The 576716-nt window shown below is 43.2% G+C and overlaps 1 protein-coding gene across 1 annotated transcript; it reads left to right on the top strand.

Moving 5' to 3' along the window:
- Window positions 1-151473: 151473 nt before the first annotated feature.
- LOC138503895 (mucin-5B-like) lies at window positions 151474-517472 on the top strand. The gene is made up of 12 exons (XM_069623966.1): window positions 151474-151587; window positions 252844-252995; window positions 295670-295808; window positions 295909-296016; window positions 298991-299167; window positions 308107-308346; window positions 337178-337334; window positions 363164-363292; window positions 370415-370559; window positions 402019-402062; window positions 498282-498485; window positions 515035-517472. Exons 2-12 carry the CDS (start codon window positions 252886-252888, stop codon window positions 515403-515405), a joined length of 1824 nt encoding a protein of 607 aa, XP_069480067.1. The 5' UTR covers window positions 151474-151587; window positions 252844-252885; the 3' UTR covers window positions 515406-517472.
- Window positions 517473-576716: the final 59244 nt, after the last annotated feature.

Here is a 576716-nt window from a genome sequence, read left to right as displayed (position 1 = left end):
CCAAACACCCTCACCCCCTCCCCCCACAACTCCCCCAAACACCCTCACCCCCCTCCCCCCACAACTCCACCGAACATGGTGTGCACATCAGTGCTGCATTAGTTCCCAAGTGTCAACAGGGACAGGCTGGCCCTACTTCCCTCCTCCACTACCACCATTGGGGGGCTGTGAGTCTGACCGCCGCAAGGACCGGCTGGACCTGCGCAGGATGGTTGTCTGGTCGGAGCTAGTAGACGAGGGCGTGGCTGGTTGATCTGCTCCCTGTGAGTGACGCATGCTCTCCATCGCCTCAGCAATGCGCGTTAGGACCTGCCTCACAGCGGCCATCTCATCACATAGGCGCGTCGTGTTGCTGTCCATGGCAGCTTTCATGTCCCTTGACAACACCCGGATCTCCTCCCTGGTCGAGGCAGCCTCGCTCACTTGCCGGGCAACCAGGGCATTGAGCTCCTCCTGGCGCTGGCGTATCAGGCTCATGGTGTCGTCTGCGGCCCTGCCCCTGTTACTCCTCGGCGCAGCTTGCTGCATGTGGCCGACATCAGGTGAGCTCGCCACGGGACTGAATGACCCATCCATTGCATCTCCGGCATGCACCTCATGGATGCTGCCATTGGATGTGTTGCATGGGCTGTGGAGTGGGGACAGCTGGGTGCTGGGTGTACGCTGCCCTTCCGGTGTCGGACATGAATCGTCCACATCACTCATAGGTGCCGTGGCTGCTGCTTCCCCGACGGAGCTATTGGCTGCGGACGGCGTGCCTTCTGGCACTGGCTCCTGAGTGGTGGGGGTGGGTGGTGGGGGTGCTGCCACAGTGTCGGATGGCATTTCGACCCTTGGTGTGGTCGTTGCGTGGGTGGCTTTTGAACGCTGGGCCACTCCAGATATCCCAGTGCCCCTCGATGTACTGGGCCTGGTGCCTGCATCCTTTCCCTTGGCCTGCTTTTTGGGTGGTGGGGCCTGCGTTGCAGAGTCTAGCTCCTCACTGTCAGATTGTGACCCTGTGGGGGAGCAAGACAGGGATAACATCAGTGATGGGTCAACGTGCATCATGAATATGTTGTTGTTGCTGCAGTTCTTTGGATTTGGACATCTAGTTTGGGCCTGCAGGTTGTTGGCCAGATGGGTGGGTCATCCGGACATGTGTCAGGGTGACACGTGTGTGAGGTGCTGCATGCATGTGGTTGTGTGGGGATGTGCAGGGCATATATGCAGGGTTGTGTACATGTGTGTGTGATGACCCCATCCATTAACTGATTCCCAATTCACATTTGGGGGAGGGACTCATGCTTGGCATTGCTGTGTTTTGCGTGGTCACTCACCTCCGTCTGACGTTGTTGCCACACCACACTCCATTCGGCCCACTCCCTCGATGGATTCTATTCCAATGGTGCTGGCACATGTCTCCTCCCACTCCTGCATCTTCATCGGGGATCCACCTCCACCTCCTGTGCCCATGGCCAGATTCCTGTTGGCCGATAAAATGCTGCGTACACGGAGGCGCAGATCATCCCACCGCTTGCGCACATCCTTTACGGTGCGGGGGGTGGAGCCCACCGCACTGACTTTCTGCGCCACCTCAGCCCAGATTTCCTTTTTTCTCAGGAGTGCCGGGCGCCGCATGTCGCTAGCGAACACTACGTCTGCATTTGCAGCCAGGGTGTCTGCCAGCATTTTCAATTCCTCGTTTGAGAAGCGTTCTTTGCGCTGGCGCACATCAGCTTTCTTTAGGGCCTTGGGCATTGTTTGTTCTTGTGGGATGTGGTTTTGCCAGTCGTGGTGTTGCTGCAGGTCCTGAGTGCAGGGGATGGCAATGGATTGTGTTTTTAAAGATGGCCGCCGGGCTCTTTCCCGTTCCGGTGCGATGACGCTATTTCCGGTTCCGGTGTTTTACGGTGACCGCTAATAGCAGTGACCGCTAACAGCGGTGACCGCTAATAGCGTGCAGCATGAGGGCGGAGGTGCTATCAGCACTTTGGTCGGAGCCGGTAAGGTGCTTTTGCGCCATGGCGGTAGGGTCATTTACCGGCATGGCCCTATGCGCGTGTCCGCTAACTCGTAATGGAACGCTATTAGCGGTCTCCTACGATGGCGGACACGCTAATAGCGCCATGACGGTAAATCACATATTTTAGCGCCTACCGTGTAATGAGGCCCATAGTCTTTTATGAGATTTTCTGGAATACTTAATCTTGGGCCAATCACCTACAGAGTCGTAAAACAGTTCAATCTGAATCTTAAATACCAATTGCAAAACTGCTGTAAAGGAACTGTACGCAGATAAGGTCTCAGATAACTTATTGAAACATGCATAAATCATGTTACTATATAGTTTCAGCCTGTCTAAATCCTCAGTGTGAGTGATAGTGTCCTAGCATTTGAATTTGTTTTTCATTTGAGAGTCTCCACACAGTTTATCAGCAGCTTTCATAACATGTGCACAGCATTGTTTAAATTTGCAGAGAAAGACATTAGTGTACGTTTTCAGTGTCTCACCTTTTTCATATTATGCGCCCAGCAGAATTGAAACCCAGGTTTTAATCAAAGAACACTTACGAGCACTGATTTCGATAAATACAGGACCTCTTTCAAAATGCAGTGCTCAAGACACTCAGCATACTTTGTATTGTTAAAAATCATCAATTTAATACCATACAAAACCGTAGGCGTGACTTTCAAACGTTAGAAATCATCTAAGGCAAACCAGTAAAAAGGCACATAACCTATGTTTTATGGACTTCATTAATGTTATAGCCCATCAGAGTTTTTCTTCTATTTTCCTTGCATCCCCATCCAGCACATTTTTTGTCGAGAATATAAATCCTAAATAACGCAGCAAATTGAATTCAACTACTTTGATGTTATTTGTTGGCCAAACACATCTCATCCTGTTCCTTTTTCTACTGATGGTCATAATTTGGGATTTATCATGATTAATTATTAATTTATTCTCCTTTAAGTAAGATGTTACTCCATTCAGAAACTTCTGCAAATCTGCTGCAGTAAAGGCAAGGAGGTTCATCAGCATACGCAATGCAGTTGATTCTTAAACCACCACATCTCTGCGAAAGTTCACCCCACCTCATACTTGCTTCCCAAAGATCGGCTATGTACAGATTAAACAGTGTGGGGGCAACCATACATTCTTTCCAAACACCTGTTTCGATTGATATTGCACCTGACAAATTGCTGTGTTATTTGAATACAGCAGTTGTAGTATACGTAGGAGTCCAGGATCTATTACCATCTAGTCAACTTACTCCAAAATGTAGCTAAATCCACATTGTCGAAGGCTTTAGCAAGATTGAGGTTTGCCACGTACAAGGTTCTTCCAGCTCTACCTCCTGCTTGTGGCATGCAGGCAGCTAGGACCAGGCCACTGATCACTGTGCCAATTACTTTCTGTTCCTAGTTTGTAGTGGACTAAATCTCTGAATACTTTCTGACAACTTAGTATGATCTTTTAATACAAGCATGGTCAAGATTTTTTGTGAATTATCAATTGGTGATATGGGTCAAAAACTTGTTGGTTCTTCTCTAATATCTTTTTTATAAATGGAAACGAAATGTGCCTCCTTCCATGATCCTGGAATGGTACCTGTTGATACAACTTGCGGAAACAAGAATATCAGCCCACAATGCTCCATTATTTTTTAGTAGTCTGTTATTCATACCACCCGGACAAGAAGCTCTGAAGTTTTTTAAGTGGTATATTATATCCTCAATCTCTGATCTGTCAAAATGATTTGACCATTCTATTCATATACCTATATTTGTTAATGGATTAAAACAGGTGGTCTTACTTCACTTTTAAACTTGGCTGAATAATACATGACCCAATAGTCTTCTGTTACAAACAATTGATGTTTAAGTTGTGCCTCATCTTTGTGATTACGTCTCCACCAGGCATCCTTCACTATTATGTTTTCTAAGAGGGCTTGATTCCCCACTATGCATTTTTGGATCTGGTAATTCCTTAATCAGTTCTTGCTGTTCTGCCTTAGAATTTTTGTTTTTTTTTGTCCTTCCAATCTTACATCGCATTACTCACTTGTTTCGAATAATTACTGAATCAAAATCATGCCCCTTATTTTTTGTTAATACCTGTTGTGTCCAATATTTTTGTGATGATGTGCTAGTCTTTATCAAAAAGATTGTGCTTGAAAATTCTGACGGGGCAGTGTGACGGGTCTTTTCTTCTTCTTTTAAATTGTTCCACCAAATTGCTACCTGAAAATTCACATTCCATGTATTTTTACACATTTTTAATACCCTGTTTCCAGTTGCGTTAGTAACTAGTTCTTTACACCCTGATTGTTCTTTCTTTCCCACCAGCACTCTGGAATAATTAAGGAAGATATTAACATACCATGGTAACTCACAATTGTCTTTACCACCTCAAAGTTATTAATAGCTCTGTGTTCAATGTTTGTGAGAAAGACACAGTCAATGATCAACACTGATGAGATTCCGAACCAAGTTGGTTCCATGGTACTTTCTGTCGTAAACAAGGAGTTCAGGAATCTCACCCAGTTCGCACCCTGGACATGTCTCCTGTCCTGTGTCGCACTTTCCATTCTCGACCTTTCACATGCAGTATCATTCAGTTCTTCAAATCCTAAGGACATTTTAGGACACAAACAATAAAAATTCCCAGCTACAATTATTGGACAAGCATCATTATTACTTTTCCAGTCAATCAGCACATTTTCTGTTTCCTTTATGACTACGTCCACTTCCATCTGAACGGGGCTGAACTAGATATTTATTAGTAGTAGACTGTATTCTTTACCATCAAGTTGGTCAACCAACACTGTGGCCAACACTGTTTCTGAAATGATATTAATTTATTTAATGACATGCCCTTGTACATTTTTTATAGCAGTGGAAATTCTCCCAGAAGGTATTCTTTTCTTTCTTTTCTTTCCTTTCTTTGCACACATAGAATCTGTTATAGACCCATCTATGACAGGAGCAACATTTACCAACGTCTCTTGAAGTAACACAATATCATACTCGTTGAAGACAGACATCATGTTAGAACCACGGACTCTATTATGCCCTCGAGAATTCAAACACAATACTTTACATACATTTTTAACCAAACCCAGGTCTTGCACCACTTGATGTGGAAAGAAAGGAGGCCAGTCTAGCCTGACTGGTTGACACTTGATCAAATGTAAATTGCCTACACCCTTCATTAATGACTGAACATTTTTAATTCAATTGTATTATTGTCTGAACCAAGTTGATGACTAATTTTCTCACACTTGTCCTCCTCATGACGGGCTCAATAGCTTTCATAACCTCCTGTCTATCACAAACTAAGTTCTCGATCAGTTTACAGTAAAAATGGACACAACATTCCACCACAGACGGTCATCGTACAAATGTACAAACCATATGCCAGAGGAGGAAATAGACCTTAATTCCGAACTGTTTCAAAACAAACATTTTGCTCTATTGAGAGGGATATCCCACTCCTTCTCAAACATTGATTCAAATATTATGTGTTGAGGCACCTTTTGAACCAATCTGGTACCAACCCCCTTGGTACGATCCGCTTTCCTCACCCCATTAGCATCTAAATTGGTCACTGCGTTCCTCAATAACATATTCACTCCTTTTTTTGCTTTTTCACAGAGGTCAATGTCATTTCTCCCTATTGTCACTTTACTTTCTACTGTTGAATTGCATATCAGATCCGGAATGGCATTACAATCCTCCCCCTGTTGTGTCTCCTCCCCAGAGCTCATGTATTTCCTGACCACTACTCCCAGTATAAGGAATCTTCTTATCCTTTTTTCTTAATTTCCCTCTTCTTCTTCTTTCCTCTTGAGTTATTAGCACATTTATTGTAGATACTTCATTTGAAGGGGCTTGTCTGTGATCCTGTCTTTCCTCATTTAGTGCCACAGTGGATTCTTGATTACAATAATCTCTTTGGTGAAATGTTTACCTTTTCCCCCATTCAAGGATTCTTGTTCTCTCCTAGAAGTGGCATTTATAATATTTCTAAGAAATGTTCTTGAACCTTTATTGATGGACTTTGCATGCCCTTTAACATTCTTAGTTTTCTTTCTGTTATCACCAGAGTTACTTATTTTATTAGCCACATTCCTACCCTCTGAAACACACTGCTGTTCATGCTGCAATGCTCTGGCCCCTACCCATTCTCAAGGCACATTGTGGGTAACTCTTGCTGTGGGCCAGGACCTGCCACACTGCAACAGAAGCTACCAAGGCTGGGAGATCACACCCTGACATTATTCCCACTGTCCGATGGAGCTGGTCTCACAGCATCTGGAGGACCAGATCAGCTGAGTCTCCCTGTTCCACTGCCTGAAAACCAGTTGAGGTGCCATCAAAAAGCATTTGATGGAATCAACCTGAGAGATCCAGCTGCTGGTACTTTTGGCACTCCTCCGAACTATAGTGCCATCATCTTGAACCACCTAAACCAAACCCGCCCTCCTACTGCCACTTCTTTGAACCACACATTGTAGCAGCAGGATCACCACTTAAAATCATCACCATCAACTGATTGGAATGGCTGATGCATCTCTCATCGACATGGCATTTAAAACCCGACCTGACATTGCTCGACCCATAGAGATCTTGGTGAGCATCCCAAACTGCTTTGCCGACTTCTGCCTTTGAATTGCATGAAACTACAACATTCAAACCTGCAAAATGCCCACTTTGAGCTTAGACAATCCAACGTACCCAAACTTAGCTCATATCTCTCACACCCCTGCTAGAAACTGAGTTTTTGATGTTATCGACCCACCAAAGAACCAATACAAGGTACCATTGACCAATAACTGACCTCCTGAACCATGTTGGGCCTGAAAGATTGGTTAGCTCATTTTTGTGCCTTTTTCATCCAAAGACATGTACTTTTTGTGGTTAGCAATTTGCCTATCACCCCTGTATTCATACTCAGACTGCTACATTCTTCTAGATGTTGCATCTGCTCTGTTCTTTCCGCAGGAGTGGATTTTGAATAGTGCTTCTCTCTTTAGATTTGTTGCAGATGGTGAGTTTGAATAAAAGTATTTTCATTTTTAAACAACTTTGATTGACCATTGCCTTTATGTTTAACTGTGTGACTGTGTTATTTGTGTCTCAACTAGATCACATTCATATCTCTTTTAAGAGCACCGCCTTTCCTCAGCACACATTGCCACAAAAGGTTAAGGAGGTATATCTGTTAACTTTGCCTATTTTACCTTTATGATTGTGTTGGCTCTTGGTTTGTAGAAGTGTGAGAGGCGAGGGTACACTTTAGCTACTACTCATGCTTGTACTCCTGCAGAGTTGAAAGCCATTCATCACATGATGATTGGTAGGCATTGCACCTGACCAAAAGTCATCACTAAATTGCCATGGGAGCAGGAGGAGAGAACAGCTGGTCTCTGCGTCAGTGCAAACTACCTTCACCTCAACGGCTGATGGCTTTGGACAGATTAACCCTCACAAAAAAGATGGACATTAATTGTTTCTGATATCCTTGACGGTGCAAATGTGAATCAAAGAAGGAGTTGGAGACACTATCTCTTACAGGAAAAAGACTATATGCGATTGGATGAAAGAAATCCTGTTTTAAGGTGTTCAATCCCTGACCTTGTGACTAATTACCCCTGCCTTCTAATGCCATATTCAGAGAGCCTTGTTCCACAAGAAGTGGAGAGGACAGGAAGGAAAGAAAACCGAACAGAAAAGTATGATAGAGGAATCCTTCTTCAAACCTACATGCTTCCTAACTGTCCTAGCTCAGTCATTTTCTCAGCCTAAACCCGTGAAGGCTATCTGAGGAGCAGCCCCTTAGTGTGAGGCAGGCCTTCGTTGTGGAAATGGCTCTTTGAAGTCAGGCTCTCAGTGTATCTCCAGCTGGGAGACCCCCGGCTTGGTAAGGGTGGATTTACCTTTCCTCCAAGAGAGTCAACAGGGGCATGCAACCTGCCTTTTAACTCGTTCAATGGAATGCAGACAGACAGGTGCTTGAAATCGACATAGTCTCCCATAGTCTCCCATAGCTGTCTGCGCTCACAGGGATGACATTGGTATGCTACAAATAACATGTGGCTTCAATAATTATGTGAACTTCCAACTATTGTTCTAAAATACATATGGCTTACATTTCCAGATGATCCTTTCAACAGGTGGGTAGTTTATCACAATTGTGATGGTTTTGGAAGCGAGGTGTAGACTTCAATGCAACCTCTGCACTGAAGTGACTTGGCTATCACACCAGTAGTCAAACAGTGCACCTGTGATCTCTGAACACGCACTGTGCCACTGGATACTCATGCAGCAGGGCACAGGTGTACACTATGTTTTGATGTGGAGCTTAATGAACGTGGGTGTGGTTAACTGACAAACTCTTCTGAAATGTATTACCTGTGTCATTTTATTATTAATAACAATCAGAAAGCTGGGGCTTTTATATCCTTGAAAGATGGCAAAACCTCACAGCCGTGTACAAATACATTTTTACCCTAATACAGATATTGGGCCTCATTCCGAGTCGGCGCTAGGGGATACCGGGCACCGGTAAGGAGACCGGTGCCGGTAATCCCCTACTGCCCGATTCCGAGGTCCCCTAACGGAACACGTAAGGTACGTTTGGTCGGACCAAACGTACCTTACGGGTCCCATTAGGGGACCAGGGCGCAAATAACGGGCTTGTCATTTGCGAGCCCGTTATTTGCGCCCTCCCCATTCCCATTGAGGACTATGGGGGCTCAAATGGGATTGGGGAATGGTTTGTTCAATGGGGATTTACCGGTCCCTCCAGGGTCCGAATGGACCGGTAAATCCCCATTGAACAACACCGGAGGCGGTACCGGTATGGGAGGCAGCCATGGAGCTAATTGCTCCATGGCTACCACCATACTCGGAATGAGGGCCATTGTTTTGTAATCCATTTTTCTTTGCACCTAGTAATCAAGCACATTGAAAGGTGGATAGCATATTTACACTGACATGTTTTTTTCAGATTAGGTAGTAATAATATTGGTTCTCTTTCAGCACTGCTGTTATGTACCACTGATCCCAACATGCAATGCGGGTGGAAGCAAAGAGTGGGTCCAATGTGTGTTGTTTCCATTCTTATGTTGGGTGTTTTTGTACTCCCTTTTTTTCTTTGGGGAGTATTTTGGGGAGTATGTGTCTGTTGTTAAGGAGTACAAGTGTCTGACACACCATAGAGCAGCATGTTGTCAAGTGCTAAAAAATCTCAACTTCCTTTGATGCACACCTCCAACCATCTTTATTTCCTCTTCACTGGTGAGACTTCCAGACTACAAACCAACCTTCTAACACAGTGGCTGCATCTTTTGTATAGAAGCCACGTCCCACGTTTCCACGTCAATCTACCTTCCTACGGTATACACCAGGTGCTTGTGGATCACTCCTCAATGCACAAAACACCGCATATTGCAATGGCATTGTCAACTTCCTATTTCTCACGGCTCTCCTCTGCAAACAGGACTTGAATTGGACTACCAGCCACAGCACATCCATATACATTACACCTGTCAACGCTCACCTGCTTGGAGGAGTCGTTCTTGCTTTATTATTCAAAGTATCAGGGCTATGCAAACAGGGCAACATATGATGTGTTTGTTTTCAAAGGAACATTGAGAGCTGACATGATTTTGAAGTATTCATTGTTTTTTTTTTTTTTTACCCCAGGACAGTTTTTGCGAAATGAAATTGACTGGGGAGGCGTTTGCTAATTGCAACGCACTACTCGATGTTGAGCAATACATTCTTGCGTGCCTTAAGGATGTCTGCAGTTGTACAGAGGCACTGCCGTCCACATGCTTGTGCAGTACGATTTCTGAATACTCCAAGCAATGTGCCAGTGTCGGCGGAGAGCCAGACAATTGGAGAATGACAGATTTCTGCCGTGAGTATCTCTGCTTGTAGCCACTCGTTTGAGGGGTTACCAGCCCATTGTGTAGCGGTCTGCTGGTGCTCAAAAGTGGCATGCAATCCTGTACACTCATAGCCTGATCTCTTATGTAAGTTCCACTTCCCTATAGTAGGTTATGAAATGGTGTTCCGACTGCTTGCTCTGTAGGTATACGAAGAGAAATGTTTTAACCAACCCAAACACTACAACTCATTCATATATATTAAAGCAATGTGTGAATCGGTGACATTCAGAGGTCACACTATTGTTTTGAACAAAATCATCTGTATGTTTCTTGGCTCTTGGTTGCATACATAATGTATATTACATAGTTCAAGTATATTTTATTGTGGAGCTTTAATAAAGAAATATTAAATATAGCATTTAAAATGATGAAATGAGCAAGGTAAATCAACAGTTTAGTTGTACATCTTCTGAGCGTACTTACAAGCGCTATTTATGTGTCCATAAGGCCTTGTTGTGTTGTGGAGGGTTATTTTTAAAGTCCGCTGATTGTAAATGTAAAGTTTGTAAATTTTAGCTGAATTTCGGTTTTTGCCAAGTGTTTTATTATTAGGCAGAGGGAGCTATTGCAATTTCCACGAATTGCCTCCTTACCCACCAAGAGTTCTAATAAGTACCACGGCAGCAAGCCAAGGGGGAAGCCGACATTAGTTAGTAAATCCGTGCCTTGCTCGGGCTTCAAGTCCCATTGGTCAACGCGCGGCACACTCTGACACAGGTTTTAACTGACGCAAAGCCTCTTTGCAACCTGTTTGCGGGCTGAGGGCAGCAGTCGGCAGGTTACTTTGCCCGTCTGCAGAGAACTCGGTGGCCGCAAAAAGGTGAGTCATGCTCCCACATAGGGGCGTTTGGTCTGGGGTCACAAGTATTCCACCCAGGTGTTAACGGAGCTTGACAATGGGATGGGCAGCATCTTCCTGAGAACCCTGGATAAGATTTGCTTTTGAGAATTTGCCGGGCAACTCAGGGGCTAATAAGGGTTGAGGGAGGTATTATGGAAGAGCCATCAGTGAATATTGCTGCATCAGTTAATGCTCGCTCAGTGGTGTCCCATGCGGTTGATCTGGGGGAATTTATCCATGATAAAAATCTGGACATATTACTATTGACTGAAACCTCTCTTCGTGTTTCTCATTTGGAGGCATAGGACTGGCCTGACGACTCGCAAAGGGGACAGATCACTATCTCGCTCTCCCCCTCGCAGTCAGTGAAAGTCATACTGGGGTACAGACCTCCCGGACCTGCAGGACAATTTCTGGAGAAGCTTGACGTTGATTTGGTTAGTAGTCGATACAAGGAACTCCTATGTGTAGGAGATTGGAATATTTGTTTGGACAGCAGTATACGTTCTGACTCTGAAGAACTAGCTGAGCTTTTAGGAAATCATGGGTTAGCCATACTGTCCACTGCCACCTTGCATGTTAAAGGTCATTGCTTGAACTTCGCAAGCAGGTGTGCCAAACCAATAAGCTTTGGAGGAAAAGCAAGTTAGGTACTGATGTCGACAGGGCAACGAAAGTATTGAAAACAAACAAGGTAGCCATATTCAAAGCAAAAAGGGATTTTCTTCATGGGGTGATTGGGCAGGCAAGGGCAGTATTTGCAGTGGTGTCTATATTTAGTAATCCATCCTGCATTGCAGCTTCTCGAGCCCCTTCACAGAAACAAGCCAACAACTTCAATACCTTCTTTGAGGAGAGGATTATAGCAATACAGAAGAGTATTGGGATTACGAGAGGCCAGGGGCGATCATCTGATCTTATAAAGGATGATCTAACCTTAGGTATGGGGAACATGAGGAACATTTTGGATTCCAGCTCATGACTGAGGACTGAGGAGCAGATATACTCACTTATTCACCAAATTAAGCCAACTAATGGTTTGGCATTTGTGCTGCCCGGCTGCGCAGCCAGGCGGCTTGCTTCAAACATTATACCATTCATGACTATGTTTGTGAACAAATCCTTGGCCGAAGGTCGGGTTCCAGATGCACTTAAAAATGCAATAGTGAAACCCCTGCTGAAAAAACCTAATTTAGATCCAGCTGTGCTAAATAACTACCGGCCAGTAACCGTTTTGAGCTGGCCAGCAAACATTTTGGAAAAGGTTGTATTCGCACAATTTCAAGCATTTGTCGATACAGAGGGGTTGCTGGATGAACTCCAATCTGGATTCCGACCCAAACATGGGACTGAGATGGCGCAGTTGGCAGTACATGATGACCTGTTGGAGGCTGTGGATGGCAGCGGATCAACGGTTTTGTTGATGCTGTATCTATCTGCGGCCTTCGACAGAGTGGATCATCGGATTATGCTGTAGCATCGTAGAGGAGTGGGAAAGGCATCAGAACAAGTGCTGAAGTGGTTTAGATACTTCCTGATGGATAGAGTCCAGCAGATGTTCATTTGGGACTTCACCCCAGAGGCTATTGTCCTCAGATGTGGTGTCCCCCAGGGAACTTCATTATCCCCTCTGATCTTTAACCTCTACATGCGTTGAGTCTTAAATATAGTGAGGCGTCATGGGCTGAGTTTTCACTTATATGCCAATGACACTCAAATCTGCATTGAGATGAATAACATTCAGGATGCATTTATGAGAATCAACCAGTGCATGGTGTACATTGGTAAGTGGATGGCTAACAACCAAATACAATTGAATGCATCAAAATCCGAGATTTATCATGGTTGGGCCTAAGGGGAGAATTGCAGATGTGAAGCAATTATTTTCCCCCCATATACTTGGTGAGAAACTTCTATTTGGCAAATAAATTAAAAACTTGTGCTGTGTTGGCAGAAGAACCTCGGCAGTGAAGCCCAGGTGGGGGCCAAGGTGAAGTCAGTTTATTACTCCCTGCAGATGTTAGGAATGTACTCCCCTTCCTTCCATCAGAAGATCATGCAGTGGTTGCAGGTGCAATGATGAACACTCACCTAGACTACTGCAACAGTCTGATGGCAAGATTCCCAGCCAAGCAGATATATAGACTGCAGAAGGCTCAAAATGCAGCGACAGACTGGTGGAACAGCTGGGAAAAAGTGACCAGGTCTCATCATTACGCAGATCTTTGCACTGGCTGGTGGTTGAGGATCAAATTAAGTTTAAAGTAGCCTGTTTGATTTACAAATCTGTCAATGGGCTTGCTCCAGAGTACCTCAGTGCGAAAATCCACCGTTATTAGCTGGCTAGAACATTGCACTTGGGAGATAAGATTTTGTTGGTTGCTCCATGCTCCAAATTTGTCTCCAGAATGTATACGAGCTTTGTAGTATATGTGCCCAAACTTTGGAACCGCTTCCCACTGAAGATTAGAGCCTGTCAGTCTTTGGTTCAGTTTAGGAAGGCTTTAAAACCCCATTTGATTAACTCTGCTGCTTAAACCAGAGAGAAAATGGTTTTGGTTCTGTTTTGCACCTTACTGATAGGTGTTGTGATCCATCTGCGCCTGGATACAGTTCAGTTTGTTTGGGAGCGCGGTATAAATAATCAAAATCAAAATAAAACAACGGTATCTCATTGGTGATTGTGGTAGAAAAGCAGATTACAAAGTTAAGATTGTGGTAGATGCATATTAAAGGAGTGTCCAGCCACAACTCAGCTCTGATGAATGTAAGAATAGCACATTTGATCTAAAACATACCCAATGATAGTTATTGAGATGCAATACAGTAGTTCCCTTTGTCATTAGAATATATTGTTGTGTTTCTTTTCGAAAAAAGATAATTTTCCTGAAAGTCTGTTCCAATAGTTGTGAGGTGCAAAACACATGTTCAGTCTTTAAAATGTGTTGTCCAGAATCAGTACTACAAAATCAGACTGCAAGTTCCATCATAAAACGCCCTCCACAGCTATGCTGTGCAGGGAGCACTGGCATAAGGAAAGAGTGACAGCTTCTGTGATCCCAGTATTAACCACCGGGCATGCGTGGGCTGTGGTAATGTCCTGCAGAAACAGAACACAGGTAAGGTATTTCACTGTGCTCCATGCACATTGGCCCTGTTTGAAGGCATAGTGTCAGGCTGCTCATTTCTCAATGCATTGGGCACATTGAGCCTACATGCTATGCAGAGCTCAGAACACAGTGATCTTTTCCAATGTCTATAATGATAACTTACAGGACAATGATATACTTATGATAGCTATGGTGGCCATGGCAACACGATACACAAATGTTGCTATTGTTGACTTCTGCATGTAGGGAATTAAGAAAACAATAGATCAAACTATGTGTCATTAAAAATTAACGTACCCTGGGGGTTTGGGCAAGAACTAGTCTACTGTGTTAACAGTATTCCCCTTACAGCCCTGTTGTACGTTTATGGTTGAGTTTTTTAGTAACCTATAACATTTGGAACGTGACCAAATACATTCAGAACAATTCACCTAGAATATCAGTTTAAGGAATTCATCCTGGTTTTAATCTCTCACATACAGACTATGGTCTAAAAATTCCTTATGTAACAATAGATATCCATGGCCTGCAATTCTACAACATGCAGCCCTGTAAACTTACGTATGTTTGTTTCATGATGTTGACTCAAGCTAAGCAGGACATAGGGTTCTTGCATCAGTATTCCCCAAAGATAAACATGACTCCAGCCAAACATTTAGAAGAGCATTTAGAAGAGCATCTGTTAGTTTGGTCTAAAAACCAGACCTGGAAAGAAAGGTTTTAAGATGTTTCCTAAAACAGCGCAGCCAGGAAAAGAACTGAAGTCAAAAGGGAGATATTTCAATCAGTGGCTGTGAGAACAAAGAAAGCTCAACCACCATAATAGACACAACTAAAGCAAAGGCATTTAAGGAGAAAGAGACGGCAAAGGCTCAAATAAACAAGGGTATTACCTGATGAAGCAGTGATAAACAAACGTGGGGCCTGCGGCATGCTAACACCGTAATGCGATGCACAGTGAAAGAAAAGAGGTGTGATGCAGAGTGCCCACTGACAAACAGGCATCAGTAATCAGGTCAGCACCAGCATTTTGAATCAGACGCAGATGCCGAAGACAGAGTAATGAAGAAATGCTGCAATCAAGGCATTTTTTGACTAAGGCAGTAACAACTGATGTATGAGCTGCAACAGAAAGGAACGGGACAAGAATACTTTTCAAAAAAGCAAGAAGAAACCACAACATTGTTCCTGGGAGAAAGGTGTAGTAAAATTGAACACACAGACTGCAGACTGCCAACGGAGGGACCATTAGCGTCATTAGAGCAGAGATGGCAGCCACATCCTAGATGGCCACATCATTGGTGGCCCCTGACCAACATAACCATTGTTTTATCAGGATTGAGATTGCGTTAATTTGGTTTCATCCACTTTGAGGTGTCATACACAACTGCCTGAGAACGAACGTCCCCATTCAAGATGCAAAGAAGATGGAGGATTCATCGCCATAGGAGAAAAAGGAAAATATATAACCCTGAATAAAAGAGGAAAGAGGTTGTGCATAGGCATTAAATGTGAGGCAGAAGATGGTGGACCACTATGGGACTCCACAAGTAAGAGGAAATAACAGGAACCGAAGAGCAGTAGAGAAATAGTATCAATACGGTCCGAGAGAAAAGAGGAAACCTAGTCCTGAGCGAGGCCTAGGATACATACATCAGCTAGACAGCCGATCAAGATGATGTGACCAGTCATGTCAATGGAAGCCATTAGATCCACCATATCTAGAGCCGTAATTTCACATACATCAATAGAAAGATGAAGGTCAGCCATTGCAAGTAGCCGGATGGATTCTGTACCTTGACCAGAATCCAAACCTTCTTGCAGAGGGTAAACATTAGTGTGTTGCCATATACTTCCCATGACATTTTGCAATCTGTACATTTCAAAGACTTGCTATTTGTATGTTTTTGAGGCCTCTGTTGTAACTTGGCTTTCTGTGCACCTTGCCCTGTATGCATGGAATTCTGAGATTAACTGACATGGAATGTTGTGTGAGAGAATGTCATGTTATGAATGGTTCTGTGAATGCAAGTTGACAAAACGGATTGACTGAGAGAGGATGTTGGTGGATGTTCTGTCCCTATGTACTTACATGATGTACCTACACCTTGTACCTGAGACTGGAACATGAGTAAAGATGTTCCTAGAGCAGTCTCAGTGCCAGGCTTGCCCAGGAACACGACTTAACAACCTCCAACATTTAGGTGAAGACCAGGCACCTGAAAAATAAATCAGAAATTGGAAGTTAAGGAATGGTGAAGAGAGGGCTTTTTCAGCAATAAAGCAACAGTTGCTGTTTAAAGCAGTTAGAAACTAAGTGAGCACAGAGGGAGTCATTCATTAAGTCAAGAAGGGGAGGCACAATGTGGGAAGAATCATTTTGACAGCTTCTTATAGGGCATTCATCAGGAAGTGAGAATGAGATTTAGTATGGGCTATCTGGGCAAGGAGGGAATTAGGGCAGAGATTAGAGGAGTAAAGACGTGGAGAGTGGGTGGAAATTGCAAAGAGCAGTCATGTTGAAAACAAGGAAGGGGCCACAATAGAATGGCACATATTACCAAAACCAGCCAGCTAGCCACACATATACTCAAAGATGGAGAAGCTCCAGTGGTCAGTCAGAGTGAAGGGGTGTCTGATGTTCCGTTATTATGGAGAGCATATGCGTCTGTGTGTTGGAAGCATTTTCTTTCCATGTTTAGTAATACCACTTTTTGAACCTCCAATGTGTGCTTTGCATGTATCAAGTTGATTTCTATATTCAGACCTGACTATCATACCATACGAGCAATGGCAGAGCCCTTCAGGATCAACAACAAGCCCACAATAAGAATGCATAGATTTGTATATATGTACGACTGGGAAAGGGTGTTAGTGAGGAGGAGAATGTAGGCGGGATCAAAAAGCTACAGAATGGAGCAGTTATTTTTGAAGATGGACATGGTGACCTGAAATCAGAGGAACACTGGCACTTGAAAATTGGTACAGCTCTTCTAAGGTGAACACACAGATTCTAATCTGGTGTTTGGCTAGATTTCTTGCTCTCGAGAAGTTGAGATGCCTGGCCAGTGGACAGATGAACATTTAGTCCTGCCCATGGATGGTACTGATAATCACATTGGTGTCTTGAGATGTCCTTTCTCTTTTGCCATTCTCTTCTTTAAGGATTTTCTATAGGCCATTTGTAACGCCATCACAGATTCCTCAAAGAGGGAGTCTATTTAAGCACATTGTACACATATATCATTTCCCGACGCTGTTAACATTGGTTACTGTGCAGATTCTGTGATGTGCATGGTACATCTTTCAGATTACTAATGATTACAATCAGTAGAAACATGCAGCGCGTTAAGTGGTTTAGAAACATGCGCTGACGATATATCATGCGTAATTTTGTCTCAGCTTTTCAGTGCCCCCCGTCCATGGAGTACCAGGAGTGTGGCTTGGCCTGCAAGGACACCTGCTCCAACCAGGAGCAGTCCCAGTTATGTGTACAAGAATGTTTCAGCGACTGCTTCTGTCCAGCAGGCAAGTGCTTTCCTTCAGTCCCTGCTACAAACTGGAAGAACATCCACACTCACAGCAATTAATTCAGTAACCTTGTTTCTGCTTGAGTGTTTGAGGTCAATTACAGCCAATTGCCATGGATAGGGCCCTCACAAATACTTGTTTTTTTAAATGATTATGGCCATGTCAGTAATTTCATGTATGTGCATCTTCTTTTACAGTGCAGTCTCAGAACTTTGTTTTGAAGCTGTATTTATTGTAACTAAGTGCCTTTCTCTGACTTCGGTTTGGGGGAAGAATTGTGAAAACACCTATCCTCACCTTTAGCGAATTTAAGAGACTGGGTGTGATCAGAGCAGAATTGGCTTAGTGCATCAAGAGACTTAATGCCTCCTTCTTCACCTCCTGATGGTAGCTCGATTTATGCTGAGCTTGTGTGTTTCCTTTCTTCAGGGACCGTTTATGATGACATCACTTCCTCTGGCTGTGTCCAAAGAGAACAGTGCAGCTGCACAATGAGAGGCAAGATCTACTCTCCAGGGAGCACATTCACCACTCCATGCAGGACGTGGTGAGCTTATAAGATTGCAAAGTGCGCGCATGTGAGATAAGGGCTGCACATCCTAGTAAAGTTTTGTGTCTATTAATTAGAAGGTCCTGAATCAGGGTCTTCATCAAATGATTGAGAATACAATATTGGCGACATTATGACATTCTATTGTCACTGCTTGTAGTAGTGAACACTGTTAATACTAACACCAAGGTGTAGCAATGACCCACACCCTTTCATCACATTATTTTCCTACCAGGGGGCAAATGTGCAAACCCTATTGAGACATTGCCAAATGCTTTCACTGAAACTAGGAAAATATGTGAGTCAATTTACTCTCTATAGAAGAAAGCATAACACATAACCAATTGCTACTATAGCCATCTACCATTATAAGTGAATTGGAAAGTCTTATGCAAACAAACTGTTGGAAAGGTTTCAATAGTGTACATGTTGCATTCAGCTGGGGAGAGGGGGTACTACAAGCACAACTACAAGTTAGCAAGCCATTGCACAAAGCCTAATATCAGTGATGTAGTAAATATAGTTTTCTTTGAACTAACAGTGCTTCTTTGCATTGATGTCTAAATTCTATAAATTCAGAAATCCCATAAAGTCACCATTTTGGGTTGTTATGTCTACCTATAACTTGGTCTTTGCAGCGTTCTGGCTGTGATGGATGTAATTGGTTATAGCAGGGGTTTGCAACTGTTCGCTCATCAGATATTCTGAATTTGAACTCCCATCAGCCATAGCCAGCATAGTGATGGTGAGGGATCATGGGAGTGGCAGCCCAACCCATCTGGAGAGCCACATATTGGAGACTCTTAGGTAAGAGTTATTCCCCCTCAGAGGGTTTATTAGGATAATTGCTCTTTGACTGTTTGGACATATACTCTGTAAGAAAGTACAACAAAGGACACAAAGGAAAACAGCCTACAGTGATGAGCTGCAATGGAGCATGTCTCCTGAACACACATGCTGAGAAAAGGTTGGAGTGAGGCGGGAACCATTGAGGAACGTCAAACAGCAGGGTTCAAGTCAATATTTAGCGAACCTTTAAGTGCTTGGAATGCCAAAACTCTAGATGATGCATCAGTAAGCATATAGATGTGATGGCTCCAAGCCCCTGAGACTGTTTCACCTATTTGCCTGTTAATCACTAACGACACAATTTCCCCTCAGCAACTGCATGGGAGGCATGTGGAGCTGTGAGACATTTCCCTGTCCAGGGACCTGCTCTGTGGAAGGCTGCTCCCACTTCACGACCTTCGACAAAACCAGTTACAACTTTGATGGTGATTGCGTCTATGTCCTATCAAAGGTAAAACTGTGTCCCCTATTTCATAAACTTTCTCTGCTAATGTGCCATGGCTTTTCCCTAGTGTTGTGATAGGGTTTGTCATACACCTGTTGATATGTGAACAGGTAGATCCAGCTATGTTGATGGTATAAATCACGACAGCACCTTCTTTTATCCCCTGGATTCCCTCTTCCTATCATTGTTGTCCTGTATTAGACAATTATCTGTACCAAGCTCCATTGATTGCTAGCTGCCATTTTGCACTGTACATCTCCTGTGCCTACGTATGTATAAGAGTTTATTAAACTAAAATTGTAATTTGGTAGTGGGACTCCCTCAGTATTTAAACTCTGCTGGCCGTTTTCATTTTATAAAACATAGCTTCTGCTAAATTATAATCCTCAGAACATCTGTGATCCTCCATAAAAGCTATCCCTTACCTCTAGTGATGGATGCATCACACCAAAGCACTGTAAATAAACAGAGACTGACCTGCTTTATCTAACTGCCCTTAACTGGCTAAATAGTCACCAAAGCTGCACTGGCATAGGGATGATGTCCACAACTACTCGAGAAGAACCTTGCAGAGAGAGATGTTTAATCAAAATAGCCAACATTGAAGCTCACATCATCCATCCCCCACACCATTGAAGATACACTCATTTCAAACAAATTGTACCCATTGGTTATCAAGATTTGTGCACACTGGAAGTAGCTGTTCTGGATTAAATCAGATCATGCGGAAATGATTGTGTGATACGTCAGCAGAGTTGGCGGCTTGTGAAAACAAACATAAAATATCGAGGCTGAGTACCCCAAAAGGAAATACACCAGACACGGGTTACAAAGTAACATACAAAGTACTTTATTCTATGGTGAATTCAATTACAAAAACAGAGCAAAATCAGATAGCTATCGGCCCTCAGTACAACACAACAAACTCCAGCGTGGTTTAGTGTGTTCAGTGAGAGACACTGTACATTAGAAAGAATTTGCTTTTTATACATTTTGTGGGCGCGATGCCCAGCCCCATTTCAGGTTAATATTCCTTTTAATATATCACCAATTCTAGGGTTCGTGACGAGTCTCAAATAACCGCATATAACTGGTTTGTCTTTTATACATGTAACAACAAGCATATGCGTGTATTCTAAAGTTTCCCATGCAGGCCTTCTTAAACATAAATACAATGTAGTAAGACAGATGTTCTTTGTTCAGTATGTAAATACATTGCCTCAATATATGCTTGTCGATTAGTTTCATTGCACGAGTAATCCCTTTACACATAGGTCAACGAAGGACGAAGTCTCAGTTCATGACCTCAACAAGTTGCCTGCAGGCAAATTACACATTAGCTATGTACAGAGGTTAAGACGGCCATGTTGTATTCTGCAATGACATCTTCCACCATTTTAGCTCACAGGGTGACTTTTACACAACGAATCCTAAAATGGCGGTTTGACCTAAAATGGCGGCCTACATAGATTTAAGGTCAGGACCTTGCAACACAGATTTCTTTCGCAAGCGACTTTCAAGCAGCTTGGCGTAGGCCACTATTAATATATTTATTACAATAGGAGGCACGATATACTTTCTATTCTGACAGGCTTACATTGATTTAGAGGTTTGAAAACAATACTACTTCAATTACTGAGCGAACAAATGCAATTTAGGTCGGACTGCAACCCGTTAAAGTGTTGCCCTAATAATACTTAAATGATACACATTGACTGAAGCATACAAAAACACAGGAGAAATAATCTACGTGGAATGTTTGAACTCGCAAAATTAAACCTGCTTATTAGAGGGTTTCAGTGAGTCAAGACTCTCCAAGAGGCTTCCTGGGTTAGAGCGAGATCAGCTAACACAACTCTTCTGTTCATTAGCACTGAAGGATGGGGGCCAATGCAGGACAGTACCCTGTATGCACAGATAGTTGTGAGAAATAATCTTCCAAATTTCCTATTGACCCCAGCCGTGACAGGGAAGACCTCCTCTGGCGCCCTCATGTACAGTTGCAGGTATGCAGATTGCATCTGTATCCCTGGCTAGAACTGAGTCTGGCTATCAGACCGCACACTAGTCACATGACTTTAATGGTGATATCCATGACCTTTCCATTTCCAAGTAATAGTACTAACAGGATATTGCTATCTTAGGAAATGAGCTTTTATTAATCGATCATAAGACACAGGCAAGTTGGAGATCTCCATACACCACTGGTCAACATGCTTCTACTTTCTTGAATTCCTGAGGCATTTGTACGTTGGATAACAGATGTCTCTTGCACAGGGTTACACCAACCTTTATGAACTGCTCTTAAAGCAAGTAGTAGGATCTAATTGTTGATCCCACACTGACCTGGAGTACTTAGGCCACTAGTTCATTTCCAAAGAGGCTGCTATTCCCTTGAAGTCCTTCAAGGGGACAGCGGCCTCTTTGGAAATGAAGCCACAAACCACCATTAGGAGTCCCTTACAGTGTGCTGGTTCTGGAATACTCCCTTTGGTTTATGCCAAGGTGTTTGTCCCTCACATTCTCAAAAGGGTTTTCACAAGAACACAGTCAAGTTACACAGAGTGTCAATAGATCAGGAATCCAGGTCCGTGAAGACCTGCTCTCTAACCTTGATGCTAACTTCCCCTCTGTCCTCATATTACTTGATCTCTCTTCTGCCTTTGACACGGTCAACCATGCCATCCTGCTCAACCACCTCTGTGATAACCTGGGTAGGCTCTGGCCTGGCTGACTTCTTTCCTTTCAGCCCAACCCTCCCAGGCCCAACTTGGGTCCTTCCCCTCCTCTATCTCTCTCTCAAACTCCCTCTTCAGAAATATCTTCCTACTCGAGCTCCTTGCTCCTACACCTCCAACTCCCTGAAGGTCAGGCGCTTCTCCAAGCAACATGTTGGGGCAGATCTCTCTCTTCGGCTGGTGCCTCCCTCTGGAACAGCCCCACTGCCTCTATGAAACTTGAGCAGAACCATCTCCAGTTCTGGAAGCATCTCAAGACTTTCCTTGTTGCTTCTGCCTTCTCTCTTCCTCTTCCCTGCTGATGTCCTGTCTGATGCTGCATTGGTCACCTGACTACCCTCTGAACTTCGGACCCATGGCCCTACCCCCCATTTGTACACATACTCTGCCTCCTGGCAACCCTTGCACGTGGGTCTGTATCTGCATCCCTTTATCTGCACTTATCAGACACTTGTCTGCATTTAACCCTTGCACTACCACCTGCTGGTGGCACTACTTGTTTTTGATCCTGTGTCATGCACTTGCTCTTCCTCCACTTCCCCTGGCACTTTTCCCCTTCCCTCTCCCCAGCACTTGCATGATCTCATTGTCACTAGGCCTAGTAAGATTGTTGTCTTGTCCTCCCTTTGTTTCCCCTCCCTTGCCTCGTTGCGCCTTGAAGCACGTGTGCATAGGTGCGTTATAAATGTCTTATCATATCATATCATATCATAGGCACACAATCATTGTCTGGGCTCCACATTGTTAAGCACTTGAAATAGTGGGATAGATCCTGTGGGCTTTTAGGGTTGAGTCCCATTTATACCAGACTTTCATGGTGTCTTCCTCTGTCAAGATGTTTCAGGCACTGGCATAGTATGAGAATTACAGGTTACTGGAGGTGATACAACAGAGGCAAAGAACGGCGTCTCGCTTGATAACCTAGCACAGAGTTACGATTGGTCCTACTACTGCCTGGAAACGTGCCCCCCCCCCCCCCCAAATGAATTCAAAATGTATTTTGTGGTGTTTGGCAGGCAGCTCTGAGGGTATCCATTTCAAAAATCAACCTGCTCACATTTCCAACAAACTTTAAAAGGCAACATGTGTTTTAAAGAAGTCATGCAGGGTTACAGTTACAATTTGAAACAATGTGTGTCCAGGGGATTAAATACAATGTTCTTAATATCATACTGCACCTTAATACTACACATATCATACTACATGTAAAAGAAGTGTGTTTAGAGTAAAAGAAGGATGTTTAGAAGGTATTTGCCAAGTGCAGCACCTTGAAACAAAGTTTTTGGCTTTTGGCATGGGCTAGTCAGACTGAACTGAGAGGTGCATTAAACATAGCATTCAATGACACCCACACTCCAGCTCACTATGTATGGGTGCATGCAATTTAACATAGGGAAGTAACTAAACCCATCTGGGGATTACTCACAGGTGGACATCTCACTCTCACTGCCTACTTAGTTTTCGGAAAATAAGGTAGAACATGCATGTGTTTCAACTCAATGGTACAGTCACCAACTTTGCAAAGCTCAACGATATTCCGCAACGCTTATATTTACATACAGCTTGCAAAGTGGCATGTTAATAAACCGCTCGTTCTAGCAGGGCTAGCAGGGCAGAGTCTGCAACTAGGGACGTGGATGCATAAAAGCGTTTGGCCTTCAGGTTAACCCTATAGATTGCCAAGTTACATATTGTCATATAAACACATATATGATATAGGAAGAGTACTACAGAAGTATTCAGTGTTCTGGTGATCTGACCGCACCATGTATTGCACTTCACTGCTCTCAAGATAGGTCAATACAACCTATCGGGTCCCAGGAGGAACGGCTGGTCTGACCTGCCATTCTCTGCGGGTCCCGTTAAGGGACCTTGGAGCTAATAACGGGCCCACAATTTGCGGGTCCGTTATTAGCGCCTTCCCCATTCCCATTGAGCCGTATGGGGGATCACATGGGAATGGGGAATGGTTAACTGAAAGTGGACTTACTGGGTCCGCATAGGTCGGAATGTCCCGGTAAGTCCCCATTCAGCCAGACCGGATCCGGGTTTGGAGACAGCCATGGCGCTAATAGCTCCATGGCTACCTCCAAACTCGTAATGACCCCCCATGTCTCATAGTTAACGCCTTGTATAGACTGGGGATATAGATGGGATACGCCTTGGTATGCAACTCATTTAGTTAAGGAGACAGACACGCTTTATGAACCAGTCCCCCTCTTGCTCTGTTAGTCAAATGGCACATTATTCTAATGTTAGCACCTAATGAATTTACTGCATAATATAATTCATATAATCAATTTTAGATTTAGAAAGTTTCCATCTTTGTCGGGTACCATGGCAAAGGAGGAAATTCTGCTTGGGTCAACCTGACCTAACTGAATCAAGAATCCCCTGGAAGAAATTCCAAACAATTCTTTGGAAGCCCCTGTTTATACTTACACCCTTGATTTGCAACTGACAATGCCCCAGCTCCACAGGCTCATCTCCCTCAGCTCACAGCAAACCCCCACCTTTTGGGCTTGGCTCAGACGGCAGCTTAGAAGCCTGTCGTGAAGCCAAATAGGTGGGTCTCCCATCCACGGCCTTCACATCTATTGCAGTCAGGCTTGGCACAATGCCTTAGGCTCCGACAGCATGGCTATGGCTGGGGACCCATACACGAGAGAAGCCTTTCAAGTGTTTCATCAAAACTGCTTCACGTTTTTCTTCTTTTGGTCGCAACCAGGGTTTGTTAAGTCTGACGACCTGTTTCTTTGGTTGAAATCTCAGCAATACGATCGGCAGAGCAGGCCCTGTCCAGACACAGGAGAATCAAAATCAAAACAGAGCTCTCCCACGGACGCAACAACCAGCAAACATCCCCCTTCTCAACTAGCAGTTTCTTACATAGTCATTTCCCAAACTCACACCAGAGCCTATAGATAGAATAGAATCTGCACATCAAAACCATCTACTTTTGCTGATATCACCTCCTGGCCCTAGACTCTTGTGCTGAGAAATGTGACAAAACCTTTGAAGAAATTCCGATGTTAGCTCAACCCTTTGATTTTTGGCATGCTTCACCCATACTTACCTGCACATGTTAAAATATATGGTACATGCATCCACTTTTCCTGCATTTGCACTGCCCAAACAATAGACATTTATTTTCCAAGGCCTTTGCATTTTCGACACCATGCAAAGCAGGCTTTTAATTCTCTAGTTTCTGCTTTTTCAGAATATATCCTTTCAAGCCATGTACATGATTCAATGTTAATATGTCAATGCTTGAAGCCCCCGAAGCAACCCCCTTTTTCATTTACCCTAATCTACACATCAGTGCCAGTATAATAAAACACACACATCACCTAGCATGTGCAGCAATGTTAGCATTATTTTTAAACTGTTGCTCACTGTTGAAATTAGTAAATCCAGCGCATGTTGAAATCAGTGCATGGTTGAAATTACCCCAACAGTTCCCAAGTGGACTGACCACTATCTTGAATCAATTCCAACAGTATTTATCTACAAATGATTATAACACAGTTTGTTTTTCACTCCAATTTTGCAAAACAAAGTTGAAATGTAATGTTTAATTAGGAGACAGAAAGACTGCAGTGCATGTTGGACTGCATCAAGTCCTTCTTTAGAGGCAATATTTGTCTCCTTTTCAATTCTTCCAGGCCATTCTTCACATTTCACATCAGAAACATTCTGGAATGGTCAGTGGCCATGGAGACCAACCAGTTAACTGTGTGAATCAGTTCTCTCTGGCATACAGAAGAAAAACAATTCTCTAGAGGTCTGTAGGAGTGAAAAGCAAAATGTGTTATAATCACTTGTAGATACTGTTGAAATTGATTAGATAGTAGTCATTTGACTTGAGGAAACACAACACTGAGAACGCAGGTGCCCTCCATATGCCCTTCCCCCTCACTCACTCCCACCCCATAGGAGCACTGTATTATGGTTGGATATCCATAAAAACTGTTTTGCTTATGGTCCTTGAGGATGAGACCCTTGCTCTATTAAAACCATTCTGTATCAGGCAATTATGCCTACTAAATCCTAACAAAATCTAATGTGCTCTACTTTTTAGCTATGTCAAAACCGTACAATTTCTGTGGAAGGAGATCTTCAAATTAGTGATGAAACCGGAGGGAAACCTGCGTTGAAATCTGTCAAGCTCCACATCGACAGTGCGGTAAGATTTGATAACTTTCAAGGTTGGAGACACTGCCACATGATGCCAAATCGGGAATTACATTAGGATACTTTTCTAATAGATGATGACTTGGTCAGATGAAAACTCTTTATCTTTTTACACTCCTAAATCTGTACAAGAACAATGGTGGTAGAGCTGAGGATACTAACCTACCAGTTAATAAAATCTAGTCAGGGTTTCATGCTATCCAAAATATGCATATAGGAGAACAAGTACATCAGTTTAATGTCTGCAGAGATAATTTTCATGTTTTTTGCTAAAAACCCTTTGAGTTGAGACAACCAGGGGGCACGGGCAAAATGGCCATCGGATAGATTGCCTCCTGAAGCCTCCCTCAATCAAAAAGTAAAGAGGACCGCTGGGTGGGAATTTCTAGCAGATTTTTAGGACAGTCCCCTCCCCCTGACATAAGTTTTTCTAAAAAGGCTGCTCAACCATGGTGGATTATTAAGAATCACAAAGATCCAGAGAGAACTTCACAGGGGAAGCTGGCACTGCATCGCTGAACACCTTGTCCCCAGGAATTTTGCTTTCAATGGGTGGGAAGACTGGTGATGCCCTATACAAGACTTTTGTAGTTTGCAATGCTGTCAGCGTCCAAACCACAGGTACAGGCAAGGAGGGTGAAGTACAGTACTGGAGTTAACCCAAGAGCTTAGGAAACAGTGAATTATATCTTCTGAATTATTAGACACCAGGAGAGCATGGCAAGGTGGTTTCTGAGCAATAAAGTAGTTAGGCAACTCACATTGTACATTGTGTTTCATCTATTGGCCAAATGAGGGACAGGCCAATTTCTGTACAGAAGATTCTGATCTACTGATAAGCTGGAGGAAGTGCCTACTCATCAGTGGAGGGGATTAACATGGTAGCAGATGCATTGTAGGATTGCTTGTCTCACCGACCAGGTGCAGTTAGTGGGGTTGGAATGGAAGAGGACAGACTAGATTACCACCTGCAAAAATATGTACTTAAGCAATATGCCCTGAGTGGCGGGGGCATTACCAGAGTCGGTAATGCCCCCGCCGTGAGGGGCATATAGCTATTAGTACCACGGCCCGCAAAAACTGCATGACCGGGGCACTAAAAGCTTTTTTTTGTCCCGAAACGCTGCAGCGTTTCAGGAGAAAAAAAAAGATGACAAAGAAAATGGCCGCCGCCATGGAAAGGGAAAACGGAGGGCTTCATGGGGATTTTGGTGGATTTACCACAAGCAGTAATTCCGTGGTGGTGAATCCGCCAATTTTTTGAGGATTTAGAGCCAGCTTTTTACTGGTAGAGAAACCTCTATTTTTCCTCCAATCTCGGAATTGGGTGGTGCAGTAAAAATGGTGATAATTCTATTACTGCTATAATGAGTGTCAGTAAACAAATGCATGCCACTCTATTACCACACCACCTAGCCCATAATGAAGCCCCGTACATTTTTAAGTTAACAGTATATTTTTGTTAGCATTTTGGCTCTAAAAGTGTGTAAAGGTATGTTTTAGTTTGTATCTGGCATGACGTTTGGTAGTCGTTCCAGAGGCTGTGACAACATTTGTGACGATAACGCTCATTAAGTGACAGTTTGGAGAGTGTGAGCACATGCTGAATGACTGTGTACTTGAAAGTGGCATGATATTGGGTTTGGCTTTGGCTATGAAATGTGTGTAGTTATGCTGAGGCATTTGTCTGAATGGGCATTCTGTTGCTGACATGTTGTGTGCTTGTGCTTCCAGTTACCCCTTGTATCGTGGCTCATGTTGGTCCTCCTGTGTGGTTTCAAGGATGTCGCCATATTTCTATTGTTTTTTTAATTATCATCATGTCGGGCAACTAGTGGATAGTTGGGGTCCCTTGGTTCCACTGGCTCTAATGCTTTCTGACGAATAATCTTTAGTTTGACAGCATCGACTGACATGAAAATGGTGGCTCTAAATAGATGTAATGTTTCATTTCAGCATTTGAAATGAAAATGTGATGATGTACCTGATATTCTCTTCCCACATGCCAGAGGGAATCGCCATATGTATCCCAAAGCCAAATACCTTCTTCCGAAAATGAGTGCTGAACTGGAGTTTTTGTTTGCTCAGTTTTCATCATGCAATATTGTCTATTCTTTTGTATCATTGCAAGATTAACAAAGCTTACCACAAGGTGAAGAAATTCTCCTGTCTCTTAATGCATGGTCACAGCTAGCACCCTTTGCTTTCCAAGAAGATAGAGTTAATTTAACAGACAAACTCCATTTTGAACCGCAACATATTGGATGTTGTGTCTCATATGTTATATCAATGCTTTTTGATGTTTGTATATTGTGGGTTTTTTGGTATGTTATTCATTCTGTGTTTGGTGACTTGCCACTTAGTATATATTCATGTATTTATTCATATATAGGAGGAAAAATGCTATTTTGATCACAAAAGAAAATACAATAGATACAAAATCAGATTTGACTATAAGGGGTGAGCTTCTTACAATGGGGTGAGTTAGAGGGACATTCTGACTAGGTTGTGGAGGGGAGTAAATGGAACAGTCACCGGGGACAATACATAAGTGGACACACATAAGTTAAGGACAATGAACATTGGACATTTTTAAGTGCAGATATGTGGTAAGGCCAGCTGTGCTTGGATTGTGACCATGATGAATGAAGTGCTATATTGGAGGCAGAGTTAGCAAGAGACAGAGGAATGCAGGAGGCGAGGGGGAAAATGTTAGCTAGCAGGCAGATCAGAGGTAGGTTAAGAGGGTAACTCAGGGTTGAGGAGGTAGGGTTTTAGTTCAGTTTTGAACAAATCTGTTTGGACTGTTTCATGGATGTCGGAGGGAATAGAGTTCCAGGCAAAGGGAGCAAGAAGAGAGAAGGCGTGGATGCGAGAGGAAGCAAAAGAGAGTTTTTGTAGCGAAGTTAATGATTTTGTTGAGAGGACAGAAAGCACAGTTGGGGAGACCAAGGAGGATGCTGGCACAGTAGTCCAGTTAACAGATGACAAGAGTGCATTAGCGATGCTTGGCAGTGTTGAAAGGAAGGAGGTGCCTGATTGTTCTAGTAGACACTGTATATATATAATCTTTGAGATTATTTCTTGATGTTATGCAAATTCATTTCACATTGGGTGTTGTGGTGAATTCGATGGAGTTATCACTGTTTTCTTGGCCGGGACGTCCTCCTATGTGGCCAGGAGGGATGTCATGGCTTCATCAGATAAGACATGGTATCCACTCTTTTCCCTTGAGCATAACCCTCCCATACCTAATACCGTCATGGCCTATTGGCATACATCTCATGATCCTCCTATGACGGGTAGTGAAAACCTTTTCCCAAGTCCCATAGACCAAGCTTCCAACTCTGATCTGCCTTGTGAAACTTATGAAAATACCTTCTCCAGTTCCACCTACCAATCATCTAGGACTGACTTGTCCTTGAAAACCATTAGAAATGTTTACCCAGGTTTATCGTGCACAATGTCAAGAATGGACTTCCCTTCCCAGAATTACCAAGATGCGCTATAGTTGTTACACACACACACACACACACACACACACACACACACACACACACACACACACACACACACACACACACACACACACACACACACACACACACACACACACACACACACACACACACACACACACACACACACACACACACACACACACACACACACACACACACAAAAACACACACACACACACAGACACACCCTTTAAGTGGGAAATTTAGAGAGCAGAAGCAGAGAGTCGAGGTGTGCTGCTGGTGGGAGAGAGCTGCACCTCTCTGTGCAGATCGAGAGACTGAAAGGCTGAGACTGGTGGGGTTGACACGTCCAATGTGAGAGCTGTAAAGAACGATGCTGCCACATGAAGAGCGCATACTGGGGGAATGCCATGAGCCACTGCTAGACTCCTGGGCATTTGCAGTTGTTAGGAAGCAGCATCTAATTCACCAGAAGCCACTAGAGATAGGAAAGCTGAGGGGAAGTGGTCATGTGAAGTAGAGAACCAAACATCTGGCATTGCTGGCCCTGGGAGAAACCACAAATGCCATCAAGAACCGGTGCGTACACCAGGAGACAGTGGGGACACCGGAGTATATCAGCGGCCACGAAGAATTTAAGCAATTTTAAATAAAAATAAAACTGTGAGAGAAAGAGCGAGAAAGCTTATTTTTAAAAGGAGAAATTAGCTGCGAGTGAAAAGCTTACAAGTATGTGAATGTATAAGATGCAAGTATATGGAAAACTGAGACTGGATAAAATATCAAGCAATGTAAATGTGCAGGTCTGGGGGAGGGCAGGGAACCTGTACGAGCAGAAGTCCTGGCAGGAGAGTATACCGGGAAATTACAAGTGTGTGATTACAAGAAGCCCTGGCAGGAAAGTAGTCCAGGCATCTCCAAGAATTGTACACAAGTTGCAGAGGTCCTGTGAAAAAATATTGGGAATAGTGAAAAGGAGTTTGTTAACCAAGAGTAAAAAGGTCCTCAGAAGAAATATGAGGACTAGAAAAAAAGATTGTGCCAACCAGGAGTAAAGAGGTCCTGAGACCAAATATCAGGATTAGGAAAAGGATTGTGTTAACCAGGAGAGAAGGAGTAAAACCATGTCAGGAGAGCATACCAGGAGGAACTGTTACTTGTGAAAATATCAGAAAGTAAATAGGAATCCAGCGTAAGGGAGCCACCCTCTGGAGCAAGGATCTTTATCTTGGAAGAACCTTTGTGTTGGAGCTATTTATTCTTCCTTTTTGATCTCTTTTTATTTATCCACCCAAGGCTAAAGACATTACCATTTCCACCTTAGAATTTAGTGTGGAGGTCAGAATAGAACTTGGGACAAGGGAACATTTTGTTTTGGACATCTAAATCAGGCCTGACTTGCCAATATGGCCTGGATGTCTTAGCAGGTATCATAGACCCTGATTATAGGGGCGACATAAAAATCTTGGTTCAGAACAGCAGGAAGGAGGCATATCAAGCAAAGGCAGCAGAAAAAATAGCCCAGGGGATTCTAGAGAGGGCTCTATTTCCCTAAACAAAGGAAATAAACAATTCTGATAAAACAGAGAGTTGATGCAAAGGCTCTGGGGTGGCAGACTTAATTCCCCCGACTACATATACGGCAATCCCAAATAAAGCTCTTGGAGAAGAAGCCACAATTATTTCAGACTTGGCATTTGCCTAAAGGAATGATCTCTTTATTTGCAGAACTTTTCCTTCAGATGCACCCCAAGGAGGAGGGCAGAGAGAAAGGGGGGGGTATTTTATTTCTGAAAATGAGGGTACTATATAGAGGAGCTATTGGTCCTGATGGTACTCTGAGAACACAGATAATGGTACCCAAACATTACAAAAGAATAGTGTTAGAGATTGCTCACTACAATTTAACAAGTGTTTACTTCGGAACAGCTAAGAGCCAAGCACACATATAAACCTGTTTTAATTGTCCAGGGATCTATTCTGATGTGAAATATGTTGTGATTACTTCTGCCCTATGCCAGAAAAATAGTTTTCAGGTGCCCCTGAAGCACCATTTCAGCCTTTACCAATCATTTATGTGCCCTTTTCATGTATAGGCATGGGCATAGGTGGGCCCCTAAAACCATCAAAATTAGGGAACAGATATATACATTGGTAATTTTGGATTTAGCAAGTCGCTATCCTGAAGCATTCCCTTTAAGCAATAATACAACCCAACAAATTCTCAAAATCCTATATTTTTCATGAGTTGGCTTCCTGAAGGACATTTACCGGACCGGGGACTACCTTCATGACTACAAAACCATTATATTAAAAAAAAGACAGTCACAATGGGGCACATAACTCACATGTCAGAAGTAAAGGAAATTCTACTTATAAAAATACTTAGAACATCCATTTCTCACCCATAGACTGAAGGATTAGTTGATTGCTTTATTAAGACTGTAAAACTTAACTTAAAGAAGTAAGTTGAAGCTGACGGCAAAAAGTGGGACCCCATGACACCGTAGGCCCTTTTTGGAATCCAAAAGACCCAACAATCCTCAACAAGATTCCCCCCATTTAAACTATTTTGCATTAGAGAGCCATGGGATGTCCTTGACATGTTACGGGAGAATTGCGAAGCATGGGAAAAGTCATACTGACCCTTTCCCAAACAGCCCAATGATTAAAGGAACATGTGGGTATGGTCAGAACAATAGATGAAACTCACATAGTCAAACCCCATGAAAATCAGAAAGGCTACCAAGATAGGAAAGCTTTTCTTGGATACTTTTCTACTGGAAAAAAGTCCTTGTTCTGCTTCCTTCATATGAGAATAAGATGTTGTCCAAATGGCATGGTCCCTACAAAGTGATAGAACAAACAGGACCATATGATTACTGATGATGGTCTGACCACACGTCCTTTGCGGTCCCGCTAAGGGACCAGGGCGCTAATAACGGGCCTGCTATTTGCGGGCCTGTAATTAGCGCCTTCCCCATTCCCATTGAGCCCTATGGGGGCTCAAATGGTAATGGGTAATGGTGTACTGAATGGGGACTTACCGGGTCCTCCAAGATCGGAATGACCCAGTAAGTCCCCATTCAGCCACACCGGACACGGACCCGCGTTTGGAGGCAGCCATGGCGCTAATAGCGCCATGGCTACCTCCAAACTCGGAATGAGGCCCACTGTCTGAGCAGAGAACTGCAACAATTTTCAAAATTGCATCAGACGTAACTGATTGTATCCACTGATCAACTACCCTGACCCATTTCACTGATTTATGGGCATGACCTGCAAAAGCAATCATGTCAACCATCCATAAGGCTTGTACTGATGAAGAGGGGGCCCTATCATGACAAAGTAAAATATTCAAGGGTTTATAATCACTTTCTATTATTTCGTAAACCCTAAACTTGCTTACCCTAGCACAGTCGTCAGCCGAGACTAAAATATAATTGATGAGTGTACTACCATTGTGCAAGGTAAAAGTTACTTTGGTGGGATGATCTTGTACAAATATGCCATTACAAGACCTAAATTCCATATTGTATATGATAAAGGCTGCATCAATACAGAGTGATGAACCCTTTTGGGGGTACCACTACAGGGGTGGGAATGTCCCAGGCACTGTCCTGGCCCTCCCGCAATCACTCCAGTTCCCTTGCAGAGCTAAATCACCAGTCACAAATATATGGGTCTTTTTATTTTATTTATTTATTCATTGTGCATTTGTAAGGTGCTTATACATCAAGTAAATTGTGTTTCAAAGCGCCCATAGGGGAGCAGGGAGGTAACTTGGGATTGAAAGGCAAATATAACAATTAAAGAGAGAGCTGGTCCTACAAGGCCTTGTGAGCATCCAGAACGTGCAAGTGCAGAGACAGAGGGATGAAGGAGGGAGGTAAGTGCAGAGAGTAACAAGTAGGGAAGTGCTGTGGAGTAAGTTGCAGACTGTTAAGTGACTGGCAGAGATAATTTTGTGGGAGTGGTCAACTGCCAATGAATAGGTGCAGGTATATGATAGCACAGGCCAGTGGGCACCTAAGGCAAGTGCTGGGAGTGGGCACAGGCCGAATGCGATTGAAATGGGAAGACAGGACCCAGGTGGACACATAAATGCCCTGGTTGCCAATATCAATGACTGTGGGGTTTAGAAAAAGAGAGAGGGGGGGAGGAGGAGGTAAAAAGGAAAGTCTTGAGGAGCTTCCAGAATTTGAGGGGATCCAGCTCAAGATGAAGAGGAAGGGGGAGGCTATTCCATAAGAGGGAGCAAGTCAGAGGAAAGAGATTGTCAACCAACTTGCTGTTTAGCAAATTCCTTGACACACAGAAAGGTGGTACCGCAGGAACATAAAGATCTGGAGTTAGTGTATTAAGTGAGATCCAGTTGTAGATAGCAGATGATGCAGAGGGATTTGAATTTTATCCTTGCAGCAACCGTTAGCCAGTGGAGAGATTTTAGGGCTGGAGATAGGCGGTCTCTGGGCTTGAGGCCAATGATACGTCTTGCAGCCCTATTCTAGATTGGCTGGAGGGGATGCAGAGAGGGAGAGGGTAGATTAACGAAGAGGTTATAGCAATAGTCAAGCCTAGAGACTACCAGAGCTCTAGAGACAGTAAACTTCTGGGTTGAAAGTGAGGAAAGCAGGATTCCTTTGGGGAGGTGGAGTTGAAAGTGGGCCTTCTTGGCAAGGTCCTTGACATGAGGCAGGAAAGAAAGAGAGGAGTTGAAGATGACTCCAAGGTTTTGGCTTTATATGAAGGAACAGGGGGGGATCCCATAAAAGTGTGGCCAAAGTGAGGGGAAGAAAGGGGAAGCAGGAGTCCCAATGGGAAGGATCTCAGTCATGATTGGAACCCATGAGTTTATCAATTATTTCTTGTATCTTGTCCATCGTGGCCAAGCCGATCACTTCAGATGGCCTGTTGTAAAGGTTAAACAAGAGGATCTTATGATCTCCCCAAGTGCAGACAGCCAAATGCTGATTATCTTAGATATCTGTTGGTCCAACAATCCCTTTCCTATCCAAAACAGTCTCCATCAAGATGAGGATATCACCGCTTGTTCTACCTCTACGGCCCTTTCTAGCAAGCTCCTGGAAAACCTGATTTCCCTGCATAATGATCTTCTCTGACGACCAAGTTTCTAGCAAAAGAATCAACTGGTGACCCCTTATAAAATCAATCCAACTTGAATCCTCAAGGTTTTTTGCAACTCCAGCAATATTCCAGGACTGGAGAAGACAACCATTGTCCAGGATATAGTTGGAAGGGTCCTGTCCCAGTCAGTCCACATCTTCCAAGACACCCTCCCCTACATCATGGGTTGCTCTTCCTAACCCCTGATGTATTGGGTGAGTAAAAGGCCCACAAGCTAAGGGAGATTTGGTGTCTAGATACTCAATTGTCAGCCTTCCTGTGGTGCTCAGTATAGAGGCATGGAATATAACCAGAATAGTGGTGCCCTATGGTGGAAATGCACAAAAATCAATTGCCAGAATTCCATCGACAAGACGCCCTGACCGAAGGAAGGCCTGAATATAGTCAGAAGATGAGTTTTGCAAGGGAACCTGGATACATCATACTATATATAATCTTATGATTGAAAGGCAGCCCTTGACATGTTTTATCCAGTGGATACCATTATTTTTCAGTGCATCCTCATTCTCAAAGTAAATAGGTGAGGGTCTTGGAGCATTAACCATGGTGAGGTAAGGTGGATTCCTCAACCGCTCCCTAGACCTATTTAAAGGTCTTTCACCATTGGATCTGACAGTGCCAATTACAGTCCGAGTCTTAATCACTCTACAGATGTTTGGACATTATATGGATTGCATGGATTTGTATGTGGGGTCCTGTATCGGATTAGCAGCAGGGGCCCTCGCAAAACTAGCTGAACCACTATTACCTTGTCCCATTAGTGAGACCCTATTAACATCAAGACTAGCGGGAAAAATCGGTGTTAAATTGTCCCTACCTTGCACTGTCTTGGTCAATTTATCATTATTGGCACCATCCAATACATTTTTGGGCTTGCTGTCTTTAATGTTTAGCGATAGTATAGCAACATTATCGTTCAGGGTTTTTATTTCATCCATCAGTTCTCGTAGGCAACTACCCAGTTTGTCGCCAATTAGGGACTTCATTTTGGTTATCAAATCCCTAATATCTGGGAGCTCAGGTGAATCTAGAGATGTGGGGTCTCTTGGGCCAAGCCATTTCTAAGAAGGTTCTCTTTAACATACAGTAAAGATCTGCCATTTGGTGTTCTCCCTTTCAGGCCATTTCTCTTAGGGGCTTTTAACTTCTTGTATGCCTTTATTGAGCCCTTAAGCAACGTCTGTTCTGAGTCATCTTTGTCTTCAAGAACAGAAAACGTGTTGCCAAGTGTTATAAGGGGGTTTATCTCTACTACTTCTTCTAGGACTGTTGTGCCTCCCACTTCCCCATTTACAACTTAAATCAAGATTCTGGAGTTTTACTCTGTTACTTGAGCCTTAACCAAATAGCTTGTTTGTTCCCAATGCTGATTTAGGAATTCAGTCCAGATATTAGCCCTCATCCTGATTTAGCTCGTTTTTGATTGTGTGGATTGCGACAGATGCTAGAGCAGAGGGGCATGTCTGACTGACTAAGGGGACATCCAAGTCCGACCAGATCCCCTCACATCCCTGCAATATGTTGCTCAGGGCAGTCAATAGTCTGTAATGGTGCAAGCACAATATCGTGCATTATGGTATACTAGAGGCTGAACAAAAGCGTTACCTGCTTTAGTGTCTCCAAGATATATATATATATATATATATATATATATATATATATATATATATATATATATATATATATATATATATATATATATATATATTTATATTACACAGCCACGGTAGTGCCTGTGTAGTTATGGTTAAGTTGCTATTCCCATGGGAAGTGCACTTTTTTGGGCGGATTATATCTTTGCTCCCCCTGGACGAATCCACACCAAACTTTGCAAAAAAAAGTATATGGCCCACTCTGAATTTTCTTGCAAAGTCTGGTGAGGTTTGGTCCAGAGGGGGCAAAGTTATAGGGGGGTCCCAAAACTTCTTTTTTTCCCCATAGACTGAATGGGGAAAAAAAATGTGTCACGCCTACAGCCCAAACCGTTGGATGGATTTTCACCAAATTTGCGGCAGGAGCAGGGGCTTGGTCCCAAAAGTGTGCTTTTGTAAATTTGGTGAAAATCTGTCCAGTAGTTTTTTTAAAAACGACCAAAAAGTAGGTCACAAAAAATTAGTGATATCTATGTCCGCTCCGTGGACCCACTTACCTGTTCGCTCCGCAGACAGTGTCCTGATTGGCTAATCGGCTTGCGTCATGTCCGCAGACACGTAACGTGTTCACTGATTGGATGGTGAAGAGCATGAAGTGCATCAGATTTTTGGAAACGCCCGCTATCTTGGATCGGCGGACACCGCAGTGACAAATGGTGGAGAAATACAATTTTGGCAAGTGTGTTGGTGTGTAAGAGCATTTGGGGAGGGTGTGGGAGTAAGAGATGGGTCAAATGCTGTGTTTATTTAGGTGGTAGGCACCCCTGTTGTGTTTGTGTTATCCGCAGACAGCCACGCTGTCCCGGACGTCCGTAATTAGCCAAAATCGGGGTGTCCTAAGGACACTATTCCTTTCCGTACTGCCCGCAGGCAACGTTGAAACTGTTCTAAGAGCATATTCGGTGTCCGGGATGTCCGCAATTAACCAAACTGGGGTGTCCTAAGGACACTATTCCTGTCTGTAGTGTCCACAGCAAGTTGAAACTGTCCCAAGAACAGGCGCAGTGTCCGGGATGTCCGCAATTAACTAAAATGGGTGTGTTCTAAGGACCTTATGCCTGTCCGTAGTGTCCGCAGGCAAGTTGAAACTGTTCTAAGAACAGGCGCAGTGTCCGGGATGTCTGCAATTACCCAAAAATGGAGTTGTGATATGGACACTATTCCTTTCCCTACTGTCCGCAGGCAAGTTGAAACTGTTCTAAGAACAGGCGATGTGTCCCGGATGTCCACAATAACCCGAAATGGAGGTGTCCTAAGGACACTATTCCTGTCCGTAGTGTCCGCAGACAAGTTGAAACTGTTCTAAGAACAGACGCGGTGTCTGGGATGTCCGTAAGCAATCAAAATGGAGGTGTCCTAAGGACAGTATATCTGTCTCTGCTGTACGTAAGCAAAATAAAACTGTTCTTAGAACACGTTAGGTGTCCGTGGACATAAAAAATTCCCCTACTGCATGGTTAAAATGTTTGATTCTATGGGTGTGATCTATTGGTGTGATATACTGCGGTGGTTGTGGCCAGGGCCTAGAGTCTTGGGTGCATGGTCGAAGGCCATATTTGCAAATCTACAGTTTGTGTACTGTTTGATTTGTATAGTTTGTATGCAAAGTTTTGGCTATGTCATGTCATTAAGATTGTAGAGTTTGGTAACAAGCACTGCAGTATAACATATCCATGGAAGTAAACATGTTGTATTGTGGTGTATGGTTAGATGTTTGCTTCAATGGTTCTGTTATGCAGCAGTATTTATGTGTTCTACTAGAATATACTTACTGTTTTTTTTTGTGATTGGATATATTTTTTCATGAGTTGGGTAACTGGAGCAGATATTCTTTTTCAATGTCTGTGATAAAAGAAAAGATCATGTTAATGTAGGCATTTTATAAAGTCTTGTAACATTGCAAAATAGAAATTTCAGCTTTTTTTCGACCCTCATATTTAGTAGTTTACAAACCAGTGTACTGTGCAATTTGTTGAGTTTCTGTGTTTGTTTTTTAAATCATTGGGTCTGTGGGAAAAATAAATCTATGTTGGATTAAGAAAAACATTTTTTTGTTATGCTACAGTCTATTTGTTTGTTTGTTTTCAGTGTTCACTTGTTGTTTCTGGCTAACGTTGGCGTGTTGCAGATTGTTATATACCTGTTGTTGAATTTTAACTGGTTATAGTTTTTTATTTATATTCTCAAGTTGCTGATCTATCTGTTGGGTTGTTGCAGATTTTTGGAGCAGTTAGATACATGTTGGCGTATTTTAACTGTTTATTTCTTGTTACAATGTAGTGGTATTGATTTATCTGTTTGGTTGTTCTAGAATCTTGGGACAGTTAGATATATGTTGGCATATTCTAACTGTTTTTCCTGTTATTTTTCAGTGGTATTGATTTCTCTGTTTGGTTGTTGCAAAATCTTGGGGCAGTTAGATACCTGTTGGCGTATTCTAACTGTTTATTTCTTGTTACAATGTAGTGGTAATGATTTATCTGTTTGGTTGTTCTAGAATCTTGGGACAGTTAGATACATTTTGGCATATTCTAACTGTTGTTCTTGTTATTTTTCAGTGGTATTGATTTCTCTGTTTGGTTGTTGCAAAATCTTGGGGCAGTTAGATACCTGTTGGCGTATTCTAACTGAGTATTTCTTGTTATTTTTCAGTGGTATTGATTTATCTGTTTGGTTGTTATAGAATCTTGGGGCAGTTAGATACCTGTTGGCATATTCTAACTGTTTATCGTTTTTTATTGAAGTTTTATTAATGTTTATGCACAGATTAGTTATTGTTGGAATTGATTTATTTGTTTGGTTGTTGAAAAATCTTGGAGCATTTAGATACCTGTTGGCGTATTCTAAATGTTTATAGTTTTCTAATTGAAGTTTTGTTAATGTTTAAGTACAGATTAGTTATTACATTTTGGTTTTAAGAAGATTAAATAAGCGTTTGTGTCACAAATAGCTTAAGGAGGAGGAGATCAATCTCCTCTCCCGAACCACAGAAGCCGAATAGATCGACCCTCCTGCCGTGGTTGGCACGGGCACCTGAGTATTATAAATACAGGAAACCACGTGGCAGCCAATGGGGGGGAAGACGGAGTTAGGGAAGGGGATGGACTGACAAAGGTAAGGAAGGGAGAAACAATATACATACATGGCCATATCTAACTTCCACACTAGTAAACCCACCCAGCGGTTCCTGACTTAATACCACTAATTTTCTACCCCACCATACTCCACTGGGCCCTGACCTAATACCTTGACAGAAACTCTGACACAAATCCCATGAAAGCACAACAGCACATTACATAGAACATGGATGTTAGTGATCATGACTTAATTGCAACACAACATGAATAAACCCTCTTATTACTCTGGAATTGTCATTGCGCAAGGAATGGACACACACACATAGAACTGGTATGGAATTTTGATGACTGAGACACATGTAACAGCCACAGAACATGGAAACATAACACTGCACATATTGGGCCTATCCGCTTATTTGAGGCTTTTTGAGTGCGTGTGCACGAAGAAACCTTTGTGAGCCTCTCTTGTCAGCTGAACATCACATAAACACAAAACTCAATTGTGGTGTAATAAATGCTTATCTGTCAAGTTCAACAAACATGTAACACCCTTGATTGTGAAAGCGTGTCTAAATGAAAAGAGGTGTGGAGCGCCACCTCACTCCAATCTTGGAGTGTCAGTATTAAGAAAACACACACTTAACTGCTTGCCCGGACGCCTCCTGAGGACGTCCAGACTCAAATGAAATGCAGCACAACTCAGCGTATGGTCGCCGTTATCACCACCGCGACGCGAGTACAAGCAGATCCTTTTTCACACATTTCAGCAAACATATGGACCACTTAACTGGCTGTCCATGCGCTTCCAATGGCTGCCCCGGACCTGAAGAAAATCTTCATCTAAAAGCTTTCACCGCCGGTACCAGCGCCTGGGTCTGCCCGCTGAACCGTCAGTCTGCTGCCAAACCATCACCGCCCGTGCTCTCCAACGTTAATCATCAGCACCTGAGCACAGGCAGTTGGCCGGTTTAACCACACCTTCTGATTACCTGCAGCTGGTGCCGGGCAGGCGCAGCGAACTACACATCCTCCCAATGCCTACTGCTTTAGAGTAATGGTACTATCATTACATTCGAACCATCCACATTTCTTTTTTTATATATGCAATGTAGTGACCTGCATTGGTTTTGGCTCCTGCGTGGTAGATCATACCTATTGTTGTGAAGGTTTTCTTACTAAGTGATACTTGAAAATGTGTAAATCTAGTCAGCTTGCAGTTGTTTTTGGTACCATCTGCATTGTAACGTAGACGCATTAGTATTATGTATTTACTATGTGTTTGCATTAGTAAGGTTCTGCGATTATCTGAATTGCAGGTAGTACATAATCTACCATGGTTTGCATTTTGTACAAGTTGCTGAAATGGAACGGATTCACAATTAGGTATGGATACATACATGAAGCACTCATTAGGGATTTGTTCCTGTGCCACATTGTTGCAGAGAGTGCATGTATGTTTCCACATGTATGAAATCTGGAAGATTTCATTTATAGGTATGTTTTTGTTTTCCAGTACTTGTAGTAAGTACATTAGACATTCTTGTGGATCTTCTTGTGAGTTTATAGTGAATTTCACCATTCCAGCACAGTCGTCCAATTCTTGTCTTATTCCATGAACACTATATGTGTTGTCAGGATTGTTGGTTGCGTTTCTATGAAGGACTAACATTTGCAAACAAAATTGGTCTGTACTGTGTAAGTAAATGTTGTCAATAATTGGTGTCAATTGAAATAGAATATTGATTGCTACATTTGTGTAGCAATTTACACCAATTATATTTGACAATTTGAATAGAACAGATAGTTCTGTGTCGAAGTAATTTTTTCGGAGTGTGTGTTGCTTCTTTGAAGAAGTACCTGAGTTACTTTGAGTAATAGATTCTTCTTTGGTTGTAGTAATTGATGAAGTATTAGCTTCTTTTAATCACTTTGGAGGATTTGCAGTGACATCCTGTTGCATTTCTGTTTGAACTAGTTTTCTTTTACAACGTTTTGCTTTTTGTGGAACAGGATATGTTTTTAGATGGCGGGTGTATAGTGAACATAGTCTATTGTATTCTAAGATGCAAGGAATATCAGTGTTTACTTTACTTGCATCAAAGTTGATTAGAAATAGACTGTCAAGTGTACGTAAGCATGATAGTGCTAAGTAGCTCATGCCTTCTTTAAAGACAGTGTTCCCTATAGCTATCAATTCTTTATCTAAGGTAAGACCTTGTGATTTGTGAATGGTGACTGTGCATGCTAGAGTTAGAGAAAATTGTCCTCTGCGTACATGCATGTCTTTGAAAAAAAGGAATTGAGCTGTTGAGCGCCATATCCTTTTTACTTTTGAAAGTTTGTCACAGAGAATATTGACAAACTGAATGTTATTGTCACGTGGGTATGTTTGAAAGCCAACAACAGTTTAAAGATAATTTTAATATTTTCTCCAAACCAGCTGTGTTGGAGAGATAATTTTCTAAGGTATTTAGTCTTGTTGTGGCTTGTTGACACATGGGTAATGTCTTACCATGTACGCCCAGTTTGTCAGTGGATGAAATTTCAATTATTGGTTGCATTTCTTTTTCCAACATTGTTTCATTGAATTTGGAACAGCTTGCAAGAGTTGGCATCTAGGACATACAATTGAAATTTCTGTGTGCTAATTGTTCCATGACATCAGTAGCACATGAGTTATGGCCATAAAGTGTGTGGATGTGCCAGGTTTTAAATATTGCTTGTGCTTCTTGAAATAGTACAGCAACACTAATACATTTAAAAATGTTGTCGTAGGTGAGGTCTGCAGACTGGCGCATGTTTTCTGTTAATTCGTTGTATTGGGAATGTTGCCCAAGGTTGACATTTCCTATGCTGCCAACAGTTTTACGGCAGAGTTTGTGTCCTAAGGTTTTAAAAATAGGTTCACCTTTCACTGGTGTCAATTGAAGAATATCTCCAAAAACAATAATGTGTTTTCCTCTTCGTAGTTTGTTTTAAGTACTTCTTGTAATCTGAGGTGAATAAAAGCCAACATTAGGTTGGAGACCATGCTCACTTCATCTATTAGTAGCATTTTCCTTTGTTTTAACACTCTGCGTAGTTCCATTGCAGCTTCTATAGAAAGTTTGTTTTGGTGTTCTACTGGAAGGAGTAGTAATCGGTGTAAAGTGACACCGCCTATGTTGTAGGCAGCTAAACCTGTGGGGCACTTACAACAGCTGACAGTTTGTTGTTTGTCAATTGATGAAGGAACTTGCTGATGATTTTGATTAAGAATGTTTTGCCTGAACCAGCTTCACCACTGACGTACAGTAGTATAGGTTTGTAATTTTGGCAGGTACATTCTTAAAAAATGCTACGCTGCTCATTGTTCAGTTTTGATTGCAGTACAGTTAAGTCTTCTGTATCTTCTTTATAGTGACACATGGTGTTTTCTACTTCTGTCATAGCTAATTCTGCCTCATTTGCTATTAATGGCTTCCTGTTACAGAAGGTTGACTACTGTCGGGAGTTCTTCTTCGTGTTGCTGTTCATTGTGAAAAATGGTTTGTACTGTGTAAAGTTTACATCGGTTATAGTGCTTTCATTTGCTTTGAAAGCGTCTTCATAGGAGTCATAGCTATCCAGTATCTCTTCTTCTTTTCTCCATATTTTAAAGAGTTGTAGCAGGGACATTACGGAGGGGAATAGTGCCCTTAGGACACCTCCATTTTGGTTAATTATGGACAACCCGGACACCGCGCATGTTCTTAAAACAGTTTCAGCTTGACTGCAGACATTACGGACAAGCACAGTGTCCTTAGGACACCCCCATTTTGGCTAATTGCGGACATTCCAGACACTGAATGTGTTCTAAGAACAGTTTCACCTTGCCTGCGGATAGTACGGACAGGGATAGTGTCCTTAGGACACCTCCATTTTGGTTAATTACGGACAACCCGGAGCCTGCCCATGTTCTTAGAACAGTTTTAACTTGCCTGCGGACATTACGGACAGGCATAGTTTCCTTCGGACACCTCCATTTTGGGTAATTACGGACAACGTGGACATCGCGCATGTTCTTAGAACAGTTTCAACATACCTGCGAACATTGTGGACAGGTTAAGTGTCCTTAGGACACCCCCATTTTGATAAATTACGGACATACTAGACACCCGCGCTGTCCGCGGACATCTTAACTGCCTTTTTAAAACAAATAAGACACAAAGGACTGAATTAAAACACATATAATATTTTTTTTTATTACATACAGATATAAAATTAATGCAAGAGAGGGGGAAGCAGAAACTGACACAAACACAGGGGAACTGGGGGTTTGAAGAGGATGGAAGGGAGGAGATGAAAGGATGAAAGTCTCATCATAACGTTTTTCTTGGTGGGGAAGGTTTGTGGATAGTTGACTGGGACATGAAGAGGGGGAACAGGTACATGTGGGACAATGATATTTAATTTTTTCTTTTATGTGGTCCTCCACAAAATGTTTCAAAAGATTGAAATTTCCCATTAGCACGTCCATTTTTTCTTCCATGCACTGCAGAGTGTGTTCTAATGTGTCTTTAGGTGTATTATTCTCAATGTTTGTATGGTCTGTTAAAAATTCTAAATGTTTAGTACACATAAAGTTATGATTATTAATTTGGTTATATAGAGAAGTGTCTACCATTAGTATCACTATCTTCAGTCATTTCCTCACGTGGAACATTTTCAGCAAGCCATTCCAAAGTGCTGGCCATTTCTGTGTAAAAAATATATATATATATTAGTTTTAGTGTACCTAATACAGAAAGTTTAGAAATATATAAGAAAAATGAAATTTACTTACTAGTTTCTGGTAAGTTGTGTTCGTACTGTTGTGTAGGTCTGCTATTGCTCCTAGCTTTGCAGTTTCTGTGAGGTAATTATGTTGCAGGCCAATCTTTTTTGGTATATTCAATTTTAGTACATATGGTATTTAAATGGATGGTTGATGTGTTCCATATATAGGTTCCACTTCTTATGTATTATTACATATAATGTGTTTATATGCTGCTTTTTGAATTTGTGCAGTGTTTATATGACTTGATAGAACAATTTAAGATACCCCCTGAGGTTTTGGGTAGTTTTGATGTTGTCCGCATCCGTCCACGGACATACGCAGAGTCCGCGGACATCAAAATCACCAGCTGCGGGTTACATGTATATAAAGTCAGGGTATCCTAGTAAAAATCTATCAAATTCACAATATTAATAAGTATATTCAATAAAATGAAATTTGATAAAGGAAGGTTATGGTCCAGTTGCGCTATTAAAAACCTGTGAAATTCAGTAAAAAAACTTTGTTAAAGGGACATTATGGTTCCATTATGGCAACCATAACTCACGCCACCACCGCACATTGCTAAGACTAACACCCAGGACATCAAAGATGCCACACAAATGTCATTGATGACATTACTGATGTATACTGGATAGAACTTCATAATAAAAGGCTATTTATATCAATGCATTGCTTTATGCACTAATTAGCTCATGATATTTATTCCAATGATCCTTGACAGTTTTTTCTCAACATTATAATAAGAATCCCTTGTACACACATTTCATGAAAAGTAAATACACATGTGATGTCATCAGTGATGTCATCAATTACATTTGTGATGTCATCTTTGATGTTGTGGGTGTTAGTTTTAGCAGTGCACGGCGGTGGCGCGAGTTATGGTTACTTAGCTTACCATAACTGGCGAATTTCAAGGTTTTTTCGGTTTTACTTGGAACCACAACGTCGCTTTAACAAAGTTTTTTTACTGAATTTCATAGGTTTTTAGTAGCGCAACTTAACCATAACGTCCCTTTAACAAAGTTTTTTAACTGAATTTCATAGGTTTTTAGTAGCACAACTTAACAATAATATCTCTGACTTTATGTACAAGTAACATAGAACATACTGAATTTGATGTCCGCAAACTCTTCTATGCAGACAACAGCACCACTACCCAAAAAGTCGGGAGGGTATGTTTAATTGTTATATCATAACATATGAACATTTTATAAATTCACAAACCAGCACACATACATATTATATGTAGTAATAAATAAGAAGTGTAACCCATATATATAACACATTAACCATTCATTTAAATACAATATGTTCTAAAGTGGAATATACCAAAAGAAGACAGATAGTCTTCCAACATGATTACCTCACAGAAACTCCACAACTAATAGCAACAGCAGATCTACAGACCAGTAAGAACACACCTTACCAGAAGCTAGTAAGTGTACTGCATTTTACTCTTATATTTGTAAACTTTCTGTATTAGACACAAAAAAAGTGATATTATGTTTTTTCTCTCACAGAAATGTCTAGCACTGTGGAGTGGTTAGAGGAGCATTTCCCACATGAGGAAATGTCTGAAGATAGTGAACCTAATGGTAGACACTTTACTATATAAAGCAATTAATAAATATTATTTTATATACATTTAACAACAAAAATTGAAAATACTAAAGAAAAAGAAGTATTGGATAAGACTCTTCAGCACATAGAAGAACAAATTGACCTTCTCATGGCAAATTTTAACAATTTAAAAATCTTTGTGGAGGATCACTTGAAACAAACAACTACATACCATTGTCCCACATGTACCTGTCCCCCCTCACCATATCCCATTCAATTATCCCCAAACACTCTTCATGAAGCAAAAAGTTTTGATGAGACTTCCATCCCTTCTTCACCTCATATAAATCCTATTGAAACCCCCAATTCTCCTGTTTTTGTTTCGGTTTCCGCCTCACCTTCTCTGTCATAAATTTAACATCCATATAAAATAAAGTAAAATGATTATATTGTGTTCTAATTAATTTCTTGTCTTTTTTTAAAAAGCAGTTCAGTTGTCTGCGGACAGCGCGGGTGCCCTGAATGTCCGTAAATAAATGAAAATGGGAGCGTCCTAAGGGCACGATATCTGTCTGTAATGTTCGCATGCAAGTTGAAACGGTTCTAAGAACAGAGCTGGTGTTCGGAATGTCCGCAATCAAACTACCACATGCAGTGTCCTGAAATGTTTGTCAATAAACAAAATGGAGGTGTCCTGAGGACGCTAGACCTTTCCGTATTGATCGCAGGTGAGTTGAAACTGTTCTAAGAACACAGGCAGTATCCTGAAATGTTCGTAAATAAACTAAATAGGGGTGTCCTAAGGACAGTATACTTGTCCGTATTGTTCGGAGGCAAGCTGAAACTGTCCTAAGAACAGCACACAGTGTCCTGAAATGTTCGTCAATAAACAAAATGGGGGTGTCCTGAGGACACTAGACCTGCCTGTATTGTTCGCAGGCGAGTTGAAACTGTTCTAGGAACACAAGCGGTGTCCTGAAATGTTCATAAATAACCAAAATGGGTGTGTCCTGAGGACGCTATGCCTGTCTGTATTGTTCAGAGGCAAACTGAAACTTTCCTAAGAACAAACGCTGTGTCCTGAAATGTTCGTCAATAAACAAAATGGGGGTGTCCTGAGGACACTAGACCTGCCTGTATTGTTCGCAGGCGAGTTGAAACTGTTCTAGGAACACAAGCAGTGTCCTGAAATGTTCATAAATAACCAAAATGGGTGTGTCCTGAGGACGCTATGCCTGTCTGTATTGTTCAGAGGCAAACTGAAACTTTCCTAAGAACAAACGCTGTGTCCTGAAATGTTCGTAAATAAACAAAATGGGGGTGTCCTGAGGACACTAGATCTGTCTGTATTGTTCGCAGGCGAGTTGAAACTGTTCTAGGAACACAAGCGGTGTCCTGAAATGTTCGTAAATAACCAAAATGGGTGTGTCCTGAGGACGCTATGCCTGTCCGTATTGTTCAGAGGCAAACTGAAACTTTCCTAAGAACAAACGCTGTGTCCTGAAATGTTTGTAAATAAACAAAATGAGGGTGTCCTGGGGACACTAGATCTGTCTGTATTCTTCGCAGTCGAGATGAATCTGTTCTAAGAACACAGGCAGTATCCAGAAATGTTCATAAATAAACAAAATTGGGTTGTCCTAAGGACGCTATACCTGTCCGTATTGTTCGGAGGCAAGCTGAAACTGTCCTAAGAACACTCACAGTGTCCTAAAATATTCGTAAATAAACAAAATCGGGGTGTCTTGAGGTTGCTAGACCTGTTTGTGCTGTTCGCAAGCATGTCCAAACTGTTCTAAGAACACATCAAGTGTCCCGGGATGTTCGCAAATAAACAAAATGGGGTGTCCTGAGGATTCTATGCCTGTCCATATTGTGCGCAAGCGAGTTAAAACTGTTCTAAGAACAAACGCCTGTCCGTAATTGTTTGTTTCACTTGTGATGCACTTTTAATTAGTTTCAGGACCCGAACAGTGTCTGTAGAACACCAAAGCGCATGCGCAAAACAGGGCATAGATTCTTGGGAGCATGGCCATATGCCCTGGACACAACCACCGCAGCATATTACACCCATAGTGTCATATTGGCACTTTTAATGTCCCCGGACATGATGAGTGTTCTTAGAACAGTTTCAACTTGCCTACGAACAGTACGGACAGGCATAGTGCCCTCAGGACACCCTCATTTTGTTTATTTACGAACATCCCATGACACATAATGTGTTCTAAGAACACTTTCATCTTGCCAGTGAACAATACAGACAGCGTCCTCAGGACACCCACATTTCGTCCATTGACGAACATTTCAGGACACTGCATGTGTTATTAGAACAGTTTCAACTTGCCTGCGAACAAAATGGACAGGCTTACCGTCCTCACAAGACACCCATTTAGTTTATTTTTGAACATTTCAGGACACCGCGAGTGTTCTTAGAACACTTTCAGCTTGCTTGCAACAATACGTACAGGCGTAGTGTCCTCAGAACACCCCCATTTCGTTTATTTACAAACATCCCAAGACACTTGATATGTTCTTAGAACAATTTGAACTTGCTTGTGAACAGTACGGACAGGCATACCGTCCTCAGGACACCCCCATTTTGTTTATTGTCGAACATCCCAGGACACATGATGTGTTCTTAGAACAGATTCAACTTGCCTGCAAACAAAAACGGACAGGCTTACCGTCCTCAGAACACACCCATTTAGTTTATTTTTGAACATTTATGTGTAATAATGTGTATCTCTGTCGTTTAATGGCTGTTTTTATACAACCGAATAAACATGTTTGCTTGCTTGTTTATTTTTTAACATTTCAGGACACCGCAAGTGTTCTTAGAACACTTTCAGATTGATTGTGAACAATACGTACAAGTTTCACCGCGCTGTCCGCGGACGTCCGCAAATCCACGATGGCGGGCGTTCCCAAAAATCTGACGTGCTTCACGCTCTTCACCGTCCAATCAGCGAACACGTTGCATGTCCACGGACATGACGCAAGCCGGTTGGCCAATCAGGACACTGTCCGCGGAGCGAACAGGGAAGTGTGTCCGCGGACCAAACATAGATATCACTATTTTTTTGTGACTTAATTTTTGGTCATTTTAAACAATACTACTGGATGCATTTTCACCAAATTTGCAAAAGCATGCTTTTGGGACCAAGCCGCTGCTCCTGGTCCAAATTTGGTGAAAATCCGTCCAGCGGTTTGGCCTGTAGGCGTGAGCAAAGTTTTTTCCCCATTCAGTCTATGGGAAAAAAAGAAGTTTTGGGACTCCCCCTATAACTTTGCCCACCCTGGACCAATCCTCACCAAACTTTGCAAAGAAATTCAGAGTGACCCATATACTGTTTTTGCAAAGTTTTGTGAGGATTCGTCCAGGGAGAGCGAAGTTATAAGCCTCCCAAAAAGGGCTCTTCCTATGGAAATAGCAACTTAACCATAACTACACAGCCACTACTGTGGCTGTATAATAATATTAGGTGCTACAAAATAAAAGTGCTGCCACTGTCTCCCAGTTATCAGAGAAATCAGAAACGTCCAGAAAAGGTAGAAAGACTACCATACACAATTCAGCTGAAGCAAGGCAGACTAGTTTATTAATTTCCCAAAGCTTCTGTGATGCTGCACACAGCCATTCAGCAGGGCAGGGCAGAGCAGTTTATGGTGCAAGGCTCCTCTCCTTGCTGCACCCTTCCCCGACCAGGGGTGGGCTTTCTACCTTTAGCTTAAACAGCTTACAGAGCAATGTTCACTTTCCTATTCTTCTCTTGGAGCAGAGTATAACATCAAATGTAGAAACGATGTGCAATCAGAAATCTCGCACCTGCTCATCTACTGCAACTCGATCAAGCTTGCAGATATACTAGCTCATCTTCCACGCACCGACCGAGCCAATCAGTGCAAAACAGCAAAGTGGTCATGTCCACCCGGGCTTCACCATAAGGGTGAAAATGTTCCTTTTAAAGCTGGTATTGGCGAAGCTGTAGAGAGGCATGTCCTTGCAGAAACAACAGCTCTCAGGTGCTCATAGCAAGGAATCAAGGGCAAAACAGCAAAGCAGGCTTGTCCACCCAGGCTTCCACAATTTTCTAAATCACCCAAGGCTGAAAACATTACCATCTTCACCTTAGAATGTGGTTTATAGTGTGAGGTTCAGAACAGAACTTTGTTTGTGCGACAGTTTTGTTTTGGACATTCTGACACAGACAGATGCTTAGTGTTTGGTTTAGGTGGGAAATCCTCTTAGAGCAGGATCAGGGATGCATTCTCCAAACCCCTTTGATTTTCAATGAAAGTCTTTAACCAAAATAATGCTCGCATGTGTCTGAGTTTCATTCCAGACTTTTCACAGTGTGCTGGTGTGGGTGTGGGGTTGAGTGAAGTGCGTTGAAAGCAGTGATAGAAATGTTCCGCAAAATGTAGTGGAACTGTAGTCTCAGCACGGGAGAGGGTAGGTAGAAGCATAGTGCAACACATTGCAAGTGTTGCGGCTGGGGAATTCCAATAGTCTGAGTGATTACTAACCAAGGCTCATATTACAACTTTACACTTGCACAGGGACATGAATGGACAAATGCTCTATATAGAATGGTGAATATGGGTGTACGAATTCGAGGAATGGTAAACAGAAAAGAATGAAAGTAATGAAATGCACTGTGTATGGATTTTGTTTCACCCTAAGCACTGATTGCTTACTTCTGGAAATATAGATTTTGTGTCGGCATTATGAAGTTCATCCGTTTTATATCAAGCAATAGTTCATTCGGAACAAAATTGTTCCCTAACACATCAAAGCACATGTAAGAACCTCAGCAATTAAAAGGATGACAGTCCAAAATACATTTATCATTAGTTAAATCATACAAAAAAAGGGTACATTAATAAAGTGCTGCTATGAAAATGGGGTTCTTCACCCTTACCATCATTCTAACATGCATCAAGAGAGACCTTGAATCCACCCCACTTGTCACCCATGAATCAATAGTGCCCATGCTATTAGCAGTGTTTCTGCTATTCAGAAATAATAAAGTGTCGGGCGATATTGCATGAAATCTTTGCTTCTTAAAAGTAGAGTTAGGTTCATGATCTGACTTCAGCATACTTTGGGCAGAAAAACAAAAACAAAAAAATGTGTCAGAACTTCCTTCTCAGCATTGCATATTTTGCAATTCTGTAGTTGAGTATTATCCGATCTGGTGGCTAATACAGTTCTTAAGTGTAGGCAATTAAAACGAGTTCTCCTGATCAGCATTCTCTCCATTGCACGGTTAGCCACAGCAGACAGTCTTGTATTTTATTGGCTGAGATGGTCATATGGATTTGATGAGTAGGAATATTTAGCTGCAGTGTTTCTATTTTCAAGGTTAGAATGTTTAAGGTGAGCTATTAAATCATTGTGCAACTCTTGCGCTACATGGTCAGCGTTGATGTTATGCAACAGTTACCTGATGTGTTTTAACCAGTGTTTATCAGCTGCCCACTCTTCTGTATCGTACTGTGAAGCAAATGTTGCATTAGGACTTCTTGTGGATTTGCCCAGATACACAGGGCCCGATTCATGGAATCACCTGTGCAGAAAATAGTGTACTTGCGCATGCAACTGCACACAAATCCGCCTTTGTCGATTCATGGAATCAAATGCACGCTACTTTTCCCGGACATGTGCGGAGTTGGCGCTGGCTAGGCACGTCTGCATGGACGGCGAGGGACTTGCACGAGACTCCAAGCAGAGCATGGGCATGGCCATGGTAGAGGGCTGGGAAGGGGGCAGAACACCAAAAATGGGGAAGAACTTGCGAAAAAGTAGGTGTTCCGAGGGACAGCCTGAAGGCAGTCCCTCGCATGCTCACAATTGAGTGGCACAAGGCGTATTCATGGGTTCGATCACACAACATCTCGGCCGCCACCTGAAGGCAGGCAGGTGTTAGAACACTTGCGCATAGGATTTGCAGCACCCTGGTGGGGTTGCATGTCGGATTTCCAGCTGTGTGTACTCAATCAGGTTTCCGATGTAAGTTAGGGGTGCGAGTAAGCAGTGTAGTGGGCTGCAGGAATATTTTACTGGGGTTCACACACAGATTTCCTGAGTTACGATTTTTTATACGCATATTGTCAGGGTGCTGAATATGGTATTGGGGACCCCGCACAGCATCCTAGAGTCCCAGGCCGATTTACAGGGGAGCACATGCACTGTTTGAAGGGTGCATGTATTTGCGCCTGAGGGAGCGCCCAAAGGTAGCTGTCCTGGCTGTGCATGCTTTGCGTATGGGTGTGTCAGGGGCATTCCAGGTGAAACTTGGCATTACGGTTACTTTACGCTGTAAATTCCATGAATACATGGGGCATGCTTTTTTCTTTCTCCGTGCAGACTAGCACAGTGTCCTTCTTGGCGTGTGGCCCTTGCAGGATTTCTGCGCACATTTCCATGAATTGGGCCTACAAACAGTGGAGCCCTGGTTCCAGTAAGACTTCCTCTTTAATGCACTTCATACCCATTTCTGTGTGTACCGTAACATTGGATGCTGATGTTGGTAGACCCATTTATCTTCATTTTTGTGGGTCATGTACATTTGTGAAACCTCAAAAAGAGAACCATGTTTTAATGCAGCTTTGGTGTTTATCTTATATATCATGTTAAATATATTAACAAAGTACATTTTGCATATTTTAGTAAAATGAAAATTCCCTCTTTCTGCATTAAAGAACTTGAGAACCGAATGTCAAAGTTGAAAGTCCTTGGTATGATGCAATCATTGCTACTAATGTTTGGTACCAATCTTTTGGTGCTACCTCTATAGCACACTAATATTGCACATTCAATGGCCTCATCACAGGTTGGGTGGATCAGCAAACATTCAGTGTTAACGGTATTACTGCCACATTACCGCTCTGCCCAATCCCGAGCTTGGGCAGAAAGTTGCAGATTTACCTCCAGTTTTCACCTGGAGGTAAATCCTACCACATTCCACCTGTTTTTTGGTGCTATTACCGCAGTGCTAATAGCGCTGCAGTAATAGCACCCAGAATGCTACACTGGGTCCAATGGACCCAATGGGAATGGAGACTTACCACCCTACCTTTGTAACTCGCAATCCAGTGCTAACATCGTTGGACCGAGTCATAGTAATGCAATTTGCTTTGGGCAGTATCCCAGAAGATTTAACACCAGGATACCGCCCACTTATGATAGAGCCCATGGTCATGTTCACTTGCATATACAAAGCATTCACAAATGCTCTTCTGGTTCTCGCTATTAATACAGTGTAATTCACATAAGCGAGTGATGGAATTTACATACCACCAATGCTTGACATATCTGCATTACACTTTACCAGTCATTTATTCAAATTGTTAATGCAAAATGTGAACAAAGGGGGGCAAAACGCACCAGTGTCTGACACCAGATTTTATTGGGAACCACGAGGTGCAGTGGTCATTCCATCTGCTCCTTAGAAAAGGGACAATTTAAGGACCTCTGCACTTTAAGCCAAAACATAGATCATGTAGAATGTGGAATGATTTCTCATTACAAAACATTTCGCATAATAATCATAATCATCATTTAGGAGGTCTTCTGCATACCAAATAAAGAGCAGGTTGTCAAATATTGTCTTCATTTTCTTTGTTGCATTCTGTGATAACTCTTCTTCACATGCAATGTTTCTGAATGTCTTTTGCGTTTCTTTGATGTAATCATCAACATGAAGGCAGATAACTTTGCCACCTTTATCTGAAGGCTTTATGATCATTTATATCGTCAGATTTCATATACCTGACACTTGACCAGTCTTTCTTGAACATGTTGTTATGATCTTTGGTTTCTGATACTTCATTTTAGGGTCCCAAATCAGTCGCTCTTGAAATACTTCAATATTACTATTTAGTCCTGTGGAGGAATGAAATGTGAACTTTTGCACAGGTTTTTTTTTTTTTGTGAACCGAGATGGATCAATGCCAAATTGTCCTATACCAAAATGACTATTCTCTTCTAAATGTGTGAAGGTTTCTTCACGTTGATTCTAGGGTTAGTTATTTTCCTTAAATCACAAATGAATATGTTAGTTTTACATTCAAAAAAGGTTTCAGATGAGTTTTCTGCAGTGCTTGACTCCTAAGGAATGTGTTTAATATACTTTTGTGCACGCATAGTCTCAGGTCAAACTGGGTTTGACTGTAGTTACATTTTATGGCAACAATTGATAGCTTTTGTAAGCATGCTCTGTTTTAGTTGAGTGACCTCATAAATTGCCTTCTCCCCCTTTCCCTATATTGTTTGACATCCCTGATGTGCCTGGTCTCTCTTCTGTCCCTTTTTTCTTTCACCGTTCAGCCTCTCCGTGATCTGCTTTTGTTTGTGTTCCTCTCGCTCTTTTCTTGCCACATCCTTTTGATACCTGTTTACCATCTTGGGTTCGTAGGTACATCTAGTCTAAACATGTAAGTCTAATCATAGTTGTTTTACATTCTCTTTCCATTATTTCCATTATTTATGTGGCAGTTCTATCACAGATATCCTAATTAGAAGTGGCGGTGGCAGTGTAAATCCACATTTATTTAGAGTACATGCGACTTAATGCAGCCTTTTTGGCACAATTACTGCTGTGGTAATTGCACCATAATGGGTGGCACGTTGGCGCTTTACCTCGAGCTAAATCCTCCAACTTTCCCGCAAACTCGTAATTTGGCAGTGTGGTAATGCAACGGTAATGCTATTAGTACATTTTACTGCACCACCCAACTCATGATGAGGCCCATAATCTTGACTTCATGCTGCAATATACTGAACTTAGACACTTAGTGAAAATTCTGTATGGCACTAGTAACAATGGGAACATGTTTTAATATCATAACGCCATTTTTACTCTCTTGGCCCTTCATGTAGAGATAAGAAATGTGGAGATGTTTTGTTCCTTTCCTTCCACTCTTGCTGCTCTCTCTCACTAAATAATCTGCTCAGTATGGTTGTGATGTTATGAGTGTTATAGGAGTAGAATGTGGTGTCAGTGTTCTCTGCTGGATGTTCCTTGGATGGCAGTTTGTGAGAGGCTGTGAGAGAGAGCGTGGGCGGTTGATGTTCCCCTATTTGCCTATGTCCTGTACCCTGGGGTTTTTCCTATACTATGCTGTAACTAATGAAAGAAGATTCCTTTTCTCCATGGAAGCTCCTGGTACTTGTGGACTAAGTCGACAAGTAAAAGTCTGCTACTTCTTTCAATCTCTGTGCATTCTGTTTGGCCTTTTTTTCCGGGGGATGTATTGCGATCCTAATTCTTCAGACATATTGAGCCGGTACAAAATATATATAATAACATGTTTAAATGTCTCTTATACTGAATGTGACTAAGGGCTTTATACAACAAAGGATTTTTTATTTAACTTAAAGCCCACACTTAGCTGAACCTTTTGCAGACTTAGGTAAATGACCACAATAACCGTAAACTGTGGACAGTATGGCAAAGAAAACAATATCTATGAAATTCACTAGGAACTGAATAGGATTTAGGACATGGTCTACATAAAAGCAGTGTTGAATTTGCTCCACTTAGAAAATGAAAGACTATTTATATCCAGGCATCGGACAGTGTAAGCGATATTCAATTAACACTACAGCCAAGTCAATGCCTAGTCTTGGATGCTGAGGAAAACCCTTATTAATGTATTTTTATGTCTAGTTCAGTGCCAGTACTGCACAGTTTTATTGTAGGGCTTGGATGCATGGGTAAAAACATCCCACAACAGCTTCATGTATTACTTAAAGTTCTGAGAAGCACACGTTACTGAATTATTCAAATATGCCAGTATGTTGTTTACTTTATGATATTGTCTGGTATGTGAGGCAATCACCAATCGAAATCACAGCAAAGTTGTCAGTAAAATAGGGGTCATTACAATTTGGGTGGTATCCCAGCGGTAAATCCACCACGATACTGTCCAAAGCAATTAGCGTTACTGCATCTTGGCCTGGCATTAATAGGATCAGATCCCAAGTTCCGGTGGGGCGGTAAGTGCCCATTTGTATTGGGTCCATTGGACCCAATGGGGCATTTTCAGTGCAATTACACTGGCGCTAATACCGGAGCGGTAATTGCAGCAAAAATGCACAGAAAGTCAGCGGATTTACCCAAAGCTTAGAGCTAGAGCAGAATCCCCAATTTTCCACCCAACTCATAGTTGAGCAGAGCGGCAATGCGGCGATAACAGCGTTACCGCCACATTTGTACCACTCCGCCCAACTTGTGATGAGGCCCAAAGATTCTGAGACACAGAGCAAGCACGCTATCACAAAGGCATATAATAGTACTAGTAAGCTGTTTGGAACACAGCAATTACTGGCGACCAAGCTTTCAGGAAGAGAGAAAAAGACATTAGAGGGACTAATTCTCTTTCTGTCAATGTGAATTTAAAAGGACTTTGAAAGCGTTTATGGTGTGTTTTGTTCTGTGAGTGCCGACATCATGTGCAATCACTCCCTTTGTTATAATGCATATACACACGCATACAAACACAGGCACACACACACACACACACACACACACACACACTCACACACACACACACGTGTGATGTGAATGAAAGGTGTGTTCATTTTGATGACTTAATGGTTATTAATCTTCAGAGGTAATTAATTAGTATGTTTCTCCTTGACTAGAACTTGTGTTGCCATTTACTTTAGTCCCATTCATAAAATGTGAAATATTGAGAGAATGGTGAATTAGTGAATGTGATCCTTAAATAAGAAGAGAGAAATGTCCCATCACATACTATAGATTAAACTAGTATAATATTGACATAGTTATAGAGGGTCCATATTTACAAAAGGTTGACAGAGACTTGACGTATAGATTATCAGCAATGGAGTCACACAGTCATGTACATACTAACATTTCCCTCTCCTTCTTCTGACAGGTTATTGTGATTGACTCAGTAGGAAAAGTCTTCAACAACCTGGTCCCAGTTCTGCTTCCCTTCTCAACAGGTGAAAGTGATTACTGTATTTGCAATAATTTTCACTTGGGGAAAAAGACCTATCCTGCCCTGCATGTTTTCTTAACCCTTATACCTGTTCAACGAAACACCCAAGCTTTTGGCAGGATTATGTCAAACTCTGGCCTGAGACCTGCTGAAAATATTAAGACAGTAGATGCAGAAGTTGTCATGTAAGGGGTGTGGCAATGTCTCCTGACTAACTTTTGAAACTGTCAGTAATGTGTTCAAATTACCCAGAGATTATATAAGGAGGATCCCAAGACCACCCCTACTGACAATTAACGAAAGTTCTGTTAGCAAACAATGGGGGTCATTTGAGTTGGGCGGTACCATGGTGCTTACCGGGTCATTTCGACCCTGGAGGACCCGGTAAGTCCCCATTCAACCAACCATTCCTCTTTCCCATTTGAGCCCCTATAGGGTTCAATGGGAATGGGGAAGGCGCTAATAACGGGCCCGCGAATAGCAGGCCCGCTATTAGCACCCTGGTCCCTTAGCAGGACCCGTAAAGGACGTGTGGTCAGACCACACGTCCTTCACAGTTCCCACTAAGGGACCTCGGAATTGGGTGGTAAGGGATTACCAGCACCGGTCGCCTTACCGGTGCCCGGTATCCCTTACCCCCCAAGTCATAATGACCCCCAATGTATGCATACGTTATACATAACCATAGAAATAGATCAATATTTCTTTAAGGGAAAGCATTTCATACCAAGGTGCACAGTCCCACGAAGGGGGGTAGAGAGCACAGTATACAAGATTAGCAGCTCGGTCTGGAAGAGGAGCAGTTGTGGAGAGGGCCATCAGAGACGAGGTTCACTGGAGAAATAGCTGGAAAGAAGACAACAGAGATGGAAGTAGACCCCAATGGGTAGCTCATAGTGAGGCTGGAGGAAAGGGTGCAGGAGTCACCAAGACTTTTGGAGATTGGAATGCAAGTGTTATCTAGCGAAATAGTAGCCAGTTTGCTGGGGTTATCCGAGATTTTGAATCTTAAGGCAGAAATCACACTTAGATTTAAATGTTGGTTGTGAAAGTATCACCCTGTAATTAAAAATTTGAGGTGCATGGATTACCCTGATTTAGAGTATTGGATGAAGGCTTCGTCCATAAATTTAAAAGGTGAGGTGTAGGGTTAACAAGAAAACTTAAAGAAGCTAGTGTGAAGGTGTCACTTCACAATTTAGAAGTTAGGGTGCAGGGGTCATACACAGATCAGGCGATTATGGTGAAATGGTCACTGAGAGTCTTATAATTTCAAGGCTGTGCTTGAGGGGTCACCCCAAGAGCAAGAATCACCTAGAGGTCTGGAGAGCAAAGATAGTGGTACTCAAAGGGGTTACGATTGTAACAATGATTTAGCCCAAAGTATTCCTATGGTAGGGACAATGAGCGAGGGGGGAGAGATAGTAGTCCAAAACCGGATGAATAAGGTAAAGATTGTTTTAACTAAAGGGTGGAAAAAGGTGAGAGAAAGAGATTTTGAGAGCAGATATAGCTGCACCCAAATGCATTAGGAAGATGATAGAGAGGAAGACTTGTAGATAGAAAAGAGCTGTGCCCAAATGGGTGAAGATGGCACTCAAGAGAAATTTGGAAAATAGAGGTAGTTGTACCCAAACATGTGAAAAAGGGATAGTGAGAGTGACAGTCACAGCAAAAATAGTTATGCCTACAGAGGTGAAGAAGGGAATAGCATGAACGATTTGAGGAGTGATGACAGTTCTACCAAAGAGGTGAAGGGTGTGCTGGAGAGAGAGATTTGGAGAGCATGACCTAGAAAGGGAATATTAGGAGGTGAAGACAGATTGGAGATTTTGAAGGTGAATCCTTGAAGGGGGAGAAGAAGGTACAAAGGTAGTTGGAAAGTTGGAAAGTGAAATCCAAGAGTAAAAGAAAGAGATAATATGATATCAAAAGGAGAGGTAACCAAACAGTCGGTCTAGGAAGGTCCTAATTAAACAACTTGCTCCAATGATGTCCAAGAAGGAAGAGGGAGGTGCAAGATGGATCTGTTTCACCATTGAGAAAGGGGGTCATCAGAGTAGTAAAGCGGATAAATTGAGGCTTAGCACATTGATGATTTTCGTAGGATTATGTGGCAATTTAGTTATTCTGAAACACTTTAAAAGCCATCATGTGCATACATACTTTAATACAAATCACAAAGTATGCAAACTTGGAGTCTTGGTCCCCCTTCTGATCAGGGCCACCATTAGTGTGTTAATTCTCCTCAATAAACAAAGCATAATCTGATCCAAATATTTTTGGACTCCATTTAGTTTGGAAGCATGACTGAAGCTTTTCAGTGTTCTTTTATGTGTTACTGTGATTTAAATTCCCCTGCAGGACCCAAAGAGGTTAGCTCTGCTTTCTTTCTGTGTGGGAAACACCAGCTATTCCCAATTAATATTCCAAGACAAAAAAGTAATACGTTCACCGGTTAAAAAGAAACATTTGGAAACACCTAATTTATTATTTTAGATCAATGTACAAAGAATACTATTTCTGTAGAATAAACATGTATTTCTTAATTAAACATTATTATTATTAGGGTATTTGAGCACGGACCTAGCTTAGAGGCGTAATGGAGCACTTTGCAATCATAACGGGTACAACATGGTGAGGGGAGAAGAAAAACAAGGGAGTGGATAGATAAGAACAGGGGAGGGGGAAGGTGGGTAATTTGTCAGCAAAGGATTTACAGGCAACCAGCAGAAGAAACAGTGGAGATCAGATCACCCAGTCTCAGGTAGGGTGGGAGTGGAGTTTTTGTGGAACTAGGTGTTAGAGAGGATCCATTCATTGAAGAAGAGGGTCTTCAGCTCCTTCCTGAACTGTAGAAGCAATGGGGAGAGGGAGGGTCTGATGTTGACAGGGAGGAGGCAGCAAAGCACAAGAGGTAATGGCTGGAAGGTTTAGAATAAATCTTAACTTCTGGCATTGCTCTGGGCAACCCTCTAGTCCATCGTTCTTCACCTGCCAAGCCATTACAAAAGGGGAAAGACCATATGCAAATCACCCGCCCAAAGAAACAGTCAAGCCTGAACTGCTAGGCCAAATCCATTTTGCACGAGACCACAAGCATCCCATAAACATATTTCGCCCTCATTGGGCCTCATCAGTGAGGAGTAGCTTGGGTCTCTAGGCCCGGCAGGCACAGGGCCCATGACAGGGAGGAGGTTCCAGAGTCTTGGGGTGTAGACAGAGAAGGCCTGCTGTCTTCTGATTCCTTTCTTCCCGTACCAGCAGAATTAAGGTCTGCACATGTCCTTACTTCTGATGGATCGAAGGCCTCCAGAGATGCTATGTTTCTCAGTGAGGAAGCCTGATGACTTCAGGGTGAGAGCCTGGTAGATGATGCAGCAGGAATTGATGCATGCTTGCAGCAGGAGCCAGTGCAGTGTGATGAGGGTTAGAATGATGTGGTTGCATTTGCAGAGTCCTTTGATGACCCATGCTGCAGTATGCAGGACACATCTCAAGGGCTCCAGGGGAGCCAGATGGAGTGTAAAGACCTAGAGGTGCATAGCAGAGAGCCAGGTCTGGATGTCAAGTTGTTTGGTGGTCTCATTCAGGAGTAGGACTTCAGTCTTGGGATGGTTGGGCTTACGGTCAGCCATCGACATTCACAACTGGATCAATGAGAGGCAGGCCATCTGCCTGTGGATGTCTTTGATGGAGGATATCTTGAGGTAGAGGTGCGTGTCATCTGTGTATTGGTGGATAGGTAACATGTGTGGAGCGAAGAACTTTCCAAGTGGTTCCATGTAAAGATTGAAGATCACTGGGGAGAGGATGGATGCTTGCAGGACTCCACAGGTGGTATCTAAATTTAGTCACCAGGAGGAATCCATTTGTGCAAACTGGTGAGGATTAGCCAGGTGTGATTTTAACCAGCTGAGGATGATATTGGATGAGCCCCATGCAGCATTATAAATGTTCGGGAGTGTCTGGTGGTCCATTGAGTCAAATGCTACTGAGAGGTCAAGGAGAACCAGGAGGCAAGGATGGCCATAGACAAGGATTTTAAGAGCATCATCGATCACGTTGATGGAAGACTTTTCTGTGCTGCATCTGAGTCTGAAACACCATTGGTGGGACTAAAGTAGGCTATTAGATTCAATGGGCCTTATTACAACGTAGGCAGTAGAGGGTTAACTGCGCCGGTAGAGCTGCCAGCGCTGTTAACCCTCTACCGCCTCAATACGTAGCCATATTCCATTATCGCAAAGCCACCCAAAAACCCACATTACGAGGTCTGTTTGCAGGTCCCACTAAGTATGTCTGGTAAAACCAGGCATCCTTAGTGGGACTCACTAGCAGACCAGGATGCTAACAATGGCCTGTCACTAACGGGTACCTTGTTAGCATCCTCCCCATTCCCATTGAGCCCTATGGGGTCTCAAATGGGAATGGGGATGTACCAGGTCCGGGTCCCACGAAAGGGATTTATCAGGACCTCCAATGTCGGAATGGCCCGCTAAGTCCCCTTTTGCAGGACCCGGACCCGTTACCCGGTATGGGGGTGGCAATGCAGCTAAAAGCGGCATGGCTACGTCCATTCTCGCAATGACCCCCAATGTATTGGTGGAGTTGCATGGCTACTGCTTTCTTAAGGATCTTCCCTAGTAAGTGAAGATGGGTGATGGGGAATTGATTGCAGAGGCCATCAGGGTTCAATGTTGGTTTCTTGAGGAGTGGGCAATTAGTCCGGTCTTGAGGGTTTAGGGGTAGGCGATTTGAGTTAGGGAGCTGTTGATGATTGTCAGAAAAGGTAAGGGGGGCTTCAGTGGGAAGTGTATTGAGTACAGAGCGAGGGAGGTTGTTGTCTGTGTACGATGTGGCTATGAGGTATGCAGGTGTGGCGGTGAGGTCTTCCATAGTGAGTGTCTTGAAAGCTGTCCCTGTATTTGTGGTTTAGCAAGATGGGATGTGTCGTGTGCTGTCACTTGTTTCATTGGTTCTATGTGTTGGCACATCATGCTCATCTTGTTGATGAGGAAAGAACTGATGGCACCAGATTTACTGATGGAATGCGGTATGGGTGGGCCAACAGAGGGTTGATACAATGCATGATGGCTTTAAATAGGCATCTGCTTTCTTTGTTGGCCTTGGCTATGGTGTTTTGGCATCTATCCTCTGCTTGGCATCATGGGTCCATGCAAAGCCAGAAAGCACTTAATGTGATTTGTAAAAAAGAAATTGATTTTAAAGCTATATATTCTTTTACAAACCTTCCTTGGCACATGTGTTAGTAATTTCTGCATTTCCTTTTCCTAGAGCAGAGCAAATGTTGCAGATTAATATATGGCAGAAATCACATCAGCCAGCCATTTACTGAGGCCGAGTCTACTGACACTGAAAGTGGTGGTTGAAGCGAGCAAATACACCTGTTTGAAAAAGCAGAAGCTAAATAGATGGAAATTCTAATTAGCAGTGTTTTATCTTTCCTTATTCCACTCAGTGGGCCTCATCACGACACAGGTGGTAGGGGGTTAACGGCGCTGGTACAGCTGCCGGTGCAGTTAACCCCCTATCGCCTCATTACTAGGTCTGCAGGTCTGCTCGCAGGACCTGCTAAGGACGCTTGGTAAAACCAGACGTCCTTAGCGGGTCCCGCGAGCAGACCAGGATGCTACCAACTGGCCCGTCATTAACGGGCCCATTGTTAGTATCCTCCCCATCCCATTGAGCCCTATGGGGGATCAAATGGGAATGGGGATGTACCGGGTCCGGGTTCCTTGAATGGGGAAATACCGGGCCCTCCAAGGTCGGAATGGCCCGGTATTTCCCCATTCAAGAAACCGGGACCCGGTACCCGGTACCCAGTACCCAGTACCCGGTATGGGGGTAGCCATCCCGCTAAAAGCGGCATGGCTACCCCCATACTCGGAATGAGGCCCAGTATATCAATGATTGTTGACAACCACAGGCTTATGATTTCTAGATTGAGAAGGACATGGGATGTTTTGGCTATGGTCCATCAATGGCGGAATTCCTGTATGTTATTAATAATCTTAAATCCTACAGTAGACCATATTTTACTTCCGGAGCAGATTAATTGTAGGATTCTGAAAACCGCTTTGCCTGTCCTGGACAGTTCCTAAGACCTCACTCCACTTTACTGAGCGAATATCCACATATATATCGCCAACTTGCCAATGACATATGTACACAAAAGTCTTATTTCAGGGATGGCAGCACTGTTCCTCGGTCACAGCACAACACAGCACAGTCTGATTAGATCAATGCTAAGATGCAGTAAAATCAAATGCACTGTATATCCCTTACTCCCAAAATGTTGTACAATTTGCCAATCTACTGTTCCCCCAAATGAACTCAGCATTTGACCAGAAATCCATGTTGGACTAGAAGAAAAAAGTATGACAGCTGATTCCAGTTTGATGATACAGTTGAAGATATCATTTGTCACTCCAATACCAGTCAATTTGTGCATCAGTCCTTTGAAAAATTAAATGTGGTTTAAAAACCGCCAGACTTTTGTGACATCAGCCCAGGCCTAGTGCCATTTCGGATACCTGAGCAGAGAAGATTACCCCAACTCCAGACTGAAACCGCACTTTTCATCTTGAGATAGCTTCTGTTTCAGTTCCAGAGGCCATGCAGTAAAAAAGGCAAGCTTCTGCATAGCTGCTTGGCCAGATTAAACATTACAACAACTGCTCATGAAACTGCACATGGGAGTGCAAGGAAGAGAAATACACGTTCGCAGAGAGAGCCTGTGTCTTTGTGGAATATGTATTTGACAATTAGACAACCAAATGTCAATTTCAGGGACCCTCATTTCAAAGGTAAAAATCAAACTGTGGGCACACAGAAGAATGAAAATAAAATCTGATAGTAGCAGGTTACTTTTGCTCCTCTAAAATCAGGTGTGTGTTTAAGGACGTTGAAAAGCACAATCTACTGAATTGCAAGATAAGTACCATCAGCCAAATCACCAGACCCTCTCTCGGAAGAACCCACTGTCAGCGACCAATTGACAAAGAATCAATGTCCATGCAACATAGGAGAAGAGCACCAGGTTTGGCGGTTGTTGATCAAAAGCAGAAACAGAACTTTAAATTGATGTCTTACCGGAAATCTGTATTTAAAACAATGATTTACTTTGAGGATGGGAGGCACATCAGACAAAGGGCCGCATTAAGAGCTAAGCAGTGACTAAAAACACTATTACCACCTGTTTTTTTCTGTCCACCAATCGATTTATTAAACAAGAAGGGGTATGGGAAGTACCTCAGGCATATGCATATCACCTCCAGAAGTATGGCAGCAATAGAACTTGCAGTATTGCCTTACGTGGTAATACCTCAGTTGCCCTATCCATTCCTGTGGAACTTCGGAATGGAGAATAACTAAAACTTATATTCAGGCAGAGAAGCTCCAGTTACCACCAGTAGTGGATGCCGTTTCATTTAGGGGTATTAGCACTGTTAGTACCACCAAACTCATAATGAAGTTCAAGGGGCATGATTCATCGAAAAAGGAATACAAATCCTGCAAAGTCCCCTGTGCCCAAATCGACATTGCGTGACCCTGCGCGCAATGTTCTCTTTGAGCGCTCTGCATTTTCATGGAATTCCAGGGGCAAAATAACCTGATGCACAAAGAAATCCAATTTGCCCATGAAACACCCAATATGCCCCCACGCAAACCAAATCCCGCCTGTAACTCCTAACTGCACTCGACAATGTGCGAACCATTTCTCGTAAGTGAAACCATATCCTGGTAAATCTGTGTGCGAACCTTCATAAATCAAAGCTTTATCCCGCTAACATGCATACATACACCTCTAACTGCAATTGGCACCCCAACTGGGCACAGGCACCTCTAAATTCCTGATCCCACCTTAGCTTTGAGGGTTGATTCCAATGCAAGGGGTACTTTGCAAGTCCTTTCATGCGGCGGTAAGATCCCAAGCATTGCATGCTTCTTCACCCGAAGTGATGCTGTGTGGCCAGATGCATGAATAAGCTTGTGTTTGCGCATTGCTGGGCATGTGCTTTCTTGGGTAGCCAGTCCCTTGACACACACACGTAAATCCTTGTTCTTCACCATTCTGCATATGGAATGGGGAATATGCATGTTCTGTACCCTATTTATTTCCTTGCATAGGCCTGCCCCACACTTTGCGTGGAGGATCACGCAGAGCGTCCGACTGCACATAAAGATGTGAAAGACTGAGCAGAGTCCCCACAAGGACACGGAACAGCATGCAGATACGGCCTCATGAATCGATCTAAGGGATTTTGCATGCTGAAAAGTGCACAAATTCACTTTTCAGCATGCAAACAATTCTATGAATCAGGTACCGAAGTCTTAAAAAGCCAACACAGCTTTGTTCCATCATGGACTGCAGACTGATGGTGCAATGCTGTAAGTCACAAGAAATTCAAATTAATGATTTACTCTGATTATGTTTGGAGATATTGGGCCTCACTACACGGTAGGCGGTAACCATGGCGCCATTAGCACCATGGTTGCCGCCGGTATTTTACTGTGTCCGCCTTGGTGGATGGCGGAATTACCGCCCTACTCCAAGGTGAGCGGGGGCGGTAATTCCCCATTCACCAAGGCTCTTCCCCATTCCCATTTTTGCCCCCATAGGGCATAATGGGAATGGGGAAGGTGCTAATTACGGTACTGCAAATTGCGGTACCGTAATTAGCTCTGAGGTCCCTTTGCGGCACACAACTTTAACGGCTGGTGAAACCAGCCGTTAAAGTCGGGTCCCGCAAAGGGAACTCGTAGTAAGGCAGTAGGGGTTTACCGATACCGGTGCCCTTACCAGTACCGGTAAACCCCTACCGCCTACCGTGTAATGAGGCCCATTGTCAAAATCATATAACATGTCCTTATAATCCTTTTTTCTGCATTGTGAATAATACTCCCTAATAATGCAGTATCCAAATGTTTGTATTCTTCTGTGCCCAGTGGAGAAGGTGTATAGTTAGGCCATAGGTAGCAGGTATCGTTTGCTTTTTTTGTGTTGGACTTGTTGTGTCTGTGCACATTTAAGCCAAAACCTGGTCATTTGTCATTCCTACACTTGTGTTACATTTGTCACACAGTTTTGCTCTTTCAATTTAGCATGAATTTGAATCTATGAAGTTATTCAATGCATTGTTTGCACTCAGATAACATGGATATATTCCAAACAAATATGTATACAAAAGAATGGGTCATTCTGACAGAACTATTTCTTCAGGTGTGGTTGATATCATTCAACCTTCCACTTCCTCCATCATTGTGAGCACAACAATTGGTCTCCAGCTGCAGATCGACCTCTTGTCCACCATGCATCTCTACATCACTTTGGACCCAAGTTACAAGGGCTTAACCTGTGGTACGTAGCCTTTCCCTATCTACCGAAGAACCCACCTGTCAGGTTGTGCAAAGACATTTAACTGTTCCTGTTCTCTCATATAGGCCTCTGTGGAAACTATAATGATGATCAGAAAGATGACTTTAAGTCTACCAGTGGCGTGGTGGAAGGAACTGCAATGTCTTTCTCCAACACCTGGAAGACCGACCCTAACTGCCCTGATGCCACAAGCACCTTCAAAGACCCATGTTCCATGAATACAGCTGTCGGTATGCATGTTAAATCAAATATCCAGAAATAAGATAACCTTTATGTTTTCTTTTCCTTGCTGTTGATAAATTTCAGACCTCTGCAACATCTTTCATATTCATTCTTGCATTACTAACCAGATGGAAAAACACTTAGCAAAGAAAGTCAGTGTACATTCATCAAGTCTGGAGGCAAACATCGGTCTAAAACCTTTTTTAAAAGAGCTTCTTTCATGCATTACAACTACGTTTGTTCAGCCAGAATTCTCCAGAGGCAGAACAGGATTGGCATTTCATGTTTTTTGTTAAGAAAAACATTGTAAGGCATATCTCAGTTTGATGGAACTATATACACTTTGGATATTAACATTTTTAGATGTCACTATATGGGCTTCATTTTGAGTATGGCGGTAGAGGAAAAAATGGTGCCACCAGCCTTACTACTGTGTTACTGCATCGCCGTAGTACAACTTTGGAGGTAAGATGGAGGATTTTACTCCAGCAAAATGCTTTATTGCCACAGAACGGCAAAATCGGCTGTAATTCCACCAAAATCCCCATGAAGCCCTACAGACTGCAGAAAATGGGAACTTAAACCACCTACTTCTTATAATACTGCAAACCCAGGACTAAGTGGCAATAACAGTAAGACTGTTTGGCTGTATTTTTGCAGATCTCCCGCCAAAATACTGGCAAACTTGTAATGATGTGCATATAGGTCTGATGTCAGTGTACCCTATTTGCAAACTTCATATGACAGGGTCACACATCATACTCATTGCCATATCCTTGGAGTTGCAGCGGTGAAAAACCGTGGCCTAGTGATGGGGGTATTAGAATGCAAAGAACATGGGGATGTTAGGAACATATAAGATTAAAATAACTTGCTCTCTTGATACATGACTTGGGGTGGGCACATTGTACTAATCCGAAAATCAGTAATTTGTCAATTGTAAAAATTGAGACTGGCTGTAAAAAAAATTAAACAACATATGGGGCCTCATTACGACCCAGGCGGTAAGGGGTTAACGGCGCCGTAAAAGGTGTTGGCGCCGTTAAACCCTTACCGCCTAATTACAAGGTCCCTTTGCGGGTCCCGACCTTAACAGCTGGTTTTACAAGCCGTTAAGGAAGGCACCCGCAAAGGGACTCGAGGTAATTACGGTACCGCAATTTACAGTGCCGTAATTACCGCCTTCCCTATTCTCATTGAGCCGTATGGGGCAAAAATGTGAATGGGGAATTACCGCCCCGCCAACCTTGGAATGGGGCGGTAATTCCGCCATTCACCATGGCGGAGTTGGTAAAATGCCGGCGTCAACCATGGCGCTAATAGCGCCATGGTTAACGCCAGGGTCGTAATGATGCCCATTGCATTTTACTCTAAACATCTGGGATACAATAGGAAAACAGATGTAACATCAGGTGTAATAAACCCTTATAGAAAGAAGACATACTCCAGCACACCTTTCCAATGAAGATGAGCACGAGAACACGCAAACTGCATGGTCTCGGTTGTTTGTAATGATAGATTTTATTGCCATGATGAATATGCATGTAAATATTATTTTTTTTATAGCAAAGATGAATACTGCTATGCTCGCAGTGAATTAAACAAACAACAACATCTTCTTTCAGTAGAGAATGAGAAGTGTAATAAGTAAGGGGATTGTGATACCTTTTTACAACTGTACTACAACAGTAAACATTCTCTTTCACCACAGAACAATTTGCTGAACATTGGTGTGATCTTCTAAAAGACCCGCTTGGGCCCTTCGTGGGATGCCATGGAACTGTCAATCCAAAACCGTATTATGCGGTACGTTAGTATTACTGTTTTTTTTTTTTTATATACTATTAAAGATTGTCAATACACGTGCTTGTGCATTCCAGTGTTAGAAATATACATGTTTACCTAACATTTTTAGAATAGTGGGGTCTGTCAAGCGTAACCACGAAGGAGTTTGGTCTGTATTTATGTATTCTCACTAAAAGGACCCTCGTCCCTGGTCATGATTGCTTTGGTTGCAATCACGCTACCCTTATGTTACCTTCTGTCACCCATTTGATGGATGCTGATCAAGAAATGCCAAACTTGATTAAAAGTCGAAACTTGCATTCATTCATTCTGTATAGGGATGGATGCAGCCTAAGAATTATAGACAATAAAACAATAATAGCAGTATAGAAAAAAAATGTACCTGGACCACAGCACCTGACAACTGCATGCCTTTCATGTAACCAATGGACATCTTCTCTGCATGGATGGGGTGCATCCTTGGGGAGCAGCTGATATGTTAATATGTTTAACACCACACCAAATCACGAACGCAGCAGTTTCAGTGTACATATGCTTGCCTGAGGGGTGGCGTTCTGAGCCCACAGCAGGTGTATACAGATCTTAGTCTGCTTGAGGAAAGAAAGAAAGAAAATGGGCAAAAGGAAGATAAGAGGATGGGAAAATAGGACATGTATGCCACAAGCACAGGCAGGGAAAGAGGGAAGAAAGTAGTAATCGTTGGACCTCATATCAGTCCTGTTGGGTTCACTGTGGCACTGCAAGAGCGAGAGGCAGCTATGCTCTAAAGAGTTGTGAGTTATGGGTTGCGTTATCAAGACACATTCTCTGAATTGTAAGTTGGAACATAATGTAAAAGAGGATTTATGAGGGGCTAAGGTGGGTGTTGGAGGAATCATCAAGGATTGGTGGTTTATTTGCCCCGGCATCCTGAACAGTCTACCCCAGGTACAATGCCAGAATGTGAATTCTGTGCCTGCAAAGACTGACCCAAGAATGGCATATTCAGGCATGGCCTGTGCACAAAGGTTATTATTGTTGGTAAACAGACGGTAAGGGAATGGTGTGGTCAAACTAGTCCAGTAAAATTGAAAAGAAATTTGGCACTCAGATGTCAAAAATGTTATTATTAAGAGCTTGCTCAGTATCATATCATTCCACACATTTATTTTAGTTTGCCGTGAGACAGAAGTGTGACTTACACAGCTACCCACATTATAGTGACATGACATTATAGGTTATTTATAACGCGCTTAATACCCAGAGGTTTCTAAGCGCAGACGCAGGGATCGAACCTATGTTGCTCCATGTCATCTTGCTTCCAAGGCGAGCACGTAGTCACTGAGCTGTCCTCCCGAGAAGGGTAAGCTTACCAGCACCCTTTTTTCTGGACAAGCAGACTCACAGTGAGGCCCATTGTTTCATTGGAATTTACAGTTCAAGGATGGCAAATTAAACTGGTAAGTACACATTTTCTTTTACAGGGTGAACAAAGGGAATGGGTGAGAATATATACCCTCAGCTCCTGATGCAGCATGTGTACACTAGACTGTGTGAACGTCTCAGGTAGATATGCAACACGTAAGGGAGGGAGAGAAGGGCCAGATGTTGTCCTCCTGTATGCAGTTACAGTCTGGCATCCTTCTTTTATGTGATGTTACCATGCCTCAACTGGTACCACGTCGCTATACCACATTTTATCGATTGCACAGCACATGGTATGGCCACCTCAAATGACTAAGGAACAGGGAGACAATATTTTAGGTTGCAAACCAACAATGTGAACACCAGTGCACCCACAGATAAGCACTGAAGGGGCCCTGAGTCAGCTAGGCAACCGATGTTGCTAATGGTGCCTAACGGGCCGTAGCTTCCATTAAGAGTCTACATATCATGGCTGCTGAGTGTTAGGAAGAATTCTTCAGAATGACAAATTTCCTTTACCTACTGAGTCCCTCAGCAGCTTTGCTGGATTTCTAGGATTTATTTTTTTCACCTGGTAATAGTGGGAGCCTTTTTTCCCACTTGTACATATGTTTTTCTGTGTGTTTTACATTTTTGTGTTGATAGACTGTGGAGCCTCACCTACTCCATAGGCATCATCTTTTTACTGTTTGTCACACAGCACCTTCAGTGCAGTGACACAGGGTTGTCTTTTTCAGACTTCCCACTTTAAACTCCATTTTCTGGGACTGACTACTGTCTCCCTGAACATGTAAAGTTGCCATTGACTTTATTAGTCTTTTTAAATCCACAGACCCAGTACAATCTATCTTACATAGAGTACTGGAAAGGGTTAATAGTTAATAGTTATCCCTTTTTGTCTGTTTCTCATAGAACTTTATTTTGTTCCCCTTTCTTTAGGATTTGGCTGGTGGAAGTGGTATCTACCCTATTTTTCCTACCGCAGTCTATGTAAATAGCCTTGGTACTGTTTTAGGCTAAGTTAGTTTCCTCAACTTAAATCCGCTGGACCCCATTTACTTTTATTTGGTTCCGGCTGGGTATATTCACCATTTTTTTTTTAAAGGTCTTTCTCGTGTTTTCCTCTACGTGCCAAACCAGGTTTGGTTCCTTTGTTCACCGTCCTTTGGCGGGCTTCTGCATAGAAGCCCTCCTTAGATGCCTGAATATCTGAGGGGGACAGGATGTGAGGGAGGGGTTTGGACTCTCCCGCCAGGACAGCCACCCTGATGTGTGATTGACAGCGAGGCTGTGTGAATGGGGGTAAACTGCATAAAAAGCAGGTCTCTGGGACTTGGAAGGCAGAGTCGCCACTAGATTGAGAGAACTGAAGAGAAGCTGAATGAAGAGGACCACTACCACGACTGAAGCTCCCGGTGAAGCCTGCTGCGGGTCTGAATCTCCAAACTTCGACGACGGAGAAGATCTGCAAGGAATCTTATTCCCTTGAGCTGGTGACACCAACCAGTTCACCAAACTCCAAGCCAGGCCTCCCTCCTCTGGTCGAATTTGCTGTGCACAGCTACAGTGAACCGGATAGCCAGGAGGACCGGACCCTGCTTGGGTTTTAAGGAGTGCACCTTTTATTCGTTGCTTTGCTCTGCTGCTGGGTTCTTCCATGGGTAGTGCAGGACCCTCCAGTCTTCCTTCTTCGTGTCAGTCCAACAGTCGCTTCAGGAACTGTGAGCCTGCAGGATATGCCAGGAACTTCTGCCTCAGCTACAGTATTCTTCGTCTTCTAAGATACTGTTCAAACCCGGTTGTTCGTTCCGTCCGACTGCGGTGAAAGAGTTTTAAATCTTTTGCCAATCAGAGGGCTTGTCCTTCTCTACTCTTTTAAGCAACTTTTCTTCCGACAAACTTTGATTCAAACTCTTAAGAAAGACTTAACCGCGAACTACTCTGAACTGTGTGATCCTCTGAAAAGACTCTGAACCATTAACATTGGCCCATGCATATTGATTTGAATCCTCATTGTAGTAAGCCTTTTTTAGATTGCCCTGCCTACTTACTTGTTGGTGCTGCTTTATTGTGAATAACCTTGTCTTTCCCTCCCTTTTAAATTGCTGCAGTGCCATTTTGCTCACACATCATTTGGAGCTTAACTTTTCCAGTATTCATTGGGTGTTGTGTAGTATATTAAGATGGTGATTTTCTGCTGCTTTACTTTAGTGAATTGTTTTACAAATGAATGTGCAAATAAATGTATATTCTTTTACTCAGAAACCTTGAGTCAGTGTTTGTTTGAACCATAGTAATTGCTGTCCTTTGTGTAACCTCTGATACTGCTAACTTTACTCATGAGATAAGTCTGGATGCTCAGCCATCTCTACCACTTTACTGTTTAGTACAGCCTTGTACCAAAGGTGAATTTGTACTGTCACTTGTAGTCTTAATTGTGCGTGGTGTTCCCAAAGGGTACTTCATATGATTCTGCCGAACACTGAGCCTGGCAGGGTCAGACCTGTCGGCTATAGCAGCCCTGGCATGCAAACTTATAGTTTGCCATTATGGAAACAAGGGTGGCGGTAGGCTTACCAGCACCCTTTTTTCTGGACCAGCAAGCTCGCAATGAGGCTCATTGTTTCATTGGAATTTACATTTCAAGGAAGGCAAAATAACCTGGTAAGTACAAATCTTCGGACCCATGACGAACCTGCCCTTCTTTAGAGTATGGCCCATCCGTTTTGAGATAGAAGAAACAAATTTGGCTCCAGAAAAATGTGAGAAACAGGCTAAGTAGTTTTTGATGGCTTGAGGAATAAAGGAAGGATGAAAACTAACAGAAGATAGTCCCACAAAGAAGACTATGGTTGACGGTATAGGGAGACCCAGATAAGCAGATTTGACAGGATATTGCGTCCCAAATTTGTTTCCAGAATATAGCAGCTTCACACACTAAGGACGGACAATCAGGTTCTAAAAATAGGAAGAAGTGGTAAAAAACGCCCATAGAAGACACTCAGCATAAAAGGCCTGGCCCATGTCAATGAGGAGGACAAGATGGAGGACAAGGACAGCCCAGGAAGGATGTGCAGGAGCATAAAATCAGGACTGGAGCTAAGCCCCGAATGCTGGCTCCAGCCAGTCTGTACAGATTTGGACCTGAAAATGCAGCAATAGCCCAAACAGCAAAAAGGTAAGTAAACCTGCTTACCTTCTGAAATTCCAACAGAAGTGAGAAAGTAAGAGATTCTTTCCTGGTTATCCCGCATGTACAGCGTCTTGAATAATCCATTCCACCAATCACTCAGAGGAGATACACCCACTGGTTTTAGCAGAAAATCAATCATGTTGGCCACAGAAAAAAATGGCAATCTACCAGGACTGTGCCCAAAGTAATTGTCATGGCCAGCTCAGGGCAGGAACTGGTCTAGAACAGTTGAAACCGCAATAGAGGGTTCTTGGCTGGGTTCATAGTGAGCCTGGGTGTGCACAAATACCATTTTAAGATTGCCTTGTTTCGGTTAAGAGAGGAGGCATAGCAAATAGACAGACCAAGGGTACGTATTCAAACAATACATTGGTATCTTCATAGCTACCATAACAGTGTATTGGGCTACCAATGCAATCAATTGGATTGTAACCCTGGTGACAGCAAAAATACATTAAGCTGTCAGAAGCCTAATCCTTCCTAGAACCAATGAAGTGTGATGTAATCTTCCTTGAGCAAAATGGGTCTGGTCCAGGAGCATTATGATCAAAGTCCCTTTAACCACAAAAATAGGTCAGAGATCGATGAAATAAAAGTGGGAAAAGGATAAATGTTAAGGGGACTCTAAAAAATGTTAGCAGAACCCTCCAAAAATGTAAATCTGCTCTTACAGAAACAATGTACAAGATAGAAGATCAAACCCCTTCTACTAACCATTCTACTTACACTTCAACTCTATAGTATACTCCACTAAGCACGAAAAGACCATAAAACACCAAGCTTCAGAGATGGGAAAGCTGCTCTGGACCTGACCTCCTGGAAGTCCTTGAGGCCAGCCTGGAACTTTATGGTATAGTTGGAGTGGTGTGTGTGGAAGGACACGACTTTGGATGAAGCTGGGTTCTTCTGGGAGTTCATCTTCAGAATGCAGGCTTGTCTATCGGGTTGCAGTTACCTTTTCCTGTCTATAGAGGGCAGCCTTCAGAATTCAGGATTAAACAGCAGTGTTAAGGGTACTTTCCAGCTTACATTTACAAGACATGTGGATATTTATGGCCCCTTTCATAAACTGAGGGCCAATCCAGTGTACTATGTATGTATTTAGGTGTTTAGGTGATTGCCAGCTAATTAATTAATTAATTAATTAATGAATCTTTTGTAACAAACTGATTACAGGAAGCCAGTCTCTAAGCGCCAGACTGAGTTACAAATCTGTGTTGCGCTGCGTTGTCCTGCTTCCAAGACAAACACATTCCGCTGAGCTATCCTCTCGGCCTTATGATCTTATGACTGCTTCTAAGCACTTGATACTAGACATTGATGTGAAATGACATTGCTAAAAATTAAGTCAAATAACCTGACATCTCACAACCTAACGAGATAATTTAACAAAACAGGCATCCTGTTCCAAAAAAGGTGTGAACAAATACATACAAATTCAAAATGTAATACAACCACACACCTCCCTTAAAAACCAAGACATTCAAATCCAGTTACAAGACTGCAATTGGGAAGGGAGGATTAAAAAAGCACAAAACAGCACAGCAGCTTTAGGTTTAAATGCACTGAGGGAGGAAGTCCAAGTCCAAACAGAGGTCTGTGTCAAGGTGTACCCACCTAAAAAGAAAAGGGAATTTTACATTAAAAGCAAACATTCAAGTTAAAGTGCATTAAGATGTGGGAACAGACCTCATTGATACTAACAGACAGACACTGCACACCATGTTCCCACACCTTAAACATGTCATGGGGGGTCATTCCGAGTAGGGCGGTAAGGGTTAACGGTCACCGTTAACGAGACAGGTGCCGTTAAACCCTTACCGCCCTATTCCGAGTTCCCTTTGCGGGTTGGTACTTAACGCCTGCTTTTTGCAGGCGTTAAGAAACCAACCCGCAAGGGGACCTAGGAGCTAATTACGGCACCGTAATTTACTGTGCTATAATTAGCGCCTTCCCCATTCCCATTGAGCCCTATGGGGCAAAAATGGGAATGGGGAAGGGCCCTTGGTGAATGGGGAATTACCGACCCCGCCAACCTTGGAATGGGGCGGTAATTCCGCCATTCACCATGGCGGAGTCGGAAAAATAACGGCGTCAACCAAGGCGCTAATAGCGCCTTGGTTAACGCCAGGGTCGGAATGAGGCCCATGGTGTAGCATAACATAACAGAATTCAGCAGTCTAATCCTAAAAGAGCATAGCAATTCAAGGGAGCGCAGTTTAGAGCAAGAATAGCAAAAAAGACCCACAGATAAAAAAAAGCCATAGCTGAGCACACCAAACAAAAAGCAATCCTTGCACATTAACACCACACAGGTATCATTCTACGGCCCTCATTACAACACCGGCGCTAAACCATGGCGCTATTAGCACCATGGTTGGTGCCAGTGTTGTAACGAGTCCGCCATGGGGAAATGGGGAAATACTGCCCCATTCCAAGGTTGGCGGGGCGGTATTTCCCCATTTCCCCATGACCCTTCCCCATTCCCATTTTTGCCTCATAGGGCTCAATGGGAATGGGGAAGGTGGCAATTACGGTACCGCAAATTGCGGTACCGTAATTGCCTGCGAGGTCCCTTTGCGGGTCCCTACTTTAATGGCTGGTCCAGACCATAGAGGATTCATGGGCCAATGAACACGGCTTAGGACCTCGCATAGGCAACCCAAAGTAGCTTCTTGGCCTGGCTAGGACAGGCCTCCATTATGTGGGATACCTCTCCTGGTTTGGTCTTGCCCTCCACAACTGTAAAACATGAATAAAAGTCCCAAAGTGTCAGAGTATTAATTGAACCAGGGGAGTAATGGAGCCCTGTCCCATTCACCTCAGTCACAAAGTATTGCTCAAAGCTGGTATGAGGTGGATATACTATTCTGGTTTGTCCCTCCCCTTCACAACTTAAACAAACTGACTTGGCCCCGAAAGGTATGGAATCAGGGCTTTTTGTATAAACAGCAATGTGTTTTGGCTGCAGGCATCACAGATCTGCCCCAGTTTGATGGATTGTTCAGCAGTTCCTTGTGACTGAGGTGGTTGAGGTAGGGCTACATGAGGTGTAAGACCTCTTCTTGCTCATCCCTGTCCAATTTGCCTTTGATATGCAAATTAACAAGGGGGGTCCTGGGAGTCCCTCTGCCAGACATTAGTCCTGGTTACGAGAGACTTACTCAGACTATTTAGCTCACTATCTTTCACAGAGAAGAAATATCCCAAACATATCAGTCTTTGTCCTGCCCTGGGGCAGTCCAGCACCGAAATGCTAGGCAATTCTCCTCTGAACAAGAGTACCAACAGAAACCCCAGACACGTGTTTCTTGTCAATTTGCAATTTGCCTTTGAGACATCAGGCCTCATTACAAGTCAGCCGGTCTGGAAACAACGGCGGCGGTAAATCCGCTGCCACCATTATTTCCGGACCGCCTGATTCTGAGTCCTGCAGGTGGGTGGTGTCACTCTCGCCAGGTCTGACTTGGCGGAAGTAACACCACCCGCTTTGAGGCGGACTTGGCAACACCGGTTCTGTCATAGATGGAACCAGTGTTTCCATGGTCCCCATCCTATAGGACTCCATGGGAATGGGGATTTACTGAATTCTGCCACCAGAATTACCGGGTCACTGGGGTTGTATTGCCCCAGTGATTCCGGCAATCATGGAGGCGGAATGGTATTACCAGTCCGGCGGCAGCCTTGCGGTTTTTCTGGCACGGCTACCGCAGGACTCATAATGAGGCCCATCGTCTTTTTTTCAAATTTCAGGGGACTTGGACGAACAAGGGAATGTATCCAACCTCATGGACCCTCAACCAGGCCACAGAAGGCTGAGTGTTCCTTTGAATGATACACAGATCTGGGCTGGATCCGCCTCTCTCTGGCCTAAATGAGAAACAAACAAAGGACACATTCCATCTCTCTTTGGTAAATCATTACCCACCTTGAGTTAAAAAGATGGTCCGGAGGGCTGCCGTGTGCCAGGTTACACATCGGATATGTAAACCCAATATTCTGATTGTACATTTTCAGGGGCTATTTAAGCCGGTCAAGTGGCACAACGAGTAGAGCGCTCGCTTTGACACCCGTGCAGAGTCTGTTAACGCAGGTTCGAATCCCGGCGGGGCCAAACTCAGCCTTTCATCCTTCCGAGGTCGATAAATGAGCACCACACACCGTGGGTAATAATAAGCAGCGCTCGGATACCTGAGGGTTTGTAGCGCTATATAAAAGCCTAATTATTATTATTATTATTATTAATGGTCCAATTATATGTAAGAAAATATCGTCTACATTTTTGTTTTTTTAAAAGCACTCTATAGATTTTCACCCAACCAAGCAAAGCTCTGACATTGGCCCACACTCCTCATGAATGTTTGCAATCTGTCCAGGACTTTTTTGTATTTGTCAGAGCAAACATTCTCTATGGCAATTCACATGGGAAATGTAACTTGTGCCCCCCTACCGCTTAGTCATAACACAATAAAACTCTCTGAAAATATTCAGAGATGCATATGCAGATACTTCGATCAATGCCAATCTCCAATGTGAACTGTGACTGCAGTGTCACTATCACAATTGCTACACCTTTTCAAAGAAGCATATTGCAGTCTCCTGGGCCCCTTCAAAGTGAAGGGACCTGAAAGTGCAGGACTAGGAGAATGGGTAATTGTATGGGTGCGTGCGTTTTGTATGTATGTATTTATGTATGTGTTTTGGTTTGGGAGGGGGTTGAGGTGGGTGCTGGGGCTGAGACCCTGCGGGAGAGAGTGGGGGAACAGGGAGGAACAATAGGGGGGCTTGGGCAGTAAAACCCCATGAATATAAAAAAAAAACACATGTTAAAGGTCTAAAGACAAAAAGACCTTTGCAATGCTCTTGTAACAACCAAAAGAAAATCGGGCATTGTAAATCAGTCTTTCTCTTGAGAACTTTAAAATGAGGTCTTTTCAAATAGAACCCTTTCGGCCACCCTCCAAACTTAGGCAGGGTGAGGAGGAATCATAGAGGGGTGGGATATCACCCTAAACAAGGATTCAATCCTTAAGACCTTCCTCTTTGTTTCTGCCTGCTCTCTTCCTCTCACCTGCTGATCTCTTGTCTGATACTGCACTAGTCTACTGGCTTACCTCTGAATTCGAGCCAAGGTCCCTTCCCACCCAGTTGCACTCCTGCACTGCCTCCTGGCATCCCCTGCACTTGTGGTCTGTATCTGCAACCCTACAGTCCCCTTACCTGCACTTATTGACACCTATTGTCTGCACTTTTAAACACTTGCACCTGACACCTGCTGGCCACACTCCTTGTTTGTGATCCTGTATGTGGCACTTGCCCATCCTCCACTCCCCCCTAGCACTTCTCCCATCCCCTCTTCCCCGCATATGCACAATCCCATTGTCAATAGGCCTAGTAAGATCGTTGTTTTTGTCCTCCTTCTGTTTCCCCTCCCTTGCCTCGTCGCGCCTCGAAACACTTGTGTATAGGCGTGTTATAAAAGCCATATCATATCATAAATACATACTTTTACAGCTTGCATGCTTCTGTGGAATAGTTACCTATGTTGATGGCAATGGTTAAGTGTGGTAGCTTTGTTCTACAGTTGTTCAGGCTATTCCAATATGCCCTTTTCTTTTCTTCTTTGCCTTCCACATCAAATAGCTCATGGTACACCCCCTGATGTATGCTTCATAATCTTGCATTGATACATCTGTCACAGAGTTTATATTGATGTCAAAACGTGATTTAATTTTAACAAACACTATTCTTGAAGTCACATATTCCACATACCCTTTCTGTTACAATTAGCACGAATTTAGCATATCTAAAAGCCTGTTGGTCATTCAAGGTCAGCACAGAGCAGTCTTAACACCTCTGAAATTGAAGTATATTTTGTGCATTTAGCTCACTGCCAAAGAGTCACATACTCCTTTTAGGTAGGCATTTCCACAATATCACTCTCTGATAATCCACTAACACCTTTGCTGTAAATGGAAGCTAACTCACAACGAAAATTGCCACACATTTCAACAGTTGATCGTCGCCACTTCTGAGGTTTTCAGTTTCCACATATTTGGAACCAACTGGTGAATTAATATTCCATCAGACCTGCACAGTAAAAACACTCATCTAAAGACCAGATAGGGTATTACACGTTACCCATTTCTCTTCATAAGGCTCACCTGTATGATAGCTCATTGTGTTAAACACTTATGTCTGAGATAGTTGAACATCCTGCAGTCACGTTTTCACAGGCCACAAGGACTGGCCTAGACCTTCATAATTGCAAGATGAATATATTAAGTACAATCGCATTAATACCTATCACACACATTGTTACATACATTAGTCGTAGGAAGAGCCAGTATGACGCATTTTGTAAAAAAACGAATATTATTTTCTGTCATGGATGATGGTAAGCAATACTGAATTTTAAGATGCTTAAGTCCATAACATGTCCTGCATACATACTTTCACTCACACTCTGTCATACACTTTTTTCTCACTGCACCCTCTCTCACTCTCTCTCTGTCTGTTTCTCTCCCTCACTCTCTCTATCTCTCTGTCTCTCCTTCTCTGAAGAAAATACACGATGCAGTTATCTTTTATACTGAGACCAGGGTAGTGATTGTGCGCTAGAAATATGTATAAACAATAAATAAATATTCAGATGTCAAAGTCAGAATCAGAGAGGCAAATTTGGCAATTGAAGGAGTTGTATGATATTTCCAGATCCTATAATACATATAGGAGTATTGAGTTTGACCCCAGTGTAAAGGGATCGGTATCCTGCATGCCTTTTTTTCCCACCACCTGCTCAGAAATAGATTTTTAGGAGGGTAATTAAACGAGCAACAATCTCATCTCAATATCCTGCACCAGGATTAGGAAAGTGGACGAGACAATTTCACTGATTTCAACAACAAGATGTACAGAACTGGCAGCCCCTATTTTCAGTTTCTACGCAAACTACTTGACTAAAATAGAGATCGATATCCTACGTAACAGAGGTAGTATTTCACCAGCACAAAGGGCACATCCTTTTAATACACAAATTAAATTTAAGTGGTTCCTTAGAATTATCACATTGAAAGAATGTTTGGTCATCGTGAAGCAGACAGATGAGACATGGCATATCCCTCAATCCATCAGCCATCCACCCCTGCAGTCCATCACTCCAGAGGTATATATATGCTGACAGTCCTACATGAGGCTTTCAAAAAACTGACGTTGGTCACTGGCATTATCTGAGGAAAGGAACCTGAGTGTTCCATTGTGCTGTGTTACGACCGATAGCAGTGGTCTAGATCATTTCCAAGATGGCTGCTCACATCGCAGCATTTTCTTTATTATCGGCAAACCACAACGCACTTTGCATTGCAACCCTCTTTGCTTGTGCCTTTCAGATGAGACGCTGTTTTTTTGTCTCAGTTCCATTGAATTCCGCTTCTCTCCTAGCCCTTCTGCTGTCCTTGCAGTTTCTTCCTGCTTGCCTTGCTTCCAGTGCTCTGGCTCCTGCTCGCTCTCGGCGCATATTCTTTTGCTTACCATACCTTTTTCATCTGTTTGCCAATCTGGCTTAATCGTGAGACATTAGGGTTTTCCCTAGTGCCCCAAATATGTCTCTGGAATTCTTCATTGATATTAAATCAAACAGCTGCAATTACCATAAAAGTAGCAGCAGGTTTCTGTGCCTTTGGGCTTTTTTCCTCTGAGATCAGAACACGCCCTTTTCGTCTGCCATTTTGTCCATCATGTTCCAACCTACAGAGGGTCATCGTGCCGACTTGTCAGGACAAGCCCTATTTTTACCAGGAAAGGCATCCCTCAAGACCTCTTGTAGAGGATCTGAATTCAGACTTAGGTGAGAGCATGCCCAAAATGGATCACATCGCAATTATTGCACTTGGTGACAAAAGCAGGATGGACTGTGTTGAGGAATACCACTGACTATAATTCTGAGGTGGTGTGCTTTTAAATACTAAGGATGAGCAATATAGAATAATTACAGGGTATCCTACTATCTGAATTAGAAATCGAATGGGTGATTTGATACAAGAAATACACGAGAAGGGATGGAAGAGTTGGTGCGAATGGGCTTATCTGTGCTCAGATGACCCAAACATACGAGTAAATGTGCCTGCAGTAGATGCTCCCAAAGATGTCATTGTTCAATGTGGGTGCCAAAAGTTAATTGAGAACAACGTCCTGTTGAAAGATCATTTCTATAAATAAGTCAAGTTTACTAATAAGGGAGAAATCTTCATCCCTCGCGTGGATAATTTTGCTATGGCTCACTTTGAAAATGCCTTCTTTTATAGTGCAGACAACCCCGCTAGGGCACAGATATGTTTGAAGATGCTATATTCATGATGTATGGAGAGGTGTTGTAGAAACCTCTAACCATTTACATGCATCGCTTGAATCTAAGGTTCACTATGTTCAGTGATAACAGTAGGTTGCTCTTCTTAGATCTTCATACCAATATATATGATGAATGACTATATATTAAACTGTATCAGAAGGTTACGGGTAAGACAACCTATTGCACAACACCAGCTCCCATCCATAAGCTACGATGAGTAATTTGCCATACAGTAAATTTCTCAGTTTAAGGAGGAACTGTACAAGTAGCAGTAATTGTGAAACGTATGCAACTGATTTACAAAACAGATTCAACATTAGAAGTTATGCAGGAAATGTTATTTAAAAATCAAGGAAGACATCAACAACTGTACACAGGGATTTGTGATTGGAAAAAAAAAGAAAAAACGAAAAGATCTGAGAAAACGTTCCATGTGTAACAGCAAACATATTGAATATTTTAGTGATACTCGCAAATGTGAAACAGATAAGACAAACATAGCTTTTTAGATTAATCAAAGTCATCTATGTGCATGAACATGCTGATGGGAATCTACTATTTCTGAAAGTCAAAAACATCCTAAATAAACAAAAGTGATGGCCTGGACATCAGTCATTGAATACTGGATGATAGCCATGTATCGAAGTCTTAACCCAAAGGGTTAAGACTTGTCTTCAGGTGCATGCCAGGCATACTTAACCAATCAAAGAGTCATGATTAACATCACCATTTTCCATCCTAACCTCTCCTCTCATACAGGATTCCCTGGATTCACTTCATCAAAAAATCTTGATTTGATTGGGACCAGGTCTAACTCTTCAAGAAGATGAAGCCTTGAATGCCATCTAATAATATCCACGTGACAGTCCATGCCAATCCTTGTTTGGATAGTGGACAACATCATCAAAGTGAGAAATAAATGCATGTCAGGATGAAGCCCATAATACCACAGACACAATAAATACACTTCATAGTAAACAACATGTATAAAGCCCCAGCATAAATAGATGTAATCTAACACACAAAGTACAATCCCTAAAATACTTAACTGATTGTTCACAACTTTATACACAAAATGCAACTGCCATAGAAAGTTAACATCTTCATACAAACATTCACATTTCGTCACAGTTGGAAATGAAAACCAAGAATGGTGTAACAAAAAATCCATGCCTGGGCTGCCAACCACTCTGCAAATAAATTGGGATTGCATATACTATATACGTCTGAGTGGCAGACTTACAAGTCAAAAGTTAATAGAGCTTTGCTCAAAGACCTCAAATCAGTGTTCCATAACCACAGCTTGAGTCAAGCACTCCTCAAATATTCACAAAGGAGCTAAAGATATACGATAAATAGAGGAAGGCCATCTAGCCCCTGGCTTCAAATTGTACATTTCTCTCCCTTCCCAACAATACATGTTCTCTTAAAAGTAGCAAGCAGGAGGATAACTCGCATATTAACCTTTAGGGCCTGTCAAAAAGAGGTTCCACAATATCTTGATTAATCTCTACCCAGTTTACATTTTATAACCGTTGAAGTGCGTTTCACATGATGTTGTACACTATTTGTGTTTATCAGCAAACTAGTAATACATATCTGAGTATAGTATAGACAATAGGCATGCATATCTGCATATATAAATATGGGTTTACATGTGAATATGCCAAGTAAACGTGATGTTCTATGTTTTCATAAACCTGATTATTGGGACAAAAGTAGGCAGGCTGCAGTTTTAATTCATTAGTTCAGGCTATATGCTGTCTCTTGTGACAGCTATACGCCATAACTATTGCATTAGAGTACAGATAGGGAGAAGCTATATATGAGCAGGGGACACACAGTTTTTCAGTGTTGTTTGGTTATTTGCCCACCGATTGACTGCCCATGGCCATGCTAACCCCTACAGACATTGCCACCCAGATCCTGCCCCTCTTCCAGGTACGTCATTTCACCAAAATGCCAGGGGTAGCGGAAGTTACATCACACAACCCTTGACCTCTGATGACATCACAGGAAGTGATGTAATTTGGCTCACCCCAAAGTGACCTTTCACCCCTTGGCAAAACAGGAAGTGGCATCACATAGCCTTGTTCCTAAGTGCACTAAAAAAAATATGGTCAAGATATCACTATAATGTGATATACATTTCTTACAAGAATGGATCACCATATGTATCCTTAATATCAGTGTGTATAAGCCCATATTACCAAATTACTGTGAATGCAAGCGGACGTCCAGGGCCAAATTATAATGATGTGTTATTATTTAGCACTTACGCTTATGCACTTTATATAGAACAAATATACACCCAGCCTGTGTTGGTACTCATCTATCAACCTCAGAAGGATGAAAGGTTGAGTTGAGGTGTTTAAGAACAGACTAACAGGGTAATTCTTGGAAATTCGCACAAACCAGCAGCGCCAGTTACGCCCCCAAGAACGCCCTCGCGCAAGGAACAGCCATTAAGATCGCAAAACCATCGCAAAGGGCTGCGCCAACCCTGTACCAGTTTACCGTACTGGCAAACAGCAAACGCAAAGCGGGGAATGTGTATTACGGGTTTCGGGAACACGCATGCGCAAGAAGTTTCACACGCGATCTGGCCTGGGGGAGCGTGTGCGTGTATTTCAGGGGTGCGCGAGAAGTCTCACACGTGATCGGGCCTGGGGGAGCGTGTGCGTGTATTTCAGGGGTGCGCGAGAAGTTTTACACGCGAATGGCCTGGGTGCGTGTATTTCAGGGTGCGCGAGAAGTTCCACACGCGATCGTGCTTGGCGCGTGTATTTCGGGGGTGCACGTGAAGTTCTACACGCGATCGTGCTGGGCGCGTGTATTTCGGGGGTGCACGTGAAGTTCCACACGCGATCTGGCCTGGGGGAGCGTGTGTGTGTATTTCAGTGGTGTGCGAGAAGTCTCACACGCGATCAGACCTGGGGGAGCGTGTGCATGTATTTCAGGGGTGTGCGAGAAGTTTTACACGCGAATGGCCTGAGTGCGTATATTTCAGGGGTGCGCGAGAAGTTCCACACGCGATCGTGCTGGGTGCGTGTATTTCGGGGGTGCGCGTGAAGTTCTACACGCGATCGTGCTGGGCGCGTGTATTTCGGGGGTGCGCGTGAAGTTCCACACGCGATCTGGCCTGGGGGAGCGTGTGCGTGTATTTCAGGGGTGCGCGAGAAGTCTCACACGCGATCTGGCCTGGGGGAGCGTGTGCGTGTATTTCAGGGGTGCGCGAGAAGTTTTACACGCGAATGGCCTGGGCGCGTGTATTTCAGAGGTGCGTGAGAAGTTTCACACGCGATCGGGCCTGGGGGAGCGTGTGCGTGTATTTCAGAGGTGCGCGAGAAGTTCCACACGCGATCGGGCCTGGGGGAGCGTGTGCGTGTATTTCAGAGGTGCTCAAGAAGTTCCACACGCGATCGTTCCTGGGGGAGCGTGTGCGTGTATTTCAGAGGTGTGCGAGAAGTTCCACACGTGATTGGCCTGGCCGCGTGTATTTCAGAGGTGCGCGAGAAGTTCCACACGCGATTGGCCTGGGTGAGTGTATTTCAGGGGTGCGCGAGAAGTTCCACACGCGATCGGGCCTGGGGGAGCGTGTGCGTGTATTTCAGGGGTGCGCGAGAAGTATTACAGGCGAATGGCCTGGGTGCGTGTATTTCAGGGGTGCATGAGAAGTTCCACACGCGATCTGGCCTGGGGGAGTGTGTGCGTGTATTTCAGGGGTGCGCGAGAAGTTTCACACGCGATTGGCCTGGGCGCTTGTATTTCAGAGGTGCGCGAGAAGTTCCACACGCAATTGGCCTGGGCACGTGTATTTCAGGGGTGCACGAGAAGTTTCACACACGATCGGGCCTGGGGGAGCGGGGTACGTGTATTTCAGGGGCTCGCGGGTGTTTTTACGCGCGATCGGGCCTGGGGGAGCGGGGTACGTGTATTTCAGGGGCTCGCGAGTGGTTTTACACGCGATCGGGCCTGGGGGAGCAGGGTACCACTCACCGTCTGCCTTGCGTGTAGAAGAACGCGTAGTCAACACCCACCCGCTGTGAAGTAATAGCGTGTGAACCCCAATGCCTGCAAAACACTTGCACCGCACCCCACGAAAAGCAACGCCCGTGCGCGATACGTCACAGACGCGCATACGCGCTAAGGGCGTTTGGTCCAATGGAATCGCGTATGCGTGCTGACGCGCTTACGCACTAAGGGCCTTTCCTCGATTTACACGCTGACGTGCAGAATTTTCACGTGCCAAATCACTCTGTATCAAGCTGGCCACGTGTAAGCACACGGAAGACCACGCTCCTGCCCAAAAGGCCGAATTACTGCCCCCCAGAGCCCCGAGCAGCCTCCCACGAGCCATCTGCTGCTGCCTGCCTGCCTGCTGCCACCGTGCCCTGCCATTTGGTGCCTGCACATCAGCCATCTGCAGGGGTCCAGTTGCTGTGTCCACCCCTGCTGGAACAGAACACTCCCGACTGGGATACCATCGCTCCACAGCCCAGCCCCAGGACCCAGTTGCCCACCCACGCCTGCCTCGGGGGTCGCCATGTCGGGGCAAACACCATCCGAGACCACTGTCGACCCCCAGCCAGAGGGGCAGAGTGCCACCAGCTTCAGTCAGAAGGAAGTTGGTGTCCTGGTGGAGCTTTTCCTGGGGCATTATGATGCCCTCTTTGGATCACCACGCGCCGACAAGGAAGGACGGGACAGGATCTGGGACAACTTCGTGGTTGCCATCAACGCGGAGGGGGTGGCAACCCGCAACATCAAGCAAGTCAAGAAGCGCTGGGAGGACTTCAGGTCCAGGACCCTCATAAAGGCCCGGCGCCTCATGGAGGGGGGCCGGGGCAGCATGAGTACCATCCAGCTGAGGGTCCTGGAACGCGTTCGCCCAGCGCTCCATGCCCAGATCCTTGAGAGGCAGACCCGTCTGGAGTCGAGCGGTAAGTGGCCAAGCATTGCTGTGTGAGACAGGGCATGTTGCAGTGTGCTGGTTGTCTGATACTTGCCTGTATGTGTGACATAGGCCATGTACATGTCTGTGTGTGCAGGGACATCATGGTCATGCATGTGAGACCAGTAATGTGTGAAGCACACGGTTGGTGTATGTGTTTAAATGCAACATGGGGAGCCCTATGCGGAATGGACACATGAGAGCATGCCAGTGTCTGTTCCTGGACATGGGTGGGGGTGAGGGATGGGTGCTGATGCCATGTACATGTATGGTGTCCATGTCTGTGTTTCTGACCTGCGTGTCTGTGACTTGTGAATGCCACGGATGCATGACACATGTCTGTGACAATGTTCAGAATCACTGATGCAGCCTAGTTATCCTTGCATCCACTGTGTCTGCGGTGTACGAGTCCAGAAGGATGAAAGTACGTTGAAGTGTGTGCATGTGATAGGCATGACCCATGATGCATGTGAGTCCAAAAACATTATTTCTATTCTTTCATATTTAGGGTCAGTGCTCAAAGTATTACACATGTGGAACCCCCTGTGTCTTTTAAGAACCTAAATAAAACATCCTGCCACTCCAGAAACAAAGAGCCAAATGGTGCTGGCGACAGCCATGAAGCTTACATTAAAAATAAAAAAAGAAACCTTTTCTTTTTAGGGGTAGCAAGGGAGACCACAGGGGTAGCAAGGGAAACTTCAGGGGTCACAGCTGCAACCCCTGGCGACCCCCAAATGACATCCCTGCCCTCCTTGCCCCTAAAACACCTCCTTCTGGGAACTCTTTGATCTTGCTTTAAACAAGTCTTAGATCAAACCTTGCACTCAAATTGCCTGCCAGCGTTTTTCAAAGCAGTCTTCTGAGAGTTAATGGGCATCATTATAAGTTTGACGGTAGCCTTGCTGGTAAAACTGGCCGGCTGCTGTCAAACGTCAGAAAATGTCCAGTGCCCGCAAATGGGCAATTACCGGGTCATTACGGCCCGCCGAACCCGGTAATTGCCCATTTGCTGGCACCGGAATGAAATGCTCCCCATTCCCATTGAGCCACATAGGGCTCAATGGGAATGGGGAGGTCGGATGCACCGGCACCATTCACAATAGTTCCGGTGCATCCGACATGCTCTGCTCCCGGGTGCCGTTCTTCCTACCAGGTCAGATCTGGTGGGAGAAAAGGCCACGGCGAGCAGAACTAGTTTACTGGTCCGGTAACTACGGTTCCTGGCAAGCTTACAGTTTCAGCTTGTGTATAAGTATTGGGCATTTGCCAGGCACTTCTATTAGATGCCCGGTACTTTGCACCAGTATGAACCGGCAAAGTCCCTTTCCCGTGCATGTACAACATCCCAGTGCTTCTTTTTCATTGTAATCTGAATTCATGTGTAGTGCTTTTGGTAATTTCCCCATCATTGTGATTTAGGGGACCACCTACATTATTATCCTTTCAATATTTTTTAATAAAACAAAAAACGACTCTCATATATATTGTGGGGTTGGACTGCTGTCGTAGGAGGGTTACATTAGTGTCATTGTTGTCTATAAAGATAAACATTTTGAAAGTGCAGACTGAAATTAAGACTGTGGCTTTCCTGTAATCCAGAACTATGGTTCCCTCTCTGATTAAAAAGACACAAATGTCCCCACCATATCAATCAGAGTCTAATCGTGTTCAGCCTGATGTAGCCACTTGAATAGGATGAACCATATTTCTTCTGTATTATAGGCCTCTGTAGTGCTGAATAAACTGCTCATGCCGTTTGAAATGACTTGCCATAACTGCCTGTGGTTTTGGGTGTGGACAGCTGCTCGAAATATCTTGCCTCTTCTGACCTCATAATCCTAGTCTTTGGCATACATTAGTACTTCTACTCCATCATCAGTGCAAAAAATAAATTCTCAACACAAATTAACTCCCCATCTCTTCTGTGTTTTAACCACACTCAAAATGTGTCCCCTCGCCTAGCTAGCCTTTGTGTATTCTTCATTAAACCACCTGCTGGGCTGGTGTGGATTTCCCTGACCGTTGAAGAAAATGTGTTAGTAATTGTTCTAACAATTTCCATCATACCCTGATATACTGAAGGGTTGTGAAGCAGTAGGGCTTGCGTGTCAGACAACTGCATGACATTGTAGAAGAAGAGCTTTGAACAGAGCTTGAATAAAAATATTGTTGTCCAAATAGCCTTCTCCCTTCTGGAGTCAATGAAATAAATACCATTGAGCTTGAAACTAATTTCCATTGTTGAAACAAGAAACAATTCCTTTTGGGCATGACACTGTGATAAGCACATATGGAATTACGCTTGTTGCAATGTTAGGGGTTATTTCCAAAACTAGTGGTACTCAGTTTATCAAATTCAGAAGGGTTGAAGGTTGGGTCACCACGGTGCCAATGATGATGTCCGCAAAGGTTTTGTTAACCCACTGATCTCTTTCCAAAGGATGATAAGAACGAAGGTTACATGGCTGCTATCTGTATCGTCTACATGTCTCTAGTATTTAGGAAGCAATCCGGCAATCAAACAAGGCTTTGCATAAATAGTGCATTTCTTGCTTTTTCCCTTCCCATATGAATCTCGTTTGAATGTCATCTTATTTATTAAACCACACGATTCTCATTGTTCTTATTAATGGAGTAAATTCAGTAAAAATATCTATTCAAATAAATTCAATTGAAACCATTTTTTATACACAACATTCATTCATGGTATGCCTTAAGTGTCATAATCTGTACAAAATGATACAGGGGAAGTTACATTTTTTTACTACTCAATTTCATCATCATGTAAACCTGATCTGCCTTGGCTGTCCCGATGTATCTTTTCACAGTGGTCACTATTTCATAGTGTTGTTTTTATTTTGCATTCCAAGATGTTTCAATCAATTTACGTTATAGGACACCGTTGATGCAATGTCTTCCTATGTTTCCATTTTCAGATATGTAAACATGACACCTGCTCCTGTAAGGACTCTGAGGGTTGCCTGTGTGCATCCCTTACAGCCTATGTCCGAGTCTGTGCCATCAATGGGATCCTGCTGGGTGGATGGAAGACCAATGTCTGCAGTAAGAAAACATGTTTTTTCTTGGGTTCCTTGTCAGACTTTAACACGATTCATTTCTATATGGTTGTGCCAATTATGGAGAAAACTAAAAGAGGACCCATCAGAGCTAATTACAAGAACACAATGGTTCATTTAACTGTTCAAAATGTGTGTAATAGGTAACATTTGCCATTTTCAATGTTCCCTTCCTTCAAAACTTCCCAACCACTGTAATGAATACTAAAAATGACACATCCAAACCCCCATTGTTAATATAATAAATAGGTTAAGACTATATGAAAAGATAGTTTGTTTTGAAAGATTGAAAATTAAAAAGGGTACTTGCTCTGACACTATCTTATGCATGAGTGACATGCACACCGTCTTCATGTTATGTGTTGTTTCAAGAACTCTCATTTCGTGTTTGAATAATATTGAAGTACTTCTGGAAATCTAGGTGTGCATTGTTCTGGAGCTTTGAAGGACTGTAATCTAACATAGCATATTAAATGTCTTTCAGTAAGACATTGCAGAGCGGTATACAATTGGATATATATTTTCCACATGGGCATTGACATAGCATTACATGTAGTGTAATAGAAAATTAGATGGCAGGATAGAGTTTAGTATTCCATAACAGTACACATCAGCAAGGAAAGATGCAGTTACAATACTCCTGGTTGCTGTAAATTATGTAATGTAATGTAATGTAGAGTGGTTTTGAATAGCAAACTTCTGCTATTTTGATGGCCCTATTCATGTGACTCATTACGAAAAGGGGGGCTTGTGGATGAAAAAGGGAGAGAGGCAGGTGCTAAACCTATAGTGTTGATGTGTGCAAGAGAGAAACACACCAATCTTGAGTGACTGTGTCATCCCTCGGTGGGTATTGGTCAGGAGAGCCTTGAAATGTGTGTTTCATCCAAAAGTTAAAGCCTAAAGTCAAACAATTGACTTTAGTGCTGTGATGACTTGGTGAGCTACTGGTGTGGTGGGGTGATAGTGGTGAAAAAAGTGTTCTGTGTTGTTTCTTAGTTAATGCGATTTGTTTGAAGAGATTCATGTCATGTGCAAGAGTTGTTTGTGTGAATTGTGTGTGGTGAAGTTGAAGAGAAATGAGAGTAAGATTTGGTTAGCGGGGGAACTGTTAGGTGAGACACGTCTTTTGGTTCAGCACTGTTGGTACATTGTTGAACTCCTTTGGGCTTTTCGCACTTTATGATGGTTATTGTTGTTTCAGTTTTGTATAAAGGATGAGTGGTATCGACCTCGATTAATTTAATCTGCTGTACCTCTTTTATTGTGCTTCATGAGCTGGTCCTTCATGCTTTTGAGGGAGTCTCTCCACTTGTATTTCATAGTTGTCAGCTGAGGATTTTGTGCTATTTTTGGGCTGACATTAGTTAAATAGCTACGTTTTGAAAGTTATTTTTGCAGGTCTTGTGATTTTCCTTTGTATGCATTTAAATGGGCATTGAATTCCACCGTTTGGTTGAGAGGGCAGAGAAGACACACCCACCATGGCTTCTTAGTTGGTGCTTGGTATCATTACAATGGCAGTGTTGCTGAATCTCATTGTTCCCATTGGTTTGTAAAGAATGAATTTCCTTGTGATAAATGATGAGTCAATGGGCCTCATTATGAGTTTGGAAGTACCAACGGTGCTATCGGCGGGTGCCGCCAAACTCATAACACTGCTTCTGCTGCCCGATATCCTGGTGCCACCTTGACATTACAGTCCCGGCGGCCCGGGATATCAGGCAGCAGAAAGTGTAAGTCCCCATTCCCATAGGACTCCACGGGAATGGGGACACAGAATCCCCAGCACCATTGCTAAAGGTGCCAGTGCTTCCGTGACAAGTCAGCCTACCGTGCCCGTTGTGCCCGGCAGGTCAGACGTGCCAGGCGCACAGCTCAGATGGAGATGGTTGCAGTGTGGCGGTCCAGAAACGGTGCCAGTATGGTGCGACTGGCCCCCTTATTTCCAGACCACCACACTCGGAATGAGGCCCATGTCACGGAAGTCAAAATGGTCCATGGCCAGCTGACATGTTTTAGATGTCTGCTTAAGAGATCATTTGGGATCCCAGATAGAGGCTGTTGGCTTAAAATAGTGTGGAGGGTGCTAGAGCAACCACTGCCATGACATTGAATATGAAGGTCAGGTACAGCATGATGCATCAGATTGTTTAGAGTTGAATGAAACAGTTCCTTTTGAGGGCATTGGCTTGTGGTTTGAGTAAAAGCGTGCTGTCAAATGGGATTGGATTCTGACCTTTGTCATAGACAAAGGCCTAGATCCCATTTCTTCGGGTCATGAGAATGATGTGGAGTGTGGTGGCACAAATTGTAAATCCAATATTGGTTGGTTTGGTTTTCAATCCATTTGCCATCTGCCAGGAGTCAATGTGCATGAGGCATGTGGTAAGGTTCAGTGCGTCTAACAATGGGTTGTTTGTGAGCATGTACATTATTTTAGTACATCAACACCGATGGAATGTCAAGCCTGTGTTTATGATAAAAGCTCCAGGAGTGGAGTCATAGAGGTATCAAAAAGGAAAGGTGATGAACAAGAATGTTGGAGTAGTACAAGTACTCCACATGTAATTTTGTGGGGCCCTACCCTCTAGTGGTCCTAGTATGTTGTTTAGATCCTCATGTAAGGAATAAAGTGATCCTCATTTTGTGGTGTCATTTATTCTGATGTCCTTTAATCTTTTTAGAAGGATCAGGTGGATGAAGGTATTGAAAGTGTCCATGGGGGAGTATACTAAATGAGGTGCCATCAATGTTTTTGTTCAGGCTGTATCATATAGTGTGAATAGTGTGGATTCCGTTCCTCGCATTGGTCTGAATCTGTGTTGTGTTTCATGGAGGATGTTGTTTTGAAAATGCCAGGGATGATTCCTTGTTTGTAGGAGGAGTATCAGAGGGCTTGAAAGGAAGTTGCTTTTTTGCGTTTTGTTAACCCTTTGTAAATGCTACCACAGCACTAGGCTTCTAATGGGTTTCTGGAATGCTGGCATTGATCATGGTCAATGCACCCTGAATGTAGAAGGGATTAAACAATGTCAGTGGTGAAGTAGTGGTCCATCGTACTGTCTCCATTTCTGGGATTGGTGGTTTTGGCTTTTTCTTATCAAAGTGGTGTTTGATTTGACATATATTTTGCAGGACTGTATTACAATGGAATCATAGAGGTCTTGAGATGCTGGTGTTGTTGTGAGGGATGCTAGGGAGGTAGTAAAGTCATAGATCATTTTGAAAACATTCCTGTTGGCATTGTTGCACCAAATGTATTCCGTATGCCTATTAAGATTTGTTTTGTGTTGAGGGATTCAGCCCTGTAAATCCATAGACTTAGTGGTAAGTAGTGCTTTTGTGTTTTAGATTACATTAGGCATGAATCATTTGTTGACTTAATTCTTTAGTGAAAATGTGCCATTGGCCCTAGTATTCTCTAGGCCATAGTATTGTGAGTCTCTGATGTCCAAGTATGAATGTCAATAAGTATGCTGTCTTTGTTCCTGCTTTATTTCTGCTCATTGACTGTGGTGAAGAAGGTTGAAGTTTTTCAAGAAGTGTGTTTAGCTTCAATTCTTTCCATGGCCTGACTAAAGTGGGGGCTTTGACCTGTTTTAACTTTAGTGTTGCTTGGGAGAGGATGATAGAAATGTGGTCTCCCCATGGTAAGAACACTGGAGTGGATACTTCAGTGTAATTTGGATTGCAAAAAAGACCCTCCAGAGTGTGTGCTGCTGTGTTGGTGGTCTCGTTACTTAGTTCTTGAGGTGTAAGGTGCCATGATTGGCAGGAAGATATTTAGCTGTGTTGTCCTACTTTTCGAACCAAATACTAAATTCTAACAATATGGTATGGTGGATATGATCTACCCACAATCTAGGGTCCACATCCACTAGGTTATCTGTGAAGTTAAATAATGTCATCCTGGTTGCGTTTTAAGAGGGAAAAAGCAGGATTCACCGTCCGGAATGTTCTGTTATGTTGCTATTTTAACATTGCATGTGTCTTTGCCTAAACATGCCATTACTACTGTTGTTCTGTTTGCATGTTTAAACTCATAATATGTGTGGATTGCTAAGTGTTCAACCACTGCATGGTCCGCTTTGAGACAGGTTTGTGGGATGAAAAGTGATGAATTAATTAATCTTTTATTATATGCTTAATACCAGAGACCAGTCTCTGAGCGCAAAACTGGAATTCACTCTGCATAGTCTTCCATTGAAAACAAATATGTTGCCCCTGAGCTATCTTCCCGACTATATGGTAGATCTTTAGTAGATCAAGTAGTTGTTTTATGTCACTTGCTTGTTTATGATGGATGTCCACATTCTAGCATGGCTGTATGTAAAGCTGAATGTGACTGCAGTTGACATGTCTGTATGTGGTCACTGAGAAGTCAGAGAGGGGTGCACAGCCAATTAAGTACAAATGACAGACCCTGAGTTGGCACCTTGGCACAACGTAACCTGACATACTATGATGTATCCTAACTTGGCCCAATATAGCAGAATATGTGATAACAAGGCACACAAAAGCATGACAATTATGATCTGACATGAAAGGAAATGAAAAGGCATCAACAGCCAGTGAAAGACAGAAAGGCCAAGAAAGGCACATCACACATCATGGCACTGAAAGTGAGTAGTCCTGTAACGGGATGGGCATCACTAGGCCATTTCCCATCTCCTAACTTGTTTTTGGGTTTGTTTGTCAAGATGATGCCATAGCATCTGTGAGATTCCTGATTGGTGCTATGAGGAGTTAGTGCGCAAGGCAGTAGCAGTCCAGCATAGTTTGTGATTGTGTTATATGTTAGTGGTATAGTCAGTGCAAGAAGGTAGGGTACCAGGAGTGGTTATCACTTGCCTGACCATCTGTGGATGTCATAAATGTGTGTATGCACTATAGCAAATAAAACAGAATCCAATAGAACTTTGTGCTGAAATATTTCACCAAAGCACATGTATTACATACTTTTTTAAAAAAATACAAAAGACAACAAAACAAAATACACATGTTAAAAAACGGTATAATATTATTTTAGAAACGTTTACATAAAAAGAAAACACTCATTCACCATCATACAGAAAAGATCATATATTTGTGCACACAAATCACATACAATATGTATTTTTATATTGGAAACATTTGCTGAATTCGGGCCTATACAATTTATGAATTATTCCATATAGTTCTCCTAGATCATTAAAGCACCCACCACTCATATCACTGATTAACAACACCTAATAATAAGCAATCCTACATTGTTTAAAAGTCAGGAGCCAAGAGACTGGGGGCCTCATTACGAGTTTGGAGGTAGTCATGCCCTTATTAAGGGCTGCCTCCAAACTCGGGTCCGTGGTCACTGAATGGGGAAATACCAGCCATTCCGACTTTGGAGGGCCTGGTATTTCCCCATTCAGGGAACCCAGACCATCCCCATTCCCATTGAGCCCTAAAGAGCTCAATGGGAATGGGGAGCATGCTAACAATGGGTCAGTTAATGATGGCCCCTTTGTTAGCAGGCTGGTCCCCTCGTGGGAGCTGCAAAGGACGTCTGGTCTGACCAGACGTGCAGAGCGGGTCGCGCAAGGGGATCTCGCAATAGGGCGGAATGGGTTTAACGGCACCAGCAGCTCTACCGGCGCCATAAAACCCATTCTGCCTGGGTCGTAATGAGGCCCAGGGAGTAAAAAACGTTCCTCAGTTAAGATTAAAGAGGGCAAAAGAGAAGAAAGTGCTTGTTGGTTTCAGTCCTGATGCTGAGCAAGACAAACACCATACGTCACCGTACAGTAACCCCCATATGCACTCCAAAGGGCTCTTCTGAACCCAAATGTGGTATGGCAGTATGTATGCGGGGACTCAGCCAGACAGTTACTGGCCCCACTTGGCACACCACCGTAATAATTCAACAGCAACTCAGAAGAGATTCATAAACATATTCAGTTCAATCAACATAAATAGAACCAATCAGGTATTTTTCAAACATAGGATCTCAACTCAGGATCCAAAAAAAAGTAATTTTTAAGCTCAACTAAAGGTTAATGCTACCCTATGTACAGGGAATACTCAGCATCGCTTTATTTTTTTTCACATATATCCGAAAAGACTCCTTATGTGATAATACATGGCCAACACGTTTCGGATTAGAGCATAACCCATCTTCAGGGCAAAGAAGGACTAATCGTTCAAAGTAACATTTACATTTGTATAAGTTAACCTACAAAAATACAAATAATCACCCATCAGGATACCAAATTTCTTATTGCACAGGTCAAAGACAGTATTCCACAATCAACAAGTACTAACCTTCAAACTTGAAACAAGGAACTCAAACCACCGGAAAGGCCCTGTCCCAAGGAAAAAGAGATTAGTGTATGTCAACCCTCATTGGTAATCAAAAGCTCACCAGATACCCAATTTAAACTCATGGTTTCTAATAACTGGTCCTCGCTCATATCAAATACGTTATGCAAGTAAGGGAATACAGTGGCCAATTGAGACAAAACAGGTCATGGATAGTCAGGTAACAAAGCATATGCAATATTTAATCCAGCCATACACTCACCCACTCACCCCATACAGGGAATCTAAACCCCACCACAACGTGGACAGAGGTAGGGTCAAAAGGTACTTGGCAAGTCCAGAGAAGCAAACTCTAACATGGAATTCTGGAAAATCCACTCGTATAGGTTTAAAGTACTGCCCCACACAAATACAACCAATAGCAACAACCTGTAACGTCCAAATAATGACCACCATGAATCGGGTCCATAACACCCCACACGTGTCACCACAGCAACAACGGCGGCGCCCCTGTTAATAGTGATCCCACCCAAGTACCGTGCACTACAATTCCGCCTAGAGCTTACCTTAAATTCCAAAAACACCAGTTCTCATGCAAACCCGCGACATTTTATAGCCCCGACCGGTCCACAGCGTAACTAAATGGATAGGCGTTGCGACAGCGTGCATGCGCACACTGTCGCACATCACTCAACCCGCCATTATGGAATGGGCAAAGAGCACCACCCCATACGTTAGTTACCATGGCACCATCTTAGACTCACAGAGCCCTCAATGAAAACTATTTTAGGATGTATCAGCATTCACTGGGCTGGTGTAAACCCCAACTCCACTGACCCAACAGTACAAGTGCCTCTCAAATTAAATATTCATACCAAAATGTGATATGTCAGAATATAAATAACCGCGTACCGACAGTTTACAAATGTTCATAATTCTGGCCAGGCAGAGGGGGAGTGCAGACAAACAAAATCTGCTCTGGCCCCCATGCCGATCAAAAAATGTATCATGAAACAGTTATTTTTAAATAGGTGCATCAATCCTATCTAAGTCAAGCAGCAAGAAGAACCTAAAGCCCATGCTCACATTCAAGGAAACCAAAGAGGGATCCGCAACTATCCCGACCTTAGGATATCTGTACATATATTAGAACGTGTTCAAACGACCAATTCTGACAGGCTACAGTTCTGCTCACAGTCTAAAAAGTCATTTACTTTACTGTACATTTACACTGGATGAAATTTCCAACTGGTAATCCCATTTTGATATTACAATGAAGTACGTCAAGTAAAATCCAAAGTTTGCTCTGCTGTGCATTTACACAAGATGACATAAACTAATTTAGATATTCAAATGAAGCACATCAGGTCGAATTCAACATTCATGCCTCTTGGACTGAGGGAGTCCAATAAATCAATCCACATAATTTCTCTCTGAAGGAGCTTCCTATGGAGATCCCCCGCCCCCACACAGGACCATTCTAATTTGCTCAAAGATCACACACTTAAATTGGGCTACAGTATGTATAGCCTGATGGAAATTACTTGCAACTGAGGATTTTTTATTATTCGTGCGAATGTTAGATTTGTGCTCAGACCAGCACGCTTTTGCCTTCCTGGTCTTTATCCCTACATAATATAGTCTGCAGGGGCATTTTAATCCGTAAACTACATTCATGGCATCACAGGTGCAAGAGTGCTTTAACCAAATTGGTTTGCCAGACTACGGATGTGTAACGCTATTGCCTCTAATCACATTTTGCACAATTTGGACAGTTCTGACAGGGAATAGTCATCTTGTATGTAGTTTTGGTCTTTAATGTCTGTATTTCAGCCTTCACCAAGCTCGACCTGAGAGCTCTGTTGTTCCTGTAAGCTCACAAGGGTCAGATGCTAGATTATGGTCCATCCGGATCCACTTGGCTATGTTTAGAGCTAAGTGAGCTGTTGGGCACATGGCTTAGTTACTTGTTTGCATGCATTAAAGGTATTTATTGACCAAGCATTGTTTGAAAGCTGGATTGCCTTTTTCAGCCCGAGACGTTTTATCATGCTGAAGGCTGAAATTCACTTGGCCGCTGATGGAATTGAAGAGGGATTCACAAACCAAGGCCTAAAGCCTAATTTGATCAATGTATTTTTCCCATGTAATAGCCAAGCTATCTTTTGGCGCGTGAGTGCTTAAAGACACCCAAATGGAAATCCCTTTTGATTGAGACTGTTTATTTTGCCACAGTGAGGTCCACAATAACAAGAAGCGTAACTAATGGAGTTAGTCATATAATTCAGAAGGACTTCCTTGTGGAGCATATCCTACCTATTGAGCTTGCCTGAGAGAGTCCCAACATCGCCCTGAAAATACTCTGTACCTGAGCATGGCTCCCACAGCAACCGCAGTGTAAGTTGCCAGAGCAACTGCTTTACCTTGAGTGAAAATAATGTTTTAATGTACCCTATGACTGCAATATTTATTACGAAGTTGATTTATGACACCCTTTGCTTGCGACATTCTGCTCCTAGATTTCAGCCATTTTAGTTTCCAGACTAGCCACCATGAACATTGTGCAACCATGACATCCAAAGTATTGTATCACTCACTTTCTCTCACTTTAATATAAAATGTTGTGGCTGGTAACACAGCGCACCGTGACCTTAGACTGGTGCACAGTAATACCGAAACCCCTTTATTTCATAATGCCACAAAAGAAGTCTGTACATTTCTGGAGCCCTCTAGGGGAGCAAGTGAACAGCATGGCCCCGTCTGCTTACATTTGAATTTGCTGGGGAGCGTGTTCAGCAACGTTTGAAAGGATGATGCATTTGTTGGTTAACATGATGTAGAAGTAATTGCAATAGTTGCGGTTGGTGAGCACTGTGTGTGTGTGAGTGATTGTGTCTGTGTGTGTGTGCGCGCGTGCACGCCACAATGTAAGGTGATCCACTTAGCTGAACTTGGATTTCATCCTCCTGAAAATGGAAAACACTGAGCTACTGAGCCAGTTTGAAAAACGTGTTCAAATGACAGATGCAATTCCAGTTAATTATTAACTCTTGACCGACCTGTAATTGGCTGCAGAATTCTAGCATATTGCGTGAGAATAGTGAAATGGTATGCATGGCTTTTTAATAGATTTGTCATCTAGAAGCAGTTCTACTAAGTTACTTATGTCATTAGTAAGATCACTGAATACATCAGACATGACATGTCACACCTGTAGTCACGGATGCAGAGGTAAAGAGGCTTAACTTCTTAATGCTTACCTTGGCTTGCTCACAGGTACTACTGTAAATTGTAACCATTGTGATGTTTTACTCTCTCGTTATCCTGTTTTTTTCTGTTAAAGATTTGGATCACATTTTTGGCTGTGAATGAAGGAAAAAATGTTGAGCCTTTTGAAGACTACAGTACTGAACTTGTATTCACACCTCCACTCTCTGTGTTGTAGGCAAATTCAAAACAGCATGTCCTGAATCCCTGGTGTACAGTGATAATGTCAGCTCCTGCCAACCCAGCTGTCGCTCCTTGAGTGACCAGAATGCCAGATGCAGTATCAATTTTGTTCCAGTAGATGGCTGTGTCTGTCCACAAGGGTACTATATAGACCACAACGGATTGTGCGTTCTGCCTAAAGACTGCCCATGCTACACTAACGACAATGTGACACCCCCAGGAAAAACGGCTCTTCGAAACGGTGTTACATGGTGAGGCATGATATTATGTTTGTGTTTTTATTTAATTATATTTGTAGAGCACTTTCGCCAAAGCACTTTGAAAATTATGAAACAATTAATTAAGAACGGAACAAATATACTATGACAATGATAGACACAGTAACTGGTAACAGAGTTAAGGATGGGTAAGAGACTGAAGGAGGTGAGCTTTCAGTTGTCTCTGGAAGACATGGAATGAATAAGAAGAACACATGTACAGAGGAAGAGGGTTGCAAAGCTTAGGAACAATACATGAACGAAAGCAAGAGGAGACACAGGGAGGCACAGGGAGGCTTGGGGACAGAGAGAAGAAAAGATTGAGAGTGAAGAGACCGAGCAGGGAAATATAAAGAAACTAAACAGGAAGGAGAACACTGTGCAAGGATTTATAAACAAAGCAGAGCAAATGAAGAAAGAAGGTAAAGATCAAAAGAGAGAGGAGAGGCAGAAATAAGAGAGAGAGAGTGATAGAAGAACGAGGAGGGAGCTGGAAAAGTAGATGAATATCTAAATTAAAAACAAATGACACGGGGGCTGGATGAGAAGAGTGAAGACCAAGAAGGAGAAGAGAACAATCATTAATTCAAGAGAACATTTTGAGGCTGGGAAGGAAAGACAATGACGTACAGCCAATGGCATAAAGATTACAGTGAGTAGGCAGTGGAGTAAATGTGAAGAGAAAAACAAAGCGAGGGGTCACAGATGACCCCAGGTTACGTGCTGAAAAGGAAAAGGAAAGGAGGAAACAGGGAAAGAAGATACCAGAGGAAGGAGAATTAGGCAAAGAGGAGGCAGGGGGGAAATTAAGGACCTCAGAGTTAGAGGGGTTGAGATGAAGAACGCAGGAAGCCATCCATACCTAGACAGCAGCAAGGCAAGAAGAGATATTGTCAATAACAGAAGGAGAAAACGAAGAAAAGAATAGATTTGCAGGTTGTCTTTATAGAAATTACACACAAGATAGTAGCAATTGATAAGCGCAGAAAGAGGAATTGTGTATAGTGAGATAAGAAGGGAGCAAGGACAGAACCCTGAGCAACAGCAAAAAGAAGTAGTCACAAAGAGGAAAGTTGATCAGCTGAAGAAATTGAGAAGGAGTGGTGGAAATGTAAGAATCAAACCACTTAAGGGCTGACACAGAGAGACCGAGAGAAGAAAGAGAGAAAATAACAATTCCGTGAATTGACAGTGCACAGCAGCTGAGAGATCTAAAAGGAGGAGAATATAAGATAGCTTATAATGCCAAGTAGAAATTAGCAAGTAAGAGACATGTAAGAGTGCAGAATCAGTAGAGCAGGAATGTCAAATGCTAGTTTGAATGAAAGTGCAAGAAAGATGATAGCTGGGAGTAGACAAGCCTCTCACAAAGCTTAGCTAGAAAAGGGAGAATGAGAGTTGTTTGAGTATAGGAATAACAGCATGCTTGAATAAAGAATGGAAATAGAGGGAGTGAGAGGGTGATTAATAAGAAATAAAAGTTCAAAGACAGCAGGGATGAAGGGGATGGGATTGAGAGGGGAAGCAGTAGTGTGAGCTCTGGCTAAGTAGGAAGAAGCATCAGAGTCAGCAAGGAAAGTAAAAGAGGGAAAAAGAAAGAAGAGAAGGGCATGAAGGGGAAAAAGAAAGAGGAAGGAAAGAGGAAGGAAAGAGGAAGAAGTTAGATTGGGGCAAGATGACAGAGAGGGGAGAAAGGAGCAAGAATGCAGGCCAAAAAGGATGATTGGCTGGTTGGGACTTAAGATGGGAAAAACTGTGCAAAGTTAGTATCCAAAATCTTGGATGACAGATCAAGGTCAGGAGGAGGGGCGAGAGAATGGAGTTAAGCAGTTGAAAGAGGTGGGGAGGGTGGTGAAAAAAAGAGTAGGAGATTAAAAAGAATGTTGTTTAGATGATAATAAGAGCAAATTGTAGGAATAATGGAAATAATGGAAAGAGGATTGAAAGAGGATTGAGAGTGAAGATCATCCAGGGCACTGGACTTTTCCCACCGGCACTTGGCCTTACAGGGACCAGAGTGAATTAACCTAGGCTGCAGAGGTTTCCTAAAAGGGGTAAAGGGATGGGAATTGTAGGAGCAGTCAAGACTGGTAAGAAGAACAGAGTTAAGAAGAAAAAAGCAGCGTTAGTAGATGGAGTTGAAAAAAGGCAAATCGTATTGTAAAAGAGAAAGAGAAGATGAGGGTGAAAAAGAAAAAGTAGGAAGAGAAGGAAAAAAGGATAAAAGGTAATGATCTTAAGAATAAATAGGATAAGTCTAGAGAGGAGCCAGCAGAATGGGAAGAGGAGTAGGAACTTGAGATGGATGGACAAAATGCCAAAAAGAAAAAGAGGGGAGGAGAGGGGAAGAAGAGAAGACAAAAGAGAATCAAGATCAACAAGAAATGAAGAAAGCGGGCCGGGTGGAAAATAGAGATCAAGAAAGGAGACAAGGAGGGGGAAAGATAATTGGTGAAATGATATTCAAAAGAAGATAAGAGAGAACAGGAAGAGATGGAATAGAAGGGACAAAAGACTAAGATGGGAGATACAAAATTCCAGTACTGATGATTTTGCCATGAAGTCGAGGAGAATTTGCAAAGCAGAAAAGAGGGGATAGAAGAGCGACATGAGTAGTACCCTTATCAGAGAAAATTCAAGTTTCAGTAGACAAAGAAAAAAAAGTTAAAGAGATGAACAAAATCTAGAATAGAGTGGGTTTTTTTGCTGGCAGAGCAGCGGTTCCAGTATGCGATGGAAACTGACGCTGGAGGGGAGGTAGAGGTTGGGGTAGAGGAGATTGGCAGCATTATGAACATGCTGAGACTGATAAGTAAGAGAAGATCAGGCAGAATGAGCAGGCATGGTCAAGGGCATAGAAGCAAGAAAAAGGAAATAAACAGAAACAGAAGACAGCAAGACAGTAAATAAAACCATGCCAACAGAGTAAGAACAACGTACTATGGAAGAACTGTGAACTGGGAACTACCAGGAGCAAACAGGGGCAAACAGGAATGGACACTGTCCGTAACCTTTCCATATATCGTCCTTTTGCCATCAGTCATTTTTTTGATGGAGTTTTTGCAGACAAAAATCCATCAACATACCTCCATCGACAAAAATCCATTTAAAAATTGGGAAATGTATATGTGGGATGGGGTGGGTAAGGGTATAAAAGGGTTCAGGTGGGGGCTTGGTGGTGGGGTGCCAATATAGGGAAATGAGGGCGTTGTCAGCAAAAAAGTAATTGAAAAAACGACCATTGATAAAGTAATATAGAACCAGCATTCACCCTTCTCAGATTCACCTCTTAGCTGTTCCCTCATCCGAATGTATTACTGGAGGGAATCAACACTTTTCTGTGTCGGTTCCCCGCCTTTGGATAAATTTTCCACTTCAACTTAATTCTTCCACCTCTTTGCTAGCCTTCAGAAAAAAATTAAACACTTTTCTGTTTTGCATGATCTCCTTTTTTGTCATTTCTTTTGTTCCGCTTATTTGCGTAGGGCAGTAAGTGTCCTGTGTACATGAAGTCCACCTTCCCCCTGCCTGAGTGGTTCAGATTGCATAAACATGCTAGAGAAGTCTTAGGCGCATCACTTATGAATCTCATCATTGCTAGTCTGAATGTTTTTCTCCCCCAAGGATTATTGCGACACTTTTATGATGTAACTAGAGCTCAGACAAGAAGATCTAGTTACAGCCTACCGGTGTCCTGGAGAAGGACACAATAAATCACAGAACGTGTTTTTTTCTGAGTACATAAACAACAGATGAAAAAGGGAAAAAGAGAAAAAGAGAAACGTGGATTAATTTACCTTTGCTGCATTGTTGAATGAGAATTATACATTTTTGAAAGTTTAAATACTCTTTTGACTGATTTTTTCAGCTTGAATGGTGTGCAGGGGACGGGAGTGTCTTTAGAATTAGAGACTTTTCTCTTTTTCATGTATTGCACAAGCTCTGTGTCAGGGCTTGTATTTCTCCCCAGCACTCAGAATGTATGATGTACTTAAATGTAATCATTGAATTGAATTAATATTATTTTGGGTGTGCTCCTATTGAAATATATTGTGTACATAAACAACTGATACATCCTACATGCCTAGTGTCTGCAAATATGAGCAAGGTGATGTGCATCCACCTATCCCGAATACGGTGCCAAACTGGACTCTATTACAACCCCCATAAAGAAACATGAGCAGGACAACAGTTCATTACTAAACAGGTGCAAAATAATAATATATATATATATATTTTGATCCTTAAGATTGTGAGTAACCCACATTATGTACTCACATTAGAAGGGGAGCAGGTCATCTGGCTCTTACACCAGCCCTTACACCAGCCCTGGAAGTTTGTTTTCCCTTAACTGATGTTAAATGATGAGGAGTCCCCTACCCACCCAAGAGAAGATGCAAAACTCACCCAACAGTGTGTGCCTGGAAACCACCCAGAGACCTCTATACCAGGTAGAACGCAACAAGGGGACCTCCTTATCTCCCTGCAATTACTACTCTTCCAAACTGGGATGACAGTTATTAGGAGCTGAATATGTCTAAGAATGGACTATACAGACACACAACCAATATAACCTATTCCTATTACCAATGTAAGAACGTGGCAAAGCATACTGGAAATTGCCAATGAACAAGCAGCTCTTTCATTGCTCTTTCATTGTCTTCATTCTGGTGTAAGCCCTCTACATATGGCTCCATATCGTGTATGGAATATTGTCGAGAACTTGTCGATACCTGAACTGAGTTAAAAAAATATATATTATTCTGACTGCAAAATATGTTCTCTTTAGTTTGTAAATTGTCATTACATGATGTTGTAATGAATTTTATATTTGTATATATGTGAAAGGTTCCTGGTGAACTAGACACATTAAATACATTTTTTAAAAATAAGGTAAATCCATCAGTATAATTCCAAGTTGCACACCAGTAATGTTACTCTTCAGTAAATAATCATGGCGGCAACTAAGCAGTTCAGTAACTACAGCAAACCTATCTCTCTCCGTCTTGAGCCTGACCTCCTTAAGTTCCAGAAACTCCTCAAGACATTGCTCTTCTGTTCCTCTTTCTCTCTAGCATTATTGCACTCAGAATACATTCCATGAGAATGGCACCCTCTCTGCACCTAACCCTGGCCCCTGCTGGACTGGGCACACGTGTCCCCCTCACCATCCGATGCACTTCTGTCTACGCACGACCTTGATTGTACTAGGTTTAACATGTTTGTCTGTCCTGTCCTCCTCTATCTCCTCTCCTTAGTTGGTTATGCTTGCATGCTGAGGCGCACTGAAAACCAAGCTTTTTTGTCTTGCATGTTCTGCTCTGGCCCCCCCCACTATTTTTCCCCCTGACTATTTGTTATGCACTTATACTAGTAGAAATGCCCCAGCCTTGTATGCTAGTTATTGCTGTTAGATTATTCGGAATCTTCAATGCCTAAGAATGACGGTGTATATCCCCTTGTTCCCTTCCAGCCTTGAAGCGCTTTGAAGCACTTCACTTGTGTATAAGCGCTTTACAAATAAACAATTACAATTACAATAACAATTACTTGAGCATGATTTAATGTTGAACATATACTTAGTGCTTCCTTGTGGGATGTAAATACGCCATTAAGAGATAGTATGAGAGATGGACCCTACATGAACCCTTCCTATCTCTCCTTTTCTTAGGGGTCTCACCCACAATGAAGAAAAGCAGCAGACATTACAGCCAAAATCTCCATACCCCTACCCTGCTACACAGAAATAAGTCAGGAATGAGGGATAACAATTTGAGGTTTTGAACCCTTACCTACTTACATCATGAATCTTAGGTAAACTTATTGGTTTTTGTGTGAAGCACATTCATTGTGATCACTAAAAATAGTGCATGGTTAGGGCTTTTGAGTGACAGACACCCTTTAGGTCCATCAAGTAATGATACTCCTCTTCTTTGATGCAATTGCTCATGGCAGCCTATCCAGTTTACTCTCAGCTGATAGGTGCTAGAAATTTCACAATGGGCTATAACGCAAGTAGTCTCTCTATTGAAGGGCATACATTAAAAGGTAAAAACCATACAATTCAGAATACAGTCTGGAGCACCTTCTCTAGCTAGTATGCGGGAGAGAACAAAGTATTTTGCAATGTAAAACCCTTAATCCTTGGACATATTATGTTTCCCTATATGAGAACCAAGTCTCTCTGTCTCCAGTCATCAACTGCCCTCAAAGACCTACCAGCCTAAACTGTTGGAACCCTGACAATTACACTCCTGTGATTGGGCCTTTCGTCTTTTAATCACACCAGGGTCATGTCCTGTTACACAGCTACCCTTTTTACAGTGGCCACTATAGGCATGGAATTTTAGCTCCACTGCTTTAGCAAAATTAGGCCAACCTCTAGAATTGGTAAGTGCGCCTTTTGTCCATAAAGCAAGTTTATTGCACAAACGGCCGAGAAGGGGGCTTAGATGATATCTAACAGTCACACAAACCCTGATCTCCAGAACCACACAAAGAACACATATTATATACAGTTTGCAACATTTAATACACTCCCCTATATACTGTTACAAAGGCATCCCCCAAACATGATTACTTGTCCATGACATAGAAATCTAAAACCCACACAGTTCATTGGACACAGATATTTTAGCACAATCCCCTTAAAACTTACTAGGTTTACATTTTCAGCACACCCCTTCCCAGAATCCTCTCCATATTTGGTGGCAGCATTGCCTCTTAGTTACACAATAACAGAATTCCCATTAATGAGACACACAGACCTGCCCTAAAAATACTTAAGCACATGAAGATGATAGAAAGACATGTAGATTGCCTTTTGACCTATTTGTGTTTGCTAACCACATTGCCCAAACCTGTCCGGTGTCTGATTTTTATGACTACGGACCTTTCCTATTCACATGAGTTCCGCCCACTCTGTGACAATACAAGCGCTCTCCTGAAATGTATTACTACTGATCTCCATAAGTGTCCTTGGAAAAGCCATTTGCAGAGTTTCACAAATGCCTATCCCTTACAACAACGAGCTCTCCTGTTTACCAGAGATCACATCTTCTATTTGCCCTCCAGCACATGAGCCATCTGCAAACTGACAACAACCACCCCGTTGACCAGCTTACGAAACTTGTTCTCTGACTGCTGATGGGCCTTTGCCATAATTCTGAAAAAACTCTTCTAATTAATCCACAATATGGAGACCCATGATATACAGGGCAACCACACCTCATATATTCAATATCTTTTACTAAATAAAATAAAATACTTCCCATACATGTACATCATTATGTGTGCATGTTATACATATTATGATCGCCTCTCATGACCACCATTAATACAGCTAAACTTATGTGCACATAATGATCACCTGCTTCAGTCAGGTAAGGATCGGCCCTCCGTGTGACAATGTTTCATCGTTATGTTTCTACGCACATGCAAATCTACAAATGTATCGCCTCTACACAAAATAACACAAAGTAACCTAATGTAAACTTTTTCCCATTTACCCTAAATATTTACAAAAGTGACAGAAATGACAATGATGACATGTCCACCCCCCAGTCTGTGGTATGGCGTGCAAAGTTCAAACTTTTCCAATTTCCAAACATTCCACCCTTTAGTTAATCCATTATCTACAAACCAATTTCCAAATCATCAATCTCACTTTTTCAATGGAATAATTCTTCACAACCGTTTTCCCATTCTCCGCCGCTAGACAACCCCAATTTGACTCATCATTAGTTCTGCAATCTACCCATTCTACACATTCACTCCAACCTGGGAAAAGACAGACCCCCAAACCCCTTCAATCATTCCAAAATCCGTTTCCGTGCCCATGTTAAGAGAATTTGTCCTATACCTAGCCTTAAATGGGGTTACAAGAAACATGGCAGTACTCCTAGGCATCTGAGTCCAACAGCATTGAAGACATAAAATGACAAGAACAAAAAAGTACTAGAGAAAAAATCAAAGCAGGTGAAAGTACTTTTAAGATTATGTTCATCCATGACGGCATCCAAGAGAAAAGAGAGTTCAAAAAAGTATTGTCAGTAATTCCCACCTCTTTTTCCATGGCTCCCTTCAGATTTTGCAATTCCGTAATTGTTTGAGCCAAAGTTCTGGTATCCAAGTCATTAGGAGGCACATGCGTGCAGTAAGTTTTGCCCAAGTTATGGTACACCCCACCTTCCATAGCTGTTAGGAGGTCCAAGATGTAGTGATTCTGCAGGGCTACAAGACGCTAAGCCCTACGTTCCTCTTTGATGGCACTGAACGCTAACACAGATGAATTGACAAATAATAGCAGGTTATTAATAACAGATATTTCAAGCCATTTTGCATTTACAGGGGATTGCACGCCTGTGGCCAATAGCGAGGAAAACATAGTTTAGTGTGTTTAAGAGACTCAAAAGATGCTGGTGACAAATAGTTGGATTTTTTTGATCTCCTGAGATAGTCTGTTTCTCCAGAGTCCGGCAAAATTCATAGATTGTCCTTGTTTGATGGCACAATGGATGCAAGGGGCACAGGGGACAAAGGGGCACACATGTGGACTTAGACAGTGTCAGGTGGCTCTGCAGAACCATGAGGACAGACATTTGCAAAGTGGTGATGCTTTATACACCTCTCCATGCCGGAGGTAATTGGTTGTACAAAAATGGCCCATATTACAAGAATAAATCGAGAATCACTGCTGTATCACCAGCCAAATCAGGAATATGCAGCATGGTGCTGCAGTTTAGATTTGTGCCTGTAGGCACTGTGCCATTACCCTTAAAACAAAGAAAAAAATGTGTAAGCAACCAGATCTTAACAGGTTTCTCAGGCTCCTTGATCAACGTCAAGAAATTCACATATTTTCTCCAAACTTTTCCACATGCCAAATTAGCTTGTGCCATCCCCTCTTCAGAGAGTCCCACCATACCGCCAGCCTTGCAACTCATTACCCCCTGCTCTCATTTGTTGTTCTTCACGGAAATCAGACCTTCAAGTTTAAGCTGCACTCTTTGTGTACAATGAACATCTTTGCAATCTTCCCCATTTGAAATTGAACATTCTTCATTGATAAGAAGGACACAAGCTGCTACAGATTGCCACTGAAACTTCAATCAAACCGGGCATAGGGCTAGGTGCACCAGACAATGTGCATCTACCACTTCTACCGAACTAGGAATAAATAATCTAGGGACACCGAGGCATGGGGAATAACGGAGCAAATGTAACATGACTCGGTTACTCTCTCCCTTCATACTCTTTACATGTGCTGGTACCATACATTATCAGCTGCAAATCTGTGTGCGTCCTTTACAATTTCTAAAGCCCCATCAGAATCATCAGGCTGCAAAATCAAGTTTGAAATTTTGTTGCGTTTCAAAATAATCCAATGTTTCCTCCCCTGTATGCATCTTTTGTCCAACACATATGACCCAAAAAGAAAAAAAAGAAATGAACTCTATAAATTGCTGAACACATTGTCAATTTCATATATTATGTTTGTAGTGAAAAACAAAAAAAGTCCTAAATATTCCATCTACAACCAATTCCTACTAAAATAAATCTACATTTTAAAACCATCTTTTAAAAGAATTCTAAGGTTATTTACACTTTCCTCTCCCGTCAGCTGGAACGAACCGTGATTCCTTAGATTCCACTTAACTTAATTATTAGTACACTGCTGTTCCTCAGGCATCAGTGGGGGCATACCATTGTCCCTCTGAACATCATGGAGATGCACTCATGCTTTAATGCCTTCTACTTTCACAGCCGTACGAGTGGAGAAGATGACCCTATGGGTTCCATGGAATCAACGGTCACTCCAGCAATGGACAAAAGAGTGGATAAAGACCCTCTCCCCGGGGAGTAACAATGGATGCTGGTGCTTGTTTGGTCCCACGCCACCTTCAATCTTGTTTTGTTGATGAGATGCAGTAACCTGTGACGACACAATTCTGTCACTCTTGGTTAAAGCCTTAAAATAGTCCCCAAATTCATGTCAAAGAATTTCTGCTGTCTTATGTGCATAAGTACCTATGCATGTGGGTGAGAGAGGTGTTAACATTCTACAACCCCTCACCACCTCATGGGGACTAATGTGGTGATCCTTTCCAAGCTATTCCACAAACAAAACAACACAAATGGGAGGCAATATTGACATGACTGATCCAAATCGGAAAACACATTTTTTACAGTTGAATTTTCAACAAGCCATTGAGACACTCTACAATTCTGTTGGCCTGAGGACGGTACACAGAGCACAACCTGTGCTGTATCCCCAAAATGTGAAAACATTTAATTGAACAAAGCATTAAAAAAGTGAGTCCCATTATCGGACCTCAACACTTCAGAAATAGCCCACCGTGGAAATATGAATCTGGCCGCTAATTTGGCATCAGAGTGTGTGCAGGTTCCGGCCTCAAGCCATTGGGGAAATGGACACACAACCACAATTAAATAAGGATAGGTGCCGCACCTTTGTACCATATCAATGAAATCAACATACAAATTCTTAAAAAGACCTGAAGGTTGGGGTATAACCCTGCTTACCACCATACCACCCTCAAAGTATTCACTGGATTGAATTCCTTACAGAGTGTGCAATTACCAATAAATCTACTCACCTGCTCAGAGAGATTTGGCACAAACCAATCCTCCTGAAGTTCTGCTGCAATTTGTTGCAGAGGAGAATGTGGCAGGAAATGGAGTTGCTCCAAAGCCAAAATTAACAACTCTACGGGCATCACTACCTTCCCTTTGAGGTCCTGCTTCCACAACAAATCTGTGGGTGATAGTGTACACCCCCTCTGTGCCCAAAGCCGATTTTCCTCCTGTGGTGCATTCCCCTGCAGTTCAACAATTTGTAACAAGGGGACTGAAGTATATGGGACCGGCAACTGTTTCTGTTGGGACATCATTTCAATTGTTGGGATATCTGATATGAGCAAATAAGCTACAGCCTTTGCCCATCAGTCCACAGCATTGTTACCAAGTGCTACAAATTCAGCTTTGCTAGTATGCGCAGTTCATTTAACACCCCCTACCTCCACAGGCAATGTTAACGCACTGATTAATCATGAAAGCAGCACAGCATGCCTGAAAGGGGTCCCATCAGATATTCTAAACCCTCTTCTCTGCCATCTAGATAACCCAGAATGTATTTTTCCGGTAACAGAATAGATAGTGACTGCCTTCCCTTTTCTCAGTTCTAGTGCCTCAATAAGCTCCACCAATTTGGCTGCTTGCACAGAGTAATGTGACGGAAATGGATTCTCTGCCTCTACCGGTACTTACCACAAACAATACTTACAACTGCTGCTCGTGTATGTCTCTCACTAGTATCCTGATCAATTATTGATGATCCATCAACACAAAGTGTTACTCCTGTCTCCAAAGCATCTTCTTTAACACTTGTATTTTTTCCCTCATCTCCGTCATATGTCACACAATCGTAAACATCATCACCAGGCTGCATTGGGTCAACCAAACAAGTGGCTGGGTTTACTATATGCCACCTCACTGGTCGTACGGAAGCATTGGACAAAATAACCTCGTAACCTGAAACTCTCTGCATGTTCAAAGTTGATTTACTTTTTTCCAAGATTGAAAAAACTGCATGCTCCACGTAGAGTGTCACTGGGCAGCTCATGGTAATGGCTGAGGACATTTGTATTGCAAAGGCTGCTGCTGCAAGAGATTGCTCACACAGAAACTGACCCTGTATAAGTGAGTCTAACAAACCACTATAATAGGCCAAGGGTTTGGGACCTAACCATTCTTTCTGTGTTCAGACTGCTGTCATTACCTTCCAAGCTGTATGCGAAAATAGAAAAAACAGCTTTTGGTATTCTGGAGTAGCCAAAACTGGAGTATTACTGATCGCAGTCTTGAGCTCCTGAAAACAAGTTCTCATTTCATCTGAACACTCAATCAGACTCTTTCTTTCTATACTTCCTTAAGAGCTTGCAGCAGGGGCCTTATGTAACTAGAGAAGTTGAAGATCCAAGACCTACAATAGTGATAGAGCCCAAAAAACAGTTACATCTGTTTTACCGTAGTTGATTGAAACGTGTTCTGAACATTGGTGGCTCTCTCAGGCATTACCATTTTTTTATTTCTATTTTTATTTTTTATTTAAAATTGTATTTAGTTTTACAAAAGAAAACGTTTACACCATTTTGAGTCTCATAACCAATAAAAGAAACAAAAGTTTATAAAGACAATCATTATTAAGAGCCAATTTATGTTTACTTAGCCATTTTTCTATTGATTCCTAAAAAAAATCAAAAACAGTTTGCTAGATTATTAAAGTAGATTTCATCAATCAACAATTTAATTAAAATGATTTTTCTTTTCTAGATTAAAACTTAGAATCAGACCTAACTCATGGGTGGAAATTTGCAAACAACAATAATTGCATTCATTTAGTGAAAATTGTATACAATATTTCTGCCTCCAGTATATAGTAATTTGTTTTCAATTATTAGTGCATTTTCAATTTTCCCCAAGGTACGTACTAATGATATGGTGAGTGCCATGCTCCCACCATGCATACATCTTTCCCAGAAGGAAGATTTCAAGATGTCAGTATCTTTCGGAGCATAAATCCCCAAATAATAATTTCTGTCATTTTCAAAAAAAGAGCAATCAACCAGAAGATGTTTCAGGATTTCGGCTGTTACACAATCACAAAATCGACAGTTCAAATTAGTTAGTACACTACAATTGTTACTCCAATGTTGGATTCTCTCAACTGTGCGACACTGGTTCAGTTTAAACCTCATGTATACTTGACGTATCTTTCTTGATGGACATTAAGAAGGATAAGGCGATCTAAGCTCTCTCTTCCTAGGTCTTTTCGCATATTCCGAATATGTCGTATAAGTATTATTGGAATCCAAAGTTAAAGACCAATCACGATCGTATAAGTTTCATTTAACTTTTGGGAGGTGCATAAAAAGGTCAGAAATAGTGCAATCAGAATCATCTAAGATGCTTTTCATTTCACTATCATATTTGTTTAGAGATTTAAATTTGCGAGTATTAAGTAACCCATTTAGATCAAAATAGAGGGAGTTACGATAGCGAGCCTTGATATCTGCATATCTTGAAAGTTTCCACCATGACCATCTCGCCGCTAGAGATGTTAAACCAATTTCATGTCTAATGATTGAATTTGGGACCGATGGAGATAGTCCCAACGTGCATTTCCTTAGGTTACCCTTTATTTGGTTTAGGATTCCACCTATGTCCAAGAGGCACATATCCAATCCATATAGAAGGATTGGTTCCACTTTCAACAAGTAGAACTCAATTAGCGGTATCAAGGAGAACTCACAAGTTGCTCGTATTAATCTTCAAATGTGAGTGCCAACATTTTTGGGAATATTGGTTGTTTAAAGGGTAACCAAGATAACAAATTGATCTTGCACATTCTATTTCATTTATTCAGTTGCCAAGTGTAGGATTTGATTTTTTTATAATTGCGAAAGATGACAATTTGTGATTTGGAAGAATTAGGTACCAGGTTATGTGATGCAGTAAATTTAGAGAATTGATTTCGTTTTTATTGTAACCCACTAGGGGTACGATCAATCAATACGATGTCATCAGCAAAGCATAGCCACAATATTATTAGGTCCCCTAGATTTACAGGATACATGCCAATCACATTCCATAACCTATCCATATCGCAAAGATATAAATTAAACAATGTGGCGGCCAAATTGCATCCTTGTTTGATGCCAGTTCCGGTGAAAAGTTGTACGATTGTGTAGCAATGCAATCAGTTGAACCATCCTTTTAGGAAAACCCAGTTTTAAAAGTTTGATCCATAGTACTTCTCTTATAACTGTATCAAATGTACTACTTAAATCTAATGCCGCCATATAGACAGCTCCTGTATCGGGTATTTTAGATTCTGCATAAATGTGTGAGATGATAAATGCATTTAGCAAGGTACCCATATACTTGCGAAAGCCAGTTTGAAATTTAGAATAGATGTTCTTTGTTTCTAGACATTTTTGTAGACGCTGCAATAAAATGATGGAAAATACTTTTTCTGGAGCATCCATAAGTGCGATAGGTCTGAAATTGTAGGGCAATTCTGGGTTCCCTTTCTTATATATTGGGATAATAATGGCATTTAGCCATGATTTCGGGATTTTGTTGGACGCCAAGTAGGGGTCATCTTTTAAGCAGGCAATCCGTCAGGCCCGGCCCGGCCGCATTAAAGGGGCTGAGTGATTTAATTGCATCAATAATTTCCTCCATAGAGAAAAGTATACATTCATTGCATTTGTAGTGAGTTATTCCAGAGTCAAGTGTTGAAATTGTGGGGCTAGACTATACTTATTTTTGATATAATCCAGCCATATGGATGCTGCGATCGGAGACCCTAAATCGTGCGCCGCGACTCCTTTTTTGTTGTTCAATATTGCCCAAATATTTCTAGTGTTATTTTTGATGGTATACCTCCTCATTTTTTGATTGGCAAGAAGTTTTGCATTCATTTTTGTGATTTTTAGCATACGACTATATTTCAATTTTATCACCTTTTTGGCTTCATGGTAAGTAGCATGATGCAATGATCGTCGACTTAATGCTCTTAACAGTTGATTTTTTTCTCTTTTGATTTTGGCGATTTCCAGAATATATCCTCTAGAGACAGCTAACTTGTACAATGCCGCTCTTTGCATAAGATATTCTATGTGCTCTTGTATTATGTTAGTATTCCAGTCTTCTCGCATATGAGCATTAATGGACAAGTCTTGAGAGTGCAACACCCTAATTACGTCTCTTTGTACCAAATAGGATAGTTCTCTACACATTTTCGGATGCCAACCAACCGAGGTCTGTGCATGATGAAGGGTCACCAATCCCAATGTGGCATCTTTATTTAGAATTGCCAAATCACATCTAATTCTAATGCTTATTGGGTTATGATCACTCGGAGTGTCGTCAATAATTAACACGTTTTTAACCATAGTGATTAAAGGGGAAGAAACAAAAAAGTAGTCTATGTATGAGGTTCGAGACCCCCTCGACCAAGTCCCTCTATGAGGCCCAGCTTCATAGTCTACCAATTGGATATTCCATTCCTTAAAGTAAGCTACCCAACGCTTCCCCATGGTAAATGTAGAGCCAATGGAAACATTTCGTTTGAATTTTTGATCAGACATAGAAGGTGAGCATAGAGCATTAAAGTCACCCCAATGACAATCATATAATTGGGATTTCAAACCATAGCCTCTTCTAATATTTCATCCATGGTGTAAAATGCATCATCTATGGAGGAATGTCAAGGGTTAAAGTAAACACATACAATTAAAAACACACAAGTCATCAAACCACTGGGGAGAAACTCAATTGCCAACATGCCATTTTTCTTGTAAACAACCTTAGATTTGTGATTAATAGCAGTGTTAACAAGTATTGCAATCCCCCCCGTACGGGCGGCCAGTTTGACCCTTTACTGCCGGCATACAAAAGTTTGAAAAACCTTCAATGTTGAGCTCGCCGACACACATAGTTTCCTGAAATAGTGAAATCATCGGTGAGCCCATTTTTACAAAACTTGATGACCAGTGCTCTAAATTCTTTTTCCCACAACTATTCCAGGATAAAATTTTAAGACCCTGTAGATTAGAGTCTATGTCAGCACATGTCTATGATTTGTTTTGTTTATTTGAGAATTCGATGATGGAGGTCATTAGAGGGCCTAACCATGTGATGTTAGAAGTTGCCCCCACCAATTCTGAAATTTTAGATATAAATTCAACAGTTTGGGCAGGGACAGCCTGTAGATTGGTTGATAATGCCCTGGTTTCTTCATCAGGTTTTGAGGCTTCATTTAAAAATGTGTCCGACTCCTCAACAGTCCTAAACAAACGTAATGTTAGACCACGGGATTCAAAGTCATCCCTATGTTCCCACAATAACCTGAGTATTATTACAGATTGTGGAGCACAGATCATTCTTAGGTGATTTTGATTTGCCAACTTCAGTCACTCAATATCGTCTGAGTGAAGGGTCCTCAGTTGAGGACTACCCTTAAAAATGTTAAATAGGAATGATCTATTCAATATCTGTTTGCCATTTATAGCCTGATCGCTAGACCAGCCCAGAACGTACCTTGTATCTCTGTTGAAAGAATATTCAGTTTCATCTTGTTCAAGAATGTCTCGGGATTGGGTCTTCCTGTCCTTGATAACCCTAGCACTTTCCACTCCCTTTTCCTCTAGGTTGGATCACCCCTCACACTTAGTGTTTACATTTAGGTTTTCGGGACGTGTGCTTTGGATTTCATTACTAACTGGTGGTACATAGTTAGTCGTGTTACTTGTGGGTTTAGGTTTAGCATTTGGTGGACAGATATGTTTTTGTTTGGGCACTGCACCCATATTCAATATCGGAGTTCGTTCTTTCTCCAAGCTCTTTACAGTATTTTTTTTTCTTTCAATAAGTGGATAAAAGGTCGATAGGCGACCTTGTGTCAGGGCTCCTGTATTCACTGTGTCACCCTCACCCTGACCATCTAGGGATCTCATCTTGTTGTTGCCCTTTTTTTTTGTTTCTTATTGCATACCAGTAGGTGGTACCACATTTAGTACAGACTTAGATTCGTCATTGAGTTGGGTCATGTCGATCCTTGGCTGACTTCAGGATCCCATAGATGAATCAGGTGAAAGACTGACATTTGATTTTTCATCATTTTCTCAATTTTTTTTTTTGTTGTTATTTTACTTATTAGCTTTTTTTTGGTCAAAGCTTACTTGTGCGCTACTGTTCTTTTTTTAATTTTGTTTTCCCCCTTTTAGGGCCCAGACATGTGCACGCTTCATTTTTCGAGACAAATACATTGTCTGTTTACCCTCAGAATCATTATCCTCACACCCACTATTTGCTGCGTCATCTTTTTCATTCAATTTAGCCAAGTTAGCAGCAATTTGAGAATCACGTCTTATTTGTTCTGCTTCGGCTTCATTAATAACCTTCACTAACGGAGAAGGACTACTAGGTGGTACCTCCTTTGGAATTTCCATCGAGCCAATTGCATCGACATAGTCACTTAATCTCCCACCACCATATTTCAAATCTAAATGCTGTCTTGTAAGAAAACAAAATAGATCGTCCAATTTCCGTGAGTTTTCCTTAACTTCAGCTATTATTTTAGTTGTTACTGAAGGCTCTTTTGGAGGATAAGCCTCCTTTGAGCCTTCCGTACCAGCTCTGGCATAAGTACGTGAATCATAAGTTGCTGATTGAGCAGGATCAATTGTTTGAGTAAATTGATTCCTGCGCATCTGTTCAGTGGAAGTTAATGCTTTTAATAGACATGCATCAACGAGAACCTGTCTTTCTGATTGCGCAGCTGTTTGAGTCAACAAAATACCCTAAATTTTTGAGACCTTATTAGATAAGGCCATCATCACTTCCTTTAAGGAGTTGATTTGCATGTGGGTTAGATCATGGCCCTTATCCAATACATTTAATAAGGATGTCATCACTGTAAAGTTTGACGATTCTACGTAATCTTTTTGACCCAAGAACTTGGGTTCTGCGGTTTTGTCTGAGTAAGAGCCAGCCCTTTCCTCACAACAGGGGTCTTCGTCAAAAGTTTTGTTCATATGTGTGTCAGGTTCAGAATTTGGCCCTTTACCAATTTTCCCATTGTTGGTTATGGGGGAACTAGACAAGGGTCTCATTGATCTTTCACGATGATAATTATCAGGCCCTCCAAAAGAATTCATAGAATGTCCCTCTTGTATGTTATGTAGACATATTCTTTCCACTTCAGACGGTAAAAATACAACCGGCGATTGAGGGGTGAGAGAGGTTCTGCAATGGTTTTCCCATTCGCTAACCAGTGCAGGTGCCATAAAGGATACATCCAAAAGGATGTTTGGTAACACAGACTGAATATCAGTATGATTTAGAACTTTATGGACGCTATGTAACTCTTTATGTATTGTTTCAGTGTTAGATTTTTTATTGTCAATGACATTATTCTCAACCACGTCATCGGCGGAATCATTTGGCATGCAAAAAGGGGGTTGGTCATTTGTGGCATCATTGGGTTCAAGAGCCAGTGATTGCATGCTATATGGGCTGCTGTTTGTATCGGTAGTACGATCATGGTACACCAATATTTGTAGTGCAATGAAATTCGATTCTGCACCAGTGTCATGTAATAACACAGGGTTTGTTACATTTAACCCTGTTAGTGTGTTTCTGTCGGCAAGACTTTTGCCACTACGTAAACTACCCACCATTTTGCTTTATACTTATTTCAAGAGATGAGTTACTTGTTATTTGAACTCCAGTATCCCCAGTTACTTAAATTTGAAGGGATGTATCTAAAGGGCACAATTCAAAGGTAATTAATGCAAATAATATCCAAAGCAAACTGTATAATTTAGACGTTCAAATACAGAGAGCAATTAGCTAATGGACAGATTTTTTTTTGTTACACAGAATAACAAAACAAATTGATTCAGATACCATTTTCATAGATTTAGCGTAATGTACCAAATACTCCCATGCGAACGCTTAGGGCTTTATGCTTCACCTGACACCCTGCCGACCTGCCGAACAGCCAAACAGCCCAGCACACTTAGACACACTTCGGTGCACAGGCGGTGCGCGTGCCTGTGTGCTTTGAAGCAAATTGGCTCCAATAGGTGCGGGCGGTGGGTGGGGCTTGCAGCGGGGTCGTGGCCAGGGGCTGGTGTCCAATAGAAAAAACACAATTGGTCCAATTAATAAGTCCATCAATGTCAAAGGGCGATACGGCTTTGTGCAACCTTCTCCTTGCCGACTGCTGCTTGTTCAAGAAGAGTAGAAGAGCGAGTACAGCCAAACAACCCAGCACACTTAGACACACTTAGGCATTACCATTCTCCCTGTAGGTGATAGTACAAAATACACTACTTCTGTTTGACAATATTGCAGTTTTTCTTTGTCCACTTTGTACCCCTGCTCCGTGAGCTGGGTGAGGAGCCTGACTGAGCCTCCTCGACACTGTTCCTCTGAAGCACTACAAACAAGCAAATCATCCAGGTACTGAATTACAGTGCTGGACATGTGTACGTTCCCCAAATCCATCTGAATGACTCTGTTAAAAACAGTTGGAGATTCACATTCCCCCTGGGGTAACCTTGTGTGTTCAAATCTCTGTCCACGATACATAAACACTGCGAGATACTGGGAATTGGGCTGCAAAGGAACCAAGAAACAGGCATTTTTCGAATCAATGGCCCTCATTACAACACCGGCACTAAACCATGGCGCTATTAGCACCATGGTTGGTGCCGGTGTTGTAACGGGTCCGCCATGGTTCAATGGGGAATTACCACCCCATTCCAAGGTTGGCGGGGCGTTAATTCCCCATTGAACCATGGCCCTTCCCCATTCCCAATTTCGCCCCATAGGGCTCTATGGGAATGGGGAAGGCACTAAGTATGATACCGCAAATTGTGGTACCGTACTTAGCACCAAGGTCCCTTTGCGGGTCCCTACTTTAACGGCTGGTGTAGACCAGCCGTTAAGGTCGGGTCCCGCAAAGGGACCTCGTAGTAAGGCGCTAAGTGTTTAACGGCACCGCAGCCTTTTACGGCGCCGTTAAACACTTAGCGCCAGGGTCGTAATGAGGCCCAATAACTGTGAAGTGGGTTGACCCAGTAGGGACTGTATCCCCTAACCTAATCATCGCCAACCCCAAGGTGGGGAAACACGCCTTCATAAACAAAGCACACAAACCACTAGAGAAACACAGAGGAACTTGACACTCCTCAATAAGTCTGCCAAACAGGCAGACAAATTACAATACTGAACACACAGGAAAATCTCAGATGTTGGGTGCAGAAATTCAAAGACAAAGAGGTAAGAAAAAAAAGAAAACAGAGATCCCAATTATAAAACCTCAACTTTACGCATACACTCCTCATACAGAATCTCACACAACCACCTCGCCGCACAGCAATCCACACACAATTCACAACATTGCAACAACAGACTCACAACACATAACATGGCACAACAGCACAATGGAATTCGCATGACCCGAAAACCACACTTAAGCTCAGCGAACGGTGCAAACCGAACTGAAGCTGCCAAGCGGACATCACAACTCTCACTTTCCTATTCCCAAAACAGCCTACTAACCCCCTTTTTCTTTACACTCCTTTTCAGTTCCGCCAGAGTGCCTGGAGACCACTCTGGTGGTGACGGTGCGTGGTACAAATACCTTTAACATTAACATTAACATTAACATATGTGTATCATTGTCCAAATTAAGCACTAAACCTTAACCAAGACATCTCTCTGCCTGCAACAAGCTACATGCACTGATATGAGCTGTGGATAATTATTTTATTTTATTTTAGTTTAGTTTAGTTTATTTACTTATATAGTGCAGCAAACCCAAGGGTAACTGGGCGCTTGACTTAGAAACATGGTAAAGCTACAGTACACGGTAAAAGTGAATTTACCTGGTTACAAAGTTACAACATTACAATAGCAGGTATGTTCCAAAGATACCATAGGTTTGGGGCACTTATGCACAGAATTTACAGGTTTACAATATCAAGTGAGTTACATAGTTACAATAGGAATTTACAATTTTACAGAGTTAACTTGATACATTGTCCGAGTGAATCCAAGGTGGCATGGAATAGGTAGAGGTGTGTAGCAGGCTACATTTATGGAAATTAGCGAACCACATATCCTTGGAACTGGAATACACTAAGGCCGGTCCTGGGAGAACAGGAATCAACATATAACAAGCCTTTAATATTTATGTTCTTAAACTGCTGCTCCTGGCCTTTCTTGATCTATACATTTTTAGAGACTGGTGTCAATAGTCTAATGGGATAAGTGGGCGTGTTAACTACGGGGGATGGGAAGGGCTAGCTGTTTGCCAATGCAGATCATGAGCTGGGGAATGTAGTGAAGGTGACCTGTTTTATGATTGTGTTTGCTATTATTCATGCTCCTTAAGGAGATTCATTAGTGTAATCAAGTATGCCTCTTTTGGTCATATATGCTGAAAACTAGTTTCTGTTGCAGTAATACTTTTATACTTTTGTTTTACTTTCTAATATTTGGATAGTCCTTCTTGATGTTTGCTTGGAGAGTCATACCCTTGTGTTTAGAAGGCATGAGGAAGTCCTCTTTGTATCTAGCACAGATGCCATGTTTTAAATACTGGGTAGCCCCACTCCATAATAATTGTGAAAATCATTTTTTAAGTATTTAATATTTTAATAAAGTTTTCCTTCCAATTCCAAATATGTGTGCCATTTTCTAAAGAGAGGGTTGTCTTTGTGATTTTCGTGTGAAATTGGGTAGTCCTCTCCCATTGGCTATTGGTAGAGCCATCATTTTGAGTATTGAATGTTTGAGCAGAGTCATATTTCTAAAATGAGCACCAAAGAGTGGGTTGTCCCTCATTGATTTTCAATTTTGGAACCATTTACATTCCCACCGTATATATGAGGAAAATGTATTGCCTGTTTTGTTGCTAGATTCTGTTGAAATTCAAACCTTATAATCGTGCATCCAAGGTATGACTCAATAAATTACTGTGGTATCTCATTATTGTTTCTTTTTGCTAGGTGTTTTTGACTGATAATTAAAGTTTGTGTTTAGATGTAGATTTGTATACTAGGAACATAATATTTAGTGCAGCATTCCCTCTAAGCCAAATGAGGTCATGTGGTCTTGTTGCCAATCTAACCAAATCTGCTTTGCATAATTATATGCAATGACATTAGATGTTAATTTTTACTACGGATATTTCGAACCTCATAATATTGAACTCTAGTGAAAATGAGGATATATTTAATTTGAAAAAAAGAATTGAGAGCTCCCCCTCAAAACATGCACCACTTCAACGTCAATTTATCACATGTTTTGCTTTCTGAAATGATCATGTCTGTTTAGTAATTATGAATTTGTGGGCCTTTTCACAACTGATCATTTGAGAAAACAAAGCAAAGTTTCGAAATAAAGAAAAGACACAGAAAATCCATAAATAATTGACAATGGAGGCAATAACTCAAACCGAAGACTAAACATGTCAAACCTAGTAGACAGTGTATTGTATATTTGCCAAACATTTTAAGGACTGAACCACAGGGATTTAGTAATGTTTTACTGTTTCCCAATGTATTCAGAAAAGGCATTGCTAATTAGCTGATACTCCTTGGGATGATGGCAGCCACTAAAAGGAATTCAATAAAATGGCTTGTTGCAAAACAAATGATCAAATGTCATTAAGCCTGTATAAATCCGACATATGTCTTCAAGCCAAACATGTAAAGCTACAGTGCATGTCCCCTGTGATGAAGGCAGGCTCTGTCCTCTTGGGGTTCGCGTATGTATGTGTCCCAGTATGAAAGCCTCAGTCTATGTCTGTGTCTCAAAAGCTTCCCATATGCAAACTTAATTTCGGGGGCAATGCCAACAGAGAAAAATATGAATCTTGTTTCTACTTGTGCTAGTAATGCTGTATCTTTCAATAGGGATTTTCACAATGATAATGTGGCAAATTGGATCTATCCAAGGTCTTTTTCTGTGAGCACAAATACTGTATACCACTGTTAAATCAGCTCACTGAATCTGCGACTAGAGCAATCAAAGCCTATTCCAATCTTTGTGTTTCTTATTCCTTCTCCTTTGATGTTTCAGCATCTGCTCCTTGGGAAAGTTACACTGCACACACGATGAAATGCCCGATAAAGGTGATGTATTTTCTTGGATTTGTAAGTTGTGCTGATGTTTGTGTAAGAGACACTGTATTTTAACGGCTTTTGTGTAATCCTGGGCAAATAAACGTGGCTGAACCCTGAATCACTGTACCGGATTCAGCGAACATGTATGGAATTCGGTACCAGTTTCAGGTTCAGTTTTTGATAATTTGTAAGGATTACATGCTGCTGTAAACATGTGATTGAAGAGGCTAGAGCTTTTCCTGACGTCACATGTTCAAGGTAAACAAAATATAAAGTTAATAGGTCCGAATCTTTCCTGCCAAAGAATCCCCACCAAAAACATGCCTTGTGCAGTAAACTGCAAGCACCAGTGCAAATAGGTGTGAATCTGAAGGTGCACTTCACACAATGAGTGTGTTCAATTAGCAACACTCAGATGCACACAAGATGCATTACGAAGCATAGAAATGTGTGCATCAAGTTCATGCAAAATCACTCAAAAACCATACACAAATGAGGAGCAAGCACTTCTCAACATCTCACAGCAGTGGAAGGCCACAGAACACATCTACATGAATAGAGCGGACCAGAATGGTAGCCAAGGACAATCAAGATAGCCACGACGCAGCATAAGGCTGCAGATCTTAGACAGAATAGAGCTGGAGGTCATGCCAATTACAAGGCTTACCATGAGTCCAGTGATCACCAGTACAGATCAATAATGACTTTTAGGCTGACATGTCTGCAAATCTCCATTCCCTGGGTGTTACCAATCCCGCCACTAAAGAGATATAAAAATAGGATGGATGACATTAAGAGGCAAAACAAGGAGGTACTTGCCGAGCAGCAGGTCCATGACAGTGGCACAGAGGAAGGTCAATCTGCAGAGAAGACCCTGACCCCAGCTGGCATGACTAGCATTCATCATGCATGTACAGGTCTCTCTGACACATGGTCAAATCACCATGCAAGCAGGCACAGGAGAGAACTATGGCAACTACCTCATCGTATATGGCTGCCCCAGCACCCATTGGACCACCCATACATGAAGTGGGGCAGGTGTTGCTGGCCACAGATCTGGGCCCATCTCCTTTCATGCCATGTCTGAGTGCTATATTGTTTAGCACACCACAGACTACAAATGTAGTACAGATGGCCAACACAGGGGCCATACAGCAGATCTCCCCCAAGTCCAGCACTAGGAGCTGGACTAGGAGCAAGACATGAGAATGAAAAACGTGCAATCTATTGGATTCCTGGCATGTATTTGTGTTCTGTTGGCCTTTTACTCTCCTCTAGTCACTGGGTTTCTGTAGAGCGTGAGTAGATGTGCCCTCTGGAAGTAACCTCTGTCACCTGTGGATGATAGGAGAATCATGAGAACTATCATACAATGTTTCCATTGGGATTTGTTTGGGAGGTTGTGTGTTATGATTTACCAAGCAACCACCTATTTCCCAGCTTCAAATTGTTATGCAATTGCAGAGTGTGAGTATGTGCACCTGTCGTGTGCTGCACCTAAAAAGTAACATTGATTGCCAGGATTATTCTGGAAGCAACACACATCATCTGTGCATTCACAAATTGGCAGTGCCTTCTAGTATTGTGTAGGGGTTCTGTGCTCGTGGTGAGAGAGCCACATGGGTGAAAACTATGGCACCAGTCACCCAAAGAAACCAATGTTATAAAATGACCTGCTATGGCTGCCCTTGTGTGGGCATCAAGGGACATGGCAATGAGTTGTCTGGCAGATGCAAGGATCAAGGTGAGCACACAGTGTAATGCCCTTAATGAGAGGACTGGATAATACCAATTTCTTGAGAAGAATTACAAGGCAGAAGACATCTTCAGTATTGGAGGTAAGGCATGTCGTATGTGACAAACCCCTCCCACTTTCTTAACATCTCTAGTATAGCATCCAGTGGGAACCAGAGAGCCCTCTTTATATGTCAGTTGAAATAGGGGTATCCTTCTCCTATATATACTTTCAATCCTTATCCTCTTCCTCAAAAGGCATCACAGCAGCATAATGGCCAGTTGATTAGCCACTTTTCTGAAGTGTTCCTGCTGCTATCTGAAGGTCTGATATGCGATGTTGGATGGTGTGATAGGGGTGGTCAAATTCAGTTTTTTTGGTAGGTAAATATTTTTCATGCCACATGCTTCCATCTGATTGGTGCACGTGTTGAAAGGCATCGAATTGAGAAAATCATGCTCTCAGTGTTTGTGAATGTGCATTTTTGAGCAGATCAATATCTGTGAGAACACATTACCCGTGGTGAGACATTCAGACATATAGCAACGCCACTGCACAAGCTGTTTAGAACTAGTACATCAGACGTTGGATACATACATTCGCTGTAGTATTGCACAGTTCATAGCAAACTGTAGAGTGGCCCATTGCTCACAGGCAAGAAGAAATGAACACACTGGGTATTGGGAGGGAGTTGCAGTCGACGCAATGCATGCCCAAGTCCCTGCCCACACTTTGCAGTAGCTATTGCAATTACCTGCTAACACGATTATATACAGAGCTATACTATTTAATTGGTGACTATTTTGCAAACGTTATGCTTCCAACACATTCTTGCTCACACCACACCCAGAAGACTTATTTCACAATCTCTTAGCTTCCACAAACCCATTTCCATGCTCTCCATTCTGGAAATGGGCCGGATGTGGCAAGTGGAATCCCGGAAGTAACGTGGTGTCCATGTACTTTTCGTGCTGTCTGCAGGCGTGGCGGAATACATTTCAACCAGGACAGTGGATTTCATATGTAGTGGTGGCTCTAAAAAAACCCTTTTGTGGTTTTGTTTTTTTAGATGCTTTTAAGGAAACACTCTTTTTGTGGTTTTTATAGAGATTTTTATTTTTCTGCACTCTGCCCATTCTTAGAGTAAGCTCTTCACCGCATCCTGTAGATGGAACAACAAAATACCATTGCCAATATTGAACAAAGAAATGCCATTGTCATGGAATAAGTCCGCATTTTTATAATCAATGATGTCATTGTTGCAGTAGAACATTGCAGCAATGTACAAAAAAGTAGACATGCTTCCATTGATGATACACCTTCCGCCCTCTCGCCGTGAACACACTGCATTGGAACAGTCGCATACTCTTCTTAGTGCTAAGGATAAGAAAAGGATTTTCGTTTTTTATACAGGTTTTTCTTTTTGTGTACTCCGCGCATTCTTACAGTAAGCTCTTCAACGCATCTTGTAGATTTAGTAAGAAAACACCATTACACTGCACATATGACAGTCCATAGTGAGTCTGGCAAATATGAACGCTGTTGCTGCTTGCTAATTTACAGACAGTTAAATGTAAGCATAGCTAATAATAATAATAATTTGGCACTTATATAGCGCTACGAACCCTCAGTTATCTGAGCGCTGCTTATTATTACCCACAGTGTGTGGTGCTCATTTGTCAACCTTGGAAGGATGAATGGTTGAGTTGGGCCTCGCCAGGATTCGAACCTGTATTAGCAGGGTCTGCACGGATGTCAAAGCGAGCGCTCTACTCGCTGTGCCACTTGACCAGCTAAGTAAACAACAACATCTTCGGATATCAAAGATTTTGAATGCCGGTTGTGGCCGCGTGCAGCTGCCTGAACAACTGTCTTGTTGCTCTGCCTAATGAAACTGCGTGTCTCCTGATGAAAAGCATTTCTATGTGGCAAAATGTACTCATCTCCATGAATGCTACAAACACAGCTGATGTCATGCCATCAAGTGACAGTACTTTCACTTCGATGCACAGATTGCTATATTTGAAGACGTACAAATAGCAGTTTTGTGGTGTAATACATGTCATACTTTATGCTGCAGATCAATATCTGTGAGAACACATTACCCGTGGTGAGACATTCAGACATATAGCAACACCACTGCACAAGCTGTTTAGAACTAGTACATCAGACGTTGGATACATACATTCGCTGTAGTATTGCACAGTTCATAGCAACCTGTAGAGTGGCCCATTGCTCACAGGCAAGAAGAAATGAACACACTGGGTATTGGGAGGGAGTTGCAGTCGACGCAATGCATGCCCAAGTCCCTGCCCACACTTTGCAGTAGCTATTGCAATTACCTGCTAACACGATTATATACAGAGCTATAATATTTAATTGGTGACTATTTTGCAAACGTTATGCTTCCAACACATTCTTGCTCACACCACACCCAGAAGACTTATTTCACAATCTCTTAGCTTCCACAAACCCATTTCCATGCTCTCCATTCTGGAAATGCGCCGGATGTGGCAAGTGGAATCCCGGAAGTAACGTGGTGTCCATGTACTTTTCGTGCTGTCTGCAGGCGTGGCGGAATACATTTCAACCAGGACAGTGGATTTCATATGTAGTGGTGGCTCTAAAAAAAACCTTTTGTGGTTTTGTTTTTTTAGTTGCTTTTAAGGAAACACTCTTTTTGTGGTTTTTATAGAGATTTTTATTTTTCCGCACTCTTCCCATTCTTAGAGTCAGCTCTTCACCGCATCCTGTAGATGGAACAACAAAATACCATTGCCAATATTGAACAAAGAAATGCCATTGTCATGGAATAAGTCCGCATTTTTATAATCAATGATGTCATTGTTGCAGTAGAACATTGCAGCAATGTACAAAAAAGTAGACATGCTTCCATTGATGATACACCTTCCGCCCTCTCGCCGTGAACACACTGCATTGGAACAGTCGCATACTCTTCTTAGTGCTAAGGATAAGAAAAGGATTTTCGTTTTTTATACAGGTTTTTCTTTTTGTGTACTCCGCGCATTCTTACAGTAAGCTCTTCAACGCATCTTGTAGATTTAGTAAGAAAACACCATTGCCAATGTTGGACAAAGAAATGCCATTGTCATGGAATAAGTATGCATTTTGAGAATCAATGATGTCATTGTTGCAGAAGAACATTCCAGTATTGCACACAAAAGTAGCCATGCTTCCATTGATGATATACCTTCTGCCCTCTGGGTGTGAACAAACTTCATTAGAACAGTCCCACCCTCTTCTTGGCAGCATAGATGACAATACAATCTTCGCTGTGGGAAAAAAAAAACACTTCACTGCTTTCATCAATCTCTTGAGTTGATGCAACAAATATGAACAAGGCACGTAACCCAAATGCTGAGCTCCATACTGTACCACAACAACATGAAAAGGCATAGAAGTGACCACTTCTTTGCAATGGTCAAGGACAACGCCGACATTGCAGACATCGGCAGCGCACCACAATGCCTCCACTCCTTCCAACCCAAAATTGCCATGCAAGTCTCTTTCCTGGGCATACCTGTGCAACTGTACCACAAAGGCATCACCCAGTAACAGCACTCTTCGTCTCTCCATTTCTGCCAGTCTGAGTGCACGAAGTAATGTAAGAAAATGTTACCACCCCTTTTTGTGAAGCAGAACATTCCCATTGGCCAGCATGCTTAGAAAGGCAGAATGTGGCACATGCGCTTTCTAAACTAGTGCAAGGTCCATGCCCCAGTGAAGCAGGAGAAGTCCTTCTTCCTATTGGTGTGCTTTCCTGTGACGCACACCCTGAGCACCTGATAGGACAATCCCTACAGTAACATTTAAATAGGCTAGCATGGCGAGAAGCGCAGAATGTAGCAAGTGTGCTTCCCCAAGTGTGGCGAGGGCTGGGCCCGAGTGAAGCAGGAATCCTTCTTCCTGTTGCTGCATACCCTAATCACCTGATTGGGCAAACCCCAAAGTCCCATATCGTTTGAGCAATATGGTGGGATGGGAAGATTGTGGCATGTGCACCTTCCAAACTACCGCGAGGGCTGCACCCCTGTATAACTGGAGCAGTCCTTCTTCCCTTTCCACTATCTTCTTTGCAGCACTACCTCATTGGGTTACGTGTAAACAGGCACACACGGATGCGCTGAGTACCTGATAGGACAATCCCTACAGTACCATTTAAATAGGCCAGTATGGTGAGAAGTGCAGAATGTAGCACGTGTGCTTCCCCAAGTATGGTGAGGGCTGGGCCCGCGTGAAGCAGGAGTCCTTCTTCCTGTTGCCGCACACCCTAATCACCTGATTGGGCAATCCCCACCGTCCCATGTCGATTGAGCAATATGGTGGGATGGGAAGATTGTGGCATGCGCACCTCCCAATGTACCGCAAGGGCTGCACCCATGTGTAACTGGAGCAGTCCTCTTCCCTTTCTACTATCTTCTCTGCAGCATTACCTCATTGGGTTACATTGCATTGAAGCCGCCATCATCCAACACTGTAACTCCTGCACAACACTTCAAATGTACTGTTACACATTTACAGAACAAGTGTGCCATTCCAAAGCATGTCCACTGCAAACTTCAGTAAAAGTATGCACGATTTCTCCATCCGCATACATCCACATGGCCACCCTGGATGTGGCACATGTAATCCTGAAAGTATTGCAGAATCTGCTACCTTTTCATGATAGTGAGGGGGGAGCGGGGCGTGGTGGGGGAAGCATTATCAAGCTGGGTAGGGGATTGAGTTTTCCATCATAGATGTATACATTTTATGTTTGTTTTTATTTTTTTAAGTGTGTGCGAGCAACTGTTTTTGTTTTTTCTCTTTATGTGTGTTTCTGTTTGCCTCTCCTCACAATTTTCCAAATTCTGATCAATGCTTCTTGCACAGTGTAAAACAAAACAGCATTGCCAATGGCGCTCAAATAAATGCGATTTCTACGTTACCACTGCATATTTTGCCACCTCATGATCTCATATTGGGTGGAGAACATGTCAGCAGTCTGCATAAATTCACACATGCTTCTGTTTACAACACACCTTCTGACCTCTGGCTGGGGACAAATTGCACTGGCATGGGTCCATACTCCTCTTGGTGTTATGCATAAGAAAATGACCCTGGCAGTATGAAAAATCGGCCTGCGGTATGCCGTGATGTCGACGAACATTGGGCGCGGCCAGTGGTTGGCTGGATGGAAGCATGCTGTGCATCAAAGGTTTTGGGAAATGCTGCCATCAGAGGAGAGTGTTGTGGCAAGCCCCTAATTCATTGTGTTTATGGCTGGGCCTCTTGTATGTAACTGTGTGGTCACTTAAAGTAGTCATATGCTCCAGCGTCCCTTTTCCCTGTTCGCCACGCAGTGAACAATGTGATTGCACTGCAGTGTACAGTGACGTGGTATCCGTGAATAGTTTTCGATAATCCAGAATATTGTTTCTGAGGGCACTACGGCGGCAAATGGGCGTGGAAACCATAGTATACAGCATCTGGTGGTGGGAAGAAGGGATGGAAAAGATGGGGGAGTGAGAAGTGCTGCAAGTGATACAACTCATTGGAAGAAGACGGTGGTGTGCCAGTGGTATCCGTGCATACTATGCCAATTCACGGATTTCTCAACAGGCAACAATCTTGTGTGGTCATTGCAGGCAGATTTCGTTATGGCATGCCAGCTGCAGCGGCAATGTCTTTCTGTGATGAGTAGTGGTAGGCACATTGGCAGAAGGGGAGTGCATTCCACAAGACATGCACATTTACAGATAGGGTGTACTATGGTGTGCTGTGTGTGGTAAGTGTGTAGACCCTTTAATGTATGGCTGCAGCCCTTGCACAGAAAAGTATGCACAAGGCCTTGACTGTTGGGTGCATGCACCAAGCAGGCTAGGCCTTCATGATAGCCACCACAATGTATTGCAGTCATTGAAAAACAGTGAAAAAACATTAGTTGAAGCACTGTTAAGGTGAAACAATCTGATTCAATGAAACTCTTGAAATTCAGTGAAAACGCTTAATTTGAAGTAATGTTAAGGTGCTGATTTAATGCCCCCTTAAAAGTGGCAGGTGCCACCTTAACTATGAAACCTGCATTGCGCAGCCCATAAGCACCCTGATGGCATCACAAATGCCAACACTGATGATACTACTTATGGCAGCACTTATGGCATCATGAGTGGCATCACTGGTGCAGCAGATAATGCTTCCAAGAAAGGGAGATGCAACATTTAAGAAGTGTGTTTCTGCACATAAGGTTGTATTCAGGTGCAAAGTCTGGTTTAGGTTTGCATTTGAAAATACTGTGCATTTACAACCATAGTATCCTTACACAGTTAATCTGTATTGATTGAGCAATGGCCATGATGAGCTACTCTAGTACCTTTATCACTCATCTCTAAAAAACAGCCCCCTATGCAAAGAAGACAATTGAATACTAGCAAATACCTACTGTTTTTTTTTTTTTTTTATTTATTGACACAGTTGAAAAAATCAACTTTTCAAAAAAAGGAAAAGCGGAAAATAAGCAAAAAGTGTAAAACACAAGATTAACTACATATTCACATCTATAATAATATCACAATTTTGTTTTAACACATTTAAAATGACACTCTAAAAAGTATATATAGATACTCAAACATACTAAAACATACTATTATAATAAATAAAGATAAGAAGTATCGTATACTCAGTTCAGGTCAGAGTCACAGATATTTTCCTTCAGCTTTAAAGCCTTCATGTAATTTAAAATTGCTATTCTCACCGTAGTTAGCTGCGTATTGTAAATTCTATCCCAAAACAGTTCAGTAGATAGATATGTATAAGTACAAAAGTGTTTTCTAAAGTGTTCAATTCTCATGTTCAGTAACACAGGACACTCCGCGACTAGATGATATATAGTTTCAGATACATTAGGAGTTTTGCAAAATCTACAAACGTCCTCTTCCTTAGATATAAGGTTCCACTTAGCCAAAATATTTCTTGTATGCCAGCAATTCATTCTGAATCTTAAGAAGGAAAGTCTAGCTTTAGAATTAGGGAACTTCAACAAGTAACTCTCAGTTGTTCTGATTTTTTTAACAATTATCCTATGGGTAAATGCATGTTTGGTCTTTTGGCACTGTTCATAAGTATTAATCCAATCCCATGTTATGATCTTCTGTTTCGCTCTGCATGGGTTAGATATCAGCATTTCCTTAGAGACCTCTGTTATTAATAAAAATTGCTCCACTTGCAAACGCCATTTGGCCATTACTTTGTGCTCGCTTTTTTCCATATAAATAGACAGAACATGCAAAAGAGAGTTGTCTTTCGGAGTCATTAGACATTTACGATATAGACTACATAGTTTCCACATATACATGCAGTAAAGAGAAGATAATCCTAGTTCATATCTCAGCAGGCATATCTGTAAAGATTTAGGAATATTCATGATCTTTTTCCAAAATTTGCCTTCCATTTTTGACCATGCCAGTTCATTTCTCCACGATCTAGTTTCGGCACCGTAAAGAATTGTCGGTACTACTTTCTGGCAATAGAACAAAATGATGGGTTTCATGGAGAAAGAACAGTATTTATATTTAATAATGGAAGCCTGGGAGATTGAAGTATTAACTTTGTTTTTCAGTTCCTCCCAGTAGGGGAAATCAGCCTTATGTGTGTTAACATTTAGCCCTAGATATTTATACTGCGTCACATTCTCTAATGGCGCCGCCATTAGTGACCACGAGAACCGCACTGCACTGGAGGTTCTATTGGGTACATTTTTCAAAGTTTTAGTTTTTGACACATTTATGACCAGATCATTTCGTTTAGCATATTCTCCCAATTGCTCGAGTAGCTTCTGTAGTCCACAGGATGTTTTGGAGAGTAAGACCAGGTCATCTGCATAAAACATCCAAGGGACAGCACATTTCCCTAGCCGCGGAGCATCTGACAAAATCTTTCTAAAATCCTGCACCACATCTGCTATAAAGAAATTAAACAAGGTCGAAGCTAATAGACATCCCTGTTTTAATCCCTTGTGCGTACTGATTGCTTTCGACAGAGAGCCATCCATATTCAAACGGATTTGTACTGAGGTTTGTGAATGAAATTGGATTATCCAATGAATTAAGTATTCTGGGCATGTATTCTTAGCTAGCTTGTTAAATAATAATTTTCTTGAGACAGAGTCGAAAGCAGTTTCAAAGTCAATGAAAGCCATAAAGACCGCTTGGTTAAGCTGAAGTTCGTGCTGTTTAATTGCATCTAACACTTTTAGATTTACAGAAGTGCCAAGGCCAGCCACAAACCCCGTCTGGAACGGATCTCTTATTCTCTCCTGCTGTGACCATTTGTTAAAGTCCCTCAAAATCAAACGGGCAAAAATTTTTCCAGGTGCATCAAGGAGAGCAATTGGTCTGTAATTCTTGGGGTTGAGCCTGACTCCTTTTTTATAGATGGGTACAATAATAGATTTTTGCCAGGAGGCAGGAATTCTTCTGCTGATGATTACCTGTTCAAAAATCGCACCCAAAATAACAGCCCACGCCTCTGGATTTCCCTTTAGCATAATATTGGAGAGACCATCAGGACCAGGGGCCCTAGATGTACTCAGTTTCTTAATAAACATTTCAATATCTATGGTGTCATATTCTAGGTCGTATTTCCCAGTATAATCCATCTGATACATCCGGGCAGGGATATGCGTTTCGGCGTACAGAGAGGTGTAATATTGAACCCAAACCTCTTCAGGGACTAGGTTGATTTGTCTTATGGATTGTGTGTCCCCATGGGAGGTTTTAATCAGTCCCCATATTAATGCAGAGTTCTTGGATGCTATGGAATGTAACATAGTATGAGCATCCTGCAAAATCATCTTTGCTTTCCGCTGTTTGATCCAGTTCCTATATCTGTTTTTGCATTTGGATATCATAAGAACCTTATTAGAGGCATTTTGCTGAGTAATATATCGTATCTCTCTTCTAAGGGCTGTTTTCCTGGACCTTATTTCCTCATCATATGCATGCGTATGGGATTTCTGAGCATTGACATTACAATGAGCAGATTTTTTAAAATTCTGGAGTATGCTCACATAGTCCCCTTGTATATACTGCAAGTCAGGGTTTGTAATATCTTTCGGATATGAAATCGCTTGCAGTAATTTGCTAAGATTCGATGCAGTCCACTTAAAGCGGTTGCCATTGGTAGAGACTCCTAAATTTGGCATATATTTCCTACCAGATTCCAGAATATTCTTGACTGGTAGGCACCAGGACAGATGGAGCAAGTTGTGATCACTTTTAGTTCGGTGCAGCACTTCAAAATATGTAACTGTGGAAAAGAGTTCACAGTTGGTATATATATAATCAATGGTTGATGTAGCATTACCTTGTTGCCATGTGGCTTTTGGTGGTACATCACCCTCGACTGAGCCATTTATCATATTAAGACCTCTTTCTGTCATCATTGAACTCCATTTTTCTTTAGTTTCTCGTAATTTTCCCCCTTTCAAGCACACACAGTCCATATTCAGGTCACCTGCAACAATTATGAATTTCACCAGAGGATCTCTGTCAATCATATTCAGGCAGTTATTTAAGTCCCTAAAAAAACGGTTGTCAGAGATCTCTAAATGGTTCCAATACAAGTTAATACAGGCAATAATATGGTCTTTGTTGGAGATTCGAACCATCTGGGTATAGCTATTTGGTGCGGCCCATGCTTCGATCTCCCACCCATGATCTAATCTTACGGCTGCGAGAAGGCCCGCCTTGGGACGACCTCTCGGAAGTTTAATTGCAGGTTCCAAAATCACCTGATGGTTCTCCCAAGCCGGGGAAGAAGTTAACCAAACCTCCTGAAGCATTACAATGTCATACATACCAAAGATAGATGTTGAAGATGAACTGAGATGTGCATGACCTCTTGTATTCCAAGAGGCCAATTGGACATTCATTCTAGCCCCATTACAAGGCAGCTAGCATTCATTCAGCCTTTCATTCAAAGCAGCAGTCATTACCATTCGTGATTGGTTTCCACCTGTTGTAAAACATTTTATCATTAAAGGGTCAGCTGATTTGCTACTACATCGTATGGTTCCATTTATACCGTTAGTTGAACTTGAGGGGAATATATTAGCTACATTTACGGGAATAGTATTGGTCACTGCCAATGTAGCCGAAGGATTGTGCAATGCGAACCCTAGATGGAAGATATCATCCCTTGCCTGCCAGATTGCGTGTTTGACTATATCTGAGGTCATCCATATTTTCACAATTGCACTATCTTGATCATCTATGAATTCCATCTGAGCCATATCCTCAGATTTAATTCCTTGTAAAATTGGGATAGTGCGCAAAATGTTGAGCACAGATGACCGATTTAAATCATACATGCCATACTCCCCACCTCTACATTGTAAGATTAAGCTTACATGAGTTTGATCATTGCATTTATCATGTCTGGTCCTCGGCATCATTTTTGTGGTCTTTTGGTTCTGTGCCGGCATCACGTTCTCATGTGATGTTTTTTTGGACTGGAGAGAAGTTGATCCCTGCACTAACAGATTCTGCCTATCCGTCTGATTAAAACCAGTTTCAAAGGATTTATTCATTTTGGCCCTTGGAAGGTCAGAGGGGGGGGAGAAAAATACTCCCATCGACTTCATGATCTCCTCGCGTCTCTCATCCAAGGTTAGAAATGAGTATTTCGGTACCTGGTTGTCAGGAAAACTCATCTGTTCTTTCATCAAAGGTGGCTGCCCTATAGTGATAGGATTTGAAAAATCCTCTCTCAAATCCTGTTTAGTAATTTCGGACACTAGATTATCAAGAGGCTCATGTATTGGAACAATATTATTAGATTTACAAAAGCTTGCCGCTGTTAGCTTAATGGGGTGTTGAGTAACTTTGTTCCTCTTAATGGCAGTATACTTCCGAACAATAGCTGCACTTTTCTCTTGACAACTTTTATCTGGTAAAGAGATATTCTTAATAAACTGTTGAGAGTTATTATTTTTTTGCGTCTTTGAAATCTGTTGATTCTTTGTTTTTTTTAGAACAGATTGGGGATTATTTATATGTTTTTTCCCTTTTTTAGTAACACTGAATATATTGTAGGTCTCTGTGCCTATAGCGGGACAGAAAGTAGGTTTATCAGTTTGAACACCTAACATCTTCCCTGATAATTTTATTTCCTCATCTTTCCCCACTCTGAGGTCAATTGTCTCAATTACACTCGTGTCCTGGCCCACACAGTTAAAGCTTGCTTTCTTAATTCTCTTTTCACTCAAGTTGCTCATATTATCTTCTTGGAGCAAAGGCACTGGTTCGGTCATTCTTAATACTTCTTCCGCTAGACTTACTGACGTGCTAACAGATCTAGAAATAATGTTTGCATTTTCATTAATAGGACAGGCAACAGGCAAGCTGACCGCATTTTTGCTTTCTAGCAGCTCTTTTAGTAGAAACTTTTGATCTAACAGTCTCGCATCTAGGGTTTCATATAGCTTAGCCAAGGTGAACAGAGCTGTATTCATTGCTTGCAAAGCGATTTCGCTGGATGAGGAAAGAGGGGTTTTTTGTAAATTTGGAGATACTGCCTTAGAGGAGATGGCACGCCGAGGGGAGTGTTGCGTAAAGGAAATTGATAAAATAGAGGATTCTTGGGAACATTCTGGAAACATCACGGGGGATTGAGATAAATGATCAACATCATCTTCAACACATGGTTGAATTATGGCGTGGATGAATCAACTGTCGCTATAAGCGCATCATCAGACTCTACCATTACTTCTGGTGGATAACTATCCGGGGATTTGACATCCATAGGAAGGGTGTCGATAGGATGTACAAGAAAGTCCGCTGAGGTCTTTTTGTTGGCTGACAACGCAAAAATCCCCAGCAGATTCTCTTCTGAAAAGGCAGCCAAAAGGGAGTCAGAGGGAGTACAAAGATCTATAGCTCCAGCATTTGCATTACTTTTTTCATCACTTGTGTGACCTTCAGGTACACTCTTGTTACTGATTTCACATTCGGATCCCTTTTCATTCATTCTTTCATCACTTGCTAAAGCTTCAGATATGCCCTTGTTGCTATTTTCACAATAAGGTCCCTTTTCATTCATTCTTTCATCACTTGCTAAAGCTTCAGATACACCCTTGTTGCTATTTTCATAATCAGTACCCTCTATATATGTGGCCAGGGAGGAGATAGGTGTACACAAATTTACCACAGCAACCTTTTCACTTAGCTTCTCGCTGCAGGCATGGACTTCAGAGCTATCCGCACAAAATTTTCTGATATCGCTAGTGTGGGATAAAGAGCGACCCCGCACCATTATGCGCGGATAGGAGCCATTCACAATACGTTTTGGGGTAGTTTGAAAATCATAAGGTTTATCCACAAGGGACACAATTTTAGGCATGTTAGATTTTAGCGTGTACACTTTAGCCATTGACTTAGTCTAGGGTCGATCAGTTAGTACTTCGAAACAAGCACCACAGTATGCGCCCCACACACACAGCTCTGTTCAAAGGGGCCAATTCCTGAAATACAAACAGGGCAGGCTACAGTGCTCACCGCTCACCGCCCACAGACAACAGCCAACAGTACTTCCTTGTACTTCACGAGTGCGCGCGCGGGTGCGCAGGGCACTCGCTATTTGTAAGTGCAAGGGGGTGGAGTTAAGGGAGGATCCTGAGATTTTAGGCAAATCCCACGGGAGCTGTAAGGGGAGAAAGGCACAAAAGGGGAGATGACACAGTCAGGATATAGCTAAAGCAGCACCACCCCCCTGCCCTATGTTAATAAAGTTACTTTGAAGTCCAGGTCAGGCAACTTCCGTGTTGCAGCAAAAGACTTCCTCCTGCCGAAAATGGTTCGGATTTTCAAGTGTAGAAACTTGCCACGAAGCACACAGCAGACAGGGAATGGTGTGCAGACAGCCAACAGTACTTCCTTGTACTTCACGAGTGCGCGCGCGGGTGCGCAGGGCACTCGCTATTTGTAAGTGCAAGGGGGTGGAGTTAAGGGAGGATCCTGAGATTTTAGGCAAATCCCACGGGAGTTTGAAGTCCAGGTCAGGCAACTTCCGTGTTGCAGCAAAAGACTTCCTCCTGCCGAAAATGGTTCAGATTTTCAAGTGTAGAAACTTGCCACGAAGCACACAGCAGACAGGGAATGGTGTGCAGACAGCCAACAGTACTTCCTTGTACTTCACGAGTGCCTACTGTGTCCATTTCAGGGGTTGCAAAATATAGGAGCACACATGATCCTGAAGATGCAACACTGAGAATAGGTCACACCCAGCCGACCAGAGCTTCATTCACTACCTGTTAGATTTTGGATAGGCATTTGTAGGCACATTATACAGAGTATGGTAGGACTCTGGGCCTTCTTTCCCTAGGAACAGGTTTAGGAAATACATTCTTTCCTGTCCTGTGCTATCAGAAAATGCACTTACCTTTGCACTTATAAAAATGACTATTTACACACAAGGCAACTGTAGCTTCTCTGTGAAAGCAGCACTACCCTGGACTTAATTTGCTAGTTACTCTGAAAACACTAAGTGACCACCTTGAATTCAGAACAACCTTAAATACCTTTGTGTTAATTAAATAATATATTGGTTAAATACCTGATGTTCCTGTACTTATGTTTCACTGCACAATGTGGAAGCTATTTTGGAAGTTCTAGTATATGTACTATATATAGCACACTATTCTCATTTCAGTAGAAGATGGCAATTCATTCCAGGCATCTTGATGTGGTGAGCGGCTCAGGCTCAAAGGGCATCCAGATTCACATAGATATAAGTTGCTCATTCTAGGGTCTAAAGATGGCTTGCTGGCTGAAAACAAGCTCAAGTTATTCTTGGTTTAAATGCTCCTGGGCTAACCAACAATAAATGGCTGGGGTAATGCCCTGGAACCTAAAGACACTATGAATCCTATAACAGGTTCCTTTAAAAAACAGAAGCCCTCTTTAGTTGCTAGAACTGAAACGTTTGATAAATACACTTGCAAGACACCTAAGATAGGAGTTCTAGGTCACCGTTTCTCAGCTGTAGTCAAGCTTTCAATTCTTAGAGCATGTAGCCTATATGTTTCCCTGAGGCAGTTGAAGGAAGGTTCACCTACTATCCTAGATGTAAGTGATTTGTTAGCAGCTAGTCTGTTAAAATGAAATTGCAAGTGACAAGTTAGCAAATCACTGGCAATATTATTCATAATCAGTGTTATTCCTACCCTTTTGAACTGTACTACATGTATACACCTCAGAAGGAGGATGTCTTGTTGGGGCTCACACCCGTGTCTGCTGGTTACACGCAAATTTTTGAGATGAGCGCCTAACTCAATGAGCTGTCTTGCCGTTAGTAATAACAACCCAAACATGCCTACCTCTCAATTCACATCAGAGTGCTTCCTCAGTACCAGAATTACCACAGTAATGCCACAACTGCCTACAAGTCTTACAGTCCACAAGCTCTAATGCACTACAATAGTAAGAGGGTGTCTGGGTCAGGGTAGTGGTTTTTGTATCAGTAGCAGTAAACATGTTTGGCATACAAATGGCAGATCTCCATTAATAGGCAACATACTACACAGTCCCTGCACTTCTAATTGGAATGCTCTTCCCCAATGCATAGGATCTTCTGCCTATCCTCATTGACACTCGTTCATCACCCTGGTATCCCTAGTATGTCGTATGAGGGCTTCTGCAAGAAGTTAATAACAGTGTTTACGTAGACATGTAGCACAGTGGTACTTCTGCTTTGGAAGAGTCTGAATGCTGCAGGTGAATGTAGTCCTTGGAGGCCTGTGATACATGAGGCACTTGTACTTTGCTGAGCCTATATGTACTATGGGATGCAGAGTGTTTCAGTGAAATACAATCCTGTGGTACAGTCTGTACTGAGTGAAGCAGAGTGCCTTAGGCATGCATCCATGCTACCCCTTAATAACCAGGCAGACGCATGTGTAATGGGTAGGCTTTCAACCCTTGGCTCTTGGCCTTTTCTTGGTTCTAAAAGTAAAGAAAGAGTGCAAATGTTGTTTACATACAGCAAGTTGCAGTGCTTATATGTAACTGTGTATCTGTCATTCCCCCTACAGGGTGCATTTCTCCAATGGTTTATTTCAACTGTTCTGAGGCACCACCAGGCGCCAAAGGATATGAGTGCCAAAAGCAATGCCAATATCTAGAGGCACCATGTGTAAGTACACAAACAACACTCACTACTAAACGTTTTATTTATAAGGTGCTAAACATTTCATGGAAGCGATAGCTTTTTTTAAAAAAATCAGTTCTCAAAGGAAGAAAGAATGACAAGAGTGGCCTAAAAAGCAGTGCATGAAAAGGTTTGAGAGTTTGGGTTCAGTTTGAAAGTCATGAGGGGCATGGCACACCTGACATAAATGGCATTGGCACAGTAGTTCTAGAAAAGCTTCACCGACTTTTACAGGCAGCTACCAATGAAGAAAGCATTTATTGAGTGCAAGAAAGTTTCAAGACTTTTTGAGTCAATGCAATGATAATGAAATCATATGAAAAAGAGGGACAGCCATCTTCTGCCCCTTAGGAGTATGTTAGGGCACATTTTCAGGTCACTGCTAAATTTCTCCCACCTTAGAGACCCCCAGCTCTTTTTTGCTGAACTTTGGGACTTTGTACTGTTAATTATATGTGTTTTCAATGTTTCTTTTGACTTTGGAGTCTGACAAACTCCCTAGGCATCACGTTTACATTGTGTCACACAGCAGCTTCAGTGCAGTGGCACAGGGAAGTCTCTGCGATTTCCCAAAGGTTTGAATATCTTCTACTGGTAAAATCTACTGTTTCCAAGAGTGGTGAAGTGAAATTGGTTTACTTACATTTTGGTACTTTGTAGGTGCAGCACACACTATCTTACAATAGCGTGCTGGAGGGGTTACTTAGTATCCCCTCTATCTAGTTTCTCATGTAACATTTTTATGTTACCTTTCTACAATTAACGGCTGGTGGCAGTGGTTTACTTTTTACTACCTTTGTGTGTTTTTACAGCGTTCTGCGTTCGCGTTTGTCAAAAAATCATTCCTGTTTTTTAACAAAATACCAGGGCAATATTGTCAAAATTGCCCCAGTATTCTTTCTACACCATTTCTTGTTGGAAAGGTCCTTCTTGAGATTTACTCTGCACGCCAACTCAGGTTTGGTCCCTTTGTTCATTTTGTCTTTGGCAGGATTCACGAGTGAAGCCCGCCTCTGGCTCCAGTATTTTGATGGCAAGGGCAGGAAGTGAGGGAGGTGCCATAAACTCCCTGTGCTTAATCCCCTTTGAAACAGGAATGCATCCAAAGTTGATTGACAGCTAGGCTGGAATGAATGGGAGAAACCTGCATAAAAGGTGAGGCTTTTTGGCTTAGAATGGATAGTCGGCCACTGTACGAAAGCATCCAAAGAAGAACTTGGAAGATACGCCTGCTGCAACTCCTGGACCGTTGGTTTGCCCGGTGAAGCCCAGCTGCTGTGCTGAAGCTCGGAATTCACCTTGACTAGAGAAGCCCTGCAAGGATGACTTCTCCCCTTGGGTTGGTGGGACCAATCAATCAAAAAAGGGAACTTACCTAGACATCCTCTCGGAGCTGGCTGTACTTCCACTGCTGCTGCTGTTGGATCTGAAGTGCCAGGGAGAGGAACACCAGATTGAGTGCAACACTTTTAAGTCGGACCCCAGCGCCAGGACTGACAAAGCCTGAGCCACCTCAACAGTGTAATGGACCCCAGATGCGAGGAAAGTTTAAAGTGGTATCTGAGAACCGCGGTATTGCTATTTGCGGTAGATACATGGTGCTGAACTGCGAAGTGCCACTGAATTGAAGTTTGACTTTTACTGCCGCCAACCTTCCCATTGTGTTGCAGGAGTCCCCAGGAGTGTTCCCTCTTGTCCCTATGACTGAGGCACAGAAACAACAGGATCTGCAGAGCCACACTGGAACAGAAGCCAGCTGGAAGTATTTCTTCCAACCAAAGGTACTGTAAACCTAAGAGGACTTACCTCTTGTTGTGTAGCCTTACTTGTTTTCAGTGGAGAATTGTCTTGGTTGCTTTTGCAGAGTTGCTTGCAGCTTTGCCCCTCACAAGCCTCCCAGCTTGTGGCCCTTCAAGTGAATCTTATTTCTACAAACTTTTCTAAAAACATTGTGCAAGACTTTTACTTACCTGCAAAGAAGTTCTTCAACTTCCATAGACTCTGTTCGACTAACATTGACTTTCCTGGCTCCATGAGAGACTCTTCTTACCTCTGACTTTGTGCTCTTGCCCTTCCTCCAGGAAAGGGATAATTTACTTTGCATTGGAAAGTTTTCAAAGTACTTACCAGTTTATGAATTAATTGGTTAACCTTTGTTTTATTCCTCTATCTAATCTTGTACACCTAAACGCAGTATCATTCTAAATGTACCAGTGATATCTCAATGTCCACAGTGTCCTAGCTGTTTAAGTCACCTGAGGGTGTAGGAAGTGTCTGTATGCCATCCCCAATGGCTATCATCTGCTTTAGAGAAACAGCGTGTGTTTTGAAGTATATTATAATTGTTACATGTTTTGCTCCCTTCTGAAGTAGGCTTATATAACTAACTGCTGAATAAATTAATCATTGTTTAATCAAGAAGCATTGAGTATAAGTGTTTATTTGAATAACTGTCACTGTGAAACTATGTGTCACAACATTACTGCTCACATTGACCCCTCTTGAGATAAGCCTGGCTGCTCAGCCACACTACCAACCTGTGTAGTACAGACTTATACCAACGGTTGGGTTCCTATTGCCAGGAGGTCAAGGTTGCTATAGTCTCCCAAAGGGTACTGCACACAATCTTGCCTAACAGAGTACAAAGATGAGTAGTGGCTAAACCACCTACTCAGCCCTTACACGTCTACAAAAAAAGACTGATCCCAATCATAAAGATGAAACAGGCACAGCTAAGAGATATGCCTATTTTGCCTTTTGTGGTAATGTAGGCCTAGGTCAAGAGTGCTGTGGAAGTGAACCAGTTGCAATACAAACATCAAAGTACAACATTCCAAAATAAAGGAATGCCCAATCAGGGTTATATAAATTAATTAAACACACCATATGCAAAAATAACTAAATAAATAGAGTACAATACAAAAACTTAGCCCTGTTGGAAGAGCTCAGAATATGCATAGAAAGATGCAGCACTCTGTGAAAAGAAACAAGGGTAAGTTAAAAGTCAGTAATATCTTCTTGATGTTCTCGTTGGTTCGACAGCATTGAATAAAGTGTGAGTGGTTTGAAGTTTGCAAGAGTGCCAAATCCAGCACCAGAGTATTTTTTGTCAAACAAGCTCAAAACATGTCTTGAAGTGATTTGATGGCAAGAACACAGGCGTCCTAGCTGATCTGACTCTGAGGCTGCTGTGAGTCTCAATGTGGCTGCTCAAGAAAAAGATAGGCCCTTATTCCCATTCTCCCATACACAGGGGAGGCTGGTAAACAAATGTAGGATCCTTCACCTCCAGTGAGGTCATGGGAACTCGTGCACAGAGGCAGGTTCTTCTCCAGCAGCAAGTCACTGTAATGTATTCTGGAGATGATTATGGAGAAAAGCTTGCCTCTGCTTGGGATCACCTGCCTTCACCTCACAATTGTAAGACTTTGAAAAGGACTGCTCTATCAGCAGGATCCAATAATGTTTCTTGAAGGGATGAAGTCCAGAAATCAATAAAAGCAGGAGTGGGATACCTACACATTTATTGTCAAAAGTCCACAGGTCATTGGACAAAAGCAAGCCTGACAAGAGGGGTCCAATCCCCGTTTGTGTGATAAGTGGGCTTTGCCTGCGTGCATCAACCCAAAGTGTGTTGTGCTAAAGAAAGTGTAGGGGACAAAAAGAAAAGTGAGATACACAGAGAAATAAGCTGGTCGAACCCTTCCACAAGTTTGTTGAACTTCCTCTGTCTACAATTACCCTGCCCCATTGCCTTGCCCAAAACATTACATTCCCTTTGGTAACTAGCAACCTGGTGTGAGTCTAGTCCTTTTGTGTGTGGTGTGGTCTGGACTCCTGTTTCCAAGGACAGGTCCTACCGAGAAACTGGCTTCCTGGAGAGAGGTGTCAGCCAACCTCACAAAGGATCAGAAAAGGGGCAGCTTCCACAGGCTTATGTCCTCCTGCATGGATCAAGATAGCCAATCTAGGGAGAATGAAGACAGCCTGCTCACGGCAGAGCTGGAATCATAGAGCAGCTGACACAAGTATGATGTCAATTTCATGTGGTTTTAATATTTATGGGAAATAGTAGCCACTATACCGTAATCTCAGGCATGGCTTATATTTAAAGTTTAAAACTGCCACCAGGTTAGTAACTCTCAGAACTATGTGGTTTTGGAACAGCAGTGTATATTTTAAAGGCAGCCTTTGTGCTGAAGTGACTTGGCTGTCACAGCAGCTCTCAAAAGGCCATCTGTGACCTCTGAACATGCTCCATGCCACTGGAGAGCAGACACTGCAGATCAGGAAACTGCTGCAGCAGGGCACATGTCTCACTATGCCTTTGGCATGGAGTTTTATTTGATTGGGTCTGGTTAGCAGACTACCAGCTCTGAGATAGAAATCATCATATACTTTTATTAATTAATAAAAATAAATAAGTCATGAGTTATGAGCCTTTTGGATACTTCGTATTGTATGGCAGGTATGGTAGTAGATTTGTAAAGTGCAGCTCATTGCCTCAGTGGAGGCATTGAGTCTCTGACAACATAAACAATACAACACCAGCTGACGGACTACCATGAGGCTGATCTTCAGACCCCTGTCTTGGGACCAACAGAGTCTTCAGCCTGCGATGAAACTCAATGTGTCTCAAAACCATCCAGAGGGAGGGCAGAGGCTTGTTACATAATTTAGGAGCAAGAAAGGCAGAATATATGCCACCCATCACTGATATTTGAATCTTTGTATTACCAGCAGATTAGCGGAAGAGGATCTGAGTTGTTTGCCTGGAATGTAGCGTGTTACACGATTGTTGAAAAAAGCTGGGCCGTTGTGATGGAAGGCTTTATGGAGCATACACATGTGGACCTCATTATACGTTTGGTGGTTAATCTGCTGAGATATTACCAAACTGTATTACCGTTACAGCCACTTGTTCCGGCAGTATGACCGCTGGATGACAAGTGGTGGTAGGCAGTATTAGTCCCCATTAATTTGAGTCCATAAGACTCCATGGGGGATTTTGATGGTAGTAACGTCAGCAGTAATTCCTCTGGTGGCAATACCACAAAATTGGATGATTTTAGGTGGTAAGGTGGCAGAATTACCTCCAGCCCCAAACTCGTAGTTAGACGGTTCAGTAATGCGTCAGTAGCAGCGTTAGTGCTGCATTTTTACTGCACTGCCCAACTTATAATGAGGCCTTATAAATTGTCTTGAATTCTGGGCAAGATGCATTTTTCCCATCTGAACCGAATGAGGTGTTGGTCTGACATATTCTCTACTCACTGCAGGGTACAACTCGAGGGAACACGTGGTTGTGCAGGGTCCTGCTACTTTTTTCAGAGGGCGGGCGCTGTCCTTCCATGAGTTTAAAAGTATTTTATTTAAAGTAATATGCTGAACCCACTTGAAGTAAAGAGCATCCCAAATGGTATTCAAACCCAGTTCACATGGGTGTGAGGCCAGGCACTTAGCCGCAAGCTCAAGCAGCAAATCTCTGATAATGAAGTTGAAAAATGTCTCATATGTGTCTGCTGTACCGGACATGTTTTGTTATAGATACACACCTTTTATACTTAGCCAGCAATGTTATATGATAATCTGTTTTACTGGCAAATGCGCAAATGCTTGGCTGTACTCTGGACTGTTTTCAAATGGTAGAGACAAATTGAATAAAGTGTGTATATTTCTCTTGAGGATATGTTAACCTGTGACATCACATCCCATTGCGTACTTAAGAGTCCAATGATTTATTTAGGGCTAGAGCTCTGATTCACTGTAAGTGGTTAACAGAATTATGAGGAGGACCACAAGAGCTTGATTCATGGCATTTTTTGCATGGTGCAAAGTGACTTTTCACTTGTGCAAAGTGACTTTGGACTGCCAAAAACAGCCTGATTTATGAGCAGTGCTAAGTGTATTTTTGCCATGCAAAGTCACTTTGCAAAGAGGGTTATGGGTGAAAAAATTATGCATAGAGTACCTACAAGTCTTTTGGGGGGTCCACCCATTTCGGATGAAAGGCAGGAGATGGGGAAGGTAGGAACATTAAATGAATGTAGAAGCCTTGGCAGTTTTGATTTCTATGAATTATACAAATATCTGTTTTATTAAAATGTTTTTATTGGTTTCTGCATACACAAAATAAACCTTTAACATTATTACATCTTCCGTACATAAAATCCCAGATTTCCACATTTCCAAACAGCTATCACATTTTAGTAAATTATTGTTGGGCAACTTCTAGCATCTTCATTACAGCAATTACCAATTTCGTTTGATCTCCCATTACATCCAGTTCCACCAATACTTCTGAGAAAGGGTAGCACCCAACATTTTGAATTCATCCAAAAAAAAGGTTCTTATTTCATAAAGACTCACACAATGCATCACTAGATGCTCTGGCGTTTCAATAGACCTCTCAAATGTACAGAAACGACACAGAGCATTTTCTACTCCAGAGGTTTTCCTCATAAACAAAACTTCTCGGGTGTGTAGAATGTTTAGCCTACATCTAAGGAGAAGGTCTCTGTATTTCGAAGAAGGGAATTTCAAAAGAAATTTTTGGAGGACATTTACCTTCCCACTCTCCAAAGTTAGAATTTGACGAGATTGCAAGTTTGAGGACCTCCAGTCCCTAGTGATTAATTTCTTTTTAGCCATGTCAGGGTTCTACATTAACCTTTCCACTGCAATGTCTTTTTCCCAAAATTGCCAAGAAAGGCGGAGGGTAGACTCTGCTCCATAGATTAAAATTTGTGCCACCTTCTGCTTGTAGAAGGACAAGATTGGCTCCATGGTAAATCGGCCATATCTGGGTTTAGAATGCTCAACCTTGGTTTATCAACAATGTTAATCTCAACCGTAGGTATTCTAGATGGGCCGCATCATTGCTATTTTTATTTAGTGTGACTCCCAAATAGTCTATTGATTCCACCCTATCGAGTAGACTCCATCCACGCTCCATGTGAATCTCTCAATTTTTTTCATTCCCGCACTTTTCATTGGGAGGAATTTGGATTTTTTTACATTCAACCTCATCACATTTTCTTTCAGATATAATTCAAAGGACTCCAGTCGACACTAAAGTCCTATTTGGGTTGGATCTAAAAAAAACAAGTCATCCGCAAACAGAACCCATGGCACCTCCACACCATTTAATTTTGGAGGGAAGGTGCGAATCCTCATCTGAGAAGATGCCATATCTGCTATGTATAAGCAAAATAGTAGCAGGGCCAGAGAGCATCCCTGCTTCAGCCCTCGAAAAGTGAAGATCTCATCGGAGAGGTTGTCTCTAGAAGACAGCTGAATTCTTACAGAAGTGTAAGTGTATAAAGCTTCTATTGCCTCTACCAAATCCCACGGGCAGCCCCACATATGCAATTTTGACTATAGGCGCCTTCTAAGAACTCCATCAAAGGCCTGTTCAAGGTCCATAAAGGCCATGAACAGGGTGGATCCATCGCCTAAAACTCTCTCCTTTAGAAGATTAATTATAAAGAGATTTAGTTATGTGCCCACACCCTTGACGAAGCCAGTTTGTCTGGGGTCCAAAATTACATTCCTCACCGCCCAGTTTCTTTGGTCCTGCAACAAGACCGAAGCAAATAGCTTTCCGATGGAATCTAAGAGGGCGATTGGGTGATTGTTTTTGGAATCAGCCCAATCTCCCCACTGAAAATTGGCACAATATGCGCTTTTCTCCATGAGGGGGGTATTTTCTTGGTAGTCATAATCTGTTCAAACATGGTCACCAACAGTTTGGACCAGAGGAGTCTGTGTTTTCTAAGTTATTGGTTACAGAGACCATCCGGTCTCGCTGCTCTCGATCGACTCAACTTACTGATCATAGTAAGAGCATCCTGCTCATCAAATGGGAAATTCCATCTCCCCGTCCATGCTCTGAAAGCACCACTTCCACCTGACCCGGATCTACAAATAGGGCTGAGTAGTGGAGAATCCAATCATATTCTGCTACCATTACCATGGTACAGGATTGCCTAAAGACGCCCCCCATTATTTATTAACTCCCAGGTGTTTTTTGAATTTCTGGAACAGACTGCTCTTAGGGTGCGCTCCGCAACCTTCTGTAATTGCAAGAGCTGCACAGACTTCCACCAGTTTCTATATCCCTGACAAGCTTTTCTTATTCTTTCCAATGTGTCCTCTCTCATATCCCCTCTTATATCCTTTATGATCTTTCTCAAGATTTTCCACCTTTTGACCAAGTCACAGTCATAGGTGTGTCTTTGGGACCAGGAGGATTTACAACCTGGCAGCCTGACTGGGAGAATTCTTTAAGCAATCCAGTATAATCCACCTCCAAGGGATCTTCAGAAAGCTGGGTCACATAGGCCCGACTTATGTTCCTTAGATCCTGCATTCTTAGTCATAGGCACAGACCGCAAGAACCCAAGGTCACCTCTTCCATTTTTTCCTGGGGCTTTGAAGCATACCACTTCCTCAAGTGGATAGCCAGTAAATCATGATCATTAAAGCACTGGGGCCTTACAGAAAAGCTATCAATCCCATCCCTTACATTCTCGGAAATAAAGAAATAGTCCATACATGAGACTCTTTCCCCTAACCGCTATGTTGGGCAACCCGGGATATCACCCTCCGTTTGCGCATTTAGCATAAACATAGCTCTGGCGTGCATATTTCCCATCCAAGCTCACTCTCTTTCCTTGCATTCATTCTTCCCCAATACTCATTCCTCAGTGTCTACCAATTTAATATTGAGGTCTCCACATATAACGATCTTGAAATCCTCCACTTCACCCATTATCTCATCAATTACACTTGCGATTGACCTCATAAAATTCACCTCCTTGCCCATGTTAACGCGCCAATATATCTTGATCACCACCAAGGAAATGTCACTAAGGTCCTTATCATATGTCAGGCAAATAATATGAATTAGGGCATCTGGTTTCCACAATCGACCACCCCAAGTCATTTTTCAGAAGCATCAGGAGACCCGCATACGGCCGACCCATCACCCCCTTGGGAGCTGGATTCAAAAGGGCTAGATAGCCATCACAATGGGGGGGGAGTCCTAAGCTAAGTCTCTTGGAATAGAAGCATGTCACATAGGGCTAAATCTGGAATCTTTTCACTGAAAAGGGATTGGAAACCTCGAGTGTTCCAGCATCCAATCTTCAGGGGCTCCGGTTTCTCTTCCCTAAGAGTCTAACGTCCATCCTGATGGCCCAGGGATCCGGGCAGCCATTAATTAATACAATTATGTGGTAATTATAACTCTATAAGGGAAATTAGCTGATACGATTCCCCTTTTTATAAGCTTCATGCCAAAAACCTAATGTGTACCTGTGCCCTAGTGCATCAGGTCCCTGATCTGCAGTGCCTGCTCTACCAGTGGAACAGAGAGGTTTTAGAGATCACAGGTGCCCCTCTGACAATTTCAGTGACATCAAGTATCTGCAGCACAGGGGCTGCATTAAAATGTGCACCACTGTGCCAAGACCCTATAAGAATGTCCTGTGGCAGATACATATTTAAATATAAGTCATGCTGAAGTTATGGTATGGTGGATGGTATTTCTCAGAATCATTACAGACACAGCAATTTGATATCACCAATGTGTCAGATTTGTGAACCCAGCTCAGCTGTTCAATTACTATGGGCCTCATTACAAGCCTGGCGGTAGCCGTGCCTGTATTGCAGGCACAACTACGGCCAAGCTTGCTACCAGCACCCAAGATTGGGTAATAACCGGCCCATTACGATTTGAATGGGCCGGTAATTGCCCATTCGCGGTTGGTGGTATTGCCGGGCTCCCGATCCCCATTCTGTCCCATAGGGCAGAATGGGGTTGGGGAGCATGGATGCGCCGGCACCGTTGATAACGGTGTCAGCGCAGTTACGAATTCTGCTTACGGGTGCCGCACAGCCCACCAGGTAAGACCTGGCGGGCTGTCAGCTACCCGTGAGCAGAACTCATAATTGAGCGGCATGTTATGAACGATGCCGGTGCCTTACCGGCCCTGTTCATACCATGGCCGCAACCCTTATAATGAGACCCTATGTGTATTTGCCCTGGGCAGGCTATACGTGCCACTGCGGGCAGGACTGCCACCTTGGGGATTGCCTCTCTTTGTTCCTTTGTGAGGCCAAGTAGCACTCTTCCCAGAGAGACAGCCACTGGACAGTAAGCTGTTGTTTGAACAAGAATAAAAAGATGCATACTTTCACAACAGGAATAGCCTCACACCAGAGTGCTGCATACCTAAAGGCCTATGATTTTATTGAGAAGGGAAGTGATTGGATTATCATAGACAGTAATAGCTCTTTGCATGTGGTGGAGAGTTCAACCTTGTTTCTCTTGGTCTCTGTCTTTCCTTTGTGTCCCCTAAACTTCCTCTAGCAACAACTATGTTGGGTCTGATATCAGTAGGCAAAGTCCATTTGTTCCAAGAATAAGGATTGAAACCCTAAAGCAGGCTGCCTTTAATCTGATCACCTATGGGATGTTGTCTGTCTGTAAAAGAAGGGGTCTGCCACTCTGTTGGGAAAGTTGATCCTTCCAAAGTATTCTGATATTGAGGTGAAGACTGGGTGTGCAAGGCAAAGGGAATCTATGTTCCATAACCATCCCAAGGGACCTCCCTTCTAGCTACAACAGTACCCAGGAACTGCCCATGATGAGGGATCCCTGCAGTTGTTTGCCATGCTCTGTTGTTTGGGAGCCTGAGAACAAGGACTATATTTATCCTTGAGTGTCTGGGTTGGGACTCACAGCATCCTGAGAGCCAAGACAGCCAGGAACCCTGTTTTCATTGCATTGAACAGGTCAAACTGGTTTGGAACCAGGTAAACCATATCTTAAACCACAAATCCCACAGTTGCTGCCTTTGGCAGTTAAACTAACTATTTGAACCAGCGTGCTAGCCTCTCGAACAAGATTGATGCTGGATCATGCCTCGCTGAGATCATCACCTTCTTGGTTCGAATCAGCTGCTATCCCAAGACCCTGCTAAACCACTGCAGTACAACATGCTGATTCGAACCAGCAGTTACACAAGCGGCTCAACCTGGCTCGACCTTGAACTGCCACTTTGTCGAACGACACACCGGAGCATCAGGATCACTGCTTCAAACCATTGACAACCCTTGAGCCACACTATGGGAGTGTCAATCAGCAACCCTACCTAGAGGTTACAACCACGACTCAAATTGGCTTGACCTGGATAGACCCTGGTGAGTGCTTCAACCTGCATCACTTTAACACTGCCTTCAAAACCACTCTGAGCACCTTGATTCGCCCCAGCTGAACCCCATCTCACCACTTGGATCGCCACAACTCGCTGCACCCCAACTTGCCATGAACTGCTTGCACAATTTCTTGAAGCCTGGTTCGATGCTGTTGAAGTGCCAAGAACTGCGAAAAGGTACTAATCATTTATAACTGTCCCAATGGTAAATGTTTGGGCCAAAAAGACAGGTTAGTTCACTTTGACCCGTTTTGAAATCAAGAACTTTTGAAAGACCATTGTGGTTTTTACTTGCCATTCACTTTTAATGAATTCCTCTGAGTACTTCATCTTCCTATCTTTACTTATTCTGTATCCTTTCCCCACAGGTGGATTTTGTATAGTATTTTCTATTTAGTTATTATTGCATATTGTGTGTTTGATTGAAGTTCATATATTTATAGGTCCTTGATCGGACATTCCATTATTTTGTACTGTGATCCTTGGCTGTTTGGGTTGATTTTTAAACACATTCACATCTCTCTTGAGAATATAGCCTCCCCTCGGCCCATGTGAATACAAAAGGCAAAGATGGTATTGTTCTTAACGGTGCCTGTTTTAGCATTACAATTGTGTTGGCTCTTGGTGTGTAGAAGTGTGATGGTTAAGTAGGCACTTTAGCCCTTGCTCATCCATAGACTCCTGCAGGGCAGAAATCAATTCGTCAAACTGGGGGGTGTATGGAGAAGCGGGCTTTCTAGAGTGACAGTGATTTTCTTTTTAGGAATGTCTCGTTAGTAAATACAGTTCCAGAAGGCTCCATGAAACAACTTCAAGATTATATGAGTAGCTTTGTATATTTTTATCTGCCAGTGCATCTGATTAATGTTGTCAATGGCCTGGAGACTGACTGTGTGTCAAGGTCTTCATCTCCTTCACATTGGTCCTAGTGTCTTAATGGCTTGCATAAAAACGGTGATAAAAGTGTCAGCTTTCAATGTGCAGTCAGTGAAATCACATTGCAAACATCGCTGAAAGGGCTTTCCCCAAATCCAGCAATGCACACAGACTTGATCCTGTTATTTTACATGGGGGGATTATATGAAACTTCACCCACACTAAATCGAATTTCTGTAAAATAAACAATGCTAGCATGACCAGTAGGAAGGTAGGGAAGGACAAGTGAAGGAAAAGTGTTCTCCGTGAATGACTGCAGGCTGCTACCCCTTTAAGCAGCTTACCCAGTGTGCAACGTGTGTTTTCAGCCTTTATATCCTCCTCGCACAGCAGAAGCGAAGCGAAGGAGAAGTGAAGGAAAAGTGTTCTCTGGTGTTCCACGGTGGCCCGCGGCTGTGTTCGTGTAATCACGCTGCTGAGCGAGCCCTGTCAGAGAAAACCTTGACGCTGAAAAGTAAGTGAGCTGGGCGGGGTCAGGGAGGCACGGCTGTTGCACGCAATTAGCTAAATAAACAAATACACTTAAAACTGGTGAAAGCCTGCGAGCACTGACTGCTCCCGGGACAGTAGCAGCTTCTTTTGCTCTTTCTTTTGTGTATAATCACAGCGTTCAATAAATAATACAGAACACGCCCCCGTTTAAACCCACACTTGGGTAATAGAGCAAGGAGCAGTGCACAAAGAGCAAGTACCGCAAGGACCGCAGAGACTGCTGGCTTCCTGTCCTTTGCTCTCCATTTTTCCTATAAACCAATAAGGCAAACTGGAAAGGGAACTGGAGAACGAGATGAAACAATCATGCTAAACGAAACACAGTTTGGCGATTTAGAGGATTGGGACCATGACATTAACTGTACTGCAGCCAGTTCTCATAAGGACAATAATGAACACAAAAAGGTGCTTTTAACAAAAGGATACCTACTGATTTTAACTGTGGAAATAACAAGCAAAACAGCATCCCACATAAACATCCTGCAGAAGGAGATTGTAACAACAGACCAAAAGAGAACAAATGCTGAAAATATCACGAAATTGAGCATTGATCTCACGGTGTTGCCCGACAAAATTTTGAATGACAATACAGGAGATACTATAAGAGGGCAGGGTGAGCTTAAATTGGTGGATGCTACATGCACTTCTGCCTCCTCTCCCCCAAAGAACTTAACCAGTGAAGTTACAAGCATCCCAATCAAGATACAACACACACTAAACAAATAAAGGTAATGAGAAACCAAAAAGTGATCCAGGGGGAAAGTACTAAAGGCGACTCTTACTGTGTCTATACATTTGGAACAAATGCTAAAAAAACATTGACTTACCAACATGCACAAATTAATCCAATAGGTCATGGCAACCTAGGGGAATAACGCCAGTGTTGCTCAAAGGGAATCAGCGGTTCCATTACATCAGAAAAGACGAGAGTCAAGTGTTGGAATGGGAATTCGCTAAGAGAGAACGGGATATCAAGAACATGACTACCTTGTCAAAAGACAGTGGCCTTTCAAGTCAGACTGAAGTAAGAAACAGAGAAGGATCTCTAGGAACTGATCAAAGTCAAGACATCTTACAGGAAGACCTTAACAAATGTATTGACTTGGAGAGAGGCTATCCTGACTCAAAAGGGGGGCTGTAATGGGAAAGCACACAGAGACAAAAGCACGCAACTGTGGGCTGATACCATTGCTGTCAGAAATAAACAGCCGGCTCAAACAACAAGTCTTATGGGGAACAAATGACATTTTAACGATTCTGTGGCATCAAAGTGGAAGACCTTCCCTAATAAGCACCAAAGGTCAAGTAAAGAGGAAGCAAGAACCCACTAAACTGATAAGGATATCTTAATGGATCTGATAGCTTCTCAGGTGGAACAAGGCAGGGACGGATCAAATTGTGCCAGCTCTATTGACCCACAACTAATAACAGCATTTTCCTTGATGATGGCTCCGTTCATGAAGCTAATCGAAAAATCTAATTGAACAAATTAACAGGCCGATTCATGGAATTAATGTGCGCCGAAAAAACGCGGCACGCGTGCGAAAACGTGCGATTCGCAGAGAAATAGCGATAATCGCAGTGCAAGTGCAATTATCGCACAGAAAACATCGCACATCAATTCATGGAAGTCCGTGCACGCGCGAAATGTGGGATGTGCGCTGAAAAAGTGCGCTGCGCACGCTGGCGCACGCCGGCGCACAGGTCATCGAACGCTGTGCGATAAGGCCACAGCGAATTCGCACATAGCGCGGCGCACATAACAAAAGCAGGCATAACAGGGGGCGTCACACGCAGAATGGGGAACAACTCGTGAAAATGTGGGCGTCACGGGGGAAGTACAGGCGGCAAGTGCGCAGAACGCCCACACGCTCGCCTACAACACGTATTCATGGAATCGAATAGGGAAAAACAGCGCACGGCCAAAGACGCGCACAGGCCCATACATGTCCGCCACACGAAAGCAGGCGGTAGCGTCCTTGCGCAGGAAAAAAATGTGCGCCAAAGTCCTACATGCGCGAGAAGGCCCACACGCGATCGGGCCTGGGGGAGCGTGTGCATGTATTTCAGGGGTGCGCGTGAAGTTCCACATGCGATTGGCCTGGGCGCGTGTATTTCAGGGGTGCGCGAGAAGTTTCTCACACGATTGGCCTGGGCACGTGTATTTCAGGGGCTCGCAGGTGTTTTCACACGCGATCGGGCCTGGGGGAGCGGGGTACGTGTATTCCAAGGGCTCGCGGGTGTTTCTACACGCGATCGGGCCTGGGGGAGCGGGGTACTAGTATTTCAGTGGCTCGCGGGTGTTTTCACACGCGATCGGGCCTGGGGGAGCGTGTGCGTGTATTTCAGAGGTACGCGAGAAGTTCCACACGCGATTGGGCTGCGTGCGGGCATTTCAGGGGTGCACGTGAAGTTTCACACGCGATTGGGCTGTGTGCGGGTATATCAGAGGTGCGCGCAAAGTTTCACACGCGATCTGGCCTGGGGGAGCGTCTGTGTGTATTTCAGGGGCACGTGAAGTTCCACACGCGATTGGCCTGGGCGCGTGTATTTCAGGGGTGCGTGAGAAGTTTCTCACACGCGATTGGCCTGGGCGTGTGTATTTCAGGGGCTCGCGGGTGTTTTCACACGCGATCGGGCCTGGGGGAGCGGGGTACGTGTATTCCAGGGGCTCGCAGGTGTTTCTACACGCGATCGGGCCTGGGGGAGCGGGGTATGTGTATTTCAGGGGCTGGCGGGTGTTTTCACACGCGATCGGGCCTGGGGGAGCATGTGCGTGTATTTCAGAGGTGCGCAAGAAGTTCCACACGCGATTGGGCTGCGTGCGGGCATTTCAGGGGTGCGCGGGAAGTTTCACATGCGATTGGGCTGCGTGCAGGTATTTCAGAGGTGCGCGCGAAGTTTCACACGCGATCTGGCCTGGGGGAGCGTGTGCGTGTGCGTGTATTTCAGGGGTGCGCGTGAAGTTCCACACGCGATTGGCCTGGGGGAGCGGGGTACGTGTATTCCAGGGGCTCGCAGGTGTTTTTACACACTATCGGGCCTGGGGAAGCGGGGTACGTGTATTTCAGGGGCTCGCAGGTGTTTTCACACGCGATCGGGCCGGGGGGAGCGTGTGCGTGTATTTTAGAGGTGCGCGAGAAGTTCCACACGCGATTGGGCTGCGTGCGGGCATTTCAGGGGTGCACGTGAAGTTTTTCACGCGATCGGGCCTGGGGAGGAGTGGGGTACCACTCACCGTCTGCCTTGCGTGTAGAAGAACGCGTAGCCAACACCGCTGAATTAATAGCGTGTGAACCCCAACGGATGGAAAACACACGCACCGCACGAAAAGCACGTACAGAGCAGTGTAAAGGCACGCAGGATCACCAAGCCCTGTAAGGGCCTTTGGTCCAATGAAATCGCGTACGCGTGCTGACGCCCCTTTCCTCGAATTTCACGCTGACGTGCAGGATTTTCATGTGCCAAATCACTCTGTATCAAGCTGGCCACGCGAAAACACACAGAAGACCACGCTCCTGCCGAGAAGGCCGAATTACTGCCCCTCAGTGCCCCAAGCAGCCTCCCACGTGCCATCTGCTGCTGCCTGCCTACCTGCCTGCTGCCACCCTGCCCTGCCATTTGGTGCCTGCACATCAGCCATCCGCAGGGGTCCAGTTGCTGTGTCCACCCCTGCTGGAACAGAAGACTCCCGACTCGGATAACATCGCTCCACAGCCCAGCCCCAAGACCCAGTTGCCCACCCACTCCTGCCCCTGGGGTTGCCATGTCGGGCACATCAACATCTGGCACCAGTGGCAACCCCCGGCCAGAGGGGCAGAGGGGCACCAGCTTCACTGCCACCGAAGTTGGTGTCCTGGTGGAGCAAGTCCTGGGGCAGTATGATGCCCTCTTCGGATCGTCCCGCGCCAACAAGGAAGGACGGGAGAGGATCTGGGCCGACTGTGTGGTTGCCATCAACGCGGAGGGGGTGGCAACCCGCACCATCCAGAAGGTCAAAAAGCGCTGGGAGGACTTGAGGTCCAGGACCCTCATGGAGGGGGGCCGGGGCCGCATGAGTTCCATCCAGATGAGGGTCCTGGAACACGTACACCCAGCGCTCCACGCCCAGGTCCTTGAGAGGGAGACCCGTCTGGAGTTGAGCGGTAAGTGGCCAAGCATTGCTGTGTGAGACAGGGCATGTTGCAGTGTGCTGGTTGTCTGATACTTGCCTGTATGTGTGACATAGGCCATGTACGCATGTATGTGTGCAGGGACATCATGGTAATGCATGTGCGACCAGTAATGTGTGAACTGCACGGTTGTTGCATGTGTTTAAATGCGACATGGGGAGCCCTATGCAGATTGTACACATGAGAGCATGGCAGTCTCTGTTCCTGGACATGGGTGGGGGTGAGGGATGGGTGCTGATGCCAGGTACATATATAGTATCCATGTCTGTGTGCCTGACCTGCGTGTCTGTGACTTGTGAATGCCATGGATGCATGACACATGTCTGTGACAATTTACAGATTCACTGATGCAGCCTAGTCATCCTTGTATCCACTGTGATTGGGGTGTACAGGGCCAGATGGATGTGACTGAGGTGAAGTGTGTGCATGTGATAGGCATGACCCATGATGCATGTGAGTTCCATTACATTGTATGTTTCGAGAGTCCATTGGACATGTATGGAAATGTCCATGGCATGCACCATGACTGTCACTGTGTGTGTTTTGCCTGGACTGACACATGTGTTGTGGAGGGGCATGATGGAAGTGTACTTTGACACTGGCACTCATCTGCTATTGCTTCCTGTCTAGGGGACCATTGTACAGTACCCTGATGCTTGTGTTCTATGTCTCCCTCTACGCAGCGGCTAGTGAATAAGAGGGCAGAGACGGTGCTGTGGAGCAAGGCGGCGGGGATGCCCCCACGGCTGCAGCAGAAGGGGTGGGTGAGCCCCCACAGGGGCCTGCTACGGCGGAAGACGGTGAGGAGCCATCCAGGTTGGTGGTTTCCACAGAGGAGGAGGAGGCCGCCACTGAGGCGCACATGTGGCCTGGTGGGGGCATCCCTGCTGGTGCAAGTGGTGCAGTCCAGGGGCAGGGGCAGGAGGCAGCACAGGTCACTGTGGAGGGGCCTGTGCATGTCGCTGTCCCTGACCCTGTGGGTGCACCACCATGCACCAGCAGGGATGCCCCGTCCCAGGCCCGTCCGCAGGAAGATGGGATGTCCATGTCATCTGACTCCTCTCCACCTGCGACGAGGGGACCCCTGGCCGTATGGAGAAGGTCCTAATTGGGGTCGCGATGCGCACGGCTGTGAATCGTGATGACATGCGTGCTTCCCAGGAGGAGCACGCACGTCATCACGAAGAGCACCGTGCCGACGTGGCCCAATTGGGATCGTCCATGTTCCGGGGTTTCCTGCATGTGTCGGCCAATCTGGCGGCCCTCTCCTCCTCTGTGGAGACTATACGCCAGTCGTTCTCCTTGTCGTCTTCCGGCCCAGATGCCACCAGGGCCCCCTGTGGACCTGCCCTGACCAATGCAGCCAGCTCGGTGGGGATCCCATCCCTGCCACAGTCGGGAGTCAGAGGTCCAGCAAGGGTGGAAGCCACATCAACTGTACCCCAGCAAGATGGAGGATGTGCCGGCATCATCAGGCAGGGCACGTGCACGACGGCGTCGGTAGATTCCATTAGCCTGGATGCCGTTGTGCTGGCAGAGGCAGTGGCGTTGGAGGCAGCAGCGGAGTCAACTTGGGAGGCATCATGGCTCGGGGCCATCAACATCGGAGGGGCAGGCATCGGCCGGAGGGCAGGAGGACCCAGGACGGGAAGTATCTTCCGTGTGGCAGCGGTTGGGCCAGCATATAGGTGCGGGGCGGCGGCCGGCGGAAGAGGCGCGGCTCACAATGGTCAGGGCGGAGAACTCCATGCGGAGGGTCCTGAGGCGGGCCGAGTGCCTCGAGGCAATCCGCAGGGGGTTGGAGGTGGAGACGCCGTCGTCCCTGCGGACCCTCGGGGCCATGGAACAGGACCGCCTCCGGGACATCGAACAGGAGTTCGATGATGCCCTGGCCCGGAACACCACGGAGTGAGTCGCTGGACTTGCCCGCCGCCTTTGATATAGTTATATAGTTAGTGTTCGGTTTCCTTTAATTTATTTTTTTATTTGGTTGCGATTGGACAATGCGCCACATTTTTGTATATTGTTCAGTTTTTTGTTAGTTGTCATAGTTAGGTTTCATTTGGTTGGGCTCATGGACCCGGGATTATCTTGTAAATAGTTCTTCAATGGATTCTTTTATTTTTTGGATTTTTTTCATCGCCATGGAGCAATGGTTTTTGTTTATCATTTACACTTGGATTACTTTTCTGACTGTGACATTGGACACCATTCATTTTGATTGTGCTGTGTGTTTTTGATTTTTTTCATGGACATTCATCTTCTTTTGGTTGTTTTGCTTTGTGGTTTTTCTCATTTCATTTCCATTCAAGTTGATTTTCAATACATTTTTATTTTCATCCTTCAATGTGTCATATCATCTCATTGCTTTCATGCATGTCATGTTGGGTGTTTTAACATTCACTTGCAGCCATTGTGTGTGACAGACATGTGTTCATTTGCATTATTTACATTGGGTGTGTAACATGTAATTGCCTTTGATATGTGGCTGGATGAGATAGTTGGTTGGGCCTTTTGGCAGGGGAGGATGGCCATTACGGACATGATTGGGTATTGTTGGGACCCAGGTGCAGGGGGGCATGGTTGGGACATGGGCGAGGGCCTGGTGGAGGGTGCCCCTGCACTGCTGGGGGGTGGGGGGCTGGGGAACATGAGTTGGACATGGGTGGAGGCCTGCTGGCAGGTGCCCCACAGTGCTGGGGGGTGGGGGGGTGGGGAACATGAGTTGGACATGGGTGGGGGCCTGCTGGCAGGTGCCCCGCAGTGCTGGGGGGTGGGGGGGTGGGAGACATGGGTGGGGGCCTGGTGGAGGGTGCCCCTGGTGGCTGGGGGTGCAGGGGGACATGCGTTGGTGGGCAATAGTGCAAGTTGACATGTGGGTTGGCTGGGGGGCATGGCCATGGTGGATGGGGTGCCTGCAGGACATGTGCAGGGTAGGCCCCTGTGGTGTGAGCCACCTGCAGGGGCCGTGGAGGGTGTAGAGGGAACACCTGGGAGGACCCACACGTGCAATTCACGTGTGGTGCTCCCCGCGCACCCCTGTAATACACCTGTGGTGCTCCACGCGCACCCCTGTAATACACGTACCCTGATAGAATCGCGTGTGAAACTTCGCGCACACCCCTGAAATACACGCACGCATCCCAATCGAGTGTGAAACTTCCCACGGACCCCTGAAATACCTGCACGCAGCCCAATCGCGTGTGAAACTTACAGCGCACCCCTGAAATACACGCATGCAGCCCAATCGCGTCTGAAACTTCCCGCGCACCCCTGAAATACCCGCACGCAGCCCAATTGCGTGTGAAACTTCCCGCGCACCCCTGAAATACACGCATGCAGCCCAATCGCGTGTGAAACTTCCCGCGCCCCCCTGAAATACACGCACGCAGCCCAATCGCGTGTGAAACTTCCCGCGCACTCCTGAAATACCCGCACGCAGCCCAATCGCGAGTGAAACTTCCCGCGCACCCCTGAAATACACGCACGCATCCCAATCGCGTGTGAAACTTCCCACGCACCCCTGAAATACACACGCCCAGGGCAATCGCGTGTGGGAGTTCCCGCGCACCCCTGGAATACACGCACCCAGGCCATTCGCGTGTAGAACTTCTCGCGCACCCCTGATATACACGCACACGCTCCCCCTGGCCCGATCGCATGTGAATCTTCTTGCGCATGTGTGTTCCCAACGCCCGTAATACACGTTCCCCGCTTTTGCCAGTCCGGTAAACTGGTACAGTGTTGGCACAGCCCTTTGCGATGGTTTTGTGATCTTGATGGCTTTTCCATGCGCGAGGGCGTTCTTGGGGGCGTAACTGGCGCTGCTGCAGGGTCGCTGCGCCACTCTGCGCCACGTCTGCTTTTGGAGGCGAGAATCCATGAATACGCTGTACGCGGGAATTGATTTTATCGCACGCGGCTGGTGCAGACATTCGCACGGGCACGCTGTGCGCCAGCCGCGTGCGACAATTTTGAGAGGAATTACATGAATCGGCCTGCTAAGATCAAACAACGGTGATTGCCATGTTGCACACTAAAATGATATATGTAGAGGGGTTTATCACCGCCCTCCAACACAACATGGACAAAAACAAAGTGCAAATTACTAATATCTTTAAAAGTATACTGGAGCCTATCATTCTGAACAAAGATAGAAGAAGATCAGACAGGTTCTTCCCTAACACACAATTTAAAAATGGTCAACTGTGGGAGACTGATGAAATTGCACGCAAAGATAATGAAGTTGACAGTGAGGAAATGATTAGATCCAACACTGTGCCAACACAGAATGAACCAATTGAAGAAATGGATAAAGACACTGCATTCGGAGGACAAGGTTATACAAACACCAGCTGTCATTCAATCCCCTCCCAAAACATTTCACATTTTTAGTAAACTGGGAGAGGGGCATAATGAACTAAAGAAAAACACAGATTCTCCTCAGACAAAAAGACTAGCATTAAGGAAAAAAATTCTATCAGCAAAAAATGCTTTGGAAAAGCAAAAACTGGCAAAGTCACAGCCAAAAAAAACAGGGGTACAATCTGCTCTGACTAAGAAGGCTTCAAAAACAAAATCATGCCCCACTAATTGAAATATAAACGGCCAGACGAACCAGTGGTCTTTGAAAGATCACCAAAAAAAGCACTGCAAATTCAACTATAGATAAAATGCATAATTCAGTAGACCGACACAGTACCCAAATTCAGGTGGAAGACCAAGACAAAACTCAAGAAAGTGAAATCGACGAGGCCTTATTAAACATCTCGACCTATTCTGACGAAGAAGAAGTGGTTAGTCCCAATTCGCCAGGGGAGAATACGGCAAGGGGAGAGTGGAATTAAAACCAACAAAACAAGGATGATGGCTCACTTATTGAACTAGAAGAAGAGCCTGAGCAATTCAATGAACAAGAGCTTAAAACGAAAAATTAATTGACAGTAAGATTTACAGACAAGGAGAGGTTTGTAGAAACAGAATAATCTATAAAAGAAAGGAAATTGAGAGTACAATCAATGGTGACAGTGGAATCCCTAGTACTGGGAAAGGAGAGAAATATACGAAACATGGGATCATAAAAGAAAAGGGTATTTAGAAAGGAGGGAAGTCGCTCCAAAGCCCAGACTGAGACAGGTAACAAAGGTGAATGATAATCTTGAAATCACAAGGAAGATTGACCCAAATGACATCACAGCCACCTTTACCTTCTCTCCAGAGAGGCTATTGAAAATCAACGACAACCTAATCCTAAATAGAGCCAATGTGGTGAGACTCATCAACACTGTGGCAGAAATTAGGAACATTCAATCAAGAGACCTGCACCTAATAGAATTTCCAGAGGAAAATCAGCTGTATAGAGTAACGATTCACTCCTCTGATCGAAGAACAAAAGACATTTTAAATAAAGAAGGTCATGGACTCCAAACCATGCGATTTTGGCTCAAAGAATTGGAAACCAAGGATCTCATAATGAAAAATGTACAAGCAGGGGACAACCATCACTCTAAAAAACAGGGGAAAGAGGAAGTAATTAAGATGCAAAAATACAAGAGGTAAAGAATATTTTCAAGAGGAAAGAACGGCTAGAGAAACAACAGGATGGAGAACTAGTCCCCTAAGACGTGGCTTTTAAGATGACTTAGAAGTAAGACAAACTTGCAACAAACAAACAGGAAACACTCAACATGTTACTCATAAGGAAGATTGGAGTTGGCTAGCAGCTACACTAGCTGCTAAATCATAACGACCACAGTGCACTGACGCCAACCTCTTTCAACATCTAGTTTTTGACTCATGGAACACTAGGGGCTTTGCGCATCTTTTGGGCAAGGGGACCTGGCATTTGAGAAATATGATGTGATGTGTCTCCAGGAGACTTGGATAAGTGTGGCACCGACCCTGGAGGGTTACGAAATCGTTTTAAACCCAGCTACGGAAGGGGAGATGGGTCGACTGATGGCAGGATTGATTACGGCCAAAAAGATAACTAGTGGATGGACAATGCACACTTTGAAGAACGCTTCACCTTTAATCCAGTTTGTGGTATTAGAAAAAGATCTTACTGCAGAATATAACTGGTATTTACTCATTTGCAACCTTTACTGGAACCCAGCATCCCCATTGGCAGCAAACTTATCTGATACCATCACTGATTATATCGATGAGACAAGAGTCACCTACACTAATATCGATATCGTGGTATGTGAGTACTTGAATATCGAATGCTTCAACTCCAGACAGTAGCTAATAACTGATTTACCAAAAAACATGAAACCAAAGATACTAAGAGGGCTCCACTGGAGAGAAGACTTAAAAAAAAGAAACATCCATCTAATGAATGGGCACATGAAGGGTGACATTCCACCGAATGCCACCTGGAAGAGAGGAAAGCAGTCCAAAATCCTCGACTATGCCTTTGCCACAGAGAACTTATTGGGGAAGCTAGGATACTTGGAGGTAGTAAACTATGCCAATAGCAACCATAATCTCTTAGAGATAACAGGTTGCCAAAGGAATGACGCCAGCATTACCAATACAGAAAATGTCTATAATTGAGGTTACATCTTGCTTCAATCGGTTAAGAATCACCTGTGCAGCAGTGAAGGAGTTGACTGACTCTTGGTGAAACTACAGACCTCTGGGAAAACAATATCACTTTTACAATACCCTTTGGCACTGAGGGTCTTCCAGGTAAAAAAAGGTACAGGATCTAAAAGAACTTACACAAGAAAGCACGCAGTTAACCAGGAAATTACAGGCAGAAAAAAAAGCTCTGAACAAACTGTCTCGCCACTGCAAGAAAGCGAGGAAATCAGAATTAGGAGAGGCTGTAAGAATCTAAAAACAGTCATTTAAAAACTGGCAAAAAAATCCATCAATATCAATATGGATGGGGAGAACCTTATAGCTACTAAAAATACGGCTGAGATCTGGAAGTTGATAAATGCTTCAACAGGTCCTCAAGATGCTCTCCTTGACAACTCAGTACCGTCAACCATATGCGAGAGACACTTTGCCAGCTTGTTCTCTAGTATGGTGTACACAGCTCCACAGGACCATAGTTTCACCAAATTCAGTTTGGTCCTTTAAATTCGATAAGGACGAAATTCTGTCCCTAATAAAAAATGCAAGTTCTTCCAGGGCGGCTGGCCCTAATGGCCTTACCAACGCCATACTAAAAAAAAAAACCCGGATCAATGGGCGGACATTATCTTGAATCTATTTGAGGAGATCAAAATAAAAAAAACAATACCAAAATCATGGTTGAAATTGATAGTGGTGCCAATCTACAAGAAGGGCGATAGGTCTGAGACTACCAACTACAGACCTATCACCCTCTTAGATGTAGTTGGCAAATTGTTCTCAGCAATACTTTTGAAACAACTTAACAAATGGTCTATGACAAACAATCATCATGACCGTTGGCAGTCGGGCTTCAAAAAAGGAACAGGAACATCACTGAATTTGTTCTTGATAAATTTGCTCAAATGCAGGGAAAAAGTCACTAAGCACAACAAAATGTACATCGCACCAATAGACTTAGCCCATGCATTTGACTCTGTAGACAGGAAGATACTTTGGAACAAACTGGAAACCTGGGGATGCCCGACTGACCTGAGAGAAGCCCTGGAGCTACTAAACTCGGAAACATCGATCAGGGTGCGGCTCGACAGGACAGGAACACTGTCAAATGAAATTTGGACATCTAAAGGGATAAAACAAGGTTGTAGATTGGCACCAGCCATATTCAACCTATACATTTCTGAAGTAGAGGAGGCCTTTGAAAAAGTAAGATGTTTCCAACTGAGCATCGCACAAACAACAGTGGGAAGACTCCTTTACGTAGATGACCTCCTTTTACTTGATCAAACAGAGATAGGACTACAGCGGCAGCTAAACACATTGACGGCATACGTGGATTCAAATGCCCTAACAATAAATCCTCAGAAATCAAATAATCTGACTATAGGAGATGCAAGGGAATTGAATGCTGTACCTAGGCTTAACCTTTAATATCAGTATGGTTGACTCCAATGGAGAGACAGCTGTGAAATCAAAAGCTAAAAACTTGGCCACTCAGGCCAGAATAATCAACCATAAATATGGGAAGTTTTTCTTAATTCCGTTCATCAGCTGATGCCCATATTGACTCACGGTGCTGAAACTCAACTACATCTTCTGGGGTCAGTAAGGCAACAGGTGAAGGGCATCTTTTGGCAGCGTGTCCTTAACATGCCCAACTCTCTTCTGGTAGATGTGATAAGAAGAGAGATCGGCATTGTATCGCTTTATGCCACTATGGTGTGGAAGTCATTGTCATTCTTGAGGAAATGTCTGAAACCCCCAGGAGAAGCTGGATTTGAGGTACTGCAAAAGCCACTGAAAATAAACAGTGAAAGGCCTCGTAATGTATGGAAAAACACAAGTGTGGAAATCCTAAATAGCTTAGCATTAAGCGAAGAAACGCGACTAGTTAATCCTGAGCATGTACAGAAAAAATTATTAGATCTGTACTGGATATCTACAGAGGAATGTATCCGCACTATGAAAAGAGGTGGAAAAACAAGTAAAGACAGCTGAAAGCGAGGAGAAATACCTAGGTACCTGAATAATTCCCCTCGCCAATGTTCAGATGTGAATTCATGAGATTCCGCTTTAATCTCTACCCGACAAGGGAAATAATGGAGAAGCGTAAACCAGCTAGTTCTCGTAATTACACATGCAGATTTTGTCCTGAAACAATTGAAACCCTAGCCCATCTAACGACTGAATGCCTGGCACTGAATGATTTAAGAATGAAATACTTGGGAGCACTGTTCCAACGATCAACAATTTTGACACCTAATGAACTTTGGGACTGCCTCAATCAAGGGAGGAGAACAACCGAAATCCTAGCATTGCTGGCATTTGTTAAGGACATTTTTGGAAAAAACATGGAGACAGAAGAGTTTAGACTGAATGAAAAGCCCACTATGTGGTATTATTAGAAATTTTAAATTAAACATTGCTTCCTTTGTTATATAGTTAGTTTATATATTTTATTTATTTATTTATTTATTTATGTATTAAAGGCTTTATTTTAATTTTATTTTTTTCTCCATTTTATTCTCTTTTAAAATAATGTTTTATTTATTTTGTTGAGAGAAACAAAGCATAAAAAGGTTTAAAATGTAAACTTATAATAAGCTTAGTAAAAAAAAGGAAGGTAGGGACAAGCATCATGGAACACAGGTGATGGATAAGCAGACAAACACGCTCTGCACCTTTGGTCCAACACTTCCTGGTGATACACCACTTAACAGATGACATCAGGTGGATGGTTAAAGATCAATTGAAAAGCAATAGGAGTGATTTTGCTTTAACCAATAGGTTAGTGAATTTAAGAAACGCTGGATACTCTGTTTGCACATGCATCTGCATGGCCTAAATGATGACTTACACTGGTCTGTCCTGCTCACTGAAACAGCTGGTGTTGCAGTAGAGGACATCAGTCGCATGCAAGACTGCCACCAAATACAGTCAGGCGATGTTTTTGTTTTTGTCTACCACAGAGAGCCTTCCCGAGGGGTGCACAGCAAGCATTGCAAAGCACACCCTGTGCCAGCATCACGGCTGAGGACATTTAGGGGCGATTCATGGAACAAACGTGCGCCGAAAACCTTTGCGCAAGCAGGCGTAAGCGCAAAAAAACATGGAAGTCCCTGCGCGTGTTTTCCTCGGGATGTGCGCCAAACCCGTACATGGTGCACACGTCACTGCAACATCCCGAAAGGCGTGCGCGATGCGCACAGTGAAAGCGCACAACCTCGGCGCATACACCAGAAAGTGGGCGGAACACGGGCGTAACGCGCAGAATGGGGAACAATGAGCGAAAATAAGGGCATAACTGGGGATGTACTGCAGGGAAGCAGACGGAACGCCCACACGCACTCGAACCACACGTATTCATGGAATCGAATAGGGCAAAGCCACGCACAGCCAAAGCCACGCACAAGCCGAAACACGTCCGCCACATGAAGGCAGGCAGTAGCGTCCCTGGGCATTACAAAAGTGGCAACATACAGCAATTGGGCCTGTGCGAGTGGGGCACGTGTATTTCGGGGTTGCGCGGGAAGTTACACACGCGATTGAGAGGGGTACGTGTATTTCGGGGGTGCACGGGAAGTTACACACGCGATTTAGCGGGATAATTGTATTTTGGGGTTGCGCGGGAAGTTACACACACGATTGAGCGGGGTACGTGTATTTCGGGGATGCGCGGGAAGTTACACACGCGATTGAGCGGGGTACGTGTATTTCGGGGTTGCTCGGGAAGTTACACACGCGATTGAGCGGGGTACGTGCATATCAGGGGTACGCGGAAAGTATCACACGCGATTCCATCAGGGTACGTGTATTACAGGGGTGCGCGGGAAGTTCCACACGCGAATGTCCAGGCTACATGTATTTCAGGGTGCGCGGGAAGTTACACACGTGATTGAGCGGGGTACGTGTATTTCGGGGTTGCGCGGGAAGTTACACACGCGATTGAGCGGGGTACGTGCATTTCGGGGGTGCGCGGGAAGTCACACACGCGATTGAGCGGGGTAGTGTATTTCAGGGGTGCGCGGGAAGTTACAGGCGCGAATGTCCAGGCTACGTGTATTTCGGGGTGCGCAGGAAGTTTCACATGCGATTCCATCAGGGTACGTGTATTACAGGGGTGCGCGGGGAGCACCACACGTGAATTGCACGTGTGGGTCCTCCCAGGTGTTCCCTCTACACCCTCCACGGCCCCTGCAGGTGGCTCACACCACAGGGGCCTACCCTGCACATGTCCTGCAGGCACCCCATCCACCATGGCCATGCCCCCCAGCCAACCCACATGTCAACTTGCACTACTGCCCACCAACGCATGTCCCCTGCACCCCCAGCCACCAGGGGCACCCTCCACCAGGCTCCCACCCATGTCTCCCACCACCCCCACCCCCCAGCACTGTGGGGCACCCTCCACCAGGCCCCCACCCATGTCTCCCATCACCCCCACCCCCAGCACTGTGGGGCACCTGCCAGCAGGCCCCCACCCATGTCCAACTCATGTCTCCCACCACCCCCACCCCACAGCAGTGCAGGGGCACCCTCCACCAGGCCCCCACCCATGTCTCCCACCACCCCCACCCCCCAGCACTGTGGGGCACCTGCCAGCAGGCCCCCACCCATGTCTCCCACCAGCCCCACCCCCACCCCCCAGCACTGTGGGGCACCTGCCAGCAGGCCCCCAGCCATGTCCAGCTCATGTTCCCCACCACCCCCACCCCCCAGCACTGTGGGGCACCTGCCAGCAGGCCCCCACCCATGTCCAACTCATGTTCCCCACCACCCCCACCCCCCAGCACTGTGGGGCACCTGCCAGCAGGCCACCACCCATGTCCAACTCATGTTCCCCACCACCGCCACCCCCCAGCACTGTGGGGCACCTGCCAGCAGGCCCCCTCCCATGTCCAACTCATGTTCCCCACCACCCCCACCCCCCCAGCACTGTGGGGCACCTGCCAGCAGGCCCCCACCCATGTCCAACTCATGTCTCCCACCACCCCCACCCCACGGCAGTGCAGGGGCACCCTCCACCAGGCCCCCACCCATGTCTCCCACCACCCTAGCACTGTGGGGCACTTGCCAGCAGGCCCCCACCCATGTCCAATTCATGTTCCCCACCACCCCCACCCCCCAGCACTGTGGGGCACCTGCCAGCAGGCCCCCACCTATGTCCAACTCATGTTCCCCACCACCCCCACCCCCCAGCACTGTGGGGCACCTGCCAGCAGGCCCCCACCCATGTCCAACTCATGTTCCCCACCACCCCCACTCCCCAGCACGGTGGGGCATCTGCCAGCAGGCCCCCACCCATGTCCAACTCATGTTCCCCACCACCCCCACCCCCCAGCACTGTGGGGCACCTGCCAGCAGGCCCCAACTCATGTTCCCCAGCCAACATGTCATCACAATCTAGATCCCTGGTCCCTATGGTCAGCCTCCAAATGCAAAACACCCACCCGAGTATTGCATCCACCCACTCATAATTGGCAATTACATGACAGAACACCAATTGCAAGTTCCGAAACAAACACATTTCCCTCACATACACCCAATGGGTGTCAGTGAATCTCAAAACCCATATCATGATATGCATGAAACCAATGAGATGATACTACATATTGAAGTTCGATAAAAAAAATATGCATTAAAGGAAACATAAATAGATTCAAAAATAAAGAAACAGAAATGGGAATGTACAGAAATGAAAAGAAGCATGTCCGTGAAAAAAAGCAAAAGCAAAAATCATAATCCAAAGTAATGGTGTCCAAAGTCACTGTCCACAAAAGAAAATCCAATGGGAAATAATAATTGAAAGCCATTGCTCCATGGGTAAATTGTGAAAGTGAAATAAAATCCAACAGTGAACTATGTACAGACGAACAAACCAGGGTCCATTGTCCCAACCAAAGAAATGAAACCTATCTAACAACACTAACTAATGAAATAAACTATATACAAAAATGTGGCCAATGTCCAAATGGTCCAAAAAAAATCAAAAAACAAAGCAAACCTAACACTAACTACATAACTATTTACATGGGCAGCGGGCTAGTCCAACGGCTCACTGGATGTTGTCATGGGCCAGGGCATCATCGAACTCCTGTTCAATGGCTTAGAGGCGGGCATGTTCCCTGGCCCTGAGGTCTCGCAGGGATAAAGCAGTGTCCAGCTCCAACTCCCTGCGAAGACCCTCGAGGCACTCAGCCCGCCTCAGCGCCCTCCGCATGGAGTTCTCCGCCCTGACCATTGTGAGCCGTTCCTCCTCTGCCCGCTGCCGCTCCGCACCTATCTGCTGGCCCAACCGCTCCCACACGGAAGCCACTCCCATTCCAGGGTTCTCCTGCCCTCCAGCCGATGCCTGCACCCCTGATGTTGAGGGCCCCGAGCCATGATGCCTCCCACGTCGAGCCTGCCGCTGCCTCCGACGCAACTGCCTGTGCCAGCACGACGGCATCCAGGCTGATGGAATTCACTGACACCGTCGTGCACGTGCCCTGCCCGATGATGCCGTCACATCCTCCATCTGCTGGGGTCCAGTTGCTGGTGTGTCCACCCCTGCTGGACCTCCGACTCCCGACTGTGGCAGGGATGGGATCCCCACCGAGCCGGCTGCATTGGTCGGGGCAGGTCCACAGGGGGCCCTGGTGGCATCTGGCCCGGAAGACGGCATGGAGAACGACTGGTGCATAGTCTCCACAGAGGAGGAGAGGGTCGCCAGATTGGCCGACACATGTAGGAAACCCCCGACCATGGCCGATCCCAACTGGGCCACGTGGGCACGGTGCTCTCCATGATGACTTGCATGCTCCTCCCGGGAAGCACGCACCTCATCATGAATTGCACCTGTGCGCAACGCAACACCAATCAGGACCTTCTCCATACGGCCAGGGGTCCCCTCGTCCGCAGGTGGAGGGGAGTCAGATGACATGGACATCCCCCCTACCTGCGGACGGGCCTGGGATGGGGCATCCCTGCTGGTGCATGGTGGTGCAGTCACAGTGTCAGGGACAGTGACATGCACAGGCCCCTCCACGGCGACGTGTGCTGCCTCCTGCCCCTGGACTGCAACACTTGCACCAGCAGGGATGCCCCCACCAGGCCCCATGTGTGCCTCAGTAGCGGCCTCCTCCTCCTCTGTGGAAACCACCAACCTGGATGGCTCCACCCCGTCTTCCGCCGTTGCAAGCCCCTGTGGAGGCTCACCCACCCCTTCCCCTGCAGCCGTGGGGGCATCCCCGCCGCTTTGCTCCACAGAGCCGTCTCCGCCCTCTTCTTCACGTGGCGCTGTGTAGAGGGAGACATAGAACACAAGCATCAGGGTACTGTACAATGGTCCCCTAGACAGGAAGCAATAGCAGATGAGTGGCACTGTCAAAGATCACTTCCATCATGTCCCTCCACAACACATGGCTCAGTGCAGGTAAAACACATGCGGTAACAGGCATGGCGCATGCTATGGACATTAGCATACATGTCCAAGTGATTCTTGGAACATACAATGTTGTTTTGGAACTCACATGCATCATGGGCCATGCCTATCACATGCACACACTTCACCCTAGTTTCATCCATCTGGCCTCGTACACCACAGACACAGTGATACAAGGATGACTAGGCTGCATCAGTGAACCTGAACATTGCGACAGACATGTGTCATGCATCCCTGGCATTCACAAGTCACAGACACACAGGTCAGACACACAGACATGGACAGCATACATGTACATGGCATCAGCACCCATCCCTCACCCCCACCCATGTCCAGGAACAGAGACTGGCATGCTTTCATGTGGCCATTCCGCATAGGGCAACCCATGTTGCATTTGAACACATGCACCAACCGTGTGGTTCACACATTACTGGGCTCACATGCATGACGTCCCTGCGTCCCTGCGTGCCCCCTTGTGACTGTCTTTTTTTAATATAATGGTTTTGTAGCTGGTCCCTGCACACACAGATGCATACATGGCCTATGTCACACATACAGGCAAGTATCAGACAACCAGCACACTGCGACATGCCCTGTCTCACACAGCAATGTTTGGCCACTTACCGCTCAACTCCAGACGGGTCTGCCTCTCAAGGATCTGGGCGTGGAGCGCTGGGCCTACGCGTTCCAGGACCCTCATCTGGATGGGACTGATGCGGCCCTGGCCCCCCTCCACGAGGCGCCGGGCCTTCAAGAGGGTCCTGGACCTGCAGTCATCCAAGCGCTTCTTGACATGTTGGTAGTCACAGACTGCCACCCCCTCCATGTTGATGGCAGTCATGATGTCCGTCCAGATCCGAGTCCGTCCTTCCTTGTTGGCGCGCTTACTTCCGAAGAGGGCATCATACTGCCCCAGGACTTGCTCCACCAGGACACCAACTTCGGTGGCAGTGAAGCTGGTGCCCCTCTGCCTCTCTGGCCGGGGGTTGCCAGTGGTGCCAGATGTTTCAGTGCCCGACATGGCAACCCCAGAGGCAGGAGTGGGTGGGCAACTGGGTCCTGGGGCTGGGCTGTTGAGCGATGGTATCCCAGTCGAGAGTATTCTGTTCCAGCAGGGGTGGACACAGCAAATGGACACCTGCAGATGGCTGATGTGCAGGCACCAAATGGCAGGGCACGGTGGCAGCAGGCAGGCAGGCAGGCAGGCAGCAGCAGATGGCTCGTGGGAGGCTGCTCGGGGCTCTGGGGGGCAGTAATTCGGCATTTTGGGCAGGAGCGTGGTCTTCCGTGTGCTTACGCGTGGCCAGCTTGATACGGAGTGAATTGGCACGTGAAAATCCTGCACGTCTGTGTATAATTCGAGGAAAGGCCCTTAGCGCATATGCACGTCAGCACGCATATGCGATTTCATTGGACCAACGGCCCTAAGCGCGTGAGCACTTCTGTGACGTGACGCGCGCGGGTGTTTCCCTCATTGCACGTGATGACAGAAAACACGTGAATTTCCACCATCGCGTGTGAAAGTTCCCGCGCACCCCGAAACACACGTACCCAGGCCAATCGCGTGTACGCTCACTTTCCTCCGATCACACGCGATGACACTCGGACGTGCAGTTTTACCACGTGTGCTCTGTCATCACATGTAATGAGGGAAACACCCGTGCGCGTCACGTCACAGACGCGCTCACGCGCTAAGGGCCTTTGGTCCAATGAAATCGCATATGCGTGCTGACGTGCATACGCGCTAAGGGCCTTTCCTCGAATTACACGCAGACGTGCAGGATTTTCACGTGCCAATTCACTCCGTATCAAGCTGGCCACGCATAAGCACACGGAAGACCACGCTCCTGCCCAGAAGGCCGAATTACTGCCCCCCAGAGCCCCGAGCACGCTCCCATCTGCCATCTGCTGCTGCCTGACTGCCTGCTGCCCACGTGCCCTGCCATTTGCTGCCTGCACATCAGCCAGGGGTGCTGTTGCTGTGACCACCCCTGCTGGAACCGAAGACTCCCGACTGGGATTCCATCGCTCCACAGCCCAGCCCCAGTACCCAGTTGCCCACCCACTCCTGCCTCTGGGGTTGTCATGTCGGGGCAAACACCATCTGAGACCACTGACAACCCCCGGCCAGAGAGGCAGAAGGGCACCAGCTTCAGTGCCACCGAAGTTGGTGTCCTGGTGGAGCAAGTCATGGGGCAGTATGATGCCCTCTTCGGAAGTTCCCGCGCCGACAAGGAAGGACGGACTTGGATCTGGACTGACATCGTGACTGCCATCAACGCGGAGGGGGTGGCAGTCCGCGACTTCCAACATGTCAAGAAGCGCTGGGAGGACTTCAGGTCCAGGACCCTGAACAAGGCCTGGCGCCTCTTGAAGGCAGCGGATGCCAAGGGGTGCCGGGGCCACTTGTCGGAAGATCAGACGAGGGTCCTGGAACGCATATCCCCAGCGCTCCACGTCCAGGTGCTTGAGAGGCAGACCCGTCTGGAGTCGAGCGGTAAGTGTACATGCATCCTGATTGTGAGCTGTGCGTGTGGTGATGTTTCAGTAGTGTGTAGGTTGCACATCTGTTTGTATGGGGTCGAGTATGAGTGGGGATGTACAGGGCCGTGGGGCTAACACATGCGAGGGCTGGAATGTGTGAGACATGCATGGTGCTTGTGTGTGTAGGCTTGCATGCCAAATGCAGTTGTGTGGGCACACATGTTTGGATGAATGTGTATGTAAGTAGACATGTCCGTGATATCACGCATGTATGTTGTTTTCAGCTGCATGTATCAGCACTGTGTACATGTGCATTTGTGTGTATTTGACAAGGGTGCAACAGTGATGCAACATGGATGCATGTGACAGCCAGATGTGGAAGCCTGATTGGGAGATGTGACATGGATGCCCATCTGAACACTGCGACACTTGGCAGAGGTGTACACATGCATGTAAGTGTGGTGGTGTGTGTACATGTGTGGTGCACTTCCTGTGTTGCATGTGATGTCTGGCTCAGCTTTGCCTGCTCATGCTGTTGTATGGGTATGGATGGTGCTGGCAGTTGCGATATGGCTGTGGTATGGCTCATGTGTGCGAGTTGAAATTACATGTGTGTTGGGGATTGTGATGGCATGTCTGAGGTTTGCCAATGCCACTCATGTACAACTGTCATGTGTGTATGTGTCCATTGTACAGTGCCCTGATGCCTGTGTTTAATTTCTCCCTGTCTGCAGCGTCAACTGATGAAGAGGGCGGAGAAGGTGCTGTGGAGCACAGCGGCGGGGATCCCACCGCCAGCTGGAGACGCAAGGCCCGGCTCCCCTCCCATGTTGTCATCTCGTCTGGGAGTGAGGAGTCCGGTGCCACGTCCCAGGCCGCAGCTGCCGGGGGGAGGTCCAAGAGGCAGATGTTGGAGGTGGACTCCTCGGCAGCAGAAGGGGCAGCTGGGACCCCACAGGGCCCAACGGGGGAAGATGGCATGGAGTCATCCAGGTTGGTGGGGAGTTTGGTGGAGGAGGAGGCCGTGCAAGCAACAGAGACGGGGTCTGGAGGTGGGGATCCCACTGGTGCTAGTGGTGCAGTGCAGGACCAGGGACAGGAGGCAGCACAGGCCGCAACGGAGGTGCCTGTGTGCAATCCTGTCCCTGATCCTGTCCCTGCATCATCTTGCACCAGCAGGGATGCCTACGTCCAGACCCGTTTTCAGGCAGGGGATGAGCAAACGACAACTGGCCTTCCTCTGCCTGCGGACGTTGCTATCCGGGTCCGGGTTGAGCCTGTCCTGACTGGTGTGGCGTTGCGTCAACAGGCCATGCGAGGTGACCTGCAGTCTTTTCATGAGGAGACTGCACGTCATCTCGAATGGCTCGTGGACCACGTCAGCCTGCTGGGACAGATCGCCCAGTCCGGATTCCTCCGTTTGCTGGGGCTTGCTACGACCCCCTCCTCAACTGAACCCCCTACGCGCCAGTCGTCCTTCGTGCCATCTTCCCACCCATCAGTCACCTGGGTGCCCTGTGGAGCTGCCTCTGACGGCGCGGCCAGGCTGGTGGAGGAGGCATCCCTGCCACAGTCGGGAGTCGGACGTCCAGCAGGGGTGGCCACATCAACGACTGCACCCCAGCCGGCGGAGGATGTGCAGGCAGCAGGAGGCAGTGCACGGGCAGAGGCACAGCAGCAGCAGCAACGTGGTGGGAGCCATGAAGGCTCGGGGCCTTCAACATCGGAGGGGCAGGCATCGGCCGGAGGGCAGGAGGACCCAGGACAGAGAGTGTCTTCCGTGTGGCAGCGGTTGGGCCACGCCATAGATGCGGAGCGGCAGCGGGCGGAATTGGCACGGCTCACAATGGTCAGGGCGGAGAACTCCATGCGGAGGGCCCTGAGGCGGGCCAAGTGCCTCAAGGCAATCCGCAGGGGTTTGGAGGTGGACACGTCGACGGCCCTGCGGACCCTCGGGGCCATGGAGGAGGACCGCCTCCGGGACATTGAGCAGGAGTTCGATGATGCCCTGGCCCGGGACATCCAAAAGTGAGCCGTCAAACTAGCCCGCAGCCCTTATACATAGTTATGTAGGTAGTGTTAGGTTTCCTTTTTTTTTGGATTTATTTTGGACCTCTTGGACATTGGCCACATTTTTGTATATAGTTGATTTTATTAGTTAGTGTAGTTAGATAGGTTTCATTTCTTTTGTTGGGATAATGGACCCTGGCTTGTTCGTATGTACGTAGTTCACTGTTGGATTGTATTTTTCTTTCACAATTTGACCATGGAGCAATGGCTTTCAATTATTATTTCCCATTGGATTTTCTTTTGTGGACAGTGACTTTGGACACCATTACTTTGGATTATGATTTTTGGTTTTGCTTTTTTTCACGGACATGCTTCTTTTAATTTTTGTACATTCCCATTTCTGTTTCTTTATTTTTGATTCTATTTATGTTTCCTTTAATACAATTTTTTTTATTGAACTTCAATGTGTAGTATCTCATTGGTTTCATGCATATCATGATATGGGTTTTGAGATTCATTGACACCCATTGGGTGTATGTGAGGGAAATGTGTTTGTTTCGGAACTTGCAATTGGTGTTCTGTCATGTAATTGCCAATTATGAGTGGGTGGATGCAATACTCGGGTGGGTGTTTTGCATTTGGAGGCTGACCATAGGGACCAGGGATCTAGATTGTGATGACATGTTGGCTGGGGAACATGAGTTGCGCATGGGTGGGGCCTGGTGGAGGGTGCCCCTGCACTGCTGGGTGGTGGGGGTGGTGGGCAACATGAGTTGGACATGGGTGGGGGCCTGCTGGCAGGTGCCCCACAGTGCTGGGGGGTGGGGGTGGTGGGGAACATGAGTTGGACATGGGTGGGGGCATGGTGGAGGCTGCCCCTGCACTGCTGGGGGGTGGGCGTGGTGGGAGACATGGGTGGGGGCCTGGTGGAGGGTGCCCCTGCACTGCTGGGGGGTGGGAGTGGTGGGAGACATGAGTTGGACATGGGTGGGGGCCTGTTGGAGGGTGCCCCTTCACTGCTGGGGGGTGGGGGTGGTGGGAGACATGGGTGGGGGCTAGGTGGAGGGTGCCCCTGCACTGCTGGGGGGTGGGGTGGGAGACATGGGTGGGGGCCTGGTGGAGGGTGCCCCTGGTGGCTGGGGGTGCAGGGGGACATGCGTTGGTGGGCAGTAGTGCAAGTTGATATGTGGGTTGGCTGGGGGGCATGGCCATGGTGGATGGGGTGCCTGCAGGACATGTGCAGGGTAGGTCCCTGTGGTGTGAGCCACCTGCAGGGGCTGTGGAGGATGTAGAGGGAACACCTGGGAGGACCCAATCATGCAATTCACGTGTGGTGCTCCCCGCGCACCCCTGATATGCACGTACCCTGCTGATACCGCATGTGAAACTTCCCGCGCACCCCGAAATACACGTAGCCAGGACATTCACGTGTGGAACTTCCCGTGCACCCCTGATATACACATACCCTGCTGAATTCACGTGTGAAAATTCCCGCACGCCCCTAATGTACTCTACCCTGATGGAATCGCGTGTGGAACTTCAAGCACACCCCTGTAATACACGTACCCTGCTGAAATCGCGTGTGAAACTTCCCTCGCACCCCGAAATACACGTAGCCAGGACATTCGCGTGTGGAACTTCCCGCGCACCACTGATATACATGTACCCTGCTGACTTCGCGTGTGAAACTTCCCACGCACCCCAAGATACACGTAGCCAGGAGATTCACGTGTGTAACTTCCCGCGCACCTCAGATATACATGTACCCTGCTCACTTTGCATGTGAATCTTCCCGCGCACCCCGAAATACACGTAGCCTGGAGATTTGTGTGTGGAACTTCCCGCGCACCCCGAAATACACGTAGCCAGGACATTCGCGTGTGGAACTTCCCGCGCACCCCGAAATACACATAGCCAGGACATTCGCATGTGGAACTTCCCGCGCACCCCTGGAATACACGTACCCTGCTGATATCGCGTGTGAAACTTCCCGCGCACCCCGAAATACACGTAGCCTTGACATTCGCGTGTGGAACTTCCTGCGCACCCCTGATGTACACGTACCCTGATGGAATCGCGTGTGGAACTTCAAGCGCACCCCTGTTATATACGTACCCTGCTGAAATCGCGTGTGGAACTTCCCGCGCACCCCTGAAATACACGTACCCTGCTGAAATCGCGTGTGGAACTTCCTGCACACCCCTGAAATACACGTACCCTGATGGAATCGCCTGTGGAACTTCCCGCGCTCCCCTGATATACACGTACCCTGCTGAATTCACGTGTGAAAATTCCCGCGCACCCCTGATGTACACGTACCCTCATGGAATCGCGTGTGGAAGTTCAAGCGCACCCCTTTAATACACGTACTCTGCTGAAATCGCGTGTGGTACTTCCCTCGCACCCCTGAAATGCACGTACCCAGCTGAAATGACGTGAGGTACTTCCCGCGCACCCCAGTGATACACGTAGCCCGCTTGCCGTGCTGGTACAGGGTTAGCGCAGGCAATTGCGCTGGATTGGGGATTTTGATTGCTTTTCCCTGCACGAGAGGCGTTCTTGGGGGCGTAACTGGCGCTGCTGCAGGGTCGCTGCGCCACTGTGCGCCACGGCTGGTTTAGGTAGCTGGAATCCATGAATACGCTGTGCGCGGAAATGGGTTTTGGCGCACGCGGCAGGCGCAGGGATTCGCACGCGCACACTGTGCGCCAGCCGCGTGCGCCACTTGTGCGCTGAATTCTATGAATTACCCCCTTATTTTTTAGCCATTGGAGGGTACATACACGTTGCTTTTCGAAAATGTATGAGGTGTTCACACTGGAAGTTAACGTTCCAAGTTGGCTGTGATTCCTGCCATACACATTAAGGAGACAGAACAGACCACACAATTGTCTATGGCATGCAGGCTTTATTGATGTTTGTTTTATATTGACTTTTGGATATATGGGTATGAAAGGAGTGTGTGAAGTGTGATAGCTGAAGAAGAGATTCCGTGTTTTGGGATTTTTGTCTGTGTCACAGATATTTGCCTTGTTAGATGATGCTTTGTAGGTTGGCAGAGTTATGTCAAAATGTTTTTATAATCCCAATAATGGTCTTTTCATTAAAATATGAATAAATGAATACATCAGCTACAATTAGACATTATCAAATTTCCCTTCCATACTAGGGGCTGTGTTGAAGTGATGTGAATGTGAATTCTAGACTGGGGCACTTTCTATTTGTGCGGTTATTTCACATGGGGACATTATATGAAACCCACCCACACTTAATTGAATTTGTGCTAAATAAACAATACTTTTTAATTTGTGATGGTGAGTGTTGGTTAAGGTTACAAAACAGGGACTTGTAGTAAAACATATTACAATGGTAACTACCAAAGGAGGAAAAGTCAAAGGAAGAAATAGAATGTATAGAGAATAAGGAGTTTTGAGTGGTAGGTTGTTTATGGTTGTTAGAAAGAGGCACTAGCTTAAAGTGCATCTGTGAATGTTACTCAGACAGCTTGCATCAAATGTTTATGGTTGAGAAGCATTTACCTATTGAGGGGCCTGCAGGTTGGGTGAGAGAGTGTCACTACAAATGCATGTATGAGGCAGCCATCCATCCTTCTAAGGTTGCTTACGTAAGCACCACTGTGGCCGATAATATGAAAACAGTCAAAGTTCTTTGCATGCAAGTATTTTTTTTAAGCTCTCATTCTGGAGTAGAGCCAGTAAAACGTCACACATGCATAATGAAACAATGTATCATTGAACTTTGCTAAAAGGAGTATCATTTAGAAGAAAGACCTGTAAAACCTCTTCCTACACTGTTTGTATTTTGAATGGGATATTATTTTCTTGCTGAAAACAAAAGATTTAACTTTGTCTTCTGGGAGAGCAATTGAAACACCACTACCTTTAACTATTCATTTGAGTGGCATTTGTGTCCTATGACCTTCTGTTGGAAGAAAGGGCTCTGAACTTTTCACCCCATATTCTTTCATCAGCTTGCAACTTTAATGAATGTAATTGCACATAAAGTTTATTAGACTGTTTTCAGCCATATTAAAATATGCAGTCAATCGCTCATTCAATCATATATTTAATTTCATTTCGATACATGCAAACAAAACAATGCCATTTTATATTGGCCATATATCATTGTGGGCACATTTTAAAAATGAAATTAATTTCCAGCCAAACAGATTTCAGTAAAAAGGCCAAAAGGCCCATATTGTAATATTTAGCTTGGGTTGTAAAAACGTTTGTTTAAATTAAAGGTGATGTAATTTGCTTTATACATTTTGTTTGTGTTGATAAAAATGTGAAATTATTTGTATTGATTTATGTTTTTAATGTGTATTATATTTGGGATGATTGTGTTACTATTTATTTTTTGCATTATATACTAATTGTTTTTCCAAAGAAATCAAATGTTTGTATTTGTGTTTAAGGAAAGTATGTCTATTATAATTTAAAGGTTACTAAGTTTGTAAATTGAATATGTTCTGTATATATTGATGTTATTGCTGAAATAATTGTTACTAAATATTGTTTATAATATTAGAATCGTTTTTGTTGTTGTTTTATGTGTATGTATGATGTACATTTTTGTTATGCTAAGGTTATTGTTCATGAATTATATATTAGTGATTGTAAAGAAAAGTGTTATGCAAATTATACAATTTAAATATGTATGCATAACATGTTGTTATGTTGATGTTAAATATACTTTTTTATTTCAAATATGTGTAAATTATTTTATTTTAAAATAGAATTGCTGTATATAAAGTATAAGTAAAATATTTGATTAATTAAGTAGCATTTTTGCATTATAAAATTGTTGTGGTTTGTTTTGTGATGTATTAAGAGTGTATATTTAATTATGTTTTTATCAATGTTTTATGTTTTTAGGCTTATAGGTGAGTTAAGGTTACCATGATAATTGATTTAAATCTGCTGATAATATATTTGTATGTTGTTACTTTAACATTATGACTTTTTTGTTTGTAGTTTTTGTTGGTTTAACCTTAACCCATTTGTAAACAAAAAATGCTGTGTTTTTTAATGTTTTGAAATTGTTTGCACATTTTTAGTACAATTTAATGTTTTACATTATTATTTGTTATAATACGTGTATTTGAAATATATTAATGTGTTCTGTAATTTTGTTTTTATGTAGATGTGTGAAAGTCATTTATATTTGGGAAAATGTAAATATATTTTTGGTTCTGCCTCCACATCAACCCTTAAAGTCACCCTTTACCGCCAATGTTAATACGAACCTTTGAAAAAGAGTCAAATAAAAAATTCAACAATTTAAATTTGAGTACTTCCAATGAAATGTTTTGAATGTATAATAGCTTTTTGAAAAATACATATAAAATGTTCTTCAAGTTATAATATAAATACATTTATGTACGTGTTCTCGTCTATCTGGGTATCATTACGAAAATCACCAGAAAGTGAGGAAATATGTAAATGTAGACTTACATGCAATTCATATAAACATAATTGATTGATTGATTGATTTTATATTTGTAAATGGATCATTCTTTATCATATTGCTACATTGCTACTATTTTGTTTGTTTGAAGCTTATTTTATATATGTGTTTAGTTATCAATATGTGTAAAGTTTATTAAATAGACTGTATCACATTAATTTAATAAATAAATATAAGCATCATATATATTGTGAAATTGTATGTAAAATGTGTTTAAGTGTTTCATTTTGAAAATATTTATGTTATAATATATTTAATTGAAATATATGAATGTTAGTTGTATTTACTTTTTATGTAGTTATGTAAAAGTACCAATTAAAGATTCTACAAGTTATAATATGTATACTTTTATGTACTTGTTCACATTTTTTCTGGGTAGCATTACAAAAATTGCCATAGACTGAGGATGTAGGCATACATGTAATTAGTATTAACATAATGTATATTTTGTACTTTTATTTTGCTTCATTGTTTTTGGTATTTTTATTTTATTAGTAAATATTTTCAGTGTTAGTATGCATTATACAGCATAATGCAACATTTAAAGTTAGACTATGTGCTGTATACATTTGTGATATTTATGGATTTAAAAAAATTGGTATAAAGTTTATTTGTGTTTGTTGTATTGGTGTATGTTTAAAATTACATATAAATTGCATACTAAATTTTAAATTTTAAAACTGAAAATTATCTTGCTTATATATTATAAGTAATTATAGTAAAAAAAGTTCATATGTTGGATTTAAATTTGTATTCAAATATATGATTGGTTTTGGTCATATCATTTGTTTAGTTTAATTGAAAGTTTTATATGTAGTATGTACCAAACATACGTGTTTATGTTTTAGTTATCTATACCTATATATATAGTTAGCATGTAAAATTCATACATCTGTGTTTTAAGATTTTTGAAAAATAAGATTTTGTTTGTGCCGTTATTTATAATTATTTAAAACATATGTAATTGTATTTTACTCTGGAAATATACAAATATTTTATTTTAATACATGTATAATCAATATAAAAATACATTATTTTAATACATTTTTAAATCAACAGCCCAGATTTATGAATGCAAAAAAAATCTAATTGAAAATTTCAAAACATTTATTTTCATATGAATGCTATATTGTAAGAAACATGTGGTTTTAATACCTATTCACTTCTTAAAACTATGTCTTTATTGAGGATACTTTAATTTTTACAAACAAGTAGCAGCATTTGTTTCTCCTACTGTATTTATTGTTCCACATTTTAAGCAGCCTAAAAATTAATAATCATACTCTGTATCAATACTTGGTAAATTTAGAAGCGACACAGAGGGGCTCATTTGCTGAAAAAAAAGTAATTTATGGCCGGGAGCTGTTACATTTACACTGCAATGTAACCAGTCCTGCCCCTGTCTGTTTGTTGCTGTCCTGTGTTTTTTTTCTTTTTTATACCAATAAAAACTCTTATCTACCACGATGTGAGTTTTCCTGTTTTTATTTTTTCTGGAGATTTTTTGACTTGCGGGAGTGCGGTTCACTTTTCCACCTTGTTTTCTGATATATATATATTCACTTAAAAAACTTTGTTAAAGGGACGCTATGATTATGTTGCCATATTAAATTCAATAAAAATAACTTGTTAAATGGACATTATGGTTACAAGCAGAACGAAAAAAAACAGAAATTCACCAGTTTTGGTAAGATGAGCAACCATAACTCGCCTGACCACCTTCCACTTCTAAGAGTAACATCCAGGGCATAAAAGATAACATCACAAATGTCATTGATGACATCACTGATGACATAACATATGACATTCATTTTGAGTGAATTTCATTGGTTTTTACCAATATACCATAATTTGCTAGAACTTCCTAATATCATACTTACCCCCAATATAGCAGCATTTGTGTCCAATTTAAAAGGTTTCACCTGAAAAACTCTGGCATTTCCCACCATCTACCATAATTTTTAACATTTCTAAACACTTTTTCCAACTTTTTCCACAGTTTTTGTGTTCACAATGTTTGCAAACGTCTGAAGTCACGTCAACTCTACAGACAGTGGCACGTGACCACATACATGCGTGAAACTATGACGTGTTCACGAACACGTCTGCATTTCATAAACGGGTCTGTGCTTTGCAAACAGTTCGGAACTGCATTTTCTGCTGATCTAGGAAGTTTGAAGCTCAAAATGTTCCCTTGCTCAGCTCCTACACGTATTCTTACTCAGTATCCATTAGCAATCTTGCACACAGCACGTACTTGGAAGAATATTAGCAAAATTGCTATTTATCTTAAAAAATGGCATCAGCTGTTGCCATCCCTCCTCCCCAAGAGCAGCCACCACTACCACCAGCTGGAGAACCTACACAATAAAAGAAGTGCAATACTTCAAAAGACAATAAAGAGTACCAGTAAGATGAGGAAGAGAACATGCCAACCTGCATCACCCAGAGTGAATCATGGTTGTGGCAGTTCTTTACCACTGTTGGGGATGTACCAAAGGTTAATGCTACCAAAGTGAAGTGCACTGAGTGCAACATTGAACTCAGTCACAGACAACATAGGCAGTACTCCTATGGGACCAACTCCATGCACTGTCACAAAGAATCCAACCACCGGGATGCTCTGAGAAAGGCTGTCTCATTCTCGCAAAGTAGTAGGCTGTTTTCCTCTACTTCATCTTCTTAAAAAAATACTGTAACCACACAGCTTACTTCTATGGGAAACAAAATCCCTCCAGCTAGCTTGCAAGAGATAAAAGAGGCTGTTGATCCATATCTTTCCAAGAGAACAGTACGCTGTATATACTGCCACACACCACTCTGAAGGGGGAAGGAGAGAGCAATTTTGAAATGCTTTTGAAGCTGTAATCAAGGAGCAGGAAAAACACTGCCCCTACCTTAGATGGAACACACATGCAACATCTTCCCCTGTCCACCTGCCCCTGCATATATTGGTTGGTGCCACTCCCCTCATTTACCTCCCCACCTTACTTTCTGGCATCTCCTGCAAAACAAATATATAAAATTTAAAAAAAAAACATAATAAAAGGTTCCTTTAGGAACCGCCTTTCACAGTTAGAACATAGAATTAAAAAAATGAGCTTATATACTCCATCAACTTTACATTTTTCAGTGAAGTAGTTATATTCAATAAGATTCTCCAACATTCCCATTCACATGTTGTATTGTGTTAATGGAAATAATGGACAATTGTATACTAGAGAAAATCAAAAAAGCACAGAACAATTTTCTGTCTAAAATGTGTCTCTCTGGTATACAATAAAGACCATAATCCATTGCCCTTTATGACCATCCACAGTCCCCGCATTCCCCTGTTGAGCCCATGCCTTATAAGAAAACTTGGATTGCCCATACACACCATCATATAAGACTGTCCTTCTACTCTTTTTACTGTTATATGTGTAATTTACTCGCATGCCTGCGTTAAACCATTCACACATATATCCACCTATCAGTTAAAAAAAACTCTACATATAGCTGGCACACACAGACTACCACTTAACAATGTTCTACAAATCTTTTGCATCTGCATTTCCTATACTTATGCAAAAACATTGTGCATATGGTTCCTATAAATACACGTATGCATTGTGCAGTGACAGAAATGCATATATAAAAGGGGCAGTACGGCTGGACAAGTGCTCATGGGAGCCCAGGAGAAATGTGGCAAGGGAGCCATATTGGGAGGCCACCATCTAACTGCTGGGGCAGAGAAGTCCCAAGGGTGGTGTACATCTTAACCATAAGCTCCCTTTAACAATGTTTTTTTTCTCTGAATTAAATGTTTCATAATCTTACATCGCTTTATTTAAGTTATTAATAATTCATCGTTTAACATATTTGAAAGAACTATAACCTCTTTTAACAAACATATTTTTTGCAAAGCATACTCATGTGTGTTATTATTAGCAGTGCACGCTCGGGGAAGCAAGTCATTGTTCAATTGCCTAGAGCATGAGGCACGATCATGACCCCAGCCCCACCAAACCACCCCCATTATCCACTGCACCTACCTACTATCCTAGTTCACTGTCTACTATTTCCTTATATTGTGACCAATGGCCAGTGCTCATGGCTTGCATGGCCAGCCTCCACAATCCATGGTGCATGGGCCTCAGCCATGAAGCATACCCCAATAGTCAAATCAGAGTAAACATGTATCCTTGCTGCATGCTTTCAGAATCAGAGTACACATTTGTCTTTGCTCAGGACCATGCCCATTGCCCAAGCACCAACGTTTTATTACAATTTTTTGTACTTACATTTTCACACTTTAGAAAAAATAAAACACAGGACAGATTTGCAAAACCATGCTTTCAGTTCCTTGCTAATACTCCTCGAATGTTTGCTGCAATCCTGTTCAACGCTTCAGGCTGTAGCCACTAGCAAAATGTCTTTTCCATTCAAACCTATCCAGATTTCGAAACAATTGACCACATAGTTTGTCCCTGTTGGCAATGTCCACTTTAAACCCATGGTGGTCCCTTGTAGTCATGACCAGTAGCCAGATTGTCTAGGTCATGGCCTCGGACAATACGGCCACTGCACATGGCCAGAGGCTATACCTCAGTCACCAAAGGTAATTTCTACCCATTGAAACCTATCCCGGTTTTGAAAAACTTTACCACATAGCCGATCCCTACTGGCCATGCCCACTTTAATCCCATTGCAGTCCCTCGTGGTCATGGCCAGTAAATATGTAGGGTATTTTGTGGAGATTTGGGGCCTGACGGTATTTCATTACCGCCGAAAAATAACTTAGCAATAATCACTCCTTGTATTCAGATTTGGCCATGTGCAACAATAATACAGTGGACATGCATTATTTCAGCGCCTAGACATGCATATTTGGTATGCGTGGTTGGTATGCGTGGTTGGTATGCATGGTTGGTATGCGTGGTTGGTGGTATTTTGGTGAGCATAATTCCCTTGTTTTATTTGTGGCCCCAATGTCCAGAATCCCTTATCTTTGCTTAGATGTTTCGTGTAATCACTAGAGAGACCTCAGACCTACATTTTAGGAATACCACATTTTCAGTGTTAGTGTTAGTGTGCCACCATGGGCGATCTCACTGACTTATTTACGACAGAGAGCTATATGTGGTAATTTTGTGGTAATTTCCACTACCTTATATACGGTAGGGAACTATGTTCAGAGAGTCCCCCTTCCCGTTGGCTCATGTACCTCCAACGAGCTATGCTACAAACAATCACTCTCAACTGTCCATACTGAATATGATCATGCACACATCTGTCTTAAAATGACAATTGCATTGTTTAAAAATCTCCCCTCATCATCAGCACTGTATTGGTAAATAGAAGACACACCACCCGTCTGCTTTCAAATATTTTTCTGTATTATAAAAGTTGCATTTAAACACGATCTCACTCTTTACAGAAATAAATAAAACAGCACATTAACAGCATTGTCTGTAATACACTGAAAGAAAAATGGCGGAGAACAGAACACAATTTGCAACATTAACGTGTGATTAAGGCACCGGAATCTCCTTTCCTACTCTGACTGAACATTCTCGTACACACTCAGCTCCCACACTTATGTAATTACCTTATCTGTTCAGAGTTTTCTTGCTGTTCTTTTTCTGAATGTGGCTCCCTTGAAGATTAACCCCAGAGAAAAGGAGCGCCTTTCCTTCTTAAACCGGGGTCATTGCCTGGAATTCTCAGCTTTTGCAGATAGGAATGCTCCAACCAGGAAAAATGTCTTTCTCCCAGCTCTGTCAAATCTTGACTGCCTTTCTCTCTCCTCAAACTCCCCCCAGCAAAACTCTGATCACTCCCTCTAGCATGATACTTGCTATGACGCTGCTCCAATCAGAATCAATCATGCCATCTCCTCCTCCTCTACACAATGGCTCATTTTTATAGTAATACTTTGTAACTAACTGATTTCCTGTTCTTTCGAGCTCTTTTGCTTCCTGTAATTATGTGGACAGGGCAGCAGAGAAAAAAATGGATGTGCGTTTAAAAGTTCACTTTCAGAATAGGCCTAATTCTGCAGTGGAGACACATTTTTATTAGTGGATTATGTTTCATTAGTCAGGTTAGTTATAAGTAATGTTAGTTATTATTTTCAAATGTGTCTCTCGCACCATAGGCATTTCAGGTGAAAAATAGTGTGCATTTTTGAATGTGCACGTGTGCTTTTAACTGTAAAAATAGATTTGCATCTTATATGTTAAAATCGTTTTTGACTGAATAGCCTGTCTTTCCTTGTTAATCTGGTAACACATATAGCAATGCACCGCACCCTTGTGGTGGTGCTGCAAAAAAAAAAAAAAATTGCTACCTGTGCAGTAGTGCTGTACTCTGTGCTGTAACACGCCAAATATCCTTACATACCCTCCTTTTGTTTTTAGAATCTGGCTACGATTCAAGCCAATTCCTAAAAACAACTTGTTCTTTCTTTTTCTTTTAAAATGCATGTGTATTGGGATATCTTTCTCTTCCTGACGTAGCTAGTAAAATCAGTAACATTTTCATTTTTACTGATAGCACAATCAACCATCCACCCATGATTAGCACCAGGATAGCCAAACCCACTATTGAGCGTTCCCCCCAGGTTCCCCAATTAAATCTTTCCACTTCTATTATGCCCAGATTACTAATTGTAATATTGTTTTTTCTCAAATTCATTTTTATAACATGTCTTTCTTTGTGATTCAATAAATATTCCACATCCAGATCTATTGGAAAAGTATCCCTTTGAAAAAAATCGATATTTTCCACTTGGCTTTCCCAAACATCATTTGTTACATGAAACAATGTTAATCCCCCAATTGACACAATTGCATCCTTTGGAACCTGTAAATAAAAAACATTATATTTTACCTGTTTACCCACGTATGTTCCATGGTTTAAATGTACTACCGTCATGTTCTTTAAGCAGGTGCTGACCAACCATTTACCTCTGACCATCTTAGCCTGTGCCATTTCCTCACTCCCCATATTACTAATAATCACTTCACATCCCTCTGATATACTTGGGTCAGATTTCAAACCACAAATAGCATCTGTGGCATCAGGAACAAACGGTTTACCTGGACACATATAATTTTGTTCTTTAAATGTTACACATGTTTCCAGGTTTGGTATTAAATAAACTTCAGGTTCCCATGACTGAAATGCCACCACTTCTGGAGTCTTAATCTTAATGAATTTGTCCTCTTGCCAAAATCCCACATTGTGTACCCACTTCGTTTGATAAATAAGTTCAGGGGCTACATATGGGATGCATAGCAAAAATCCGATCTCTAGTCTTTCCATGTCCACATATAACGGCATTGCATTCCCCATTTCGAATGCAATTTTTACCTGTATTATGTCAATTTTCCTCCTGGTCAATCTTTCTATCATTTGACGAATGATATCCTGCGAAACAAAATACAATGGAATATGTCCTTGAATCAATTGTGAAACTGCAGTTTGAACGTCTCTCATATAATTCGTTAATAGTTTTATCAACAGGACTCATTATGTTCAATATTTCATTTAAAGTTCTGTCATGCTTAAGTATTATTTTAGTCGCCCGTTGCATTACATCCGCTTGTTCATTTAGAATGATTGCAGTTTCATTTATGAATCTTACTTGTTCATCCAGTCCCCCTCTAATTCCATCTAATGTTTTTTGTATTATTTCTAGGTCAATACTCAGTTGTTGTGCTTTAGTACTCAGTGTTCCTACCGAAATAGAATTGGCTGTTGATATTGTGGTACCTATTATTGCTCCAACTATAGACATTACCATTGATATCGCGAGCATCACCGCACCTCTCTTTCCTCTCTTCTTCTTAATGTCTGCTGAATTCACGAATGTTTTTTCCAATTGCATTAATATATCTCTTATTGACTGCTTAGTGTCCTCTTTTCTTATTTCCAGCCACTCTTTAGTCTGTTCAATCTTAATTCCGGTATTGTTCAAGTGTTTTTCAATCAAAATCTCAGGATTTAATGGTATGTATATATTTTGGAAACTCATCCTTCTATCACTCATGATGAATCCGGGTGCCTCTTCCACCGCAATACCAGATGCTGGTCCAGGTTCAATGACAACCTGTGCTTCTGAATTCTTGAAGATCCCTCCAAATATCATCATCATTAACTATATCATCGGTATCCTCTTCAATGCTGATCGCTTTGCAGCCTTGGTCTTCACCCCTCTTTGGGGCTTTCTCGGAATCCGTCCACATGGGCTCCAGGACTCCATCGTCTCCCGTGGGCTCTGATCCCGGAACCTCCGACCAAATAATGTTAATTTTCTAAATCAAAATAGAAAATAAACAAATTAAGTACATAGCACAATATTAACTTCACCCTTTTGCCAAAAATAAAACATGCTTGGTAAAAATATTTCATTTTTTTTTTCTATTATTTTATTATTTTTTTTTTCTTTTTTTTTTTAAATTAAACACAAGTTAAAAAAAAAAAACAAGCACACATAAACAGCATTCAATATTTAATACATTTTCTCTCTGCACACCAACCATGAGCTTCCGTTATATGTGCATTTATTTATTTATTTATTTATTTATTTATTTATTTATTTTATATTATATATTTTTACATATACTACAGTGTTTATGTGCCATCATAACAATCAACTGTTTAACTTCTTTGTCACTGCCTCCTGATTACACCCATTTATTTTCTCTTTTTGTGTTCAAGGGACTTTATCTGTTTCTACATGCTCAAGCTGCCTGATCTCATGTCTGGGATGGCATGGTTTGATTTGATTTACATGGACAAACTGCTCTATTGCTGTTTCACCTTCATTTTTCAAAATTTTATACACTACAGGAGAGACCTTATCTATAATTTGAAATGGCCCCTGCCAGGCTGCTAGAAATTTAGAATTTTTCTGTTTACTTTTTCCAAAATGAAACTTGTACACCTGATCCCCTACACTGTATTCCTTTACTGATGTCTTTTTATCATAATAAGATTTTTCACTGTCAGCAGCTCTTCCCAGATTTCTCTGCACAAAAGCAAATGCATGTTGCAAATGCCTCCTCAGTTCATCAATATATTCATGAACTGTGGATGCACTCACAAGGGTTTGCTCATGTGTTCTGTATAGTAGGTGTTGTGGTAACACCATTTTCCTACCTGTTAAGACCTCATGGGGGCTAACACCTGTTGCTTTGGCAGGAGTCGACCTGATTGCCATCAAAACCAACGGTAAACGTAAATCCCAGCTGGAACCTGCTTCTGCCACAAATTTCTTTAAAATATCCACAACAGACCTATTGCTTCTTTCAACTGTATCTGAAGACGCCGCCCGATATGCGATATGTAGTTTCCTTTTCACACCTAGTATTTGCCATACCTTACTCATTAAAGTACTTGTGAAATGACTTCCTCTGTCTGACTCAATTCTTTGTGGCAACCCAAACCTTGAGAACACATGGTTCACCAGCAATGTGGCTGCTGTTTGCGCACTACAAACTGGTGCAGGAATGCATTCAATCCACTTCGACATCAAACATACCACACTCAAAATATAACGGTGTCCTCTGCTCGACCTTTTTAAAGGACCGACATAGTCTATTTGCAAATCTGACCATGGGAGAGTTAGGCCTCTTTTCATCAATGGTGCTCTATGCATTGGTGAAGCAGGTTTAAATTGGGCGCATACTAGACATCCTCTAGTATATAATTCCACATCTTGGGACATATGTGGCCAGTAAGCATAATCTTTTAGTATTTCTAATGTTTTTTGTGAACCTCTATGTCCTGCAGTTATGGAATCATGTGCATGGTGTAGCATTAGTCCTCTGAATGAAAGGGGTACTACCCACTGTATTTGTCCTGTTATGGACTCTCTAATCATGAGTCCATCCTGTAATCTAATTCGTGTTTTGTTCTTTAAGAGCACCCTCAACTCTTCTTTTCCCATACAATCATTTTCTGTTAAAGGATTTTGTTCGGGGTCTATCAAATGATTATAATAGATTCCCAAAATTTGATCATTATTTTCTGCCTCAATCAAATCTTGGTCTGGCGTGTCATGACTCCACTGTACCACCGGTTCATCTACCTCCTTTGGTGCTTTAGAACGTGTGACTGCATCAATTTGTATTTCACCCATTAAATAATCAATAGGTAGCAATTCTCCCATCACAGCCCCAATCTTAGCCAGGTGGTCTGCCTTATCATTTCCCTCCTTATCCTCTCCTGGTGTTTTTAAATGCCCACGAATTTTTCTCCAGTATATTGTTAACTTATTCTCTGACACCAATTTGTCTATGGCTTGTATCATTTTTCCATGCTTAAGTGGCTTTTTGTTATATGTAACCATGCCTCTTGCTTTCCAACCAGGCAAATACTCCACAAAGCTATTCCGTGCATAGTCAGAATCAGTCACCACGACAATTTCACTGAACTTTTTATCAACTGCAGTAGCAATTGCTTTATAAATGGCTGCCAATTCCGCCACCTGACTGCTCCTATCTCCAATCCTCATCTCTATACTGGGGACACCTTCACATTTCAACCAGACATTTCCTATTCCTGCCACTAACTTTTTATTACTGTCATTTTCAATGTGAAAAGCACAACCATCCACATATACAGTTGGCAAATCCTTGCATGTTTTTTCATCAAAAGCTTTGTGTGGTGATTGTTCAAATTCCTGCAAACTAGTTTCTACTTCCATTTCATTTGGTATTTGTTCAGCTGCACAGTCATGTAAGTCAGCTAACCCTTGAGCAATTGGGTTCTTTTTATTTTGTCCATATCTCACTTCTACGGGAAAACCTTGTAATGCTAGCGTCCATGAAGTGATTCTGGATTGCGCTAGATTACCTGATCTAATTCTTTTACTCTCTAAAAATTGCAAAGGTTGATGATTTGTTCCAATAATTACCTTTTCTCCCTGAACAATGGGGCGGAAATGTTGTAGCTCCCACACAGTGCTTAATAGGGCCTTTTCACATTCATTAAATTTCATTTCAACTTGGGAAAATGCCTTACTTGCATATGCAATGGTTTTGTGATTCAAATCGTGTTTTTGTGATAACACTGCTGACATACAATGTTCAGAAAAACCTATTTCTATGAAGAAATCCCTGTCCTTTATGGGGTATGCTAAACATGGTGCCTTTACAAGACATTCCTTTAATTTAGCCACTGCATCAGACTGCCCTTTTTCCCATTTCCAGGGAGTATTCAGTTTAAGCAGTTTAGTCAATGGTTGAGTGATTTCTGCATAATTTTCAATGAACTTTCTGTTATAGCCTGTCATCCCTAATAAACGTTTTACTCCTTTCACATTTTTAGGATCTTTTAATCTTTGTATGGCCTCTATTTTCTTCTTTTGTGGATTTAGCCCATGTTCAGTCACTTCATGCCCTAGAAAGTTCACTTTTTTCTTGCACCATTGTGCTTTTTGCAAAGATACTTTGGCGCCTGCTTTCTGCAATTGGCCAAGTACATGTCTTATTTCATCAAAATGGCTTTTCAGGCTTTCATTTTTTATCAGGACAACGTCCACATAAACTATTGTTCCTCTTTCCGCTGCATCCGGCATGGCCTTTCTCAAAAATATGCCAAATTCACTCCCACTATTGATGTACCCGAACGGAGCTCTAAGCCAGGCATATTGAGTCCTGTCAAATGTAAAGGAAAATAAATGTTGTATCTCCTCTGCCAATGGCACGCACCAATATCCAGAGGTGAGATCTAATGTGGTAAATACATTTGAACCATGTACCTGAGCTAGGCCCTGATCAATGAATGGCAGTGGCCATCTAGATATTGGTACTCTTTTATTTAACTCTCTCAAGTCTGCACACAGCCGCCATTGACCATTTGGCTTTAACACACCTAAAATAGGTGTATTGGATGTGCTATGAATGGGCCTGATGATTCCCCGCGATTCCAAATTTTTAATAATCTCTGCCAATGATTCTAAACATGCCAGCGGTAGTCTATACTGGCGTACAAACACTGGGTTTCTGCTACACCCTTCTGGTAGTGTGGCCACATGTAAATCAGTTAAACCACAATCATAAGCATCTTTTGCAAATACATCCTTAAACTCCATAAATATCTCCCTTAGATCGTCCCTCTCTTCATTGCTTTCACATACATCCGCTAAGGAGATCTGCTCTTCTACCATTTTGGAAAATTCTGGAAAATCTTCTGGTAAGGGAATCTCGGCGCTTTCCTCTAACTGTGTGGCTGTGTCTTTTTGTAAAGCTGCCACTTTTAAATATTTTGGCATATCAGCTTCCACTTCAATGGGCTGATTTTCTGTTTCATTTTCATTTAAATTAAATATTATGCAATCCTCTTGATGGCAGCACACTGTCTCATTTGAATCATAAGGATACACAGAGAATCCAGGTGTTCCTTGGCATCTACATATTTTTCAGGAATAATCCCAATCACCATGTTATTTAAATCTCCCGTATAATGTGATTTTTGTATGGCCATTCCTAATGGGGAGTTTTCCTCTAAATGAATATCCTGACAACCTTTATTATTTACCATGATTTTTACAGATCCCTCACCAATGTCTACCAATGGAATGTATTCATAATCCAGGCCTTGCTGTTTTATGGATTCATTCAGGCATACAAATGCATCAGAGCCTTTCATCTGCTGTCCATTTTTGCATTTCAGTGTTGTTGCAAACTGTTTTGTAAATGCAGGAATAATAGTATTTTTCCTCATTTGTAATTCGATTGCATAAGGAACCAGTTGTGCACAATGATAAGCCCTTCTTTTGTCTTCAAATTCAGGTGCCGGACCACCTAGGCTTGACCATATTTTTTGATTAAGGAAATCTAACACCATACACATTCTGTGCATGATGTCATTGCCCATGTAAAATTCATTTTGTGCTCCACTCACTATCCAGACATTATGGTAAATTGTTTTCTGCCCAATGCTAATTTTAAGCATGCATCTGCCTGCAATTCGGTTTTCAAAGTCTGGACTGTCCAACCCAGAAACATATTGGTTTTTAACCCTAAATCTCGGGATTTCTTCCCTTTCCATTATTTTTTGCAACCATTTCTCATTAATGAAACTCCTTTCATGTTCAAGCGCTAAAGTGGCTTTTATTGTTTTAAAATAGTCATTTATACCAACATGAACCCATGGTTGCTCATCTTCCATGTGTATTTCTGCCAGAGTGGTAATGTGTTTTTCTGAATCTGTTTTAGGAACAATATTCTGTTTGCACGTTTTCTCTTTTAAATAAAAACGTAATGTGTGCTCCTCTATGGCAGTCTGCCAATCTTTCCTTGGGTCCAAGTATATTAGTACAGGTAGTTTTTCATTGTCGCTCTGCATTTTGTCTTGACACATTAATATGACAGTGACACTAGGTATGCAGCTATTCTGGAGATATACCTCCACAGCATCATTTGTTTTGGCAACGGTGTGACATTCATTTATATTGCTGTTTTGTGATTTTAGTTTCTTAGGCCTCGATGGTTTTTTGGTTAAGGACCACAGCACTCCATTCACCCCATCTATGAGAGGAGACAATCTTTTCAGGCAATCTGTCCCCATCAGAAATGGAATTTCACAAATAGATGTGATCAATACCTCTTGTTTCATTCTGTGCTTTCCTATTTTTATGTCAACCTCAGTTACACCTATGATGGGCACCTCCTCCCCATTAAAGTTATGCACTGGGCCTTGATTTTCCTTCACTGTGATCTGACTCTGTGGAGGTCTCCCTTCATTGATACTCTTTACCAGCTCCTTGGACATAATTGTGGCCTGTGCGCCAGTGTCAATCATAGCAAAGGTATGGCATTTTTCTTCTACAGTGATGGGTGCATAATATCTGTCCTCAACTTCCTCTAATACACATAAGAAATGTGAATTCTTACTGATTTCAGGGCTCACCTTTCTCAGGTCTTTTTCACTTTTGGCTAAGCACATTGGTAAATGAAAAGACATTGTTCCCTCCTTTTTACCCATTTCTGTGCGAGAGATTTTATTCATTTCTCCATGTTCAGAGGTTTTTTGGAGTGTGGCCACTGTTCGCCCATCCATCTGGGTAACATCAGAGACCACATTACAATCCTCCAACTGAACATGTGTAACAACATCATTCAGCAATTTGTCATTTTTTAATTCTGTGCATTTGTGATCATTTAGTGTGATACCAGCCCTTTCAGCCTCTTCAAAAATATGTGGCTCAAAGAATTCTTCAGGTGATTGACTTGTACCCTCCTTTTGAGTATTTCCTTTTTCTGTCTGTGTTTGGTCATTGTTTTGCTTGCCCAGGGAAGGAGCTATAGCATCCCCACTTACTCCCTGTTCACTGGTATTCCCCATGCATGAATCATTTTTCTTAAATCTGTCCCTTTGTTCTTTTGGAATTCCTGATGTTTCTTTTTCATTTGTGCAAATCTTTACTGTTTTATTTTGCTCTAAGTTAAACCGTACTTCTTTTTTAGAAGTATTTGCACTTTCTGTCACAATTTCATTTACTGGTACTTTCATTTTTAATCCATTAGGCATCTCAGAGTCGTTATGCAAAATTATATCAGAGCAATCTGTCATTTTGGCACTGCAGTTATCATGAGTACTTAGTCACTTTTCGGAAGCCCCCCGGTCATTGCTATGGCCATCAGCCCCCTCTTTGGAAGGTTGTTTTTGCGCTGTATAGAGCTTTCCTATTTGCTCAGCTAACATTTTCACTTGGGCCTCAAGGCACTGGAACCTTTCCATCTCTCTAGGATCCTCTTTCTGTGGCCTAGGTCGATATTGGTTGTTTTCCCCCTGATTGGATCTATTCTGATACCTCTCAGGTGATTGATGTCGGTTGGGATGGTTTCTGAACTCTTGATTCATTTGTGGAGGGGAGCGGGTTGCACCCATCCTTTGATTATAATCCCCTGGTGGGGAATCATTGTACTGGCGTGGACTGTAGTTCACGTTTTGCCTCATGTCCTGTCTCTCAGATTGTGGGTACTGGCCCCTATGTTGATTTCCATTATCAGTAAATCGATCCACATATCGGGGCCTATCCTGATTACCATATATCATGGTGCTGGGATCAAATCTGCTCTGTGTCCCCAATGACTGTTAGGGACCATCATTTCTTTGATCTTGATTTTGTCTCTGGTTATTGTTCATACCTGCCATATCAGGCCGGTATCCTACCCGGGGTCTGTCCCCTAAATACCTAGGGCTGATGTAGCTCTCTATATTACTAGGATCATGTGATTGGAACATTGGTACAGGAAATGGCGATCTTTGTTGATTACCCCTTTGTTCAGGTGTCACATTATTTTTACCTTGGCTTTGAGCAGACTCAAGGGACATTTTGGCTGACCTGATTTCCATTACTGTGGCTGAGGGTTCTTTAGATTTAGGTCTAGTATCTTTCATTTTATCACTTTCTCTACCCTGACAATAGAGTACCTCATATAGTTTTGTGCTTTGATGTACAATCCATTCAAGGGACTTGTCACGGTCAAATTCACGGACCAATTGGGATATGATGTCTTTCTGTAGCCCATAGAAGTATGCAGTTTTAAACTCATTGGAATTTGAGTCAAAAGATACATCAAAGCGAGAAAATGCTCTTTTTAAGTCTTGTAAAAATTGGCGAGGGTATATATTAGGTCCAGCAGTAATTGTGTACGCGACTTTCTTTGCCTCCTGCAATGACTGAAAAGGAGAAAAATGACGCCTAATTTCTTTTTCAAACTCCAGCCATGTCATATTCTGCTGTTCATTTAATCCCCTTATAATGCTGGCCGTCGGGGCATCTAAAGTTAAATGAAAATATTGTCTGTACTGTTCCTTAGGTATCTGGAGTGCTTTAAAAATGTCATGCACCGCTTCTAAGTGATCCTCAATGCAGCATTCACCTCCCTTTTTAAATGGTTTGATCAGGGCTTTAATGGATTTCATTATTTTTATGGGGCTACTTGTTGCAATGCATGGAATTGCACTATTTTGTGATTCAATCCTGTTTTCAGGTGTATGAGATTGGTGGCTGCCCCCAATGGGAGTATCAAATCCCCCAAGGGCGCTGCAACCAAGTTCAGTCACCGGCCCAGTCACTGGAGCACTAGCTCTTTGGGCAGAGCTAGAATTCACCTCCACTCCATTGAATGTGGTACCGTGCCGCCTCTCCTGGGATCTGGGAATGCACATTTGCTGTTCTAAGTCCTTACACTTATTAAGGAGTCTGTTGGCTTCATCTTGCAAATAGTTGTTTTCACCATTAATTTTATTAATCACCTCCTGCATGTCGCACATTTGCATTTGGCATTCATTGAACTCTTTATTTCTCTTGTCTCTTTCTTGAATCATTTTAATCATTTCTTGTTCTGCATTCTGGAGATCACCTTCTTTTTCACAATGTTCTTTTTGTAAAATCTGCATTTCTGAAACAACCTCATCTTTATCCCGTCTAATGTGATCCACTAAGGCTTTTAAGTGTGCCGATTCTTGCTCACTATCTTCAAATTGTTTCTTGCTTTTGGATAACTGAGTATCAAAGTCTCTGCATTTTAATTGCATGTCTTTTTGGCATACATCCAATTCTGCTCTCAACATTTCCTGATTTTTACTTGCCCCCTCTAATTCAGTCTTTAACCTGTTAATTAGCTGAGTATCATTCTCTTGCATTCGCAGGGACTTGTTTAAAATAAACCATATTTTGCCGCATAGCCGTATTAAACAGTCTTTCTCTGCACTTTTATCGGCTGCATTCAATAATCTTGTAAGGCAGACCTGAATTATGCTGCCTTCTGCAAAAATATTGTCTAGTTTTTCTTTCTGCACCTCACCCTGAATGCGGTTACTCCATTCTAACGTGCTATTTGACGACCAATTCCCATGTGCAAACAACTTTGCCTCTAAATATTGCACTAGATCTGAGAATGTGGTTTCCCTTTGTGACATTCTGAAATTCGTTTTTAGTGGCACACTGCTATTATAAAATGGGTTCCCTTTCATGTGCAAATGGCAGTGTGAGACACACTTGCCACGCCCAGTAGGTACTCTATGATCACTTTCCCGGCCTGCAACGCACCATAAATATGTAGGGTATTTTGTGGAGATTTGGGGCCTGACGGTATTTTATTACCGCCGAAAAATAACTTAGCAATAATCACTCCTTGTATTCAGATTTGGCCATGTGCAACAATAATACAGTGGACATGCATTATTTCAGCACCTAGACATGCATATTTGGTATGCGTGGTTGGTATGCGTGGTTGGTATGCGTGGTTGGTATGCGTGGTTGGTGGAATTTTGGTGAGCATAATTCCCTTGTTTTATTTGTGGCCCCAATGTCCAGAATCCCTTATCTTTGCTTAGATTTTTCGTGTAATCACTAGAGAGACCTCAGACCTACATTTTAGGAATACCACATTTTCAGTGTTAGTGTTAGTGTGCCACCATGGGCGATCTCAGTGACTTATTTACGACAAAGAGCTATATGTGGTAATTTTGTGGTAATTTCCACTACCTTATATACGGTAGGGAACTATGTTCAGAGAGTCCCTCTTCCCGTTGGCTCATGTACCTCCAACGAGCTATGCTACAAACAATCACTCTCAACTGTCCATATTGAATATGATCATGCACACATCTGTCTTAAAATGACAATTGCATTGTTTAAAAATCTCCCCTCATCATCAGCACTGTATTGGTAAATAGAAGACACACCACCCGTCTGCTTTCAAATATTTTTCTGTATTATAAAAGTTGCATTTAAACACGATCTCACTCTTTACAGAAATAAATAAAACAGCACATTAACAGCATTGTCTGTAATACACTGAAAAAAAAATGGCGGAGAACAGAACACAATTTGCAACATTAACGTGTGATTAAGGTACCGGAATCTCCTTTCCTACTCTGACTGAACATTCTCGTACACACTCAGCTCCCACACTTATGTAATTACCTTATCTGTTCAGAGTTTTCTTCAGCTGTTCTCTTTCTGAATGTGGCTCCCTTGAAGATTAACCCCAGTGAAAAGGAGCGCCTTTCCTTCTCAAACCGGGGTCATTGCCTGGAATTCTCAGCTTTTGCAGATAGGAATGCTCCAACCAGGAAAAAGGTCTTTCGCCCAGCTCTGCCAAATCTTGACTGCCTTTCTCTCTCCTCAAACTCCCCCCAGCAAAACTCTGATCACTCCCTCTAGCATGATACTTGCTATGACGCTGCTCCAATCAGAATCAATCATGCCATCTCCTCCTTCTCTACACAATGGCTCATTTTTATAGTAATACTTTGTAACCAACTGATTTCCTGTTCTTTCGAGCTCTTTTGCTTCCTGTAATTATGTGGACAGGGCAGCAGAGAAAAAAATGGATGTGCGTTTAAAAGTTCACTTTCAGAATAGGCCTAATTCTGCAGTGGAGACACATTTTTATTAGTGGATTATGTTTCATTAGTCAGGTTAGTTATAAGTAATGTTAGTTATTATTTTCAAATGTGTCTCTCGCACCATAGGCATTTCAGGTGAAAAATAGTGTGCATTTTTGAATGTGCACGTGTGCTTTTAACTGTAAAAATAGATTTGCATCTTATATGTTAAAATCGTTTTTGACTGAATAGCCTGTCTTTCCTTGTTAATCTGGTAACACATATAGCAATGCACCGCACCCTTGTGGAGGTGCTGCAAAAAAAAAAATTGCTACCTGTGCAGTAGTGCTGTACTCTGTGCTGTAACACGCCAAATATCCTTACAGCCAGTAGCCAGATTGGCCTTGACTCAAACAATCTGGCCACTGCCCATAACCATACGCTATATCTTAGTCACCAAAGGTAGATCACTATTTTGTGTACCTATATTATGACACTTTGAACAAATAATACACACATATTTTTTAAAGTGTCAAAAAGAATGTACATAAAATAGTCATATAATTTAGCCCCCACTTGAAAAAATCGATTCAGACATTAAGGACATTTTGGGTGTTTAATCATTCTAAAATATTTTGTGCAAATTCGTCAAACAGCAACAAAGTTATAAGCCATCTAAAAATGTTGAGACCCATACTCTTATTTTGCGCCCTCTTCACAAAATCCAACCAAACTTTGCAAAAACATTAAAATCTGGGCCTTAAATCTGTTTGAAAACTTGTGTACACATTTGTAAAATGGCACTACATTTCTAAGACTATCAAATATTTTGGGATACCCCTCTAATTTTGTTGCATCTTGGCAAAACAGAACCAGACTTTGTAGAGTCATTCAAAGTGAAGTGTGGAATAATATAACCTCACGTTTTTAAACATACAGTCAGCAGGCACTTCTGCTGTTCGTGGACATCACGCCAGGACCTGATTTGTCCAGATGGGTGTCTTCTGACCTACATTTAGGCCATTTTAAATAAAAAAATGACTAGACGGATTTTCACCAAATTTACAAAAAGCATGTGTTGGGAACCAAGCCACCACTCCTCGCCCAAATTTGGTGAAATTTAGTCCAGTGGTTTGGGCTGTTGGAGTGAGCACATTTCTTTTGCTGTTGCGTCTATGAGGAAAACATTTTGGGACCCCTTCTATAACTTTGCCCCTCCTGGATGAAACCTCACCAAACTTCGAGGAATCAATTAGAGGGGACCATATACTTTTTCAGCAAAGTCTGGTAAGCATTCGTCTAGAGGGGGCAAATTTGTAAACCACCCAAAAGTGTTCGTCCTATCGGTTGAGCATCTTAACCATAACTACACGTTCGCTACCGCAGACTGCGCAATATATACATATATATATGCAAAATAAATCACTTTGTCAGCCGAATTAAGGTATTGACTTGCTGATTTCTTCTGGATCAACATTCTATTCAACCCTTGGCTAACACGGTACAAACAAACTGAACCATAACTCGCACCACCTCTGTGCACTTCTTATACTAACACCCAGTGACATCTCAAATGTCATTAATGAAATCACCAATGACATCACATATCACATTAATTGTGATAAAAAGTCTCTAAAAGGGGTTGTGTTTATAATGTTAGTAACAAGATGTGAAGGGTGATCGGGAGATCCACCATGAACTACTTAATGTATGAAAGAATGTACCCATCTCTACAAAACACAATAGTGGAGTGTTGATTTTAATACAGGACCCTATTCATACATACAGATAGGCAATGGCTGCAGCAATAACTGTAGAAATACAATATTTTTAATTTGGTAATTTTGCATGGTAAAATAATGAATGGAACCTTTTTAGTAATTAGAAAGATTGAAAAAATAGCTAATAGCTAATAATTGAAGACTTACTACATACGTGTGCTAGTACAAACAGTACACATCAACACCTACAATGCATAAGAATCCGAGGCACATACAAGGAAACTTAAGTAAGGAGGAAAGAAAGAACACCAAAAAATAACAGTAACTTTAGACTTCAGTGCACAAATGATTTGTGTGTTTGAGGCTTGCCTTTTTCACCATGTATGTATATCATGAATGGAGGCCAAATCCTAAGGAAAGTGCCTTAACAACATACAAGAAGGTTCATGTGTACATATGTAACACTTTGTAATTGGTAAAATTGTCTTTATCAGTGAACAAAATCACTTGGCCTGAATATGTCATTGAACAAAAAGAAGTGGGCCAGATATGTGATGTCATCAGTGATGTCATCAATGACAGTTGTGATGTTATCTTTGATGTCCAGGGTGTTAGTCTTAGCAGTGTACAGAGGTGCTGTGAGTTATGGTTGGTTAGCATACCATAACTGGCAAATTTCAAGGGTTTTTCGGTTTTAATTGTAATGATAACGTCCCTGTTACAAAGTTTTTTCACCTAATTCATGTTTTTTGTTTGGTGGAACTTAACCATAACGTCCCTTTAACAAAGTTTTTTCATTGAATTTCATAGTTTTTTACTAGTGCCCCTTTAATTTGCTACAAGTTCCTTATAGTATCACCCTCCTAATATGTCAGATATGGAGTCCATGGACAGCACAGTGGCTCAAGACTCAGGATCATAGGGGAGACCCAGAAAAGATGTACCCATCAACCAACAAGCAGATGTACCTAAAATCACAGCTAAAGTTTACAACATGCAAATATACCTTTTTGTACAAACACTCACATTAAAAAATACAAATTATTTCTTTATATAACACACATTATGCACCAATTACAAACCATAACTGTACACTTCAAATAATCGCCTTGCAACAACTCTGCATACAGATTAAGAAACTCCAGGTGCTTATTGGACAACACATTCTCACTAAATAGTAGGTGCATTATATTTATTTATCTTTTATTAGCTTTGATTACATGAACATGTGTTATAAAACATAAGCCCTTTTATTCTCACTGAACTGGCAAGCACACTAGAATGGTTAGAGGAGAACTTCCCAATAGAAGAAATGAGCAACGATAAAATCTCCAATATTATACAATAGATATTTTAATCTAAACAAATAATGCATTTTGTACACACCTTATTAAAATAATCATTCCTATTTCTCTTACAGGTCAAAATGTTCATGAACAAACCACACCCCAGTTGAATTATAACCAATCCCCAGAATTACAAACAGAAGCCTTATCCCCCACTGTAAATAATCAAATCATGAACTTGTACAACAAATTAGATGAACTTTGCAATGATTTGAAAGAACTTGTACAGTATGTGAAAAATCATGTGATTAAAAATGTTCTCTATCCCTTCTTGCAGCTGTCCCCCGTATCTCCATCAATCATCCCCAGCAAATTGGGAACATTTTTTAATGAAAGACGCTTTGTTTGTTTGTTTGTTTGTTTTATTATTTATAATGCGCATCAGACCCGGGGTATCAGGGCGCAGCAGTTACAAGGATATGCAAAGCCTAGTTACAAGGAGTATGGTATAAGATACCTTACTTACAAAACATTAATAACAGGAAGGTATATACAAGTGTTACAGACAACTTTACAGAAAAGGTATATACAAATGTTTACAGATGATACAGGGTAGGCATAGATATTTACAAATATCACAGGCATAGATATTTACAAATATTAAAGGCAATGTGTAGAAGAGTTGTGGTTACCACTGTGGGAGTAGCTAGTCGTGAGATGCGAGGAGGGATGAATTACATACAAGGCATAAAATGTTGATTGTTTACCGTTAGCAGAATGTCATTGCTAGTTGTTATAAAGGATTCAAAATCTTACATTTAGTGGTCATTGGATTTCAGCCAAAGGATGATGTTAGTTCTAAAATGTTGGTAAGATTGGTCTATTCTCAGTGTAGGAGGCAGGGAGTTCCATGATTATTTGCTTTCACAGGAAAGCTGTTGCCTCCAATTGTGGAAAGTTTGAATCTGGGTATAGACAGGTGATCTCTGTTTACTGATCTGGATGGTTTCAGGGAGGTCTGTTTGTGGAATCTCTCAGCAAGGTAGATGGGAGCAGCTTTGTTAAGAGATTTGTGGGTGAGCGACAGGGTTTTTAGAAGGATTTTGTCGTTCGTTCAAAGCCAGTTATTCTGACGACTGCTCTCGGAGATGTGATCTCTTCTAGAGATGCCTAATGCCGCTCTAAGGGCATTATTTTGTAGGGTTTGGATTCTTCTGATGGTGGATTTAGTCGAGCCTAGGTAGAGGGTGTTGCAGTTGTCCAGGCGGGACAGGATGAGGGCTCTGGCCAGGATGGTGCAACTACTGTTAGAGAGGAATGGCTTACCAGTTCGGATAAGTTTACACGTATAAGCCGTAGAGGACGCTAATGAATTAACCTGTTTGGCGAAGGAGAGAGTTGAATCGGGATAAAAACCTAGTGTTTTTACCTCGTGTTCGACCTTAATGCTATTGCCGTCAATTATGAATGAGGAATAGTCAGATCCTAGTTTTTATAGGTTAGAGGGGCTACCCAGAATGATGAGTTCTGTTTTATCATCATTCAGGCATAGACCATGCATGGCCATCCGTGCCTGGATGATGATGTACACTCTGTTCACCAAGGACAAATCCTTGTCATAATCCCCTGAAAGTGGGAGGAGGATCTGGGTATCATCTGCATAGTTGGTGTAGGTGATACCTAGATGATCCAGATCATCGAAAAGGGGCTTGGTAAAGATGTTGTACAGTGTGGGCGAGACACAGGATCCCTGAGGCACACCGCAGGTGATGGGTATGGGGTCAGCTGCTGCTAGAGGCGAGAATACCCTCATTGTTCTACCAATTAGGAAGGATCTGATCAATGTGATAGCATCATTGGAGGAGTGTGCTGCTGTGTTGAGGTGGTTGCATAGGATTGTATGGTTGACCAAGTCGAAGGCAGCCAAAAGGTCTAGGAAGAGGAGCAGAGCTGATTTACCATTAACCCTAAACTCATCGACTTCAGTCTTGAGATCGATGAGGGCTGTCTCCGTTCCATGTTGAGGACGGAAACCTAATTGTCTGGCTCCTAATAGGTGGTGTAATTGCAGATATTTTTGTATTTGCATATAGGCCACCTTGTCCAAAATTTTTAGGAGAAAGGGCACTGTAGTAATTGGCCTATATTTAGTAGGTTTAGATGGATTTAGAGTTGTTTTTTTAGGAGTGGGAGTAACCAAGATTGTTTAAGGTTGCTAGGGATGGTACCAGTGGGGAGGATGCATTGATAAGCTTTGTTATGAAAGATGATAGGTCTCGGGCTGCATCCTTGATGATTGCGCAGGGCAGAGCTCACCCTGACAGTTGGATGGTTTGAGGGACAAAATAATTCTTTCCACCTCTAGAATAGATACTTTGGAGAAGTTGAATTGGGTAGGTTGGACTTCGTTGGTATTCCCAATTATTTTAGGTGGGGATAGGTGGTTTAAAGAAGCTTTTTTATTGGATATTTTATATTGTAAGGTGGATATTTTATTGACTAGAGCATGTTGTATGTCTGAGCACCATTTTATATCCTTGGTACAAGTGTCTGGTATTGCTATGGGAGTCTCTATTTCTTTAAGACTGTTAAATAATTCCTTCATATTCGACTTGGCTTGGGATTACGAGTGTCAAAAGATGTTTGTTTAGCTAGGCATATTTCTTTTTTGTAGCGGGATGACAGTTTTGGTAAGCTTGAGTTAGTTTGCTTCTGATGGTAGTATTTTCCAAGCAGCCTCGCAATTTCTTTTTTGTTGCCTTACGTTTTTTAGGAAAGGTGTAAAGCATTTATTCAGATGGATTTTTGGCTTGCTTGGTCTAAGTTTGAGGGGGGGCGATCTCGTCCAGGGAGGCCATAATTTTGTTCCTCGACCAGGCTCTCAGGGTCAGTTCTGTCGGGCAGCAAGTTAAGGGTGGGGGAGTACGGCAGGGAAAAGCCTATCCACTGTGATACTCCTTTTGTTTCTAGTGGGTGGAGCCCTGGGGGCGGGTGGAGGTGGGGGTCTGTTGGTCGAAAGCATGAATTAAAGTAAGTAGTGGTCAGTCCAGGCTAGTGGTGAGATGGAGAGGATGCTGGCATGGCAGTTGTAATCTGCCACCCAATCGAGTATTCTACCTTTGTTATGGGTAGATGTTTTGCTTCTTTAGGTGAATCTGAGTTCTGATAGAATGTTTGCTGTTGCTAGGGCAGGCTGGTCTGAAGGGTCATTAAAGCCAAGCTTAAAGTCTCCAAGTAAAAATACTTGCATTGAACTGATTATTGGATAGAATAGTGTTGATATCCTCCTCAAATGTCGGGTGGATATTAAGGGTTTGGGAATTGGTCAGTGGTACTTTAACTGATAATAGTTCACATGATTGGATGTTGACCGGGGTGGCTAATCTCATGGAGAGGCTGCCTTTGCAGATAATAGTGATACCTCCACCTCTGGATCCTTGTCTGTCTTGTCTCAAAATAGTGTAGCCATCAGGGGCTGCTAGCATAAGCATAGGACCTGCTGCATTGTGTAACCATGTCTCGGTGATGGTGAGGAAGTCTAGGTCATCACTCTGGATCAGGTCGGCGATTTCCGTGGTGTGTGCTACTAAGGATCTGGAGTTTATTTGAGCTCCTTTAATAGGATGGCTCGTAGCAGTTATGGTTGTCAGTTGGGGAGCTCATAGGGTTTTAGGTTTACAGTTCTGGTCTATGCAGTGTTTTGTTCTAGGGAGACAGTGGTATGCTAGGTTCATGCTTGCAAGCGTTGGGCTAGGTAAGGTTTTGGGAGTCCTTTTTCCTATAGTGGTAGGATGTGAGCTAATAGGAGGCTCAACTATTTTGGCTAGCCTCGCTCTAAGGCCTTGGAAGTGCAAGGATTACTTGGAATTAGGGGTTTAGAATCAATCATATCTAAGAATTGTTTGGTAGTAGTATTAATGGCCAAATAGGAGGGCGCCATGGTGGATAGAATCCCAAAGGTTGATAAATGGGATTTCATGAGGTAGAGCATAAAACTCTGTATAGGAAATGTGATGTAGACAGGCTGGCTAGTGGCTTTAAGGAGCATACTAGTATTTGGTGGGGGCATACATTTCTAGGCAGCTGGTGCCTGATGGCTAATGGAGAGCTAATAAGGTATTATTATTAGTGGCATAGAGCAACTCTTAGGTAGTAGTAGCAGCACTTGAGCCTCATGCCATACTTAGGATGATGGCATCAGCATGACGCACCATTTTGAGTAAGGGCACCAACATAGTATGGGAACTAATGTGTGCAATATTCAGGTAGCGTAATGGGGCACCATTCAATAGGGACCCTAGCAAAGTTCAGCAGTGCAAATTAGGGCAGCTGTATAGTACATCAGCAAATCAGAGTAGGGCCATAGTATAATGCACCATTCAGTATAGGAACCCTAGCAAAGTTCAGCAGTGCAAATTAGGGCAGCAACATAGTACATCAGCAAATCAGAGTAGGGCCATAGTATAATGCACCATTCAGTTTAGGGACACTAGCAAAGTTCAGCAGTGCAAATTAGGGCAGCAACATTGCACATCAGCAAATCAGAGTAGGGCCATAGTAATTTATTTATTGGTTAATGTATATTATCATATGCGTTAGCGTAAACATCATGCAGCTAAGACGTAATACTAGGGTAGCATATCTAAGAACTAGTAAGAGGCTATGCAGCAATACTGGATAGTCCACTTAATGTAGGCATTTGTATTTCCTAAGCAATTTCAAAGTATGGACTAGTAGACAGTTATAGCATGAAGATCTTTGCATTTGAGTGCAAAAACATTGCCATGGCATGTGAGTGCGATTTGCTAGTGTAGCCAGCGAGCAACATATGAGACAGTTACCACAATTTCTCCTGATTGTGCACAAATACTGTTAATTCAATCATATCAGGGATCCTAGTAAATTAGCAGAGGTAGTACGGTAATACAGTGTGTATCTGTGTTATCAGAGGCAGTCACTGAGAATCTGGTCAGGCAGTGTTATATATGGATGAAGCCTGATAACATCATAACATTTGGCAGTGTTCGTTCGGCACATTTGTCAATTATGCAGGTGACTGTTTTGGAGCTGGGCCTTTTACAGTGTTGCAATGGGTAAGTGGCTTATAAACATACAAGATCATTGTCCAAAGGTATCAGGCGCCCAAATGAGGCAGGCAGCAGTGGTCGATGAGAGCCGTGTGACCATAAGGCAATGATATGGCAAAGTTCAAAATGGGCAGCGTCGCCGCAGCGTCCAGGGACGAACAGGGGAAGAAAAGGGCCTTTTTCCTCGGGCCTTCTTCAAAAGCCAGCTTCCGCCTACCGGTTTAGGGGATTGGCTGAACTATGAGGCTGGTTGCTTAGCAACGCAGGGCAGCCTCATTTCCAGGCCGCATTGCGACTGCCATTTTGGGGTCAGGCCACATATGGGACAAGATGGTGGATCGTTGATGTTGAGGTGTGCAAAAGCACCGGCAGATCCCGGGAGGGCACCAGGGCTCCGAGAGCAGGTGCAGATTAACTCAAGTGGCCTTGATCGCCAGGCATTGGCTTTGCCAGCAGTGATGCTTTGCTGGATGTTGCCTATGTGATGGTCAGGCAGCACAGATAGGATGCTGGGATGGAGCACTTTGATGAAAGCTCACTTCCTGCCCTCACTCCCTTCCTGCACTCCCTTATTGTACAAAAGTTCCTAATTCTCCCATTTATGCTTCCCATTCCGATACCCCATTCCTTTCCTGAATAAATATGTTTGTTCTTCTATATATGTTTTGTTTACTGTTGTGTAATGTTTCCTTTTTTTTTTTAAACTCCCATTATGAGTTCACGGACTATGCAACTGTCCAGGGTATCCGCACGCAAAATGGAGGTGCCCCTGAGCAGGCACAATGTCTGGACATGTCCATTTCCGTGTGAGGCACTTTTAATTAGTCTGCGGACACCGTGCCTGTTCTACAAGACATCCAGCGCATGCACCTTGAGATTCCTGCCTGGGCATGACAGCGATGTCCACAAATTATGTCTGTGGCTGCGGACAGTTTCAAAGTGCTTTTACAGCCAATCTAGGGTGTTCCAAGCAGAAACTCTATGCTTGCATATCTCCCAGATCCTTTTTTTAGTTGATCTGGTGACATTTTACAACTTTTCAAGGCCTTTTTGCGACTCGGTAGTCCGCAGACAGTAGGATTGTCCACAGATGGTTCCTCTAAAGGGACCCACCTATTACATGCCTTCATTCTCAATCTGGATATTCAGGAGAGAGCACCTACTTTGCAGATCTGTTTGCCAGAACCTCATGGAGACCATCATGGCATCTGTTATGGCCATCCCTCCTTCTTAGCCCCCCACCACCACCACCTCAACAACCTGGATGCTTGTAGAGGGGAACAGACGCAGTAATACAGAAAAGGAGGACCAAGAATCAGAAGAAGAAGAGGATGAAGTGGCGGACGTCCCTGTCAATAGTTTTCAGAGGGAGTCCTGGGTGGGCAATTTGTCATGACTATTGTAAATGGCCCAAAGGCTCTTGCAAGCAAGGTTCAAAGCACTGAGTTCTACTCAGTCAAAGGAAGCCTGGCTTGTATTCCTACAGGACTACTTCCATGAGGTGCCATACCAAATTGACCCAGCAGACTGCTATGAAAAAGCCAATACCTTTCTGAGGTAAGAACAGGTTGACTTCCTCCACCCCATCATCTTCATCTGCTCCTGTCACCACAAAGGATACTCCTTTGGGGAAGAGGATCCCAGTGGCGGCTTCACAGGCCATACAGAATGCTGTTGACCATTACCTTTTGAGGGTCACAGTGCTATGCATATACTGTGAACCGCTGATCTATAGGGAGGAGCAGTTTCAGTGTGCTTTTGGGGCTGTGGTCGAGGATCATGAGAAACACTGCCACCTACCTGATTAAGGCCTGCCCAACATCTTCCTCTCTCCACCTGCCCCTTCAACCCTGTGATCGGTGCCCTTTCTTTCCCTTCCTTACACTACCTTGCCACTCTTGAGAAAAAATGCCAAAGAAGATACAAAATTGAAAAAATATGAGAAAAGCTCCTTTCAGATAAAAAACAGAAGTGTAAAAAAAGTCAGAGGCCCCTGTGCATCCTGCAAGGTCTGTGGACAGCGTGGTAGTCTGTGGACACTTGAACATTTCAGGACATGGGACAATGGAAATCAAACCTTTTTTTTCAACTTTGTATTTTCTTTGGCATTGTTTTGCATTGAAAAAGGGTGTCTGTTAAAATAAACTTTTTTGTTTTTTTTGGCTTTTGAATATTTTTTAATTTTTGGTTTTACAAATTGAACTAAGAAACCATTTCATTGAATTGCATTATTTCTTTTCACTTTCACAAAAACTGCTTCAAAGCATTTTGAATGTTTTCCCCTAAAAATCTGATTACCCACATCAGTCAGATGAACTCCAGCGCCACTAAAAATATTGACCCTATCAAATGTATTTTTCTCATTATGAAACAATTTCATGTCAACATCGTGAACAACAGCACACACAGCTTTATTTACATTGCACCTCGCTTTTTCCTTTTGCAGACCAAATGAACTGGAACGCATCCATATCTGTCTCTGCGCAATGCGTGATAAAATAATTTTTGAATTAAGGAACGTTTCCTTCAACTTTCCCAATGTCTCTTTTATTGCAAACTCCAATGACATTCCAGTCACGTTCCCCAAATTGTTCCCACCACAATGAATGACAGTAATGTCTGGATGTTTCAATTGAACCATCTTTGCACAAAATGGGAGCAGGTCAACCCACTTCATGCTCACACTCCATACAAGAACAGTTCCAATTCAGGGACTCCTAGCTTTTTAGCTATTCCCCAATGTTCAGCATATACCTTTAACCATTGGACTCAAGAGTCCCCCAAAATCCAAACACACTGTCTGCTGAAAGTCATTGCCCATGGCCATTTTCAATCCTCTCACAATTCCTACTAACAAAATTCCTGCTACCCTCTTTCATGTACACCACAGACAGGAAACCTGATTGGCTGATCCCCGATGTCCGCAGACATTCAGGATTGTCCACGGCCTCCACAGTCCCCTTTCCATACCAGGCAACCTCAAAAGACCTGGGTGGGGCACATGCCATCCATGAATTACCAAGGTGTCCACGGACAGATCATCCAATTGAGGGGATGGGGAGGTTCACACTAAATTTAAACAATTCGTTATACACTGGTAGCTCTCAAAAGAGCCTTTTTTGTGTTTTTCAATTTTGATTTGCTTTTGCTATTCTGATTTTTATTTCCTAAAACTACTGACAAATGTTTTCATATGCACTTTATGTCTTTTTCATTTACATTTTCTCAGTGCATTTTGAATATTTACAAGGAACATATGATTCCCATAATCAGTAAAAAATCACTCAGAAAATAGTTTTCACCATCCACCTTGATATTTTCATTTTCAAAAGATGCCATTCCGACACCACTGAAAAAGCACATAAGCATTTAATTACAAGGTACCTACCTTGTTCTAGTTCTGCACAAAACACATTTGGGCATCTCCACACTTCCCTTGCAAGTCTCTGGAGGATAGCTCAGGGGCAAAGTGCTTGCCTTGGAAACAAGACGACACGGAGCAACACAGGTTTGATGACCAGGTTTGCGCTTCAAAACCTCTGGGTATTAAGTGGGTTATAAATAACCAATCATATCATATCATGTATTTATGAAAAAAAATAACCTTTGCACAGGGTTATAGTTCCATTAAGCCTTGGAAAATATCTTTTAATGCAACCTCCAAATATAGTGGGGTCACATACTCCAAACTATTTCCTCCACAATGACTATATTTGGGCATTGAAAGTGAGCTATAGGGCCTGATTAAGAGTTTGCCACTCTGGAAACAAGGGTGCCAGTAAGCTCACCGGCAACCTTATTTCAAGACCGGCAAACCCTGTGTCTGCCTGCCGTGGCCACGGTGCCCGACAGGTCTGATCCTGCTAGGTGTAGCGGCCATGGTAGGCAGGCTCTTCATGGGAGCACTGGCATTGTTGCTAATGGTGCTGGTGCTCCTGTGTTCCCATTTCCATAGAGTCCAATAGGACTCCATGAGAATGGAGACTAACAATTGGCTGGCGCATGACTTCCTGGGCCGTCCAACTCGTAATGAGCCAGTGATACCAGGAAGTCAGGCCCCCATAAAATGATTACAGGTTCCAGCGGCAACCCACCGTTAGCACCGTAATGAGGTCTTACAAAATTATAGTAAACTCACTCTGTTTAGCCCAAACACTGTATACCAGCAAACCTCCACTCCCTCCAAACCAATAGTACCAGAGTCGCCACATAACTCAGTGTACCTTTTTCAAATTAATCAGCCAACAATCTCTGACCATACAAACTGAGCTTTTCTTGAGCACTGGCCACATCCATCTTCCCTACACACAACAAACAAAACACCTACTACACTCTTTTCCTGTAAAGCACAACCAACTAAAACACCTCATTGGCTAATCCCCATAGTCCCCTTTCCATGGCAGGCAACTTAAAGAACTGAACATGGCACGTGTCATCCGCAGACTACCGCAGTGTCCGCAGATATCGCAGACAGTCGGAGGTGTTTGGGGGGGGAATTAAACAAGATTTCGGTAATTTTTATCTTTAGTGGTGGCTCTGAAAATAATCTTTTTTGGGGGGGGTTGTTAAACACCTTTTTTTGCTTGTATGTACAGTACATGTGTATGAACAGATGTTCACTCTACATCTTCCTTTACAATTTCCTTACAGGAACTTTTTCAGTGCATTCCTAAAATTGTTAAGGAAAATTGCAATTCCGACATCTGTGAACTGAACTCCATTTTGACAAAAAGAATTCATACAATGAGAACTTATATTATCATTCTCAAAAGATGACATTCCTGCAGCATATAAAAAAAAACAGATACACCTTTATTCACAATCTGCTTGATTCTTCAATTTGAGGACAGAAAAGGTTTGTTGGACATCTCTGTGCGCCTCTGTTTTATTTCTGAATAAAAACCTGAGCAGCAGGAAACAGTTGCATTAGGCTTTTAAAGAAATCCCTCAGCACAACTTGCAAAGACACTGGAGTCACAGACCCCAAAATATCCCCTCTACAATGAACAATCACAAGGTCAGCACATTTACAGTGAGCCATACACCCACAGAATGCAGGCTTACACATTTTAAGTCACAAACTGCATGCCAAAAACCCTCCCCTTCTGCCAATCCAATATTTCTAAGGATGCCATGATTATCAGCATACACCTTTAATGACTGAATTGAAGAGTCCCCCAGAATCCACACAGTCTGCCTTCTCAAATGTATAACCATTGTCACTGCTCTCACAACTCCTGCAAACAAAACGCCTACTACACTCTCTTCCTGTACAACACTCCCTGCAAACTTGATTGGCTAGTACCCACAGTTCCCTTTCCATGGCAGGCATCCTCAAAAGACCTAGATGTGGCACGTGCTGTCCGCAGACTTCTACGGTGCCCATGGACACCATAACACATGGAGCAGCCCTTCTACTCTTTCCACTTTCATGTTATCAACACTCCCTCATTGGCTGCTCTGAAAGAGTCACACATCCATCCACCAATCACATCCAAAACATCTACACCTAACCATGTCATTTAACTTCAACTCTCCAGATGTACACTTGCACTCACAAAGTACATATCTCCTGTTAATGAAAGATATCTGCATTAAAAAAGTACTCTACATCTGTCCAAGGTTTCTATTTCCAGATTCATCAGGATTTTGCAAGTTATGGTTAAGTTGCTGTTTCAATAGGAAGAGCCCTTTTTGGGCGGCTTATAACTCTGCTCCCCTTGGATGAATCCTCAGCAAACTTTGTAAAAGAAGTATATGGCCCACCCTGAGAATGTGTGCAATGTTTGCTGTTGTTTGGTCAAGGGGGGGCAAAGTTATAGGGGGGTCACAAAATGTCTTTTTTTGCCAAAGACTGAATGGGGGAAAAATGTGCGCATGGCTACAGGCCAAACTGCTGGATGGATTTGCCCCAAATTTGTGGCAGGGGCAGGGGCTTGGACGCGAAAGCGTGCTTTTGTAAATTTTGTGACAATCCGTCCAGTAGTTTCCTTAAAAAAAATCAAAAAGTATGTCTCTAAAAATTTGTGATATCTATGTCCACTCCGCAGTCACACTTCCTTGTTCGCTCTGTGGAGAAGATTTCAATTGGCTATTCCGTGGCGTGCTGCCTGCGACCATGTTGCGCTTTCACCGATTGGTTGTGCCACAGTGTGAAGAGCGTCATTATCTTTCGATACGTCCGCCATGTTTACTTTGTTTTCTGTTGTACACGGACATCACCGCCAACAGGACACTTGATTGTCTCTTTTCAATACAAGCTCAGTACGGCCACATATTTGTCGGCACCCACAAGGGTCACTTGTTTTTTTACCTTGAGCTACAGGGAAACAGCAGAAAGAATGCAGGGAGTGACAGTTTGAAAAACATATTGTTTGATAAGGTTATGCTTCAAAAACGGCCACATATTAGGTAGCATTTATAGATAGGTTTCATTTCTTCAGTTGGGATCATGGACCCTGGATTGTTTATCTGTATATAGTTGACTGTTGGATTTTCGGGTTTTTTTTGGATTTACCCATGGAGCAATGGTTTTCAGTTTTGTTTTTCCCTTGGATTTACTTTTTTGAACTGTGACTTTGGACACCTTTCCTTTGGATTATGATTTGTGGTTTTGCATTATTTTACGGACATGCTGCTTTTGGTTTTTAATTCCCATTGTTGTTTGTTTATTTTTAATTCCATTTATGTTGCTTTTAATACATTTGTTTCATCAGACTTCAATGTGTAGTATCATCTCATTGGTTTCATGCATATCATGATATGGGTTTTGACATTCACTTACACCCATTGTGTGTATGTGAGGGACATGTGTTCATTTACATGCTTGTCATTGGGGTTGTATCATGTAATTGGCATTTCTAAGTGGGTGGATGCAATACTTGGGTGGGTGTTTGGCATGTGGAGGCTGCCCATAAGGGCCAGGGATCTAGATTGTGATGACGTGTTGGCTGGGGAACATGTGTAAGGGCCTGCTGGCAGGTACCCCGCAATGCTGGGGGGTGGGGAGCAGGGGGACATGAGTGGGACATGAGTGGGGGCCTGCTGGAAGGTGCCCCGCAATGCTGGGGGGTTGGGGTGCAGGGGGACATGAGTGGGACATGAGTGGGGGCCTGCTGGCAGGTGCCCCGCAATGCTGAGGGGTTGTGGGTGCAGGGGAACATGAGTGGGGGCCTGCTGGCAGGTGCCCCGCAATGCTGGGGGGTGGGGGTGCAAGGGGACATGAGTTGGTGATCAGTAGTGCAAGGAGACATGTGCCTTTGCTGGGGGGCATGCCCATGTTGGATGGGCTGCCTGTGGGACATGACCAGGGATGCATGGTAGTCCCCTCTGGTGTGGGCTGCCTGCAGGGGCCGTGGAGGGTGTACAGGGAACACCTGGGAGGACCCAGACTGCCAAATCACGCGTAGGACTCCCCGGCACCCCCGAAATACACGTACCCTGCTGAAATCGCGTGTGAAACTTCCTGCACACCCCAGTAATACACGTACCCTGCTGAAATTGCGTGTGAAACTTCCCGCGCACCCCAGTGATACACGTACCGTGCTGAAATCGCGTGTGAAACTTCCCGCGCACCCCAGTAATATACGTACCCCGCTCACACAGGGCCAATCGCGTGTGAATCTTCCCACGCACCCCAGTAATACACGTACCCTGCTGAAATCGCGTGTGAAACTTCCCGCGCACCCCTGAAATACACGTACCCAGGCCAGTCGCGTGTGAAAACACACGTGCACCCCTGAAATACACGTACCCAGGCCAATAGCGTGTAGAACTTCCCGTACACCCCTGGAATACACGTACAACGCTCCCCCAGGCCCGATCGCGTGTAAAACTTCCCACGCACCCCTGAAATACACATTCCCAGCCCGATCATGTGTGAAACTTCCCATGCACCCCAGTAATACAAGTACCCTGCTGAAATCGCATGTGAAACTTCCCACGCACCCCTGAAATACACGTACCCAGCCCAATCGCATGTAAAACTTCCCGTGCACCCCTGAAATACACGTATCCAGGCCAATTGCGTGTGAAACTTCACGCGAACCCCAGTTATACACGTACCCGCTCGCACAGGCCCTTTCGCGTGTGGAAGTTACCGCAAAACCCGTAATACACGTTCCCCGCTTGGTGTTTGCTGTTTGGCAGTCCGGTAAACTGGTTTTGGGTTGTCGCAGACCTTTGCGCTGGATTGGGGATTTTGATGCTTTTTCCTTGCGCAAGGGCGTTCTTAGGGGGCGTAGCTGGCGCGGCTGCAGGGTCGCTGCGCCACTCTGCGCCACGGCTGGTTTTGGAGGCTAAAATCCATTAATACGCGCTGAAACAGATTTTATCGCACGCGGCTGGCGCAGTCTATCGCACGGGAACACTGTGCGCCAGCCGCCTGCGCCACTTTTGTGCGAATTTCCATGAATTACCCTGTGAGGCTCTAATTTTTTAAACATAACTACTACCCAACTGCTTCAAGGAATTAAAGACAACAATGAAGTTTTGCAGTCAAGTATCTATTTCTTTAAGTGCATACAGTTGAAAAACAACTTTTTGCACTGCCAAAGGTGTAATTTACAATACAATTTAAAAGAAGCCAAGACAAGGTATAAAATAACCAGCACCAACAAGAACTGATTCTCAATGTCTAAAAAATAGAAAAAATTATAAGTTAAACAATGTTTTTTAAAAAAATACATTAACTTCACATAGATCCGAAATGACAGCTGTTTGGGTCCAAGCACACACCTTTTTTCCTCCAGCATAGGGTCTACCCTTAACCAGAGGCAAAATGCAGAGGAGACAACCACATACAACTCAGCAGAGAACAGTAGGCTCTAGAATTGATTACTTTCATATAAATTGAAGTTTGTGCATCCCTTGGTATATTGTTGACTCAAATTGGGGCAGGATGTTAATACTTGTTTTACAGTTTCAATATCTGAACTGCACAGTCTAAAAGGGATACCCAACCAGGCGCCCCGAAACTCCAAATACTGGTAGTGTGTCCAGATGCATTGATAGGACAAATCGTCTCAGTGCCGGGTATCGCTAATTCCCCTTAGCGAGTATACTGTATATATTTACATCTTCCTTTCAATTGTGCCATGGTCAATGATCTATCATGATTCTGGCTCCCAGTATCAATTTTTCCCAGCAAAACAGGGACTTATTGTTCACAGGAGCATGTTAGGGCTATAGCTTGGCAATGAGCAAGCACTGTATTGTCCAATTCTCTAAACCAGATACTACAAGAGTATTGTTCTGCATGGGTCGCACTCGTGTGTAATAATGAGACATGCCTTCCCTTCCAAACTGATAGCGACCCAGAGTTTACAAGCAGCGACTACCCATTAGGCCATAAGAGACTGAAGACCCAGTTCCAGTCGTACAACCTCGACTGGGATGGCACCCGGGAGGCCCAATAATGATCTCAAGATTTTTCCCTCCAATTTAGGGAGCCAGCTGATTGCCCTCCTGGGGAAAATATCAAGAGCATAGAGGATACCGGGAACAATTGTAGTCATATAGGCAATTCATTTCGCCTCTGTTGAGGGTTCCTGCCACTTGTCGATCACAGACTTCAGGGGCAGCCACCTGGACCAGATCTTGGGCTTTACTGTATCGTATAGGTGCGTAAAGGAAGTAGTGGCTTTTACCTCAATAACCAAGTACCTATATGAATCTGTTTGTTCTACTTATTTTGTCCTCAATGTCCAGTTACATTTCTCTCCTGCCCGTGAGCTTATTCCAAAGACCACTATTTTAGTTTTTTTATATTAATCCTTAAACCGTTTGCATCTGCATAGATTAATAAGGCGTTCAAAGAATGCTGTTGGTCTATAGGTGTTTTTTTTTCCAAAATAGCAATGTCATCAGCGTAAGTGAGAGTGTTTACCACTACACCTCCATGTTGAGGAGGGTGATTAGGGGTAACCAACAAGGCCCTATACAAAACTGACATATACAAATTGTATAATAGTGGTGCCAGAGCACAGCCCTGCTTCAGGCCCAAGTTTGTCTCGATGGGTGAAGTCAATGCACCATCTCGAGATAAACTAACTTGCACCGCTGTTTTAAAATAAAGTTGTCTGATGAAATATAGCAAGAAAGGATCGATACCACACCCGCTCAACTTATCCCATAATTTTTCTGGTAAAATTGAATCAAAAGCAGAACTAAAATCTACAAAACAAACATAAAGAAAAGATTCTGGATACCTATATGCATCTGAAACTAGGTTCATAAGGACCAACGGAGCATGCTTTGTTCCGAAGCCCTTTCTAAAATGAAAGTGGTGTTAAGAAAGGAGTTGTTTCTCATCTGACCATCGGGTGAGCATATCTAACAAAATCCTGGCAACGATTTTTGAGCTGGAGTCCAGCATCACCAGGAGCCTATAGCATCCAGGATCAGTCCTAAGGCCCTGTTTATAGACCGGAAACAAGATGGAATCATGCCATGAGCTTGGGACAGTTTCTGTTTTACAGATGCGAATGAAAAGCGTTATCAATATCTCAGTCCATCGGGTAGGATTCTGCTTTAAAGCAATGTTGGACACCCCATTGGGGCCCGTGGCCATAGAAGGCTTAGCTTTCTTAATCAATTTGATGTAGTGGGAGTCCAATACTTGCTGCCAAACAGGGGTTCACATCATCGGAGAATCCTTAAGATTAGGCAAGTTAGCTTCCCACTTCCAGTAATTTTTTTAAGTGGGAAGCCCATTCCTCAGAGGATATAGGACTGATATTTAAGGCTAGCTGTCCACTTCTAAGAGAGCAAATCATATGCCAAACATTTTTAGAATCATGGGTTTGAAAGATCCTATTTAAGTACTTCTGTTTGGCATTTGAGTCTTCATAGCGGTAACCTCTAAGCCATCGCCTATAGGTCTGTTTTATTTCAATCAGTCTATTCTTCAGATCCACAGAGGAAAGAGCAAAGGAACGCCTCCATTTTCGACAATGTGCATTGATCTGATGATTTCTGTCAGCAACAGCGGCGTCATACGGGAGCCACGACTGATGGCCCTTCAATGTTACTGCCTAATTTCATTTATCATAAGTTCTAAGCATTGACACTATGGATTTAAAATCCCAATCATGTTTCATGAGATCCCCATTTTTCTTATAGTTCTTTAGTTCCTCATTTAAGCTGGGACCAGCAGAGACAATTGCCCTGCAATTTTACGGTGGGATTTGATGTCAGCTTCAATCTATAGGTACCAGCAGGTATCTGCATGATCAGATTAAGGGTGACTTGATCACTCATCGGGACAGCTTTAGTAAGTAACGCCGGGCCAAGCTCTCTAATAGCACCGTTTACAAATATAAAATCAATGGAGCAGAAGGAAGTACCATTTGAGCAGGTGTAATCGATACCAGCCTCCCCCTTAGGAAGCGTGGAGAGGTCAAACTCAGCCAAAATGGCAGTCCAATCCTTATCAGGTCCCATGCCGTTTTGGCCAGACCCCCTCATTTGATGGAGACCAACCCCCGTACAGTCTCTATTAAAGTCCCCCACAAATATGATACTGCTCCCCCTTCGTTAACCCACCCACGCATGTAGAATAGCAAGGACAAGCTCTATGAGTTTTCCAGTGAATTTGACCCCCCACACCCCCACTGGTGGATCATATAGGCCCAACACTAAAGTAACACTTTGGGTTGATGGAAACCCCATTAATACCATGCTTAATAGATTTTCATGAGCCCTGGGTTCCTGATATTGTCTAAATGCGTATATGTTTTTCACCCCTATACAGCGTCCCCCTTTGGGGCAACCCTTGGTTACAGACTGGAACATCCAGAGATGGTAGCATAACCGTCGATATGGAAGGGGGGCATTAACCACATTTCCTGCAAGACAAACAGATCAGACCTTTATAATTCAATAAAACCTGTTGTATTCATCAGAAAGGAATAATGACCACATGTATTCCATGATAACATGGTAAAGGGCTAAAGCATGTCATTCCTCCTTAGCCTGTGCTTCCCACCATATACCATGAATTCTGTCAGTTTGTGCGTGATATTTGAGATCAGACATAGAGCAAGGAATATCAAATGCATTAATGTTGTAGGAAATCATCTCTTTTTGTAAAGACCCACTTGTACCCCCATCCCTCTTATCCCTCCATGTGTCAGCAGGTTCAAACATAAAATCCTCCAGACCCAGATCAAACTTGTTCTGTAATCATAGGTGAAACAAAGGTTACCAAACCCAAGTTAGTCAGACTGTTATATTTCGGTAGCTCTATACGTTCAATGACGTCAAGATTACGGCCAGGTCTGGTATTATTTGAAACAGGTTCAAAAGCCTTGGCTTGTTGAAGAAGGGGCCTGCCGTTGAGGGAGCTAGTTTTAAGATGCTTCGACGGATACCTTTTAGAATTCACGGTTGGTATTAAGGAAGGTTGTTTAGCTGCTAACTGGTACCATTCATTTACCTCCCCGCAGTCTGTAGGAACCCTCCTGACTAATTTACTTGCACTTCTATGCCTGGCTCATGGGCCACTGGGGCAGGAGGCATTGTCTACCCCACTATGTTTTTCTTTAGACGTGCTGGAGAGGCTCTCTGAGGAGACAATAGTTGGAACCATGGTAGCATTTCTATTACCATGTGCATGTGCATGGTAATTGGAAGGGTCCAATTGTCCACAGGGCCTCACAATGAGACTTCTCTTGTTGAGCCATCTGCTAATTTGTTGTTTACAATGAATTTTATCTATCCACTGGTCTTTCTAGTGATGATCCTGGGTGATCGCTGAGAGGTACCTTTGCTCTTTATATTTAAAACAAGAGTCGAACCAGTGGACCCCTCTGAGATCGTAGTCCTTGTAGCGAATAGATGGTGTAATTGTTAGCCAGGGTCATTAGGGGTATTCATTAAAACCTGCTCCATGTCAATTATCACCAACGCTTGCTCCCTAGAATTTGCCATAACATTCACAGTTTCACTGTGGTCCAACTGAGTGACCAGGTCCACGACCTCAGCTGCCACCTCAGATGGGTTTTCTTCCTTCTCCCTTTCAGTTACTGGCCTGCTTCTCTTGGAAAGTTTAGACCAAACAGGACAGTAGCAACAAGCCCCCACTTGGTTCTGGATGCTCATTAAGTTAGAATTTGAACCAATGGCAATATCTGCCACCAGACCCAGCATGCGGTTAGTCTTTTGCTGGGCCTCAGCCAAGTTGGTGCATAGTCGATGTAGAGCATCACATTTTTCCAACAGCAAACACAGGGACATTGAGGTATTTTCATTGCTGACTGAGCACCTCCGTTCATCAATTATCACCAGGGAATGAGACAAATGATTGTCATCATACACAGAAAAATAGTTTTCACCATCCTCAGTATTCAACGTGGTCTTGATTGTTATAACAATTTTCTCTGGGTCAGGGCTAGCTGGAAAATCCTCTTCAAAGTCCATAACAGGCTGAACACACTCAGCAGGTAGGGAATTCCTGTTCAAGCCAAGGCATAGGTTTAAAAGGGACATGTTGTCATTGATCGAGCACAAACTATCGGAGTCCCACACCATTGTCGCAGAGTTCAAGGTGTTATCAGGATTAGGAGGTGCCTGTAATAACATAGGAGCATTTTCATGCTTGCTAACAAACAATGTGGTCTGCACTTGTTTAGGGCAGTGGGGGGTGGAGGGGTTTGAGAAAACGCAGAAATGTCCTTCTCAGGAGGCCCCTTATTTTTCTTTGGGTCAGTGTTTCCAATTGTTTTTGAAGGTGATATGATTGGTTATTTATAACGTGCTTAATACCCAGAGGTTTCTAAGTGCGGACCCGGGGATTGAACCCGTGTTGCTCCGGGTCATCTTGCTTTCAAGGGGAGTTTGTTGCCGCTGAGCTATCCTCCCGAGTACATATACAGTTTTTTTCCATAGCCATGGTCTGCGTTTTTTTGCCTGCACTGACCCCTGCACTACGTAGGCCCCGTCTCATGGCCCTTCCTTTAGGCATTTTCCTCAATGATCTTATAAAAGAACTATGTGCCAAAGAAGGTGGGACAAGGAGGTTAAGGTGATTACAGAGATACCCAGTGTTTCCTCAATAATCAAAACAAACACAAGGGTTTAATATGGTGAACATCATGCAATCAGGCAGGGCAAGGAGAGGCCAAGACACAGTGTATACAGGCTTAGTAGGTAAGGAGCCTATATACCATCTACCCCCCCAGGAGGACAACAGCAGGCAATATCAAGAAAAAAGGAACCTCAGCTTACATCTGGCTGACCCACAGTTAAGACAAGCCCTGGCACACTATACAAGAGTCTACCTCGTCCAACACACCAGCAAATCACGGGCTAGTCACTAGACCACTCCCACAGTGCTCACCTGCTGGGCCAGAAACATGGACCAGAAACATGGTGTCCACATTTTGCAAGGCACGTTGTGTAGATCAGCACCACATCGGCCTGGAATCCCTAGAACAGCTCCAGATGTCTGCACCATAGAAATCACTGCTGTGAAAGCCCAGGGACTGCATGGCAACGCAAAGCATTAATCTGCCCACAAAGGTAGCAGAGAGAAGTCTCACTCCACACTCTGATCTGTGTACAATGTTCAGCGTTCAAAAAGATCATGGGACCAGAGGAAAGAACACTCCGACTACGCCATAGCCTTCAATTTGTCAAGCTGCACCTCACATGCACTTATCAGAGAGGCCACTTCCGACACTCCGGCAATCAAGTATCACAAATCACTTGGAAAACATGTATGGTACAGAAGAATACTGGCTCCGATTGTCACTCTGATGTACGTTGCCTGCTAAGGAACGTAGGCCCACCCACATGGTTTGTTACATTAAGTTGTGCAGAGTATGTATGGGATGACTTGCAAGATTACTTACGCATGCAAACCAAAACAAAGAAGGAATAGACAAAAAAAACCCAGGAGAACTTTGTTCTCTTGACCCTGCAAATGTATCAATGTACTTTCACCATTGCTTCATTGCCATGTTGCATTTTATCTACAATAAAACTACCCCTCTGCTCTGAGAAGTGCAACACTTCTATGGAGGAAAAGAATATCAATGAGAGGAGCACCACACTTCAACATGCTTTTGTGGATAAACAATGCTCCAAAATGTGGGCATGATAGTGGCACCACTGTTTTACAGTTTATTTCAAAATACATTACCTGAGGCATCCCTTCAGAAACCACAGATAGTGAGATACATACACAAGTGTTATACTTCCAAAAACATAAATGCGGCAACTACAGCTGACATGTTCAGCCGTGATATAAGAATTGAGGGAAATACTATACCAAATGTTGCTTTGGCTTCCCTAAAACAGTTTGCAAAAAAGGACAAGTAAATAGCTTGATGTCTTCTGTTGGACACAGTGTAAAAAGCAAATCCCCTAAAAATAAACACAACATTAAAAGCGATGAAGCATCCAAGTACATCAATGATTACAATCTAATCATGCCCTCATGTGGCATGAAAACATGGACATACAATACATTTCAGACAAGTCCACTGCAGTTGCAGGATATGTCACATCATATCTCACCAAAGTGGAGAAAAAAGAGCTAAAGGTCCTCTAGGATGATATATCATCTGATAAACCACTATCACAGACATTGTACAGCTTCAGTATTAAAATGCTCTCCAATAGAGAATGCAGGTGACACGAAGCAAAAAACAGTACTAAAATCCTACCAAGAGACACACAAGCCACGAATGATCCCAACAGCCAGGACATTTTAAAAAACAATTTAATAGACACATACTACCCAAACAGAAGTACTGCTTCAGAAAACATGTTTCTGTACAACCTAGCCCCAAAATTCACCTATAAAAACAAGGTTATGTTATGTTTTGTTAGGAGTATTTGTTGAGTGCGCAGACACCCAAGGGTATCTTGGTGCTGTGGTAGGAAAAAGCAGCCCAAATGGCCCTGAATATCAGAATAGGTAGGCTTTAACAGCCTTTCTAAAGGCTAGGTAATTCAATGTTTTCTTTTTGGCTAGCAGGAGCACATTCCACAGGGATGCAGCAGCAATGGAGAAAGCCCGACCGCCCACACATGCCCATTTAAACCTTGGTATCACTACACAGCAGCAGAGGCAGAGCAAAGGTCATGGTTGGGAAGGTACCAGGTAAACTTGGCTTGAAGGTACTCTGTGCCGTGATCATGGAGAGCACGATGAACAATACATACAGCCTTGAATTTCATCCATTAGGAAAATGGTAGCCAGTGAAGGGCTGGAAGCACCAGGGTTATATGTGCACCAAAAGGGGAGCCAGTCACAATGTCGCTCCAAATGAGACTACTGGCAAATATTCAGTCTCAGCTTGTGAAGGAAGCCTAGTGAAACTCACCAAACCCAATCTAATTAATCATATAAAGTTATCATTTAAATCTCCACAACATAGAGAACTGTATTACACAGGCCTATACCAACTGTATAAACCTTGGAGAAAAGAAAACAAATTATTAGGTGACTATGGACCTCATTACGATTTTGGAGGTAGCCATGGCGCTATTAGTGCCATGGCTGACTCCAAAATGGTGTTCGGGTCCGGGTTCCCTGAATGGGGAATTACCGGGTCATTCCGAGTATGGAGGGCCCGGTAATTCCTCCTTCAGGGAACCCGGGCCCGGTCTTTCCCCATTCCCATTTGAGCCACCATAGGGCTCAATGGGTATGGGGAGGGAGCTAACAACGGGCCCACTCATAATGGGCCCATTGTTAGCTCCCTGGTTCCCTCGCAGGACCCGCTGTGGACGTCTGGATAAACCAGACATCCATATCGGGTCCCGTGAGGGAACCTCGTAATAGTGCAGAGTGGGTTTAACAGTGCCTGTACCATTACCGACGCCGTTAAACCCATTCCACACATCTTATAATGAGGCCCTATGACTCATTTGAAGCAGCATTCAAAGCAAATGAAAGCAGTATATCAAATGACAATTTCAAACAATACAAACACATTTTGGACAATGAATGCCAATAAAATGGAAGACATTGAAGACAAAGACATTCCAGATGGCAGTCAACCTTCCCTTACAGGAAGCCAAGACCCACTTGTTGAACCACTCATTCTAAATGAAGCAGAAATAGCCATGACTGATGTAGAACATACCATGTATCAATGCAAACAATCTGAGGAAGACTTCAGACCGACTACTACTCCTCCCCATAGGACACCAAAACAAATGAGAATACTACAAATTATCAGCAGAAGCTGCTACTGGAGTAGGCAGAATTCTAAAAAAAATTAAAGTGGTTCTGATAGATGATGTAAGCATGGTTTGCATTTCATGTTGCCTTTAATTCATCTCAGAATGCAAGAAGTCCTAAAAACCAACTACGAAGAACTTTTTGGAGGAAAACATGTTACTGCTTTCGGAGACCTCCTACAGTTAATACCAGTGAAAAGGCAACCTATTTTCAAACCATCAGGACACAAAGAATGCTGCAATATTCTCGGCAGCATTGGAAATATATATCTCTAGCAAGATGTTCACTACAGATAACTAACTCAAAATATGCACCAGTCTGCAGTCCTCACAAATGCCAACATTTTAAAAAGCATTAGAATGGGGCTGCTTACTAAAGGTGCAAAATCCATCTTAAATAGTAGACAAATAAATTAACTATATGGACGAAACATATCTGCTCCTGATGTCATGGAACATTTAACTCAACAACATCTAAAATGTATGTCCTAAATGCCAACCCTTGCAAACTGTAGTCAATTCAATGAGACAATGTTGAAAAAAGAAATGCAACCAATACTTCATATCAGCTCAACAGACATACTTAAAGTGCACGACATGACACTTCCTATTTGTCAACAAGCAATAGAATGTGTAAATAGCTTAGAAAAATGTATTTCCAACATAGACAGATTGGAGAACATTTTGACTCATTACACGGACACGCTAAGGGTTTACCGGTACCGGTATTTTACCGGTACCGGTAAACCCTTACCGCCTTACTACGAGGTCCCTTTGCGGGTTGGAGAATTAAACGCCTGCTTTTTGCAGGCGTTAAAAATCAACCCGCAAAGGGACCCGGGAGCTGATTACGGCACCGCAATTTGCGGTGCCGTAATTAGCACCTTCCCCATTCCCGTTATGCCCTATGGGGGAAAAATGGGAATGGGGAAGGGCAATGGGGGAAGGGGGAATTACTGCCCCACCAACCTTGGAATAGGGCGGTAATTCCCCTTTCCACCAAGGCGGTGCCAGTATTTTACCGGCATGGACCAAGGTGCTAATAGCACCATGGTCCACCGCCGTCCGTGTAATGAGGCCCTGTGTCTAAACTGCAGAGTAATTCTAAAGCTTAACCTTAATGTAGAACAAAGTTTAGTCAATGGAACAACATTTAGTTTGTCAACATCCACTTTGACAAACTTGCAGAAGTTAAAAAAAATTGGCCGGTATAATAGGACATTTCCTTCTTTTCAAAGATATGTACGTACGCAGAGAGCAATTTTCTCTATGTCTTGCATATTATGTCACTATTGACAAATCGCAAGGTCTAACCCTAGATCAAGCATTGATTGACATTAGCAGCACAGTCTTTAAAGAAGTTATGCATTACATAGCACTTTCACGTCTGCACACACTCAATGGTCTATTGGTAGTTAACTTTGATGCAAACAAAGTAAATGCTGACATTTCTTGCATCCTGGAATACAACATGCGCTATACAGCCCTCATCTACATATGTACCCTGTACCTCAGAAACTTTTAAAAAGACAAATAATAGAAACAGAACCTATAGCAGATTTCCCAACAATTCCACTAAAAACAATGACCAACTCCCGCAGTATTTCCACCCACCCCAGAATAATGGTGCTGGAAACTGGATGGATGGTACCGAATTACCTCAAAGTTGATTACCATTACTGCTGCCACTTGGTCTCATGGGTTTACCACAGGATTACAAGTAATAGTAATTACGAATATTTGGAGTCCATAGAACCCAATGGAGATTTTTTTGTCGATTTACTGCTGGCACAATTACTGCACAGTAAAACCACCAATATTTTTGATTTGTTTTTATGCGGTGGCGGGTTCACTCCAGCTTTTTTTCTGGAGGTAAATCTGCCACTTTACCTCCAAAGTTATAATTTGTCACTGTAAGAAAAACATTGGTAATTCAGTTACCACCCAAAAGCTGCTAGTAACAGAATTCTCACCACTTTTTTCCCAAACCACTGAACTTGTAATGAGGCACACAGATAGATATTCCCTTCTTCATTACCACCTTCAAGAAATAGACTCCCTTGGCCACATATTAGACAAGTCTGAGTCCAATACACCGTCCACTAAATAAAACATTCCCTTTGTATGTGAACCATACCATTGTCCCTCTCCCTCGTCACTTTTGAGACTGTTCACCTTCCAAGAGTGATGATGCCTGCAGAAGAACCATGTAGTTCTTAAGACAATTGACAAACCCACAAAGTATGATTCAGAAAGCACTTAGCTTCTTACATCACAAAGGTGTTTGCTTTTTGTAGCTGGAAGGAAGTAGGCCATGAGGTGCAGAGAGTGGGTTCTAGATGAGCAAAGGCTAAATGTCCTTCCTAAAATTGTTTCTTTACAAGAGTGGTAAATGTAATACATATAATCGAGGTTATTTCATTTAAAGCAACGCAACCTATAACCACATTTGTTTGAATTCCTAAAATGAAAAGGAAGTTGCTACCTGGGTATATCTCTGAAAATTTAATGGGGGAGGGGTTGGAGGGAAAGGACAGTGCAACTATATAACCCAGGTAAATGGCAACCACAAACTATATAGTTATAATTTAATAAAAGTCACAGGGCTCTATCAGAGCCTTGGTGGTTTCCCGGCAGTAGTACCACTGGGATACAGCCAACACCAATAGCATTACTGCTACTCGGTTCAACACTACTAGCACCAGATCATGAGTAGTGGTGCAGTGGTAAGTTTCCATTCCCCATTGGGTTCCTTAGACCCCGTGGGTCTGCGAGCGCTATTATCACTTCCGCAATTATTGCTGCGCTAAAGATGCCGAAAGACGGGCGGAAAGTGGAGTATTTTACCTCCATCAAAAAGCTGGAGGTAAAACTCCAAACTTTCCACCCAACTCATGGTTTGGCCAGCCTATAATGCGGCGGTAGTAGCATTACTGCCATATTTAAGGGTATAGTTAAACTCGTAATGAGGATCACAGTGTGTCTGAATGTTCAAATATCGCCAACCTAGTTTGGCAGCCTATTGTACTACTCCCGATAGCCCAATATCAGATGTCTTGGATCTATTTCCTTATGCCCTTCACCCACTAAAAGTCACTGGGTGCAGTACACAACATAATGACCAAAATAAAATAAATGTACAGAATTTTGGACAACCACAAAGAATGGAAATAAAACCCGGAAAGAGAATAAATACAATTGTTAATAAAAATATATATTTCATATATATATATATATATTTCAGAAAAATACTCTTGGAATTGAATCAGAAGCAACAACTCATCCTGTTTTGCATGCCACGGTCATGACTAAACATTTTGAAGAGCACTTAGAGAAGGAAAAACATGTTTAAAATAATGGGCCTTTGATCTTTTTTTAAGAGAGAGCAAGGAAGCCATAAGACACTGCAGGTGGAGCTGCACGAAAATTCTTGGTCTGATACCTTGTCTTGGCAAAATAGTTGCATATGCAACCTCAAAGAAGGTTAGTCCCTATTGTGCCTATTGTGCCTGGATCCTCAAGTTGTATGATCTGTGGTACAAGTACCAAGATTGCGATAGGACACATGTCTTCTAGGTCAAAAACTACAGCTTTAATGGAATCGTTAAGCAGAAGCGGGTTGGCGAGAATGAAACAAAAAGAAGCTGGTATGATCAAATTTACGCACCCTAACCATCAACAGGCAATGCCACAGAAGATGGATTTAATGGATCCAGATTAGATACTGGCAATTCTTTCAGTACGGTTAGGTACTTTGCTATTTATTTGTTCTTCTGTAAATACAGATGTAATACTTCAAGCTTTATTTGTATAGCAGTGACTTTTTATTTTGAGGAGGGGTTGTTTCATGTGACACAGCAGTGTAATTTGGGAGTGGTATGTGCCGGTCATCAGGGGGGTAGGTGGGCGTTCTAGTTTTTTATTATGGGCATCACATTGGGTAGAAACTGCCCTCACTGTGTGCTGGGTTTGCTTCTGAATGGTATGGGTTGGTATATGCTCTGGTGTGTGAGTCTGTACATGTTGTTTTGTATGTCTGTTGCATAAGATTGGCAACTGAGCATGTTGTGATTGAGTGAATTCTTGGAGGAGGTGTGCATTTTGGTGTCTGAATTTAGGGTCGGTGTGGGGGTGTTGTATTTAGTAGTTGTATGGTGTGTTTGCAGGAATATAGAGAGTTTTAGTAAAGTTAATGGTAGGATGGTGGTTCCTTGTGCCAATGTTGTGTACAATATATGGCTTTTAGACTGAACTTCCTTTTGCACTGGTTAGTGATGCTGCATTTTCTTTCCCCGGGCCTGCTTAGTTTTGTTGCTTTTATCCTAAAGGCCAAAGGCAACCCCATTATTCTCAGTGTAACTCTTTGTATTGAGTGTGCATGTTTTTCTTAGACTTTTTTGGTTGACAAATAAAAAAAACTGATTTTCAGTGACTTCCTGAAGGTCAGCTGTTGTTCTCTTGTGCGCATTTCCTTTGAGATGAGTTCCAGAGTTACGATGCATTGTATGAGAAGGCTGATCCACCATATTTCAATATGTCTGTTAAAGACTAATTGTGTGTGGGGGTTTGCAGATGAGTGGGAATGGATGATTGGTTTGGTGGCCCAGAGCTAGGTGGATGAAGGTGTATTCACAATTTGGGATATTTAATGATGGTGCTGTTGTGCTTGTAGCTGTTTTTATATGCAACAGCAAGGCCCTCTGCTATATTTCCTTCTCTATTGGCTTTGCTGAGTTTGAAGTTGTTTGGAAGGGATTTGTGTGCAACTACCTTGACGTCTTCTCTTAGACTGGTTTCTGTGAGAAATAGGATGTCAGTCTCACCTTCACTGGAGGGGTTGTGCACCTTGATGTTGTATTTTAACATTGATGTTGCATTGACCAATTTGCAATACATATTTTTGCAGAGTTTTTTTGTCCTTTGGGGTTTGGGTCAGTAAATTGATATGAGGTTGTGTTTTTCTTTTCTTTTCATTCTGTGGTATGCTTTGGTATGTGGGTTGAGAAGTGAGCCTTCACTGTTTTTATTTGAATTATTGAGTAGTTTTTGTAAGTTGTGTGTGAGACCGATATTGTCTTCGGGATGTCTGTGGGTTCGTACTGCTGAATTCTGTCATAACAGTGTTTTTGGTGATGAATGGTGTGTTACAGTCAGCATTGTCTATTCTATTTATTTGACACTTGTTAAGTACATCCATGCTTTTGGGTTATTTTCTCCTTGTGTGGTTGAAATGTGTGTGTTCTTGCAAAAGGGCTCTCTTTCACCATCAGATTTGGTGCATGGTTTCTCTGTGTTTTTGGCTTCATGACACAGTGGGTTGTAATGTTTGGTTTTCTTTGTTGGAGTTTGCTCCGCATTCAAAGTTTTGCATTGTGGTCTTTCCTTGATTTGGACATTTTGTTGAGGTTGGTGCTGTTGATTGTGGTTTTTCTGACTGTTTGTCTTTACCTTGTTTCAGTTTATTGTACTGTGATTAGTTTTAGTTATCCAGGAATTTTGCTAACTGGTTAGCTGGATGGGAAAGGCCCAATGTTATGTAACTCAGACGGCTAGATTTGTAGTGTTATAGCATGAGTTGTTTACCTTACTGTTTTTTTTTAGAGTAACCTTACATTACTTTTGAAAGTTTCATTTCCTTTTTTATTTTAGTGTTTTCTATTGGAAGTGAACGTTGTTTAAGTGTATGTCATATGAGTGTATGAGTGAATTAGTGTATGAGCTTATGAACATATGCCCTATATAAATATATGTCATCTCAATGTATTATAGGTGTATCTGGCATAAGTTAATTGCAACATGCCTATGAGTATGTGTTGTGTGCGTGTATGGTGTATGAGTATGTGTTGTATGTGTTTAGAGCACATGAGTGCTAGGCATATCAATGTATGACTTATGATGGTATTGCGTATGTGCATATGGCATTTGGTTGTATGGTGTATGACTTTATGATGTATGGAGTGTGGCATATGAGTCTACGGTGAATGAGTGGCATGCCATGTTTGTTAGGTGAGCCTCTGGCATATGAGTTAGTGACATATGAGTGTATGATGTGCAGCGTATGACAGATGAGTGTATGTGCATGTGTGAGTATATGTTGTGTGAGTGTGTGGCATACTGGTGTGTGAAGTAAACACACATGATGTAATTGGCTGTGGCATACATGTGTATGCACCAGCAATGGGGGTCTGGCATAACTGTATGAGGCACAAGAGTGTTTTGTGTGATGTGTGGTGTAAAAGCACATGGGAACATGTGTCTGACTTAAGAGCACAAGGTGTAACTATGTGTTGCGTAAGAGCCTGTGCTGTAGGAGTGTCTGCTGTAAGAGTATGTGCTTTAAAATCATGTGACATAAGAGAGTGGGGTGTAACAGGATATATTTTAAGTGTATGTGGCATGAGTGTGTGTTGTGAAAGAGTATGTGGCAGAAAGGTTTATAATATAAGAGCACAGGGCATACGAGTGTGGGACAAAAGAATGTGCACCATAAGAGCGTGTTCCATAAGAACATGTACCGTAATAATATTTGACACAAGATTGTGTTCCGTAAGACTGCATGCCATACGTGAAAATTAGGTAAAAGTATGTGGCATATAAGCATATGCCATAAAATCCTCTAGCATAAGTGTGTGTGGAGTAAGTTTGCAAAGATTAAATGTGTGTGGGATATGTGTTTGTGTGGCACAGGCATGTGTGCTATAATAGCAAGCAGCATATGAGAGCATGGCATAAGAGAAAATCATGCAAATGTCTGTGCTGTAAAAGATTGTGGCATAATAGTGTGTGGCTTGACATCATGTGGCATAAGTACATGTAGCATTAAAACAGGTGGCACAACAATGTGTGGTGTAAGAATGCATGCTGTAAATTTGCTGTGTTTGAGCATGTTCTGTGAGAGTGTGTGGCAGAAGAATGTGGTCAAAGTGCACGTGGTCTACAAGCATTTGATATATGAGCACATGGCTTAAGAGCTTAATAGCATGTGCTGTGAGACAATGTGCCATAGGTATGTGTGGTGTAATAGCATTTGGCATAAGAGCATATAGCCAGCAAGCATTTGGCCTAAGGTAATGTGGCATAAGTGTGTGTAGCATAATAATGTGTGGCTTACAAGTGTATGTGGCATACAATTGTGTTGTGTAAGGTGTATCATTGTTTGGTATGTAAGCAATCTGGCATGTGAATGTATGGTAGCATTTCATTGTTTGGTTTAAGTCGTTTGGAATGGGTGAGTCCTATATGCCTCCTATGCATATGAAAACTCACCTTAAATTGAGGTCTGACTTTGATGTGAGATTGTATACCTACAGTCTGTGAGGAATTGGACCATCCGCATGGTGGGTGTGCGTTCACCTGGCCTTTATATTTAAATTTAAAATGAAATGTAATGATGATAGATCACCTCGGGAAAATGTGTGGGTCTAATCCACACAAATGTTCCTATGCACACCACATGACATACGCATAGACCGGTGTAATATGGGTGGACACAGCCTACGGACACAGTCCCCCATGTCACATTTAGTTCATATCTGACAGGTGGAGTACTTGATGCATCTCCAGAAGGGGGAGGACCTAACCATACCCCTGCCATGGCCAGCCTAATTAACTAACAAAGGTTCAATGTATATGCCTTGTCCTTTTGTTGAGCCCTGTAGCTGTTGGCAGCATTCACATACTAATCAGAGTTTAATCCAAACAAGTCCACATGGGGCCTGGCTGCAGATGATAACAAAGGAGACAGAACACCCCACCATCCTTTCATATGCACTTTGTCAACCTGAAGCCAGCTAGCACCCTTAGTATCGATTGACAGTGAAATGTTTGGGATTGCGTGTATTACAGTAGTCATCCATGCCGGGGTACACCATTCAGAAGGTATGAGAGTGTGCTTTGTTGAGCCAAAGAGTTTGGTCTCACTGCAGCTTCATGGGAGACCTGCCACTTTAATCAGGAACCACAGAGAGCTCTGTTAACCAGAGAGACCCTTTGATCTACAACAAACAGGAAGATGGGTGGGACTTATCAGTATATGTTTTTACCCCCTTTACCTTTTCTATTGCAAAGCACTCTCGTTATGACCTCACACATGCAGGAGATTGTTGGTGGGGACCCGATATTGGCCTAGCCTACACCAATCCCGGTGGTCCATTTGGCTTTAAAAGAGGGCAGAGGGCCGCTAGGGGGTGCGGGCCAAGATGGCCTCGTAAGGAAGCTGCTCCACCACATACCGTCACACTGGTGATTGTGGCTCTCCCCCCGGCACAGATAGAACTGCTTAGCAACATCCAGCCCCCAGGATCCAAGAGGGGTTTGCAGTTGCTATTTATCTTTGTCCCGGGCGGGACATGAGGAGTGAAATGCTGCAGCGGCCTGGTGCTGTGGGTGAGCAAAGAGAGACAGGGCCCCGCAAACGAAGTGCTGAGGATCCCAGTGCCCCCCTCAGTAAACGAAGGGGGTACACAATCATTGGAGAGGGTCGGAGATGTGAATCGGAGCAGGCTCATTCCCCCATTGACTCTGTACTGTCCTGTGGTAAAACAGCCATGGCGGAGGTGCTGACCTCACAGAGCTGCGGGATACAGAGGGGTTGTGGACAGCGACCCAACCATCCGGAGCACCCCTGGTGCATAAGGTGGAGTCTGTTTTGCCACAGAAGAGCAGAGACAATTGCTGGAGCGGGCTCATCCCCTCGCGTGCCTCCTTGCTGCCCTGTTGTGCTAATCCCGTGGAGGGGGGCCCCAAAGTGGAGAGAGATGCTGGGGCATGAGACTGTGCCTGGACCCCATCATACAGTCTGGGGGACCCAGAGGAGCTGAGGGAGGAGAACGATGAAGAGGTTGCCCCAGAGCACCCGCAGTTGAGAGGGGGGAGAGTGAGGAAGTGCCAGAGGGACTGAGGTGGCAAAGTAGGGAGCCTGACGTGTGGGGGCCCGTGCCTCACCTCACGCTGTGTTGGAGGGCTGGAGGCCTCGCAGGATTAAGAGTACTATAAAGCGATGTCCCAGGCAGGACTGAGGAACATAGTTCCTGGAACTGTTATAACCTGAGCCCGAGGAGTGAAATCCTCAACTAAGAATACATTGGGAGCTTCTGAGGGGGGCTGGGTCATAGCCCCACGCCGGTTCCGCACCAGCTCGGTGGAGCAAAGCAGATACTCCACTGTCAGGAGAATGATGGGAACTCATTGACAGCTAGGCCCAACCAGATCACTGAGCTGGGCCCCGGGGGGCTGTCACCACACTGGAGTGCAGGAAGGAGAGTCAGCGAAGATGGGGTGTGCGACTCTGGATAGAGAAGTGAGTCTGAAGTTGAGAGCTAGAGGAAGTGGTTTGCAGATCCACCTGGCAATGCCTGAGAAAGTGTGAAATTAGTAGTGGACTTGGTGCTTGGAGGGAGGCGAGAGGACTCAGAGAGACATGCTCATAAACCCGCCAGAGAGGTGGTTGCCTGGTACCTCAGGGAGACCTTTGGGTGGCCTCATTCATTTGACTAGCCCCTACGGTCAAGCTGGAGGGGCCCCAGGGGCCTCTTGGCCATAAAGGTGGTGCTCATGCAGGAGTCCTATCACTTCAATGCTTTCGAAGAGGATCAGGTAGTGATCAGAAGGGAACCTACTCCAATCAAAACAGGATGGCTGCTGGGGAAGGTACGCCTGTGCCAGTCCTGACCAGAAAATAACTAAGGGATATTTTTCAGGAGATCAAGGATATCTGTACTGACATCCAGGCATCCATTTGTGATCTTGGGGGCTGTGTCAATAAACTTGAGGACAAAATGGAGGGGTTGGAGAACAATCACCTACAGATGCACATCCTTAACATGAAATATGAGGCATTCCTGAAAGACCCTGAAGTGAGGGAAAAAGAAACTCTGCTGAAATTGGATGATTTGGAAAATAGAGAGCATCGTAACAATCTACGCATCCTCGAAGTCAGAGAGCAGAAGGGAGAGTCTGTGTTGGAGGTGAGAAGGAAAGTACAAGGGCTGATCAACCAGCTCTTTGCCTTGGAGGGAGGCAACAAGGTACTACTGGAAAGAGCTAACAGAGGTGGAGGTGGAGGAGGTAAAAGCCTGAGGTCAATAGTAGGTTGCTTCCTAAGATACAGAGAGAATGTGGAGTTACTGGAGAAGGCAAAGCACTTGGGGAGCTTCCAGTATGAGGAAATACAATCAAGGTATTCCAGGATCTCTCTGGACTTACCCTGTCCCAGCGTAGAGATTGTCACCCCCTTATGCAATGGTTGACTGAAAGGGGCATCAGATACCGCTGGTCCTTCCTGTTTTCCCTGTCATTTGAGAGTTGAGAGGTGGATTATCGTTTGACTAGCCAGCAGGAGGCACAATAGGTGTTCCAGGTTCACAAGGGCAGAGCTATGACTGAGGGCCAACAAGGAGCGGAAGCCACACCTTTGGAACAGTGAGCACCAGTGGGTCCACAGAGCACAAGAAAGAAGATGCCGGGTGGCAGGAAGCTTAAGAAGCTTAACACCCCTCCTCAGAAGAGACTCTTGACAGAGGAAAGAGTGAGTAAAATCATAGTGGGGCGGGGAAAGTTGCTATGGAAGTAGAGATAGGACCAGGGAAGTTGAGGGGTTATTGGAGATGACGGGCAAGGCGGACTATCGCCCCTGGTGGCACACTGCATGGTGGGCACCTCGAAAGAGAAATTGCATGCAGTTCGGGTGGGGCTAAGGGGGGGGAGTGGGGTTGGGTGGGACTCGGGCCATGGGAAGAAAAGGAAAAAAATCTAGCGTAAGGATTGAGAGTTCTGTACTATGAGAGCTCGAGTGGTCGGAAAGGGTGTTCATGTTTCTAGATGGTGCACTTTTGAGGAAGGGGGCCCGGATGAGGTGCTCAACATGGGGACCTTGAATGTTAAGGGCCTGAATTCACCCACCAAACACTCATTGCTGGGTATGGAGATGCAGAATCGTGATCTCGACATACTACTAGTGCAAGAGACCAGGATGGTTCAGGGGGGAGGAAAGACGCATCGCAGGAGCCCATGTCAGGCATGTTTTCTGGGCCCCTAGGCCTTCCAAGAGAGGGGGGTAGGTATTATCCTTAACCAGAGAATGCAGATAGTTGACCTATTGGTTTGGAAAAGAACCAACGGGAAGGCTCTATTGATTTCGGGGACCCTCGAGGGACTACGGTTGACCATTGCCTCGATATATTGCCCAAATGTGGCACACATGCAGTTTCTACGGGAAACCATGGGAGAGATACTTGATTGGGATGAGGGCTTACTCCTACTGGGGGGGAGGCTTTAACATGTGGGCGGACCGGATTATGGACCACAGTAGCAGGCAGATTCCTCTGGGAGGTGGGGAATGTCAGTCGGAGGGCAGATTCAGGCACTGTATGTCAGATCAAGGGCTGATAGATATGTGGTGGGAATGCCACCCAGCTGAGAGGGGCTTCACATTCTTCTTCCCCATCCATGGATCCTGAACAAGGATTGACTATTGGTTCATGCAGCAGCCACACGCCTGTAGGGTCATCACATGTGACCACTCCCCTATTAGTTGGTCAGATCATGATATGGTGGGTATGGGCATATCTTTGACGGGCTTGAGGTCCTGGGAATCACTGTGGTGGTGTAATGAACTGCTGAAGGACATTGTTTCTGTGGAGGAAATGAAAGTGGCGATTGAAGAGTTCTTTCGTTTTAATGACACAGGGGAGGTGTAAATGGGCAGGACATGGGACGCGGCTAAAGCGACATGGAGGGGCCTCCTTATCCGGGAAGGTGCTGCCAAAAAGAGAGTTTGCACCCTGCTGGGGGAGACACTCAGTGGGGAAGTCGTAGGTTAGAGAGGGCAGAAGGTAAGGGGGAAGGGGAGATGGAGGAAGATCTGAGGTCAGCAAGAGAGAAGCGTCAAGAGTTGAGATACCTAGAGATGGGCAAGGTGATTGCTAGCCTGCAGTTTCTGAAACAGAGATGTTACAAAAAGGGGGACAAGGCAGCTGCCCTACTGGCTTCCAAGCTTCGAGCTCAAAGGACAGAGCAGTGGGTATTTGGGGTTAAGGACGCCGAAGGGCAGTTATGCTCCTTAGCAGGAGAAGCAACACTAGAATCTGCTGCGTTCTATGAACATCTCTACGGGAGAGAAGGAGGAGCAGAGGAGGAAGAGTTGGGCAGATACTTGGGGGGGTATCCTTACCGAGCCTCCGATGCTCCGATGTAGCGAGAGCATTGAACTGGAAAAGGAAATTACTCAGGAGGACGTGCTAAAGGCAATCAACTTAAACTGGGAAAGGCCCCAGGGAGACGATGGGTATACAGTCGGATTGTACAAGACTTTTGCTGGGTCGCCCTCGTGGCATCTGGCAGGGTTATTTAATAACATTATGGCCGAAGGGAGGACCCCCCTTCCTTTGGGAGGGCATTGATAGCGGTCATTCCAAAATCAGGCAGGGATGCAGAATGCTGCAAGTCGCACCACCCCATTTCTCTATTAAGGTGGATGCAATAATGTTCACCAGAGTGCTGGCCACACGAATGGAGGGTCTCATGCCGAATTTAGTCCACTCAGACCAAGTGGGGTTTATTCAGGGTCGGCAGGGGGCTGATACCCTCTGTAAAATGCTGCATTTACTGGAGGCTGCAGCGAGGAGGGAGAGGAACCCGGTGCTAGTTGCCCTATATGCCGAGAAGGCTTTCGACTGGGTGGACTGGTGCTTTCTCTGTGGGGTACTGCCGAAATGTTGATTTGGTGAGGGGATTCAGAGAGGGATACAGGCACTTTACGCAGACCCAATGGCCCGAGTTACAGTCAATGGGCGATTATCAAGATCCTTTGCATTACAGAGGGGGACGAGGCAGGGTTGCCCCCTTTTTCACCTCCTGTTCACTTTAATGATGGAGGTGCTCGCTGAGCAGCAGAAGATGGCCCCACAGGTGGAGGGCATCAGGCTGAGTGGTAGAGAGTTTAAATTGGGGCTCTATGCGGATGATGTAATATTATGTCTGGTGAACCCCACCGGCTCTGTCCCCGCAGCTTTGGCAATAATCAAGGAGTATGGAAGATTCTCTGGCTTCAGGGTCAACAGGGGAAAGTCTGCACTATTTCCCTTCAACGTGGACGGTTTCAGAGATGTTGAGGTGCTCAGGCACCTGGGGCTGCAAATCCAGCTTGACAGTGTTATATATCTAGGTATCACTATTGTCAAATCGGAGGACCTGGGCTAACTATCCTTCCCTCTTTGAAAAGGTGTTTTCGGAAATGACAGTTTGGGGGAAGGGGCAGCTGTCGTGGATGCGGAGGCTCAACGCAATATATGAATCTCCTCCCGAAGGTGCTAAACCTGTTTCAAATATTGCCAGTTCATGCCCCAAAAGCACTTCTGAAAGAGGCTAAGTCGCGTATTTTGAAGTTCCTTTGGCAAAGTCAGAAACCCAGAGTGGGATATGGGATGTTAATGCTGCAGAAGGATCGGGGAGGTGTAGAGCTTCTGGATCTGATGATGTACTATCAGGCAGCACAACTTAGGGTACCGGCCCCGCACCTGAGTGAGGATCCAGGGAGGCAGTGGGTGTACCTGGAAAATCAGCATGTGCTCCCGGCAACGGTGGGGGAATGGCTCTGGGTCCCTAGGGTAAGGCTCCCAAGGTGAATTTGAGATCACCCATTTCTCGGGTTCCACTGGGAGGTGTTGAGCATGGGAGGGAATTTGGATGGGATTACCACTTGGCCCTCTCCTATGAGCCACATTTGCCCCCCCCCTGTATGAGATGTCATACCAGAGGTCGAGAGATACCAGTCATGGTTCGAAGGAGGACTTGCCAGGGTAGGACAGCTGTGGAAAGGAGGGGAATTCATAAGTATCCAAGGCCTGGAAGAAGCCCTGGACATAGGCAAATTATCAGTGCTACTGTACCTTTGACTAAAGGGGATATTCATAGCAGAAAAGTGGAAGGAGCAAATTCAGAAGGACCTCATGCCCGTCGAAAAAGTTCTTGATGGGCACACAAAAATGAAAGGCCTCATTTCATGTCTTTATGGGCCCCTACTAGAACCAAAGGGAGGGGCAATACAGGGACTTTGCACAAGGTGGGAGAGGGACCTGTGGATGGAGCTGGATGAACCCATTTGGCAACTGATGTTATGTTATGTTATGTTACTTTGCATTTATATAGCGCCTTATATACCATTCATATGGTCTGAAGGCGCTGGTAGGTTGAACGCCTTTGGGAACGGAAGTTCAAGTCAGTAGAGAGAGTAGAGAGAGTCAAAGCTGCGTGTGAGCACCAGATATGTGTACAGCTGGTGTGGCATTTGTGTAATAGCTGCTTCTTAGCAGTAGGTGTGGTGGTTGAGAGATCAAGAGTATGTGTTCGTTCTGGCAGGATTTATCCAGACCGATTGTGGCTGCGTTAGGCCTGAGGAGAACGCCTGGCTGGAGGATGTGTAATCAGCAGTGTTTAGTTAGAGTGAAGGGGAGTATGAGGCAGATGTTGGTATGAGAACAGTTATACCGAATGGTGTCATAGTATCTCTGTGTTCTAGTTGAATGGTGGTGTAAAGAAGAGAGTAAGCGTGGTGATGTGATAAGATGTGTTACACGCTCTTTCAAACGTTCCATGCACTGCAAACCATTCCATGTAATTCACGCAATTCTATGTGCTCCAATCTGCTCCATGCGCTCCAGTCTGCTCCATGCGCTCCAGTCCGCTCCATGCGCTCCACTCCAGTCTGCTCCACACACTCCAGTCCGCTCCACGCAATCCAGTCCGTTCCACGTAATCCAGTCCGCTCCACACACTCCAGTCATCTCCACGCACTCCAGTCCTGCTCTACGCACTCCAGTCCTGCTCACTATTGTTAACTTGTTATATCAGTGGCATAATTGCATTTAGAAACTCTGTCATATACCTGTAGAAAGTTGAATTTAGAAGTGTGCCCAATATCCCCTCTGTGAAAAGTTGAATTTAGAAGCCTGTCTAGTATCAGCACTGTGTAAAGTTGAATTTAGAAATGTGTCCAATATACTCTCTGTGAAAGTTGGATTAAGAAGTGTGCCCAATATCCTCTCTGTGCTCTGGCCGATCTTAGAAGTGTGCCTAATAGCATGCCCTGGTAAATTTAGAAGTGTGCCTAATAGCCTCTCTGTGAAAGTTGAATTTAGAAGTGTGCTCAATACCTGCTCTGTGAAAGTTGAATTTAGAAGTCTGCCTAATATCCTCTCTGAAAAGTTGAATTTAGAAGTGTACCTAACATCCTCTCTGTAGAAAGTTGAATTTAGAAGTGTGCCTAATATCTGCTCTGCTTGTTCTTTGCCTGCGCCCTCTCCCTTACCCAGGGGGGAGGGGAGGCAGAGGAGGACCCTGCATGGGTTACTGGGCCGCCTCCTCCATCTTTGGTTTCTTTTCCATCGTCAACTTCACACATGTCGCAAAGCAAAATAACAACAGATTGGCAGTGGGGGTGGTGGGGTCGTTCTCATGGTATCCAAGTCCAAATATGGACTTACGCAAGAACAGGAAGAAAGCCTTCCCCAGCATACCATCGATGCTCGGCAAAGACCAGTGTTGTGTAGGAGAGCTTTTAATACATCAATATCGTGCCAGTAGAAGCTGCACGGCCTGACGTTGCTACACCGCTGGCAGTACGATCAGACACGCCTTTCTAAGATGTTCCCCACAGTGAAAACCTAGTATTGGCATGGCTGTGGAACCAAGGCAGATTACTGGCACCTGTGCTGGGGCTGCCCTGGGGTGCAGGTGTACTGGACCGAGGATCTGGGCTGGATCAAGGACGCAACGGAGGGAGTACAGGCTTGATCTCATGCTGGTGCTATTTGGTTTCGAGATGCGGGGGTATCAGCGGCATGTCCTCTCACTGCTTGTGCATTTTCCCCTCCTGGCGACACAAGCTTGTCATGCCAGATATTGGAAGAGGATGGCCCTTCCTACTTTGAAAGAGTGGTCAAACACAGCAAAAGATATATATTTAATAGCAAAGATCACTGTGGTGTTTCCTGGAGGGAGTGCATCCATAGAGATGGACTGGCTACATTTCCGTAATGTTTTTTGGTTGAGGTGGGGAGGTCAGATGGATCACGAGGGGAGACCCGTGCATCACGGAACATGGTATGAAGGGAGTTGAGCTTTTTGAGACCACTCGGACACTGATCGATTCATGTGTGCACAGTTAAAAAATCCAGTTACTAAATGAAGGGTTTAATTGAAGGGGGGGAGCGAGAGGGTGGATGGATAACATTGGGACAAGTTATGACATCAGGATTGCTTGTAGAGGGTTTGTCCTGCATGTTGGTTTGTGTTGTTCAATGCTTGGCTGTGTTCAAAATCAATACATTTCAATTTACAACAAAAAAAAAGATAGCCGAGCCCCTCTTTTGGCAGATCATCTGAAGACTTCACAAGGAGTAACAAGAAGAACTCGGCATTGGATCCTGGCTGAAGGTACAGTCTACCTTATATCTTCCGCCAGTGAAGGAAAGCAGTACCTCCAAGAGGGAATCAAGGCCCCTCTCCCAATCATCTCATAGGGAACAGAGGGAAATACTAAATCCAGATGACCCCCCAGAAGCTCTATGATTGGTACCCAGCCAGCAAATAGTGAGACATGCTAGGCTCTGCAGCAAAGTTCCTAGATGGAAAGTGCCAGCAAGTCTCTGAACCAAACCAAGGACAAGGCAGCTGCTTGCAGCACTCTCCTCAGCTTTGGACTGTCTGTCTTAAAGAATGACACGAGCTAAGTGAAGAAGCTAGGAGGAGTGCATAAACCAGCATCTACCGACGGCCACTTTAAAGGATATTTTCAAGCCAGTCGAGTCCATCAAGCTACAACCGACTGCACTGATAACTTTTGTTACACCGCGGTCACTAAAGCCATCCGAGACACCTCACCTAGTGCTTCAGAACTGCCAACCAGCAGTGAGACAACAATTACTGACCCGAGCCGCCATGTAGGCCAGCTTGCAGCCGTCTGTCCAGTTTAACTCACCAAACTGCCTGCTGTCTGATACCTGCAGCTGTCTCCCATCTTGAAATCTGTCACAGAAGCTGCAAATTGCCCTGAAACCGACTCGACCGTGTCGAGCACCAACAACTCCTACAGCACAAGGTACATTTTGTTTCTGACCCCTGGTCCTTCTCCGAAGGCCCCTAGTGATATTTTACAACCCATTGCTCCCTTTGTGTTGAAACCAAGTATCCTTAAACTATTGTGATTAATTACTATACTGACTACCCTCCTGTCACCATCCAGAGTGCATCCCATGGTCCTTCTTTGAAAATGTTCTCTGCATTCCTTTACAGGGTGGGTTGTATTTTGTTGTGTCCTAGAACGGTCTCTTGTAATAATAAAGTAGATATGTGTATGCAACCTTGTCTGGACAGTCCCTTTTATCTTTGGGTAATAATTGTATTTTTGCTGCAACTAACCAACGATCCACAATCGTCCACGTTACCAAAATTAGATAAGGAGCTTTATAATTTGCTTGTGTTTATAATCTGTTCGGATGCCTTCTGGTGCACTAGAGATGTGGGACTGATGGTTTAGAAACCGATATTCATCCCATGACCACTGGTACCCCAGAGGTTGATTCGCTGCACAGTGGTGTATACAAGATTTACATTTGGTAAATGTATTCAATTTACATCTCTTGTATATCCATCTACATTTGAAAACTCACATCAATGTCATTGCTGACTTTGATGTGAGTTTTCATAAGTGCTGTAGTGCACGAGTATGAAATACACATCTCCTACACATACATGTAAAGTTCATACAGAAGGTGTGCAATCATCTGTGCATGTCTTACACGCCTTCTGCACGCATGAAAACGCCACTAAAATTAGGTCTGACTTTGATGCAAATTTCATTTAGGAGTGTTGCACTTCGTAAATATATGCAATTTATACATCGCATATACATATGAAAACTCAAATCAAAGCCACTCCTTTGATGTTAGTTTTCACACGTGTGGTACAGTTTGCATAGAAGATGTATATTCATTTTGCACATGTGTGCAATATAGATACATATGCCCAAATTGTCCTGCTTGATTTTCCTTTTTTTTTTTTTATAATTTCAGATCCAGATCCAGATAAGGACAAAAATCTCCAAAAATAGAAGCATAAATTTTAACTTTTTAACATGGGTTTTCATATGGGAAAAAGGATAGGTCAACAGCAACATGCTTGGCTTGGAAGCAAGACGACACGGAACAACACAGTTTCGATCCCCGCGTCCACGCTTAGAAACCTCTGGGTATTAAGCGTTCATATAATATCACATATACAGGTGGACAAGTCTAATGTCATATTGAGCAGGTATAGTGCTGCCACCTCCAAGTTCATGAGAGAACATTAGACCTACACTTAACATCTATAAACTTCAGGCATGACAAACGGGAATTTTTGGTGCTGAGATCTGGAACACGTATCTTGTAATGTCCCTAGAAGTCGCCAAAAATATCTTTTATTAAAAATATTCTGGGTCTGCCCAAAAGCACACCAACTTTCCAATTGCACGAGGAATCGGGACTGAATTACATTGGTCACAAAATCAGGACAAAATCAATCATGCACTGGGTCCACTTATGGAGCTCGACTTCCCTGGAAAAGTATAGATAAGCTCTCTCATATAAGGCAGGAAGGCGGGCGCAGTCTGCCATGGTGCAATTACATAAAATCAGCATACTTAACCTAGCTTTTGAAAATTACTGGACTTCACAAGAATTGATTAACAGTCCGTGCAAAACATTACTATCAACTGAAATCCGTAATAGGGTTTTAGAGGATACCCTTACCAGATCTATAAACTCTCGGCTGCTGTTTCCTGTTGGGTTTGTAAGGCTTTAAAAATTTAAAATGGAGTTCCCATCTATGGTAAAGGATTTGTAATCACAGTTCAGTTTGTTCAGTCGGGGTTGGGTTCAAACTACTAGGAGTTCTGTTTATTCACCATTAAGACAGAGTTCATGTTGCGCCATCCAGGCACGGATGATTTGATAGATTTTGTTAAGGGCGTTGGTATCCTTGATATGGTTACCAGTGATAGGCACACAAATCTGTGTGTCGTCCGCATAGTTGGTACAGGAGATGCCTTGTTTGTCCAGAAGGTCAAACAGAGGCTTGGTAAAAATGTTATATAATGTTGGGGAAACACATGATACTTGGGCCACGCCACAAAGGACTGGGGCTGGTTTAGCTGCTGGTAGTTTGGAGAAGACCTTCATTCTGAGATTGGACAGAAAGGATTCAATCCAGGCTATGTCCTGGGGAGAGAATTGGGTTGCGGAGGAGAAGTGTTGGTAGATGATTTGGTGATTTACTAGGATGAACGCTGTGGATACGTTGAGTCGGAGCAGGATGGCTAGATTCCCATTGTCTATGATCTTGTCCATTTGGATTTGAGATCAAGGAGTGCTGTCAGAGTGCTGTGCCTTGGGCGGAAGCCAGATTGGCGAAGACCAAGGATGTTATTTGAATCCAGGTGTCCATGTATTTGTAGGTAAGCTGGTCTATCTAGAACTTTGAGGAGGAACAGGATGGTTGTGATGGGTCAATAGTTGGTGGGGTTGTTAGGGTCTAGGGAGTTTTTTTTTTTAGGAGTGGGTGAACCCATGCATCTTTCAAGTTATTCAGGACGATCACTTGGGTGAAGAAATTGATGATGAGAGAGGTGATGAAAGGTGCTAATTCTCCAATGCATTTTTTTATAAAGGGGGCCGGGCAGATGTCACCTTAGCATCTCGAGGGTTTGAGTCCAGTGATAATTTTGGTGACTTCTTGTATCCTAATAGGTCTGAATTCAAATAGTTTGTTGGGATTGGGCATGGGGTCAATGTCCACCGATGTGTCTAGCAGGGACTTGTTTTTTTTTGTCAGCAATTTTATTTTGTAGTTGGGCAATTTTGTCAAATACTGTCTTTTGAATATTGGTGCACCAAGTGGAATCCATGAGGCAGTTTTCTGAGCGACAGGGGATTCAAGTTCACGCAGGATGGAGAAAAGTTATTTTATGCCTGCTTTAGCTTTGGCTATGCACTCAATGCAGGTGAGGCTCTTTGCTTGGGTGATGGCCTGTTTGTCAATGTTTGCTGCCTTGAGGAACTGGGCTTTATTTGCTTTTGAGGGCCTGCTTTTCCAAATGGCCTCTGCATTTTGTTTGGTGGCTCATAAGATTTTCAAGTCTGGTGTGTTCCAGGAATTTAAGAGTGCTTTAGGTTTGGGTTTGCAGGTACTTAGAGGGGCAACTGTGTGTATGGCTAGAAGGAGAGTTTTATTATATAGCTCAACCATTAGGTTAGGGTTGCAGTCTGAATGTTGCTAATTTGTGATAGGGAAAAAGTTGGCAGCATATTCTCTACAGTGATGTTGTGTGTATTTCTAGATTGCGAGGCAGGAGCAAGTTGTGGTTCTGCTTTAGGAGAGGTGTGTTTTGGGATAGTGAAAGTGATGACGTTGTGGTCAGACCAAGGACAGGGCCGGTTGGAGATAATACTAGTGTTGCCATTCATATCTGTCAACCAGTCTAGTGTTCGGCCTTCATTATGTCTAGGCATGGTGATGCGTTGTATGAATCCTAGTTCTTCGATTGTGTTGGTTATAGTTTTCGCATTAGCGTCCGCGGGGTCGTTGAGGCCTAGATTGAAGTCTCCCAAGATAATCATTCTGGAGGAAGGTTTGAATTGTTGGCCAATAGGTGGGTTATGTCCTCGATGAAAGGTAGTATTGGGACAGGTGGTCTGTATAGGATATGGAGGGTTAGTGAGGCGGTTTCAGCAAGAGGGAGTTTAAAGGATAGTGCCTCTCCTGAGTGGAAGGTTAGGTTAGGCAATTCTCTTAAAGTCAAGATTGTTTTTGCAATGAGTGCTACACCTGCTCCTTTGCCTAGTGGTGTGGCTTTTCGATAGTGTATCCTTCAGGGATAGCTAGTGAGAGGGCTGGGCCGGCAGCTGCATACAGCCAGGTTTCCGTGATGGCTAGTAGGTCTAGTTGGTTAGAGGTGATGAGATCTGAGATGTTGAGGGCATGGGCTCAGAGCGATCTAGCAATGATTGGTCTTCCATGGATGTTGTTTAGCGTGGTAGACTTGTTGTTTTCAGTCTGAGGACAGGGGGGCATAGGGTTGTGAACTAAGGCTATTACCTTAGGTTCAGGGAGTTGTTCTGGCTCTGGGTGTAAGCATGATATTGGCTATGAGGTTAGCTTTGTCTGGCCCCCACTTGGCATCTAGGGCAGGATCCCTAGGCATTGCTCAAACATTGTAGTGACATTAGGGTTTGCTTGGTTTGGTACACATATGCTATCTACTGTAAAATTCCATGGGCATTACTCACATATTGAAGTTACATTGGGGCTCACTAGGCTTGGTACACATATAGTATCTACTGTACAATTCCCTGGGCATGGCTCACACATTGTAGTAGCATTAGGGTTTGATGGGCTTGGTACACATATGGTATATATTGTGAGATTCCCTGGGCATTGCTCACACATTGTAGTAAGATTGGGGTTTGCTGGGCTTGGTGCACATAAGGTATCAACTGTAAAATTCTCTGGGCATTGCTCACACATTGTAGTAGCATTAGGGTTCACTAGGCATTGCTCACACATGAAAGTATCCTAAGGGTTTGCTGGGCTTGGTACACGTATGGTATGTAAAATTCCATGGACATGGCTCACACATTGTAGTAACACTGGGGTTCACTGAACATTGTTCACACATTGTAGTAACATTGGGGTTCACTAAGCATTGCTCACACATTGCAGTAGCATTAGGGTTCACAAGGCTTAGTACACGTGTGGTATCTACTGTAGGGTTCATCAAGCATGGTTCACAAGTGTTGTCTCGTGTAGATTTCATCAAACAAAGGTCACGCATTATAGCAGCAGTAGGCTCTCGTTGGGAGGTCCTATGTCTGTTGACAGAAATGGAGCTGTGGGTGTGCCCGTGCAACATGCTTTGCACTAGGACATTTGCAGCAAGTGTGCTTCCTCCTTGGAACTGCAAGATTGCTTCTGGTAGTCTTGGTAGAGAAGGGGGGGTCGGGGAACAATATGTATCTTTTTTATTTTTTTTTATTTTTTTTTTTTTAATATAATTTCAGCTCGATAAACCTGTGTGTAAACAGACAGGTCTCTGTGCTTTTATTACATTTCATCTGTTGGAGTAGAAAAGGCACTATACCAGTCAGTCACTCTTCCTAGTAGTTAAGACTAAACTTAAGGTAATCCTTTAGTTTTCATGTAGTTTCAAGGAATCTAGAAAGTTCACTACCCCATATGTCAGTTTGACGTTATGTCCAGATGCTGCATATTGCCACCAATGGTGGTTGTTTAAGGTCTCGGGGGTAAAACCACTTAAGTGTTGTGTCCTCCGGTCAACCAACGCCGTACACCCCGACAGTAGATGTTCTGTAGTTTCAATCTCAAGCTTGCAGAATCGACAGAGGTTGTCGGTCATTTCTCTCATGTGACGACATGCTTGCATTGCTTTAGTCGGAAGGGCGTTCAACCGAAGTCGCAAGAACTGAGCACGATGATGTCTAGATGGACATTTGGTCAAGTATCGACTAGGAACATTTAATTTGTGAACTACTAGATCAGATTTCAGCGTGGTTGGCATTAACGCACGTTGATCATAATTCTCGATCCAACTCCATTGCTCAAATTTCTTTTTGGCCCATTGAGGACGTAGAATCAGATCTTCTTGCGAGATGCTTGCTCGAGTCAATAGTTTGGCCAACAATTGTCTCCATTCTTGTAAAAGTCCAGATGGTGATTGGTCAGGGCTTACTTCGAAAAGATTGTACGCAGGGGCCCTTGGGGTCAGGTTCATTTTACGCAAGGACATTAGAGACTTCCACATGACATGTGTGTACAAGGGAATTAGTGACAGCTCGTAATTTAGTTGGATCATTGAAATGTAAGATGGAAGTTTCAGCACACGACGCCAAAATAGGCCCTCTAGCTTCTGCCAAATCTTCGCGTCAAGGTTCCACCCAGCCTCAGAACCAAAAGTGATTACTGGAACCACTTTTTGGAGGTAGAACATTAGAATTGGTTTTAGGCTAAATTTACCAAATGAGTTATAGATTTTGCTTGCTTGAATACTCAGTTGGGTCATTTTGTTAAGAAGATCCGATTTCCAATGCTGTTCGTTTATTGAGGAATTAAACATAATTCCTAAATATTTTATGGAGTTTGTGGTGTTCAAAGGGATCCCATTTATGTGCCACTTGAATTGCTTTTGCTTTTTAGAGCCAGCAGCTCCGATGGTCATTATTTTGGTTTTTCCAGAGTTCAGATGTAAATCGTTCAAATCCAAATACTCTTGTAACTTGTTTAAGAGTCTTTGCCACCCGATCTCAGTTGAATCTATCAAGACAACATCGTCTGCATACACAACGCATTGGATTTGTGTGTCATTAATTTTCGGAGCGAAGGAACGTGCTGACGATAAGTGTTTGGGGAGATCGGAAATAAACAGTTTGAAAAGTTCCGCTGCTAATGGACACCCCTGTTTTACACCTTTATTGGTGCATACAGGATTTGACAATTCGCCCTGGGTGTTCAGCCGCACTCTAATTGAGGTATCAGAATGTAACGCAATTATTGGAGCGATCAGCTCTTGAGGACAGTTCCAGGCAAACAACTTCTTCCATAACAGGTCACGATTTACATTGTCAAACGCTCCTCGTAAGTCAATAAAGGCAATATGGATTTTTTTCTTTGCTTTTAAGGTTTCTAGTTTTAGGATGTTTAAGATCATGAGGTTTACCTCGACTCCGACTCCTTTTGTAAATCCTGTTTGACGAATGTCGATGATTTGGTTTCTCGTAGCCCAGTTTGACAGTTTTAGACGTAGGAAAGAAGCAAAAATTTTACCAATCGTGTCCAAAAGAGCAATTGGACGATAGTTGTCTGGGTCCGCCCTACTGCCTTTTTTGTGTATCGGCACTACAATAGCGTTTTGCCAAGATTTCGGAATCACCATTTTGTTGGACAATTGCAAAAAGAGCGTCTCGATGAAGACTGCCCATTCAGGAGCGTTTCTTTTTAGCATCACGTTTGAAATCATGTCAGGACCCATTGCATTAGAATTTTTTAGTCCATGTATAACTTTTTCTATATCAGTTGACGTGATTTGTAGGTCCCAGTTTGGCACAGAACCACGTGTAATTGGTATTGGTTCCATTGTTAATTTACAGGACATGTTTGAAAAATGTGCTTCCCACGTTGCAGCGTCGATTTCGTGTGTTATTAAAGAATGGCATTGCTGGTTTCCTGAATTTAGTATTTTCCAAGTCTCATAGGTGTTTAATGTAATTAGATGTTTCATGAGTGATTCCGCTCTGTCTTGATCAATTATTGTTTTCTGGGATCGAAGCCAATTACGATATGTTTGCCTTCTCAAACGATTGCCACTTTTAGGGGCTTTCCACCACAGGTCGAAAGAGGGGACCTTTTCAAAGCTCTAATATCTCTGTGCATCTGTTTCTTTGCATCTGTAATGAGCATGGTGGTGTAATGTTTGTGAGAATTGTTTGCAACTTTATGACTAAATTTAGATGATCGAAAATTTGATAACAATGGCACATAATCGACCGTCAAGGACTTGCTTGAATTTTCTAGTTGTTTAGTCAAAAAATTGACTTGGGAGCCATGTATTCGTATTCGGTTTCCTCCTGTATTTACTGTCAATGGAATTGAGTAGTTATTTGTTTGTTTTGACCATTCACACCTACATGAGAATCGGAGAAGATCGTGGTCGCTGTATTTCATTTCACAAATTTCTAGGGAAGGATCATTTTCAAACAAGTTTTGGGAAACCCAATAGTAGTCGATGATTGATCGTGATTTGTTGTTGGCCCAAGTATGACGGGGCGGTTGATCACCTTTCACCCTTCCATTTACCATTTGGCAGCCACGAATATTCAAGGCACTTCTCCACATATGACTTCTCACTGGTTCGTCGTCGAACAATATGTATCGGTTCAGGCAAGCAGGGGAGCGATATGTTGGTGTGATGGAGTTCTGTAGGGTATTTTGTGGAGATTTGGGGCCTGACGGTATTTTCTTACCGCGGAAATATAACTTAGCAACAATCACTCCTTGTATTCAGATTGGGCCATGTACAACAATAATACAGTGAACATGCATTATTTCAGCACCCATGCATGCATATTTGGTATGCGTGGGTGGTAGGCGTGGTTGGTGGTATTTTGGTGAGCATAATTCCCTTGTTTTATTTGTGGCCCCAATGTCCAGAATCCCTTATCTTTGCTTAGATTTTTCGTGTAATCACTAGAGAGACCTCAGACCTACATTTTAGGAATACCACATTTTTCAGTGTTAGTGTTAGTGTGCCACCATGGGCGATCTCACTGACTTATTTACGACAGAGAGCTATATATGGTAATCTTGTGGTAATTTCCACTACCTTATATACGGTAGGGAGCTATGTTCAGAGAGTCTCTCTTCCCGTTGGCTCATGTACCTCCAACGAGCTATGCTACAGTCACTCACAACTGTTCATACTGAATCTGACATGCACACATCTGTCTTAAAATGACCATTGCACTGTTTAAAATCTCCCCACATCATCAGCATTGTAATGGTAAATGGTAAATACACCACCCGTCTGTTTTCAAATATTTTTCTGTATTATAAAAGTTGCAATTAAACACGATCTCATTCTTTACAGAAATAAATAAAATGGTACAGTAAAAGCATTGTCTATGACACACTGCAAAGAGAGTGGCGGAGAACAGAACTCAAATTGCAACATTAGCATTTGATTAAGGCATGCACAGGAATCCTACACTGACTGCATATTATCGTACACACTCAGCTCCCACACTTCTGTAATTACCTTATCTTTTTAGTTGTTCTCTTTGGCTGTTCTCTTTGTGAATGTGGCTCCCTTGGATTAACTCCAGCAAAAAGGAACGCTTGCCTTCTCAAATCGGGGTCATTGCCTGGAATTCTCAGCTTTTGCAGATAGGAATGCCTCAGCCAGTGGAAAGGTCCTTCTTTCAGCTCTCCCCAATCTTGACTGCCCTTCTCCTTTCTCAAAAACCCCCCAGCAAAAGCCTGATCACTCCCTCTAGCATGATACTTGCTATGACGCTGCTCCATTCAGAATTAATCACGCCATCTCCTCCTTCTCTACACAATGGCTCATTTTTATAGTAATACTTTGTAACCAACTGATTTCCTGTTCTTTCGAGCCCATTTGCTTCCTGTAGTTATGTGGACAGGGCAGCAGAGAGAACAGAAAAAAAAATGGATGTGTGTTTAAAAGTTCACTTTCATAATAGGCCTAATTCTGCAGTGGAGACACATTTTTATTAGTGGATTATGTTTCATTAGTCAGGTTAGTAATATGTTATGTTAGTTGTCATTTTCAAATGTGTCTCTCGCACCATAGGCATTTCAGGTGAAAAATAGCGTGCATTTTTGAATGTGCACGTGTGCTTTTAACTGTAAGAATAGATTTGCATCTTATATGTTAAAATCGTTTTTGACTGAATAGCCTGTCTTTTCTTGTTAATCTGGTAACACATATAGCAATGCACTGCACCCTTGTGGTGGTGCTACAAAAAAAAATTGTTACATGTGTAGTAGTGCTGTACTCTGTGCTGTAACACGCCAAATATCCTTACAGTTCTGTGCAGCTTTCCTTGCTCAGCTATGCGAGCACTTATTTGCACAAACTGACCTCTGGACCTGTACAATGCTGATAATATATATTTTTTTATATTAGCACTCTCTGGTATAAGTCTGTAGGTCTGTTGTTGTGTAACATTACTAATCAGCCAAACGGCAATTTGTGTCTTGGGAGGATAGCTTAGGGGTAACGTGCTCGCCTTGGAAGCAAGACGACTCCCAGCAACACAGGTTTGATCCCCTGGTCCGCACTTAGAAACCTACAAGTATTAAGTTAGTTATAAATAACCAATCATAATCATACTGTGATTGGGCATGTAAAGATATCTGCAACAAGTGCTTAATTCAATGAGCTATCTTCCAAACCATTGCAGCACTCAAATGTATTATTAGACATTTTGACTTTTGCTATTGCTATTGCCCTTGATCAGCATATACCACTGAGATAGGATTAAAATGCTGCACAACTTGTGCTACAGTGAATGCACAAACTGTAAGTATGTGAACACATAACCGGATGCATTCATCAGCGTGGAAAATGCTTAATACCAGATCTCAGAAACTCAGCAGCACACCATACAATAGCATGACATGCGTTATTAATGTTTTGTAAAAAATAAAATGGGCACTGACTGACTGTGATGATCCGTCCCAAAGTGTTGGCCCGTGGCATGTGCTCCTTTTGCTCTCCCAAAAATAAATTTCTTTAAGAGCAACTGTGACAAATCCAAAGAAATCATCCCTTCTGCCTAAGGGTGAGCCATCCCCTATGGGACTAGGGCAGTGAGCATGCTACACAACACCCCCTCTGGGGACAGGGCAAGGGGGATCCCACTGAGGGAGACTACCTACTTTGGAGACAAGGAATGCCCAAAGAAGAATAACACCTCACCTTTCGTTCCCTTTAGGACTGCCATGTATATTGGTTACATGGGAAGTGAGCATGGTGATTTTGTGCAGGGCCCCTTTAATGTGGAAAGCCCCGTTTCTGACTTGCAGTTGTTGTGTCACCTAGCTGTGGAAGCCAAAGCCAACCCAGATTCTTCTTCCGTTCCAAGAAGTAACTTAAAGACCGTCATTCTGACAAGGAAGGGGAGAGCATCCGCCGTAAAGAGTGACTCATGCCAGCTCGCACAGCCACACATAGAGGAGCTGAGTACAAAGCAGAGGAGGGTCAGTGGAAATCAGAGACAGCACTGAGAATGCTGTAGCTTCAATGAAGGTGGAACCTCCAGCCAGAGAGGGGCACTGAGGAAGGATGCAGGGCCACCACAGAAGGCAAGCAGTACTGGTGTCCTGGAGCACAGACGCCCATGCTCCCAGCAGGATGATACCGCATTGGAGCAATGTCACTAAATGGGCCACAGAAGCCCGTAGCCCATGAAGGGCCTAGCAAGAGCATTCCCCAGGACTGGGCAAACAAAAGAGAGCAAAGAAATGGGCCAGTGAAGCCTGTAGCCCATGAAGGGCCTATTGAGAGCATTCCCCAGGACAGAGTGAATGAAAGAGAGTAAACAAAGGGGCAAGAGAAAAGTGTAGCCCGCAAGGGTCCTAACAAGAGCATTTCACAGAATCGGGGAAAATGAAAAAGAGCAAACTCTGGGGCTAGATAAGCCTGCAGCCCACAGGAGACCTACTGAAAGCATTCCTCAGGATGGGTCAATTGAAAGAGACAATCAACGGAGCAATTGAAGCCGTAGCCCATGTGGGGCCTACCAAGAGCATACCCCAAGATGGGGCAAATAAAGCAGAGAAAATGAAGGGGAAAGGGCAAACTATAGTCTTTTAAGAGCAGATGAAGAACATATCCTGGGAAGAGGTCAACAAAACCGAAGCTGTAAAAGTGCCAGAGAAGCTTGTAGCCGATGAGGGGCCAGCCACAAGTATACCCCAGGAGTGGCTAAATGAAACCAAACAACCAATCAGGCCAGAGGCACCCAGTTCCCATCCAGTAAAGTAGAAAACAGCTAGAAGGTAATGAGACAATAAATCATAGCAAGGACATCAAGCCTAGAGCACATGCGGGGTTGGGGGTAGGAAGGAACACTGTTGGATTTGGGGGTACCAAAACTCCCAGTGGAAACCTGTATATCCCTGAAGAAGGGACAACATCCTATCGTTGAAGGAGAATACTGCTTTGAGCACAACATGAACTTTAAGAGACATTTCTTGTTTTGATCACTTTTGGTTTTGAGTCTCAACGAGCTTTGGGGTGAAGGTCAGAAACCAATCATCACTACTTCCTGGGGTGAAGTAACCCTAAGCCACAGCTTAGGCTCTTTCGTTCTATCTTCTTTGCTATATAATAGAATAATGTTAGGTTAGCCTAGGTTTGCAACAGAGGACACGCTTACGTTTGTGAGATATCCTGTTGGTTGATGAGCACCTTTGTGTTATTTTGTAGCATAGGGAATTCTTCTTAGAAGAAGAGAGTAGAATAGTTTTTTTGTTCTCTCTTTAATTGATTTAATGCAGCAGTGTTCAACCGTGCCACGGTGTATGCCTCATCTGCCTGACCTACCCCACAACCCAATCCAATTTGCACTATATTCGAAATTTCAGGGACTTAGCATACAATACAGTTTCATTAATAAATGTGGCTCCCCGCTTTTTGTATGACATTGCAGTTGATCAATACACATGGTATTTTACCTTGTCTTGGATGGAATGATAAATGACTTTGCTCCAAAAATTATCCATCCATTTAACTTGTGGGAGGTACACATATGTGCGAGGAAAAGGTAACATCTGACTCCACTGTTTCTTTTTACAGATCACCAGTCAGTGCATCTCTGGTTGCATTTGTCCTGCTGGGATGGTGCTGAATATGGAAGATATCTGTGTTCAAGAAGATGAATGCCCATGCCTGAGAAATGGCATAATGTACCGGCACACTGAACACATTTACATTGGCTGCACTATCTGGTATGTTTGTCCAGCATCTTAGAATCTGATGTCTCCACAGTCTCCCAAATGGTTGTTAGTCACATCATCTTTTTGTCAAGTTAATTCAGACAAATGTCACTATCATGGAAGATACTCATTGAAGGGGTATTATCTATTTGTTATCTCTTTGCTGTTCCTTTTGGGTGGGCCTTTATCTCTTTGCAATTCCTTTGAATGGAAACACCATTCTGTTGTGTAGGCACCTAACAAATGCCCAATAAATACAAATGAATACAATAAATCTCTCTCTCTCTCTCTCCCTCTTTCTCTCTCTGTTTATCTCCCTCTCTCTCTCACACACACACACATATGTATGTTACGTTTTGATGAGAAACAAAATGTCCTGAATTTCGTGCATTTGTGTGCCATCAAAAATACCAATCTATTGACCCTGTCTTAAAGAATACATATATTGCAGCTCTGGTGAGGTAATCTGTCCTAAAACATCAAGGTTTGTCTTACAGTAGGTTTTGCTTGGTTTCTTAATTTCCTATGAAGAGCCCCCATATTTGAGCAGTGTGAGGGATTGCCTATCATTTTGTGCTGTGTTTGTGCCTTATTGAGGGATATAAATGGAGTGTATATTGTTAGAGGTTCTTTGGATCATCATATATGCTTCTCAAACTTGGTTTTACGATACACCCAGGAAGTGGGGATTCATTGAGGCCTAAAGAGTGCAAGGCTGACGTCAGCATGATGGGTAAGAGAAATCAATTTGGGAATAAACATCTGACAAAACATGCTTTCATTCCTAGCAAAGAATTCCACTCAGTGATCAAAGTGAGCGGGAACGGTCGGGAACGATGTTCCACTACTTTTTTACTGTTAACAGCTCCACTATTTCACCATTCCGGAACTGTTCTTTGTGAAGTTAAAGCACACTTCTCCACTTTAGAACCCGATATCAGTTACATGTAAAGTGAAATCTGTTTAAACTCAATTAGCTGTCAATCAGCTTGAACTACAAACCTTGAACAATATGCTGCAGTTGCTTCCTTCCTTCCCTGTCTGCCACCGGAGTCACAGTTCCACTACTTTTTTGGTACACTTCCACTACTGATTCCACTGGCTTGTTACAATGCGCCCAGGAGCAGGTGCACTAAGTGAGACACCCTTGGGGCTCGGAAACAAGATTACATTTTGGCAAAAAGATCTTGATGTTCGGGGAGAAGTGATATCCAACAGAAAGATGGCTATGTACTGAGATGCCAATACACAGATCGTAGACACAGAGGGTAATCTTGACACATCGAAGCCACTGGGAGAAGGGTCAGCATGCTTCCAGGAGCCTCAACTCAGGACATGCATTGAAGCCACCCCCTCCTAAACTCTGCATTGTGAAAAACTGCCATCTGGGGATTCCTGTATTGTTTGATGGTGCATTTTAAAACACAGTAGCCGCGGTTCCTCCGAGTGTTGAAGTGATGCAGGATCTACTAACTCACAGTGGCATTTGTGCCACGTTTGTGCATTAAAATGTAGTTGATGACGCATGCTGTGTCACAAGAAGCATCAGCTTTCACTCAATAATATTGTTGTTCTACGGAAGGAGTTACAATGCAGGGGCAGACTTGCGCATGCATAATCACTCATCTCTCACTGGGGAACGTCACAAATAATTCAATTCCCAGCATGGTGACACAGTGCATTAGTCTACAAAAGTAAATACATTGAGCGCCAATAAATTAGGGAATATTAACGCTTACTATGACAAAGTGTAGAACTGAAGGACTCAACCTCAAAGAGCGTTATAAACGCCTCATATTAATATAATAATTAAGCATTATTCAAATGAAAAAAACATATCAACGAAAGCGTTAAATCACAAATATATAATTCCTATTCAGAAATAAAAAATAAATGTTAAAATTAAGATTAATTTGTAAACGACTAATAGGTTTATTTAACCTTAGTCATATACATATGCAAAAGTCACAAGCACAATTTAAACATTTTGCTGCAGAAATAATTACATCTTGATTGATCATTTGAAGCTTTCAAGAAAAGCTAATACAATCCATTCCATAAATATTTGACTCATTAATAGTTGGGTGGTGCAGTAAAAATGGGCAGCAGTGCACCACTCAACTACGAGTTTGGTGGCGAGGGGGAGGATTCACGTTTCCGCCCAAACAATGGCCAAATTGGCAAATTACTGCCGGTTGTAATTCCGCAAAAATACCCATGGACTTCAATTAAATGCGACTGACACCACTTCCTGCTATTTGTAATCCATTGGTAATACCGCTGGACCAAGTGAGAGTAACAGTAATTCCATTTGGTTGCATCTCAATAGATTTACCACCAGATTACGCAAAGTGTCTTGACCATTTGGGTACCTCTTCCTAATGAACCCACCAAAGATGCCATTATTTACCGGGACAGTCACCACAGCCAATCATTTCAGAGTGTGACATGGGTCTCCAAGGAGACCCTGTGCAGGTTGTCCTGAACCCCTCCCTCACTTCCTGTCCCCCCAGAAATACAGGCGCCTAAGGAGGGCTTCTGCATAGAAGCCCATGAAAAGTTGGTGAACAAAGGAATCAAACCCGGTTTGGCATGCAGAGGAGCCAGTCCCACAAGGAGCCAGTTTCTCCCCACTTCTTTTTAACCTTTACATGCACTGCCTCTGTACCATGCTCTTCCAAATGGGTATATTCTTTACAAACTTTGCTGATGATACCCAGCTGGTCTTAGAACTTAGTGGGGATTACGACAAGGACAGTGACATGCTCTCATCTCTATATAACATCATAGAATGCTGGATGAAAGCAAATTGGATGTGTCTAAACGGCTCTAAAACCGAGCTCATGATATTCGGTTCCTCACAGGCCAGAAGAAAGTTGAGTCCACTCTACTCCTCATTTTCCATTAAAAACAGCCAAATACCGATCTCTGAAAAAGTGAAGACCTTAGGAGTATACCTTCAAGCTTCATTAGGTGCTGAAGCTCACACAGCTTACCTAAAGAAAAACTGTCAATATCATCAGATATTATTAAAAAAAATCAGACCTTTATTAGACCAAAAGAATAGCACGACCATCGCTAGGGCTACAATACTATCCAGATTGGATTATGGTAATTCCCTACTTCTAGGAGCAAACAGCAATTGCGTCAAGAAATGTCAAGTGATTCAAAATAACGCCATCAGGATCATCACAGGAAGAACTTGGAGGGAACACATCACTGGCGAAAGGAAGGCCCTCCACTGGTTGGCCATGAAAGAAAGAATCACGCTTAAATCTCTTACGATGGTTCACCATTGCTTATACGGTAATGCGCCAGCTTACCTTAAGAAACACTTCAACTGGTATGCCCCAACTAGGCGGCTAAGATCCTCTAATACAGGCCAACTGCAAACATTCACAACAAAAAAGCAGCATGGACTTGGAAAAGCCTTTCCGACTCTAAGTATAAAAAAATGGAACGAACTTCCCACCTCACTGAAGCTCGAGTCCAACTGCATTTCATTCCGTAAAAAATTGAAAACATTACTTTTCAATTAACTCCGCGGAACAGGCTAATTCTCTTTGAGGAAATCGGTCAATTTACTTGTGTCCTGTTTATCACTATTCGTTGTCCTGTCTTCTTGTCAGCGCTCTGATGCCCGTGGGCTTTCAGCGCTTTACAAATAAATAAATAAAATAAAACACGAGAAAGACTTTTACAAAAAGAAATGGCGAATAAACCCAGCTGGAACCGTAATAAAACATATATGGTCTAGCACGTTTAAGTTTGAGGCTACCATGATAGCTTAAAACAATACCAAGGTTATTTAAGATAACCGCGGTAGGATAAATAGGGTAGTTATCCCTGACACCAGCCGAGTCTTGATGAAAATGGAGCGAAACAATGCTCCAAGAGAAACAGACAAAAAGGGATAAGTGTTAACCCTTTCCAGTACTCCATGGAAGATGGTTTGTACTGGATCTGTGGTTTTACAGAGGCTAATAAAGTTAATGGCAACTTTATATGTTCTGGGAGACAATAGTCAGTACCAGAAAATGGAGTCTGAGTTGGGAAGTCTAAAAGACAACCCTGTGTCATTGCACTGAAGGTGCTTTGTAACACACAGTAAAAAGATGATGCCTGTGGAGTAGGTGAGGCTACACAGTCTATGAACACAAAAATGTTAAACACACACAGCAAAACACATGTAAGAGTAGGGAAAAGGCTCACACTCTTACCAGGTGACAAGAATGAATCATAGAAATCCAGTAAAGCTGCTGAGGGACTCAGTAGGTAGAGGAAACTAGCCATTCTGGAGAATTCTTCCTAACAGGAGGTTTCCCTAAGACACTCTTACTTGGGTTACCTCTATAATTGTTTTTTGGAAGAGGTTACATACTACACTCCCTGATACCTCCCTGGAAGTCACAACATCCGGTAAGCTGAAGTAGTCCAACATGTTTGACCAGATGGACAGTTATGTCAAGTGTGGGGATGTCTTCTGTCCTGTGTTTACTCTCTTGTGGAAAGCCTGAGCCTGGGCATGCCCAGGGAAGATGGAAATACCCAAAGGTATCTTTAAAGTCTTTAAAACAACCATCATCTGTCATTTAATAGCCATGCAAATGTCACTACTCATAGGGCGGGCTGTGAGGAAGACTTTGTTTTGAAAGAGGTACCCATTGTATGAATTTGTAGATTATCATGTCATCATCCACCAAAAAGCACTATGTGCCAATGTAAAACAAGGAAGACATGGAGCATTCAGTAAAGGCTTTTAGCTGCATTCATACCAAAGCCCTAAACCATATGCATTTAAAAGTACTGCTTTAGGACATACAAACACAGCATTGCTATTTCTTTTCACATACTGATGTGCAGTGGGTGAGAAGGATAACGGTTCTGGAGAAATTGAGGGCCCGATTTATGGGAAAATTGCATAAACCACGCAAAGTACTCTGTGCGTAATACTATTTTGTGCTTACCTGCATGCAAAAGCATGTTTGCCTGTTCGGTGTATTCATGGAATTTGTACCGCAAAGTAACCCTAGGTGCAAATAGCTTCCGGAACACCCACAACATGTCCCCATGCAAAGCAGAGCAAGCCACATATACCAACCTTTGCACAGTCCGCATCCCCGCCAACATGCAGCACATCAATACTGTGGGCCATCCCCCAGCAATAAAGGCAGCACCCCGGTGACACTGCATATGGTCACTCATAACTCCTAACTGCACCCTGAAAAAATGTGTTACATGTCACCCAACTCAACTTGGCCCCCGGTAAATCTGCTTGCAAACCCCGTAAATGACAGCTGTACCATGCTAATCTGCATGCGTGCACACCTAACTTCAATCGGCACCTCAACTGCGTGCCAGCACCCCTAAAATGCTGACTGTACCTTTGCATGTTGTTTCCTATGTGATTGGGACTTTACAGGTCCTTTCATGTGACTGTAGGTTTGCGAGTTTTGCATTCTTCCTCACCTGACATGACATTGCAAGGTCAGATCCATGAATGCGTTTCTGTTTGTGAATTGCTCCGCATGCGATTCCTTTGCGTAGCCCGCCCCTCGACACACCCACGTAAGTCCTTGTTCTTCTACATTCTGCATAAGGAATGGGGAATATACATGTTCCGCTCGTATTTATTTCCTTGCGTAGGCCCGTACCACACGTTGTATTTATTTCCTTGTGTAGGCCCGTATCACACGTTGCTTGGAGTCTCGCGCAGAGCGCCGAACTGCACACAAACGCATGACGGACCTGCGTGAAGTCCCTGCAAGAGCCTGGAAATGCGTGCAAAGTCTGTTCCATGAATCGACAAAAGGAGTTTTGCACGCTAATAATTGTGAAAAGTCACTTTTCAGCATGCAAAGTATTCGGTAAATCAGGACCTGATTGCTTTGCCTACTGAAATGCTAAGGTTTCGAATCAATTGAGGGCAGTCTGATTGATCTGGCTCACAAAGTTCAATTTATTTTTGTGATGCATCAGAACATTTCAAGCATTGTAAGTAGAATGCAGCTTTTTGGCACCATATATTCATTCAAGAGTACGCTTTTCCTGTTTAGAGAACAGTTTTCTATCTGAATGTATCACTCAATCGAGCTTTAAGTATTTAAACATGCATTTCTTCACTAAACAATGCTATACCGAAGAACCTCAATTTGAAGTGAAGCCATTTAGTGCACTCACCTTGGCAACGAGTGACGAGATCTACTGCTCAACTGATGTTTCAAAGCAAGGCGTCCATAAAACACGCACAGCACTCGGTTATCGCCAGCACTCACGGTGAGTGCCGGAACTCTACGAATCCTGTCATAGTATCCAAGAGAAGTATTGTTCCAAACGTATGCATAAGTTTTGCTTTGCACAGTTTCGAAAAAGCTTGAAGGAGAGCTTAGCTGTTGAACCCAGTGGAGCTTAATTTATAAATGAGTTGAGGGGACCACTCTGGGCAATTTTCGGCATTTGAACCGTGGAAGCAAAAGAGGTGTAAAGTAATGGAAGAAATGTCTTGACACCTCTCTTTTGCACTCTGCTAAGCATAGCAGGGAGCGCTTACAATGAATTCCTATGGAATCCTCCGTTTTTTTCCTGGTTTGAAAAGCAGTCAGATTCCATAGGAAAGCATTGGTTTCATGCCAGCATAAAAATGTCATGAGATTGACAAAGTGCAGCAGATGCTGACACGGTGAAGCGTCTGTGGGTTTGTTAAGGATATAGCCACAAACAATTCTCTTAGTTTAGAGCTCTTAACTCCTGTTTAGGCTGATAGAAAATCCATGCATGGTGAGTGCAAGAAATCATGCAACCGTTGAACGCATTGCCGGGAAACGGTCTCGAGCAGGGCAGGGACGTCATTTCACCAAAATGCCAGGGGTAGCGGAAGTGACATCACACGACCCTTGGCCCCTTGTGACATCACAGGAAGTGATGTAATTTGACCCCACCCGAAGTGATATCGCGGGATGCGATGGAACACGACCTTTTACCGGTTGACAAAACAGGAAGTGCTATCACATAGCATTGTACACTACAAAAAGTATGGTTACGATATCACTATAATCCGATGTATATTTTCTACAAGAATGGATCGCCATATGTATTGTTAAGATCAGTGTGCATAGGCCCATATTACCAAATTACTGTGAATGCAAGCAGAAGTCCATGACCAAATGATAATGATGTGCTATTATATAGCACGTACGCTTAAGCGCTTAATACAGAAAAAAATATACACCCAATATCACCCAACCTGTGTTGGTACTCATTCATCGACCTCAGAAGGATGAAAGGCTGAGTTGAGGCGTTTAAGAACAGACTGAATCAGTGACTCACCCCCCGTAGTGTGCCTGAAATAAACCTTTAATAATCTAGCAATTATTGTATAGAATTCCAGAAAGACACATTGGGCCTCATCACGAGTTTGGCGGTAACCCTTGAATCCGGCGGTAGCGCTATTACCGCCGGATTTAAGGGTCTGCTAAATCAGGGCTTCTGCGGATTTCTCCCGAGCTCTGAGCTGGGGGGAAATCCGCCGAAAATTTGTGCTCATACCGCCGGCGAGAAATCCGCCGGGGGTATGAGCGTGAAAATTCCCCATTGAGCCCAATGGGGAATCGGGCATTCCCAAATGGGCTCAGTGGGGAATGAGGAATTCCATTACCACCAAACCCGTGATCCGGTGTTAAAAGCGCCGGGGGGTTTGGCGGTAGGGCAGATAGCGCCAGCGCTATTAGCGCCTGCCGTAACCGCCCAACTCGTAATGAGGCCCATTATTTGGTATTCCTAATCTTTCTTATTTAGGGTCAGTGCTGAAAGTGTTAGACTTGTGGCACTCCTTTTCTTTTTTTTCTTCAGCCACCCCAGAAGTAAAGAGCGACATGGTGCTGGCCACAGCCCATGAGCTTGCACTAGAAAAAAAAAAGAAAAAACTTTTTTTCTTTTTTTTCTAGAGGTCGCAAGGGTGACCACAGAGGTCAAAAGGGAGACCTCAGAGGTCGCAGTTGCGACCTCTGGCGACCCCTAAATGACATCCCTGGAGCAGGGACAGAACTCACCAAAATGCAGGGCAATTATGCTCTTAAAGCTTTCTTCTTTATTAACGAACCAGAAGAATTGTGTTAAATGGTGCCCCCCAGCATCCCTCCCTCCGCTTTTCGAATTGGTACAAACAATAATGTGTATCTTTGATTCAACCTATGTTCCTGAATGTTCCTGTTCCACGGTAAGAATACTGACAAATACATTCAGAAACACATTTACTGATGGACTAGCTTTTTCAGGCTGGCAGTGTCAGAAACAATTCCAGAATGAAGACAATGATTAACAGACATGAGCTGTGCCTAACTTTTGGAGACAAAAACGTTGTTAAATTATTTCTATAAGAGAAGATATCAGCCCGATTTTGTAAGAATATTTGGGATCATGGTGCATGCATGTCATGCCTCTCGTAACACCTTTAACAATCCTTAGGAGTTTTGCTATGCATTGCGGTATAATTGAGACAGTACATGGACAAACTGTGTTCATCATATGTTCCTGCATTACTGTTGATACAGGGTGAAATGAAAGATATGATACTCAGGTAAGGGAAGTGAACTTCTTTACTAAGTTCCAGTGACAAGGTATATAATTCAGGAAAGTCCAAGGGTAAGTAAGAAGGTACACAGGAGACATCCACCGTCCTCCTCTCTCACAAGCTGCTTCACTCCAACTGACATTCATTGACTTACATGGGTACTCACACCACAACATTCCACAGGCAGAACATTCCAAAGGTATTCTCTCTTGTAAGCATTCCTGCAGGACCAAGGCACGGAACAAAAGACACAACATTTCCTCAAATGAATACATGCTGTTGTTAAACCAATTGTTTCCTATTGAACATGCTTAACCTTTTAACCTGGTGAAAGCAAATGGATTACATTAATCGTTAATTTCAGGAGGCATTTTCAATTGTCCACAAAGTCAGTGAAAAAGTTAGGTGTAAACATGACGTTTACACTGGATGGCTTTAATTTCACTAATGTTAATCGTGTTCTGCATGTGAATGCAATTTTGATCGCACTCGCCCCTCTCGCTCCATTCACCCTTTAGCTCCTTCATTCCCTTTCCCTCCTCCTCTTTGCATGTAGCCAATTTACAAATGATCAAAGTTAATCTGTAACCTGACCAGCTCTAGTATAGAGCCTTATCTATTTTCCAGTCACGTGGCAATCAACATCTCCATGGTAACATTTTGCAAACCAACCATGAGGGAATGAGCATATCAGGTCAAGCAGACTGTTGGTGGACCTCTCCAGAAAGTGAACTCTCTTACGACTCCTTGAGACGGGGCTCATTGACTATTTACATTTTTTGATTAAAATGCAGAGAGAAAAACACTTTGAACTTTACAAAGGCTGAATGAAAACACCAAAAGTATAGTTACGTTCAAACTCAGATTTAAGTGAATAGCATTGAACATTATGAAAAAGGGTGTTTTTAACATTTCGTTTTCGAAATGTAATTTTCAAAATGTAGTGTTTCAATTTCTGAGTATACAAACTGAAAACGAATAATTGTTGTAGCTGCAGAAAGGCAAAATGCACAGATAAACATATAAATATACATGGGAAGGAGAGAAACTCATTCAACGTGATTACGGAGCAATCCTAACTGGAAAAGAAACTATAACGAAAAGGGCAACTTCAAAGAGGAAAATATGCCTCTCTAAGAGCACATCTGCACTAGAATAAGAGACTGTTACCAGCTGCTCGACGCAAGACAAGAGGTCCAGGACAGGAGCTGTTGAACTTTCGTAGTTCATAGCTTTCACTTGCCAGAAGTGCCAGAGGAAGCTTGGTTCCATGTATGGTCTAAAGAGGGAGGACCCTAAAAGCAGACTGTATTTGTGTTACTCCTTTGGCTGCATACCCTTACCAAAGTCCTCAAGAGGTTCTTTCATACAGCTTCCAGAATCTTTTTTTAAAGCTCTTTACACGTTGAGAGTCAGTCCTGAACCTACTCCCCATGCTCCACGCATCGCAACTGTAATAGGCGGTTATGGCAGTCACACCTCCTGTACTACTTCTGTAAGTTCCAAGAAATCCAAGAAGGACCACTAGGGCTGGGCACCTGAATGTGCTGGTGAATCGCCATGGCCTTTATAGCAGCCACAGAGAAGGTTTGGCAGAGTGGACCTGAGAGTCACGGGGCCTCATTATGACCCTGCCGTTGTTACCGCACCGTAAGAGTACAAGTTGGAAATTCCTATGGTACTCGAATGGGAATGGGGAGTTACATTTTCCGACACCTGGCTTCATGGACCGCTGGGGCTGTAATGCCCCGGTGATTCCCTATAGCCAGGTGCCGGAAAAGAAACACCACTCCGGTGGCAGCCTGCTGTTTTCACCGGCTACCGCCGGAGTTGTAATGAGGCCCATGGTGTTCATTGGAAGGGCCTGGCACTTTGGGGGAGTCGGACAGAGTCTACATCTGTACACACATGACAGGTCTAGTAGCCAAATGCAATGGTGCAGTGGTGTTGACACACTGCAGAACTGATGTAGAGCTTAAAATGTGTGATGTTGGAGAAGCTTCATAATGGATGCACATGAAAGTGCCGGTCCTTAGAGGTTCTGAGAGGGAGTTTTGTTTATCAAATGTTTCTGCTCCCGTTCCTCTATTACTTCTTGTAACTGGTGTTAGCTTTATTATGGAATGTAGAAAATGGTAGTACAAGTCAAGGAAGAAACTAGAAGAGTTGTGTCATACCGGACCCTACACTCAGACGAAGTGATTCCAGATCTCTTTCCTCTTCCCTGCCCAAATCCAGGAGAGAACTGAATGAAATAATGCAGTCTGACCTCAGGCCCTGGCACAGGAAAGACAGGTGAGCAAGGCAGAATAAACCTGTTGTGGTGGAGGATGAGGAGGGAAGGCCATCCTAGGGTGATTGGAATAACCTGCAGTTCTGAGCCCCAATGAAGGATGTGCAACAGGTTTTCTCCAGCCTTTATTACACTCCTAAATATAAACAGGTCCCTCTGTTGACAAATATGAAGAAAGCTCATAACATGCAATGGTAGGACCCTGAAAAGTTTACCTTGGCAAAATCCCGTTTGAAAAGAGATCCAGTTCAGGAGGGTAAAGCAAGATTATCCTACAATGCCCACGTTTATTTCTTCATGCCCAACCTAGCGGTAAAACCTTCAATGGCAGCCAAAGCTATGTCTTTCAAAGCACTTGTGCATAAGAAAGTTAATGCCACCCTGAAGGATCTTGGAAGGCAATGATTTGGACAATTGGCAGTGAAAATTATAGAGCAGGGGTAAGCAAGTCAGTTCTCACAATTCTTTCTAGATTAAAGGTGTTTCAAGGTCAAGACCCAGACTCGTTAGGAGAAAGAGGAGAGGAAGAGGAAAGCAACACTTTACTCAAGAAGTGTGTGACCAAACCATTTTATTGATTTATTGATTTATGTAGTATACCGTGCCAGCGGCCCACTTGCTTCTGGGTGCCACAAAAACACACGTAGACAAACAAATAGGACGCAACAAATGCATAAGGTTCAGTGAATCAGCAGTGAAGTATCGGGTAAAGAAACCAGTGCACAAGAGGTTATCTCAAAAGGCGCGTTTTCATTGCTTGTTTGAATAACAATAAGTTGGGCAAGGCTCTAATGGCAACTGGTAGTGTGTTCCAAAAGGAGGACGCAATGACTGGGAAGGATCTGCCAGGACCCCTGGATCTTGAAAACGTCATTCTTTGGAGCTGTATAAGAGAGGAGCAGTGCAGGGTTCTCTTAGGTTGGTAGAGTGGTATCAAAGCTTTGAGGTATTCTGGGGCTTTGCCAAAAAGAGAACGTGAATTAACATGCAGATTGGATGCACTCCTGCACTGGTAGCCAGTGTAGGTCTGACCTGAAGTTGGATATGTGTGATTTTCTAGGGACTTTAAGTGCAACGCGGACCACAACATTTTGGATAACCTGAATGGCATGGATGTTAGATTTTGATTTTGAAGCAATTAGTGTATTACAATAATCTAACCTGGATAATATGGTAGCTCGAGCTATAGTCACAGAGTTCTTTTTATTGAGGAAAGGCAAATGGATCTAAAAAGCCCAAGATTGTAGTTACACGTCCGACAGAGGTATTCCACCTGGCGTCGACATTTAGGTAGTCCTTGAGAAAGACCCTAAGGGTTTTGACCTCCAAATGTGTTTTAATGATGTTGCCTTGGATCACAAAAAGATCATAAGAAGGGTCCAATTTAGAAAGGGCCTGAGGAGAGTCAAAGACCAGAAGCTCAGTTTTGAGACACAGCTAATTTGTGGACATCCATCTCTCAATAGCATTATAGATGTTATCCAGAGTCCTCGAGTCCACTGCGTGGTCCCCAGACAGCTTGATGACTAACTGCATGTCATCAGCATACTTTGTGAAAAATACACCCAACTCTACCAGTAGAGTACAGAAAGATCTTATGTACAAATTGAAGAGCAGGGGACAGATGTAAGCTCCTTGTGCAGCACCACACTCGATGGTAGAAGTGGGAGAAAAGGCTGGGCTCCAGTGGATCTTAGATTTGCGGTGGGATAAAAAGACTGAAGTCAATTTGCCACGTCAGTGGAACAAGGACCCTGATGTCATAGGCACTGCAGCAGACTGTCGTGATCGACAAGGTCAAAGGCCATGGACAGGTCTAAAAGAATCAACACCCCAGCCTTCTACTTCTCCAAGATTGTCAGTAGATGGGATTGAATATCCACAAGGGCAGTTTCTGTACTAAAAGATGGATGGAAACCTGATTGTCGGCTGTGAAGAATTTTGCTGAATTCCGTGAAAGCTTGTAATTGTGCTGTGGCTGCCTTATCGAGGATTTTAAACCGGAATTGACTATTAGTAATGGGTCTAAGATTACAAGGGTCAGCAGGTTCCAAGTTCGGTTTCTTGATAATTGGCAGTGACTCTCTTAAGACCATAGGGAATGTGATTGTCTCTAAAAGAAGTGTTTACACATTGGGGGAGGAAGGGTGCAAACAGATCTTTGTGCTCTAATATAAGTTTCAGGGGCAGGAGTTTGAAAGCACAGGAGGTTGGATGCATCGATGAAAGAATGTTGGTCATGTCTTCCAATAAAATTGGTGTAAATGAGAAGTCCTCTATGCACCCAGGTTTTTCTGTCCGCCCGGTTTGGAGTTCCTAGAAGTGTGTGACCAAACCATTTCCAGTGCACAAGCAAAGAAGCAGATTCTACTCTATCGTCTTTCCTGTGAGAAAATGTATGGGGATGTGATTATTGGTTCTGTCTCCCAAGCACCTGAGCCAATGGATCCTGTCCCTACATTTCCAAACGGTCAGCCTCCAGACTTTCATCCCATGCAAATTCCCAGTGGAGATAGTGGCGGCAATACATTTGGGAGATACTTACCACAGCATTCTGATTAATCATATTCACTTTAAACACTGCTACCTCATTGCAGTTGGAGTGCCCTAGGAGTGCCCTAGGAGGAAAGGGTTGTGTAATAGGAATACCAAATATTCACTCATCTCAGCTGCTTCACACATGAGATGATGATACTGCATCACTCCTACTAAGACAATTGACACCTCCATGCAGAGTAGCATTTCAAAACAGACCAAGAGCACACCCTGAACTTAATTCAATCTCTTAGGGCCTCATTACAACCCAGGCGGTAAGTTCCCTACTTTACCACCATGGTGTAAACTCTGTTTCCACCATGGTGGATGGCGGATTTACCGCCCCATTCCAAGGTGAGTGCTAAAAGCAGGCGTTAAAATGGTAATTAGGTGTTAAGGGTTAACGGCGCCGATAGCGCCGTTAAACCCTTAACGCCTGGGTTGGAATGAGGCCCTTAGACTGATAAACAACACAGTGAAGTCGTACCTTGTTCGATCAAAGAATCTGGAATTCATAGGTACTGTGTTCATTACCAACTTGGGAAACTTGCTCTTCCTCTGAGGAGAGCAAGTAACCTGCAGATAAAGCTCAACAGTTTACCCCACAGCGATCAGGTGACAACGCAGGAATGACCTATGGTTCAAAGTCACATTGTGGCTATGATATTCCTAGTCCCATAGGCAAAAATGAACTTTTAGCCCTAAATCAAGCATATCCAGTCTCATTGGAACGCAGCTCTGGGGATTTAGGACAACCTGATTCTGGTTACTCAGGAGTTAAAAAGCAGCCAGTAATGGGGGTGGATTAATGCCACACTAATGCAGCGAGTGACTTCACAAATGGAATTGATGACATCACATATCAAGGCCACTTGTTTTTGTTAACTGACATATCTTGGCCAGGTGTTTTTGTTCACTGGCAGTCAGAATATGGAAATTCAAAAGGTGGTATATATCTAAACGTTAACCTTCTTGTATGTTCTTAAAGTACTTTCCTCAGTGTTTGGTCTCAGCTCATGGTGCACATACATGGGCCTCAAGCAGGCCTCAAACACACAATTCATTTGTATACATGAAGATGAAGTTTAATGTTATTGACATTTTTTCGGTGGATGTTTATTTCTTCCTTACTTTATTTTCCCTGTATCTGCCTCTGATATGCATGCATTTTGGGTCTTCATATATATTGTTTTGACTCACACAAGTGTTTAGTAAGTCTTGAATTGCTAGCTATTTAATTGTTACTAAAACTTCGATAAGGTAGCATTCATTATTTTACTATCCAGAATTACCAGATTAAAACTACAACAGATTAAAACTATTGTAGTTATATGGTGCATGCTGCAGCCATTGCCTATGTGTATGTATGATTAAGTTTCTGTATTAACAACAGCACTCAAATATAATATTTTGTTTAGATGAGTACATTCTTTAATACATTAAGTAGTTCATGATAGGTCTCCCGATCACCCCTTACATCTTGTTACCAACATTATAAACACAACCCCTTGTAGGGAGTTTTCATCAAAATTAATGTCATATGTGATGTCATCAGTGATGTCATCAGTTACATTGTGATGTCATCTTTGAAGTCCTGGGTGTAAGTCTTAGCAGTACACGCTGGTCGCGTGAGTTATGGTTGCTTAGCTTACCATAACTGACCATTTTCTAGGGTTTTTCGGTTTTACTTGTAACCATAATGCCCCTTTAACAACGTTTTTTCACTGTATTTTATAGGTTTTTATTAATGAAGCTTAACCATAACGTCCCTTAAACAAAGTTTTTTTTTCTGAATTTCATAGGTTTTATTAGTGCAACTTAACCATAATGTTCCTTTAAAACTTTCTTTCTTGAATTTCATAGGTTTTTATGAGGGAAAATGTTTTATGATGTTAAATCACTGTGTATACGTTATTAAACATTCCTCTTTTAATATATATAAAATAACTGTAAACATCTGATATGTGTTGTTCTCAGCAGCGCATGGTTGAATTGCCTAGGGCATGAGGCTCGACCATGACCCTATCCCCATGAAACCACCCTCGTTATCCACTGCACTTACACTACATCCTAGTTCAGTGTCCACTGTACCCTCATGATGTGACCAATGGCCAGTGCTCATGGCTTGCAACCATAGCTAGTCTTCACAATCCATGGGACATGGGGTTTGGTCATGCCACATTCCCCAATAAAACAGAGTCGACATTTGTCCTTGCCTAGAGCCAGACCCACTGCCCAGGCAGCAAAGTTATATCACTATTTTTTGTACTTACTTTTTTATAGATTTGCAAACGCATGCTTTCAGGTCCTTGCTGATGTGCCTCGTGCAAGTTTGCTGCAATCCTGTCTAGCACTTCTGGCTGCAGCTGCAAGCAGTATTTTTTCACACATTTAAACCTAGTGCTTCGTTTATGCTGCAAGCTCCAATAATTAAATCAGAGTAGGCATTTGTCCTTGCAGAGGGCCAGGCATATTGGCCATGCACCAAACCTATTTCACTATTCTTTTACTTACGTTTTGACACTTTGGAAAAATAAAACACAGGACAGAGTTGCAAAAGCATGCATTCAGGTCCTTTCTGATGTTCTATGTTATTTCATCGACGGGTGTCATTTGGATGTTTTTTTTCAGAGTATTGTTTACCGAAAAAACTAATCGAAATTGATTTATTTATTTTTTGGCTCCCACCCCAAGCCCCACTTCCACTATTGTATTTTTACCTATTCCCGACCACTCCCACTCCTTATATATACTTGTCGAACCCCCCTATATATTCCGATGAGTTTTTCAGTAAAATGTACTTGGAAAAAAACCCATCAAAATTACGCCCGTCGATGAAAGAACGCTATACCTCTCCTCGCACAGGTGTGTTGTAAGCCAGTCCAGCACTTCAGGCTGCAGGCGCAAGAAGAAAATTATTCCCATTCAAACCTAGGGCGTCGGCCATGCCTCACGCCCCAAAGAGTAAATCTTTGCCCAGACACCAAAGTTATATCACAATTTGTTGTTCTTACATTTTAACACTTTAGAAAAAAAAACACAGGACAGATTTGTAAAACCATGTTTTGAGGTCCTTGCAGATATAGCTCGTGAATATTTGCTGCAATCATGTCCAGCACTAGGGGCTGTAGCCACAAGCAGAATGTATTTTCCGATTCAAACCTATCTAGATTTAAAAAATGTTGGCCACTCATGGCCATGCCCACTTTAACCCAATAGCTGGTCCCTCATGGTCATGGTCAATAGCCAGATTGTCTGGGTCATGGCCACAGGCTATACCTCAGTCACCAAAGTTATATCACTATTTGTTGTACCTACATTATGACACTTTTAAAAAAAATTTGGGTCCTTGCCGATGCTCCTTGCACAAGTTTGCTGCAAGTCCATTTCAAAGGTTTTGACGCACCTCACATATTTAATTGACCAATCAGGGAGAATGTATGATGTCTGCGAATATCACACTGCTCTCTGCGTGGTCCAGAGGTGTGTGCTGACTCCGAATCTGGAAATGAGCCTGCAAAACCGGACCCAGATATCACAAATTTTGTTTTACCTACCCTGTGGCCATTTTATAACAAACATATCTACTGAAATCATGCACACCAAATTTACAAAGGCACGCTTTCGGGACAAAGCCACTGCTCCTGGCACACATTTGGTAAAAATCCATCCAGCAGATTAGGCTGTAGGTGCGAGCAAAAACATGTTTCCATCTTGTCTCTGGGGATTTTGACAAATTGTGGGACCCACCTATAATTTTGCCCCCGATGTATGAAACTGCACCAAACTTTGAGCAGTGGCTTGGTCCCGAGAGGGTGCTCTTGTAAATTTGGTGTAAATCTGTTCAGTAGTTTTTTAAAATTAAAATGGCCAAATATGTGTGATATATGGGTCATTTCAGCTGACTCACTTCCCTATTCGGTCCGTTGAAACCCCCCTGGACCAAACAGGGGACAGCATGATGTACGCAGACATCGGTTGCGCCTGCTGATTGGATGGTGAAAAGCATAAGGTGCATTGTATTTTTGGAAACGGTCGGCATGCTGGATCCACGGACAGCTCCTGGTGTCTGCAGATAGTGTGGTGGTCAAAAGAGGAGGTGAACAGGGTGAGTGGGTGGAATAAATATGATATGGGGCTGTTTTTATAGGTGAAAAAAGGGTGTGCCAATGCCGCGGAAGTCCACGCACACTGTGCTAGTCCAGGGACACCGCTGTGAACAACCAGTTTGGAAAACACATTTGATGGCAGAAAGAGGGTGTGGAAAGGGTAGGGGAATGGAATAAAGATGATAAGGAGCTGTTTTTATAGGTGAAACAAGGTTTTGCAGATGCTGCTGAGTCTGCCTGCGGTCAATATTGGTGTGCATGGACATCAATTCAATTGCAGGGGGTTCAGGGCAAGTTCTGTTCTGTTATGGTGTATTGTGAGTACTTGTTACATGGTTTAATTCTACTGTGCTTGTGGCCAGTGATGTAGGGGGAGTACACAGTAGTTATAACATGGTGGATGATATAATTAAATTGTATGTGGTATTTATGATTGTAGTACAATTGAGGACAATGCTCCTTGATAGCCCTTTCCTCTTTCCCATGGTCAACAATTGTATACTCATTAAATGGTTACTTGATACCATTAGCATCATGGACCGGGCACTGAACTGGCTGATCTGTTTTCCCTAATAACCACCCATACCAGCTACAACGGGGCTGCTTGTATTCCACCACCTCATTGTGTACCTACAGAGTACCCAAGGGTTTTATCCTATGATTGTGGCTCTTACACATCTATTTCGTCCCTCTGGTTCACATGATGGTGTTCCTTTTTTTCTCATTAACAGTGTTACGTTAATAACACACAGCTTTCCTTAAACTTCCCTGAACTATTTTGTTATCCTTGTGTTTTATCCCTAATTGTTTGATCGTCATTGAGGCACTGTGTGCGGCTTTCAATCTCTATGCCAGTAAGACCGAGAACTTTCTTATTGTGATACCTGTGCCCTTTTTTTTCTCCTATTATCTGGCTGCTGTCTTTGGGCCCTCTACTCTCACCATCCTGTGAGGCCAAAAATCTTGAGGTCATCTTTAAGTCCTTTCTCTCCTTTACTACTTACATTTTGGAGCTTGTTAAAAAAAAGCCCATGCGTTTAGCTTGCCCTCCTTAAAGGTATTGTACCATTCCTCACCTTCCACCAGAAGCTGAGCGTATGTAGAACCCTGGTCCTGCGTAGGTTGGACTACTTCAACAACCTCTTACTTAACCTCCCCCTTTGTTGTCTATACCCCTTTGGCTAATCTAAAATAGGGCTGCAAGACTTAACCTTGGCCTAAACTCCAGGGATCATATCGCTGCAGCCCTAAAATTGCAAGGACTACAATATGTAAATACTGCCATGCTAGAGCCCTCCGCTGCTGTAACACCCATACTGTGATTGTCAACATAAAGAGCAGGAGGCATGTCTCTGTCTTTGGCTCGTGTCTCTCTTTCGAACAACTTTCCTGCTCCCTTATACTTCAGCTGGACTCCCTTAAATTCTGGAAATGTATCTGTGTTCCTGTTTTACTTAATCCCTTCCCTTCTAACTTATCCCACTGCGACTGGTGGCCTGGTCCCTCATGAACCTTACAGGTTCCACTCCCTATATCTAGTTGACACCAGTACACGCCCCCCCCTTCAGCACTGCTCTTGTGAGTCTACGCCGGGTGGCTGTGTACCATGCCTTTGGGACTCCTCTTCCCCAGCAGGTAGCTAGTAGCTTCACACCATGGCATCCCATGGTACTTTACTTCTGGGCTCCTATGAGCACTTGGCAATCCCTACTTCTCTTTCCATTCATGCACTTCTTTTACTGCACAATGCGTATGTGCATTATTATAGAAGCAGTGTGTGCACTTTTTTGGGCTAAGCAAGGGAATTGCATATGCAAAAAAAGTGTAGAACATTTTTAAGTTGCAGTTGTGTGCACATTTAATATGTTGATAGGGCTCTGTGTAGAGTTTTTGTAATTCATAGTTGGATATATGTGGGATTGTTTCAAAGCAGGCAATTAGGGAGTGCTACAAACATAACAGTAAAAAGGGTAGAACGGCTGTTTTGTGCGATGGTGTGCACGTGCAATATAGGTTTTTTAAATAATGCATGGCCTAGAGAGGGGACTGTGGGGACCATGGAGTATGGTCTTTATTGTATGGTAGAGAAAAGTATTAGTGACAGAAGATTGTTTTTTCTTTTTCTCTAGTATACAATTGTCCATAAAGGGCCATGGAGTATGGTCTTTATTGTATGGTAGAGAAAAGTATTAGTGACAGAAGATTGTTTTTTCTTTTTCTCTAGTATACAATTGTCCATTATTTCGATTAGCATAGTATAAAATGCTAATGGGAATGATGGAGAATCTAATTAGGTCTAACTACTTTACTGTAAAATGTAAAGCAGATGGACTGTATACGCTTATTTTCTTTGTACTTATATTTTTAAACTGTGAAATGTGGTTTCTAAAGAAAACTTTTTTGTGTTTTTTGATTTTGTATTTTTTTATATTTGTTTGAAGGAGAGGTTAGGAAGTAAGATGGGGGAGTGAAATAAGGGAAGGGACACCAAACACAGATATGGAAGATGTTGGTTGTTTGTTAATTTTAAGGTAGGAGGCAGTGTTTATCATGCTTCTTGAAACTGCTCACCCTGTGGAGTGGTATGTTGCAGTATACACGGTACCTATTGGTTGAGGAAGATGAGGTAGAGGAAAACAGTGCACTACTTCCTGAAAAAGGAACAGCCTTTCTGAGGTCATTCTGCTGGTTGGACTTAGTTTGGCAGCGCATGGAGGTGGTCCTGTAGGAGTACTGGCCAGGTTGACAGTGACTCAGTACAACATTGAACTCAGTGCATTCCACCTTGGTAGCCTTATCCTTTGGAGCCCTCCAATGGTGGTAAAGAACTGCCACACCCATGATTCTCTCTGGGTGCCAGAGGTAGCCATTTCCTCTACTTTATCTTCCTGGTCCTCTTGATTGTTTTCTGCATGATTGCATTTCTTCCGTTGCGTAGGTCCGCCCATTGTGTAGGCCCTCCAGCTGGCGTTGGTAGCTCCAGGGAGAAGGGATGTCAATAGCTTATGTCATTTTTGAAGTTAAATAGCAGTTCTGCTAATACTCTCCCAAGCATGTGGTCTATCCTAAATTTCAAATGGATAATGAGTAAAAATAGGTCTCGGAGCTGTGCAAGAGTACATTTTCAGCTTGAAACCTCTTAGACCCGCTAAAAATGCTCGCAAAGCACAGACCCATTTGCAAGGCACCAAGTCATTTGCAAACATGTCATCATACTGCACGCTAGCTCATGATCACGTGATACTGTCAGGAAAGTCTGAGATGACATCAGAGCTTCCTGAACAAAATTGTGGAAAAAGTTGCTAAAGGTTTGTAGAAGTGTTAAAAATGTTGGTAGGAGTTGGGTAATGTCACAGTTTTAATGTCAAATGTTCTACATCGGCCGAAATGGCTACTATATTGTGGGTAAGTACGATGTTAGGAGGTTGTTGCAAATTAGGGTGCACTGGTAAAAACCCATGAAATTCAGTGAACATATTTTGTTAAAGGGACGTTATGGTTAGTTACACTAATACAAACCTATGAAATTCAATGAAAAACCTTAGTTAAAAGGATGTTATTATTACAAATAAAACCAAAAAAAAACAGTTATGGTCAGCTAAGCAACCATACCTTGTGCCACCACGGTGCACTGCTAAGATTAACACCCAGGACATCAAAGATGACATCACAAATATCATTGATGATATCAGAAGAACAACCTCCAGTTCGAGATGCTCATGCCTTCCCGTCCCACCAAGAATGTGCAGCAGTAATAATGTTGCTGTGGGACTGATGAGGTGTGGATGTTGTCACAGCCTCTTACAGATAAGATGAGAGGAGTCTGGGCAGGAGGACTATGGTTGGCCCAGGAGGTACAAAATGTAAAGAGAAAAATGGAACCCTGATCAAAGATGCATTAAATGGGGGAAAGTAGCAGGCTAATACCTCAACTGCTGATGTATAATCAGTTATCACACCAACCAGAAGAGGCTGACAGCTCACATAATTATACTAATGTGATTACCAGCCCTTTCAGCTTGCATGCTCTTTGAGCCAGGCTTGTTTTGCATGGGGTAGACACCAATTCATCCTGATAAAATAAAAATGAAAAATGCAATTAACAAATGCAATCTGAACATCCTGCATATTCTGTTATAAGATTTGAGGTCTCACATTCAATGTTTACATTTGGGTCCTTCAGAAAATGTGCATAGCCTTTTCCTTCAACCCATCTATGACTCTGAACAACGGGTCCCTAGAGACACATTTAGAAAAATAGTTGTAAGAATAATAATGTAAGATATAGAAGGATGAAGAACACACCTGAGCATACATTCAAAATGTACTGCACATGTTTCTCGACATATACAGGAAACACAGTGGTCAAATAATTTAGGTGTAGGGGTGTAACAGAATAGATCTCTCTAAGACAGCATTTTACAGTATCACATAAGGGGATGAAAGCCCACCTGTGAGAGAAATAGAGGATGTGGAGCAAGGGAGTGGTAAGAATGCTTACACTTCACAGAAGCAGGAATGCAAGCCCTTCCAATCCTTTTGTGGGACTCCTCTGTTCTCGTGTTGTTATTTGAAGCCCTGGAACCTGCCGTAGATTGTTGAGCTGGAATTCAAGTATAAAAGACAAGCTTGCTTCCTGCAGCCTTGCTGGTTTTTGTCAGGCTGTTGGAGGTTAGTTTTGCAGGATCAACTTAGTAATGGAGGTCGATAGAATGCAAAAATGTTTTTAGGAGTTCCAGAGAGTGTTTCAAGTAAAACATGTTTTTCTCAGCTTTGGCCTATTAAGAACTCCTTTCACCCCATTTTCTGTATGGTGTTTTTGCAGCTCTCCTTGTGTCTTCGTCCCGAATTTTGAACAAACTTTCTTCCCACATAAGCATAAAAGGAAAACAATGGAATGGGGGTAAACACTTGGAAAAGTTGGCCATCTCCCAGCTTAATCTACATACTGAAATTTCTGGTTGCCTCAATGACCACCAGTCTGGCTTCAGAGCTGCCAGAAGCACAGAAACTGCTCTCCTGAACACCCATGAAGACTTGCTCTCCAACCTTTACTCTAATCTTCCGTCTGTCCTCATTCTCCTCGATCTATCCTCTGCTTTTGACCCGGTCAACCATGCCATCCTGCTCAACTGCTTCTGCGACATCCTTGGTATTAGTGATTAGGCCCTGGCCTGGTTGACCTCCTTTCTCACGAGACCCTAAATACCAAAAATGTTCCTTAAAATCAATCAAGAAATCATAGTGCACTCTAAAGAGTAAACTCTATAAATAAATACCATAAATGACAAGGATTAAATGTAGATAAGATTTGGGATTAAGTGAGTAACAAATCAAGTATAATATGGTATGGTATATATGTGCCTTTCAAAATAAATTGATTACAGAGGTACCAATGTTTTTTAATGAAATTACACCTTGCGTGTAATAAAGTTATTGCAGTACTTGTCACACACACATGGGCAAAAAACAATTACTCCTATACGTTGTAATTCACCTATTTAGCATTTAACATAATATAATGGACCCTAAAAGGAGGGTTATTATTCAAACACAGAATATTTCAGCACAGAAAAATTGTACAGAAATATCAATGATGCTTTTGTGAACTAAGTTTCCACAGGATGAATCCCTTCTGTCAAATGGGAAAGAGATGTTGTATGCTCAATTTGGGTTTCCTGTTCTTGCTACGCATTTCGGGATCAACTCCTTTCTTCAGGCAATGGAAACTCACTCTGTTCGTAAAAGTTAAATAATATATATGTAATTGAAGGAGTAAATCCTGAGTGGACTTATAAACAAGCTTCAAAAAGATAAATTCCATCACTAAGGAAATTACAAACCTAATTAGAAATAACTTGTGTGTTCACCATTTGGAAATGTTCAACTGCTAGGTCTCAGTGGGCCAAAGACTGGTAAAAAAAGGAAGAAAACAAAAAGTACACTAAATTTATGAATACACCCTTGCTCGAAGGACAAGGCAAGTCTGTAAAGTTCTCTATCACAAATGAAAAATAAACAAGAAAACACTTATGATTGCTATTCAATGATGTAAAGTGATCCCTAAGTGGCAGCCTGTTGGTGACAGCACTAGGATACATATGCTTGTCACATTTCCTGATCGTCACTATCCTTAAATGGAATCAGAGAAATATTGTTTATAGTGATAGTCAACAGAAATGACTTATTAAGAACTGAACATTCACCTTCAATGACCCAAATTGGGTTTGTTTACCTCGTCTGACACAGAAAAGTGAATGCAGGAACGGGAATCTGCATTATGGCAGCCACCCACATTCGCCACCCACATTCGCCTCAAAGTAAGAATATTGCAATCATGTGACCGTTGCGCGGGCCACACAAATGCGTGAACACGTGAATCTCTCTAGTGTTGTCTCCCAAGGACAACTGAATTTTAGTCAGCTTTCTTGGAGCGTTTTCTTTAACTACGTTCTTATGCTAGTATTGTAAAGTGAGGTATACGCTCCCCTATTTACTGGAATTCGAATCAGTTTGCTGACATCAATAGTAATACATCTAAATATTGAAAAAAGGAGGTAAAAGCAATTCAAACATCATAGATGCATACTGCATTATTCCTACAGTTTTTGTACTTCTATGTCGCATGTGCATAGGCACATCTAATTTGACTATTATCTAATAAGAAAGGTAGGTAAATATTAAGATGAGACTTGAAGTTCATCATGTATAAAAACCGTGATTCATTACTTATATCACTGAAATCTCCTTCTAGCATTTCCAACCAGATACAGACATGTTTTATTCCACTGTCCTGTTGAAAATGAATTAACACAATAAAAATAAAACGGTTTAAAAATAAATAAATAAAGAGCAGAGTAAAACAGATCAAATTAAATAAAAATATTAAACACACCCATCAACTTTACTAAAACATATATTTAAAAAATATAATGTACACCATGTGTAAGTGTGTGCAAAATAGAGGCACAGAATGACTTAGCTACGATTAGGCTTACAGAAAACAACCCAAGTCATATTCAATGTTCATTACCCTTGGTTTAAAACTGTCTATGATATCAATCCACTTATTTTCTTTCTGAAGTAACATGTTAACCAAATCTCCTCCTCGTTTAGGTTGTTTTAATGCTTCTAAGATAACAACCTGCATTTATGCCACAGAATGATTAAACTCAGATAAGTATTGGGATACTGGAGATTTGTCGGATCTTGTTCTGATGTTCAATTTGTGCTCCGTCCAACGTGTCTTTGCTTTGCGAGTTGTGATGCCCACGTAGTATAACCCACATGGACACAGTATGTCATAGACTACATTGGCCTAAGCACAAGTGGAGGCATGTTTCAGGGAAATTGATTTGCCTGTATATGGGTGATTGATGGTATTTCCCCTAAGGATATGTTTACCAAGCTGGCAATTCATGCACAAAACTGTTATGTCAAAATATCTTATAGTTTGACTCTTTCTGTATGCAGAAATTGGTAATGATGGAAATAAATTAGTCAATGTTGGATCTAGTTGTAGGATATTCCAATTTGATTTAAGAATTTGCTTAATCTGCAGACTTTGGTGTGAATATGTAGTCACGTATACTAAGTCTAATGGTAACACATTTTTCTTCTTGATAATACTACACTCTGGCAATTTCACAAGCTTTGAAGCATGCTTGTTCAATATTGCTTTTAGAATATCCCTTTTCAAAAATGTATTGGCAAGTTTACCTGATTTTTGGGTATAATTTTGACTGTCAGAAATTATTTGTTTATATTTCTGGATTCGCTATTGTACTTTTCGGATGGACACTTGTTGCTAGTAAAATACTATTCTTGTCCGTGGGTTTGGTATACACTGTTGCATTAAGGATACCGTCATGAACGTATACTTCCACATCTAAAATTTGAAGCTTTGTTGTACTAGACTTGTTGTTGAAGTTAATCCTAGGCGTTATCAAATTCATAAAGTCAATACATTCTTTAAGTTCTTCAATTGATCCACTCCAAATGCGAAAGATGTCAGCAATGTAGTGATAGTAACATTTCAAATTATTAGTCCAATGTGTAGTATTAAAAATGTGTTCTTCTTCAAGATATGCCATATATAAATTTGCACAGTAGGAACCATGGTGGCTCCAATTGATGTTCCCGCTCTTTGAATAAAATAAGGACCTTCAAATTTTAAAATGTTTTAAGATCGTATCTGCTGAGCATTTCTCACTGACTGACCCTCTCAGGTCCAACGGGGGTCTTTCCTTTCTTCTATCTCTCTCTCTAATTGTGGGGTTTCCCAGGGGTCAAACCTCTCTCCCTGGCTCTTCAACCACTACCTGGCACCTCTTGCCCACTGCAATGCTACTTTCTGCTGAAATTTCAAATGTTATGCGGATGACACTCAGCTCTATTTCAGGCTCCCCTCAGCCACCTCTGCTTCTTCTCTCACACCCAAATGTCTGGCCGCAATTCAGGAATGGTGTGTCGCCAATGATCTCTGCCTTAATGTCAGTAAGACTAAGATCCTCTTCATTGGGACACGCACTCCCTCCTTTCCTCCCTCTATCTCTCTCTGGCCACCCTCTCTGGGCCTTCTTCCTGCTCCTTCCTGTGAGGCTTAGAACCTTGGTGTCTTCTTCAACTCCACCCTCTCCTTCTCGCCTCACATATATGACGTCTCTAAGAAGTCAAACTATCAGCTGAACCCCCTCAGAGGTATTCTTCCTTTTCTCACTTTCCCCTGAAGCTCACTGTCTCCAGAGGTCTGGTCCTCTTTAGGCTGGACTATTGCAACAGCCTCTTTCTAAATCTTCCTACCTCTTCTCTTCGACCTTTACAACGTATCCAGAACAAGACTGCAAGACTTGTCCTTGGCCTCAAGACCAGGGATCGTATCTCACTAGCTCTGAAATCTCTTCACTGGCTTCAAATGGCTGCAAGGATCAAGTTCAAGACCCTCTGCATCATCCACAAGGCTTTCTGGGGCCTTGGACCGCTCTACCTCAAACATTCTCTTCCAAAACATCTTCTTTCTCAAGCTCTCAACTCATCCACTTCCAAATCTCTGAGGGTCAGACGCTTCTCCAAGCAGAGAGTTGGGGGCAGATCTATTTCCTCGACTGGGGCCTCCATGCCTCTCTCAAACTTGAGCAGAACCACCTCTGGTTCCGGAAGCAACTCAAATCCTTCCTATTCATTTCCATTTTCTCTCTTCCTCTCCCCTGCACCCCCCAGCTGATGCACCTGACTGCTCTGCGCACTGGTCACCTCTGAACTCAGGCCCAGGCTCCTGCATGTTCAGTTGCACTTGCACTGCCTCCGGGCTCCCAAGCACTTAAGGGTCAATATCTGCAATCCTACAGTCCCTTCTCCCTACACTTATGAGCCACCTGCTGGCTGCACTTGTGAGTTAACTGCCCTTCCCCCTACCTCTCCCCCGTGCCACTTCTCGCCTTCCCTGCACTTGCACGATCTGAATGACACAAGGCCTAGAAAGATTGTTATTTTGTCCTTCTTTGTTTCCCCCACCTTGTCTTGTCGCGCCTCCATAAAAGATTGTGTACAGGCGCATTATAAATGTCATATCATATCATATATCATATCAATGATGTTGTGCCCTTTCCCCAGTTCACTGGTTCACTTAATTAACACTTATAAACAAAAAATGAAGGTACAGTTTCCCACGTCACGTTACTAAATGATATACCTCTTTCATGTTCCTTTCCTAATTGTGTGATTCCTTTTCCTGTCCGTTCTCCTTTACGCAGTTGTACTTGTGTTGTTTGCATTTTTTCATTATAGAAAGTGTCACACCCCTGGTGCATGTGAAGTATATTCTTAGGCAGAGACGAGAAACCATGATGAGAGAGGAAGAGCATTTGCACTTCTCGTCTTCTAAGTAGGATGATGTCAAGCACGTTCTGGAGGATGATATTGAGTGCATTGAGATTGTGGGTGCAGAACTGCATGCACAGAGACGAGCCACAGCAGACTGCGGGAAAGTCAGAGTATTTAGAGGTTAGCTCAACACGGAATGTGAAGGCAGGACCATCTAGGTAGGGCCTAATTCAGGAGGAGAAGGCAAGGACTCAGTGTAATCTAATTGTTTGATGTTCCATAATTCGGTTTCTTCTTTTCTGTTCATTAGAAGTTTTTGCTCTCATGGGCCCAAAAACCATGCTTCACTGTGTGACATTTGCCCTCTACTACATCCTAAATGATCACTGCTCAACGTGTGTATTCGATTCCTCCCCCTCTCCTGCAGCCCATACACTAATGGGTCATACTGTGTGAGTTTGTTTATTCGCTTCTGCACAAAAAAATATCATATATCAATCTGTGTCATGATTTCGCTTTTGCAGGGCAGCAAAAACAATAATTTATCAATGTGTGTGATTTGGTTTCTCCTCTCTTGCACCAAACGCAATTCCACATAAATCTGTGTGATTTCACCTGCTTTGTGTTAAGATGCCATGAGCCAATCTGCATCATTTCGTTTCTCTTCTCCATGCTCCGCAAAACAAGGCCTTATCGATGTATGAGATTTCCCTTCTTCTCTCGTACATCAATGTGTGTGTTGTGGATTCTTTATAAGCATAGCCTGCATCTTTCACCTGAATCTCTTAAAAATGCAGCCCAACCTGAATCCCCGAATAGAGTGAAAATGCAGGTGATTCGGGTGCTTGGTCAAATGTAGTTGCCCAGGCTTGCTGGTGTGCCCAGAAAACAGAAAAGCAGACAGCAACGTGTGTGATTTCTCCGGTTTTGTGCCTCAAAAAGTCATGCTCATTGTATGCAATTTGAATTCTCCTCTTATGAGCTAGAAATACACATGCTAATTTGTGTGATTTCTCCTCTCATCTGTAAAAAGTATCCATAGGTATGTTTGTGTAAGGATGTCACCTTTCCGCTGCCTAGACAAAATCACAATTCTATGTATGTCATTTATTTTCACCTTTCCAGCCCCTCCTAAATCATGCATCAATGCATGTGATTTGGTTTCTCCTGTCGGCTTTAAAGAAAAACAGTCATCAGTCAGTCTGCTTGATGATCTCACTTCAAAAGAAGCACCCAAAACAGTTGCTTGTCTGTGTGTATAGTTTGTTTTCATCTTTCCTGAGCAAACATTCAAGTACCAGTCAATGTGTGTGTGTTGTTTTCGCCTCTCAGCCACCCAAAACTATTGTCAATGCGTGTAATGATTTTGCCTTTCTTCTGGTCCAGAAATGTGAATCTGTGTGTTTTCTCTTATGTAAGCCCAAATAAATAATGGGTCATTTTGTGTGATTATTTTCTCCTACACACTAAAGAAATCAGGGGCCAATGTGTGCCGTGTGGTTTCTCCATTTAGACCAACCAAAAAGATCATTGGCAAATGTTTGTGATTTGGTTTCTCCTTTCATGTCGCCATGAAATTCACAAAATGATGTGTATTATTTGGTTTCTCCTCTCCTGCCACCTCAAAAGCACCTAAAAAAAATGGTGCCTGAATGTGGGTAATTTGTAATCTCCTTTCCTGTACCAACCAACCACCTGTGAATATGTACAAAGATGTCAAATCTCTGGCACCCGAAACATTTCTGTGTCAATGTATGTGATTTGGTTTCTCCTTCCCTGAAAACAAAACAATTACAAGCCGATGTGAGTGGTTATTTTGCCATTTCCACTCCAACAACAATTACATGTTAGTGTTCACAATGTGGTATGTCTACTACTGCGTAAATGACAAATCACATGTAAATGTGTATGATTGCCTTGCTCCACTCTTATGCCAAACAGAAACCAGTAGACAATGTATGGGATTTGGTTTCTCTCGTGCTGAACAAAAAAAAAAAATCAAACGCCAATACTTGTGTGTATGTTTCTTCCCTTATGTGCCCCCCAAAAATGATGGGTCAATGTGTGTGATTTGGTTTCACCTCTCACGTTGTAGTGCGGGGATGCATTATGCATTGTGCATCATGTCACAGAACTTAGGACGTGATGCAAGGGAGATCCTGGAGACGAGAGAGAGCGCAAGGATGGAGGAAGACAGTTGGAGGCTGAAGAGCAGAGAGCAGGGCTCACATTACCACACATCCTTAATGTACTCTTGGTTATAGAATAAAGGCATATACATTATGTAATACTGTCTCTGAGCTTACTTCAATTGCGACGAGTGCCAAGCGAGCCCTGCTGTCTCCAAACAGTCCACTGCAAGGGCATTGCGTGGGGAGGTAAGCAGCAGCAAGGAAATGCAGGTGAGCGTTGATGTTAGGGCCGCAGTCGTTGATGCTGTGAACATAGAGGGAGCGCCATGAAGGTAAAGGACACCAAGGAGACTCCATTATTGACAGCCACATCTAAGGAAAGCACCTGGCCCCGCTTGACATAATCAGGTGATGCACGGCCAATGTCAGAGGCCAGGCAAGAAATTGATGATCTGTAGTTAGGACATTAATGCTCCTCCTCGTCCCAGTCAAAACTGATGCAAACTCGGTAATACCTACATTCTCACTATTGTGCGAGGGAAGGGGACAATATTAATAAGAAAGTAAATGAAGCAACACCACGGCCACTTACAGAGGTGGTGGAGACATAGCCATGCATAGTGTTCCTCGGCCCGTTATGGTTCTATTGGAGGCCGGTGAACTGCCCCTGCCCTGGAAAAGATGGCTAAAGGGTTTTTAGCACTACACCACTGTAGTGTGCGGCACAAACTACAGTGTAGATCAGAAGAAATCTTTGTTTTTACATTGCCTAGGACCAGAGGAAAAGGAGACATTTGAGTATCTACCTGATCTAAGTACGTATGAGGGCCAGAATATGAATGAATATGAAAAGGCAATAAGGAAAATGAACAAACATTATGAAAAAAAAATTAGCACAATACTAGAACAATACAAATTTGCCAAACACATACAAGAAGAAGGAGAACGTGTTGAACAATACATTACCTCACTATTCATACTAGCAGAAACTTTTAGAATTAATCAGCAGTTGGACTTAGAGACCAATTTAGGTTGGAATGCAGGACTAGCAAAGTGAGAAAGGTTGTGAGCAGAAGATTAACCACCACTGGAAACAGTACTGAGGGTGGCCAAAGAGGTTGAACATACAGAAAAATTGAGTAAAAACCTTAGAGGAAAGAGAAAAAGATATATCCGTCAAAACTGCCATTCCACGGATTTGTAATGAAGTTGCAGCAGTAACAGATAACCAAGGTCGAATGAGAAGATGGAGTACGGCAGGGGTTTCAGGTACAATAGTGAGAGAATGATCAGGATCTCTAGAAGGATGCTGAATATGCAAGGAAGTGGCTGCGGCCAAAGCACAAGAGGACAGAGAATGGTCATAACCTGCTACAGGTTTGACACCCCCTCACATCTAGCCAACTGTATGTGTAGCAAAATGCTGCAAGAACATAGACTCCACCAATTGAATTGGTGGCAAAGATATTTATGAAGGTGAAGAATGTGTATCAGCTATCGGGGATGAAGATACAATGGAGAGCCCAATGACAATAGTCCATCTTAATGGCACTCCAAGTACTATGATGGCTGACTCCGGTGCTAAATACTGTCATGATCTCTGCTTCCAAAAGATCAGGACTTGCCCGACTCCCTTGGAAGCAGACCCATAACCCCGGTTCCGAGTGCCCGCCAGTCCCAATTGGGACCTTTTGGACCCTGTCCTGGCGCCAGTGGCACCAGGCTCATAAAGATGCCCAGTCCCAGCGCTGGAAGCGCCGGGCTCATAATGCTTGGGTGGACTTACCTGCAGCAGACCATGCTGCTTACTTACCTGCGAGTTGAACCCCTGATCCTCTTCTGTTTGGGACTACTTTTCCTGTTGGGTGGGGCAGGAGCCACTCCCTAGGTTCAGAACACTGGAACTCTTCTGGAAAGCAGGAACTCTTTTCTTACCTAGGCGTGGCTGTGGAAGGAGACACCTAAGCACTACAGGAGGCTATTTAAACCACACCCGATGGATGAATCTTGCTTTGCGTTATTCTGCATTCTCTGCAGCAGAACGCTCATCGTGTCTTCTGCTTCTGATCCTGGGCCTAAGGAAACAAAGGCTTACCATCCTGGAATCCAGTCTTCAGCAGCACCTGTAAAGACAAAGAAAGAACAGGTTAGCACTACGGTCTTCAGTGACAGCGCATCTCTTACCTGGTCCATCGGCTGTCACCAACCCCTCGCACAGCATTCCGGCATCTGAAAGACAAAGGCTTACCTACTCTTCGCATGTTCCGGAGGTCTTCGCACTGCATTCCGGCATCTGAAAGACAAAAGCTTACCATCTCTTTGCACGCTCCGGAGACCTTCGGCGCTGCATCCCGCATCTGAAAGACAAAAGAAGGTGCGTTTAAAGACATTGGGCAACTTTATTACTCACGTGCCATTACTCCTTCCCACGCCGAATCCAGTGGGTATTCCAGCACCCTTCAGCTTCTCTAAAGCTCCGAACTTGTACCTGCAAGATAAAAGGGACAGTTAGTGCGCATCGTGAAGCAGGCTACAAGCGCTTACCTACGTGCTTCCAGGCGCTTCTATTCCTCACGCGGGTTCGATCCTCAAATCTCATCAGCCCGCCATCCGCCATCGCCGGAACTCTGCAAAACAAGAGATATCATTACAAAAGACTTTTAAGACATTTGAAGCGCCCAGAACTTACCGTTTGTGCAGTTAACGACGGACAGCAGTCCTCTGAGGTCAAGAGGCCTGCACCCTTATCCAGTGAAGGAACTGGTTACGGCACCCTGTCCCGAGGCAGATGGAGAGCTCGGCGTTCACTTACCTAAGACATCTTACTCTTCGAGTCAGACATACAGTGCACAGAGGTCCAGCCCAAAGAGCCAACCGTGTGTTACACATCACCTTTGAAGATACGGCATTCACCCAGTCAAGACCGGCGCCTCTGCGGGAATCAGGTGAGCGTTACAAATACACTCTATGTTCAGAGAGAGTGAGGAAAAGGATCGGTCCTGACTATTTGCATGAGGTGGACATAAACCCCCGGGCATATGGTGGGTCGAAGATTGAACTAATTGGAAGGCTCAGAGCAACATTGGATTTTAAAGAGAGACTGGCCAAAGGACGAGTATATGTATAGAAAAAGGGTGCATCGTCCCTATTAAGTTGTACGCATCAAAGACTCCTAAAGGTGCAACTAGATCTAAATGCTGATGAAGCAGGGTATGCAATTGAAGATGTGAAAGAGCACAAGAGTAGAGCTGGTGAATGCATCACATTCTATTAAAAGAAGGTTGCAAACCCGTTGCACAAAGACTTTGGACCATACCAATATCCTGGAGAGGAGAAGTGAAAGATGAACTAGAAAATTGGAGAAGCAAGGAATTATAGAAAGCAATGGATGTCACCTCTAGTGGTAGGCGGAAACCTTCAGGAAAGGTCAGGGTATGTGTAGATCTCCAGCATATAAACAAACATGTCATACCGGAGAGGCACCAACTTCCTAACATTCAGTAGTTAAGCAACACAATGGATCCTGCAAAACAATGTCAACACTGGCTCTTACCTCTTGCCTACCACCAGATTAAGTTGCACAAAGAATGATTATGCCAGAGAGATTATTTCATTACCACAGGAAGCCATTTGGTCTCAATTCAGCTTCCTCTGTCTTTCAGAAGGTCATATGCAGACTAGTTGATGGAGAGCGGGGTGTGATTTATTTTCAGGATGATGTTTTGATTTATGGTAATGACAAAGAAGAACATGATAGAAGAATGGAAAATGTTCTAAAAAAAACTGAGTGGAGTGGGATTGACACTTAGTAATGGGAAATCGAAGGTCAATAGGGAAGAGATCAAGTAGTTGGGCCATGTGATTTCCAAGAATGGCATTTCCCCAAAAAAGGAATTAGTTAACACAATAGAACAAATGGCAACACCCAACTGTACAGAACATGTACAAACATTTTTAGGAATGGCTGAATAGTACAGCAGTTCTTCAAAGGTTTTGCTGATCACACAAGTTGCTTAACAAACCTATTAAGATTGAAGGTGCAGTTTGCACGGTGTGTACATAGTGAGAATGAGTTCCAATATATTAAACAGGCATTAACAACAGCACCAGCATTATGCAATTATAGAAGGGGACGACAGATTGTAATTGCCACGGAAACCAGTAATGTTGGATTCGGTGCTGTGCTGTAGCAGGTTGAGGGCAAGAAGGAATGTGTGATAGCATTTGCATCTTACCAGAGAAAGCTTATGCAACCATTGAAAAAGAAACTGTGGCAGTGAAATGGGCCACCGAAAGGTTCAGGACTTCCATATGGGGCACTACTGATCGCAAACCGTTGGTCGAGATGTTTTCAACCAAATTATTGAATAAGTTATTGGGCAGGATAAGAAGGTGGGTGTCCAGGCTACAGGAGTTTGACTTCACAATACTATATATTCTAGGAGTAAATAATTATGCTGCTGACTGCCTGTCATCTATGACTAATAGTGTAGAAATGGGAAGTGGTAATGAGGAGCAGGAAGACATTTGAGATGTGTGGGAACCCGCGATTTCAAAACAGGAGTGGCATAATGAAATGAAAAAGGACAACAAAGTACACATCATCCTTAAAGGTTTGGTGGAAGGACAATTGAGCAAAGCTACAGCAAGAGAAGTGGATGTTGAAGGGTTGTAGAACTTGAGAAATGAACTACACCTATGTGATGGTATTCCCATGAGAGGGGACACACTAATACCACCACAGGAATTCAAGGAGAAGATAATGATTCTTTCTCATGAAGGCCATCAAGGAATTGTGAACACGAAGCACATGAAAAGGAACAGCTATTGGTGGCCAGGGTGTGATGCACAGATTGAGAAGAAAGTCAGAGATTGTATCCTTTGTGCTAATAGTGACAAAGTATGTGTGAGTGAGCGATATCCCATGGTCTTAACGAATATTACTGGAAGACCATGGGAGAAATTGGTAATAGATGTGCTAGGACCGGTATGGGGTGAAGGTTACCAGGTGTACTGCATTGTGGTTTTGGATGTTTTGACTAGATGGGCAGAGGTGAAGATGGTAACTAATGCCACTACAAAGAGTGTAATTGAGTTTTTAGAGGAATTGTGTAAGCATGAGGGTTGGCCGTGTGTGATTCTCACCGATAATGTGTCACACTTTAAATTGAATGAAATGGAGATGTATTTTGAAAAAAGAGCCATTGTGCACAGATTGAGCATCATATAACATCCCCAAACAAATGGAATTTCTGGAAAGGTATTATAGGATAATCAAGCAAGTGATCAGGTGGGCATGGTCCAATGGAAAGGAATGGAAGGAGGTGGTGAGGACAAGGTGTGGTTCCCATATATTTACTCCAAACTGCAGATGAAGAAAGGGGACAATCAGGCTTCATCCTAGATGGATGAACAACATTGCTCAGGAAAACAGGCAGTTTAGGAGATGCAATGTTCCCCAGGTAAGAGGTTGGGTCAGAATCAGATTGCCAGGTGTGTTGCATAATGATGGATCTCGATGGTCTGAGCACATTGAAGTAATTGAGGTTTTCAAACATGCATTGAGGAGGAAGAAAAGAAGTGTGTGAAATATGGAAAGGGTGATGGGAATGGAAAAGAAATTGTTTGAAAGGATTGGAGAATCTTCCTTGTAAGGTACAGCAGATATTCCGGCGGCTTTGAGACCATCTGAAGGGAGTGGAAGAGCTGCTGGGTCAGGCACATCTGTCATTACACTGTCTTTGTCGAGATGGGGAAGAAGTTATAGAAGACAACGTTATCTAGATGACTATGCAGAGTACTGCGAGCAGCAAAACCAAAGGAGGATGCAACGTGGTGAATGAAAGGGAATGTGTAGTGCTGGGATGCATTATGCATTGTGCATTGCATCATAGGACTTAGGATGTGATGCATGGGTGAGCCGGGAGACGAGATAGAGCGCGAGGAAGGAGTAAGATGGTTGGCGGATGGAGAAAGTAGCGCATGGCTCACATTACCACGCATCCTTAATGTACTCTTGGTTATAGAATAAAAGCATATACATTATATAATACCGTCTCCCAACCTTACTTCACATGCAAATAATTGTTTCTAATTTATTTGATTCCTTTCCTTTCCTCCCAAAAGAAACCATGTACCAGTTAATTTGTGTGAGGTTTCCATCCTTGTACACCGAAATATAGCATGGTTCAATGTTTATGATCTGGTTTCTCTTCTTCTGTGCTACACTACAATTGCATAACAATGTGTATGACTTGGTATCTCCTCTACTGCCTCCTAAAAAGAAAATCACATATCAATGTTTGTGATTAGGTTACTCCTTTCCTGTGTTAAACAAAGTCACAAATCACTTGGTCTGTGTGATGATTTTATTTTATTCGATTTATTGAATGTATGACCCTACCGCTTAACAAGATTTATGTAGACAGTACAAAAAGAACATTAAGTGAGAAGCAAATTCAACAGAGGCACAATAAATTAAGTATTAGCAAGAATTGATAAAAGGTGTTCTTTCAAATGAGTTTGAACATTTTTAAGGGAAGTAGAAGACGAGGATATATGAAAGAGTAAAGCATCCCATTGTTTAGGGACCAGTAAAAAGATCAAAAGCGGGAGGGGAGACAAGCAGGCTTTGGGACAGAGAGCGATTCAGGATATAAAAGAGGAGAGATAACAAGATGCATGACCATGAAGGCACTTCAAAACGATACAGAAAAAATTAAAGCGAAGGTACATATCAAAAGAGAGGATGTAAGGAGAGAAAGAAAAATGAGTGATAGAGGAGTGTGAGGGGAGTTGAAAGAGGAGCTGAAATGAAGAGTTGAAAACAGAGCATAAAGAGCCAGAATGGACACCAGGAGTCCAAGGAGTAAGGTGGAGCAATAGTTAATACGAGAAAAGTTAAGAGAAAATGGGGAGTTTAGTACCAAGAAAGGACACAAAAGACTGAGCTTGGTGAAAACTATAAAGATAGATATACAGACCGGGTTAGTAATATGGAGTGAGGAGTCACAGCTGACCCCAATATTACGAACTGAGGAAGGGAAAAAGGAAAAGGAAAAGGAAAAGTGAGCACAGCAGAGTGGTAAAAGAGACAAGTTGGGGGACTGATAGGAGAAGAAGGGAAATACATTATTTATGTTTTGGATGTATTTAAATTAGGAAAACGAGAAAAATCACCCCAAAAGAACCCAAAGCAATTGCATGCGGATGTCTATACTTTGTTTTGGGCATTATTGAACAAAATAATCAACCATCCATCTGTGAGAGGGTTTAACCTCTTTGGTGTGCCAAATGATTGTGTGTCAGGGTGTGTGGTATGGAGTCTCCTATGCTGTGTCCAAATAAACTCATTTGTCAATGTGAGTAATTAGTTAACATTTCCTGATCCCAAACCAATCTATCAATGAATGTGATTTGGGTTTTGCTCCTCCTATGCAAAGAAAATCACAAATTACAGTTTGTGATGATTCCGCCTTTCTCCAATAGAAAATATGATGTGTCAATGTGTGTGATTTCTCCTTCCCTGAGCCCAAAAAATGTATTGGTCATTGTATGTGATTTGGTATCTCCCATAGTGCGGCCCAAAGGTCATGTACCAATGTGTGTGATTTGGTTTCTCTTTTCCTGTATATAAGCAAAAAAATGCATCAGTCATTGTTCCAATTTTTCCTCTAAAGCACACAAGACAATTTTGTGTTAATGTGTTTAATTTAATTTCATTTATCCTGTTCAAAAAAGTCCTCAGTCAGTCTGTATGATGATTTTGCATATCATTTAGCCAAACTAACGTATTTGATTTGGTATCTTCCATCCTACCCTCATAAAAGTATGCCTGAACCTCTGCCGAATGTCAACATTCCATTACACATACAAATCACGTCATTGTGTGTAATTTGCTTTCTCCTCTCCTGTGCCCAAAAATATAAAGGGCTAATGTGGGTGTTTGGATTTCGCGACTCCTGTACAAAATAACACAAGCATCAACCTGTGCAATTTGACCTTTGCTGAGGTCCATAAAATCACGAGTGATTCTGCTGTACTTTCTCCTCTACTATGTCCAAACATGCATTTGTCAAAGTGTTTATTTGTGTGTCCCTCTCTCATTGTGTTCCCTCTAGGAAATAATCTGATTCAAGACTATGTACTATCCCTTATTCTGTAATTTCTCAAATTTATAGTTGTAATTCTACTTTAACGTATTTTAATTCTATTCCTAATCTACCATAGTCTAAATTAATTCCCTTCAGTAAACTTGCCTGAACTACACAAAAATAGTTCTCGCCCTCACCGAATGCCTGCTACTGATGCAACCAAAGTTCGAGGAATATGCATTTTATAGATGCAAGGCCAATTTTTATCAAGCATCATTTAGTAAATCCTCAAAAAATTCTGAGAAGTTTGCTTAGGTCAAACTCCTCGAAATTCAGACGGTTTGAGTTATGCTGCAACCAATTCACCAATGCATATGAAGGTTTGGACATTTAGGTTACAGTATGTCTTGAGGAGGGATGGAGAACAGTAAAAAATGTTTGTAATATTTGTGGCAAAAAAAATGAATTGCAGAAAATCTGAATTCAACTATACGTACAGACAGAAAGTATGTGGTAACTTAGAAACTATCGGCCCGATTCATGGAATATTTGCCAGGTTCAAAATGAATTTGCACTGCTAAAAAGGGACTTTGCGCTGCCGACACAAACCCTGATTCATTGAACTTTGCAAAGTGTATTTTTGATGTGCAATGTCAAGGCAAATTTAGCGTATGGCAAAAATACACTTTGCACAGTTCCATGAATCAGGGTATGTGTCGGCAGTGCAAAGTCACTTTGAACTGGGCAAATATTCCATGAATCGGGCCCACAATGTATTAATAGCACAATTTATTTAACTTGCTCTTCTAATAAATAACTGGGACAAGTAAGGAAGGTTATGAAATATTGTGATAATTACCCAAGGTCACATACTTTTATTTCAAAAAGCTTATTTGATGTTGCCAAAAACAAGAGATGTGTTGGATTTCAGATGAGTCCGTGCTTATATATATATTTGTATCAGGTTCTGGAGGTGTGCTTTGCAATTTATAGTTTGGACTCTCTAATCACTTTTTTGCTGAGGATAGGCAACTCTTTCTATCCTTGTCGTCTTTTACTCTGGAAATACACCATACCCTTACAACCTGTCTTTCCGCCAACCAATCTTGGATGGCGTCTGAATTTCTAACTTTAAATGCCGGGAAGACTGAGGTCTTATTCTTCCCTGCTAACACTCTTCCTCCTCTCTCCCCAATCGTCTATCTCATTTCCTCCACCTACTTGGTCTTCCTTTTGACTCCAATCTCTCCTTTACTCATCACATTTTTCTCACGTCTCGCTCCTGACGTTTTCATCTCTACAATATTTATAAAGTTTGTCCTTCTCTTACTTTCCATGCTACTAAACGTCTTATCTCTTCTCCTATTTTCTCACAGCTCTTCTATTGTTCTGTTACTCTATTTGGTCTACCATCATCTCGTCTTGCTCCTTTAAATCTATTTACCATTCTTCAATCTGTGTACTCTTTTTCCTCTATAAATATGATATGAGTTGCATTTAAGCTTATATTGGACAGGCAGGAAGGAGGCAAAGAGAGAAAGGGAGATAAAAAAATAATGTTGAGATCCTAAACATGAAGATGGTCAGCCGTAGTCGTGATTGGGCTAGTGCTGCTGTTCTAATGGTTTGACTTGTGGTGACCATTTGGAGAGCTATATGTGTAGTCCAAGGTGGTAGGAGATCTCAGAGGAGAGTTGGTTAGTTGTGGGAAGGTTGGAATAGGCCTTACAAGGCAAACCATTGTACAACCCTTTGTTTCTTCCCTTTACTGTTTGCAGACAGGTCCAAATTCCCTTCCACACAATTCCGCCTGTCAATCACACTCTCGGCCTTTTCCCGAATAAATACATTCTATACCACGAAGAATAAAACATGCATCTGAAGTTGGAAGAGGAGGGGAAGGGACAGCATGGTGATTTTTAGATATTATCATGCACTACATGTTAGGGGTTATGGGAGGCACGATCCTTTAGTTTAGAGGAAGAACTGATTGAAATTTGAAGACCACAGTCACCCCTTTTACCTTCCTTAGTATGTTGGTAGGCAGGGTAAGAGATGCCACAAACCTCACTCTATCATGCTCAGGTGCCCTACTAAGTGGCCTGCTCAGAAACGTGTGTGTTGAAGGCATGGTGCGTTGAGGCAGGGAAAGGCGTTTGTCAGGCATTGGTTGGGAAGGGGGTCAGAATCATTGCTCATTTCTTCCTGAGGTCTACCATGCTGTCTCCGACAAGCCCCAAATTCCCACAGTCCAAAATGCCCTTCGGTCCCGCACAGCCCCAGCAGCCACAGCTCACCAGGTGTTTATGCAGCACCAGCACTATGAATGTGTCATCAGAGCGATGCTGCAACCCAGCAGAGGGTTCTTCACAATAAAAAGAGGAGCACGAAGGATAGAAGATGGAGTGTGGATTGATAAAAAAGTGCAGTATCTTGGCCTGCAAAGGGGGATACCAGTTGCAAGATGATGAAAAGCAGTATATAGACAATAACAGAAAGGGTTTTTAGATGGGTAGCTATGATGGACTTTCCAAAAACACTGAAATGTCGAGTTTGCAATGTCTGCGGCACGTTGCAAGGTAAGGCAGAGGGACTTGTCCTTGCTCTCAAGCCCAGGGATCGTATCTCTACAGATCTGGAATACCTTCACTGGCTCCATGTGGCTGCAAGGATCAACTTCAAGACCCTCCGCAGCATCCACAAGGCTTTCTGGGGCATGTGACCACTCTACCTTCAACTTTCTCTTCCAAAACATCTTAGTTCTCGAGCTCTCCGCTCATCCACCTTCAACTCTTTGATGGTCAAACGCTTCTCCAATCAGAGAGTTGGGGCAGATCTATCTCCTCAGTGGAGGCTTTTCTCTAGAACAGCCTCCCTGCCTCTGTCAAACTTGAGCAGGACCACCTCTGGTTCTAGATGCAACTCAAGACCTTCCTTTTCTCTTCTGATTTCTCTCTTCCTCTCCCCTGCTGATGCACCTGACTGCTCCGCGCACTGGTCACCTGGTCACCCTCTGAACTCAGGCCCAGGCCTCGGCATGTCCAGTTGCCCCTGCACTGCCTCCGGGCTCACCAGCACTTAAGGGTCTGTATCTGAAACCCTACAGTCCCTTCTCTCTGCAATTATGAGCCACCCGCTGGATGCACTTGTAAATTAACTGCACTTCAGCTTCCCCTCCCCCCTGGCACTTCTCCCCTTTCATCTTCCCCGCACGTGCACAATCTGAATGAAACAAGCCCAAGTAAGATCATTATTTTGTCCTCTCTTTGTTTCCCTCTCCTTGTCTTGTCATGCCTAGAAACACTTGTGTACAGGCGCGTTATATAAATGCCACATTATGTCATATCATAAGGAGGATTTCCTTCCAAAGCTTTGTGCCATAGCTAAATATTGGAACTTGAACGAAAACAGACTTTATTCATTCATATTTTAAAGTCTGCCCTTCCTAGAGTACAGTGGGGCTGTCATGGTTAGTATATTAGTGGTTAACAACCAAAGAGCCGCAATAGAGGCTCCACCAAACCGACCGACTTACTAACTCATTTTCCCCTTCCTGTTCATCCAAACATAACTGTTGCCACTACACAAGACCTTGGGCTAGTCTCACTACACATAAACAAAGAATCAATATTATGTTAACACCCAGCATCTCTAGATGCTAAAGCACATCTATGGTGAACCAACCACATAGTCCATGAAATCATCAACAATGCAATTACACACCAAGATACAAGATTATTTTACAGCTACGGCCACCCGTGACTCTTCACTAAATCCCCTGACAAGTCTGATGTTTATAAGCAAAGACTTTTTCATTATTTGATACAACCTATGTGAAATCAAAAATTGGTTCTGCATGATCCTTTCCACATGACTCTACTGTAAGACCTACTTTAAACTATCCAAACATCATAGCAAATTGCATGCACACAACATAGATCTCCTTAACAATCACAAAAGGGAACAGGAGAATGGGAAGCTATTGAATTTCGAGTGGAAAAGAAATTCCATTGAAATAGGATTGTTTTCAATGAGGATTGGGCAGTCATAAAGCCAGTTTATATTTCTCAGTGTATAAAATGACGGGGTTCACAAACTGGCCTGATGTATTAAATATTAAATTGACAACAAGTTGATTGGGCAATGATAAATGGTCCCTGTTCAATCTGTCAGGCATTGGAAGAGAGAGGCAACCGGGGTGCATTCTTCCTAAATGCACTGTCTTTGTACATCCCAGTCACTGGCAAACTCGAATAGGGACAGATTGAGATGTTAACATTTCTTATGCAATCTCTCCATCTGCAGAGTATGTATTTTCTTTTTGAAAAGCAATTACTGGTGATATAAAACATCTCGGATATCACTTTCAGCAATATTCAGTAGCACCAAGTTTTAAAACCAATGCATCTGAACTAGATTGCCCATCCACCAAAGAGGACACATGCTTTATCCCAGTTGGTGTGCACACGTATATAGGGTCACATGGAGGTTCCGTGACCATGCCTCTGCCCTTCACCCTGCCACTGTAATCAACATTGCAGCACATATTAAAGACATTGATAGAAATATTGTTATACAATAAAAGCAAACAATTACATTAAAAGGAAACGCTACCATGAATGGGTCTGAATCATCTAGCTTAGACAATGGCTGGACTACCAATCTTTCAGATCAGTCAGGAAATACTAATTCTCTTGAATAGGTCAAATTGTATCCAACAGATTACTCTCGCTGTAAACGATGGAAACTGCAGAGGCGTCTTTGCAGTCTAGTCAACAGAGTTAAAAGGAGCAACGATAGGTGAAGGGCTTTTTTTTCAGGATCCAGGCAGAGAAAGGGATTTAAAGAGTCCAGAACTCTAGTATGTCAACTCTTGCACTCATGCTTCTTAATATTTATCTTTTACATCTTGCTAAATGGAGAAAAAAAAACAGATCCATCAGCTGGCATTAGAAACAGCTAGACAACTATGTTTTTATATTTTATGTTGTACGGAGAACTTTATTTAGAAATAAAATATATTGCAGGCATCTCTTGAGAGAAAATTGTGGAACATTATTTGGATTAGTAAATAGAGTCATGACAGTAGCAAATTTTTAGTGCATTGCAAATGACATGTCCTCTCTCCCACAGCACATGCAACAATCAGAAGTGGAACTGTATAATTGAAGAAGGGCTCAGCACGTGTGTCTTGTATGGAGAAGGTCATTACACCACCTTCGACAATAGACGTTACATCTTCAATGGGAACTGCGAATATAGCTTGGCTCAGGTAACCACTTATTTGGTTTGCTTTTTTGTGGGGCACATATCAGTGCAGCAGGTTGATTATCAAAACGGTATTAATTGACCATTGTAATTGTTTTCCATAGGATTTCTGCGGCAGTTCTGCAAATGGTACTTTCCGAGTGATCACTGAAAATATTCCATGTGGCACCATGGGGACTACCTGTTCCAAAACAATTAAAGTTTTTGTGGATGTAAGTTACTACATCATTTATTTAAAACATTGTACAGCATTAGATCATACATGGCTTTACGTGCAGATGAAGGTCCTGTCAAGGGTGCAGAAACATCTTCAGTCAAATGTTATCAGTTGGATCTTATGTAAGGATACCTAGGAGACAGACACATCAAAAGGTTGTTCCCATTGTTAAGCAATGAAGGAATATGTTGAAATTGGGGGCTCTCTGGTTGTCAGGTTCCACTCTGAAAAAACTCCTCAAAACATAAAAATCCACATTTTTTCACCTAAATAAAGCAGACAGATTCCATGTAAATGTTATCTGCCGTGCACGAACGTGGCAGGTGGTATTTCAAATTGGTGTAGATAATGGTGTAAATATAACATGGAAACCGAGTCTCACAGGATTTCCATAACATGAGTACGAACTTTGAGTAAATAGCTACAAATAGCATGGAGTGCACTTCTTGCAAGTAAGTGCAAATGTGTGCTGTCCCCTCTATGCTAATTATGAACACATTGATTCTGTGGGGCTGGCTCAATTTATGCACATTCAATGTAAAGTTATTAAATTCAGCTCTGAGTGGGTTTGGTATTTCTGGATGATGTGACAACTGTTTTCAAATGTAGTTTGTTACACAGCACAATGCACTTATTTTAAACTTCTCCCCGTTTTTTAGTGAACAGAAGAGATGCCAGTGTTCCAATGATTATACAATGGCATTAACAAAATATTTTGATAATCTTCAAGTTGCCGCTCGATGATGCTTTGTTCATTTTCAAACCATTTTTAAAGTTCATTGTCTGGCTAGAATATAAATACAATTGCATAGTAATTCATAGCATCCAGGCTGAGATGTCATCCTACTTGCACCAGTGCCTGTCTGCCGTGGGAGATTGGATGAACCACAATTGGCTGAAGTTAAATGGAGACGAGACAGAGATGTTGGTGGTGGGTTCTGACCCTGCACTCTGGGTGTCCTCTTTCTGGTCGTCCTCTCTTGGTGCGCTTCCTGTCCCAGTTGTCCCAGTTAAGAATCTGGGAGTGGTCTTTTCATCTGTCCTCTCTATGGATGTGTAAAGCTTGTCATTTTCATCTGAAAATACTACAAAACGTGCTCCCTTTCCTACTCCTGAATCTTAGGCCGCCGGTTGTGGCCGCTGTGGTCTTGAGTCGCCTGGAATAGTGTAATTCGCTATACTTGGCCCAGCGTAAGGGCCTCGTTCAGCGACTTGCAAAATCTGGCTGCGCGAGTGACGATGGGATCCCCTTATGGGGCACACATCTCCCCAGTTTTGAGTTTCCTGCATTGGCTGCCTGTGGCCCAGTGCATTAGGTTCAAGGCACTCTGTCTGGTCCATCGCACCCTGCACGATCTAGGTGCTGAATATCTGCGGGTCAAATTTGCCCGTTATCTTCCTAAATGGGCATTATGATGTGGTTCTGCAGGCCTGCTCTGCGTGCCGTCTGTCTGCCACTCGCGCATTGGAGGCTGGGCCTTCTCTGTGGCCGCGGCCCATTTGTGGAACGACTTGCCGTGCCCATTAAAAAATGTGTCTAACCAACTCGTTTTCAGAAAGCCCCTGAAGACCTACCTGTTCTAGACGAGATTGTCTAGCTGTCCTTCCACCCTCCTAGCGCCATGATACATTCGGGTCACAGTGCGCTTTACACATTTTCTTAACATAACATTGGAGCTCAAATCAAATAAATTGCAGGCAGAGCTGTTCTTAGATTTGTTTGATTAGAGTGGTGGATTAAGTCATTTAAGTCCATGACAGCACCCCACCAAATAATTCCAGGATACGCCTTCAAATGTAAAGTTCCATGCATGAAATGTATTTGCATAATTGTATGCACTGTGTAACTTCCCATGTGTTCACATTAAGTTAGATGACAGGTAAGAACTAAAAAAAGGTATTTGTAGGAACCCCCAGATAGGTTTACTGCCATGTCCTCCCAATGGACAAGCGTGGCTAGATTATTGGATAGTAAAAGGGAAGTGAAGAATGCTATAGTATGGAGGGTATGTCAGCCAGCATGAATGAAGCTTCCAGGAATCACAAGCAAATGAAAGCAAAGAGCTCTCTATTTTTAGACAATCTAGCCAGATATTAAAGTCAAAGGAGTGTGAGAACCCGTCTACTGAGAACGAACATTTGTATTTAGTATTTACTTTATTTGTATAGCATGCCTGGCCCAGAGGCATCTGGGCGCATCTCTTAGGTTACATAATGTTACAGTGACATAGTATACATCAAAAAACAGTCAAGCAGCAAAACAGAATATACATACAGGATATTTACAGGCTAATTACATACAGAATACTTACAGGATGATTACAGTATATTTACATTAGAATTTACATTTAGAATGCTTGTGGGAGAATTTGCAGGTCATTATGTGGTAAAATGATGGCGGATGAGACCGGTGGTTTGCGTGTCTTGATCAATAAGCCCTGTTCTACGGAATTCCTTCCACTCAGGAGGGTCTACAACCGTGTTTTAGCTCATTGCACCCTTCACAGAGGAGAAGTATCCATTTGCATATCAGTCATTGTCCCACCTACATGGGCAATCCAGCACCAAAATGCTGTGGAATTCTCCTCTGAACAAGAGTACAATCTGCAACCCCAGACATGTGTTTCGGCTGTGTTGGGCCTCCACAGTGAGATGAAACTGAGCCTCTCTAAGTCACAATGAGCAAGTATTGGTTCTCAGTAGAGGGGCTCCCATACTCCTTTGCAATTATGTAAAATGTGGGGTTTCACCCTAAGAAACCCGGGTTATTCCAGACATGGACCCCAAGCTCACTGCTGATGCCAAATTACTTGTAGAGTGCTTCATTCATCACTAGTAAGGTTTGGCCCATATATATCCAAATACAAATACAAATAAAACCATAAAAAAGAAGGTACATGATTGTTTTCACATGTGCTTCTTTTGTTGTCTCTATGATCATGCTTAGATTTGTTTTGTTCTCATCCTAGAAATGTATACTGATTCTAACTGAAGGTCGTTTCAAAGAAGTGGGATGTACCACAGGACAGGTGCCATACACTGTGCAGCAGAGAGGAATCTTCCTGTTGGTTGAGATAAACATTGGGTTAATTCTTATATGGGACAAGAAGACCAGAATAATTGTCAAACTCACAAAGAAATATAAGGTGAGTTATAAGAGTCACAGTGGTTGATGACTTTCAGTAAATTAAGATACAAATTTTACAGGAATTATACAGTCTTGTCCTTTCAAAGGTGTCACTAATCACACTGCAATATTGGAACATGTCTTGCAGAACCCTAAGAGGACAGCAGGATTGTTCTACGGCTTCGGACCATTTTACAGTGTGCAGCCTGTTTGCTTATTTTACGTTGTCAGAAGGTGGCTTATAAAAAATGCAATTAGCATATGGATTATTAAAATATTCAGCAAAATAAATAACAAAGAGACTTAATTATTGTCATAAATTTCACATCACAATGCAAGGTTTTTTCTGCTCCCTCTGTTGTGTCCCTGTCCCTCTTTGTCTCTCTCTGATCCCCTCGATTGCCACTCTGTGACGCACATTCATGTACTCTGAAACAAATCAGAGGTTTTGCTAACCACTTGTGAAACTACATGCAATGAGAGTCTTTTATCTCTTCACAGTGTAATCATTTTTATTTTATTTTTATTTTATTGATTTTAGCATGGACCTCGCTCGAGAGCAAGGGAGTGCTGTACAGAGTGTCTGTATCCAGCATTTGGGCTGGCATCTTTTAACAGTATTGCAGTATTGTGAGGTCTGTGTGTCGGTATGTGCGGCCATTGGAATTAGTCCTTGGTCAGATGTTGTTGAAAGAGCCATGTTTTTAGAGATTTGCAAAATTGAAGAATTGTGGGGGCATTCTGAAACAACACCAGGATCAAGTTCCAGAGGATGGGTGCTTGACAAGAGAAAGATTGTTTGTGGGTCCTCTCTTTGTGGATGAGTTGTGATCCAAGCTGGCTGGACGATTTGCTAAGCGAGGGTATGTGGAGCTTAGCCACTAGGTACACTGGTGTGCTACTCATGACTGCTTTGTAGATGATACATGCAGTCTTGAACAGTATCCTGGCTTGGTGTGGAAGCCAATGTAGATTTCGTAGGATAGGGGAAATTCTGTGAAGTTGCTGTGCTCCGGTAATAAGATGTGTTGCAGTGTGGTGGACTGCTTTTAGGGGAGCCAAATGAGTAGCTGGGAGCCCTGTCATGAGCACATTTAACCAATCAATGTGTGAGACCACAAGGGCCTTCACTATGGTCTGGAGGTCCTGCAGTGGGATGAAGTGTTTGATTTTTCGAAGGGCAGAGATTCTGAGCAGGGCTATTTGGGCCTTCTTGACTGTGTGTTTCTGGAAGGACAGATTGCGGTCAAGGTTGAAGCCTAACGATTTTGGTGAATGTGAGAGTTCTGCATCAAAACATTCTAGGCGCATATCATTGAGCCATTGTTGGACAAGTTGTTTTTAGCGGGCAGACGGATGAGGGCAAATTCAGTCTGAGATGGATTTAGTTTGAGGTAGGCAGTCAACATCCAGGACTGGATAATGACTGGGCAATCGCAGAGACGACTGATGTCCTACGTTCAATTTACTCTCATGTACAACTAAGCATTGTCAGTGTATTGGTGGATGGCTATATTGGGATCTTTCAGGGTAGTGCCCAGAAGCTACATGTAAAGTTTAAAAAGGATGGGTGAGAGGATGGAGCCTTGGGAAACTCCACAGAAGACCAGCAGTCTGTTAGAATGCAACAAGTTCATCTGGACCGCCTGGTGTCTGAGTGAGAGTTAGGAGGTAAACCAATGAAGGACACTGCCAGGGAATTGTATCCTGTCAGCAAAGAGGGAAAGAAGGATGTGGTGGTTGACGGTGTTGAATGCAGCCGGAGGTCAAGGAGGATGAGGAGGCATTAGTCGCTATTATCCATGATTTGCAGAGCATCATCTACCACCTGGATGATGGTTGTCTTGATGGTACACTTTGGGCAGAACCCCGACTGATAGTAATTTAGGAGATATAGTTATTGGATTCTGGCAAGTAATTGTGTAGTAACTACTTTTTCCAAGATTTTGACAATAAACAGGAGGTTCGTACTGGGCCTGTAGTTGGCCAGGCATTCTGAATGTTGGTTCATTCTTTGGGGAATTCGTTTTTATAATTGCTCTGGCAAATTACTGGTATTATAGCATTTTTATTACTGCATAGTACAATTTAACTGTGGCTTGTTATTGTATAACACATGCAAAACGAATGCCTGTGAGAGGCACGTTTGGTATGGGTGTGTCTAGGTGTAGTTGGGGCGTATAGAAAAATGGTATGTGGGTCTCCCCATCTATTCCACTATGCAATGTATACTGAAAAGTAGTGTTTCTGGAAAAACAAGATTAAAGCTAGCATGTACTTTTCAATATTAAAAATGGCATGCTTATCTCTTAGTTGTTGACATTAGATAACCAGGATTTAAATCAGAGCCATTTAAAACAATTATATTTTGACATGATCACCTTCTGATATGTACACAAGGCCAGCAGATATCCCATCTTCTTAAAATAAAAATAATATTATAATATTATTAATAACAACACACATGAATGACCACATTCTTAACCTGCTAATTACAATCAAATCAACAGCCATTTGATGCTCTGATGCCCTTCTCTTGGTCTGACCATTGGTCTGACCCTTTTGGTATCCCACTCGCCATCATCTTTCCCGCCCTACATTGGCCCATTCAGATCGTTTTACCATCCTCACCACTAGATGCTAAAAACATATGTTTTCAATGTTTAGCTCCCTTTCTTTTATGAATCTGACCGCCAAACACTCTGCTCTATGGAACTACCCCAACAATGTTCTGATCAAAACAGTACCTTAAAATGAATCTGTTCGCCCACAAGAAGCAACAAGCAAAATGGTTCACCCCACAAATGTTGCACTCTGAACACTAGCTCTGCTCCTTTAATGCAAATGGAGACAGACCTACACAGCCACATCAAGAACGCAAAGAAAGCAATCCACACTACAATAATTGGCGTGCCTCCTATTGCCTCAAAATAACTCTTTCATGTCCTTCACAAACTTTCCAGCCCTTTGAGCCCCTGAGCCCCCATTTTTCCTCACTTAACCATGAAGCACTCTCCAGGTTCTGGATTCCATTTGCTACACCAGATCCTCTGAGACTCCCCCTGCCACCTACCCTCAATTGCTGCACAGAATCTGGACAATACCCTTCTTTTTTTATTTCAGATGTACATTAGTATTCAACATAATTAACTCAAATCTGTCATTGTACCTTTGCCCCCTGGTCTCATTTATATCCCTCTACCACCTTTTCTTCAATGGCCTTCTTCAACGTATCTACTCCTCCTTCCCTTCTGGAATAAAACCCCCGGTCTTAAAGTAGGTCATCACCAAACTCATTCTCAGAAAACACACCTTAGACTCCTCCGAACTCAACAGCTACTGACTTATCTACAATCTCCAATTACCTGATAAGATCCCATTGCAGCCTGCCAACTCCAATCCTACCTGGAAGACCACAACATTGTAGAAAGCATCAAGCCAGTTTATTCCCCATAGTTAGCATAAAATATGACATTGCATCAGTCCTAAATAACCTGTGCATGCTTGCTGAGAAGAACAAGTGCTTTAATACTGCTCGGCCGATGGCCTTTAATACAATGACCTTAAAATGATCCTAGTCCAGGTATCTGATATTGGTATTGAAACCTCGGTTCTATCCTGGCTTACGTGCTTTCATACTCACAGATGAAAAATATTCTTCATCCTGCCTGTCAATCCAGCCCCCGCCCCTCCTTCCCCTTCAGGGCATTTCAAAGAATAGAAATGTCCACTACATATCTGTCTTTGTCCTCCCCAAGGGCAGTCCAGCACTGAAATGCCAGACAATGGATATGGAACCCTTACTTACTGTTCTTGGAGAAGCACAACTCCACCTCAATGACGAGGCCCAACCAGGCCGAAACACATGTCTGGGGTTGCTGTTGGCACTCTTGTTCAGAAGATAATTACCTGGCATTTCAGTGCTTGACTGACCTTGGACGGGAAACAGACTAATATATTGTGGAAATGTCTCTTCTGTGAAAGGATGGTGAGCTGAAGACTCCGGTTGAGCCTCTAACCCGGGATATATGCTGGTAGAGAGACACTCCCAGGACCCCCCTTCTTTGTGCATATCAACATATCCCTGGCAGAAACCTCTGCTCATTATCCATGCAGCTATCCTCGACCCCCACATTCAACAAATCAAAAATGGCAGAAGAGTGCATATGATTTTGGCAACTAGCCACTGGGGCATCCTAAAACAAAAGAATATCTCTGATCATCTCTCCTTCTCCATGTCCAAAAAGCCTCAATGGTGCACTCCACAAATGCAGTACATAAATATCAATCTGTACTTCTCATGGAAATGTTCACCAATGCATTTTCCTTAATGGACCTTATATTGAATTATTTCAACCAAATCGTTATGCTTTTTTTAAAAATTACTATAATAATGATGGCAGTCATTGACAACATGTGTTCCAGAAATCCATTGCGATAATGCGAGACTAGCTACTTCCTGATCAGTCCTCATAAAATGATGTCCTTTGGCATATCATGTAGCAACAGAAATGACCAGCCTGCTGGGGGGCGCAGGGTGGTGCTCCTATAAACCCGGGAAGCAGTGCCCTGAAGCTACTGTGCTCCCTTTTCCACTTGTGAAAAAGGTGTGTCTATTTGAACGTCTCAGTATGTCCACAAGTAGAATTTTTCGAGTTGCTCCAACGAATCCTTAGTCATTGTCATAGGAGGATGTACTAGAATGATTGTGAGAACCAAGTTGACAACCCCCACTTTTTTATTACGGCTAATAGTACTACCAAACAATGAGTGTACCCTTACTAATTCTGTTATAAACCACAGAAATTTGAAGTGGACAGGTAGAATTAATTACTCGACCTAGCCTCTTAAGGTATTGTTGAAAAAGGGATTCTAGAAATCCTCAGGATGAGTCAGCCGCTAAATGCGTGTAACCACCCACTATTTGGTTATTCAGGGTGTTTCTAGACATTATTTCTGAACACAAAAAGGAAGAGACAACAAAAAAAGGTGAGGGATTTGTAAAAAAAGGTTTCAATTATGTGTCTTCAATACTTAATATAACAATGAAGGAAAAAGGGAACAGCAAATAATTAAAGAAAATGCATATAACAAAATAGAACAACACAAAAGGCAATGCTTCGTAGTTAAATCACTAACAAAATAGTGTTCTTAGGAGAGGATTCAAATACATGTGCAAAGTTCAGATGAATCCATTGCATCATAGATCCTCACTTGAATGCTTTATCCTTGGTATAGCAGAGTTATTCAGTAGGGAAATCAATAAATTATGCAGGGTCTTTCAATACAAGATATCTGATCTCTGCCGACATGGTTAAGTACTATTTAGAGACAGAATTTCAAAAGAACTGAGGTACAGGTTAGCTGGTGTTCCCTGTAGTCTTCACATTTTGGCGGTGGTATACAGAGGTAAGTCCGCCTTCATCAGGGCTCCTAATCGGGGATCCTGCCGGTGCTTGTGATCCCAAGCGCACTGGTGCGCCCCGCACAGAGAGGAGGTGCCAGATGCCAGGACCAGTTTTGTAGGTGGCAGAAAATCTGTCGGGCTTCACAGTCAATGTAGAAGTTCTTCCAGAATGCCACTAGTAACTTCACGTTAGTCCGGAGTGCACAGTAGCAGGCAAAAAACATTGCAGTAAACAGGGGGGTATAGGGGGCAGGACCCAGCTTCTCAGCTCGCCACAAACCATGCAGCCAGCCGCGAGCATGTGCTAATAGTCTACATAACTTTGTTTTAAGTTCTAAGTGGCTTATGCAAGGATGAAGTGAACCCACATCATGAACACAGTTTAAAGCTCCAGAGAGCAAAATAGGTGTGTACAAAACATGTATGAATCAGGGGCATCATAATATCATTGGTATGGTTGCAGTATTGACCATATATCTGGAGCTTGCAAAATGGTGTTCACAGTACTTTAGAACCCTTTGTAATGCAAGCAGGTGGCTTCCCGAGTAATACCAGGTAGAATCGATATGTATTTGTCATTCCTTAGCCATTTTTGGATGATAGCTACTGTTCTCTTTTTCTTCACCATGTAGGGATCATAGTGTATGCAGATGCGTTGTTGTTACGTTGCTTACCTTTTTAATATTCCTAAAATGCGTATCCTTATTCTGTGCGTTTCATTTTCAGTGGTCAGAAAGGTAGCAGAATATTTAGGCCTGTTTTAGTAAAATGTTTTATAATGGTGCAAAGCCATTGGGAAACACTTTGCAAATCAGACCCTCTGTCTTAAATATATGTAAAGTGCTTGTTAGGGAGAATTCTCCAGAATGGCTAATTTCCCTTACCTACTGAGTCCCTCAGCAGGTTTGCTGGATTTCTAGGATTTCTTTTTTCACCTGGTAAGAGTGTGAGCCTTTATTCCCACTCTTACATGTGTTTTTGTTGTGTGTGTTTAACATTTTTGTGTTCATAGACTGTGAAGCCTCAAATACTCCACAGGCATCATCTTTTTACTGTGTGACTTACACAGCACCTTCAGTGCAGTGACACAGGGTTGTCATTTAGACTTCCCAACTCAGATTCCATATTCTGGGACTGGCTACTGTCTCCCATAACACATAAAGTTGCCATTAACTTTATTAGCCTCTGTAAAACCACAGACCCAGTACAAACCATCTTACATGGAGTACTCGAAAGGGTTAATACTTATCCCTTTTTCGTCTGTTTCTCTTGGAGCATTGTTTCACTCCCTTTTCATCAAGACTTGGCTGGTGGCAGTGGTAACTACCCTATTTTTCCTACCGCGTTATCTTAAATAACCTTGGTATTGGTTTAGGCTATCTTGGTAGCCTCAAACATTAACGTGCTAGATCATATATGTTTTATTACGGTTCCCGCTGGGTTTATTTGACATTTCTTTTTGTAAAGGTCTTTCTCGTGTTTTACTCTGCGCTCCAAACCAGGTTTGATTCCTTTGTTCACCGTGTTTTCGCGGGCTTCTACGCAGAAGCCCTCCTTAGGGGCCTGTATGTCTGAGGGGGACAGGATGTGAGGGAGGGGTTTAGGACTCCCTGCACAGGGTCTCCTTGGAGACCCATGTCACACTCGGAAATGATTGGCTGTGGTGACTGTCCCGGCGGGAGAGCCACCCTGCTGTGTGATTGACAGCCAGGCTATGTGAATGGGGAAAACTGCATAAAAAGCAGGTCTCTGGGTCTGGAAAGGCAGAGCCGCCACTGGAATGAAAGAACTGATGAGGAGCTGACGGAAGAGGACCCCTACCACGACTGAACCGCCCAGTGAAGCCCTGCTTCTGGTCCAAATCCTCCAGGAATCTTCTTCCACTGAGCTGGTGGGACCAACCAGTTCATCCAAACTGCAAGCCAGGACTCCCTCTTCTGGTTGAATTCACTGTACAGAGCTACAGTGGGCCGGATAGCCAGGAAGGTCGGACCCTGCTTGGGTTTTAAGGAGCGCACCTTTTATTTGTTGCTTTGCTCTGCTACTGGTTTCTTCCCTGGGTAATGCAGGACCCTCCAGTCTTCCTACTTCATGTCAGTCTGACAGTCGCTTCAGGAACGGTGAGCCTGCAGGAACTACCAGGAACGTCCGCCTCAGCTACAGCTTCTCCATTTGAAGGTACTATGCAAATCCGGTTGTGCGTTTCGTTCAGCCGCGCTGAAGGTGTTTGAAACCTTTTTGCCAACTCGAGGGTTTGTCCTTCTCTAATCTTTAAACTAATTTTTCTGCTGATGAACTTCGTCCGGAACCCTTGACTGAACCGTGAACTACCCTGAACTGTGTGATCTTGGGCAAAACACTTTTGTCATATTGACTTTGGCCCTAAGCCTATTTGATTTGGTCACATCACTGTAGTTCCTCTTTCTAGACTGCCCTGCTCACTTACCTGTTGTTGCTGCACAATTTCTGCCTAACTTTGTCTTTCCCTCCCCTTTTTAATTACTAGAGTGCCATTTTGCTCCCACTTCATTTTATGAGCTTAACTTGTCTGGAAACTATTGGGTGTGGTGTGGTGTATTAGTAATGTGCATTTTTCAACTGCATTACTTTAGTGAAATGTTATACAACTGATGTGTAAATAAATGTATATTCTTTTACCCAGAAACCTTGAGTCAGTATTTGTTTGAATCATAGTAATTTCTGTCCTTTGTGTAACTATGTGATACTGCTCACTTACTCTTAAGATAAGTCTGGCTGCTCAGCCATCGCTACCACTTTTACTGTCTAGTACAGGCTTGTACCAAAGGTGAATTTGTACTGTCACTTGCAGTCTTAATTGTGTGTGGTTTTCCCAAAGGGTACTGCATATAATTCTGCCTAACACTGCTTCTTGCAAAGAAGGGAATTTTCCAGTGAGTCCTTAAGAAAGAAAATGTTGTCAATACTGGTTTAAAAATTTAAATAGATCGTTTTCAGAAATTGCCAGCATCTAGAGAAATTGTATGTTATTATATTTCCGTAGGCATTATAAATTCGTAAAAATATGTCTTAAAATCAATTGTATGGACATTGCTATTTATTTTTATTTTCAAAGGATCTCCAGATTCGATTAGATAAAGTATTTACTTGTATCTCTAATGTGGACGAGACTGGTGGTTATAAAAAAAATGACTATTTTCCTGCAACAAAAACTATTGTTTTAAGAATACCTCTATCAATACCACTACTTAAAAAAAGCTTATCAACACTTGAAAAATAATACTTTGGGTCCTGCAGGAAATTTAAGGCCCCTGTAGATGCTGTGTGCTTTTTGACATTTGTCCACCCTCGACCTTGTTAGAAATAGCAAAATAAAATGAAAAGCACGAACAAAAATAAAAACCTGCCCACCCCTTAAGGTCGAGCAAATCTTAACCAACTATTTTAAATAGCCAGACATACTTGCCAAATATTTTTCACAATACATGAATCTACCATTTGGAAAATTCCTTACCAGTGGAAAATAGTGCAATGAAATACTCGTCCTGTTCTTTGTTATTTTCCTCATCCAGAATGCGATATGTGGCCTCTGTGGGAATTATGACGGAGATGGAAACAATGACTTCATTACAAGAAACCAGGCTCTTGTCGGGAATGCATTGGAATTTGGGAACAGTTGGAAAATCTCCCCTGAGTGTGCAGATGCAACAGAGATCCCAGATCCATGTGTTGTCAACAGCAAGATGGAATCGTTGGCAAGCAAAGATTGCAGCCTCATCACCAGTGAAGTGTTTTCTGCCTGCCACTCCCAGGTACATATCCAAATCCATGCAGTTTTTTCACTCATGTTTCTTCTCGTTTCTAACGCCAGCCTGTTTGTGGATTGATTGTAGTCATTTGCACTACGCTGTAGAAAAGACTGCTATCTTTGGCAATGAACCAAACACAAATGCAACCAACAAATGCCATAAATTGCTATTTTGTCAGATCGTTTGTCAGTGGACGGTAGTGTATTGTCGGTGTGAGCGGGCGGCGCACTGTCCAGGCATGCTGAGAGTCCATTACAACATCCAAAGTGTACAGGTTACAAGTATAATACTGCAGGGATATCCTGACCACTGAATGTGACATTGGCTGGGCTATTTCCCAAGGATTTCTCTGTGGGTCTGGGTGGGACATTACTATAGCGCTATGTGCCCCTCAGTGAGTGCCATACTGGTTATTTTGTCCCCTATAGACCAATACGCGCATGCCTTTGCTCTGCTTGTATTATATGGGTCTTCTCTAAGTATTGAGTTAAGGTGGAACAAATAATAGCTTTATAGCCCTTCAAAAGGGGGCCATACTGTGGTGTTAACACCCGATCCAATTGGCCGAATTGGGCGTTAAGGCCAGTAGTACACGGGTTACCAAAGCGCAACAGAGGTGCTACAAAAGGGATTTTCCTTCCTACAATGGGACACCCGCGCTGTCCCGTTGTAGGAAGGAAAATCCTTTACCAGCATGACCGCCAAGGAAAGGGAAGGCGGGGCACCATTAAGAGCCCCTCTTCCCTTCACATAGTGGCCGTTCTGAGCAGAGGGGAAGGTGCGGCTGTCGTGGCAAGTGCCGCCGCAATAAGTAAGGCCCGGGGCGGGGGGAAGATGCTGGCGACTGAAGCCAGCCATCAGGGGGCTTGGAACGCGGCTTACATTGGCAGTTCAAGCCTGTGTTCCTAGCCACCTGATTGGCTGGCTCCCCCCGGGTGCTAATGGGTGTTATGGTCCCAGAAGACTAGGATGCTTGGCTTGTAATGAGGTATCATGGTCCGTAATAAGAGTATAGCCTTTGCCGCTGAAGGCTATAAATATATTATGGGGAAGTTTAATGAGCAAGGGACCACTTTTTTATTTAGGGGCTTGTGGGATGTGGTCAAAACATGATAAGAAAAAACAATTTCCCAAGAACAAGCTACCTATTGGTGTCACACATATGGGCTTGAGGTCTAGACAAAGATTTGGCACATTTTGACAATAATCTTGTGTTTGAAGCAAATATCACAAGATATAACACATAGGCTAGTATTTTATCACAAATATATTAACTTTTATTAATCTTCATAAAATATTGAGCCCGGTGGGTTCAATTATTAAAAGAACACAAAGAACAATAGAGATAAATCACAATCCTGTTAAATAGCATGAAACAATCATATGGAGATAACACAGTGTGAGTCAACTTATTTCATCCTGATCCTATATCAAAACACTATTGTTTCTCAAGGTGATGTTAGTCATTCTAAGGGTGACTTGTCAACATGAATATTTTTATAGTGAAGCTATTACAAAGAGTCCCCAGTTGGTACAGTCTGTGGGCATAAGCCCATCTATACAAAGTGTCGACAGGATAGCTCTGTTTCCAGCCTTATAGGTACAAAAAACAAAAACGTTTTTTTCATTTGTAGCTGACTGTTGTCCATTCAGCCAGTGTAGGACCAAAATAAGGCTTTCATCAGGACACGTTAGAGAGGTGTTTTTGACCCAAAACTCAGCGTCTTCACAGTGGGTTTCGAATATTAACTGGAATATCTCTAGAGACAAACAAACCAAAAAATTAAAAACTAGCTGTGTTTGAGATATCATTCATAAACATGCCTCATCACCATTTCTATGACCTGCCCTGTCTTCTCTTGATCATTGTGCACCCAAGAAGAAATCTCTACGTGATTTTTCATATATGACTATGACAAAATTAAATTAAGTAAGTTATTTTGTGTTGTCTTTGTTGTCACTTTTGGAACACCTTAATGTGCACATACATTTCCTATTTTTGCATAATTCTACTTTTGTTGATCATTTCATTGTAACAAGGTGTTTGTTATTTTTAATACCTTATAGTGTAGCTGAAGTTTGTTGATTTTTTTCAAAAGGTTATTTCGAGGTCTTAAAGTACCTCCTCCATTTCTGTCATAGCGGAATGTGTCAACAAATGACCTTCCATGGCTAAAAAGGAAAGAAAGAAGAAGAGTGCATAAATGCACATGAGATGTGGTGGCACTATCTCCAAAAGATTTTTTATTATTCCTAATAACCTATTAGGATGAGGGCCTGTGTCACTCTTCCTACCTTCCGTGAGCGCTGAAGGGGATGTCATCAGCGGAAAGTTAGTGGAATAGCCGGCGTGATGCAGAAATAGTAGCATTTGTTTCGAACGCCGTTCCGGAAAAAAGCCCGTGCTGAAAGATAACAAAGGCACATGGAAAGTTGTAAAATAAAACTTTTCCAATGTGTGCTGCGGTGTAAGGCAACTTCCTATGCAGAAAGACTTACTATTGCGAAGAGAACGGGACTGTTGCTTCTCAACCTCAGACGATCGCGTTGTCTGTAAGGAACGTCTCGACAGTCATGTGATCTTTTTTACATCTTTTTAAAGGTTTAGGGACCTGCCGCTGACGTGATGACGTCTGGCCGGATGGAATAGAACTACACCCCGGACGTCTTACAAAAACTTTTTGTGTAAAATATACAGAGCTATCCTGTCGACACTTTGTATAGATGGGCTTATGCCCACAGACTGTACCAACTGGGGACTCTTTGTAATAGCTTCACTATAAAAATATTCATGTTGACAAGTCACCCTTAGAATGACTAACATCACCTTGAGAAACAATAGTGTTTTGATATAGGATCAGGATGAAATAAGTTGACTCACACTGTGTTATCTCCATATGATTGTTTCATGCTATTTAACAGGATTGTGATTTATCTCTATTGTTCTTTGTGTTCTTTTAATAATTGAACCCACCGGGCTCAATATTTTATGAAGATTAATAAAAGTTAATATATTTGTGATAAAATACTAGCCTATGTGTTATATCTTGTGATATTTGCTTCAAACACAAGATTATTGTCAAAATGTGCCAAATCTTTGTCTAGACCTCAAGCCCATATGTGTGACACCAATAGGTAGCTTGTTCTTGGGAAATTGTTTTTTCTTATAAATATATTATGCCTTGGTGCTGGCTGCATGTGGCAGTATGGCCCCGGTGTACTCATTCATTGAGGTGTGTGTAGGCTCAAGCATGGCTCTATCATGACCTTGGAGGTATTGCAGCAGTAAATCTGCTGGGATACCGCCAATGCAAATAGCGTTACTGCAACTCGGTCCATAGGACTCTGGGACATGCTGGGCGCTATTGCTGCGGCGCACTTAGCGCCATTGTAACAGTGCCACAAACGGCTGAAAAGGTAAACCTCCCACTTTCCGACTAAACACACTATTGGGTGGAGCCGTAATGCTGAAGTAATAGCATTACCACCGCATTGTTACCACTCCGCCCAACTCCTGCTGACCCACAAAGGATAGATGGAGCTGAAATGTCCTCATCAGGCATGATGAAGGGAACTATCATCATTGGGATGAGGTGGACCATGGAAGAGCTGAAAACCTCGATCAGGGAGTTGCCTGTCAACACTTACGGTGGTTGGTTTGATGAAGGTCAAGGCAGAAGGAGTGACCAAGAGGTAGGAAGCAGATGGATGAGGGGAAAGAGGTGTGCAGCAAACAGCAATGCCTGCAGCAAAGTAATGAGTGTGTGAGAGGGAGTAATATGGACAGAAATCTGTGGGCTATTCTGGGTTATGCAGATTAAATCATAGAAATGTGGTAATTGGTGCCTGGGAAAACTCTTACGAAATACCATGGATATGGATATAGAACATGAATAAAATCCCACTTTACACCCAATGGCAGAAACAATATGACTCTATGAGGAAAAATTATATTAAACATCTATGGCACACATTCTTTTTTTTTAAATGTCTTTATTGTTTGAAAATTGACAAGTACCCCACTCGGTGTAAAGCATCCCCACAGTGTCCTCCCCTGCCCCTCCACCCTCCTCCTCATAGCCTCACAACATTACATCCAAAGGTATACATTCTTCGTTAAGGTCACATAGGTATCATGATGAAAGGCGATTGAGGCGTCCAGCCGCACTTAGTTGGGCTTTCGTATGGTCCCTTCCTGCATCATCGCCCCTGGGTTGATTCGGGACTGTTACCTGAGCCCTGTCCAGTTGGTACTGTCTGAAAGGGGGACAATAGTTAAACGGGCGGCTGGTAAGTGGTTCACAGAGGTTCATGCATTCCAACCATCTCGTGAAAGATGGGGGGTTGGGCTGTCCCCACATTCTAGCCGCAAGGTATCTAGCTATCGCTGAGGCCATGCCTAGTAGCTTCGTTTCTGTACGGGTCCCTCTTTTGATCAGAGCTAGAAGCCAAAGTTCTGGGGAGTAAACCTGTGCCGGGGCCAGCATTTCTGACATTGCCCCCTCTATGTTCCCCCAGAAAGTTCTAATGTGAAGGCAGCTCCAGCATACGTGATAGAAGTCTGCAAGTTCAGAGCCGCATCTTTTACAGGTGGATGCGCTCTCAAGAAAGAATCTGCTTAGTTTGAGGGGGAGTAGTATACTTGGTGTATGTATTTGTAGTGTGTCAGTCTGTACTGGAAGTTCAGAGACACGTAGCGGGTTTGAATGCAGATGGATTTCCACTGATCTTCGCTCAGTGATTTCCCTAACGATGTCGCCCATGTGGTTTTGTACGCATGTTTCTGCGCCCCTCTCCCGCTTCTAACTAATTTATAGATGGTGGACACGAGTTTCCTAGTGGATGTGGTACTAACCACATAGCTCTGTGCCGGATGGGGGGAAGGTACGAGCGGAAAGTCAGGACATTTGCTCTTGAGAGTGCCCCGAAGTCTGCAATAGTGGAGTAGGGTTATGACAATGTGCTCACCTCTAGATCTTAACTTGTCCCATAGTACAAAATGACCATCCTGCACTAGGTCCCCCAGAGACTGTACCCCCAGAGCTTGAAACCGTTCTCTAAAAGAGAATTCATGTGTGAGCGGGACTCCTATTATGTCGTAAACTGGGAATTCCATTAAAACGTGGATGGTGGTTTGTAGCAGTTTATTTATCCGCTCCCAGGCATAGCATGTTGTTTCTATGGGCTGGATCTCGCCCTTCGGGGCTGTGCCTCTATTGTCCCAGATCATGACCATCAGAGCATCAGGACTGGTGATAGCTTTTACCAACAGGGAGTGTAGGGAATCAGGACTAGGAGGGTTCCATCCGGATATGTATTGTGCCTTGGCTGCCAGGTATTACAGGTACATATCAGGGTACTCCAAGCCTCCTAGTTCATAGGGTCAGCAAGGGTGTTGTAGGCTATGCTAGACTGCTTACCCACCCAAACTAGTCGTATCATCAATCTCTTTTATGCAGGTCTAGTAGCAAGCAGGGTGCCATATCGGTACATTATTGTATATATAAAGAAGTTTGGGGAGTATTAAAATTTTTGCACGTGTAATGCAGACCACCTGGGAGATGGTGAGCAGTATCCAGGCCTCTACTTTTAGTTCTAGGGATTCCAACAGTGTGATATAGTTGTCTTTATATACATCGTCCCTTGTGGTGGAGACTATTATGCCCAAGTAGCGCACTGCCTGTGGGCACCAGCGGAACACATCGCCCACATCAGCCTTTTGCGCTTCAGAGGTTAAGGGGAGGACCTCCGATATCTCCCAGTTAATTCTGAGCGATAGTTCACCAAATCTGACCATTTCTTGCGTCAATGGAGGTAAGTTTTGGTGGGGACATTTGACGTAGAGAAGTATACCGTCAGCGTATAGGGATAGGGTGGAGAGGTGTGAATGTATGCCGATCCCTCAGTGTGCGTGCAGCTCCCGAATATGACAAGCCAGTGGTTCCATTCCAAGTTCAAATAAAACTGGGGAGAAGGGACAGCCTTGACGGGTGCCGCGTGTAGGGTATATGTACATTGAGGTTGTGCCATTTGTGTATATAGACGCTCTAGGGGCCGTGCACAAAAGTTTGATGCATTTAATATACGTGAGACCGAAACTGGAATGCCGAAGCACCTCAAAGAGGAAGAGCCACTCAACAGAGTTGTACGCCTTTTCGGCGTCCAGAGCCACCACCACAATTTGGCACCTCAGTGTTGACATTATGCATAAGGGTGAGCAGGCGTCTTAGGTTATTCTGAGTGGATCGTCTGGGAATGAATCCAGCCTGATCTAGTAAAACGAGGGCTGGCATGGTTATAGTGATAATATCGAAAACATAATGCCGAAAAACAAAAATGTCAAAAAAATAATGTCGAAATCATATACAATAGAAAAAGACACTTATTTGAAGAAAAAAAAATTGAAAAAAAACTTGAAAAGGCAATGCTAACATACCAATGTAAAATGTCAGAAATAGTAACGTTTTTATGGGAGGGGGTGCCGTGAAACTTTTTTTTTGTTATTTTATATTTACAATGACAGAGAACGTGGAGTATGTAACTTCGCAGAAGGGAGGACAACAGCTAATTCGCGATGGATATGTTTGTAATAAGGAATCCCACAAAAATGAAAGAACATATTGGAAGTGCACGGAATATGCGAAAACAAAATGTACAGCAAGGGTAATAACTGAGACTTCCAATGTAAAATTAAAAGGAGACCACAACCATCTTCCTGACAGAACCAGTATAATAATTTAAAAAACTCTGAATGAACTAAAGAGAAAAGCAGTAGAAAACCCAACTGAGGCCAGCGGGTCTGTAATTGCTAGAATCTGTGACAAAATGCCATTGCCCATCTCGGCACAAATGCCTGCAGAAACGCACATGCAACGTACAAACAGGGCAAAACAACAGAAAGAAAATCTTCCGCCAGCACCAAGAATGTACAGCGATATAAACATCCCAGATATATTTAAAACAGAAAAAGGAGAACATTTTCATCATGCAACATTAGAAATAAAAGATGAAAAAATGTTAATATTTACAACAGCAAGCAATTTAAAACAACTTAGTGAGTGTGAAATGTGGCAAAGTGACGCGACTTTCCAGAGACATGCCCCCATCCTTTCCAACAGTTTTTTACTATACATGGATCCGTAAATAGCCATCTCATACCCCTAGTCTACGTCTTTATGCCCAAAAAAACTGAAGATACCTACAAAATTGTATTTCAAAAAGTTAAAGACGCCATACCAGAAACAACACCTACAAATATCATCATGGATTTTGAAATGGCTCAAATTAAGGCATTCTCATCAGTATATAAAGACACATACATACAGGGATGTTTTTTACATTTCACACAGGCCGTTTGGAAAAAACTACAAAAACTAGGACTCCACAAGAAATACAGAGGACAGTGCATATCAACACAATGTGAAAAAACGTTTGGCATTAGCATTTGTAAAGGAGGAAAACGTTATACAATTTTACGAACATTTAATCGACAGTGAATATTTCAAAAATAATGAAGAGGAAAATTCAGACTTATTGGACTATATGGAAAACACTTGGTTGGGACAGTTGACAAGAAATGGCGCCAGACGAAGACCTAAATATAATATAAAATGGTGGAATTGCTACAAAGCCGTAATGGAAGCGAGGCCAAAAACAAATAATACATTGGAAGGATGGCATAACAGGATTAACAAGAATTTTAACACTAAAAACCGCTTGCAAACACCCATTTAAAAAGAAGAAAATACTGGGACTATGACCAAAATATTGAACAAATAGTGAACAGTTTAACGAAGAAGACAAACAAAACAACTTAGGCTAAATTGCATACAATTTAAAATGTTAAAAAACTCAGTTTGAAGAGTCCACGGTCCAGCATAGCGAATCCAAAAGTAACCAATGACGCCAACCCAACATATCCAACGATTCTGAAATCCATATCCCAGTCCGAAGGAAAATAAAATGATATCCACCGAAGAAAAAGTCGAAATCCATAATCAAAGTCAACGCCAGCCAAGGAAAAAAACAAAAAAAAAACATATCCCAATCCACGGTGAAAAAGGTAGATCCAGCAAAAAAAAGTGTAAAAATCCCAAAAGCCCGAGCATGGAGACCCAATTCCAATCCACAATCCAACGGGAACAATCCATATGATAAAAAAATCCATACAATCCAAGAAATCCAAGAACAAAAAACATCGAAAAACAAAAAATCCAGGAACACGCAGCACGGAGACCCGAATGCAATGAAAGCGGATACGAACTGGACTTTAAAAATGGCGCCCACGTCAACATAACACTACGCTACGTTACGTAAATAATTTTAACAAATAACAACAAAATCTATATTAACATTTGTTATCCAATACCACCATCTAGCGGTGAAAACATATACTGTTTATTCCAAGTTGCAAATCACCAATACACTTGTAATTATTTATAAAATTATTTATCTTTTAATAAAATATTTACTTTAGTAACCTTTAATAAAATATTTATAGTATTTCATATTTCATAATGTTATTATATATTATTAAATTTATAATGTTATTATATTTTAAGTATTTATAATTAACTATATACCAATATTGCTGATTAATAAAATATGGAATATATATTAACACTTACCTTGTATGGACACTTATTGGGAAAAAGATTGAAAAAAATTTGACTTATTGTTTATTCGACATTTATATTTTCGAAATAATATTTTCGACATTATGACTTTCAAAATTATTATATTCGAAAATATAACTGCACATCGGCTGGCATGTGTGGGAGTATGCGGTCTGTAAGAATCTTTGCAAGGATTTTATTGTCAGTGTTGATGAGTGACAACGGCCTGTAAGATCACAGTTGGTGGGGATTCTTTACAGGTTTTAAGAGGATGGTCACTAGGGCAGACCTAGTCGACTCCAGTAGAGTGCTACTAGACATACGGCTGTCGTAAATAGCCAACAGATGGGTGTTAGGAAAGATTTCATGATTGTAGGTAATTTTCCTTCCATGTGGCAACCCCCAAACTTTTTGCTGTTGTTTTACACTGTGATCTAGACTTTGCCGGAGAAGCGCAGCCTTCACCCGCACTCCTCTGGGCTCTCGCTCCATTCTTACGGAGAAACTGACATGCCCTTAAGACAGTCAGTACCGGGAGACTCGTTTCCCTTGGTTCTTTCCTCATGTTGCAACTTTTGAGCAACATGAAACAAGAGTGCACCGTAACTTATATTACCGCGCTCTTGGGTCTCTAGTCATTCCAATGGCCCTAGAAACTCTCCCTGGACTTATCATGAAATGTGCAAGTACGTCACGGACGGGACTGGTGGCAGCTATTGTTTCTTTGTGTTGTGAACCCCTTTTTGCCATGTTAACCGTGCTTCCCGCGTTTGGCCCAAATGGGTGGCCTGGCCTCCAAAATGGCCATGCCACAAGGTTCTTTGTCCTGTCCGCTGACCGTCTTGCCCCTTCACCTTCCCCCAGGTCGAGCCGACCCGGGGCAGTCCTTATTTGGTCATGCACTTTCCCGCGAAACACAACGCTTTCGCGGGCTTCTGCATGCCTTGTGTGTGCCTCCAGGATGTGGGCTGGGATGTCTGTTCCCAATACACATCCTGGGTGCCAGAGAGTCTATTGTGTCTTGAATGCCTGGGACCACAGTGGTCCGTGAAATTTCCACGTATGGTGTGAGTGTTTTGTGAGCAGATCTCCCATTGGGTCCTCGCCGTTTTGGCGCGAAGGGAACTCTGGATAAGAAGAGGCTGGAAACACCGAAACTCACGAACAAAGGATAAGGAGCCAAGTATCCTGCAACTAAGAAGCTGAGTCGAGGAATCGCTGGTGACCCGCTGAAGGTTTGGCACCCTGCACTGCTGTCGTCCTGTGAGACCCCTCTGCCTCTGATTGAACGAGAAGGCCTGTACTGGTGCTTCGACCCTTTAGAATAGTGGGAACAACTATTCTCAGCATCTTCACCCAATCCTGTACATAAGCCTTCGGAAGCGTCCCTGGGCCATCCAGTGGACTGACCAGCCTACACAGGAACCTTGCTCTGTCACCGCCGTCTGGCTTACTGCTAATCCCATGTCCTTGACACTCTCACACGATTCGTACACTTGGCATTCCCAGGTCTGAAGTGAGACGTGTGCTTTGGGACCGGAATACCTGCGGTTGCCGAGTTGCCGTGCTGTGGTAACAAACCTGTGCGTGTTCGCTGCATTTAGGGACACCCTCGACCCTGACTCCTGCTGTCGCGGAATCTACATGGCGTTGCGACATCCTGCTGATCGCATCTGAACCTGCCAGTAACGAAATGGAACCGGAGAAGCCTGGGTCTGCCTGCATCGGGGACCGGTGAGTAGTCAATACCCTAACCGGTCGCCCTCCCGCAGGAGCCTGTGGCTCTCCACCGCTGTCGTAAACAGCAACCCTTTTCCGCACTCGCGCCCTGCTTCTGCCCACAAGTGGAGGCCGCGCTTGAGTAGCGGGGAACTGTTCATCATCGTTTTGTTCACCTCTCTGAACTGCCTGATCTCCCTCAAGAGACTCTCCTTTGCCCGTTTGCACCCACGTGTGCGGGTACTTTTGAGCACAAGGCTCCACTCTTCGTAGGGCTCGGACTTCCTTCTAGTTAGGTGGCCTCTGATGTCAAACTGGGTCTAACGATTACTTGCACTGCCTGTTTTCCTCCCCATCTAGGTGGTCTGCATATTTTGTGATTCTAACTCTTTCGACCCCTTGGTTTTGTATATATATTGTATTGCTGTGATGTGTTGGTTTATTGGAGATTTACCGTGATTCTTTACTATGGTGATGTTACAAAGGCCTTGTAATAAATGTGTCTATATTTTTAATATAACACCTGCATGGAGTAATTTGTAAGCGTCCTTGCTTTGTGTGCTCATTGCGGGCTTTCAGTCACCCTCACCCCTCTTGAGTCCTAGTCTTGACCGCCGCCATCGCTACCCTGATTGGTCTGGCTTGTCCGGAGGTTACCCTGTTCCAAGAAACTAGGCTGGCCTTCTGAACCTCTGCCCCTCCAGGACAGAGTTCAGAAATCCATCTTAACAGTGGGGGATCACCAAGTCTGCACAGGCCTTGTAATATATCTCTTCCTCTGTGATATGGTCATTGAGGGCGCCCCCTTGGTCTTGGTCCAGCCAGCCCAAGGCGAGTATCGTATTAACGCATCATGCCTGGGGGTAGGAGGCAACGTATAAAGACGGTTATAAAACTCCCTAAATTCATCATTGATCCCCTGTAGTTCTCTTATGAGTGCACCATTCTGATCCTCAACCTCTGCTATACTGGTAGTCGGGCGTTCCCTCCTAATAGCCCAGGCTAGAGTCTTACATGGCCTATCTCCTTCCCCGTATCTTGCTGCCAGTATTGGATCCCCAATGAACCTCTCCTCGCTGCTAGCCAAGCCATGGAGTTGTTCCCTATGCGCCCGTAGTTCCCAGCGCAGCTCGGGTGTGTCCAGAATACTCTGTCTTTTCTCCCCCTCACGTATGATATCTTCTAATACTCTCATGGACTTTTGTAATGCTTTTAGTACTCCACCGTCTTTTGAGATACAGCACCCCCTCATGTAGACTCTGAAGGCTTCCCAAATTTTGCATTGATCGTGGACTGACCCTTTGTTGGCTTGGAAGTATGTACATATATTCTGTTCTATCTCTGATCAGAATGCCACATCCCCAAGAGCGGTGGCTTTGAAACGGGGCAGGTTAGGGGGGCATGCAGTGGCCACGAGCCAGACCAGCACCAGTGAATGGTCAGATAGGGACCGTGGCAGAATAGACGCTGCAGTGACTGCCCTAAGGATAGGAGTTGTGGCCATCAGATAATCAATCCTGGACCAACTACTGTGCACCTCGGAGAAAAATATGTATTCCCTATCATTAGGGTGAAAGTTGTGCCATACGTAGTGTAAATCATGGCATTGGGAGAAGGAGGACCATGCCTTAGCTGCTTGCGGGAGGGTCACTGGTGATGTTACGGATCTGTCCAGTTCTAGTGTGAGGGTCAGATTAAAGTCGCCAGCCCATATTGTGTCATACCCAGTGACTTTGTGAATATGTTTTGCACATTGGAGGAAGAACTCAGGAGAGTCAGTGTTGGCTGCATATACATTTATGAGTAACAGTTTGATGCCGAGCATTTCACCCGCGAGTATTTGGTATCTTCCCTCTTCATCTTAGATCTGTTCATGCAATCTCTATTGTAAGGTTCAGTGGATGCAGATGGCAACCATTTTGGAGGGTAAGGAGTAGGAGGACTCATATCTGTGGATTCCCCATCCCACTTGTATAGGGTGAGGGGCACCTCGGGAAAGGTGCTTCTCTTGTAGGCACAGTATATTCACCCTGTGGTTTCTGCTACATTTAGCTATCAATCTTGATTTCTTCTGATTGGTCAGCCCCCTGAGGGTAAACTTCATATTGATATCTCATATGAGGACATCCTGTTCTTAATTCAGAAACTGTAGCGGTCTTACATGCTTTGACAGGACAGGGTTGTTAATTTGGTGATTTGGGCTTACCCGGAACTTTGGACAGACATCTTAAAACTCTATTTGATAGAGTCATAATTACGGGCCAATTACCTACATGTTGGACCCTTTCATACCTCATTCCTGTATATAATGTTGGGTATTTTGTGTAGATTTGGGACCTAGCGGTATTTTCTTACCGCCAAAAACAAAAATAGTTTAGTAATAACCACTCCTTGTATTTAGATTGGGTTTGGTATTATAGTGGTATAGTGGCTATGCATTATTTCAGTACACAGATACATTTGGTTGGTATACATTTCGTTGTGGTATAGTGGTGAGCATAATTTCTTTGTTTTATTTGTGGCCCCAACATACAAAACCCCTTTCTTTTGTTTAGACTGTTCTTGTGATGTCTAGAGGCCTCAGGCTTCTACATTATTCAATAACACCACATTTTCATATGGAGTGCCACTTATGGCTGTTATCACTGATTTATCTACACCAGTGAGCTATGCTTCCATAAAGTATTCACAATAACATGTGGTATTATCACTATTTTATTTACATTAGTGAGATTATATTTCCAGAGGCCTCTCTCTCTGCTGACTCATGTACGTCCAGCAGACTATTGTGTTATGTTCCACTCAGAAGACACACACATACATATACACTGAGTGGAACCACGCCCACAGCAATTTATAATTGCTCATAACATTACTTTATCTACATAGGCAGTTTGGCACATACATTACCTAATAACCTCCCCTTTTATTATGTGATATGGGCTAAATGCACCAGAGAAAGACAGAAGCAAAAAAAAACCTTTACACATGTTCTGATTTATACCAGTTTCATTTCAAAATCATACATTACCAGCTTTGCGAGGCAGTCTTTTCTAGAATAAACAGAAGAGAAACAATTGCAAAAATACAAGGCATTTCATTAAATTCTTTGCAACAATAAAAAGAACAGTACATCAATTGACCTGCATTTAGATGGCCACATTAGAATGTGGCATTTAAACATGGTGATTCCCCAATAGTGACTATCGCTACACTGCCTGCCTAATAATAAATAATTTGTCCGTCACAGCAAACTCACTCCATTCGTATATTTACCAGCTATTTGTAGCTCTCCCACACGCAATCTCCTGGCTGGTCGCCTCCGATAAGTGGCTCAGGGTCTTCTTTTTAAAGCACCCAGCGAGAACATGCAGTTCCAATCTGCAATCTCGGTGCTAATTGACTGGACACCCCAGTCTCCGAAGGTCAGCAGTGCACTGGAACAACGCCTCCCAGCAACTCAGCCAAGTCCTCACTGCAGCACCGCCAAATGTCTAATAACTCTCCTTCTCCCCGAGCTGCTTCAGGAAACCTTGTCACAACCGTTAAAATGACGTGTACCCAATCAAAGTCCACAATAATCTATCCTCCTTCTTCAACAATGGCTTGTCTTACACAGTTTAGAAACTGCATCTACTCATTTCCTGGCATGCAGAGTTTGCATCCAGCTAACACAGTGAACAGAGAAAAAAAAAATGAATCCAAGTGCACTTTTAAAATGACTTTCAGAGCCTGTCTTTTCTATCTCATTTTCACATGGAGATCACATTATGATGTTATTTGATTAGTATTAGTGATTAGTATTTGTTAGTTAAGTTAATTAATCCAGTATCTAATGTGTCTCCTGTAATTGAGGCATTTTCAATTGAGAAAGAAATGGTGTTCTTTTAAGCTAAGTATTGAAAAATGGAAAAGAAAATGGTGTTCTTTAAACTAAGTATTGAAAAATGGGGAAAAAATTATGTTCATAGATAGCCTGTCTTCATATACCTGTCCATATGTTACCCTGGCAACACATGACTTGCTGTACCACCTTACAGCTATAATGTGATCCCATGCAGTGGCCCTGCTCTACAACACATGCTAAATTATACTACATATCCCCTCCTTTTTCTGAGAATTTGGCCATGGTCCAAGCCACAATTGGAAGAAACCCAACTTGCTCTCTTTCTTCTTTTAAAATGTATGCGTATTGGGATATATTTCTCTCCCTGTTGTATCTACTAATATGAACAACATCTTCATCTTCACTGACAAAACAATCAACCATCCTCCCATCATTAGCACCAGGACAGCTAAACCCACTATAGAGCGTTCCCCCCAGGTTCCCCAATTAAACCTTTCCACGTCTATTATACCCATGTTACTAACTGTAATATTTTTCTTTCTTAGATTTATCTTCACTACATGCTTCTCCTTATGATTCAATAAGAACTCCACATCCGGGTCTATTGGAAATGCATCCCTTTGAAAAAATTGAATATTTTCTACTTGGCTTTCCCAAATATCATTAGTAATGTGGAACAATGTCAAACCCCCAATTGAAACAATTGTATCCTTTGGAACCTGTAAATAAAACACATTATACTTCAACTGTTTAACAACAAATGTTCCATGATTTAAATGTATGATTGTCAAATTCTTCACACCTGTACTGACCAACCATTTATCATTAACCATTTTAGCTTGTGCCAATTCCTCACCCCCCATTTTGCTGATACCCACTTCACATCCTCCTGATGTACCTGGATCAGTTTTCAAACCACAAATAGCATCTGTAGCATCAGGAATAAATGGGTTACCTTGACACAGGTAATTCTGTTCTTTAAATTGTATACAAGTTTCCAAATTTGGGATCAAGTAAACCTCAGGCTCCCATGACTGAAATGCCACAACATCTGGAGTCTTAATTTTGATGAATTTATCCTCTTGTCAAAATCCCACATTATGTACCCACTTAGTTTGATACATGAGTTCAGGGGCTACATATGGGATACATAGTAAAAATCCTATTTCCAACCTTTCCAAGTCCACATATAAGGGCATTGCATTACCCATTTCAAATGCAATTTTTACCTGTACCACATCAATCTCCCTCCTGGTCAACCTTTCTATCATTTGATGAATAATATCCTGTGAAACGAAGTACAATGGTATATGTCCTTGAATCAATTGTAAAATTGCAGTTTGAACTTTGCTCATGTAATTCGTTAACAGTCTATCAACAGGACTCATTATATTCAAGATTTCACTAAGTGTTCTGTTATGCTTAATAATCAATGTAGTCGCCCGTTGCATCACATCCGCTTGTTCATTCAATATGATCGCAGTTTAATTTATGAACTTTACTTGTTCATCTTATCCCCCTCTGATTCCATCTAACGTGTATTGTACTATTTCTAGGTCAACACTCAATTGTTGTGCTTTAGTACTCAGCGTCCCTACTGAAATGGCATTGGCTGTTGGCATCGTGGTACCTATTATGGCTCCAATTATAGACATTACCAATGAGACCGCAAGCATCACTGCTCCTCTCTTTCCTCTCCTTTTCTTAATGTCTGCTGAATTCACAAATATTTTCTCCAATTGCATAAACATGTCTCTCATTGACTGCTTAGCGTCCTCTTTTCTTAGTTCCAGCCACTCTTAAGTCTGCTCAGCTTTAATTCCAGTATTGTTAAAATGTTTTTCTATCAGAGTATCAGGATTCAATGGTATGTAAATGTTCTGGAAAATCATCCTTCTATCACTCATGATGAATCCTGGTGCTTCTTCTACCGCAATACCAGATGCTGGTCCAGGCTCAATGACAACCTGTGCTTCCAAAGTTTTGAAGTTTCCTCCGAATGTCATCATAAGTATCCATATTGTTGGCATCATCATCAATGCTGATTGCTTTGTAGCCTTGGTCTTTGCCCCCTTCCGGGGCTTCTCTGGTATCCGTCCTCGTGGGCTCCAGGACTCCATCGCCTCCCGTGTCCTCCGGTCCCGTAACCTCCAAGCCAAAATGTGTTAATATTCTAAATCAAATAGAGAAGAAACAAATTAAGTACTTAGCACAATACTACTTCACCCTTTTGCCAAAAATAAAACACGCTTTGCAAAACATTTCACCCTTTTTCTCTCGCCTTCTGAAATTAAGCACATGTTAAAGAGAAAACAAACATACATAAAATAGCATTCAACATTTAATACATTTTCACATTTTCATTTTGCAAACCAACTCCATTAATTTCAGCTTCCATTTTTTTAATTATTTTTTTAAATATATATATATATATATATATATATATATATATGTATATATATATATATATACATATATCACAGTGTTTGTGTTCCATTACAATAATCAATCACCCCTATTTTATTTCTCTGCTACTGCGTGTCCAATAGACTCATTTATTTTCTTTCATGTATTCAAGTGACTTTATCTGTTTCTACATGCTCAAGCCTTTTAACCTCATGTCTGGGGTGCCATGGTTTAATTTGATTTACATGAACATACTGTTCTGTTGCTGTTTCACCATCAGTTTTAAAAATGTTGTACACTACGGGAGATATCTTATCGACAATTCGGAATGGTCCCTGCCATGTGCTAGAAATTTGGAATTTTTCTGTTTACTTTTTCTAAAATGAAATTTATACACCTGATCACCCACACAATACTCTTTCACTGATGTCTTTTTATCATAGTGACTTTGCACTGTCAGCAGCTCTCTCTAGATTTCTCTGTACAAAAGCAAATGCATGTTGTAAATGCTTCCTCAGTTCATCAATGTATTCATATAATAATAATCATATAATAATAATCATGAGTCCATCCTGTAGTCTAATTCGTTTTTTATTCTTTAATAGCACCCTCAACTCTTCTTTTCCCATACAATCATTTTCTGTTAAAGGGTTTCGTTCAGGATCTATGAAATGATTATAATATATTCCCAAAATTAGATCATCCTTTTGTGCCTCAATCAGATCTTGGTCTGGTGTATCATAACTCCATTGTGCTACTGGTTGATCTACCTCCTTTGGTGCTTTAGAATGTGTTACAGCATCAATTTGTATTTCACCAAGTAAATGTTCAATAGATAGCAATTCTCCCATTACAGCCCCAATTTTAGCCAGGTGATCTGCCTTATCATTCCCCTCCTTATCTTCTCCTGGAGTTTTTAGATGCCCACGAACTTTCCTCCAGTATATTGTTAAGTCATTCTCTGACACTAATTTGTCTATGGCTTGTATCATTTTTCCATGTTTAAGTGGCTTTTTGTTGTATGTAATCATGCCTCTGGCTTTCCAGCCAGGTAAATATTCCACAAAGCTATTTCGTGCATAGTCAGAATCGGTCACCAGGACAATATCACTGAATTTATTATCAACCGCAGTAACAATTGCTTTATAAATGGCTGCCAATTCCGCTACTTGACTGCTCCTAGCCCCAATTCTCATCCCTATACTGGGGACGCCTTCACATTTCAACCAGACATTTCCTATTCCTGACACTAATTGTTTATTACTATCATTTTCAATGTGAAACGCACAACCATCAACATATACAGTTGGCAAATCCTTGCATGTTTTTTCATCAAAAGCTTTGTGTGGTGATTGCCCAAAATACTGTAAACTAGATTCCCCTTCTACTTCTTTTGATACATGTTCAGCTGCACAGTCATGTAGATCTGCTAAGCCCTGAGCAACTGGGCTTTTTTTATTTTGGCCATATCTCACTTCTACAGGAAAACCTTGTAATGCTAGCCTCCATGAAGTGATTCTGGACTGTGCTATGTTACCTGACCTGATTCTTTTACTCTCTAAAAACTGCAATGGTTGATGATTGGTCTCAATAATTACCTTTTCTCCCTGAACAATGGGGTGGAAATGCTGTAGCACCCACACAGTGGTCATAGGGCCTTTTCACATTCACTGAATTTAATTTCAACTTGGGAAAACACCTTACTTGCATAGGCAATAGTTTTGTGATTCAAATCATATTTTTGTGATAACACTGCTGACAAACAATGTTCAGAGAAACCTATTTCTATAAAGAAATCCCTGTCCTTTATGGGATATGCTAAACATGGTGCCTTTGCAAGACATTCCTTTAATTTAGCCACTGCCTCAGACTGCTCTTTTTCCCATTTCCAGGGTGTATTCAGCTTTAAAAGCTTAGTTAATGGTTGAGTAATTTCAGCATAATTTTCAATGAACTTTCTGTTATAGCCTGTCATTCCTAATAAACTTTTGACCCCTTTCACATTTTTACGGTCTTTTAGTTTTTGTATGGCCTCTATTTTTTTCTTTTTTGGATTTAGTCCATGTTCAGTCACTTCATGGCCTAGAAAGTTCACTTTTTTCTTGCACCATTGTGCTTTTTGTAAAGATACTTTGGCGCCTGCTTTCTGCAATTGGCCAAGCACATGTCTTATTTTATCAAAATGGCTTTCAAGCTTTCATTTTTTATCAGCACATCATCCACATAAACTATGGTTCCTCTTTCTGCTGCATCAGGCATAGCTTTTCTCAAAAATATGCCAAATTCACTCCCACTATTGACGTACCCGAATGGAGTTCTAACCCATGCGTATTGAGTCTTATCAAATGAAAAGGAAAATAAATTCTGTATCTCCTCTGCCAATGGCACGCACCAATATCCAGAGCTGAGATCTAATGTGATAAATACTTTTGAACCATGTACCTGAGCTAATCCCTGATCAATGAATGACAGTGGCCATCTGGATACTGGCACTCTTTTATTTAACTCCCTCAAATCTGCACACAGTCGCCATTGACCATTTGGCTTTAACACACCTAAAATAGGTGTATTGGATGTGCTATGAATGGGCCTGATGATTCCCAACGACTCCAAATTTTTAATAATCTCTGCCAATGACTCTAAACATGCCAGTGGTAATCTATACTGACGCACAAATATTGGACTTCTGTTACACCCTTCCGGTAGCGTGGCCACATGTAAATCAGTTAGCCCACAATCATAAGCATCTTTTGCAAATACATCTTTAAACTCCATAAATATCTTCCTCAGTTCATTTCTATCCTGATCGTTGTCACATGCATCCGCTAATAAAATCTGCTCCTCTACCATTTTGGAGAATTCTGGAAAATGTTCTGGCAGGGGAATCTCTGCGCTTTCCACTTTTAAATGTTTTGGCATATCAGCTTCCACTTCAATGGGCTGATTTTCTATTTCATTTTCATTCAAGTTAAAGGTTATGCAATCCTCTTGATGACAGCACACTGTCTCGCGTGAATCATAAGGGTACACAGAATGAATTTTAAATATCCCTTTGGGCTGAGGGTCCAGGTATTCTGGCAATTCACCCTTAGCATCTACATACTTTTCAGGGATATTTCCAATCACCATGTTATTTAGATCTGCTGTGTAATGTGATTTTTGTATGGCCATTCCTAATGGGGAGTTTTCCTCTAAATGAATATCCTGACAACCTTCATTATTCACCATAATTTTTACAGAACCTTCACCCACATCTACCAATGGAATGTATTCATAATCCAGGCCTTGCTGTTTTATGATTCATTCAGACACACAAATGCATCAGAATCTTTCATCTGCTGTCCATTTTTGCATTTCAGTGTTTTTGCAAACTGCTTTGTGAATGCAGGGATAATAGTATCTTTCCTCATTTGTAATTCAATTGCATAAGGGACCAGCTCTGCGCAATGATAAGCCCTTCTTTTGTCTTCAAATACAGGTGCCGGCCCACCTAGGCGTGACCATATCTTTTGATTAAGGAAATCTAACACCATACACATTCTGTGCATGATGTCATTGCCCATGTAAAAGTCATTTTGTGTTCCACTCACTATCCAAACATTATGGTAAATTGTTTTTTGTCCAATGCTAATTTTCAGCATGCATTTACCTGCAATTCGGTTTTCAAAGTCTGGACTGTCCAAACCAGAGACATACTGGTTTTTAATCCTAAATTTCGGGATCTCCTCCCTTTCCATTATTTTTTGCAACAATTTCTCATTAATGAAGATCCTTTCCTGTTGAAGCGTTAAAGTGTGGTTTATTGTTTTAGAATAGTCATTTATCCCAACGTGAACCCATGGTTGCTCATCTTCCATGTGTATTTCAGCAAGAGTGGTGATGTGTTTTTCTGACTCTGCTTCAGGAGCAATATCCTGTTTGCGTGTTTTCTCTTTTAAATAAAAGCGTAATGTGTGCTCATCTATGGCAGTTTGCCATCTTTTCCTTGGGTCCAAGTATATCTGTACAGATTGTTTTTCATTTTCACTCTGCATTTTGTCTTGACACATTAATATAACAGTGACGCTAGGTATGCAACTATTCTGGAGATACACCTCCACTGCATCATTTGTTTTGGCAACGGTGTGACATTCATTTATATTGCTGTTTTGTGATTTTAGTTTCTTAGGACTCAATGGTTTTTTAGTTAAGGACCACAGTACTCCATTCACCCCATCTATGAGAGGAGACAACCTTTTTAGGCAATCTGTTCCCATCAGAAATGGTATTTCACAACTGGATGTGACCAATACCTCCTGTTTCATTCTGTGTTTACCTATCTTTATGTCAACCTCAGTGACGCCTATAATAGGAACCTCCTCCCCGTTAAAATTATGCACTGGACCTTGATTTTCCTTCACTGTGATCTGATTCTGCGGGGATCTCTCTTCATTGATACTCTTTACTAATTCTTTAGACATGATTGTGGCCTGTGTGCCAGTGTCAATCATTGCAAACGTATGGCATTTTTCTTCTATAGTGATGGGAGCATACTACCTGTCTTCAATTTCCTCTAACACACATAAGAAATGCAAATTCTTACTGATTTCAGGGCTCACCTTTCTCAGGCCTTTTTCACTTTTGGCTAAGCACATTGGTAAATGGAAAGACATGTTTCCCTCCTTTTTGCCCATTTCTGTGTGAGAGACTTTATTCATTTCTCCATGTCCAGAAGTTTTTTGGAGTGTGGCCACTGTTCGCCCATCCATCCAGGTATCATCAGAGGTCACACAACAACCCTCCAACTGAACATGTGTAACAACATCACTTGGCAATTTGTCATTGTCTAATTCTGTGCATTTGTGAATATTCAGTACGGTACCAGCTCTTTTAACCTCTTCAAAACTATGTGGCTCAAAGAATTCTTCAGGTGATTGATCTGTACCCTCCTTTTGAACATTTCTTTTTCCTGCCTGTGTTTGGTCATTGTTTTGATTGCCCAGGGAAGTAGTTATAGCATTGCCACTTACTCCCGGTTCACTGGTAATCCCCATGCATGAGTCATTTTTCTTAAATCTGTCTCTTTGTTCTTTTGGATCTTCAGGTTTTCCTATTTCATTTGTACAAATCCCCAATGTTTGATTTAGTTCTAGGTTAAACCGTACCTCTCTTTTAGAAGTATTTACATTTTCTATTACATGTTCATTTACTGGTATTTTCATCTTTAACTCATTAGGCATCTCAGAGTCATTATGCAAACTTACATCAGAGCAATCTGTCTTTTTGGCACTGCAGGTATCATAAGTACTTAGTCACTTTTCAGAAGCCCCCCGGTCATTGCTATGGCCTTCTGCCCCCTCCTTTGATGATGTTTTTGTGCTGTACAGAGCTTTCCTATTTGCTCAGCTAACATTTTCACTTGGGCCTCGAAGCACTGGAACCTTTCTATCTCTGTAGAATCCTCTCTCTGTGGCCTACGTCGATATTGGTTGTTTTCCCCCTGATTGGATCTATTCTGATGCCTCTCAGGGAAATGGTTTCTATTGGGATGGTTCCTGAACTCTTGATTCATTTGTGGAGGGGATCGGGGTGCACCCATCCTTTGGTTGTAGTCCCCTGGTGGGGAATCATTGTACTGACGTGGAGTGTAGTTTATGCTCTGCCTCATGTCCTGTCTCTCATGTTGTGGGTACTGGCCTCTATGTTGATTCCCATTATCAGAAAATCGATCAACATATCGGGGTCTATCCTGATTACCATATATCATGGTATTGGGATCAAATCTGCTTTGTGTCCCCAATGTCTGATAAGGACCATCATCTCTTTGATCCTGATTTTGTCTCTGGTTATTGTTCATACCTGACATATCAGGTTGATAGCCTGCCCGGGATCTATCTCCTAAATACCTGGGGCTGATGTAGCTCTCCCTATTACTAGGATGATGTGATTGAAACATTGGTGCAGGGTGTGATGAACTTTGTTGATTACCCCTTTGTTCAGGTGCCAAATTATTTTTACTTGGACTTTGAGCAGACTCAAGGGACATTTTGGCTGACCTGATTTCCAATACTGTTGCTGAGGGTTCTTTAGATTTAGGTCTAGTATCTTTCATTTTATCACTTTCTCTACCCTGACAATAGAGTACCTCATACAGTTTTGTGCTTTGGTGTACAATCCCTTCAAGGGACTTGTCGCGGTCAAATTCACAGACCAATTGGGATATGATGTCTTTCTGTAGCACATAGAATTAGGCAGTTTTAAATTCATTGGAATTGGGGTCAAAAGATACATCAAAGCGAGAAAATGCTCTTTTTAAGTCTTGTAAAAACTGGCGAGGGGATATATTAGGCCCAGCAGTGATTGTGTAAGCAACTTTCTTTGCCTCCTGCAATGACTGGAAAGGAGAAAAATGACACCTAATCTCTTTTTCTAACTCTGCCCATGTCATATTCTGCTGTTCATTCAATCCCATTATGATACTGGCTGTCGGAGCATCTAAAGTTAAATGAAAATGCTGATTGTACTGTTCCTTAGGTATCTGGAGGGATTTAAAAATGTCATGAACCGCTTCTAAGGGATCCTCTATGCAGCATTCCCCTCCCTTTTTAAATGGTTTGATCAGGGCTTTAATGGATTTCATTATCTTTATGGGGCTACTTGTTGCAATGCATGGAATTGCACTACTTGGTGACTAAACCCTGGTTCCAGGTGTATGAGATTGGTGGCTGCCCCCAATGGGAGTATCAAATCCCTCAAGGGTGCTGCAACCAAGTTCAGTCACCGGCCCATTCACTGGGGCACTAGCTCTTTGGGTAGGAATAGAATTCACCTCAACTCCATTGAATGTGGTGCCCTGCCGTCTATCCTGGGACCTGGGAATGCACATTTGCTGTTCCAAGTCCTAACACTTTTTAAGGAGCCTGTCTGCTTCGTTTTGCAAATAGTTGTTTTCATCACTCATTTTATTAATGACCACCTGCATGTCGCACATTTGCATTTGGCATTCATTAAATTCTTTATTTCTCTTGTCTCTTTCTTGAAGCATTTTAATTATTTCTTGTTCTGCATTTTGGAGGTCACTTTCTTTTTCAAAATGTTCTTTTTGTAAAACTTGCATTTCTGAAACCATCTCATCTTTATCTTGTCTAATGTGGTCCACCAATGCTTTTAAGTGTACCAATTCTTGCTCACTGTCTTCAAATTGTTTCTTGCTTTTGGACAATTGAATATCAAAATCTCTGCATTTTAACTGCATATCTTTTTGACATACATCCAATTCCGCTCTTAACATTTCCTCTTTCTTACTTGCCCCATCTAAGTCCGTCTTTAACCTGTTAATTAGCTGGGTATCATTTTCCTGCATTCGCAGGGACCTATTCAAAATAAACCAGATCTTGGCGCATAGCCATATCAAACAGTCTTTCTCTGCATTTTTATCGGCTGCATTTAATAACCTTAGAAGGCAGACCTGAATTATACTGCCTTCTGCAAAAATATTATCTAGTTTTTCTTTCTGCACCTCACCATGAATATGGTCATGCCATTCTGAGGTACTATTCGATGACCACGTCCCATGTGCAAATAATTTTGCCTCTAAATATTGCACTAGGTCTGAGAATGCGGCTTCCCTTTGAGACATTCTGAAATTTGTTTTTAGTGACACACTGCTATTATGAAATGGGTTCCCTTTACTGTACAGATGGCGGTGTGAGGCACGCTTGCCACGCCCAGTAGGTGCTCTATGATCACTTTCCTGGCCTGCAACGCACCATGAATATGTTGGGTATTTTGTGTAGATTTGGGACCTAGCTGTATTTTCTTACCGCCAAATACAAAAATAGTTTAGTAATAACCACTCCTTGTATTTAGATTGGGTTTGGTATTATAGTGGTATAGTGGCTATGCATTATTTCAGTACACAGATACATTTGGTTGGTATACATTTCATTGTGGTATAGTGGTGAGCATAATGTCTTTGTTTAATTTGTGGCCCCAACATACAAAACCCCTTTCTTTTGTTTAGACTGTTCTTGTGATCTCTAGAGGCCTCAGGCTTCTACATTATTCAATAACACCACATTTTCATATGGAGTTCCACTTATGGCTGTTATCACTGATTTATCTACACCAGTGAACTATGCTTCCATAAAGTATTCACAATAACATGTGGTATAATCACTAATTTATTTACATTAGTGAGATTATATTTCCCGAGGCCTCTCTCTCTGCTGACTCATGTATGTCCAGCAGACTATTGTGTTATGTTTCACTCAAAAGACACACACATACATATACACTGAGTGGAACCACACACACAGCTATTAATAATTGCTCATAACATTACTTTATCTACATAGGCAGTTTGGCACATACATTACCTAATAACCTCCCCTTTCGTTATGTGACATGGGCTAAATGCACCATAGAAAGACAGAAGCAAAAAAAAACCTTTACACAGCTTGTGATTTATACCAGTTTCATTTCAAAATCATACATTACCAGCTCTGCGAGGCAGTCTTTTCTAGAATAAACAGAAGAGAAACAATTGCAAAATTACAAGGCATTTCATTAAATTCTTTGCAACAATAAAATGAACAGTACATCAATTGACTTGCATTTAGATGGCAACATTAGAATGTGGCATTTAAACACTGTGATTCCCCAATAGTGACTATCGCTACACTGCCTGCCTAAAAATAAATCATTTGTCCGTCACTGCAAACTCACTCCATTCGTATATTTACCAGCTATTTATAGCTCTCCCACACGCGATCTCCTGGCTGGTCGCCTCTGATAAGTGGCTCAGGGTCTTCTTTTTAAAGCACCCAGCGAGAACATGCAGATCCAATCTGCAATCTTTTGTTCTCAAGCCAGTGCTAATTGACTGGACACCCCAGTCTCCGAAGGTCAGCAGTGCACTGGAACAACGCCTCCCAGCAGCCCAGCCAAGTCCTCACTGCAGAACCGCCAAATGTCTAATAACTCTCCTTCTCCCCGAGCTGCTTCAAGAAACCTCTGTCACAACCCTTAAAATGACGTGTACCCAATCAAAGTCCACAATAATCTATCCTCCTTCTTCAACAATGGCTTGGCATATACAGTTTAGAAACTGAATCTACTCATTTCCTGGCATGCAGATTTTGCATCCAGCTAACACAGTGAACAGAGAAAAAAAATAAAATGAATCCAAGTGCACGTTTAAAATCACTTTCAGAACCTGTCTTTTCTACCTCATTTTCACATGGAGATCACATTATGATGTTATTTGATAAGTATTAGTGATTAGCATTTGTTAGTTAAGTTAATTAATCCAGTATCTAATATGTCTCCTGTAATTGAGGCATTTTCAATTGAGAAAAAAAAATGGTGTTCTTTTAAACTAAGTATTGAAAAATGGAGAGAAAAAAATGATGTTCATGGATAGCCTGTCTTCATATACCTGTCCATATGTTACCCTGGCAACACATGACTTGCTGTACCACCTTACAGCTATAATGTGATCCCATGCAGTGGCGCTGCTCTCCAAAACACGCTAAATATACTACAATAAACAAGGGCGGAGAGAGCGCCCTGGTAATTATCATCTCTTATCCCTGCTTGACGGTCGAGGGAAGATAGTTGCAGGTTGTATCTTAAGGGAAATAGAAAAATGGATCTCCAAAGGAAACATTTTGAGTAAGTTCCAAGTGAGATTTCAAAGGAGTCTCTCTTGCCTATACAATATTTTTGTTGTGAATTCCTTAACCCACAAAGCTACAAAGAAAGTAGCTTTGCCCCTTCGCATACTTAATATTGATTTTGCTAGCGCATTCAACACAATTGTGAAAAATTGTTGACAAAACAATTGTTGGGTATATCAGAGCATATACTTTATGCTTTATGCATGTAAACTACTGCGCCAGGGGACAAGGGCACACGTAAGGTTGAACGCTGCATGACGGCCCCTGTTAATATTGAAAGGGGAGTTAAGCAGGAATGTGTCTTGTTGCCGGTCCTGTTCAACCTTTGTCTGGTGGATCTAGAGGTAGCTGGGTAGTGAATGAATAACCTGCCTTGCATACGCAGATGACTTGCCAAAAGAGCTAAGATAGTGGGTGAGGAGAGGATTGAACATGTTGAGTTCTACAAATATTTAGGATACAAAATTGCTGTGAAATGAAATGAGCAGGCGCTGCTGGAACATGGTCAGACTGAAGCGATATCATTGATGCTTATGCTGACAAAATTGTGTTTCTAGCAACTTGAGCTATAGCATAATAGATGGAGTGGTCCTATATTGCCAAAGGTTGGCTGCTGTAGTTACCTTTGCAATGGACTGTTCCTTCTCAAATGTGGACAAGTGGGCAGATGACCTGAAAGGGATGGTATGGCAAAGAATTCCAGGCTTATCTAGTGCGACCGCCAGGCAGGCAATCTGCGTAGAACTTGGCTTAGCCTGACTACTCAGATACAAATTAAATAAAGGATGTTGTATTTGAACATATTATATGCAGATTCAGACACAATGCTCTCAGCATTACAGTGGGGAATGTTAGAGGGTTGTGGCAAGAATTCAAGTTGAAGAACGAATAATACTTCAATGAGATTGCCTGGTCTCCGAGTTGCGAAGATAGCCTGGGCGTGCTAAGGGCTTCTTTGAAGAAACATACCATTGCATGGTATTGGGCATGCAATCATGACCATATTGTTCAGTTAAAATATGTGCATGTCTATTCAAACCTATGTTATAACTACATATGTGCCATCAAAAGTACATTTATCAATTCCCTGTCCCGAAATTCCACAAAGCTTATATGTTGATTTCATTGAGCAAGTTGCCTGTGTTAGCCAATACAGGAACATGGTTGAAAATTGTAAAAGAAAAGAGGGTGTGTAAATTATGTGAAGGGGCAAATTAAATGGAAACTATAAGACATGTGTTAACTTGATGCTGGGCAGTTTTTACCAAATATATGGGGTGGCCCACCCAAACACCCCCATGTTTCCCTTTGTTTATAACCCCAGTCCAACCCCCTCCCCAACCATTTTAACCCCTTCCCCACCCCGATATATATATATTTTAAAAAATTAGTATTTTTTCAGTAATAATTATTTGTCAAAAATGTTTTTTGTTATTATCTTTTCGTTATTATCACTGGATAACTTTAGATACTATAAACATCTGGCTGATGGCTTTGAGGAGGTGTCAAAAGAATTGTGTTGGCTAAATGGATTGGGAGGGTGTAGTCTTAAACTGGCAATTGCTTTGATTCAGGTGTGGTTTGCTTTCGAGAAAGAGATTTTTAACACAATGAAATTAATGGAATTTGAATATAACATGTGATTTGTTTTTGATGATATACTAAATCTTACATGATTATTGATGAAAGGTATGAATTTTTCTTTTTTGTGAAAATATGTAATGCAAGCTAAGGATTTCTATTTAACATTGTATGCATTTGATAAATATGTTGTGAAAAGTTCAATGAACTAAAGCACAATAAAATATGTAATAAAAAGAAATTAAGAAATAACCTTTATAGAGTTCTGTACTCATTCTGTAATCCTCGGAAAGTTGTCAACTTCTGAGCCAAAAAAGTCAAATCAATATCTTGCAGTAAGAAACTGAGGCTTTTCTTGAGGAAAAATGTATTAAAGGTTTGGTGCATGCAGAATTCTAAAAATAGTGCATGGGCTACATTGTTCCATCCCCACATTCTGGCTATTGGTGGAATTGGAAATGCTGTTTTTACATTAGCTGCTACACTCATACAACACAACTGCAAATAATCTGAATTGCCACTTGTTATGCATATATATCAATTTTGGATAGCCCGAAAAATTACTTTACTATTAGGAGGTTTGTAGAACCCAGCTTTACTGCCATCCCTAAAGAAAAAGAATTCTTGCCATACCGAGCTCAAATCTGACATTTTTTTTTAAATATTTGAACACTTTGAATTTTAAATGTTACCTCCTTAGTGTCAATGCACCATTGCAGCCACTCTGCTTTGATTACTTGAAAGATAGAAGAGTTATGAAAGTTCAGAAAACGCCGCTTCTTCAGGTATTCAAATCTGATACAAGAGGTAGTAGCGCTGCTTGTAAAATCTGAGAGTTGTATCTGAACCGCAGAACACTTATCCTCATGTCGTCATAATGTGCCAATCCACAGAGGAATAGCTGAGTGAAATCATTCTCATTGAGGTGTACATATCTGGTAACAAAACTTTCTCATCAGATTTGCTCACATAATAAACTCAAATATTCTTTCAACTTTTTCCAAAAGGTGAACCCAAAGCCATATTTTGAAGCCTGCTTGAGCGACACCTGTGCCTGCAACACTGGTGGGGACTGTGACTGTTTCTGCACTGCTGTTGCTGCTTATGCTCAGGCCTGCAGTGAGGCATGCATTTGTGTTCATTGGAGAACCCCAGATATATGCCGTGAGTACTATTAAATATCCTGATGGAACGAAATAATTGCATGTAGAGTTTGATACAATGAGAGAAACATGAGGAGAAAGACGTGATGCAAAGTGCTTGATGAAAAAGGGTGCTGAGTGAATGAGAGACAGATGAAATCACTACTTTCATATATCGAATGTATTACCAGTCTAACATGAGCTTATGTGGTATCTAACGCCAGGACGCGAAGACTGTACATTTCAGGATATCCCTCAGTAATTTTCATTTGCATACATTTAGAATAATTTAGAAAATTACTTACATATACATCATAATACTATTTATAACCATATTTGCACCCGGGCAGGGTGAGCCAACAAATCAGGTGGCTTTAACAGCAGGAGAGAATACACAATACCCAGCCACTGTTCCAGTCACCCGAGGCCCTTTCCGCGGGTGGCGCTTTGATTTCCCTTTTCTTTTTTTCTAATGTGGAAAGGCAACAGAGAGCCTCAGGCATTTTGGACCATGTTTTCCATGGGCAACGTCATCCGAAAAGGGACCTAGTCCCTTTTCTATTTAGATAATGGTGACCATTGTTTTACATACATTTTTTCTCTGACGGAGATGGGCTCGCACAATAAGAAAGCTTGCACCTGCTAGAATGGAGAATATAAACATCTACTCTTTCTCTGAGGAAGATTTCCAGTGCCTGTTAAATACTCCTTCCCTTCTGCAAATCGGTCCCGGGCCACCTGTTGCACAATCTAGCACCAATGATTTAGAACTTGTATCACAGAAAAAGTAGAAACAAGTACATTCAGACCTGCATGCATGGCAACCTGATGCTTGAATACTTGAAGGCAGGGGTAATCCCGGAGGGATCTACAAGTTTGCAACATACCAAGGGTTTTTATAGGTGATCCTAAATTTAAATTGAACTTTAGTGGTGTCGGCAACAGATGCAGCCGCGACTGGATCATCTTGATAATAGAGACAGCAGAAGAGGAAGGCAAGAAACAAGCCGAGGAACTTGAGGCCTTAGAGAAAAAACTGACAGATTATTTGGTAATCAAGGATGTGAAAAGTCTTTTGGATAAAATGAACAAAGATATTCCAAAATTTCATCAGTTGACTCTAGATAAGAACATTTGGAAATTGAAAAATGATGTTGAACTATGTAAAGAAGAAACGACATATCCCTATCTGATACCAGATTGCAATCAGGAACAAAACAAGGGCAATGGACAATATTTTCAACAGAAAAATTGAGGTACAAGGGAGAGATTTGTCACCTTTTCTAACACTTCGAACACCACGAGTGGCAGTTTAAAGGCCTCCATTATAAAAAAGTCGTTTTCATAAAAGGTTCTTAATATAAAAGTGTTTTTTTTTAAATGTAGAAATAAAAAGATGAATGTATGTCACCATGAGTAAAAAGTGGTCTCAATATGCTTGTATCAAAAGAGTTGAAATTGGACGCTGGGTAGGACATTTATAGGAGAAGCAGGAAGAGGTTTTTTTTTTGTGATTACATGGATATCCCAGTCACTGGCTTGCTTGGAGGTTTTCTTTGTGATTACATGGATATCCCAGTCACTGGCTTGCTTGAAGGAATGGATAAACACTTTTTGTGTCCCAATAACAAAGAGACATCAGCCTCTACCAAAATCTCACCGATGGCTGGGGCTCATGGAGATTCACCTAATATCATCCACACCCCTGCCACAGAAATCTCTCCGCTTTCAATCAATAATATAGAAAATAATAACCCGCTTCTGAACATGGGTCTAAATTTTCAATGCAAATTCTTCAGAGGTATTCCATCCGGTGCAGAACTAGTCACGCAATGCACTATTCCCAATACTCACATTTCAGCTAGTTCTGATCTTGAAACAGAACTGGAAATGGAACTGGACTCTTGCAGTACAGAAAGTAGTGCTTCTTTTGTTACTAGCAACACAATGCCTAATGACATATCCCTCAAACCGAGTCTGACTACAGTAGTGGTTACTGTAGATGCCATATTTGGCCTCATTTCAACACTGGCAAATAAGCAGAATTCTATCAAACATATATTGGCCAGGGTGGTTGATATTATTCTAGCGAACATTGACAGACTGGGCACTGTTGTGCCCTCCCCTACAACTGGACCATGGTTCTGACATTTCGGAAAGGGACATTGCTATCGAGTCCTGCATGATGAATTTGCCCCCATCTATACTGCTCCAGACACACACACAGACGGGCAAGATGGATAATTTGAATCTAACAGTCCTTCCTTTCACCTCGCATCAGAATATCTTCACGCCCAAAATCACAACTCTGTGAGCAGAACCGACCTACTAAGAAACTACTTCCCTCATGTAAAAAGCTAAACAATAAGCAAAAGAAGGGATGCAAGGTGGTACCTACCACCACTGGGCCTTCAAGGCCCACGGCTAACGCGGGTGGCTTGGCAGATATAACTAATTTTGCCAATTTAGACATTTTTTGCACCGCTACATGGAGGGGTACAAGGGCCAAGAGTAACCAACACCATCAGAGCCCGGAGGAAACAAGGCCTAAAACGGGTACTTTGGACAAGTGGCTTCACCTGCCTGACTTACAAAGCCCAATCATTATATCTGTCAAGGTACCTCCACCTGATATAAATGGCCAGTGTTATCTGTATGGCTCGACAAAGTCTTTTTTTATTTCAAAACAAACATTGGTACACAATGCAACCTCTTACCAGAACCTATTGTACGGTGGGCAGGCTTAACGACCACTCAAGCCCACGTGGCCCATTCTCAAGGGACACAGAGGACTATGCCCACATCTGGTTCCAATGCCTGGCAAGGCACATGGGCGAGACCCGCTGAGGAAATTGTTCCTCCACCTTACCGTCCTTCTTCACTGGCCACAGACACTGGAAGGCAATTGCCCAATCAAACTTTTTTGGACATCGGTTGCATTGGAGTTGCTAAAATAATACCTAGCGATAACAGGCCTTTTCTCAATCGTGTGAACCTGCTGCAGCTATTATCCTGTACCTGATTTGAGGGTTATTAAATCCAACGATATAAGTGTGGAACTACCAGGCCTCTATAGCACCAGCAATTAGGCAATAGTCACACTTGTGTCAATGTTGATCGCATTGTGTCTTCTGCTGAAATCCTTCAGAATATGGGCTTTGAATTACAGACTCAGTTGCTTGCTGATAGACCTGACAGCTTTTTTACCCCTTATACAAGATGGAGGGTAAATTAGCCATAGCCACACACAAATACTTATCTCCCATTAGCAGACAAGTCTCCGTGAAATCCAGCCACTATGCAACAATTGACTCTGGGACCTTGTTGAGCTGACAATCTGTGATGGTTGTATCCCTTAATTGACCCCATCTACACCCCACCTACCTGACTTTCCCAGCCATACTAATGCTCCATCTGTAATGTGTATGCATAAATTGTACAAATTGCATAAGCGGCACAACTGACCTTCCCTGCCATTCTAATGTTCCATCTGTAATATGTATGTATAAACTGTTTAACTTCATCATGTAACCATTACCTTAACCTTGCGCCCAGATATCCCGGGTCAGGCGCGCTATATAAATAAAATAAATAAACAAACAAACAAACAAAAGACATACCAGGCAACACCCTTACGGCATCTACTTTAATGGAACACTCTGAGGTTTAAGCCCTTTACTGTTCATTCTGTGAAATTAAAGGCCATAAGCACTGTTGATATGTTTGTTTTACATGAGACATGGTTATCCTTGTCCTTTGTACTAGATGGTTACCAGATCTTCACTGGCACTACTTTAAAATCAAATAAAGGGCGACCGAGGCATATTATTATGACACAGGTTCCAACTGCCCTTATTGTATAGGTGCTGTTGCCAATAACGTTCCCTCTGCTGATGCACACACACTCATGCTCAATCTTTACGATACTACTGATGGTTGATACACTTCTACATTATTCACTAAAATATTAGAGGTTCTACATGGTTGGCAGGCAACCAGACCAGGAGGTAACATCCTCGTAGCTGGTGACCTCCGTGCCCATTGTATTACCATTGTGGATGAACTCTTACTAGAATTTGGGAATTATATGGTTATGAATTTGGCAACAAAGGGGACTAAATATGGTCTGTTTAACACTGGCTGCAAATGGTCGGAGATGGTATTGAATTTTGGCCTTGAACCACTATTACCCAATGACAGTGATCCTTATTACATGTTACAACTAGGCAGAATGGAACAAGCTTTTCTTGCCTAGATAGTGTTTTTGGTTCATCTTGCAGAACAAATTATGACTACACTAAAAAGGTCTCCCAAACATGTTTGATATGGCTATCCATAAGCAGAAAGTGGAACTACGTTATTCTATAGAGGTGCTGCTCTTACAATTACCACCAAGAAATCAGTAGCAGGGGTGATCTAGATGCGATACAAAAATTGGCACTGACTGCACAAGCAGAATACCCACAGTTCCAATTGGAAGATGGTGTATGCCTTAATTAAGACTCACAATGCCAAAACATTCCGACATCTATATCGTTGCAATCCTTCTGCTCAATCTCCACCGGAGGTTTGGAGTATTTCAGAGCAGGAGTGGATTGCTTTCATGAAAGTATTATATTGGTATCCTGCACGTGCAGGTAAGGAGTCGGAATTGCCGAAGCCGGTGGCATGCTCACGGGATATCCATGTCGATTCCATAGATATACAAAACCTTATCACCAAACTTAAGGCCTCTAGAGCACTTGGCCCGGATGGGCTGGCCAACGTGGTTGTGAAGCGTAATTCGATCTATTGAGCCAGCTTGCTAGTGCTGATGATTTACAAGTTATTTGCATGGACATAATTCCTATCAGCTAGCATTGGTCAAAACTCATTCCGGTCCACAAAAGAGGCATCCATACAGAGCATAGCAAGTTTTGCCTTCTCGCAATGCTTGATATAATTAGCAAGATATTTTCAGCTATACTTCTGCGACTGCTTAGTAAATGGGCCAAGACAGAGAAATTGCTGAAGCCTGAACAACTTGGCTTCAGAAGGGGACGCAGCATTACGCATGTATGTTGGTGCTACAACTCCTGCCAGCTGATGTACTCATTGCAACGGACCGAAGGCTGTATCTCTGTGGATTATTTCATAGCGTTCAACTGCGTATTGTGCCCTCTACTCTGGGACAAACTCAAATGGTGGGGCTTTAACTCTCACCTGCTTTACTATACAAAGCTGCTCTATTCTAATACACAAGTAATGGGCAGACCCCAGGAAAGATCCATCTCTATACCAGTGGATAATAAGGGACTCAAGCAGGGGTGCACCCTTGCAACCCTCTTGTTTAACCTTTATGTGGCCGACATGGACGACACCTTGTTTAAGTGCAGCAGCTTTCCACCTAGCATAGGTGGCGCCCGTACATGCTGGATCTCCTTTGAGGATGATACAGTACTTTTGGACCAGACTCTGCTGGGGTTACAATGCTCTATGGATGCCCTATGGCAATATGCTGCAGAGAATTGATTGAGTAATAACCAAAATAAATCAAAGGTCCTGCCGATGCACGGGAAAAGGAAACAGCCTACCAAATATAGCTGGCACATGGCAGGTGCCAAGCTTAACATCGTAGACCAGTACCTGTACTTGGGCCTTCCGCACACAAAGTGATTTGCAATACAAGACTCATATTTCCCTCAAAGCCACTCATTTGCGATCAAAGCTTTAATGGAGGCAGGGGGTATCTAGAGGGATATCTTGAGGTGTACAAGAAGGCTATTGTACCATGTATTTTGTATGGGATGGAGACACTTGAAAGCAGGCATATAAACTGGCTCAAAACCATTCAAGGCACGTTGTTGGGGTCCCTACTTGGCTTCCGTACATCGGTTTCTGTAGAAGCCTTGTGGCAGAAACTGGGGATCACCTCTTTGTGCACCCTGTGGAAGATGGCTTGGTGCTAGCTCATGGGTAAAATACTTATGACTGACGATACTGCTGGTATGCTAGACCTTTTGCACTACATCCATGCCGCAGAATGGGCAATACTGCTCACGCGGACTTGGTCAATACTGTAATAAAAAACTTGGAGCCTAGTGGTTTACATTACAGTGATTTTCTGGAGACTGTTTTGTTCATTCAAAATTAAAAACTAAATCCATAGCCTGGGACCATGCATCCTCAATTAACTATCTAGCAACAAAAAGAGGTTAACCAAAATCTTTAAATAAAAGAAATCTATATAATCTTTACTGTTACTTTTCTTTTCTTCTCTAAAATATGTATAACATCAAATGTATTAGCACCCATTAAAATATCATGTTTCACCTAATAATTTATGTAATATCCTAAAAATCTTAATAGTGAATAACCAGTGATGTTTGAAAACCATCCATCTGGTGTACCCAAAATTGTTTGACATTCACAAAACTGTCATAACGTACACATTTCCCAAACATAGAAATTCTTTGATCAGCCATTGCAGGGCATTGCAGTATCAAGAATTTGAATGCTTTATACTTCTCTTTTTCAATACCCAGAATAGGGCTCTATATCTCTAATAATACCAAGAGATTGAAGCAGAATCTCATAAAGATATACGGAGCCGGCGGTTTGGAAATCAGGTCAAATACTGTGTGAATGGAAAGGTCTAGACATTTTAGCATATTTCAAAAGGATATTAGGATTTTGTATTCAGCAATACTGTTTGCACCAATCATGGGATTTAACTTAATTTGAACCTTATCTGGATTTTCCAGTACAGTTTTATTATTAATATCAAAATCAATTAACATCGATTCACATTGTGGAACAAATATGGATAATGATTTTGAAATATCTTTCAAGTACATTAAATTTAACTCCAGATATAAGGATTGTTTTGGTGGATTTAAAGTCTATAGAACATTTTTAAATTGTTCCAATTAATTATAGATCCCTTTGGTTGGATGCCTAATTCATACGGAATAATTGATTGTGGAAGGGAATTTGCTAAATCAACAATCTTTTCCATACAGCTCCTTCTAACCATTCTATAACCTGCTCATTCGGGCCACATTGATGACTCTAGGCCATAAATTAAAAATGGGATCATTTTCCCTTAACACAATTAAAGATGTAAACTTGCAATATGTTGATACATTTTCCGCATCTGTGCAAGGAGTAGTATGATTTTGGTGCTTTATAAATATATAAATAAAATAAATGAATAAAAAATGGTTGGCTGAGTAGAAGCATGTGTATGTTGTGAGTTGGGCTAGAATGGGGCAATAGGTAACCAAAAGATACTTAACAGGCCCGAAACAGCAATTGGTTGTGATATTGTCCCTTCCCCTTACTTATGGTCCTCAGCTTTGCCTTGGACCATAACTTCATTAGCCTGTGACAACCGCCCCACCCAAGATTTATAAGGCTGTATTATTCACTTTCAAAGGTCAGCTTTGAATTTTCATGTAAGGTCCCAAAAGGAGCATTAGTTCACACTATCAGTTTATGACAAGTGTCAGGTCAGGGATCCCTTTACTGTGAGAAGGACCCAGTGCCTGAGCAGAATGACTAAGGATGCCAGTCTACAGAGTAATCTTGCAGATGATCTTGTGTCTCGGGGTATGTGCAAAAGTGGCAAAGAGCCAGTGTGGCCCAGATTTCCTGTCAGGGAGAAGAGAGAATGAAAAACCAGAAAATTGGGATTTGTTGAAATGTATCTTTTTTTTCTTAATGTAAATCATTGAGGATTAAGATACACTATTGTCCAACAGAGGGTACTGTTGAGGTAGGAAATTAGTTTTGGCATGAAATTGTGTGATCCCAAATTGCATCACTTGAATAACATACAAAATAATAAAGCTGTTTAAAATGAGCTCTACCTGTAGTCTTCACAGAGGTAGTATAATTGTGCTTTTTTGGATGTTGGAATGGGATATGTTGTTTCTACTTCTAGAATGAGAGCTAACACAATTCAAAACCTTTTGATGGTATGCTCATTCTATCTACTTAATTGTTTCACCTTAAAACTAAGTGAGCTCATTCAGCATCTTAGGTTCAACTCAAATATTCAATAAGGCTGTGGGGTATGGCATGTGTTATCACAATTTGTTGCAAGCAACATCCTTTTTCCAAGCTGGATACATTGATAGATTTAACATTTTTCAGATGTGAATTCTATATGTTATTTTCCAATGCGAAGAGCTGCCAGGTTAGATCACTGACTTGTCACTAATTTAGAAAAATCACCAGGCTAGAATGGCGTGCCCCCCCCCCCTTGCCTCCGGCCTGTAACTGTGTTATCAGTAAAAACCTAGCACCTTATTCTCGCGATGGTAGCAAATGGTTTTGGATCAGAACCCAAACAACCCCTTGTCTCATCTGATTACAACACCATTGCGTGATATTCTGAACTTGGTAGAGACATGAGGGGAAGTAGCTTTGTTTGTACACCTCTTAGGAACTCAAAGCATGTACCCCCTATCAACCACTATGCATAGGCATCCCACATTTGTGCACATACAACCATTACATTTTTCTGAGTATACTGTTAATTTATGTGATCGTTGAGCCTGTACACATTTAAAAAGGGATAGTGAAGAAAACAGAAGGGCATAATAATTCAGTACAACATATTGCTCATTGAATCAAAAATGACTACCAGTGTATATTAAAGAATATATTTTATTATAAAAAATATCACACCAACAAATCAGATCACATCAGTTCAACCCTCGCACAGGCTACAAGTAATACCTTTATCAAACCACATTTCTGATCAGAAAGCATCTCTTAAAGAAAGGAACTTTGGAAACTCAGCTCACTCCAACATCGGAATACCGCATTTCTCATTAAGAACAAGCAAAAAGCTTCAAGTTAAAAAGCTCCACAGGACTGCTTCTTTTGTGGTCGGAGCAAGCCTGATTTGCATATGGTTGTTCCCCTTCTGTAATGACTTGACAGGCTGAAAGGCTGAAACATGATGGTCTGGGGGGTTGCCAAGAGCTGTGCCTGTGGTTATGATTCTTTAAAAACCTTCCAGCCATCACCTTTTGGTTTTGCTTTTGCAACTCTTCGGGCTGCCAGTGTTGGATTTCTTGGGACAGCTCTTTCAATTTTCAATTTGTTCTTGTGTAGGGCTTGTAATCACATTTCTCGCTCGCAATGTCTTGGCAACAACAATAAAATTGAGGATGTGAATGAGAGTTTGATGCCCTGCTACACACACCTCAGAGCAAACCTCAAAACACACCTCAAGAAGTTCTGGAGTTCATACTGTTTGTATGCTTCAAAGCTTTGTTGCTTTGAAAATCTGGACCAGTGACTGGATGTGAGTGTGAGGCGGGATGCCCAGAAACTGGAATGTCTCTCATGCAAGTTGTAGCAACGCTGATGCTACCAGTTTTAGGCCACAAGCCAAAGTGGGATGGGTATCAGGTAATATTATCCCCATATATATGCTTGCCATACATAATATCGCCGGGAAAAGGTTGTGGCGATATTATATGGGTGTCCCCCGCATGTTCCATGCAATAATGTCCCCACAAAAAGCGACCATTTTTCAGCGACATTTTTGCATGGCGATATTTTTGAGGGGACATTATTACATGGAACCGTGGGATGTTCAGCTGCTTGTTTGCCTGGCACAGCTGCAGGGCTGAAGATTTCCCATGCATAGCAGGAAGATAGCAGGGACGTCATTTCATCAAAATGCCAGAGTTAGCAGAAGTTATGTCATTAGACCCCACCCCGAAGTGACATCCCAGGAAGCAATGGAACACAACCTTTCAGCCCTTGACAAAACAGGAAGTGGCATCACTTAGCATTGTTCCTAAGTACACTACGAAAAACATGGTAATGATAACACTGTAATTTCATGCAAGAATGAATCACCATATGTATTGTTAATATCAGTGTTTAAAGGCCCATATTACCAAATTACTGTCAATGTAAGCAGACATCCAAGGCCAAATTAAAATGATGTGTTATTATATAGCACTTACACTTAAGCGCTTCATATAGAACAAATATACATACAATATCACCCAACATGTGTTGGTACTCATTTATCAACCTCAGAAGGATGAAAGGGTCAGTTGGCTTTGCCGGGATTCAGACATGCAACCTGCAAATCACACACACAAGGTCTTCTTACAACCAAAGTAAGTCGATATTATGCATGCTCTTCTGATGTACATGAACATGAACACGACATTTCTGTCCCCATTAACATTGAAATAAACTCTGATGCCGTAAGAAGTTCTACGTCAGTAAACACCCCATATACGGAAGAATTAGGAGGATCAAACATGGATGTTGTCTTTGCAGCAGATGGGCTAGCTAATAAGCGCAATGACAGTACGAACAGTGGGGCCGCTTTGACACTGATTTTACAAAGTGCCTTAACATCAAATTTCAAGTCTGGCATCACCTCTGATAGCGCCTTGAATGCTATCTTGCAATTGGAAATCAACTCACCGTGTGAGGGGTATGACGCTCAGTTGGAGTCTGCCTCAGACACATTGGGTGGTGGCTGTATCCGGAGTTTGCCTCAGCTGGAGATGAGCAGTGCGGTCGCTGTTCAGGGGGACCGCGCTGGCTTGGAGGTTACCGAGAGGTGTGGGTGGGCTCCAGAGGGGAGCTGGTGCACCTGTGAGTTCAGTGCTTTGGGCGCTAGAGGCGATCCCAAGTTGCCTGAGGTGTGGGTTCCGGCAAATCGTTTACCAGTGACTGCAATTAACAAACAGCTAAGTGAAATTGTTTATGTCACGCCGAACGGGGCACGCTCTCCGATGCGAGAAACAAACAATCTAGGTCTTGAGGTCCAACCTGAGGAAGGGAGCGTTTGCGTTAACAGCACAGCGACCTCTGGTGAACATGAGGTCGCACCAGGCTGTCAGGTTGAAGCAACATCCCGGGGTGTAAATGTCACGCTAAATGTATTGAGCGCTACACGACATGAAGAAAAGAGAGACTCATTAGGAGTTGCAGACAAGGTTTTACAAAATCTAGTTCTAATGAACAAGGTCTGTAATGAGAGGCTGCTTAGAGGCTCCATAGCACCCCTTGTAATTACGCCAAAACAAACTTTAAAAAGAAATAACACCCAAGTGGGTGCAAATAGCGACATATGGCAGAAAGTGTGCTACAAGCGAACAAAAACTCTAGATAACACTTACAACAGAGATAATTTGCACGACGTATCTGGCACTATGCTGAATTCACAGAAAAGGCTGACAAATGTGCAACGAAATGATTCCAATGCCATTGACTCCTCAACTGGGAAACTAGAGTTGTCCTACAACAATAACTCAATTGAGGAGAATACGTTGGATTCCTCGTTAATGGAACGTCCATTCCCTAAAATTCGTCATGAGAGATTGGGTCCACTTAAGAAGACTATGAACAATCAAACTAAAGTGCCCATTGCCGAAGGGCCCTTATCTATGTCCTCATAAGAGCTGCAACCCATATTGATATCATCTATAGCTATCTCTTTGACACCCTTCGTGAAATTATATGAAAACCTAAATGAATCAACGAAAGACTTAACAACAGTAGTAACCCTAATGAATTCTAAATTAATCCAATTAGAACAATTATGCGGGCAATCGCATGGAGAGCATCATGAAGGAATTAAAAGGATAGATGCTGCTCTTAACCTATTAAGCGACCAAAGATCAAATAATATCACTGATAAAAAACTCTTTGCAGAGGTCGCTAGAGAGGCACTTGCATTATTTAAACTGAATGGCACCAGCATAAACCAACCAAGTCAATCGGAAGCCTTTGAAATTGAGAGTAATTTACTTAATGGGTGCAATATACCTCGGGTTGAGCTGGAAACTATGGCTCCCTATGGAGGGACCTTATCTCAAGGGACCCAAAATTCAAAGTTGAAAAGGCGGTCTAGACCTCATTCATAAATTCCAGACATGCTACCTGATCTGGCGGTGGAGAGCATGATCTCACTGCCACCATCTACTGATAACACTCTTACAATGAATAAAGATGGTCTGCAAATTCCTTTGACAACAGTACTGACAGCGTTTTCGACATTTCGTTTCACACAGCATTTGAGCAGGCCAGAAGCAGTGCAAATCAAGCTCAGTTGGATAGACAGACACCAGCGACCTCACAGGCGGAGTCATGTCCTAATGACGCCACCAGTGGTGGGTCATTAAACCATACTGTAGTGCAACGGAATGTCTATCCAATTTTCAGTGGCGTGTCTCAAAACATGGCTAATCCGTGGAACCCAACTTGTCTGAATCAACAAGTCATTAAAAAAGTCAAAAAGACTAAAAACCAAAAAGGTTGGAAAAGCAATGCACTAAAATTTCTGTGGAAACTACAAGTGGTTCATTATGCAGCCAACGACTCAAACAAATTCACAGTTGTCGCTCAATCAATAACCAACAACAAAAATATTCAATTAGTGCAATGGAAGGTCATGCCCTCAAACCAACAGGAAGTGGACCGGGCAAGTTTATCAAATGTTATACCGATTGATATTTTAAATATGACAACACATGATGACCCTGAGTATGTAGGGATTTAAGGGAGAATGATACACATCAGGACTTGGATGTAACAGAATGTAGCACTAATATTAAACTTAAGGATGATCAAAAGGTCCAAAAAGACGTTTCTAAGGAGCTGACACAAGTTGTTCTAGATGGAAACGGGACATCGGAAAAAACTGAGTCGAGCCCCAGACAACATGGGGATTGCTTGATCCCTCGTTTAGATGTCCCTATAAAAGACAGAATCTGCCAGATCATTGTAGAAAAGGCTATTTTATAATCACACCCAACTCCTCTACTCAGCCCAATATTTCTGACTTTACAGCAAAAGAGTTTGCAAGTGACTGCTTATTTTTGGATAGGCGATATGGAAAGAATAGACTCAAAACCTTCCCTTCCGGTAAAGACTGTGGCTCCGAATGGGCTAATGGTTCAGATTGCGACCTCTATTAGCCCTGATACATCTGGATTCAAATGATCGATGCTAGAGACAAATGTTCATCATACTCAATTCCAAACGACAAAAGATGTTAAGATAAGCATCGATGATAAGAAGACTCTGGTTCACAAAATACTAATTGAGAGTCTGGAATCCTCTGATAACTTGATTCTAAATCATTACAACATAATTAGATTATTTCCCCTTGTGCCGAGTTTACGTGCTATAAGTTCTAACGACTTGAAACGAGTTCTTAGATGAAAAACGGAATAACAAGGTGGTCCTACATGTTACTTCACCTTTAATTGCCTCAACTATTTTAGAGGATAATGTAGCCTTGTTCTCACTGGGTTTTGATGCCTATAAGTATATTGAAGAACAGGCTTCATCTTCACTTATGGCGATCAAACCAGGTTGTCTAAAGTCACCAGTTATGGGCTCACGAGCTATGAAGGAGCAAATGAGGGGCATTGGGGTGCGAGACTCAAAAACATGTTTTCATACCCCTCTAAAAATGGCATCTATGCAAGAAACGACACTTTCACTTGAGACGAGAAAAGATTTGGCTACGGATGATCAAGTCGGCAATAAGGTGGAACAAATAGATAAAATTAAAATCATGATAAGAGACAATGAATGATCGAATTGCGTTAAGGAGCCCAGTGCAAAAACCTTGAAAGCAATCAAAGATAAAAACAACTGGCAATGGCTTGCGGCTTCATTTAACACCAAACATCAGCAATAATGCCAGGAGGATGAAAGGTCTCAAGTCTTTAAAATTGCCTCTTGGAACACACAAGGATTTACACACTTGTTTAAGTTGAATTGGCTGGATGGCATACACATAGCTTGTTTGCAAGAAACATGGTTAAGTAATGTGCCGATAGCGACAGAGTTTGGGATAGTCTTAAACCCAGCCTTAAAACCATTAAAAGGCCGTCCGATGGCTGGCCTTGTAACTATGGCCAGAAGATCCTCAGGCTGGATGATATCAAATTCACTCAATCATTCACCATTTATCCAAGAGACTTCCATGAAAATGATGGATTCACAAGAAAAGTGCATTGACCAGATAATAATACTAAATGTCTATTGGAACCATAACAGAGCCGGTAAATTTGAGTTCATAGATCAGGTATCAGAAATACTCGACCATCTGTTGGAAGTCTCAGGATGGTCTAATATAATTATTTGTGGAGACCTAAACATTGACATGTTTAAGCCGCAGGAAGATGAAAAAAAGAGGCTGGCTCAATCATGGACAGATGAAATGAATTTACGAAATGTACAAATGCTTAATGGAAATACTCAAGACGATATCCCACCAGCGCCAACATGGCATCAGGCGGATTTGGTCGCTACAATAGACTATATGTTTGTGTCCGAAGCCTTGCATCCTCGAATAAATTCCTTGAAGATCCTACGTAAAAATGTATAACCGTACTGTCGGCACAGCCGGCTTTATTACCACGAGAATGGGAAGCACAGTCAACAACTCAATCCACTCTCCATCTCCCATTTCCAGTTGACATCATGACTGCACAAGAGAAGGGAAAGGCTTTGGTACCCGAAATGAGGCTGTATAAGCAAAACTTCACACAATCTGAACTCAATTTTCTGGTGAAGGAAGTGGTGAACCACCCTGAGGAGCTGTATGGCGGCAGGCAGCGCAAGACCTCGGTCCAGAGGAAGACTGACATATGGTGCTTCATAAGGGGCACGATTGTGACTGTGGGCATCCTTCCACGAGACTCAGAGGACTTTAGCAAATGCTGGAAAGGACCTGAAGGCCAGGGCCTGCAGCCCCATTTCCCACCACAGGAGGGAGAGTGCAACCACAGGAGGTGGCACTGTGGAACCCCTCATCGTCACATTGTGGGGGGGAGAAGGCCAGCTCTATCCTCAACATAGAGGGGATAGAGGGAATAGGGAGTGACGGGGCTGGAGCAGGAAGCCCCGGCAATGGTGATTAGTCTATCAAACCCCACTTATATGTGATTGCACTTGGCAAAAACATGCATTCCCAGCATAGATGGCCACAAAGGGCAAGGGAATGGAACAACACATTGCAATCAGTGCAAATGCACAATGAGTACATGCATGTGCCTAGGGAGGTGTGAAAATGTAGCAATGCACATGCCTTGTATTTGAAATGTTCATGCCAACACATGAAGGAGCTCATATACCATGAGAATGTAATATCAATGAATGGCAAAAAAGGCTAGCGTGAGGCTTTGACACCATTAATTAATGCCACGGCTCACATTTAATCATGTGTATGGCAAAGAGAAGGGGCAGAATGCAAATTGCATTTCCGCAACCTCCTTCCTCTCAGCCATACAAATGCTGATGCATCTACGCTGGTATGGATTTTCAGGCCCGCTCAGATGCCGGCAAGCCCTATGAGGCCTGTATATTTCATGCACCAGTATAAAGCAGGAGGTCCCCATAGGGATCCATTGTACATGCTCTGTGCCATGTGAGGGCAGTCACAAACAAAAGTAAATGCTGCTGGTACGCAAGCATGCCAGTCAGCGTCTACACACTTTCCACTCCAAAGTACACATGTGAAGGGCTAAAGGTGGCGTACACGCTTGTATAGCACCATTTACCCTTTGCAATTGCACCCTGCAGTGCAAAAGACAGATGTACACATAACAGCTCTCTGCGGCCCTACATGGGCCCCGGAAATATGAGAAACACATATGTATGCCGTAACAGTCCATGTTGACAAGTAAAATCCCATTGCCCCCAAAACAACAAGCAAGCATGGCAGGCCAACAGGAAATGTGTACATGCATGCACCATGGACAGCCTCAGTAGGTTGTACCTCCACACAGGAGTAGCTGCACTCAGTGGCCTTAAAACCATCCATGGCAATCATACAAAATGTGTTTATGCAGAACAAACCCAATGTCGCACAAGTGTCTTGCAAGCCCACTGACATGTATCCAAGATGATTGACAGCATGTCATTATAAACACAAAAGGTGGACAGTCCATAGATGGTGAAGAGGCCGGGCCCTCCAATGCCCTCGACACCTCCACAGCTGTCACTTGATTCACCTCCACCACTTCACAAGATGGTCCTGTAGGTATCAGTAGTGAGAGCAAGAGGAAGGCAGCAAGGCCACAGGACACCACAAATGTGGGATCTCTGGTGGAGATGGAGGAAAGCACCATCCCTACATTAGTGCCCAGTTGCCCCTCCACTGGCCATGCATGTAGCATGGCCGATGTTGAAGCTGCCAGAGCCACTCCACAGCCAGCCCCTGTGGCAATCCACAGGGCTGCAGTCCCCGCTCCGGCAGTCAAACCTCAGGGGTCTAGCACACCCTCCTCACAGTCTGGGAAGTGCGTCACCAGCCCCAACATCATCGTGGCACAGAGAGCAATGACACAACTGTTGAGGAGTAGGAGGAGGATGAGGACACAGGCTTCTGCTCGCTGTATTGCAGCCACATCCCTCTCCACAGCCCACCACCTGTACCTCAGCACAACATGGCAGCCATTTGGGCATGGCCCGATGCCATAGAGCACCGCCATGCATCATGGGTAACACTGGCAGGCCAGCAGGTGGAACACATGCATGCCATGTGGGACTGCCTCCAGGGATCTTGTCACATGATTTCCTGTTCCCTCTGCTAGGCCACCGCTGCCATCACCAAGGTCGAGCAGAGGATAAGGGAACATACAGAGAGCATGTCAGCCTTTGTGGAATCCCTCAATCCTTTCATGTTGCTGACTTTGCAGCATATCCGGGGATAGGGGTCTGCGCCCCCCACCTCAGTCACCCCCATGGAGGAATCACAGCCCAGCACCCAAGGTGCCTCTCCCAGTGCCACCTAACACCAACGGTGTTGGAGCAGGCTACCAATGCCAAGAGGCACCGCAAGTGACTGTAATAACATGCATTTTGTCTAATATCACAGGGGAGGTGGGTGTTAGGGAGAATTCTCCAGAATGGCTAATTTCCCTTAGCTACTGAGTTCCTCAGCAGCTTTGCTGGATTTCTAGGATTTATTTTTTCAGCTAGTAAGAGTGAGAGCCTTTTTTCCAACTCTTACATGTGTTTTGCTGTGTGTGTTTAACATTTTTTGTGTTCATAGACTGTGGAGCCTCACCTACTCCACAGGCATCATCTTTTAACTGTGTGTTACACAGCACCTTCAGTGCAGTGACACAGGATTGTCTTTTAGACTTCCCAACGCAGACTCCATTTTCTGGGACTGACTACTGTCTCCCAGAACATGTAAAGTTGCCATTGACTTTAATTAGTCTTTTTAAATCCACACAACCAGTACAAACCATCTTACATGGAGTACTGGAAAGGGTTAATACGTATCCCTTTTTGTCTGTTTCTCTTGGAGCAATGTTTTGCTCCCTTTTCATTAAGACATGGCTGGTTGCAGTGGTAACTACCCTATTTTTCCTACTGCAGTTCTCATAAATAACCTGGTATTGTTTTAGGCTATCTTGGTAGCCTCAAACTTAAACCCGCTAGACCATATAAGTTTTTATACGGTTCCGGCTGGGTTTATTCCCCATTTCTTTTTGAAAATGTCTTTCTCGTGTTTCTCATGTTTTTCTCTGCGCGCCAAACCAAGTTTGGTTCCTTTGTTCACCGTCTCTTCGCGGGCTTCTACACAGAAGCCCTCCTTAGGCACATGAAAGTCTGGGTAGGCAGGATGTGAGGGAGGGGTGCTCAGCCTTCACTACCACTTTTACTGTGTAGTACAGGCTTGTACCAAAGGTGAATTTGTACTGTCACTTGTAGTCTTAATTGTGTGTCGTTTTCCAAAAGGGTACTGCATATAATTCTGCCTAACAGTGGGTATGGAGGGTGTTTTGGAGAAGTTGTATTGGGAAGAGAGTTTTGGGGAGAGGGAGGTGTTTTGGGGGTGTTTTTTTGGTGAGGGTGTTTTGGGGTGGGGAAGTGGGTGGGGAGGGTTTTTTGACATTAGTTAATTATATATTTGTTCACTTGAAGCAATGCTAGGACATTCCTTATTGTGTGCATGTGTTTAATTAATAATGTGACTGTACACAGAGGTGAGTAGCAAGTACACATCCATTGCGCTAAAAACAAATGTCCATCAGTTCTTGCCGTACCAGACATCCAGCTCTACCCTTTTCCTGCTCACTGAAACAGCTGTGAAGAGGTGGGTGGGTTCAATTCTAGCTGGGGAAAGAATAGTAAGTATTTTTTTTTTTTTATTGTTTTTGTTTGGCTGAAAGAATTCAACCTTTCAAAAAGATCTTCATTACAAAATACATTTACCAATTTTACAATTTTATCAAGCTTTTCATAGCATATATACATATTTGATTGATTTGTTAAATTTTACTGTTTCAGAGATAATAAGCAGTGTCCTATTCACAAGAATGATTGATAAAAGTTGAAAGTTAAATAAATAAATAAAAACCCACATATATTCTAAAATTTAAAATACATTTATCAGTTGGCCATAAGCGATAAATCACGAGGAAAAATCGTTTTTATAAATTGCGTTAATGCGATGTGAATGGCAGTGCGATTGCTTGTCATTAATATAATCCATATTTCATATGATGAGCGATCACAATATAATTTTAATACATTGCAGAAGTAATGTTTACGTATGCCCCTTAAAGCCGGGCAATCCACTATTAGGTGAGCTAAGCACTCTAGTTGCTTAGCATCTTTACAGAAACGGCAAAATGTTTCAGTTTTTAGAATTACACCTCTTCGTGCTAAAATTTGATTTGTGGGCTGTAAATTCAAACGCAGTCTTAACATTTCAGAGCGAACATGATGTGATGGAGACTTTAAAAGATAATAGGCCATTTGTTTAAGCTTCTTGTGAGGGAACAAATTTCGATCAAAATCTACATATTTTGTACATAGTTCTTGGGTTACATTCCATTCATGCCAATACATTCTTTTTTTTGCTAGAACAGGATTCTTAAGTAACAAGTCAATTGAAACGTTCGCACTGGCTAGAGCATTGATGATTTCTCTTACCCACTTTTTAGGGAATACATCATTAGATGCACAGATGTACATTGCAATTGAACCCAGCATATTGTTAGTTTGTATACCCAAAAGACATTTTCGATAAAGATTGCAAAATTTCCAAAGAATTAGACCAAACAGGGAGATACTGCCAAGTTCGTACCTTAACATACACAAAGGAGTACATACTGGCAAGCACAAAACTGTTTTCCAAAACTTCCCTTCAAGTCGATCCCAGTAAATTCTGGACAGAGGTAACAGAGTTTCAGCTCCGTAAGATAGGATCGGGACAACTTTTTGATTGAAAAAGGCTACCACATACTCTACAGTGAATTTGCCATACTTATATAGGATTATTTTGGCTTGTGAGATTAAAGTCGTGACTTTGGCTTTTACGCAGTCATCGTAAATTTGATTTGACGCAGAGCCAGAAAAAGGTAATCCTAAGTATTTATAACTTGGTACAGTTTGTAATGGAACTGCGCGCAAAAACCACTGATTTCTCACCATTTTTGTGGGCCTTTTTCTTTGACAAATCACTATCTGAGTTTTATCCACATTGATAGTTAAATTATTAGTATGAGTATAAGTGTCCAATTTGTTCAAAAGGTTCTGTAATCCTCTTGGAGTTTGCGAAATAAGGACAAGATCGTCAGCATACAAGAGCCATATAATTTTCTGAGCTCCTAATTTGGGAGAATCTGACAGTACTTCTTCAAAGAAGGTCCCAATATCTAAAATGAAGAGATTGAAGAGAGTGGACCCCAGGATGCACCCCTGTTTTAAACCTCTCATTGTGTTAATATTCGCAGACAACAGCCCATCAAGCGATAATCTAACTTGCATTGTCGTGTTCGAGTGCAATTTTTTGATTATAGTTAGCAATGATGGAGGACAGCCATAGCTTTGTAATTTCAGGAATAACAATGATCTATCGACTGAATCAAAGGCTACCCGAAAGTCGACAAATGCCATATACAGAGGTTGATTAAGTTCTGCATATTTAGATTTTAACATATTTAATGTAATTAGATTTACTGAGGTGCCTAGCCCTGCTACAAAACCGGTCTGAAATGGGTCTCTTTTAAACTCATTTAGGGTCCACTTATTCAATTCTTGCAAAATAATACGGCTGTAGAGTTTGCCCGGAGCGTCTAGTAAGGCGATGGGTCTATAGTTCTGTGGGAGACACCGATCACCTTTTTTATGAATTGGTACAATCAAAGAATGAGTCCACGATGCCGGAAGCTCTTGGGATTCATTAATATGCTCATATATATGATATAGGATTGTTGACCATATTACTGGATGTTCTTAAAAAAATTTTGTTTGATAGTCCATCCGGACCAGGCGCCCTAGACTGACTTATTTTATTGATAAAATATAAGATGTCAGATTTATCAATGTTAATATAAAACCGTTTATGAGGAGCGGAACTTACAGGTGATTTGCAATCGGGCGGATTGGCATAGATTTTAGAAAAATAACTAATCCAGCTTTCTTCTGGAACACTCTGCGTTTGTGACTTTATTTGCACCGGAGAAACAGCGCTGGTCAGAGCTTTCCAGATTTGGGCCGTGTTGCTATCACGAATATTTTGTAACATCAATTCACCATCTTGTTGAAATAATTTACTTCGATGGTTCCTCCGCCAGTTCCTGTATGATGTTTTAGTTTGCGTCAATACTGTTAGCCTAATACTCAATGGAAGTTTCATGACTTCTCTTTTTTTAAGGCGAAATTCAGTTTTCTTGCTTTTGGTCTCCAGATCAAACACATGTGATCTTCTGAGGGTGTAATTTTTCTGTGCCCTATTATCTGCAAAATGGTGTATTAAATCATAATAGGGAACTGGGATGAAAGGTGTGTTATTCCGTGAATAACAGAAGGCAGCTTGCAGGGAAGTATTGAGGTTATTTAATTTGTTTTCAGTCCAGATAATACGATTCAGCTGATTGGAGACTGTTAGTTGACCCAAATTCACCATCGTGCTACGATTGATTTTCGTCACTTTTGAATCCCACTGTAACGTGAGCAATCGATGATCGCTATTTAAGTTTGTTACAATGTTAAAAGAATGAATTTGTGAAAAAAGTCTGTCATCAACATAAATGTAATCAATTGTGGCTTTTACGCTGCCCTGTTGCCACGTATGAATCGACTCACTTTTGTCAAATTTGCTTCCATTTATCCTACAAAATCCTCTCGTAAGCATAAGTTGTTCCGACAATTTACATTTTAAATCCCCCAATATGTTCTTCGAGGGGAGGCAATGGAGATTTAGGTCACCAGCAACAACTGTATACTGTATTTCTGGAACAAGCATGATAAAATCCAACATGGAAGCAACATCACCCAAAAACCTCCGATTATCAATGCTTTTGTGGTTCCAGTAGAGATTTACTATAGCGTACAAGGTTGAGTCAATTGACATAACAGTCAATTGCGTGAAAGAATTAGGAGTATGAGAGAATATTATGCTGGTGTTAGAGCTTAATTTAGTTGCTGTAATAAGGCCAGCCATCAGACGGCCTCTCTTTCCTTGAAGAGCTGGCAGGAAATGAATTTCATGGTTGTTCCATAAGGGAGCAGTTGTTAGCCATGTCTCTTGTAAAAGAATCACATCGTGATTATTTAAGATGTTTTGTGTGTTGTTAACCAAATGATTAAAACCACGAGTGTTCCATGAGACCAATGAGATATATCTTTCCTTCTCCGCCTTGTACGCAAGTTAACTCCTGGAATCGCAATTACAGCAGCATTTGGAGGGAGCCTCCGTTATTACATTGCTATCTGTATACACAGTGCCCTTATTAAGTTCCCTTATAGCAGAATCAGTCCAAGTTTCAGCACTAAGAGAACCATTAGATGAATTTATTGGGCCCAAAAGTAGTATGAATCCCAGTGACAAAAGTTGGTTTTTTGCTTCCCAGATGAGATTTCTGACAACTCTTGACGTCAGCCATAGGCATGCCGTACTTACTGAGTTGTCATTGAAAAACTCAACCTGTGCTATGTCTGCAGAGCCAATGTCTTGCAATAGCGGGATATCTGAGAACACCTGTAATATACTTTGTCGGTTTAGCACATATTGCGGATATGGAGCTGGGCGGCATCCCAGCACTAGTGCAATATTATTATCCTTTACTACTTTGGATTTCAAAATTGATTTACCTGAAAGATTTTTAGAAGTATTTTGCGTAACTGTAGGAGTTTGATTAACTACAGAAGGGCGCAAAGTTTTTAGCATGGTAACAATTTCAGCATTGTGAGTAGCCAAAAGAGGAGGCGACTCTATTGCTTCTTTATTTTTATCGCATTTGAATGAAACTGAGGGTTTCAATGATAAATATTGAGTTTGAAAATTATCAGTTTTCTGTGATTCAAGTGAGGGAGCTTTGAGTATCGGTGCTGCGGTGATTCTGCTCATGTAAGCATCAACTTCCTTTCAGATTTCAGCACGACAACTAACTAACATTTCTTGTTCGTGTTCATCTTCACTCACTAAAGAGGGTTGAGAAGAGCGTGTTACATTTAATTTAGATTTCTTAATACATAGCAGTTCAGTTCTTTTGGCAGAGGATAAATTCGCACTAGGTTCTGCCATTGCCAATGGATGATGTATTTCCAGGCCAGCTTGTTCTTGTTCATGGCTATTGACTGCTTTAATCAGATTATCTAAGGGCTCATAAGGCGTTGCAGATGCTTGCCTTTTAGTCGCAGAGCCCAATTTGCTTTTGCGAATTTGGCTTAGTTGTGTGTACTTTTTCGTGATAGCACAGGCCGTTTGTTGACTATGTTTATTTGGAATAGTCAGCATATTAAAGAATTGTTTTGAACTTGTTGGCGCCTCTACTTCGTTTTTCTTAACGTTTTTAGTTTTTTTGACAATCTCAGGTTTTTTCCTTTTTTGCTGTGTTGTTTTCCCAGATGAGTGGGGTTTCAAAGTAGATTGAGTCATCTTTTTACAAAATATTGTATAGGGCTCTTGAGTTGGTATACTGATAGAGTAACTCGCTATCTCCTTTCCGTTGACAGCAACAACCTCTCTAATCACCTGTCCTATATACGGCAAGGAGCACAGTATGCCTGAGTTGTCTATGGTAATTGGAGACAGTTGGTTCTCCAATTGAGCAGGTACATTTAATACTACTGGAGTACTTTTCGATTCATTTGCTGACATAGTAATTGGAGCCATAACTGATGTCATAGTGGCAACAGTAGCCAATTTGGTTGGCATTATACACAATTCAATTGGACTGTTCGGCGGAACATAAGGCTCTTTACTTATCGAGTGTGGAGGAGCTCGCCATGTTTCTTGCTTAGCCTGCCAGGCTAAAACAGCTAGTAACTGGGCACCTTGTACATCCAATTTCGTATTCAATGTATTGAACAAAGTAGTAATGGTTTGTAACGTCAGATTCATTGCTCCTAAGGTTAGTTCGATTACATTTGGTACGTTTGATGGTGTTTGGACCTTTTGCGTAGGTGAACGCTGCCGAGGAGTAGGAAAAAGAAAAGAGGAGGTGAGATTAGATTTCGTATAACCTCCATTTGAGTACATCTTGGGGGAGAAGGAAAGATTAGCAAGTGACTCTTGCATTGTGAATTCCGAGCCAGGAGAGGGTAAGTCAATCACTACTACATCCCCCTGCGTTGTAGCTAAAGCAGGGCTGGACTTAGGGTCGGTAAGTAGCGCCAATGATTCTCCTCTTAATACTGTGCTGTCAGATAGAGAGACATGCAGAGAGGTACCACAGCCCGCCTGGTTGTGATTGGCTATCTTTGTGTCCTTAGAGTTTTTTAAGGAGACACTCTGCGTAACACAGTCAGGGTAGAAAAAACGTATATCTTTAGTACTCGGATTTTGTTTCAAGGCGTTAGCGACAGAATTCACAGCACGCTTTTTTACTTTGGAGTTCTTTGGCACTTCTGTATTGACTGTACAAGGAGTTGATACACAAGGCACTGCCCCAGTTGATTTACCAGTAAAGTTTAGGGACGGCCCTTGGATTGGAGGCATGCCTGTGCAGAGTGTATATAAATTACGTTTCATGATGTTTTATTTTAATAACAATTGAATGCCCGTACCCGCCGGAGTCTTAGAAGAAAAATTCCGCCAATTTGGGAACGCGCAAACTCTCTCTCTATAGGTAGTCGGCAATCAATATTGCTAGCAATAGTCCCCCAGGCCTCGCTTTACTCGCGACGCCGCAGCGAAGCGGCAAAGCGGGACTTTCTCGGGACTTCGCCGGTGCGCGCGCGGTGCGCGCGCGTTTCCTCTTAAGTAGGCACGCCCACACAGGGGGTAACAGAGCCTAAATATAAAAGACACAGTGTGAATATATGTATATATAATAAGTTAACAACTTAATGACAATACTCTGCTAATCCTGAAGGCTTCACCTTGTGGGAAGTGTAGTTGTTTTCAGTAACAGTTCTTCACGAACAAACGATACTTCACAGGAAAATAGCAAAGAGCAGCGGCAAAGCGAGACTTTCTCGGGACTTCGCCGGTGCACGCGCGTTTCCTCTTAAGTAGGCACGCCCACACAGGGGGTAACAGAGCCTTGTGGGAAGTGTAGTTGTTTTCAGTAACAGTTCTTCACGAACAAACGATACTTCACAGGAAAATAGCAAAGAGCAGCGGCAAAGCGGGACTTTCTCGGGACTTCGCCGGTGCGCGCGCGCACCCTCTTAAGTAGGCACGCCCACACAGGGGGTAACAGAGCCTTGTGGGAAGTGTAGTTGTTTTCAGTAACAGTTCTTCACGAACAAACGATACTTCACAGGAAAATAGCAAAGAGCAGCGGCAAAGCGGGACTTTCTCGGGACTTCGCCGGTGCGTATTTGAGTAGTAAGTATTTGATTTGAGTGTTCTACCCCTGTAAGAGAAATGAATGCTTGGGCATGCGTGAGTTGTTAAATGCTATCGGTGCCACTATGGCATGTGACCACACCAGAGCAATCCCACTGTGTCCCGAGTGTCACATTATAATTTTGTTCCTGTATTTACCACAGTACTTTGGCCCTCTGAGATTATACTTCTGGATGCACCATAGTGAATTCACACTCTGGTGTCCAATGCAATTAGTGCCCGACTATGCTTTTATCTCTCTGATGCACAAGGTACATCCTGTGACTGGTTCCTTGATGTTGATCCTTGATCAGCATGCTGAATTCTTCAGAGGGACCCATGGGGAACCCTGCTCTCTCCATAATTCCTATTATGAACTCTGCTTGAAAACTATTCTCTCCCATCCAGGGCTACTTGCTGCACACTCCTCACATCAGAGATACCAGCGCCCTAGCCGCCTCCTACCGAAGCATCACCATGAGAGTCTGGATGAAGGCAGCTAACTGCCACCTGGTCCTCCAGTAATCTCTTTACTCTAACATCTTTACCTCTATGCTCAAATATTATATATGCATATCAACAAAGCCACTTGCAGATGGCTATTGCATGACATTCCCATAATACATCAAACAATGGAAGGCTCCGCATCTGAAATCAACTGACATATCACAGTCCCACTAATACGTTCTAGCACCATGGGCACACAATGCTCCCCTCTTGCCACACATGCCTCTATGCTCTTGAAAAAGAACACCCGGAAACAGGCCCAGACGTACAACTCTGAAGAACCTTTGGTTGGCATGCATCAACATAACAGCAAATATGTCTTGCATTGTTCCTCTCTATCCGCGAACGTAGCCCACCTCTCTCTTTCAGATCTACCAGAGTGTTTGGAGACCATGTTAATAGCCATGGAATGTGCTATAAATTCCAGTAATAAAAAATATGTAGTAAAATATATGTGAAGAATGTGTGTACAGTCTGGACCATTGTATGCATTTGTATGAATGCCTTTATCAGCATTGAATGCAGGATTAAACTAATGTCACTATTTCTCATTCTGACAGCTCTGTTCTGTGATTACTACAACTATCAAGAAGGATGTGAGTGGCACTATAAGCCATGTGGTCATCCCTGCCTGAAGACCTGCAGGAACCTAGAAGGGACATGCGCCCATGAACTTCCAGGCTTAGAAGGCAAATATAAAACTGAATTAGACCCTTTTATGGCGATACGCCTTTGTTGTTCCATATTGCTGTTCTCTGAAGTTTGCTGTGATATTGCATCTTGCTGTCTCATGAACTGTGTCACTATTTGAAATCTTGCTGCGCTCTGAAGTCTACCATAGTGTTGAACATGTTTTCAGTTTTTTTTTGTAGAAACACACATTTTCCTCTTTGCTCACTTTATCAAACCATTGAATTGTGGGCTCACTTTGCTTAAAAGCAACGTGTTTCTTTTGCCATGGGAAAAATAGGGCTCGGAAAAGAGGGATGTGTTGTGCACACAACATAACAACCTAATAACAGCATATATATTTTTTAATACAAATCATGTATTTGATGTCTGGGACCTCATTACATAAAGACTGGTATCAAATAAAATACTGCCAACTAGAGGAGAAAACCCATAACCACTCGTGGTGATTTAATGCTTACCGCTTGTGATTACCGCTAGTAATATGATGGGATCTGGGCTCCTCTTAAATATGGTCAAAATCAAAGTCAGTTCAACTAAGCATGGATGAACACTTTCCCAAACCCAAAGCAACCCAACGTTCACTTTATTCAAGAATTCACAGGGTTTTCTGAATTTGTAATAGATGTGGTTGACAGATTGGGGCTAAATTCGTAACAATTTCATGCTGATTAAATCTTGCTGTATCCAGTGGGTTGAAGTCAGACCCTTTCATGCAGCACATTTGTAAAGCAAACTAAGTTTGCATTTAAAGGAACGGGTCAAAAAGTTTCGTGCTACAGAAATTCTAAGCAATTTCTTTAACATAGAAACCAAAATGTTCACTTTGTTTTCAGCTGACACAAAAAAAACTAAAACGTCTCTTACAGAAAATATATGTTATGTGCGTTTCCGCAAGTTGCAGAACTCATAACATAGCAATTCCAAGCGACTAAATGGTATTCATTTTAGTGAAGTTGCATCATGCATGCTCAACATATGACTGACTGCATCAGTCTGGCTGACCTTTCAAGGTTATTAACTCGCAGACATGGCCCCTCCTTGTAATAAATAATACACTTCAATAGACCTCATGGAAGAAAACAGCGGGATAAAAGTTCATGTACTGGTAATTCATGACTGTCTAGCTCGTGTGATATTAAAAACCTCAATAATACTCAATATTGCAATCTCGAAAGGAAGAGAAGCACACTCAGGCCTATCAAACCTGTGACTGTCTTTGAGGGTCAGACATGAAATCTAACATTTGCCCACTTTAACCTGTTTCATTTTTTAAACTGCAGAAGGATGAACGCCACAGCTCTTTTCACGCAGATTCAAAATTGAGACCTACAGATTACGCATTGATGTCTACAGCACGTGCATTAACTTACTGTGAAATATGACTGCAGTGTACTGTGCTGTTCTGTCTGGATACTATTCACAGATGCTTGCGGCTCCATTTCCGTAGCCCTCTCTTCCCACAATCTTGCTTTCCCATACTACCGAATTAAAAGTTATTTTGGATAGATGTTTATTTCCCAAGACACAACCCAAACCTGCCTAAATGTCTGGTGAACTTCACAAAGAGGTTTAACTCTTAAAGGAGAGTTGGGCATTTCAGGCCATAAGGAAAGTGTTCGGGAACCCGCAAACCTACCGGTTCTCACTTGTAGATTCATGGGAGCCCATGGATCACTTTTGAGAAACTGCATTCAGACCTAGTTAAGACCACCTGATTCACAGATTACTGCGGATCCCTATATCTTCAAGTATGTTAAATGAGTAGTTTAGGTGTCAGGTCCATATCACTGTCCCATAAATCGATTTGTGTCACTTCTGGCAATATGATTTCTTAACCGGTAGCAGTACATATTTGCACCGGTAATATTTCTGGAAAATCCTAAACATATTTGTTTTGCTGGTAGTAATTTGTACAACTGGCAATCAATTGTACAAGCACTAATGCAATCCCACTAGTGGTGTTACATAACTTGCAAATATCTTATTACTGAAGATAAAGGGCCCGAGACCAATTGCTATCTTGGAAGCACCTATAAACCTTCACTCCGGAAAGAGATCTGCTCAGGTCGCTTCTTGGAACCCCTGTATTTGCCAGTTGGTTAATGGAGAGTGGATCCAAATGTCAGACAAGTTCACACATACTTTTTTCCACAAAGTATTTTATTTGATTATTTTTAGTGCAGACCTACCTTGAGGCAGGTGGAGCACTTTACAAGGTGTGGAAGCAAGTGTTTGGCATGACGTTTAAGGGCAACAGCGCAGTACTGTTGGTAGATTGGTGGAGAACAGGTGATTAAATCATGCAGTAGGTATTGATGGTTTTTAGTGTTTTACAGAGCTGGCCTATGGTGGGGGTGTTCTGAGCCTCCACCAGGAGAGAGTTCCAGGCGTTTGGGACATGGCAGGAGAATTATTGTCTGCAGGTATTCTCTTTGCAAGCTAGTTTTGACTCTAAACTTTTGATGGATGTGCTATGGGAGGACGAGAGGCTCCAGTGATGTGTATTTTGCCTGATACAAACATTTCTCTAATACAAGTAGTATCTACCCAGGTCTCTTTCAGTGTCACTCAGTGATTGGTATAGAGCTTCTGCAATTAATGTAGTCCTGGTGGATAAGTGGCCTCTCTTTGTAGACCAATGGCTGTGCAGCTTGCAGATGTATATTAGGAACTCTTGGGGGAGCTCAAAGCCTTTCATAGGTAGGTTCCACAAACTCTACACAAGATAAGGTAGGTAGGGCTCTGGGTTTGGTATCAACTACCGAAGGCCACCTACATACACCCCTCATTTAAAATCACCCTTGTACTCATGTACATGACATAGGGCCATGCCATAAACACTCGAGCCATCTTCTAACCTGCTCAATGTTCCACACAATATTAATTCCTTATTCGTTCTCTTGCAGTGAGTGGCAAGCTTGTTTCTACCAGCCATCTGATGTGGGAATAAGTGGTTTATGAGAAATAATTTCAGCAAATAGTGTTTCGGGGGAATATTTCTCTTCAACACCTGTCTTGGTTTGATGGCTGTAGATTAGCAGAATTTATTTTTCCCATTTATAACTTTTAGCAGAGGGGGAATAGTGGTGCACTTCCAGTCTCAATTTGTTGAAATGTAATGGTGCCTGTGAAAAACTTCTTAAATGTCTGAATTTTGCCGGTTTTGTAGACAACCTCACACATTGTGTGTAGGTGATGCTCTGCAACTTCAACCACCCATGGAGAGAAGGTTCCTCTTTTGACTAGTGCAGTAATTCTCCGAACAATCGTAGGCGTTGCGGGACAGTCACAACAGAAAGAGCAACACACTGAAAAAACAAAACTGTCCAGCTGTTATTGTAGACATGCCAATTTCTCCGAAAGTTATTGGGCAGACACGCTTCTCCAGCTCCGCTAATGACCCTCTATGGACCTTTGCACAAGAATAGATGACATGCTCTGGATACGTGTCAGAGGTGGCACACAAATCATTCTGAGTACCAAAGGCGGATCAAAGGTCTTTTTTTGGATGGTTTTGAAGCCTAGGGACATCCCTCTCTCTCTTTCTCCCCCTCTCTCTCGTCTCTGATGGTATCTCCTCCCTAACCCAGGCTTCCATTACTCCAGGTTAGTATCCCCTACTGTCTAGGCTTAAAATCGGATGTCTCCCTAAATCAAGGGCTCTGTAAAATCCCTCAAGGATTTTCTACATGTTCCTATTCTAGCCAGATGTTCGTGTTATAAAAGCAATTGGAAAGTGCCTTACACTTATTTAGTGGATTCACTCATGGCCACGACTGCCACCTCTCTTCTCTATTCTTACTGTCTCACCTTTCACCTTACTCCACTCACCACTCTTCTGTCCCTCCTAATGCCCACCTCCACCCTCAGATGTTACTTTTTCACCTGCTCTCCTTCACTACACCACTTTCCTGCTCATCGCCTCTATGCTAGCCTGGCCTTTCCACTGCCACTTCTGTCTTCCTCCCACTACTGCTATCCTCCTCCCACCAGTACTACTCCCTTACGCCCACTCCGACTGCTCTGATTTCTCCCAGCTATCTAAATGTTCTTCTATCACCCTGTAACAACCAGTTCACATTCACTCCTTGCACTAATTTAATCTACTCAATTACCACACCAACATGCACACTCACACTGCAGAACCACTTTCACTCCTGAATAAATATATCATCTGCTGCACAAATCTCCTCCACAAGCCGCCACTCCCTACGTCTTCCTGCTGGTGAAAATGCTTAAAATTATAAAATGTGAAAGGACTCCCCCAGCTAGGACTCATGCTGGAAATGTCCACCTGATTGAATTCACCACTGTATATATGCTTGACTGTCGTTTTGAACAACACAAATCTACCGACGAGAATGTGATACAACACAAAAGTGAAGCAGGACCATTCATGTCCTTCACTAGTAGGCATGCTCTTGTGAAATGGTTCATCCAGATTCTAGCACCTTTTCAATCTGTTACACCGGCTCTCAGCATATTTAACACTACCCTCAGGGATGTCATCCTTAGGTTCGTGTGCATAACGCCAACACCTAAGTGCTAGTCCTGGAAATGAAAGAAGAGCACTTTGAAGCTTTGGCACACACCAGAGCGTGGAAGCAAATACAATGATAAACACATAGTTGGCTCAAGTGCGCCACACTTTTAAACACGTTGAACAGCTCTTGGTTGTGCACCTTTTTGGGAGGTGATGTCAGATTATACAAGACATGGATCCTGGGCAATTTGTGACACACAAGAGGAAAAGCTCTCACTTGCATATAGTCCAGAAAAGGCAACTGGAGAAATGATTTCTTCTTCCACCTCCACACAGGGCAGTCACAGTGGCACCAACACCACCGCTGCAACTGCCACCTAATTACAAAGCCAGCAGAGATCACTAGCACCTCAGTGTGTCCATCGGTCACCAGTCAGCACCCCAGAACACGTCCCTGTCTGTTTTCATTATCCTCTACAGAAGCTCTGCAACTTCAATCCAAAGCACGTTACCCCATTTGGAAAGGCTAAGCCACAGTTTGAGTCAAGATGCAGAAAAGAGTAAAAATGCCCACACTAGGAAGGACAGCAGAGGAAATAGTTGAGCATTATCTCATGGATAAAGTGAAGCAGACTACAGTTCACGCACAGTTGCGTTATTGGCACAGCAAAAGAGGTTGGCAATCTAATATCTTTTGTGTCTTGCCAACAGTATCACTTTCAAAGTGTTTAAAAAAATGTAGAAATCCTGACCAGGCTACCGATAAATCAACACTTCCTGCCCTACGCATATACTCTTCCAGATGATTATGATTTGGAGCAAGCACATGTGAGAGATTTTGCTCTCGATACATTTCCTACAGTGCAGAGACAAAATGTTTTGCAGTTCCTGCCATGTCCAGGCGCTATGGAGAAGCTGACAGGCTCAGAAATCCATTGGCTCAGCTGTTACATCAGAAGAGTGGTGGGGCAACATATCCAATATCCGAAACAGGACCTGCACTAGGCCTTGTAAGACATATTTGTTTAATGGTATTCATCCCTATACACACAATACCATACTAAATCTGTATTCTAGCCTGTCTTGATGCCTTCACAATACCTATATTGGGCTTCTATATAAGTCGACCGGAAACACGCCAGTGCTAGTGGCGGGTTGCCGCCGGACTCGTATCACCGTTTCCGCTACCTGAGATCCTGGTGCCACCGGGACATTCCAGTCCCACCGCCCCCAGATATCAGGCAGCGGTGTGTAAATCCTCATTCCCATGGAGTCCCTTAAGACTCCATGGGAATGGGGACACGGAAGCACCAGAACCAATGCTAATGGTGCCGGTGCTTCCGTGAAAAATCTGTGGGCGGGTGCCGTTACGCCCGGCATGTCAGACCTGTCGGGCACAACGGTCCTCGCCTGCAGATTTGTAGTGTGGCAGTTTGGAAAGGGTGCCTGTACGGTGCGACCGGTACCCTTATTTCCAGATCGCCACACTTGTACTGAGGCCCATTGTCTCCTGAGGCTGCTGCCAAACTAGATTCACCACTTAAAATTGAAGACCCTCTGCATTCAATGGGAGATCTTCATAACGAAAAAGTCCCTGGATTAGATGGCAACGCATGTGAATTTTATGAAAAACATCATGCTTTGTTGGCCCTATACCTTTTAAAACTGCGGGAGTAAGTTATCACATGAGGGTCACTCCCGTCTACTCTCAAAGAAGTGGCGTTTACCCTACATTTAAAACCTAATAAATCATCAAAGGATTGTGGGTCATAGTGTCTGTTTTTTCTTATTAATGTTGATGTTAAAATCTTTGTAAAAGCCATGACTTCACATATATTACCATCAATTTCTTCTTTTGTTCAGCCAGACAAATCTGGAGTTATGCCTGAATGGTCCACAGTATTAAACATATGACGTATGTCCCGTATGCTTGATCAGGCTTAACCAAGAGTTGATCGGCGTGCTGCAAAATTAGATGAGGAGAAGGCATTCCACTCCATCTGCTGTAATATTTAGTTTCCTGGTGATGGAGCAGTCTGGAGTTTGCCCTTCATTGAGGGTTTCTTTCAGTTGTACACTTGGCCCACTGCCAGAGTCTGCATGAATGGTTCACTGACTTTGTCCATGGAGCATGGTAAGGGCACCAGACATGGTTGCCCTCTATAATAATTCTTGCTTGCTTTAGTAATTGAGTTGTTGTAAGATTTGATTGGATTTTAACATTCAGACAGGGACTTCCATTGCGGGGTCCCCTGGTATCTTTTCATTACATGCTAATAGTGTTCTTGTATTCATTATAGCTCCTGCTAATGATTTAGAGCCTATCATACAGATATATCACTTTTTGGGCTGTGCTCAGGGCTTTGTTAGGTTAGGATTGAAAAATAAAAAAATAATTGAGAGTTGAACGTTCCTCTGTTTTGAAAAAAAGTTATTCTAACCTCAATACTTTTACAATGATGCTAAAACCACCAGTGTTATTTGCACTGATATAAAGACATTGCTCAGTTTAGGAATATGTAACACAGGAATTTCTCTAGTTACTCAAGCCTCCCAAAGCCTAATCTCAGCCGTGTTTAGAGTCTATGTTTACCTTGGGCATGCCGTCATTCTTTTCCATCCCACTTTATTCTAGGATGCTACCCTAACTGCCCACCGGACCGACCTTTTCTAGAGGAGACTAGCATGAAGTGTGTGGCTCAGTGTGGCTGCTACGATGAGGATGGAGTCTATTACAAGCCAGGAGAGAAGGTTCCATCCTGTGAGAACTGCCAGATCTGGTAAGATGTTCGTAAATGTGTTCAGATGAGCGAAAACAGTTATGTGAATGTTCAACTACCTCTGATAAACACAACACATTGATGAGACGAAGCTGTTTATATGTCCAAAGCACAGTGAAGCAGATTGTGAATTTGTGTTTTTAAGAATATTTCCCCATTTCATTTTACCCTTCACGTGCATGTGTAGGAAATGTGCTTAATTGTTTTTTTGTCTGAAACATATTCCTTAATTCCTGCTGTCACGCCTGACATCTTTGGTTTGACTGATCGCCAAATCAAGGTAGCCCATTCTTATTTTAAAATGCTTGGTTTGCAGTGTTCACTCAATCCAATGATCTATATAACAGTATTGTTCTGCCGAAGTTTACATCACGGGTCAACATTTCAGAGCGTGTCTGCAACTAGACAAATCAAAATGTTGACGTTTGGCGATCCCTTCTTTGTAAAAAGCAACCGTATACTAGACATCAGCTAAATGCTTTCACTTATGAGATACTTGATTACATATTCAGTGAGAAGTAGCATGACTCAGAGTAAATAAACTAAATCAGCAGGAGCTACACAGTAGTTATAGTCGCTTGCAAAAAAGCATGTTAGCAAATATAAGTGTGTAACCATCGTGATCCAACAAAGAAAGATGTTTCATAGCAGGAGGTGCCAGCAAAAGCACTTACTGCCCAGAAATGTGACAACGATTGGGGAGCCATGAAGAACAACTTTGACACCAACCGCCTGCAATTAGGGAACACTATCGGTATGCAGTCCTCTGCCCATGAGCTATTGATCGCTGGCAACAAGTACTGTATACAGAAGGCCGCAGCAGAAGGCCAAAGTCAGGCCAAACACTGCCCCCATGCCGAACACGAGTGTACGCAGGGTCTGACACTGACAGGTCCATCCTCAGAGCACCCTGGAAAAGGAAAAACGTTGGTGTAGAGAGAAGGTAAGTGAGTGTGCTTGTGTGTGTGTGTGTGTGTGTGCACGCACACATATGTGTATATGTGATATAAGAGCTGTGAGAAGTGTGTCGCACACAATGTTTGTGACAGGGAAAAGAGGGTGTGTTATTCTCTTGAAGAGTGTGTCGGTCTGTCAGATGATACAAAGCAGGTTAAGCCAAAGTATGCAAGCTATACATCCAGATCAAGCACTTTAAAAGAACTATGCAACAGACAATATATTATTTTATGAAATTCACCATGGAAATGTGGGCAGGTCTCAAGTCCTAACCAAGCTCCTAAAATGCAAATTACTTTAGCTATTTAAAAAAAATATATATACTCACTTCATTCAATGTATCATTTTATTTGGAAGATGCATGGTATCTTTCCCATTCAAACATGGCTGCTAGTTTTGGCTTGTTTCTAGAGAGCTTCCTTAGAGACAGTCATCCAAGATGGCTGCCTCCATGGAGAGCTCAGAGCTCGAAGAGTTCCGAGATGGGCAGGAATGGGTGGGATTAACCGTAGGGATTAGCATGGCTAAGGGCAGGGAATGGGAGGGATTCAATAACCAAACAACACCAAATATACTGTGTATCCCTCCTCAAATGTCATTTTCATTTAAAAGAATCACAGACCCTCATCCAAAGCCCACATTTGAAGCTCTTGTGTTAAAGCTCTTATTTTAAAGACAACAGTTTCTACCTAACAGTACCGCTTTCAGCACCACCTAATAGCCGAAACTAAAAACACATATAATGAAGGCTATATATGCAAATGAAGAAAGATATGAAGGCTGCAAAAACATTATACTTGAGGAGAAAAAATAGAGTCACAAATGTTAAAAAGGAAACAACACAAAATGATTACTTGAAATGACTTGAGTACCAGCCTTATACCTACAGTTGTTCAAGTAATAGAGTGCAATCACTATTTAGCCTCCAATCTAAGACAATCAGAAAATTGGACCTATGAAATCACCATGGCCCAAGGTGCTGGAATGACCAAGGAGGTCATAGCCCTAGGAGGGATGGAAATGGCACCTAGGAGATCACTACCTTAGTCACGTTCATGTGCTCAACAGCATTGATTCAGTCTTTGTACCACTCTTTGATGGGTCCAGCCACAGTTTCAAGTTGGCTAGGTGACTCAACTGGATTTGGGCAGTACAGCATGTATGAACAAGCAGGGACTGCTCAACAGGGATCTCAAAGTAGAATAACAGGAAGCTTATGTCTTGTCATGTCTATATGGCTTATAGTCATCTAAAAGGGGCCCAATTGGCAAGGACAGCTTTAGCAGGCATGCTAGGCTCAGAGCCAAAAATGCTGTCAGGCACATGAGAAATGTGTTCTTTTGATCAGAGTTTTGAAAGTGGCATGATTTCTCAAAACTGTCTCCAATGATTCAGAAGAAATGCTGAGAAAAACTAATGAAAAGGTAATTCCCTTGGGCTTAAATGTGTAATGGATGTCTACAAAGAGAACACAGATTTTTCTCCTGTTCATCCCAGATATTATGCTGATTTAAATACTGGTGAACTGCCTCCACTCTGGTTTCTTAAGTCTCCTTGTGAAAGGGTCCTCAATGCAGGCAAAGTTTCTTCCTGCAGTATCCTTTCTATCTCCGCCTGGATGAACTTCATATGGGTAATCCTTCGGTCCATCAAATCATGTAGTCCTATCTAGTGAATGTATTATGATTTTTTGCCACAGGCAAATCCCATGTCAAAACCATGGTGGGGCTTTGCAGGCCTCTTGTGTTGATTTATGCTCCAGACAGAGACTTAGATCTAGAGTCTCAGGCTTATTGGTCAGCTTTCCTTAGCCAGACATATCTTTCGAAACTCCTAAAGAAGGGTTGAGGCTCTCTAGAAGACTTAACCTGCTTCCTGTCCATTTGTGTGTTTTGCTATACTTTGAAAGATGTGTCATTCAGGGCAGGGCCACTAGTGGAGGGTGTTTGGAGGGTTCTGAAGAGATTTGCAAGCAGTTTTGGAGTGTTGGTGTTTGTGTTTGCCATAGTTCAGTTGTTATTGTCTATATGTGTGCTCCTTTCTTTGCTTAGTCTTTATCCAGTGATGTCTTTGTTTTCTCCTGGTAGAAATAGTGCAAAATGAATCTGCCCTTTGCTCCTGTCCCTTTTCCCTTTTGTTCCCCCAGAAAAAAAATTAAAAACCAAATAAAAACATTCCTGTCTCCATCGGCTTCCCAAAAAATACCAAAAAAGCCAAATAAAGTCGTTTACCCTTTCCAATAGTTTCTTGGTATGTTTATTGTTGTTTTCCATCTGTACAGTAATTTGGTGTTTGTGTTGTGTCTTGTTTCCTGGTTGTGCTTCTCTGTATCATTTTGGCTCTTTGGTGCTCTTGTGCTGGATTGAAATATCCTTTTCTCTAAGTCTGAAGAGGTGAAATATGTGCATGTGGCACTGGAAAGGGTTGAGAAGGGGAGCGGTAGTTCTTCTTGCAGATGAAGACAGGTTTCCAGATGATTGATTAGAATGGTGGGACCTCATGCTGTTTATTGGCCCTGGTTCATAGTAACATACCAAACAGCATCCACAGGCTTCTGAGTCAGCAGTGAAGACTGAGGCATTGAGCGTGGTCTCAGGATTAGGAGGAATGGAAGAAAACACTGGACCGTCTAAGGACATCCCCTTACACACACTGACAGTGGAGGCAGGCCCTCTGTTGGAGGCCCCCAATGCGGAAATTTCTGTGGTAGAGTAGGAGGGCATATAGGTGGTCCTATAAGAGGGCACACACGTTCTGTTTGTGTTGCAAGCTGGGGCTGTTGCTACAAGCACCAGGAAACACAGTGCAATAGTTCCAGGTCGGATGGGGGCCATTACAGAAAAGGATGTTGCCTTTAATAACCAAGACTAGCGTGCAGATAAGGGGTGTTACTTAGGGCAGAGCCCAGAAAAAGGACCAGCCTGCCTCATTGATGCATGAGGCTTTGAACCTACCTGAGCGAGAGTAGATTGAGGAAGGAAATGTAGAGATGGTGGAGGTGGAGACTCACTCTGAACCTGTGATTTGGGGGTCAAATCAGACACAGGAGTCCAAGAATGTAAAGAACTAGAGCCATACATTGCCCATGCTCTTGAGTGTGGCCCTATTGTGACTTCTCGAAGGGGAAGACTGTGAAGGCTGATGTGTGTGAGATATTCTGCATGATAAAAAAGGCTGCGGCAAAACAATCAGGGGCAGAGAGGGTGAGGCAGTGCCCTGGGGATGATGGTCTTCCACAAACCTATTTACTGGTGGCACTAGGAGATTTACTGGGTGCAACCTCCACCACTGACCCACCAGTGACCCTGTTGCCACCACAGCCCTCTACACAGGTGGTGATGATGCAGGTCAAAGTACCTCCCAAAACTAGGGTGCAGCATGACATCATTGTTCCATACGGCCTGCCAAGTGTCAGGGAACACCTTCACCCAGCCAGTCTTCCCATATAGTGCCAATAGCACTGGTGACTGTGAGCATCATCATGCTTCTGTTGTCAGCTTCAACCCAACAAATGGTTGGGGGCATCACGCCACTAGCAGTGCCAGCATTTGTAAGTAATACACAGGAATGGGTGATGAGGTATGCATGTACCTCATGGTTGCATTGCCTTTTGCCTTTCAGCTGTGGGGAGCTTGACTAAACAACACTTGAAGCTGCCATAGAGAGGCGATTTCTGTGGCACAATCCATCCCTCCCATAGGAAGCTGTGCAGGAGGTATAGGGTCAGGCAGTAATGGAATAGTGACTGTTCTTATCTGGAGTCTCCCCACACGTGAGAGAGGAAGCACTCTGTCTTAATGTTCATGGGTAGCCCATGCCTTTAGTTAGTGGCAGCACTCTGTGTTTATGGGGCATATAAGCATTCTGTGGGAGTGCACATGAACTTTAGGGGGTGTCTGTACTCTGTGGGAGAGCCCTAACTCTGGCAAGTGGTGGTAGTTGTACTTAATAAAGTCAGCAACTGGTCAGGGTTTCTCAGTTACAACACGGGGGAGAGCCTAGATTTGGTGACACAAATGGATTTGTGTTTGTGTGTGTTGATGAGGTTAGCGATGATAAACGTATGGCAAATGGGTTAGTGTGCAATAATTAGCATTTGGTTGTGAGAAGAGTGAGGTGGTTTTAGATGACATGATAACGGGGGATGTGGGTGAGATTGAGCAGATTCATGGCACGTTTCTGCAATATGCATTTGTGAGCCCATGTCCTCATACGTGTGCGTATGGCATGTGGCTGTAGGAAACACATTTTAATGTCAATCTGGCATAGACAGGCAGGGGTTCCGGCCTCTGGCCATGTAGAGGCCATAACAGATGCAAACAGGCAATGCCTTGTCCTTATTTTAGCTGATGATACCAGTGATGAGGATGCCATGGAAAGGTGGGATATAAAGAGAAGGAAGTGGCACCTTATTGGTTGGTGGGCAAGAGGCAGAGGATATGGTAAAGGGAAAATAGACTGATCCTAGTGGAAGAGAACTGCATGGGAAGGAGAAAACAAGCCATTACGTATTTAATAATCAGTGGAAAAGCTGAAGGAAGGTGAAACTAGTCACTATTTGGTGTGAAAAGCTAGAGGCAGAGGAACTGGTCACATGGTATGGGACACTTTTCTGAGGCTAGTGGAACAGCACTGCAAGGAGAAAAAGTCCATAAGCAGTCACCATTTCCCAGTAATAGCTGGAGGAGGTCTGAGCTGATCGCAGTTTGGCGCAAAAAGCTAGAAGTGGAGGAGGTTGTCACGTGACCAGGGACATTTCTCTAAGCCTGGTGGAAGAGGACTACAGGGGAAATAAAAAGGCAATCCTTTAAGAATCATTAATTGCTTGGACAAGCTAAAGTGGAGGATAGAGCTGGTCACCATTTATTGTGAAAAGCTAGAGGTGGAGGAGCTGGTCACGTGACCAGGGACAATCCTCTGAGCCTGGTGGAATAGCAACGTAAAGTCTGAATAAACAAACAAGCTTTTACTTTGTGACTATTTGGTGGGAATTCTAAAGGCGTACAAAGCTAGTGACCATCCGTCTAAAGAAACTGGGGCAGAGGAGCCGGTCTTGTGACCAGGGACACCCCTCTGAAACTGGTGAAAGAACACTGCAAGGGAAGAAAAGCAATGAAGCCCTTAAGAAGTCACCACTTGGCAAGAGAGAGAAGACGTTGGAAGGCACAGTTAGTCAGCATTGGGCACACAAAATTGATCCGGGCCTGGTGGAAAAGCACTAAAGATGCTTTAAACACATCAAAAACACATGCTTCCTGTTGCATTACAAAATATGTTTTGATCTCACTCTGTTAGAAACAGTGGAAATGATTAGAACCAGAACACAACAGTGCATTTGTATACATTCATCCTAAACATAAATCAAACTCTTAGACATGTAATACATACATTTCCTTCATTATTCTAGCCATATGTATATATCTTGAAAAGTTGAACTACTTCCCCTCTCATAATTATCATTCATTGAACGGGGATGCCAAGGGTAGTATAGCTCAGTGGCAACAAGCTTGTCTTGGAAGCAAGATGACACAGCACAACACAGGTTCAAATCTCTTCGCTATTAAGCACGTTAAAAATAACCAAATATAATTATAATTGTAATTATGTTTCATTCCTTGTAGCAGGGGGTCTTCTTCTTGGGCTATGCTTTCCATTGAAGTGGCTGATGATTAAGGTTCCTCAGGTACATGAACAAATAGGATCAGTCTACACTCTATATACGACAACATTTCACAATAAATATATAAAATAAGTAGTATGTCTACATACCCCAGAGGGTATGTATTTTATGTATTTTATAAGGGGAAATGCTGTAGGCTTCATAAGGCTTTGAGCACTGCCCCACAGGCCCATCTGCTCCCGCACGCCTATGTTCCTCGCAGCCACAGGCAGGACTTACTGATTATCTGCCTTCTTTCTCTAGGCCATCGTTCGAACTCAGTTTCCCAGAGAAAATTATGAGAAAAGACCTTCCTGAGCAGCCCCGTCAGTCTGCTCGGTTGTGGTGCCTTTCTGAATCCATCTTCCACCTATTTCAGCTATCATCTAACATCTAACTGCAAACATAACTTTGTGTATTTCTTCTAAACACAGGGCCTATACTGCACTGCCTTATCTATAACCTAAGCAACCGCAACATTAGCGCATTTGTTGCTCCGTCTATGTTATATGTGGGTAGCTAATATGTGTCAAACCTACCTAGAAACAATACATTAATCTTTGCTGAACACGTTCTGCTCACAAAATGATGCATGCTAATAGGTTTTTCTCAGCCTGAACCTTTTTGGGGGGCTGGTACGCTATACGAGCATCCCAACATTCCCCTCTTTAGTTAATATTCCATTAACTAACCCTTCTGTCTCCTTCCTCCTATACTCATCATCTGTGGGTATCCAAGCCCTACACACATGACATATACTACCCATTCTTCAGATATATTCTTCCAGAGCACCCATCGTAAAGCAACACCCTCCATCTCCTGCTAAATCAACACAGTGTTCTTCATAGTTCTCTGGTGGGGGTGTGGTCAGGGTGTACGGAGGCCCGAGAGCCTGCTCTATTTTCATCATCCTTGGTTTTATAACCCCATCCCATCCATCAGTCATGGTGTACCTGTGTTGTGATAGGAGGAGCTATACCCACTGTTATTGACACCACCATCATTGTACTCTTTGGCAGGGTCTTCATACAGCTCAGGATCATCTGACATGAACAAAAAAGCACAAGCAGAAAAAAAACAACTTTACAGCTATTTCTAACCACAACAGGGACAATGAAAACAATGAATCGCACCAGTCATCATCATTCCCTCTAGCCTCTTTTTCCATGGCGATCCTCAAATTGTGAAGGGCCCCTATCACATGGGTCAAGGACCCATTATCTGGATCACTTGGGGGGATGCATGGTTAATACTCTGTTAACTAACCCTTCTGCCTCCTTCCTTTAATTATCAACTTTTGTTATCCAAGCCATACACATGATGTTAACTCCCCCCTCCATGGGTATATTCTTCTGGGGTATCGATCATAATGCAACACCCTCCATCTCCTGATAAATCAACCCAGTAATCAACATAGTTCTCTGAGTCTGGTGGGGGTGTGGTCAAGGTAGACGGGGGCCTGAAAGTCTGCTTTTTTTCATAATTTGGGTCTTACAACCCCATTCCCAGAAAGGCCCAGTGGGATGGGGCAATGTTCTGCGCAGCATCCTGAGAGTCTGTCCAGTGCTGTAAATATGACACTATGTGCAATGTGTTAAAAATGTATTGACAAATTGCTGCACGTTCGGGACAAACCAGTCCTGGATATCCACACCAATGTGTTGTTTCGAAACATGGACTGGGTAGTGCAGCTGCTCAAAAGCAACCATTAGCAACTCTCATGGCATTACTACTTGACCTGTAATGTTTTGCCTCTGAAAAAAATACCTCGGACTGTGAGCACCCCCTTTTTGCCCAGGTGCCTTTTGCTCCTGGTGTGCCTGTCCTTGTAATTCAATTATTTGTGTATGTGGTACTGCAGTGTATTGGAGTGCTAACTCCAACTATTGTATGGCCACCTCGTGGTAGGCAGTAACATCTGGGTGCCCTAAATATGCAGCTTCTTTGGCAGGCTTATCTGCAGCATGATTGCTGAGTGAAAAAATGTCTGTATTTTGAGTGTGGGCTGTGCATTTAACCACTGATACTAAGGTTGGGTGGGGCAAGGCCTAAATAAATCTTTCCAACAGGGCCACATGCTGTACAGGCATGCCATTTGACCTACAAAACCCCTCCTTTTCCATCTGGATAACCATGCATGTACGGTGGTGGTCGCGTACGCAGAATCTGAATAAATGGTCACCAAGCATCCATGGGATGCTTCTTGTGCTTCAAGTAATGCTTGGTAAATGTTTTTGAACAACAATCTCATATTCCCCAGCTACAAGGTGTGCCACTGCTGAACCTGTTTGTCTCTGAACAGTCACCTGACCAATTATCGATGACCCACCAACGAAGAGTACCTCTTCCTCCTCAAGTGCATCTTTCTGTGCTTGTACTAAGTAATTTTAGGGCCTTCATAAGTAGCACAGTCTTGCACTTTCTCTCCTACCCCAATAGGTATTATAAAAACATGGCAGGGTTACAGTGCACTAATCTTAGAATGGCTTGCTCCAGATCCAGGAAACACAACCATACCTACCTTGTGGGTATTCACATTAAGTATACAAAAGGAAGGTAAACATTCAGTGTCATCACTCATGAGGGACAGAGAGACCTACACATCCTAGGGCAAACTCCCAACCATGTAATATAAGATAACGATTTTTTAATTAGATCTATACAGTCCCTGATCCCTTAGGACTAAGATATATTGTTCAATAAATACCTTGACAGCAACTTTGGGATTAATGCCAATGCTCCCGGGCAACCTTTAATTGTGGCTATCGCTGTTTTCCTTTATATAGGAATGTCAGTGTACTTCCTCTTCCTGACATAGAAAAAATGATTAATATATCCCAAACTGAATAATGGGTGCTATACTGACCTTCAATCTTTTTTAAAACTCGATAGGATAGCTCTAACATCGGATTATCTGGGTGCTCCGGTGGAGAAGGAACCAATCTCTTTTTTTTTTAGTTCATATCGGAACATAATCTACAGTAACTGGAGACATAAATGTCAAATAACGTCAAACCACAAGATTAGTAGCTTCACGTAAGACTCTAAATTAGTCTACTACTCTCAAGAAAGTCATAGATGCCAACTTACTTGGGGGTGACTTTGTGCTTCTTTAAAGGTCTCATTCGCAGTATAGGAGGCACGGTATGGTCTTGCCATTATTCAAAAGTCTATGGGACCAGAAATATCTTCATTAATGGTTTCAAGGATTTATCCCCAAAAGGGGCCTCCAATACATTGCTGACCAAAGGAGATGAAACATTGAATATCATCCATCCATACCTCAGTGATGCTGAATTCAACACTCAGGGGATACCAGTTGTAAAAACTGCGTGTCTTGCAGTGTTTACAAAATGGCCGCCATTTATATTCAGCACGTCATCGTGCCTAACACGATGGCATCATCACACCCGCTGTAGTGACGTCATGCGTCTCCTACCACAATCAGACTAAATCCCTAAAACTAAACCATGGCTAGACCAGCCGAATCCACCCTCTTTCTCCCCAATGTGGCAACTAGAGGTTTCAGAGGCATGTACCTATGAATTCTCCTGTAATTCAGCAGACATATTTATTTCTTCACAGTAAACACCAATCTGGTCAATCCAATTTGTATGTTTCTATATCACCCAATCACAAATTAAAAGGATTTGGTATCCATGTCTTGCTCGTTATGAATATCAACTCCTCCTGAAGATACAATACTATCACCAATGAACACAATGGGGGCCATTACGAGTTTGGAGGCAGCCATGGCGCTATTAGCGCCATGGCTGCCTCCAAACCCGGGTCTGTGTCCGGTCTGGCTGAATGGGGATTTACCGGGACATTCCGACCTATGCGGAACCGGTAAGTCCCCATTCAGTCTCAATGGGAATGGGGAAAGCGCTAATATGTGGGCCCGTTATTAGCTCCAAGGTCCCTTAACGGTCAGACCAGCTGTTCCTGCTGTGACCCGCTAAGGGACCTTGGAATAAGGCGGTAAAGGTTAACCGGCACCGGCATCCTTACCGGTGCCCGTAAACCTTTACTGGCCAACTCGGAATGACCCCCAATGTCATAACATAATGTCACCAACTTACTAATGATCTCATCACATGGTAATTGTTCCAAAGTACAGCATATAACACATGTGTTGTCGATATGTTGCATCCATTACATTTGTTCATACAATGCAAATCACAGAATTCACTACTCCTCACCCCTCAACATTGAATGGAAAACCAGAGTGATCCAAAAATGTAGGCATCAAATGCCATTATGGCACTATGCCATAACACATTCTCATTCATACCCTTAATATGACTTTTGGTTAAGAAAATCAGTTTTTGTTCTAACTTCAATAGCCTGTTGGTCATCTGGTCTTGAGACAAACCCTTATTATGCTTGAGGATTGTCTACTCAAAAGAATTGTGGGTATGTCCTTTGTCGATAAAGTGTTTCACCATAGTGGTTGTTGCACCCGGTTTTTGATACAGCTCCTATGCTCAATCATCCTGGTTTTGTAATTCCTATTTGTTTTCCCAATGTACATGCAGGGACATGGGCACATACTGAAGTAAATGACTTTGGGCCTCATTACTAGGTGGGCGGTAAGGGATACTGGCCACCATTAAGGAGACCGGTGCCAGTAATCCCTTACTGCCCAATTCCAAGGTCCCTTAGCAGGAACCGTAAAGGACGTGTGGTCTGACCACACGTTCTTTACGGGAACCGTTAAGGGACCTTGGAGCTAATAACGGGCCCGCAATTAGCGGACCTGTTATTAGTTCCTTCCCCCTATGGGGGCTCAAATGGGAATGGGGAATGGCATATGATATGGGAACTTACCAGGTCCGCCTAGGTCGGAATGTCTCGGTAAGCGGTAAGTCCCCACTCCACGGACTAATAGCGCTATGGCTACCTCCAAATTTGTAATCAGGCTCTTTGTCAGTATTAGAATTGGTGTTTTCAGTAATTGTCCACTCTCGTGCTAAGCCCAAATACACGTTCATGTTTTTTTTGTTAGAGGACACATACACATGGGTAATGACCTGTCACCCGGGGCAGATACCACATTTCTACAGCCAATATCATTTTTCATTACCATATTCCGAATGGTGGTACTCTTCTTCAAAGCTACTAAGGGTTTGTCAACATCTTTTTTCATAATTTTCTTCCAATTTTAATTGATAATTCCCTTGATTTTATAGGAAAGATTGCTAAATGTATTGACAAACACCAAAGGACTTTCATTTATATCTTTCCTCTCTTTGACTTTGTGTTCCAATAGTGCCTCTCTGTTATTACTAAAGGCTCGTTTAGCCGCTCTCTTAACCAATGAGTACAGATAACCACAATGAACCAATTTGTCCATCAGTATGTTGGCTCCATTCTCATACGATATGTTGGTGCTCGCATTGTGTTTAAGGCACATGGACGGCCCAAAATGAAGGTTGTCTTTGACATGCTTCGCATGATGGCTCCCATAGTGCAAAAATGCATTTTTGTCAGTGGTTTTGGTATAGGACCTCACAAGCAGAGTTCCCTGATGTTGGTAAATCATGATATGAAGGTAGTTAACTTGACTGTTATTTAAATTAACAGTAAACTTGAGGTATCTGTTTTGTTCATTTAGCCACTTGATAACATTGTTGGCTTCTTCATGGGCTGGACAAAATTACTTCATATGCAGAGGCCATCTGTGTGGTTCGGGTAGATTTATATTGCTCAAGAAACGGCTGCAGCGCCGTTAAACACTGAGCACCTTACTATGAGGCCCCTTTGCGGGACCCGACCTGAGCAGCTAGTCTAGACCATCTGTTAAAGTAGGGACCCGCAAAGGGACCTTGGTGCTAAGTACAGTACCGCAATTTGCGGTACCGTACTTAGCGCCTTCCCCAGTCCCATTGAGCCCTATGGGCAAAAATGGGAATGGGGTAGGCCCAATGTTCAATGGGGAATTACCACCCCGCCAACCTTGGAATGGGGTGCTAATTCCCCATTAAACATTGGCAGACTCGTTACGATACCGGCACCAACCATGGTGCTAATAGCGCCATGGTTTAGCGCCAGTATCGTAATGAGAGCCTTTGTCCGCAAGCAATTTTAGTAGTTCAATTGAATATCTCCTCTGTAGTGATGCACACTAAGAAGTCATCTACATACTGAATGATCATACTTGGTACATGAATGTGACACAATACATGTGCAGTACTCTCTTAAAAATACGCTGAGATTCGCGGCACCCCTGATGTGTTTTGGTGTGTTTGAACCCTTGCCTGTGATAGGGGAAGGCAGTAAGGTATTGAGAATCAGGGTGTAATGGGATAGAAAAGAACACATTTTTCAAATCAATAACAATAAAATCTGTGACCTCAGTTGGTATGTTGCAAAGAATCAAGGCAGGGTTTGGTACAAGTGAGAACTATGTTATTTAATATGCATAAATCCAGTATCCTCCTCCAACTTGATTCCTTCGTTTTTTGACAGGGTGTATCACTGTGTGACATGTAGATTCTGAGGGCTCTATGATGCACTGATGCCATAATACAACAATTGCTTTATGCATTCCCTTGTCTGTGTCTCTTGACAATGGGTATTGTCTCACTCTAGGTAACACTGCTCCCTTAATACGTACTGCCCTTATGCTCATCAAGAGTCTATGTCATGGGGGTTGTCGGTCTACAAAGTGCTTGGGACTTGTAGCAGGTCCTCCTGTAAGTGTGCAGGCATGCTTCTAGCAAAACGTACAAGACATTGGACATTCCCATAACAAATCATTAGTAGTATACTGAAGTTGTGGGAAAGTTGTTGCTGTCTGCGACTGACTTGACAGCTTCCTCTCTTTGGCACCATCTGCTCGGATTGTGAGGGCGCTTTCAACTAATACTGTACTGGAGTGCAGTTTCCATCTGGTTGATGACCCACTCCTTGGGAGCCTGCAGGAACTCGATCAGCGTTACGTTGACTCACAACACGAAGCAATGATCTTGGCCACACCCCCCTGCCTCATTCCCAATACGCCCTCCGCTACAACATCCACCTGGAGGCAAAGCCGGGGCAAAGTTGGGCGAAAATTGTTGCTGCGTTCAGCTGTCCGCTGCAGGAACGCGGCGCTGTGGCCATGCTACCTTGTATCCTCACTTCTTACCCAGTGCATCCAGGTTAATCATTTCCTGGCATCAGGTTCTCCTTCAAGGTACTGGTTTCATTACTGATAACTTTAACAATACCCATTTTATCATCTCCTGAAAGCCTTCATTCAGATGTCAGGCTTACAAATACTTGTGTTAAATCCAATCTCATTCATCCCTTGGTTTCTAACATTATTGCCACTACTGACATGGCTCTCTTGAACAACAGGTCACTATGCAATAAATCCAACGCAGTCCTGGACATATTCCTCAGATTAAACCTTCACTTTTTATGTATTACTGAAACTTGGATTTTACCCCACAACACAACTGTTGCTGCTTCTCTAACTACATTTTTGTCCTCTTTTGCCCACATCCACTGAGCCACCAGTCACAGGGAGGGGGGCACTGGCATACTCATTCATTCTCCTTTCTCTTCTATTCCTCCTCTCGTTGCTATTCCATCTAATTCTTCCTTGAATTTATATAGAAAATCTTTACCTCACTGTACGCTATCTCATTTATTAATATCTATTGTCCTTCTGGACCGGTTGGCTCATTTTGTGATGACATCGACCATCTCGTGTCCCATATCTTGCCTAGTCTCACTCCTCTTGTACTACTAGGGGACTTTAACCTCCACCTCTCCTCTGTACTCTCTTCTACTCCCTTTCTCTCAGTTCTTGACTCCCACTTTCTTTCGCCTCTTTTGACCCCTCCCACACACATATCTGGTTCTTCTCTTGATTTAACCTTCCTTTCAACTTGTACTGCTTCCCCAGTATTAGCTCTACCTGTCTTTCAGATCACCATCTACTTTCAGTATCATTTCAGTCTTCATTCCCAAGAACTCCTCTGTTTCCTTTATCCCCAAAAACAAATTTCAGTGTGACCTACGCAGCTTTAATCCTACACTTTTTTACGACACTTGTACTGCTATTCTTCCTTCTTCCTCATTCATCTCCGTCCTTAATGCTGATGAGGCAGCATCTGCTATTTCCTAATCTCTTTCCTTTCGTCTTCATCAACTTTATCCTTCGTCTGCTTTCCACCCTACCCAGAAACCTTCTTAACCCTGGCTTCCCCCTCACTTGGCTATATGATACATCTTCTCCGCTGACTCGAAAGGCGTTGGCTTAAGTCTAAATCTGCATCTAATCATTCTTCCTACTTCTCTTATCACACTCTCTTTGACAATCGTCTACTCTCTGCAAAGCGTGTCTACTTTTCTGATCTTCTTCACACTCAATCTACCCATCCTAGATGTCTTTTCAAATGCTTCCATGACTACTCTCTCCTCCCACTCCTGATCTTTCTCTTAACTCCACCCTGTCCACTTCTGATTTTGCTAATTTCTTCTGCTCGAAAGTTCTCTCTCTCCGTCAAGATATTGAAGCATCTCTTCCCCTAGGCATATAATCTCTTTCTCCCTCTACCCCTTCTGCCTTTATTTCTCACTGTGTTCTCGTTTCTAATAAGTTTTTCTCCTGCTTGCCAAAGCCCACCCCACTACTACTGTCACTGATCCAATTCCTTTTGCTCTCATATCCAAGGCCTATCCTCTTCTTATACCCTATATTGTCTCTTTCTTTAACACTGCCTCTCTACCTCTGTTTTTACTGTTTCCTTTAAACAACTTCCACCCTATCTCTCTTCTGCCATATCTTTCTAAGCTCTTAGAGCTTCTTGTGTATTCTCAGATCTAATCTTTTGTCACTGATCTCTCTCTTCTTCCTCGATTTCAATCTGGGTTTCGTCCTCTCCACACTACTGAAACTGCCTTGATTTATGTCCTCAACTCTCTTCTTTTCAGCTCGATACTCCAAACATTCTTCCTTTCTCAGTCTTCTTGACCTATCTGCTGCATTTGACACTGTAGATCACTCTTTGGTGAGGCGTCACATACTTCCTTTGGTCTTAAGGGTTCTGTTCTATCCTGCTCCTATCCGTCCAATCAAACTTTCACTGTCTCATGGGGAAGCAAAACCTCTTTGTCCTCCCCCCTTGATAATGGGGTACCCCAAGGGTCAGTCCTAGGCCACTTCCTTTTTTCATTGTACACCTCACAACTCTCTGCCATTATCTCTTCTTTTGGTCTCTTTCATCACTTATATGCAGATGATACTCAACTTTTTCTATCCTTTTCTTCTTTTACTCTTGATATCCACCACACCCTCACATCTTGTTTTACTGCTATTAAATCTTGGATGTCATCTCACTTTCTCATCCTTAACGCAGAGAAGACGGAGGTCCTGTTCTTCCTTGTCAACACTCCTCCTCCTGCACCCCCATTCATATCTTTCCCTCCCTCTAATCTCCCAATCTCCACTACAGCTCGCAACCTTGGTCTCCACTTTGACTCCAACCTTTCCTTTTCTATTTCTCTCACCTCTCGTTCCTGTCATTTCCATCTTCATAAAATTCATAAAGCTTGCCCCTTATTTTCCAAGCATCCAAACTCCTAATCTCCTCGCTTATTTTCTCCCGACTCTTTTACTGTTCTACTACTCTCGTTGATCTTCCAAGCTCTTGTCTTGCCCCGCTAAGATCAGTCTTTAAATCTTCCATATGTCCACTTTCTATTCTTCCCTATTGAGATTCTATTTACTCCTCTCTAACTACATTTGGTTGCTACCATTCCATTTTTCAAATAAAATTTCACTTCCTTTGCATTGTCTTCAAATCCCTCTATGGACTTGCACCTAGCTACCTTGCTGCACTTTTATCTTTCCATACTTTGTCTCGTTCTCTATGGTCTTCCGCTCTCTTTTGACTTGTGGTTCCTCATCCTCCATGTGTCTAGTCTCACTTCCGATCCTTTCAGCTTCTTGTTCCTCTGAACTGGAATGCCCTTCCACTTCTCCTTCGTTCTATCACTGTTTATTCTCTCTTTTGTACTTCCTTGAAAGCCTACCTCCTTCAAAATCCCTGAATTATTGCTACCTGGATTTGTTTGTTCAACCGCATAACCATTTTTTGTTATTGTACCGTACCCTGTTTTAAAATGTTCAGTGCTTTGGTTTAAGGTGCTTTATAAAACACAAATAAAATACAAATACAAAATACAAATCATTATTTGACATGGGCTATAGACTTAAAAAATCATCTCACCATCATTGTCAACCTCTTCAAACAGCTGTCCGTCTGACACCACACTCAATGGTTGAGCAGAGTCAATACACAAAACTGTACGCCACTCATCTCCCTCTTCGTCAGTCCCTATGAGCACTGTCATATAGTCTGCAATCAACACCCCGTCCAAATGAAATGTGATAATGGTACCCGGGGCATGGTCTTGTTACACTTCTGGGGCCTCATCATGAGTGTGGCGGTAACCCTTAAATGCGGCAGTAGCGCTATTACTACCGCATTTAAGGGTCCGCTAAATCATGACCTTGGCGGATTTCCCCCAGCTCTGAGTTGGGGGGAAATCTGTGGCAAATTTGACGATTTTCGGTGCGCTTACCGCCGGCAGGAAATCCGCCGGCGGTAATAGCGCAAATTTTCCCCATTGGTCCCAATGGGGAATGAGGAATTCCCGAATGGGCCCAATGGGGAATGGGCAATAACCATTCCGCCAAACCCATGATCCGGTGCTAATAGCGCCGGGGAGTTTGGCGGTAGGGCTATTAGCCCAACTTGTGATGAGGCCCCTTGTCTAAACAAAAATCCCAACAGCACCATCCATGGCTTATTTTGGATGACTGGCCCCAACTCAACAACACAGTCGCTCCTTACATAAACAAATTAGAGTGCAAGGATATTCCATATTAGCACCATCACTGTACAATGCTCTGGTATCATCAGTTCCATAGCATAACAAATTCCTGGCGTGGAACACACTACCCCTTCTGCCGATAATGAAATTGTCATATTCAACTTACTTAACAAATCCCTTCCCAACAAGTTTGCATTGTTGCCGTTCAAAACAATAGTGGTCTAACACCTCTTGGTTACCTACCTTGATGGGTAAATCTTCTGCAAATGGAAATAAATGTATTGCTGCCCCAGACAATTCCTGACTGTCCATTACTTTACCTGATATGGGGAAGCACCATTCCTTTATGTATGATTGTGTTGCACCTGTGTGAACCATAAAGCAAATGATTTGTTGATCTCTGTGCTTAGCAAGGGTTTCTCTTCCGGACCAGCTGTGACTGACAGGCCTGGGCACATCAGTGCTCTCTTTGCACTATCCTAATGTGGGTATTTGTTCAACCCTGAGAATACGAAGGGCTTACCGCCTACCACACTTGCCCTAAATATGGTTTCACTGTGCCATGTGGCAAAGCATTTCTTTCCCAAACTTGTGGGGCTGGTTGTTGTGTCTGTTGCTGCCCATACACTGGTGTGTTACTAGGTGCCGGAGGTTGCATCTGCTGTTTTAATGGTGCCTGATAATGGTACTGGCTGCTGTACGTGCAGAGGTATTTGTGCAGGCATTGTGCCATTTAGGATGCTTTGGGGCATCATCCCGCACTGCCATTGATATGCAACTGGGACCACTGGTCCACTAGGATACACACCAGGATTATATGAACATGCTTGCCTGTTCCTATACTTTCATGCAAATGGCCCATTCTCCCACATGAACAACACAGTCCTGGTCCACCAAATCTCATCCCCATCCTGCCAAATCCTCCCCCTCTATCTCCTAGCCCTCCTTAGTACCCTTCTCTTTCACGTGGGTAACCTCCTTGATAACCTCCCTGGTGACCTAGGTTGTTGGGATAACCTTGGTAACTATCCGTCCACTCCTGTACTACCAGAGCCATCCTCGGTTCCACCTGATGTACGGCTGAACCCATAATCACTGCTCCTTCTGTACTGAACTTCGCCAACTTCGTTTGCACTAACTTCGCCTCAGCCTCCTGAATGTTATCCACTACTTACTTTTCCTTCTCCTGCTACCGTTTGCGAAGGTGCACTATAATTTCCTGAATCGCTGCCCATCCCTTAGCCTTAATCCCTATTACCTTATCCAAATCCTTCTGCACCTCCTCTGAAAGTCCCTTCTTCAACATGTGATAGAATATTGCTATTTTCTTATCCCATGACTCCCCTGTCTCAGCCCTCCACATCTCCTGAATCTGTCATATGTACTGTGCTGGATCTTATTCTTCCTTCATAATACATGCCCTGATTGAATGTATGTCTGGTGTGTCAGAGTATGCTGTGGTGAAGGCTGTCCACACTCTGGCATTACAATCATTAAAATGTGCCCCATCATGATTTTCATTGCCCATCCGTACCCATGTATATCGTGCCCTTTTCCAAATGTCATCTGCGTGGTCCCCTAGTACAGAGACAAACAGGTCGTTTATGTCTCCTACCACGAGTTTAATGCCTGCAGTCTGTTTCTCAAGTGCATATATCCACTTGCCTGCTCCTGCAGCGAGTGATGGCAGCACCTAAATCAAATAGTTTCTATCCGTGTATGGACAGGGCACATACTGTGCTCTACCGGGACCTGTATGCAACAATGGAAGCAGTGTTCCCACCAGCTGTGCTGAGAACCTCCTCCCCCATCGCTTTCCGTTCACCACCACCATAGAAACGGCTTGTTCTCTCAGTCTTGGGCCCCACAAACTCTATACTATTGGCGCACTCTGGGTCGATGTTGAATATAATTTCACCCGCTCTCCATTCATCAGTACCTACTGGCTCTCTTCGCCCTTCTCCCCATCCTTTGTTACTCATGCAATCTCTGTCTCTGTCCTTCAAACCATGGTTTCAAAATCTCTCCATGCCCTAATCTTTGTTTCCATAACTAGTGGGTTGTGCGTGGCATTCATTGCTGCAGGCTGCAGCACATTCACATAGGTTGCGTGAGCTCACTGTCACAGGGCTGCATAATAAACATACTTAGGGTTTGTATTCCCTGTGGCTTCTTGCATGGGGTATTATCCCTGTGGTGGGGGTGGTGGGCTGTTGGGATTGTGGGTGTTTCTGGTGGTTCACAGGACGCAGGCATTACACTGGGTGTGGGGGTGACAAAGCATGCTTGAATTATTATTTCTCCCCTTTTGGCTTCCTCAAGGACATCTTCCACATCCTCTACCATTTTCCTAAGCTTGAGAATACCCTTCCTTTTTTCAATTCTTTGCCCTTATATTTCATCACTAAATAAGTTTTCATGTGGCCCAGAACATCTTTGTTCTTCCTTCCTTTTTCAGGCCAGGTCTTATACGTCCCTCCTCTCGTATCAGTGACCCACTCCTTATGATACTTCATAATCTTTTCCAATACAGTGGGAGTGCTGTGCACATGAATTCGAATGGGGTAAGGGAACTCATAGTTATGTCTAATCCTATCCTTTAAATAATCTTTTGTTTCTGGCACACCGATTCAGCAGCCCTCCCACAACTGCCCACACTCCCTGTTAACCCTTCCCAGTCCATTTGACCCACACACCAATTACACCACACCTCCATACAGTTCAACAACCACCACTGCAAACTATAACAATTTCAGAAAACACCTTCAACCACAAGTACATAAAACACAAGTATACAAACAATGTTTAGAACATTCCCCAGTCTCTGATTTGAGAGGGCATTTTCAACCTTACTTTATTTATTCATTTTATTGTGCATTTGTAAGGTGCTTATACCACAAAAAATTGAGTTTCAAAGTGCCCCCGGGGCAAAGTGGCAAAGCTTTATGCCGGGCAAAGGCATCCTAGGCCCGCCATATAATGCGCTTACACAAAATGAATGGCACGTATGCATACAATGGTTTAAACCCTTCCTGGGAAGGGGGACTTTAACTCCTCACACTCACTTGTGCCGATAGTGGAGGGATCCCAGGCCCTCCATATACTGGACCTCACCACTATTTTACCTGCAGCGCTGCCTTTCCTCTGCAATGGAGTAGATCCTGTTTCTTCTTACTTCCCTTTTTCTTTTGCAATAATATCACAATGCCACCGTCCCTCTCAATGGAAGAGATCTCTCTGGCCACCAATATATATATAGAAACCCACCATATATTGCCTTGTGGACTTCAATCCACACACTCACCATCACCCCACGTCACACACACTCTCCTCTCGTTGTTTTCTCCTGCAAAGATGCACTTACATCAATGTGTTCTCCCGAATCCCTCTAATTTGGGGTCCCAACAACAGACGCACAATCTTGGAGCAGTGCCTTACTCCAAGTAGCAGGCAGGCCTTCTGGCAGCCCGGCACCTCGTTCTTCTTCAGATCCTGTATGGGGACTGGTCACTGCAGATGGCACCACATTTCAGGATCCGTGGCTGGGACACCCCCGAACTCACAGAGTCTTGGATCGCATTGTGGTCAATAATTTGTAAAGAGAAACAGTAACCCAAAAATCAAACGGTAAAAATAATCCAGAGGGCTAAATAATCATTGCACCTCTTTGCAAGGGAATACAAGGTTTATAAAATGCAAAAAAGGTCTCAAATAATCCTGTAGAACCGAACTGACACTGAGCTTGTCACATCTAAAGAAGTTACAGTTTATATAGCAGAAATCCCAAAAATTGCACAATGCATATATCCCCCTATGGAGACATGCCAATTTTGACGTGTTGCAAAATGGGACCTGTTGAAAATGTGGCATAAAAAATGCTGGTTTCTTCCATTTCATATGGTCATGCTCGCTCATATAACTCTTCTGGTTTGAGGTCCTTGCAATAATGGGCAAGAGTCTGGAGAAGAACATCCCACCACAGCCTCTTGTGTGATTAATCAGAGGAAAATGTGACGTACCTAAATCGTCCAATAAGCCACTGGCAATGTGTCTCTTCTTGGCAAAGCGCTGTGTCCTCCTCTCATGGTCACAGAGAACTCCGACAGCCTACGACTGGAGGAGAGTCCCGATCTCGACCATTGATATGGAAATTAACTATTGGAACCTGACCCCCCCCCCCGTTTACGGCAGGCAGGTACCATGACAGAGTTTGGAGACTATTTGAAGACTCTGTTGAATACTGACCAGACTGGTGGAGACTGCGGCACCCGAGCGACATACCTTCCTCTGTTTCCCCCTGAAACACTTGAAAGATAAGACTGTTATACTGGAATCGCCTGGACGTGCCAAATTGTATTATCTCCACTGCTTATTTTGTCGCATTTCTATGTTTTGGCCATGGCATGCGCACACTCCTGACCCAGGAAGGGCTGCAACTGCAATCACTCACAGCAAATAATTGACAGAATAAATCATCGATCCTGCTGAGATCAGAATAAATACAAGTTTTAAAGAAAATGTCCCACCCCGGCAAATCACCCAGAATTCAGGTAATTTGAACTTTTACCAGTAAACCCTTCTAGGCCTATGAAAGACTGCACTTTCTGTTTTGTAGCCTCTTATGTAAGACCGAGAGAGAGGAAAACTGCCCAAAACAAAAGACTGGCAGCCATACAGTGATTTTCTTTTAACACACTCCTCCAAAACACACGAATAAAGCCCAACTCTTATTGGTTAGAAATGTCAAGAATATTCACCTCTGCACTTAAAGAAATATGTCCTTCTTTTACATTGTTATGTAACTCTGACCTATTTCAGAAAAATGTGCATCCTTTCCCGATAAACTGAAATGGAGGTGTGATGATTTTTCGTAACTTTCAGTCGGAGGAAGAATGCTCATGCGCAGATGTGCATCGAACCAGATCTCATGTCAACAATTAGGCAATGGTAATCAGAAAAAACTGAAAAACATACTTTTATTGGCAGACATTGCCAGCTTTTGAGTAGCAGAGCACACAGTGGAGGAGGTTTTGCAGAAAAAAAACAGCACTTATAAATTATAGAAAACAAAATTAACATTATCCTGGCCCTCAGAATTCAAGAAAGGTAGAAGTTTAATAATGTTCAAGCACAAAAAAAAATAAAAAACATATGTTTACGCCTATGATAAACCTCACCATCCTCACAATATACAGATTTGATCTTTGGGAGTTGAAAACGAAAGGCAGTGTGCAGGCAAGATATTGAAGTAGACTAAGGTCCCCCCTTAATGACACTTTGCAACACAATGTAACCTAAGCAGGTGGATTTACTGCATCTCTGTTTGTTGAACTATGCTTCATGTCTATCTGTGAGACTGATGTGAACACTGCATACAGCAGACGCCTGATCCGGGAAGGGCTGCAACTGGAATTACTGACAGCAAATAATTGGCAAAAGAAAACAAACTGATAATTAGCAGCAAGACATCTCCAAAACACCGTCCATCTACTCACAAAATATACGGTGGAGTACAAGTGTTACAAATAAGGCCCCATTCGCTGTGAACAGATAGAAATGACCATAAAGTCACACCCGAACTCTAAAGGGTTATGGAAAGGGAAATTGGACATAAAGCCTAAAAGCCATACCGTATCTAACATGTCATTTTGCAAGTTGCAGGGGCCCTTTTGCTGCCATACGCCAGAGCTCTCGTTTTTGCGCTGCGGGTATACATGAGTCTTAAGCAAAGATTTAAAAATGGCACATCTGATTGAGATGTGTTGCAACCTCTCTGCTCTCATTGGGTACCCTGTTTTTGGTGCACCCATTACAATCAATATCTTACATTATTCTCACAGATGTTCACAATTTTGAGGCAGGCAGAGGGGGAGAAGATTGTAATTTACTGTGGGAGACATGGTCTAGTGCAGAAAATTACCATCCATCCAGCTTCAAGTGGTTTGATGCACAGACAGTGGGGTTGGTGCACAAAGTGCACATCCTCCTTCCACCCCGGTGTGCATCTCCACCCACATTACATTTTCACGCGGTTGAAGATGGTGGAATCTGCACGGTTGTGCCTGGGTCCTGGACTTGCAAAAAAACAGGAGTACATCCATAGTGATTTGTGTAAATACTGTCCACCATACAGAGGCATGGACGGTGGCATTTACGATTGTTATTGTGAATTGCTATAATGCAGGATGGAAACCTGGGAGTGCCTGTATTTCTGTGCATGACTTACACCTATTCACAAAAACAATGGAAATATCATGAAGACAAATCCTTACATGTAAATGTCAGCAGAAGCATTCCTTTCTGCGATATTAACATGTATTTAAAATGACGTCCTATGTGTGTGTTGAGATTGCAGGTTTCTAGCACTTATGGCCAACTGCATTTTAAAATATTGCAAAGCTCCTTTTGATGGGCCAATAATTCCAGTGGAGCAGAGAGCCCCCACATCTCCATTCGTGGTCCACTCAGTTGGAATTGCATTGTATTCTGGTTGGGCCAGTAAATGGCATGGGAATTAAGGTAGTAACTGTCAAATTCTTTACTTAAAGTGGAATGTAAGCTTAAATTACCTCTGGGCTGCTACAATGTTACTGGTTTATCAACTAAGGAGGAACATTGGGAAACTGTGGGTGCTAGGAGCACCCACCCTCCCTATGGTGCATCCCAGTAGGGTGATATGTGGGGGGGTTCCCCTACAGCTGCCCAAATCTTCCCTCGTGAGATATAAAACAGTTACACTAGTCCCAAATAGTTTAGATCACAAAGGTGGAACAGGAAAACAATTATTGTTTAAGACAAGTGACTAAAGTTCCAGAAAGGCTTCAGAGGGACAGACAATCTCCACTGAGAAAGAAACACCAAGAAAATATGCCCCCAAACAAGTGTAGTGAATATTGAAACTCACACATTGATACGCTGTTTGGATTTGTTCATGGCTGTGTCTCTTTGTCTGGAGCAGGACCTGGCCAGTGCAGCGTCTGTGTGCACTGACATGTAGCATGGACTGGAGCCAAAGGAGAAACGCACTGCAGTGTCAGGAAACACAGTGTGCTAACACTCAACCTCTGCAAACATGCAATAAAATGGAGAGAGCCACTTAGTTCCAAACAGCAAAGGACAGGCACTGGATCTGGAGGCTGACCTGACCACACTGCCTGATCCCAATATGGTGACTAGAGTTTATAAAAACTCAGCCCAATGCACAGGCCGATTCTCATTATCAAATCAGGCGCAATAACTCGGATTGATAGGAATTCTTAGACAGATGCCTGGTCAGGAGTTGAACCCATTCACAGATGACACATCACAAATGTAGGTAGTAATCGGAAAATTGACCCCCAAATGAAAATGTTCCTGAGATTCATAAAGCAACCAACCATTGTATGAAAAGATGAAAAGGTGTCTTGCTGGTTTGGTTGTTAAAATAGCGTCCCTAGAAGAGAGGTGTGATATAGAGTGGGAATACAGAAGCCAAAAGAGTAAATTAGATACATAACTGAACCAGAGGTGGTACAGATAAATATAGCACAAGTTAGAACAGACAAGTATAGGGGAGTCTATGTTCAGAGGATTGCTGAGAACCTGACTCTGTACAGAAGGAGAAGGTTAGGCCTACAAGACAGCAGCAAGGCCTTAGCTAAATCAACTACAAAGGCAAAGGCCAACGCACAGAAAATGCAAATAACACCTATAGGAGAAGATTGAAGATAAAGAAGTTAGGTGCTGCACTGTAAAATACTTGTGAGTGTGGGTTACTTTGTACACACATACTTGGGAAGACCCTCAGGGCAAGCATACTTATCATAGGCGGTGGATCCAGAAAATTAGGTCCTTAAAAAGTTGGTTCTTCACTGGATTTAATTGTGCCCCTCCCCGCTTAGCGATTCCTTGAGGCACTGCCTCTTGTTTAAGACCACTCTCTCACTGCATCCCTCCCAACCCTATCTTGAAGCTTGGGAGAGCCCAACTCGAGCTTGGAAACCAACTGGTCAGGAAGAGACTGCTTACAATCCATTGTGTATGTGTATGTTTGAACCCTTCTTTAGCCACATAACTCACAAGAAGAATCTAGTGGCAAGCCAACCCCCACATTTCCTGACAGTAGAATTCTAGCGTACAATTTATTTTCCTGTGAATACTATTCACTTCAAATAGGGCCATTTTGTTCTTTCTTCTCTCCATGTTTAGCCTTCCCTTCCAAACTCAGAATAAAACAGCTGAAGTCACAAAAAGTTCTGTCCTAGTGTTCTCTCCCACCCTCCTCATAACAGTGGGTATGGTGGTAAACAGTAATGGCAGGAGCCAAGTGCAAACATGGCAAACTTCATGACACTGAATCCGTATGCAGGCCTCCGTATTTGTACAGGTGGTGCAAACAGGTGGAATTCATGGGGCATTCAGCCGTTTCCCCATATTTAAATCATTTGCAGGTGAGCGCACAGAAGCTTTCTCTGCACAGAATGGGAAATACATAGAGCATATTTTCAGTTCCCTGCCCTGCTCCATCAGAGGAACACTGATCCACAACGTTGCTGGACGCAGATGCAAATGGAGAGAGCTTGTTTGGATCTTGATTAAAGTCAGTCTGTGGGGATCATCTCAACATAGCTTGCCATCAGGAACACATGCTTTATGAAATATGGGTCAACGTCAGTCACAAATGTAATCACATAGCTTATGTTTGTAAAGGCTCTACGTCTACTAGATGAGAGAAGCCAGCATGTATATAATTTTAACCATTACTGGACACTGACAAGTATGTAACAGGATTTTCCCATGACTTATTTATATGGCATCCTCATCGGCGGTTCATGGATCATCTATTGTATTCTTGAAAATGTGGGGAGCCTTTTTTATTGGGTACCTCCTCAAGTGGACCTCAGCGCCCTTTTGATAATAGTTTTTGATTCACCAATTCCAGTTGCATGCCTGGGTAACAACGGAGTCTTCCTGGCCCCCTTACTCTGTTCGAAAATATGTATAAGAGTTGTGTTACTCTTACTAATATCATGCGCCCTTGTCGTAACGTTGTAAGAAAGGATCAATCAATGCTTCTTGTACTCCAAGTCAAGTTATTGAGCTTTTATTTCTACATTAATTCTTAGAAAAATGCCCTATATGATTACACGTGTTTCGACATTCTATGTCTTTTTCAAATCAGGGCTAATCACACAATACGTAACAAAAATAACATTTTTTTAAATATTCAAAAATGCACCCAATCAAAAATTAAACATCATTGATAAATGGCCATTTTGAGGGAGGGGATAGGGTGGGATTGTTAGGGATGAGAGAACCTTTTTTCGAAATAAAGAAACAGAAAAATATGACAAAACACAATGAGAGAAAAATTATTGGATATTGATTAGTAAGAGATAGCTTCGTGATTGTTTTATATGAACATCATTGAATGTATCGCTCACTGTTGTTTCTTACCTAATCTGTTTGTTTCAAAATTCATAAGTTGAATGCTTTACTTCAGTGGTCATGGGTTAAATCCCTAAAATATAAACATCATGTGGCTCATTAGTAAGTTTATCTACCCCGCGATATGTAAAATCACTACAGGTAATATATGGAGCTGTCCCTTCCATTAGATTATAAGTGGAGAACGTGAATATCCGTGCCATTATCCGTGTTAAGCTTTGTTAATCATCGCAATGGCTCTTAGCATATCTCACGATTACAACTAAGCCCAAAAAGTATCACCACGTGTTCCCCACGTGTTTTTGGACCGTATAAACAAGACCCCCATGTCAGAGCTCCCTCAGCACGCTTACCTGCTACCAACGAGCGTGTTCCGTTTCTAAGAGTCCCCGTGCGTTCTGTATCTAGGTACTATTATTGTTGTGGGCTAAGTTACTGTACCGCTTAGTCCTACTACTGTGTTTAGCGCTTTCGTCCTGATTCTTACACAATACGATCAAAAAGTCATTTGATGTTTTGGCGCAAACTAAAATATTTCTTTTGTGTGTGTCAATTTTAATTTACTAATGCAAGACGGAGTTTTAACCGAAAAAATTGTTGCTCGATAATTTACCAATAAATTACATTTTCTGATGGTCCCTTGTCTAGCACTGATTTAGATTTATTATTAAGGTCAATTTGTGTCTTAGGTAAAAAATAAACAACTGTGCTTCAGTCGTAGAACTGTTCCGATTGAATCCCTGGCAGTCCCTTTTCTATTTTTAAACTCGCGGCCATATTTTGGGAAAATTTCAATGTTAACTTATGAAGATCACGTTCTCCTTAATTGTTGCGCTTAATATTTCGTTAATTTTTGTCACTGAACGTCGGTAGGCATATATTGAAGTTTGTTGTGTACAGTGGGAAATTACATAAATGTATCATTGTAAATGACAACTGATTCCAGAAAACTAGGTTTTTAGACAGAGCTGTCCCAATTTCTTAACATGCCATTCCAGCATTGACCTCTGGTTGTTAATTAAACTTTCAAAACCTGGTGTATAAAATATTTTGTATGCTTATTTGACCCTTTCCAAATGGTGTTACCCTGAAGGAAAAATATAAATAATTATATATACATAAATAAGTACTGGATACAACTGTTTTTGATCACAATATGTTAATAGCTTGGTTAACCATTGTTTTCCAAATTTAGAGAAATGAGGACATCTCATGTTCTGAATTCAAGCCTCTTTCCACTGAACGAAATTTACAAATTAATTTCGCTTCCTCTTGCCTCAATTTCATTTCAAGATTTCCTCCTCTTGGACCCATAGTCACTCTTTTGAGTCCAATGAATTTTAAATGTTTCTTGTCAATTAGTTGACGTTTTTGTTGCCAATGTTGAGCTAAGGGTAAGTTGGTATCCTGGCTACCAATACTTGAGATGTGTTCCCTTATTCTTATCCTAAGTTCCCTGATAGTGCTCCCTATGTATATTTCTTCACATTGACAAATAATAGCGTAAACCACAAACTTACTTCTGCAATTAATTTGATCAACAATCTTTTGTGATATACCATATTTGTCCTTGAAAATCACTGTGTTGTTTTGAGTATGTTTGAAATGTTCCACATTTCCGAAATCCTGTTGGTGGTGGCGGAAGCCACGTCAATGTGGTTTCTTTCTCTTCTGGAAGGAGTGAAGGGCTTAAAATGTTTTTGATAGTTTTGGCCCGTCTGTACGTCAACGTGGGTGTGTCATTGATGTATTTCCGAACATTTTCATCAAGTTGCAGCAGATGCCAATTCTTCCTTAAGATCTTTCTCAATATTTTATTATTTGCACAGTAGTTCGTAATAAAACGTATCTCTTGTGTATCATCTTGAGTAGTTTTTGTTGTCTTTAAGGTACTTGCTCTTTCAATTTTGAAAGCCTTTTCTTTAGCTTAAGCTATGGTGTTGTTCCCGTATCCTCTTGATTGGAATCTCCTTGTGAGTAATTTGCACTCTTCTTCAAAATTCTTCTGTTCAGAACAATTCCTCCTCGCCCTAATAAATTCTCCCTTAGGTATGTTTTTTATCACAGAGTTAGCATGACAACTGGTGGAGAATAAGGTGGAGTTTGCTTCAGTATTTTTCCTGAAAGTTTTGGTTTTAAGATGGTCGTCTTCTACATAAATGTTCAGGTCTAAAAAGTTGATTTCCTTAGCCAGGATACCAATTTACCCTTAGCTCAACATTGGCAACAAAAACGTCAACTAATTGACAAGAAACATTTAAAATTCATTGGACTCAAAAGAGTGACTATGGGACCAAGAGGAGGAAATCTTGAAATGAAATTGAGGCAAGAGGAAGCGAAATTAATTTGTAAATTTCGTTCAGTGGAAAGAGGCTTGAATTCAGAACATGAGATGTCCTCATTTCTCTAAATATGGAAAACAATGGTTAACCAAGCTATTAACATATTGTGATCGAAAACAGTTGTATCCAGTACTTATTTATGTATATATAATTATTTATATTTTTTCCTTCAGGGTAACACCATTTGGAAAGGGTCGAATAAGCATACAAAATATTTTATACACCAGGTTTTGAAAGTTTAATTAACAACCAGAGGTCAATGCTGGAATGGCATGTTAAGAAATTGGGACAGCTCTGTCTAAAAACCTAGTTTTCCGGAATCAGTTTGTCATTTACAATGATACATTTATGTAATTTCCCACTGTACACAACAAACTTCAATATATGCCTACCGACGTTCAGTGACAAAAATTAACGAAATATTAAGCGCAACAATTAAGGAGAACGTGATCTTCATAAGTTAACATTGAAATTTTCCCAAAATATGGCCACGAGTTTAAAAATAGAAAAGAGACTGCCAGGGATTCAATCGGAACAGTTCTTCGACTGAAGCACAGTTGTGTATTTTTTACCTAAGACACAAATTGACCTTAATAATAAATCTAAATCAGTGCTAGACAAGGGACCATCAGAAAATGTAATTTATTGGTAAATTATCGAGCAACAATTTTTTCGGTTAAAACTCCGTCTTGCATTAGTAAATTAAAATTGACACACACAAAAGAAATATTTTAGTTTGCGCCAAAACATCAAATGACTTTTTGATCGTATTGTGTAAGAATCAGGACGAAAGCGGTAAACACAGTAGTAGGACTAAGCGGTACAGTAAATTAGGCCACAACAATAATAGTACCTAGATACAGAACGCACGGGGACTCTTAGAAACGGAACACGCTCGTTGGTAGCAGGTAAGCGTGCTGAGGGAGCTCTGACATGGGGGTCTTGTTTATACGGTCCAATTACACGTGGGGAACACGTGGTGATACTTTTTGGACTTAGTTGTAATCGTGAGATATGCTAAGAGGCATTGCGATGATTAACAAAGCTTAACACGGATAATGGCACGGATATTCACGTTCTCCACTTATAATCTAACGGAAGGGACAGCTCCATATATTACCTGTAGTGATTTTACATATCGCGGGGTAGATAAACTTACTAATGAGCCACATGATGTTTATATTTTAGGGATTTAACCCATGACCATTGAAGTAAAGCATTCAACTTATGAATTTTGAAACAAACAGATTAGGTAAGAAACAACAGTGAGCGATACATTCAATGATGTTCATATAAAACAATCACAAAGCTATCTCTTACTAATCAATATCCAATAATTTTTCTCTCATTGTGTTTTGTCATATTTTTCTGTTTCTTTATTTCGAAAAAATGTTCTCTCATCCCTAACAATCCCACCCTATCCCCTTCCTCAAAATGGCCATTTATCAATGATGTTTAATTTTTGATTGGGTGCATTTTTGAATATTTAAAAAAATGTTATTTTTGTTACGTATTGTGTGATTAGCCCTGATTTGAAAAAGACATAGAATGTCGAAACACGTGTAATCATATAGGGCATTTTTCTAAGAATTAATGTAGAAATAAAAGCTCAATAACTTGACTTGGAGCACAAGAAGCATTGATTGATCCTTTCTTACAACGTTACGACAAGGGCGCATGATATTAGTAAGAGTAACACAACTCTTATACTCATCTATTGTATTGTTATCTTTTTTGCTTTCTAACCAGAGCAAGTTATAACAGAAGGCAGGGGTGTTGCTAGGTCTGGAAAAGACCCGGGGCTACGCTAATGTTGGAACTGTCGGGACTGGGGGCTAGCTAGCCTTTTGGTTGTAGCCCCTGAGATTCTATCTGGGGCTACTACCAAAAGACCAGGGACTATAGCCCCTTAACCCCCACCCCCACACCCAGTAACGCCTCTGCCAGAATGATACATGCATTGTTGATGAGAAATAAGTAGCTTACGTAATTTCGGCAATTGTCATCCTTTTTGTTACTGGGACTTAGTTATTATATTGTGTTCTTCGTGCTTGACTAAATGACTTGCCTGGAAATGTTACAATACTTTCTTGGATGAAATTCAATCGGAATAATGAACATAGCCTTGTGATTAATTAGTAATGAGAGACTAATGATCTTACATTATAATGGAGCAAAGCAGTCGTCCATGTGTAGTCTTGTTGCAGATATCCTACATCACAAATTGTTTTCTTTCTTGCAGCAACTGTACAGTGCAAGGCATTAAGTGCAATTACTATGTTGAAGGTAAGAACTGGAAATATTCTATTGCACTACAAATATATATATATATAAAGCTGTTGTGTCATGTCACAATCAAGGGTGTATAGAAGGGTAGGGCAAGAGATAAACTGCCAACACTGTGGCAATCTTGCCATTGTAAAAAACACTCCAAGGAAGGGGTCTGCAACCTTTGGCTCTTCAGATGTGTTGGACTATAAAGCCCATCACACTAGCTAGCATAGCCAAGGGTGAAGGATCATGGGAGTCATAGTCACAGCTGGAGTGGAGAGCTGCAGGTTGCAGGCAACTGCTCCAAGGGATGGCGCTGGTGTTACTTTACCATCTTGGTTAAAGAGGTTTTGATGCTGGGTTTTTTGTGAGTAGGGGAGACATTGGTGTGCCACATGCAGGCATGAGGGAAGTAGGGAGGGCATGGGGTTTGGCACCATGCTCATATTTGGGGATGTGTTTCCAAAATTCTTTTACTATCAACTACTTCCTCAACCAAAAGTGCTGTTGCTTCAGAGTTTTAGCAGCCAATCCAATGTGTCCTTTTCCGAATGAACATGCAATTCTCCTCAATTCTTTTTTTTTTCCAAGTGACTCACAGTCCTGCAGTGCCATCATGTGCGCCCGACATCTCACGATGTACATGTTTTTGCAGAGTGTGAATATGCAATGTGGTCATTGTTCTTATCAATAGTAAAAATATATCAGTCACTAGATGCCTACTTTTCCACACTGGAACAGTCAGCTCCTGATTCTAAAAAAAAAGTAGAGAGGAAAGCAGACTTTCTCCCCTCCAGTTTCCAGCACCACCATTCTGAGATCGGTGGAAGAATTGGAAAGGAGATGTCATGCTTTCCAGCAGCAAAAGCTGCAGAAATCTTTCTTTTTGATAGACACATGTGCAACAATGCAGCAGTATTTCTTAAAAGACTGCCACTTTTCAAATTTGAGAACGTTTTCTTAAGCTTTCAGTAAACTAGAAATGTGGTACTGCTGTTAGGTAATGCTATTTTTTATAAAGGGAAAACATGTGCAGTAGAGTTTAATGGCTCCTCACAAGTGCTGTATTTTAACGCATTTTTTTCGATGCGCACCAGGGCTTTTGGAAGCAGAATCCCCTCACAGTGCCTGCTCTGAATTCCTGATGGTTGCTAGGGCTGATGCCAAGCCGTAAATCAGGTGCATGCAAAATTCGATGCTTTGATGCTAGGTATCAGATTTTCCTACTGGTTACAGTGATAGTCAATGCAAAAGGTACATCACATGGTCGTTGCTTTTGTTTTCTGAGATTTGATCCCAGCCTGTGCCACCCTGCTGGCTTTCTTGGGGGTGTGCTCTTTCCTGCTTACACTAGCTTGCTTCTTTGGAGTTTTGCATGCACTATGCATGCACTGCATACACTTGTTTGCATTTGTGGTAGTCCGAATTTGTAAGGGAAAATGCTAATTGTATCAGATACATATTCGTATTCTAATTACATTTGTAAATATGGACATATAGCTATGAATCTTATTGAACACCTGGACCTGCTGGAGCAATGATTGTGTGATAGCCGATATAGACAAAACACAGACTTCACAATTTCGAGAAAGTGCGAGCACAGCACACTACTTTCAATTTGTCTTGAAATTAGCACTGTCTGAAGATGTATGTTCTTACTTTTCATTTAGCAAACGTTGTCTGTCAGTGACACCCTCCCTTGTGATTCTTTACTATAGCTGCACCAGTCCAAACATGTGCACATTGAGTTTGGGAACATATTTGTTGCATTAAAAATGTCTGTAATGAAAAAAGTTCAGAAATAATAATAATCAGGCGGAATAAAACAGGCATAGTATGTTATGAAGAAAGTGACAACAAATAATATTGACCTGAGATAATAATAATCAAGATGAAAATAAATGAAATAATTCAAGGAAGCTTACACTGACACATTAAACTAATATTGATGAGAAATAATATGAATCAAAAGAAGAAAAAAAACACCATAATACTTCATGAAAAATACTCTAGTGACAAAAAAAGAACAACATTTTGATCAGAAATATAAATAATAATAAACATGATATATCCATATATGGCATTTATAAAGCACAGCCCTGGTTGGAAAGCAACAAAGCATTGTACAAAGGGGATGCCCCCAAGGGTTCAGAAGTAGGGGGCTCAGGTCGCAGATGAGCTGGGATAAGTAGGGAGAGTAGGGAGGTCAACTCTAGAGGGGGAGAAATAAGGTTGAGTGGAGCAATTAGCGAGTGCCGAGATGCTCTTTGAAGAGCAGGATTTTCAGGTTCTTCATGAGAGTAACATGGTGAGGGAAGTCTTATCTGCAAAGGTAATTTGCTCCAGAGACAGTCGGGAATAGGCTGGTTCGTGTTTTCCTTCGTTCTTGCAGTTCTTTGTTTTCAGCCTAGCAATGTTCTGTCTTCAGATGTTGTGCTGACCTCAGGAAAGGGTGAGTGTATCAGCCAAGTAGAGTGGTGTTTTGGTTCAGACTGCATTGTAGTTGATACAAGCAGTCATACACATGATATGTGCTTAAAAGATTAGCCGTTCCCGATCCTTGACAATGGTCACATTTGTTTAGTCCTGTGACGGGGCATGCTGCAACTTGCTGGACAGCTTTCAGAGGGGCAAAGGAGGCACCTTGGGCACCTACAAGAAGGGCATTGCCACTATAGAGGTCAAAGATGAAAAGGACTCCGAAAATGGTTATGAAATTCAGGGCAGGAATGAAAGGCTTGATTCTGCAATCTGGCACCATTGTAACTGGGTCTTCTTGGTGATGTGTTTATTTGTTTGTTCGTTTATTTGTATTGCACACCAGACCCGTGGGTATCAGGGCGCATTGCATAAAACAACTTTCAGCTTAGTTACACATCAGAACAATCACATACATATGAGTTATTAAGTAGAGGAGCAATGTACATCCTGAGGATACAGATAAATCAAGTAGTAGCAGAATAGCATATACAATATACATTAAACGAACAAAGGTCACCAAAAAAATAGCTTAGAGGGGTCCATAAATCACGAGCAGGTAACGCGGGTTGCTGGGGTCACTCTGTCTGAATATATTTATAAAGTGGAAGGTCTATTAGTGGTATAATGGTGAAGGCCAGGGCATTACTTATCAGAGTCTTTGAACCAATTTATGAGGTTCTTGCGGAAGTTTAGGTAAGGTTGATCAGCACACAGTGGGGGTGGTAGGGAGTTCCAAAGTTGAGCTGCCTTGACTGGGAAGCTACGACCCCCGATTCTTTTCGACATAATTCAAATCAAAGAATGCGCTGAGCTCGGAATCTTGGGACTGATAGGCAGTTGGTACTAGATAGTCTGGTAGGTCTTGTGGAGGATTTTCTTGTGAGTCTCTCTGTCAGATAGCAAGGTGCAGCATTGTTCAAACATGTATATGTGAGTGAAGCAACTTTTAATTGGATTTTGTTATGTGTTGAAAGCAATTATTTATTCTTCTGGTCTCGGATGTGCGTTCTCTCCTAGCAATTCCGAGTGCCGCTCTAAGGACATTATTCTGGAGAGTTTTGATTTTTTTGATGATTTCCTTATTAGCCCCTATGTAAAGAGCATTACAATAGTCCAGCTTCGAGAAAATAAGCACTCTGGCCAAGGTAATGCAGCTATTAGACAAGAGGGGTTTACCTGCTCTGATCAATTTGCAAGTATAAGCTTTGGCAGAGGCCATAGGATTGACCTGCTTATTGAAAGAACGGGTAGAGTCCAGGTAGGAACCCAAGGTTTCACCTCTTTGACAACAGTGATGGTGTTATTTTCAATGTTGAAGACAGAATATTTGGGTCCCAATTTTTTTTTAGGCTAGAGGTAGTGCCCAGGATGATGATCTCAGTCTTATCATCATTCAGGCATAGTCCATGGGTGGCCATCCATGCCTGGATGATGAGATATACTCTGTTCACCAAGGCCAAATCATTTTCATAATCCCCAGTAAGTGGTAGGAGGATCTGAGTATCATCTGCATAGTTAGTGTAGGTTATACCAGGATTGTCCAGATCATCAAAAAGGGGCTTTGTAAAGATGTTATATAGAGTGGGTGAGATGTATGATCCCTGGGACACTCAGCAAGTGATAGGGATGGGATCCGCGGCTGCAGTGGTTGAGAAGACTCTCATCGTCCTGTTACTTTAAAAGGATTGTATCCATGCTATAGCTTCTTTGGAAAAGTGAGCAGCCGTGTCCAGATGGCTGCATAAAACCCCATGGTCCACAAGGTTGAATGCAGCCGATAAGTCCAAAAGGAGAAGTAGGGCTGATTTCCCTTTATCCCTAAGCTCATCTATCGGAGCCTTCAAATCTATAAGAGCTGTTCAGTCCCATGTTGAGGTTGAAAACCAGACTGGCGGTAATTAGAAGGTATGGCTGGGTCTGGTGTCTATTTTTTAAGTAGGGGGAGCACCCAAGAATCTTTGAAGTTACTTGGGATGTGCCCGAAGAGAAGGAGGAGTTTATACATTTATTGATAAAAGGGGCCAGGTCTCTGGCAGCATCCTTTATAAATTGGGCAGGACATTGATCACCCTGACAGTTTGAAGGGTTAAGCGACAGTATAGTTTTCTCAGTCTCAATGATGTAAACTTTAGAGAAATTGAAACGTGGGGGACATATGTTGTTTGAGGAGGGTATGGGGGAGGTTTTGGGAGGTGTAATGGGTGTTAGTGACACTTTTTTCTAGTTGTCTAGCACTGGGATGGGAGCTTCTAATTCTTTCAAGATAACAAAGAGTTCCTTCGCACTTGTGCTATTCTGGAGTTATAGGTTTCACGTTTAGCCAAGAGTATTTCAATCTTGTAGAGAGCTGATATAGTGCTGAGGTTGGTCTTATTTTCATCGGAGGGTAGTAGTCTCCAGGAAACCTCACATCGTCTTTTTTTATTCTTAGTCTTTTCAGGTGAGGTGTGTACCAAGAATTGAGGTGGGCTTTGGCCTTGCTTTGTCTCATTTTAAGTGGCACGATTGAGTCAAGAGAAGTGAACATAATCTTGTTATACTCCATGACTAGTGCATCGGGCCCTAAGTTATCTGGGAGTGAGTTGAGTTGTGTGTTAGAATGAGAGGTCACAGTCGATAGAAAAGCTAAGAGATCACTGGGGGAGATTTAAGGCATGTATCGATCAAACTCACTGCCAGTCAGTCAATTCTGGAATTAGGCATGGTTGGCAGGGTTTCCAAGGAAAATGAATTCAGAATTTGTGGAGTTGAGCTTCAGGTAGGCACTTGACACCCAGGCTTGGATGAGAAACAGACAATGCTTGAGTCAATGAATATCACTGATTCAATTGATCTTGTGTAAAACTCTGTTCCATCTGCATATTAGTGTATATTAATGTCATTGTTGGTGAGAATTTCCCCCAGACATTCCATGTAGAGGTTGAAGAAGGCAGAGTATAGCATTGAGCCTCCAGTCTTATGTAACTCCTCAGATTATTGGGTGTTGCTGGGATAATTTGAGGCCCATCTGGATGAGTTGGTCTCTATTCTAGAGTTATTAGGTGAATCAATGCAAAACTGTTCTGCCAAAGCCCATGTGAATGGTGATGATGTTCAGGGTTGCCACATTGTCAAATGTATGGCAGGTGGCATAATGTCATTTATAGCAAACCGATAGCTCGGATGGTGTCAGTCTCTGAGCTGCATCATGGTCGGATTGGTAGTTCTATAATAGATTGTATGAAGTGATCCTTTTTTGCCACTGGATGGCAATGGTCTCCTTCATCAATTTCCTGATGAAGGGTACAAGTGTGATGCGGTGATAGTTGGCCAGGTAATCCAAGTTCGGTGTGGGTTTCTTCAGCAGGGTGGGGCTCAGTCCTATTTTCAGTGCACCTGGCGACAGTGCGTTTTGTGAGGGGCACTTGGAAAATATCCTATTTGTAGTTGGAGAGTTTCAGGGCTCTGAGAGTCAGGTGAGTACAACAATTGTAGTAATTTAGGATAAATACCAGTGATAAGGAAATTCACATTGATCAGAAGTAACAATAATCAAGATGAATAATAAACTAGTAATTCATTTAAAAACACTATAGGCAAAAGTAATTCATGAAAAAATTCAAGTGACACAAAATATTTATTAGAACTAAGAACAAAGAGAACAAAAAAACAAAAAAAACAGTAAATGCATGTAAAATACCCAGTGGCCAAACAAGTATTTTTGAAAAGTGATAATAATAAAGTGAATACATATATTTAGAAACTAGAAATACATGAACATAAAATATAATTAATGCAAAATAGTAAAAATAGTGACTTTAAAAAAGTTAAACCAATGAATAATGAGTACTTATTAATAAATTAAAAACACAATATCATTGTTTTACATTAGGCGCATATGCTCATGAACAATCATATTATACAAAACAATACATTGTAAAATGTCAGCTTTAACATATGTACAGTTCTACACCTTTTTAGAAAGTTGTACAATTAAAATAAACAGCACATGTTTTATTTTGTTTCTTTTGCATAGATAAAAGAAAGCTAACAATCTGTGAGAGTGTATTAGTAGATTGTATATTTATAATGCTTTTTCAATCACGTTCTACTTTAATTGCTAGCCTCTCAGGCCTCCTCTCCCTAACTTCCACAAATAGAAAACAAATGGTCTAGCATTGACTATCCTCTCAGCACAGATGAACAATCAAAATGGACTCCAGTTTCACCAGTTCAAATTCAGAATTAAACCTCTATCCTATCTTCTGCCCCTCACAGCCCAATCTGACAGTTTCCCTCTCCCTCTTCCTCATCTGTTGTTCAGCACACTGCACACCTGCAAACACATCATACATTGCCAAGATAAGATACAATTAAATCAACATTTGTGTGGCCTCAGCCTCCTGCTCTCCCACCACAGACAACTTCCAAAAGGTTTTAAAAAGTAAAAAAGAAGTTCAGCAATTCTAAACAATTTTGTTATACATGTAATGCATCCATATTCTGCCAGACAATCTCACTCCTAGGCCAGACAAAACAGAAGAACAGGACATTGAATTGTATACTGTATATACTATTTAGCATGCTTGCTATCTCTAGTGCAATGCATGCACTATAATCCTTTTAACCTGTAAGTAATTTGTTTCTGAGAAATGATTTCAGCAAACAGTGTTTTATGTAAATATTTCTCTGCACCCTCTTCCTTCATTCAGCATGTACAATTAGCATAATATGTTGTTTAGGTACAGCTGGGTGTGGAGGTTAAACAACACAGCAGCTCTAGAGCACCCTTTATCACTCTAATAATCACATATTTCTACTTATACACCTGTAAAACCTGCTTTTCAGGCATTTAATTGTGCTGGTGAAAGCTTCACAGCTTTGTGGTAAACATTTCTTATGTAAAGGTGCAGAACCCACAACATTGTAAAGCATGTGTGTGTGTGTGTGTGTGCGTGTATGAGTTTGTGTTACTATCCTTGTGTGGACTTGGGTATGAAAACACGCACACGCTGTGGGGACTTGATTTCACTGTGGGGACCTAAACCCAAGTCCCCACATGGTAATGCCTTCCAAATGACTTAAACAACTGAAAAGACATCTGTGGCAATTTTTATCACTTTTGAAAAAATTGCCTTGTGGGGACCTGTGTTTATTTTGGTGTGTTGATTTTTTTCTCAGCTCTGCCCCTGCAGGCTGGGTGTGGTATTGCAGTCATCATCACACGGACAGGAATTTAAACACACTTCATAAATCAGATGCCCTACATGTTTAGGCAGCAGACAGTAGATTCATGGGAACCATTTATACCCAATTAGACTGTTTTTTGTGCATTTTGTAGGTTTTTTACAGAATTGACTATAATCAATACTCAACATAAGTCTTCCCTCGTTGCACAACACACTTGCAGATTCAGTTTAAGCATTGGCTACTTTTTTTTACAAACCAAATCAAAATGTGACTTACTTTACCTCCTTATTTTTCTGTGATTTTGTTGAAGTCCCCACAGGGGTTGTGTCTGATGATATTGAATTCCATACTGTGAAGACACCAAATTGTGTGCACTGATGCCGTCTTTCCTATATTCTGATATTTGAATTAATTTAATGTTGGCTTCAAATGTCTGATTATACAATATTCACAGGGTTGATGTTTAATTGATAATTATTTGGTCTCATTACAAGTTCGGCGGTAAGGGGAAAAAGTGGTATTAATGGAATTTCTACCACTTTGACTAATATGCTGATATAAGGGTTATTGAAAATGAACGCTAATTCGTCTGGTGGAATTAACCCTGAAGAAATTAGCATTGGAGGAATAAGCAATGAAAACCAGTGGTAATTCCCCCGGGCTAAATCTGCCAGCGGAATTAGTGCTGGAAACAAAAATGCTAATTCCATCGTGTCTTCAGGTTAAAATACTGAATGAAACACTGCCCAAAATAGTGTCCAATACAACCAAAAACAAAGTGCGGCTGCCTCCATCCAAATGCTGAAGGAAAATTAATTCAGGTGATGCAAATGAAGCCACAGGTGCACCCAATTGGCCATGAAAGGGTATGTGAGACCCACAACTTCCCCAAACAAACTTTCCAACACTATGCAGCTACTATATGTAGTCACCAGCAGTGACAAACCTTAAACTCCTAGTTTTCCTGCGGTACATTGACCTGAAGAGGCATGCACAGCTGCATCACATAGTACAAGCAACACAAATTCAGAAGAGATGCCTTGGAAGGAGATCACCCATTCCCTGGGTCAGGCAATTTCCCTGAGCACTACCTGATGTGCAGCTGATAACAATTTAGTGCCTTAACAGAGAGAAATTAGCTGAGCTACTCTCGCTGATACAGACAAAACTTCAAAGCAAATCTTCAAAGAATGATCAACACAAGAACAGCCATCCCACCACTGATGAAGCTTTGGTCGGTGCTGTACATTTACGCCATAGGTACCTTCCAGCACATTATGGGCATGCAGCATAACATGTCGCAACTCATGTTTTCAATTGTGTTTGCCCAAGTGCTGGACTCACTCATGCAAAATACAACCCAGCCCATCTCCCTTACCACCACCCCTGCACAGGTAAATGCAACAAAGGCACAGTTGTATATCACTTCCCACTTGCTCATCATCAGTGAATCACTGGTACATGGGTGGTGCAATAGGCTTTGGAAAAGGTGTACTGTAACAGGAAACAACAACAGTGCCTTAACATACAGGTGAGCTATGATGCAGACCTCAATGTGACCCATTGCTATGCCTACTTCGTCACGCTCCACCCATGATGCCATGGCCTTGTACAACATTACACCTCCAACATATGTGGTGACCCAACAAAGGCAACCAACCTGAATCTTGGGTAAATGCAATCAACATCAAACACACAGGGTTCACAAGTGCAAAGGGTTGGACCGATGAGGGGGTGGGGTTTCACCTATGTGATTGTAATGTAATGCAAGCTCTCCGACAGCCCTGTGCTAGAAGGACCTGGCCTCTGACCCAACACATAAGAAATGCTTCTCCACTGGACAAAGCCCTGTAGAACAACATCTGGGCATGAAAGGAATGCAAAAACCCAAATTAACAAATACTGAACTACGGGTCCCCCAATGTATAGGAAAACCATACCTAGACAGGAGACAACACAGTTCTCCGTAGTAAGATGACAGACGCAACACTGACAAGCAGAGATGACACAAAAGCTGCACCATATGAATACCATTTCCAAAGAGCAGGATCACTATCACAAAGTGCACAAGATTATAAGAAAGCATTTCAAGGCACATGCATGAGTGCACAGTATTGAAGATCCAAAGATAACATGTCTGTTCGCAATCCAGTTACAGCGTATGTCTGTTACCCTTGTTGCCAATGAGTTAATCCCCTAGTGACATTAACCATTTCCCCCCTCATTTTATGAGGCATTGCATGATCCAGGGAGAGCGAGAACCTATGTAACAATTGTGCCATTTGTACATTACCTGACATATTGACCATCATGCCATGACTACTTGTTCAAAACCAAACTAAAAGCCTACTTCCTTGCCTCTGATTTACTCCCTTAACCTACCTTGCATCTGCCTGCTTGCTACCATTTTTCTCTCACCTATAATCTGTCCCTCACTTCCTCTATCTCCAGTCTAGCAATTCACCCATCATGGTAACATCCTAAGCACAGCTGGCCGTATTGCCTACCTGCACTTAAAAATGTCCAATGTTGGTTGCCACAATCTATGTATGTTGTAAGGGTGCAGTACAAAGACTCTGACACAGAGGGGTCACAGTGTTTGGCATACACATTTATTATATTATGAAAATGAAAAGAAAAAACAATCTTAGGTTTGCCTGCCTCAACCAAAATAACTAATGTCACAGTCAGGATGTCGAAAGCAAAAATTCTCAATATCCAATGTCAGAATCCTAACTCTGTCCCTCAGACTCTAAGTTTAAATTAAATGAAAAGAAGGTCTTCCTGGCCCAGAAAAATTACACTCTTCCACTGGACAAAAAGACAGTTTGGAGTTTATTAGTTCCTGTAAATGGTGGGGGGAATGTCTCCCTTCCCCAGCCTTCATTAGGCTTCTGGTGCAGTTTGTCAACTGCTGGGATGTCTCCCTTCCCCAGCCTTCTTCAGGCTTGCAACACAGTTCAACTTTACTGTCTCTGGGGTCCCCAACCCTTGGATTAGCAACCTGGTTCTTTTCTCACCGGGCACTATGACAAAGAAAAGGAGTTTAGATACGTATCCAAACTGTGGTAGGTCACTTACCCTGGTTGGCAGACCTGGTTTCCTCCTTTCAGGCACTGCAACGAAGAAGAGTGGCTTGGATGTTCCTCCAAGCTGTGGTGGGTCCCTGACCTTGATTGTCAGACCTGGTTTCTTCCTTCCTCAGGTCTCCTAGCTTTAAACACAGACTTGATTTGCTCGTCTACCAAGCTCTCTGTTCCTTTGTACTGTTCTCCTAGTTCTTTTTTGGTCTCTGGATGTTAAATACAGACTTGGTGTACTCCCCTGCCAGCTACTGTCTTCAGATATATTGCTCTCACAGGTCTCTTTGTTGTTTCTCTTATGTGACAGTCCTGGGTTAGCTTCCATCCAAGTACTGCCATGAAGAAGAGTATGCCTTCTTATCACTTGATATGTCATTTCCTCAGAAGGATTGCATACCATGTTTCCCTTGTTACCATGTCTTGGTAAACTGTCTCTTGGGATTGTGTAGGGGCTGTCCTCTTTCCCCCATTTGTTAAGATGTTTAGGGTTCCCTACACCCTCTGAGGACCCCCAACCTCAGGCTCAGCCTTCCAGTTACCCCCAGGGGCTTTGTTGCAGCCCTCTGGTTGGTTGTGGGCTTCCCCGTGTACTTATCTGCTTTCCTGGTACTCTGGCATTCCTGTTGGCTTGCTGCAGCGGCTCCGAAGCTCCAGACTTGCTTCAGCGTCTCCCTCTTCGCCAGACTGTGTGTTACTGTTGGACTGTGCTGCTTGCAGTTCCCATAGCCAGCCTTTTCGGTTTGTTTAACCGTAGGGATCGCCCCTTCAGCGTCTTTGTGCTTTGATCTGACTTGTGCTGGTCTTCTCTGCGAACCTCGGTCCGTCTCGCAGCTCCTTTAGGAGTGTCTGACAATCGGGTGAGCATGTTGCCAATCTTTATGCTCCCAAACAGTAAGCTCTGTGATTGAAGACTAGACCTTTCAGAGATTTCTTTGAGTAATCTGTGTGGCTCTGCGCCTCTTCTTCGTCACAGTTTCTTGCTTCAGATATTCATTCTATTTATCCATATTCTTCCTCGTCTCAGTCCTTCCTACTTCTTCCATACTACACAAGTGTATAGGATAGGAGGGTAGGGGTGAGGAGAGTGGGGGTGGAGAGGTGGGCCAAGGTGGATACCCACTATAGTCATAACCAGTCCCATACAAGTTTTCCCCTCCCATTAGATCCACACTCTGAATATGACCCACAGGGCGACTATTGGGTAGCAGCCCCACCTCTCTGGACTCATGGGAGTGAGCTCCCCCTATGGAAGCAGTGACGACATCCTGGGATTCATCAAAATGTCCACTTGTATTGTCCCCGGTGACTGTTCGATTTGCTGCTCTTCACAACCTGGTCAAAATGTCCCTCAAACTCATCCCACTGTTAGAAGCTCACTGCTTCCTGTCAAATCTGATTGCTTATATATTGTATGTTCTTTTGTGATCAAAAGAGCATTGATCCTCCTGTAAATAAATACTTACTGTTCATGGCCTGTGAGAATGTCATTGTATTTTCCCTTTTTCCCTCCCTTGCCTTGAAGTGCTTTGAAAGGTGTGTGTGTGAGAGTGTGCATGTGTGTTAATGTGTGTGTATATGTGTGTGTGATTGTTTGTAAGTATATGTGTGAGAACAAGAGAGAGAACCTACTAAGCCATGCTATAGTGAAACTCCATTAAAGTAGTATGTATTTCATGGGGAAAATAACATTAGCATTGCTTGGAATGGGCTGATGTTCCTTTGCACTTAAAGCCAAAGTCACACATTAAGTGGGAATCCGCAGAGACTAGCGTTATCAGTCTGAAGGGCAGATGTAGGACAGTAGAGAAGTATTGGTCCAGCGCTAATCAACTCAAAACAGAATTCCAATGGTAAATAGGCACAGATGTGGTGAAACTGCTGCGTCATCAACAGGTCACATGGGCATATGGGATGTGTCACATGATATCTACAAGGACTGAAGATGGAGGTGAATATACTTCAACACCAGAACGGACAGCTCCTCCTTACAGCAGAGAAGAAGGTTGCTCCAGAAGAAGGCTGTGTTGGGAGAGAATATTTCACCTATACATTAAACAGTTTGGGGCTATCACAGAATGTTCTGAATGAAAGAGATCAGTGAGCATTCTATGATCCAACAATTGTTGACCAACTTTGCAGCCTCCCCTGAATCATCCACATGTAGAACCAGGTAGGACCAAAGCCAAACCAGTGCAAGTGTAATCAAATGCAACACCACATTTCTTGTCATCCTGGGGATTCTAGAGCACTGTTTGAGCAGTTGTGGGAATTTCCTGGAATTCTCCAAGTAATTGCAACCATCTTGAAATGCACATTCCAGCATGTTGCCTTTTCCGAACCTAACAATGAGCCATGCAATCCACTGAATTGTCCAGTTCCCAAGAGAGTTAGGAACCATTGATTGGAGCTTATACATTTGTAACACCTAATGACATGGAACATAGCCACACGAACAGGACAAACACACTTTCTAACATTATGCAGGCATGTGTGATGCACAATACTGCTTCAACAATACACAGGATAAGTCTCTTGGTCGCACACAAGACTGACATTTTTAGACACAGCACAGTTTCTCAGTGCCTACAAAGCAGCATGTATGGACAGAATCTCCACATTGGTATGTATGAGTTATTTTAGAGAATGAACCTAATACTTTCATTACTTTTTGCCAACAGAGAAATGGGACGAACTACAGATCCAGACTTATGAGACATTACACAATAATACTAATAACTTGCATTCCTGCATGACTGCCATGTTCTCACAGTCACTTACATTATGAACCTTAAACACAAAACAACATTAGACTAATGAGTAATAAACACTGCATTTGCATTTGCAACATCGCCCTTGCCAAGTTTATAAAACCACACATCTGCTCCTCCTGTTACGCTTGGCTCTTGAAGTTCAGTGATGGTTCATGAGCATATGATGCAGATAGTAGACATCACTACGAGGTTTCCGGTAGGCCACCAGAAGTACAGTGGCCTAACAGCAACCTTGTATTACCGTTTCCCCTGCCCGATATCTCAGTAATACGGGGATATTACGCGCTGCTGCGAACCGGCACAGTCCCATTCCCGCAGAGTTGCGAAGGACTGGCTTCTCATTTTGGCACTGACAGACAATGTAGGACAGTTCACAATGGTGCTAATGCGATTATTCCGTATGATTACATAATTGTGGCAAAAAAGTGGTAAGGAGAGAGATAAGACAGATTGTTAGCAATGACACTATCACTTGTCCCTGCAAAAAGATGGAGAACCGCAAATAAACAAAATGCATACAGGAATCGGTTTAAAAGTCACAGAGCATCTGCTCTTTCAGCTAAATAGAATGGTATGTACGTAAGCATTAAAAAGTAGGGACACAAAGATGTTTTAGGCCATTTATCAAACATAAAACATAATGAAGCGGATAGCACACAAGTTTCAATTCTTTTGCGGAGGACCAATGGGTCATGTACATAGAAGGACAATGCTATGACAAGGATGATCAGTACAGAGCACATATGGATAATGAAGAAATGTACCACTTTGAATTCTCTGCTGAGGATACAATGGATATGATTAAAAAGAGTAACACTTTCAAAGCCACTGGCACTGATGGGTTGTTGAACTTGGGAACTGATTCATGGAATTGTTTTCTCTTGACACAATGCAGTGTCCATCAACCCATACTTTACACAGTTGTTTTCTTGTCCGAGTGGGGTTTGGAGGGGCAAATGAAGAGAGAGTGATTCACATCTTCTCCGGCCAAACATATCTTTTACAGAAATCCAATTTCCAACCAGCTAATTTCTTGATATTGGATATGTTAAGCCCAGCCCATGCGCAGACTTGGCTGTCCTATTTCTGAAGGAATGTGCTGTACCTCCTTTGTTGTGGGGCATTAATTCACTGCCCCTTAGTACCGGAAAGAACAGTAGTGCAAGCACTGCTTTGAACAATGTAATCTCGTAAACGTCCTTGTAGATGGACTGTAGTAAGTCCAGCAGTGCCCTCTGCTTACCGAAATTGAAGGGGCATCTTTTGCCCTTGTCGTGCTGGTCTATCCTAGCCCAGCCCTTCATCGACATATGTAGGTCCTGCTCCTTCACGGGATCTCCCCTGCCTGCCAACTTGTGATCATGTAACATGGCAGCCACGTGAGTAGCAATGCAACTCTTTGTTCTGCTGTTGGAAAAGGGCCAGCAAATAAAAGCTCGCAAACGTTCATTCACTTGTGGTTGGCCCACCAGTCCTTGCATGAAATGCATGAACCTTTCCCAGCACGTCTTGTATCTTTTCACTGTAGTAAGCATAAGATCCTTGTCAATGAGTGCAATCAGATCTTCCCAACCATGCCCCAAAGTTTCTGATTGAACAGCGTCATCTGCTCTCTCTCTCTCTCCAGGTCCACCATTCTGAATTTCACCCACTACATCGAGAGAGTGCGTCAGCTGTGCTGATTTTCAAACCCGGAATGTGCCTTGCCCTGCCATCTGCATTACTTCTTAAGCGAATGTTCGTTAATTTTCCCAGTACTGTGGGGCAGGTGGTGGAACCTCTATTTAGCACTTGATCCACTAGGTAATCGGACCAGAGTATTATCTTCTTGTTTTGCAAACTGTATCCCAATGTGCTGAATGCCACCACAATGGGAAACAGTTCCAACAGTGTTATGTTGGGTGTGAGCCCCCCCTTGCGCCAGCATTTGTGATCATGGTTGCGCACACCATTTCGCTGCCTAACAGCGGCCTGAAGCTGGCCCTCTCCAATGCATCACTGAATAGCTCCAGTCTATCCCTATGAAGATAGGGGTCTTTCCATAGCTACACCCTATTGAACTTCCCAAGGAAAGGGTTACACATTTGCATGTTTGCTTTCACTGCCGCTCCCAAATGCACATGCTGCAGCTCTGTCGTCTTTAATTCAGGTGCCTTGCGAATACCCTTCTTGCTGGGATCTGCCTGCCGGCAAAGTTCAGCTTCCCCGCTGATGCTTGCAGCTCTCTGAGCGTGGAATTTCCTTTTCCTAACATGTCTAAGATGGATTGTTTACGGACCTACACCATTTCTGTAAGTAACCTTGTTATCCCTTCCACTGAACCTATCTCTATTCCTGGGAACGTTAGCCTCCTATCGGGGCCAACTGTCTTGTCGTGGGCCAGTGTAACCCCCAGCTCTTCTGCTAAGGTTTTGAAACCCTCCATAATTACACCGCATTTATTGGCTGCCTCCTTTCCAATTAAGAGGGTGACTTCAAGTAATGCGTGACTGCACCATCCTGTACCTTCTGCTTCAGGGCCCATTCAAGAAATGTGCTGGTAGACATTTGCTGCAGACATGGCTACACACCTGTATGCATCAGAATGCAGTGATGACCTGCTCTTGCTGGACACATGATTTTCCTCCATACAACAGACTGAAACATGTAGCACAAAATCTCTGCTAGCTTAATGCGGTGATGACCCATAACAAGAAGATTCGGGCGAGCTGGACACATAATGAGCCCTTTGCAATTTCATACTCTCCTGACCACCTCATCACCAATACACATGCATTCTACTCCTTTGTGAAACTTCCCCATACTTTGGACTTTAGTCCCCAAATGACGTTCTCACTACAAGTGCTTTGAAGCCATATTAATGGGATAAAGGTGCTATATAAATGACAAACTATTCCTACTACTGCTGTTTTTGTTCCTCTAACATTTTCAAGTATTGTATGAACAAACCAAGTGTCCTTTCCCTTATTCAAAAGCAGCTTGGTTAGTCTCAAAACATCCAAGCAGCTTCAGTTCTTTATGCAAGGATAAGAACAACTGCAAAAGTCTAAAGTAACAAATAAAAACTATTCTCCAGTTTGGCAAGACAGTTCATGTAGCTAATGAGAGAAGCTTTCTCGTATCTCAACTATACATCAGGACAACTATGTAATATAAACATTCGGCTTTTGTGTCATCTTCCATGACACTGGCCCATTTTGGATAATAGGTGTCAAGGAGATTACTTTTTCAGGATTTCTGTACTGTCAGGCATCCCATCAGCGAGATATTCACTTGCAGATTGTGGGTTCGGCATCATGTTATGGAAATGGCAGGATCAGACCTAAACCACAACCACAACTTGTTAATACCTCAGTCATATAGAGGAGTCTTTGGCAATAAATCAGAAGCCTCAAGGACACCACAATCTCTGTGGGAGAGCATTTTGATGCCAAATCTAAATGGTTTCTGTCTCAGACTTGTATCTGTTGACAAATCAGCCCATTCCTCATTGGCTTCAAACGTTTCTGCCTTTGTTACATAAGCTACAGCATACCACATCTGAAGTTGTGTTATCAGCTACATAATAAACTCAGTGTTTGCATTTCAAAACTGAACAATGGCTCGGTTGTAGTAATTGATGGGTTTTGATTTTCTATGTGCCTAAGGTTGTATGCATTTTAAGCGCTTTGTCAGTGGCATTGTAGCAAACATAAGACCTGACAATGTTTGCCTGACAGCAATATCTGCCACACTTTTGCATCTGAAAATGCAACACGTTTGCCCATAACTCTACATTAGCAGCTTATGTTGGAATTGCCCAAATTATATGCTGTTTAATACTCCTCATCACAGAGATGTCAGGATCCATTTAAAGTTGTGAGCATCTTTCCCCCTATAGCAGCATATCAATGTGGAGTACACCAAGATCTTGATTCTTCCCCCAAAAAGTATTCACCAATCTCAAGTGGAGTGCTGACTTTGTCAACGATGAAGTGAAGCATAGCCAAGAAATGATTGTGAACGAACTGTGACACAAAAACAGGATCCATGGCACACAGTTGGACTGGACACATGATTTCGACCTCCTTTTTCTAATGGTTGCTTTCAAGGACTACATTTCACCCTATCAGAATCTTTAGCATCACACATATTGACAAATGTGTTTGTGATATTTCATTCCAAGACCTGCTTCTGTGTCAGCTTCTGGACCATCTGTCTTGCCATAACATTCTTGAACCAGATGCCAGTGTCAGTATATGAGCCTCTGCGTAACAAAGAATGGAATACTCCTTCTCATACAGTAAGCAGAAACAGTGTTCTATGTTTGTGTGGAATCTTGAGTCTTCAAAATACACCACTGCACAATGGTATTCTGATGCAGGAAAAGGTATTTGGGGGTCATAAACTCATCTGCCTTTCCCAGGTGGAAAAATAATTTGGAAACACCAACCTTTTTAGCTTTTCTCCAGCAGACTGATTTGTGCACTGTTTTTGCTGCATCTGATTCTGTTCAATAGCACCACCAGCCTCCCCAAAATAATTCAATGGGTGAATGGTTTAGTGCAGATAATGGAAACTATATTCAGCTTTGGAAACCTGCTGAAATGGCCCCTTTCATCTTGATTCTTCTACAACAACTGAAGGATCTGAAAATGAGACAAACACAGCAATGCTGCCATCACCTTTCCAAGGTCTAAATTGCTTTGCCAAATGGTTTTGTTATTTGTGGCCACACCAGTCGCCAACACTAACAAAGTATCTTCCATTAATCATATGATACCAATATTCTCACAAATTTCATTCAGTTGTAGGGACAGGTATTCCACTTTTCCATGTACATCTCAAGCCTCGTTATAAACAGGTTCTGAAATGAATTACTTCTGTACAGGGCAATAACTTGACAGATATTCGGGTTCAGAAGAGCTGGGGGAAGTGTTCAAGGTTTCATTTTCTAAGTACTTCAGGCAGGAAAGCAACCTTTTCTTTTTTAAATTACTAAAACGATATTTCCATGGTGTTTGAGCATCACCGAGATCAGAATTGTCCTCCACAAGCATACATATGAACAGTGTTTTCCTTGCATCTCTTTTTGGATCTACTCTCCTTGTAATGCCTACTTTCTGTAGCAGTGACATGTAGACTCTGCAGCAAGATTCAAAAGCATGTCTGGCTTTAAGATTGCAATGGATTTAAAGTGAGTGAATCCCATTCGAATTTCGGTAAATTATGTCTTTGGCAAGCATAACATGTGTATGTTGTAGTCCACCATTACTCTCTTCAGTGCAATCATCTGAACTGAAATATGTCTCTTGAACAGACTTGAATGTGCCAAAAATCAGTGTTTATTTAAAAGTATGAGAGATAGAGATGGTGTTTTGCAAAAATAAAAATTCAAGATAAGGTGGATTATTTTTGAATGGAGTAGTGAAACTTACTAGTGCATTGTCCTTACCCAGAAGAGCCAAAGAGTAAAACTTCAATTAATTGAGGTGTTGCTTTTCACAACAATTAGCATTTTAAATAAGCCTGATCTATATTTTGTGAAAAGAGGTAAGGGAGGATGTCAAAGTTGGACAATCATCAAGGTAAATATTGATTTCAAGACTGGTTTCTTGCATGCATGAGAGAGTCCCTCTGAGTCATCTTGTGTCCACAGTCACCGGCGTACATTTCTTCCGTTTCACTAACATTACAATTTTAATGTTAGTGCTCTGAAGATGCCTTTCTTCTTAAAAGAGTCTCTCAGTGTCAGAAGTGTATAGCCACTACTCACGGAGGATTGCCCAGAAATCATCGTTGTCACTCCAATTATCTTGTTCCACTGCTTCATTTGCTTACAAATCAACAGTATCATTTTTTTAATTATTATTATTTTTATTTGATGTGGATAATAAAATAATCCTTTCAAATATATAAAACATAATATGATAATACAATTCACAACCAAACATTTAACAATTTTTCAATACATGGATTAACCAAAGCATTTGTTTAAGAACAATTATACAAAATCAAATAAATAAATAAGCATCACATTACCCAGAATCAGGATCATTGGATATGGGAAAAATGGAATCAAGAAAACAAATGATTGCCACACGCATGGCCAAGTTCGGAACGTTGTTAATGCTTGACCAAATGTCATTCATAGACATAAAGATGTATTTGGTCAAGTCACATTTTTTGAAGTGTTTCGATCTTTGATGAGCCAGCACTGGGCAATATAAGATGCAATGTTCTAAGGTTTCCCTTTGAGATTTATTTAAGCAAAAACGACAAAAGTTTAAATGTTTTGAAATGAGCTTTCGTCTGGCCAATACTTGTGTTGTGGGCCAGAGATTTAGGCGAAACCTTAGAAATTGGTGACGTATATACGGACTCGGGCATCTTATCAGGTAAGATTCAATTACATTCAAAGCCTTTATGCCGAAAACACAGGCATCAAAATCCCTATACTTTTGACATAAGATGTGATTTTGGATCCATTCATAATCGAACCACTTTTGCTTTGCTTGAACTGGGTTTATCAATAAGAGATCAAGTGTAATGCTTGCAGTTTCCTTTTAGTATGAAAAGATTTCTGGATAACAATTTCCAATTAAAACTTTCGTTTGAACCACAAAATAATAATAAGGTATGTTTCTACTATTTTCTAAACAATGGTGAAAATGTACAGAAAAACATCCTTAGCTGCACTATAACGAACCTAATATTTTGTGGACTTGTTTTCTTTGACTGCATCATTTTCAGAAATTCTTCAATAGAGACTTTTTTATTGTTCTTTTTTCTTTATATATTGGACTGCTGTAAATTGTCATTCTCCTGAAATGTTTTTACAACCCTGATGTCTTCAAACCGATAAATATTAGGCACCACATGAACTTGCTCACTGTCTTTCTGAAGTGGCTCATTTATCATTACACCAGAAATTGCAGTATTACATTTAGAATGCATAGTAATTGAAATCACACTTCCCCACAAGTAGTTATTGTGTTTCTTCTGATTCTGTTGATAGTCCGTAGAAGGCATGTTCCCAGCAGTATCTAAATAACGGAATGTAAACAATCATGTAATACCCATCATACAAACGAATCCAAGATTAATACAAAATCCAAACCTATTTTATTTTCTGCAGTCGGTAGCAGAAGACGAACGACAATGAAATACGTTTGAGTCAAAGTTGCACAGACCAGAGGTGGTTGCGACCTTCCTTCAGATACATTCACAAATGATAACTACTAATGTGAGCAACATGGAACATTCTCAAGGACAGTTTTATCAGGAAGAGTGGGATACACAAATAGACTGCAAACATACAAGTGTACTAGGAGCTCTCAGTTTTATTTGAGCAGAGACTTGGATAGGAAATGCCAGCTTTGATGTGCAGCAGTCAAATTTGCTAAAATGTCCACAATGATTTCTAATGTAACATTCCTGTGCATTTTTTCTTTTTTTTAACAATGTCTTTCTTGAAAAGTAAATACAATACTCTGGCCAGAGGTACTTTAGAGTCAATTAAGATCATTGGTCTTTTCCTTATGCCTTTAACAGTGAAGCATGCATAGAAACATGACAATCACATGTACTAACTTTCTGCCATCTTCTTAATATGCCAATAGTTCCAATTGTCATAACAATGGATACAAAGCTATCATGTTAAGCCCACTTTCATGTCTGCATACTACAAGAAAACCTGAAAGAAATGCCTGGTGGAGATCTCCATGGACCAGTGGTATTGGTGACCTTAATGACGATAGCTGTGCAATTGAGAAATGCTAATTTAAGCAAAATGGATAATTACCAAACAGACGGATTGCAGGAAGAGAAGTGTACACCTTCAGAATACAAACGTCTCAGTGTACTGGGAGCCCTGAGCCTTATTTTAGTACAGACCTGGAAGGAAACACTCAACTTTGATTTACAACAGGCTCATTTACTACTATTCCCACACCACATTCTAATTTAACAACTCTGTTTATACGCCTACGTAGATAGTAAATCAACACAAATTATAAAACAATAAAGTGGAAAACAGATGTCTCAGTCATATAATACCTATCAAACAATCAATCCAAGATCGACATTTCAATCTTTCTTTCATTTCTGCAGTCGATGGTAAAGCACATGAAACCTTGCAGACACTCTTTGGTGGACACCAGCATGAAACAGATGTGTCAATGACCTTCCTACTGATACCAACACAAGTGATCCTAGTGTGGGCATAGTGAGAAAGTTCAAAAGAGATGCATAGCAGAAAAGGGAGTGCACATATACGGAGTCCAATCATACAAAACTCCCAGAAGACTGCAGCTTCCCTTATACCCTAAAGACACCAAATGTGGATATACTCTTAATATAACCAAATCATTAGCCTGACACAAAGCACTGTGCAATGAATAAAAGAAACTGCTATTTGCTGGTGCTTTTAACAATGAAACACACAAACACTAACAAAAAAATAATACATCTACAAGAATTCTGATATGATCATATTTCTCTCCTATATAATCAACTAGCTATACATTGCACTATAAATCTATCTGAAACTGCCTCCCACCCAAACACCATCTATCGCTAGTATCAATGTCCTGTAGGGTGACTTGCATCTCCCCAAACGCTTTCCAACTATTTGAACCTCTTGATAATTTTAACACCCTTGTTGACATAATTAGCATATCATTGTAGGAAACCATGAACTATCTCAAAATGCAGGCCTCTTTTAATCAGGAATCCATATGGACTTTGTATGGTATTGCAGCAGTACTTAGGTCAAGCAGTACTCAGTGTAAAATAGAAGCAAAGAAAGCTCAACAAAATAAACATGTCTCGTAAAAATCCACTTTACTTTCAACTATGGGAAAATACCATAAACTCCATATCATGAGTAAATAATTCTAACTTCTCATTCTATGAGGTTTCTAGCACAGTATCAATTTAAAAATGCATCATTTACCAGAAAAAAATATACTATGTTGGCTTTACCTTCAAAGGTGGAGTTGGCACAATGTATACCTTCTTCTAAAAAATGAAACATATTCAAGTCTCATTTAAACAAAAGCATATCTACACCTTCAAAGTAGGTTGTTTCTCTGCAATCTTACTTTTGAAAATAGGGCTCAGTACCTCTCATATACCACAGAGAGCACAAAACAACTGAATTATGCCATCAAAATGGAGAACACTAACAGTGAGAAGAATCCAGACAAAGAGATTTGGACACACACCACCTCATTAAAATGGCCACCAGTATTCCTTGCAAAGCACAAAATGAACCTACCGACAGTTTTCACACAATAGTGCCCATATTCAAAAAATATTTCAAAATAGTCTATCAATCGTCACAAAACAATCAATCATCACAAAACATTCTGCCTTCCAAAGTGCATCAATCACAATTAAGATACCAAACTATGCCTTTCCTTAAAGAAACGACTATCTTCCCAAATGCAATGCACCACCCACATTGACCTCAGATTTCCTGCACAGAGAAGACCTGGATGGTCAGGGCAACTTTGCCAGAATGCTAGAAGATGTTTCTTTTTTTTGTGGTTGCTTAGAGATTGTAAATACAAAGGAATTGAGCTGAATCCATATTTTTTTAAAATTGTACAGTTCTTTGCTGGTGAAACGTGGTTGTTCCAAAATTGTGTTCATTGACTAATTGTAAATACCATCGCATTGTTGTCATTTGTTGTAGAGGCAATGGCAGAGAGTGCAGGGTTGTGGTGAATTTTTCACTATGCATTCAACATGATCTGGATAAACAATTTGACATGCTCTCACATGATCCCTTTATTTTTTTCAACATTGCACAGATACAACTATTTAATTGGATACCTATATTTAAATGTAATATTTAGAAATATAGAAGCAATCTCACTACAATGCTATCTGCTTAGACTAATGACCAGACAGTCCATTAGATATCCAACAACAATATTCAATTTCACATGTCAGCTCTATTCAGAAAAGAGTAAGTGCACCCAATAGTTGCAGGAAATTCCCTGTTCCTCAAAAGATATATATGTATATGTATGTACATGTACTCTTACTACTCTCTTAATTAACAAATAAAACCAGCTACAACAACCCAATAGTCCTTCTCAGGACTACCTTCTCTCATAAAAGTCCTCCCTTCTATTGCCACCCCTTCATCCCATCCCCTCACTTATCCACCACCACTGATGGGAGTAGCACGCCACTGCAGACCCTCTTGGAAAAACTTCAAAGGCGGTAACCAGCTTCACCTAGCTACTCTGAATGCTCACTCTGCTGTGTAACACTCCTCTGACTTATGTCTCCTTCTGAAGACCTTGACTTGGACATCCTCGCTCTTACTGAGATGTGGTTCACTGCCAGCTCTGTCACTGCTCTTGACACTCTCCTTCCTGAGGGCTGCAAAATCTTCACAAAACCCAGACCCAACAGGACTGGAGGTGGAATGGCCCTGATCTTCCTTGAGAGGGTCCCTACTTCCATCATTCCTACTCAGTCCTGCACCTCTTTTAATGCCTCTTATGCAGGCTGGGGTCTCCCCCACTCTCTAACCCCTGCCACTATCAATAGACCCCCTGGCCCTTTCTCCCTCTTCCTCTTTGAATTTGCCAAAATTGCCTCATCCCTTTCATCCTCTTCTTCCAAACTCCTCCTCCCTGGTGAATTCAAAATCCAGCTCGGCTCTTTTGAATCATACACCTCTCAGTTCAGGGCCTTCTGTGACTCTCACCCTTTCACTATTCTTCCTTCTGTCCAGACCCACTCTGCCGGCCACAATCTTGATGCCCTCATCTCTGGTGACATCCCTATCTTTAATATGGTCACCACCCCCTCTACTGGTATTACCAAATTCTTCTTTCCTTCTACCTGGGGCCCCTTGGTCCCTTATCCAAGCCACCTCCTGCACTGCCAACCTCTTTGCCGTAATTCGACCAATGAAGTGAGTGCCAGTTGCTTTTGCGACCACCTTCATCCGCCTTCCTAACACATCTCTAACACCCTTTACATCCTTCCCCCTGCCATGAGGATCCACCTAAAACCTACCACCAAGAAAAACAGCTGGTATGACTCCGATCTAGCATCTCTGAAACAGAAGTGTAGAGTTGCTGAATGGAAATGGCAGAACTTGGGCTCCTCCTCTGACAAACTGGGCTGCCGCCTGCTCCTAAAGCAATAGCGCTGCTCTATTCGCTCCAAGAAGCGGGTCCACATTCAAGCCTGCATCACTGGAGCCACGAAGAACACAGCCAAACATTTCAAAATCTGCAAGGAACTGTCCAATCCACTTGCAGTCTCCACCTTGATCTGTCCTTCCCAGGCTCTCTGCACTGCCTTGACCTCCCACTTCACATAAAAACCCAGGTCATCCTGTCCTCACTCTCCTTCACCCCATCTCCTCTCCCATGCCTGCTCCCCTACCTCCTTTGCCCCCCTCCTGTGACCCCCTCACTCTACTCCCTCCTGGCCATATCACCGGGTGAGGTCTCAAAAGTGGTCTGCTCCTTGAAGGCCTCCTCCAAACAGGTGCTCCCCTGATCCTCCAGAACCATTAAGGACAACATCTCCTCTCTTGCCCCGGTTTTTGCTGACTTCAGTAACCACTCCTTCACCATTGGATCTTTTCCTCTATCTCACAAGCACTTCCTTGTGCACCCTCTCTTAAAAAGGTATATATAATAGGCCATGCCCAATATTTTTATGTTTTTGAGGGTCTGTATTGTAATAGGGAGCAAACTGTATGAAAATATTTATGAAACAAGGACTACCGGTTTCTCCTGTTTTTTTAACAAGTTACAGACCACTCACTATGACATATGAGTGACTTATATCAACATCATAAAAAACCCAGACTCAGGACTTTTATACTTATACCAAGTACCACTGTTGGTTAATTTATTTTTCAACAGTAGTTTCCTTGTTATAGCTTTTCACATATAAAACATCACAGTTTTCAAGGGTTATACATAGACTGGTTTCCTTGATATACCATCTAGTTACAAACTTTACATTTGTTATGAGAATGTTTTTCCTTTTGCAAATGTTCTAAATACAAAAGAGTTGTTTCTCAAGCTAATCTGTTTTAGGATGATATGTCAACGTGTTTCGTCCTCTTTTCAAGGTATAAACCCCATCATTGAGTAGATTTTTTCGCAGGCCTTCATCAGGACAGGTGATAGTACTATTTTTGTAAAGCTAATCAGTCTTCTAACCCTCAGTAAATCATGTTCTACAAAAATAAAAACAGAGACACCCAGTAACTGGGTTTGTTAATTCGTTATACAATAAATAAATAACATATATTATGGGTGGGTCTAGTGTACTAAACTTTTCGGTAGACTTGAACAGGGACCACTTTCTTGTGTCATTCTCATTTGATGGGGCCACTATTTTAGCTGTTGGACAAGCATACACATTATATATTTTAGTACAGCATTTCTTTTTAAGAAATTTGAAATTTGAATGCCATTTAGTTTATAAGCAGGTGGGCATACCTGAAACACACTACAGGTTTCCATATGTCATGCAGTATGTCATCTAGTTTCCCTCTCAATGGGATTCCTATGGGCGAAAACAAAGATTGCATTGTTTCCTCTATTTCACGCCGTGCCATGATGGATCCTACCTAGTTCACGTGGTTTTCATTCCTACATAGATATATCAGTACTACAATCCCCTGTGGTCTTCCAAAAAGTTCCACTATGGTCAGTTATTTAACATTTTTTTGGCTGTTCCAAAGTTAGGTTGGAACACGGGTGTATTACAATGGGTTTAGCCAGTTACACAGGTATATATATTTTGTCGGTATTATATTATGGTACATGATCTTCTGCACAGTTGACTGGATCATTTATATTCATATTCTATTGGTATTCGCCTGTTAGCTTACCATTATTGTCAAATTTCGGATGTCATCTTAGTTATAACGAATTATTATATAAAAGAGAGAGAGAGAGGACCCGCACTCTGCCGGTACTGCGGAGTAAATCCCTTCCCTCGCATAGTTGTGCATTCAAGTGTAACGTTAACTTATTATTGCTGCTCAGTGTGAATCTTATTTTTCCAGGACTAGTTTATCAAATGTGTAAACTGAGATCCAGACGCTGAGTAGCTTAAAATTCACGCCTGACTTTGAGGATCATTTCTTAAAGGCGTCTCTGTTCATCGACATATGTGGTGATAGAGATAGAAAATGGACTTGCTACACGAGCATTCCGTACTTTCAGTGACTGTCTCAACATATCTCCTGGTCATTCCATGATGTCAATAAGTAATTAATTATCCCATGGGATCTCTAGTATCTTCATAATACTATTTGTTGGAATATTTTGAGACATTGTCCCTCGTGTTGACTCGCTTGTGAATTCTTCTCTCATACAAAGTTTGACCTTCATTATATTTCACAATTTAGCATGTCAACATGGCATGCAGAATATAAATTACATTGTGATGATTCATTTCCATTCATAGGTGTTTCACACTATAAATTGGCACCTGAATTTTATACATTTATTCTAAATATTTCATCTTCATTTACATGCTGACATGTTGTTTCCTTCCAATCAATCTTTACTATTCACTCTGGCATTGATTTATGCTAAATATTTATTCATTTATTCTGCACGTTTCATCTTAGTTTTCATACAGAAATGTTGTTTCCTTCTGATCAACCCTTACTAGAGTATTCCCTTTAGCATTATAGTGTTTTCACAAACTTGATGGAATCATAGAGTGTAAGATACATTATAGTTTTTCATTAGTGATATTTTCACAGTTGTAAATCTCTCACTTTGAGGATTGCTATACATTCACTTTTGGTATATTTCATCTTAGTCACATATAGATGTTTCCTTATGATCATAACTAGGTTCAGTATACCCACATCCATTATCGCAAAGCAAGTTCTATTTTGCATTTTGCCATATGTATGAATGACATCATTCATAGATATGGTCTATAATGATCTAATATTTTGATTCTCAGAGGATGTAGGGCTATTTCCCTATGTGTCGAGGTAGTATCTCTGGGTGCATACATGATGTTTCTAGAAAAACATACTCCATTCTATGGCTGAGTTCAAGCCATTTTTTACACTGTCCATTCTCTGGATCCATTTTTTTCCAGTCTTTTGAGTTCCAGATCTCTGTAGCCAACTCGGATTCTCACTTTTACAGTCTGAATCACAACCCATTTAAAGTCTGTATAGTTATGTTTTTTATGTAAGTAATGATCTACAAAGGGGTTTGTCTGGTACATTATTTTTTAAACAAGATGGATATTCACATATGCGTTGGCGCACTGGTCTTTTTGTTTTCCCTATATACCAGAGATTACAAGGACATCTTATCCCATACATTGCCCATGGTGTTTTTTAGTTAGTGAATTGGTTTAATTTACACTTCATCTGATAAAGGTCAATAATTTATGTGTTGGTTGTTAAATCACATACCGAACATTGTCCGCATTTATAATGGCCTGTTAAGGGTAGCAATGCCCATTGTGTGGTTTGGTCTGTTTTCGATTTTTGGTTCACTTTGTATGTATGTACCAGCATTTGTTTAAGGTTGTTCATTTTCTTAACTGCAAATCTCAGTTTTGATGGATGAAAATCAGTTGTATTCACTAATGGCCCATGTTTTAGTATGCTCGTTTTGATTGCTGAGCTTATTGGGCTATATGTTGCGACACACGTCATTTTATCTTCTTCCATGATCCTCGAGTGTTTAGTTAGACAGGTCTCTCGTCTGGTATTCCTTGTTCTTTTTCTTGCATTTTTTATTCATTTGTTTGGATAGCCTCGTTGTTTCAGGCGGTTTGTCAAATCCTGTGCATGGTCATCGAATTGTCGGATGTCTGAGCAATTCCTTCTAATTCGAAGAAACTGGCCTAGGGTAGATTGAGTTTTAGATGGCTCGGGTGATAGCTACCAAAATGGAGTAATGTATTCTTATCGGTCGGTTTCCGAAATAGCATAGTTTCTAACTTTCCTTGACTTGTTTTTTGATCATTAAGTCAAGAAATGGGAGAATGTGTGTATCTGCCACCATAGTGAACTTGAGAAAAGGATTTTAGAGATTCAACCATTCTTTGAATTGATCTAATTATTTTCTCGTACCGGTCCAGATGGTAAAGGCATCATCAATGTAATGATTCCAGTTTTTCATGTGATGTCTGAATGGATTTTGGTCATTAAAAATGAAAGCGGCTTCAAAAGTGTCAATATATATATTCGCGATGTCCGGCGCAAAAGTCACTCCCATGCTTGTTCTATGTATCTGTCGATACAATTTTGTTTCAAACAAGAAAACATTCTCTGTGAATGCCAGTCTTGTGCATTCAAGAATAAATGCAGATTGAACCCGGCCCATTTGATCAGGTCTTTGGTCTAGAATAGTCCTGCAGTACTGTTAGACTTGCAATTTGCGGTATACTCGGGTGTAGGACTTCAACGCCGAAATTTACCAGAATATAATTTTCTGCTACATCGAGATTATCAATTAAGTTAATCATCTCGGTACTGTCTCTTACATAGGATTTCATTTTCTTTACAAATGGACGTAAGAAGAAATCAGCATGTTGGGACAAAGGTTCCAAAATTGAGCCAATTGTTGAGACAATTGGTCTACCAGGTGGATGCTTGTTGTCTTTATGCATTTTGGGCAAGATGCAAAATGCAGCTAGGGTAGTATGAGGTTTATTAAGGAAGCATTGTTCGTCTTCATCTATCCAAACTTCTCTTGTTGCATGCAATGTTAAACTATTTATTTCTTCTTCAAGTCTTTGGGTGGGATTTGTGTCAAGTAATTTATAATGGTTTTCATTATTCAGTAGCTTCATTGCTTCTTTTCGATAATCGTCTTTGCTCCAAATTACGATGCCACCGCCTTTGTCGGCAGATTTTATCAAAGAATCTGGTGCTGTATGTAGATGTTTGATTGCATCTCGTTCTTCTTTGGTCATATTGTCTCTCTTATACTTTTTACACTTGATGATATTTTTTACTTCATTGAGCACTTTATTTTCAAAAGCATTCATTTCTGGGCTGATCATCGCTGGAGGTGGCATACAAGTGAAAGGTAATTTTAGGCCTGTGGGGCTTTCTGTTTTGGCTTTGCCATTGCTGGTGTTGCCAGAGTTCCTGAAGAAATATTTTAATCTTACTGTTAGGAAAAACCTTCTTAGTTCTGCTTCTGTTTGGAAATTATCTGCTTTCTTCAGCTTAAAAACTTGTTTTTCAATAGGTGTTATTACGTGGTTGGTTAGGTAAAAAGTCGGGCTACCACATCTCTTCCTGGTGGTCTCTCCATTGCCATGTGCGTACTCCATACTCCTGCGGAGATCTGGTTCTTCTTGATGTCCACCCTCTGCCTCTTTGCCCGGCCGGGATTAAAAAAATACGTTGGGGCGGTGCATTTGCAGCTCCAGATGTAGATGGATCTTCATCCCTTCCTTGTTCCGATTCACTTCCACTAGTGGTGTTTGAAGTGTTACAGAAAGTAACAAATGTTTTCTTTTGGTTTTGTGGGAACCTTTGTGTATATCCTTTATTATGATCTTGGTAATAGTTTTCTTTAAGGTAAGGATATGTATGTTCCTCCTTGTATGATTCAATGTCTTTCTGTAGTTTCCAAACTTTTCTGTCTAGATTAAACTGATGAAATCTTTGTTAGTTTCTGTATTTATTTTTTCCAATAGATGTTTCACATCTTTAGTGACAAGGTCTGGGTTTCATAATTATTTTCAAAACCTCTCTTAAAAAGCCATCTGCTGACCACTCCTGCCCGGCTAACTATTGCCCTTGCTCGATCTCCCCCTTCCTGGATGAACTTGGAAATGTGGTCCTCGCCCAACTGACCCTCCACATTGATCTTGTTGGCTGCCTTCATTACCATCAATCTGGATTCCGGGCATCCAGAGGCATAGAACCCGCTCTCCTGAACAGCCGTAAAACTGTAAATCTCAACTCCAACTTTTCTGTTGTTCTAATTCTCCTCGATCTCTTCTCTGCCTTTGACATGGTCAACCATTGGTCAACCTCATAAAATGACTCTGTGACACCCCAGGAATCACTGACTGGGCACTGGACTGGCTGATTTCTTTCCTCACTAACCACCCTTTCCCTCACACTTCCCTCTACCTCTGCTTCTTCCTCCTCTCTCATCCCTGACGGTCTGTCCGCCATTCAGGCATGGTGTGCAGCAAACAATCTTTGTCTCAATGCCAGTAAGACAGCAATCCTCCTTATCAGGACACCTTTGTCCTCTTTTCCTCTTACCCTCTGGAACCCTCTTTGGGCCCTCTACCCCCACCATCTTGTGAGGCCAAGAACTTCAGGATCATCTTTGACTCCACTCTCTCCTTCACCTCTCACAACATGGTCCTTACCAAAAAGTCCCCCTTCCAGCTTCACCTCGTCAGAGGCATTCTTCCGTTTCTCACCTTCCCAGAGAAGCTCATGTGTCCAGAGCTCAGGTCCTCTCCAGGATAGACTATTGCAACAGCCTCTTTCTCAATCTCCCTCTCTCCTCCCTTTGCCCCTTCCAGCTAATCCAGAATAGGGCTGCAAGACTTATCTTTGGCCTGAATCCCAGGCTCCTGGTGGCTACAAGGTTCAAATTCAAGACCCTTCCGCAATGCCTTCTGTAGCCTAGGACAACGCTATCTCCAAAGTTCCCTCCAAAAATACTCCCCTGCTAAAGCCCTACTCTTCTCTAATTCCAACTCTCAGACTGTTAAATGCTTCTCCCAGGAGTGAGTGGGAGGTCGGTCTCCCTCCTCGGCTGGTGCCTCCATTTGGAACAACTTCCCTGCCCCTCTCAGATTTAAGCCACACTTCTGTAAATTCCGGAAACTGCTCAAAACTCTGCTCTTCTCTACCGCTTTCCCTCGTTCTCAAACCCAACTGCCGCTGTGAGTGGTGGCCTGATTCTCATGAACTTCACCAGATTTCAGGCCATTCCTCCCATCCAATACCAGCACCCCCTGCTGCACTGTCATTGTGGGCCCCTGCCTGGTGGCCCACATACCACAGTTGAGAGTTTCCTGCACTAACACTTAGCCTGAGACTCTCCTCCTGGCTCCCCTTAGCACTTTCTACCCAGGCCCTCCTCCATAACTTGTCAACTCCCCAGCCCCCCTTTCCGTCCCACTCCCTTGCACTTCTCTTCAATCCACTTGAGAGCCAAATTCCTCAAGGTATGGTAGGACCATGGGCCTCATTACGACCTCGGCGGTAGCCATGCCGCTATTGGCGGCATTGTTACCGCCGAAATCGCGTGCGGGTCCGGGTTCCCAGAATGGGGAATTACCAGGCCATTCTGAGTTTGGAGGGCCTGGTAATTCCTCCCTCCAGGAACCCGGGCCCGGACCTTCCCCATTCCCATTTCAGCCCCCGTTGTTTGCTCCCTCTTCCCCTCGCGGGACCTGGTAACGACGCCTGGCTTTACCAGGCATCCTTACCGGGTCTCGCGAGGGGACCTCGTAATGTGGTGGAACGGGTTTAATGGGTTAGCCTCCTTTTGCGGAGCCCGTTAACCCGTTCCGCCAGGGTCGTAATGAGGCACCATGACTGTAAATATATCACTGTTGTTTTTTGTGCCAGTTATTATTCCCCATGATGCTTTCCCATTTAGCTTTGTGGTGCTTTGAAACAATATTCTGTTGTATCAAGCACCTTACAAATTCTCAATATACTTTTTTTAAACCTAATTTATATAAATAATTCCTTACATAATTTACTTTTTTTAAAATTTAGAATATACATATTGAGGCATTTCTAAATGCTGAGATGCTTTCTAAAATTACTTCTACCCTTGATCTTCATATGTATGAACAGATGCTGGATCTAAGAAGAATTGTTTGTTAGGTGTATTACTGCATACATCCATACGATTTTGGAAATTTTGACATTATGGGCAGCGAAGTGATCTCATAGATCAGCTTGCTCAGGTATTTGGCTACCAGGATTTTACTCAGGTTGTCATGTTCCCAGTGCAGACGCTTATCCACAAGACCACAATCAACATGTCTTGTATTGGGATTTCATTTTCCATGGAATATTTCACTACAGTTTGCTGGGTTTAAGTGGTGAGCACATTTTATACTTTACACACATATGTATTGGAAGATTTTCTCTCTCAGGTTATTTTTCTGGTATTCATAACTTTTTTGAAAGTGCAATGCTAGTTTGTCATGCAGACTTTCTTCTAAGGAGTAGAACTATTGAACTACATTTGTATATTCACTTTACATATATTGTCACTTACTGTGTGTACATTCATGGGTGCCAGCTTTTGATTTTCGCTATGGGGAACAAAGTACCTGGGCATTTGTTATTTTTGCGGCTGGTATGTTTTTTCCCTTCTACATGCTTCTTGAATGCAGTTATTGGAGTTGTGCGATGTAGGACACCATTCACCAAGAAACCAGCCATAAAACCAGGGGCTTGTAACACACTGCTTAACCAAAGTGTGTGATTCTCAGCAAATAATTTAATCTCACTCCGCATTGACTAAAAACCTCTCAAACCATGCAATCTTTTATACATAATAAAAAAAATAGATATGTGTACAGCTACAGTGACATTGGGGCTGAAAAATCATTTGTTATCTGGGTCTTCGATCCATGCAGTAACCAGGAGCACCCCTGCATATCTTCTAAGTAAGGAAAAGGCCACCCCCCTCAGGCCATGGTGCCTAATAGGTGAGGAAAATGTACAAGAGCACTGAGAGCAACCTGGCCTGAGGGTGTCGGCTCCTTCCTCACTTTGAAGTGAAGCAGTACTGTGCGTATATTCATGGATGCCAGCATTTGATTGTTCGCTATGGGTGCAGAAAGTACCTGCACATATGTGATTTGTGAATCAGGTCATTTTCTTCCCCTTTCCGTGCTGCTTAAATTCGGTTAGTTGCCGTTGTGCGATGTATCAAAAGTCTCACTAAGAAACGGCCATAAAACAAGGGTCTTGGGGCACGCTGCTTAACCAAAGTGTGTGGTCCATGGCAAATAATGTATTTTATTTATTTGTTGTTGTTTTTAGTTCATAAGAACGTCTACAACAGTAAAACATTTACATTAAACATCACAAATATACTTACATAATTCATTTACAAGATCTCTGCATCAAGACAACTACTATCTTAACATCAATGGTTATATTCATCATTCTAAAAAATAAATTACTTTCATTCTCACTGTGTTGTCAATCTCATAACAGTTTTTTACAGTTGAACTCGCTTACCATATTTACATCAACTAGCTTGTTAGATGTCAGACTTAGTCCACATTTACACCCTTAAGAAAAGGTCCCATTATCTTCGCATCGGTTGGTATTTCAGCAATTATTAAGCAATCATCAATTATTCATTGCAAATTAACAGGTAGTTTAAACATTACTGCTGCCTTTTGCCAGACATTATATAAGGCAATAATCACAACTTCAGATGAAGTATTTAAACATAAATTCCAGAAATGGACAGCAGCTACAGATTCAAAATGGTGGTAATAGAGATGGTATCTGCTTCTATATACCAATTCCATTTTTGGACACCCAGTAAGAATATGTCTAACAGTCTCCAAATTTCAACGGATTCCACATATACGACAAATGCGTTGATCTTGTGCAAGTTTCCATTGTGATCCATGTGTGGCTCTTACAGGCAATAGATTGAGGCACATGAGTAGCCAAAAACTACGCACTTTAGGATTAGGGTATCGAATTATATACATCTGGGGGCTAAGATACTTGTAATCAATACATTCCAAATGTTTATAGTTATGCAATCCACTCAGATATGTAAAGTTCTTCTCCCAATCTCTCAAACATGCCTTAGCTTTAAAAGCCCTTTTAATGGCTTTAAATCTTCCACACTTGGAGTGCTCCAAAACCCAGTTCAACATAGCATAAGAGGCAATACACGATGCATCATAGGTGTTAACTGCAACATTGGTGGATCTAAATGCCATTACGTCTTTCCCAATGATTCTGAGCAGTTGGCTAGTTGGATGACTCAATGCCTTCAATGGTAGTAAAGCTTGTTGGCATTGTATAGTAGCTTTTAATGACGTGAAGCCAAACTCATCTCTTATATATTGCATTGAGTACGTGGGAGGCAGACTCAGGATGGTCCGCCAGAAAAATACCCTGTGGTTTCCTATTGCCTAGAAGGCAATAGGAAACCTTGGAACAAACCACTGATTATACAGCAGCATTATTCCCTTTAATGTATAGCCAGCGTATTGCAAGGCAAATGTACATACTAGTATCGTAATTTGCCTTGTTCGGTGTATCCTGCTATCGATAAGGGGTTGATAACCAAGTTTGCAATCCATCTCCATTCCTAGATATTTATAGGAGTTAGTGTAATCGATAGTTCCCCAGCTTTATTTCATGGCAGGCCTGTTAATCTTTCTGGATGATAAACACATGGGGCCTCACGGATGGTGGTAAGGATTTACCGGTACCGGTAAAATACCGGTACCGGTAAATCCTTACCGCCTTACTATGAGGTCCCTTTGCGGGTTGGGGAATTTAACGCCTGCTTTTTGCAGGTGTTAAAATCCAACCCGTAAAGGGACCTTGGAGCTAATTACGGCACCACAAAATTGCGGTGCCGTAATTAGCGCCTTCCCCATTCCCATAGAGCCCTATGGGGCAGAAATGGGAATGGGGAAGGGCAATGGTGGAAGGGGGATTTACCGCCCCTCCAACCTTGGAATGGGGCGGTAAATCCCCTTTCCACCAAGGCGGTGCCGGTATTTTACCGGCATGAGCCATGGCGCTTATAGCGCCATGGCTCACTGCCTACCGTGTAATGAGGCCCATAGACTTAGTCTTATTCAGGTTAACAATCATGTCATGTTCAGCTACAAAACATCCCAATTCTTCCAGTATATCTTTCATGCCAGCAATAGCATGATCAACCACAGCAAGGTCATTGGCATACAATAACAGTGTCCCACCTAGTGCCAAATCTTGCTGGTCTATATGCATGCTTTTCCAGATGGCGTATTAATTCTGCAGTATAGAGATTAAAAAGAAGTGCTGCCAACAGGCATCCTTATCTGACCGTCTTATTAGACCTGATCAGGCTGGACAATCAACCATGGTTATCTAAATGCACACAAGCTGTATTGTTCCGATGGAGTTTTATGAGGATTTCCAGTAGCCAGGAGGGGCACTGGAGATTGCGCAACATCTCCCACAATGTATTTCTATTTACCCTATCGAATGCGCAGGTGAAGTCTACAAGGGTTACATATATAGAAGGGCTTGATCACTGTTTGGCCCTATTCAAAATGGCATCCAGAATTCTGATGTTATCCAGAGTGCTAGACCCAGTGAGAAACCCAGATTGGCACAGGTGAAGTATCTGGTTAACATCAGTCCAAGCTTGTAGATGATTCAAAACAATGGCAGTAAAGATCTTACTAGTTGTGTCAATAAGTGAGAGTGTGCGATAGTTTTCAGGCATGTTGTGAGAACCTGCCTTAAACACGATCATCCAAATTGATGATGTCCAAGACACCGGTATGCATTTTTCATGGCATTCCTTGTTATACAAGTTCATCAAAATGAGGGACCAAGTAAGGGGCTCAGATTTAACAACAACAGAAGGAAGACCATTGGGTCCAGGTGCTCTGAACTACTAAGTTTTGAAATTACATCAATGATCTCTCTTCTAATAAAACTCCAAACTGGCAAATAATTAAATCTCACTGTGCACACCTAAAACATTGTAAGTTCTCAAAGCATGCGGGCCAAAGACCATGCTAGTGGTCTGGAAGCATTCTAAAAATTGATGGAAGAACAAAACCCTTGAAATTCAAGGAAAAACTTTAGTTGCAGGGACGTTAAGGTGGCCAAAACATTTTAACAAAAGCTTTGAAATTCAAGGAAAACCCTTTTGTTGCAAGGACATTAAAGTGAGAACTTAAGGAAACAAAACCCCTGAAATTCAGCTAAAGCCACCTTAACTTTGTGCCCCCTATTGCGCAGCTAATGATGACAATGATGACATCACAGATCACATCACTGATGACATCACTAATTTCATGTTGTATGAGAACACTGATGACATTACAAATCACACCAATGATGCCATCATTCGTGATAACACTAATTACATTGTATATAACTGATTACATCAAAGATGGAATTATACATAACATCCTTTATAAGTTAGCTCATGACATATTTGATTACCTGAATAACAATTTAAACCGTGGACTTGGCCATGACACTGACCAGCACCAAAGGCCATAGCTAGTGGTCAGTTAGTGTTAAAAAATACTAATGTCCATGGTTAAAAGCCATGCCTAGTAGCCCAACACTGTTTTAAAATAAACAGTGGGCTATTTTGAAAGCTGTTGTCAGTGGCCAAGGCTAAAGGTCATATCTAGTGCCCATTAATATGCTAGAATACACAGTTGGCACACCCAAAGGCAGTGGCCACTGGATAGTATTGTGTTGAAGACCATGGCTAGTTGCTGGTTAGTGTATATAATATACAGTGGGCATGACTAAGGCCATCGCTTATTGCATTTTATTATTTTAAAATATACGGTGGGCATGGCCAAATGATGTACACACTGCACAAGGTCAAAGGCCATGGCTAGTGGCACATTTATATGTTCGAATATATTGTGGGCACAGTCAAAGATTGTGGCCATTGGCCAGTATTGTGCTAAAGTCCATGGCTAGTGCATGATCAGTGTGTATAATATAAAATGGACACAGTTAAGAGCTGTATCCACTGGTAAAATCTATATGCGGTAGCCTGTTAGTGTTTTAAAATATTCAGTGCACATGAGTGAAGGTTGTGACCACTGTCCATAATTGAAGGCCATGACTAGTACCCATTCATGTCTTAAAATATATTTGGTCATGCACACTGACCATGGCTGAAGGTGATGCTTAATGCAAGTTACTGTTGTAATGTAATTAGTTATGTCATCGGTGATGTGATCTGTGATGTCATCATTGTGGCAAAGGCTGTGCATCAGAGGCGCAAAGTGAAGGTGGGTTTAGCTGAATTTCAGGGATTTTGTTGCGTTAAGTTCTCACCTTAATACCTCTGCAACTAAAGTTTTTTTCCTTAAAAATAAATAAATATATATATATATATATATATATATATTCAGTAAAAACACTTTGTTAAAGGACATTATCGTTAAGTTGCGCTACTAAAAACCTATGAAATTCAGTAAAAAAAACTTTTTTAAAGGGACGTTATTATGTCCTGGGTGTTAGTCTTAGCAGTGCACGGTGGTGGCGCGAGTTATGGTTGCTTGGCTTACCATAACTTACGAATTTCAGGGGTTTTTCGGTTTTACTTGGAACCATAATGTCCCTTTAACAAAGTTTATTTACTGAATTTATTAGGTTTTTAGTAGCACAATTTAACCATAACGTCCCTTTAAGAAAGTTTTTTTACTGAATTTCATAGGTTTTTAGTAGCACAACTTAACCATAAAGTCCCTTTAACAAAGTTTTTTTTACTGAATATACATTTTCATAGTGTGAATTTGATGTTTGCTAGGATTCCCTTACTTTATATACATGTAACATAGATCATACTGAACCTCCTGATAATGATTTCGATGTCCGTGGACTGTGCGTATGTCCGTGAGCGTATGTGGACAACATCAATACTATCCAAACACTCAGGGGGTATCTTAAATTGTTCTATCATGCCATATAAACACTGCAGAAGTTCAAAAAGCAGTACATAAACACATTATATGTAATAATAAATAAGAAGTGGAACCTATATATCTAACACATCAAACATCCATTTAAATACCATGGGCCTCATTACGACTTCGGCAGTAGCCATGTCACTATTGGCGGAATGGCTGCCACCGAAATCGGGTCCGGGTCCGGGTTCCCAGAATAGGGAATTACCGGGCCATTCCGAGTTTGGAAGCCCGGTAATTCCTCCCTCCAGGAACCCGGGCCCGGACCTTCCCCATTCCCATCTGATCCCCCATAGGGCTCAATGGTAATGCGAGAGGGTGCAAACAACGGGCTGATTACGAGCGGCCTGTTGTTTGCTCCCTCTTCCCCTCGCAGGACCCGGTAAGGACGCCTGGTTTGACCAGGCGTTACTTACCGGGTCCCGCGAGGGGAGCTTGTAATGAGGCAGAACAGATTTAACGGGTCTGCCTCCTTTAGCGGAGCCCGTTAACCCGTTCCGCCTCACTCGTAATGAGGCCCAACATATAGTAAAATGGAATATATCAAAACAAAAAAGCTATGCCTCCAAGATAATTACCTCACAGAAACTGCAGAGCTAGAAGCAATAGTAGACCTGCACAACAGTACGAATACACCTCACCAGAAAATAGTAAGTAAACTTCATTTTACTTTTATATTTCTAAACTTTTTGTATTAGATACACTACAATTAATATATTTTTGTTTTTCACACAGAAATGTGCAGTACTTTGGAATGGCTTGAGGAACATTTTCCACGTGAGGAAAGTCTGACGACAGTGATAATAATGGTAGACACTTCTCTATATAAGCAAATTAATAATCATTACTTTATGTGTACTTAACATATATATATATTTATTTTTAACAGACCATGCAAACATTGAAAATAATACAGCAAAAGACACATTGAAAAATACTCTGCAACGCATGGAACAGAAAATGGACAGGCTCAAGGAAAATGTCAATGTTTTGAAACAGTTTGGCCCTCATTACGACCCTGGCGGAGATCATGGTGCAATATGCACCATGGAGCATGGCGGAAAGCTGCCAATACCACCATGGGGGTTGGCGGATTTACCACCCCATTCCGACCTTGGCGGGGCGGTAAATCCCCAATCCCCATTTTACCCTTCCCCATTCCCAATTTTGCCCCATAGGGTATAATGGGAGTGGGGAAGGCGTTAATTACGCCACCGTAAATTACGGTGGCGTAATTAACATCAAGGTCCCGTAGCGCAATGGATTACTCCGCCCGGAAAAAACAGGCGGAAAAAGGCTCCATGGCGCTACGGGAACTCGTAGTAAGGCGGAAGGGTCCGCCATGATTACCGCTGGCGTAAACCCACAGTTAACTATCCCCAAACCCTCAACACCAAGAAAAACGTTTTGATGAGACTTCCATCCCTTCACCCCCTCCCATCCATCCTCTCCAAACCCCTAATTCCCCTGTATTTGTATCAGTTTCTGCTTCCCCCTCTCTTTCATAAATTGTGTATATGTATATAATAAAAAATAAATTATGTTTCTTTTAATGAAATTCTTTGTGTCTTATTTTTTTTAAAAAAGCAGTTAAAATGTCTGCGCCTGTCCGGGCTGTCCGTAATTAACGAAATGGTGATGTCCTAAGGACACTTTACCTGTCCGTACCATTTGCAGCAAAGATGGAACTGTTCTTAGAACACACGCGGTGTCCGGGATGTCTGTAAGTGAACAAAATAGGGGTGTCCTAAGGACACTATACCTGTCCGTACCGTTCGCAACCAAGATGGAACTGTTCTTTCAACACACCCAGTGTCCAGGATGTCCGTAAATGAACAAAATGGAAGAATCCTAAGACACTATACCTGTCTGTACCGTCAGGAGCCAAGTTGAAACTGTCCTAAGAACACGCGCGGTGTCCGGGGTCAAACAAAATGGAGTATCCTAAGGACACTATACCTGTCCATACAGTCAGCAGAACATCTACGCACATGCGCACCTTACCCGTAAGTCCTACGAACATCTCGCCTGTCCGTAACTGTCCGTCTCGCTTGTGTCACACTTTTAATTTGTTTGAGGACCCGAACACTGTCCGTAGAACACCCTTCGTGGACGTGTTCCCGACGTCATCATGTGACCACACCCACGCTGAGAGCGTGTCCTAATTTGCGGACACTGTCCGGTTCCCCAACATTTCAAAAGAACTTTTTTAGACAATCCAAATTATTTTACAGTAAAAATTCACCATTGTATATGTCCCAGACAATGACCCTGACTTACAACATACTTTTTGGAACTTTTTGAACCTTTTTGGGTGTTCGATCTGTTCGTTCGCGAAGCGCACCCCTTCGCCCCTATAAAAGGCCACAACCCAGAGCTGATCTTCATTGTACTTCTGGCTATTGCAGATTGACTTTTGCTGCCTTTGCTGCTCTTGCTGAGATTATCTCATCAACCCTAATGGCATCCATGGCTGCTGTTGCTGCATCTGCCTCAGCACCACCCCCAAACCCTCCACCACCACCACCTCCCCAAGGGCCTGCAGAGCGGAACAGGCGTGAGTATATAGAGAACGAGGATGAAGAGGATGAAGAGGATGAAGAGAATGTGGTCGAGGAACTCCCTACTACCAGCACTCGCCAGGAGTCTTGGGTGTGGCGGTTGTTTACCATTCATAGTAACGTACCAAAAGCACGTGCGAACAAAGTCACCTGCGACCAGTGCAAAATGGTGCTGAGTCGTGGGAGAGGTGGTTCGTACAGCTTTGGTACGACATCCAAGAAGCGACACCCAACGTCATTCCACACTGCGGGCATTCGCAAGGTTGTACCTTGTAATAAACGTAGTAGGTTGAGTTCCTCTACAGCATCATCCGTTTCCGCTCCTCTAGCCACAAGAGACACTCCTGTGGGAGAGCGCATCCCACCAGCTGCTTCACAGGCAATTCACGATGCTGTTGACCCTTACCTTTCAAAGGTCACAATATTGTGTGTGTACTGCGACGCAGTACTCTGCAGGGGGGAGAGTCTTCGAAGTGCTTTCGAGACTATGGTCACGGAGCACCAGAAGACCTGCTACCTACCTAAGTAAGGCCCACCCTACATCTTCCTGTCTCCACCTGCCCTTTCTTATCCCCCTGATCAGTATCCTTACCCTCCTTTCCTCTCCTCTCCTAGTGTGTCATGTATAAAAAACAAAAAAAAATATAAAACAAAAATCCCCAAACAAAGGCTCTTTTCAGAGCCACTTTCACAGTTTAAAAATAGAAGTGGCAAATAAACAGTGCAAGGCCCTGTGCATTTTTTTGGAAGTCCGCGGACAGTCCTAGGACATATCAAATTTTAGGGTGCTGCCCTAGCAAAACCAATGCACTTTTCTCTGGGAGGAAGTGGTTGCTCTGAAAAGAGCCTTTTGGTGGTGTTTTTGTGTGTTTGAAAAACTTGAAATCGTCAACATCTACTGCAAAATAGATGACTCTAATTCCAAAAAAGGCTGCAATGCATTTTGTACATTTCTCAGAAAAATCTGATTGCCAGCATAAGTAAGATGGACTCCATCTCTGCGAAAAATAGATGTGCTACGAAACATAATATTTTCAATGTGAAAAGAGGACATGCCAACATCTGTTAGAAAGGCAAAAACAGCCTTATTGACATTGCGCCTTGCTTTCTACATTTGTGGACCAAATAAAGAAGAGCGCAGCCACATTTGTCTTTGCACAATACGAGAAAAAATAACTTGGGAATTTGGAAACATGTCCATGACTTTCTCAAGTCCTTCTTTCATTGCAAATTGCAAAGAAATTACAGACACGTGTCCTAAACTGTTCCCTCCGCAATGAATTAGAATTATGTCTGGATGATGCTCTGTCTCTAAAGTAGCACAGAGAGGTAGCAAGTCCAGCCACTTCATTCCACGCACTCCATGCCAGTGCACTTCCACATGAGGGAATCCAAGATCTGCAGCTACTCCACACCGCTCTGCATGCACCTCCAACCAATGTATCCATGAGTCTCCCTTAATCCAGATAATCTCATTTTCGGAAACACACAGCCATAGCTATCTATTCTTCTCTCTGGAAAAAGACGTTCTGACAAAATCTCTCCTTACACAACACACCCAGTAAACTTTATACTGACCAATCCCTAGCTCCACTCATTCTCATTTGCATGCCTCTCCACCCCAGAATCCCCGTATGTCATACGCGCTGTCTGCAGACTACCACCATGTCCTCGGACATATCGAAAATCTGAGCGTGGTGAATGTAAATTTAAATATTGTGCCCCATTTCCCCTCTGAAAAGAGCTGTTTTTTTTGTTTTTTGCAGATGCCTGACAGACACCTGTTATTTTGTATTTTTTGGGGTTTTTTTTCTTCTTACTTTACTACTAAAATCTTCACATAACCTTCTCCAAAGCAACCCTTACATTCCAAAACAGCATGGCATTTCCCAAAAAAGATAACGAAATGCCATCTTCTTCAAAATAAACAGCATTACTTGAATCAATATTCTCATTATTACAAAAAAACATACCCGCTCTAAGCATGAAAGCACACATGCCTCGGTTGATTGCACACCTAGCAATGTTTTGCTGAGGACAAAAAACAGAACTATTGTCCCATATTGCCCTAGGTAGTAATCCAGAAAAAATCTATTTCGCTTTTGGAAGGATGTTCATTACTGCTTGAGCCAACTGTTCCAAATCTGCCAACAAAGTAGGGGCACTGACGTAGCCCAAATGGAAAGCACCATAGTGCAAAACTACTAGATGGGCACTGTTCATCCTGCGCATATCTTCACAAACTTGTAGAATTCGCTCTACATTGCAATCAGGCACAGCGCTCCAAAACCACCTCCACTCCTTTAACATAGAAATTGTTTGACACATGCCTGCATTCGGCATACTGCTGTAAACCATGCACCAACATATCTCCGAGCACCAACACCCTGACTTTCTCCACCTCTGCCATCTTCACTACACACACTCTCTTTCTACACAAATCCACAACGTCAACATCTGATTGGCTGATCCCTACAGTCCCCTTTACATACTGGATTTGCTGGAAAATCCCAGATGTGGCACGCTGTATCCGCTTACAGCCACGGTGTCCACGCGGTGCGTAACTCTTAGCCAGCCCTTCTACCCTTTCCACATCACTCTCAGTGCCATTCCTTCATTGGATACAGCTAAGCAGTCACACAACCATCCACCAATCACATCCAAGACCTCTACATTTAACTCCATCATCAGAGTTCCGCACTTCAAATGCACTGTTGATCACAAGTCTCATATCATTGGAAATCACCTACTACAAAATCTACTCTACAAGTCTCCAAGATTTATACTTACAGCTGCATGCATATCCACATGCATGAATACAAACTACAGGTATGCATATTTTATTCACAGTACATGTACAACTCTTATGAATCCATATAAACAGAGTAATGCCACTAAACCTGCATAGCCTATACATACATGCAAACCCTCCCGATTTAAGCACGAGACACCCGATTTTTCATTGAAAAATCACACTTTCTTTTACTGTCTCCCGCATAACCTATTCATACATGCCAGCCCTCCCAATTTAGGCGCGAGACTCCCGATTTTTCATTGAAAAATCACACTATTTTTTACTGTCTCCTGCCTAAATTGATGCTAATCCCAATGCAATCCTATGGGAAAAATAAATGTTCCCGATTGCTGTGGTGAAATCTCCCTCTCAGGGGCTCCCGATTGTTGGCATGTCTACCTATAAAATCAACTTATTGAAATGTTTCCCATCTACTATAATCAACTGTCACTTCCAAACCTGTCTGCTATCTACAACACAGCTTTAAAAAACCAAGTGAATTTCGTGCACTTAAAAATCTACTCATTTGCAAAGCATGTTGAACTAACATATTGTAAATAAAATATAAAGGCTGCACATAGTCAAATGAAATGCATGCATACACTAAGTTAAGATATATAACAAGAATACTACCACAAAAAACATAAAAATCAACGTCTACATTAACATCAGTGCTATAAACACACAAAATAACTAACTTCTTTCTTTTCCAATTGCAGTGAAGACGACTCTCCTGAAAATCAACAGCATCTGAACTACAAACAACATATCCGAAGAAACCTGCTCATTCCACAAAAAAAGAGTAAGTACAATACAACCTTAATATTCTTACTGTTCCTCAAACACACTGTGTGGTTCATTCATGTAATTTGCGCACCAAAATAAACAGCGATTTCTGAACCATTCTACCCACAAATCCCCATTTATTAAACAGGGATTAGCAGGCAGGATTTGGCACCCGTTTTTTGGGAACACAAATAACATACTCAACCCTTAGAATGTTAGTACTACAAAACAAAGAACTGTTTTAATTTCATACCATTAGGTTACTATTAATGCTTCTCCTCACCACTAGCTCACTTTCTACTCTCATCTGAACCACAGTTTAATAACAAACTAATAGAAGAATAGCCTTCGCAACTAATTGTAGCTGCCCAATGCACAATCACACACCGCCACATACATCTTTCCCATCATACTCAGACACTCATGCACACATCACACATACATTGCAGAACGGCCCAACGCATACATTCTTTTTTTTTTCAACAGACCCCAAAGAATGCATACCAAAAAGCAAGTCCGTAGAAAGCAACGCAGAAATAGAGCAAATGAAAACAAGTGTCCAAAATAAGCATCCATCTCTACCAGAGTTTGTACAAAAAGTTCAAACAAAACAGCTAATACAGTCATTTAGCGAAACAAAACAAGCTTCCAGTACAGAAACTTTGCCTTCTATATCAAAATGTAAAACGTAACATACAAAATAGAAGACAATGAAGATTAAAATTGGTTTGAATTAGCTCTCTACCTTATAGCAGAAAACAAATACGAAATAACTGACCCCTTAATACTTTGCAGTTACTGCACTACAAAACTTGACAACAACCAAACTCCTTCACGTGCTAACACAAAAAACGTGGAATTATTCCCACTACCAAAACCCCTGCAACAACTCAATTGGTATGAGAGCATCATAATTCATACAGTCAACCCATTTCAAGCAATAATACGCCTTCAATCAAAAACAGCAAAATTACCTCACTCTGAATTGGTGAAAGGCATTTGTGGCAAAGTAGTTTATTTACCATATGATCTGAAAGAAAATGTGCACACTCTGGCACTGCAATGTCCAATAGAGCAATCTTTAATTGTCTTAGTAAAAGGTGTACCAACAAAAGACAAACAAATTTGGCAACAACTCGTAGACTTACATAAAGTTAGACGAGCCTTGCAATATCTAAAAGACAATAGTGAATACTACAAAGACATAAATATTGAAGAAAACTGAAGGGAAACAATTGAAATAATTCAAGAGTCACCAGAAACTGGTCAATTTGAACTTCTAGATCCTGCTACAGTATCCATAGATGATGCACTAGAAACGTACCAAATGCGACAAACCAAAGGATCACCAATCAGCATATGGGAAAAAAGTATAGATGCACGTGCTTTTCCTCTACTCTTTCCACCTGGCAAAGGAGGAAGGTACGATGATAGACCCACTAAGATAACAGCATAAGAATACCGCTCATTACAAATGTATTCTGAAGATCCCAGATTTAGACAAAATGTGGAATACATATTCCACCTACTCTTTGAAAGTAAACTAGCAACTCTATGTTACAGAGTTGCACACATATTGAAATCAGGAACCCCCTTTCAAAATATGTCAGCTACGCAATTAATACAAAAAGTGCATGAAAAAGATGAGGTTTTACAATCAAGCATTACAAATCTGTTGGCAAACACGTGTGGTGCGAAGGAGTACTGGTTCTGACGTCACGGAGATATACGTTGTATGATAAGAAACCTTGGCCCACCCACTTGGTTTGTTACATTAAGTTGTGCAGAATATGCATGGGAAGATTTACATGATTTCCTACGCATATCAAACGAAAACAAAACAAACATAGATATACTAACACCTGGAGAACTTTGCTCTCTAGATCCTGTTAATGTTTAAAGATATTTCCATCATTGTTTCATTGCTATGCTACACTTTATTTGTAATAAAACTGTTCCTCCCCTCGGAGAAGTGCAACACTTCTTTCGGAGAAAAGAATACCAAGCCAGAGGAGCACCATATATCCATATGCTTTTATGGATTAAAGATGCTCCTAAATTTAGTCAAGACAGTGATGCCATTGTTTTAAAGTTTATCTAAAAATATGTCATTTGTGAAATTCCATCGGAAGCAACAAATAGTGATCTTCCTGTACAAATTTTACAATTTCAAAGACACAAATGTGGCAATATTGTCATCGCAAATACAAAAACAAAGGGAAATACTACACCAAATGCCACTTTGGTTTCCCTAGACCAGTTACAGAAACAGGTGAAGTGATCAACTTCATGTCCTCAGTTAGACATAGTGTTAAAGGTAAATCACCTAAGAACACGTATTACATAAAAAGAACAGAAGAATCAAAATATATCAATGATTACAATGTAATCATTGCTCTCTTATGGAATGCAAACATAGATATGCAGTACATTTCAAACAATTCCACTGCAGTTGCACGATGTGTTACAGCCTACTTAACAAAAGCAGAAAAAACAGAGCTTCAAGACCTCTAGAATGACCTATCATCGGACAAAACACTATCTCAGAAATTGTACAGCTTAAGCATAAAAATGCTCTCTCATAGAGAATGTGACGCCTATGAAGCTGCAGATCGTTTAACCGGTACTGCTTTTTATGATAAATCTGAAAATATATTATGGCTAAGTCTTGGCCCTGCTAAATCTGGAAAAAGAGTTCTCAAAGCATACGACAAAATAGAAACAATAGCCAAAAATGATCCCAACAGCCAAGACATTTTGAAACAATTTACTAGACACATACTACCCGAACAGGATTACCGCTTTGGTACCCATGTGTCTATACCACATAGCCCAAAACTTCACATACAAAAATAATGTAAAACCAGATGAAAAAAAAGGTAGATATAGAGTGACAGATTGTGAAGGCAGCTTAGTGAAATTTACCAAACGATGCTTAATTAATCATATCAAATTGTCATCAAAAACTCCTCAACAAAAATAACTGTATTACATGTCCCTGCTACAACTTTTTAAACCATGGAGAAAAGCAGAAGAGATACTAGAAAACTATGACTCCTATGAAGACGCTCAAAGCAAATGAAAGCACTATCACCAATGTAAACTTTACGCAGTACAAAACAATGTTGCACAATCAACAGCAACACTAAGAAGAACTCCAGGCCCAACTAGATAAGGACACTCCCAACAGTAGTCAACCTTCTGTAACAGGAAGTCAAGAACCACTGGGACAGCCAATAATAGCAAATGAGGCAGAATTAGCTATGACAGAAGTAGAGAACACCATGTGTCACTATGAAGAAGATACAGAAGACTTAACTGTAGTACAATCAAAACTGAACAAAGAGCAGCGTACCATTTTTCAAGAAGTAACAAAAGAAATTGCACATGGTGCACAACATTAAAATAAAGAATGTACCTGCCAAAATTACAAACGTATACTACTATACGTCAGTGGTGAAGTTGGTTCAGGCAAAACATTCTTAATCAAAATCATCAGCAAGTTCCTTCAACAATTGACAAACAACAAACTGTCAGCTGTTGTAACTGCCCCACAGGTTTAGCTGCCTACAACATAGGTGGTGTCACTTTGCACCGATTACTATTCCTTCCAGTAGAACACCAAAACAAATTAGAGTATTACAAACTTTCTACAGAAGCTGCAATGGAACTACACAGAGTGTTAAAACAAATGAAAATGCTACTAATAGATGAAGTGAACATGGTCTCCAACCTAATGTTGGCTTTGATTCACCTCAGATTGCAAGAAGTACTTAAAACAAACTATGAAGAGCTCTTTGGAGGAAAACACATTCTTGTTTTCAGAGATCTTCTTCAATTGACACCACTGAAAGGTGAACCTATTTTTAAAACCTTAGGACACAAACTCTGCCGTAAAACTGTTGACAGCATGGGAAATGTACCTTTTGCAACATTTCCAATACAGAGAATTAACAGAAAACATGCGCCAATCTGCAGACCTCACTTACGCCAACATTTTTAAAAGTATCAGAGTTGGTGTATTATCTCAAGAGCACAAGCATTATTAAAAACCCGGCACATCCATGCACTTTAAGGCCATAACTCATGTGCTACTGATGTTATGGAACAATTAGCACACAAAAACATCAATTGTATGTCCTTAATGCCAACTCTTGCAAGCTGTTCCAAATTCAAAGAAACAATGTTGAAAAAAGAAATGCAACCAATAATTGACATTTGATCCACAGACAAACTGGACGTACATGGTATGACACTACCCATGTGTCAACAAGCCACAAGAAGACTAAATACCCCAGAAAATTCTATCTCCAACACAGCTGGTTTGGAGAATATATTAAAATCATCCTTAAACTGTAGAGTAATGCTTAAACGTAACCTTGACGTGCAGCAAGGACTAGTTAATGGAGCACTGGGTACAGTTGTTGGCTTTCAAACATACCCCTGTGACAATTACAATCAGCTTGTCAATATTCTCTTTGACAAACTTTCAGAAGTAAAAAGGATAGGGCGCTCAACAGCTCGATTCCTTCTCTTCAAAGACATGTATGTACGCAGAGAAAAAAATTCTCTAACTCTAGCATACGCAGTCACCATTCACAAATCACAAGGTCCTATTCATAGATATTGGTAACACAGTCTTTAAAGAAGGCATGAGCTACGTAGCACTATCACGCTTACGTACACTTGACAGTCTATTTCTAATCAGCTTTGATGCAAGTAAAGTAAATGTTGATATTCCTTGCATTTTAGAATACAATAGACTACGTTCACTTTACACCCCCCATCTAAAACATATCCTGTTCCACAAAAAGGAAAACGTTGTAAAAGAAAACTAATTAAAACGGAAATGCAACAGGATCTCACTGCAAATCCTCCAAAGAGAGTAAAAGAAGCTAATACTTCATGAATTACCACCACCAAAGAAGAACCTATTTACTCAAAGTAACTCAGGTACTTCTTCAAAGAAGCAACACACACTCCAAAAAAATGACTTGGACACAGAACTATCTGGTCCATTCAAATTTTCAAATATAACTGGTGTAAATTTCTATGCAAATGTAGAAATGAATATTCTATTTCAATTGCCACCAATTGTTGACAGCATTTACTTACACAGTACAGACCAATTGTGTTTGAAAATGTTAGTCCTTCATAGAAATGCAACAAACAATCCTGATAACACGTATAGTGTTCATGGAATAAGACAAGAATTGGACTACTGTGCTGGAATGGTGAAATTCACTATAAACTCACAAGAAGATCCACGACAATTTCTTAAGTACTTACTACAAGTACTGGAAAACAAAAACATACCTATAAATGAAATCTTCCAGATTTCATACATGTGGAAACATACATGCACTCTATGCAACAATGTGGCACAGGAACAAATCCCTACTGAGCGCTTTGTGTATGTATGGATACCTAATTGTGAATCCGTTCCATTTCAGCAACTTGTACAAAATGCAAACCATGGTAGATTATGTACTACTTGCAATTCAGATAATCGCTCTACCTTACTAATACAAACACATAGTAAATATGTAATACTAATGCTTCTACGTTACAATGCAGATGGGACCAAAAACAACTGCAAGCTGACTGGATTCACACATGGTCAAATATCACTTGTTAAGAAAAACTTCACAACAATAGGTAAACTTTGTAAAAATTCGGTTCAAAAGTTATTAGCAATTCATTTTTCAGGTTTCCTATGGTCATATACGATTAACAGTTGTTCATAAATCTGACCTTCCCAGTTGCAATGCACAAACTGAAATAAACATTCTATAAATATAAAGCAGATCAACATAAACAATTTAGAAAAAAATCCTCTGCGTTTTTTCTAGATTTACAAATTTCTCAGCAGACTGCAGTGACCTAAAACCATGATTATTTAAACAAATGTCAATGTTAATGCTACAAATATCCTTTTTAAATTGACACATATAAAGAAAGTGATGTAGGGATTTTAGTTTAGCAGCAAAAGGAGCAATTATTGCTCATCGAGGTCTCCCAAACGTTTGTAAAAGTGCCAACAGAAGAATATCTAATTTCATTTTCGTATATAGGCTACACGCATAAGGAGACACATGTTAAGGCATTTTTCATAACCTTCAGAGACGTTATTATTTACATACATTCGGGACAATGGATTGCTACTAAATTCTGTAATGCAAGTACCAACTGTTCAGGTATCATATGCAGTTTTAATAATATACTTTGTTTCGCAATTAATACTCAATGGGTTTTCCGGTAATGGGAGAACTGGCACTTTTAATAATGGAAAATTTACAAGCAACACACAATTGGTAGTGATTGGTCTAGTGTTAATTCCTTCTGAGGAATTATCACCAGAGTGAATACCCTTAAAAAATGGTGGTAATTGATTTAAACCAAAAAAGAAAACTTTAAATCCACAATACTACAGTTTGAAATACTCCCCATATGCCTCCAAGTACTTAAGGTAATTCCTCGAGAAAATCTGTGCAGAGGTGGAATTAAATGTATCCAGGTTATTAAAATGAAGCCACAGTTGCATCCAAAGTCACACCGAAGTCTATTTAAGGCCCACACTTTCCCCAAACCCACTTCCAAGAGTCATGCAGCCCCATGGCGGATGTGGAATGCTAGCATTGTATTTCAACAGGTACACACCCATGACAATGCTCCACCATCCTCTCCACCCATCATCCACATCGTCAAAACCAATTCCCACCCATCACCTTCATGCAACCCATCATCCTCAGCCTCAACTCACATTTCCACCCATCACGCTCATGCCCAACACCCCCGCCTCACACCACTCTCATAGCTGGTGCTGAGTGCCACAGTGATCATTGAGAGTGCCCGACTAGGCTGCTTTGGATGGATCCCCCTATGGCCTTGGCCCAGATGGCGCTAGATGGGTCAGCCCATGGTATGCTTTAGAGTGATGGTAATGACCCTCAGCATGGTTTTATTACTTGCAGAGATTCACTTATCCACCTCCTGCACCCTCTGCCCAACTGCATTGTTACCAGTGGAGCCATCAGCTATTTTACAAAACTGACACAATGGCAGATGCCACCCTCCTTGATGCGCCCTGCACAGCATCATGCATACTCTGTGAATGGTTGTTCATGTGCTTTGGTCTATATATGTTCCTGTTGTTGCTTCATGTGGCTGAGCCTCTGCTGAATGATGTCAAAGGTATGTTGGGGGGCTGGGAATATTGGGTCACCTGAAAGCCTCTTGCCTGATGCACAATCCCTGGCATTGACAGTGACATCAAAATCAGGTGTCGGATCACTATCCTAGTTGGGGAGCTGTAGTACATGGCCAGTGAATGGATTTTTGCGGGAAGGGAGAGAAAAGGAAAGGGCGGCGAGTATAGCACTAGAATGTTCACCATTGAGTCAACTGGTGTGAATGGGATGGAGCTATGGATTTGCACCAGTAGACATGAGCCAGAGGTCATAAGAGCTGCAGGAGAGGGAGGAGTATCAGAGACACATGGGGCTGAGGTGGTGGTAGTGGCAATAGTGGTTGAAGTAGATACAGAGCTACATGTGGCAAAGGTAATGGTGGTAGTAGTAGCCACAGTGTCACTGGTGCAGGAGGTGTAGATGGTGCAGAGGTGACATGCTCTGTGTATACAGAGGTGGGGGCCTCTGGCAAGGGTGTTGCAACTGCTGTCTTGTAGTCTGTTTTGCAGTGACTGTTGTCATGCTGTGCAGCATCCCCGAAGCAGTAGCCTGGGGCTGGTGCTGGGCAGACAAGTATCACACAGGTTTCTACTGTGCTGGCACCTTCATACTCTCCCCGCCTGCCTTGGGTACTTGATATGTGACATTCTATCACTTTCAATGTCTACTAAGGAGTTGTCTGTCCATTACAGTAGAACATGTTGTAGGCCCCTCAATGAAGTTCATGTAGGCAAGGATGCAGATGTTCATTACACATTACTTAGCACTTTCATCATTGGCCCCATGCACCCAGTGACAGGATGGCATGGCTTCTAAATGATGGTGATGGCTGTCAAGTGTTCTTGGGGTCATTTTATATCAGTGTTCCTAGTCTATCCAAAGTATGTAGCCTACGGACATGCTGCAGGTGATGCAAGGTAATAGTGGCAATGGAGTGGGCCTAGGTGATATTCAGAACTGTGATTTGTGATGCTAATCATCATGGAGGGCCCCCTACACGATGGGTAATCCATTTTACAGATGCCTTGTTGGAGCCTTGGTAGATGGCATCTGCTGGAGATATGACTGTTTGGCACATTGCATCTCTGAAGTTGATTACATAACCCTTGATGATTTGTATGGATGGCTGTGTGTGAAAGGGTACAGCTATGGTGCATGCCAATGGACTGGGTATATTGTGGGCAATGCAGGAAAAATGACACGCCCTTTATGTGATCAGTTTGGCACTTTGCAGATGTGCTGCATGTACACTTTCCCTGAGTGTGAACTGCCTGGGCCCTGATTGTTGGTTTAATCCATTGTCATATGCTTAGCCAGTCCCAGAGTCTGGAAGGTGATAGCCATTGTAGGCCTTGCCTTTTAATATGAACAATCATGTGCAAACCAGAGTCAGCCTGGGTGCCGTGTCCACAGTTGGCAGATCTAAACCCTCCTTGCCAGCTTAACCTCTCATCCAAGAGAGTCAGTTTACAAGGCTTTATTGTGCCTCCTCCTGTGGGAGCTGTCTCCTTGTGGTGGAGTACCAGAAGGCTGCTGACCAAGGACCTAAGCTAATTTTACTGCTTCTTGATGTCATCTGCGTCCAGGAGTACTGTCCCAATTGCTTCCACCTGGTCACACACCTCTGTCCAGATGGCAGACTTCCTTGTGTGTGCTTTTCTGACTCGTGCATCCAAATTGCTCTTCTGCGTGAACTCACTAGCCATTACAGGTCACTTTTAGTGAAATTTGGCTTTCACAGCATAATTTCTGGGACTTTGGATTTGGTTTTGTCCCCTGACATGTGTGCTGTGCATTTCTCCCTTGGATGTAACAAGGAAATTGATACTTTTAAATGGATTCCATTATTAAAGGTGACCGCCGAACAGCTTCCCATTTCCAATTGAGGAATTGCCCAGTGGTCTTCAGCCTTACTCAGAAATTCAACTGATAAAACAAAATCATCTAGAAATTGATGGATTTTTTAATGAGTAAGTTTTGTGGCACTGATTGTTGCATGTCCATGAGCTTGTGGCAGTACTTTTTCCAGATACAGTCGTGCTAAAGGTAATTATGGTTGGAAGAATTACCACTATATTTACCACAGAACTAATCATGAGACTCCCAGTCATTTCTTTGTCATGTCTAAATGTCATGTCTAAATAAGAACAGTTGAATAATACATGTGGTAATCCACACATTAAGAAGTGCCTCTTTATGTCAGTTCAATTTTGGATTTGACAACAACCAGGTCTGTTATTCCAATGGCCTTAGGTTCGCTGTGATCTAAATTTTCATTACACCCAATTCAATGTGGATTAGTGCATTGATGCCCTATGAGGTAGATCCAGATGTTTAAAAACACATATTTCAGCCACATAAAAAGCTGCAGGCATTGCCTGTCTCTTGTATACATCTTTTGATAGTCTAATTAGCTTTCTTCCAAATATATTGGAAAACCTTAATGTGGCAGATCTTCTTCTTGATAATATCATGTCATATCTCTCATTGGGGGCGCTGTTGTGCTCGATCAAGATGGCAGCTTTGAATGGATTGTGTCCTCCCACGTATTCGACATCTTAGATATGTTCTTACCTTTAGTTTCGCCTTGTAAACATTTTTCTCTCTCCAGCAGAGGGTGCTCCATTCGAGGCGGCGACATTGATGTCCCTCGGCGGCCTCCGTCGAGCACTGACGTCATCCGTTGTATAAAGGCCTCGAGCGTGCCCATTGGCTTCAGTTCTGTTTTTCCGTTAGCTTTGCTTCGGATCGAGATAAAACAGCGCTTCAGTCACAGCGAATTATGTCGTCTTCTTTGAACCCGTCTACTCCGAAAACAGGTTTTAAGAAATGCCAAAGGTGTGGAAGAAAAATGTCGCTGACCGACCCTCATCTTAACTGCCTCTGGTGCCTTGGGTCCGAACATCGGATCGACGACTGCGGTTCTTGTCAATCTATGACCCATAAGGCCTTGAAAAAAAGACGAGGTAAACTGGCGGTGGGGGAGGAATCCTCAAAGTTTTCTTCGAGAGGGAAGAAAGACTCGACTAATGTCTTCGGCGAAACGCCATAAAAAATCCAGATCAAGGAGTAGATCGAGGAAGTCCTCTTCTTCGTCCTAAAAAGCAAAGAAAAGACGACACCGATCTCCCTCTTCTTCTTCCTCGACTACATTGGAGGAAGTTATTACTTGTCCAACAACGCATGACTCCCCTAAAAAGTGGGAAGCATTTAGAGCATCAATGATGAACATTTTTGAGAATGCGGCCCAGACCCCCTCAAAAATGTCTGTTGAAGATCATGGCTCTACGCACAAAAAAAGTGACAGGGGAAGGTCTAAAACTAGGAAATCCGACAAGAAATTGTCGAGGGTGTCTTCTAGGGACTCTTCCCAGACACCTAAAAAGAAAAGCCTTCCAGCGCATAAACAGGAGGCAGACCTTAAGAAAAAGACTTTAGACGTTGATACGTCGATACGTCATTAAGAACCTTGTCGAAAACATCTTTGAAGCCTCTGTCGAAGGCTGTCGAGTATAAGGGGTCGACGACACCAGCTGAAAAAAATTACATCGAGTACTCTATGGACGACCTCGAAGACTCCTTCGATGGTGTTGATTGTTTCAAAGGCTCCTTCGACGATGTCGATTGCCTCGAAGATTCCTTCGACAGCATTCATAGCCCCTTAGAAAACATCAAGAATGCCTCGATAACACCGAAGGTAACGGCCACGACTTTGACGCCATCGACACCAATTACAGGGGTAAAACCTATTCCTGAGAAAGTATTTCAACCAGAAAGCAGACACGATTTTTTCCAAACTATGTCATCTATATATGGAGAAATGTCTTCAGGAAATTAGGAGGATGAAGAAGAAGATGAACCTAAAGTTCCATCAGCAGGGGTAAAATATGGTGCAAGGGAGGTCCCTGAGGAATTAATTGATCCTCAATCAAAAATGCAAGACCTGTATGAATGTTTACAGTCTGCAAGTGGACTAGATACGTCCCCTGAATACAAATTTGAAAAACCAGATCCAGCAGAACATGCTAATTTGGTCTATAGAAAAGTTATGAACAAATGGTGGGATGGGGTAGGAACTCACCTGTATACCAGGATGATGATATGACAGATATTTTGCCAGGAGGTCCTCAACCAGATCCCATACTTCCCTTTCATATTGCCCTGCAAAGGAGAGTAAATGCTGCTTGGGAAAAACCTGAATCCATTCCAGCAGTGAATAAAAACATGTGGCAAAATACATACCTTGTAACTCTGATCCAGAGTATTTGAGTAAGCATCCATCTCCTGGGAGCCTGGTAGTTCAGGCAGCCACATCAACAAAAGATGCTGCATACCCTACAATTCCCCCTGATAGGGATGACAAAAAGATCGATGCATGGTCAAAAAAGTTTTTTTTACATCAGGGAGCATGGCTCTAAAATCCACGAATGTATCTTGCAATCTGGCGAGATTCACTACTCTGTGGGACTGCATGTCAGCGGCAGTTCAACACATCCCGGAAGGAGAGGAATGTGATGGTTTCCTGTCCATAATTAAGGATGGCAAGGAGGCTTCGGGAGAATGTCTTCAAGCAGGTTTGGACACTTCTGACAGTATCAGCAGGTCCATGGCATCTAGCGCACTGCTACGCAGATTTGCATGGCTAAGGAAGTCAGGTTTCGCACTAGATGTTCAATCTAGACTTCTTAATATGCCATTTGACGGATCGAGGTTGTTTGGCAGCAAGGCGGATGAAAGTTTGGAGAAGCTGCAGACCTCCAAGGGAGCGGCAAAGTCACTCAGTGCCGCTATAAGACAACCTCAGCAACGCCCCTACACAGGCTCATCTTCCCGGAGGTGCCGTCCCTTTCGTTTTTACTCCTCATTTGGGAGAGGAATGGGAAAGGCCAGTCAAAGAGGACAAAGGAAATTTCCTCGGGGGCGAGGGAGAGGTGCTAGATCTGCTCCAGCAGTGGCATCTGTCCCTTCAGCCACTGCTGGAGCTGCCGCAAAACCACTCTGAGGTTTTGACTCACAAGACCCCAGTGGGAGGCAGGATCTCACAGCATCTGAAAGAATGGCGGGGCATTACTTCAGATGCTTGGGCACTGGAAACAGTATCCCAAGGTTACTGCCTTTCATTTCTAAAGAAACCTCAGACCCGCTCCTGTTGCAGGAAGTTTTTACCCTGCTACAGAAAGGTGCAATAGAACATGTACCTGTAGCAGAAAGGAACAAGGGTTGGTATTCCCCATATTTCCTCATTCCAAATAAGGTCGGAGGACTGAGACCCATCTTGGACTTGAGAAACTTGAACAAATTCCTCAGGAAGGACAAGTTCAAGATGGTCACTCTTTCTCAGATCCTTCAGGCTCTCTAAATTCAAGACTGGTTGGTATCATTGGACCATCAGGATGCTTACTTTCATGTGCCAATCCATCTCAAGCACAGAGAGTACTTGAGGTTCGTGATTGGCAATTCTCACTATCAGGTTTGAGTTCTGCCCTTCGGGTTGACCTCTGCCCCAAGAGTTTTCACCAAGTTGATGGCGGTAGTGGCAGCGAGTCTAAGAAGAGGGGGGATTCATGTCTACCCCTATTTGGACGACTGAATGATCAGGGCATGTTCCCCAAAACAAGCCCGGGACCATCTATCCAAGACTTGCCACTTCCTTCACAAATTAGGGTTTTCTCTGAATTTAAAAAAGTCCAACATGATACCATCACAGAAACTCCAGTTCATAGGAGCAGTCTTGGATACTTGTTCGGGCAAAGCTGGTCCCAGTTCTCAGGGGAAATGTCAGATCTTTTACAAGTTCCAACCAGGGTGGCACAGTATCTACAATGGTGGACTTGCAGACAGCACATCCTCAGAGGGGAATGTTTTTGGCAACCATGGCCGGAGATAACAGTAGTGACGGATGCCTCCCTTACGGGATGGGGAGCTCACACCAACGAGTTGACGATCAGCAGTCATTGGTCTCCATCGGAGTCCAAACTACATATCAGCCTATTGGAGCTGAGGGCAATCAAACTAGCACTGAAGGCCTTCCTGCCAGCTGTACGGGGAAAGAATGTCCTGATAATGACAGAAAACACAGTGGCCATGTACTACCTCAACAAGAGAGGAGGTGTAGGGTCACTACCACTGTGCAGAGTGGCAATGCAGTTCTGGTTCTGGGCAATACAAGAAGGAATCTCTCTATCTGCCATTCACCTAGCAGGAGAGCAAAACTTATCGGCGGACGCTCTGAGCAGGCAGAGCAAGTCTCCCATGAGTGGGAGTTAGCTCAGGAAGTCCTTCTGGAGATCTTCACCCTCTGGGGAACCCCTCAAGTGGATCTGTTCGTGACCAGTGTCAACAGGAAATGCGAACTGTTTTGCTCAAGGGAATTTCCCCTGAGAGGAGCTCTAGGAGACGCATTCGTAGTGGACTGGGAGTTTCCACTCCTATACGCGTTTCCTCCACTCCCTGTGATCCCTCAAGTAAGAATGTGGTACCCGGACCTTCTAGACATGTCCATCTGCCCTCCAATATGTCTTTCAAAAAGAGAGGATCTTCTCTCGTAAGAGGGAGGTCATGTTCTCCATCCAGAGGTCAACATACTCAACCTTCACGCATTGCTTCTGAGAGGTTGAGATACAAGGATTGGGACCTTCCAGATGATGTTATGGAGATCTTGCTTTCGGCCAGAAGGCCAGCAACAAAATCTTTGTACCTGTGTCGTTGGAACAAGTTCAGTAACTGGTGCAGGGATAAGAATGTGGATCCTTTTGAATGTGATATTCCAATGGTATTATCTTTTCTGTTACATTTGGCTAATCTGGGGCTCCAGGTTAGGATGATAAAAGGATACGTAGCAGAGCTATCTATCTTTAAGCGCTCGTCAGAAGAAAAATCTTATTTCAAGATACCTTTAATAATAAAATTTCTAAAAGGTTTAAACAATGTTATTCCACCAATACCTTTTCAAGTTCCTGTGTGGGATTTAAGTTTGGTACTGAAATTTCTGACATGTGCACCCTTTGAGCCTTTACATTCTTGCCCGTTAAGGCTTCTTACTCTAAAATCTATACTTCTAATTGCATTGACATCAGCCCGCAGAGTAAGTGAGTTGCAGGCACTTTCTAGTGGTCCTCCTCACACCATCTTTCATAAAGATAAAGATGTCCTTCGAGTGAAGCCCTCTTTTCTGCCAAAAATAGTTTCAGACTTTCACCTGTCACAGAAAATAATGCTACCTACATTCTACCCTCCTCCTCACACAAGTAAGGAAGAGGAAAGACTACATAGGCTAGATCCTAGAAGGGCTCTTAGCTTTTATATCTCAAGATTTTCAAAAATACTTCAGTGTGACCAACTGTTTGTGGGATATACACTGGTCGTAAGTTAGGACTACTTGTAACTAAACAAACATTATCAAGATGGATAATCCTAGACATAACAGAGTGTTATAGGCTAGCTGGAAAAGATCCCCATGAGGGTTTAAGAGCTCATTCAACTAGGGGCATGGCAACTTCAACAGCACTTAAAAGGGGTGTCCCTGTACAAGATATTTGTGCAGCAGCCACATGGTCATCCATGCATACTTTAATAAAACATTATGCTTTGGACTCAACTACCTATCCAGAAGGTCTATTTGCCAAATCTGCACTACATTCAGTAGATGACTAAAAAGATATCTGTACTCCCGCCTCCAATAGAAAACTCCTTTGGGAGTCTATCTAAGATGAGGAATAAGTGGGAGGACACAATCCATTCGAAGAACAAGTTACTTACCAACTGTAACGTTCTTTCGATTGGATGTTCCTCCCACGTATTCCTCATCGACCCCCCCAACCTACCCCACAGTACAGTTTACGTGGTTTACACTCTGATTTCTTTTGAGGCTTGGTTCAAAAGAGGCATGCTTTTAACAATGGTCATGGACTCTGAGATACGGAAAAACAGAACTGAAGCCAACGGGCGCGCTCGAGGCCTTTATACAACGGATGACGTTGATGCTCGATGGAGGCCGCCGAGGGACATCGACGTCGCCGCCTTGAGTGCAGCGCCCTCTGCTGGAGAGAGAAAAAAAATTCCTAGGCGAAACTAAAGGTAAGGATATATCTAAGATGAGTAATACGTGGGAGGAACATCCAATCGAAAGAAGGTTACAGTTGGTAAGTAACTTGTTCTTCTATGTGAAGCTCTGCAGCCCGGCATTGCATTGTTCTTGTTATCCTGTATTCTACAGTACTGAAGACTGGGTAACACTGCTGCCTGGCTACCAACACCTCTTCTGAACCATATAATCAGATCGGACCCCAACAGCCGTGGCTGGAGCCTGCAGCGACCACCAGACTCTGTGACATCTCCCGGTCCGCCAGTTGGCCCGCTTCAGCTGGGGCTATCCCGCGCTGGCGGTGCCAACGCGGCAACTGCTGCCTGTTCTTCTGCGGTGGATCTCGACAATTGTGACTGGATGAGGGGCTAGGCAAGAAGACCTCACTGCTCCTACCCAATCAGTGCAGCGGGTGGTGCTGGTGACCACAGCTTACACTGTGGGCAGGCGGTCCCTTATGCTTTGTGCTGTGGGCCCTCCTGCTATACCGGTTCCGGGCTGCCGTCCCCCCGGTCACAATCAGCCCTGCACTGAGAACCCACAATTTACATTGCATGTGCCAGGGGTGCATCATTCACTGGCCCATGGCTGAGCCCCACTGCCACTTCGGGCACCTGCGGGAGCTCCATTGATCACCCCTGCTGGCAAGCTACAATGTTTCTTCACTCAGCTGTGTCAGATTGAGGTTAGTGCTAAACTGATGCTTTCTACATTGAGTGCATCTGCCGGCTAATACCTTCAGAGAGTGCCATGCTTAGACATAACTGCCATCCAATGTGAGACTGTACATGCTGTTTGTGTACCAATATTCGCTTTGAGTAGGAAAGCTTACGGATTCATTGCAGGCATATCCCATCTTTGGACTCCAGCGGGGTTGTGGGGGGCGCTACTTGGAAACACTCCGCTGTTAGAACTCTGTGATTTTGGTGGCTCTCTATGACCTTGTGGTGCTGGCCTCTGCTGCTAGCCTGCTGCCCTGTGGGTGGATTGAAGACTGAGGCTGTGTCCTTGTGGGAGTGGCCCATGCTGCATCCCACCTTGTTGCACTGACATGGCAGGAACCTCCTTTGTTGCTGGATTCGAACGTGCACTGCTGTTCTGTAGCAATTTCCCACTGATTTAACCTTGGTGCATGGTTCTGTGCATACTACATTTCTACACGGTGGTGGATCATACACAGACACCACCATGCATCCAGTTGCTCCATAACTGTGGCAAGGCACCTGAAAACTACTGCGTTGTTACCCACTGTTGCATAATCTTTGCACCATCCAGGCAGCTGTACTGCACCACGTGTGTGTCCTGATATGTCCCTCGGGGCACATGTCTAGGCAACCTTGATACCCCAAGTAACACTGACTCACTGTGACAGCAAATCCTCTGTGGGTCCGGGAGTAGCGACAAGCAATGCCAAAGAGTACCAGGGAAAAGCAAAGCTCCATCAACATATTTGCTAAGCCAGCAGCCAAGGACAGTGGGAAGGGAGCTGATGCTGTTATAACACTCAGCGGCCCTACTGCAGTACACAAACCTAGCGAGCTACAACAGATGATGGACTATATGCCTGAGGAGTTCACCACTTTACACACCAAGCTGGATGACATGAGCAGCACCATCAGCTCAATAAAATCCTGCATGGACAAGTCTGATGCACGAGTGATGGAGGTGGAGTCCAGGGTGGATGCGACTGAGGATGAGGTCCAGGCATTAAGAGCTGATGTTGCCTCGCTTTCAAACCAAGTGATATCCATTGGCAAGAAAGATGATGACCTAGAATCTAGATCCTGCCGCAACAACTTGTGAATTGTAAGAATACCAGAGGATAACGTGGCAGGTTCCATGGAAGAACACATTGAGCGCACTCTCTTGTCCCTACTGGACAGTCCAAAATTATCACCACACTTTACCATCGAGCGTGCTCACCGCACACTCGCACCAAAACCCAAGCCCGGCACCCCACCTCGCCCAGTCATCAGTTGGGTATTAAACTACTGTGACAGAGATACGTTCCTATGGGCTGGAAGGGCCAAGGGTGAACTTCTACTGGGCTCCGACAGGTTCTACCCGGACTTCTCAGTGGTGGTGCAGCAGGAGCGTAAGACTTTTATGGCCAGCAAGAAAAGGCTCAGAGACCATAAGGTGAAATACTCCATGCTCTACCCGGCTAAATTAAGAACAGAGCACAGTGACAAGGTGTATTTCATCACAGTCCCAGAGAATGTTATGTGGTTCATCGACAAGCACTTTCCTAGTTAACCTGCACTTGAGTGCCCCACTTAACAAGTTTTATTGATTTCAACTTGTGGCACAGATGACATTGTCGATACCCTTGAGTGTGGCACCTATCTGTCTGATTATACTTCATTGCCACGCTGCTCAGGGAATACAAACCCGTTAATATGTAACGGTAGCCATGTTTAAGATGTAAGAAGATGTTACGCTTATGCCGGGCTGCAATTGGCCAGCAGCCCCCCATGCAAAGTTGTAAATGTTGTTCAGTTAGTTGGTTGGGGTCTATTATTCCTCTGACTGGCAGAGGAATATGGTGCGGGTAGGGTGTTATGGGTGAGTTTCAAAAAAAGTGCTTGATGTTCATGCTTGGTTTAATAGGAATCGATGGCTTGTGGCTGCTAATTTATCAGAACGCCTTATCCCTGATTTTGGGGAATTCAAGGACCATATTTAATCTGGCCAAATGGGGGTTGAAACCGTGAATGTCATGAGCTGTAAAATACATGGGCTGGGGAATCCAACATGAAAAGCATGCACTAACCACAGCCAGTAGCAGATTTGCCAAAGGCTGGGGCACGCAGCGCCATTTCACCTCCTAGTTTAGTTTAGTTTAGTTATTATTTGTAGAGCGCACCTGACCATAAGGTATCTGGGCGCTTGAACATAAAGAATTGTTACAAGTACATAGACATGGTTTAAAAATACAGGTAGCTTGGTGACAAAGGTGACAGGGTGATCAACATGCCAGCAACAGGAACGGAACAAGGACATAACAGGTAGCATATTGACAATGGTTACAACAATGATCATCATGCCAGCAGCAGGAGCAGATGGCCACTAGGAACGAGTCACATTAGGCCGAAACCCAAAATACAAATGGTCAGTCAAGTTAGCACATGGTTAGCATGCTTACATAACATTCTGAGTCATAGGCCTAACAGGGGCCAAAATAGAAAACATTAGAACAGTCGAGACAGAAAAGAGTATAGGCAGAGGACGTGGACAGGAGTATGTTTTAGTGTTGCTGGGCAAAAAGCCAAGCTTTAACTTAAGATCTGAAAATCCAGAAAGAAGGTTCGGCTCTGATGGTGGCAGGGAGGGAGTTCCAACATTTACCGCAAGCAGAGGGAAGCTGGACCCACCTGCAGTTTTTAGTTTGTACTTTGGGATGTTAAGGCAGTGTAAGTAGAAGGACCTTTTCGGTCTGGGAGTGATGTTCCTGGTAAATTTGTCCCTCAAGTATTTATGGGCTGTGTTTGAAAGGCATTTGTGAATAATGATTAACGTGTGCAGTGAGATTCTATCACGCACTGGGAGCCAGTGTGAATCCCGTCTAAAGGCTAAGATCTGACTAGAGCGAGGGATATTTGAGGCAGATCTAAGGGCATTGTTCTGGAGAACTTGTAATCTATTCAGATTACGTTTGGAAGACCCTAAGAATAAGGTATTACAGTAGTCCAGCTTTGACAAGATCAACGCCCTAGCTAAAGTCTGGTCAGGTTTTGTCAAGGGGGGGAGTTATTTGGGGTTCCAAAATATGTGTTTTTTTCACATAGACATAATGGAGAAAAAATGATGGCTCATGTCTACAGCCCAAACCGCTGGATGGATTTTCACCAAATTTATGGCAAGGGTGACGGCTTCGTCTCAAAATTATGCTTTTGTATATTTGGTGTAAATCCGTCCAGAATTTTTTGTTAAAGCAACCAAAAAAAAGGAAGAATAAAACAGTGATATCTGGTTCGCCCCGCCGGGTCGCTTCTCTGTTCGGCTCACAGATGGTTCTCTGATTGCTCTAGAGGGTGAGGTGTGGTCCAGGGGCAACAGACGCACCTGATGATTGATCAATAAAAACATGAGGTGCCTCAGATTTTTGGAAACGCCCTCCATGTTGGATCCACGGAAAGCCACAGCTGACCGCAGACAGCACAGTGGAGGAAAAGTCTGAAAAACACATGTTGGGTCATTTCATGGTGGAAAGAGGGGCTGGGAAGGGTGGGGGAATGGAAAAAGATGTTATGGGGCTGTTTTTGTAGGTTGAAAAAGGGTTTATTTGATGTCTGGAAGAGTGCATAGAAATGGTAGGTAAGTGGAATGAAGGCAATGTAGAGCTGTTTCTATAGGTGAAATAAGGGGTTGGAAATGCTGCTGGGTCCGCTGTCAATTTCAGTGTCCGCGGACATCATTTCGATTGAAGGGGGTCAGGGTGAGTTTTATTAGTTGACCGTGTATGATAAGTACTGTTTAAAAAGTTAATTGTGTTGTGGTCAGTGACCAGATTCTGGTGGCATGGTCACAGGCCATGCCCCCCAGAATATGTGCACTGGGCACAATCACCACAGTAGTAATGTGTGTATTGTAATTATAGGTAATGTACTAGGAATATGACTAGAATCAACATAGTAGGAATATGTGTAAAGTAATTGAGCATAATGTAGTTGGAGTACAAAGTGTTTTGTAATATGGATGCATTATGTAATTGAATTGTATACAGTACTTATGATTGTAGTACAATTGAGGATAGTGCTCACAGAAAATGTAGTTGATTAAGATTGCTGTGGCCACTTAGTGTTGTAGTGTCAGGAAGCTGCAATCTCTGGTTTCTTTTCTGTGGGAAAAAAACAATACAATTGGTTAAGCATGATAGTTCAAAAGCTGTAGTGGCATACAGTTTTAAATATACATTTTCTTTTTTAGACCCTCATAAACAGTACATTGACACACTGCTGTTGTTTTCAAATTACATAATCATTGGGGAAAATAAAACATACGTAATGGATTAAAAAAACTGATTACAATTACGTGAGTGTAAGGTGATAATATGTTTGTTTGAAGTATGTTGTAATTAAGGGCATGCCTGAAATAGTTAGATACTTGTTGATGCATTCTAACTACATTAGATTTTAGAAGAGGCTTTGTCATATAAGAATCGAGATGGCATATTTGAAGTGCTTTGCAATGAAGGGTGTTTTTGAAGTAGTTAGATACATGCTGGCATATTCTAACTATATTGACTTTCAAAAGTGTTCTTGCAGTATTATGGGTATACCTGCTGGTGTATTCTAACTGTTAATTGTGCTTTAGTTTAGTGACAAAATTTGGGTTTAAGGAATATTAAGTAGGCTTTTGTTAGACTTGCAGGTAACCTATGTTTTGGGTTAATGGAGGTATTGTTACATACAAACCATCAACTTGTGTTTTCATGTATGCAGTGTAGTGGCCGGAAGTAGTTGCACCACGAGCATGGTATATTATGAAGGTTTTCTTTCCAAGAGATACTTGGCAGTGTGTGAAGCCTGTAAGCTTACAGTTATTTTTGGTACCATCTATGTGGTACCTTAGAATCATTAGTATGACATACGGGGTAATTCATGGAATAAATGTGCACCGAAAAGGAGAGCGCAAGCGTGAAAATGGCAGCGCACGCTTGCCAAAGCCGTGCACTCAGCCGTTGATCGATTCATGGAATGCGCTGCGCTAGTAAAACTTGGATGTGCGCCAAATCCGTGGGTGGAGCACGTGGGCGCACAAGTCACTAAACGGCATGCACTACGTGCTCAGGGAAAGAGCACATAGCATAGCGCACACAAGGAAAGTGGGCAGAACATGGGGAGTAACACGCAGAATGGGGAACAACGCGTGAAAATGTGGGCATTACGGGAGAAGTATAGGAGGTAAATGCTTGCAACGCCCACACGAGCGCTAACAACACGTATTCATGGAATCGAACAGGGGAAAGGCGTGCGCCAAAAAAGACACGCTAATCCGGAAACACGTACGCCAGCAGGAAGCAGGCGTAAGCAGCCCCGGGCAGCATAAAAGTGTGCGCAAACAACAAACAAGCTCAGACGCTACGATGAATATACCGTTCCTCGCAGCAGTGGTCGTGGGACACCGCAGGAGGAGGAGGATAGCCAGGCCCCGCATTTATTTACCCAGGACCAGCCTTTTTGGGATGCCTGATGACCAGGTGTATGGGAGGTACAGGTTTCCACCACACATAATCCTAGACCTGGTGAGGGAGTGGGAGGATGACCTCACATCACCCACCCTGTTCTCGAAAGCACTGAGCCCCTTAGAAAAGGTGCTCAATGTACTGCACTTCTTGGCTACTGGTTCATTTCAGCGGACAAGTGCCATAGTGGGGGGGGGGTGTCACAGGCCACCCAGTCACGCTGCCTACACCAGGTGTTGGCCATCATGACTGCACGCACCTCAGTCCGCAGGCACATATACATGCCCAGAACACCTGCAGAAAGGCAGGCTGTTGACCATCAATTTTAGGGGGTGGCACACTTCCCCAAAGTCCTAGGCTCCATTGATTGCACCCATGTGGCTCTACGTCCACCCAGGGCCACTGAGCATATCTATCGGAACCGCAAGCACTGGCATTCCATCAACGTGCAGGTTGTGTGTGATGCCAAGGGAATCATCACCTCAGTATATGCCAACTATCCAGGGTCCAGCCATGACAGTTTCATATTCAGAATGTCACCCCTAAACCGGGACCTGGAAGCTGGCCAGCATGGCGACACATGGCTAATTGGTGAGTATAAATGCCTCTGCACATGCATGCATGTCAGAAACTGAGAAATTGGAAAACCCCACTAATGACAACCATTATCACCTCCCCAGGGGACAGTGCCTACCCTCTGAGCACCTACATGATGACGCCAATTCTGAACCCCACCACACCACCCGAGGTAAGATACAACACAGCCCATATTGCAACCCGGGGCATAGTGGAGCGCACACTCGGAGTGCTCATGTCACGCTTTCGCTCCCTTGACCGCTCTGGTGGGCAGCTGCTATATGCACCCCCAGAAGTGTGCGGGATCATAGTGGCGGCATGTGTCCTGCACAATGTTGCAACCCGGCGGGGCGTGTCAGTGGACATGGTGGTGCCCCCACATCCACAACCACATGCACAGCCACTGCGCATGGGAGGTGAAAGGGCACATGGTGAGGCAGCCCGGATCCAGCTTGTGGCAAATTACTTCACCTAAAATCCCACCCCTGCGGAGTGCACACAGGCATGGCACATACCAGCTCACAATCAATGATGATGACGAAAGGGACAGTCAACTGTCACAACCATACCAGCCTGAGATTGTTCACCTGGAAGTGCTACATTGTGTGCATCCCTAGCTACACAAAGACACCCAATGCTGTGTCACAAAAAGGCACAAATTCATGCAGCATGAAGGACTACCTCCTTGCAAAATACCACATCAAAATAGTGGCATGTCACCCAACACCTCCCCAACATACCATGGCATGGCATGTAATGTGAGAGCAACCAAATGAATGCACAACACATGACACAAGTGTCACAAAGTGCACTGTCCTAAATGGAAACAGGCCACCAACAATTTGCTCTCAATAATGAATAAAAAACAACACACATGAACAAATACTTACCAGCAAGAGATGACATCAGTACATGATCAAACAGTGGCAATATATTACAGTAAAAAATAAAAGTAGTGCAAGTGTCACAACCTGACTAAGGCAGCACATCGACCCCTTCCAACTGCAGATTGTTGCTGGAAGGCAAATGTATCAGTGAACTGCATACAACATGAACTGCATCTACAAAGTAGATGGGCTTGTTAAGACATGAAGAAGGTACATGTATATAAGGAAAAAGTCAGGGATGTAGAAGCATACATAAATCCACCATGCAGTGGAGATTTGTACAACAATACCCACTAGGGATGTATACACAGTTTTGACTACAGACTGTCCACACAACTTATGGGAGCCCAATGTCACTGTGTATGTTACTGTCACTTGGTCACACCCTTTGCAAGCCCATGGAAAGGGGAAGCAGGAGGTGTGTGTGTGTCAGGAACCCAAGCATCTAACCCAAAGACAGGACACACCTGCATATGCCCAGCTGGAATACACAGTGGATGCCTACGAGAGCCACACAAAGCAACACACTGTAAAAAAAAAATGGCCATGTGTGGACCAGGGGGTGGGGGGGAGGCCACCCAGGAGGCATGAGGTACAGGGTGCACCCCAACACCCACATGCGTGGATGTTGAGAAAAAATAAAAATACCTCAATGGGCTCATGGCCTGCACGGCTACGCTACAGTGGGAGAACTGCCATCACTGTCATCACCCTGTGGTGGTACATCAGAAGGTGGCCATGATATGGGAGGCAGACCACGCAAAGCCCTGGCATGCTCCTCCATTGCAGCAAACATGCATGTCTGAAAGGTTTGGTTCTGCAGGATGATGGTACGGAGATCCCCATGCAGCACCTCACGGGTAGCACGCATTTCTGCCTGCATGGCCTCGCGTGATGCCCAGATCTCCTGACTGGGTTGCCTGGAGCTCAGCTGAGAGTGTACGTGTCAGCTGCTCCAGCTGCTGTTCTGCCCTTGTACTCCCGGACACCTCAAGTTCACCCAGAGTATCTCTGAGGGACCTGTGTTCTAACCTGAGGGCTTCCCTGTGTGCCTGTGACTCTACAGATATGGCTGTGCGCAGAGTCTCCAGTCCAGCCTGTCAGTCCCTGTCAGACGCCAAAATGTCCTCCCTGTGTAAGTGGCAAATGGAGTCTGTTGCCTGCTTCAGGAACTCCACATGCCTTTCAGGGGGGAGAATGGAAGTGGCTACCCTATCCATTAGAAATCATTTCACACGATGCCCCCTGTTGTGCTACTATAGTGTAGATGGAGTTCTCCCACACAGTATTGCCTGGTGGCGCAAGGCCACCGCGTTGGCGGGTACCACACCTGGTTGGGGCAAGGTGATGTGCACCTTGCTGTGCTGGCATTGCCTGAGGCTGCAGAACTGCATTCCTCCTTTGATCTGCTGGCCCAGGAACAGGAGCAAATATTGTGGAGCGTGACCCTGCATCCGTAACTGCCATGGCAGATTTGACAAGGACACCCAGATGGTAGTAAATCAGTACTGTCACACATCCATGTGAGATGGACATCATGAAATAAAACATGTAAAAAAGAGTGAGAAAACATGCATGTGCCACACGCTGCAACAAAGCCAGTGCTCACTGATGCAGTGATGGCAGGCACATGGATACATCAACGGTTGATCACTTCGACATGAGAGTATACAATTGCCATGTTCAACATTCAAACAGGGCCCCGAAATGATAGTGTCCAGGCCATGTGTAGGTGCACAATACTCAATCAGCCTGATTGTACAAATCTTTCCCCTAATAAGTCAATAAATGTGGGCCATTGTGTGGAGTAATCTATGACAGTTGTATGTCACATTTGGGACTATAGGCCACTAAAATGTCTGGTAAATATGCTAATCATTTCATCAATCAGGCTGAATGAAGAGAAAAACAGTATGAACAAGGTTCTGGCAAGAGGACAGCTGAAGGCCAAGTGGATTAATCATGTGGAAAAAGTGAACTGTGGTCAGAAGGGATACTGTAAAACGGAAACACAAGACCGGGGAATGGTTTTGAGGGACCACATGGGTGACTCATGACTAGACAGCCTCACCTGGCACTCAATCAGAACACATCACCCAAGCAACACACACATGAATTGCACACACATGCATGGTCACTCACCGGACATTGCTTCAAGATCTGGTAGGTCTCCCACACCTTGGATCTGATCCTCTGTGATGAATGTTCCAGCGACAGACTCATGTTCAGTGAGTTGTTCCTCCTCTGGTGGAGACCCACCGCCAGTCACCAGAGTAGAGGCATGATTTGAAGCCAGCTTGTTCTTTGCTCTGCGTTTCAGATCATTCCAGCGCTTAGAGCAATCATCAGCTGTGCGCTTCACAAATCCAAGGGAACTAATGCGGTCCGCGATGGTCTGCCAGTGGGCCCTACGTTGAGCAGTCGTAGTCTTGCATCCTGCAGTCACCACCATTTCGGGGCCATGGGCCGACACATAGCTCACAAGTGCATCTAGTTCTGCATCATTGAAACTAGGCTTCCTTGACGTGCCGGAGTGGGTAGCTGTGTCAGGGGTCCCAGCCTGTACTGCAAGAGCACCCTTTTTCCTCTTGGAAGGTGGTGCTGACCCTGAGTGGCTTACGCCGCTCTGTTTGGTAGGGGCAGAAGCGCAGGTGGACTGGGCACTGGAAGTTGCCAAAAGCACGATGACCAAAGGTCTCACTGCAGGCATTGGCTGCTGGTTGATGTTGGCAGGACCAACCTTGGTGTGATGGACTTGGACCGACACTGTCCTGGCTGGGAGACTCAGAGCTGGGGTGGATTGAGCTGCAGCTGCTCCTGCAGCCTCCTCACCTGGCTACTTAGGGCAGCAGATGCCATTGCTGCCCCAGATCCAGGTGGCCTGGTGACAGCAACTTTCACCGCCACACGTGGCTTAGACTTGGTGACACGGAAGTCAGCCTGGGAGTCATCCTGTGTCGGTTCTGTTGACAATATGGGCCATTTTAACAAGGGCTGAGCTTGGATGGTGTCAGCTACATCTCCCGAACCATTGGGGGGGGCATAGGTGTCCCTGATTGGTCCTCCACACACTGGTCTCTTGGGCCACCCTGCACATCCTGGCCATGTCCCCTACCGCGCCCACTCTTTCCGGTCAGCCACCTTTGCCTCCCTTACTGCTTGCTCGCCTCCCAACCATGGCACTGATGTCGTCGTGCATATGTGAGTTGCAGTAAACAATTGGCCTGGGCAATTGGGATGAAAGGGGTAGGATACTAGATGGAATTCGTACCCTAGTGCTCTAGCAAGGCTGTCTGTGACCCCTGGGGGAAGATGACGGGGCATGCAACGCACAGGCACCCTGAAAACAATATTTAACATGCACACAACCCCCGGTAGACCATGTGCGTGGAAAAATGAACCTGCACTACGCTGTGGCACTCAGAAACACAAAAATAAGTGTACGCGTGGTACACGCAGCCTACAATGACCTCTGAATGGGTATGCGACACACGGGGGCAACCACAGTTGGAAAATACGTGCTTGACTCACCGTCTGCCTGGAAAAAGAATGTGAAAAAGACGCACGTGTGCACGTTGTCAACACCCCCTCCAAAAGAAGAATTGAACGCTGTCTGAGTAAACACGGAGTACGAACTGGAACCGTTGTGAAGTTATCGCATGTGAACCGACAAGAAGTACACAAATCACCCGCTCGCTCTCCACAAAAAGCACATACAAGAAAATGGCATCGTACAAGTACCTTTTAAGCCAGCCCACACGTGCAACGCACTAAGGCCCTTTCCTCCAATGGCACGCAGTGACACCCGGACATGCAGTTTTTGCACGTGTACAATCAACACGCACCCGTGTTGAGGGAAACGCCCTTGTGCGTCATGTCACAGATGTGCTTACGTGCTAAGGGCCTTTCTTCGAATTACACGCAGACGTGCAGTTTTTTCACGTGCCAAATCACTCTATCAAGCTGGCCACGCAACAACACACAGAAGACCACGCTCCTGCCCAGAAGGCCATTTTCCTGCCCCTCAGAGCCCCGAGCACGCTCCCACCTGCCATCTGCTGCTGCCTACCTGCCTGCTGCCCACGTGCCCTGCTGTTTGGTGCCTGCACATCAGCCATCTGCAGGGGTGCAGTTGCTATGACCACCCCTGCAGGAACAGAAGACTCCCAACTGGTATACCATCGCTCCACAGCCCAGCCCCAGGACCCAGTTGCCCACCCACACCTGCCTCTGGGGTTGCCATGTTGGACACAACACCATCTGGCACCACTGGCAACCCCCAGCTAGAGAGGCAGAAGGCTACCAGCTTCAGTGCCAGTGAAGTTGGTATCCTGGTGGAGCGAGTCCCCGGGCAGTATGATACCCTCTTTGGAAGTTTGCGTGCCGACAATAAAGGACGGAAGAGGATCTGGATGGACATCGTGCTTGCCATCAACGTGGAGGGGGTGGCAGTCTGCGACATTCAACACGTCCAGAAGCGCTGGGAGGACTTCAGGTCCAGGACCCTCAACAAGGCCTGGCGCCTCTTGAAGGCAGCGGATGCCAAGGGGTGCTGGGTCTGCCTAACCAACAGCCAGATGAGGGTCCTGGAACCTATACACCCAGCGCTCCACCTCTAGGTTTTTGAGAGGCAGACCCGTCTGGAGTCGAGCGGTAAGTGTACATACGTACTGATTGGACGCTGTGCATGTTGAGGTGTGGCAGGAGTGTGCAGGTTGTACATATGTCTGTGTAAGGCCATGTATGCATGTGTATGTACAGGGAAATGAGCCTGCTGCATTTGAGTCCTCTCATGTGTGAGACACATCAATGGTGTATGTGTTGGTAAGCATGCTGGCCAAATGCAGGTGTGGGTGCACACATTTTTACATTTCTGTGTATGTACAGTGGCATGGTTGTGGTTGCACACATGGATGGTGGTTCCACCTGGATGAATCTGCACTATGTACATGTGCATGTTTGTTTATTTTACAAGTGTTCAACTGTGATACACCATGGATGCATGTGAAAGTGACATGTAGGAGGCTGAATGCCAGATGTGACATGGATTGCGATCTTGTCACTGAGACATGTGGTGGAGATGAACAGATGCATGTATGTCTGGTGGCGTGTGTGCATGTGTTCTGCACTCCCCGTATTTCATGTGAGGTGAGGCTCACCTTCGGTTGCTCATGCTGTTGTTTGTGTATGGATGGTGCTGCCTGGTGCAACATTCCTGTTGATGTGCTCATGTGTGTGAGTACAAATGACGTGTGTTGGGGAGTGTGATGCCATGTCTGAAGTTTGACACTGCCACTCATGTACAACTGTCATGTGTTTATCAGACCATTGTACAGTGCCCTGATGCCTGTTTTATATCTCTCCCTGTCTGCAGCGCCAACTGATGAAGAGGGCGCAGACCGTGCTGTGGAGAAAAGCGGCAGGGATCGCACCACCAGCCGGAGACGCAAGGCCCGGCCCTCCTCCCATGTTGTCATCTCGTCGGGGAGTGGGAATCTGGTGCAGCGTCCATGGCCACAGCTGCCGAGGGTAGGTCCAAGAGGCGGAGGTTGGAGGTGGACTCCTCGGCAGCAGAAAGGGGCAGCTGAGACCCCACAGGTTCTGATGGAGGAAGATGGCAGGGAGTCATCCAGGTTGGTGGGGGTTTGGTTGAGGAGGAGGCCGTGGAAGGGACACACATGGGGTCTGGAGGGGGGATTCCACTGGTGCTGGTGGTGCAGTCCAGGGGCAGGGGCAGGAGGAAGCCCAGGCCGCCACGGAGGTGCCTTTGTGTAATCCTGTCCCCGATCCTGTGACTGCTTCATCCCACACCAGCAGGGATGCCTATGTCCAGACCCGTTTTCAGGGAGGGGATGAGCGCACAACAACTGGCCTTCCTCTCCCTGCGGACATGGCAATCTGGGACCGTGTTGAGCCTGTCCTGGCTGGGATGGCGTTGCGTCAACAGGGCATGCGGGATGACCTGCAGTGTTTTCGTGAAGACACTGCACGTTATCTCGGATGCCTCTTTGACCGCGTCGACCAACTAGGACGGGTCACCAGTGCTGGATTCCTCTGTGTGCTGGACCTTGTACCAACCCCCTCCTCACCTGAATCCCCTATGCGCCAGTCTTCCTCCGTGCCATCTTCCGGCCCACCTGGGCACTATGTGGAGCTGTCTCTGACCCAGCGGCCAGGCTGGTGGAGGACACATCCCTGCCACAGTCGGGAGTCAGAGGTCCAGCAGGGGTAGCCACACCAACAACTGCACCCCAGCAGGAGGAGGACATGCAGACATCAAGAGCCAGGGCACAGGCACAGCTGCAGCAGGCTCAAGGTGGGAGCGATGATGGCTCGGGGCCATCAACATCAGAGGGGCAGGCATCGGCCACAGGGCAGGAGGACCCTGGATTGGGAGTGTCTTCAATTATAAAGAAAAATTGGAACACTGTCACATGCGATAAGAGGGTTGAACATCTATTTAAAGAAATTCCCACGTTTGCCTACCAAAGAAGCTCCAACCTTAAAGACAGATTAGTTTACACGAGACCTCCACAGAAGAAGAACACAAACCGAATAGGTACATTCCCATGTTTGAACTGCAGCAACTGCGGCTATATCATGAAAGGAGAAACAATCAATCATCCCTATACTGGAGAGAAGATAAGATTAAAATGCTATGCAACATGTGACACTCCAGGAATCATATATGGGATCAAATGCCCATGCGGATTGTATTACGTTGGACAAACGCAACGTACAGATAACAAGTGTATGTCTGCAGCTCCCAACTGCAGCTCTGCGAACCAGAACATTGTGGACGCAATTGTTATATTTTTTTCTCCATACACATCATGAGGTCATCATAATAATGTATAGTAGATGAATTCCGGATATGTGGACGAAATTGTTATATTTTTTCTCCATACACATCATGAGGTCATCATAATAATGTATAGTAGATGAATTCCGGATATGGCTATACGTTCTGTCCCTAATTAAGGTGTTCCATTTGGATTAGCATTTGCATATGGTTTTTTTAAACATTGATGTTCTTCTTTCTTATTTCTTATGCCTACTTTTTATAACTTGGTCCAGGATCACGTAATGAAGCGATCGTATATACACTGACATTTGTGCACAGTAACATATCTTTTCACACTGTTAACGCCCAAAGACATACGGGTTGCCGTGGCAACAATCCCGCCCCTCTGCAGCTCTGCAGAGAGGTGGGACCCGAGGTGTACGTGCAGCAGCGTTCGCGCTGCTCAGCGTCGCCCCGCCCACGTTCCCATGGCGATCTTAGATAGCGTCTGGGCTTGCGCGCATTACACTTTCGCTTTCGACGCGATTGGTTCTGCGTGCGAGCTCCGCGCACGAAGGTAAGACACTCTTTAGTGCGGATATATTGGCTGTATGTAAAATGACCAGACAGAAGCACTCAGACTCTCCTACTGTTAATCAACAGGAATGTTGGAGACAACTATTGAGAATACCCATATGAGAGGACAACCAATTTAAAACAGGTACAGACTGCCGCACGTTGGTAATAGTTAAACACCGGTAATACATAGTTGTTTAACAATATTGATATACTTTCCATTTATTTTCTCCCTTGTTCACTCACACGGATCCACCTGGGGGTATGTGCTTTATCTATTTTTGTATTATCCTTAAATCATTAATATATGTTTTGTGTTGAAATGCTGTATTGTTATACGAATGATCAGTTGATGGTATATTCACTAAAGCATGGCCCTGACGATGGTCATAGACCGAAATGCATTGGCATATGTGCTTACTGATGAAGCAACCTATGTTTTTCGAAGTTGCCTCACTATATGAGTATTGAATTGGTGATACTAAATCTAGAAATGTGAATAAAACATTTCTTGTTGAAGAATTCACTACAACCTTTGCACATCTATGAATTAATATTAAATACTTTATTGAATTTTTGAATTTAATTGCGCAACCCTGCCAAGGGTCAACTGAGAGCTCCAGCCTTTAGTAAGGTAATGCTTCCTTACTTTCCTTCTAAACTACCTGCGGGGCATGCCCAAGGTGGATGGGCTGCCTGCAGGGCATGGGCTGGGGTGCAGGGTAGTCCCCTGTGGTGTGGGCTGCCTGCAGGGCCTGGGGAGGGGGAAGAGGGCACACCTGGGAGGACCCACACTGCCAATTTGCGTGTTAAACTTCCTGCGCACCCCCAACATACATGTACCCCGGTCGCACAAGGCCTATCGCCTATGATACTCCCCGCGCACCCCCAAGATACACGTACCCTGGTCACACAAGGCCTATCGCGTGTGATACTCCCCACGCACCCCCAGTAATACACGTACCATGCTCGCCCAAGTCCTATCGTATGTGATACTCCCCGCGCACCCCCAGATACATGTACCCTGGTCGCACAAGGCCTATCGCGTGTGATACTCCCCGCGAACCCCCAGTAGTACACGTACCCCGCTCGCCCAAGGCCTATCGCGTGTGATACTCCCCGCATGCCCCCAAGATACACGTACCCTGGTCGCACAAGGCCTATCGTGTTTGATACTCCCCAGAAACCCCTCAGAATACACATACCCTGCTCGCCCAGCAAAATCGCATGTAACACTCCCCGCGCACCCCAAGAAATACACATACCCCGCTCGCACAAAGCCTATCGCGTGTGAACCTTCCCACTCACCCCCAAGATACACGTACCCCGCTCGGCCAAGGCCTATTGCATGTAAAACTTCCCACGCACCCCCAAGATACATGTACCCCACTCGCACAAGGCCTATTGCGTGGAATACTCCCCGCGCACCCCTCAAAATACACGTACCCCGCTCGCACAAGGCCTATCACGTGTGAAACTTCCTGCGCACCCACAAGATACACGTACCCCGCTCGTCCAAGGCCTATCGGGTGTACAACTTCCCGCGCACCCCCAAGATACACATACCCCGCTGGCACAAGGCATATCGCGTGTGAAACTGCACACGCACCCCAGAATACATGTACCCTGCTCGCCCAAGGCATTTCACGTGTGAAACTTCCCACGCACTACCAAGATACATGTACCCTGCTCGCACAAGGCCTATCGCATGTTATACTCCCCGCGCACCCCTCAGAATACACGTACCCCGCTCACACAAGGCCTATCACGTGTGATACTCCCCACGCACCCCTCAGAATACACGTACCCCGCTCGCCGAAGGCCTATCGCGTGTGATACTCCCTGCGCACGCCTCAGAATACATGTAACCTGCTCGCCCAAGGCCTATCACGTGTGACACTTCCCGCGCACACCCCAAATGCACTGTACCGGCCCTGTGAACTGGTGCAGGGTTAGCACAGCCCATCTGCGCTGCATTGGGGATTTCAATGCCTTATCCTTGCGCAATGGGCGTTCTTGGGGGTGTAACTGGCGCTGTGGGATGTTCTCTGCGCCAGCGCTCAAAATGGCTTTCATATTTCATGAATACGCGGTGTGCCAGAACGCTGTTTAGCGCATACGGCTGGCTCACGCTGGCACACGCTACTTCTCTGCGCTGCTCGCGTGCACTGCCTCTGCACTGAAATTTATGAATTTACCTGATATTGTCTATGTGAGTTTATTTGTATGGTGGAACGATTGTCTGAATAGCAAAAAGGGCATACTGTGCCAGGATTTGCATTCTGCAGAAGCTGGAGAAATGGAATGGATTCACAATTTGGTATGGATACATAAAGAAATTGTTCATTAGGAATGTGGTCTTGTGAAACATGGTTGCAGAGAGTGCATGTATGCTTCCACGTGTATGAAATCTGAAAGATTTCATTCATATGTATGTTTTTGGTTTCCAGTACTTATTGTAAGTACATAGGCATCCGTGTGGATCTTCTTGTGTTATTATGGTGAATTTTACAATTCCTGCACAGTAGTCCAATTCTTGCCTTATACCTGAAACACTGTAAGTGGTGTCAGGATTATTTGTCACATTTCTGCGAAGGGCGAGCATTTGAAAACACAACTGGTCTGAGCCGTTTAAGTAAATGTTGTGAACAATTGGTGGCAATTGAAAAAGAAGATTAATTATCACATTAGCATAACAATTTACTCCAGTTGGGTTTCTGAATTTAAATTTACAAGAGAGTTATGTTTGTGGATCGTTAGATGGGCCTGCAAATGTTTCTGGAGAAGAGACAGTTGTGTCTTTTATTTCTTATGCATGTGATGTTGACTTTGCACTAGACAGCTTTGTTGTTGTATTGTTTGACACAGGAGTTGGTTGTTGTTTTTTAGTGGTATTGTTGGGAAATCTACTATAGCTTCTATTATATTAATTGTCTTTTCAAAGGTTTCAAGGTACAGGGTGCACATCTAAATGGGGGTGTATAGTGCCCATAGCCTGTTGTATTCTAGGATTCAAGGAATGTCAGCATTGACTTTGTTTGCATCAAAGTTAACTAGGAATAGACCATCAAAGTGTACTTAGACGTGAAAGTGCTACGTAACTCTTACCTTCTTTAAAGACTGTGCTGCCAATGTCAATCAATGCTTGATCTGTTAGATCTTGTGATTTGTGAATAGTGACAGCATATGCAGTGATAGAGAAAAATGGTCTCAGCGTACATAGATGTTGATAAGAAAGAAACGTCCTATTGTTCAGACATTTTATTTTACTTCTGCACGCTTGTCAAAGTTGATATTGACAAACTGAATGTTGTTGTCATGCAGATACATTTGGAAGCTAACAACAATACCAACTGCTCCATTGACTAAGCCTTGTTCTACGTCAAGGTTACGTTTCAGAATTATTCTGCAGTTTAGAACCAACTTTAATGTTTTCTCTAATTTGGCTGTGTTGGAGATATGTTTTTCTAAGCTATTTAGTCATGCTGTTGCTTGTTGACAGATAGAAAGTGTCATGCCGTGGACTTCTAGTTTGTCTGTGGAGCTGGTATGCAGTATAATTTGCATTTATTCTTTCAACATTGTCTCATTGAATTGACCGCAGCTTGTAAGGGTTGGCATTAAGGACATACATTTTAGATTCTGTTGAGTTAATCGTTCCATGGCATCATTAGCAAATGTGTTTCGCCCATATAGCTCATGGATTAGTAAAGACAAGAGTGGGGAAATGGCACCAACCTGATGTCACCCTGCACCCAGGAATAGCAATTTTCGGAGAAAAAAATCAGAGAGTCACAGAGTCAGGAGGGACAGAGGTCAGAACCCCACCTCTCCCAATCGGTATTGGCAAAGCCCCTCCAGAGATTGATTCTGCGCCACACTCAGGACATTGTACTTAACATAAGTGTTTGTTTAATAATAAAAAAACAAAGTCAAAGAAATTAATCATGGTTTTGCAAATAGGTGACACATGTTTCGGCAAGTACATCATTGCCTTTTTCAAACCAGGGCTTACTCCGTCACATGTTATCAGCAAACTTATACTAGGGTGTATACATTTTGTGGTGAGATAACATAGTAGACAGTTCAATCATTGTCACATTTGTGAATGTGGAGATGTTGGACAGAGAGAAAGGGTGGGGAATGGGGATGGATTCAGTGGGGTAAAAAGAAACAAGAACAGAGAGGAAAAGAAGAAATTACAAATACAACATTTTTAGATTTTTATCTTAGTTGACATGGAAAAATTAAGGACATAGTATCTGTATGTGTAATAGAAGCACTTAGCCATTGTGGTGAAGTTAGTGATAATGGGAACTGTATCACATTATAGAAACGTTTGTCATTGTGCAATAGGTGATATAAAGCATAGTAATAGCCGTTTTAGAAGTTTAATGATGTATTACGAATTGGGATGTACCCAAAAGTGTTGTAAGAAGAATAAAGGTGAGGCACAGTAATAACACTGTGATGAGGCAAATCTCAGAGTACATTCTGTTAGGATTGAATTGTGTCAAAACCATTACCTGGATCGAATTGGCAAAAATATACTGGCATGATGAGAGTTGAAGGTTATACCCAGACTCAATCGCGCTGTGAGAGAAATAAAATGTGAGACTTGTTTCAATGTGAGAGTCCCTGAAAAGTGTTTGCAAACTATATACCAATCGTGTATGCAAGTGTTTAGATTTCTCTTGGTTATCCCAATAACTCCTCGTGTTGGTTGCACTATATAAATATGTGTGAATATGCATACGTGAGAAACGCGTATTTGCATATGTTTTAATTTCTCTTCATTGTCCCATTAGCTCATTGTATTCATTGCACTATATAAATATGTACGCGAACGAATATGTAAAAAGGCATAGGCATCATAAGCCGCGATCCCAACGTGTGGGCGAACTAAAGGATTGTAGTTATTAATCTGGCGTGTTCTGCCTGCAAAAAATAATAATGACTGTGCATGCGTTCTCGCTGCCGTATACCAGACATGTGTGAAATTGAATTAGATTGCTGTGCGGCTTGGTTGTGAAACATACAACAGAGGACACAAAAAGAACAAGGTGTGTGCCACCACATACCTTTAGATACATGTCTGGACAGCTCGTCAGCTGCGGACCATCTCGGCGAAGCACCAGTGTTTCTCTGCTAAACTATATTGTTGATCTCGGTTGCTGAGGCAACCTGTAGTGGCCCTCATCAGTTTCTATCCCTGGGTTTGGATAGCTGCCATTTTGGAGTGTGTTGGAAAAGTTGGTTGTGTGGTTGCCGGGGCAACGTTAGCAGTCCCTCTTTAGTTGCAATCCCCAGAATCGCTTGGTCGCCATATTTGGGGTATGTTACTGTATGGTAGATGTTAAAATGACATCAATGTCTGGCTATATTGAGAAACAAACAAAGATATTCTCGCAATAATCCAGAGTATGAAACTCTGTGAAAGTGTTTAAAAAATGGACCACACTTAAAATGGCGAATGCCAATAATCTTGGAAAGTGAAGTTGTATTAAAATAAATGTGTTTCTAAAATGTAAAGTAATTATTATGTGCCTCACACATTACATTGAGAATCAAGTAGTTCCTTAATATCAAGTTTAGGATTGACTAATGTTTAATGGAAGATTATATAAATTGTGGATTTATTGGTTGTGTTTTGTGTTCCTATAGGATGCCAGGCTTCATTTCTGTGCACAGAAAATTAGGTCATGTTGGTATTAACAGAGGAAAGGAGTATCACCAATTCTTAAAACATCCCTTTTAGGTTGATCAATCGGTCGGGTTTGATTTGGATGAACAAAAAGTGGACACTCGCGAGATATTTCAAGGTGCGAGAGAGAAGAAAACATATTCAATGAATGTTCGAAAAATAGAATGCAATAGACGTTGGAAAAATACACCTTACATTATTCGTGAACAGAGAAATACTACTACACAACATAATACTCTAAAGAAAACAATACATTTCACTGTCCGTGTTCAGGCCTTGTTTCACAGTTCGAAAATGGCAGATCAAATGTGATTCTGCTTGTCATAACACCATTTCAAGATTGCCGCCTCTTTTGCCAAGCCTGATGTTCTGAAGGCCGATAAACCAAATGTCTCTCTTTTCATCCAATTGGTGTGCCTGTTGCCAGTGGTTCGCTAATGGTAGCATTATGTTTTGGCTGCCAATTCCTGAGAGGTGTTCACGGATCCGGGTCCAAAGTTCCCAGATCGTGCTCCCAATGTCGATTGATTTGCATGAGCAAATTATGTCGTATACCACGCATTTTGTTCTGCAATTTATATTTTAATTGATTTTGGTCTCTTGGCAAAATTTGTCTGGAAATACAGTGGTTTTTTGGTGCTCATACTGACACATCGAACAGGTGTAACATTTACGGAACCCAAAATTGTCCTTGTTGAGCCAAGTCATCTGTTGGTTATTGGTGTCTGGGGGGAGAAAAGAAGGGCTCAATTGGTTTCTTAAAGTCGGAGCCTTTTTGAAAATGATGTGTGGATCTTTTTGAATGAACTCAGATATGTGAGGATCAAGTTGCAATATGTGCCAATTACCTTTCAAAATGATTGTAATTGCGGAGTGATCGTGACTGTAGGTAGTGATGAAACACACTCCTTCTGGTTGTTGAGCATGTTTAGTTTGTTGATGGGTTAGTGTTTGCGATTGAGATAACAAAGACGTTTTCGTTCCTGCTTTTTTAATGTGCTTGGGCAGATAACCTCTCGCATTAAAACGTGAGGAGAGTAACTCACATTCTTGGTCCAATTGCACTTGTTCCGCGCAGTTTCTGCAGGCACGGATGAATTCACCAACCGGTATGTTATTCTTGACCCGTTGTTGGTGGCAGCTGGCTGCAAATAAAGTTGAATTAACCTCTGTGTGTTTGCAGAATGTTATTAAACAAGCACTTATCTTAAGTACAATTTCCCGAGTGTCACGCAGAATCAATCTCTGGAGGGGCTTTGCCAATAGCGTAGGTCATGGATTATTCTACTATTTAAGATGGATTTTGCATCTTTAGTAAGCAGCCCAGTTCTAATGCTGTTTAAAATGTTAGCAAATGTGCATGTTTTGAGTTAGTTCTCTGTAGTGAAAATGTTGGCAGATATTTAAATTTCGAAAGCTGCTGTGAGTATTACAATAATATTTGTATCCTAATGTTTTGAAAATAGGTTGCCCTTTCACTGGTGTTAACTGTAGGAGGTCTCTAAAAAAAATTACATGTTTTCCTCCAAACATTTCTTCGTAGTGTTTTTTAGGGCTTCTTGCATTCTGAGATGAGTTAAAGCCAACATGAGGTTGGACACCATGCTTACTGGTCACTGACTTACTCTGTCAGGAGCACTTTCATTTGTTTTAGAATTCTGTGTACCTCAGTAGCAGCTTCTGCTGACAATTTTTAATATTCCAATTGGTGTTCTACGGGGAGGAGTATTATTCGGTGTAAAGTGACACCACCTATATTGTTATTAACTAAACCTGTGGGGGCTCTTACTATAGCCGAAAGGTTGTTGTTTGTTAAATTTTGTAGAAATGTGCTGATTATTTTAGTTAAGAATATTTTGTCAGAACCAGCCTCACCACTTACAGATAGGAGCAGAGGTGTATACTTTCTACAGCTTTTAGTTTCATGTTTAAAACCATGCTCAATTTCTTGAGTGACTTCTAGTTAAATGGTGAGTTGTTTATCATTCAGCTGAGATTGCAGAACTGACAAGTCTTCCTCAGATTGTTTATATTGATACATGGTATTTTCTACCTCACTCATGGCTATTTCTGCTTCATTAAGAATGAGTGGTTTTCCAAGTGGGTCTTGGCTTCCTATTAGGGAAGGTTGAATGCCCTAAGAGTGTATCTGTCTAGTTGAGCTTCAATGTCTTCCTCTTGTTGGCCTTCATTGTACAGCATTTGTTTGTTTTGTTTGAAATTATCATTTGTTATACTGCATACATTTTCTTTAAATGCAGCTTCAAATGAGTAATAGTCACTTAATTATTTTTCTTTTCTCCAAGGTTTAAAAACTTGGAGTAGGGCCTACGGCCATGCAATACAGTTCTCTATGTTGTAGAATTTTGAGTGATGACTTTACATGATTAATTAGACTGTGTTTCTTTAGTTTCACTAGGCTTCCTTCACAAGTTGAAACTGAATATTTTCCAGTTGTCTCATTTGGTGTGACACTGTTTTTGTAGGTGTAGTTTTGGGCAATGTCGTACAGACACATGTTTTCCAAAGCAGTACTTCTGTTTGGGTAGTATGTGTCAAGTACATTGTCCTGGCTGTTGGGATCATTGGTGGCTATGTTTTCTATCTCTTTTTCACGTTGAAGCTGGCCCAAGATTCAGCCAGATGATGTGCTCAGATTTGCCATATAAGGCTTTACCTGTTAAACGGTCTGCAGCTTCCGAGGACTCACATTCTCTAAGGGAGAGCATTTGTATTCCGAAGCTGTAACATTTCTCTGATAGTTTTTAGTCACATGATATGTCATCCCAGAGGCCCTCTAGCTCTGTTTTTTCAGCTTTGTTTGGGCTTTGAGATAAAGTGGAATTGTCGGCACTGTATTGTATGTCTATGTTTTCATTCCACAAGAGGGCAATGATTGCATTGTAATCATTGATGTACTTGGTTGCCTTGTCCGTTTTAATGTTGTATATATTTTTAGGGGATTTGCCTTTTTACACTGCGTCAAACAGAAGACATCAAGCTATTTACTGGTCCTTTTTTGTACACTGGTCTAGGGAAGCCACAGTGACATTTGGTATAGTATTTCCCTTTGTTTTTACATCTACATTGGCATAATTTGCCACATTGATGTTTTTGGAAGCATAATACTTGTGTGTGTAGGTCACTATCTGTGGTTTCTGAACGGAAGACCTAGGTAATGTGTATTTCAATAAACTGTAAAACAGTGTGACACAATCATGGCCACATGTTGAAGCATATTTTATCCACAAAAGCATGTGGATGTATGGTGCTCCTCTGGATTGATATTCTTTTCTCCAAAAGAAGTGTTGCACTTCTCCTAGCGGAGGGGTAGTTTTATTGCAGATAAAATGCAGCATGGCTATGAAGTGATGGTGATAGTACCTTGATACATTTAGAAGGTTAAGGGAACAGAGTTCTCCTGGTGTTTTTATGTCTATTCCGTCGTTATTTTGGTTTGCAGTGCGTAAAAAGTTGTGCATGTCATCCCATGCATACTCTGCACAACTTAAAGTAAAGTAACTTAAAGTAAGAAACCATGTGGGTGGGCCTAGATTCCTTAGCATACAACGTATGTCAGTGCAATTTTGAAACAAGTATTCTTTTCTACCACGCATGTTTGCCAAAAGATTTGAGATACTTGACTACAAAAAACGTCATTTATGTTTTGAAGCAGTTTGGTAGCAGATATGTTTAAAAAGTTGCAGCCTATTTTTAATGTGTTTGCAACTCTATTACGTTTGAAGAAGAGGTGGAAAATGTATTCAACATTTTGCTTGAATCTGGAGACTTCAGAATGCATTCGTAAAGAGCGATAATCTGATGCATGAATTTGTGCGGACCTTTCATCATATCTTCCTCATTTACCTCTATGAAAGAGTATAGGAAAAGAACATGCTTCTACACTTTTATCCTATATGCTTGATGCATTTGATGTGTCTCTCATGCATAATCAATTGTGTCTTCGGAGTGCAGTGGGTGAATGGGTTACTGATCTAAAATGTTGGCTGCTGTAACAGGATCTACACATTCAAATGCCCATTTTCTGGTGACTCTTGAATAATATGTGTGGTTTCATTTAGGTTTTCCTCTATGTTTATATTGTTGTAGTATTCATTGTTTTCTTTTAATTATCGTAGGGCTTGTCTGACTTGTTTAAGTCAACTAGTTGTTGCCAAATAATTTGTCATTTGTTGGCACACCATTAACTAGTGCAATGAAAGATTGATCTATTGATCTATTGGCCATTGTAGTCCTAGAGTTTGAACATTTTCATTTAGATCCAATGGTAAATATGCTACTTTGTCACAGATGACCTTTAGTAGCTGAGATGGAGGTAATTTGGCTGATTTTGGTTGAAAGTGTATTATAGCTTGAAATGGGTGCACTGTTTGTATTATAATGCTCTCGTAAACCAAAATCTCTCTCTTGGAAAGCTTTTGGAAGTAGGAATATTTCATAGTTATTATTGAAAGCACTGTTGAGGGGTTAGTTATTTTGTATTTACCTTCTGCTGTTAGAAATACAGCTAATTGGGATTCTTCATTGTCTTCTAGTTTGTGATCTAGATCTATTATGTGTGTGCTCTTTTTATTAAATGTTCTACGGCAACATACACATATTTTGCCTGGTATTTTAGCAGATGTGTTTTAAAACTTAGATATTACAGAATTCACTAAGTCACCTTCAGTTCCAAAGTATTTACTTTGGATGTGTTCTATTTCTTGAAAGAGTTCTTTGGCTGTTCCATGGTGGAGAATGTCATTTAAATTTTGCATTTCTAGTGCATGACTTTTTGTATAGTGTAGTCAATACACAAGATTCCGTATAGTGGAATGGTGTGTTGCTAACATGTTGATGTGGTGGACAGTGCTTTTGCATGCAGTTCCTAAAATGCAAGCTTTGAATGTGCACACTGGCAGGAGTCAATGGTTTGTAAAGTTTATATTTTATTTTTGTCTTTTAGTTTTATATAGTAATTAAGGAATTGCTTTAAAGATGTAAAGGATTGTTGGCATACATTAAATATTGAACTGCATGTCCATTTGTACACTGGACAGTTCATTTGGGTGAAAGTATCATTTCGGTAAAGGTTTGTTGGGGATTTCGTTTCTATAGGGTTTCTTTTGCCATAAAGGTTTGTTCCACCATTTCAAACCCTCAACCATTATTGTCTATGGCAATTGTTTGTTGTTTTTCTTGTTTATAAGCTTCTTCATTGAAGTATGGTGCTGTATTGCTTGTGTGAATCCATTCACCATTACAGAAGTTTGAAAAGGTCTCTATATTGACAGTGCACATGTTTAGAAGTATTTTTTGTAATGTATTGATTCATTTAGTTAGTGGTTTCGTTCTGTTTAAAATCAATATAAGTAATGTTCTCTTTAGTAAAAAAGCGTTGTCACTTACAGTTTGCAGGATTACTCTCCTGCGGTAGTTTTTAAGAGAAGCTTGTGACTTTTCAGATGTTTTTATAAGATTGCGAAGAACTCTACAGTGGAAAAATGTGTGTAACATTATTTTTCTGGATTGCTTTACCGTGACTATGTTAACACTGGCAGATAGAGGATTGGTTTTGTTAGTAGGTGTGCTGTGCTTTGTACATAATTATTTACTTTCTGTTTTTGCGAGAGGGGCCTTACCTTGTTTAGTCATCGTTGGTTTAGTTTTGTTGAGTGAGGTTACTAGCTCTTTTGTTTTAATGTTTTCTATAAATTGTTTTAGAGGTGGATGACTATGTGGGGTACTTTTGGTCTTATCTGCTCTAGTTGTTCTTTCTTTTCTACGGTGTTGCTGTTTAGTAGGTATTTTGTTATGTCTGTTGGGAAAAGAGAAAGGTTGTATTGGAAAGTTGTGCAATGTATGTGCATGTATGGTGCATTAGTGTGTGGGTGTGATTGTAGAGATGAATAGAGTGCTGTTTGATTGTGAGGTGGTATATTAGGTGTAGTTGGGAAGGTTGTGAGAGTAAGAGTCTACAGAGGTGTGATGGCTTTGGGTTAGTGAGGAAGTCAGTGGTGATGTGATGGAATCTGTAGGGTGATTGTGCTGTTTTGAGGAACAGAGTGTGGGTTGCAAAGGTGGTGTGTCGACGGGAGCAGTAGGAGTGTGAATGAGGGAGCGTAGAGAACATGAAATTGGAAAGGATAGAAGGGCTGCCTCTGTGTTACAAGGTCTGTGGACACCGCGGTAGTCCATGGACGGCACATGCCGCATCCGGGTCTTTTAAGTATGCGTGGCATGGAAAGGGGAATGAGGGGATTAGCTAATCATGTTTGCTAGGTGTGGCGTACGGGAAGAGATGTCCAACAAACATTTTTCGGTCCACAAATTGAAGAATCAAAGCAGCTTGTCAATAAAGGTGTATCTCTTTTTTCATATGCTGCAGCAATGTCATCTTTTGAAAATGATAATATAAGTTCCGATGGAGTTCACTTCATAGATGTCGGAAATGCAATTTTCCTTTACAATTTTAGGAATACATTGAAGTTCCTGTAAGGAAATTGTAAAGTGAGATGTAGAGTGTACAGTACAATTGTACATAAAAGCAAAACACGGGAAAATAAATGTGTTGTGGTTTATAGGAAGAGTGGGCAGTAGGTGTTGTGATTGTTGTGTGTAGGGTGAGATAGATGTGGCTAGTGCTCAATAAAACCTCACTGTGTGGATGGTAGGAGATTGTTGGGTGAATAATTTGAAAAGGCACACTGAGTTGAGAGGCATCTCTGGTACTATTGGTTTGCAGGGAGTGGAGGTTTGCTGGTATACATTGTCTGGGCTAAACTGTGTGAGTTTACTATCGTTTTGTAAGACTATGGCTCACTTTCAATGCCCACATATTATTGTTGTTCATTGTGGAGGAAATAGTTTATAGTTTGGGGTATGTTGCGCCACTATATTAGCAGGTTGCATTAAAAGATAAGTTCCAAGGCTTAATGGAACTATTTCCATGTGCAAATGTTATTTGTTCAGAAATACATTCAAGGTAATTGTGGCGATGCCCAAATGTGTTTTCTGCACAAACAAGGGGTGTTCTGGGAGTTTCTCTACTACTGGCCTACATCCCGGGTTAGAGTCTCAACCAGAGTCTTTAGCTCACCATCCTTTCACAGAAGAGAAGTTTCCACTAAACATCAGTCTTTGTCCTTCCCAAGGGCAGTCCAGCACCGAAATGCTTGGCAATTCTCTTCTGAACAAGACTAGAAACAGCAACCTCAGACACAAGTTTCAGCCTGGTTGGACCTTGTCAGTGCGGTGGAGCTGTGCTTCTCTAAGAACAGTGAGCAAGGGTTCCACGTCTGGATTACCCTTGTAACTCATGGTGAAAACGCAAAGCTACTTATATTGCACAATCAAGGGGGTTCTGGGAGTTGCTCTACTACCGGCCTATATGGCGGGTTAGAGTCCCAACCAGAGTCTTTTACTCACCATCCTTTCACAGAAAAGGCATTTCCACTACACATCAGTCTTTGTCTCACCCTAAGTTACTAGGGGAATCCAGATGTGGACCTGTGCTCACTATTCTTAGAGAGGCACAGCTCCACCCTACTGATGAGGTCCAACCAGACCGAAATACGTGTCTGGGGTTGCTGTTGGCACTCCTGTTCAGAAGAGAATTGTAAAGCATTTGGTGCTGGACTGCCCTAGGGCATAACAAAGACTGCTATGTTTTGGACATTTCTCCTCTGTGAAAGATAGTGAGCTAAAGACTCTGGGTAAGGCTCTCATAACCAGGACTAATGTCTGGCACAGGGACTCCCAGGACCCCCACTTGTTATTCGCAAATGTATTTTCTACACAACTAGAACAAGGTAGAAACCTTGCACTTAAAGGTGTATGTGCTTTTTTTAACAAAGTGGGCATGGCATCTTCTGAAAATGAAAATATCAATGTGGATGGTGCAATCATTTTCAGAGTGATGGAGTGAATTTTACTGATTATGGGAATCAGATGTTTCTTGGAAATATTCAAAATGCACTGAGAAAGTTTATGTGAGAAAGATGTACAGTGCATATGAACACATGCATAACTAGTTTTAGGAAATACAAAACAGAACAATAAAAAACTAAAAAAGGCTCTTTTAAGAGCCACCAATGTATAATAGATTGTTTAAATTAGGTGTGAACCTCCCTCCCCACCACATTCAAATGGACCATCAGTCCACAGAAACCTTGGTAGTCTGCGGATGGCACATTCCACATCCAAGTCTTTTAAGGTTGCCTGGCATGGAAAGGGGACTGTGGGGACTATGGACAGCCGGGGGTGTTAGCGGACATCAGAGGATCAGCCAATCTGGTTTCCTGGGGATGGTGCACAGTAAGATAGGGTAGCAGAAGTTTTGTTAGCAAGATTTGTGAGAGGATTGAAAATAGCATGGCAATGTCTTTCAGCCGGCAAAGTGTTTCGATTTTGCGTGGCATGAGGTGGGTGGACTTGCTCCCATTTTGTGCAAATATGGTTGGTTCAATTGTAACATCCGGACATTATTATCATTCATTGTGGTGGGAATAGTTTGGGGAACGTGACTGGAATGTCATTGCAGTTTGCAAGGAAGGACATATTGGGAACGTTGAAGGAAATGTTCACTAATTAAAAAAAGAAAATCACGCATTGCCCATTGACACATGTGGACGCGTTCCAATTCATCTGGACCGCAAATGGACAAAGTGAGGTGCAGCGTCAATAAAGCTGTGTGTGGTTTTGTTCGAGATTTTGGCATGCCATTGTTTCATAATGAGAACATTAAATTTGATAGGGCCAACATTTTTTGGCAAGATGGAGTTCATCTAACTGATGTGGGTAGCCAGATCTTTGTGGAAAACATTCAAAATGCTTTGAGGCCATTTTTGTGAAAGTGAGAAGAAATAATGAAACTCAGTGAAATGTTTTTTTCATTCAGTTTGTAAAACCAAAAATTAAAAAGATAAAAAAATGATTTTAATCGTCCCACCTCATCAAATGTTTAGATATCCGTGGACTACCGCGCTGTCTGCAGACTATGCAGGCCACACAGGGCCTGTGACTTCGTTTTCAGTTTTCTTTGCAGGAGAGGGAAATTAAGCTGGGGAAGGAAAGGGAGGAAAGGGAGGGAAGGGGCACCAACCACAGAGATGGAGGGGCAGGTGGAGAGGGAAAGATGTTGGGTGTGCCTTAAATTTAAGTTAGGGGACACTGTTTCTCATGCTCTTTGACAACTTCCTCAAAAGCTCTGCAAAACTGTTCCCCTCTGCAGAGCAGTGTGTCACAAGCAGTGTGTCACAATACATGCAGCACACTGTGACCCTCGAAAGGTATGGATCTACAGCATCCCATATGGCCTGAGAGGCAGCGGGTGGGATCCTCTGCCCCACAGGAGTATCCTGTGTGCTGGCAGGAGTGGGAGAAGATGATGGTGCAGAGGAAGATAGCCTGCTCCTCCCTGAGAAAGGAACATACTTTCTCAGTACAACCGGGTTATTAGAATGGAGATGATGGCAAATTGATGTTGTCCTGAAGGAGTAGTGCCCCTGTTGTTCATGACTGAGTTTCACCCCACATTCAATGAATTCAACACAGGCAGCCTTTATGCCTTTGGGGTAACACCCACGATCTTAAGGAACCACCACACCCAGGACTCAATCTGGGTGCTGGAGGTCGGCACTTCCACTACCTCATCTTTGTCTTCCCCTTGATCCTCCTCTGCATCATGGTGTCTGCTCCCCTCCAGATGATGATGGCGGTGGTTGTAGTGGGGGTGGTTGGGAAGCTGAGGTTACCATAGTAGATTCCCTTGCAGCATGTTTTCAGAAATCCACAAAGCAGGTGTTTCCCAAATGCTCTCTCGTGGACAGCCAGATTGAGAATAAGGAAAAGTAATGGGTGGGTCCCTTCTGAGGAACCATCCATGGACAGTCGTGCTGTCCACGGAATAACAAGTCGCAAAAAGGCCTTGAAAAGTTGTAAACAATTGCCAGATCAACATAGAATGAGTCTGGGAGTTGTGCAAGAGTAATGTTTCTGCTTGAAACACCCTAGATTGACTGGAAAAGCACTTTTAAAATGTTTGCGGCCACGGTCACCATTCGTGGACACCGACGTCATGCCACACAGGTGCAGTCACATGATAACATTCAGGGACATCCATGACCCCGACAGGTGTCCCCGGGAATCCTCCAGGTAGCAATTGCAGGGCAAATGAACTGGACATCTGTAGAACAGGCGCGTTGTCCGTGTCCTGATCTGGACTGCTGGCAAACAGGACCTGCTAATCTTCCACAGAAGATTTAATGAATTCAACTCAACAAACAACCTCAAACTTTCCTACTTTCCTGGAAGTAAATTCCCTCGACACCATTATAACAATAAAATATGGCTAGCTATAGTCCACAGTATATCGCAAGCCAACTGACTGTGCCATCTACTTGAAGAGTGACAGGTTCCACCCAGTGCACACAAAACACTCTACAATATTCAGCCAAGCATTAAGATTAAGATTCAATCGAATATGCTCAGAAACAAGGGACTCAGATAAAAACATGCACAGTTTGAGATCAGGTTTCATAAACCATGGCTACAACCACCGAATTGTAGACAGCCAGATCCACATGGCAGCACAGATCCCGTGGAGCAGCCTATTAGAATACAGAGCAAATAAGACACAAACCCGGGTGCCACTGCGAGTCACATACAATCCAGAGCTCAAAGCCCTCCGCAAGATTGCTAAGGAACTCTGTCTCTAACCCATCCTGCAACAAGATGAACGTCTGAGAGAGGTTTTACAGGAGATGCCCCTCCTTTCTTTCAGATAACCAGCCAATCTGAAGGAAATGATGGTCAGAAGAAAACTACACACAAATAGCACAGATTATGGAACTGTACCTTGCAGAAACAAAAGATACCTAACCTGCCCACATATCAACATTTCAGATTCAATCAAGATACCCTACATGCAGCAGGACTACAAAACTATGGGAAGGTTTATATGTGCATCCAGCAATATTGTTTACTAGGTTATGTGCATGAAATGTCCCAGAAGTGGCTACTAAGTTGGGGAAACTAGTCGACCTCTACATAAACGCATGGACCTTCATTTTCAAAGTTTGAAGCGATGTACTAGCAACGAGAGTCCAGTGAGTGAGCTGTTATCAGAAGCTAATCATACCCTTGATTATCTCAACATTGCTGTACTGCGAGGCCAGAAAGACCTATGAATTCAAATCCATGCACATTTTCAAAACACTGGCAGGGGGCTTAAACAGACATCACAGTTTCATAAGTCACTATTCCAGCTAACAGACTTTCACTTTTTCCACTCATAGAGGTACAAGAATGACAACATCCATCATTTTTTCGAAAGTAATTCACAGACATTCAACAGGCACTACACCAGCCTCTCTAAGACAATGGGCCTCCTTATAAGTTTGCCGGTCCAGTAACAATGGTACCAGTAAGCCTGCCGGTACCGTTGTTACCAGACCTGCAAACTAAGAGTTCTGCTCACAGGTGCCTTTTTCTGACAAGTACCCGTAAGCAGACCTCGACGGATGCACTGGCACAATTCACAAATGGTGCCGGTGCATCCGACCTCCCCATTCCCATTGAGTCCAATGGGACTCAGATGGGAATGGGAAGTAATATTTTCTGGCGCCCGGGAATGGGCAATTACTTGGTCTGCCATGACCATAATGCCCCAGTAATTGCCATTCCCCAGCACCGGTAAAAATATTATTCCGGCTGCAGCTGTGCCGGTTTTACCGGCACGGCTACTTCCGGTAAGATAATGAGGCCAAATTAATTCTTGCCAGAATCCCTCCAATCCAGCCCCATCTGCCAAAGTGTTACAGAGACTTGGCAGGGCCCCTATCCATAGTCAAACCCCATCCTCTTTATTGGGATGTAACACAATCCCAATATGTTATTTGACACAAAGTTACCACACAAGGCTCCACGGGTCACAGGCCTAACACATACACTGGCTGTGTATACCCTCTTTTAGACCTCTAGAGGTACAAGCCTGATATGCCTATGATTGTGCTACCACTGATCTTGTAAAGGGACTGGCCTGTCATACCGAGCTTCAGCTGGACTGCACATACAACGACTGACACCTAACCAACCCCACCTGCCTTCCTAAGAGAACACTAATAGGGTAGGCTGTTTTTTGTTATTTCTTTTCCCTGCTCTCCACTTTCACTGACCCCTGTCCTACTTAACAGAGTGTACCATTTATGCCTTGAAGACTGCAATGTGTGGGGCACTTGCCCATCCACATGCATTTCTCAGCAAATGTACAAATCTGATACAGACAGGCACATATAACTGGGTATCTGAAGGAGGAGCTATGTACGCTGTAATGCTTCATTTCATCTCTTCCTGAGGAAGTAGAGACATTCCATGAAAGCATGCAAATATGCAAACTAAATGACTTTGTAAGTCTAATAAAGGTATCAACTTGTTGTTTTCTTCTGGATCAAATATTAAGCCGATGACATAGGTCTTCTGGCTCTGAACCACCTTATTCATACATATTGATCATAACTCTGCACATATGGGAATAGATCTGGACGTTAACCCTTCACAATCTGTCACAATGTAAGTTGCCATAGAATCTACTCCTTTAGGATCGTAATACATAGGTAGGTCAACCCTTAAATTGGTGGTCATTCCTCACTGAGGGAGCAAGCACATCAAAGAATGGTAATTGTCATAACCACGTCAACAATCAAGGAAAATAGGATCCCTTACGGGGGCTACAATCTGATTCGATACAGCAATATGTACGTGACCCTATTGAGGCATAGAAGGAAATCTCTACTGAGCTAGTATATTGTCCCCAGAAACCTACAGGCCAGCGATCTGGGGCACAATGGATTGTTCCCCACACAAAAAGAAGAACAACATGCTTTTAAAATGTATCCTATGCCTTCCAAAATGTACCTCAATGTATTGCATGCATTCTGAAGCAAATCCATGTTCATGGAAGGCTATATTAAATTGTTAAATTGAAACAAATGCTGGTGTGGATTACGATATGGCAAAATTATAAACCCATCTTCACCAAAACCAATCACTAATTGTACAACGATAATTGAAGAGTTAACTTGGTTATGAAACTTTCATGTTTCAAAGAGAGTTTCACAGCTATTGGCGTAACTTAGAGATTCAATCTCAGGAACAAATACAGGTATGTGCCAGGAACATCCTAACAAAAATAATGAAAGCTTCAATTTCTAGATCACCTGGTCCTAATACAATTCATAACCAATTAGTAACCAATGTAAATAATGTTCCAATATGGGCAATGGTATTAACTACATTGTTCTGAAATATATTGGATGCTAAAACTACTACCCCATCGTGAAAGCTAACTGTTATAGTCCCAATTTACAAGAAGTGCAATATGTCAGATCCAGTAAACTACACACTTATTGACGCGGTTAGCATTGGGCATATACAATAAAACGTTTTCAAAAATACCAAATCGATTTTCGCAGGGGGGGTGAACACCATCTTACATGGATTATTTTGGCATGTTTGAGGGAAATGGCCTGTCAGAAAGATGCTCCAGCACTACATGTATCTATGATAGATTTTAACCAGGCATTTGTCACAGTGAATTGTCATGAATTGTGGGGAAAATTGGATAGGTGGGGCATTCCCCCTGCGCTATTGTCAATCATTATATACTTACATGAAGGAACATCACTTAAAGTAAGATGAAATGGTGAGGGTGCCTTGATGAAAGAAATAGCCACCTACCACAGATTATGGAAACAATGTTTATTGGCCTCTTGCCTTTTTAAATGATACCTCTGAGACCTCAATGAATTTTTGGAGAAAGCATCACTGGCGAGCCCTAAGATGCATGATCTGTACATAGCGTGGCTAGTTTATGTCGACAATTTAAATTGTGGCCAGTTATTCTTTCAAGAACAACCTCATTTTTAACATAAAAAAATCTGGCGTAATTCAATTTATTAGGAAGGCAGCTGTCCAATACGGTTTTAGCTGGTGGACAAATAGTGTTAAACTGACCCAAGTTAAGAGCGTGAAATATTTGGGCCTCCATTTTGAGACATCTCCAGGTCGAATACTTATTATTGATAGATTGAAGGAAAAAGCAGAGCAGTTTGTGCATCAGAAGCGGAAAATTTGTAAAAAAATATTGATGATTTACTATTATGCCTTTGTTGGAGTTTTATACATTTAAGGTAATCCCAGCGCTGGTATATGGTATGGAGGTGGAACTGCAAGTCAGTCAATTTGACTGGGACATCAAAGAGGTGCTAATTTGGGATGTCCCAATTACTACTCTCAGGGTTGAACTGGGCTTAATGGCCTGGAAGTGTTGGTATAAGTGGGAGGGCCTCTCACTGTATTATAAATGATTAGGTCCCATACCTTCTACAGCTGGCCTCCACCCTTTCATGTTACTACTCTCCCCTCCCCACTGTTACGCCCTCCTCCACACAGCTACTATTTGCTCCTCACTACTACTCCGTCTTCTACACTACTACAACTTCAACTTCGTCTCAGGCGCCCTCTTTCACCCTCATGTTAACTCCCTACACTACCTCTTCTGGTCACACTCACAAGCCTTTCACTTCCAATGACTAATCAAAATGTCACCTGTTCCAAAGAATTGCCTCAGAATCTGCTCCACCATCTTTCTCCTGCTGGTCTTGTGTTCTGCAACATCCTCCTTCTCTGACCTCAACTGAACAACCCATCATTTCTTGCTTCTTGGCTTACTTTTATCCCCCCTTCTTCACTGGTTGGTCATCTGGCCTGGCCAATCTGGCCCTGTCTTCCCCACTCTGTGAGATCATCATTACAGATTTCTTTAGAGAGCAGTTTAAGCCCTGCCCCTTTTCTCTGCTCTGGCTGACATGCTGCAAGAAGGTAGACCAGTCTGCATAAAATACAAATTAGTATTAGGGGACCATGGCTTGGTTGCCTTAAGGTAAGTATAGTCCATGTGTGTTGTGTTCTTATTCTATGTCTCTGGTGGTCTAGGACAGCCACCTTGGTCTCGATGATGTGGGGCTGAGGCTGTCGTCAGGTGAGTGGTGTATGTAACCAACATGTCGGTGCTCCACCTCCTCATTTGGTTGCTTCATCTCTCCCAGGGGTGTCTGTACAGCACTCACAAAGGGCTTATGTAAAATTAGCTGATCTCCAGCTCTCTTCCCGCTGACTCTCCCTCACTTGCTGGGTTTTGGTCTAAGTTTGCGTGGGGTGCTGATGGGTTGGCATACTGTGGCTGGTCTTCTCCTGTGACTCTGATTTATTTTGCATTTCTGGAAAATCAAGAGAAAACCGGGCCAGCCCTTTGGTTAAGGAGCATGCAGTGATGCAAATCGGTACTGCACATGTATAGAATGGCACTTGGGGGAGAGGACAGGTAATGGGGCCCTCCAAACTGCCACTGACACCCTCAGGGGTAGGACTGGCTCTGGATTTCTCCCTGAATGACCCTAGGCTGAGAGATCAAAGCATCCCCCCTGACAAATTCAGGGTTCTGCTCTTGTCACAATAACTTCTCATGCCCTGGAAATCAGGAATAAAAAAACGAAAATGAATTACGTTGAAAGGACATAAGAAGCAAAGATTACTGATTAACTTTCAGTGCCATTTTTGTTGACTTGATAGCAAATCAATGCTGCGTGTGCATTTACAAATCTCTGTCATTTTATGTATGTCTTATTTGTGTAGAGTTTATACTGAGGGTGTTTGTACTATGGAGAGCATTACCTTCCTGAATGGAATCACCATATGCATGTTATGTTGGTTTTGTATTATTATTATGCGCCTTCATGGAAATTGAGAGGTTTCCAAAATATATATTTGTATACCTATTTACCTGCCTTCAAAATCAAATATTGCAGCTTCAATCCTTGAGTGAAACTTCTTCATTTGACTAAAGGCAACACTCTCCTTATTCCTGTTTAGCCTGCCTCTGTGTCTACAACGGAAAAATCTACAAATACAAGGAGCTTGTCTACCAAATGACAGACAGCATGGGCGGGTGCATCAATGCCACCTGTGGTGCAAATGGGACATTGGACACAATCAAATATACATGCCCTACAACGTTACGTACCACCACTTCACAACCCAGTACACCTGCTCCAAGCTCAACAGGAAGCACAAAAGGTAAAATGTGTATTTATGTGAAGGATGATATAGGCTTTATTTGTGAATTAGTGAGTGGTTTGCTGCCTTTTACAAGAATGGAAATATACAGTAGCTCTATGTGTTATGAACAGGAATGTGTGTTTGTTTATAGCAATCTGTTGAGTTGAAAAGAAGATTCTGTATCCAAGAAGATTGCTCCTCCTAGACTTGCATGATGGCTTGCATAGTATTTCTTTCTCATCCCTCTACGAACACCATGCAACATAGAGTATTGTTAGGTTGCTTAGGACAACTGGGAAGGTTATTATGAACAACGTAAATGGACATAGGCCAAAGCAACAGATGAGGGTCCATGTATTAAAATAAATGGGTACGATGAACCGCACCACAAGGATCTGATTATCATCATCCAATGCAACACAAATGGTCTGTGTCATTACAATCTAAGTACATGTGGTGCACCGTATACCGGACAGATATGCTGCATGCAACTTGCATTCCACAATCAAAATGCTAAATAAACTCACATTCCAAAGAATCCCTTTCTATTTGGTTTTCATCAATTACAAGAACTTTATAAGAGAGCAAAATATGTTTACAGCCAATCCTACAAATGGTGACAAAGACACTATTGTTTTAATGCTGTCCATGAGTTGGAAGAGAAACCAGCCAATAAATATCATATGATGTATTTACGATGTGGGAGTCATGACAATCAAAATGTGTCAAATACTGAAACTGGTGGTATCAAGCAGTTGTCACCACTGACAATGTTCTTTTACACTACTAAAAGTGACAATACAATATTTGTTTTCTACAAACTAATATTCAAGGCAGGGTGGCCAGCCATTCTGGCTTCTCAAAATGAAAGCTTTACCTAACAATATAATCCAGTATTGAGAGCAAGCAGTTTTCTGTTGGCACCTAGCTCCTGCCCGTCCCAACCACCTCTGTCTGAACCTATACCATGCAGTTCGTAAGAAAAAAAAATATAATGTCCCCTCTGCTCTCAGCATGTGCTACTCGCCCTCCTTCCATGCCATCACGGAAATGGACGAGGGACTCCTCCTAGGGCCCAAAGACACCACTTTCATTGCAGGAATCTTTTTTCGATGTAATTAGTAGACACTGCTCTGTGATAGCCTGTCTTTCCCCAAAATAGAAATACCCTTAGCACCCTAGTCTTGACCCATGGGTGCTAATGGCAATTATCTCGGCATTGTCTGGCCCTACCCGGGTTATAACATACTACAGCCCATGTTAAGGTATTAAGGTGAAGGCGTGACAAAGTCCCTGGTTGGATAATAGAACATTGGAGTGGGGTGATGATGGCTTCAAGAAGATCTCCAGCTGCTCAGAGATGCAAGCCCTGGAGATTGGATAAGGGGGGACCCAAAACGTCCCCCACTCCGTTACAAGCTGCTTCAGTTTGCCTCTTTGAACCTTATAGATAAGATTATGCACCAACTGTTTAGAATGCCAGAGGTTTCTAGGCCCCATTAACAAGGAGATCTGGAAACCCCATGCACTGGCATTTGCCAGTCCCTATGTACTGTGGAAAGAAGTTAGGTACAGTGAAGCAGAGACTCGCACCAAGGGTTATAGTAGCACTCTCAGCACGCCATGTGTTCCAAAGATAGTTGTGGTGTGCTGTACCAAATTCCTTAGCCTTCCTAATTACAAACAGGTTTTTCATCATCATCATCATCAAATCAAGCTTTATTCGGCAAACAAAAAGTGCCATAAAAGCAATAAAATGGAAACATGTTCATCAAGTACGAAAACTAAAAAATACAAATCAGCCCAATACATCTATAGATCATTTGTTTGTGCTCAGGAAAATACATTCAACATTAGGTAGATAAAAGTACAGTAAAAAACTATATTCCGACTTTCTTTAAAATGAACAATGGTATGAAGTACTCTCAATGCCCTATACCATTGCACAAAAGAAAGAAAATGGACTGAGGTTTTGGGCGTATATCCACAGACCGGTCATGACTCATGTTAGATCATTGGCTGCTCCCCAACAATTAGTAAAAGTAGTAGTGTTTAAAATGTAAAATCTCAACTTTGTGTTTTTTTTAATTAGTGGATGGGCTTATCAACAAAGATTCATAGCCGAGTTCATATAAAAATATAATGGATTTTGCATGCCGTTTCCTGGGCACCGCGTTTCCTAATTCCAAACCCGTTACATGAATAATTGCTTTTTTGTAATTAGCTAGAGACTGAATATGCCAAATCTTCAGCCACTAGCAAACTGGCCTGAGCCTCTCGCACAATCAGGCAAAGACCCTGCTGCATATGGAGCGATGTGTTCGGGCAATTGGAAGGCCTAGCAGTTTCTTCAGGAATTGATTTTTGATAGTGCCAAGCTTCACAAGATCTGCGCTTCCTCAGATTTCCGCACCATAAAGGGAAGCAGCAACTGCTTGCATGTTATACAAGGTTAGTGCGGATGATACCGCCCCTCTCCCATGGTAAATAAAAAGCTTCAAAATGTACCCACTATATTTACTGAGTCTAAGGCAAACCTTGTCAATTTGGGCTCAAAGAATCTCACACCAATGTAATCATCAAATTGTACCTGTTCCAAGACGTAATTGTTTATACTAATGGTGATATTAGAAGGTTTGGAGAATCTAGGTCTAAACAGTACTGCCTTGGTCTTTCTGATGTTGACTTCAAAATGTAGCTCTTTGCATGTATTTCCAAAAGTTTTCAGGGTCGCCTTTGGTCCCATTTGGGGAGGTCGACAATAACACTGTGTCGTCCACAAAGAATGGACCCAAGACCGATTCCTCGCCCAATCTTTGTTGTTCCAGGCACTTCGCACAAATTGCTCCAATGGCCTCATCAATAAATATGCAGAAAAGAAAGGGGGCATGGACACAGCCTTGCCCACCCTTCATTTACTATGTAAGGTTCGCTGGTAGCACCGCCATGTCCCAACGCACTGATGCAGTGTTACATGAGTACAGGTGCTGTATTGTTGCAAGTAAATAGTTGGGAGCCCCCCTCTGAACCACACCTGCCATACATTATTTCGGGGCCCCTGTCGAAAGCTATTTCGAGGTGTATAAAAACAGCTTTTAATCTTAATCGCCTCAATCTAACATACTTGTGTACTATACGATGCAATTTAAAGCATTGGTCAATCATGCTCCTTCCTTTGCGAAACCCAGCCTGCCCGGGTCGATAATTTCATTGGTGTCTGCCCAAGCATGTAGATATCTCAAGATTATCTTTGCAAATATTTTTCCCACACTATCCAGTAGTGATATGGGCCTATAGTTCCCTGGTTCTTCCCTTCAAGGTTTTTTAAAACATTTTTGTAAATGGGAACTATTATGGTGTTCCTCCACGATGGAAGTACTGTTTCTGGTGAATTAGTGCATTGAACAACCACCATAAAATAAGACTCCATACAACTATTTCATCAGTTTACAGATCTGTTGCTATACGGTCTGGGCCTGGTACCTTCCCCCATGTTAGTACCAGATCACTTCCTCTATGTCACTCCAGTTTACCCCAAATCTGGCGACGCCAGGGCTCAGTCTGGCCTCCTGCTCAACTAAAACTTGGTAAGACCCAACAGGTGCAAAATCACCTTGGTCATCTCCATAAAACTGCATAAAGAGTGTCCTCCAGGCCTTTGGATTTATACTACAGGTCAGGCAATTCCCTCCTTTCACAACAGTATTACTGATCAGTTTCCAAAAACACTACATATCACCACAATTCATGTCCTACTGTAAAGCAGGCCTTCTTGACCTAACAAAGGCCTCCTTCTTTGTTTTAATTAGCAGTTTATAGGCTCCCCTTTTTGCTCACATGAGCGTTATGTCTACCTTTGGAGCAACTCTCAAACCACCTATGAGGTCCAACTTGGCTGACCTGCATTCTAGGTCAAACCATTCTTACCTTTCTATAGAATCTTTCTTCATACTTGCAAAGTGCCTTGTTACAAGCAGCTGGAGCAGATGCAGGACCTTGTTAAATTCACCAAGAATTACTTTATCCCCTAATGAGACTAGGGAAAAGACATCCAGAATTTGTAGAGTGGTCCCAAAGAGTATTGGTTTAAATAGGGGGATGATGAGCTTAGCCCATTTTATGTTGCATCCTACAGGGCTGGCAACATCAATTTCTACTGCTCCAACACTGCCTATTTCCGTACTTTTTGGTTTGATGGGATTTTTAAAAGATACCTTAATTGGTCTATGGTCACTTTTATGGCTTACAAGGACTTCATAGTCAATAACCAGCTCCCAATCTTTAGCTCATAACAGGACACAATCTATTCTAGATTAACTATTAATTCCAATATAGGTGTCCTTGGCTGTTAGTCACCCGATAGGTGTCCCAAGCCTTGTAGTAGTTGTCCCAAAAACTCACAAGATCTCCCAGGAGTTGATATTGCAGATTTAAGTCCACTGCAAGCAAAATGTGAAGTATCTCATTGGTATCATATCTAATACCAGTTCACGAATAATCTTGATCATGTTAGGTGTTCACTTGTTACCAGGACAAATGTAAATGTTAAAGAGCAGCAAAGCATGCGCTTTACTAAGACGAATGTGTAGGTATTGCGAATCTGGAGAACCTGTTTCACATATTGTCACCTCTCAATTAAGTGCAACATTCAGCCACAATGATAGCCCTCCTAATGGTCTGCCCTTGGTTCCCTTGGAGGACATTAAAGAAAAAAGCTGAAACCCCTGGAATGCCAACTCCTCCATTCCCCAAGTTTCTTGGAAAATGATACATTAAATACACTGATGAAGTCACATCATATTGAATCCACCAGCTGTTTTTTCATCAAGTAGTAATAAGTAGTTCAGTCGCGCAGCAACACATCTCAAAAAGTCTGCTTGTGAAGTTATTTCCTGTGTCAGGGTAACATCTACTAGTGGAAGGGGAGGACAAAAAGCATGGTGAAAAGTCTGGTGTACGAATTGGGTCATGTGTGGTGCTGGAGAGTAGTGCATGGTGGTGCAGTAGGGAGGTGAATTGAGGAGGGAAAGGAGCAGAGTATGTGGCACAGATATGATATGGCATTTATAACGCGCCTACACACAAGTGTTTCAAGACGCGACGAGGCAAGGGAGGGGGAACAGAGGGTAGACAGAACAACGATCCTACTAGGACAGGTGTCATTCTGATTGTGCAAGTGCAGGGGAGGGGGAAGGTAAAAGTGCAAGGGGGGAGGGAGAGGGGAAAGTGCAGTACATGGGATAAATGAATAAATAAGATAAATAAAAATGGCCACTGTGCTATATAAGTGCCAGTAGGGGGGACTGTAGGGATACAGGAAACAGTTCCCTGGTGCAGGGGGTGCCGGGGAGGCAGTGCAGAAGGGCAAATGGCAAGGCCTGAGAATCAGAAAGGGTGGCCAAGTTACCAGTGCAGTATCTGCCAGGAATTCAGCAGGGGGGAAGGAGGGACAAAGCAGAGGCAAAGAGGAAGGTTTTGAGGTGCTTCCGGAACTGGAGATGGTTCTCCTCAAGTAAAAGAGTGCAGAGAGTAGCAGATGAGAATAGAAGAGGGAGAAAACAATGGATGAGGAAGTGAAAAGAGGAGCACAATGAAAGGAGGTGGATAGGAAAGCTAGAAAAAACATTCAATAAAGACACAACATGAAGCAAGAAAAAGGTGTGAGACACTGTAGATCCAGAATGCTTACTTGGTTTAGGGGAGAAGGAAGGACTAAGGATCATGGCCCTACACAGTCCAGATGTGATATCAGAGATGGAAGATCCAAAACCTGATCCCTGTGTATTGTGGCCAGAATAACTGTTGTGTTAACTTTTACATCCCTTTAGACTTGAACATCCACCTGGATGCTACCAGCACTTCCTTGGGACTCTTTCACAACCTCTATCTCTATTCTTCCCTCTGGCCCAACCCACTCTGCAGGGTATACCCTGGATGTTCTGATCTTCTCAGACCTCCCCTTCTGTAACCCTCTCAGCACTCCTCTCTGTTGGATTGTTCACTTTCTCCTTTCTTCCCACGTCTCTCTCTCTCTTCCCTGTGTTACACTCACCTGGTATCCACAGGGACGCCACCCAGCCGGGTTACTCGCTGGTATGCTTCTCAGCTTTGCCCAGATGTGGTCTGCGGGGAAGGTTCTGCCTGAAAATACAGGAGGACTGTGTTCAAGACTGACCAACAGGGGAAGTATCCTCCCTCCAGCCCCGTATGATTTCAGCCCCTCTGGCGCCCTCTCCTTACCTTTTGGTAGAGTTAGGCGTGCTCTCTGTCTTGCCTTCTTTGCAGTGGCGTGTTGTCTTTCATGGGCGTGTGCGGTCCAGTTACCTCACTGACGCCGGCCCGTTTGATATTGTTCAGGTAGGTCTTATTGTTGTTCTTTAGTTTTGTTGCAATCCTGAATGCCTTTCTTTGTTTAAAATGTCTCTTTTTTCTCCCTTAGGTATGCAGAGCTTCAGCGCAGCGAACTGGCTTGGTTGAGCCCCACTGGTAAATGATGGCACATTAAGAGCGCTATGATGCGGTAAGTAAGCGCTATGCACAGCGCTGCAAAGTCTTGCCTTTGCTAACCTGTGTTTTCCTTTCTTGTAGGTTGCGGTGTTCTTCAGCACGAGTGGAATGTCTGGAGTGGTGCCAGCCGAGAGGCCACCAGCCAGGTAAGCCTTTTGAGCAGTTCGTAATTTGCAAATGTCTCTACTGCTTACTTTAATGTTGCCTCTATCTTCCTCTTTCAGGTCGTTCTGTCCGGGAGGCATGCAGAATCGAGGAAGCTGTTCTCAGCAGCTGCGAGTGGCTAAAGATCAAGACTGCAGGTAACATGCTGCTGCTAATATTGTTCCTTTTGTCTCCTTCCAGGTTCTGTTTCTTCGAGGTTCGAGGGAATAGCTGGATACAGTGAGCGTCACGTTGCAAGCTGCAAAGTAACGCAGAGCGTGTTGTCTTGCTCGGGTGTGGTTTAAATAGCCCGAACAAAATAGTCCAGGTAAAGTAGTCCCTAGGCTACCACACCCAAAACACTAGACCGCATTGCTTGGTTCCTTGGAACCAAGCTATGTGGATGCCTCCATGTTGGCTGACAATACATTAAGTAGTTCCCAAGCACATGTTTTTTCGTGGTGTATGAGCCTGGCGCCATAGGCGCCAGGAGTGGCCCCAAGAGGGTTTTGGAAGAGAATGCCAGTCTCTAGAGGCCCGAGTCCTGACTCCACCTGGCCAATAGGTTTGCCAGAGGGGGTTTTGGGCGAGGGTCGTGACAGCCCGCAGGTGAAGCCAACTCCAGGACTGCCACCTACTTTCTCATTCATTCGACCTATGAAGCATGTGTCAGTTGAAGCTTTTACTTCTACTTTCTCTACTCCTCCTGGACCTTTGGCTGACTCACACCCTGACACAGCCCTCTCCAACCATCATCTATCTCTAACACTCTGGATGTCCTTGCCTGTGTCAAGCCCAACCCAAGTGCAATTCTTGGTATGATTTCGACCAGGCTGCCCATAAACGCAAGTGCAGGGTGGCTGAGATGAAGTGGAGGGCATCAAGCACACCCCCTGAATACTGGCATGCTGCCTGCTCCAAAGGCAGTACACACTCTTAGTCCTATCTAAGAAGAAAGCCTACACCCAAGCCTGCATCTCTGTGGCATCTAACATCTCAGCCAAACCTTATAAAAATCTGCAAGGAGCTGGCCAATCCTGCTGCAGTCTCCACCTCCCAGGACCTCTGCATGGCCTTGGCTTCTCATCTCACTAATAAAGCTCAGGACATCCTGTCCACTCTTTCCTCCTCTACCTCATCTTTCTCCTCCTCTACCACTCCTGGCCGTCTGAGGCCATCTCTCCTACTCCTTTCTCCTCCTTTTCCCGGTTCACACCTGATGATTTTTCTAAACACGTCTGATCTATGAAAGTCTTGTCATAGCAGGTTCTCCCCTGTTCATCCAGAACCATTAAGGCCACCTTGACACCCTTTCTCCAACCCTGGCCAATTTCTGCAATCACTCCCTTCCCACTAGAACTTTCCCCTCCCCTCTTAAACACTCTCTTGAGCACCCCCTTCTAAAGAAGCCCTTGGCCGATCCTTCCTCTCCAGCAAACTATAGCCCGATCTCCATTACTCCTTTCCTGGGCAAACTCTTGGAAAAGCTGGCTATATCCCAGCTTAATATACATACCGAATCTGTTGGTTGCCTCCATGACCAACAATCTGGCTTCAGAACTGCCAGGAGCACAGAAAATGCTCTTCTGAACTAGTGAATGCTCTTCTGAACTAGTGAAGACTTGCTCTCCAATCATGACTCTAATCTCCCTTTTGTCCTCATTCTCCTTGTTCTATCCTCTGTTTTTGACACAGTCAACCATGCCATTCTGCTCAATCGTCTTCCTGACAATCTTGGTATTACTGATCAAGCTGTGGCCTTATTGACCTTCTTTCTCATGACTGACGCTCTCAGGTCCAACTGGGTTCTTTCCGCTCTTCTATCTCCCTACTTGTGGTATTCACTGGGGGTCTAACCTCTCTCCCTAGCTCTTTAACCACTACCAGGCACCTCTTGCCCACTGCACTGTTAAGCAGATGACACTCCGCTCTCTTTCAGGCCCCCCTCAGCCAACTTTCCTTCTTCTAGCATAGCAGACTGCCTGTCAGCAATTCAGGAATGGTGTGCTGCCAATGATCTCTGCTTTAATGCCAGTAAAACAGAGATCCTCCTCATTGGGACACCCGCTCCCTCCTTTCCTCTCTCTCTCTCTCTCTGGCCGCCCACTCTGGCCCTCTTCCTGCTCCTTCCTATGAAGCTAAGAACCTTGGTGTCATCTTCAAATCCATCCTCTCCCTCTCTCATCACATCTCTGATGTCTCTAAGAAGTCAAACTATCAGCTGCACCTCTTCAAAGGTATTCTCCCTTTTCTCCCTTTCCCCCAGAAGTTCACTGTCACCAGAGCTCTGGTCATCTCTAGGCTGGACTATTGCAACAGCCTGTTTCTAAATCTTCCTGCCTCTACTCTTTGAACTTCACAACGTATCCAGAACAGGACTGCGAGATGTGTGCTGGGCCATATTCCCAGGTATTGTATCTCTTCAGCTCTGAAATCTCTTCACTTTCTCCCAGTGGCTGCAAGAATCAAGTTCAAGACCCGCTGCATCGTCCACAAAGCTTGCTGGGGCCTGGGACCGCTCTACCTCCAATGTTCTCTTCCAAAACATCTTCCTTCTCAAGCTCTCAACTCAGCCACCTCCAACTCTGTGTGGGTCAGACGCTACTCGAAGCGGAGAGTTGGGGGAAGATCTATCTCCTCTGCTGGTGCCTCCATCTTAAACAGCCTCCCTGCCTCTATCAAACTTGAGCAGAACCATCTCTGGTTCCAGAAGAAATTCAAGACCTTCCTTTTCGCTTCTGCTTTCTCTCTCCCTTCCCCCTGCTGATGCACCTGACTGCTCTGCGCACTGGTCACCTGGTCACCCTCTGAACTAGGGCCCCGGCTCCTGCATGTACAGTTGCCCTTGCCCTGCCTCTGGGCTGCCTAGCACTTAAGGGTCTGTATCTGCAACCCTACAGTCCCTTCTCTCTGCACTTATGAGCCACCCGCTGGCTGCACTTCTGAGTTAACTGCACTTCCCCCATCCACTCCCCCCTGGCACTTCTCCACTTCCCTCTGGCCCCCACTTGCTTGGTCTTAATGACACAAGTCCTAGTAAATCGTTATGCTATCTTCCCAATGTTTACCCCTCCTTGTCTTGTCTGCCTAGAAACACTTGTGTAGAGGCACTTTATAAATGCCACATCATAGCATATCATATAATATTTGGACTCAGGTATTCTGTTGATCCATCAGCAAGGACAGACTTCTAAGAATGTTTCCCCCCAAACGAAGCAGTACATTATTCATCAATAGAATTTGTCCATAGTGTTTTGTTATTAGCTAGTGCCAGTCGAATACACTGATTAGCTGTTGTAGCCCTCAACACCTGCTACCCACAATTCAATACATGCATTTTAGGATCAAGGTGTAGAAGAGTCATGCATCTCTCTCATAGAAACGTGGGTGTACATAGATTGGAAGAAATACTGAATCATGGTGGCACCCCTCTTGTTAATTGTGTGTATATATATAAACCACCCCCCGGTCCAATTTAGCAGATTGCAGCTGAGACCCAGATTTGCACCCCTACGACCCTTCTTTTTGTTTGCACATCTAACTGGAGACTGGGACTCCAGCGGGACTGCACCCAGGCTACACATGTCTGACCTTGGAGTGCCACACTGTTGGTAACTCTCCCCCTGTCCCCACTGAGGCCTGACATTGAAAATTAGGGGAGAGTTGGGTCCTGGTTGGCTCTACACTACAGATACCAGAATATCCTGCTGCTACAGCCGGGTACTTACCAGAGGGATTCAACCATGTACACCTGAACCCAATCAGCCTCCCTGACGATTGCTAAGGCATGAAAGCACACTTGGAATATAAGATCTTTGGACTGTTCAGAAGATTCCAGCTGGGACCCAGAGTTGCACCCCTACCACCCCTCTTTTTGCATATATTACACAGCCACGATAGTGGCTGTGTAGTTATGGTTAAGTTGCTGTTTTCACTGAAACTTGTTTAAACAAATTTAACAGGGGTAGTAGGTTGAGGTTTCTTAGGAAAGATTTCATAATTGTAGGTAATTTTCCTTCCATGTGGCAACCCCCAAACTTTTTGCTGTTGTTTTACACCCTGATCTAGACTTTGCTGGAGAAGTGCAGCCTTCCGCCGCACTCCTCTGGGCTTTCGCTCCATTCTTACGGGGAAACTGACATGCCCTTAAGAAAGTCAGTACCGGGAGACTTCATTTCCCTTAGTCCTTTCCTCATGTTGCAGCTTTTGAGCAACATGAAACAAGAGTGCACCGTAACTTACATTACCGTGCTCTTGGGTCTCTAGTCATCCCAAGGCCCTAGAAACTCTCGCTGGACTTATCATGAAATGTGCAAGTGTGTCACAGACGGGACTGGTGGCAGCTATCGTTTCTTTGTGTTTTGAACCCCTTTTTGCCATGTTAACCGCGCTTCCGGCGTTTGGCCCAAATGGGTGGCCTGGCCTCCAAAATGGCCATGCCACGAGGTTCTTTGTCCTGTCCGCTGACCGTCTTGCCCCTTCACCTTCCCCCAGGTCGAGCCGATCCGGGGCAGTCCTTATTTGGTCATGCACTTTCCCGCGAAACACAACGCTTTCGCGGGCTTCTGCATGCCTTGTGTGTGCCTCCAGGATGTGGGCTGGGATGTCTGTTCCCAATACACATCCTGGGTGCCAGAGAGTCTAGAGTGTCCTGAATGCCTGGGACCACCGTGGTCCATGATAGGTCCACGTATGGTGTGAGTGTTTTGTGAGCAGATCTCCCATTGGGTCCTCTACGTTTTGGCACAAAGGGAACTCTGGATAAGAGGAGGCTGAAAACCCCACTACCATGTCGATCTCCTGAGTTCTCACAAATTAAGGATAAGGAGCCAAGTATCCTGCAACTAAGAAGCTGAGTCGAGGAATCGCTGGTGACCCGCTGAAGGTTTGGCACCCTGCACTGCTGTCGTCCTGTGAGACCCCTCTGCCTCTGATCGAACAGAAGGCCTGTACTGGCACTTCGACCCTTTAGAATAGTGGGAACAACTATTCTCGGCATCTTCACCAAATCCTGTACGTAAGTCTTCGGAAGCATCCCTGGGCCATCCAGTGGACTGACCAGCCTACACAGAACCTTGCTCTGTCACCGCCATCTGGCTTACTGCTAATCCTGTGTCCTCGGCACTCTCACACGATTCGTACACTTGGCATTCCCAGGTCTGAAGTGAGACGTGTGCTTTGGGACTGGAATACCTGCGGTTGCCGAGTTTCCCTGCTGTGGTAACAAACCTGTGCGTGTTCGCTGCATTTGGGACACCCTTGACCCTGACTCCTGCTGTCGCGGAATCTACACAGCGTCGAGACATCCTGCTGATCGCATCTGAACCTGCCAGTACCGAAACGGAACCATAGAAGCCTGGGTCTGCCTGCATCGGGGACCGGTGAGTAGTCAATACCCTAACCGGTCGCCCTCCCTCAGGAGCCTGTGGTTTTCCATCGCTGTCGTAAACAGCAACCCTTTTCTGCACTTGCGCCCTGCTTCTGCCCACAAGTGGAGGCCGCGCTTGAGTAGCGGGGAACTGTTCTTCATCGTTTTGTTCACCTCTCTGAACTGCCTGATTTCCCTGAAGAGACTCTCCTTTGCCCGTTGGCACCTGCGTGTGCAGGTACTTTTGAGCACAAGGCTCCACTCTTCGTAGGGCTGGGACTTCCTTCTAGTTAGGTGGCCTCTGATGTCGAACTGGGTTTAACGATTACTTGCACTGCCTGTTTTCCTCCCCTTCTAGGTGGTCTGCATAGTTCGTGCTTCTAACTCTTTAGACCCCTTGGTCTTGTATATATATTGTATTGCTTGTGATGTGTTGGTTTATTGGAGTTTTACCGTGATTCTTTACTATGGTCGATGTTAGAAAGGCCTTGTAATAAATGTGTCTATATTTTTATAACACCTGTCTGGAGTAATTTGTAAGCGTCCTTGCTTTGTGTGCTCATTGCGGGCTTTCAGTCACCCTCACCCCTCTTGAGACCTAGTCTTGACCGCCGCTATCGCTACCCTGATTGGTTTGGCTTGTCCAGAGGTTACCCTGTTCTAAGAAACTAGGCTGGCCTTCTGAACCTCTGCCCTCTTGCATTCTTCATTGGAGATACAAAAAGAAAAACTGCACCTTTTTTTCTCCAGCTCTATCAGAAATGTCATCAGGCCTAGTCACTTGTCTGTTTCCATTTCCTTCCCACTCTCCCCCTCCCTTCCTTATCTGTCTTAGCGCTTGCGCTATCTGAAATGTCCCCAGGCCGAGAACGATAGTTAATTTCACATATCCTCACTGTTCATGTCATGTAACTCTTGTTCCTTCCCTTGCAATGAAGGGAAACACATTTGTGTATGGGCACTATATAAATAGACTATCATATCATATCCTATCATAGCATGAGGCATTGTCGCATTCACACCATTGAATAATTGTTTTGCACTACATCAATTGGCAACAAAATATGTTTTATTTCAAATGTGCACTCAGGTTCGTAGGAAAAGCCAATCAGGTTGCTTGGATCCCAGGATTTAGCTAGCAGTGTAAGCCTGCAGTCCGAGCAAGCTTTTCCTTTGAGGCCAAGAAATGGCCACGGTTCTTTCACAGTCATAGAGGGTTCAGAGCACCTAGGCTTGTCTCAGATCGACATACTGTGCCCCGACCAGGGCTATACACACCTTAGTTTGCTGGAAGAACGAGAATGAGCAAGGGGAAGATAAGATGATGGGAAATTGGGTCAAACACTCTGCAAAAGGGAAGCAGGGATGCAGCCAGGAAACAATGTATTGTGATAACATGTCTTCATGTCCGTTTTGTGATTGATGGACCCCATTGCTCTGGAAAATGACAGCAGGAGGCTATGTCCTCAAAACTCGTGATAATTGGGTTGTTTTCCAAGGCAGATATTGAGAATTGCAAGTTAGTAAGAAATTATATGATATGATATGGCATTTATAACGCGCCTATACACAAGTGTTTCATCACATGCATGAGGGGCTCATGATCAGGCAATGTAGTCCTGCAAGTGTGGTGGCTTATTTGCCCAGGCATCTGTTCACATGTTACCCTTGGTTAAACTCGATAATGTTAATTTTGGAACAGCCTAGTCAAGAATAGAATCACTACAAAGGTAAGTGTTGTTGGTAAAAGAAGGTAAGGTAATTGAGTGGTCACAATCATTCCATACAATTGAAAAAAAACCTTAGGATTAGTCGATCAAAGTAACGAATTGCATATGCATCTATAGTACAAAATATACCCTGAGCTCCCTTTGCAAGTTGTGTTCATAAAACTATGTTATATTATATTGACTAATATCGTGCATGTTATATTGACTTATATTGTGCATCGCTACCACCCCAGGGGCGGTCTCCAGGCACTCAAGACTATGCGAAAGGCAGACGTGAATGTGCGTCAAACAGGATAAGTAGGGCGAAGGGTCAGATGGGAGGAACTATGGGAATTGTTTATTGAGGATGTGTTTTGAACTGTGGCTCCTCTGGGAGCAAAGCCTTGGAGGGGCTTTCTGGGAGATTATGTGGACTGCTACATACCTCGTGGGGATGGTTATAGAGAAATGAGATGCACAACTCCTTTTAGGCTGAGGCTGGCCTTTTCTGGGACATAATCTACTTAGTCCAGTTATGCCTGCCCTTCTCAACCTGACCTTCTGTTACCCTGTCCTGTTAATAGAGGGCAGGCTGAGGCTTTTATGTCTGACAGGGGTGCCGCACGGGTTTAGCAGCTCACGTGCCAGTCTACTTCGAGGATCTTGGCCTTTTTTGACCTGAGTGCCGCATAGGTTTATTAGTTACTTATTTGGGTGTTTATGGAATGCTAACAACGCCCTTATAGATGCTTCAAAGCACTGAATATTTGATATTTGACATTAATGTTTAGGTTTAAATAAAGACAGGGAGGGAGAGGAAATACAAAGAAGGATGTTTGTGTGGTGGTACCCATATAAAGGTAGCTGGACTTGAAATGCACATATTCGAGTTAAACATTCTGGCAAACATGTGGGTACACAACATGCAGAATCCAACATACAAAGAATGTTCAATATGGCCACCAGTTTAAATATGGCATGGCATAGCCTAACATGTCACAACACAGTGTAACATAGCCAACCTCTGAGAACCTATACTTTCACATCTGGTCAGAGCATAGAGAAGGTAGCATAGGGTAGCATATTATACCAAACATATGCAAGTATAACAGCACTGCAAAATGGTATGTCCCACAAACATAATCTGAAGGGAGGGACAAGGCCCAGAAATCAAAGGCCACGAGACTCCACCCTTCACACCATCCACTGTTAGGTGCTGTCTTTTGAATACAGGAAGAAATATGTGTGCTCTTTTTCAGCAACTGATGCAAGGCTAAACATTTGAAAGTATTGTAGGATTCCTTAATATGCAATAATGTGTATGTATTGCCTTTTATATAGTGCTAACATGCAGAGCACTCACGTTTCCCATGACCATGCGCGAGAATGTCATCCAGTCCTGTGTTGTCCCTTTGAAGTCTCAGAATTCTGAGCAACAGGACTTGGTGGACTTCTCACACATGGCCACGGGAAAATTGAGAGCGCTGAACATGCTAATTTACATTTTATTCTTATTGATATGAGATTATGTAATGTATTTCAAAGCCTTGGGCACAGAAATACATTAATGAAATAAGAAATACACAGTGCAGAAAGCTGTCTCAAAGAACAGAGACATAAGTGCATGAATTGGGACTGGGTCCTGAGAGCTATCCAAAGAAGGACTTTTACCCTTAAACACACTCTCAGCGGACCTGCTACTTGAGTGGCCCTGAGGACATGTTTAATGAATATAGGTCCTGATTTACAAAAAACCCTTTTCAATGGGAAAAGCCAGCTGAAAAACGCTTTGTAAATCATGCCCATAATTAATACAATGGAGAATAATATGATTTGCTATGTTAAACATCTTTTAAACAGCACCAAATGTTATATTATCTTAATGGGCTTTTCTTCTGCACCGAATCAACAATGCTGTAGTTTCAGTTCTGCTACAGTTGTCCGTGGAGTGGAATAATATTCCCCCCCCCCCCCCGGGGGATACAGGTTTCTCTGCTGGAGGAAAGAAAATTAACAAGAGGAAGATAACGGTGGGAAAGGGGGGCATAGCTGCTAAAATGTGAAGAAGGGAGACAGTTGGATAAGACAATGTTTTGATATCTTGCTCCCCAATTGTAAAATTGCCCGTACTCCAGGGATGTCAGAGTAGGTGTTGCATGTTCTTGTTTCATAAGTCGGAGGAACATGTTTAAGGTTTTTGGATTTGTGCTTTGGGTAGTGATCTGATCAAGTGCACTTGTTGGTGGGACTGAAGTGGGATTGCCTTCCTTTTTATTGAATGTGTCTCTGCATTACCTGTCATAGGATATGTGCCTGATTTGCATTCAGACACACTTAGCTCTGCTGCATCAAAAATTCGAAGTAGTACAAGAATCATATGATCATGGAATGTCTTTGGTCCCACTTCATAGAAGTGAATGGAAGTGGGAGTCATCAGCATACGTCTGGAGATTGTACAGCGAGTATGTATTTAACACTAACAGTGAGACTGAGGGAATTTGAGGTATACTGTACATTATTTATTTTTTATTTTACATTCTACGGTACATAATATGCTAACTGTAGAGAGTGTGGAGTGTCAAGCTCAGGGTCTGTCCTGACATGCACAACCAATTGAAAATACACTTAAGTTGGGCTTTATGGTTTACTCTTGTGGTCTATTGAATATCTGGTTGTAGAAAGGACAGATGGGATTTTAAAAATCAAAATCAATATTCTAAAGGCCCTTGGATAAAAGTAAAGATCAAATGATACAATAATCTAATATAACTGTTATTAGGCAATATTTGCTGGTGTTCTTTGTAAAGTATAACAAAAGTGACCTTTTTATACTAAACAGTGTCAACTCCAGCACCGCCCTGTGTCTACGTGCATGAAGTCTGCGCCTGGTCGAACTGGTTTGACACAACAAATCCATCCAATAGCCTGGGAGATTTTGAGACGGTGGAAAATCTAAAAACAAAAGGAATCACAGTGTGCAAAGCACCCAGTGATGTTCAATGCAGAGCGACTCTATTCCCGGATACACCAATAAAGAACCTTAACCAAAAAGTCCAATGTACCACATCTGGACTTGTGTGCTACAATGATGATCAGAACCTGCCTGGCTGCCTCAACTATGAGGTTAGATTCTTATGCTGCTCCTATGAACCATGTGATGGTGAGTTAAGATATTTTCCTGAGTATGTGCCATTGACAGCAGTTTTATAATTCATTCATATTTAGCGAGATGCTATTTAACATAAAGTGATAGTGTGTGGGTACAAATATGTTTTTTTTCCCCAGAAAAATGGTATACTCTTCAAAGTCTTGAATTCTGGGATGCAAAGCCCCATGTTCTTAATATTAATATGTAAGTTCAGTGAAAGAACTTTGCTAAATGGACGTTACAGTTAAATTGCTCAAATAACATTTGAAATTCAGAGGAAATACTGTGTTAATTGGACGTTATGTTTGTAGAGCAAAATCGAAAAACCAAAGAAATTCACCACTCACAATAAGCCATGAAACTTTTACTCACTCCCCTGCCATGCACTGCTCATCACAAATTGAGTCATTAATGACATCATTTATGACATCACACAGCCTTGGAAGTTCTTTTTGTTTAGTGACAGTAAGCAGTTTAAGTGGAGGTGCTATATATGTAAGCCTTCACCTTGCAGAATGTTCTTAAATTAGTTTTTTGAGGGTTTAGCTTGAGCTCATGGTGCACATACTGTGAAAACATAAAATTGATATGAGGCTGGGAAGCCCAAAGAAACACACAAACACAGGTTACAAAGGACATACAAGTGCTTTATTTAAAAGCTACAACAGTTACCAAAGTCAATTGACAAACGGATAGCTATTCGGCTCTCAGAGTAATGTAACAAACTTTAACGAGGGTTCGATGCATTAGTAGAGAGACCGTACATTGGAATACTTGGGTCTTTTATATGGTTTGTCCAGCCCTTGGCCAACCCTCTCACGGGTTAACCATTCTTGGGACCAGGCCTACGGTTCCTTGCCAGGTCAATCCTATAATGTATGCATTTTGATCAGTTTCGCTGATATAGTTGTTCATTTACACATAGGTCAGCAATAGGACAAGGTCTCAGTTTGCGACCCCGACAAGTGGCCTGCAGGCATATTAATTATTCGTGTGTGCGGAGGTCACAAAGGCCAGAATCTTCTCAGAACGTCATTCAGCCTCCATTTTGATGTTCAGGGTGACTTCCACATTACAAGAGAACCTAATATGGCGGCTAAATCCAAGATGGCGACTTAGATTACTTTCTTTAAGGTCAAGACCTTGCCGCGGAGTCTATATATATTTGATATTTTAGACAACTTGGCGTAAGCCAACACACATCCAATTACTGCGATAGGAGGCATAATATCATTTCGATTCCGACAATCCATGGAACAATAAGCAGGCCGCAGACTGATAATTCTATGTATACACTTTATATGTATGATGACTGATTCTAATCTTACTATCATTCTTTGGTTATAGTAATTGTTTCACCTTTATGTTACCTCTCTGTGCATCAAATTTGAATGCCTTGATGCTTTAAGTATACTCTCTATACCCACACGTATGTCTAGTCATTCTTGTATACTTAGACCATGGCTCCAAGTTTGACATTGCTCAAGGTTGTGATAGGTTTGGATTTATAATTCTACTGACTGAATCTACAAGATTAAGAATAATACATATTTTGTCCGTGCTGCAGCCATTGCTATGTTAATGTATTTTGAGATTGTTAATTTATCAACAAAACATCAGTAGACAGTTTCTGATGGAATAAGTACATTATATGTTCATTAGAGGCCTACCTACCACCCTCATATGTTGGTAGCAATACCCTAAACTCAACCCATGTTAAGGAATTTCCTTCAGGATTGTTACAGATTATTTCTGTTATATGTGATGTCTTCAGTAATGCCATCAATGATGCCATTTGTGATGTCATCTTTGATGTCTTGGTTGTTAGTCGGTACAGTGCATGGTGGGGGCAAACGTTATGGTTGCGTAGATTATCATAACTGGAGAAAAAAAATCTCGATTTTTGCACTGCAACCTAACACCCTTTATTAAGTTTTTCTTCGGAATTTCTCTGAACATCAAAGGTTTTTATTAGAGAAATCTAATCATTACGTCCCTATCACAATGTTTTTCACTTAATCTTAAAGGTTTTTTTTGCATCTACTTAACCACATTTGTTATAACTGAAGACGTTTCATGATGTTACTTCACTGTATGTAAGTTAGTAATATGTCTCATAACATCTATTAAAGGACTATAATGTCCATTAAGAAACCCATTTTTTTCAGTGCATGTTGATGTGTGTCACTTTGAGCAGCATATGCTAGGATACAAGACATGGTTGAATTGCTTAGGGCATGAGCCTCGACCAAGTTGCCAAAAGCGTTATTTCAAGAGCTTCACTCAAACTAGCACAATAAATTAGCAGAGGTTTAGTGGTCTTAAAACCAGCTCGCTACATACTCAAAGGTTATGCTCTGGCAGTTAAATATTTAGCCATGCTCCTACCTTCTAATGTGTATTGACCAGGTTACACTTTCTTTTAGGATTATTCCAAAAGACAACATTATCGGGAAAGGTGGTAATGTAAGCTGGTCTAATATGGAGTGTAACACTGATGATATCTACAAACCACTGAATGATTTAGTCGCAAAGTCCACCAAATTTTGTTCCCAGTCACATGTCCTAATAATCTGTCTTATGATGTCTTTACACTGATCATATTTACAATTAATAAAGTTCCCCATTTTGTAGGGGCACAACAAAATTGTACATAAAACATGTGATCCCATACAGAACCGGAGGGATACCGCACACGTGAGGAAAATCCCTGAATGGTAGCCTGCACTAAAGATCTTTGGCGCTTGTGGGGACATTTCCTATAGAAATTAAGCTGTCTAGCAATCAGAATAGAACTAAGTTTACAGATAATAAAATCAAGATAGACATACTCAATAGAGGAGGAGGGAGCTAAATTGAGTAATGTTTTTAATGATTTACTTTCTAGATGATCTAATGCCATTCCCAACTTAATTGACCAGATTTCTGCCCCATAGGTACTCACCGGGAGAATTTTTGTTTGATATACTCTAATGATTGTGTTAACCAAGTATTCCCTCTGTCAATAGGAATTATTGCTAAGCATGCCAATTAGTTTGTGAGTTTTCAAATATATGTTTTGCAGCTGTACTAAAATACAATTTGCAACGTTAACAACTCCAAGCACCCATTTGAATGCTTTATCAGAGCGGTGTGTTGGGTAGATTTTTCTATATTGATTTTTAGCTCATTGTGATTGGCATACTTAAATAAGGAATTCAGTTTAGATTGTAGTCTAATCGTGGTAAGAGCCATAATAACCAATTGATCCGCATACCCTAGCCACTGCAGTGGCTCCCCCAACTTTTAGTGGCCAAGCTCTATCTGTGGTCAGAGCTGCAGTCAAATCCGTCAGATAAAGATTAAAAAGAGTAGGCGCCAAAATACAGCGCTGCTTCAAACCAGTACTTGTGTGCACCCAATCAGTAACCGCTCCATATTGATTCAGTCAGGCCTTCACATTGGTACTAGAGTGTAGAACAATAAACGTGGTTGATAACCCTTTGGGAATATTCCATTGCTGCAGGGGAGTTGCTAGGTCTGGAAAAGATCCAGGGCTATGCTGATGTCAGAGCTGTTGGGACTGGGGGCTAGCTTGTCTTTTGGCTGTAGCTCCTGAGATTCTATCCGGGGCTACAACCAAAAGATCAGGGCTATATCCCCCTTAGCCCCCCCTTAGCGATGCCCCTGCATTGCTGTATTTATATCCACAGACTGTCTATAGACTGTTCACAGACTGCGCGTTTGCACTATATAAAAATTCTATAGAGTACTGGTTGTTTTCCAATTTTCCATGCCAACTCATCAACCTAGACTGATGTTGAGATGTTAACTAGGGGACCATGGTTCTTCTGAAAACCAATTAGATTTTTGGAAATTATACCAAAATCACTAATCCACATATTTTGTTCATTGAGTAAGACACAAGCAAATATTTTAGCTGGCGCATCAAGCATGGCCTGAATTTGATCATTTGCAGGGTTGTTGCGCATAACCTTTTTAAATACTGGAACGATAATGCTATTGGTCCAAGTGTGAAGAAACCTACCCGTGAGGAATATCATATGAAAGAGCATATGCAAAGCCTCAGCCCAGACAGTGGGATTCATCTTAAGTAAATGATTACAAGTACCATCAGGGCCTGGAGCTCTAGACAGTTTACTTGTTTTGATTCATTCTTCAAGATGTATAATAGCAATGGAAAAAGCCAATGCGTGAGTGCCCAAGTTGAAGTTATTGCATTGATTATTGTCCAATCCAAGAGTAGTATTGATATGTGTTGCCCACGCTACTTGCGAAACTCCAATATTAAGGGGAACGGTTAGTTTGATTGCTATTTGGAATTGGTCCAAAAATAATTCAGATCTCTTTTGTTGGCACAATTACCCAACGAAAGCCAGCAATCCTGATCTAACTGGTGGAAATAGTTTCAGAGCCATTTTTGGTAGTTAGTTCACAAGATACAAGTATTAAGGGCTACAATTTCAAGAGATAGGTACATTTTTAAAAGAGAGCTGATGTTAGCCCCAATGTTTTTTTTTTTTTGTTTTTTTTTTTTTGAAAGTGGATGTTGTTGTCAACAAATCTAGAGGCATGTCCAAGATTAGATTTAGGTGAAACCCAACCAATGTGTGGTGCCCTAGTTCAATATACTCTAATAATTGTGTTAACCAAGTATTCCCTCTGTCAATAGGAATTATTGCTAAGCGCGCCAATTAGCTTGTGAGTTTTCAAATATATGTTTTGCAGCTGGGAGCGCCATTTAAGTTTGTGATTAATAATTGTCCCAATGTATTTGTACTAAAATACAATTTGCAAAGTAAACAACACCGAGCACCCATTTGAAGGCTTTGTCAGAGCAGTGTGTTGGGTGGATTTTTCTATAATGATTTTTAGCCCATTCTGATTGGCATACTTAAATAAGGAATTAGCAGGGTAATTCATAGAATTACGCAGAAAAGTGTCGCAAGCGGCTGGCGCAGAGTGTCCGCGTGCGATTGACTGCGCCAGGCACGTGCGATAAAACCGATTTCCGCGCACAGCGTATTCATGGATTTCATGCTCCCAAACCAGCCGTGGCGCAGAGTATCGCAGCGACCCTGCAGCAGCGCCAGTAACGCCCCCAAGAACGCCCTCGCGCAAGGAAAAGCCAGCAAAATCGCTAAATCATCGCAAAGGGCTGCGCTAACTCTGGACCAGTTTACAGGGCAGCCAAACAAGGAACGCAAAGCGGGTAACGTGCATATCAGGGGTACACGTGAAGTCATACACGCGATTAGCCAGGGTACGTGTATTACAGGGGTACGCGGGAAGTTTAACACGCGATTGGCCAGGGTACGTGTATTACAGGGGTACGCGGGAAGTTTAACACGCGATTAGCCAGGGTAAGTGTATTACAGGGGTACACGTGAAGTCATACACGCGATTAGCCAGGGTACGTGTATTACATGGGTACGCGGGAAGTTTAACACGCGATTGGCCAGGGTACGTGTATTACAGGGGTACGCGGGAAGTTTAACACGCGATTAGCCAGGGTAAGTGTATTACAGGGGTACGCGGGAAGTTCAACACGCAATTAGCCAGGGTACGTGTATTACAGGGGTACGCGGGAAGTTTAACACGCGATTGGCCAGGGTACGTGTATTACAGGGGTACGCGGGAAGTTTAACACGCGATTGGCCAGGGTACGTGTATTACAGGGGTACGCGGGAAGTTATACACGCGATTAGCCAGGGTACGTGTATTACAGGGGTACGCGGGAAGTTTAACACGCGATTAGCCAGGGTAAGTGTATTACAGGGGTACACGTGAAGTCATACACGCGATTAGCCAGGGTACGTGTATTACATGGGTACGCGGGAAGTTTAACACGCGATTGGCCAGGGTACGTGTATTACAGGGGTACGCGGGAAGTTTAACACGCGATTAGCCAGGGTAAGTGTATTACAGGGGTACGCGGGAAGTTCAACACGCAATTAGCCAGGGTACGTGTATTACAGGGGTACGCGGGAAGTTTAACACGCGATTGGCCAGGGTACGTGTATTACAGGGGTACGCGGGAAGTTTAACACGCGATTGGCCAGGGTACGTGTATTACAGGGGTACGCGGGAAGTTATACACGCGATTAGCCAGGGTACGTGTATTACAGGGGTACGCGGGAAGTTTAACACGCGATTAGCCAGGGTAAGTGTATTACAGGGGTACACGTGAAGTCATACACGCGATTAGCCAGGGTACGTGTATTACATGGGTACGCGGGAAGTTTAACACGCAATTGGCCAGGGTACGTGTATCACAGGGGTACGCGGGAAGTTTAACACGCGATTAGCCAGGGTAAGTGTATTACAGGGGTACGCGGGAAGTTCAACACGCAATTAGCCAGGGTACGTGTATTACAGGGGTACGCGGGAAGTTTAACACGCGATTGGCCAGGGTACGTGTATTACAGGGGTACGCGGGAAGTTTAACACGCGATTGGCCAGGGTACGTGTATTACAGGGGTACGCGGGAAGTCATACACGCGATTAGCCAGGGTACGTGTATTACAGGGGTACGCGGGAAGTTTAACACGCGATTGGCCAGGGTACGTGTATTACAGGGGTACGCGGGAAGTTATACACGCGATTAGCCAGGGTACGTGTATTACAGGGGTACGCGGGAAGTTTAACACGCGATTAGGCTGGGTGGGTCCTCACAGGTGTTCCCTGTACACCCTCCACGGCCCCTGCAGGCAGCCTACAAAACAGGGGACTACCCTGCACACCTGCTCATGTCCCCCTGCACCCCCACCCCCCCAGCAGTGCAGGGGCAGCCTCCACCAGGCCCCCACTCATGTCTCCCACCACCCCCACCCTCCCGCCACCAGGGGCAGCCTCCACCAGGCCCCCACCCATGTCTCCCACCACCCCCCGCCACCAGGGGCACTCTCCACCAAGCCCCCACCCATGTCTCCCACCACCCCCACCAGTGCAGGGGCACCCTCCACCAGGCCCCCACCCATGTCTCCCAACACCCCCACCCACCAGCACTGTGGTGCACGTGGCCAGCAGGCAGTCAGGCAGCAGCAGATGGCAGGTGGGAGCGTGCTCAGGGCTCTGGGGGGCAGTAATTTCGCCTCCTGGCCAGGAGCGTGGTCTCTCGTGTGTGAACGCGTGGACAGCCTGATAGGTAGTGAAATCCCACACGTCAGCAAAGGCCCTTAGCGCGTAAACCCGTCAACAGCATATGCGCGCCTATAGTCACCTGCACGTGCAGGAAATTGTTGCGTGACACGTTCCAGTGTCAAAGCGTGTGATTGGTGAAAATGGATGTACACGTAGAAGTGACAAAGCGTGTGATTGGTGAAAATGGATCTACACGCAGGAGTGACAAAGCGTGTGATTGGTGAACGTACACGCCACGTAAGTGACGCTGTACGTGTGGGCCTGTATATAAGGTACATGTAGAACACCATTTCCTTGTACGTGCTTTTCGTGGAGAGCGAGTGGGTGAAATCTGTACTTCTTGTCGTTTCACACGCGATTTACTTCACGGCGTTTCCAGTTCGTATTCCCTGTTACCTCTGACAGCTTTTTCTCTTTTTTCTCTTTTACTGGTTTACCTGGGCCTGTTCCCTCAAACAGTGTCCCCTTCTACTGTTGTCCTGTCTTCTCAGACAGCGTACACATCTTCTTTTGGCGGGGGTTTAGCCAGCCAAACGCGCTCATTCTTCACGCTCTTTTACCTGGCAGACGGTGAGTCACGCACGTATCCAACTTCTGTGCTTGCCCCGTGTGTTGCCTACCCCTTCAGAGGTCATTCTAGGCTGCGTGTGACACGCATACGTTCATTCTTGTGTTACTGGGTGCCACAGCGTAGTGCAGGTTTTTCTTTCTGCACACGTGGTCTAGGAGGGGTTGCGTGCACGTCATCTCCCTTTTTTGGGCCTCCTGTGCGTTGCGTGACCCGTCATCTTTCCCCAGGGGTTACAATCAGCCGTGCTAGAGCACTAGGGTACAATTACCATCTGGTACCCAACCCCTTTGACCCCCAATTGCCCAGGACAATTGTCTACAGCCACTCCCATACGCACATTAATATCAGTGCCATGGCTGGGAGGCGAGGATTCCGTAAGGGTGGCAAAGGTGGAAGAGCCACAAGTGGTGGCCGTGGTGGATCCGGTAGGGGACGTGGTCGTAACTTGCAGGGTGAGCCTGTCCCCCCATGTGTGGAGGACCAGTCAAGGGCACCCATCATCCCCCCCCCCCCCCCCCCTCCCCCCCTCCCGTTGAGGCTGAAGTGGCTGACACCATCCATGCTCAGCCCTTGTTGGACCAGCCCATTGTGGCACCAGACCTGGCTGACTCCATGGCTGACTTCCAGGTCAGCAGGGCTACGACACGTGCACTGGTGCACGTTGATGCCATCATGCCACGTGGATCTGGGGCAGCAAGGTCATCTGCTGCACCAAGGAGGCAGGGCGGAGTGGCTGCAGGGGCAGCTGCGGCTCCATCCACCCCAGCCCTCACACACCCAGCCAGGACAGTGTCGGTCCTAGTCCATGCTGCTGACATTCCCCCTGACACCATCACACTCGAGCCAATGCCTGCACCAACTCCCATGCTGAGTGTGCAATCCCACACTCCTGATACAGAGTCCACCAGGGCTCCTGCCCCTAGTGTCCAGAGCGGCGCAGGACACTCAGGATCACCACCACCTTCCAAGCGGAAGAGGAAGAGTGCTCGTCCGGCACAGGCTGATGCCCCAGACACGGCTACACAGTCCGGCCCGTCCAGGAAGCCCAGCTTCACGGATGACGAACTGAATGCACTTGTCGAGTATGTGTCCGGACATGACAACGAGATGGTCATTGTTGCAGGATCCAAGACCACACCTGCACAACGCCAGGCACACTGGCAGACCGTTGCGGACATCGTAAGTGCCCTTGGAATCGTGAGGCGCACAGCCAATGATTGCTATAAGCGCTGGAATGACCTAAAGCGCAGGGCAAAGAGTAAGCTGGCCTCAAGTCATGCCGCAACTCTAGTGACTGGAGGTGGGTCTCCAGTAGTAGACATGGAACTCACTCCACATGAGTCAGTCGCTGGGACCTACGTCACGGAGGAACAGATCCAAGGCGTGGGAGATCTGGCTGATTACGAGGCATTGTCCGGTGAGTGCACATGCATGTGTGTGTCATACATGTGCATGGTGTGTGTGTGAGGGCTTCTGTTTGGGTGGCAGGAGAGAGTGTGTGCGCCTCAGTCGTATGGGTCAGCCATGTGCTTCATGCAATACTTCCTGCGCAGCTGCATTTGGCCATAGCAGTATCCCTTCTGCCAACAGTAGACATCTAGCACAACTGCACGCCAGTTGCCCTTGAAGTGTCACCTTGACACAACAGATTTGCTTATTTTTCACTGTTCATTCAGTCAGTTTGTTTGCATTCCACCACTTTCACTAGGCATGTCGCTGTCCACTAGTCACATGTCTGACATGGGTATGGTAAAGGGGAGTGACTTTGTTACCTGGATATCATTTGTACACACATGTCCCTGTGCAATTTGACCATTACAGACTGGCAGCTCCAGGTGAAAAATCTGACCTGTTAGAATCAGAAAAGCTATTACATGCGGGAACTGGACTGAATGAATAGGTGCTGCCCTCCTCTCCATCTTCACTCAATAGCAATGGTACATGCCATCTGTGTGATGGCATGTGTGTTTCACCTGCCAATCACAGGCCAATGTGTGATGCCACTGCCAGGCAGCATGCAGAAAATTTGTTCATCTTCCATCTTGGTGTCATCAGTGTGTGCCGTTTGCCTGCACTTCATACGCAGTGTGGGTGCATGCATGGGAGGGTTTTAGTCATGTGGGACATGTCAATCAAGTACTGGTTCTCTTGCTTCTCAGCCCTCAATGTGTGCCATGGTGCTAATGCCTGTTTCCATTACTTTGTTTTCATGTCTTTGCAGGGGAAGACGCACCTGATACTGCTGGGGTTGTGGAGATGGTGCAGACCCAGGAGGTGTCCCAGGGCCGACCAACCACCAGTGAGGGACGTGGTGTGGTGGTGGGGGAGAACCCACAAGTGCTGCAGGTCGTGCTCTCAAGGGGTGTCTCTGGCTGCACCTCCCCCGAGCTGTACTCAGGTGTTGATTCGGATGAGACCTACGTGCCGTCGCTGGTGAGTGTTCCAGGGAGGGATTCTGTTCTGTCTCACCCACCTGCACCAGGGTCAGTACCCTCCATGGGGATGTCAGTGTTGGCAGCTACGCCTTCGGTGGTTACGGATGCAGGGTCACACTCCGCGACATCTGATCCTGTTCCTGGGCCAGCAGATCAGAGGGGGAATGCAGTCCTGCAGCCTCAGGCAGTGCCGGCACAGCAAGGCGCAGTTCGCCTTGCCCCAGACAGGTGTGGTGCCCGCCGACGTGGTGGCCGTACGCCACCTGGCAATACCGCATGGGAGCAATCCATTTACGGTATGGCTACCCAACAGGCTGCATCATCCGAGATGATGGCTCAGGCCATGGATAGGGTGGCCACTTCCATTGTCCCCCCAGAAAGGCTGATGGAGCGACTAGAGCAGGCAACTGACTCCATCTGCCAGTCACACAGGGAGGACATGTTGGGGTCCAACAGGGACAGGCGGGCGGCACTGGCGACTCTGCAGGAGGCCATCTCCATTGAGTCCAAGGGCCACAGGGAAGCCCTGAGGCAGGAGCTCCTACACCTCAGGACGACTCTTGTTGAGCTTGAGGCTTCAACACACCAAAGGACAGAACAGCAGCTGGAGCGTCTCACCCGTACGCTCTCAGCTGAGATGCAGGCAACGAGGGCGGAGGTCCGGGCATCCCGTGAGTTGTTGCATGGGGACCTCCGCACACTCATCCTCCAGAACCAGACCTACCACACCCGCATGCTTGCAGCCATGGAGGAGCAGACTAGGGCCTTGCGTGGGCTGCCTCCCATAGTGCAACCACCTCCGGATGCAGCTGCACAGGGTGATAATAGCGACAGCAGTGACACTCCCACAATAGGGTAGCCGTGTGGGCCATGAGCCCATGGAGGTGTTTTATTTTCCCAGGATCCACGCAGGTGGGTTCTGGTGTACATCCTGTCCTCGGACCTCCTGGGTGGCCTCCCCAACCCCCCCGGGCCCATCAATGGCCATTTTTGATTGTTTCTTATTTTTATTTTTATTTTTATTTCTTTTATTCCCAATTTTTTTGGGAGGATCTGTTGGCTCCGATCTGTTGGCTCCGATCTGTTGGCTCCGTTCTGTTGGCTCCGATCTGTTGGCTCCGATCTGTTGGCTCCGATCTGTTGGCTCCGATCTGTTGGCTCCGATCTGTTGGCTCCGATCTGTTGGCTTCCCTGGTTCCTGTGGGCATACGCTGCATTGTGGCTGGGCACATGCAGGCTTGTAATGTATTTGGTTCAGATGCTTGGGTTTGAGTCACACACACCCCTCCTGCTTCCCGTTTCCATGGGCTTGCAAAGGGTGTGCCCAAGTGACAGTGAATTACACAGTGACGTTGGACTCCCATGAGCTGTGTGGCCAGTCTGTAGTCAATACTGTGTATACATTCCTAGTGCATATTGCTGTTGTGTTGTACACTGCATGTTGCATTGATGTGTAACTCTTCTTCTGTGTCTACCTCCCAATTTGCAGGTCCCTTCCTCAAGTCCACACAAGGACCTCTAGTCTGGCGATGGGGACCATGTTGGCAGCAGTGCACCTACAACTCTACATGGCGCCAACACTGCACAGTTGGTAGTGGTGGGAGTGCAGGCATTTCCAGGTGGTGAGACTACTAATATGTTACATTTTTGATGTCATGTTAATGGTACTACGTGCTCAAGTATGTTGTTGGTCCGGCATTGCTGTGAGCATTTCAGGTGTTGCAGGTTTCTAATAGTGCCACTGTACATAGTGAGAGTGATGTCATGTTGTGGGGATTACTTTGTTTACCTGCAATTAGCATGACATGGCACGGTGTGTCGTGTGGCAGTGCTGGGGTTGGGTTGGCTGACATGGCACTGTCCTCTTGTTGCATTTTGCAAGTGGGTATTCATTTTAGCTGCTTCAATGTGTAACTTCACAAAACTGCATTGGTGGTGTCTGTGTGGGTAGGGATGCACACATTGTGACACTTCCAGGTGAACAATCTCAGGCTGACATGGAATTCCCGGTTCATTCTCCAGACATTCAGGATCAGTGTCAGGTTGAGTCATCATTGATTGTCAGATGGAATGTGCCAGGGCAGTGTGCACTCCACAGGGGTGTGATTTCTATGTGAAGTAATTAGCCACTAGCTGTGTACGGGCTGCCTCCCCCCGTGCCCTTTCCCCTCCCATGCGCAGCGGCTGTGCATGTGGTTGGGGATGTGGGGCCACCACCATGTCCACGGCCAGGCCCCGGCGTGTTGCAACGTTGTGCAGGACACATGCTGCCACTATGATCCTGCACACTACTGGGGGAGCGTATAACAGCTGCCCGCCAGAACGGTCAAGGGAGCGAAAGCGTGACTTCAGCACTCCGAATGTGCGCTCCACTATGCCCCTGGTTGTAATGTGGGCTGTGTTAAATCTTACCTGGGGTGGCGTGGTGGGGTTCCGAATTGGCGTCATCATGTGGGGGCTGAGAGGGTAGGCACTGTCCCCTGTGGAGGTGGGGATTGGTATCATTGGTGAGGTTGTGACCTTGCTCAGTATCCAACATGCATGCATGTGCAGTGGCATACATACTCACCAAGCAGCCATGTATCGCCATGCCGCCCAGCTTCTAGGTCCCGGCTTAGGGTGGACATTCGGTAAATGAAGCTGTCGTGGGTGGAGCCGGGATAGTTGGCATATACTGAGGTGATGATTCCCTTGGCATTACATGCTACCTGCACGTTGATGGAATGCCAGTGCTTGCGGTTCCTATAGATGTGCTCAGATGCCCTGGGGGGACGTAGAGCCACATGGGTGCAGTCGATGGCACCTAGCACTTTGGGGAATCGTGCCACTGCGTAAAAATCCAGGGCGGCAGCATGCCTTTCTGCAGGTGTTCTGGGCAGGTATATGTGCCTGCGGACTGATGGGCGTGCAGTCATGATGTTCAAGACCTGGTGTAGGCAGCGTGACTGGGTGGCCTGTGACACCCCACCCACTATGGCACTTGTCCGCTGAAATGATCCAGTGGCTAAGAAGTGCAGTACATTGAGGACCTTCTCCAGGGGGCTGAGTGCTTGGGAGCACAGGGTGGGTGATGTGAGGTCATCCTCCCACTCAGTCACCAGGTCCAGTATGATGTGTGGTGGAAACCTGTACCTCCCATACACCTGGTCATCAGGCATCCCGAAAAGGCTGGTTCTGGGTGTGAATATTCTGGCCCTGACTATCCTCCTCCTCCTCCTTTGGTAGCCCACTGCCACTGCTGCTAGGAACGGTATGTTCATCCTGGCGTCTGAGCTTGTTATTGTTAAAGTCCGCAATTTATGCTTAGCGCGTGTTCTAGGCGAGCGTGTGACCCGCGCAGCCCTGGAATCCTGTTCCCAGTCCAATAGCGTGTGGAAATTCACACGCACCACGGGATACAGCGTGTGACCCGCGCAGCCCTGGAATCCTGTTCCCAGTCCAATAGCGTGTGGAAATTCACACGCACCACGGGATACAGCGTGTGACCCGCGCAGCCCTGGAATCCTGTTCCCAGTCCAATAGCGTGTGGAAATTCACACGCACCACGGGATACAGGTTCGCTGACGTACTTGCGTGTGTAAGTGGCCGCGCACCCATTAAATACACGTACATAGGCCAATCGCGTGTACGCGCACTTTTGTCCAATTACACGCGATGACACTCTGACGTGCAGTATCTCCACGTGTGCCCCGTCATCACGTCCTGAGTGGGGAACACCCGTGCGGGTCACGTCACAGACGCGCTTACGCGCTGAGGGACTCTGGTCCAATAGAATCGCGTATGCGTGCTGACGCGCTTACGCGCTAAGGGCCTTTCCTCGGATTTCACGCTGACGTGCAGGATTTTCACGTGCCAAATCACTCCGTATCAAGCTGGCCACGCGAAAACACACGGAAGCCCACGCTCCTGCCCAGAAGGCCGAGTTACTGCCCCCCAGTGCCCCGAGCAGCCTCCCACGTGCCATCTGCTGCTGCCTGCCTGCCTGCCTGCCTGCTGCCACCGTGCCCTGCCATTTGGTGCCTGCACATCAGCCATCTGCAGGGGTCCAGTTGCTGTGTCCACCCCTGCTGGAACTGAAGACTCCCGACTGGTATTACATCGCTCCACAGCCCAGCCCCAGGACCCAGTTGCCCACCCACACCTGCCTCTGGGGTTGCCATGTCGGGCACTTCCACATCTGGCACCAGTGGCAACCCCAGGCCAGAGGGGCAGAGGGGCACCAGCTTCACTGTCACCGAAGTTGGTGTCCTGGTGGAGCATGACCTGGGGCAGTATGATGCCCTCTTTGGATCGTCCCGCGCCAGCAAGGAAGGACGGCAGAGGATCTGGGCCGACTGTGTGGTTGCCATCAACGCGGAGGGGGTGGCAACCCGCGACGTCCTGAAGATCAAGAAGCGCTGGGAGGACTTGAGGTCCAGGACCCTTGTGAAGGCCCGGCGCCTCGTGGAGGGGGGCCGGGGCCGCATGAGTACCATCCAGATGAGGGTCCTGGAACGCGTACGCCCAGCGCTCCACGCCCAGATCCTTGAGAGGGAGGCCCGTCTGGAGTTGAGCGGTAAGTGTCCATGCATTACTGTGTGAGACAGGGCATGTTGCGGTGTGCTGGTTCTATGATACTTGCCTGTATGTGTGCCATAGCCCATGTATGCATGTATGTGTGCAGGGACATCATGGTAATGCATGTGCGACCAGTGATGTGTGATGCACATGGTTGTTGCATGTGTTGATATGCCGCATGGGGAGCCCTAATCAGATTATGAACATGAGAGCATGCCAGTCTCTGTACCTGAACATGGGTGGGGGTGAGGGATGGGTGCTGATGCCAGGTACATATATGGTAGCCATGTCTGTGTGCCTGACCTGCGTCTCTGTGACTTGTGCATGCCATGGATGCATGACACATGTGTGTGACAATGCAGAGATTCAGTAAAGCAGCAAAATTACCCTTGTATCCGCTGTGTTTGGTGTGTTTGGGGCCAGATGGATGTGACTGAGGTGATGTGTGTGCATGTGATGGGCATGAGGCATGATGCATGTGAGTTACATATCATTGAATGTTTCAAGAGTCCATTGGACATGCATGGAAATGTCCATGGCATGCACCATGCCTGTTACTGTGTGTGTTTTCCCTGGACTGGCCCATGTGTTGTGGAGGGACATGATGGAAGTGTACTTTGACAGTGGTGCTCATCTGCTATTGCTTCCTGTCTAGGGGACCATTGTACAGTGCCCTGATGCTTGTGTTCTTTGTCTCCCTCTACGCAGCGGCTAGTGAAGAAGAGGGCGGAGACGGCGCTGTGGAGCAAGGCGGCGGGGATGCCCCCACGGCTGCAGCGGAAGGGGTGGGTGAGCCCCCACAGGGGCCTGCTACGGTGGGAGACGGTGAGGAGCCATCCAGGTTGGTGGTTTGCACAGAGGAGGAGGAGGCCGCCACTGGGGCACACATGGGGCCTGGTGGGGGCATCCCTGCTGGTGCAAGTGGTGCAGTCCAGGGCCAGGGGCAGGAGGCAGCACAGGTCACCGTGGAGGGGCCTGTGCATGTCGCTGTCCCTGACCCTGTGAGTGCACCACCATGCACCAGCAGGGATGCCCCGTCCCAGGCCTGTCCGCAGGTAGAGGGGATGTCCATGTCACCTGACTCCCCTCCACCTGCGGACGTGGGAACCCCTGGCCGTGCGGAGAAGGTCCTGATTGGGGTCGCGTTGCGCACGGCTGCGATTCGTGATGCCGTGCGTGCTTCCCGGGAGGAGCACGCACGTCATCACGAAGTGCACCGTGCCGACGTGGCCCAATTGGGATCGGCCATGTTCGGGGGTTTCCTGCATGTGTTGGCCAATGTGGCGGCCCTCTCCTCCTCTGTGCAGGCTATCCACCAGTCGTTCCACTTGCCGTCTTCCAGCCCAGATGCCACCAGGGCCCCCTGTGGACCTGCCCCGACCAATGCAGCCAGCTCGGTGGGGATCCCATCCCTGCCACAGTCGGGAGTCAGAGATCCAGCAGGGGTGGACACCAGAGCAACTGGACCCCAGCAGATGGAGGATGTGACGGCATCATCGGGCAGGACACGTGCACGACGGCGTCGGTGGTTTCCATCAGCCTGGATGCCGTCGTGCTGGCACAGGCAGTTGCGTCGGAGGCAGCAGCAGGCTCAACGTGGGAGGCATCATGGCTCGGGGCCATCAACATCAGGGGTGCAGGCATCGGCCGGAGGGCAGGAGAACCCTGGAATGGGAGTGGCTTCCGTGTGGGAGAGGTTGTGCCAGCGGATAGGTGCGGAGCGGCAGCGGGCAGAGGAGGAACGGCTCACGATGGTCAGGGCGGAGGACTCCATGCGGAGGGCGCTGAGGCGGGCTGAGTGCCTCGAGGGTCTTCGCAGGGAGTTTGAGCTTGACACTGCGTTATCCCTGCGGGACCTCGGGGCCAGGGAACATGCCCGCCTCCAAGCCATTGACCAGGAGTTCGAGGATGCCCTGGCCCATGACGACAACCAGTGAGCCGTCCGAATAGCCCGCTGCCTTTGTATATAGTTGTATAGTTAGGGTTAGGTTTCCTTTGTTTTTTTGAATTTTTTTTGGGTTGCGATTGGACAATGCACCACTTTTTTGTATATAGTTCCCTTTTTAGTTAGTAGTCAGTTAGGTTTAATTTGGTAGGGCTCATGGACCCAGGATTATCTTCTTGATTGGCTTATTTTAATTTTTCATAATTTTTTCTTGGACATTCATCTTGTTTTGTTTGATTTGCTTTGTGTTTTTTCTTATTTGCTGTTCAATACATATTATTTTTTTAATCTTCAATGTGTCGTATCATCTCATTGCTTTCAGGCATGTCATGTTGGGTGTTTTGTCATTCACTTGCAGCCATTGTGTGTGACAGACATGTGTTAAATTGCATTATTTACATTGGGGGTGTAACATGTAATTGGCTTTGATATGTGGGTGGGTGTGATAGTTGGTTGGGCCTTTTGGCAGGGGAGGATGGGCATTACGGACATGATTGGGGAATGTTGGGACCCAGGTGCAGGGGGGCATGGATTGGACATGGGTGGGGGCCTGCTGGCAGGTGCCCCACAGTGCTGGGGGGTGGGGGTGGTGAGAGACATGAGTTGGACATGGGTGGGGGCCTGCTGGCAGGTGCCCCACAGTGCTGGGGGGTGGGGGTGGTGAGAGACATGAGTTGGACATGGGTGGGGGCCTGCTGGCAGGTGCCCCACAGTGCTGGGGGGTGGGGGTGGTGGGAGACATGAGTGGGGCCCTGGTGGAGGGTGACCCTGGTGGCTGGGGTTTGGGGGTGGTGGGAGACATGAGTTGGACATGGGTGGGGGCCTGCTGGCAGGTGCCCCACAGTGCTGGGGGGTGGGGGTGGTGGGAGACATGAGTGGGGCCCTGGTGGAGGGTGACCCTGGTGGCTGGGGTTTGGGGGTGGTGGGAGACATGAGTTGGACATGGGTGGGGGCCTGCTGGCAGGTGCCCCACAGTGCTGGGGGGTGGGGGTGGTGGGAGACATGAGTGGGGCCCTGGTGGAGGGTGACCCTGGTGGCTGGGGTTTGGGGGTGGTGGGAGACATGAGTTGGACATGGGTGGGGGCCTGCTGGCAGGTGCCCCACAGTGCTGGGGGGTGGGGGTGGTGGGAGACATGAGTGGGGCCCTGGTGGAGGGTGACCCTGGTGGCTGGGGTTTGGGGGTGGTGGGAGACATGAGTTGGACATGGGTGGGGGCCTGCTGGCAGGTGCCCCACAGTGCTGGGGGGTGGGGGTGGTGGGAGACATGAGTGGGGCCCTGGTGGAGGGTGACCCTGGTGGCTGGGGTTTGGGGGTGGTGGGAGACATGAGTTGGACATGGGTGGGGGCCTGCTGGCAGGTGCCCCACAGTGCTGGGGGGTGGGGGTGGTGGGAGACATGAGTGGGGCCCTGGTGGAGGGTGACCCTGGTGGCTGGGGTTTGGGGGTGGTGGGAGACATGAGTTGGACATGGGTGGGGGCCTGCTGGCAGGTGCCCCACAGTGCTGGGGGGTGGGGGTGCAAGGGGACATGTGTTGGTGTTCATTAGTTCAAGGAGACATGTGCCTTTGCTGGGGGGCATGCCCATGTTGGGTGGGCTGCCTGCGGGACATGACCAGGGATGCAGGGTAGTCCCCTGTGGTGTGGGCTGCCTGCAGGGGCCGTGGAGGGTGTACAGAGTACACCTGGGAGGAGCCACACTGTCAAATCACATGTGGAACTTCCCGCGCACCCCTGAAATACACGCGCCCAGGCTATTCGCGTGTGGAACTTCCCGCGCACCCCTCAAATTCACACGCCCAGGCTATTCGCGTGTGGAACTTCCCGCGCACCCCTGAAATACACGCGCCCAGGCTATTCGCGTGTGGAACTTCCCGCGCACCCCTGAAATACACGCGCCCAGGCTATTCGCGTGTGGAACTTCCCGCGCACCCCTGAAATACACGCGCCCAGGCTATTCGCGTGTGGAACTTCCCGCGAACCCCTGAAATACACGCGCCCAGGCTATTCGCGTGTGGAACTTCCCGCGAACCCCTGATATACACGCGCCCAGGCTATTCGCGTGTGGAACTTCCCGCGCACCCCTCAAATTCACGCGCCCAGGCTATTCGCGTGTGGAACTTCCCGCGCACCCCTGAAATACACGCGCCCAGGCTATTCGCGTGTGGAACTTCCCGCGCACCCCTGAAATACACGCGCCCAGGCTATTCGCGTGTGGAACTTCCCGCGCACCCCTGAAATACACGCGCCCAGGCTATTCGCGTGTGGAACTTCCCGCGAACCCCTGAAATACACGCGCCCAGGCTATTCGCGTGTGGAACTTCCCGCGAACCCCTGAAATACACGCGCCCAGGCTATTCGCGTGTGGAACTTCCCGCGCACCCCTCAAATTCACGCGCCCAGGCTGTTCGCGTGTGGAACTTCCCGCGCACCCCTGAAATACACGCGCCCAGGCTATTCGCGTGTGGAACTTCCCGCGAACCCCTGTAATACACGTAGCCCGCTCCCCCAGGCCCGATCGCGTGAGGAACTTCCCGCGCACCCCTCAAATTCACGCGCCCAGGCTATTCGCGTGTGAAACTTCACGCGAACCCCTGAAATATACGTAGCACGCTCCCCCAGGCCCGATCGCGTGTGGAACTTCACGCGAACCCCTGTAATACACGAAGCCCGCTCCCCCAGGCCCGATCACGTGAGGAACTTCACGCGAACCCCTGTAATACACGTAGCCCGCTCCCCCAGGCCCGATCGCGTGAGGAACTTCACGCGAACCCCTGTTATACACGTAGCCCGCTCCCCCAGGCCCGATCGCGTGAGGAACTTCACGCGGACCCCTGTAATACACGAAGCCCGCTCCCCCAGGCCCGATCGCGTGTGGAACTTCACGCGAACCCCTGTAATACACGTAGCCCGCTCCCCCAGGCCCGATCGCGTGAATAACTTCACGCGAACCCCTGTGATGCACGTACCCTGCAAATCGCGTGTGACACTTCCCGCGCACCCCGGTATACATGCACACGTATTTTTTGTCAGCGGGTGTCCGTGTTTGTGGGTACCCCTTTGCACGTCATTTTTCCTGGAGGGCCACAGTATGGGACATTCATCATGGCAGTATATAGGTGCTATTTGTTGGCGCACCTTTTGGCGCACATTTCTTACAGCCGCAGAGACGCTACCGCCTCCTTTCTTGTGGCGGTCGTGTTTGTGCCTGTGCGCTGGTTTGAGCGTGCGCTTTTTTCCCCTATTCTATTCCATGAATACGTGTTGTAGGCGAGCGTGTGGGCGTTCCGCGCACTTGTGCCCTGTACTTCCCCCGTGACGCCCACGTTTTGGCAAGTTGTTCCCCATTCCGAGTGTTACGCCCGTGTTCCGCCTACTTTTATTGCGTGCGCCGCGCTATGTGCGATTTTCGCTGTGGCCTGTGCGATTTTCGCTGTGACCTGGCGCACGCTGTTAGATGGCCTGTGCGCTAACGTGCGCCACGCACTTTTTATCGCACATCCGCTGGTTTTCTCGCGCACGGCCTTCCATGAATCGACGTGCGCTGCTTTTCGTGCGATTTTCGCACGTTCACTGCGATTTTCGCTATTCCACTGCGATTCGCACGTTTATGCCCACTTGCGCCGCGCTAATTATTCCATGAATCGGCCAAGGTTGAGATTGTAGTCTAATCGTGGTAAGAGCCATAATAACCAAGTGATCCGCATACCCTACTTGCGAAACTCCAATATTAAGGGGGCGGTTAGTTTGAGTGCTATGCGTAATTGTCCAAAAATAATTCAGATCTCTTTTGTTGGCACAATTACCCAACGAAAGCCAGAGATCGTGATCCAACTGGTGGAAATAGTTTAGAGCCATTTCTGATAGTTAGTTCTTAAAATACAAGTATTAAGGGCCACGCTTTCAGGAGATAGTTTCATTTTTTAAAAGAGAGCAAATGTTAGCCCCAATGTGTTTATTTTTTTTTTTTGCAAAGTGCATGTTGTTGTCAAATCTAGGGGCATTTCCAAGATTAGATTTAGGTGACACCCAACCAATGTGTGGTCCCCTATTTCTATTAGCTATTTTATAAATAGCAGTTACAGCATTCTCATAATTCTGAAAATTCTCCAGTGCTTTAGTTGCATGCCCATGAATGGGAACCTCAGGGGTGTGGCCTGCAAGAAGCAAACTTAAAGCTTGATTCACAATTTTTTTTGCAAAAGCAAGATTGTGAGTAGTCCAGTTTAGATGATTTCTAGCAGAATGTATGTCAATGAGACCTGTGTTGTCAGTCTATGAGCAAGAGTAGCCATAGGTGTTAGTTTCATACAGTGGAAAATTGTCACTTTCCTCTCTAGCAATCACCAGCATATCAGTAATGAAAGGACTCCAGGCTATGTTCACAAACATATAATTAATGATAGAATGATACAAGCACTCTTACCAACCATCCTCATATAGTTAGCAGGACAATCGCCAGGGCACTGTCCATTCAGCATGGTAAATCCACTATGGTACAGCATATTGGCTCATATGATCAATGGGTATCACAATGGAATTCTAAGAAATGGGTTTATAAGTCTGAAGATCGAAGTCAGGTGGAATAGTGGAAGTAAAATCCCCAAAAATGAATGTCAGAAAATGTTGACGTTTTTCCACTATTGAACCGATCCCTGCAATAATGTTTGTATGACAATGGTTGTAACGAGGAAGGTAGATATTGATTACTAACAGATGTCTAAGGGTGCCTTTTCTGTATGTCCAGGTCATTACTCCTGCCAGAACTCCTTCAATCTTAGAGTCAACGGATGGGATCTTAAAAAAATGGTCGCAAACACTAATGATTAATCCCGCTCTAGGGTGACCTTTAGGATCCTTCACGGCAGGATTAGGATCCTTCATGGCAGGAGTTTGTATGGTTAGTCTACCATTGACCAGCAGGCTATTTACCATCCAAGTCTCTTGCAATGCAACCACACTGAATTTGTCAATAAATTCCAATAAGCCCCCCACCCCCAGAGTTGTAACAGGCAAACTGTCTGGTGTTCCAAAATATGTTAATATACTAGGGATGTTTGAGAAGCCATGGCTGCAAGACCTTGTGTAGCCAGTACTAGTCAGTGGTGGTGGGATCCTCAACAGTCTCAGGATGCAATTGATCTACTATTTGTCTTTTGCCAGAATAGACAAAATGAATAATTAAAGAGCTAAAGTTAGTCCTACTAGTATAATAAGTTCCCCTACGTTCTTACTTTTCATATGAGAATTAGCAGGCCTAGGGCTACATGCTGGAGGGGGGACATCAATATTACAGCAGCCATAGCCTCATGTTCTAAGGACGAGATTGAATGGACATCCACAATCATGGTAGACTATTCAGAATCCTCAATTTGCTAATGACAGTGGCAATGTCATTAGATGAAATCTTAAAATGTTGGGCTGTAGGTGCAACAGAATGTGCTTTACCATTCAAGTCAATCCAGGATATAAAGGTGTTGGGACCCCTCCTACCACTTTGCACCCCAGTGATGAAACTACATCAAACTTTCCAAAAAGATTCAGAGTCAGGTCTATATATTTCTGGGAAAGATTTTTGCAGATTTGTCAAACTGTGCAAAAGTTAAAAGCCACCTAAAAAATACTTTCCATATGGAGTACTGAACCATAACTATATATACATATATGTATAAATATCCTTGAATGTCAGTGTACATTTGTCAAGTTCGTGAGCATCAATGTCCCCGAACATTTGAGATGCTCGTGGATATCGGAAAAGAAACAACAACCACTTTTTCCCTTTTCTATGATATGATATGATATTTTATTAGTATCGTGCTCAAACACAAGTGTTTCAGAGCATGACAAGGAAAGGGAGGGGAACAAGGGAGGACAAAACAGCGATTTTACTAGGCCCAGTGACATTGAGAACACACAAGTGCATGGGAGGGTGAAGGGGGAAAGTGCAAGGGAGAGGGGAGAAATGGAAAGTGCTGAACAAGTGATAAAAACAACAAACAACTGGTAGTGCAGCCAGCAAGGTGGCAATTGCAGGTTTAAGGTGCAGACAAGGGGTGTCTGATAAGTGCTGGTAATGGGACTGTAGGGTTACACATACAGAAACAAGTGCAAGGGTTGCCAGGAATAAGTGTAGGCGTGGCTGGGTCGGCAGGGACCAGGTTCCTGGTGCAGGAGCAGACAGATCAGCAGGCGAGAGGAAGAGCAAAGGCATATGCAAAGAGGAAGGTCCTTCCAGAACTGGAGAAGGTTCTCTTCAAGTTTCAGAGTGGCAGGGCGGCTGTTCCAGAGGGAGGCCCCAGCCGAGGAAAGAGATATACCCCCAACTCATTGCCTGGAGAAGTGACAGACCCTGAAGGAGTTGGAGGTGGAGGAGCAAAGAGCTTGAGTGGGAAGGTGTTTACGAAGGGAACGTTGAAGGTTTTTTGGACCCAGGCCCCTGAAAGCCTTGTGGACAATGCAAAGGGTCTTGAATTTAATCATTGCAGCCACTGGGAGCCAGTGAAGACATTTCAGGGCTGGTGAGATATGATCCCAGGGCTTGAGGCCAAGGACAAGTCTTGCAGTCCTGTTCTGGATGAGTCGCAGAGGGTGGAGAGTAGAAGCAGGCAGATTTAGAAAGAGGCTGTTGAAGTAGTCCATACTGGAGAGAACCAGAGCTCTAGAGACAGTAAGCTTATCGGGGAAGAAGAGGAAAGGAAGGGTACCTCTGAGTAGGTGCAGTTGGTAGTTTGTCTTCTTGGACACGTCAGAGATGTGAGGAGAAAAAGGGGAGTGTGGAGTCAAAGATGACCCAGAGGTTCTTATCCTCACAGGTGGGAGCGGGAAGAGGGCCAAAGGAGGCCAGCCAGAGTGTGACAGGAAAGGAGGGTGCAGGTGTGCCGATGAGGAGAACTCCTGGATAGCAGACAGCCAGTCAGATATGAGAGACGGAGAAGAGGTGGCAGAGGGAAGCCTGAAAACAAGCTGAGTGTCATCTGCATAGCACTGAAAGTTGGAGCAGGGAGCGGCAATGCGGTGGCCAAAGGGTTCCAGGCATTGGTTGAACAGACAGAGAGAGAGGTTAGACCTCTGGGGAACACCACAGGTAGAGAGTAAGATGCAGGAAAAGAAGGAACCAAGTTGGACCTGGGAGGGTCGATCAGAGAGGAAAGAGGTCAGCCAGAGCCTGATTGGTGATACCCATGTTATCACAGAGACGGTTGAGCAGGATGGGATGGTTCTAGCCATATTACACCCCATCCTCACCACACCTGACCTCCCCATAGATTGTTTTATTTGTAAGGCAATTGTAGTGTTGTGTTTTTGAATATTTTCTCACCACGCTGTTCATGGACTACAGGTGAAGTTCGCAAATCCAAATTTCGACTATTTTGTGCTTGATTTTTCTATGAGATTTATCCAAAAACATTTTATGAATTCAGCTTCCCTTGTTTGAACACACCACCACTCTTCAGGGACAACCCATGCTTGCAGTGGCAAAGATGGCCAATCAAAGGATATCAAGATTTGATACAAAATCTTTACTTCCCAGTCACCCCCTTAATGATCTGTGTTTATACGAACAGAAGACAAATCAGCTCACGTGTTATCTAAGAGTTACAATTCAATCATCTTAAAGGGACTGTTAGATACTTGTCTAGATCACAATATTTTTTATTATATTCATTCTTAGTAAGTCTGAAAATCTTAGAAACCTTCAAACGCGACCAACCCACCCAAGCCTGGAGTGTAAGTAGAGAAAGACGGTAAAAAGCTATCCTAAGCTATTGCATGTTCACGTCTCAACACCAATAGTATATTTTTGGAGTAAACTTCCAGGATAAAAGGAATGCAACCATTCACCATGGGTGCTTAAAGAAAGGCATGTGTGCATATTGCACTCTGCCGGCAGACACATAATGCAATGGGTAGGAGAGCGGTGTACTTCCATAAATTCCCACTTTATATGAAATAAACGGCCTCACATGCAGATGTAGCATTCTAAGTCACACTAAAAAAGCAAATAAATGTTTCCTGTAGCAGTTTGTTCCTGTTCTAACCTGCAGAATTGTCCATGGCAATGGGTCACTTTCCCCAGGTATGAGAGGTTTTCAGGCAAAAATGTGACTCCTATTTGAACATGTTGTAGAGGTGGAGCCAAGTACCCCCACTCAAAGCTCTGCCCCCATTCTGCCTATATGCTGGGAACCACAGTGAGCAACATGTGCAGTACCTGTAAGAATGCCTATACTGCAAAGAATCATGGAAGAAAGGTACCCATTAAGGAAACCATATATGCACTCACGACAATATGAGAACTATTTGAATGAAATCCCGGAGGAAATATGAAAATGAGCGAGAAAGGAGATTGGTGATGTCATATAATGCAGAACTGACGCTTCCAGAATAGAGACAAGAGGCTGAAGAATGTAAACATTCTAAGAGATCTGAAGACGAAGAGATAAAGATGAAAAACATTTCAGGCTCGAGAACAAGATGCTCATGCTACAGAAATGATGAAGAAAATGCAATGTCATTTTACAATTGCACAGATGCAGTAAACACAAGTTGGGAAAAGTATTCTTAAGGCTGGCTACGTAGTGAATAGATTTCCGCAATGCGCCAACGTATATGCATAGGAATGTATAGACTGTGGATGATCCGCAACACACTTTAGCAGATTCTGGACCCTTGAATAGAAAGGCTTTTTCAGTGTGGCGCAGTTGGAAAATGACTTAATGACAGAGGTGAATTCAAGAAAGGCTTGGCTGGCCCAGCATCAGGAAGTCAAGGCCAATATGACCAGTGATGAACATGCAGTAGTTACAAACTGTGTGAAAAAAACAAACTCCTGTCTGAGGTGAGGAGCAAGAACATTGAAGATGTCAGAGGTTCATCATTTAATGGCACTTTAAATACAGAAAAGCTCTGGAACACGGTCTGCAGTCACATGGTCAGAGGAAAATAGATACTGAGTTGAGCTGTATCAAAATCAAGAGATAAAGTATGCCTATACTCCCTTTTATTCTCAGGCACAGAATACAATTCCAAGGCCCATGTTCAAAGGCTAATTGACTACCAGATGACAAGAGTGATGATTGATGGCAGGATATTTAGGTGGGAAGCTATGGTCATGCCAAGCACACCAGCACCTGGGTGCCAGCGTGCGTGCTGCTAGCGTGTGTGGAATTTTATAGAGGAGTACTAGGGTGCCAACCAATTAAAGAGGGCAACATAATAGAGATCTCTATAGTTTATGTAACCAATAGGACGTTGTGTATTTGATGACGTTCATAATGACTTGCACTAGAGGAGGGCTTAGTTGCCCCACCTGATGTAAGAGACCCAATCACTTTCCCTGACAAGTATGGAACGTATACCTAGATGTTCACTTTAAGCCTATCACTTTCGCAAGTAGGTTTTTGTAGTTTGCCATGTAGATTGATGTCAATGATGATGAGGTTTTGCTATATAAACTGTATTTTTTATGAAACTCGTTGAGTGAGAAGAGCAAGTGGATGTTCATTGATGTTCGTTATACTCCCTGTTTTAGATAATTGAAAATAAAACAGACATACTTTGCCAATTTCCTGCGTCAGTCTGATTATTGATGTTTGAGTATATTCTGCATCCCCATCCATCTCAAAGTATTGCAACCTCGTCTTAAAGGGCCTAGTATTGGGTACAATGGTTCACGTGGTAGCAGAGAGAAGATGGTTAAAGACCCATCTACGAAGTAGGCTTTTAAGGGTCTCGAAATATTTAATGTCCTCTGCCAGTTAGCTGGAGGAACATGAAGCTCCCTGTAGATAACAGCCATTGGTAAAAACTTGCAAGTCACTAAAGAGATAGGTGGGACAGGTCCCTCTTTCACGGAATTCCCCTCCCGATTTCTATAGGAAGCTGAGTAGACCAAAGGCTGAAGGGGCTGGTTGAGGAGAAGGCAATCTTGAGGGTCAGAAGCTGAAGATGCGAATGTGAGAAGACTGAGAGAGAGGGCAAACGATGAATGAGCATTGAGTGGGGAAAGTGATAAAAGGATTAAGGGGAAAGAGTAATGGAGGGTTGGTTGGGGTATGTTTAGTTTAAGGACAAAGAACATCATAGTTTAAGGTATATGGATCAGGAGCAATATCCATAAACCATATTATAAGCCCAGAATCGATCTTCAAGAGACGTTTTAATAAGAAGTTATTCTTAAGTCCAAGTGGACATACCAAGGTTACGAACTATCAAATATCGTTAAAGAGAACAACTTATACACCGATCAGAGTCATTATTAGGGGCAAGAGTATTGACAGAGATTTATGTGGGCAGTCAGTTTGTCTATCTGTATGTTTGTTGTATATGGTAAAGAAATGATGAAATATTGAAGAACGAAAAGTAATAGATTGTGGTAAAAGGCTGACATCTGATTATTGATTTATTTAGTTGATTGATGATGTTCATTCAATAGGTAGACTTAAGTAAAGTGAAAAATAGAGGTTTGGAGCTGTGACGATTGGTGCACGCTCATATTGTATTAATTTTCTGAAAAGTATTAATCTGTGTAAAAAATAGTAAGTATTCACAGTCGATTGTGACTAGTCATGATGTAGGATGTTACTCCGCTTATACACTTTATGCAGGCAGCTGCTAAAACACGCACCCAAGCTTAAGCAGTACAGTGCAAAATGGGTTTAGGTCACGGCAGACAAAATGTTCATGCCATTGCCAAAAGGGGGATCAGTGTCCAAAGCAGTTTTGTAACACATGATGACATACTTGCACGCAGCGTACACAGAAAATAAGCTAGAAAAGAGGTTAGCTAGCTTAGAGCTTTGGAAGATGTACCAGGAGGAAAGACAAGACCCACCTCCTGAAGACTGTGTAAAGACGCGGTGAAGAGCCGTGTTTCTCCCCTTACCACGCCTGAAGAAAATGGTGATAGTACGAAAGATGACGGATTATATCCTTTAAGAGAGCTTACGGCAGCAACAGGGTACAGCAACCCGACACATAAGTCGCCTGATGAGATTCCCGAAAAGACTCCAGAAAGAGATGTGATCCCTAAAGTCCCACGGGAGAAGGAGAGAAGTGACCGGTCAGGTATGTCTTTAGATATAGAAAGAGAATTAAAGAGATGGAAAGGAGAGAAAGGAGAGAAAGACAAAGCTGACGAGATAGTGCTTATACAGAACAAATGGATGGGTGGTCAGATATTGCTCAAACTTGATGGGAAGAGCATTGAGGAAGTAAGGCAAAGGGAAGATCAGTACGAGCAAGATAAAAAAAACAGGGAACGAGAGAAACGATTGAAAGAAGACAAAGCTAAAAGAAAGAGTAGACAAAGACAGGAACAACTGTAACAGGTTGAACAGTTGAGAAAGCAGGAGAGAGCAAAGGAGCAAAGAAAGTAGGACGATTGGCAAAATGAATCAAAGAATGAGTATGGAAAAGAAAAGGGAAGAAGAGGAAGAACAGAAATTGACAGATAATAGAATGCAAAGACGAAGAGACGAAGAAGTGGGTAGAGCAAACAAGAGAAGAGAGTTGAAAAGACATAAAGAAGAAAGAGTTAGGGAGGAAGCAAAGAAACAAAGAGAGTTTGACAAGGAAATGGAACACAGGAGAAGGCAAAGGACATGCAACACTGATTGCATACAGAAAGAGTTAATGGAACCTAATCCCGTAGTGGCATGGGAGGACATATAGGAGTTCTTCCTGACACAAGAACCAATGCCAGGACCCTCTAGAGTAGAATTGGAAGATAGTTTTGATATAGGAGCTATTGGATACAGAATCATGAAAGCGTATCAGTAGATGAGGACAAAAAGTGAATCGAGAAATAAAGTGAAAGACGATCGATTTGAAGGAGCTCAGTCGCGAGACACAGTGGGGGTCTGTTCAGCCTCAAGCATAGAGCTTTGTCTTTGGACAAACTAACGTTAAACAGAGATGAGAAAGAGGGAAGTCACACTAGTTGGGGACAAGATATGTCATATGAAGAAAGAGAAAACCTCTGTGGGGAGGAGGATCCTAGTGCATGTGGTCCAGAGGGGTTTTCTCCAACATATAGGGAAGTAAGATAGTTGGATCTGGACCAACCTAATTCAAGGATGCCAGAGCCCCTGCTGTGGCCAGATCAACCTAAAAGGCAACCTCTTAGTGAGAGGTGGGGCTTGTCACCCTATGTGAGCAGGCTAAGCGCATTACCAGGAAGAATATGGTGTGGAACCATTGTCCCTGCTATGGACAGGCAGACAATGGGATACAAGTGCAATTTTGGGATTTCGCAATGCCCTTTGTTAGAAAAAGGAGGGGCCAGACCACAGTATAAACAGTGGCAACAGACGGATAAGGATAATTTAAGGTGTGAACTCCAGAGTATGACGTAGAGTGCCAAAAAATGGATCTATGAATTTGAGAAAATGACAGGAGGAAATACGCTAGCTATAGGGGACATTAAGGGTCTTCTAGCAGCTATCCTTGGGGAGAGGGCAGATGAAATTTGGTCGACAACAGGATACACGAGTGTCACTGCACAGAACACAGCGCACGATGGAGCACCGTTTAATAATTGTCGAGCAGCAGTTTGGAAAGCGTTTTGAGTACAATATCCTGATACGTCAGATATGAGTGCTATAAAGGCACAAAAAAATGCACGAAGGGGAGGATCCGCTTGTTAACATTCAGAATTTTTAAGAGCAGTGGTCTTTGGAAACACGGGAAGCATGGGGGAAAATCAATACCTGTATTCTATCATATATTAATGCAGGGACTACCAGACAAGGTACAGAGACAGCTCAAGAAGTTGGTGGGTATGAAGACGAAACCATGGCCATAAATACAGCTGACCATTGCGCATCATTGCCGATTATTACAGGAGAAAAAACAAAAGAGAGACGATGTTAGGAAGTTCGAGGAGGCAAAGTTAGTACTGAAGAAGCTATCAAAGTATGCTATAGAAGGGATGATGTTAACTAGTGGAGAAAGGCCAGGATCACAGAAAGCAGCCGGCATGCCGCAGTTGAAGAACCAATGGCAATTCGATCAAGGAGCGAATGGATTTGTACCAAGGGGTAGGGTGAACTTCCACAGAGGTCGAGGCTTTCAGAATAATCAAGGAAATTATCAGAGTACCCAAGGTGAGTTTCAGACTATGCAGAATGATAATCAAGGCATGCAAGGAGGACAAATCAGAAGACTCTCTCCTGTATGTTGGACATGTGGAATGACAGGGCACATAGCGCGAACATGTGGGAGCCAAGGGTATGTACAGAATGGGAAGTTCTCAAGAGGGGGGTCCCCTTATCCGCCTGCATATAGCTCACAAAGTAGGGATGGGTTTGCCCAAGATCAGACAGTGTATCAAGTACAAGTGCTGAGAATGCAACAAGCTTTGCAGCCACAGCAAGCACCACTGAATCTGCCACAAGGTCAGTCACAGCACGCAACCACCCAGATATAGCAGAGCACAAACACAGGACAGATATAGACTCCTAGGATAGGGGGTGTCACTGCGGATGGTGGGAATCCTTTCATGCGCACAGGAATAAGTATGTAACCACAATAGGACAGCTCACTGGGTGACTTGATGTGTTCAGTACTATTTGCGACTCCCAATCCTCAAGAGGAACTGAGGTTTGATGTCACTATAGGAGGCAAATACTTTTCTTTTTTAGTAGACACAGGTGCAACTCGCTTATGTATACGAGAGGGAACATTTTCATTATCAGGAAATGCTTTGATTGCTCAAGGATTCTCAGGAGCTACAAGTAGAGTTCCTTTTACTGAAAAATTGTCAGTCTCTATAAGAGAATGTGATATGTCTGTCCCATTGTTGTATTCATGGCAGATACCAGTTAATATACTGGGCCGAGATTTAATGACAACAATAAACATGACGATCTCTTTCACTGATGAGGACATAGTGTGTTCAATGCCAGAAATACAGTATTTAAACATGGGAAAATGTATCATGGCATTTACAGGGCAAATAGCCATACGAGGAGTACCATTAGAACCAGAAGTATTCCACTGTGGGGTATGCATTGTGTTAACATGGCTGCCTGGTATAGTGGGTAAAACTACGAGAATACCTGATGAATTTCTCTTTAGGCCAGATATTCCCATGGACAAAGATGGGGGGGGTGGGTTTTTCCCTTAGAGTTGCAAGGCAAGCAGCTGTAGTGCAAGGAGAATTGGCTATGCTCATAGAATTTGATAATGACAGCAGATCATGGAGCACAGTGATTGCTATTGGAGAGTGTTACAATTTGACTGACGCCACTCATGAGGACATATTTAGGGATGACCCGTCAGACAACGAGGTAGTATTTGAGATGAGAATTACATATTGGGTTGGGGCAGAAAGACTCGAGGTTCCACGGAAAATGATTGTGCGACAACGTCCTGCATTTTTTGATGAACATATGGCAAACATGCCTGTTTCTTTATGGACTACAGGCCCCTATGACGTAGGCCTATTAAAAGGGCTTGGAGAAGTTAAGATCAAACTGAAGCCAGGAGCAATTTTACCTCGAGCAAAGCAGTATCCCATGTCTCGAGAGGCAGACAAGGGTATTTTTAAGACAATATCCACCATGATGGATCAGGGCATTTTAGTGACATCAGAGTCACCATGCAATACTGCTGTGTACCCTATCAAAAAATCTAAGGGGGGGATTGTGGCATTTAATTCAAGATATGAGACTGATTAACCAGATTGTAGTGGCCGAATTTCCTCTAGTCCCTAACTCAGTGACGATCTTATGTGGTATCCCTGTTGAGGCATGATAACTGTGATTGATTTTTTTCAAATCCGTTGCATAAATATTCTCAGGATCTGATGTCATTTACTTTTTGTCAGACTAAGCTGAAAAGCACAAGATTGCCCCAAGGATATTGTGAGTCTCCATCAATTTTCAATAGAGTCCTGCAGATGGACTTAAGCAATGTTGATTTTCCAAGCGTTGTGTTACAATATATAGATGATATTTTGGTCTGCAGCACATCAGAAGAAGAGTGCAGGCTGACTCAGTTCAGTAAGTGTTCATCCTCGCAGAGAAGGGATATAAAGTGGACGAAGAGAAATTGCACTATTGTCAAGAAGAAGTGTTATACATAGGACAGTTAATCTCACATGAAGGAAAGAAAGTTACACCTTAACGGGCTGAGGCCCTTTTGAAAACTGCAAAACCGCACACGATTAAGCAATTAATGCAACAGTTTTTAGGGCTGTGCAATTATGTCAGAGCCTGGGTGTTTGATTATAGTTCTTACACAAGACCATTGTCGCAAGCTCTGAAAAAAGCACAGCAGAATCAAAAAAAAATGGTCTGTATTGAGGAGATGGCGGAAGGGTTTGATGAGTTAAAAAAGGCAAATTGCACATCTCCAGTTTTAGGGATTCCAAATTATTATGAGGAATTATTTTTATTTTTGCACATGAATTGGTATGTCATGACAACGGTGCTCATGCACAGAACTACATTGGGTTACAGGCCTCTAGCATATTACAGTAGGATTTTGGACCCAGTAATGAGGGGTCACTTCCCTTGGGAACAAGTCTTGGCAGCCACCGCATTCGCTATTGAGAAATCTGCCAGCATAGTAATGGGGTTTTCCATGACGTTATTTGTTGAACATGCTTTGTTTGCTGTTTTGGAAAAACCTAAAGGCACACTGACATCTCAAAGAGCTTCTGCTTACGAGGTGGTTATATCGAAGCCAACAATTAAAATAGTCAGATGTAAAATGGTGAATCCTGCCACATTGTGGCACTTATGGTATTTTTTCAACACGTATGGTTCATTTAGTGCCTATGAGTGTAATTTAGAAAACTAGTCTATATTAAAAGGAATGGTATGGGATTAAGTGATTTTCCACGCAAAAAGTACAATAAAAAATAAAACCATTAAAATGTACTCAAGAAGTTGCCTCATATACAAGCCACATGAAAAAGGTGTGCCGTTGAGTAACTTTAACACAGATGCATGGAGCAGAGTTATTCCTGGCTGCTAAAAAATAAAATTGAAACTCTGGGTTGAAATTTGTATTTATTTTTTCAAAAAGCAAGCCCACATCATACAATAAGCATTTCAGAAATGTTGAACATTTTTTTAATTTTTTCTGTAGGTATCCATATGCAGGATTTAAGTCAACATATTCCTGCATTTTAACATAGACAATGGAATCAGTTACCGCTCTGGTAACTCACCCTTTGCAGTCACATGGAGATCCACATGGAATACACTAATATGTGTTGTTGGCTGAACATTGCAGTCACAAACAGCCATGATTACAAAAGAAACACAGGTCCCTTGAAAGGAAAAAGAAAACTTTCAAAGTAAAATTTAAAAAAAAGCAAAACTTGACCCAGCACATTTTCCTGTTTTCCAAATTTGACTTGCGTGCTAGATACCACTCAATGCTTTTTAACACATATATCACAAAACACCAAAAGTGGGTATGTAAACTTGTTTTGTTGTAATGGACGTGATGAACCCTGCGGAGAACTCACAACAACCTTATCTAAGGTCTCCTCCCAGGTGACCAGGGAAAGGGTGATGCTTTCTGATCCTGACCCTGGGAGCAGTATTAGCCAAAAGGATCACCTGGGAGGAGAAAGATCCCAGGGGAACAGCAGGGCTTTGTGGGATGAGACACAGTACTTGTCTTCCCCAAGGAAGGGAAAATCATTGATATTGGAATATGTAACGGCTTTCTGTCAGAGGGAACTCTTTCTCAAGCTAACTGTCAGAATGTAGGAGAAGAAAATGATAACCAGTCATGTATTGGGATTAAGAGAACCCCTTTTTAAGAAACTCCCATTCAGAAATGTAAAGGTTCACATGAATCAAAGGGAAATAATAAAGAAGAGTCTTTAAATGTGATCAGTTTAGACCCTGAAAACCGCCATTCTTCTTTAAAGCCAAATACTTCATTGAATTCCTATGATACTCCTTTAGGGAATATGCACATAGAGAGAACTGAACTTGGTGATGATGAGCTCACTAAGAAATCTGAATTCCCAAAGTACTGGGACGAAGATGAGGACTTCAGAGGTACAAGATTGGACGTTAAAGCCTATTAGGGATAATGACCCATACCTGAGGAAGAGTGGGAGGCATAAAAGCCCCCCTCAGGTGCAGGCCATTGAGAGGAACAGTAGCAGAAGTTGGAATAGTTTTGACACCTCCACGTAGCAGAAGAAGTAGAAATCAGTTGAGAGCCGAGGTGCCGGAACCACAGTGGTGTGTAAAGCAGATGCCGGTCCTAAGAGGGTCTTCTATGCTCGAGAGCTTTTTGAATACCGAACAAATGTAAAGCAGGTGAATTTTTATCTTGCAATCCAAGCTGATTTCAAAAGGAGCAGATGGCAGAACAAGAACCTAATTATTATACCAAAAGGGTGTTATTTATATATTTATTTATATTTGTTTATATTGCACGTAAAAGACAGGCCTGCAGGTATAGTAGCGCACACATAACAAACACATATAAAAACAGCCACCTCTCAGTTTCAGGGATTATGAGAAACCAGCAAATTCAGGTGAATAAAAGTGTCTTCAGCATTTGATTATACTTGGGGAGGGACTGACATTGCGTCAGGTCAAATGAAAGGTCATTCCAGCTCTTTGAGGCAGCCTACCAGAAAGACCCCTGGGACACCATCTTGAACTTAACCTTTGGAATCTGAAGGAGGCCAGAATTGTTAGAACTCAATCACAAGCATGCCGGCAGCCAGGTAAGCCAGTCAGATAAATATCCTGTGCTAGTCCCAAATAGGCACGTGTGTGTCAGACACAATATGTGAAAGGATATCTTGATGGTCTCAGGAAGCCAGTGCAGAGCATGCCGGGCTCTGAGACATACTCCTTTCTACTCAAGCCCCCCACTACTCTCACTGTATTGTTTTGGACAGTTTGTAGGCACCTCATTTAATCTTTGTTGATGCCCTGCAACAAACTGCAACAATAGTCCAGCTTGGCACCAATTACTGCCCTAGCAATGGTAGCGCAGTTCCCTCATGACAGGACTGATCTTAACTGTGCCAGAAGTTTGAGGTAATAGATGTAGATGCAACTAGACTGCTCACGTGCGCCCTCATAATCAGTTCCTGGTCAATAACTACACCCAGAGTCTTAACCTTAGGAAGAGTGGAAATACTGCAGCCCACTATCTGAAACATCTCATAGTCTGGGGTATGTTTCTTCAGCCGTGCCACTTTGCCAATGATCATCAGCTCTATTTTTGTGTCATTAAGCTCCAGATCATTCTCAAACATTCAACATTGTATAATGGAGTACACAGAGTTTATGGCCTCTTTTTATCTGATGTAGTCACCAAAAAGCAGGATGAGACACTGATTATCGTCAGCATAGTTGGTATACAGCATGTTATTATTACATTGTGGGTCGTATTAAAATCCAACAACAAGAGAGGGCAGTAACCAAAGAAGAAAATACAATCCACTATTACCAAAGCCAAAAGAGAAATATAACAAGACGATTTATAAAGATCCAGTATTGCCCATCCCAAAAGAGGGCAATTGAGAATTTCAGTGTTTGTGAAGACTATTGCCCATATGTGAAGGAAGTCATAGGAGGAACTGGCTTAAACCCACATTGTCAAAGCCAAAGAAGTGTGAAAGTGGGACCGAATCCTTATCAGCATTTGGTTAATGAGAAAGAAGAGAAGCAAGAGTGTCAGGAATGCTGCCCTTCTGATATAAGGCATTCAGGAGGAGTGCAGCTTATCTGCATTGTACAGGGCAATCACAAGTATGTCCCAAACAGCACCAATGTGTTTCTTGTTCTCCTGAAAATAATACTTGAATTTGATGTTGTGGAGCAAAAGTGGGGGGACGAGAGTGGCAGCAGGGCTTTCCCTCTGATAGAAGGTTTTCAGGACAAGTGATGCCTAACCTGTATGGAGTGTGGACATTACAAATGTGTAAAAAACAGCACCAGTGTGGTTTGTGTTTCCCCTAAAAACATTCTTAAACTTGATGTTGTGGAGCAAACAGGTGAGTGTACCAGGTGGAAGCCATTGAAGTATTGTGGTGTGGACAAACATCTTGAAGAAGAAGTTGAAGAACCACTAAAGTGTTTTTATGAATTAATGCAGCATCATCCTGACAAATGAATATAACAGAAGCAATTATTGCGTAAACTGCACCAACCGAATTAATGTTAATAAAGAAGCTGTTTTGTGAACTGGTGCAGAAATAACCTGACAAAGACCTTTTTGTTGAAACTAATGAAATACAGAAAAGTTCATTGTTGATTAAAAGAAGTTATTTCAAGATCTTTGTCGCAAGTGAAAAGAGGAACACTTTGTTTAAAACTTTTGAAATGTTGGTTGAATTCAAGTTTGAACTTTGTGTTATGAAGTTGTAACAAAAAGAAAACTGAAGTGGAACTTTTGTTATGAGCCAGGATTTCCTTATCCTTTTGGAACGCTTGAACAAAATCCTGCTTGAATCTTAGGAAGGGGAATTCACCCAGATAATAAGGACATACAGTTATTATGATGTGAATTTAACAGTTACGTTGTTGCTTTTGAACTGCAATATATTACCTTGTTAAGTTGATTTATGTCTAAGGGTGAGGGATAACCACCTTTTGATAGAGTGTTTCCTTTAGTTTATTTTAAGCAGCAAGGTAGGGCTAGTGAGGCGTTTATCGAACCCTTTGAGTTAATAAAATGGCATCTTTGAAAAACATTCACATAGTTGCCATCCTCACATTTCTGGCCCCTCACATGGAGTAGTTGGTTGATTCAGTGGAGTGGGACAAGCTTGTTGCAGTGGAGTGCATCTCAAACTTTAATCATATTTCTCCTTCAGTGAAAAACGAAAATCACAGCATCACGAGAAACAATTAAAACTGGATCTGAGCTGGCATGAATTATTTCAGAGGCTGAATTTTGCTGACTATCATGATGAAGTACTACTCCTGGCTTTGAGGATTAGAGATGGGGAAACCAAGCAGGAAGGGGGCACCACACACCATAGGGACTGGGCCCTGAGGACAGTGAGGTATGGATCCTTTGTCCACCCACCCTCTCCAATGACCTTTGCAGAGAGTAATCACTAGGGGCCTAAATGTCAGCATGGCCCTATTGAGGTAACTCGTTATGAATCTGTCTTGTATATTTGGCAACACACACACACATCTATTGCATGTTAGAATATTAGAGTCCTTCACAAGGGTGAGGCCGGGATGTGGCAAACCGACAAATTACCACCCAAGGGAAGGTAATAAGCATCCAAAAAATGCAGGCCATGGCCTGATGCAGGGCATCAACCAATGACCATACGAGTTACATAGTAAGACACACCTGTGCTCCTTTAGCCCAGTAAAAGGTATGAATGCAAGGCACTGTGCAAGGAGGCAGTGAGAGTCCAGAGAAGAGGGTCATTTGGAAATGTAATTTTAAAGTTAGCTCTGGTTATAAAGATGTCTAAGGAAGGGAACGTGGTTGAGAAGGTGTTGTGAGATGTTATGCTAGAGGTAGTGAGAGTTATCACAGAGGAGGAAGTAAAACAGCAAGCCCTAAATGTGGATGTTTCTAAAAAGACAGTTGAAGATAAGGGTAAGAAGGCTGGAGAGGTGAAATGGAGAATCACCAGTACTAGAAGATAGGAGAAAGTGGAAAGGAATGTTAAGTGGAGGAAAGAAGAAGAGGAGGAGAAGACTAAGGGAAGACATAAGAGAAAAATGGACGTCCTGTTAAGGATGGTGGAATGAGCCTGAGGCAAAGGCTCAAGGAAGTGACATTGATGAATGAGTATAGAGTGAAAGGGACAAAAGGTATAAGAGAGAGTCCCCCACTTTCAAGCTCATGAATGCAAGGAGAGTTTGAGGTTGGATGATTTTGAAACAGAACCCTAAGTGAGGTAGGTGGTTAGAAGCCTAGATATAACCTTGTAAAGACCTTTTTGTGGTCTCTTGTCTATGTATGGGTCCAGGCCTTGTTTAGGTCCTGCTCCAGTGTGATGCCACTCATCCTGAAAACTGCAGTACAGTACCCCACCATTTGAAAGCTGTACCCGGACATCTACAGGGAGATTACTAGAGGCTGAGACAATGCTTATGGACTGAAACTGCAAGAAGAATTGTGAGGGAGATATGTCTCAGAAATTGTTTGTTTTGTTTGAGACACTGGGGGCCATTACAACCCTGGCATTAAGGGTTTAACGGCGCAGTAAAAGGTGTCGGCGCCGTTAAACCCTTAACGCCTGATTACGAGGTCCCTTTGTTGGACCCGACCTTATCGGCTGGTTTTACCAGCCGTTAAAGTAGGGTGCCGCAAAGGGACCTCGGTGCTAATTACGGTACAGCAATTTGCGGCACCGTACTTAGCGCCTTCCCCAGTCCCATTGAGCCCTATGGGGAAGGGCCATGGTGAAATGGGGAAATACCGCCCCGCCAACCTTGGCGGACTTGTTACAACACCGGCACCAACCATGGTGCTAATAGCGCCATGGTTTAGCGCCGGGGTTGTAATGAGGGCCACTGGGTATGTATCCCACATTTAGTATCCTATCTTAACCCATTATGATATTTTGCATTTTCTAATAGACCCTTAGATGTACTTTAGTGCAGGACCATCCTGACCACATTTAAGGTACTTGTATGCACATACATGGCCCAAATGCTATTGCTTTGTTTGTTCTCTCTCAAACTCCTAATAAAGAGATTTTATGAAAATATGTTGTTTCTGTTCTATGTTTAGAACATAACATAAAAAGATACATCCAGGGCCTTGGGCCAGTATTTCCATTGGTTTCATTATCAGGAAATGCAAGCTTAGTGGTCAGTTGAGGCGGGATAGATTGGAGGTTCAAGGTACTTCTTAGCTAGATAGCAAGGGCAGTGGAAGCTTGTTTTGAATAATTCCAATTATGGAATAACTTTGAGGTCCAGTGGGAGAGCATTTCAGAGGGTGTGGTAGTTAATAGTGAGAAGGAGTGAAAGTGGGAGGAGGCACAACAGGGCTACAGGATGATACATACGAATCACAGTTTTCCAACAGAGAGATTATAGAGTTATGCAGTGATCACCATAATGGGGCTAAGACAATGGACTAATTTAACAATAAGGAGTAAAAACTTGAAGGTGAGCAATTTTGCAAATCTAACCATCCAGTGAGGTTAGCAGTATGACGTGGTAGGAGACGATCTAGGTACATCGTACAGGGTGTTTCAAAGTTGAGAATTTTGTTGAATGAAGTATATGAGAAGAGGGGAAGACAAACGGACAAGCTTCTGCAGTAGTCCAGTTTGTTGAACACTGGTCTTGAGTTTAGTTGTGGTCCAGTGATGTGTGTGAAGTGGGCAAATCTTTCTTATACTGAGAAGGTTGATCATTGGAATCAACCTGCTTTCAGTATTGCACAGGACAAGTAATGGCCCGTCATCACGTGCCAAAGGTAGTCCATAGAGAAGCAAATATCTCACCAAAGGGCTCAGGGACTTCAAAGGCCCTATGCATTCCTGAACATGGGTGGGGGGTCATTTTTTTCATATTGGGGATCCCTCAGGTTACAAATAGTTTTAAAGGGATTTTGTTACAGCAGATGAGCTCTTTGCACATGCTCAATTTCCAGAAACAAAGACAAAGAAGGGCTCCCAAGTACATTTTTTCTTTGTCTAGAGAGGCATAAAGAATAGCTTGGGAGAGTTGAAGCTGGGAGGAAGAGGAACTGCGTGGGCAACTAAGTCATGGGGTTAGGTGGGTTTGCCAATATGGGGCAGGGTTTGAAGAATTGTGAGGGGGACTGTTGTGGGATGGGAGGGGCATGAAGAAGTGGGACAAGGGGGCTTTGCACCAAGGCAGGTGGCAAGGGAGAAAGAAAATGGTAGCACCCAGTTGAGGTGCTAAGTTGGTTAGTAGAATTCAGACAGACACTGGCAGATTCTACCCACATTACCAGCCACCTGATTGGCTAAGAATCCTTTCCTATGTACCATATGGATTTGGTGGCAGTGACTATTATGAGCTGATAGATGTAAAGGTTGTTGTAAAAGAGTACTGTAGGTTTTTAAAGACCTGAGTGAAAGAGTGAGAAGAACAGGAGTGAAAGAGATAGACTGTAAGGATGAGTTGTCATTGAAGGTTTAGAATAAGATGACTTCCACCTTGGAGGAGTTTATTATCATGCAGTGTAGTGGCATCTAGTGATGAATGGCATTGACGTGTCTGGTGATGCATTCAGAGATTTTTATCACTGAAATGTGACGGCTTGGAAGGTGTTACATTAATGTAAACCACTTGCATTGTGCTGGGCAACCACCAGGCCATCATTGTTCATCTGTCGATGCTTTTATAGAAGGGAAAGACAATTTGCATTTCAAGTTTGGCCCCATCCCAAAATGGCAGTTCAGCATAAACTGTTATGTCGCATTCCTTCTGAATAAATAAAACCACAAGCAAACCCATACAGGTGTGGCCTCAATGGGCATCATCAGTGAAGTGTCGCTTGGATGTATTCAGAGATAACAGGGGTGAAGGGGTGAAAGGCAAGACAGATGTTGATATCATAAAGAAATAGATGATAGTGAAAGTTAAGGGATGATATGAGTTCAGCCAGGGAAGAGGTGTGGAAATTGAAGAGGAGTGAGCCCAAGACTGATCCATGATGAAAAAATACTAGGACGTGATGTTAAAAATCCATGATATGGAGAAAGAACGGTCAGAGAGATAGGAGACCACACAGTCAAGTATGGTGTCCTTATAGCCAAGGAGTTTAGTGGAGTGATGGATGATCCACGGCATTGATAACACATAGAAAGAAGTTGGAGGAGAGCTTAGAGTTGTGAGCAGTTTATTTATTTATTTATTTATTTATTTGTATTTAGTTCATAAATTAACTTTTACAAAATCCATAAACAAAAATGTTTTCCACAAATTCTTACTAAAAACTTCAATTCATCCGCCAACATATTACAATCATACATTAAAATGAGTACAAGAAAAGTGATACATAAAAGATAAAATATAAAGTAAATACCTATATATACACATTTTGGACTGACATCAAATATTACATTATTAGCTCTTTACATATGTCTCTATGTGTATATACATACATGCAATCCAGCATCTGATACAGCTCCATTTTGAGACTCAAACAATGGGGGAAATTCCTTAATTTTCTTCCAAAAATCCATTGGGTGCCCTCAATGTCAAAACAAATCCTTAAATAAGTGTTGCCCAACTGATTTTTTACATGAAAACATACCTTATATAGAGCAATATGAGTTGCCTTGCATTCGTGTTCAGGCAATAGGTCCAGAACTCAGGGGTTTTAATGGAGTTATAGTCATGTGTAAGATGACCCAAAATGGTCCCATAAATATGACCCAGTTTAGGACTATCGGTCAACAAATGTCTGGCTGTTTCTATTCACAAATTCTGCAAAATCTACCATCTTTTTGCATTGTCCATTGGCGACCCTGAATAGATCTCACAGGAAGTTGATTTGTGCGTAGGAGTAATATAAACCATTGTTTGCCAGGGTCAGGTTAACAAAGAAGGTAGCGTGGTGGTTTCATGAATTTGTGCCTTATGCTAACAACTTGGCTATAGCTCTGCCGTTTCTGTAAATGGTCATAATTCTTAGCTCAATCCCACTTGTTCAACCAGCGAGAAAAAGCAACTTTAGTGTTTTAAAGTTTGAACAAAGCTGGAAATTGGGTTCCCCACAAAGACTATGGAACAGATGTTTTACCAGATGAATAATGCCACATTCTTTTCTTATAACATGTATTAAACAATAGTTGGCTCCCAACTTTCCAAGCAATGGACATATAAGGGAAGTTTCAGATTTCAAGAAAAACTCTCCTCTTCGCTTTAGTGCCAATGATCTTAATGAGAAGAGTCCGAGTTCTAGTTGTATGTATTCTATGGAGCTTGAGAGGGGAAGTCGTAAAACTCATCATCAGAAAAAACCCTCTAGTAGTTTTAACCAATCTAAATCTTTCAGTTCAAGGGCCTCGAGTCCATATAGCACTACCGGGCAAAACCATTGTCTGTACAAGTTGTGAATACCTCCTAGGGAAAATCCTGCGTAAGACTGTACAAACCTTCGCACCATTAATGCTCTATGTTTAGCTTTTTGCATCTTTAGAATGACCAACTCTCTATAACCCTTGGATACTGACATTTCAACTCAAAGATATTTATAATGCAGGGCATATTTTATGTGGCACAATTCAGTAATGAAGGGCTGTTTTTTGATATGACACACACTGATCAACATAGATTTCATTTATTTTTAAATTAATGACAAGCCTGTGTTCCTCAGCATATGTAGCAAGACCAGACAGCATAGCTTTCAAACCTGAAAGTAGCTGAGCACATAGCACTAGATCGTCCTCATAGAGCATGGCTGCAATTGTGCATTTACCAATCTTAGGGGGACATTTGGCATATGTCATCATCTTCAATGGGATATCAGCAATATAGATGTTAAATAACAGTGCCGCAAGCATGCATCCTGTTTCACCACTCTTTCTATGGGGATCTCTTCAGATAAGAGGCCATTGTCACTCAATCGTATATGTGCTGTAGTCCCAGTATGTAATGCCACTAATATTTGAAGAAGCCATTCAGGGCAGCCAAGAGCTCAGAGTTTTCTTCATAGCAGCCAACACTTTACTTGGTCAAAAGCTGCATACAAATCTATGAAAGTTATATACACTGATGGACTACCCTTCAATTTTGCCTTGGCCATAACGGCATCTAGCAATTGTATATTATAGGTAGTGCTAGAACCCTTTCGAAATCCCGTCTGGAGTGGATGTTGGATGTCATGTTCAGTAACCAATGCTTGTAAATGGACTAGTACAAATCCTGTAAAAACCTTTCCCTTAGTATCAAGAGATAACAAGCGATAATTTTCTGGATGCAACCGGTCTGCACTTTTAAATCCGGAATATATATTGCTTTAGTCCAAGAATCAGGAATACACCTTTCCTTTCATTCTTTTTTGTATAGGTCACGTAGAATTATGACCGATACTTGCAGATTAGTCTCAAGTACTGCTGAGGAGAGGCCATTTGGCCCTGGTGCTCGGGAATTGTTTAGTCTGGTGTTGGCTCTGCACAAGCCTTGTTCCCACAGAAGTCCATCCGTGCCCTGACATTTCAATGTTGCAAATCCCTAGTATAATTTCTCAAAGAATGCGCTCTGTGGAGCGCGTGAGATAGAAACAGGCATGCCACAAATGCCCATCCATCTCCACTAAACTGCCTGTGTATCCTCGACCCCAACCCGGCATGCCAGAGCCCACCTGACCTCTCCATCCTGACACCCCAGTTCCTTTCATGCCGATAACTATCTAACCACATATGCTTGCCCATTTTAGATCTCCCACCACATCTCTAATCCTGTGGAGCAGTACATTTACCCAATGGCAACACATGTCTGTTCGTATCATGAGGCACCAGGGAAAGGCAGACAGTACATCAAACCCCCGGGGGAAGAGCCTTGGGTGCAGGAACTGTGGTATTGACTATGCCCTGATTGTGGAGGTCGGCATGTCCAAATATTATTCTCACTCTTCACAAGACCCTGTTTCACATGATGCCTAGGTATCTGCCATTGCTCATAAGTTATTGGTTCCTGTTGTTTAGCTTAGATAGTTAGAATGTATCACCCTCTCGGCCCGGCCTTCACCATGGAGATGAGCATAGTTGACCCACATGCATCAAGATCGACTGGGAAGCAGCAGCCAATTAGGGCCTGTCATCCGTATAGAACAGGCCTATCTAGATGTCCCCACCAATCAGCAACTTGTCTTTTGCCTTAGACTAAATCGCCACTGATGAGGCGTTTGCCCTTTTTAATGTGCTTTTAAACTGTATTCGTATAATACAGCCTTGTTATGAATATTGGCCTAAGCCCATTCGCGTTGCACAGAAAACCGCGTTTGAAATGCTCCAATTTCTGATCAACTTTGCCGCCATTTTAAGAACTATCTGCCATTTTGTTTTTAACTCTTGCTTTGTGTCCTAAAATGGTGGACTATGTTTTCGAATACAGCTGAGCCGAATGACCTTTGAGTTACGTCAAAATTTAGGCTGACCGAGAGCAGACTGTTTGTTCTGTGCAAAGAAACCCTCTGACTCGTACGAACTAAAATACAAGTGTTGTCTGCGCTCTCAAGCCTCATCCTCATATAAACAACGAGACTATGTAGAGCAAACTCATACTGTGTGCTTTGGTTGTGAAAGGGGCCCCTAGGGGACCCTGAAATCTATGGAAACAAGGCGAGTCACCACACACGATAGATACGCCAGACACTAGGTTGTATTCCCAAAGCTAGGGTTTATTGCAAAGTAAAAGTCTCAGTTGGCCAACTCGGTCTCACACCCCGCGACGTGTATCTCTAGACCTCGAGTGACGCAAGAGAGTGAATTACGTACATCAGTTACATATATACAAAATGCATATCAAACAATCAGCTATGACATGTTTAACACCCCCCTTTATTGGGTTTCTTTGAACTTGGTGTGATGATGGACATCTCCGACTAATATGACACCTTCAAACATCTATTCTAGTAACAATTTGCAATTTGTGAGTGCGAAGGCATCTTTCAGTTGTTGAATAGAACACAGCGCTTCTGTTCTTGGAAGCGAGCTACAGACGGGGGAAGTTGCATTCCGGACCTTGCTATCTATCAGGTGCTGTTCGCGTCCTGGGAGCCGACACGCTCTAGCGGGCTCAGAAAGGGGGGCCGTAAGAAAAGCATAATTCAAGCCTTTTGCGGTATTATTCTAACATATTCTACCATATAACGAGACTGGCTGGCAGCTGTGAAATGATTAAATGCCCTGCAGCTCTGCTTCAAGGCTACATTCGGGAGGGAGCCGGGCATTCTTCCTGGCGCTGCCTACGTTTGTGTTTCAGCAAACTCTTGTTATCCTCACGGCCCTGCGGCCTTGTCCTTTTCACATACAGACAACAATGTTTCACAGTCGAGCAGTGTAAGCGGAAAATATACTGCAAAGCAATAGGAACAGAAAGCAATGAGCAATGGTTAGAAAACAAAATGGCGGTTCTTGTTACATCAAAATGGCCGTCCATTGACAAACTCGAAAACCTATATTTTGTCATACCGTGCATGAGACGGTTGGCCCACGGCCACCAAAATGCGTTTGCGGTCACAACGTAGAGGTATCCGTATTTCTAGACTGACAGTTGTAATATATTTTGTTCTTTCTTGAAACTAGGCTTACTATAAGTCGGAGACCCAACACTGCCATTGTATCTTCATGGGCAAGCAAACTCGTTAAATATGTTAAACAATATTGTCATATTTGTCATGTGAACTGGGCATGAACCCTAGCATAAATTATTAGTTTGGAGAGGGGCTGGACATGATTGGAAAAATGTATAAAAGAACCCGCATTAAGATGTCCACCACTCTCACCCCTCACTGTGTCTGCTGGTACACACTGCGAGTTGTTGGGAGCCAGATAGCTATCTGTTTTGCTTTGAATTCTGTACAGAAATAAAGATACTTGTATCTTTCGACCCGTGATTGGCGTATTTCATTTTGTGGTACTAAGCCTCGATATTTCTTTGATCTTTCAGATGGCGCCCGAATTGGGACCCTCAAGATTAATGTCACCTCACTGAAAAGAAGACACGGCTATCGGATCGGGATCGCAGAGTAGAAAAAAGGGGGCCCCTTTGTAAGAGACGCAATACCTCGACAGTACTGCACAATCCGATCCCTGGACGGTGAGCAAGCGGTTTGAGAGGGCATCTTGATGAGGGTCCCCATATCGAGACGGGCTCTTTGTCGAAATAGCCAACCACAAGGATCCTTTGTAATCCGATCAGACCTCCTTAGTCTTTGAAATCAAATGAATCGTGCCTTGATTCCTAAGAATCCTGTTATTGGTTGCAGATTTGTTCTCATGAGTACAAACGAAGCCAGGTAACACCAGTAATCTGACATGCCTGGGAAATTGTCTGCCTGTTTCAGGGGTTTATTCCGCAGAGACAGACAATCTGTGGGACATGGCCAACCAGCGCCACCTGTTGGCTCACCGGCTTGTTTAATGTACTCTAAGTACGGCCTGAATAGTATTGTATTTAAAGATATTTGGCACAGACAAACTAGACATGCTAATGAATTTCAGTGGCCAGTTCATGGTAGTTTTGACATTGCCCGTATAGAGTGTTTAGAGTATATTATTGAAGAAAAAGGCTATGCCTGCATCATTTGATGTAATTAAGGATTGGAGAAAGGAAGCTATGGAGCAATTTAAGAGTAAAGAGGAATAGGCAAGTCAACATATGTCTAATACAGAAAAAGAAGCATTATTGTATGATCAATAGAATCAGTCAGAATGTATTAGAAGTATGGATAGGGCTTTTCAACTTGGAGTACAGAAAATATACCCATCTCAGGATTTTCATACATCAGACGAGCTAATCAATAAGCTATTGAATGAGCGTGGGACTGTTGCCACTGCACCAGCTCCTTATGTGACTCTCCCTGTTGTTTTACCTCTTCCCGCTGTTGCACCTCCTCCCGTTGTTGTTCCTTTTCCTCCCGTTGTTGCTCCTCCTCCCGTTGTTGCCCCTCTTCCTGTTGTTGTTTCCCCACCTGCATCCTAGCCCTTTCAGACAGTTGCCATTTCCTTAATTCCGTCTTCACCACCAGCAGCAGTGTATCCACTGCCTATTGAACAAGATTTGTCAGAACTTTCTTTTCCAAGTGGTTCTGCTCCACTTGTAGCGCTTGAAGGGGTGAGTGCTGATTCAAGAATAGTGACTCGTAGGACAGTAACTAAAGCTAGAAAAAGAGAATTGTATACATGGGCTAAGAAATATATAGAAGAAGGTGAAAAATCAGCTGTCAACTGCAATATCTGATCAATTTCTGATCAAGAACGTTTTTCTGAACAGAATATTTTGATAGAGGGGATGGGAATGCATTTGGCTGATGTTTTGGAGTGATTTGATGGACATGAATATCTTGCAGGGGTTGAGGGATTTAAATGTCCTAGCTCGCTCAAGGGACATTGCAGAGAAAGTAAATGAGCATGTTGAGAGGGTGTTTGAGTTTAAGAGGGAGAGTTTAAGAGGGAGCTAGATCGGTTACAAAATGATGAAATAGATGGTAATAGATTGGAAATGATTTCTTCCTTCATGTAAACCAATGAGTGTAGAGACGCGTATTTACACAAGAGATGCGCTTAGATGGATTTCGGATGTTACAATTTCTCCCATTGAAGTATATGACACGTTTAGTCAGTATGCTCCGGCTATGCAAAGGAAAGTGTTAAAGGTAATGGTAGCGTACCTACAGGATGAGTTCATGAAGAAAAAGGTTTGTTGTCCCACAGATTTGATGGTCATTTATAAGAGAGCATTTTCGCCTGATACTGCTTTGCCTACTTTGTTACTCGATTTAGGCTTGTTGCTTAATGAACGTTCAGAATTGCCTACTTCTCAATTGCCAATGAGGGAGGTTCCTCCGACATTTGTTCCTAAAGTAGAAATTTCAGCTAATGCCACAACAGGCGCAACAGCCACTACTATTGAAGCTCATTACGTCTCACAGTTTGTTCATGTCCCATTTTTGAGACAGGAGTGAATACCATTAGACAAACGATACCAGATATCAGGAAAAATCCAACAGGATTTTTTAAAGAAATTGAATCTGTCTTGCATTTGTCAGTTTTCACGCTTGGTGATATAGACTTGATGTTCCCTGTGATCCTACCTGCTGATTTATGGAAACAGATTAAAACTGTAGATGTTCAGACGGAGAAAGGAATGCTGGTGAGAAACCGCCACAGGTGATATTGACACTGCCAGACAGAATAGTAACTAAATTGAAAACTTTGTTTCCAGAGAGAAAAATAGTTTGAGACAAGCTCACAGCTTGCATAGAGGGGAAATCTGAAGGTGCTACCGGATTTTTTAATCAGGTCGAAAAGTGTTTTCAGATTTTAGCGATCAGGACTTAAGTACCGAGTAAGGAAAAAGGCTGTTTGTGGACAAATTTGTGTGTGGATTGTTGCCTGATATCCAATCGCAAATTATGACTTCCAAAAGTGCCTGGCAAGCTAAATCGCAATCTGAAGCATTGCACCTGGCTCAGTATTATGATAATAGGGTTAATACTGAAAAAGAGAAGATAGAAAAGAAGAAGGGAGACTTGGAGGCAAAATTATTGTTGCAGCAAATAATAAGAGGAACCAGGGAATACTCAGTTTAGAGGTCACTTTGCACCATAGAGAAATGCGCAGATGGGTCCTGTACACATGAACCAATGTGCCTACTGCAGACAGGAGGGTCATTGGTGAGCACAATGACCGATCCTTCAGCAGCAATCGATTAACACGTATGGTACCATGGGTAGACGGTCCGGATGCCTTCCTGGATAGGGGGTCCTGGTAGAAGCCAGTCTGTTCAGAATCAACAGTCATTTTCACACGATAGTCAGCAGCATAGTGTTAATAATGGAAACATTTTTGATAATCCTTCGACTGTCTAATTTACTGAGGATCTTGCATTTGATGATGTACTGTTCCGTAAGTACGTCTGAAGCAGAGTCTGGAACCAGTACCTATTCCCGTTGATAAGAAAGGGCCCTACGTTGAGATGAAGGTGGGGAATAGGAAGCATCTATTTTTGATAGATACAGGAGCACAGAAGTGTTCCGTTGATCATTCGCAGGTTCCAGATATTTCACTCTCAGGGCAGAACAACATTTCTGTAGGGTTCTCTGGTACGCCAGTGGTTAGTCCGGTCTCTCAGCCAGTACTGATTTCACTGGGACCATTCACCAATTCATGTCCATTTCTTTTGATGCCAAATTGTGGCAAGAACCTATTTGGGTTGGATCTGTTGAAAGAATTGAATGCTGTAATTTACTGTTCTCTGGATGGAGTGCATCTAACGATTTCACCTGAACGAACTTCTGTTTCACAATTCTTGACTAGGCCTTTACCGACTGAATTGGAAAATATTCCGCCATGTTTATTGGCGGTTGATGATAATGACGTTGGTCTTTTACAAATTGAGCCTGTTAAAATTGTGTTGAAATCAGGTGTTAAACTACCACGTATTCCACAGTATAAGATTTCATTTGACGGTGAACAAGCTTTAAAGAATATAGTTTCTGATTTTGTACATCGAGGAGTGATTGAGGAAATTGCAGGAAGTTGGTGTAATAGCCCGATTCTACCGGTGTATAAGAAAGAGGATAATGCAATTCCTTTCCATTTCATTATCAATGTGTGCGCTGTGAATATGATTTTTGCTCCACAATTTCTGATTGTGCCTGATGTGACGACAATATTGACAATGATTCCGGCTTCAGCTACTCATTTTAGTATTGTGGATTTAAAGAATGCTTACTTTAGTATTCCTGTACATGTTGACAGTAGATATTTGATTGCGTTCACCCTAGGGGGACACTCGTTTACATTTACTCGTGTGCCACAAGGGTACACTGAGAGTCCGAGCATTTATAGTAGAGCCTTGAAGGAACAGCTTGATACACTTGAGTTGCCGTCTACCTGCACGTTGTTGCAGTATGTTGATGATCTTCTTTTAGCTGCAGATTCTGAAGTTGCTTGCAAGGAGGGCACCGTTTTGCTGCTTATCCATCTAGCAGAACATGGGCATAAGGCTTCATTAAAAAAGTTTCAATATTGTTGACAGGAGGTCGCCTATTTAGGCTATCTCCTGTCAAAGGAAGGGAGAAGACTGACACCTGAATGGATACAAAGCATCTCTAGCATATCTGTCCCAAATACACAGAGTGAGGTCAGAGCCTTGATAGGCATGGCTTCATACTGTAGACAGTGGATCCCTAACTTTTCATTAATGATAAAACCAATGTTGGCATTGACAAAGAAGGGCATTTCTTTGCCTTTACCATAGAACACGGATTGCCATAAAGCTTTTGATCTGCTCAAGGCTGTGTTGTGTTCAGCACCGTTTTTTTTGGGCACACCAAATTACGACAAGGCCCTTATTTTTATGTGCATGAATGTGATGGATGCGCTTTGGCTGTGTTAATGCAGGAACATGGGGGAAAGAATAGACTGTGTGGTTATTTTTCCTCCATGCTTGACCCTGTTGCATGCGCTTGATCACTGTTAAAAGATCCACAAGGAGAGCTGTTTTGTGATGGCTCCTGCTTCAAACTTCCAGATGGTACATCCACTGCTGCTTACGCAATCACTACATTAAGCACTATTGTGGAAACCAAAACAATTCCACATAACTCTGTGCAGGCCGCAGAGATTATTGCATTGACTCGAGCTTGTGAACTTTCTGAAGGGCTTAGTGTGAATATATTTACAGACAGTCAGTATGCCTTTTTGGTGGTTCACAACTTCGGTCGATTATGGGCAGAGAGAGGTTTCTTGACCTCGCATGGAACTAAAATACAACATGGTACCCTGATAGTTCGGCTACTTTCAGCACTTGTGCTTCCTACTCAGTTAGCAATAATGAAGTGCGTAGCACACCAGAAAGTAACAGATGATGTGGGGAAAGGAAACACTTTTGCTGACAGAATAGCCAAACAGACTGCCAGCGATTTGCATTCCAGAATGTATATAACAAAAGAGATCACTAACACTTGTGTGATAGATGTAGGAATTGGCTGCATAAAAGAAATTCAGGCTGATGCCACTCCAGACAAACTTAAACAGTGGTCTGAGAGTTCAGCAAGTTTAGACAATGAAGGTTGTTGGGTAGATAATGGAAAATAAAAATGGATGCTGCCCAATGCTTATGTCACAGCTATGGTTACGATGGCTCATGGTCCAACTCACATATGTGCCACAAAGATTTGTAAATTGTTGGAACCTGTCTGGGTTAAAATGAATATTTCAAAAACTGCTTAGCGTTTTTGTAAAAATTGCATGGTATGCTTACAGCATAATGTTGGGAAAGGTACATCGACACCCAGGGGTAGTTTTGGACCCCCCTCTATGGCTTTTGAGGTGATACACTTTGAATTTATCGAAATGGAGTATTGTCAGAATTATAAGTATGTTCTAGTAGTTATTTGCACTTTCAGTAAATGGGTCGAACCTTTTCCTTTAAAAGATGCTACATGCTGAAGGAATATTTTCCTAGGTTTGGTTTGCTGAGAGTCATTTGGTCAGACAATGGTCCACAGTTTATTGCTGCTGTTATCCTGCAAGTATGTACGGGGTTTTAGATCGATAAACGGTTCAATTCGGCCAGACACGCTCAGAGTGCTGGACTTGTAGAACGCCCCAACAGTATATTAAAGAATAAGATCGCCAAAGTCTGTGCAAAAAGCAAGTTGAAATGGTCAGATACCTTACCGTTAGCTCTATTGTCCATGCGGACGACCGCACAATCGAAGACAGGGCTCTCTCCTTATGAGATAATCGTGGGAAGACCAGCCAATGTTTGGAATGTACCTAAACCCAAGCTGCTAAAAGATGTAGACCATTTGCTCCTTTCGGCGTACTGTGACCAGTAAACTCAAAACTTGTATTTGATTTATCAACAGGTGCGGGAAGCCCTCCCAGTAAAATACAAGGGTCCTGGTCATTGAGTCCAACCTGGGGACGGGGTGCTCATAAAATTATTTCAAAGAGCCTCCTGTCTCGCACATCGCTGGAGAGGACCGCATCAAGTCCTCTTCGCCACACAGACCGCTGTACGAGTAGAAGGGGAACAACACTGGATCCACGCAACGCACATCAAGACGATTCCTTTTCCTCTGCCCCACGATAAAGAGGAAGAAAAGGAGAATGTTCAATTTGATGCTCACCACAAGCCTGTTTTGTCTACGGAAATCCTTCCTGGGCCCGTGTTGCCTGGGGAGACTGCTGCTTTGCCTTCAAGTTCTTCTTCGGATCTTTCTTCACTGTTGAGCAATCTTGCTTCCGCTTCATCACTTCCTTCAGGAAGCGATGACACTCTGTTCGCAGATCACACCATTCCTGGAGTCTTGAGGTACGACCTGCATCCGAGACTCTGAACTTACAGCACAGCATCGGCTGTGCTCTCAAGGAATCATCATTGAGCCAGTCCCTCGTCACTCTTTCACTGAAAAATAAATAAGAGGCAGGGACCTGCAAAGTTACCTTCAAGCAAGATAGGCCACGTGGTCAGGAGCTACAGACAGATGAACTAAAAGAGCCTAACGGAGAGGTTTCTAAATAGAATCTGAGAAACAATGCCCCTTCCTACATCCAGTCGTACGGAGCAAGCTATTGGTCTCATGGCTAATAAAGAATCTGTTCATTGAAGATCATGGTGCTTGAGGACCCACTGTTTTTTAATCATAGTACCGGTCTGTTTCATAGTTATATTTACGCTTGGGTTCTGGTACATAGAAAGGGTGCATCCACTTGATACTCTGTTACCCACTGAAAAAATCCCCACTTTGTCTCCACCTTTCGTTCATTTGCACACTCTTCCTCCTCGAGACTCCCAAAATAGACAGGGTTATCATAATAACACTCTCCTAATGATCATGAATGCGACCCATGCGATTCTGAACAGAACAAATTGCTGGGTGTGTTCACACTTGCCACAAGACGGGGAAAAGGTAATGGGCTGGTATATTCATCCTCTTCCTTTAACTACTGCATGCTATGCCTCACTTAGAGCACTATTCTTTGGTCATTGGAATTATAGTATTTCTGGGAACTTCAATGGGACTAATCTGAATGAATTTGAAAAGCGAGTCTTAACACCTCTGGGATGTTCTCTCTTTGCGAATAGAAGCAAACTCAATGTTGCTTCTATTAGGCTTTCCGATAAACTCTCTAGATCTTTTCAGTCATTGATTTCCTTCAAGATGGCTCCCGTAGGCCATTCCTCCTTCTATACTATTAATCATAGCCCCAACTTTGTTTCTTTCTGTATACAAAGGGAAGATTCTCAACCAATGGGTACATTCGAGGGTTGTACTAACATTGCAAATCTAACCAGTGTCGACAGACCTTTGTATGTAGGAGACCCTGTTTACTTTGTTTGTGGCAATTAAGCTTATCCTTGGATACCCAGAGATTTGCAGGGTACTTGTTACTTGGGCATCATGTTACCAGGGATATATGTGGCTACCACCACTGAAGTCTCTAGAGCTCGTCCAAAGCAGGATGAGAATGGTGACACTCCTTCAAAAGCCATGGGTGATGTAGCTTTGCGCCATTTTGGCGACAGATAATGAATTCTGAGGATATCAGAAGACTAGTGAGGGTACTGGAAAATACCATAAATAGGACCAGTGATATTCTGTACAACATGATGCTAGAGCAAAAGGCAATTAGATTAGTGGCCCTCCAAAATAGGATGGTGTTAGACACCATCCTAGCTGAGCATGGTGGGGTATAGAAATTGGTGGCATCCGTGTGCTGTGTTTTTGTACCTGACTCCTCCCCTACCATATTCAAGGCAATACGAAATCTACATACCTTGAGTACTGAAGTACTTGTCCCCGAGGGAAACTGGAATCTTAGTGCTTGGTTCTGGGACTTACTATTATCATGGGGTTGGAAACTCTTTGCAGTCCTAATGATAGTTATTGGTGTTCTATTATTGTTTTGTTGTTGTATACAATGTCTCCCTGCCATATGTTTGATGTTAGGAGGATGTTGTGCACAAACGATAGGTACACTAGGACCAAAGGTACATACCCCCAAGGAAACTGCTAATGTTTTAGTAATGAAGGATATTACTGTCAAGGAATTTATGGCGATTGATATTTCTGAAGAATGTGATTCAGGATGTATGGACATTGAGGTGTGGGTTTTTGAATAAAGCGAATGTTTGAGTAATGCACTTGGCTTAGGCCAAAAGGAGGGTTTGTTAGACTGTATTCGTATAATACCGCCTTGTTATGAATATTGGCCTAAGCCCATTCGCGTTGCACAGAAAGCTGCGTTTCAAATGCTCCGATTTTTGATCAACTTCGCCACCAGTTTAAGAACCATCGTCCATTTTGATTTTAACTCTTGCTGTGTGTCCTAAAATGGACTGTGTTTTCAACTACAGACGAGCCGAACGACCTTTGAGTTACGTCAACATTTAGGCTGACCGAGAGCAGACTGTTTGTTCTGTGCAAAGAAACCTTGTGACTCGTATGAACTGCAATCCAAGTGTTGTCTGTTCTCACAAGCCTCATCCTCATATAAACAACGAGACAATGTAGAGCAAACTCAAACTGTGTGCTTTCTTTGTAATCTATTGTGTTTTTTCTTGAAACTATGTTTACTATGAGTCGCAGACCCAACACTGCCATTGTATCTTCATGAACACACAAACTTGTTAAATATGTTAAACAATATTGTCATATTTGTCATATGACCTGGGCACAAACCCTAGCATGTAAATTATTAATTTGGAGAGGGGCTGGACATGATTGAAAAAATATATAAAAGAACCCACTTTAAGATGTCCAGCACTCTCACCCCTCACTGTGTCTGCTGGTATACGCTGGGTGTTGGGAGCCAGATAGCTATCTGTTTTGCTTTGAATTCTGTACAGAAAAAAGATACTTGCATCTTTCGAACCGTGATTGGCGTATTTCCTTTTGTGGCACTAAACCTCGATATTTCTTTGGTCTTTCAGGGCTGCCCGCGTAATATTTGACAGAGAGCTCTCAGCAGAGTATAAACCTATTATACTTATGTCTTATTCCCTGACAGGGTGTGTAATTATTGGGACAAGTGTTTGAGGTCGGGGCCTTCACTGGTTAAATAAACTATCATATCCACTATTTCGAGGGTCATTGGCCACCTCACATTTTAGTATTGAAAGGGATTTCATTTATGTCTTCTTTCTACAACTTGACTCCAATATGGGATCGCCACACATTCTCGGAAATTGGATTAATTATAGATCTTTTAGTATGGGGTTTGGCCAAATTTAAAATGCACCATACCTTTTTCGTATCTTTATTATTGGGGGCTTTGATCATTTTTTGCCATTTAGCCATCGTCCTGTGACGTTTCATTTTTTTTTACCAACTTTTATATTTATTTTACCAACTTTTATATTTGTTTTTCAGCCTATGTATTTTCGTATGGAAATCAACACTCAGCATGCCTTCCGTTTTAAAATGATGAATACCGATACGCAACCAACACTTCTTTCTTCGATGTCATTATCGAACGGTTGTACATGTCTTTTGATAGGCAACACTACAATATTCTTTCTAGTTTTTACCTTATCTCTCACTAACCTAGTTAACCAAGCTTCAATCTCATCTCCTGTTTGTAAACTGATGCATTCATCAAGAGTGAGTGCAGGACACCACCAGGGGGCACAGGCAAAATGGCCACCTGAGCACGTAGCTCCATAGGAACATCTGGAAAACAGAGGGGACACATTGTTTGCCCAGCCTGCAAGTTACCCCAAAGTTGCATGTACGAGGAAGACGGGGTCTACAACGAACGTACTGACTCTGGGGAAGAATTGGGCCCAGCAACCCCAAAAACGGGGCCAAGAACATGGCGGCATGCTTAGCACACGCAACCACTGTGCCATTGCCGGGCTCGGCCACGTGGACCGAAGGTGATCCAGCTTCCTAAGCAGCCCACTAGCACTAGGCTACCAAATGGTGCAGCGAAGCAGCACAGAATCCTCTGCAGCCGCACCGCGGGAGTCAGGAAGTGTGAGCAGTTGCCCGGCACCAGCCCTCCACTAAGACAGCTGGGGCTAGGGTGGCCGTATCTACCCTGGAGTCAGGCTTGGAGGTAAGGAGTGTAGGGGCGGTCGGCAGCGTAGGACTATAGCACTGTGGTCCTCGGCTGGACAGCAAAATCTGAGTCATCCAATAAAAGCACCCATCACCCAAGAAGCGCTGCAGCCCCCCCTTCCTGCCTCTCCCCCTCCATAGACAGTGCACCACAGTAGCAGAGGAACCACCACTCCGTGCCGGCATGTACAGCACGCACCTGGATTAAACATGTGGCTGAGGGGCCACCTGACAAAGACAGCCTGCCCCCATGACAGGCGTCAGGCCGCAGCGGTCCATGAAAGCAGTGGGTGAAATGGCCCCATGGCAGCATGGGAGGGAGTACGGGCCACCCCTGAGCACAGCACCAGTTTGGGGAGAGAACCTCGCTACCCCATAACAGAAGGTTACAATTTGGAAGAGGGGCCCCCCACAAGGACGTAGACGAGCAGAAGGGTAGTGGCTGAGTGGTCGAGGGTAGCCGCGGAACCCCCTCATCCTCCAGAATTGCATCATTGGAGGCGTCCACCTGTCCTCACTGTATCCGAGCCGGAGCCTGCCCAGCCCAGATCCCCACTGAGGAAAAGACTTTGCCTCAAATCCACAGCAGGCCCATACCCCCAGGGGGCTAACCTATGCCTCAACTGGTGCCTAGCAGGAAGGGACCTAAATCAGATCCTATAAGCAGTCCCACAGCACCAGGACAATGCTTCACCTGGACAAACCGACAGCAGAGCGCAAAGTAAAGCCCTAGGGAACACAACAAGGTCCTGCACGCCCGTGCTCCCTCAGTCAGGAGTAGAGAAATATTGTGGCACAAGCAAACCAACGCAAAGCATATGGTAGCCATGTAAGCTACCTCCCATTGTGAAAGATCACTCAGAGAGGACCCATGGTCCCTGTGGAGGCATAGCAATCCCTCCAACCAACGCCCCAGCCCCGTAAAAACACTCACTGGGCATATGCCCTAATCAAAGACGGTAGCAGCCCGAGGGTAAGCAAACTAATCGGTTAAGCCCCCATCTCCTGGGGAAGGCTTGCTGGAGTCACCACAAGCTTGATCCACGCCGGGAGCTGCACCATCCCATAACTGAGCCAGGAGGGAATCGGATGCGCCTTGGCACACGCCAGAAGAAACAGAAACTGCACTGCCACCCTCTGGGAAAATGCTGTGGGCGAAGGGCACATGCGGAGCAAGATCGACCTGTCAACAATCTATAAACTCAGGAATTTAGGCGGGAATCTCTAACAATGGCCACTCCAAAACTGGGGGGCTACCAGGAAGCATGCACTAAAGCGAATGTGCACCTATTACTGGACGAAATCCGAGTGTTTAGAAACTGCATGACTGCAACAGTCTCGGCTCTCCAGGAGAAGACAAAATAGAAGCACTGGAGAACTATCAATAATCAGCAGACATCACAGACCTGAAAACTGAGGGCATGTTCCAAGACCTTGAACAGAGAAACCAAGATCTGGAAGCAAAGGTCGATGGTCTGGAGAACAGAGAGAGAAGGGCGAACATTAGAATTGAAGGCCTTAAGGAATCCCCAAATGAGACGCCAGCCAATCTAGAGAGAAGGATCAAAGCACTGATAGCGACCCTCCTTCCCTCCCCCTTGACTCCAGATCTAGAATTTGAAAGGGTGCACCGTGCTGGAGGCCTCCCAGGGGGACCTCGATCAGTCCTGGTGAAATGCCACCACTACAGGCACAAAGAAGAGATTGTCAAATGCGCCAGAGAAAGGGAATTAATCTTCTCGGATCTTTCAGCTGAGACTTTAGCCTGGAGGAGAGCCTGCCGCCCCCTGACATTCTGGCTGAGAGACCGAGACACAAGATATAGATGTCACTTTCCCTTTGCTCACACATTCGCCTATGCAGAGGAGGAATATGGAGTGATCTCGGGGGAGGAGGCAATCAATTTATTGAGGGCGTTGCAAGACAAGGAAGACCTAACAGCGAGCAAGGAGATGCCTTCCCCCTCAGAACCGACCAGGAAGACATCTGGACCGTGACTGCAAAGGGGCCGCACAAAAGGCAAAAGGAAATTCACGGACTGAACACCCCCTAAATAAAGAAACACAGGGTAGCAGAGTCTAATATCTTGCGGGACCTGGTGGGGGGGTTAATCTGAGCTGGTCATATGATGCCACAAGAAATGGGCTCAGTTTAATCACCCAGTCGGGAAATGGAATGATCGTGCCCGGAAGCAGTGGGAGGGGCCACTCCCTTGCCTCAACCCCACCCCCATGACCCCACTGAATGAGACAAGTCAGGCTTGGCATACAACAATTCTTCCATCGCACTCCCACCCCACCCAGTAGCTACTAGAAACAAAGTTATGACAATTTGTTCCTGGGGCTCCACCCGTTGTGTGACCCTATGCTAATTCTTAGGGCGTCTCCAACGTTGGAAGGAATCCTTCTTTCTTTTTTTTCTATGTTTCTCAAACTTTATTCCCTTTCTGTCCCTGCATGCTCTAGGTTTGTGCAGCATTGGGGGGGTGGGGATATGTGCAGGTCTACCTGGGGATCAGGGGAAGCCAAAGTACTACTAAAAGATCCAAAATCTAATCCATATATTCCTTATCCCAAGAAAGCAACACACCACACTACAGACACACCACCACAAGGCACAAGCAGACCTAAGGAGGGAGATCCACCAACTGCTGAGTATGACAAAGCTCGCCGAGTTGCAGAAATTGCTCGCAACACACAATCCTAATGGCAGGTGACAATATTCGCATGGGAACATTGAACGTCAAGGGCCTCAACTCGCCACAAAAAAGATCCATGCTGGTTAGAGCGTTCCAGCAAGCCAAATTAGACATCCTCTTCATGCAGGAAAGCAAATTCAAACACAGAGAGGAATTTGCCCTCAAAGGGAAACACTTGGGAGGAGCTGTGTGGGCCTCAGGGCCAGAAAAAAAGGGGGAGGTATGGGTGGGGGGGTATCCTGTTTCACTTGTCATTTGAACTTCAAATTTCACAATCTCATAGAGACCCAGGTGGAGGGTTCCTCATAGTGCAAGGCTCAATCAGGTCCAAAGCGTTAACCTTATGCTCTGCATACGCCCCAAATACACAGCAGATAGCCTTTTGTAGGGAACTCTTAGGCCAGTAAGATGTAGAAAGGACAGGCTCTCTAATATGCGGGGCAGACTTAAACCTCATAATAAACCCAGACCTGGACTGGAAGGTAACCTTCCTCCGACAGACAAGAAATCCCTTTGAGACCTGATTGCAGGCTACTTGTTGATAGACAAATGGAGAACCCAACATCCGCTAAATAAAGCCTAAACATTCTTTTCACCCCCACACTAAACCCATTCTTGAATAGACTACTTTTTCATGGAAGGAGACCTAGAGTATTTGCTGAAGGGGGCAGCCATAGAGGTGGTAGGTTGGTCCGACCATGACATGGTTACTATGGACCTCGACCTGGGTCCGGGAAAGAAAACAGACAAACGGTGGATGTGTAACAACACGCTTTTAAAGGATAAGGTCTTCAGAGAATCACTGGACATGGAAGTATGTGACTTCTTTTAAAGGAATGATACCTGGAAGGTTGCCTGTAAGACAGTGTGTGAGGCTGCGAAAGCAACAATGAGGGGCATTCTAACAGCTAAGGGCGCATCGGTTCTGAGGATAAAACTCCTTAGGGAACCCCAATTTAAGAAGGCCATACAAGAAAAGGAATCAGCCGTTGGGGAAAGGGATGAAGACTCCACTGAAAGCAGAGCGTAAATTAGAAACCTTAGGCAAGAGCTAAAAGAAATATGGCAGGAAAAAGCCCTAACCCACCTTAGATACATTAAACAGAGATATTTTGAAAAGGGGGATAAGCCAAACACTCTGCTTGCAGCCAGACTCCGAAAACAAAGAGCAGATAGAGCCGTCCATAAAATAAATTCCCCCACTGGTACCTCTCTGACAGACACCTCAGACATTACTGCCCGCTTCGCGCAATATTATGAACAATTATATTCTTTAGACGGCGACCCCCTCAAGGAGATACGTCAGCATTTATAACCACGGTCAAATTCCCCCATTACAAACCTCAGAACAGCGCAAACAGACTGCCCCCATAACACCAGAAGAAGTGGACTATTCCATCTCACATTTAAAAGCAGGGTCGGTGTTAGGGAGAATTCTCCAGAATGGCTCATTTCCCTTACCTACTGAGTCCCTCAGCAGCTTGCCTGGATTTCTAGGATTTATTTTTTTCACCTGGTAAGAGTGTGAGCCTTTTTTCCTACTCTTACATGCATTTTGCTGTGTGTGTTTAACATTTTCTTGTGTTCATAGACTGTGGAGCCTCACCTACTCCTTAGGCATCGTCTTTGTACTGTGTGTTACACAGCACCTTCAGTGCAGTGACACAGGGTTGTCTTTTATACTTCCCAACTCAGACTCCATTTTCTGGGACTGACTACTGTCCCCCACAACATGTAAAGTTGCCGTTGACTTTATTATTCTTTTTAAAATCCACAAACCCAGTACAAACTATCTTGCATAGAGTACTAGAAAGGGTTAATACTTATCCCCTTTTGTCTGTTTCTCTTGGGGCATTGTTTTGCTCCCTTTTCATCAAGACTTGGCCTGGTGGCAGTGGTAACTACCCTATTTTTCCTACCGCGGTTTTCTTAAATAACCTTGGTATTGTTTTAGGCTATCTTGGTAGCCTCGAACTTAAACCGGCTAGACCATATATGTTTTTATACGGCAAACCGGCTGGGTTTATTCGCCATTTCTTTTTGAAAATGTCTTTCTCGTGTTTTACTCTGCGCGCCAAACCAGGTTTTGTCCCTTTGTTCGCAGTACTTTCGCGGGCCTCTACACAGAAGCCCTCCTTAGGCCCCTGAAAGTCTGGGTAGGCAGGATGGGAGGGAGGGGTTTTAGAACCCCTGCCATGGGTTCCCTTGGTAACCAAAGGCACACTCCTGTTTGATTGGCTAGGTGAGTGTCCCGCCAGGACGGCCACCCTGCTGTGTGACTGACAGCCAGGCTGTGTGAATGGGAGAAAACTGCATAAAAAGCAGGTCTCTAGGTCTGGAAAGGCAGAGTTGCCACTGGAACAAAAGAACCGATGAGAAGCTGACAGAAGAGGACTCCTACAACGACTGAACCGCCCAGTGAAGCCCTGCTGCAGGTCCGAATCTTCAGACTCCAACGACAGAGAAGATCCACCAGGAATCTTCTTCCCCTGAGCTGGTGGGACCAACCAGTTCGCCCAAACTGCAAGCCAGGACTCCCTCTTCTGGTTGAATTTGTTGTACAGAGCTACAGTGAGCCGGATAGCCAGAAAGGTCGGACCCTGCTTGGGTTTTTTTGGGAACCGTGAGCCTGCAGGACCTGCCAGGAACGTCCGCCTCAGCTACAGCTTCTTCTACATTACTGTGCAAATCCAGTTGTTAGTTTTGTTCAGCCGCGGTGAACATGTGTGAAACCTTTCGCCAATCCGAGGGCTTGTCCTTCTCTACTCTTTAAACTAACTTTTCTACTGACCAACTTCGTCCAGAACTCTTGGCAAATACTTAACCGCAAACTACCCTGACTGTGTGATCTTGAGCAAAAGACTTTTGTCCTACTGACTTTGGCACTAAGCCTTTTTTATTTTATTCCATCACTGTAGTTCCTCTTTCTAGATTTCCCTGCTTACTTACCTGTTGGTGCTGCTCAATTTTAGTCTAATCGTGTGTTTCCCTCCCTTTTCAATTACTGGAGTGCCATTTTGCTCACACTTCATTTTGAGCTTAACTTGTCCAGAATCTTTTGGGAGTGGTGTGGTGTATTAAGAGTGTGATTTTTCAATCGTCTTACTTTAGTGAAATGTTTTACAACTGATGTGTAAATAAATGTATATTCTTTTACTTTTGAGTCAGTGTTTGTTTGAATCATAGTAATTGCTGTCCTCTGTGTAACTATTAATACTACTCACTTGCTCTTGAGATAAGTCTGGCTGCTCAGCCATCGCTACCACTTTACTGTGTAATACAGGCTTGTACCAAAGGTGAATTTGTACTGCCACTTGTGGTC

Source organism: Ambystoma mexicanum, chromosome 11 (assembly GCF_040938575.1).
Source record: "Ambystoma mexicanum isolate Mex_15411 chromosome 11, UKY_AmexF1_1, whole genome shotgun sequence".
NCBI lineage: Eukaryota > Metazoa > Chordata > Amphibia > Caudata > Ambystomatidae > Ambystoma > Ambystoma mexicanum.
This window is presented reverse-complemented; position numbering and strand designations above follow the sequence as displayed.

Bases quoted from the DNA above. Each gene is read 5' to 3' on its own strand.
- LOC138503895 (XM_069623966.1), top strand. From the start codon at position 252,886: ATGGTGCTGAATATGGAAGATATCTGTGTTCAAGAAGATGAATGCCCA. The intron at 295,809-295,908 runs GTAACCACTTAT...TGTTTTCCATAG, and splicing joins GCGAATATAGCTTGGCTCAG to GATTTCTGCGGCAGTTCTGC. The intron at 296,017-298,990 runs GTAAGTTACTAC...TTCTCATCCTAG, and splicing joins CAATTAAAGTTTTTGTGGAT to AAATGTATACTGATTCTAAC.